Source organism: Martes martes, assembly GCF_963455335.1.
Source record: "Martes martes genome assembly, chromosome: 14".
Taxonomy (NCBI): domain Eukaryota; kingdom Metazoa; phylum Chordata; class Mammalia; order Carnivora; family Mustelidae; genus Martes; species Martes martes.
In genome coordinates, this window is record NC_137902.1 from 84,393,781 (window position 1) to 84,887,708 (window position 493,928).

General features: G+C 46.3%; 1 protein-coding gene across 2 annotated transcripts; it reads left to right on the plus strand.

Moving 5' to 3' along the window:
- Window positions 1-56,567: 56,567 nt before the first annotated feature.
- SLC35F3 (solute carrier family 35 member F3) lies at window positions 56,568-429,931 on the plus strand (the record flags this gene model as incomplete). Of its 2 annotated transcripts, XM_080823059.1 has the most annotated exons (8): window positions 56,568-56,620; window positions 56,993-57,222; window positions 337,014-337,338; window positions 416,521-416,740; window positions 422,979-423,104; window positions 425,118-425,310; window positions 426,096-426,185; window positions 429,696-429,931. In XM_080823059.1, the coding sequence occupies 8 exons, from the start codon at window positions 56,568-56,570 to the stop codon at window positions 429,929-429,931; spliced, it is 1,473 nt and encodes a 490-aa protein (XP_080679185.1). The 2 variants fall into 2 exon arrangements, with proteins under 2 accessions (XP_080679185.1, XP_080679186.1); XM_080823060.1 differs by lacking the exons at window positions 56,568-56,620; window positions 56,993-57,222 and adding an exon at window positions 321,510-321,585.
- Between the last annotated feature and the right edge of the window lie 63,997 nt (window positions 429,932-493,928).

Here is a 493,928-nt window from a genome sequence, read left to right on the forward strand (position 1 = left end):
AAATTTCACCAAAGAAACATGAATATTTAAGAAATGTGATAAAAATGTTCACCCTGTTAGAAAAAAATTAAAATGAAAACAAGATGCCTGTCAAATTACTATAAATTTAGATAATTGAAACCATAATGCTTGATATTTGTGAAGATAAAGCAAGCAGAGCATTCTGTTATACTGCCAGTGGAATTATAAGTTGGGACTACTTCTCAGGAAGGAATTTGTCAATGCACCTTAAGAACCTTGAACATTTCCTAACCGTTGATCAGTCATAACCACTTCTAGCAATCTATCCTAACTCTTTCGTCCAAAGAGTTCTGTACAAAGTTTTAACTGTAATGTTTATGATAAGGGAAACTGGAACTTCCTGGATGTACAACAAAGGAGAAATTATACGATAAAGTGGGATACATGCAAAAATGTAATACGGTACAGCTATTATAATTAGGTTCCTAGGGACTCTCAGTGGAAATGGAAATTAATATAATTAGAAATTGCTATATAAAACCACACATAAATAATGTATAAATTGAAACTTTGTTCAAGGGGCATATGTGCAATTAAAATATTAGCTCCTTCAGATAGGACAGGAAATGAGACTTAGATTATGTTATTTTAATTTTATTCCTTATACTTGTCTGTACTCTGAAATTTCTAGAAAAAGCATGTAAAACACTTCAACATAAGAATCTTTTATAAATGTTTAAAATATTGATACAGTCATACCTCATTTTATTGAGGTTTACTTTACTGTGCTTCAGAGATACTGTTTTTTACAAACTGAAGAAGGCTTGTAGCAACACTGTGATGAGCAAGTCTACTTGGTACCATTTTTCCCACAGCATTTGCTCATTTTGTGTCTCTGTGTCATTACTAGTAATTCTTGTAATATTTCAAACTTTTTCATTATCATTATTATATTTGTTACAGTGATCTGTGATCAGTGATTATGACTTACTGAAAATAGATGTTAATATTTTTTAGAAATACAGTATATTTTTTACAATAAAAGTGTTTTTAAATTAAGGTATGTATATTATTTTTTAAGACACAATGCTATTACATACCTAATAGACACCATTATAATGTAAACATAACTTTTATATGCACTGAGAAACCAGAAAGTTCATTTGACTTGTTTCACTGCAAAGTTCACTTTATTGCAGTAGCAGAATCAAGCCCACAGTATTTCTGAGGTATGTCTGTAATCTATCTAAAATGAGGTTGGGAATTATAAAGATGGCTCTAATCTGTCAAAGAACTGAGAAGTAAATACATATAAAATAAAAAGGCAGTAAGTTGGGAGAATTAGCTTTAAGTCTGTTAAATGTTTATCGTGTATAAGAAATCAATGAAGAAATAGCAAACATGTTTCACTATAGTAAGTACAATTTAAAAATCTGATAAAAATGTGTAATAAATTTATTAAAGTCTTGTGAAAGAATACCAAAATTATATTACATAAAAACCTTTGAAGTGTTGACATCTCACAAAGAATATAGTCATACTGTACTAAAAGCATGGCAAATTATTCATAATTAAAAATCCTTGTGTAATTCAGTTCTGAAAGCTTCTATCTTTACAGATACATTCATGACCATTTCTTTTTTTTTTTTAAGATTTTATTTATTTGACAGAGATCACAAGTAGGCAGAGAGGCAGGCGGTGGCAAAGGGGAAGCAGGCTCCCTGCTGAGCAGAGGACCCGATGCAGGACTTGATCCCAGGACCCTGAGATCATGACCTGAGCAAAAGGCAGAGGCTTAACCCACTGAGCCACCCAGGTGCCCCCATTCATGACCATTTCTATTGAGAGACAGAATTTCTCCATGCTACTCATACTGTTTCTCTGCCTATGGGCTACAAGTACAGATATGGAAAAAGAAACAAAAACAAAAAGACAACAAGAAACAGTGGAAAATATTTTATCAAATCATAGTATTGTAAAGATTTATTATTTCTGTATTTTTGCAGGAGGTATGTTGCCATGAGAGGTCTTTTCAGTAAGAGCCCAATTTTAAGTATGGTAACTATCTATTACATTTGTATATTATGTTTAAAGGGTAGGTATGTATAGAAAAGGGATTAGATAAAGATACAACTTCTCCCTGCTTGTGGCCTCACAGTTTTACCATTTGCTGATTTAGATCAGAATATAGAATGAATAATTCCACCTATAGGCAGACCAAAATTACTGAAATATTTCTTAATTCTATAAAAAATTTTTATTCACATATACAAAATCACTTCAAATATTACAGACATTTAGCACCACTGAACCTTATTTTAGGTGATGACTATTCTAATACCATTATAAAGATTGACCAAATTCTGGTAAATGACTTGCCCTGCCCTTAAACAAAACAGCAATAAGGAAAAAAAAAAAAAAACATAAAGAACTTTCAAACAGAAGTACCTGGGTAGCTAGTCAATTATGTATCTGCCTTTGCCCCAGGTCACGATCCCAGAGTCCTGGGATCTAGCCCTGCATCGGGCTGTCTGCTCAGTGGGCAACCTGATTCTCCCTCTCCTCCTGGCTCGTTGTCTCTCTCACTATCTCTGTTCTTTCTCTCTCTCAAATAAATAAATAAAATCTTTAAAAAAATAATATTTGCAGATATCTACTACTGGTTATAGTTAGTGGTAAAATGGCTGCCTACATCAGTATCTTTCCCTTTCTCCTTTTGTAAACCATGCAAAAGCAACAAAGAGGGGAAAAATTTCTGCAAATTCATATTTCCATGACACTGAAACAAGTGGTGTATAGATTCAAAATATGTTTAAGGATACAAATGGCTGACCTTGGGCTAAATCTGCAGACAGAAATAAAGAGAAGAATTATGAAAAGCAGCAGGGGAGTCCAGAGGGAAAACAGCGCACTGCGTGCAAGAGACCAAAGATAAAAGTAAAAGCCACATTCTCACCAGAAGCAGAAGAGGAGAGAAACCAAATGACTGAATGTTATCTTTAGTGTAAAAGTAAATAGCAGTCAATCTAGAATTCTGTGTCCAATGAAAATATTTAATAAAAATGAAGGTGAAACAAAAAATTTTCAGTGAGCAAAAGCTGAGAGAATTCTTTCCCATCAGATCCACATTGAAGCAAATGCTAAAGGAAATACTACTTCAGACTAACAGAAAATGATGTCACATGGACACTCAGATTTTTAAAAAGGCTCTAAAAACAAATAAACTTGCTGTATGTAGTAAATGCTATGTAGATAAATATGAAAAGCTTTTCCCCCCTTTACTTAATTTCTTCAAAAGACACTTAATAAAAGCCAAAATAATATTGATGTATTGTAGGATAAACTTATATATAAAAGTGAAATATAACAATTGCATAAAGGACAGAAAGGGTTAAATAGAAACACTTTATATGAGGTTCTTACAATATATGTGAAGTGATTTAATATTCCATGTTAGACTGTGGTAAGGTATGGGTAAAAATTGTAATCACTAGAGTAATCAATAAAAAAAAAATACAAAGGGTTAACTAGCAAAAAACTAACAGGCAAGATAAAATTGAATACTAGAAGTGACTCAATTATGTACCCCACCCCAAAAAGGGCCTAACAAAAAAGAGGGGAAAACAGAAAAAAAATAGCAAGATGATAGATCTAAACACAGCATATCAATAATTGGATTAAATATAAATGGGATAAATATTCCAGGTTAAACGGAGGACTTGTGAATACAAATCCTTGGATTTGTTGCATAAAAAATGTGTGATGCAACTATATTCTGTCTATAAAGATACACTTTAAATATAAGGACATAGGCAGATAGGAAGTAAAAGATGGAAAAAATGGACCAGCATCATCCAGAAGAAATCTGAGATGACCATACTAACAATCAAACAAAGTTGTCTTCAAGAAAAGGAGCATTAGCAGAGTTAAAAATTTCATAATGGTGAAAGGATCACTCAGTCAAGAGGATGTAACAATTTAAAATGTATAAAAAGTCCTAATGAACACAGAAAAACCTATTTGAGCTAATGCATGAATTCAGCAAAATTACAGGATACAAGATCAGTACACAAAAATCATGTATTTCTATGCACCAACACTGAAAAATCTGAAAATGAAATGAAGAAATCAGCTCCATTCACAATAGCACTAGAAGAATAAAATAGTTAGGAGTAAATTTAACCAAGACGTGTACGACTTGTCCACTGAAAAGTACAAACTATCTGTGGAAGAAATTAGTAAGATCTAGATAGGTGGAAAAAGATCCATGTTCAGAAATTGGAAGACTTCCTATGATCAAGAAAGGCAATACTATCCAAAGTGATCTGCAGATTCAGTGTAATCCCAGTCAAAATGCCAGTGGCCTCTTTTGTATAAATGTAAAAGCTGTTTCTAAAATTCATATGGAACAGCCAAAACAACCTTGAAAAAGAGAAGCAAAGTTAGAGGACTCTCAGATCCCAATATCAAAATCTACCGAGCTACAGTAATTATGATAGCATGACACTCATGTAAGGATAGATATAGATCCATGTAATAGAAGTGAAAGTCCAAAAATCAACCCATATGTCTGTGGTTAATTGATTTTCCACAAGGATGCCAAGACCATCCAAATTGGAGCTAGAATAGTTTCTTCAGTATATGTGCTGCCGAAGCGAGCACTAGAATAGTTTCTTCAACAAATAGATTGAGACAACTGAATACCCACATACGAAAGAATGTTGGACCCCTATCTCACACCATATATAAAAATCACCTCAAAGTAGATGAAAGACCTAAATATAAGAGGTGAAATCATAGAACTAGTAAAAGAAAACATATATGTAAATCTTCATGGCCTTGAATTTGGCTATAGATTCTTAGAAATTATGCCAAAAGCACAAGCATAAAAGAAAAAATATAGATAAATTGGATTTCGTGCAAATTATAAATTTTTGTGCATCAAAGGACATTTATTAAGAAAGTAAAAAATAGTCTACAGAATGCGTGGAAATATTTGTAAACCATATGTCTGGTAAGGATCTGTTGTCCAGAATGTTCAAGAGCATGAAGACAAACCGCTTTATGCCCACTAGGATGGCTAAAATAAGTGTTGACAAGGGTGGGGAGGAACTGGAACCCTCGTACGCTGCTGTATGATGTAAAGTGGTATAGCCACAGATTAGAAGTTTCTTAGAGATCTAACCATAAAGTTATCATACGAGCCAGCAATCCTTAGGTATCAACTCCAGAGAAATGACAATAGCTATACACAATTTTGCACGCACACGTCCTTAGCAGCTTCCTCAAAGGCTTGGTGGAGAGAGAACATGCAGGACTATGAGCCAGATGGAGGCTTCTGGAATAGAATGTCATTACGGGAGTGCTGTTCCATTCCCGTTCCATCAGGAGAAGCAAGCTGCAGGCTCCATTCCCACTCAGAGGAAGAGGACTATGCAGGTGTGAACACCAGAACACACTCTGGTACACGGTCCGGTGCAGTCACAGCAGGATCATTAGAGGGGACCTTAGTGTCGGTCTGTTTCCTCCCCAGAAAAGTATTCCCTGGTGATCCGATCATGACCCCTACCTACTCCCATTTATCAGACTCCATCCCCTCATCTGTTTGGTTTATTTATTTATTTTTTCCTGTAGTTCTCGAATCAGTCACTACCTGACATTGTACATGTTTATTTGCTCATTCTCTTTCTCCTCATGCTGGACGGTTAGCTCCATGGGACAAGGGCTTTTTCAGTGTAATGTTGTATTTCCAGCACTGATAAAAGTGCCTGACATGTGATAGGTGCTTCACAGCTGTGAACGCATGAATGAATGATTATAGGCAAAGGCAAAATATTTTTTAATTTTCTATTTATTTATTTGAAGAGAGAAAGTGGGAGAGAGTGGATGCGTGCAAGCCGGGGAGAGGGAGAGAGAGACTCTTAAGCAGGCTTCATGTCCCTGCGGAGAGGCAGTTCTCACTGCCTGATCTCACAACGCTGAGATCATGACCTGAACTGAAATCAAGAGTCTGAGACTTACCCTACTGAGCCACCCACACGCCCCAAGGCAAGATATTTTTTAAAGAATGGCCTTGTGTCAACTTTTTCTGGGAACAGTGAATTTGGCTATGTGCGCAGGGAAGAGGAGAGGCTGAAGGCAGGGAGGTCAGTCGGGAGCTGTCACAGCGGGTCAGATGCCCGAAGCCGGGGTCTGAACTGAGCAGGATCCAGGGAAAGGCTGCAGAGCAGAGATGTGGCAGAGGAAACAGAGGGTCATGGGCAAGTTCACGAAGAGAGCTGGACAGATGTGCCAGGAGGCGCGAGGTGGGCTCTGAGTGCTGGGAGAGGGTCTCGGGATTTCTGTCTCGACCCTCCACTCTTGGGCCCTCCTCTTCCCCGTGTCCTGAGGCATAGCAGCTGGTTGGGCTGCCTGCCACACTGTTACAGTGAGAAGGAGCTGCATGGTAGGTGAGGGCCTCGTGCCACACTGGGAAGTTCTGGACACATTCCGCCCCTCCGAAGACACTGTGGGCCTGTGCCCCTCTTTCTACGGGGACGGTGACTCACGCAGACAATCCTGGCTGGATGCCTGCAGCCACCTAGAGAGCACTACAGCTTAATTAAAACATCAGGCCAGTGGCGGCAATATAAGTCATGGCTCAGCAGGCCGTGTGCAGCCCCCAGTGAGCATTTGTCACAGCTAGAAGCGAGGGCCAGAAGCACCATCATTTCATTAGCAAGGCTTGACAGACATGTAGTGACTCCATGAGTCGAAACTGGGACGGTCACCGACACTCAGCAGCCTTAAAGCTGCTTGGGACTCCTTCCTCCTGAAGCTTAACCAGACCCCGAGAAGTGGGTAAACATGCCCGAGGGTCCCGGCCTGGCAGAGAGAGAAGAGGTGCACGGGAGGGTGTTTCCGGGCCTGCTGTCGCTCCCAGCCTCGGCGTTTGGCCGAGGCTGCCCAGGACTCAGACCTCCGAGCCTTGCGATCCTGCCACGTGGTGAATGTTGTGTCCCCACAGGATCCGCCAATGAGACCACAGAACAAAGCGCACATTGGAAGGGTTTTTCCTGTAGAAGATTCAGGGCACTTTGAGGGGTAGGAGCCCATATCCAATGGCTTATTGTACCTGCCTATTTACCTGAAGCTAAAGACGAGTGTATGAATGAGATGAGGCTCCCCCTAGAAGACAATGGGATGCAGTGGTCAAAAGGACGAGATTTTGGAGTCAGCCCCCATGGGTTTGAATCTCAGCTCTGCTGTTGATTGGTTGCATGCCCCCAGACAAATCCCTTAATTTCCCTCTGCCTCAGTGGCTGGTTTTTAACTTTAAAATGGGAATGATAATAATAATCCCAACTTCATGGAGTTGTCATGAGTACTGAGTGCTTACAAAGACTCTACATACCTTCTTAGGAACAGTTAGTGCTTTGAATTGTGCCTAGCACATTTAAAACAGCACACTGTTTAAAATGTTATTTTATGAAGGGTCTCAGTTACTGTAAATATTCCAGAACTGAAAAGGAGCTAAATTAGGTGCTGTATTAATTTCACAGCAATAACAAGAAATTGTAGGGCACCTGGGTGGCCCTGTTGGTTGAGCGACTGCCTTCGGCTCAGGTCATGATCCTAGAGTCCCAGGATCGAGTCCTGCATTGGGCTCCCAGCTCCAAGGGGAGTCTGCTTCTCCCTCTGACCTTCTCCTCTCTCATACTCCCCTCCCCCTTTCAAATAAATAAATAAAATTTAAAAAAATAAGAAATTGTAAGGATGAGTCTATATATTGCCCACTCCTTCCTGGACCCTAAAATATAGAGCCAGGGACACCTGGGCGGCTCAATCAGTGAAACGTCTGCCTTTGGTCATGATCTCAGGGTCCTCGGATCGAGTCCCGCATCAGGCTCCCTGCTCAGCGGGGAGTCTGCTTCTCTCTCTCTCTCTCTGCCCCTCCTGTTCATTTATGCTCTCTCTCTCAAATAAATAAACAAAATCTTTAAAAAATTAGATCCAGATCATAAACACAGAGGATCTAGGGGACCCAAAAACCTAGTTTTGTCTTGCGTCCTGACAAAGCCATCTTCACTGTTCCTTTTCTGTCTGCTGAGACCATCCTACACTTGGCTTTGCAGTCTACCTCATGATGCCGTCTTCGCTCTCATATTCTCTCTGGCCATGTGCCTCTGATTTACTGGCCTTTCCTTCTTGAGAATTGACTTACTGGCTTCTGCTGCTCAGTACATCATAGTGTCAGGCGAGAGGTGCCTGAGCCCCGTGGGACAGAGAATGCAGCCAGTCTCCTTTTGATGCGGGAAAATCGGATAGACAGAGGCTTGAGATATTTTTCATGTTATGAAGAAACTGAAAGCCAGCTTCCTAATGCCTTCCATTTTTAAGACATTGAGAGGCAACCAGTATATATCAGTAAAAGGGAGGCTGTATTAAACAGTTTTGTAAAAATTAGAGAAGGCGTATACATTGTTTATAAGCCTAAGCGTTTGAAATTATGCATTATTAATTATTTCAAGTCCTCTATTTTCTCATCTATTTTTTGAAGTAGCATTGTCAAAGACTTATTGATGATAAGGCCTGCCCTTGGGTTTTTGAGCTGGGACTGAACTAAAATGCTAGCTTGGACATGGCTCAAAGGCAAGGCCAGACCAGGACTCAGACTCTGATAAGTATTTTAATGTCACAAATCAAGCAACAACTGTCATGTATGTTTTAAGCCTCTGCGTTGACAAATATACCTTTCTAATGACTTGAAAAGCCAAGTAGAACTCACAGGTTCTGCATTGGAACATTGCCATGTTGAAAGTTCTGCGCCACATCCCTTCCCAGCTCTGTCTCCGTCATGTACCTCACCAGTGAACCTCACCGGAGAACCTCACCAGCACATAGACCTTTAGGTGCCCCCTCCACATGCCAGCTCACCAACGCAACTCCCCCTTGGCTATCTTTCAGTCCTGAGATGCACATACTGGCGTAACGGGCTGTCCTTAGGAGGACAGACTTTGGAAGAGATCTATGTAGGTCCTGGATATATGCATGGGGCCAGTGCAGCAGGAAATTCCTGGGCCCTAAGTCCCAGAGTGTGACCTAGGTCTGGGCTCCAGAGAGTCATGCCCCCTTTGGTCTGGTCCTCTCTTCACCCCAAGACTGGAGGGGCAAAGGCAGGGAGAGTCCAGATAACGGAAGACAAGAGCAGAGAACATGTAAAGGAAGGTGCTGGGGCAGAAACCCCTCTAGGCCAGGTCTAAAAGAGTATTCATGTAGTACATTAACAATTCTGAAAGTTTCTCATTTTAATTTGTCCTTGTATTTCTAAAATACAATGGTTTCAAAGCTACAAGGACAAATTATGTTTTATGTATTTTACACTGTGGTTTTAATGCTTAAACGATTAATACAGTTATGTCATGCTTGTAATCAACATGATAGGATTTTCCACTTCATAAAAAGAAAAACAGTGAGTATACAGATTTGATTTTGAAATCCCAAGTATGGATAGAAAATGCTGGATCTGATGATTGGATATCCCATGTTGGAGATGATCTCTAAATCTATTCCATTTTTCTTGATGATGAAGATATAAAATTATTTTTCACTTGTCTATAGTAATATATTATTATTGATAAACTGATATTTGTATCTCCTGCATGAAATTAGAAGGCCAGCCTTCCCTCATCACCCACACACAAATTCTACTAGCTGTAGAATTTAGAAACAACAAATTTCCACATGTGCAAGCAGTAATGAGGTGACACACCTCCTTTTTTCTTCTAGAGTGGGATCAGAAATAAACAGCTAAAACAGAGGTTTAAATGAGATTCACAGTCTCAGCAGAATACAAAGAAGTTGTGGTTTCAATAGAAAATCTCTCATTTTACCGAAAGCCAGTAAGATCTTAAACGAAATGAAAAAAGACACCAATTAGAAGACAGAGATTGATGGAGTGGGTTTAGAAAACACAACCCAATTACATGCTGTCTATAAGAAACTCACTTCAAATATATCAGTACAGGCCTGTTGAAAGTAAAAGAGGAAAAAGATATATCACACAAACATGAACCAAGGCAAAGCAGGAATGGCTATATTAATAGCACATCAGGTTGACTTCAGAGCAAAGAAAATTGCTAGAGACAGTGGTACATTATGTAACGGTAAAAGGGTCAGTCCATGGAACCGTAAAGAACCTAAATGTGTGCACACCAAGCCACCAAGCTGCAGTGTGTGCGCAGTAAAAATTGGTAGAAACGGGTACCTGGGTGGCTTCGTGGGTTAAGCCTCTGCCTTTGGCTCAGGTCATCATCTCAGGGTCCTGGGATGGAGCCCCACGTTGGGCTCTCTGCTTGGCAGGGAGCCTGCTTCCTCCTCTCTCTGCCTGCCTCTCTGCCTACTTGTGATCTCTCTCTGTCAGATAAATAAATAAAATATTTTTTAAAAAATTGGTAGAAACTTCAAGGAGAAATAGACAAATCCATTATTATCTTTGCAGACCTCAGCACCTCTCTGTCAGCAATCGACCGAACCACTGCAAGAAGGTCATCAGGGACATCGAAGAACTCAACAACAGCATCAACCAACAGGATCTAACCGACGTTTATAGAACATTCCACCCAGATCCAACAGAACACACCCTCTTTCCAAGTGCTCTGTTAGTAGGATGAAAAGATAGGCTGTAGCCTCGGAGGAAATACTTAAAAACCATATGGTCAACAAAGGGCTATGTCTAGAATATATAAAGAACCCTCAAAAATCAAACAATCCTCAAACAATCCAATTAGGAAATGAGCAAAATTCTCAAAAAGACAATTCACTGGGGAGATAGCAAATAAGCATATGAAAAGGTGCTCTGTATCATTAGGGTTAAAAGTGGCTAAAGCCACATGAGAGCTCACTAATCACCTGTTCAAATGGGTAAATTGAAAAAAAAAAGTAGAAACACCAAATATTGGCAAGTATATGGAGAAAGTGGATCCCTCCTAGATTATTGGTGGAAATGAAGTCAGAGTCACACAATGGTCTGTACGTAAGTGTTTCGAGCACTATTATTTGTGGCAACAACAGCAACTACAAAAACAACCTGGAAACAACCTGTATGTCCTTCAGTGAGTGAGTGGCTACATGAATTGTGGCGCATCCTTACCATGGAATTCCATTCAGCGATAAAAAGTAATGAGCCATTAATACGTACAACAACCTGGATGAATCTCCAGAGAATTGTACTGAATCAGAAATAAAAGGCCAATCCCCAAAGATGATGTAGTATGTGATCCTACTGATATAACATTTTGGAGATAATAAAATTACAGAAATGAAGTACAGATTAGTAGTTGCTGAGGTGGGAAGGAATTGCATATGCCCATAAAAGGGGCAGCATGAAAAATCTTTACGTCGATAGAAATGTTCTGTACTCCGACTGGGACGATGTCGGTGTCTTGGTGTGATAATGTACTGTATGTCTGCAAGATGTCACCACGAGGGGAAACTGGGTAAGTTTCCAGGGATACATGGGATCCCTGTTTTAACGAATGCTGCGATGAACATGGAGGTGTTTATATCTTTTTGAGTCAGTGTTGTCATTTTCTTTGAATAAATAGTGGAAGTGGCATTCCTGGGCCATATGATAGTTCCGTTTTTAATTTTTCGAGGAAGTTTCATGCCATTTTCCACAGTGGCTGTACCATTTTACATTCCCACCAATGGTGCTACTAGTGTTCTCTTTTCTCCATATCCTTTCTAACACTTGTTATTTCTTGACCTTTTTATAATAGGCATCCTAACAGCTGTGAAGTCATCTCTAATTGTAGTTTTAATTTGCATTTCCCTGATGATTAGTGATGTTGAGCATCTTTTCATGTACCTGTCAGCTGTCTTCTTTGGAAAAATGTCTATTTGGGTCTTCTGCCCATTTTTGAATTGGATTTTTTTTTTTTTACTATTAAGTTGTATGAATTCTGTATATACTTTGGACATTAACCCCTTACCTTATCCGATACTTAATTGCCAAATATTTTCTCTCATTTAGTAGGCTACCTCTTCATTTGTTTGCTGGTTTCTTATGCTGTACGGGGCTTTTAGTTTGATGTAGTCCCATTTGTTTATTTATTTATTGCTTTTGCTTTGATGTCACATTCAAGAAATCATTGCCAAGACCTGTGGCAAGGAGCTTATTCCTATGTTTTCTTCTACACGTTTTAGGGCTTCAGATTTTACACTCAAGTCTTTACTCCATTTTGAGTTGATTTCCGTGTACGGGGTAAGAAAGTGGTCCAGTTTCACTCTTTTGTATTGAGCAGTTTTCCCAGCACCATTTATTGAAGAGACTTTCCTTGTTGATATTCTTGGCTCCTTTGTTGTAAATTAATTGACCATATATGTGTGGGTTTGTTTCGGGCCTCTCTGTTCTTTTTTTCTTTCTTTCTTTTAAAGATTTTATTTATTTATTTGTCAGAGAGAGAGAGCACAAGCAGGGGGACCGGCAGGCAGAGCAGGCAGAGCAGGCAGAGGGAGAAGCAGGCTCCTGGCTGAGCAAGGAGCCCAATGTGGAGACTCGATCCCAGGACACTGGGATCATGACTGGAGCTGAAGGCAGATGCTTAACCAACTGAGCCACCCAGGCATCCCTCTGGCCTCTCTGTTCTGTTCCATTAACCTATGTGTCTGTTTTTATGCCAGTACCATACTGTTGTGATTACTATAGCTTTGTAATATAATTTGAAATCAGGGCACACAGTGCTTCCAGCTACATTCTTCTTTCTCAAGATTGCTTTGGCTCTTCAGGACTTTTTTGTGGTTCCATACAAATTTTAGTAATTCTTTTAAGTGGTTTTAGTGACGTTTTAAATGATTTTCGCCCCCAGTGGAGCAAAAAAAAGCCATTAATGATTTTAAAAAGTCAGAACATCTTTATAAATACAGACACCTCATCCCAAGCCCCATGTTAGAAAATCACCGTTGAAATCTTAGCTTTATATCTTAGGTAATATTTTGCATCTCATAGGCTTTAGTCATCTAGAAATTTAAATGATGTGCAAATTATGCATGTCTTTTTTTAAATCTTTATTTTTTTTATTTCTTTTCAGTGTTCCAGAATTCATTGTTTATGCACCACATCCAATGCTCCATGCAGTACATGCCCTCCACAATACCCACCACCAGACTCACCCAACCTCTCACGCCTCTTCCCTCCAAAACCCTCAGTTTGTTTCTCAAAGTCCACAGTCTCTCATGTTTTGTCTCCCCCTCCAATATCCCCCAACTCTCTTCTCCTCTCCATCTCCCCATGTCTTCTGTGTTATTCCTTATGCTCCACAAATAAGCAAAACCATATGATAATTTACTCTCTCTGCTTGACTTATTTCACTCAGCATAATCTCTTCCAGTCCCATCCATGTTGCTACAAAAGTTGGGTATTCATCCTTTCTGATGGAGGCAGAATACTCCATAGTGTATATGGACCACATCTTCTTTATCCATTCGTCCGTTAAAGGGCATCTTAGTTCTTCCCACAGTTTGGCGACCGTGGCCATTGCTGCTATGAACATTGGGGTACAGACGGCCCTTCTTTTCACTGCATCTGTATCTTTGGGGTAAATACCCAGTAGTGCAATTGCAGGGTCATAGGGAAGCTCTTTTTTAATTTCTTGAGGAATCTCCACACTGTTTTCCAAAGTGGCTGCATCAACTTGCATTCCCACCAACAGTGTAAGAGGGTTCCCCTTTCTCCACATCCTTGCCAACACATGTTGTTTACTGTCTTGTTCATTTTGGCCATTCTAACTGGTGTAAGGTGGTATCTCAGTGTGGTTTTGATTTGAATCTCCCTGATGGCTAGTGGTGATGAACATTTTTTCATGTGTCTGTTAGCCATTTGTATGCCTTCATTGGAGAAGTGTCTGTTCATGTGTTCTGCCCGTTTTTTGACATGATTATCTGTTTTGTGTGTGTTGAGTTTGAGGAGTTCTTTATTGATCTTGGATATCAGCCCTTTGTCTGTACTGTCATTTTTGAATATCTTCTCCCATTCCGTGGGTTGCCTCTTTGTTTTGTTGACTGTTTCCTTTGCTGTGCAGAAGCTTTTGATCTTGATGAAGTCCCAAAAGTTCATTGTCGCTTTTGTTTCCTTTGAGTTTAGAGACATACCTTGAAAGAAGTTGCTGTGGCCGATGTTGAAGAGGTTACTGCCTATGTTCTCCTCTAGGATTCTGATGGATTCCTGCCACAGGTTGAGGTCTTTTATCCATTTCGAGTTTATCCTTATGTATGGTGTAAGAGAATGGTCAAGTTTCATTCCTCTACACATAGCTGTTCAATTTTCCCAGCACCATTTATTGAAGAGACTGTCTTTTTTCCACTGTATATTTCTTCCTGCTTTGTCAAAGATTAGTTGACCATAAAGTTGAGGGTCCTATCTGGGCTCTCTACTCTGTTCCACTGGTCTGTCTGTTTTTGTGCCAGTACCATGCTGTCTTGGTGATCACAGCTTTGTAGTAAAGCTTGAAATCAGGCAACGTGATGCCCCCAGTTTTGTTTTTCTTTTTCAACATTTTCTTAGCAATTCGGGGTCTCTTCTGATTCCATACAAATTTTAGGATTGTTTGCTCCAACTCTTTGAAAAATGCCAGTGGAATTTTGATCAGAATGGTATTGAAAGTATAGATTGCTCTAGACATTTTAACAATGTTTATCTTTCCGATCCATGAGCATGGAATGGTCTTCCATCTTTTTGTGTCTTCTTCAATTTCTTTCATGAGTGTTCTGTAGTTCCTCAAGTACAGATCCTTTACCTCTTTGGTTAGGTTTATTCCCAGGTATCTTATGGTTCTTGGTACTATAGTAAATAGAATCGATTTTCTAACTTCCCTTTCTGTATTTTCATTGATAGTATATAAGAAAGCAACTGATTTCTGTACATTGATTTTTTATCCGGCCACATTACTGAATTGCTGTATGAGTTCTAGTAGTTTGGGGGTGGAGTCTTTTGGGTTTTCCAAATAAAGTATCATGTCAGTTACGAAGAGAGTGAGTTTGACTTCTTCATTGCCAATTTGAATACCTTTTATTTCTCTTTGTTGTCTGATTGCTGTTGCCAGGACTTCTAATACTATGTTGAACAAGAGTGGTAAAAGTGGAACTTTCTCCAGAGTAGATCACATACTGGGTCACAAATCAGGACTCAACCAATACCAAAAGATTGAGATTATTCCCTGCATTTTCTCAGATCACAATGCTTTGAAACTGGAACTCAACCACAGGAAAAATTTCAGAAGGAATTCAAACACCTAGAAGCTAAGACCATCTCACTTAAGAATGTTTGGATCAACCGGGAAATCAAAGAAGAGCTTAAACAATTCATGGAAACCAAAGAGAATGAAGACACTTCAGTCCAAAACCTATGGGATACAGCAAAGGCAGGCCTAAGGGGGAAATACATTGCCATCCAAGCCTCCCTCAAAAAAATTGAAAAATCCAGAATACACCAGCTGTCTTTACACCTTGAAGAACTGGAGAATCAAGAACAAATTAAGCCAACCCCACACCCAAGAAGGGAAATAAGATTAGAGCAGAAATCAATGAGATAGAAACTAGAGATACAGTAGAATGCATCAATGAAACTAAAAGCTGTTTTTTTGAAAGAATCAATAAGATCGATAAACCATTGGTCAAACTAATCCAAAAGAAAGAGAGAAGACCCAAATTAATAAAATTATGAATGAAAAGGGAGAGATCACAACTAACACAAAGGAAATAGAAACAATCATCAGAAGTTAGTATCAACAGTTATATGCCAATAACTTAAGCAGCCTAAACAAAACGGACGCATTCCTGGAAACCTATAAACTTCCAAAACAGAATCAGGAAGAAATTGACAACCTGAATAGACCAATATCTAGTAACAAGATTGAAGCAGTGATCAGAAACCTCCCAAAAAACAAGAGCCCGGGACCTGACGGATTCCCTGGGAGAATTCTACCAAACTTTCACAGAAGAAATAATACCTATTCTCCTGAAGCTGTTTCAAAAAATTGAAGCAGAAGGAAAACTTCCAGACTCTTTTTATGAAGCCAGTATTACCCTGATCCCCAAACCAGGCAAAGACCTCACCAAAAAGGAGAATTTCAGACCAATATCCCTGATGAATATGGATGCTAAGATTTTCAACAAGATCCTAGCTAATAGGATCCAACAGTACATAATAAAGATTATCCACTATGACCAGGTGGGATTCATCCCTGGGTTCAACATTCGCAAATCAATTAATGTGATAGAACAAATTAATAAGAGAAGAGAGAAGAACCACATGGTCCTCTGAATTGAAGCAGAAAAAGCATTTGACAAGATACAGCATCTGTTCCTGATGAAAACACTTCAAATTATAGGGATAGAGGGAACATTTCTCAACTTCATAAAATCTATCCATGAAAAACCCACAGTGAATATCATCCTCAATGGGGAAAAGCTGAGAGCCTTCCCTTTGAGATCAGAAACACGATAAGGATGCCCACTCTCACCACTCTTATTCAAATTATGCATGTATTTTATAAAGAGATTAAAATACTAAAAGCTGGACATCTTTCTTCATCTGACATTAGTACTCTGCACATGAAAATAAACCCAGGTGTTCCTGGCAGATATTAAGTGATTCCTTGGGATATGAATTTTAAAAGTCTGCTTTTCATCCTTCTATCATATTATGGTCATTTATAAATGAACATCAAAGGCAATATTCTCATTTATTGCTCATTGAACATTTTAATACCTACACTTGACTCTATGCTGACTCAAATTGAATGATTTAGATTATTTCTTTTCCTCCCAGTTCAAAGTCCTCTGAAAATTGCCTGTAGATAATAAGCCTATAACGGCAGAGAAATTGTCTCTGAATCCAAACACTGAGTAAAAGTGATCTCACCTACCAATCAAGATTGCTTGTCTTGGTTCTTTTGTACTTTTCGTAACTACTGCAGTTTTCTGGAATCTATGTCCTCATTTTATTGCCCAGTTTGTATTCATTAAAAATGTCATCATATAGAGAGAGAATAATGAAATTCAGGAAGGAGTGACTCCTGGTCCATATCTCATGGTGACTTTGCAGACAGCTACTGAAAAAAAAAGACATTAAAATATTGATAAACCATATATCTGGCAGGAAAGAATGTTTGTCCTCTAGGGCCATGAGCTTCTTATAGGTGGCTTTTCAAGTTCTGCCTGAAACTCAGAACAGGAAAGGCATATTGAAAAAGCATATAGCATATCACTAACTTAATACAAATTAAATTTTAAAAAAATCTTGTATCCTTTCCATCATCCTCCGAGTTAGAATGTTCCTTATTTCATGATTGATTGATAAGGCTCTGAATCATAAAGCAAAAGCAATTTTTAAGTTAGTATTCTCTTTGTTCAGTAATATGATCCATTATAAATAAGGAAATAGTAAATGTTATTTGCTTACCAAATACTTCAAAATTTTCCCCAAATTTATAATTTTTTTAAAAAAATGTTTTATTTATTTATTTGACAGAGAGAGACACAGTGAGAGAGGGAGCACAAGTAGAGGGAGTGGGAGAGGGAGAAGCAGACTTCCCGCTCAGCAGGGAGCCCGATGTGGGCCCCCCCCAAATTCATAATTCTTAACATGACTTTGGACAAATGTATGTGTACACACACACACTACACACATGTAAGTGTGTAGTATTAAACAAAGCTCGCCATGTAATTCTGATCTTTGAACTTACTTATTGACAAACACTATTATGAAATGTATAATAAAAGAAATTCAGATGCGTATTCTTGGAAAATACTTGCAATGTTAAGGATCAGTGATGCACACCCTAAGTCCTTCAATGAATGGTTATTGATTAGGAGCACCTGGGTGGCTCAGTCAGTTAAAAATCTGCCTTTGGCTCAGGTCATGATCCCAGAGTCCAGGGATCCAGCCCCTCAGCGGGGAGCCTGCTTCTCTGTCTGCCACAACCCCTGCGTGGTTTCTCTTTCTCTCCCTCTCTCTGTCAAATAAATATATAAAATATTTTAAAAAATGGTTATTGACAAGTTGCAGAGTAAAATCTAGCAACTGGAAAATAATTTCAGTGTTCATGAAGACATTCATTGTTTTATAGTTCCTCCTACCAGGAGTTCCCATTATGCTTATCACAAGTTTGTGAACTTTATGACAAAGGGACCAACTGTCTTTATTGACAAATGAGTACCCAGACCTAGCCCTGTGTCTGGCATATAATGGACCCTTGGGAAAATTTGTGGAAAATGAATAAGGCAAATGACCAAGATGACTCCCAGGTTTCTGGTTTGGAGACCTGATTGAATGTTGATGACATTAACTAATAGAAAATGTAGAGTTGGGGCACCTGGGTGGCTCAGTTGGTTAAGCAACTGCCTTCGGCTCAGGTCATGATCCTGGAGTCCTGGGATCAAGTCCTGCATCGGGCTCCCTGCTCAGCAGGGAGTCTGCTTCTCCCTCTGACCCTCTCCCCTCTCATACTCTCTCACTCTCTCAAAAAAAAAAAAAAAAAAAAGAAAGAAAATGTAGAGTTGGCACAGAAAGACTCAAGAGGGGAATTTAGCTTTGGGAATTTAGAGAAGGAGGGAGTGTCTGTGTTGAATGCTGCCAAGAGAGCAAATATAAAAGGGCTAAAAAGTCAAGGTAATCACTGGTGAGTAAAGACTGTTGGTTATTATGGCAAAAACAATCTTAGAAGAGAGATGGAACAGAACCAGCTCTACACTCTTCCACTAAATTCTGGCACAGCCTGTACAGCCTACTAGGATGTTCTCTTTTTTATAGCGTTGATCACTTCTTATTTACTGTTTTGTCTGTCCCTTTATGGAGTGCACCAGTGAATGGCTCTGTGAGCTAGCTCTGAATTGCCTATCAACAAGGCATCTGGGACCGGGGCTGTTCCTTCCTCCAGTTAGAGGTGCTACCCATAAACTGAGCTTTCTAGGGAACTAGTAGTCCCGGTTGTTTCTAGTCCTCACCTAAATAGCTGGCATCTAAGCTCAGATTATGGGGTGCCTGAACTATAGACGTTTATTCTCCTGTGCAAGGTTACTCTCATTTCTACCTGACAAAAAGGAGACCAATAGTGGTGATCTGTGCTAGACCACCATGGGCCTAGGTGATCTGTGCTAGAACACCATCCCATAGTGCAGCACCTGTTATCTGCCCAAACATACTTATCTGTAGGGCTGTGAAGATGAGGGACAGGTGGCTCCTCTGCCTGTGGGTTCCGGAGGCACCAAGTGATGATGGCCCAAGTCACTCTATGACAGAGAGGCTGCTAAAGTAGGGAAGAAGCCACTTTTCCCCCAGAGCTTGGAGGAAGGCCACCTTGAGATAGAAGACATCCCACAGACAGCAAGAGGAGGTCACTGGGAAGGCCAGTTAGTGGAGGTGGGGTCTCCATTATCTATGTTCATAGGCTCTCCTGACTAAGCATGGTGATGTGGTCTCCATGGGCCACTTGAGCCTGGGGTGAAGGGGAGTGATGACTGGATCAAATGATGACCAGGAGTCTATGGTTACCTCGTCTCAAAGGGGCTGCTCATGAAGTGAAGTGGCCACTATATAGGGGCCACTGAAGCCCCAGGTTGGGGGAGACCTGGCAGCTGGATTCATGCACCACCAAAGCCCGCAATCAGTTAGGTCCTTCCTTCAGAAATGTCAGAGCAGCAGATCCTCCATGGAGAAGGAACCTGCGCTGACGAGCAGCCCGACCTATCAGGAGTGGCAGGTGTACCCGGCCTATTCTGATATCAGGTGCTGAGGAATTTGAGCTCACTGTAAACAAGGAAGGGAGACCTCTACAAAGTCATACTATAAGGTGAAGTCCCCCACCCCAGAGCCCACACCAGGGGATGCCCCTGGTGTTCACTCTGAACCTGTTGTAAGACACTCAGGACATCAGATCCACGACAATGACAGGGACCTAGAGGAGCTTCTGGCACAGGCAGCTGCTCAACAAATACTTGTTGAATGGAATGAATGAATGAATGAATGAACGAGTTTCTGAGTTGAGGAACAAATGAGGATTAGAGAAGGGAAACCGAAGAGTGCAGTTCCTGCACCAGGAGAGCAGCACAATCCTTTGGATGGCTGCCTACTCTGGGTATAGCAATGGGGTTGTGAAGCCATATAGTGTGTGTATCATATATTGTGATACCATCTGACAACTCACCTTCTCCTTTTTAGCACCGTACCTTACAGAATTGTGTTGACTATGCCCCTTACTCCACACAAGGCCCTCACTTCTTCATTACCTTTCAACTCTCATTCCCTCCCCAGTCAGACCCACTCGACTGCCCCGTACACATGGGCTCACCATCCATGTTCTATGTGTTCATTGCTCTTGTGCACCTGCACTGGTGTGTGCTACAGCATGCGTGGGCATGGTCCCCCAGGGGAATCCAGATTTGATGGGTTGGTGTCCGTGCGACATGAATTTTACCTGTTTTAAATATTGTCCCTGTAAATAGCCTTGGAAAATACATGATGCTCAGTTAAATATGCTTTTAATTTTTTTTAATAATGTTGAAAAATGTGTCTCTTTGATTCCCTTTTCTCTTCCTTCTCCTTTTTTGTTCTTGTTTTTGCAATCGGTGCTTGCTACCCTTACTTCTGACTGCTACAATATGTTTCATTGTACTAACATTTGACTTACCCATTTTTCTGAGCCCAGACACAAAGGTTGCCCCCTTCTTGCTGCCATCAGCATCACCAGTATGGTTAGGAATATCCTCCTGTGTCTTTCTTTCGGGGGCCGTGTGCTAAATTTTACCAGGTGTATACCAGATTGAATCGCTAGGTACAGTAGTATACATGTCTAATTCCATCATGTACTAATAATTACTCTCTGTTGAGGCCATCTCCATTTACATTTTCTCCAGGTATACATGAGGATTCCTGTGTCCTCTGATGATCTCCAGGACTTGGTATTATCTCCCTTTAAAAATATTGATTATAGTGATATTGCATTGTTGTTTTAATCACGGTATCTCTAAATTCTAGTGAATATGAACCTGTTTTTAAATAGCTTTTAGCTATTCAGCTTTTCAGTTCTGTGCTTATTCATATTCTTTGCCAGTATTCTAAAGGGCTTCCTGATTTTTCCTATTTATTTTCATGAGTTTTAAATGTGCCAGACATGAATCCCTGGTAAGTTTTTGGAGCCTGAAAAAAAAAAAAAGTCTTTCCCACCCATTAATACTGCTTTCTCAGTGTTTCTACAAAGTGGGCTCAGCTTTATGTCCTGGTACTTGCAGAAATTTATGTCCAGGTTTATCATGTTGATATTTGAAGGTCTACTCCTCTGAGAAGGTAGCATCTTCAAGAAGGGGACCCAGAGAGTACTCATTCATTGAGCCTCCATGACCTGCCAGACAATAAGGGCTTTCGGCCAGCTGCTAGTCTAAAGGGAGAGAGACATAACAAAGACTTCATCCAGGCATGAAAATGTATGGAAAACAACCAGTGCAAAGTAATGTGATCACATGACACATCTCCCTCTCCAGAGGGCTCATAGATCTTTGAAATAAACATGTCATTGACCAGCAGCATCCCTCCAATAAGTGCCTGCAGGTGCGGTGGTTCAGGATTAAGTGATACAGGGTCATGTTGCTCTAGAATGCAGCTTGGCTTGTGTCGTGTGGGGCCAGGTCCTACAGGCCTTCATACACAAAGGTGGAAATCATTCCTCTGGGCATGCTCTTACTTCCACCACCTAGAGGGCGCATCACTTTCTGGAAACCAGTTGTCCTGTTCTTTGGCTTGTCGTGCACAGCTCTTATGGAAGGAACCTAGGAAGAGAGCTCAGAGTACCTAATTCCCAGCTCCTCCCAGCAGGAAGCCAGGTGCCAGGAAGCATCCATTTGTTGTTTCTTCCATTAGTCTGGTTCTGAGCAGGTGCTCACAGAGGGTTATCTTACTTCATCTTCTAGCCTAACATGTAGTCAGAGCCCCCCTGGGCTGAAATGAAGGACTAGAGTACTACCTTCTTCCTTGCTTATGTTGTAATATTCCGCCAATTCTTCTGTACACATCAACACTTTCTGTTAAGTATAAATGAAGGCGGCAACTCAGATTTTCTATTCCTTCTCTATAATTTCCTTCTTATACTGCCTTCTATCTTCTTCTCTTGTTTGTGCTCCCTAAAGGTATACAGTCAGCTCTAATTTTTAAAGAAATAAACAGGAAAGATGTGAGTTATCTAGGCCTCTGGTTTCAACACTCCTTCTCTCTCTGCCCCCCCTGCCCACTGTTGGTCATGGGTGCACCCTGGATATACCAGAGGGGAAGGAGCAATAGGGAAACAGTTGAAATGGATCCCCTTTTTACCTTTTTGGATCTTTGGTTTAAAAACAGATGGGGAAGGGGCGCCTGGGTGGCTCAGTGGGTTAAAGCCTCTGCCTTCGGCTCAGGTCATGATCCCGGGGTACTGGGATCGAGCCCCGAGTCGGGCTCTCTGCCCAGCGGAGATCCTGCTTCCTTTCCTCTCTCTGTCTGCCTTTCTGCCTACTTGTGATCTCTGTCTTTCAAATAAATAAATAAAATATTTAAAAAAATAAAAACAGATGGGGAAAAGGGCAAATTAAAGCTATTGTGAAATAATGTTTGAGGCTACCCATGGGTTACAAATAGGCATGGCCCCCATTATCTTATAAGTAACATGGTTAATTTATCACCACCTCTTTTCTTCTTAGAGGTATGCCTTTCTAGATCCTTTTTATGAGGCTTTCTTGGGAATCCAGGCTGGAGCTAACTCAGAGTGATGCGTGTGTGTAGGTGGGTAAGCTATGGTACGTGGGGCTGAGTCTGGCTGGAGCCAAAATGGGTTGTGGTTGTTTTTTTTTTTTTTTCAGTCTTCGTAGCTCTTGGCAAAGCTGAACTGAATCTGAATTCTTGATAATACTGTCAAGATTCTAAAGACATTCTGAGTTTCCAAAGTGCCAGACAAAGGAGATTGACTTCCTCTAGTCTGTGGCCTGAAACCCTTCTTTGCTTTCTTCATCTGGCCATTGTCATGGGATGATGGATTAGTAGGATAAAATAAGAATCTCCAACAGCCATTTGATTAACCTGAGGCTGACAGCAAGTCATCATCTAAGGAGGAATCAGCCTTCAGTTGTGGAGTAAGGAGAGTAGAATGAATCATATCTTAGCAAAAAATCACAAGTTTTAAAATTTACTTTTCATCCTTGAGAAGGTACATAGGCCTTAGATTTTAGGGTCAAAAGAATGATATTTTGCTATACCCAAATATAACAGACTCATTCACTATTGGAATTTTCTTTCTTATTTTATTTGTTCAAACTCCTTGAGGAGCTAGAACCTTGTTTCTTAACGCTGGATACATATACCTACCATTGTTTGGTAAGTAGTATACAGTTCCTTTGACCAATGCTTGTTTAATCCTTTTAATAACTCCCTTGCTGTAGAAAACAAAAGGAGTGTTGAAAAGACTTTTACTTTCATTCAGTTAATCAGAAAAAGGAAGAATTATCAATGTCTTCTCCACATTAATTCCAGGTGGGGTTGACAGATAAAATACAGGATGCCTAGTTAAATTAAAAGTTCAGATAAACAAAGAATACGTTTTTCAAGTATATGTATGTCCCAAATACTGCAGGAGACACACCTACACTAAAAAAAAAAAAAATTATTGTTTATCTTAAACTTGATTTTAACTAGGAATCTACAATTTAAATTTAACTAAGCATCTTATATTTTCATTTGCTATCTCTGGAAACCTGACTCCAGACCCATATTTAGTAAGCTGTAGATTAGATCCAGATTCGTTTTCTCTTCGTAGTTTTTGAAATATACTATTCTAGCCCATGAGGGATGAGTGTGTCCATGAAGGAGGAAGGCAGTGTGGGGCTGTGGAAGGCACAGGCGCTAGGACCTGGGAGCCCTGATGATGTGTGTGTCGTTCTCTGCTTAGTTTTCCTTGGACAAGATACATGACCTGTCTCAGCCCCCGTTTCTTCATCGACAAATGAGAGGCTTGTGCTCCAGCTTCTCTCTAGGGCCCTAGGTTTTCACCCTGTGCTTTCTTGAGCCTCGAGAGAGACAGGTGAACCCAAAGGGCTGGGCTCCTGTATCCGCATTAGGAATTGCTCGGATATCACGTTTGAAGGCTTAAATTACAAAACAAAAGATCACAAGCCATCAGTATAGGTATTACCAAGGATTCCCCCCAGTCCTACATGTTACAGGAGTCCTTAAGGGACACTGCCGAGAAAAGGCGAGTAGGGATCAAGGGTCTGACAAAAACTGAGAGTTAAGTGTGTGTTGACTTTGACCACCACGTTCTGCCAACAGAACCTCACTTGCTCCTGTTTTCCGTGTGCTTTATTTTCCTCTTCTGGATAGACTAGGTCCTGTCTCTCGCACGGTGAACCACCCCTCTGGCAGAAAAAGCTCTGGCAATGCTATGAAGCTTTACGGATAGCCGATTTGGGGGAGAAGCTGGACGGAGGGGAACACGTACAGGTATCTCAGGATAGATAGAGCTATTTTTCTAAATAGCATTTCTGTGGCCAGGTTATTGAGTGGTTTCCAAAATAGGGAAGATGTGTCCACTTCTGAAATGTTCACTCTTGTTTTATGCACTCACTACATTTTTTGGAGCTAAGAACCCTGTCTCTCAACCCTGCGTCGACATTACAATCTCCTGGGAAGCATTCATTCATTCATTTTTTTTAAAGCAACCTCTGCACCCAGTGTGGAGCTCAAACCCACGACCCTGAGATCAAGAGTCACGTGCCTACTGACTGAGCCAGCGAGGCACCCCATTTCCCGGAGAGATTTTATTTTTTTTAAAGATTTTTATTTATTTATTTGAGCGAGCGAGAGAGAGAGAGAGAGAGAGAGAGAGAGCAGGGAGAAGCAGGCTCCCCAGTGAGCAGGGAGCCTGATGCAGGGCTCAATCCCAGGACCCTGAGATCATGACCTGAGCCTAAGGAAGACACTTAACTGACTGACCCACCCAGGTGCCCCTTGGGAAGCTTTTAAACCATACTAATGCCAGGGCCTCTCCTAACTATGGTTGTGATTTGATTGGGTGAAGCGGGGTCCAGGCATGAGGCACTCTAAAAACTCCCATCTCCCTTTGTTGTGTAGTCACAGCTGAGAACCACTGAGGATGTGTGCAGATCTATACTGGGTGCTGAGGAGGGACCCCCCACCTGCTCCGTGTGCCTCATCTGTGCTATGGATTCACCCTTCTCTGCTGAGTTGAAGGAGGGACAAAGGCCTCTGCTCAGGGCTAAGGCTGGTTTGAACAGTGAGCAGTGGGTCCCATCCCTCCCTGCTTTGGCTTTGCCCACACCCCTAACTTTCTTCCTATCATAATTTCTCTCCTGACTCTTCCATTGACATGCGAGCTTGCTTTGATAATGGGCCCCTCTTTACAATATTCTCTATGGACCCCACACCCACGTTCGACCCTCGCCCAAGTTTTCTGTTATCTCTTAGATACGAGTTCAAGAGTTCTCAGCGCTTGAGGTTTACACATCTTTACCTCTCAGTCTCCTTTCATTTTGATGATATATTTTATGCTAATAAAAGAACAGGTGCAGCATATCTATAGTTGATGAGGCCTCACACTAAAACAAGTATCCCATAAAAAAACAAGTATTTTTACTTTGTTGAATTATTTTGAAGCGGAATAGGTACAAAAGATGGTCTGCGATATCTGTGCCAGGCAAAAAGGTCGGAAGAACAATAAGAAAGTGAACGTCCACGTACACACGCTTTGTACGTAACACAACGTTCCCAGTCTAAAGTCAGCTCTGGGACCTCCACTCTCACCTGCTTCCCCCACCCCAACTAAATACTTCGCCGAATCTCACATTCAGCATTCGCTTGCTTTCCCTAGTGACTTGATGAGTGTTGTATCCTTCAGCCATATTTAGTTTGGCCTATTTTTGCGCTTTTTCCGAGGGCCTTCTGGGTTTCACTCTCCTCGGAGAAATAGGATGTACGCTGTCCTGGTCTGCCACCCACCTCCCGTGTGCTCCTTTCTCACTTTGCTTTCTTAAATGCTTCTCTTCTTCCTACATGCCACGTACTAAAGTACCTGGAACTCACTCCTCACACCTCCTACCTAGCTAAACTCACTCCCCAGGTGACCTCAACCAGTCCAGTGCTTACACGAGCCATCTGTGTGCTGGTAACCCTGAACCTCCTCTCTCCTGAGCCCCAGTATGTTTATCCAACAGCCTCCTTGACATTTCCACTTGGATGTCTAATTCCACATTTGTATGTCAAAGATATGATACTTTGTTTTCCATACCTCATTACTTCTCTGCCAAGTCTTACCCATCTCACTAAACGGCATTTGCATATTCTGCCAGTTATTTGGGCCAAAATTCTTGGACTCATTCTCCAAATCTTCTTTTCTCTCAAATATCACATCGAAACTATGGCAAATCCTGTGAGGTCCATGTTTGGAACCCATCGTAAGTGTGCCCACTTCTCACTCCCCCCCGCTCCCCGCGTCCATCTTCGTGAGAGCGTCTGTTATGTCTTGCCTGGGTCCTTCAAGAGCAGCCGGACTGGTCTCTGCTCTTCCGTCTTGCTCGCCCCCTGCCCACTAACATTCCAGTCCATTCTCTACGCCCCAGGCAGAAAGGTCATCTTGAAGTGTTAATCAAACTGTTCTCTTTAAAACTTCTTTAGTCATGTTGATATCATAATAAATCATACTTTATTATAAAAAACACATGCATCAGACCATAACTGTCTTTCTCCAACCCCTCCAGAGACTTCCCACCACACTAATACCCACATCCAGTCTTTCCAACCCTGCTCCTACCTAACTTTTCCTTGCTCGGTCCCCCCGCTCCCCACCACTCCAGCTTCTCTTCCTCAAATGCCAAACACATTCCCATCTCAGAGCCTTGGCCTTTATTATGGCTTTTTCTGCCTTATTGGTGTTTATTTCCTAATCTCTGTCAAGTTTCTGTTCACTTATCTTCTCAGAGAGGCCTTCCCTGGCCATTCTATCTCTAGTAGCACATCCTAATATAAGTGTTTTCCGTATATTGTTCACTATTGTCCTCTATGCTTCTGTACCATTTGGTATCTAAATATTGGTGGAGTGAATGAATGAGTAAAAAATGGCATGTTTCGTGCTGTCAAGGTCTTAACAGGGAGTTGTACGCGCTCATGCCGAGCATTCATTCTACTAATTAGGGGATTGGTTTCAGAGTACATAAACAGACTGGAGTCAGTTTACACAGGAAAGGAGAATTCATCATAGATGTAGGAATCTGTCATTGAAGCTGATAGTAAAAATGCAAATGAGTTTCCCAGAGAAAGAGATAGAGAGAGACTGAGGCTAGAACTGGAGAGCTGTCTACTCTCCATCTCCCACCTCTGCTCCATGCTCTCCTGTCCCTGATGACCCATTCCTTCTGTTGGGTGGCCTCATGACGGGTAAGGGATGTCCAGTTTATAGTTTCCAGCAAGTTCCATCAACTATAGAGAGAATGACTCCTTTCTCAAATTCAAGTCTCTTCAGGAGAATTCCTTGCTTGGCCAGCTGGTGTGAGGTGCCCACTGTAGCCAGGAGAACAGCACCATTTTATACTGGAAAGCTGCCCCGGTCCATCTCAGTTAATGGCGGGAACGTGTAGGAGTTCAAAGGGACCTAGGCAGACATTTTTACAAGGTAACCATGATCTATTTAAACTATAATCCCAAACATCACATGACTTGGGTTGCATTTTCTTCTATCCCCTGGGTTGCATTGTCAAACATCTGTTGTCTTCATGATTTGAGTCAAGAATTGAACACATGAAGGGGGTTGGCTCACAATTCCCACTGGTAGCCACCAGTGTGAAGTGATTTCCTTCACTAGGGCTAAAGCAGAAAACCTCGATTCTGAGAATGTTTGATTGACATCAAGATAAGCAACCATTTTTCTTTCCTTTTCTTTTTATAAAAACGCTTTGCGACAGCAAATTTTAAACATTATATTTAGAAGTGATGCATTAGAGCAACTATTAAAGTGATCTGTAGTTTAAAAGCCATTTGGGGGCTTTCTCTCTCATCTTTGATCTTATTTTCAGCTCTTACTTGATCATTATGTTCTTCAAGTAAAATAAAGTGATTTTGCTGACTTTTCTTGGGAGCTAAGCTGATGATGGAATCAAGGGGATTGGCCAAGCAGGGGAGATAAAAGCTGTCCCAGGGCAAAGGGAAGCAGAGCTACTGGAGGAAACTGGGTCAGAGGGAAGGAAATGGGTTTGATATGGTTGACATGGACCCAACCTGGGTCCTGACCTAGAAGCCTGACCTAGAAGAAATGTTGGGGCTATATTAATAGGGATAATTTCCTCTTGCTTTTTACATTTGTCACAAGTATTTCCCTGGTTTGTTAGTTACCTCTTAACTTAATTGTGATGCTTCTTTAATAATTGCTATTTCTTAGGCACTTCCTCTATGCTGTGGGCACTGTTAAAAGCACCCTACATACGTTATATATTACGTATCATGTTAACCACCCAGTTAAGCCTATGAGGAAAGTATTTTTACTGTTTTCCCATACAAAGGCTTTTAGGAATGTGTCTGTGATCATACAACAGGTAGTGGAAAGAGTGTTAAGACAGAAAGAGTTTGATCCCAACTCCTCAGACCACCCTGTGCTCTCCACTATGATATATCCAAATGGCTACACTCATGCCAGCAACCAAAGAAAATTGTTTATTCTATATATAAATTAATTGCTGTAGATGCAACACAGACTTCTGCTCTGTCTTTGTTTTTAATCTGTGCATGTGTATTTATCAAAAGAGGTTTTACATTTTTTAAAAGATTTGTTTATTGATTTGAGGGAGAGAAAGACAGAGAAAGAGAGAGAGAGAGCGCAGACGCGCGCACGCGTGAGCATGGGGGGAGGGGAAGAAGAGAAGGAGAGAGCATCTCAAGCAGACTCCCCACAGAGCACGGAGCCCTCTCCATCCCATGACCTTGAGATCAGGACCGGAGCCAAAACCAAGAGTCAGATGCTTAACCAACTGTGCCACCCAGGTGCCCCAGGTGTTTTTAATTTTTATCTGGTCTAATTGGTCACTGTGTTCCTTGGAAGCTTCTGATCCTTGTGCTTTGCTACAGTTACTAGGTTGTAGAATGAGTTAAGGGCTTTCCATCATTCCCATGCTGCCATTTCTATTTCTTTCTTGGCCCCTACTTTCAGTTTTGTAGTAACCAAAGCTCTGATCCAAGTCTCAGCTTTCTCCCTTCCCAATGAGGATAAGGCTTCTGGAGGGGAACCCTGGTTGTTGTTCTCCCACCCCACTGTGTCCCTTCCACCCTCCCTACCCTTACTGAATACCCTGGCGTGACTCCGTCGTGTGTGAGCTCTGGAATTCTCTAGATGTGCTTTATTTAGGGATAACTATGTGCATATCTTCTTTTTTTATTTTGTGATATATAGTCAATTTAGAATTTATACTGCTTCTTAAGTCAAATTTTCATTTGAATATAGTTGACGCACAATGTTACATTAGCTTTACCTTAGATTCAGGTGTACAACATAGTGATTGAACAGGTCTGTGTGTTATGCTCTGCCCACCCCAACTGTAGCTACCGTTTGTCACCATACAATGCTGTTACAGTAACACTGACTGTATTCCCTCTGCTGTTCCTTTTATTCCCATGACTTCCTCGTTCCATAACTGGAAGGCTGTATTGTGTGCCCCTTCACACCCGTTTGCCCATCCCCCCACTCTCCTCCCTCTGGCAACCATCACTTTGTTCTTTGTATTTATAGGTGTGATTCTGCTTTTTTATTTGTTCTGTTTTTCAGATTCCACATATAGGTTAAATCATACTGTATTTGCCTTTGTCTGTCTGACTTATTTCACTTAGCATAATACCCAATAGGTCCATCCACGTTGTGGCATATGACAAGATCTCGTTCTTTTTTTTTTTTAATATTTTATTTATTTTCAGCATAACAGTATTCATTGTTTTTGCACCACACCCAGTGCTCCATGCAATCCGTGCCCTCCCTAATACCCACCACCTGGTTCCCCCAACCTCCCACCCCCCCCCCCTTCAAAACCCTCAGGTTGTTTTTCTGAGTCCATAGTCTCTCATGGTTCACCTCCCCTTCCAATTTCCCTCAACTCCCTTCTCCTCTCCATCTACCCTTTTTCTTTTTAAATGGCTGGGTAATACTCCATTGTGTATATAGACCACATCTTCTTTATCCACTCATCATCCATCAGTGGACTCATAGGTTGCTTCCATATCTTGGCTGTTGTAGATAATGCTGCAGTGAATATAGGAGTGTAAATATCTTTTCAAAGTAGTGTTTTTGTTTTCTGTGAATAAATACTCAGTAGTGGAATTATTGGATTAAATGGTATTTCTATTTTTAATTTTTTGAGGAACCTCCATACTGTTCTCCATATGTCCATGATTTTGGTATTGTACCTACAAAGTCATCATCATACCCAGCATCATCTATGTTTTCTCCTGTGTTACCTTCCAGAAGTTTCACAGTTTGTGTTCTACATGCAAGTCTAATTTCTTAGCCCAGTTTTGCTAATTTATATTCACTGAAAAAATCACCTATATTGTCTAAATTTTCAAATATATACCTTATTTTATCTTAAATGTGTAATTTACTGTCTTTCTAGGTATGTGCCCTTTTTTGTACTTAGTAATGTTTATTTATACCTTTTCCTTTATTTTTCTTGATTGGATGTGCCAAAAATTATCTGTTTTATCGATCTTTTAGAGAATTAGTTTTTAGTCTTCCTGAATAATTCTATTTTTTGTTGTTTTTTTCTTCGATTAACTTGTTTTTAATCTTTAATAATTCTATACTTATACTCTTTTGGTTTATTTTAGTCATTTTTTTCTTTATTTATTTATCTTTGAGATAAAGGTTTGATTACTTTATTTTTGATATATTCTTTTTTTAAATGAATGCTTATAAGACCAGAAAATTTCTTCTGTGTATCATTTTGGATTATACATTGTTTTGTCACATAGCACTCTCATTTTCACTCATATTTGCTATAATTTCAGTTCTGATTTTTATCTTAGAACAAGATAAAAATAGGAAGACTATTTAGAATTTTTCACAGGAGTAGGTAGGTTTTGGTTATCCTTTCATTTTTAATTTATATTAGCATATTAATGTGATATTATCATATCACATTATCATTTATATTATCATAATTATATTATCATATCATATAATACAGAATGTGTCTTGTATTATCCAATTATTGCAATATATAATTTTTTCTTTATGTCTATATGTCCATGCATGGACAGTTTTTGTTAATGACGTATGATTTATTTGGGAAATTGTGTGATTTTTGGTTTTGGGGTAAGTGAAGTCAAATGTATTTGTATGTATGTTCATGTGTGTGTGGGTGTGTATGTTTATAAGCTGATGGTTGTGGGTATGTATTAAAACTTGTTTGAACTTAACATAATTATGTCCGTACTTATTTTTAAGGTCCTTAGTCTAATTTCTAAGACAGACATTTTAAAAAACCTCATTATAATTGTAAATTTGCCAATTTTGTTTGCACTCTTATACATTTTGCTATATATATGTATTTGCTTTGTTGTTAAGTGATCAAGGATTGTGACTGTTGAATCTTCATTGAATGGAATTTCTCTCAAATGTAATTAGTGTTTTGGTCCCATTTAGTGCTTTATTTTTAAATTCAGTTTTCTTTTACATTATAGATTTTTTTTTTACAATTTTCATGGCATAGTTTTTTTCTCACTCCTGTATTTCAACAATTCTGTCTTTATACTTTTAAAAATATATTTGTTTTTAAATATCTCTTATAAATTGGGTATACCTGGACTTTCTTTAATTTTTTGACCCAATTTTGAATCTCAGATTTTAACTTCTTCATGTATATTTTCATTACGGATATGCTTTAATTTATTCCTTTCATTTTCTTTTTTCTTTCTTTTTTAAAATCTATTAACTCTTTTGTTCCTTTCCCCTTTTTTTGGATAGGTTTTCATTTAATTGTGGTTTCATTGTTTCATCTCTTCTCCCTCACCCGCCATACTATGGAAGATACATTTTCTGTTTCTAATCATCTTCCCATTTAAGCAACAGACTTCGATAGCTAAATAAATCATTATTCACATCCAGCCTATTACTATGAAAAGAAAAGAACTTACCTCATCCCCTCTCCTGTGATGTCATCTGTGGGTTTACTACCAGAATGTGATTAACTCGTTTTTACCTAATGACTGCGTTAACTCAACTTTGGTTGTTCAATGCTGTCTTTTGTACGCCACAGCTTCACCTTTCTCTAGAACATTCATTGGACTGGACTGTATTTTCCAGTAACTTCACGGAGAAGAATTACGGTTAGTTCATTCTGTCAACACGCAGTGTAATCTTTACGTCAGCCTTGCATATGACAGTAATTTAGACCATAAATTCAGAGTCTTTGTCCTCAGGCCTCTGACGTGATTTCTCCTGTCACACAGAGTTGCCAGTGAGGTCTGGCAACAGATTTCCTTTTGTGTATCCACCTCTCTCCCTCATACTCCATGTACTTTCTTCCCTTACCCTTCTCACCATTGCAGCTTTAGGGTCCTCGGTTGGTGTAAGCACAGCGCATCCTGCAGGCCCCTTCACTGGTCCAGTGTGGGCATGTGTCTTACAGAGCTGCAGTACGGCCAATCTTGAGATTTTTGGTTAGCCTTTTGAGACAAGAGCTTGCTCTCTCTTCCTTTTCGGAAACAAAGAAGGATATAGCTCTCATGGAGAATGGAAGTCAGTAGATAAGCTAGTCCTAGAAAAAAACTAATTCTGTGTCTAGCAGAGCATAGATGGAGAGAGAATGGCTCCTTGGTTTCATCATTGAGCTACCAAATCAACCAGCCCTTGACCAAGCCCTTGACAGTGGTTTCATTTTTTTTTAAATTTTTATTTATTTATTTGACAGACAGAGATCACAAGTAGGCAGGTGGAGAGAGAAAGAGGAGGAAGCAGGCTCCCCAGCCAGCAGGAAGCCTGTTGCGGGGCTCAATCCCAGGACCCTGGGATCATGACCTGAGCCGAGAGCAGAGGCTTTAACCTACTGAGCCACCCAGGCGTCCCGACAGTGGTTTCATTATTAGACTTTCCTTGTAGGTGCCAGTGCATCCCCTTTATTCCATAAGCCTGTTGGAACTGTGTTTTCTATTACAGGTCAGTAGCTTCAGTGAACAGCCCGTTACAAGGAAGTCACTTGTTTTCCTCTCCCTGGGAGTTTCAGAACTCCCCTATCTTCAGTGTTATGAAATACCGTTGCAAAATGAGTAGACCTCTTTCTTGCATCCAGCGGAAACCTCGTGAGCCTTTTTATTCTCATGTTTCATTCATTCCTTTAACCATTGAACAGGTTTTTATTAAATACTGTGTGCCAAGGAGTTTATTATAAAACCCTAGGGATGTAGCAGTGACTATGACAATGTCCCCATCCTCATGGAAAGACAACACACAAATAAATATATAGTAAAATATACATAACATAATATAATTTCAGGTATTTATGAGTGTTGTGAATTGAAATAAAGCAAGGTGGAAAAACAGATTGTGGTTTGGGGATGGTGTTGCTATTTGGGTGGTCAGAGAAGGCCACTTCTGAGAGGTGACATTGGAGCAGAGACCAGAATGACATGAGAATGAGTCGTTTCAGGTGCCTGACGAAGCAGTCTTAGGAGAGCAGTGAACGAGGTCCTGCAATCAGTTTTATATGTTCAAGGAGGAAAAAGAGAACTGGTATGATCAGAGCAAAGGGGACGAGGAGAAATTGGTAGGAGAGGTTGATCTAACCAGAGGTTAGATCATTAAAGGTTTTTAAGCCACAGTGAGGAGTTCAGACGTTAACAGGAGCTTAATAGGAAGCCATGGAGGCAGAAGCGAGCAAGCGAGCAGAGAAAGGACATACTCTAGTTTTAACAAAACAAAATGAAACAAAACAAAGCATTCTGTCATCTTTGTGGAGAACTGACTGCATTAGGTACCACCGAATGGGAAGAGTGGAAACCTGGAGTGGCTTACTGCAGGTGGGCTGGGATGACGAGGGCTTGGATTTGCGTGACAGTGGCAGGGGTCACAGCGCACAGAGGCTGCATACATTTGAGGGAGAGCTCACAGGCTTTGCTGTGCCTAGTAAACTCTGCAGGAGATGTGAGCATGCTCAGTATTTCTGGGTTACCTGTTTTTTAAAAATCATGCCTCTTAAGGGATTTTATTTTCTTTTGATGTATCTGTTGTGTCATTTAAAAAAAATTTTAGGTGATACAGGTGACATGTGCCTTTCTCAGCCTTCCATTTTCTTCTAATAATAAGGTCTGTTTTCTTAAAAAAAAAAAAACAGCAAAAAGCCGACAAATTATCTTTTTCTCAAGCGGAACACTTAGAGTATGATTTAGTAAGATATCAATTATTTCATTGCAATTAACAAATATTTTAATGGAAAATTCCATCAGATTTCCATAATAGCAGTTCAGCTTTTTGCATACTAATTCCATTTTCTTTGATTTTCAACTCCTTCATTTCCTGAATGGCTTTCAAGTCTCTGCTTTTGTCTCAACCCGGCTTTGCAATGTTAAAATATGTATGTATTCTTTGCACAAAGATTGGGGGGTTTTATGGTGCAGTGGAAGCATTTTCCTAAGAGACACCAGTGAGCATTAATGCTCTACCTTCAGGAAGATCTCCCTAGTCAGAAAGAAAAGAAGGCATTTCCTCATCCTCACTGAGGAAAGGGATCAAGCCCAAATCATCCCGTTATCTTCCTCTCTCAGGAAGTCGGCACAAGGATGTTGGCTACTTGCTCTCTTACAGTTAACATCATGAACCTTAGCACTGTATCAGATTGACACTGGAACAGTGAGTTTGTCCAGCAAATGTGCTGAAAGCTGGTGAGGAGGTGTGGTGCTGCACGTCTGTGGTAATGCCGGCAGCACCGGAAAGACATTGTCCTCACCTGATCGTTCACACCGCACTGAAAAGGTGTGCTGCCAGGCGCCTGGGGGGCTCAGTCGGTGAAACATCTGCCTTCGGCTCAGGTCATGATCCAGCGTCCTGGGATTGAACCCCATGTTGGGGTGGGGGTGGCTCCCTGCTCAGCGGGGAGTCTACTTCTCCCTCTCCCTCTGTCCCTCCCCTGTTCTCTCTCTCTGTCTCTCAAATAAACATACAAAATCTAAAAGAAGGAAGGAAAGGAAGGAGGGAAGGAAGGAAGGAAGGAAAAGCGTGGTGACACGGGAATAGGGCACAGCGTTTGCTCCTCTGTGTATCCTGAGCTCCTAAACCAAGGACAGGATGACTGAACCTTCAGGTCCCCGATCCCCACCCACATTCCACTCTGTGCCTCTGGCCACATCAGGAGCTTTCTGCTCTCATATACTTTTTTCCAGTAACCTATAAAATCAAAGAAACCTATTCCATATCAGTGTACCAAATTGCAAAGAGCCCTTCGGGTGAGCAGTGCTTTTGTTGTCCTGTTAAAACTGCTCTCGTGGCAAGTGCTAGGCAAAAGCGCTCAAGGACTTTTTCTTCTGCAAGTTGTCTGACAGGATTTGGTCAAATTTTAGTTGGGATCTTCCGTGACGCCACATAGTCATCTGGGGTGGTGAGGGTGAGCCGGGGCGAGAAGGTAACCTACACATCATTGGCATCTGGACACCATCTTGGAAAAGAGGCACCCGTTTTGATTGACGTTATGCCGAACAGGGGCCAGATACAGGAAGGAAGCCTAGAGAGCCACAACGAGGCATTTCTTGGGTGTCCGAAGCCAGTATCACTTTGTTTCCAAGCGAATCCCTTCTTAATGATGTTTCATCTAAATGCATGGGATGCCCGGTGGCATTCATTCATAGCTAAGATCTGACCGGTGCTAAAGCAGAAAAGACTGCACAGGTCTGGGTGCAGGGCTCTGGGCATCGGGAGGACTGCCATCCTTGAAGTGCCTTTCATGCATGCACTGAGGTCCCTGCCCCTTCAAAGGGGAAGGTCCTGGGCTGTTGATTTCATTTAATTCTACAGATATTTATTAAGTACATCCCTGTCCCAGGCGTGGTAGCGTGGTACGGAACACTGAAGATATATCAGTGAACACAACAGATAAAATCCCTGTTCTTTGGAGCTTGCATTCCAGCGGCTAAACAAAGAGAATAAGAGGCCTTATCTCCAGAGGATGTCAGAGTTTTCAAAGGGCAGCAAGGAGGCTGGTGTGGCTACAGACCAGTGGACCTCCATAAGGAGGGTAGATAATGAGGTCAGAGAGAACAGAAGACCTTTGCCACTGCTGGAAAGTCTTTGGTTTTTACTTGACTGAGGCAGAAACCATTGGAGATTTCCAAGCAGGGGAGTGAGATAATCTCACTTGTGTTCTAATAATTACTCCAAATGCTGAGTTGGAAAGAGACTTTAAGGAACAGAGCATAAGGGTTAAATGGGAGAGGGTGATTAGTAACTTCATGCAATAATCCAGAAAAAAAGGCACTAGTGGCTTGGGGCGGGTTGAGGGGTGGGTGGCAGTAGATAGAAGTTGTAAGAAAGTAGAGATAATATGTGCAGGGGTGAGAGAAAGAGGGGATTCAAGAATGACTTCAAGGGGCTCCCGGGTGACTCGGTTAAGCATGTGACTCTTGGTTTCTACTCAGGTCGTGATCTCAGGGTGGTGAGACTGAGCCCTGCTACAGGCTCCATGCTCAGCAGGGAGTCTGCTTGAGTTTCTCTTTCTCTCTTTCCCTTTGCCCCTCCCCTACTTGGTCTCTCTCTGTCTCTAAAATAAATAAATCTTAAAAAAAAAAAAAAAAAGAAGAAGAATGACTTCTAGGATTTTGGCCCAAGCCACTTGGAAGAGCTGGAGTGGCTGTTAATTGAGAGGGAAAGACCATAGAAAGTAGGTTTTATAGTGGAAGGGGAAGATTGGAGTTGATTGAGGGGGGGCATGCTAAGCTTGAGATAGCCATTAGACATTCATGTAGAGATGGCCAGCGGAGAGGTCTGGAGTGGAGATACACGCATTAGAATGTCAGATAGGTGAGAAAGTTACCTCTGCTCTTTGCCAGCTCCCTTCAGAAGGGAAATAATGGTTTTCCAATTCCCAAGTTCTTAAATCTACACACCGCATTCCCCGAATCCCACCCTAGGCTGCCCCCATGCAGAAGGCTCAGCTTTGCTCTGATTGATGAGGTATCAAGTTTTATGTTTAGGTATCATCTCTGCCCATCCTAACTGTTGGGTGTGCTCCATTTCCTGCACACAGGGTGAACATCTAATCAAGATCTTTCCAGGTGCGTACCATGGGATGAATCCGTGAAGAGATCTTAGATTTGCATCAGCAGTGACTGCAACCAAACTTTTCCTCTGTGACTTGAGAAGCAGAGGAGGAGGGGTAACAGAGACACATGGCGATATTTAATTTGCAGACTTCTGCTGACAAAAAACATCATGGGAAATGATATCCACTTTACGGTGAACTTTAAGAGTTGAATGAGACACTGTATGAGAGCATGTCTTTGTAGAGGACTGTGAGGGATAATAGATGTCTTAAGGTTCAACTCCTTTCACTAATATTCTGAGAAGTAAAAGCACTGGACCAAGGTCTTAAAGCTGTTTCGTTGCAGTGAAATTCTCTGGTCAGCGTCTCTTGACTTGTGGTTTAGTGCTCCTTCTCCAATGCCAAATGGAAAATTTCAGCACGCACAACAGTACTTGTGCTTTTAGTTAGGGCAAGCACGAGTGGATGGTGCTGTGTGTCAGGGTACACGTGAGTAACTGTTAATCAGAAAAAGGAATTCACATCAAATTTTGAATAAAGTTAAATCAATTTGCCAAGTAGACAGCTGGCACATTAAAATAAGCATATGAGTTAAAAAATGTCAAATATTTTTTGATTGTCACAAGGAGGTTTGAAGACATTTGGAGTGATGCTGCTTGAAGTAACCAAGTCTTCATTTTTATACTGTAACAAGTGTCAAAACTTTGACTGGTTCAAATATCCTATGAACTGTAACAATGAGGCCCAAAGCAAAAAAATAAATAGAGACACAGACCCATTGCACAGGAAAATGTTACTGGTGTAGAAAGTATACTAGGAAGGAGTTGTGAAAAGAATAGTACCCTGGGAATTCAAATATTTGGTCCTAGAACGTGCCTCTCCTTCTGAACAGCTGGGTGATTTGGGTCTTCTCTAGTACCACCTGCAAAAGAATGAATTGTATCATGTGAGTATTTGAAACTAGAATGTTCTGAAATACTCTAGGGGCATATACCTGTAAATACTGTGTGCTTCTTTTGGGTAATGGTGAGAAAAATGGGAAGATAGAGCATTGCGATAGTCAATTTTACGTGTCAACATGACTGGTTGTGGGGTGCCCAGATATTTGGCCAAATGTTACTCTGGGTTCTATGAGGGTGCTTTGGATGAGTTTAACATTTACATTGGTTAGACTGAGTAAAGCAGATTGCTCTCCATAATGTGGGTGGGTCTCATCCAATCGGTTGAAGGAAGAGAGACTTCTTCAGCCTGCTGGCCTTTGGACCCAAAGCTGGATATCAGCTCTCCAAAAATTGCATGAGTCAATTCCTTATCGTAAGTATCATTCACAAACTTTTGAGGAAATACCCAGAGATGAAGCCAGAGGATTTTGGGGTTATTTTATTATTTTGAATATGATCTGAAAACAAAAACTAAATTAACAATAGAAAAATTACAATGTCTTAGAGATTCCAGAAAATGTACTTGGCAGAATTGTTAAATGATTTACTGTCTATTTATTTCTTTGACCCAGTACATTTTTTATACAGATTTCACCTTCTACCATCAAATAGTGCAGGGGAATTATTCTGTAAAGCTGCAGCCTCTGAGAGATTCTGTACAATGGAAGAAGGCTGCTGTGGTCCACTGATTTGCTTTTGTCTCCTGACAATTCCTCAAATGAGTGACTATATATATATACACATATATATGTATATATATTATATATATGTATATGTATATATGTATATGTATATATACATATGTATACATATATACACATATATACATATATTATATATACACACATATATGTGTGTATATATATACAAATACATATATATACACACAAATACATATTTACATAGAGCCTCTCTCTATAGATAGCCTTAAGTCCCATATGCTTTCATTGTCGTGGTGGGTCTGTACCAAAATCACTGATACCTGAGGTCCTAGAGCTATGGATAGAAATAATGGAGATACGATGTTTGTACAACGTTTATCCTTGTGGACATGAAACTCACTGCCCTCGTGGGCAGTATGTGAAACTCAGTGCCAGTGTCCCACTGCCTGGGATGGGACATTAACCTTGTAATGATGATGTAAATGGCCTTTAAGTAATGGAAATATTTTTTTCAGGAGCCACCCAAATTATATGGGCTTCTCTTTCCACTAGCAGCCATGAGACTTCTGGTCAGCTTCCCATGGACAGTGAGAAAGCGTTGTTGCCGAAAACTAGGTCAGCTATAGGAACAGAAATATATGGGGATCTAAAAATGCAGTTAACAACCACAGTACGTGGAAGTCTAAATTAAGTGGCACAAAACCTCCCAGGAATCTCTGTAATTAGCATATTGGCAGTGACACGTGAGTGACCAAATAGAGGTGAACTAGTGTGGATGGATGGGAGCCATGGACTGGACTGGGCTTCAGAAAAGAGTTCTGGGACCAGCTGACAGAAGGATGCTTGGGTAGGATCATCTCCCTGGACCATCTTGGCTGGGGGTCCATCGTGCCTGGTAACACATGACAGAGGGTTATAGCTTGTGATGTTTTCATTTGTGGCACAGGTATAAATGGATATTGATGTGTATTGATATCCTTAAATTAACTTATGTAATCCTCAGTCTTTTAAAGCCTGTTCTTTATAAAGTATGGAATAACAAGAACCCCTTTTGTGATTACTAAATGTTTCCGACCTACGTGGCCCCAGGTGGCATTGCCAGGAGGGCAGCAGTGGCTGAGTGAGCAGTGCCCAGTGGCAGAGTGCCCAAGCACATGTTGAGGGCCACTTGCTACAGTATTATGCGGTCTTGTTTCACCTGCTGGGGCCCAGACACGAGGAATAAATTGCCTTGCTTAAAACTCACTTCTCTACTCCTTTGTCAGAAGTCAGAGCTACGAATTATAAGACTTCATGGCTTTGAATAGATGATACCCTGCTTGGGTGACACTTCTGCTGGTGAAGCAACTTCACCAAAATTCTCTGGGACTCTCCTAACTGGTCATCATTCTCAAGGTTTCCTTCCTTCTCAGAACCCGGTCCTTCCCACCTCTGGATAATTGCACTCCAAGGATATGATGGGCAGAGTGTTCTCTACACCGGCCTCTTGGATGTAAGGACCTCGGTGTCTTTACTGCCCAGTTCTGTGCAGCCCCCAGCAACTTAACCGAAGTTGCTCAGTCTTTTATAAATTATGAAAACAAGACCTTCTTGCAGAGCCATCTCTGTGGCCAAAAGGCCATGTCATCATTAGAAGAAAGCTGTTCTGAGAGACCATAGAGCACTAAGCCCGTGTTCCTGAGGGGCTGCATGAGCTGAGTGACATGCGGGCCCATCACTGAGCTCTCCTATGTTCTGTTCTGCCTGATGCCAGTGCACATGATTCGCATCAGCTGATTTCTTACCTTTAGCCTTGCCATCCAGACCATGGGCATGAAGACGCGGTTAGAGTGGGGAGCCTGGGTGGCTCAGCTGGTTGAGCATCCGACTCTTGGTTTCAGCTCATGTCATGATCTCATGGGTGGTGGGATCAAGCCCCTCATCCAGCACCATGTCAGGCTCCAAGCTCAGCGGGGCGTCTGCTTAAAGAGTCTCTCCCTCCGTCCTTCCCCCCCACTGGCTGAAGCTGTTTAATGAGAATAAAGATTGGGTTCAGTGCCTGGGTACTCTACCTCTGGTCCGGCTGTGAAGGTGTGTTTGACCCCAGCCAAGTTTTTTGCCCTCCAGAGGTGGGTCTTTGTAAGGATAATAGGTTGTTCTGTTTATCAAAAAATCTTAACTATTCAGAGGCTAATTATTTTGCCTCTGCAATGTCTTGGTTATTCTTCCTCTTGGCTGACCACCTCCAGCAGTCTTTCCCCTGAAGATTAGTACAGTACGTCACAAATTTTCCACCCTGCCCTCTGCTGTGCAGAGAAAATTGGCTTTGGTAATTAGTTCCCCTCCTCTCCACCTCACTGGTAGAGGGGAAGCTTAAACCTGCTTTTAACAATCTGTCTTTTCTGGCTTAAACAGTCTCTGTTTGTGTTAAAATGATTGCTTTCAGAACTCTATACCTTCTGCTTCTCTAAGCAAGTATCTTAGACAATGTTGACAGTTAGTCGATAGTGTTCCTGATCGATGCAGGGTTCTCTGGATCCCTCTGGTCTCTGTTGCAGAATAGCAGGCTGGGCTGGGACCACCATCTTCTGAGGGGCAGCTGGCCCCATCGGGCCTTTTGAAGTGTGATGGCATCTACTGCCCCTGACCATTGACCGTGCCTTGCCTCTAGTCATTGAGAGTCCCTTCCGCAGAGGTCTCTTCTTGCAGACCTTAGGACTCTGCCAATCCCAGTGGTCTTCAGTACTGGGGTTTGTGGCCAGCATTGGGCAAGAAGAGGCTAGTGCTTGTGCTGTCTGTCTGTCTTTCTCAGGCTTCTTTATCTGGCGGTAGTTTGCAAGTCTGGAAGTAGCGCACATAACTTTTACCTACATTCTCATCAGCTGTCAGAAGTGTCAAAGGCATGTTGTCTTCTGTATTAGAAATTCATGTAGCCTTTCTTTCTCATGCCCACGCAAACATGCCACAAGGCCAGATGTTCTTGGTGTCCCCTGTACTTAACCAGGAAGTTTTTATAGCACCTTGAACCCATCCTTGGAGATGTAGCCTGAAGTCTGGGGAGATATGGAGGTCTTGACCTTCACGTTCTCTGCTCTACTCTTGTCCCTCTCTAGCATCCCATGGTGGAGATGGCAGGCTCCCTACTTCTTTCTATTTAGACAAGACTTCTGTGATAGAATGCTGTCCTCCTCCTTCCCACCATGACCTCAGCCCTTGCCCATGCCCTAGAGCTCTAGCAGAATGACTGCTGGGGAATAGTCATTTACAGAGGAGAGGAATAGAATGCAAAACACATTGGGTAAAATGATCAAAGGATAATCTTTGATATATCCAATCTTTATCAGATGGACAAGGGAAGAAGAGCTAAGATCAAAACTATTAATTTGGGGCATCTGAGGGGCTCAGCCAGTTAAGCTCTGTCTTCAGAGCATGATCTCAGGAGTTGTGGGATCGAGCCCCATGTTGGGTTCCCTGCTCAGCAAGGAGCCTGCTTCTCCCTCTCCCTCTGCTGCTCCCTCTGCTTGTGTGCGTGCGCGCTTTCTCTGCCAAATAAATAATATCTTTTTAAAATCCCATTACTTCGGTTACTTATCACATTCTGTTGAATGGTTTGATGGGACATTAATTAAAACGGTTGGCTTAAATAACACTTTAAATAATGTGAGAATTCCCCTGTGTATACACTGTCTCTTTCCTCTCCTCTGGATCAGTTGGCTATACCCGGTCTGTACAGATAATGAAGCTGGATGTTGAGCACCTTGTGCTGGAAGACGACTCATCAGTAATGGAAGCAGGGAAGTGGAAACAGCTGTGGATGAAGAGGAACGCTTATGCTGGTCCAGTCCCTGGGTTTTCAGTGGATTCAGCTCTCGGAGAAGATGCTGCTGGGACACAGGAAGACCCCGTCTCCACGGTGCTCCTAATTCCTGTTATTCGCCCAGTTCTCTTCATTGGAAGCTCCACTTTGGCCCTCTTCTCTAACTCTGGCACCCAGAACCTTTTCTCTCTGGGCCGTGACTTTGCTTTCCCCCACCTAAAGCTCTGTACAAGCATAAGAGTGTCCTCCCCGTGCCATGTTAGCTGGGCCAGCCTGCCTGGCCTTCCAGTGGCTGCTAGAGTGGGAACAATTGCAGAGTCAGGAGCCCATCATTCCCCGCAGTGACAAATGGTCTCCAGTGAAGAAGACTCCAAACATTCTTGCCAGACTTCTAACAACCCATAAGCAAATTATGGCAGCAGCCCACAGGTCCATCAGTGGATGAGCGGATAAAGGAGTAGTGATATTTAAGAAGTGAGATATATATATGATGGACTATTACTCAGCCATAAGAAAGAAAGAAACTGTCATTAGCAACATCAGGGATGGAGCTAGAGAGTATAATGCTAAGTGGAAAAAAGAGAAAGAAAAATATTGTATGATTTCACTCATATGTGGAATTTAAGAAAAAAAAAAGGAAAAACAGACAAACCAAAAAGCCGACTCTAGACTATAGAAACTAGAGAACAAACAGATGGTCACCAGAGGGGAGGTGCATGTGGGGAGCTGGGAGAAACGGAAGACAGACATTGAGGAGAGCACTTGTCGCGATGAGCACTGAGTAATGTATAGAATTGTTGAATCACTCTATTTTACAGCTGGAACTAATCTAACACTAGGTTAATAATACTGAAGTTAAAAATAAAATAATAATAAAAGAAAAAAGAAGAAAAAAGCAGGTAGAAAACACATGCAAAATTCAAATACGTTCACATAGGATCATAGAAGATTGGGATAGATCCTAAATTCCTTTAGTGCAACGTTCTTTTTTGGGTCAGAGGACACTGAGGCATTTTAGAAATCAACGGAATCACCACCCAAGATTACGTAGCAGTTTATCACCAACATTTCCAAGCCTACCCTGGAGGAATCTCATGGACGTCATGACAGGAAGGTGGCAAGGGTGGGCTGATGAGACATGGAATGTAATAGACTTGCTCTCGCAGCCAGTTGTCACACATTCTCCACAGCAGTCACAACTGAGCCTTTGAAGGTGCTACCCATCTTGTCTCACAACTAGCACTTTTCATCAGCAAAACCATGAGACCCTGTTCTATTAAAACCAAGCGTCTGTCTATCTCCCCTCTAGGTAGTCTGTGTAGGGACTGTACTTTATTCATGTCTGACAAATGACCAGTGCCATGTTTGGCCAGAGTCAGCACTCAATAAATTCCTGATAATTTGTTTGCATTAAAGTCACTCAGTTTTGCTGTGAGGGTTGGATTCTCCATTTGAGGTTCATAGGGGCTGTTCAGAGAGTCTGTGAATTTCTTGAAATGATGCTCCAAATTGTAAGCATGTGTGTTTGTGCACTTACACACGTCTCCCGCCATCCCTGGGGGAGAGATTTCAGTTTTCGGCAGAGGAATCACAAAGAGGTTGAAAGACCAGTGTAACAGGGAAAACCGTGCTGTGTAGAGTGTGTTTCTCACCAGTGCCCCCGAAGTTCCGCCCTCCCTGGAGGTCCTGAGGGACGGTAGGGCCTGAGCAGACAGAAATTGGAAAGCCTCCGAACAGAACCCTCGGCATCACTAAGGAGAAGGAAATGGTTCTGCGTGATCATGACAGAGTGGGGAACTGTCCAGGACCTAGTGCATAGCGAAACAAATATAAATCACCAGTGAGGCCAAGAGCAGGAGGCACTGGGGTCTGATGTCTGTATTTGTGAGCACAGGGGCCGTGGAGAGATATGGGCTGCTGTCGTTCCTTTTTCTCTCCCTCCCTCCCTTCTTCCCTCTCGCTTTCTTTTCTTTTCTTTTCTCTTTTTCTTTTCCTTCCTCCCTCCTTCCTTTCCTTTCTTCCTTCCTTCTGAAGATTTATTTATTTGAGAGAGTGAGAGAAAGAGAGCGTGCACACACACCTGAAGGGGGAGGGGCAGCGGGAGTGGGAGAGAGAATCTCCAGCAGATTCCCCACTGAGCCTGGACCCTGATGCGGGGCCTCCATCTCATGACCCTGAGATCATGACCTGAGCTGAAATCAAGAGTCAGATGCTCAACTGACTGAGCCACCCAGGCACCCTCCTTTTTTTTTTTTTCTATGTAGGTATTTATTTCTCTTAACTCTATAACAAAACTTCCTCAATGAATCACTAAGGAATTATTACACAAAAAAGAAAAAGAGTTGAATAGATTTCAAAATAAATGTGATTTATCTGCTGAAATTGATAAAAATGGAGCTAGGTTTTGAGTTTTCCATGATCAGGAAAGGCTTCTTTGGGAAGGCATGAGATCTTGGACACAGGGATATTTAAGAAGAGACTAGATTTCTCCCTTTCAGAGATGCCATGGAAGAGGTTTCTCACTGGAAAGAGAGCGGGAGTAGCTGCCCATTTAAGTCTTTCTAGAAAACCTAAATTTATTTAATTGTGAGGAATCTTACCTTGATTACCTGTGTGTATAGAGGCAAAGTCACAAAGTATGTAATAGTTAAGGAACTTATATTTGTGGGCTTTGTTTTTGAAATCAGTTTTCTGCACCTACTATCTGTTTGTTAAAACTGGAACTGGTTTAATTCCCAGAGTCCACAAGTGGATCGGAGTTGACAGTGTATGCTGGGTGGCAGGCATGAATCAGCCTAGGATTTAAAATCTGAAGTAGATATTTCACAGAGCAGGTAAAGTGCATGTCTGGGTGATAAGTGATCTATTAGGAATGGGAGGAGGGGGCATATCAAGTTTTTTTAAAATTAATTAGAGGCACAGGTTTATTTGTATTTAATTTGTCATATGGGAAGTAATCACTTCCTCCTCCAGATTCTTACAGAGCTTTGTGTCTAACTTAAGTACCCTGCACTTTTTGTTTTTTATTTTGGTCATTTGTGTATGTGTCTTGTGTTCTGCTTTGCAATTCCTTGGGGCATAGCTTTCAGCTTTATGTCATGCAGAGTGCCTCAAAAGATACAAGTGGGGGCACCTGGGTGGCTCAGTCAGTTAAGCATCCAACTCTGGATTTTGGCTCAGGTCATGATCTCAGGGTCATGGGTTTGAGTCCCCTGTTGGGCTCCATACTCAGTGGGGGTCTCCTTAAGATTCTCTCCCTCCTCTGCCCCTCCCCTACTTGTGGATGCTCTCTCTCTCTCTCTCTCTCTCTCTAGATAAATCAATTTAAAAAAGAACTTTAGGGGCGCCTGGGTGGCTCAGTGGGTTAAGCCTCTGCCTTCGGCTCAGGTCATGATCCCAGGGTCCTGGGATCGAGGCCCATATTGGGCTCTCTGCTCGGCAGGGATCCTGCTTCCTCCTCTCTCTCTGCCTACTTGTGATCTCTCTCTCTGTCAAATAAATAAATAAAATCTTAAAAAAAAAAAGAACTTTAAAAATCCAAGTGAGTTATGTTTTTCCTGAAACTGACTTTTTTTTTAGTTTTTTTATGATGAAACAAAGATACCAAATTCAGGAACTATACAGCTAAGAGGAAATACACAGCCAAGTGAAAGGTGAGAGGAGAATCATTGAAAATTTGTGCTAGTACACTGTATTTGTCAAGGTAAGCAAGTCAAGACAATGCTTCTCTGTTGTAGTAACAAAGAAACTTGGAAATGCCGATGGCTTAGTGTACCTAAAGAGTATATTTTTATTTTTTAATACAATTAAAGTTTTTCTTTTTGCTCATAAAATGTCCAAAAGGGATATTCCTCATTGGGTGGCTATCCAAGACAGCTGTCCTTCAAGTGGAGACTCAAGGACCCATGATCCTTCTACCTAATGACATCATCATTCTCTAGCCCCAAAGCATTGCGAGAACATGTAAAGTATTTCTCAAGAAGTAAAAGTCTGGAAGTTGTGCACATAACTTCTACCCACGTTCCATGGCAAGAGTGTAGCAGATGGCCTCACTTTTAAGCAGGGCTGAGCTATGAAACCTTTCTATATGCCCAAGTTAGGGCATCGAATAGATGAGGTAGGGTTGGCAAACACAAAGCACTGATTGCTGTGCTCCAACCCTGACCCCCTTCCTTCAAATTGACCCAGGAACCAAGGAAAGCCAGCTGAAGAAAATGAATCTTAACGTATCAAAGTGTAACTTAATAAATATGTTAGGTTTGATATGAGGGCATGGCTGCTTTAAAAAAGAAAAATAAATAGGGGTGCCTGGGTTGTGCAGTTGGTTAAACATCTGAGTCTTGGTTTTAGCTCAGGTTGTGACCTCAGGGTCATGAGATCGAGCCCCACATCAGGCTCCATGCTCAGTGGGGAGTCTGCTTCAGGATTCTCTCCCTCTCCCTCTACTCCTCCCACTTGTGTGTGCACATACTCTCTCTCTTTCAAATAAATGTTTTTTTAAAAAGGAAAATAAAAACATCTATAAAAATATGTATCAGGAAGACGTTGACACTTACGTAGGATGTAGCAGGTCTTGGCAGAGCAACAGTTTCACTGCAACAATTTAAAAAGCCAGGTAAATAATATTTGTAAATGTATCAGAGAGCTATGGAAGGAACAACGACTAGGTGAATTTATATTCCTGAAGGGCAGACTATTTTATGGTAAGCTGATGGTCACCAACTGTGTTTCCCCCAGGCATATTAGCCAGTTCTGGGTACAAGCTGGAGACTGAAAATGGCCTTGGAGTGTTTGCCAAAAATCAGTGAAATCAGCAAAGCTTTTAGTGATTGAAAAGAGCTAAAGGACAAACTGGAAACCTGAAGAGCCCAAGGCTTTTTTGTGAAATGTTTGCTGAGTTCTGAGTTCCATGGGAAGCTGGGGAGCCAGTTCAATACCTTGTAAAAGCAGAAGGAGCCCTAACATAGTCTCTTGGAGATTAAGCCACAAAGTTTCACCAGGAGAAGGGGCTTGCTAAAGAACATCAACAATTTCTATCTTAAGATATTTAGTAGTTTTAAAAACTGTGTGGTGGGAAGCTGGAGACCTGGGTTGAATCTAGGAAAGGAAGAGGTAGATTTCCTCCAGTCTTTTAGAACTCAGGAGATTAATTCTTGCCAAGCTTTCAGTCAGGAGTCTGGGAAGACTTTGCCCAAGGAAAAAGGGCAAAACAGTGGTGAAATCTTATTAATATTGCAACCTAATCCCAAATTAGTTTAATTTCTGACTAAGTTATGGTGAGTAATTCCTCACTCTCTCTACTTAAGAAAGAAAACCTTCTCTAGTGGGAAGTGTGTTCATCTGGAGGCTCTATACTGTTTCAAATAACAATGTCTGGAATACAGTAAAAATTACCAGACATGCATAAGCAAGAAAATATGATTGACAATCAGGAGGAAAAATAGGCAATAGACACATATTCATAGCAGACCCCCATATTGGAACTAATCTAATATGTTAAAGAATCACCAGATAAACTGTTTAAAAAAATGTTTGAATGCTGTCCATACATAGGAGTTTCTTACTGAAGGATCTGGAGAGAAGCCTGGAAATTAGTATTCTTTTAAATGCTTCCACATGGGTTTGAGACATACCTGTCTTTAAAGAGTGTAGTTTACGGATCATCTATGTCAGCCTCATCAAGGATGTTCATTAAAATGCAGATTCCCAGGCTTACTGGGAGGACAACACCTCACTATGAATAAAATATGAGAGTCTGCATTTTTTTCTTCAGTTTTATTGAGATGCAGTTGACATAAAACATTATAAAAGGTGCACAGTATAATAACATGATATATGTATATCTTGGAAAATTTAGATCATAATTTCATATAGTTACAAAAAAAAGTATTTCCTTGTGATGACAACCTTTAGGATTTACTCTCTTAGCAACTTTCTAATATTCCATACAGCATCGTTACCTGTAGTCACCAGGCTGTAATTACATCCCCAGTTCTTGTAACTGGAAGTTTGTGCCTTTTGACCATCTTCACCCAATTGCCACAATCCCTTCTCATCCCCCCACCTCTGGCAGCCACAGATATGATCTCTTTTTCTATGAATTTGGTTTTTTAAGTTTTTTCATGTAAGTGAGACCATGCAGGTTTGTTTTTCTCTGTTTGACTTATTTCACTTAGCATAATGCCCTCATGTTTCATCCACATTGCTGTAAATGGCAGGATCTCCTTCTTTTTTTATAGCTGAATAATATTCCTGTATGTACGTGTGTGTGTGTGTGTGTGTGTGTGTGTGTGTGTGTGTTTGACATTTTATTTATCCATTCATCTCTTTCATCTCTTGACAGACACTTAGGCAATTTCCATGTCTTGGACATTGTAAATAATGCGACAATGAACATGGGGGTGCAGATATTTCTTTGTCATGGTAATTTCATTTCCTTCAGATACATACCCAGAAGGGAAGTTGCTGGACCATATGAGAGTTCTGGCGCCTGGTGGCTCAGTGGGTTAAGCCTCTGCCTTCAGCTCAGGTCATGATTTTAGGGTCCTGAGATCGAGCTCCGCATCAGGCTCTCTGCTCAGCAAGGAGCCTGCTTCCCTCCTCGCCCTACCCCCACCTGCCACTCTGTCTACTTGTGATCTCTCTCTGTCAAAGAAATAAAATCTTTTTTAAAAAATTAAAAAAAGACTTTTGAGGAACCTCCATACCGTTTTCAATAGTGGTTACACCAGTTTCCTGCTAACAGTGCACAAGTGTTCCCTTTTCTCCACATCCATGCTAGCATTTGTTATCTCTCGTCTTTTTTAGAATAGTCATTCTGACAGGTGTGAAGTCAGTGTGGTTTTGGCTTGCATCTTCCTGATGAGTACTGATATTGAGCATCTTCTCATGTATGTGTTAGCCATTTGACTATCTTCTTCGGAAAAATGTCTATTCAGGTTCTTTGTCCATTTTTAACTGGATTTTTTTTTTTTTTTTTTTTTTGCTGTTGAGTTGTATGCATTATTTATATATTTTGAATATTAACCGTTTATTAGAGACATGATTTGCAAATACCTTCTTCCATTCTGTAGGTTGTCTTTTTATTCTGTTGATTCTTTCTTTTACAGTGCAGAAGCTTTTTACTTTGATATCATCCCACTTGTTTATTTTTTTATTTTGCTGCTTGTCCTTTAGGTGTTGTATCCAAAAAATCATTGCTAGGATCCACAACAAGAAGCTTTTTTCTCTGTGTTTTCCCCTAAGAATTTTATGGTTTTAAGTCTTACAGTTAAGTCTTTAAATCCATTAGCACCTGAAGACAATTCTGAAAAATTATACATTTTTGGAACTACCAGTATAGAGATTTGGGGGGGGGGAGAGAATATTTTCACTGGTGCTTTTTGTGATTCTGGATGTTCTCAAATATCCCAAACAGAACATGTATCAGGATATCACTTTCATGCTTGGAGGAGCCAAAATTCCTTTATACACTGCTTTGTAAGTGATGTATGGCAAACTGACCTAAGCCAGAAATTCATGCACAGCTTTGGGCTCTTCAGGTGGATGGTGTCAGTGAATGAATTTTTTACATAAATAAATGGGAAAGTAGTGACCCATAACTTAACTATCAGATTCTGAAAAAAGCATTTTACATCAGATTACACAATACATGCACACAATTATTAAACCAATGACATTTGTTAGCATGTATGCAGAAAAAAATTATTTAGTCTGTTCTCCAAGTTGGACAAAGTTTGAAGCACTGGGTGGCTCAGTTGGTTAAGCATCTGCATTCAGCTCAGGTCATGATCTCAGGGTCCTGGGATCGAGCACCACGTGGGGCTCCTTACTCAGCAGAAAGTCTACTTATCCCTCTTCCTCTCCCTCTGCCCCTCCCCCAGCCCATGTGTACTCTCTGTCTCTCTCATCTCAAATAAATAAATAAAATATTAAAAAAAAAAGTTAGAGTTTCAGCATTCTCTTTTTTTAGGTGCTTTGACCACACCTAACACTCACTCCAGGGAGAAGGACAATATTCCAGAGCAGGATTCCATTACCCTTATAGTTACCATTGGGCAGCTCTAAATCCTTATATCCCTTGGCTGGAAGAAGCATGGCAAACTTTGGGTACCATCTCTAAGGATAAATGTTTATTGGTTCACAGCCTTGGGCGTTCCCTGGGTGAAATCTGAAACTGATCCCTGCAGAGAGCAATGAGAGGCCGGAGAGAGAGGCAGGCTGCTCCAGATCGGTAGGTGGCATTTGCTGAGCAAGGGAACTTACATGGGAGGCTTGTCTTGGGCGGCCACGAGATGAGTAGACCTCTGCAGACCGCCCCCTCAGAATCTTAAGAGTTTATACAGAGGCCTTAACTGGGTTCGGTAATACTGTCCACACGGTCTCAACACCCTACTCTCTCAGACTGTCTGGTTGGAACAGCTCCCACTGAAGGGCGCCAGTGGGTAGAACGTACATTCGAGAACAGGGGAACTGCCTGCGTCAAGCTCACAGGTCCACTGGCGCTCACATGGTCTTAATGACCTCCGCCAGCAAGGTTCCAAATCCTGTATAACGTGGATCTTTGAAATACTCTATCTGATCCACCTGTCTTGAATTCCAAGCTTTCCCCCATGGGAGCCCATTCCTAACCCTTGTCATGCCATCCAGCAAGCAAGTCATTTCACCAGTGATAACCCATTTGTGCTATTTACTGTGCCCCAAAGCAGAGCTTCAGGCATTGGGTGACATGGGTGATAGGAGGGCATGCAGTAGCTGTCTCTGGATGTGGCCTTCCGTGGGTAACGCTGGCTCGCCCCCACCTCTGATTGGAAGGGTAGGTTGCTGGCCCCAGCGTGGACAAGGGACTGCACCTGTAGTATCACATGGCCCCTGCAGAAGTATAAATACCATTTATAGACCTTGGACCAAGATTTAAAGAGGACTGTCCGTGGAGGTGAGAGTACTTGGTGAGATGGGGGCAGTGTTTGCAACGGCTAACGAAGTCGCCATCCCAGCCCACCTGATGTGTCACAGCGATGACTACATCTGACAAAGGTAAACATTATAGAAGTGACAATAATTGTCCTGGCTAATATTTATTGAGCACTAAAGCTTGTGCTGAATTTTTTTTTTTTTAGAGAGACTTTAAAGATTTATTTGAGAAAGAGAGAGAGAAAGAGAGCAAGCCTGGTGCATGCACAGCAGGGAGAAGGGAAGGGGATGGGGAGAGGGAGAGGGAAAAGCAGGCACCCCGCTGAGCAGGAACCCAGACACAGGGCTCAATCCCAGGATCCCGGGATCATGACCTGAGCTGAAGGCAGTCGCTTGAGTGACTGAGCCACCCAGGTGCCCCATAAATCCTGTGCTAAATTCCTAATGTACTTGAACTTATTTAATCTTTATAATAACTATTTGAGGGTGATGTGAAAAAAAGGAGGCTTAGAGAAGTTAAGGAAGTTTCCCAAGACTATCTAACCGATGAGTGGAAAATCAAGCAGTTAAGCCATTTTATCGGACTCCAAACCCCAGGCTCTTTATTTAAAAGGGGAGGGGGGGCAGTGAGTGGCTTAGCAGCTGCACATGTGAGCATTATGTAGAGATTTTAGGCAGCAGGAACGCAGATATGACTCAGCAGTTTGATGTGGCTGTCAAAAAAAAAAAAAAAAGATTCAACCTGTAGCTCCATCACTAATAATAGCTCGAGTCTATTAAGTGTTGGCCCTGGCCATGTGCGAGGCCCTGTTCTAAGTACTTTACATGTATTGACGACTCCTGTCTTCACAACAGTCTCACAAGGGTCATCTTTTTATACAGATACAGGAACGGAAGCTCAGGAACGTTAAAAATCTTGCCTAGAATTACAGCAACCAGAATGTGATGATGACTTGGAGGAGCGGCTTCTGTCCTCTCCTGACTCTGCCTAGACCTTCCCTCGGGTTCAGTAAATGTGTCTGGAGAAGCAAGGTGGGGGAATGCCGAGTTCACAAGACTCCGGGCATTGTTTACGTGATTGGGTCTCCGTGTGCCAAGAGTGTCCACCTGGAGATTTCAGTGACACGAGAGCGTTCCATGCCCGCACTGAGAACTGATTGAGAATCAGCATTTTTAAACAACCGTCTTGAGTGATTTTGACTTCCGGTTGCTCCAGAAACACCAGTGAAGTGTTTTTCATGGCAGTCCAAGACCGGCTTAAGATATTTCAGGTACTGGGGGATAAAAGATTTGTCCCAGAGTCTCCGAAGAAGGGATTAATTAAGAAGAAAACTTACATACACACGCTCACGGGGAGAGAGAGAGACAGACAGACAGACAGACATGTTGTTTCTAATGCTCGCACAAAAGATTCTAGGTTGAAAATTATGTACAGTTATGGAGGATATTAATTTTTTATCTATACAACCTGGGTATTTCTTGTTACATATTTTTTACAGTGACTTTATTGCTTTTATGATCATAACAGCCATAAAATAATATATACAGTAAAAGTCATATTTTGGAGGAATATTATGACGCTGGAAATCTGCATAATATAATTTTTAAATTAATAGACTTTATATTTTAGAGAAAAATAGAGCAAAATTTTAGGTTCAGAGAAGCACACAGTTCCCAAATCCCATCCCCCCCGCCCCAAAACACACAGCTTCCCCACCAGCATCCACATCCCGAATGATCAAAGTCTGCTCGTTAGGTCATTAGCCACCAAAGCCCATAGTTTACATTAGGGTTCACTCTTGGTGTTATACCATCTGTGCATTTTGGCAAATTTATAATGGCACATATCCACCATTATCATACAGAATAGTTTCACTGACTTCAAAATGCCCCGTGCTCATTCATTCATCCTTCCCTCTCTACCACCGCCCCTATACGACCAGGAGCCCCTGAGGGCCACGATCTTTTTATTATCTCCAAAGTTTTGCCTCTTCACTGTGTCATATACTTGGAATCATATAGAATAACACCTTTCAGATTGCCTTCTTTCACTTGGCAACATACATTTAAGTTTCCCCCATGTCTTTTCATGACTTGATAGTTGATTCATTTTTTATCACCGAATAAATATCCTCGTGCAAATGTATCACAGTGTTTGCCTGTTGAAGGCCATCTTGGCTGTTTCCATGTTTGCGCAGTTATTAATAAAGATGTAAATATTTGTGTGCAGGTTTTGTGTGGACATATGTTTTCAGCCTAATTTAGAAATACACCAAGGCATGAGATTGCTGGAGCATATCTGGTTTCCTGAGTTTCATAAGAAACCGCCCAACTATTGCATTTCCACCCTCGGTGAATGGGAGTTCCCATTGCTCTACATTCTCATCCGCGTTTGCTCCTGTCAGAGTTCTGGATCGTGTCTATCCCAGCAGGTGTGCTGCGATATCTCATTCATTGTCTTCAATCATAATTGCATGATGACGTATGTTGAGCATCATCTCATAAGCTAATCGGTCATCTGTATATCACCTTTAGTGATATGTCTATTCAGATATTTTGCCATTTTTAAAAATTGGGTTGTTCTTTTTCTTCTTGTTGAGTTTTAAATATGCTTATTTTGAACAATAGTCCTTTATCAGATATGGCTTTGCACAGATTCTCTGTCTGTGACTTGTCATCTCATTCTCTTGACAGTGGCTTTTGGAGAACAGTTTGTGGTTTTAATGAAGTCTAAGCTCTCAGCATTTTTGTCATGGATCATGTTTTTGATTTTGTGTTGAAAAAGTCATCACCAAACCCAACGTGGTCTAGGTTTTCTCTGATGTAATCTTCTAAGAATTTTATAATTTTTCAATTTATATTTAAGCTTGTGATCATTGTTTTTCAATGTTTTTCAATCATTGAAAAACAATGATCACAAGCTTAAATATAAATTGAAAAATTATAAAATTTTTTCATGCGGATGTCCAATTGTTTCAGCATCATTTGTTGAATACTCTATCCTTTCTCCATTAAATTGACTTCACTTTTTTGTCAAAGATGACTTGACTGTATTTGTGAGTCTGTTTCCGAGTTCTACATTTTGTTCTCTTTATCGCCTTGTCAATTCTTTCACCAGTCCCCACACTGTATCATTTACCGTAGCTTTATAGTAAGTCTTGACGTTGGGTAGTGTCAGCAGTCCAACTTTGTTCTTCAGTGTTTTGTTGGCTCCTCTGGGTCTCTTGCCTCTGCATATAAAGTTCAGAATCAGTTTGCTGATAGCCACAAAATAACTAGCTGAGAGACTGGGATTACTTTGAATCTATACATCAAGTTGGAAAGCATCTTAATATTGAGTATTCTTACCAATGAACATGGGATATTTTGCATTTAGGTCTTCTTTGATTTCTTTCATCAGAGCTTTGCAATTTTCCTCAAATAGATCTTGAACACATTGTATTGATGCCTAAGTATTTCACTTTTTCCGTGTGCTAAGGTGTTTTTTTATATTTATATTTATATATTTATATTTATGTTTTAAATATCAAATTCCAGTTGTTCATTGCTGGTATATAGGAAGTTGATTGACTTTTGTACATTAATCTTATATCATCCATATTTGTGCCAGGTTAATTTTTGGTGGGTTGCTTGAAGTTTTCTACATAGATGATCATGTCACCTGTGAACAAAGACAGTTTTATCTCCTCCTTCCCCAAAGGTAGACTTTTTCATTTCCTTTTCTTACGAGTTGCATTAGCTAGGACTTGCAGTCCATTCTGAAAAGGAGTGGTGCGAAGAAATCCTCCTTGCTCTTGATCTTAGCAAGTAAGTTTCTTTCCGTGAAATGCGATGTTAGCTGTCAGTTTCTGTAGATGTCGTCTACTTTAGGGAAGTTCCCTTCTATTCCTAGTTTGCTGAGACACAATATAATTTGAATGTAAAACATTGTACAGTTAGCGTGTACAACTGGATCCTGGTTTTGTGAAACGCATTTTACACGGGGGGAAAGAGTGGGAAGGAATACACTTACAATTCAAGGTAGTCACCTTTGGCTGGATAACGAGTATTTCCTTTACACGTTTCTGTATTTTCTCAATTTGCCTCAATGGACCCATGTTGTTTGCTGTAACAGAAAAAGGAGAGTATGAGAACGGACGAGGCGCCCAGAGAGAAAGGCTTGCGGACGGGAGAGCGGAGAGGCTGAAACGGAAGCCCAGGGAGACGGACCTGATTCGGTCATTGCGTCATCAAGGCGAAGGCAAGCTCTCTGAGGGCCGGGCCTGATGCGCTTCCCCACCGCGTGGTAAGTTGCCCCACCTGGGGCTTGGCTTCGCCCGGGAAACGCTGTTTAATTACCCGCGTTCCGAGCCCGGTTCTGGCGACTACGGAACCAGGTTTCCGTCTTTCCAAGGAGTTTTGCTGTTGTTTGAGGAGGAGGAGAAGGAGCTGGAGAGACAGTGACGGGAGTGAACCGAACCACGGAACCGGGGGCGCAGTGACCCGAGTCCCGGGGGGGCGCGCCCCAAACGCCCCGGCTCGCCGCGCGGAAGCCGGTTCCGAGCCCCGGGCACAGCCGGGCGGCGGGGAGGGGGCAGCAGCGCCCCCGCCTGGCGGCCGCGCTCCCCGGCCGCGCTCCCCCCGCCGCCCCGGTGCCTCGAGAGCGCACGCAGCTGCCGGCGCTCTCTCCCGGGGGCCGCGGCTCCCGCGCCCGCCCTGTGCTGGGGGACGGCGACAGGCGAGGGGCCCGGGCCCGCCCCGCCCCGGCCGCCGGCTGCCTGCAGCGAGCGCCGCGGACCGGCCGGAGCCGGGTGAGCCGCCGCGCCCGTGTCGCGCCGCACGCCGCGGAGGCGCGGGGGGACGGCGGGCGCGGGCGCGCACGGGAGGCACGGGGCGGCCGGCGCCGGGCGGACCCTCGGCGGGCAGCGCGCCCACTTCCCCGGGCCGCGGCTGCGGGCGGCTCCGGCCGGCGCGGCCCCTCCGCCTTCAAGTCTGGGAGCTCCCGGCCCCACGCTGCCGGTGCCCATGGGGATCCGAGAGTTTCCCGGCGGCGCACCCAGGAGCAAGAGCATCGCCGTGTGAGTAGCGCCCGGGCTCGAGGGGCGCGGGGGCGCGGGGGGCGGCCCTCGGCAGCCGCGACGCCGGGCAGCCTGGGGCTCGGGTAGGGGCGGCGCGCGGCGGAGCTGCTCGGGAAGTTTCGGGCGTCCTCTCCGTCGCCGCTCGCCCCTATCTGCGCTGCCCCGAGCGCCCGAGACCGGGCGAGGGAGACGGGACCCGACGCCCAGGTTGCCGGGGCCGTTGGTGGGGGGGGCGGGCGAGCGGTCGGGGACCCGCGCGGCCCTGCGGCGGCACCTGCCCCTGCTGCGCCCTTGCTCGCCCTCGGACCTGCCCCTCACCTGCATCCCCCTCCTTCTCTCCCTCCCCGCCCTTCTGCCCGCGCGCGGCCTCAGTGGCATGAGGAGGTCACCGGACGTCAGCCCCCGGAGACTGTCCGACATCAGCCCCCAGCTCCGGCAGCTCAAGTACCTGGTGGTGGACGAGGCTATCAAGGAGGACCTGAAATGGTCGCGCTCGGTGGAGGACCTCAGTAGCGGGCCCGTGGGGCTCACGTCCATCGAGGAGCGGATCCTGCGCATCACAGGCTACTATGGCTACCAGCCCTGGGCAGCGAGCTACAAAAGTAAGACCCCCCCGCACCCCCGCGTCCGCCGGTCCGTCTCCCCTGCCCTTGTCCCTGGCAGCTGGGGAGCGATGGCCGCGACGCGACCAGCCGCCCCCCTGCCCGCAGATACAGTCCCACTTCGCAACTTTCAGGAGAAACCGGGAGACGGAGTTCTCCGGGACCTTTGGGAATTTCTGATCCGTTCTCTTACACCCCCTCCCCTTCCCACACGCGCTTCTCTGTGCTCACCCCCTCGCTCTTGAGGTGTCGCAGTGGGGAGACAGATTGGAAACCCAGTGTACCCTGCGCCGTGTGCTTTCCCTGCGGATTCGAAAGTGTTACTCGCCCGGGTCCGGGTGCAGCTGGCTCAGGGACCGACTGCAGACCTCGTGGGCCTGGAATTTTAACTCTTCCCTTGGTCTCCTGGGCCCTGGTGATGCTGGAAGATTCCGGGGCCTTGACTTTAAACTCCTCGGCTCCTTTTGCTCCTTTCTCTATCTGCCCTCTGTGTAGAGGTTAATCTGGATCATTCTAGATACTGGCATTTGGTCCCCGAGAGAAAGAGGGTTGGTGCCAGGTGGAGCAGCTGAAACTTTTCTTTGCCAGTGGGCCCCAGCTGATGGCTTTGGCAAAGCTGTGATCAGTCGTACAGATAGTACCTGTGCGGGCAAGACTGATTTGGTGGGCATTTCTTCCTCTGGGTAGGAAGGGAGACGTCAGCCACGACCAGCTCCGGATACCTATAACTCTAAACTGTAATTAGTGGCCCCATCACTGTCATTTGGCATAGCAAAAACGTTGCCCTTTACCATCCCAGTTAAGAAATGAGTCCTGCTTCATTTCATTTGTGATAAAGACTAACAGCTTAATGATCTTGAGATATGTTTTTCCTCTTTGTTGCTTGAAATTGGAACATACTTTATTGGTCCTTAGGAAAAAAAAAATCAGGCTTTTGTAAATTAATCATATTGAGCTCTAAAAATAGGTCTCACTTTCTCCCAAAACCCTTGATTCCAAGCCAGAGGTCAGCAGTGTGCTGGCAGTTAGCTGGTTACTTTTAAGTTATTTGCAGGGAGAAATATGGGATTTTAATGTTTTGTTTTCATGCCCTTACTTGTTTTTAAGGGACTGCGGTGATTGTGTTTAACTCTGTAAACCTTTAAAAGGTTGTCTGTGCCTCCTCCAGTCTCCAGCTTCTGCTGCTAAAATCCTAGCTGCTAAATTGGCTTTGGATGACAGAAGGAACACAAGGGACCAAGTTCTCTTTCAAGCAGAATGCTGGGCGTAGAATGAAACAATGCAAAAGGAACGTAAACCCATAGGAAACCCATTTGTCTTATATGTGAAGATAAGACCTGTCCTGTTTCCGCTTGCTGGATTTCTAGCAGAAGGTTCCCATGTCTTGGTTCCGTTCTCTGCTTTCTTAATAACTAAAGACAGTCGTGTAAATCAGAGCCTTCCTGGAGTCCTCTAGTCCCCAAAGCCACGCAGAGATCTGTCACTAGTTTTACTGGTGATGTGGCCCCACGTGCTTTGTGGAAATTTTCACTAGGGATCGTGACTTGGCGGGGAGGCAGGGAGCCACAGCACTGATGGCTGTGCTCGGTACAAACACACTTTATAATTAAGACGGGGGACAGGCCTTATGGAAAACATGTTTCTTGTACCACCAGTGGATTCTTAAATATCCTCTCTCTGAGGCTTCGCTGAAGGGATAATATTAACAGACAGGGCAGCAGCGATCACTGGGATTGACTAACGTCCGCTCACACCAGTCTTTTTGTTCCCGTGAAGATTCGCCTTAATTCCAAGGGGAGTTCCTTTTTTCTAAAATGCTTTAGGTGACAGCTGACATTTTGATGAATTAATTAGATTTTAAGTTTAAATTTAGAGAAGCTAATGTTTTATTAATATAGTCAAAGACATCTTAGGGCAGTCCTTTGGCTGTTTGCTATTTCTATCAGAGTAGAAGGAAGAATAAAAAGGCTTATCTATATGTTGGTATCAGTTCTTCTGTTTGTCGGCTAATCATCGTACTGAGCAAGCCGGGAGACACGATGATTACAAACTAAACGCGGAGCAGGCCGTGGGCTGCTGCACGCCATGTCCTTGGCATTGGTAGGTCACCTTCGGCCGTCTTTCACAGTGGCTTGTCTGTGTCCCCACTGAAGGAGTCCCCAGTGAGGATTTCTGACTACTTGAGAGGTGTAGGTGAGCTCCCTTTGTAGCAGCAGACATTACTGAACTAAGCAAGGATTCATTCTTATCCTCTTGATTTTTGGTCTTTGTTTTGGGTGGCTAAGCTAAATGAGGTAACTTTCAATAGTGCAGACATGACCTTTGCTCAGTATTTTCTCCTGTCAGTGAGAGGAACAAGTTTCCCTCTAGACAAGGGACTTTCTGTAAGGAATTGTTGGGGGGGAAAAGAAACAAAAACAAAACCAAAAAAACTCCTAAAGCCCCCTGGGTCTCATGGGATGGCATGTGTGGAGCGATCAGCTAAGAATTAAACTAGAAACAAGCAAGTAGGCTGGGTCAGGGTCCGGTCCCCAGGGGCTCAAGTCCTGGACGCTCCACATCTGTATTTCTGAACCAAACCTCTTGGGCAGGATTCTCAGGAGTTCCCTGGGTTCCTAGCTGTGAGCATATCCAGAGCCCAGAGAGCAGGTGGTCCACAGCAGTCGCTCAGTAAATGTTTGGTGAGTGAGTGAGTGAGTGAGTGAGTGCATACGGTCTGAGACACTGGCCTCAGCGGGAGAGAACCTTTGACTGGACCTCTGTAGTGGTTCGGGTCCTTGGATTCCTTCTGGTGCCTTCCTGTCCTTTTGGAATGGCTTCCCTCCTTCCGCATTCTCCCATTCTAACTGCATCCTTGGCTTTCCAGACCGTAGGCGAGGCCAGGATTCCTGATGGCAAGCTTTGGTTTCGCCCAGGGTTTCCCAAGCTCAGCATGCTTGACATTTTGTCCTGAATAATTCTTTAGTGTGGGGGGCTGTCCTGTGCATTGTAGAGCGCTCAGCAGTGTCCCTGGCCTCTGGCACTCCATTGCCACCCCCTCACCCCCCCCGCCGTGTGACAGCCAAAAAGGTTTCCAGACATGGCCATGTGTCTCCCGGGAGTGTACCTTTGGATAAGAAGCCCTCATAATCTAACGCCAAGGGTATGCTCCAGGTGAACTCTTCTGTTGACCCGTCGTGCTAACCTAAAAGGCCTGCCTTATGGATTCCTGACCTCCTGTCTTCATTCCTCCTGGACCCTTCCTTCGGGTTTCATGACGGGCCTGGCTCGAATCAACAGCCTTCTGGAAGAGCCTGTTGTCGTTCCAGCTGACATGACTCGGTACCCAATCACTGTAAATCAGGAGCCTGTAGAAAGTGTTTTCGAATTCAAAACAACATGCCTAGAGCCTCTCAGTGACTTCCTTTCCCCTCCCACCTTGTATCAGAGAGCCCCCTTGCTCTCTCGGCTGTCCGGTGTAGACACCACTGAGGGAGGGGCGGGGAACGGAGATCAGGGATAAGCCATCAGTGTGATGGTAGTTGGGCCTGACACGGTGGGGACCGGTGGCGTTCTGGCACAGAGATGATTGAAGTCACAACTTTGCAGATCCCAGATGGAGCCTCTCAGGCAGGATGAAGGAGCATTTATAAATGCTTATTTTCATTTACTCCTTATTTTCATTTAGTCATTTAGCAAACTTTTTTGGAGCACTTACTAAATGCCAGAATACAGAGATCAGTGATGAGAGAGGAAGCTCACTGCACAGATGTGCACAGATGTGCCTTTGTCAGGAAGCCCATATCAACAAATCCGTGCATCTAGGAGATGGGCACCCTGTTTGCAGTCAGCAGGGAGGCTGTACGTCGCAGAAGGTTTCCCTGATGGGTGGCTTCAAACAACAGGCCCTTGAACATTTTTCTAACTAAAGAAACTTTTTAGGAATAGCTTTTGGGTGTGTGTGTTGGGGGGTGTTTGTGGTCGTGTTTATGGCTTAAAATGAGGTACAGCTATCTTTTGAGCAGATGTAGTAATATTACATGGTGTTGGCCCGTTCAGATAAAGGTGTTTTTTTTTGTTTTTGTTTTAAACAATGCTGATGGGTTTCGTTTTAAGTCATTTGTAGAGAGGAGGTGGGTTAGTCCCAAATAGCGCCCCCCCCCATGTCTAGTCCAATCTAGCCTGTAGTTGGCGAGTTGAGCCTTGGTTGGGAACACGGGAATTCCGGAGCAAAACCATCCATCTAGCTGGGTGAGGTTTTTTTAGTTCAAGCTGGGAAAGAGGTCACCAGGGAACTCTCCCAGTAACACAGCAGTCTCATGTTTTTGGATCTTCCAGGTCAAAAGCATCAGAAAGGGTTTGTGTGAGGTCGGGGGCAGCAGTTGGTAGAGAAAGAGCAACTTTCTTCTGCTCTCTGCCATTTCAGCCCAGACTGCCAGTACAGGCTGCTGATGCCGTTACCAGTGAGAGCCGGAATGGTGGCTCACGGTATAATTCATGGTGAGCAACTTCTGTTTGGTCCTCCCAAAATAGTAAAGGTCAGGTCAGCAATTCAAAAATGACCCACTTGTAAGAGATTTATAATTCGGTTGTAAATGTTTATTCTGGGTTGGGCCTTGGCATATTGAAATACTAGATCAAAAAGATTTTTAAAGGAAAAAAAGTTGGAGGGGGCAGAGGGCCAGAGTGAGCAGAGAGCACAAACTGCACTTTCTTACGTCTCTCAGAGTCCATTTTATTCCTGAACGTGAGTACGTGTTAACTAGGTAGTAAACGGTTTTCAGAGAGTCAAAAGAATTAAATGCAGAACTGTTCTCTTGTAGGGAAGCGCAGTGCTCCCCAGTATGCTCAGATCACGGACAGGGGTTAGAAACCCTTTGCCTCTGGTCGTGGAGGGCCATGTTCTGCCTTCCAGGGAAGCAGAGCCCGGGCCCGGAGATTTCTCACTGTTCTGCAGAAGTCTCCCTGGTTCTGTTGACAAGGCGCCTGATCTAAAACACCAGGGGTGGACACTTGTCCTTCCCTCAAGCAGCTGGAAACATTCAGGTTAGTTGAGTTAAACAATTCATATACCCGTGGATGAAACATTGAGCTCTGTGAAGGTTTTTTTTTTTTTTAATTAATTTATTTATTTGACAGACAGAGACCACAAGTAGGCAGAGAGGCAGGCAGAGAGAGAGGAGAAAGCAGGCTCTCCACGGAGCAGAGAGCCCGATGCGGGGCTCGATCCCAGGACCCTGAGATCATGACCTGGGCCGAAGGCAGAGGCTTTAACCCACTGAGCCACCCAGGTGCCCCTCTGTGAAGGGTTTTACCCGGGTGCCGAATAAGGCTGCTCGTTGGAGTCGTAGCCCTGAGTGCAGGCAGGGCAGCCTCTGGGGTCTCACGTTGCCAGGAGAAGCCGACGAAGTGGGTCTCGGGCGGCTGGGTTCCTGTCCCTTTGTCACCCTGTCGCTGCTGGCAGGTCACTCACCATGGGGAGCCTCTGTTTTCTCATCTGTAAAATGGGGGATAATGTCATGACTCTTCAAGGATTGTCACGAGGAGTAAATGAAATAATGTATATAGAGCATCTGGCATCTATAAATAACCCTTCATTTTCATTTATTCATTCAGCAAACTTTTTGAGCTCTTAGTGTGAGGACTCTGCTAGTGTCTAGAGGGTAGTGACGCAGTCCTCACGCTGGGGTCTCCCAGGCCAGAGGGAGAGAGAGGGAAACCCGAAGCGAGCCGACATACGGTGAAGATGGGCTTGGGGGTGCTTCGAGAGCCCTGTCTCACCGTGCGTGGGGAGTGCGGCTCTGAAGCTGGGGGCAGAGTAAGCCGCAGGAGGGTGGGGGGGTGGCGGGAGGTTTGCCTTCCATGCAGATGACTAGCACCTGTGCAGAAATGTGCATCCGCTACTCCCGCTACTCCCAGAAGGTGACTCAGCCTGACTGGACTGTGGCCGCTTGGGAATGCGGAAGGTGAAGGCTGTGAGCAGAAACTGACTCGAGTGTGTTACGCTCTGGCCGTCTGACGTGTGTCATCAGCAGGGCCACGGATGCCTGTCCCCTCACCCACCTAGGTCCCAGCCTAAGTGTCACTTCTTCCAGGGAGCCTCCAGGACCATCTAGATCTGGCAAGATGTTCCTGCCAGGGGCTCCACAGTGCAGTCACTTCACACACGTGTTGTCACAGCTGATTCAAGTGTGGGGCTGAAATGACAGACGGCGAGCCCGGCGAGGGCAGGGCTCCTGGCTGCATCTCCAGTCCTTGGCTCTGGGCCCATAGGAATGTGGTGGTTCTGTCCCCCAGTCACGGAGCATCCCTGGCCCCCAAAGCAGTAAATGTTTACTACATGTATCAGTGAAAGTTCATGTGTGTGCGCACGTACACACACACACACACACACACACACACACACACGGCTGATGTGCATCTACATTTCCGTGGGGTCTTCCAGAATTATCCTGCACGGAGCCCTTCGGATTGCCTTTCTCCATCAAGAAACGGGCCTCCCCTTGCTCAGTGTCCTGGGTCTTCACCTTGACTCAGCTACAAACAGTGACAAGCAATCTCTCTCCTCCAGCTTACATTTGCCAACGGCGTATCAGAGCGTTTAGTGGAGTTTCAATAAGCTCCTGGTAAAAATGCTCTGGAAAAATGAACAGAGCCCAGGGAAGAAGAGAAATGGATCAAGGGGGGATTGGAAATATGATCTATAGGCAAGAATAAAGTATCAGGGGAGGGAGAGGTAAAATGGGCCTATGACATGACTTTATGAGAACGATTGGAGCCAGAACCTTTGGGGGTGTCCTCCCGGCTCACCGTGATGCCCTTCCCTGCCTGGCCCCACATCCTGTAGGTGGGCTCCTAGCAGCCAGACTTGCGTCATCTCCTGGCCACCATGGGTTGGATTGGCATGGACTCTTGACACACGCTGACTCACCCAGTATCTCCCTCCTGGAATTTGACGTTAAAATCAGGAGGTTATGGTCTCGTTTCAAGTGGAGGAGATGCTATAAAGGGGCTCTGCTGGCTTCCGTGGGGATGGGGAGGCAGAGAAAGCTGTTCTGCATAGAAGAACCAGCCAGGTGCGCAGAACGACCCAGAGGGACCAGTGGCGATCTTCAGGACTCCAGGCTGGGTGCTGTTTGCCCCCTGGGTCAAGGTCGTGATGGAGCTCGGCCTCCGGATTCCAGGAGTGGCCACTGGCAGTGCCACAGCCCCTTCCTGCTAAGTGAGCAGAAGCTGGGTTTTGTTCTGTGCACCTGCAGACGCCCGTCTGACTAGTATTTCTGAACCACGTCTACAGGCCCATGTAGGACAAAACAAGGATATACATACCAAAGAATTTTCCATTGGCAATAAGAAATCGCGTCCTGACTGCTGAGATAAAAAAGATTATGGAGCCTCCGTCACTGGCGAGCTTCAGAAAGAGGCAGACACTCAGTAACCCCAGCTGGATGAAGTATTTACTTATCCTGTGTGAAGGGGGTGAAGGGGATTTGTCTTCGGTTTGTTTATTTTTTTACATGATGTCTTTTAGTTCAGTGGTGAGTGTGCATTGGTCAGGAGAGTAACAGACCAGTTTTGTTTCCTTCTCTTACGGCAGAGCCTAGAAAGGAACTTGCACAATTAGGAACTGGGAAGTTCTTTCAGCTATGGATGGCGATGGGACCTTGAGTGGTGGCCTTGGACATGGGCACACACTTTTCTCCTACGCAGCTTGAGGTAGCCTTAGTTTGTGACAGCATTCGAAATTCTAGGGAAGAAATCGCTCCTCCGAGGTGACTCGCAGCGTGGGAGGGCAGGGACTGTTCCGGACTCCCGAGATGGAGAGTATGCCCGGACCCTCTCAGAACACTTTTCTAGTTTTGACAGACCTTTTCTGTGACATTCAGATTTTCCACCTGTCAGTCTGCTGTGTATCGTCTCCTGTATGTGCCTAGATAGGAATCTATTACGAAATTATTTTTATCCTTTTTCATCATCTACTTCCTAACAGTGTTGTATGATAATAGTCTGGGTATGTCCTCAAGGTTCTATCGAAAAGGGTCAGAAGAAAGAGGCTTCCTGATGACTGTGGACTTTGCTTCCTTAGTTTCCTCTTTAGAAATCGAGTCTGCTCATATTCAATGAATGTACATTGAGATGCTCGCTTCTTTTTTTTTTTTTTAAGATTTCATTTATTTATTTGACAGAGAGAGATCACAAGTAGGCAGAGAGGCAGGCAGAGAGAGAGGAAGGGAAGCAGGCTCCCTGCTGAGCAGAGAGCCCAATGTGGGGCTCGATCCCAGGACCCTGAGGTCATGACCTGAGCCGAAGGCAGAGGCTTAACCCACTGAGCCACCCAGGCGCCCCAGAGATGTCCGCTTCTTAAAAAATGAACATGATTATGATGCTCGGTGTGAAACACTTGGGTTTTCCGCAGTATTCTCATGCCACGCGGGTGTGGGAGTTTAAGAAACACTATTCATGGAGCTAGGCATCACGCTGGCATGCGGTACCTAGGAAGGGCTCGAAATCTCCACCTCTGTTCATTTTGTTTTCAAGAGTCAGGTTTGGAGACGATTTAAATGCTGTAATCCAGAGCCCCAGATCTCAGGGGTTCATCCAGACTCTTTCACTTTAAGTCAGCATTTTCTTTTATGAAATATTGAACATACAAAAGCTATTTATGTATTTATCTGATTTTAGGCAGTGCGTATGTTTTCAAAGTTACATGTGAACACAATGATATAATTAGACTGTTCTAGAAAACACTCAGAAGCCTTGGTACTGGTGCCTGTGTAATGGCGTTTATTCTCTCTGTAACCTGCCTTGTATCTTGTGGTTCTCTGCGGGGGCTCTGAGGACACTCACTGTGAGGGACGATCACTTTCAATTTAGACCCCCCTGCCGTCTTACTCCTTCTTGAGAAGCCAGGGGGCCAGACAGAGGCTTCCACAAACTACTGCCTGGAAGCCCAAACGCTGCTCATGAAGGGGTTTATTTGTGAATGCTGTGGAAACAGAGCAAACGGTTGAACCTACCATGGATGTGTAGCTCTCTCTCCCCCTGTCCCCCTCCCCACCCCCAAACCACCCAGTCATGCATCCTTTCATTCAGTCAGACACCAAATAGTTCACTGCTTCTAAAGATTTTTATTTATTTATTTGACAGACAGAGATCACAAGTAGGCAGTGAGGCAGGCAGAGAGGGGGAAGTAGGCTCTCTGCTGAGCAGAGAGCCCCGTGCGGGGCTCGATCCCAGGACCCTGGAATCATGACCTGAGCTGAAGGCAGAGGCTTTAACCCACTGGGCCACCCAGGCACCCCTAGTTCACTACTTCTAAAGGGCAGCAAATATATTCACTTCGAACAGAAATAGAAGTGTATGGTGTGGTTACGCTATTTCTGGAAAATTCCATAGCCGGGGGATGAGACAGACACATGCCAGTTTGTAATACTTTCCTTGTCTTGGGGCCATCTCACAGATGCACTAAGTGTGTCTTCGGATGTTTCCCTGACTCAATACCTGGAGGTATTTGCGGTCAGCATTGAGCAGCCTTGCACTAAGCTCTACACGTGATATCGCGTATTATCTTATCGTAGGGCACTGTAGACAGTCAGCACCAGGGCAGTGAGCCACAACCAACTTCTTTTCCTATTCCTTCGGAAGCTCGGGCTCTGCTGCTGTCATCAGAGTTCTAATTCATTTATTTGATGTATCCCAGTGGTTCAACACTTTTTCTCCCTCTTTTCGGGAAATCGTGCAACAAACAAAGATTTTTTTTAACTGGGTTGATGAGATTAAGCCACTAACCCAGCACATTTCTCCCCTAATGTTTTATGCCGCAGGCGTTCTGGTTCTTTCCAGTGCTAAAGAAAGCCAGCCTGAGACCTGAGACATTCTTTTTCTTCTGACTAGGGGCCAAGCAGGAAAACAGTGGCCTGAAATTGGAAAGCGTTGGGATCTCTTTCGGGCTCTGCATCTTCTTTCCGTGCTGCTGCTCATTCTGTCTATATGGTTTCTCTGTTGCCCATAGGAGAAAAATCCCCGGGTCCACAGAACTAAGTCCTGTACCTCTCCCTCCTCTGGCTACCCTGAGAGTCCTTGCACTCTTGAATTCCTGTAGCTGTGAAGGGAGTGATGTTTCTAAAGGCCGGCTCTACTTCTGTATGGTAGTAAGAATGAAAGTGTCCCGGTTACCATGACCATGACTTTATGCCATAACATCAAGGATGGTGAGGATCCGGAGTTCCGCCCAGTGGTTTCTTGCATGACTGGTCCTGGAGCCGTTTCCCCTCGTGTGGATGAATCTAAGATTCAGGGATGGGGTTGAGCTAAAATGTAGGACACAGGTGGTTGGAGGACACTGCATTCCCTTCTGTCCCCCTGTCGTCTTGCTCGCCTCTTTCTCTGGCCCCACCTTTTCTTCATGCTGAGCACGTGGAGTCTGAGCCCCGACAGGAGGCTGCGTGTCTTCGGAACTGAGGCTCCCTGGTGGTCAGCAGGTGGCCCCGAGTTCCTCGGATCGATGCCTGGGCTCCTAGATTTCTCTACTGCTTTTTGGTTGATGTGGCTCCTGCAGGCAGAGGGCGGCGTTTGAGGCCGCTAGGGTCCTGGGCCACCTCGTCTGGGATAGGAAGCCGGGAGGTGACAAGGTAACAGTTCTCTCGGAGCGGCTCGGAAGTCTTGTCTCAGAGCCTGCAGCGGTGCCCTGGGCCTGCCTTACTTCCTATCTAGACGTGTCTGTGTTGCTTTGCGGGAAACGCAGTATAAAGAAAAGAGACACACTGTCTTTTCCCTTTGCTTTACACACAGTCCTCTCTGGAGAGGACTTTACGTCTGACGTTTCTGGTCACCAAAGAGGTGTGTAGGGTTTTCCACACGAACCCATTCTGCTGTGCCAGCTGGGAATCTGATGGATTCTCTGGATTTTAAGGCTGCGTACACGGGGACAGCATCAGGTCCCACGGGCTCCATCCTGTAAGACTCCCCCCACCTCAGACCCCAGTCCCCCCCCAGTCCCCAAGTCCAGGTCCTTAGTGTGCTTCTGACCCGCTGGCTAGAATTTGGGGGTTCCCACAACCCTCTCCTCGGGTGTGATTAATCTGCTCCTATGGCTCCCAGAACTCAGGAAAGTCGTTTACTTATTAGATCCTCCGTGTATCATAAGAGGATGTAACTTAGGAACGAAGGAGGACAGAGCTTAGGTGGAAAGAAGCAGAGGGCAGGGCACGTGGGAAGGGGCGCCGGGCTCCCACGCCCCCTCTGGGTGCACCATCCTCCCGGCACCTCCTCCTGACCCGCCACCCCGGAGAGCCCTCCAGACGCTCTCCTCCTGGGTTTATATAGAGGGCCCAGGACAGAGGCAGGAGTGGTTAAGTCATTGGCCATTTGGTGCTTGGTTTGACATCCGTTTCCTTTCCCCTCCCGGAGGTGGGGGTGGGGGGTGGGGACTGAGAGTTCCAGCCCTCTCATCACACAGAGTTGGTTCCCCTGGCAACCGGCCCCCATCCTGAGGAGTTCCAGAAGTCACCTCATTAGCATCATCTCAGTGTGCCTGGAAGGGGCTTCTCAGGAACCAGCAACTGAAGAGACTCATTTCACCTTTACGGCTCTTACCAAGTGGGAAATTCCAAGGGTCTCAGGAGCTCTCTGCCAGAAGCGGCCATGAGAACCACATATGTATTTCTTCTGTTTTTGAATTCCGGTAGAGTTAACATACCGTGTTCGCTTCAGACCTACAGTATAGTGATCAACAGTTCTGTAATTTATCCATGGCTCATCACGATAAGTGCACACTCAACCCCTTTACCTGTTTCCCCCATCCCACCAGCCCCTCCTCTCTAGTAACCATCACTTTGTTCTGTGTGGTTAACAATCTGCTTTCCGGTGTGTTGTATATTTCTTAGTAGAAGTCGCAGTATTGCACGTAGGTTTTGAAAGAGATTTTAGAGACAGTTGGGGAAATTTGAATGCTGTTTATTAAATTATTTTAGGGACTATTGTTATTTTTCTTGGGTCTAATATTAGTGTGGCTATGTAGGAGAATGTCCCTATTCTTAAGAGACACTGAGGTATTTAGCGTCACGTGGGTGGCCTAGTCGATTAAGCGTCTGACTCTTGATTTCAGCTCAGGTCATGATCTTGGGGTCACGGGATCAAGCCCCATGTCGGGCTCCATGCGCAGCGAGTCTGCTTCTCTCCCTCTCCTTCTGGCCCTCCCCTGACTCTCACACTCTCACTCTCTAAATAAATGAATAAACTAATCATTTTTAAAAAAGATACTGAGGTATTTAGGCATAATGTGTCATTATGTCTATAATGTACTTTCAAGTTGTTCAATAGCAACACGGACGGACAGGCAGATGCGATGATGGATGAGCAGAACATGGCAGAATTTTAATATTTGGCTAATCTGAACAATGGATATGCGTGTGCTCATGAGATTGTCTTCTCAGCCTTTCTGTAAGTGCGAACATTTTCAGAGTAAAGAGTGTCATTGTTCCGGCCGTGGCATCGCACAGGCCAGGACTCAGGGGGTTCGGGTAGAGTTATCACATCAGAATTTAGCCAAAAAGCAGGAGGGCTTGTGTGAACCTTCTTGGCTTCGAAGGCCGCTTTCAGCCACAGTCGGCATTCAGCACCACCGTCCAGGTCGTGCACAGCCTAAGGGGGTACGGTCTGTCTGTGCGTGTTCCCTCGTCCCGCCGCCCCTCCATTCACATTTGGAAATCCTAACCCCCGTGTCGGGGTAGAGGCAGACGTGGGGTTGTTGGGAAGTCATCGGTTCACAAAGGAGAGTCCTCTAGAATGGGATGGTGCCTTCCTAAGAAGAAGCCAGGGGAGCCAGCTCGCTCTCTGTGAGCCACGAGATGCTCACAAGAACCCAGAAAAGGGCGCTGCCCAGAAGCCGGCCGCACTGGGTCCCAAGCCCGGACTTCTGGCCTGCGGACTGTCAGAAGGAGATTTCTGTTGTTTGCAAGGCACTTGGTCTGCGGTAGCCTGTTACAGCAGCTGGGACGGTAAGGCACAAAGGCTGCCTTTGCCTTGGTTTCCCTCTGCCGCCTCCGGCCGCGTCACCTTCCCTCAGACTGGCTCGTCACCCGGGTGTGTGTCCGACGCAGAATGCGGGGATGGTGCGGTGGGTGTGCGCCCGCCCCCAGACTCGGCAGCTGTGTACGTCAGACACGTGCAGCCTTTCGTCTGTCAGTCACACCGTACTGAATAAGGTAGTTTTTAACTAAGACAAAAGACGTGCTCTTTGCTGTGTGGGACTTGTCTCAGGTTCCAGGAGTCATCTGGTGCAGGAAACCTATTTTCCCCAGAAATTTGGAGTTCCAGCCCATTTCTTGAAGGGCTTGAACTTTGTACCCCATAAAATAAAAATAGGCTTGAATCTGGGGACACCTGGCATTCCCGGAGAGTGGACAGCTAGCGTGACGCGTGTGTCTGCACGATGGGCTGTCAAGGGTTCGTTGGCCCGGAGGGCGGACGGCGCTTCTGGTCCTGAGTCCCCAGGATGCCAGCCGCTCGGCCCTGGTTCTCTCTTACCTTCTCCTGACCAAGAGCGCTTGAGCACTCGGTCTTTCCTCCTGGCTCCCAAGGATAAGGGTGAGGCCATAGAGGGAAGGCCTATTTATTTATTTATTTGTGGCGATGGCCCCAAGGAAGTTGCTGTGCCAGCTGCTCCCTGGAGACGAACTCTCTGGTGGTGTGCGCAGGGGCCCAGGCCCGCACGGGGGAGAGGGCGAGGGAGGTCTCTTGGTCCCCGTGGGTCAGCACACATGTTACAGACGATGAGGAATCGCCATTTGCCATTCCTGGCAGAATTCACCTCGTGGTGTCTCTAGGAAGGCATCGTTGTTTGCAGTTTGTGGCTTGAGAAATGAAGGCACAGAGTAGTGAAGGGACCGCACGGGGATAATGTCACTCTTGCGTCAAGGTGAGCTCGTGAGTATCAGGGGCAATCTGAGAAGTCATGAGGGTTCCTGTGTAAGAGGAGAGAAGATCTCCTTGAGCACGGGGCAGAGGGAGACCCTTTGGGAACTTGCAGCGGGACAGGGAAAGCACAGATGCTACGGTGTGAGGAGGAGGAAGTGGTCCTCATGCCGGGAGTGGGGACAGTTGATCGGGTTGAGAATAAGGGACGCGCGAGGTCAGAAAGGGTGTGGAGCAGAAGGCAAGAGTGGGGTTTGAATCTGAGACCGTCCTCGCGAGAAGGAGCATGCGGGGAAGGTGCCGAAACCAAGGGAGGAGAGGTGACATGGACTTTGCAGAGCGGCCGTAAATGTTTTGCACTTGTCCCAGACGAGTATTCACGCTCACGCCTGTCGGCTAGATGCTCCGGAGTGGAATTTCAGGGCTGCAGTGGACAGAAAGCTCTCTTTAGATCTTCTCTGTCCCCTTCCAGCCCTGATGAAGCACGGCCCACACGTCGGCCACACCACAAGGAGCCGCAGGTGGCCTTCAGTACTCAAGGTGCCCGGCCAACGGCCCGCAAGAAAGCGAGCTGTCAGTACTACAGCCCGCAGGAACCGGTGCTTCCGGCAGTCACGCGGGTGGAAAAGCGGACCCTTCTCCGGCTGAGCCCCCAGGCTGAGAACCCGCCCGGCTAGCATCTCGCTTTCAGCCTCCTGAAGGAGTCGGTGGGAGCAGGCTGGTAGTAATCTGTCACAAGATTAAAGAAGCAGGACCAGGCCACAGGGCATATCTGAATTCTGGTCTCGGCTCTGCCGCTTCCTAACTGGGTGTCATTGACCAGGTCCCTTACCCAGCGTGGCCATCCCTTCCCTTTCCTGTTCAGTGAAGGGATTTGGCAAGATGACTCCTCTCTCCCTACCAGGAAACACTCTGATGAGCTTAAGATTTATCTTTAACATCTGAGGAACTCATCTATTCTGGAAATGAATGTTTAGAGGTTAAAAAAACAAAAAAAAAAAAAAAAAGGAAGAAAGAAAAATTAGGATGCTAACCAAACCTGGGTCCTGTCTAGAGGATTAGTCCATTTCCAAATCCTTCTGCAGGATGTAGTGGGCCCAGCCCACAGTGGGGCTCTCAGATACTAAGTCTCCGGAAAGGGAAACACGCGGGATAGAGTTCCTTTGGATCCCACTGCTCTTTTTCTCTTATTTTCTTTGGTGCATTGACCACAAATATCCCAACGAACTCTTTTTTGATTACGTTGAACACTGAAACATGGTAGATTTTGTGTTTGCATTTCAAGGCTCTGAAAACTAAGAGCAGTGATCATTTCAGTTCCTAGTAAAGTCTCAAGGAATACAAGGATTACCTTTGAGCCATGAGAGCACCTGTCTTCGGGTGACACCTTTCGGGAAGCAGCAGGAATGATCGGGAGACTTCACACTGGTTTTGTTGTTCCCGTGAGATGGTTACGGAGCTCTGGATAAGTTCCCCGAGGAAGAGATTGCACCACTGTCGCGGCCACTTGTGATCCCTACCAGTCTTTGCGGCAGGCAGCTCCGTGCAGGTGGTCTCAGAGAAGAGTCCGGTGTGACGCTGTTCTCGGAGGGGAGAGAGGGCATAGAAGTGGGGGAAGCTTGAAAGGCTGTTGACAGGACCAGCTTTTGGGAGCTGCCCCTTGGAGAACAGTTGATAAGGGAAGCTTATCAAGGACGTGGAGAGCCTTGTCCTCCCGCGGGCGGGCCCTGATGCACGGAGCTGTCCCTGCGAGCGTCTTATGAGTGTCCGACCGGGAAGGACTCCGCTGCGCCTCTGTGCTTTTGCAGCAGGACTTCTCTCTGCTATCTTGGGGCAAAGCTAGCTATGATGAATCTTTCAATTTTCTCTGTCACTGTACAGAGGAGTCATGGCTTCCCACCCCGCAAGCTCTGGGTGTTGGAAGGCCCGCCTGGGGACTACGGAACAGTCCATTCATCGTACGTGGCGATTTGCTTGTGGTTCTCAGAGTCTGTGCAAGTCAGGGAACTTTGCAGAGAATTATCCCAACGTACTCGATGATTCCATCTATATACAGCTCAGAAGTGGCCGCAGCTGGTCCTTGGTGATAAAAGTCAGAAGAGTGGTTCCAGATAAGGTTGTGAGGGAGCTTTCTTTCTGGCTTTGTGAAAATATTCTGCATGGTAGTCTGGATGGCAGGGTATATGGGTGTAAAAGGGTGTGCAGGCATGAAAAAGTCCCCGTATGCTTTGCTGTACCTCATATCTGTCAATCTAAAAATCTTTCCTATAGAAAGTGGTTGTTGGGGAGGGGGACTCCTCCATAGAGGGACGTTGGTCCCTGGATAAATTGGGTGGCTTATGGAGGTTGGTGACCATCTAGGATCCTTGGAAATCACAGCCTAAAATCAGCACTGCGGTTCCTTTGTTGTCGTGCTCATTGTTGTTCATTGAAATCCTGAATAGGAGGGTAACTTTTAAACATAGTCTCATCTATTTTGGACATCTAGATGCTTGTAAATAGAAGTGCATCTCATTTCCCCTTTTTATAGGAATGTTCTCTTCTCTCTGCACAGATTCAACTCACTGATTTAGGTCCTTGCTTTAGTGCACTGGGATTTCTGAAGAAGGGTATGCTTAAAGCCCCAGGTTTGGGCTGTTTAAGTAATAACAGGGACACTGAGGCCGTAGTGAGAATAATCGGGACTTTGCGTATGACCCTGTCGCTGTACTGTTCCTTGCCATTATGTTACTACTTACTAGTTTTCTCCCAGAAGATGACATAGGAGGTACAAGAATGTGAAAGCACAGTTGGTTCACTTAGAAGTTCTGGCCATGGTAATTGTGAGTTTTTAGGAAAGAAGCCACCCAAACTAAGGTTGGAGGGTTTCTCTTCATTTAAATTCCCATGCTTTCAGTAGTTTCCAGTGGTCCAGCCACCATCTTGTTGGCTAGAATTCTGAATAACGTCCTCTCTGTGACTTTAGTCTTCAGATATTTGCAGGTGAAAATGGAAGTTCATTTGAAAAAAGTAAAGTCTATCTGCCTTTAATATTTAAAATAAAAAAAATTCAAAGTGAATTCATCACTTAGAACCATACTTTTAATATAATGGGGTAGAACAAAGGATTTGCTTCCTGAACCAGGGGGCTTTGAAGCATTCTGATCCGAGGAGTCTAGAACTGGAGACAGAGAGCACTTCCGGGACTTGGTGTGGGAAAGGGGATGAGGAGCCCAGCAGGGCTGGGGCCAGGCTGGAGGGAACGGTGTCCAGCTGGGTGGATCCGACCCCATTTCCAACACCCATAGAGATCATCTGTGGTTTTCATACTGTTCATGCCTTTCGCTCATCCTACTCCATTGGAACACATGGTCTCGCGTTCGGCATGAAGTGCTTTATTCCACTGGAGCGCGATTGTGTAAGCCGTTCGCAGTCTTCACACGCTGCTGAGAAGTTTGGCGTAGGGGGCGTCCGTTCTGCAGCTAAGTGAGTTCAGATATGTCCAGGCTATACGATGGCTGCATATTTTATCTTTCAAATTAAAAGCACCCTCTGCTCAGGAGAGCTTCCCCAAGTGAGGTGTCAGAGCAAAGTGAATGGCCAGGGACTCATGTCCCATTCTCCATTTTCCAAGACATTTTTGCTGCCCGTGTTTCCTGTACATCTGCTACTAGAGATTTTGAATGCACTTGAGTTCCTTATTCCTTTATTTTTATTTATTTCATTTTTTTAAGAGAGAGAGTATTGGGGAGTAGGGGCAGAGGGAGAGAGAGAATCTTAAGCAGGCTCCATGCCCAGTGTGGAGCCTGACACGGGGCTCGATCTCATGACCCTGAGATCATGACCTGAGCTGAAATCAAGAGTCAGATGCCCAACTGACTGAGCCACCCAGGTGCCCTGAGTTCCTTGTTCCTAAAAGAAGTCTTCACAAATCCACTTAGGTAATCCAGATCATTTCTCTGATAACAACTGGCCAGCTAAATGTTGTACTGGTGAATTGTATAGTCCATACATATTTAATTTGCTTTCAAAGAAAACTACCCTAATACAAGAAGAGAATAAATAACATTTTTACCAGAAATATTTTAATGAGCTATTTTTAAAATACATTCTCATTGAAGTAAAATATCCAGAATGAAATGAATATAAGTTATAAATGTATGGTTTGATGAATTTTTACAGAATGGATATACTCATGTTTCCTGCATCCAGATCATGAAATAGAATATTATGGGCATGTAGGCTATTTATTTTTGCCACTCATATAGGAGCTCTGCCTACTAAATTTTGAAATGATCCAAAAAAGCCATAGGCTTTCACTCTGATGCAAAAGTAACTAGCTTCCTACAGAGGCGACAGCCGTGCCAGTGGACATCTAGCTGTGTCCTGTCCTTTAGAAGGAAACTGTGTCAGCACGGGTATTTTGTTGCTATGACGCCTTCTCATGTGGGCATCATCTGACAGAGGGCATCACGTCATGCCTCTTAGAAACTTTAGGTTTCCTTTATAATTTCCATGTCCGTTTGAAAGAACCGTCTTCCAGAAAGATCTCTGCTTCATTGCCCATCTATTTAGGCATGTTCGTCCACCTGTTTTACTTGGTGTCTTAATGTGTGATCATAGTTACATTAAAGTTCCTGTCTTTAAAGAACTAATGTCCGGTCATCTTTGCATATGATTCTATTGACTGTTCTGCTCCTTGACAAAGGGTGGTTTTCCCCTTGGCTTTCTGTGTGTCTCATAAGATCCGATTGGCTACTGGGTGTTGCATGTACACGGACATAACAGACCGTCCTGTATTATCCGTGCCCACGGGCACACATCTTTTTGTGTCAGGCCGTTTGTGTGGGAGGTTGAGTCAGTCTAGCTGAGTTTGGGTTTTCGTGGGTTTCCTGTTTTAAGCAGCAGTGGATCTTTACCTGTATCCCGGGGCGGGAGGATTTTCTATTTCACCCGTGGAGTGAGCTGTCTTTGCTCCTACTCCTACCCCAGAAGCACTAGCTTTTTCCCCTTGGCCGTGGGGTAGGAGAGGTTGCTGCCCAGTGGCCTCAGACTTTTGCTTTGTAGGAGATCAGGGTTGGAGAGGTGGACAGGGTGCTATGCCTGTCTCCCAGCAGCCCCGTCACCTGCCCCAAGTCTGTGCTTCCTTGGCTGGCCCTTGGTGTCTCTGGCCACACCCCTCGTCCTTCTAGTGACCTAGTTGGTGGAGGCTCAGGGAAAGAGCTTGTGAGTGGATGCGGATGCCCTTTGTGCCCGAGACCATTAGCTCTTGCAAATTGATACGCTAGTTTATACCTTGCCTTTAAGAATTTATTAAAAATGTAGCTGATTTCTCTTTGCCCACTGGCATGGAAACCTCCTCTTTCATCCCTGCTCTGCTGAAGGTGAGACAGATGGTGTGTTTCATCCCCACTTGTCACTCTTTGGAATTCAGTTTCCATGTTTGCCCTGTGACCTTGGCTCTCTGATGGACTCAATAAATATTATAATTTTTGGATTATCCAGCTCTTTCTCATTGTTTGCAGAAAGCTTTCTTGAATCTTCCTACATAGTAAGGCAGACCGGAGCTTGGTTCTAAGTTCTAAATTAATATTAATTATGTATTTGTTTTTGGTGTTCGTCAGTACTACCAACTTCCCAAGAGGTAGGAGTTTCTAAGTATTCCTATTTCTGGAAATCCTTCCTCCCTAGTCCCTGTGGCTTTCCTGGGGTCCCAGGTTAGCCCTGGGACATTGCTGCATGTCTTACAGTCCACGCCCATCTTTATCAAAACCCACATCTCAGCGCAAGAGAGCAGGAGGTGAGCGAGTTCTTTGGTGCTTCTCCGACTGGGTCCCATCCCAGACCACTCTTTTCTTAAAGACTCTGGCATTTTGGGGGAACCATCCCTGCTGCTTAGCATTTCACAGTCTCCCCCCACTTTCTCCCTTCCATCCCTGTGGATCCAGCGGTCTATGACATTTGGCACCAGATACCTTCCCTGAATCAAAATAAGACCCTACCCTGCCCCCCACCAAGTTTCATAGAAAGGGGAAAAATAAAGAACCCCACCTTCATATAGTAAGAGGCAGGAAAAAGCTGTAAATGAATTCGAATGCTACTCACGGGAGGACCTAGCCTTAGAAAAGGAGATGAGGGTGTTTTTTAGAAAGTGGCGTCTTTGATAAAGGAGTTAGCCACGATATAGAAAGTAACTGAATGCAAACCAAATGATGGAAGAGGGTTCAGGATACGCATTCTGTTTAAAATTCAAGATGTGATAGACCTTTTTGATTTAAAAAAAAAAAAAAGGTAAGGAGAAAATTGTTTAAGGCCATCTGCCTGCAGATCTCTGCTCCTGCCAAGTGAGCAGTAAAGACCATCCCGGCCCATCTGATCAGCTCTCTGTGTGTGCTTGCGCACTATGAGGACCATTAAGTCTTTTATTTTCCTATGAATTGGAAGACGTCAGTTATTTTATGGTCACACCAAAGTGCCCTTTGGAGTTGTGTGATGCTTTGCAAGAGCGAGCTTGAGACTCTCTCGTGTAGGTGAAGAGCTGTTGTCGTGTTTGGAGAAGGGAGGTAGTGGGGTCAGATCTTTATTCTGGAACAGCCGCTCTGAAACAGAGTGGAGGCTGAGTGGAAGTCCTTGCCTGGCTCGGAAGCTAAGTGCTGTCATTTAGGCAAGAAGAAAACCGGGGTGCTGACCGAGGCCAGGTGAGTGGGCATGCAGAAGGTGGGATAGAGGGGAACCCCGTGGCGGGGGCTTGGAAGTGATGGAGTTAGAGGTTGATGGCGCATAGGGCAAGTGCCCGAGAGGGGCGAGGAGGGGATGATGTTCGTGCTTCTGACGTGGCCACTAGCTGATCTTCGGAGAGCAGTGTCCATTCATTAGTTGGAGATAGTTTCCAGGATTTAGGGGAGAGATTTGGGTTGACTACCTGGACCAAAGTCCAGGTGACAGGAGTTACATGAAACCATGAATCCATGGGGTGGCTCCCATTGGTTAGTTGGGGTCTTGTTCACAAGCAGAAGATAGCCTGTCTATCAGTCACATGCAAGATGGTAATTTTTAAAGACCACTGCAGACTCATATATGCTGCGGGAGAGCGAATGGCCAGGCCTGAAAAGTGGACATGATGCTGGGGCTCCAGATACTAGGAAGCAGAGACCACTGCAAAGTCCTGAGAAGAAGGCTTGCAACAGATCAATCTGACCTCCACTTGGCGCCCCCCTGTCTTCACTTTGCTTGCTCGAGATTTACAGGCAGACAATTGGCTCAGTCTGGGTCACGGGTGCGTCCTCTGGCCATACCAGGAGGTCGGGGTTTGGAGAATCTTGTGCCCCTGGCTTAGGTCCTGGGAAGCGGCAGTGAGAGGCAGGCTGAGAATATTGCCTTCTGTCAAGATTAAAAGCAATGGGTAATGGATTTTGGGACACCAGTAATCAGAGTGGATAGATGCTGGACAACAACAAATGGGTCATTAGACCTAAGGAAGGTGTGAAAGTAGTTAGGCTAAGAAGCAGATGATGTACAGACACATGGATGTAAAGGAACTAGCTTGGGCAAATGAAGGAGAGTCAGAAAGACAAAAGGAGAACAAGTAAAAGAATAGAAGGTCACAGAAACAGGGAAAGGAAATAGGGTTAAGAAAGCAGGACTGGTGGACATCACAGGCCACATAGCATTTAGGGAAGATGAGGTTTGGCTCATTATTAGAGTGTTCGTTCTCTGAGCACCACTCCCCATTAGCCACCCCAGAATTTGGGATGACGAGCACATCCCTGCTTCCCGTTCTTTATTACGTACGATGCTTGGGTTTCTTTCGTCTTGCTAGGATCTCAAAGTGGTAGCTAGTGCTTAGAACAGCAAGCTGAATAAATAAATGCCACTTCCTGTCTAATTGGCTTAGACACCGATGTAATTAAGTATTGTTGGGAACTCGGTGAATCCCCAGTGCCGAGAAGACGTGGAAGTCTCGGCTTGGGTTAGAAACGGCTTCTTCGGATGGAATAAAGCAGAGCCAGCGTCACAGAGATTGGACGAGCGTCCCTGCCACAGCTGGGAGACGACAGAGTGCTTCATCCATCAGTGCTTGGGCGGGTTCTCCCGCAAGTGAGCCACTTACGGAAATCAGCGGGAACCCGGTTCAGAAGAATGGCTCTCTTAAGTGCCCTTGGGACTGAACGTTTCGTGAGGCAAGGCAGAGCCTGATAAACTCCCAGGAGGAGGAGGGAGCCAAAAAGCTATGGAAACCGTCAGAAGCTCAGAGATTAAAGGTCATAGTACCCCCTCCCTTTTTTTTTAATTTAAAAAAGTTTTAATTGTGAAGATATTTTATGAAATTTGAGCAGAGCACACAGGGGATAACACAAAATAATTACCTCCGCCCCACTCTCTGAAACCACTGCCTAGGGGCGACCACCCTTTGTATATTGGTATGAGCCCAATGAATCTATCCGAGGCAGCCACAAGCAAACGCAGACAGTCACACCTATATTTTTTGCCGAGATGGGATCATAATTTGCACACTGTCCTGCAGCTCGCTGTTTTCACTTAGTCATACACGCACATGTAATATCGTTGCTATCTCTCAGCACCAGTGAAGCAGTGACGGGCGAATGCCGGACTGATTTTTCCATTTAACTGTTCCGGCTTGGAAGACGGCGACACAGAAAAAGGCACCCAAAGACAGAGGTGCATGCAGAGAGACCGGGAATGAAATAGGGTGTTGGGGGTCCTCCTCCACCTGCCAGTGCCTTAGGAGCTCTCGGCCCCCCGCAGACTTGCAAGGGGTGCTTCCTGGGCCCCACGCAGCGTGAGCCTCCCGTTCAGAACCGGATTCCGAAGCCCGAGCTGGCTCCCTCACGTGCTCCTACCCCAAGGAGACCGTTGTCACACACACTTTTCACTGAATCAAACCAAACTCCTACATGGGAGGTATTGCTAAGCGCCCCACCCCCTTTGCAGCATGCTGGGTTCTTCCTCGGAGCCTCTCCTTATTGCGGGGCAAGTAGGGTTTGTTTTTTGTTTTTTGTTGTTGTTTTTCCAATTTTTCACCTTATTAACATTTTTACAGTAACTCTCCTTGCACATTTATCTTGTAGATTAGTCTTTGGTTCTTCTGTGGGCAGCTACTGGGAAATGTTGGCCACGGGGACTGCACATTAATATTGCTGATAAGCTACGCTCTCTGCAGAACGCCTTCCAAACAGCATGTACTGGCTTTGAGCACTTGCTAGTTCCTCATGTACCGGGTGGGCCACAGGCTTATTTTTCGTTTTTTTTTTTTTCTCCCTTTGCCACCACTAAGAATCCTTTGACTAGCTGCCGCATTGTGCTTGCAGTGAGCGTAGGCAGTTGGAACAGTTAGGGAAATGAACTGTTCTCTTTCCACGCACCTTATATGGTTGTAGCTAAGGTGCCGAGTCCCCGTGCGTGCGCCTTCCTCTCATTTTTGTAACTATGGTATTTCTGCCCCTCGTTGGTTCTCCGGATATTTCACTTTCCCCTCATTGCGCATTAGGACCTTTTTTTACTAGGAACTCATTTATTCTGAGCTGTTGTGATCTCGCGTTGTAACTTTGTTACTGGAATAAATGTATAGATTTAAAATCTTGTCACTCGGTGTTCCGGGAAGAGGTAAGAGAGGGGTCTCTAAAGCCACGATGTAACAACTATCCCGGAATATTGAATGTGAATCCCTCCCCCAGTTGGGGAACCTGCAACATGCAGGAGTCATGTACTGTGCATTTTGTACCCTGATCTCTGTAACACTGCTTCACATGGTCTGTGCTCACGACGCGTTTGTGGAATCAGTGAATTAATCCATCAAGTAAAGCTTTGTGGGTTTGGAAAAACCAGTTATACCACAAATTGGACACCAAATGATTATTAGTTACACAGTGGGCAAGTTGAGGTCCATCCGTAATTATGCCAGTGCTGCCATGGCTCTATTTTTAGAACCCCTTTAAAGGGAGTTTCCTTTGTAAATTGCGTGAAAAGAATATTAACCTTTTGATTAGCTGCAGGGTGGCAAATCATAACCTTTGAGACTAGATTTTTTTCTTTTTGACAGCTTTAAGGAGGGTATCATTGATACACACAAGAAAATCCACACACATTTAATGTATACAATTTGATGAGTTCCAGCGTATGCCTATACCCGTGAAAACATCCCCTGGTCAACGTACTAGACTTACCTACCCCCGCCCCAAATTTCCTCATGCCTTTTGCTTATTTTGTTTTGTGGCAAGAACAGCTAACAAATTGTTATGTGCACAACTCCATATTGTTAACTACAGGTGCCATTTAGAACTTACTTACCTTTTATAACTGAAACTTTAGACACTGTGCATAGTAGCTCCCCGTTTCTCTCTCCCCCCACCCAGCTCCTGGCAACCATTCTCTTCTCTGCGTCCGTGAGATAGGCCATTTTACATACCTCACGTAAGTGGGATCACGCAATATTCGTGATTCTGTGCAGCCTTATTTCGTTTTGCATAATGTCCTCCAGGTTTGTCCAGGTTGTCACAAGTGGCAGGATTTCCTGTCATGCACAGTAGCCTATGGAAACAACCCATACTTCCATGGATGGGGGAATGGAGGCTAGATTTTATTTTAGCAAATATCCAGACATCATTCTGAGGGAAATTCAGGGATCAAAATGGGAGCCCATAAAGGAAATACTCTGTGACATTCAAAACAAACCTTGCCTATAAAGCAGGAGGACTCTTTTATCTCATTTGGCTCATAAACTGGTTCAAAGAATGGTCTGTAGATCTCCATCAGTTATCAGCGGTCCAAAGGCAATTTGGTGGTTTTCTGAATGAAAAGTAGGGAAATAATCTTGTTCACAAACATTTCCCCAACTTGCAAAGGTTCCAGATGATTTTGCCACGGTCTCATTGAATTCTTAACTGTTTTGTTTTTCAAGTCTCAGCCAGCCAATGCACAAATCATGTTTAGTTAACAAAATGCATGTAGATTTGGCCAACATGTTTATGTGTCATTTTTGGGTTATTACTTCTACTAAGTTTGCATTTTTTACTGTGTCGGTTGTGTAATATTACGTCCCTAATGTAAGAAAACGGGTGAGTGGTGGTTCATCACAGTGGGGAAGCATGGATAAAAGAGGAACATTCTACAGTTTAGAATAACCTCTTGAATTTCAAGAATGCCAGGGACTCCAGTGCAGATAATGAGTAAATTTGTCTCTGTTAATGTGATAACTTGGCATAAACCAATTAAAAGTCAAAGATGAACCTCAGCAAATAGCTAAAAGTTGAAATTTATTGGATAATTAGTCCATTTGTAAATAAAAATTTACAAATATTGAATTTTTTAGGGGCACCTGGGTGGCTTAGTGGGTTAAGCCTCTGCCTTCGTCTCAGATCATGATCTCAGGGTCCTGGGATCGAGCCCCGCATTGGGCTTTCTGCTCTGCGGGGAGCCTGCTTCCCCCTCCCTCTGCCTGCTGCTCTGCCTACTTGTGATCTCTTTCTGTCAAATAAAATATTTTTTTAAATATTGAATTTTTTAAAATGTGAAGTTTGTGGCACGCCTGGGTGGGTCAGTTGGTTGTGTCTAACTCTTGATTTCGACTCAGGTCATGATCTCAGGGTCATGAGATCGAATCCCGCATTGGGCTCTACGCTAGGTATGGAGCCTGCTTAAGATTCTCTCTCTTCCTTTCCCTCCGCACTCCTCCTCCCAACTCTTTCTCTCTCTCAACAAATAAGATTTAAGTTCACTTTTCATTTTTCCCTTTATTTTTCTTTGGGGTTTCCTCCATAGCCTCCTTTCTTCCTTTTCTTTTATTTTTTTTTAAGCTTCTCGATGAACACTTTCTTCATCTATATCTAGTCTTTATTCTCTTGTAATATATGTATAAATGCTCTATGTACCAGCTTTATTCCATTCCATATTTTGGTATGCGGTGCTCACATTGACATTCAGCTCTAAATCTTTCCTCAGGTCCATTGTAGTTTCCAGTTTCCACTTGAGTGTCTGGCTCAGGACTTGCACATCAAGGACGGAGTGTGACTGCCTGAGGCCAGTGCACGGCCCCCCCAGCCACGTCTCCCCCCCACCGGTGCGGCTTAGGAGCTCTGGTTCCTCCCCGTGACTATCTCCCAGGGTCTGGGGCAGGTATCCCAAGTCCTCGTAGGTCAGTTGCAAACAGAGGGCACTGACCTCTTATAAACCAAGTGTTTTCAGGGAAAAGCAGATAAAGTTACAGTTTCCCAGTAGAAGAGGGTTGCATTTTGTTGCTAATGGCAGAGAAGAGATCAAAGCCAGGGAAGTGTCATTAGTGCCCTCCTCATGGTGGAAACAGGCACAAGTTGTACCATGGCTGAGGAGCTTGGGAAGCCAGCTGCAGAATTAATGATAAATTATGTTTTTATGATTACGGAGGGAACAGAAAGAATGACAGCAGAATTCCTTTGTTAAGAACCACTGTTGGAACTTGCATGACTATCAGTCGCCGGGAGAACACTTGCTCTCTGCATGCGTCCTCAAAAGCATGTGGCCAAGACTGGGACAAAACCACGAATGTATGAAGTAGTGTAACTGCGTGTGTACGGGAGGGACGATGGTTGGCTGGGGTTTCTGTTCTTGTTCCGTTTGTAACTGCAACTCCATGCAAACAGAAGAGGGTTTCCACTTGGATGATTATGTCGTGAAGGCTGATGGGGACCCGAAGTGGTGACTCAGGGTCGGTACCGATGGAGTGCGTGAGATGTGTGGGCAGAAGGGGCACTGGCACTGGAGTGAAGGGCTTTGCCCCTGACAGCCAGGCTGCCTGTAGCTTTTTTTTTTTTTTTTTACAGAGCACAGACGAGGTCCACAGTATGCCTCCCAGATGTGATTCCCCATGAAGGGAATAGTGAAAAATTGTTACATTGTGGGCAGTAAGTGTACCTGCTTCCAGAGGACATTTCAAAATAAGTAAGCAGCAGGTATAAAGCTGTTTTTCCATTACGATTGTTGCTGACTTTTGAAGGAAAGATTTTGTTTTCTTTTACCTTTTGACAGGATACTGCGTCCCCCTCCCCCCCCGCCCCCAGCTTCACTGAGATGTAATTGACGTGAAACCTTGTGTAAGCTTAAGGTGCTTGGCCGTGATGATTTGATGCACATATATATTGTGAGCTGATCACAATAAGGTTAATTAGCACATCCATCAGCTCACATAATTACAACTTTGTGTGCGTGTGGTGACATTTAAGATCTCTCCTCTTCGCAGCTCTCAAGTCTATAATACGGTATTGTTAACTGTCGTCACCAGCTGAATATTCGATCCCTGCAGGCTTACTCATCTTGTAACTGGAATTTCGGCCCCATTTAACTGACATCTCACTCCCCCTGGCAGCCACCATTCTACTCTGTTTCTGTGACTTTGCTTTTTGACCTGGGCATGAGGCACAATGCTTCTTCCTGAAACCCAAGCCTGGGAAAATCATGTTCCTAGGACTTCAAGTGGATGGCTCAGGCTGCGTATCTCAGGGGTATACGCCATGTTTTGAATAGCCTGGGTCAGCTGCCTTGGGGCCAACATATGCTAGCTTTTAATGTTGAAGATGGATTTTTCAGAATTTCTTAAGGAGCCCAGACTGTGGTACATACAGTCTGATTGCTGAACGTTTGACACTTCCCCAGCAATCATGAGTATTCCCTAATAGTTAGAGTAAGAAATCTGTGACCACACACATGTGCAGAAGAAGGACTCGGCGGAAGGACTTCCCTCCAGCGCAACAGAGGGTGGACGGGAGTCTGTGCGCCGTGACTCCCAGCTCCGGCTGCTGAAGGATGCCGGGTATCCTGGTGATGTAGCTAAAGATTTCTTTAGTGAGCTACCTCGCTATACAGTTCAGAATCCACCTTCAGTTTGAATATCGAGGGCTGTCTGAAATGGCCTATAATTTTGTTTTGTGTTTCTAATGCAATAGTAATAAAAATTAAGAAATGATACCCAATAAACATGGTTCAGGCTGTCTGTCTTGAAGCCAATATGTTCATGAACAATGGCAAAGAGTGTTTCTTCCATATGAAACCATCATTACTGTCATTTTATTTTTATTTATTAATTTGAGAGAGAGAGAGAGCATGCGCAATGAAGAGCAGGAGGAGGGACAAAGGGAGAGGGAGAAGCAGACTCCCTGCTGAGCAAGGAGCCCCACGCGGGACTCGATCCCAAGACCCTGGGATCATGAGCTGAGCTCTAGGCAGACACTTAACTGACCAAGCCACCCAGGTGCCCCTGGATGAATCTTTTAAAACAGTTTCTCTAAGACTAATGGCCCACATGACAGCACCTTTAGTGGTCAGTGGATACCGGGAATTTAGAAAGCCCTCCTCTGAGTTGCTTCCTGGGGAGGATTTCTAGGAGTGTGTTGGACAGTGGTAACCACAGAACCGTGTACCCCAAATAGTGGCTACAGTGGGCGGCACATTTAGCGAGTGCAAGTTCATTTAGAAACAGTGATGTGACTGATGAAGTCAAGTAGGAGAGCCTGTGTTCAAATCTGATTTCTGCTCTTATCCCGCTGTGTGATCTAGAATACATCCCTTATCTATCCATGGCTAATTTCACCATTTGTGAATAGGAGAGTTGGATTAAATGGTGGGCAGAATATTCAGATGTAGTTGAGACTCAGGTAGAATGATGAAAATGAGTCATCGGCAAGAATAATTTTTGCTTCTACTAAAAAATCGCTTTTTCCCCACTTTTATTGAACCTGGAAACTCTCTCTCTCTCTCTGTACTTTGTGTTACTGCTTTTGATATACTTATGGATTCAAGAGATATTAAATTTTTTTCTTAAATCTCTTCTAATAAAAAGAGCAGCAGAAGCACAGTGATAAGTGGAAACTGAAATCCGGTCTCGGTTTTGGTATGGGGAGTACAGTAAGCTGTGGTGGGGCCTGGGGTAGCCTGGACAGATGTGGCCTTCTAACGGGGACAGCCTCTGCTCACTCCTGCCATCTGTCACCATGGGGAGATGTTGGGTTTTTTCAAGAGAAGCTTACAAGTTAATATTTCTGGGTAAAAACTCTTGAACTTGAATATTTGCAACTAATTAAAGTCTTTAAAGAATACTTCGCAAAACTTAATGAGCCATAAAGAACGCTTCATGAACTGGACGCTGCTTGAGATCTCCTGATTTTTGATAAGTAACCTGAAAAGTCTACTCCAATTCACAAAGATTTCATTGGTGCAAATTTATCTGATTAGCTCCGCCTCACGTGGGAGACAGGATGATCTGAATTTTAACAAGTATCCTACATGGCAGGTCCGTGCTCCTTGGAGCAGTAAAAAAAAAAAAAAGAAAAGAAAAATGAAAAGAAAAAAAAAGAGAAAAGATAGAAAGATCTGCCTCTTGGAAACACGTGCAAACACATAGCAAGACGGTTGGTCTCAGGGCCAAGAGCCGAAGGGTCACGTCAGTGCGTCATTAAGTGTGTTCTGCCTCCAGAATCGTCTTTGGTTCTTTTTGGCCCCACGAGGGGTGGTTTCCATGTTAGCCTCTGGGCAATGTCTCAGGAAGTGTGAGGCTCCGAAGGGTATCACAGTCGTTTAAGTGTAGAGGCTGGAAATTGAAGGCAGGTTCCGGGTGAGGCCCGGCAGAAGTGGGAAGTTAGCTGGGGTGCTTCCACGATGGGCTTCCCTATGTGGACACGAGCCTGGCCCCGCTTCAGCACCGACGGTGGGAGGCCGTCTCTCTCCCCGCCGGGGGACTGCGAGGAGCTGAGTTGGTTTGAGGCCGCACGGCCGGGGGTGGAACCCGCACCAGAGCCCCCAGCCGACTACCCCAGAGCCCCGCCCAGAATGTCCTCCCTCTGCCCACTGATCGCCAAGCTCGTTTTCCCATAATCTCCCCTTCTGACTTTAGAGGGAACATGCTTCCCTTCCTTCGGATTCCCTGACCTTTCCTCAAGGACCTTGTTTTCTTCTCCTTTTGTCTTTGGTGCTGTCCCTCCCTTAGCCTCTCAGCCTCTGGGCTCACCGTATTATGGACACAGTGGCTGCGGAAAAGGCTGAGGATGCCCCGGTCGGCCTGGTTTTGCCCTGGTCTGCCCGGAGCCCTGGGGTGGGGACAAATGGGGCAGGTATCTTAAGAATATTGCTGTTCATGGGACAGTATGCTATGGATGAAATGGCCCAGGCTGGAGGGAGACCAGGGGGGCACTTGCTAGAGGGGGGGACAAATCTGAGGGGGAGCCTGTCATGACTTGGGGGGGTAGAGGGTGCTTAGGGGGAAGGGATTCTGCCTTTGACCCTGCAGTCACCCGCGGCTGGAAGAATATTCAAGAACGACTGACTGACTGGGGAGAGCTCCCTCAGGACCGTGCTGTTGCAGAGAGCTCTTGACAGAGTGTTGTGGAGAAAGACTGGCAGAGCACACAGGCCCCAGAACTTGGCGCCCACCGCACTCACTGTGGCTTAGCACATAGGGGTCCTCCTCGGGCGGGTTGGCTGGTGCCGCTGGCAGCCAGAGTGGGGCGTTGAGAAGGACCAGATTAGATGAGCGTGAGCGGCCCAGAGGGCAGAGATGCTGGGCCCTGCAGTCACCAGGGACTGTCGTCTCAAGCGAAGGTGGCCTCCGGTCAGGCCCGGTGGGGAGCCGTCTGCCAGGCCCCGGTAATCTTTCTCAGATGCCTGCGCGTGGGTGGTGAGAAAGCCTGTGGGTGTCAGCACTGGGGGGCACGGAGGACAATCATCTGTTTCCATCGGATTGATCCATTCTCGGAGGAAATGGTCCGCAGAGGAAAACAGGAAAATGAGCCAGAAAGTGGCCACCCGTCAGATGTTTCCCACCCTCCCTCCACTCCTTCTTGTCATAAATGGCACCTCAAGCCAAAAAATGCTACAGAAAACAAACTCTTCTTGGCGAAAAAAAATGGTCTAAAACCGCATTCCCTGTCATGTTTATCCCTTTATTCCCTTGGTGCCCTGGTGTTCTGTATCTTTATTTGCCCAAGTGTGTGTTGTCTGTCTGCCCTCCTGGTGGGGAAGCATCGGTGGGTTCCCTGCAGTATCTCTACGGTCCTCGGATGGGGCTGACTTTAAGGACAGACCGAACAGTCCCAGCTTTTAGAGTAACAAGCTCTAATGATAGTAACTCAAAATAAGGAAGTAGGAAGGCTTTCCAGTAGGCACATTTCTGCCTGGACAGTTTGAGGTGGGAGGAGGAAGGGGGAGTGGGGACAGATTTCTTGGAGAGAAATGCTTTTCGTGTACAAATTCGTCCTCTGCAATGTGGGACGATGTGTCTCTTAGGTCAAGTGCATCTAGCTGTGGTAGATCAGGCTTCTGAAAGACCGTTCCAAAGGACACCGTGTGATTAGCTGTTAAGGCATGAGGGATGCGGCCTCCACACTGCCGTGGGCCCCACATCTCTGAGCAGAGACTTTGGGAGGGCTGCTGTTCTCAGGAAGGTTCGCCGTGGTAAATGGGAGGGATGCCCTGTTCCCTAGAAACAATAAGCTCTCAACATCTAGGAAAATACGGGTGGTTAAGGTCATCTTCGACAAGGGAGTTGGTAATCAAGAAGAAACCACTCCATCGCGTCGGGAAAATGTGGCCTTGCTTCAGTCTTCCGCGTATCCCAGGGTCTGGGGCTGCACACCAGGCCGCTAGAGGAGTTTGAGGCGATGAGGCCGAGTCCCGGACAGATGTGTCTGTGCTGCTTCCGCGTCCGGCCTGGAGCAGGCCTCCTGGCCCCGCTCTCCTGGTGGCCTGACGTGCCCCGTACTGTCCCGCAGGTGTATCATACTTCATCCCCAGCTCTGTCACTTTCTGGTCGCAGTTACAAGCAATCACCACCAGCCCAGTGGCTTAAAGCCACGAGAACTGTTCTCTCTTGGTTCTGAAGGCCAGGAGGTCCACGGTGCCTTTCCCTGGGCTGCAGTCAGGACGTGGGCCCGGGGCTCGTGCTCGGATGCCGACAGAGGGGGAATCCAGGCCCTGCCTCTGGTGACAGCTGCTGGTCCCCGCTTGTGGTTGTGTGACACCAGGCTTGCTTCTGTGGTCACCTTGCCTTCTTCTCTGCGTGGTATCTGAGGTCCCTGGTCCTCTCACGTAAGGATGCTTGGGGTGACTTTGGGGCTCACCCAGGTAATCCAAGGTAACCTCTTCATTTTAAGAGTCTCAGCTTGATCTCGGCTGCAGAAACCATCCCCTGATAGAGAACGTTCACAGGCTCCAGGAATCAGGGCGGTGACACGTCTCTGGGAGCCATTCTCAGCTCCCCGGCTCTAGGATCACCTCGGTCTCACACTAACGCCACTTGTTGACGTTCCGTGCCGTGCAAGGCAGCAGGCTAATACGAAGGAGAAAAAAAACGACAGACGTACAGTCTTATCCTCAAGGGGGGTGCAGTCTAGTTGGGGAACAAAGACGTGTCACAATGAAGGATGTGACCGGCAAGGAGAGAGCGCAAAAATCGAGCCGGCGGTCATTCTGCGGGAGTTCGGGAAGGAGACAGACTGCGCCAAGACCTGTGGGGGCCCCAGGCGTCATCAGGAGGCACGGAGGTGGATCTGGAAGCGCGGGTGGACAAGAAAAGGGACTTTCGGGTCCGAGGAAGCTGTTGAGGAGCCGGAGGGTGCGCGACGGGGCAGGGTCAGACGGCTCTGGCGAGAGGAGTGCAGCGCGGACGAGTGCGGCGTGGGGAGCCCTGAGCTGGACACCTGCAGCCAGGGGGCTTGAAGCGGCCGAGTGGGAACCTCTTGGCTGGGCAGTACGTTCACACGGCCCCGAAGTCTAGAGGACCAGGAGAGCCTACGCTACTATTCATTTATACGGTTTTTATCCTACTGGGGAGCTATGTGGTGTTTCTGTCTCGCACGCGAGTGGTGGTCCACACAGCTACACGGCATTAATCTCCTTGGTCACGTTGATAGCTGCGTGGACTCCCTGTGCCCAGCAAAACCGTGGTCTCTCCCCACCAGCTTCTACAGTGACCAGTTAGACTGTCCCCAGTGTTTGGTCCTCACTCACTGTGCTGCCAAGACTGACCTACACGGGCTCTGCTCCCATGCCGACGAGTCCGTCTGGGAGACGCAGGTCTGGAAATGAAATTGCTGCTCAGGGAATACCCTTTGCTAGGACTGTTCCTGCCGTGTTGTCCTTGTTCCAAACAGAAATGAGAGTCCCTCGCCGCCCCCCCGGCCGCCATATCATTGTCAAAAGGGTGATGTTTCATTGCACTCTGCCGATCTGATTGGTGAAAAGTAGGACCTTTGGTGGATTTTTAATCTGCATTTCTCCTTTTATGAGTGAGTTTTAAGTGTCTTTTCTTCTAAGAGCTACTTGAATTTCCTTTTCTCTGAGGTTTTCCTTTGTATTCAGTTAATAGACCTCATTTTTAGTGATTTACAGTCATTACTTAAAAATATATATTAAATGCGTGATGGGATTAATGATGCCCCTACAGGCCCATTTTTTCCCCTCTAGAGGCAGAGTCTGTTTCTTCATGCCTTGAAATGGACCTGGCTTTGTCACTCACTTTGATCTGTGAACTCTGGAGGGAGGGATGATGTGTGACTTCTGGGCAAGGCGCAAGAGGACTGGCATATCCCTCTTTCATCCCTTGCTGCCTTGAGAGGGCCACGGGGAGAAGTCTGGCTGCCTTCGGGGATGAGGGACCATACGGTGTACTACTGACTCTGAGACGTGTGAACGAGGTCATCTGGCATCACGGAGCCATTCCCTCCGCCAGAGAACTACCTTTGAAAGAGTGTCCCGGGGCCAGATGAGCAGAACCCCTTAGCTGAGCCCAGCCTGAACTGCCACCTCCAAGAATGTGAGCAAATAAAGGGCTCTTGTCTGACACCGTTAATTTGTGGGCTTCCTCTCCCCCTCCCTAAAATAGATGAATGAAACAAAAAGGAAATTATTCATTTATAATAAAAACTACAGATAACTTTCTTAGTTGGTCAGATGTCTTTTGATTATCTTTCGGCGCTTTGGTCATGGAGAGGTTCTCTTCATCATCAAACTTTAAGTCTTCTTTTGTTTTTGGCTTTTGGGTTTTGTGTGTGAATTAGAAAGGCTTTTTTTTTTTTTTTTTTTTTTCCCCTCATCCAGCGTTTCAAAAGGCACACACCTTTGCTACCTATAGGTCTTGGATCCATCTGGAATTTTCCCTGTGTTGAGTATGAGGCGTGGATCTAACCTGACATACATTCTTCATTGTCCTAGTCTGTGACATTTGAAGTCTGTTCCATTTCCTGAGGTCCCCACACTTATTTTAGCCATGCTCCGTAGTTAAATAAATCTGAGGCTTACAACCCCTCCAATCCCATCATGGTGCCAGCTGTTTTATCCTCAGTTATTGGAAACCTGTCGTCTGGTGCTTTCCTCAAGAAGGGACAATGGGGCTACAACCTCAGTTAGGTTGGGCCATCCCTTTTCTCCTTAGGACTGTGCACTCATGGTTCCACTGTGTTCTAGAATTCACTGTTGCTCTGGAGAAGTCTGAGGGCAGCCTGAGTTTTATTTCCATTGGAAGTGGCTTGTTATTTTTTGCCTGCCTGCCCAGAGGTGGTTTTGTTTTCCTTTCCAGTTTTTTGAAACACAGTAATTGACTATCCGGTGTCAGTTTCTCCTGGGACATACTGTAGCCTTCTGGCATATAGATTGCATCTTCTTTGTAACAAATGTATCTTTAAGTATTGACGCTGGGTATTGTCTCAGGGTCCGTCCTCAGAGATTTCGGTTATGTGTATATATATAGGCTCTCCTTTGCCACCTGTTTACTTATTAATGTAATCATGTTTATTATATACTCTTTTTTTAATTGAACTCTAGCTGATACACAGTGTTACACTGGTTTCAGGTGTATGTCGGGATCCAGGGATTCTGTCTGTGGTGCTGGGCTGGCCACAGGTATAGCTCCCATCTGTCAGCAGACAACGCTATGACAAGATCATTGACTGTACTCCCTGGGCTGTGCCTCTCATCGCCGTGACTTACTCCTCCCAGAACTGGGAGCCTCGTACCTCCCACTCCCCTTCACCCGGTTGGCCCAGCCCTCCTCCCTGGCGACCGACAGTTTGTTCTCTATATTTATGAGTCCATTTCTGCTTTTTTCTTCCTTTCTCACCTCTCATAGCTATCATTTCTCTCAAACACCCATAAGTCTTCCCGAACTTTCTTCCCTTTGGGTTGGTTTTTTATTTCTAACCTCTGTTACCTGTGCTGCCTGCAGTTCCTTCCTGCATTTCCTACTGCTGTACGTGCATTTCTGCTTCTTTCCTGATGTCAAAGATGCTGATTTCTTCGGAGATCTTCTTTCTTCATTATGCTCTCTTAAATGCCAGCACAGGGGTCACGTTTTCCATCCGTTCCACGGAAAACACTTTCTGGTGACTGTTCTTTATCTGCCATTTGCTTTCACCACGCATTTGCTGTGTTTTGATTCCGTATCAGGAAGCAGCTGACCCCCTCCTCCGACGGTTCTGTTGCAGGGGAGGCTGCAGTGAGGTGGCTCTGGGCCGGGCTCCAGGGTGGCTCGGAATTCCGTAGGACCCAGCGCTTGACGGGTCAAGTCACTTAGATTTTATTTCCCCCTATCCAGTGGGACTAAGCTGTGGGGTTTTTCACTGCGAAAGCATTCTCTTCTCCCGCCACTGCCCTAGACGCAGACTGCGCCCGCCTTTTCTCCTTCGGTCCTGGACCCGGTCCTTCCCCCGGTCACACTTGGCCCGGTGTCCGCTGCTCGCCACGCCTCTGCCGGGCCACTCAGAGCATTCAGGTTACGCATCTCCCAAAACGCCTCTCAGCTTTGACAAATGTGCTTTGTTTTTTTTTTTCATCCCCAGCCTCTGATTCTCTTTCCTCCTTCCCACATGCACCCCTGTTTTCTTCTGCCCTTGACTTAGGTAGGCTTTCCACCAGTTTTTGGAATTGGGGATTTTTTACTCTTCGTTTTAACCCAAAATGGCGGTTTCTCCTTATTCTCTTTCATTGCTTTTGGATGATTTCCAAGAAGGTAAGGGAGTGGTATTGACTTTATGCCACTTTAATATAGTGGTCCTCCCACATGGAGGGCTCTGACCTTTAGCCTGTGCACGAGGGATGGCCATTAGAAGGCTTTGCATAGTGGAACACAGTGAAGAAGCAGCTTGAGGATTAACACTGTGGTTGTACTGGGAAGGGCCGGTTGAAAACCAGTGAACACTAGAGCCGGGGGATAAGCCTAAAAACCTGAGGTGACGTCCAGGTGTGAGACACTCATGGCCTGAAATGAGCTGGTGGTGATAAGATTGCATGGTAAGAAAGAAATATGAAAGATATTAACCAGGAAAAATCAATAATACTTGAAGGTATATTTGATGGGGGGTTGAGGAGTTAAGAGTGATTTAAAGCTTGGAGGTAAGTGAGAAGTAGAATAAATGAGACTGTGAAATGATAGCTGGAATTGCACTGAGGATTCATACTTTTGATAAAAGAGAAATGAGATCATCTTCCGAGAGTGAACTTAAACGTCAACACAAATGTCATCGCAGTGGCTCTGTACAATTACCTTAAAATGACAGATTAGAGAGATACAGGGCAAGCTGTCGCAGATGCCCCTCACATCACATTCCAGAGGAGCGGAGTCCTGGCAGAGCGTCTCTCAGGCTCTGCTGGTATGGCTGTCCCCATGGAGAAGGTGGCTGCCCCGTGCTGTCTTGGCTGATGGCATGTGTCTGGCAGGCAGTTTTCTCAGCAGGCGTGAGGTTTAGGAGAGAAGTGGCACCTGCACAAATGCAGTTCCACAGGATGGAATGAGCCAGAACATGGGTGACGAAGGATGCATCCTTTGAGAGCAGTGATATTTACGGAACGGAAGGAGGAAGAGGACCTGGATCAGAGTCAAGTCAGGGAGGCAGGAGGAGCATCAGAAAAGGTACAACATCAAAAAGGAACAAAAAGGTGCCGATCGCGTGAGCCAACAGCAAGACATGGCGGCGGAGGAAAGCTCAGGCAAGGCTGAGCTGCGTTATAGAGACGGTAACGCAGGTGGTTGTGACAGGTAATAATAAGCCCGTCGTAATCCCTCAGGATTGGGCTCCGTCTGAACCCAGCTCCAAAACAGAACCTCTTCTAAAGAAAGACACCGAGATTCTGACAAAATAGGGTGTGCTAGAAAGGGACGGGGCGGTGACCAGATGGTAAGCCGTGTCCTGCGTCATGCGGAGGTTAGAGCAGGGAAAGGGGACACCAAAGAAGAGGCGTCACCAAAGAAGAGGGAGTCTCAGGAATGGAGCAGCCTTTGTGACCGGCTGCCTGCGTCCACCCGCGCTGGGAAGGCTGCACTGGAGGCAACTCGGTCTCTAGGCATCCTTTGTGCTGGAGCTGGGCACGTGCCGTGGTTTTGGGCAGCGAGATATACTTGGGAAGGCCTGGGAGAGGAGCCCCTTACTACAGATAGAGGAGAGGCCTCCCCGGGAGGAAGTGCTGTGTCCTGTGTCCTCCCACCTCCCACTGGGATGCAGACCCAATGCCGGGGCCCTCTTGCAGCCACGAGGCTACAAGGTCCCCGACGAGAGCGGCAGACCAAGGGAGGGGAGCGGTCTGGGTCTTGGCCGACCTCCAGGAACAGCCACACCAGCCCAGGACCACGTATTTCCAGTCGTCTTGTCACATGAGAAGAAGCAACTGTATCTGTTTCAGCCCGTGTTGGCCAGATTTCTCTGACTGGACCCTGAATTCATTTTTAACCAAGACGAAGATCCCGTTCTGAGTTGCGGGAAGGAAGAGGTTCATTCAGTCAAGAAGACCTCTCTGTGGATCAGGGTGGCGCCGCCAAAGACTGGACTCCTTTATCCTGGTCTCTGAGACAGCTCTTCCCCCTGTCCCCATACCTGCGCCTCCCTTTGATGGTCCCCCAGGCCGGAAACTACGAGTCAGCCTCCATTCAGCCTCTTTTTTTTTTTTTTTTAAGATTTTATTTATATATTAGAGAGGGAGAGGGAGAGGGACAGAGACTCTGAACCAGACTTTGCACGGAGCCTAGAGCCTGATGTGGGGCTTGATCCCATGACCACGAGATCATGACCTGAGCCCAAACCCAAGAGTTGGCCGCATAACAGACTGAGCCCCCCAGGCGCCCTACCTGTTCAGCCTCCTCTAACTGGTGGACAGCTTGGTTGGGTCCAGTCTCTGTAGCACACGTGGGTCATGATCAGCGGTATACAAACGATGAGGGCGCGTGTGAGGTGTGGGTGTCACTTTCATGTCACCCCTGCCCCTCCCCTTCTGCCTGCCTCAGGCCAGGCTCTTCCCGTCCCTCGAGTGTGCCACTAGGGGCATTCCTGACTGGTCTCACAGCCCCACGCCTTCCTAGTGACGTAACCCTCCACATGGCACATCGGTGTCGCTCCTCCTGTACTTGAGTACGTCGCCACCACTCAAGCCGTTCAGTTTGTTCAGAACGTAAAGTTGTGTGTGGCTTTCCTGTTGCCCTGGAATGGCCAACAGAGTCTGTATCTTAAGGTCGGCCAACATCAAGGCCAGAGCACCCCGTGACCCTCCTTCCTCCCGCCTGGCCCCTGTGTGGCCACCACAGGTGGCCGGGAGGCCCCCAGCTGGCTGGCTACATGGGGAGGGGACCCGCATGTGCCTTGCAGAGAGCAGTTGTCCTCGCTCCGGGGGGAGGGTTCTGTGCCGAGCCTCCCCCTCCCCTCCCTCAGGTCCTTCCTCCTTCCCCCCGTCCAGACAGGGGGAGATGCACCAATAGGAGAGTGGGCATTTGCTTTGGTGCTGGGCCCACTGGGGCAGGAGAAAGAGGACTGGAAAGATCTGGCAGGCCGGGGTGGGGGGCGCGGGTGCCTCAGGGGAGCAACCCTCGTGGGCCTCAGAGTGCCTGATGATGTGGGAGTTTTCTCCACTTGAGACATCTTGCCGGTGCCCACCGCCCCACCTCCGCCACCTGGGAGGCGGCCTGCGGTGGGGGCCCCAGCAGCAAGCAGCGGTGGCGGAGGGGCCAGGGGGACGGGGTGGGGGCGGGAGGTGGAGCAGAAGCCTGAGCTTGCGCATCCGGGATCTGTGTGGTGGCGAGACTTGCAGGGCCCCCCGGGGACCCCACGCATGTGCCCCACGGCACGGGCAGCACACACAGGATGCCAGCTCGTTCTCGGTCACCACAGTGACCCGCCAGGAACAGATGACAGCTCCTCTCGGCAAAGGAAGGAGGCCTCTGCCCATGCCCCTGTCCTGCTGTCCTCTCCTTACCCTGAAGGACGGGGACGCTAAGAGAGGCAGGTGGGAGGACAGGAAAAGAGCCCGCGTCCCCGCCCCAGGACTTCCGGTCCGCAGTCCAGATACCCAAGTGGAGGGGAGACTGTTTCATATCAGACAAGAAGCTGGAGTTTTAAGCAGGACGAGTTTACTCACGAAAAGCGGCTGGTAAGAGAGGGAGAGGGTGCAGAACGCAGTCAGCGGTGACAGTGAGAAGCGGGAGCCTCCTTCATCCCACCAGCCGGATGTGCTCCGTCCCCTCGGGCCTCGTTTGTCCTCCTCCTTGCAGGACACCCTGCACCCGGCCTTATGGAATCGCGTGACGTTTGCTGAACGTTTCAGTGACCTGTTGCGGAACGAATCACATCCAAACCCAGTGACGGGAAACCGCCACCACTGGGTCACTGGCCACAGCCTGTGGGTTGGCCGGCCCCACTGGGCAGTTCTGCTGCTGATTGAGTCTCGTGGGGTTGTTGTGGTCAGGTGGCTGGGCCTGGAAGCTTCTGGAAGCTCACCTGGGTGCTGAGGAGATAACATTTCCCTCCCAGTTTCTCAGCCTCTCATTCCCCATGGCCTCTGGTGTGGCCTCTTTTCAGGGTCACTGGGGTCCGTATTCCAAAGTGGGGAGGTTTGCTGCCTCTTCCAGGCGAGGCTGGAAATGCCCATAAGCATCGCCACTGCTGAATTCCTCCTCCCGAGGTTATCCGTACCATCATATGTTTCTCATTTTTCGCTTGTAATGATAATTTTTTTTTAATTTAAATTCAGTTAGCCAAGCTATAGCACATCATTAGTGTTTGATGAGTCATTAGTTGTGTCTAATGATTTTTCTGACGGCCGGGGCTTACCGGGTTCCTAAGCCGTCTGTGAGTGGCGCTTACCAATTCGGGGCCGGCGTGACCACTTTTACGCGCACTGGACATAGATACTGGGTTAGTTGCCACGTTCTCCTGAGTGAGACGGGGATTCCCGAATGGTCATGACTCACCCTTGTGTCTTCAGTGCCGGCAGCCGGGGGGGCTCGGACAAACGGGTGGCGGAAGCCGTTCATGCCTGGCAGGCCTGGTCGAGTCAGGACCGTGAGGCCATCGTGAGGACTCTGTAGGGCATACGTTCAACCAGGTGACGTTTGGGCTTCTTTCCAACTCAAAGATTTTACGAATCTTGGTCAAGAGAGGGGAGAGGGACGCCTGAGTGGCTCAGCGGGTTGGGCCACTGCCTTCAGCTGGGGTCATGATCCTAGGGTCCTGGGATGGAGCCCCGCATCGGGCTCCTTGCTCGGTCGGGAGCCTGCTTCTCTCTCTGCCTCTGCCTGCCTCTCTGCCTGCTTGTGCACACTCTCTCTCTGACAAACGAATAAATAAGATCTTAAAAAAAAGAGAGAGAGGCGTGTGCAAGGTGAGCATGAGAGGACGTGCTGGGAGAGAGAGTGGCACTAGGAAGTGTTTTTAAAATTACCACATACAAAAGCAGAGTGGCGTTAGGCCGTCGGTTTCGTCCTACCGTCTGATAGCGATGGCACAGCTGAAATCCGGGGTTACCCCAGAACCTCTGGGAGGGAGTGAGTTAAAGATTAGTTCCAAGTTACAGAATATAAAATAAGTATACAAGCAAGTATCAGCTTCACCAGAGTCTCACTCGACCTTTGAGAACTAAGCAAACATACCAGCGGCTGCCCTAAACCTTACCCTTTTTTCCATGGCAGAAAATAGAAAAACATTTCAAACAACTGTTTATGTAATTTTTTTTTTGAACTGTGGATGTGGATAGGATCAGGGACCTCCAAATGAACACAAATAATGGGGAAAAACACACACGCACCCAACACCCGCTTCCGGAACGGTTTACTTTCCATTTGCCATTCATCCCCAGAGGCTGTTAGAAAACAATACACGTTTGAGCAGCTGACTGAATCATTTTGGTTTTTTTTTAACGGGGTGTGTGTGTGTCTGACCCTCCAGTTTATTCTTACTTTCTCACCACCTCATTCCCAGATAGAAAACAGTATACGGTAGCGGTGCATTAAGGTTAATTCTCACCGACTCAAGTATTTTTTTAGAGAAGGCAGCTGAGCCTTATCTGTAGTTGCAACATGGACTCGTTTGACAGCCAGATAGTTGAAAACGACTTAAAGACTTTTTGCCCTTAACTACAGCTGCAGAAAACAGGAAAAAAAAAAAAAAGCAATAAGTACACATAAGGAAATCTCTCCCCAATGGCCTTTTTTCATTTCCTCTAGACCCAGGGGAGAGCATTTCACTGGGGAGGGAGGGAGGAGGGTTTTAGCAGCAAATGCTGGTAAAGGGGAAAAAAGACGTAAAATGGTTTTTCAGTAGCAGGTCCCGCTGGGGGACCGGTGGGTGCAAGCGGCAGACTGTGCTCTTGTCCCTCGGGACTGGGAACAGCAGTCACGTTTCAGGGCCGCATGGGTCCAAGGGACCACTGGCTTTCAAAGCTTCGTGGAATCGCCGAACTTCTGTTGCTGAAGGGGACCGTAGCGATGGATTTTCTCCTGTTCTGCACTTTCACCGGCGCCCGGAGGTTGGGTGACTTGGCCGGGGTTGCTCTGTCGGCGCGACAGCGCTGGGACCAGATCCCATGGTTTCTAGCCACGCCTGTACCTTGAAATTGCCCGGGAGTTTCAGAAATACCAGATAATCCGATTTGACTGGTGTGGGTGCCCTGGACGTTGAGGGCCTGGATCGCCAAACTTCTGCTGTGGTTTGCTTTCGCCAGCATCGCTGTCGGGTTCCAGGTTTTGGGTGGGGGCGGGATATAGACGCCCTTGCCGTGAGGTTCCTCTCCGGCACTTGCTTGCTTTCATACTCTGCTTCCTGGCCTCAGACAGACTCTGGTCTGGGGCCCAGACGGGGTTGTCAAAATCTAGGTCGCCGCCTACTCTCTGGGTGTGGGTCCCCCGTTCACGTAGCAGTGTGTGTTCTGTCTTTGCGTGATCTGCTAATACTCAGAGCCTTCCTGTTTATGGGCCTCTGGTTCTGCCTCCTCCACCTTCATCACTGCCTTCCTGCGGGAGCGGGTGGCCTCACTTTCCCTCATCCCTGCCCTTGCTGGGAGAAGACAAAGTAGGAAAGCTCCTCCTTGGCCTTGAGGTAAGGTCACTCTTTGTCCCTTTTTTCTTCTTTCTTTATCCTCCAGTACAGAGAACCACTTTTCTTCCCAGGCTGGTAAACCTGTGCCACTTAAAAATAGAGTTTAGGGTTGGAAAGGCCCTTCAGGGTTGCCTGGCCGGTGTCTCTTTTGGCAGGAAGCCTGGCAGACGGCCCCGCCACTTGGGCTTGGATGCCCAGGCGAAAGGAGTCATTTCTTCCCACCTTGGCCCGTTCAGCTGTTGGACGATGCTAATTACTAGCAGTCCTTCTCAGCTTAGATCGCTTGTCACGTTACCCTAGGAGACGCCCCTCATTTAAATTCTACCACGAGGCAGGTCCTGGGTCACACTGCGCTTCGTCGGGGAAGATGGGTAGAGAAGGCTGACCAGAGTGGAGACCCACTGCCAGCTTTGGCAGTGCCCCTTTGGAAGGACGGGGATATGAAGCTTGCCCAAAATGTCTGACATGGAGATGTTCCTTTGCTCTTGACCCTGGGTAACTCGTTTTCTCTCTCTGACTGGGAGCCTCAGCGGCTTCCTGTGCAGGGGAGTGGTTAGGAGGGTGCTGCAGTGAGCCCCACGGCTCTCGGGCCCCACACCCCGGTACCACTTCCCCAAGTCCTGGCCTAGACCAGAGCCGCCTCACAGAGGAGCACCTGCTTCCCCACAGGATCGCGTGTCCGGTGGGTGGGACTGTTCGCAGCGCTACCTGTTCCTCTCTGAGTTCCCCCGGGAGGCTGTCTGTGGGAGGATGTCCCTTCGAATCCTTGTTCAGAAAACAGCAACATGCCCCCAGTGGTTTCTGATTTTTGCCTCAGCAGTGGATGAGGCTGAGACAGGTGTGGATCTGAGAAAACCCGCAAGGCCAGTGGAATTTGACCTCTAAAACCCTGTCTCTCCCTTTTCCTCCCCCCACCCCACCCCATTTTGGTTGCGGGCTCTGCCATCAGCATTCTTCCTTCCCAGTCCATTCCAGGGACCCGTGTCTTCATGTCATCCTGCCTGTCCGAGCTTTCCTGGGCTCGCTTGTTGTGGCTTGTTCCCCAGAGTGGGCTGGGCAGCCCAGCAGCTCAGGCTACCCCTGGGAGCTCCTCAGGGACTGTTCTGGGCCCCGGACCTACTGAATTCGAGTCTGTATCCCAAAAGATTCCTAACTGACACTTTGGGAAGCACTGGTCTGATGGTCTTACACAACACTTGCCCCCCGACTCTCAAATCCTGACTTAGGGTCCCCATCTCCGCTTTCTGCTGGACCTGCTTTCCATCAGGTGACAGCTCTCCAGCTTACTCTGCTCATGTGTCAGTGCCTTCCTGTGAAGGTCAGGTGTGTTTTAACTGGAGCAGAGTCTGTGTCTTAACCCAGAGCAGTAGTGCTAGCAGTGTGACCAGGAAGAAGGTGGTGTGGGGACGTAAGAGCTTTCTGGCATGTTCCAATCAAAATTTATAGAGAATGCGGCTTCAGAATGATGGTTCTCGAATTCCTCATGGGGATGTTCTTCCGTTCCGTTGTTCATTCATTCATTCACTCATTCTAAGAGTAAATATCCTGTAGCAACCCCGTTAAACACAGCAGTGTATATATCAGAAGAGTAAAACCATCTATATGTCCACCACTGAGAAAACCATTGTTAACATTTTATTTTGTTGTATATTTTTACAGATATCTTTCTGTGAAATGCCTACGATTTACGTAACATGGGTCTCTGCATTTGTTTAATTTTATTTATTTATTTATTTTAAAAAATTTTTTTTAAAGATTTTATTTATTTATTTGACAGAGAGAGATCACAAGTAGGCAGAGAGGCAGGCAGAGAGAGAGGAAGGGAAGCAGGCTCCCCACGGAGCAGAGAGCCCGACTCGGGGCTCGATCCCAGGACCCTGAGATCGTGACCTGAGCCGAAGGCAGCGGCTTAACCGACTGAGCCACCCAGGTGCCCCTGCATTTGTTTAATTTTAACATAATGTCCAGATCAATTTCCGTTTGTCCTTAATTATTCTTCAAGGGTGTGATTTTTAAATGGTTACATTGTGTACATATATCAAAATATGCCTATCTGTGTCCTCACTGTTGGAATGTCCATGTTTTTTTTCCAGCTCTCCTGCACCAGCCGCACTGCGCTAAACATTCGTGTCCATGAATCTTTGAGCACACATGTCACATTTATTGAGCTCCTACTGTGCTTAATGCGGCTAATTGCTAGTCAGACGTTAAGCCAAATGAGACCTCAGTCTTTGTGGGGGCTTGTGTTCAGAGTTCAGAGTAAGAAGAGTTGAGCTCGTTGGTAGTTGCATATGGGAGGTCAGATTTTTATGTTAATGTTTTATCCTGCACCCCTTTCTTATATATTTTCTGCTTGGAGAACTTGCTTCTTTTGACATTGCACAGGTGAGATCGTGCTTGGTGAGTAGCCGGCACTGGTGATGGGTCACCGGTGGGCATACTGCACTAACATCGCACACGGGACTAAAGGTTACATTTTTGAGATGTTCTCAGACCTCTCCAGTGCATCCCTTCTCCTCCATGAGCCTCATGACTAAGAAGGGACTGGAATAGGAATACTTCATTTTTTGGCACGGCCGTGATGAGCTAACCGCCACATCCCGCACGGCTGCCTAACAAAACAGCTGCGACGTGGATAGCAAATGGTCGCGCACTTTGGAAGAGCCGTGGTGACTTCAGTCCTTGCTGCATCTGCAGTGAATTTTGTGGTGAGGTAGCGGTGGGGATGCCATCCCCGGTCCTCAGCTGTGGACTGCTCCCAGAGCAGAGACAGACATCAACCAGATGGCTCCTTCTAGCCGACTGGGGCCCTCTCTGTTTTTGCTCTTGCAAACGGGTATCATTGGAACTTCTCTTTCTTGCGTCTTGAAGGTGGGCCACTCAGAGTGGTGGCTTTCCCATCGCTGAATCACTTCACCCACTCGGTCTCCCCCTCCCTCCCAGCACAGAGAGCCCTTTGGGAAGGTGGGGGCTTCTGCCCTGCACTGGGGTGCCCTGTAGTGCGGGCCAGCTGTTGTAAGGGCAGGTTGCCGGAGTCAGGCAGAGTTGCACAAGCTGAGTAACACAGGTGCCTGAAAGCCATATGGCCTCCCAGATTTGGGAAGGTGAAGGTCCTGTTTTGCCTCATACCACTGATGAGTCCAGAACTGTGTCGGAGTGTCGCTCCGCATAGCTAAAAGTTGGTCACTGACTATAACCAAGTTACTACACCATGTTTGCACGAGAAGTTGGCTCTCCAGGTTGACTGGAGATGCTCTGGTTTGGAACCTTATTTCTCCTGGCATCAGGTTGGCTTAGACCTGTGGTGGGCCACGCCCCAGATCCTCACCGGGAGGAGGGCTTTGCCTACTTCAGGCAGATTATAGAAATTGCCATCATTTCTGAAGAGTTTAAGGCAAAAGAGTGCCACTTTCTGCATGAATGTGGCAGTTGAAACCTTTCAAAGTGTGTCTGGACGCATCTGCTAACAGTCTGAGGAACCACACCCCCCTTCCATCCTGTAAGGCTGAGGCTCCAGCCCAGTGAGCAAAGTGATTTGCTCTGGTGCTCGCTTGGGCCCTCTGACCTCTTCCACCATTGTTCAGGGGTGGAAACCGTGTGTATGGTCTCCCAGAGGAGAAGACCACGGGTCCGGAGACAGTTGTGGGACGCGGCTTGGAGCAGGGGCACTGGCACGTCAGAGCGGTGGCCAGCAGTTCTTGCTGGGGTGGCCTGGAGCTGGACTGGGGGATGAGTCCCCTCATGTGTTCATCCAGATGTGCTCGCCCGGAGCCCCCTCGGTGCCCGGCACGCTGGCAGCTTGGAGGACCCACCCAGGTATAGGGCAGATGTGTTGTTCCAGGTGCGAGGGGTCCAACAACAGAGCCAGATTCGTGAGGAGCGAGATTACTTTGAGGATCACGGAAGGCCCTGTGAAGGCAGCGGATCGGGAGGCGGGAGAACCAGAGGTGCGTCAGGGCTGTTTGTCCGTGTGGAGCCGATGCTCCAGCCAAGGGCTAGATGGGGCGAGAAGGCAGCTGTGCAAAGGGTCAAAAGACGGGGAGCAGAAAGAGGGACGGCACAGTGGAATGGCGGTGTGGGTGTGTGGTGTGAGTCCTAATGTAGCTCCGCATGCCGTTGGGGTGAGCCCCTCCCAGAGCTGCCCCATACTGGCCGACATCACGTCCTGTCCTGCCTTTGCTCGGGCCATGATATTTCCCACCTCGGGGAAAGATACTCACCAGGGCAGGGGAGATTTGAGTGGAGCACCCCAACATCAGAGCAGGCAGAGTCCCGCTAATCTGTGGAAGTGAAGGCAAATTGACCTGCCACCAGGAAAGTGGTAAAATTACTGGTAAAATTGTCCTCAGCCCCCTGCTGTTGCCAGTGTTTTGAGGTTGTCATTGCTGTTGGGCTCTGAACAGTGGGGCCTGGAGAAATGCACTATTGGGGCTAAATTTTTTTTTAAAACCTTTATCTATAGCCATTCAGCTGCTATTTCAGGCTCTGGGCATGGGGTCCTTCTTAAAATATATAACTAACTGAGTTCTTTAAGAGTTGATATCCTTTGCAGAGAAAGGGGAACCCTCCTACACGGTTGGTGGGAATGCAAGCTCATGTAGCCACTCTGCAAAACAGCATGGAGGTTCCTCAGAAAGTTGAAAATAGAGCTGCCCTACGACCTAGTAATCGAACTACGGGGTATTTACCCTAAAGATACAAATGTAGTGATCCGAAGGGGCACGTGCACCCAAATGTTCATAGCAGCAATGTCTGTAATAGCCAAACTGCGGAAAGAACCTAGATGTCCAGAAGAATGTACAGAAGAATGGATGAAGAAGATGTGGTGTATATATACAGTGAAATACTATGCAGCCATCAAAAGAAATGAAATCTTGCCATTTGCAATGACGTGGATGGAAATAGAGGGTATTATGCTGAGCAAAATAAGTCTATCAGAGAAAGACAGTTATCATATGATCTTCCTGATATGAGGAATTTGAGTGGCAACATGGGAGGTTTAGAGGGTATGGAAGGAAAAAAGTGAAACAAGATGGGATCGGGAGGGAAACAAACCATAAGAGACTCTTAATTGCAGGAAACAAACTGAGGGTTGCTGGAGTGGAGGGGGGTGGGAGGGATGAGTTGGCTGGGTGGTGGACATTGGGGAGGGTGTGCGCTATGGTGAGTGCTGTAAAGTGTGTAAGCCTGACGATTCACAGACCTGTACCCCTGGGGCTAATAATACATTATATGTTAATAAAAAATAAAATTAAAAAAAGAGTTGGTATCCTTTGTGAAGGATAGTAAATGGTGGTTCATCAAAAATTGAACTCAAGACACCAAAGATATGCAAATACCCTTTAGTATGGTTTCTTTTACTTGGAATTCAGAGTAAATTGTTTAAGCACCCCTGCAGGCTCAGAGCTGGAGGGCTAAACTTTTGATCCCTCCCTTGTGGTGCCTGCCTCTTTGTCCCATCCCTTCCTCCTCGAGTGTGGGCCAGAGCTGTGACATTTTTCTAACCAACAGAATATGGCAGATTTGATGAGCTGTCACTTCTCTGGTTATGCTACATTGTACAAGAGCTCGTTTTGCTAGGAGATGCTAGAGAGACTTGCTGGCTTGCCGAAGGAGTGACCCTGTTGAAGAAGCCCACATGACGAGCCGCAAAAGGTGGCTTCCAGGAGCCAAGGACAGCCTGTAGCCAGGGGCCGGCAGGAAGCTCTGACCCTCATTCTTACAACCTCCAAGGAAATAAATCCTACCAATAACCTGAGTGAGCTTGGGAGTAGATTCTTCCCCAGTCAGGCCTCCTGATGAGAACCCAGCCCGGCCACCTTGGCTGCAGCAAAGGATGCCTTCCTGCTGTGTCCTGAATCCTGACCCACAGAAAATGTGGCAATCAGTGTGTGCTGTTGTCCACCACTAAGTAGTGTTACCCTGTTACGGAGCAGCCAGAAGAGATAAGAAAGTGTTCAGTAAAGAGATCTGGATCTGGTAGACCTGATCTGGATGGGGATAGTCCCTCACTCCCCCTTCTTGGCCAGAATAGCCTCAGGAATGTCCACTCCACCGAGTTCTAAAGATTCTTTAGGAAAACCGTCTCTGATACTCTTAGAGAAAAACCAGAACTCATCCATTCACGGAACAACTTTAGAATTTCCTGTCAGAGAATACCTTTCTCTCCTTGCAGGCTAATTTTGTTTGGGGTCAAATGCAGATTTATGGGGGGTAGAAGTGGTTCTAGGAATTCTATAGAAAGACTAAGGAAATTCATGATTGGGCTTCAGTTCCTTTGTTTTCTTTGGCGAGAAGGTATCAATGTTGACCTTGAATGAACAAGTTAACAACAGATCTCCAGCTCTGTATGACACAGTACTGATGTTGCCTTTCCCTGGGTCACAAGCTCCTTTGTAGTGACTCAACTGTCCATCTAGACCTAGAGAATGGGGTTGCTAGACTTAGCAAATAAAATATAGGGCACCCCATTATATTTGAACTCCAGGTCAAAACCAAATAATGTCTTAGTAAAATTATGTCAAATATTGCATGGGACATACTTACTCTCAAAAAATTCGTTGTTGATCTGAAATCCAAATTTTATTGAGCATCCTCTGTTTTATCTGGCAGTCCTACTATAGAGGCATTTCAGTTGAAAATTAGAGCCCCTGCCCCAGCCATGTATTTTAAACACTCGTTTAGGAATACTATTCCTTCGTAAGGGTTTTAAAAAAGAAAACAGGGATGCAAGGGTGCTCTGGTTGGGACATCAGTCACCCCATTGATTGCCAGGGTGGATGCGGCTGATCTGGCGATGTCCCCTTCCTCCCTCCACTGTACCGTGAGCATCTCTCCTGAACCCGCATGCACAGTCGAAGAGGACAACCCTCCCTGCTAGAGGAGGACCATTCTTCTTCAGTCAAGGGTATCCAAGAAGCTGCGTGTCCCTTGTGCTAGAACCTGCAAACAAGCTCTCAAGGCCCATCTGTAGGAGAATGTAGGGTGGTCAAGCTTCCAAGACTCCGGGCACATCCGAATGAGGCGCTGTGTATGGCAGTCTGCCTTTCTAGGAGAAGAGAGAGAGAGAGAGGGAGGGAAAAGAAAACAGGATCATTGACAAGGAATTCTGTGCATTCGTAGGTAGTTTTAATTTTAGATAAGAATTATTTTTTAGATAGATTAGCTGACTGATAGAATACCATGAATGTAAATCTATTGAGGGGGTCTCGTAGCACTTGTTCGTCCATCTCTGTTGACATATGAAAGAAATGTAAACTTCCGTGTGTGTACTGCTGCATTCCCTTCAGCGTGGTGACCTTATTTTCATGATTACATTTATGCTGGTCCGTTAATACAAAAACATTTTATGAGTTGAGACCCATATGGAACTCAGTCAAAAGAAGTTTTATGCCAGAAACTACACATAGGTGCTTTTTCATTTAAAGAATCTTTTAAAGCAGATTTAATTGAGTCTTAAAAACTATAGCCCATGCTCAATATTTTTTTTCCATTTTGGACTATTAAAAGGCATTTATTTATTCTGAAGCCTGGGATGAGTTTAACTGCTAATGAAAAAACTAAGTTCTTTAATGCTTCCGTTTTAAGTTGTATCAGTTTTTTTCTTAAAAAGGTTAAAAAAAAAAAGAAAGAAAGAAAACCTTGCCGATAAGGTGAAACTATAATTTCACTAGTGAATGGAAAGTTTTAGGAACATGGGGGTGTGTTATTTTTCTAGGGCATTGTAACCAAGTACAACCAACTAGGTGGCTTAAACTAGCGGAAATTCATTATCTCCTCCATCTGGAGGCTGGAAGGACAAAATCACCGTGTTGGCAGGGCTGGTTCCTCATGAAGGCCCTGAGGGAGAATCTGCCAGGGGCCTCCATCTTCGAGTCTCCTGGTTGCTAGCAATCCTTGGTGTTCCTTGGCTCATAAACATATCCCTCTAGTTCTGTTTCCATCTTCCCGGAGCATTCCCCCCGGGCGTCTGTGTCTTCCCCTGGCTGGCATCGCCTAAGGCCTCCAGGTGTCCTGGATTAGGGGCCGCTCTCCTCCAGGAGGTCCTCATCTTAGTTAATTACATCTGCAGCGATCCTGTTTCCAAGTGGGATCAAAATCTGAGTTACTGGGGGTTAGGACCTCAGAGGTCTCTCTTGGGGACACAAGTCAACCCATCACATAGAGTATGCACATAGCGGCCAGACCAGATTTGCACAGTGTTGTTGAATTATCCCTCCCTTGGGCAGTGCTCCTCCTGGATGGCTTTCTCCTGGAATGTTTATCCTTCCGTGAACGGTATTCAAGTCAGAGGACCTATGGGGAGGGCCGCTCCTTCCCGAAGTGGGCAGAGGCCCTTGTGGCGGCTGTGGGTACAGTCCTAATGGGCACTCTTTGCAAAGGGCTGATGTGGTTTCCATCAGGAGGCATGGCCTGAGGATCGGCATAGATGGTGCCTCCCAAGCTTGGCTGTGCTCTCTGGCCTGCCCTTCCTCCTTCCTTCCTTCTCCCCAGTGCCCTTCCTGCCTGTCTGTGGCCACCCCCGTCCTCTCCCCTGGTGTCCTTACACCTCCTCTTTGGCAGTGGGAAGAAGAGAAACCATGCGAAGCTTCTCTGTGCCGCTCTCCTGCTTCTTCAAAGAGAAGCTGTCCCGTGAAAGCCACAGCTAATTAAGTTACTGAATGGGGAGTACGGCACAGGGCATTGGACCTGGTGTCAGAAGGCATGGCTGTCTTTAACAGCTTTGTTAGTGGAGGCCTGAAATAGTCACTTAGAAGGATCGGCATCTATTTTTCTCTCGCTTAACATGAGTTTCAGAAATACACTGTTCAGGGCTAGTAAGTGCCTTGACACCACGAGGCTCGGGCTTGTCTTGTCTTTCTGCCCCACCATCGCTGATGCAGGTTTCTGTTGTCATCACAGCTGCACTGCACCCCAGGCAGGGGGAATGGCCAGAGAAAGAGGGGGGCACACTCCTTCCCAGGTGGATTCCCTGGCACAGCCCTATTGGGCTGCTGCTCCCATCTCATTGGACCCTCCCCCCCCAACCAAGGGAGGCTCACAAATACACTTCCAGTGGGGCAGTTTGCTACCTCTCAGCCATACAAGGTTCTTGCTAGTAAGGAACAGGGGAGATGAGGTTATGGGCAGGCCCTGGTGGCCTCTGCCACAGTTGGACCCAGCCTTTGGTGACATGGGGACCATAGAGTGATATGGGGACCATGGCACCCAGCGGTTCTCCAGGGGTGCTGGGAAAGGGAGGAGCTGTGGGGGTGCTCAGCAAGCTCTTTCGAAGAAGCTACTCATTTCAGGGGTCTACACCCCAGAGATAAGACCTGTGGCCTCCGGATGAATCCTACCTCGGGTTCACCCACACCCGGTTTCGATGAGGTCTTGGACTTCAGGCCGGTGCCGGAATGGGCTGGGACTTCCAGGACTTCGGGGACGTGGTTGGGTGTATGTTGCATGTGAAAAAAGACATGAATTCGGGGGCAGAGAGGGCACTGTTATGGGCTGAACTGTGCCCCCCACCGCCACATTCACAGACAAGTCCTAACCCGGCCATGGGCATGTGGCTGTATTTGGTCTTCAGAGAGCCGATGAAGATAAAACAAGATCATGAGAGCAGGCCCTAATCCAGTCTGATGGCGTCTCTATGAGAAGGGCAGTTGGGACGCAGACACGCAGAGGGACGCCCACGTGAGGGCACGGGGAGAAGGCGACCACCTGCCTGGCAAGGACGGAGGTCTCAGGAGCGGCCTCCCCTGCCCACACCTGGATCACAGACTTCCAGCCTCCCGAGCTGTGGGAAAATAAATTCTGCGGTGTAAGCCCCTGGTCTGTTGTATCATGGGAATCCTAGCAAACTAAGAGAGATTTTGGACTGGGTTAGATCCCTAAACATGCTCGCTGATCTTTAGCTGGGCTTGTTCAGTTTTTTTGTTTTGTTTTGTTTTTTGAGATTTTATTTATGTGTTTGAGAGAGAGAGTGAGAGTGTATGTGTGGGGGGAGGGGCAGAGGGAGAGGAAGCCAGCCTTGATGCGGGGCTCGATCCCAGGACTCTGAGATCAGGACCTGAGCCGAAGGCAGACGCTCAACCAACCGAGCCACCCAGGCACCCTTGGGCTCGTTCACTGATGCTTAAAAAGCAGTTGTTCTGTTACTGCCTTTACGGCCGTGGCTGTTCTCTTTGCTCGTGTCTGGCCCCTGGTTCAGGGCAGACTGTCTAAATCCGGGGCAAGAGGCGTGATGTCCAGGACTTGGCTGCTCAGCGCCTCTGGGTGACCCTGATGTCCTCAGAGCCTTCCGCTCCAGGTATACACTTGCCGGCCGTGTGAAGGAAGAGTCGGACACCCGGAGACAAGAGCTGTCCCTTCCCCGTCCCCGCCGCGTCACGGTGCTCTCTGACTGCAACGGAGCACCAGAACAAAAGGGAGGAAGGTTCGTTTCTGAGAGCTCCTGGCAAACAAAATCCTACTGTAGCGTCTGGTGACAGCAGTCAGTGGGAGGAGAAGGAAGCTGTCACTCAGGTCAAACCCTCTGGTAAGTATTAGCGTTGTCACAGCCCCTTGCGGTGGCTTCCTGTTGTAAAGCAGGTGGCCACACAGTCTCGGACCAGGAGTCGTGAGTTTGGGTCCCGGCTGGGTGAGATGAGCTGCTGGGGCATCCTGGAAGGGACCAGTCATCCACTTACACCGTGAATGTCCCAGGCCTGTCAGTCCAGTGGGAAGGGACAGTTCCCACTGCCCCGAGAGCTTGGCAGGAGCCCGGGCGGCCGTATCCAGCCTCCGTCAGTCGTACGCATGGAGCAGTAATCCTGACTCTCTGGGGCTCCTGGCAGCCACAGCCGTCAGCCTCCTCCTGGCCATGGCTTCTCGGCCTCCTCCTGGCCGTGGCTCCCTTGGCAGCGGTGTCTGAAGCAGTGTGTTAAAGCTCTTTGGCCATTAAGAGCCAACATTGCCGGCTTCCCCTGTATGACCACAAGCTTGCCACAGAGGCCGTGGGGTGGTGTGCTGAAGCCATGAACTTTGGTCTCAGACTGCCAGTCCTCAAATCCTGCCTCAGGTTCCCCAGGAACACACTGGAAAATTATGATACCCACATCAAGGGACTGGTGAGTATGAAACAGCACAACATGCCAAAAAGCGTTTTCCGTAGCGCCCGACACCTCAGCAACACTCAATGCGAGCTCTTTGTTGTTGTTTTTAAAATTCCACCCCCCTCCCCAGGGTGGCGTGAAAAGTAACAGTCACTATTAAGGGCCCGGTCAGGTTTGACTCCCGGCCCGGCCACCTTCTCTGGGCCTCAGCTTCCTCATCCTGGAAACGCAGAGGCTGCTGCTGTCTTGTGGTTTCTGAGAGGAGCAGGTGCGCCGAACGTGCCCCACGGTGAGCTCCACACACAGCGCCGGTTGTCCTCATCAGCACGGCAGCGTGAGGGGAGAGGTGGCAGTGCACACGAAGGATGGCTTTCTGGTTTCTCTGTTCAAGTATGTCACTCAGGTGGGCTGGGTTATTGAACGTGGCATCCTGCGGACTTACATGCACGATGCAGTTTGTCACCAAGCTCTCACGTGTACCGCCTGTGACCTTATTTTTTTAGACGTGAGGAAAATAAGGCTCAGACAGTGAGCCACGTAGCTGTGTCACAAAGGGACAGAGCCCAAACCAACCACAGAGTGTCCCGACCCCTCTCCGGTGGGATGGCGGGAAGAACTTCGGGCTTAACCCATCTCCACATCCAAATCTCACCGCCCTTGTCCCCCGCGATGGATGTGTCTGCCTCGGGCCCCAGAACATATTCACCTTGGGCCACCACACACCTGCATGGCTTGGGGGTCACATCTGCAGGCCCGTTCGTCATCCAAGAAGTGTGACTCCCATGTCTTCTGTCAAGTCTAGAATAGTATCTCTTGGTGCTGAAATTGATAGTGCGGAAGATTTTCAGGATGGACACGCAGCCGAAGGAGTTGACGTAATAGCTGGGTGTCTCGGGCTGAGGGAAGCACCGTGGCAAAGGGAGCAGATACCAGGAGAGGGGGCAGATGCCCTGGGCCACCCAGGGCCGTGGCCTTGGGGGACCATGTCTGTATACGTGAGGTGGACAACCATTAGTCCTGCCATCTTGAACTAAACGGGGCTCGAGTCCGACCCTGCAGAAGGGGGCTTCCCAGCACTGACAGCTACTGCAAAGGATCCTGCAGAAATATCCAGACGTTTCTAGTTCTTCGATTACATCTCAGATTCTTGGGCAGAACTGGGGACTCAAAGTCCTGCGTGGGTGGTCCCTGTTGTCGAGGAGCTTCCGAGATAGATTGAAGGCAAAAGAGACGATTGTAATATAGACAGGAGAGCTGGGAGGGATAGAGCCCCAGTCGCTGTGGCCGTGGGGTTGGCCAAGCAAGGTGGACGCCCTCTTCTCTTGGGATTGGGAAGGAGGAGGTATTCAAATGCATGTAGGTAGGCAGGCTTGGTGGCAGATCTAGGACAGTTTTCGGTTTTGTCTTTTTTTTTTTTTTTTAAGCTGGCACAGACTGTCCTCTTATTACATGGCTGATGTAGAAATTTTCAGAAGTCTCATTACAGACTTGGCTACACAGTCAACTCTGAAGAAACGTTTTAATCCCTCAAACACCTTCATTCTGATTTTTAATTTTTTTTTTCCAAGCCTCCGGCTAAACTCAAATCCTGGCTTATGACTCAGTGTGTTTGCTCACTACAGAAACTGTCTCTGATGGCAATGTGCTCTTGAAAAGTAAGTTTTTCAGGAAAACTTTTGAACCCATTCAAAGGCCGAACATATTTCTGTTTGGTTTCTGAGCGGTTGTTCTGTAAGCCAGATTGGTTCTTCCTCCTTGTTTGTATAAGCATCATCGTGGTCCCATTCACACGCCGTCATTCTCCCCTGCTCGCTCCCTGACCCGGCATTTGGGTCTCTCCCATGACAGTAAGCATGCATGAAGCCAGCACGTGCCTTTTCTTGCTTCTTGCTGTCGCAGACTCTTGGAATGAATTGTATTATTATAGGACTCTATACTCATCACAGACATGCCCGAGACTAATAGATCAGCTTCCAGCAAAAGCATCTGTCTCCCCAGGAGCTGTGGTTGAGTTCCTTCTGTGTCTCAGATAAACGCAATAACGTGGATTTGGGCATGTGCTGTGCACAGAGATGTAGACCTTGGTTACTGTGAGATCATAGTATTAGCGGAGGCAAGCCGCATAAAAGACTTGGCGCTAGAGAAGTAGACGTCAGCGGTCCTGATCTGTGTGGTGCGGGTTGCAGATGATGGGCAGTTCTGAGACAAGACGCCAAGTCGGGCCGGGGTCGTGCGGGAAGTGCACGGAGGCGTGGGCGGCGAGCCGAGTTGCTGAACCTCTCTGAGGACCGTCGACTGTGGGAAGGCTGAGATCAAGCTCTCCAGGCCCTGTTCCCAGAGCCTGGGAGTTGGGAAGGCGGGACCAGGGCCTGGGAATCTGCATGTTAGCGACTGCCCGCCTCCTAGTCATACATATTTTGAGAAATATTGCCATGGGGGTAGCTAGAGGATTTCTATAAATGCAGAAGACAAAGGAAGGCATTTTGATGTTGCAAACAAAGCTGTCTGCTGAAAAATCGTGGATACCTGGCGGGTGCTGATGGCATGTGTCTGTTCTCCCGGAAGGTGCTTACTGTGTGACTTGGGATCCTGTGAAAAGAATTCAGTTACGGACTATCTGAGCAATACCTCTAAGAAACTAAGACAACCTTTGCCACTCCTTGTCCTGTGAGTTTGGAAGATTCTGTGTCGAGGGGGAATGAAGACAGAAGTCTCCCTCCTTTTCTGTCTCTACTTGACAAGTGATGAAATGGCAGTGCCATTAGGGGTCACCGTCACTGTCCACTGGTGATAGATGTGGTATTGGTCATGGGACTCGGACCTCAGTGGCAGAAGAAGGGCCCCAGGTTCCTCCTCCTGAGCTGCCACGGCCCGGGTGATGGCTGGAGGGTCAGTGACCAGCTGTCCGTGGAGGAAGTAGAGGCTGCTGCTCTGGGCCACTGCACAAGCCAGAAACGAGACCCGATGCAACTCTCGTGGACTGTGACATCTTCTTCACTCTGGTCTGCCAGCTTCTCCCTGTGTATGGCAGCCCCATCTCATTCCAAAGGGACTGGAAAGGCGTGCACCAATTACGGCATGCCTGTGTGTGTGTGCACTGGCTTTCCTCTACGTGGGAGATAACAGTTGGAGCAGCTTGAGAAGGAGAAAGAAATAAACCAACCATGAGAGCTGATGTCTTTACCATTAATGAGCCAGGACAAAAAAAGAAAATATATTTTTCCTATTAAAAAAAAAGGGAAGAAGGGGATAGGGAGAAGAAAATACAATTCTTCAAGAAAGTTTCAATTTTTATAACACAGATTTTGTAAGTAGCCTGGCTTTTTTATTATAAATATAATAGGGTCTTGTAGAAAAAAAAATTGAAACCGCATGTAAAGATGAACAAGAAAAAATGGAAATCATCACCAGTCCTATCAATATCAAACACAGCTAACACTTCACTGCGTTTGACAATTCTTTTCAAGTTTTTTTTTTTTCTTTTTCTTTTTCTTCTCTCTCTCTCTCTCTCTCTCTTTTTTTAACTTTCTGTTATGGAAAACTTCAGCCTGAACACAAAAGTAGAGGGCGGCATGGAGATTTCTTGTGTGTCTGACTTGAAGCCGTTACGGGTGTTTGGCTGTGCCCTCACTGCATTTTAAGCTTCAGAGTGTGTATGAAGGTGCACTTTATGTTTTTCCAATTAATGTCCTATCCTGAGTTGCCTTTTACTCCCATGTTACTGGAAGACAAAGTGAAACAGAGTGTGTCACCCTGGGCATTATTTCATGGTCTGGTTGGCATTACATTTTAAACGGACGTTACCCTCCAGATGTGATGCTGGTAACATTTTGAGAACTGATCCGACATTGCATTTACAGCAAATGCAGCAGCCTGCTTCCTGAGACCTTTTCCGGAAGCATGTTTGCTAACGCAAAGGGGATAACATGCAGATGTCACTTGGTGGAAGGGACGCGGCACACGCCCCGTGGTTAGCCCAGCTGTGTCCAGTCGGCCTGCCTCCCCACGAGTCTGAGAATCGGACCTGCACTCCCCGACTCCCCGCCTCGGCACCCCCCATCCCTGCACCTGCTTCTCTCGGCTTGTTCTGGAGCCGGGATGTTGGCCTTAAGTAGCTGCAAGGATTTTTTTCTCTTCCCCTTATAGAGGCAGCGTGCAAAACTTTGTTGGAAGGTCAAACAAATCCTCTACCTCTCAGTCCCTGTGGGAAACAGAGTTGCAGTTTTGGGTCTTACTGGAGAAAATTGACAGGGAAAGCAGACTTGTGGAGTCCCCACTCTCAGGTCGGAGAACCCCGGGATCTTCGGCTCCCGCTCATCGCAGCCTGCCCAGACACCTGGTTCTGTCCTCCCCCGACAGAGGAGGGAGGAAGCTGCATTGCACAGGAGGGTCCCTGCTCTTGGATGTTCTTTTTCTGCTGCAGTAATGGAGAGCCTGCATTGGTACTGTTTTTCTGAGATCTGCTCTGTACTGTGTGTTTCAGGCCCTGTTACTATGTGCTGATCAATCACGCTGATGTCATCATCATTCATGAAGCCTTTTTGGCCAGCGGCTTGAATAAATTACGGCCCCAAGCCTGCCCTGGGTCTCTAGCCGTCAGTGGCAGCTCAGGTTCTCAGTCCTTAAGGGCAGGCACCGTGCTAAGCTCTGGAGGCAGGTACAAGTCTTAGGAAACCGAGCAAAATAAGCAGTCGTCAAGCCCAGTCGTCTGGCTCAGGTCCGTGAATGCTTTTTGTTTGATGTTGAAAATGAGAGGGACGCTGAAGGCCTCAGCCGGCAGGAAGTGGGGACGGACTACCTATGTGCTTTACACACGTTCGGAGATGAGAAGGGATGGCAGCCCTTGGGTTTCCTCCTCCGGCATCCTGCCAGGTGTCCCACAGGCTGTCCGTGTGTCCAGTGAAGTGTTTTTGCAGGTAGCTGGGTTATCGCATGTGCTGGACTCCGGGGAAGCCTGACCATGGCAGCCGGAGGCTGGCAGGTGTCTGCAGCCCACCGAGACAGACCTCTGAGGAAGGAAAGAGGTGGAGAAGGAAGATGGGGACCAGGATAAAACAAAGAAACTAAGTGTGTGGCAGCTGCTTGGAGGTGGGCAGTGCACCTTCCTCCTTGCCGGCAGCCGTCAGTCCATAGGCCCCTCCCACCCTGGGATTGGGGGTGGGGGTGTGGCTTTTGTATTTGGAACCATTGCTTCATCCACCAGTGCAGAAACTGTAGCCTTCTTATTTTGCAAAGAAGCCTCCCTTTTTTAGAAAAAAGATTTTATCTATTTGAGAGAGAGCGCATGTGTGCACGAGTGGGTGGGGGGCAGCGGGAGAGGGAGAAGCAGACTCCCCTCTGAGCAGAGAGCCCGACCTGGAGCTCGATCCCAGGACCCTGAGATCATGACCCGAGCCAAAGGCAGATGCTTAACCAAAAGAGTCAGGTGCCCCGCAAACGGGCCTTCCTAAAGAAACATGTAATGGTGGGGCTTTTGGGGGTCCTCTTGGGCACAGATTGTGTGAATAGATGAGTCTTCCAAAGCACTTGGTTATTACCATCCCTTAGTGCAAAGCAGTGACCCCTAGACAGAACCTGCGGGGCGCCGGGACCGCAGCTGCAGGGCCTCTGTCGGGGAGCAGGTGTGGGTTTCTGACTTGCTTCACGTCACCAGAGTCCGCTCCTGAGGTCTTGCCTCCTTGTTCTGCCCATGACTCACTTGGCGTCTGTGATGATTATGGCCCGTCACCTCTGTTTACTTCATGAGGACGTAGGAGACCAGGGCCGATGCGTTTCGTGCGGTCGTTGAGAAATAAACGAAGTGGATGGTGTACTTCAGGGCACAGGTCTTGGGACGTGGTCTCCCAGGACCGACTCCTGACTCAACCCGGTCCCGTGTGCGCCGCAGGGAGACCCCGACCTCTCAGCTTCGGTTTTCTCGTCTGTAATGAAGGAAGTGATGCCGTGTGTTTCCATGTGATTTAAAGTCTCCCTTCACATTGGATTTCTGCATCCCCCAAATGATTAGAAAAGCGATTTGAGTGTAAACGCCCACAGGACTAATAAAAGCAAGCATATGGTGAATTATTCAGGCCACACAGAACCCAGGCCTGTCGGGCAGCGTGATCTGAAGAGAAAGGACATTTTGTCCTGACGTCTGGCAGCTTCGCCTCATTTCCTGCCTTCTGCACACGACAGCGGCAGGCTTGTTCCTCTCGCGGGGACCTTAGCAAGGTGGACAGATGTTAATGGCCCGCACGCCATGGTTAGACACATCGTCTCATTCCCAAGGAAGCGAGGGCAGGCTGGTGTGACACACGGGAGCGGCCCACCTCAGGGCACCGTGTTGAACATTTGAGAGGTTGGTGGCGGTTCGGGCAGAGACCCTCACTCCTGGCTCGTGGGGTTAACGCACCTGGGCCACCTGCTCCTGGAGGTGGGTGGTCGTGGCTGGCATGCGGTCTGCCTCACCTGACCTGGAGGAGAAGGATGGTCTCTTGTGCTCCAGTTGGATAGTTGAGGAAGCTCATGGCTTGTCCCCATCCACGTCCCCTGATGGGGGGGAGACTGAGCTGGGCTGCCTTGTGGGTTCTTACAGATTTTTGCAGATTCTTTTGAGCAGTCCGTGGGGATCGTGCTGGAGGACATCACTTTCCTCTCGTGGCTCTCTGTCCTGAGGACCACAGTGGGTACAGGCAGCGGATTCTCAGTGTATTTCATTTCTCACATTTCCAAACGGAGTGAAATGGTGTTGTCATCATCGTACCTATGTGAAACTGACTTTTTTCAATAGTGACTGACTTTAGGTAACATACTGAAACAAATTGGACATTTGAAGTCCCATTCTCAACTGTTCTCATGACAATAGTCATTAATAATCAGATGATAATAGCTGACATTCACTGGGCACATAGTTTGTGCCAAACATTGTCTTACCATCTTTCATGCATTAACGAAATTGACTTCTTGTGACAAGTCTACTAAGTAATACTACTCTGCCCATTTTGAAAGTAAGGAAAGTCAAGCTTCGATCAGTTTAATGTTTCCCCTTCCTAAACCCACAGAGCTGGGAAGGGGCAGGGATAGGATTTGAGCTCCAGGCAGTCTGTCTAGAGAATACAGGGTTTTTTGTTGGTTTTTTTTTTAAGATTTTATTTATTTATTTGACAGAGATGACAAGTAGGCAGAGAGGCAGGCAGAGAAAGAGAGGGAAGCAGGCTCCCTGCTGAGCAGAGAGCCCGATGTGGGGCTCGATCCCAGGACCCTGGGATCATGACCTGAGCTGAAGGCAGAGACTTTAACCCACTGAGCCACGCAGCCCCTGAGAATACAGATTTTAACGGTTTGCTATCTTGTCTCCTTTTAGATCTGGCTAAAGATAAATTTAAGAATATGTATCATGTCGCTCGACTTAGATTGGCAAAAATAAGAAAAATAATAGTGTGCAAAGTAATATTCTAAAATTGAAATTTTATTTTGCATGCATTTAAAAATTTTGAAAAATCTGTTCTTTAAAACAATGTAAAATTGCTGTCTTTTTTTGAAGAAGAGCTCTCCTTGATTTTGAGATTTTCTCCTTCCTACGTTTTTGGTGTTCAGTTTTTCTCTTTTATTAATATATAGTCACTCAAGATAGTAATGCGTATTTCAAAGGCCTTATCTGGTGGAATGAAGTGATGACAACATAGGTTGATACCCAATATTTTGGGAAGACTGTGGTCTGGAAAACTCAAGCCATGGGCCTCTATCACCAGCTAGGATTAGTGTACCAAAAACCCAGTAAGCAAGATAAATAATACAGTCAATTCTCATTATTCTCAGTAGTTATGTTCTGTAAAGTCATCGTGAACACTGAATTAGTGAATGGGGAACCACTGCTCCTAGGGGAATTACAGGGTCAGGCTCCCGAGAGCCTCCAGTCACAACAGTTTGGTCAGTCCATCAATGCATAATCCTGTTTTGTGTGTCTCCAGCTTAAAGACTCCTTAATATGTACTATTTATTCACTAACATTGAACTCAGAGCCATCGGCTCTGGCACTCATGCCCAAATGAAGCTTATCTACCATGCATATCTTCTCCGTAAGGCACACTGCAGACTGGTGCTTTGAGGAACACCAGGTAACATTTCAGCACCACGCTTGGGGACCACTTTGAGCAGCAGCATCACCAACAAAAAACAAACCAAAACAAAAAAGTGAAAAATGTGGCACTAAGTAGATCGTAAAAAGGACGCCTGAGAGCTGAAAAGAGAAGGCGGTGTCTCCGGGTTCTCCCTCCGCCGGGAGCGTGTGTCCAGTGATCGGAATTTTTTGCCACTCCCATGAAGCCTTCAGATTTGAGGTTAAAATCAACTTTAACCAGTACACAAATCCACAAATACATAATCTGCAAATAATGACAATTGGCTAAATTTTAATGTACTCTTTTAAAGAATCAAAATGAATGCCAAAAAAATCTATGAGGAATAAAATAGAAAATTTTAAGTAAAGAGAGGGCTGGGATTTCTGCTTCCAGTATGGCTCGTGTGGCCCCTGCTTGCTCTGTCCCTGGTCAGCTCCTGAGCCCTTGCCAGACCCCCATTCCTAGGGTCTGACTCACGTGCTTACCCTCATCCTGCTTCCGAGTTTGTGTTTGCTCAGAAAACCATGAGGGGCTCACCCCTGAGGGTGTCCATATCTTCTCATACAGCCTAGGGCCCTCCCGAATGTGCAGTGCTCTGCCAAAAATAATTACCGAGATTAATGGATCTTCCCTGAATGTAAACTGAGATGCAGTGAGGTGTGAGGTCATCTCACTCTGACCCGAGCACTTGGGTCTGACCACCTCTACCCAGAGCCGCCTTCCGGTGCCCGTGCCAGTCGAGCCCAAACTCAGCATGCCCTTGGCAGTGCGTTTATTCAGATGACGATGCCTGCGTCCTTCTCCCCAGCCGTGGCCCTGCAGTGATCCCACTTGGCCCAGGTCCCCGTCGGCCCCACGCAGTGAGCCCTTGTTCGTACGCCAGGTCGCTCACCACGTTTGCTGCTTCCCCCCCGAACCTGTAGTTTCCCTCCCCACGTTCATTCTGCTTGGCTGTTTCTACCTTTTCCTTTTGAAACAGTTAAAGACAGTGAAGGTGCAGAAGCAGCTCCTGGAGATCCTGTACCCCCTTCCTGCTGGTCACATCACGTCTGTCAGACGTGTCACACCGAGGAAGTGGACACGAGTACAGTCCACAGACCCTAACCAGGTTTTACCAATTTTCCATGCACTCTGTGTGTGCCTGTTTGTGCAAGCATGTGTGTAGATTTGTGTAACCACCACCACAGTCGAGATACAGACGGGTCCCTCACACGGGGCGGGGGGGGGGCTCCCTCATGCCACACCTTCATTGTCATACTGGCTCCCCACCGCCAGCCCTGATCCCCGGCGGTCACTGACCTTCTCTCCATCTCTGCTATTTTGTCATTTCAAGAGTGCTCTGCAGATAGAATCAGAGTACCTCATCTTTTGAGGTCGCCACCTTTCCTCATCAGACTGCCCCGGAGAGGCACCCAAGTTTTTGTGCGTCTCACACTCCTGCCTTTATCCCACCACGAGGATTCTATGGTGTGGCCGTGCGCGGTCACGTGACCATCTGCCCATTCAAGAACATTTGGGTCACTTTCAGTCGGGGGCTGTTAATGATAAGCTGCTGTGCACATTCATGTACAGATTTTTACATGGACACAGTTTTTCTTTTCTCTGGAATAAATGCTCAGAAATGTAACTGCCGGCTGATAGTTGGCTTAGCTGGGTTTAGTTGTTGAAGCCACTGCCCAGCTGTTTTCCAGAGCACAGCACTGCTTTACCTTCAACAGCAGTGCACCAGGAATCCCGCTTCTTTGTTTCTTTGTATCTTTGTCAGCATTTAGCATGGCCACCGTGGTTGGTTTCCCGTGTTCTCATGGGTACATAGTAACATATCATCATGGTTTTACTTGGCATTTTCCTAATGACACACCATGTTGGACATCTTTTCATGTGTTTATTTGCCAATCATGTATCCTCTTTGATGAAGTCTGTGTTTATCTCTTTTGTGTCTCTTTCCTTTCCCTGATGTTAGAATTTATTGGTTAATGTTGACTTAGAAATTTTATATCTTTAGGTAACATGCTGTATTCCTTTTTTTAATTTGAAGTATAATTGACATACAGTTTTATATTAGTTTCAGGTGTACATTATCTTGATTTCACAATTCAGTATAGTACTCAGTGCTCACCATGGTAAGTGCTGTCACCATCTGTCACCGTACCGTGTTATTAAAATAGTGACTATATTCCCTGTGCTGTGCTTTTCCTCCCCGGGACTTTACTTGTTTTATAACTGGAAATTTGTACCTCTTAACCCCATTTACCTATTTCGTCTTACCCCATTTACCTATTTTTTCTCCCTATCCCTCTCCCCTCTGGCAACCACCAGTTTGTACTCTTTATTTATAGGTGTTTCTGATTGGGGTGAGTGTGTGTGTGTGTGTGTGTGTGTGTATGTGTTTTGTAGATTTGACATATAAATATGATATTTGTCTTTCTCTGAGTTATTTCACCTGGCATAATAACCTCTTGTCATGGATGGCAAGATTTCATTCTTTTCTGTGGCCAAGTAATATTCCATTGTGTATATATAAACCCCATCTTCTTTGTCCATTCTTCAGTGGACACTTAGGTTACTTATATTTTGGCTATTATAAATAATGCTGCAATGAATGTAGGGTTGCATACTTTTTTGGAAACCAGTACTTTTATTTTCTTTGGGTAAATATCCAGTAGTGGAATTACTGGACTGTATGGTATTGTTAATTTTTTGAGGACTCTCGATACCATTTTCAAGAGTGGCTGCCCCAGTTTACAGTCCAATGACCAGTGCACGAGGCTCCTTTTTTGCCCCACATCCTCGCCAACACTTGTTATGTCTTGCCTTTTTGATCCTTTGGTCCATTTTCTCTTTGGATTTTTTTTTAAACTATTTAGTTTGAGTATTCTTTATATATTCTAGATATGAGTCCTTTGTCAAATAGTCACATTGATTTTAATTGAGATCTGACTATATGCAAGACACCCAGGACCCAGGGATTCAGCACTGACAGTTGTCATTGTCCCTCCCCATACAGAACTTATAGTTTAGTGGGGAGGGAGATCTTAATGTTAGAGATTTCTTGGCTGCTTTGTGAAGGGCCATGACAGAGATCTGCAGTGCCATGAGAACACACAGGGACCAGAAGGACTTTGTCAGTCCTGGGAGCTGGGGAATCTGGGGGCTGAGCCAGCATCTGGACGAGCAGGAGCTGACAGGAGCAGGGGGTAAGGGGGGGGTTCTTCAGCCCTCCAGCAGGCTCTGCATCCTCCCAGCTCCTGCTGGGAGCTGACTCTTAGTCCCTGTTGAGGAAGTGTGTGAAGAACAATGCAGCAACCACAGCTCTGTGTTCCTCCACCTCTGAGGGCAAATCTCACCCCACTGGTCTGTATCTCTGTTGTTCAGCCACCATAAAGTATATTTCAGATTTTTTGCTGTCTTGAAACTTGTTATATTAAGATTAAAGATTTGGCAAGAGCGTGATCAACCCAAAAGAAGTATTGTTCGTTCCTTTTATTACCTGATCCTTGACTGAACCCGGGAACAAGTACCCCCATTACAGGGGTGAAGTGATAAATTCATTTAGAACAGAACTGGGTTCATAAATAATACCCGTCATACAAGTTTAATGTTTGAAAATTGAGTAATTTCACAAAATATCTACATTCTGTTTGCTTAGTTACCTTCATAGAAACGTAGTAAGCTTCCAGAATACAAATTTGTAAGACTTTGATTTCAATACACCTATTTCTTAACGTTTATTCCTTCTTTCATAGAATTGCTCCCAGTGTGTCTGATTTCCTGCCTCTTAATTTATACACAACAGCCAAGGTTGCTGGCTGCGTACTTCCCTTGTTAGCAGTCCTCTCCAACCAGCTCCTTCAGAAACTGCTTCACCAACAGAAATGAAGAGAGTTTGAGTGTGATATACATAGTTTCCATGAAAGTAAAAACCCCCACTGGTTTCTTCATCATAATAGGCAATAAATAGGGCTCATTTCTCTCAATTGAAATTTTAGGAGCGAATAAAAGAGTCCCAGGAGATGGCCTATCTAAACGTTTGTGGGTTTCCTTTAGATTTGGAAACACTGCTTCATGCACTGAGCCAAGGCCACTCATGGCCTGACACCAGTTCACAGCATGACCATCACTGTGACAGAAAGTTCAGGAAATAGGGTGACCAGGCTCAAGACATTTGACTTGCTCCTCACTGGTTCCTCCACCCATCCCTCCTTGGCCTTTGCTCAGGCTGTTTACCCCTCTGTACTGTCAGCAACAGAAATTAAATCAAGGTCAGGTTCTTGGTGCTCGGTGGCAGTGACGTGTTGTCGTTTTTCATGAGGACAAAGATTCAGAAAGCTCCGTGACTCACTCTTCTCTCTTGGCCCCTGAGCTCACCACACCATGGACAGCCCTATCTGTGTCACTGCCACCCCTCTACAGATTCAGGCCAGGACCCAGAAAGAACAACGCATGTTTTGAAGAGTGTAAAATGCCACATGAAAGACTATTAATGATGCCAGTGCTCCTGGTGTGAGGCCAACTCAATGGCACTAGAAGGGGAGGAAGCAGTCACTGAATTCATCAAGGCTCCCTTCCTAGGAAATCAGTAAGACTCTCAATGACATAAGACATCATGTCTTCTGATTCCAGATGAGCCTTGTCTGCCAGAAATAATAGCACTTTACCAAACAGCACACAGTATGGCTTAAGGAGAAAATCAACTGGCCAGGCAAGACTTCAGTGCTCCGTGGGGATTTTTTCTGTAATGTGAGTTAAATACTGCATACATTTTGCAATCACTTTTTTCTTCTGTCTGATGTCCTGCAGTGACTGAATCTATATTGGAGGGCTCTTATCAGCTGCTTCTGGAAGATTGGCTTAAGTCTTAATTTTCGTAATTTTTGCATGGATGTGCAGTCCTTTTGTGACGAGGCACTTTGATTCTTGGACCCTCTGGACACCCACACAGTCCTCTCTTCTCCACATCTTACTACAGTCATTGCTACTTTGCTACATTGTGTAAATGAATCATCGCTACATTGTGCAAATGAATGAGGGTCTGTTTTCAGCAGTCTGCCTCTTTTAGGCATTCTTGGGGGGAGGGCTTTATTGAGACTTTTAAGTGTCCATGCCAGATAATTCTCTCCACTAAAATCATGCCTTAAAGTATAAGGCAGAGCATGTTGCAAACAGAGCTGCCCACCAGTCTTTGTGTGGGCACAGACCAAGAACTGTTCTCTGAGAAGACTCTGTCTTGGTCCTGCCTGCAGACACTCGCTGCAGAGATGGGTGGACTTTTAATCAGACAAAATGTTCTTGGCATGCCTTTTAAACACCTTCCTCCTCAGGATAGCAGGGTCGTGAAAAACGCAAGCTCCAGAGTCAGGCGTGCAGGTGAAAATTCCCTGCTTCCTAACTTCCTAACTGCAGCCTTGGCCAGCTACTCGAGACCTGTAAGCCTCCCTCTCCTGATAGAACAGTGGGCAGTAGAATAATAGTGCTTCTTACCTCATAGGGCTTGGAGGGGCAGAGAAGGAGTTAATACACAAAAAGTGCTTCAAACACAATAAATTGTGCAGAACGTTAGCTTTTCTTCTCTCATCCTGTCCTGAATATTCTTTTTGTGTTTCTTGAGGTGTAGTTCGTATTTTTACCAAAAGAATAAGGTGAAGCTTTTAAACAAATCAAATCATTGTTGGAGGCTTATAACGTTCTCCCCACATTCCCTCCACTCCAGTTTCCTCCTTTTGAGAGGCTGCCGCCCTCCATCCTTTTTTTCTTGTTAATTACTTCCACTCGGAATATTTTCTGCAGTCTTTAGAATGAGTGTTTGATTTCCAAGTACAGAAAATAAGGATTTAGCTCTCTTCTCTCCATGTTCTCTGGCTATTCAATTACTATGTAGACTTCGTACGAGTTTGGCTCTTACGTGTATGCGGCTGAGTTGTCCTGTGAACTGTGGGTGTGTTTCCTTTACTGCGTAACCTTTTCCCCTTGAATTTTAGAACTGCATAATTTTTTTTAAAGAATTTATTTGTTTATTTGACAGAGAGAGATCCCACGTAGGCAGAGAGGCAGGCAGAGAGAGAGAGGAGGAAGCAGGCTCCCCGCCGAGCAGAGAGCCCCATGCGGGACTCGATCCCAGGACCCTGAGATCATGACCTGAGCCGAAGGCAGAGGCTTAACCCACTGAGCCACCCAGGCGCCCAGAACTGCATAATTTTTAACAGTTGCTTCGTTTTTGTTTACGTATTACGGACTGAGCCCATACTCTCCACCAGAGGTGGAAAATGCCCCCTTGACAGGTCCCAACATCAAAGTCACCTATTTGTTTAACTGGAGACTTGCCTCCCAGAGTCCTCTGCTGGGCTCCAGTGTGGATGGATTACTCTCGGGGGCTCTGGGGTTGCCCTCTTCGTCATCACCATCCCAGCAGTTCTCTTCTGCCTCCTGATCTCACCTTTCTTTCTTTGTCTTCTTCCCTCTTCTGCTGAACCACCTCCTTCAGTAGCTTCTTGAGAAGCTGGGTAAGATTGGTACAGTTGTTATGAGCTTGTAGGTAGGAAAGTGTCTTTGTCTGAACCTCTTCTTGACGGAAAGATTTGCTGAGTATGGAATCCTAGGTCGGAAGCCATTTCCTCTGAATTTTGAAGGCACTTCTCCATTGTATTCTTGGTGGGTCACAGTGTTGCTGTGGAGAAGTCTAAAGCTGCTCTGACCCCCTGCCCCATCTTTCGACGTTGAGCTATCTTTTCTTTCTGGAAACTTTCAGGATATTACTTTTGTCTCTGATATTTTGACACATTACAATAATATAACTTGGTTGTGAGACTTTTAAAATTATTTTTACTGGCCACCTGGTGGAATCTTTTCATCTAAAAACTCCTTTCCTTTCAGATTTGGGAAATATTTTAAAGTATTTCTTTAATAATTTCTTTCCCCTCAATTTTCCTTCCAGGAAAGGTCCATTTGGGACACCTATCACTCAGATGTTGGGTTTCCTGGGTTGTTCTTAGAATCCTCTTACGTTTTATGTCTTATTTTCCAGATGTCTGTCTTTCAGGGAGAGTTCTTCAAAATTAATACTTCACCTCCTCCCTTGATTTCTTTCTTCCTTATGTTTTCACTTTAAAGAGCTCTTTCATACTGTTTTCAGTTTCTTCCCATCTCTCAGTCTTGAAGGTTTACTAATTATAGAATTCGTTCTACAGTTTTCCTCTGTTTCCTGCATTGATTTTTTTTTCTTCCAGAGTTCTTTCTTTGTTGGCTTGCTTTGTTTGCTGTCTTTAATGTTAGAATTTTTACTCTAATGACTGGTGTTTGCTGTTCATTCGTACTTAAGACAGAGGCACAAAACAAGGCCATGTGGAAGGTCTAAGGGCATGAGTAGTATTTCTTAAAAGATGAACTCCACTCCAGGGCTCCTGGCTGGGAATCGGGTGGTTTCATGAAGGACTCCAGAATCATTAGTAACTGGGAATGCTTTCTCTTGTTTCGGTCAGTTCCTCCAGAAAGCAGTCATCCAGTTCACTACCTGAAAAATATGGCTGTGGCTGCTACTTTTGTAGAAAACGATTGGGAAAGGTGGCCGAGCAGGGTTTTCCATGGGATATGTAAACTTCTCCTCACCTTCAGTTGAGCAGCTGATCCCAGAAGTTCTTGTTTCTCAGAGATCTTGCCTTGGCCACACAAGGGTCCAGGCCTAACTGCATCTTCTACAGACTTTCTGCCAGTTCCCTATTTTCTACCCCGTCTACACCCTTGCCTCCAGAACTACCTGGTGCTAATAATGACTGAGCTCTTCAGGGGTCCTGTCACTCAGAATGACTTGCCTCCTGGTTTATGTCCCTCCCTACACACTCTTTCTCTCCCTCCTCCCTCACAGGCAAATATTCAGCTTTGTTTGGTCTGCTCAGTCCCTTGCCATTTGTCATCTGCCTTTTGCTGCTAAAATTGTATGGACATCTCATTCTCAATGAGCGCATAGAGAAGATGGGGGATATCTGTCTACACACACATACGTGTGTGTGCACTGGAATATTACTCAGCCATAAAAAAGAATGAAATCTCATTTGCAATCAAATGGACAGCACCAGAAGGTATTATGCTAATAAGCGAAATAAATCAGTCAGAGAAAGACAAATAGCACATAATGTCACTCATATGTGGAATTTAAGAAACAAAACAAATGCGCGTAGGGAGTAAAAGAGAGAATCAAACCAAGAAGCAGACTCTTAGCTATAGAGAACAAACTGATGGTGAGCAGAGGGGAGAGGAGTGGGAGTTGGGTAAAGTACGCGATGGGGATTAAGGAGGGCGCGCGCACTGAGCACTAGGTGTTCTATGTAAGTGTTGAATCACTAAATCGTATACTTAAATCTAATATTACACTGAATGTTAACTAACTGGAATGTAAATAAAAACTTTAAAAATATTAAGTAAAATTAAACAGACACCGCCTGACTGTTACAGGTTTTCTCTCCTAATCTCTCTGTCCTTACGGAGTTTCACTTCCTTCCCCTTTACTATTGCAGTGAGATTTGCAGAGAAATTGAGGTGAAAGGTGGGTTTACTCTGCCATGTCTTATCAGAAGGCTCCCCTTGATTTTCAGGAGAGAATTTCAGCTCCACCCTTTGCTTGATTGTTCAAGGAGGGCAGTAGAGTTGATTAGGAGGCAGTAGGACATGGTGGGCTCGAGCAGTGGTCTCCAAGAACGGAAATCCTGTTCCAGGGGGTATACAAGGTGTCCCGTTGGGGTCAGGAAGGTAGTAGGAGAATTTCCATTTATATTTTTAATCTAAAAAATAACTTAACTTTTACTGTTAATATTATAAAATTAACACTTGATACTGGTTCAGTACATTTTTCCAGATGGTCACGGGTTAGGCAAGGTGCACGGACTTCCTGATAGGGAGGAGGATAGGGGAGTCCCACGACATGGCAGGGCAGGCCATGGGGCCTCCTTCGTTCTCTTTTGGAATGCTGAAATATGTTGGCCTTTGATAGTGCTACCTGGCTAGTTTTGTTAAAGAAAAAAAAGACAAATAGTATATTTATTGCAGTTCATACTGAAGTAGAAAAGTTGCATGAAAATCGTCTCTTCCATCCTGAGATTCTCTCTTATTTTATGACGCAGTGCTTAGCCATGTTACCCGCATCTAAGGATGTTAGACATTCATGTTTTCCTTTTACAAAAGGCAAGCAGTGTAAATCGTGGCCCTCTCTGTTACAACAAGGGCTACTGGAATGTGATACTAAGCAAATATTGCAAACAAACACAGTCTAAGGCAAAGGTGATGTTTTAACAATGAGACAATAGTGTATTTTACTTTTTTTTTTTAATTTATTTATTTGACAGACAGATCACAAGTAGGCAGAGAGGCAGGCAGAGAGAGAAGGGAGGAAGCAGGCTCCCTGTTGAGCAGAAAGCCCGATGCGGGTCTCGATCCCAGAACGCTAGGATCATGACCTGAGCCGAAGGCAGCGGCCTTAACCCACTGAGCCACCCAGGCGCCCCGACAATAGTGTATTTTAAAAGAACCACTTATCTATGGACAAGCATTTTGAGACTTGAAATGTTACACGTTTCATTGAATACAATGTCACATATTAAACTCATACCTATATACTTAAAACTTGAAAACAAATCTTCTAACCAGTTTAAAGATATTGCAAATGAAGAGTTGCAGTAGGCTTTGAACCCATGTGTGAAAAATATAAAAAAAAGAAATCTTACCTTTTGATTAATTTGTAACTGAATCCAAGAAAAATGGAAATTTGATACCGGATTACAACAGACATCTTTTCCTGAGTTTTGGATGAAACTGAAAAAATAAATACCATTACTTAATGAGAACAAAGATACGTGCACATTTTTATCACCATATATGTGTATATGTTACAGTCGCTAGTGTCAAAATATCCAAGTAAACTTAATTTATATCCAGATCTTGGATCACTGTGTCATAAAGTAGTGAAGCAGAATTTTTAAAAAGTCATAATACTTTGTTCACAATATTAGTGAGAGCAAAAGATTGTACTGGTAATAATAAAGTAAAAAATTGAATACCGTTTATTTTCTCTTTAGCTTGCTCATTCTTTAAAATATGTATGTTTAGCAGTTTTATAATGGATATGATAATATTTATTAATATATATAATTTATTTTTAAAAGTCTCACGTAGATCCTGGGAGGCTGTACTCAAATTTTGGTTTTAGTAGTGGGGGGTATGTAAAATAAGTAAAAAACTAATATTAAATTTAAAGTTAAGAATTTGGAGGAGACCGACCTCCATTCAAAGCTCCACTCTGTTACTTACCAGCAATGTGATTTTGGTCACATTAACATCTGATTTCCTGCTTCTTCAGCCCAGTGTATACACAGTATATTAAAGTACCTACGATTAAGTGCCTGGAAACCAGTAATGGCTCAGCACCTGATCTCTTAATGGTTACAAAGTGGTGATGGTGTCGGGAGTGATGATGATGACACAGTAGGCGGACCCGCCCATGTGTGGTATTTTCCGGGCCCTTGGCAAAGTGAGTGTCTCAAATGCTCGGGCAGCCCGCCTTTGTCAGAAGCTGAGGTGTGTTAAATGATGGGGGTCTCCTTAAGAGACTGATATTAGACTGCGTCCCGCTTTTCCCCTCGCACTTGTGTTGGTAAGCAAGCCGGAACCTTGTCATGGCCTTGGAATCCTTCTCCGAGGAACCACTGTAGTGACCTTAAGAGTTGGAATCCGGCTGCCAGTCTCTGATCCAGAGTGTTCGGTTTCTCCTTATTTTCTGTGCTGTCCTGTCCTGTGGGCCAGCTCTGGGCTTTGCCTCATCATTCAGCCCCCTCGTGTGTGGAATATCAGCAAGGAAAAGTTGTCCTCATTTGTTTTTGACTTATAGACTCTGCAAAATCTTTTTACTAATTACATTTTCTTCTTTCCTCTGGCCACTGGGAAGCTCGGAAGCTACTGTAGTCCATATTTTACAACATTCCGAAACCTTTAGCCTGTATCTATAGGCCTAAACTTCGCCTGCACCTACTTAAAAAACAATCGTATTTTCCTTGTCCTAATTCCCTTATCTACTTAATTTAAATTACTACTATTACGTACCTTTATGAAAAATCTCAAATCCTGTTTTTGGAACCAAGTTGGATAAAATAAAAATGTAAATCCGTTATTCACCCAGTATTACGAAGAAAAATGGCTAATTGCTAGAGCTTCCACCGTACCGGTGAGGACGGGGAGCGTTGCGGACAATAAATGAAACACTGTCAAGTTAGTTGGAGAACAGAAGTGGACACATGACCCACAAAGCCGGTGAGCGACCCAGGAGGCCAGGGTGCTCCTTGGGCAGGAATGTGAGAGGACCGGTCCGTGGGCGGGAGCAGGAGGAACCCTCCTTCCCTGGAGATGGTTTGTCCCATCACACTGAGTAGAGACGGTCAGTAAATAGTATTTGATGTGGCAGAGGGAGCCCCTGTCTGGCAGGTGAGTTATGCATGAGAGTTTGGCTGGGTGGACACACCACAGGGCCGGGATTCTAGGAGCATCTAAGAACCCAGGGCATCTAGCAGGGATCTGGGGGCAAGGGAGAGCAGGCAGGTGAGGGGAGAAGAGAGGGCTTTGGGGGGGCCCAGGGAAACCCTGAGAGCTAGGACCTTCAGATCTGCGCTGTCCGTGTCACAGAGGCTCTCGCTAGGCCACTGTCGTCGCCACACACACGACATGCCTTTGCCCTTCGCTCTTCCCACGGGGAGTTCTGAGATCAGGAGAGCCTGCGGCTAACTTCAAAGGAAAGAAAAAGTCCAAAGGCTACTACCGATCATATTTGCCAAACTCGGCGAAGCCCAGCTTGATCGGTCTTTCTGGACCAGTGGCTGAGAGCAGCCTCGACCTTGGAAAAGGACTACGTGTATTGAATTTGAAGATTGTCTGTCTTTACCCTTGTGAGGAACTTGTTTGGAAGCCTGAAGCCATAACTGAAGTCGTAGGTTTCTGTAATAGATTGAACAAAAATCTCTTAAGTCTGAAAGGCACTCTGTAATGGGTTTTTCCCACGTAAGTAGCCCTTCCTCCTTAATCAGACAGATCGAGAGCTAAGAGGCCCTTGGAGATGTCCTCTGCAGACGAGCAGAGACCCGGGCCATTAAACGACTTGTGTCGGATTGCATGGCTCCGCGGGGGCACTTGAGACCAGAGCTCGTCAGTCAGCCACACACCACCTCCCTGAAAAAGCTCCGCCCAAGTCGGCGTGGGGTTCATCTGCGCTGGGACTTCTGCGTCTGTTCTCAGCTTTGCCTGATACCTGGGGAACGATGAGTGATTCTGCTAAAAACCGAGGTCCCTAATTGTACCTCTCAGGAAGTACAGATGACTCAGCTTGCCCGGCCTGCTGCCTGCTAAAATGAATCAGAGTGAAGCATTTGGAGCGTTTTCATTGTGCGAAAGGACTGTCAGTTGCCTGGTTACCAGAGTGACAAATATAAAGTAATTGTGCTTCTGTATGGCTCGGGGGAAGGGTATTTAATTGTCAACGGGAAGTCGGAGAAGCGGAGTCAAGGAGCACGTGTCCCCAACAGATATGGAACATTTGTTTCTTTCAGTGGGTTTATCGGGTGGCAGAATGGGCACGTGTCCACCGTGCTGCACAGAGACAGGCCAGTGGAGAAGTGAGGAGTAATACTACCAACAGTAACGACAGACAAACTTTTATGAGCCCTTCCTGTGGGCTGCAGTGGTGATAAGTGCGTGATCTTTGAAACTGTATAAAAACGCCTTGCGGTGGGGCACCTGGGTGGCTCAGTGGGTTAAGCCTCTGCCCTCGGCTCAGGTCATGATCTCAGGGTCCTGGGATCGAGCCCCGCATCGGGCTCTCTGCTCAGCAGGGAGCCTGCTTCTCCCTCTGTCTCTCCCTGCCTCTCTGCCTACTTGTGATTTCTTTCTCTGTATCAAATAAATAAGTAAAATCTTTAAAAACAAAACAAACAAAAAACAACAAAAAAAAAACGCCTTGCGGCATGCCTTGTCCCCATTTTACAGATGAGAAAACTGAGGGTGGAGGAACGTTGGCCAAGGTATCAGACCTGAGAGATAGAGTAGGAATTTATATCTAAACTAATATAAGTCTGGAGTGCAGGCTTTTAACCACAGGCCCTCGTCCACTGCTCTGTAAGCACAGCAGAATGTGCTGTGTTTGAATTCGTCCTCCTGTGGAAGCATGTGGCTTGTTCGCCGAAACTGCTGGGCACTGCGTGCACTGTGATTTGGAGCCAAGGCAAGCTGCCTGGCTCCTGCTTGGTAAAGAGCCTGGTCCGCCATCGGGCCCCTGTAGCTGTCTTTGTCCTCCTCTAACCACATAGTGAAACACTGTGTCTGCAGAGACTTCGAGACAGAATGTGCTTTCTGGGAATTCAGTGACCGGCTTGTAAGCCTGGCTTAGTCACTGCCCGCCACGTGGCTTTTGGAAAACAGCTCCCTGGACCTCAATTTTCTCATCTTTACAATGGAGGATTTTCAGGGCTCCTGGGTGGTGAACTCAGGGGAAGTGTCCAGTTTTTGGTGTCGGCTCAGGTCATGATCTCAGGGTCTGGAGATCGGAGCCCTGCATCGGGCTCTGTGCTCAGCACCAAGTCTGCTCAAGAGTCTCTCTTCCTTTGCCCTTCCCTGCTCTCTCAAATAAATATATAAAAATCTTAGAAAAATAAAATGCAAGATCTTTGAAGAGATAATCTTTATGGTTCATTTCACTCTTCAAAATAACAACCACCCCCCAAATTTAAAAGTACATCGTCACCTGTGTGCAGAGCATAGCTTGCCTTGGTTTGGATCCTGAACCTTTTGTGTGTTTTGTTTGTGTTTTTATGTGTGCGTGTGTGTGTTCTTTTTCTTAGGATTTTATTTATTTGATGGAGCGCACAAGCAGGGGGAGCAGCGGGCAGAGAGAGAAGCAGACTTCCCGCATGTGGGACTCGATCCCAGGACCCTCGGATCATGACCTGGGCCAAAGGCAGACGCTTAACCAACTGAGCCACCCAGGCGCCCCTCTAGTTGTCTGTTCCTGTGCAGATTTCTTGCCGTGTATGAACTCCAAATGTCACGTTTGTAAAAATAGAACGTTCTACCTCATAGAGTCACTGGGAGGGCTAGACAGTGCATAAGATGTACAGCAGGGCACCAACCACACAGCAAATAAACAAGAAATAGTAGCCGCCATCATCACCATCATCATCGTCGTCATCGTCATCCATGGATGAACAACAGTCTAGAACTCATATATATAAGAATATATCTGAAACGTAGCCACGTGCGCATTTTTCCACGGGATGGAGCCAGGCATGGAGATACGAAGTTTGCAAGAAAGGCGTTTCTGAGTGAAGGAAGAGGGGGATGGGAGTGGGAGCTGGAGGGAGAGGGAGGGTCAGGTGGTGGGAAGCTGGCAGTGGGTACCCATGGGAGGGACGGACCACAGCATGGATGGGAGGTGGGGGCCCTACTGAGAGGGGTGGACCCAGGCGTGGTTGCCGTGTCCCCTGCGTATGCACAGGAGAATCCTGTACTTTAAATGAACGCCCGGCTATGCCCGGAGCCTCCACTGTGTGGGGACTGACCGCTGGGGACTGACCGCTGCTCTTTGTGGGAGAAGCTGCTCCGGTCTGTGATAGAGTCAGCTGGGCGGTGACCATCGGAGCTCTTTTCAAATACTTCCCGATGCCTGGAGAAGGGCGGCTTTCCTTTGGGCCGTGTCAGGGTGTCTGCAGCGGAAAGGGCCCGTGACAGTCCCCGCTTAGCCCCGAACAAGGCGTGTGTGTGACAGCAGGTGTGCCTGCAAATCCCCAGCGTCAGGTCCCTGAGTCCTACGGGGGGCCTCCTCCATGCGGCACGTCTGCCCCAGCGGGGAGCAGAGTGGCCCGTGCAGCCAGATGGGGCCGGGCCTCTGCCATCTCTCGGTATCCCCTTCTCGACCACGCTGCGCAGCCTTCTACCAGGTCTTCCCGGGCTCTTTAGGAACCGCGTAGCCGGACAGAAGCAGGAGGCAGATGAAGTCTTCCCTGTCTCTGTGCTGAATGCGGGCTCGGGGTTTGCAGCGGAACGAAATTGAGTCGTCCTCACCTGTGGGTATTTTACTGTCGTCTTCGAGCAGGTAGCACATTTTATGAGTCCTTTGTATACACACACACACACACACACTATTCCTGTGCTTAGCCAGTCTAGTGGGAACTTGGAAGGATGGGCAGTTCAGCTGAGGACAGGTGAGCGAGGTGAGCCCCTCGGGAAGATAAGGACGTGGGGCAATTTGTGGCCTCCCTGGTACACTGCGCTGATTGCCAGAACGTTCCCTCTCCAGTGTGTGCCAGCACAACGCATTTATGTGCTCATGTGGTGAGCAGCTTAGCCTCCTGAATTACTTTCATGTGCACATAGGGTTTTTTCTGAGGACCTTTTACTCTGCAGTAATTAGTAATGGCCAGTCATCCCTGGGGACCTGCGAGAGGCCCCGGCTCTGTGCTGAGTGGCACTCGTTTGTATTCTCTCGTAGATACAGCGAGCAGGTAATCTCATTGCATTTTAATGGGGTGATGAAACCAGATGGAACTGGTTAAGAAATTTGCCAGGAGTCAAACGGCTGGTGGCAATGGCGGGGGTTGGACTGTGTGGGCCGAGCCCGCAGGCCTAGCTTGTCGTCTGAGCTCCACGGCCTTCGTGGTTGTGGCTCTCCTCCTCCCGGGCACGAGTATGCCCTAACCTTTGGGGGCTTTAGGGTTTGTTTGTTTTTAAATGAAACTTAAAGACTGTACATTTACCATCTAAACTTATAAAACGCCCTAGGAATGCTGGGCACAGTGTTGGTGAGACCAACGCCCCTGTTCGCTTACTTAGCGTCCCAGCGATTTCCGTTCTGAGGGAGGCCTTGAGGGTTCCTCCAGGGAACCAGGTATGTTTTCATAATTCTTTTTTTTTTTTAAGATTTTCTTTATTTGAGAGAGAGAATCCACTAGCCAGGGGCAGAGGGAGGAGCTGGCTTCCCGCGGAGCAGGGAGCCCGACGCGGGACTCGATCCCAGGGCCCTGAGGTCATGACCGAGCTGAAGGCAGACACTTACCCAACTGAGCCACCCAGGCACCCCAGGAATTCTCTTTTTTTAACTGCTGGTGAAGGACAAGATTCCACCTGATGTAAAGCAGTCTGTTTGCAGCAAGACTCAGGGCAGGGCAGGATCAGTTGCTTCCGGGGCAAACGAACACGCTGGGATTGTCAGCGGACTGCTGCACGGGGAGAGTTTTGCCCGTAGTCATGCTCTTGCTGTCTGGGACCTACCCACCCCACCTTGTTATGTTCCTGGAATAAGAGACAGGCCCTGCCCTCACGGAGCTCACAGTCAAGCGGGCAAATGGCATCAAAGTGGTAGTTGTTATATAAAAGTAGAATTTCCGATCTGTGTTATCAGTGTGGTCTGGCCGGGACACAGAAAGCACACGGTGATTTAAAGAGGGAAGTGTCAGGTGGTGACAGAGTGACTGTGCAATGGTAGAGAGCTCTGCAGGGTACCTTAGGGTGGAGGGAGAGAGTCCAAGGGAAGACAGACTCAGATGGAGGCCCCTCCACAAGCGGGGGGGCCCACCTGCCCATGAAGGTTGGGCTGCTGCCCCCAGGGTGGCAGAGATGTGTGCCGGCTCTCTGGGGCTGGGGATGGCATGCCGTCAGCGGGCGGGCGGGCGGGAAGGCGTGAGCGTGGCTGTGCAGAGGAAGTGAGGGCATTGGGGTGGGCAGGAGGCCTGGCACGGCCACTGTCTGAACTGGGAAGGCTGTGAGGCAGGCCTCCTGGACGGGGACAGCAGGCATGGGGAGTCACGGTGCTGGTGCGGGTGGCTCCGCGGGCAGGAGGTCACCAGGCTGGGCCAGGGCCACGAGGTCGCCGTGAGACTCTGGGCTCTGTGGGATGCCCAGGACAGAGCGCCTCGTGCCCGCCTTGGCCCCACCGCCATGTCCCTGACCGCTGGTGTGAGCCTGGAGTCAGGGAGACAGGTCCCTTCTTCCTGCAGGGTCTCGGCCCCCAGTGCTGGGAAGGCAGACCCTTGTGCTCACGGCAGCAGAGGGCGCTTCCCTGAATTCCTTCCGGGCGCTGTCACAGAGCGGAGTGAAGGGCTGGTTGGGAGCTGAGAGGCAGGTCTGTCTGGAGGTCAATTCCAGGGACAGCTCGGCAGTGACATTGGAGTGGAACCTTGAAGAATCCGTGGGGCACCTTCCCCACTCTCACCCAGCTTCGCTTTCCTCGCCTCGTCTGGCGCCTGCTGCCTGACTTCCCCGCTGCCGGACTCTGCCTTGTGTGACCGCGGTGGGAAAGGCGGAGGGGCGCGGTCTCCGCCGTCTTTCTAGAGCCCGCGGCTGACCTGACGGTCTTCACGGTCTTTGATGGAACGGACGGCCCTGCTCTCCCGCGGCCTGCGGTGCTTCAGTAGCTCCCCATTGCCCACAGGGTGATGAAGCAGAGGTTTAGGGCGGCGTGTGAGCTCCCTGGGACCGGCTGCTGACCCCCTCTGCAGGACCTTTCACCACCCCTGCCTTTCTGCTTTGCTTCTGGCCAGACTGCACCGCGTGCGTTTCCCCTCACGAACTCCCCCTCGTTGCTGCCGAGACTCTTTGTTCCCTCCCGGCTCGCCTGGCCTGACTTACCTCTGGCGGCCCCTCCATTTCACGCCCTTCCTCATCCTCATCCTCGGGCCCCACAAGGCCCTTCCCCCTCCACGGCTGCTGCTTCCTCCCTGCCTCGGAGGCTTTTGTGTTCCTCCACCACCTCCTTTTATTTTGTAAAATACAGTAGCCTTAGAACGAGTAACTGCTAACTTGTTCGTATTTGCTCCAAGTCTATTAATAAAAAACAAACAAAAAACCCCCCCAAAACCCAAAAAACCTAGGGGCACCTGGGTGACTCAGTTGAGCGTCTAACTCTTGATGTCTGCGCAGGTCTTGATCTCAGGGTCGTGAGTTCAAACCCCGCACTGGGTTCCACACTAGGCGTGGAGCCTACTTAAAACAAAAATACAGAGATATGTTTATCCATGAACAACATAAACCGTTTTTCTTTATCTTTAATTTTCATTCAGTGTCAGTACTATTCCACATTTTAATCTCTCCCTCAGTAGTTTGCTTTTATGATGTGTCCGTGGTGACGTCTCTGGTTCTGGTTCTGGTTTGATCCCTTATACTCCTGTGGAATTCTGTCCAAGGACTACACCACCATTTCGTCCTTCTATTGAGGCAGTTTCCCAGGCCATGTATATTTGGGGGATCCATGTTTTGTCCTATATGCTGCAAATATGACGGCATCTAATTATAACTAAGTATTTCCCCTTCCTCTGCTAGGCTGTAAACCCCTTCGGACCAAGTTTGACTTTGCTTTGTGTCCCCCACACATAATGAGTACGACACCTAATATAGAGCAGATGCGGAACAGTCATTTGCTGAAATGCTGTAGCTGGGGTGGGGCGTGGAGGGATCTTCAGACGGGAGGCTCTGTCTGGCCAGGCAGTGACTCTCCACTCGGGGAAGCATTCCTCCCAGGAAATCCTCTGGGATTATGGGGGGGTGCCGTCCAAAAGAACTCTGCAGTAAGGAAAACGTTCCCTCGGCGCCCCAGCTCGGCAGCCACGGGTCACATGTCACTCCTGAGCCGTGAAACTGTGGCTGGCTTTATTGAGAAACTGAATTTGATGTTTCATTAAATTTAATTAAGTTTAAATGGACAGTTGTAGAGGCAGAGGTAAAGAAACATCTCATCATGGGAAGAGAAAGGCCACATAGTATCAGTTGTATGTATCAAATAAACTTTTATGAAAAAGCAGAGGGCAGAATGGTGGTTGCCAGGGGGTGGGGGTGGGCGGAAGAAAACGGGAGACTTTGATCAAAGAGTGCAAAGTTTCAGCTACTTAGCATGGTGACTCTAGTTAATAATACTCTAGTGTGTGCTTGAAATTTGCAAAGAGTATAGATCTGGAGTGTTCTCGTCACCCATAAAAAAGGTAAACTGTTCAAGGTGGTGAAAATGTTAATTGACTTGGTTGGTTGCGGTGGTCATTTCACAATGTATACATATGACAAAACATCACATTCCACGCCTGAAATGCATACAGTTTTGGTTCGTCAATTGTATCTCAGTAAACCTAGAAAAAGTAAATTAATTTAGAAAATTTCTGCTAAAATATATAAAAATACCTAATATCTGCTAATAATGGAAAATACAAAGGTTTTTGTGGATGTGCCCTTAAATGACCATTTTGCTTATGAATGATGAGTTAATTTAACAGATATTTACAAAGTATCAGCCTGCTGGGAACTAGAGAATTTCTTCATCTATAGAATGAAGCTTCTGATGCCTACTTTGTAGGATTCTGGATAGAGTTAAGTGAGATAATAGATGCAAAGGCTTTTAGTCTGTTGCTCTTTAAAGATGACAGCTCGTAATATTCTCATTACTCCGTTCTTTTTTTTTTTTAATAAGATTTATTTACTTATTTTAGAGAGAAAGCGAGTGAGCATGTGAGTGAGAGGAGGGGCCCAGGGGGAGGGAGAGAATCCTCAGATTCTGCCTTGAGCACAGAGCCCGACGTGGGGCTGGATCCCAGGACCCATGAGATCATGACTTGAGCCAAAGCCAAGAGTCAGGCGCTCAGCCAACTGAGCCACCCGGGCCCCCCTCATTATTACGTTCTTATACAGAGTAGGCATTAGAGGTTTTGGCATGACTTAGAGTTCCTGGCCTCAAGTCTGGGGAGAGAAGACAGGACTGATGCAACGCCAGGTACCGCCTTTTACCTGAGCTGTCTTCCTGGATAAGTCGAGGTAATCCTCCTTTTCCCACTCTGAATCGTGTTGACCCCCTGGCTTTGAGTGTGAACTCCAGGATATCTGAGCGCCAATTCTGAATGATCATGCATGGCGGAGATTCGGGACATCCTTACTCTTCTGGACCCCCCTCTTTAGGGTTTTGGGACTTGTCACCTGGTGTCCATGTCTCACCTGCCCAGCCCATCCATCAAGCATAGTGGCAGAGCTCTTTCCCCAGAGCGGCCGTGACCGTGTTCCTTCCTTGTGTTGGCGCTCCGTGCCATTCCAGTCTGGGCTCAGCTGGGTCATTCCCTGTCATTTCAGCACAGGTCAGCATCCCAGCCTTGTGCCTTTGCTCATTCTGCTTCTTATGTGCAATGGCTGCCCTGCTGGGGCTGCCCCAGGTCCCATCTCACCTCAGAGGCTGCCTGTCCCGGGCAGGCGGCCGAGCCTTCCCAAGCTCTTCTCCCCCGCCTGTTCGAACCTCTGTTCGTGTGCATTGTCTGCGGGTGTCTTTATTTGTATACGTTCCTCCTGGACTCTGAAATGCATGAAGACGGGGATAGGGTCTTGATCTCTCCATGTCCCTCACAGCACCGCTGTTACCAAACTAGGCACTTGTTAACAACTAGTTGAAATGAATGCATGCTTCAACAGAAATATTTAAACACTTTGAATGATTCCCCTTTTAAAAAGCAGGGTCCTTTTATAATGAGAATAACCCCGGTGTATACTCGAGATGCGATAGGTTTCCTGGCAAAGCCTTTGTCTCTAGGATCACAAAATATATCCTCTTAATTACAGAAACTCTAATCCCTACATAACAAGGGTATTTAAAGATGTTTAAACTGAAGGTGAACACCCAGAGTAGAACGACAAAGGTTCTAACTCGGCAACTAATTCGTATATGCAGATAGCTGGAAATACAGGCTGCTTTTCATTTCATTCTTCTTTTTTTTTTAAGATTTTATTTATCAGAGAGAGAGCACAGGCAGGGGGAACAGCAGGTAGAGGGAGAAGCAGGCTTCCTGCTGAGCAAGGAGCCCCACGTGGGACTCGATCCCAGGACTTTGGGACCATGACCTGAGCTGAAGGCAGACACTTAACTGACTGAGCCACCCAGGCGTCCCTGCTTTTCATTTCTTTGGTGAAAAGTAGCTCCCTGTTTCTGGTTTAATAAGCGTGCATCTCAGAAGCTAAAGATACAATGTATCTTTCACTTCGATTTTGTTTTAGATTTGGTTTGGTGTTGTCATTAATAGGGAAGTAGCCCACCTTGGTTCCCAGTTTCAGGCGATGGCGGGGACACGTTGCTGGGTGGCGCGGCTGTATGAAATCCGCCATCTGTGTTTCGACATCCTGATGTGTGAGGCCCAGTACTAGGGGCCATAAAGAATTATTAAGAGAGACATGGGAACACCCATCATGTCAAGAGGAGATGGGTTTATAAGCCATTGCTGTGTGTAAGGAAGGCTATTGATTTCTGGCTTCAAACACAAAAGCAACTGCGGAGTGCCCCTCTGTGACCGAAAACGGTAATGGAACGGGAGCTGCGCAGGGTCTGAATTCTCTGCAAATGGAAATTTGAAAATCCAGCTGTTCCTGATTTTTTACAGTGGAAAAGTGAATTAGCACATTATCGAGCTGACAAATGAAGCCTCACAGTTGGACCTTCATCAGAACCTGTGGGGGCCAGGCCAGAGCGGGCGAGGAGCCGCTGGGAAGCTAATTTCTTTATTCACGGAGAGCTGTGCTTCCTCCGGCTGTTGTCGCTGTAATTGGCACAAAGGGAGGATGGCTGCGACTGTTTGACAGTGACAGTGATGTTCCCCTCGAGGGCTAATGCTTTAATTTGTGAAGACACGAAGAGAAAGAACAAGTCTTAAGCCAGGAGGCAGGAGCGCAGAGAACTTGATCTGGCCGAGGCTGGCCTCTTTCAAGGAGAGCCCAGACCGGGGAGCTGGGCCTTGAAGTCTGGGTGACCCCCACGAAGGACAAGGCATGGTCTTTCAAGCATCGTGCCCGCGTTGGCCCGCTGGACCAAGATGGGCAGGAAGGCAGAAATCCGCCAACCTAAAAGTGCTTGTGCTTTCAGGCATTTGTGACGCAGCAAGACCTTAAGTTATTTTGTGAGCATGTCTCTTAGCGTAAGAGGGAAAGCTGGTCATGCACAGGGTATCTCTCTCCTCAAATGTCGCCTGATAAACAAGCAATGCCCCCCACATCAGCTCTGGAAAAGAGAGACAGGGCAGTAGTACCTGCTGCTCGCGCAGCCAGGCCACACACAGCAGGACCTGGATGAATGGCTCCTGTCATAATTGTGACCAGCCGTGCCACGGGAAGTTTCCACACGTGCCATGCTTCCTGAGCCCCCAAGTGTGTCTTACGTCAGTCGCCCCCTGTTGCCTAGCGATAACCCTGGCAGCAGACAGAGTGGGCGCCGTTCCCGTCCTCTACTCAAGGAAATGGAGGCTTGTAGAGCTTATCAGGACTGTCACGGATACAGCAGAGATACTAGCACGGGCAGTCGACAGTTTTCTCTAGGTCCCATAGTTGAAGAAGTCTTTGTCCCGTTCCCTAGAAGAGTTCAGTGAGGAAGATGGTAGACCAGAGATCCGCGGCGCTGTGTGTGCAGTGGTGTGTTATTTGAAGGTTCCTCGGTGACTCCTCTGTCCACCGTCTCGGGGGTGCTGAAGCGAGTGCCGATCCTGAGCTCCCGAAGGCACGGTCAGAGCAGCAGAAGGGCAAGCCAGTTTCAGTAGATGTGTCCGCTCCAAGTGCTACTCTCCGAGCAGGAAGGCCGCCAGCCTCTGCTCGGGGTCACTGTGCTCCTGGTGATGTGGTTTTCCGCCCACCAGGCATGTCATTGCATGAAAAAAATAGTCTTGCGTCTCTTCATTTTTTCTTAAATAAACCTTTTATTTTCAAATAGTTTCGGATTGATTGACAGACCCATTATGTAGCCCACAGAGTTCCCAGATACCCAACACCCAGTTCCCTTGCCGTTAACATCACACGTCAGCAGAGTACTCTGGGCACAGTGGATGAACCAGTAGAGCTACGTTATTTTATTTTATTTTATTTTTATTTTTATTTTTATTTCTTTTCAGCGTAACAGTATGCATTGTTTTTTCACCACACCCAGTGCTCCATGCAATCCGTGCCCTCCCTAATACTCACCACCCGGTTCCCCCAACCTCCCACCCCCCGCCCCTTCAAAACCCTCAGGCTGTTTTTCAGAGTCCATAGTCTCTCATGGTTCGTCTCCCCTTCCAATTTCCCTCAACTCCCTTCTCCTCTCCATCTACCCTTGTCCTCCATATTATTTGTTATGCTCCACGAATAAGTGAAACCATATGATACTTGACTCTCTCTGCTTGACTTATTTCACTCAGCATAATCTCTTCCAGTCCCGTCCATGTTGCTACAAAAGTTGGGTATTCGTCCTTTCTGATGGAGGCATAATACTCCATAGTGTATATGGACCACATCTTCCTTATCCATTCGTCCGTTGAAGGGCATCTTGGTTCTTTCCACAGTTTGGCGACCGTGGCCATTGCTGCTATAAACATTGGGGTACAGATGGCCCTTCTTTTCACTCCATCTGTATCTTTTGGGTAAATACCCAGTAGTGCAATTGCAGGGTCATAGGGAAACTCTATTTTTAATTTCTTGAGGAATCTCCACACTGTTCTCCAAAGTGGCTGCATCAACTTGCATTCCCACCAACAGTGTAAGAGGGTTCCCCTTTCTCCACATCCTCTCCAACACACGTTGTTTCCTGTCTTGCTAATTTTGGCCATTCTAACTGGTGTAAGGTGGTATCTCAATGTGGTTTTAATTTGAATCTCCCTGATGGCTAGTGATGATGACCATTTTTTCATGTGTCTGATAGCCATTTGTATGTCTTCATTGGAGAAGTGTCTGTTCATATCTTCTGCCCATTTTTTAATATGATTGTCTGTTTTGCGTGTGTTGAGTTTGAGGAGTTCTTTATAGATCCTGGATATCAACCTTTTGTCTGTACTGTCACTTGCAAATATTTTCTCCCATTCCGTGGGTTGCCTCTTTGTTTTGTTGACTGTTTCCTTCGCTGTGCAGAAGCTTTTGATCTTGATGAAGTCCCAAAAGTTCATTTTCGCTTTTGTTTCCTTTGCCTTTGGAGACATATCTTGAAAGAAGTTGCTGTGGCTGATACCAAAGAGGTTACTGCCTATGTTCTCCTCTAGGATTCTGATGGATTCCTGTCTCACGTTGAGGTCTTTTATCCATTTCGAGTTTATCTTTGTGTACGGTGTAAGAAAATGGTTGAGTTTCATTCTTCTACGTATAGCTGTCCAGTTTTCCCAGCACCATTTAGAGCTACGTTATTTTATTTTTTTTTATTTTTTTATTTTTTTCTTTAAAGATTTTATTTATTTGACAGAGATCACAAGTAGGCAGAGAGGCAGGCAGAGAGAGAGCAAGGGAAGCAGGCTCCCCGCTGAGCAGAGAGCCCGATGCGGGGCTCGATCCCAGGACCCTGAGATCATGACCTGAGCCGAAGGCAGAGGTGTTAACCCACTGAGCCACCCAGGCGCCCCTAGAGCTACGTTATTTTAAATGTAAGTCGGTCCTTTATTCACATGCCCTTAGCTCTTCCCTAATGTCCTTCTGCTCCGGGCCCCGTCCAGCGTACCACATTGCCCCTAGTTGCCACATCTCCTTAGGCTGCTCTGAGCGGTGGTGGTTTCTCAGTCTTGAGTCTGCTGAGCTTTGTGGGGTGCTAGGCGGACATGTTCTAAACCGCCCCTCCGTTGGGATCTGATGTTTTCACAACTGAGTACAGTTGTGGTGGAGGGATGGACGGCAGAAGTCCTTCTTAGCTCACCTCGAGAGTATAAGGCACCAACATGCCTTCTCAGTATCAACATTGGCCTCGATCCCCGGGCTGAGGGGATGTTGGTCAGGTGTCTCCACTGGAGAGCGGCGGGCCCCGCCCTGTGGAAGGACGTTCCCTCATGCAGCTGAACTTGAGGAGTGGGGTGTTGCACTCCACCTCCTTGAAGACAGGGCGTCTACGGAAAACATGTGGGTTTCTTCTACATGGAAGAACTGTCTCTCCTCCTTCCTTCTGGTTGCACGTTCAGTCACTTATTTACACCCATATGGATGTACGACTCAGAGACACTTACTTTGTACCTTGGGTCACATTCTGGTGCCATTTACTTGCTCAGATTGTCCTGGCTTTGTCCATTGGGAGCCCCGTCACTTAGCCCCCAAGTCACTTTGACTTACTGTGCCATCGTGTGTGGGATTTTTATTGTTATTGTTTGGTTTTGAGCACTTGACTTCTTGGCATTACAAGATGCCACAGGCTCATTTTGTGTATTTCCTGTCCCAGTCCTTGAATCAGCCGTTTCTCCAGGGAGCCACAGCTATTTATTGGAGAAGAGTGTTAGAAACCATGGTGAGTCTCTGTTCTTAATAACAAAATATTTATGAGGAATGAAAAATAAAGTATATAAAATATTGTATTTGCCTTTATAATCTAATATTTGAGAGACCCAGAGAATGTTTAATCCAGTCTGATTGTTCACATTGGTACCTGAAGCCAGGAGAGGATATGCATAACTCCCATAGTCAGTGGAAGAGCAGAGGACTTTTTTTTCTTCTTACGTTTCTTTTTCTCTTTTTTTGCTATTGGAGAGAAAGTACCCAGTATGACTGATGGCTTTTCCACCAGTTGGGAAAGAACAGATGATTCAAAAATGGGATTTTCCAGTGGGTGAGCCTTACAAAACAGAGTGAGATCCACAAATGATATACATAGTCCAGTGAATTAAAGACCCAAACGTGAGGGGGGAAAAAACCCTTCAAATGAATTGGAAAAAAATATGGGAGGACATCGGCACAACGTTGGAGTAGGGACAGCTTCTTCAATAAAACATACACCAAAGGGCAAAATCCAGAAAGGGCAAAGACTGTTAAAGATAACTAGATCAGCATTTAGAACTTCTGTGTCACAAAATTCAACATGCAACCAGATAAAGCGAGAAGAAGGTATAAAGGAAGAATATAGAAGGAACAACTATAATTTAGTAATAAATATAAAGCAAGAAATGGCAAAATGAAAACTGTAAGCTCATAGAAGAGGAACATGGGAATGGCCAAGGCACAAAATGGTGCTCAGCTTCACTAATGATGAGGGAGTGCAAATTAAAATACATCAGCAGATTGTCAAAGAACTTAGTGGTGTGAGACTGTGGAGAGCTGGGGAGGTCCGGAGAAGCAATACTCACCATTCTGTTGGGGTATAAGTGGCTTGGGCCACTGGAGAGGGCAGTTGGATAGAACCTAGTAACACTGTCACTGCTTTCCCTGTGACTCAGGCCCTTAGCTTCTAATGGTCTGTCCTAGAGAAATGCAAACATAGAGTCTCATAGACAGGATGAAGAAGAATGCTCTATTCTTACAAGAGCAAAAACTTAGAAACAGCCCAATATCCATCCCTGGGAGGATGAATAAAATGTAGAAGATACACATAATGGGAAAGTAAACAGCACTGTAGAGGAATGGCTGAATTCTCTCTTACCCACTTGCTGTCTGCCTTCCCAAATGGATAGCTCTCAAAAATAATTCCCTTTAAAAAAAAAAAAACAAGTTGCAGAAGGAAACACGATAGTAACTATAAATGGAATGAAACACACAGAAGAATGCAATGTATTTTCTGTGTGTATATCCATGTAGATATAAAAGTATTTTTTTAAAGTGGGTAATGGCCTGGGGCACCTAGGTGGCTCTTTTGGTTAACCTGAGGTTATGATCTCAGGGTCATGAGATCAAGCCCTGTGTCAGGCTCCATGTTGGACATGGAGATGGCTTGAGATTCTGTCTCTCCCTCTCCCTCTGCCCCTCCCCTCTGTTCTCTCTTAAAAAAATAATAATACATGAAAAAATAAAGGTGGATAATAATATTCAGAATGGCATGGTATTGGTTGTCATTGGGAAGGACGAAGGAGCGTGGGATGGGGAATGTAGATCAGAATGCATTGTGATGGTCTGATTTTGAATAAAGGGAATGGATTTCTGTATTAGTGGCAAAATTAAAAATGAATTTTGAAAAGGGAAAATTACAGAAAGAAATTACAGAAAAGGGAAAAAACCCAAAGTTACCTTTTAAATAAATGGAAGTGTGTTTTTTCCAACATAATATATTTGCCGAAGTTCCAGAAGCTGTCATTTATTGCTGAAGGGAAAATAGCTCTCTTGGTTAGAAATCAGGTAATTTTCAAATAAATACACCTGTTTCATGCCCATAGTACATGAGTCACTATAATTTTGCTTCCTTATTTTCAAGTGGCTCTTCTCTTACAGTTCCTGAATTATCCTCTCCTGTGCACATTTGCGACTTGTTCAGGGTGCATTAAGATGGGAATTCATTAATCATAGAGGCAATAATCCTTAGATAAAAGGAATTTACTTAAGAAGATTCTATAGAAGGAATATTTAGCAGGAAATTAAAAGAATTTTTTTTAGTCTTGATTAAGAGAAGAAAATTGCAAAAGTGGAGAAATCCTTGAGAATTTTCAAAAAACGTTTCACTGCAAGTTTGTATTACTCATTACTTCCTCTGAACCTGGGGTGGGGCCCCCAGAGCTCAGCCACGTCAGGCTCCTGAGAAGCCAAGCCCAAACCATCGATGCCATTTTGTAGGTCTCTGGGAATGAACACATGGGTCATCCACATGTTCGAAGGCAATACAGGACTAATAATAAAGAAGCAAGCTTTTCCTGCAAGAATTAACTAATCTAAATCTTATGGCAAAACCATTTCCTTGAGTTTTGCTCACATGGTGTTATTCTTAGTCTTTTAGGGATTTGAAGGACCCTGGGGCAAGCTTGGGCCAGCCCCTAGGCACATAGAGGTTGAGTTGACTTGGCATAGTCAGACGCGGAGTCCCGTGACTACCCAAGTTTCCTTACTCAATAGATCACCACTTACTTGGAGGATTGGTCCCTGCCTCCTGCAGATCTAATTTTGGTTTGTTCATTTGTTCGTTTGTTTGTTTTTTAAATCAGTTGGAATGAAAATGGATGCTTGTGCCACCGACATGGTCGTGATGATCTGACGAGGGCGGTGGCAGCAGTGGTAATTTTGTAGAGCGGATGGGATTTTTTGGAATCCCCCTTTGTGACTCTTTGGTGAAACAAATGTTTGTCTATAGGCGTATGCTGATTGCGATGCCCGGCAGAGCTCTTGCCAGATCTTGTTGGTACAAGACCTCCGTGGGCAGGAAAAGGCCTCTTAGCCTGATTCTTGAAGTGGAAATTATAGGATTTGCAGTTCCCATCTCTTAAAAAACCAAGATGGTGGGACTGGTCATTGAGGATGTCTCTGTGGTTTCTGAGGGAAGATGGAGACGTGTCACAGGCAGAGCACTGCCCCAGAGACTGAAGGTGGGGACACTCAGCCTGACTCTGCCACCAGTGTGGTTTGACTTGGGGCAAAATTTTGAACTGCACATTCTGAGGGAGATGAACATGTTGGTTTAGATGGTGTCCGCAGTTACGTTCTTCCTGCCGTCACGTTCTAGGATAATTCCTAGGATTCTAGGATAGTTCCTTGATTCTGTAAGACTCAAAGAGGTGTCCTCAAATCTTCAGAAGAAATAGAGCTGAAATGTTTTCCCGATTCTTTTCTTGGATTCAAGATACCAGAGAGGTTTGGGTGTACGAGTGCCAGCTCCTTCTCTCCTCCTCTGAGACTGGGAGCAGGGATGTCCCTCTTCTGGGAGGCTGTTCCCACCCAAAAAAAAAAAACCTTGCCTAGGAACTAGACACTGAGACACAGAACCTTATAAGTGCAGCTGTCCTTACAGGAACAGGGGGCCAGACAAGAGTTAAGAGTCCTGGGAATCTAGGGGATTCAATGGTTTGTTTTGCTTCTCAGTTTCACAGTCACGGGAGCCATCTTGGTTGACCTGCTGTCATGACCGAACTCCTTATCCCTGTGCTTCTCAAACTTGAGAATGTACGTACCCCTTTTTATGGGGAAAAATTCTCATAAACGTCTAGTGTCTTCTTACTTAGTATAAAACTAAAAGGTACTCATTGCTACTGCTCGGAGCTCTTTGCTTTCCGTGTGTGATTTAAGGTGTCATGGTGTGGTGACTCCATTTTCTCTATATAAGCCACACAAACAAGCCGGACATAAAAACAAAATTCATATAAATTCCTTCTACAAATGTCTCTGGAGTGCGTATCACGTGACAGGTACTTGGGATATGTGAACGAATGTATCAGTTTCCTCTCCTTGTAGAGCCTATATTCTAGACCAGATTTGGGCAAACCTCCTCTGTAAAGAGCCAGAGAGTAAATAGTTTCATCTTTGTGTCCCCTTCAGTCTCTGTCACAGCTTCTCAGGTCCGCGATTGTAGTGTCAAAGCTGGCACGGATACTGTAGCCATTGATGAGTGGCTGTGTCTGTGTTCCAATAAAACTTTATTTGCATGAACAAGGAGTGGGCCAGATTTGCTTCCAGGGCTATAGTTTCCTGGCCTATTCTGGACAACAAACAATAAACCTCATAATAATAATAATTTTTTTTAAAAAAAGGTAAATTCTAGTTAAAAGATAAATGCTGTGGAAAAGAAAACATTGAGCCCAGGGTAGGGATGGGCGGCAGTGCTGAGGGAGAGGGGCTGAGCTTTAAGTTGACTGAGGAGTTCAGCTGCCTGAACTACGTTTTGAAGAAGTGGACGAGCCACGTGGCATTCTGAGGGAAGCATGTTGGGGCAGAGGGAGTAGCTGGGGCAAAGTCCCTGCTGTGGACAAGCGCTGGCTGTGGGTGAGACCCCTCACGGCTCTTAGCAAACCGTTAGAGCAGGTGCAAGGAGTAGCCTGGCTTGGGACCCACAGGATTGTACACTGAGACGCGGACGCTGCCTTTTGAGCTTCTTGGTTAGTGGGTGGTCACAGACATGCTCTGAATACACGTTCCTTAACGTGTTGAGACTGATCGTAAAAGGGAAAGCATAAACGTTTCATATCTGTCGTAGAGAATTCAGAGTCCCATGGAGCGTATCCATCGGGCCATTTGACTGTTTTGCCCTGTTACGTACATGGCTTTTTTTTTTAAGTTGTTATTTTAATTCCAGTTAGCTAACACATGGTGTTGTATTAGTTTCCGGCATACAATACAGTCTCTCAGCACTTCCGTACATCGCCCTGTGCTCATCCCAAGTGTGCCCCTTCGTCCTCGGCACCCGTTCCCCCAGCCCCCTCCCCTCCCCTCAGGCGACTGTCTGTTCTTGGTTTGTCTCTCGATTTTTTTTTTCTGTTTTGTTTTTGTTTTTTTCTGTTTGCTTGTTTGCTTTATTTCTTAAAATCTGCATATGAATGGAATCATACGGTATTTGTGTTTCTCTGACTGACTTATTTGGCTTAGCATTATACTCTCTAGATCCATCTGTGTCATTGCAAGTGGCAAGATACCACATCTTCTGTGTCCATCCATCTATTGACGGGCGCTTGGGCTGCTTCCGTCTCTTGGCTATTGTCGATAAAGTTGCCATAAACATCAGGGTGCACGTAACCCTTTGAATTAGTGTTCTTGAATTCTTTGGATAAATACCCAGTAGTGCGATTGCTGGATCGTAGGCTGGTTCCATTTTTAACTTTTTGAGCAACTTCCACGCTGTTCTCCACAGTGGCCGCACCAGCTTGCATTCCCACCAACAGCGCACGAGGGCTCCCCTTTCTCCACATCCTCGCCGACACATGTTGTTTCTTGTGTTTTTGATTTTAGCCATTCAGACAGGCGTGCGCCCTATCACATGCTTTCTCCCTCGTGGCTTTATCAAAAATTCAGGTTTTTGGAGACATCTCAGGTCCTCCTCAGTTAGGACTAATTAGATGAACGTCGTTGGTGAAAGATCAGGCATAATAATGAAAAATTGATAAGCTTTATTTTCTCCAAGTTCTTGATTCCAGAGATCAAGGCAGATGCCCTGGGTGCTCTGTGGTTGCTTTTGAGTGGAAAAGGGCAATGCCCTTTCTTCTCTTCCTCCGAGTCCGTTCTCTCTCACCCATTCAGCAGCCCAGCATGGCATCCCGGGGGCCACTGGGGAGACACCGATAGAGGAGAGCAGGATTCCAGGTGTGCAAGTCGGGGACGGCGAAATGAAGCCCAGATACCGTTTCACGCACTAACTGGTTCACGATACACCATCAGTTCTCTTTTCCCTGGAAATGTGCCCCTTTGGAGAACGGTCCACTCTGAGCAAAAGCGAGCCTTTTCCCCAGCCAGAAGCGGACCCCGTCTGGCCGGGGCTGCGCACCCTGTTCCCTCTTTCCTCTCTTCTCTCCTGTGCATCCTCCGGGTTCCAGCCATTTGTTTACGAAGATGCTGTGGAGTCTCCTCTTCTCCAGGCTTTGGAGAGCCGGTCTTGCTCCTCTCGCTCAAACCTGGATGTTACTTTTAATGAGACAGAGACCCTTGCTCCCGACCAGCCTCCAGGTGCAGCCTCCCTAGGGAGGGGGAGCTGGCAGCGCCCTCCCTGCTCGCTGCTCTTGGCCTTCCCGGGAATGGCACGTGCCTGCACAGGCACTGCTGGCTGTCACCCGGCACCCCCGGGAGCCTGTCACATCTGCTCTCAGTCTCCCCACGCCGCAGTTCTACACTCCTGCAGGGCTGACTCCTTTATCTCTCTTCCCAGTTTCCGATGGACCAGGAAGAGAGGGATGGGAAGCCAAGTCATTGCTGAGTTCTCAGACCCATTCTTGTCTCTCTCCTTTCCTCCTCCTCCTCCTCCCCCTCTATATCCTCCCCCTCCTCCTCCGCTAGAAGGTAAATCAAATCACTTGCCTACCCAGTTTAGATAAAGTACTCTAAAAGGTATTTTTCCCCTTTGGGTTTTAGCTTCACCGTTGTTTTGCACGATGCTAAAATTCACAGAACTACGGATCTTTTTCTGTATGATCCCCGCATTCCTGTCTACTGAACAAAAGCAGAGCAGAACTATTCAGTTCATTTTTTGAAGGAAATAGAGGCATTTAAGTATGAAATGGATTTTGGGCTTTCCCGCCTCCATTTTTTCAGATGGGTTTTTGCAAAACACTCCAGCCTTCCAAGCTGGGTACCACGGACAAGTCTTTTTTTGCAGATGCTCGTGGAAATTAATTTTCTTGGATGCTTGTTATCAATTTATTTCATGTTCAAGCTGATTCAAAGTGCAGTGCTCGTAATTCCATTAAGTTTGTCACTGTTCTCACATCGGCCAGAAGGCTGACATGCGATCATACGAGGTTCCTCTAAGCGAGAATTTTCTTTTAATTTGCTTATCCCAGTCTGAAATTGTTCCCTGCCTTTTTGATCAGGACAAATAAATCAGCACTCCCTCCCCAGCCCCTCCGGAGTCCAGGATACCATAATCACCACCACCCCCTTCCAGAATTCTGTAGCTCACTGAGTCAGTTTCACTTTTAGGGGCTCAGATACCTGAAAAATCCTTGTTACTCTGTGAGATTCATGTCAATTCAGTGTTTGTAGCAGTCCCCAGAAACTGCTGCCCTTAAAAAGGGAAAGAAAGAAGAAAGGAAAGAAAGAAAGAGAGAAAGAAATCAGCTCCATTGTGAGAAATTGCTCAGGGCCCGAGTTACACAGTGAGCCGAGACCCGCGACACGGAGGCTTGTTCGAGTTTGCTTACACGCTCCACCACCCTGTGAGTGGTGTGTGTATAGTCTGAGGTGGTTTCCTCACCTCACAAGCCGGAAAGAGGGACCTCGCCAGCTTTGGCCTCTTTCTCGCTCCGCTTGGGATGTTGCTTGGGAAATCCCTCTCAGATCCTGAAGTTAAATTAGGTAGGTGATCCCTCCCAGCCCACTTACCTCCCACCACCTAGGATGTGAATTCAGGATGGAAAAAGTGATTTCTGAACCAAAAGACTTCAATGTGCACCACCACCCCCCAGCCCTTCATCAGCCTCTTCAGTCAGATCTGACGCTGGCAGGTGCAAGGGCCCTGGGGCAGGTCTTCTGTGGAAGGATGCGGGGGAAGAGGGAGCGTGCCCTGGGCAGGGGCCTGGAGGACATGGGCTAGGGTGCCAACTTGTAGTGAAATGAAGCATTGCCTTCATTTGGGTTGTTTGTAGGCACTAAAGTGGTAATTACTTTTTAGTAATTGATGACTGTATTTCAATACAATTCATTTCTATTGTCATCCTGTGTGCTTTAAGAGATTAAAAACATTATTCTGGAAAGGAGTCCATAGGCTTGCCTTACCAGTCTGCCACAGGAGACTGTGCACAAAGAGGTTAAGTTTTAAAGTCTTAGCAGTAATAGTCCATACCTTATAGAGTAACCACTGAAGATGATGTAAGAGACAGGTCATTCTCATTGTTCACAGGAGTTAGGCTCCAGACAATGCAAACCCCGGAGTGTAAGCACCGGGGCCAGGATTGGTGCCAATACTCAGCAATAAATGTGTGTGTAGTGTATATATATTTCTCTGAGTTTCTGTTTATTTTTTAAAATTTATTTTGAGGGCGCCTGGGTGTCTCAGTGGATTAAGCCTCTACCTTCCGCTCAGGTCATGATCCCAGGGTCCTGGGATCGAGCCCCACATCGGGCTCTCTGCTCAGCGGGGAGCCTGCTTCCCCTTTCTCTTTCTGCCTACTTGTGATCTCTCTCTGTCAAATAAATAAATCTTTAAAAAAAAATTTATTTTGAGAGCACACAAGCATGAGCAAAGGGGAGGGGCAGAGGGAGAGAGAGAAGGAGAAGCAGACTCCCCACTGAGCGGGAGCCCTGTGTGGGTCTTGATCCCAGGACCCTGAGATCAGGACCTGAGCCGAAGGCAGAGGCTTAACCCACTGAGCCACCCAGACACTCACTGTGACTTTCTGTTTAAAGACACTTTATCTAACATACATTATTGATTCATTAATACTGAGCTCATGGCCAAGAGCATGATGACACGTGCATACTCAAGAGCTTCTGTAACTCAAGTAAGGAACATCACAGCCTTCTTGTATCCACAAGCAGCAAACTGTATTTCAGTATTAATGCTTGAGGGTCATTTTAAACAGTACAACTAACCAACAAAAACACAAAAATGCAGAACACGTGGCACTGAGTAGAGCACAAAAAGGATATTTCTTTATTAGCATCAGGGCTGAAACAAGGTGGCCTTTGTTCGAACTTGGCTGGGTGCATGCGGTGTCGGGAGACACAGTATTTCACCTCTCCGTGCACAACAGCAAATGATTGCAGAAGCACTTGGAGTGTTCATTTTGGAGTCACGAATAAATGTTAGCAAGTAGGTGAACTTGCAGAAATGGAACCTGTGAACAATGAGGATCAACCGTACCTGACACAGTAATTTCTAGAAAATGTTTGCTGTTGTATTACTCTCATTTCTTTAAGCTCCCAGAGGAAGAGAGGAACCAGGACCCAGCCCTGCCCCACCCCCTGCATTTATTTAGCTGGCTCTGCAGGGAGTGCGGCCAGAAGTGCAGGAGATGGTAGGAGAAGGGATCACCCCCAGGTTTCTCTTTGCTGACTGTACCCCCTCCCCTACCCATATAGCCTCCCTCTTTGCCTGCCTTCCTTCATTTCCTTCCGTATTTCTTACCGTCTGCAAGGACCAGCTGAGTGTAAACACAGAATGCAAAGACTGTAAGACATCACCTCTTCCCTCCAGGAATTAGAAGATCCCGGGAAGAAAGAATGCCAGGAGCTGTGTAGTCAGTCCAAACGCATTGCCAAATCCGGTCAGAGATCTCTAGATCCAGCCTGCTAACCTGCCTCCCTGTGCTTGTGAATGAGATCATTCACAGGGAGCAGTGATTCATGTATCTCCACCAAAAATTCGCTTTGATTTACATTTCTTTGACTCACCTTATCTTGACAACAGGGTCCGGGGGGTCATTTGGGAAATTCTTTGTTTTGCCAATAACTTTCTTTGAGCGTCTTCTTTTGTTTTCTCTCTAATATGATTTCCTCGTTGGTTGCCTGTGCTGATGGCATGCCGTCTTTCTGGGAAGAGTCTGTTGCATGTGTCAGTTGCATTGATAATTCACATTCCAGCGGCTAAATGTTTAAGGACGAAAGAAGATCCGAATCAGCTTCCATCTGGCACTTGTCCCGGCCTGAGCAGGTGGACGCAGCCTTCCAGTTAGTCCAGCAGAACTGCCTGGCCTGTGTTTGCCAGAACCAAGATGGAGACCAAATAACAGGTGCATTTTGACCAAGTCTAAGGGGAAGTTTTTGGCTGCTCCTACTGCCTTCATGAGATGGTGACCTCTCTGATATGGATGGATGGATGGATGGATGGGAATAGATAGATGGATGGATGGACGGATGAAACAGAGAGAGAGACCAAGAGAGAAATTTATTTTAAGGAACTGGCTCATGAGATCGTAGGGACAAGTAAGTCCAGAATCTGCAGGGTAGGTTGGCAGGCTTGAGGTCCAGGGAAGAGTGTAGTTCTAGTCCAGGGCAGTCTAATGGCAGAATTCCTTCTTGCTCAGAGGAGGTCGGTCCTTTTTTCTATTAAGGGTCTTCAAGTGATTGGGTGAGACCCACCCACATTATGGAAGGCAATCTACTTTAATCAGAGTCTACAGATTTAAATGGTAATCACATCTGTAAAATACGTCACAGCAACATCTACACTGATCTTTGACTAAAGAACTGGACACCATAGCTTATTCAAGTGGATACTTACTCATTACAACCCCTTCCTCTCTAGATATCTTCAGACCCAATACTCATAGCGCACCGTATATGATTAGAATTCATTCCTCAGAAAAAAGACACATTTCCATTGTCTTGACCATTGAGGGTCCCCTGAGGGATGGAATGGTTAAAATTACAAATGTGAAATCTGCAAATGCCAAGAGCCAGGGATTAATCAGTTGGCAGATTCTGGTGGTCCACCAAGGGCAAGTTGAGTGCAAGGGGACCTGATAACTGCAACTCCAAGCAGTTTATGAGCAAGAACATGAACGTTTTCCCATGATGATAGCAACTTAACACAGCTGAGCACAGAGAATGAGATTCCGCGTTGCAGACCATTTCTGTGGCCACGTGAGTCAGCTCTGGCTGACCTTCTACTCCATCTCATGTCAAAGAAGTTGAAATCGCAGGTGTTTGCTTCATTGTTATCTTGGGGGATTTTATTGTGTTGTAGTTTTAGTCATTCGGACCTAATTTTTAATGTTTTCGGTTCCTATTCATTTCTTGGCTTTTAAAGATTTCAGAATCTGCTGTATATTCATTTACCCTTAGATAGATTCTATAGTATGATGTATTTCTGTGTGCGTCATAAGAAAATTCTCTGCTTGTACTTAGAAATCTAGATAAAACCATGGGTAAAAGGCAAGTTATTGTCTTAAAGTCCTTTGCTCTTCGTGAAGTTCTAAATCAAATGTTGAGGCAGCAGTATACCTTTCCCTTTTCTTACTCCCTTCCTTCCTAACCCCCTCTTCTCTTGTAGAGATTTTGGTTTCCTGCGTCGTAAACTGGCAGCAGGAGGAGATTAGCTTGCCGCAAGTTTGCTTGCATTCAGACTACTCTTTAGAAGCTCATTCTTTCTCTTTCTGTACCTCCTAGGAACCTAAGGTTTTAGAAGATTCTAATTAGCAGCCGTTCTTTCAGTGCTGCAGAATTTTTTTATTGTGAATTACTTTCTTCTGAATAGAATAAGAGGCCAGGATTGTAGGCTGGGAAATGGCTTCAAAAGCTGCACACAGGTCTCCAGCAGCCACTCCTCCCCCGGGCCTGACAGTTCACCACAGTGTTTCTAGGCTTGTGCTCCCCAAATAAAGGCATTTTATAGTTCATGCTTTAAAGGTGCCATTTAGCAAATGGCCCCAGAGCATTCGGTGGCTACTGCAGGATCCTAGAAATGCAAGACTAATACAGTAAATGCACAGCTGGTTCTCAGAAAGCCTCATAAAAACATAGCTATGAAGATTGTAGATTTTAGAAAGAACCTCTCTCCATCCTTCCCTTTTGTGGTGAGGAATTTGAGGTTCAGGGAGCCCCTGGGATGCATCAGGACATTTGGCATCTGCAGAGCAGAACGGATCTTCCGTAAAGGTCTTCTGGTTCTAAGACAGAATTTTCTTGTTGGTTGACTCTACAAGACACACTCCCGTCCACAGCACCCTCGGGACTTTGGACGTAAAGGTCACCACTGAGCCTGGCAAATCACCCCAGGCTGGTGCTTTGGGAAGATGAGTTCCTGGGATTAGACGGTAATAGAAGGAAGCAGGCAGCCGGGGTAAAGGAAGGGATTCTGCTCTTGAGTTCTGAAATAGACTCATCATTCTTTGGACATGCTCACCTACCATCATTAATGCAAAGTCCCTAACCTCACATAATATTTCTTCTTTGAAATGAAAAAGTAGAAAATCTTCCCCAAGGAAGATTTTTCCCTTCGCCTTTGCCTTTTGAAATGTTTTATCTACCAACTGGATTCATTGACTGGTTAGTCATTGCCTTCTTGTTTGTGCATCAGTGTAATATGCAACTGCATATTACAACTACTGACTAGCTGAATAACCAGACCTGGCACCCCAGTGACATAACCCACCCTGACGCGGACACGAGGTGCTGTAATTAGGCTACGATGCTCTTCCGGCTCTTGAAACTCTGGAAAAGAGCTTGAGGACTCTTATCCTGCAGTGGGCGTCTGTTGGACGTGGAACGATCCTTCGGTCCCTACTGACCCTGCCCTGCCACACGTCCTGTTCAGGCTTTTGTTTTTTTGTTCCATTACTCCCATTGCAGGACCATTTCTCAAGCTTTTTATCGACCAAAAAAGGCTTTTCTGACAGATGTTGCTAGAACATGTAATGTAACCAGCCTCCCATTTATACTGTCCTAGGAGCATGTATTGTGCCCAACTTTTCACCTGTGAGGCAGCACTCTGTGAAGGCAGGTCTTGATCCTGACATTGAACATGGCCTTTGGCAACCAGCTCAGGCATGTCTAAGTGCTTTGGGGAGGATCGTGCTCATTGTGCTCAAAAGGTCCACGAAGAGCCTCAAAATATTTTGCCTTCAGCGTACTTAGTGAGACATCTATTAATGCATTTACCAAAAGGAAACGTTTAGTGACTTTCTACCTGATGTAGGCCCATCTGTGTCTGACTCTTTCTTGGAAGCCATAAACACTGTGTCTGCCCAAAGGTAGCTCAGTCCAGTGGAGAAGTCAAACAAGCAAGCACATTAGTTCAATTCATTGTAGCAAGGGGGCAATGAGACCACAGAGCAGGACAGAACACTCCTGCCTCAGGACGGGGTTGGGGTTTCCCTGAAAAAGGAGGTACCTGCACTGAGTTTTAAAGATGGTGAGGAATTATTAGCAAGGAAGGGGGATGGAGGAGGAGAGGAGGGTGTCAAAGAGGTGACCCACGGAGGAAGCACAGAGGTCAGTGACCACAGGGCACACTCAGTGCTTGGGTCATGATTTCTGATACCTGCCCCGGCTCCAACAAGAGGAACCAGAGCTTCTTGGAGACATGCTGACTTCAGGACTGGAGCGGAAATGTGCCGATGAACCTGGAATGTCTTACCATGCCCGGAAGTGAGGAAGTACTCAAACAAACAAGCAAATACATTGGTGGGGGAGGGGTGTCCTAGGGGCTGAAAGAACTTCCATGTAGACAAAGTTGGAATAATTTGAAGAAGAACATAAAAGTAGTACTTAATTAAACAGTATAGAGTAAAAATGCATGCGTCCGTACTGATATAAAGAATTGAATAAGTTAATGAGTGGGGGCAAACAGACAAATCTGCTTTACAGAAGAATTCCAAATAATTTATGGAGACACTCTGCTCTCAAGGATGAGGAGTGTATTTCCCTGCTCCTTAAGTGAGGGCCGCCTCTACTGACATCCTTCTAAGGAGCAGAATATAGAAGTGGGCAGAGGACAGTTACTGGACAGTGGAGAAACCTGACAAACACGACCTCAGCCAGGTCAGCAGGGTCATCCTCACAGCAGAGTCACGTTGGTGGCGGGTGCCCTTGATGTGATGTGATGTGATGAGAAGGGCACCCTCCATCTGGAGCCTTCCTTTCCCAAACTCCTAACTTGAGGAGAACATCAGACAGATCCCGCATGAGGGACGTTCTGACCATACTTCTCGAACCTGTCAAGATCATCAAAATACAGGAAAGCCTGAGCGGTTTTCGCAGCCACCAAAGAGGGGTCTACGGATACGACAACTAAACGTAATGTGACATCTTGGGTGGGACCCCGGAACGGAAGAAGGACATGAGGTAAAACTAAGAAAATCTGAATAACATCCGGATATTTGTTAATAATAATACAGCAGGATCGATTCATTAATTGTAATATGTATCAAAATAATGTAAGACGTTAATGATTGGAGAAACTCCATGAAGCATATAGGGGAATCCACTGTACTATCTTCTTAACTTTTCTATAAATTGAAACTATTTTAAGATAAAAAGTTTGTTTCAAAGAGGCATGGGGCATCAGGGGGACTGTGGATGGTTTAATGGAGCTGGAGAGGGAGGGGAGTGGGAAGTGGTAAGAGGGGGTGCTGAGAAGGAGAGGGAGCCCAGGTCACAGCTGTATATAACAAATTCGGGGCGTCGGGCTACCCAGGATAGATGACAGGGAGCTGTGGAAGGATCTGGGCAGAGCAGAGCCATGATTCATCTTGGGTTCCAGCCCATCTGGTCATGATGTAAGGGATGGAGGGTGGGGTAGTAGACGAACCATAGGTTGACCACAGGGCTGTTCTCTCGGCAGGAGAAAGTGAGGGACTGAGGTACAGCACTCACAGATGGTGGAGAGAAAGGAACAGATGTGAGAGGTATTAAATAGAATGGATAAAACAGTGACTTAGTTGTTTGGATGAGGAGATTTTGTTTATTCATTTATAATTCATTCATTTCACGAGCATTCAGTGAGAACCTGCCATCTTTTAGTTCTTAGTGTTTAGCAGCAAAGGAGAAAAAATAACGTTGCTATCCTTAGGGCTTGCATTCCATGGAGGGGAGATAGATAGTAAAGGAATAAGCTGATAGAAAAGCCAGATAGTTTCCCACAGTGATGCCATGCGTGTTGTGTAAGCAGGATCGGCCAGAGGGGGAACTCCGAAGGTGAATGAGGTGGACTGTTCGGTCACAGAGGAGGAGAGGGCCAGACTGGGCGAGCAGGAGGCAGGAATGAAGTGAATGAGGTCAGGGCAAAGGGTCAGCTGGAACATGTGAGCAAAGAGGCGGTAAGACAAGACAACGGGCGGAGCTGTCTGGAGCGCATCCTTCTGATCCTGAACGCGGGGATGAGAAGAACATGAAGGCGACCAGGAGACCCGAGGGATGTAGCGTCGCAGGGCTCCCCCCGCTGCTCGCACTGGCCCTGGCCCTCCCTCACCCCCAGCTCCGGAGCCTCGCCGCGTTTTCATCCGACGAGCCCCTGTCAGTGAAAGAAGCAGTCATTAGAGGGAAACCTCTGTGGGGTGCGGCAGCTCTGCTGTGAGGTGACAGTCGGAGGAGCTGGGAAAGGCTTTGTGGATCGGATCATGAATGTGAGCCTGGGAGCTTACGAGACTCCCCAGCGCTTCGGTTTTCCCCGGCCGATGAGTAAAAAGCCCTGACCCGAGTGACCACATGCCCTCGCCTGTCCTAATAGACCCAAGAGCGGCCATCCGGAGAAGAGAGGCCGCGGGCTACGTCAGAGGAGGCGGGAGTCGGGGGGCAGGTGAAGAAACTAGCTGTGAACACGCAAGGCGTCTCCTGCCGTGAGCCTGGGGGACAGCGGGGCCTGTCGGCGTGAGGGCAGAAGGAACGAGAGCTCGTACCTTCCTGCCTGCGCACCGAGACCACCTCAGTGTTCTCTGGGCAGCGGAGCAGGAGGAGCACTGCTGGGTGGGCAGGCTGGAGTCGGGTGCAAGGCCAGAGCCACGGTTGGGAAGAACTGCTGGAGAGGTTGGGCCAGGGCGTGGCTAGCACCGAGCACAGCTGTGACGGGGCGCCGAAGGCCCAGCCGACACCGCCCTGGGCCCATGCCCAAGAGGCTTACATGGAGCTCCAGGAAGCATCGGACCTTTCATAAGTTGACTCTGAAAACCGACCTGTAAATAACGGGTCGACACATTCTTCCTCTTTGATCCATTCAAAAAGCCTTTATTGTCAGTTTTTGACAAAGGTGCCGAGGAAACACGATGGGGACAGGACAGTCTCTTCGACAAAGGGTGTTGGGAAAACTGGACAGCCACATGCAGGAGAACGAGACTGGACCCCGTCTGACTCCATCCACAGAGATGAACTCAAAATGCACTGAAGGCTTGGCTGTCAGACCTGACAACGTAAGACTCGTTGGAGTGAACACAGGTGGTATGCTCCCTGATGTTAGTCCTGGCAGTGATTTTTTGGCTTGGGCTCCAAAAGCAAAGGCAACAAAAGCAAAAACAAACAAGTGGAGCTACATCAAACTAAAAAGCTTCTGCACAGCAAAGGAAACCATCAGCAAGATAAAAAGGCAGCCTACAAGGTTGGGGGAAAACACTTGCAAATCATATATCTGCTAAGGGGTTACTACTATCCAAAATACGTGAAGAACTCCTGTAAATCAATAGCAAAAAAAAACAAGTAGTCTGAATAAAAAATGGGCACAGGGTCTGAATACACATTTTTCCAGAAAAGACATACAGATGGCCAACAGATATATGAAAAGATGTTCAACGTCACTAATCTTTAGAGAACTGCAGATCAAAACCACAATGAGATATCACCTCACACATATCAAAATGGCTAGTGTCAAAAAGACAAGAAATGACAGGTTTGGAGGGGGTGTGGAGAAAGGGGACCCTCATGCACTGTTGGGAATAGAATTTGGTGCAGCCACTGTGGAAAACAGTATGGACGTTCCTCAAATAAAAGTAGAATTACTATATCATCCATCAATTTCACTTCTGGGTATTTATCCAAAGATAGAGCTATAGACTCAGCAATTACACTACTGTGTATTCACCTTAAAGATACAAATGTGATCCAAAGGGGCATGTGCACCCAAATGTTGATAACAGCAATGTCCACAATAGCCAAACTATGGAAAGAGCCTAGATGTCCATCAACAGATGAAAGGATAAAGAAAATGTGAGATACACACACACACACACACACACACACACACACACACACACACACTGGAATACTATGCAGCCATCAAAAAACCCACGAAATCTTGCCATTTGCAATGACATGGGTGGAACCAGAGAGTATTATGCTAAATGATATAAGTCAATCAGAGAAAGACAATTATCATACGATCTCACTGATACGAAGAATTTGAGAAACAAGTCAGAAGATCATAAGGGAAGGGAGGGAAAAATGAAACAAGATGAAACCAGAGAAGGAGACAAACCGTAAGAGACTCCTAATCTCAGGAAACAAACTGAGAGTTGCTGGAGGGAAAGGGGAAGGGAGGGACGGGGTGGCTGGGGGAAGGACGCTGGGGAGGGTATGTGCTATGGTGAGCGCTGTGAATCGTGTAAGACTGAGGATTCACAGACCTGCACCCCTGAAAGAATTCATTATATGTTAAAAAAAAAAAAAAGAAAACACTAACGCAAAAAGACATCTGTACTTCCATGTTCTCAGCAGCATTATCTGTAGTAGTCAAGACATGGAAGCAACTTAAGTGTCCACTGATGGACGAATGGATAGAGGAGTTGTGGCATATGCATGCATTGGAATGTTGCTTAGCCCTAATAAAGAAGGAAATCTTCTGCCATTGTGACAACATGGTTGTACCTTGAGGGTTTTATGCTAAGTGAAATAAGACAGATAGTGTGTAATCTCACTTACATGCTCTCACTTAACATGTAGAATCAAACCAAACTCATAGATACGAAGGGCAGATCTGTGGTTGTCAAAGGTAGGGCTGTGGGACTGGGATGGTGGGCCAGATGGGTGAAAGGCATCAAAAAGCACAGACTTGAAACTGTAAATAAGAGATGTCCCGTACAGCGTGGTCACTATGATTAATAATGCTGTCGTGTGTATATGCAAGTTGCTGAGGATAACTCAGCAGTTCTCATCACAAACAGAAATCGTAACTATGTATGGTGATGGATACTAACTAGACTTATTGTGGTGATCTGCTTTTTTGCAGTATACACGGATACCAAATCAGGTTGTACACCTGAAACTGTTACAGCGTTCTGTGTCCATTACAGCTCAGTTTAAGAACTCATCATTTCTTGTTGCAGTGTGCTTGCCATGGGCAGTAACAGTGATTCCAGCCTTGTGGTTAGGCTCTCTGTCTGTAGGGGAAACAGATGGGCAGTCAGCAGACCAGGCCGGGGGCTGGAGCACAGTCAAGTGATGTGGACACAGGGCCTCGGGAGCAAAGTGGGGGATGTGTGTATGACTGCTCTGAGCCCCCGGTACCCAGATCCACGGATCCTGCCCTGCCAGAAAACCACGTGCGCCGTTTGGAGACTCCACTGGCAAGCAGGCAAAACCCTTGTTTCTCTCTTTTATCGGAAAGAATGGAATTGAGATCAATCTGAAAAAAAAAAAAAATCCTTCCCTTCTTACTATTCCACAAGCCCCTGTGCTATCCGTTATTTTTAAGTTCTGAGTCTTGCTAAATTTCTCCCTCTCTCTCTTTCCCTTTATTTTTTTTTAAGATTTTATTTATTTATTTGACAGTCAGAAATCACAAGTAGGCAGAGAAGCAGGCAGAGAGAGAGAGAGAGGAGGAAGCAGGCTCCCTGCTGAGCAGAGAGCCCGACATGGGGCTTGATCCCAAGACCCTGGGATCATGACCTGAGCCGAAGGCAGAGGCTTTAACCCGCTGAGCCACCCAGGCACCCCTTTTCCCTTTATTTTTGAAGTGTTTGTTTTTCTGCCATGCTCCTTAGCCAAGGAGATTTTGGCCAAATAATTCTAGAAAGCTATTTAAATTATATTAAATAATAGAAATTAAATAGTTGATATTAAATGTAGCACTCGGCCGTCCCTGTCCTTTTCCCTCTGAGATTGGATCTGCCAGACGGAATATGCTATTCTCAAAATGATCTTTTACAACAATTATTACACTTACTGGGTTCTAAAAAAAAAAAAAAATCATACCACTGTCCCCTAGGCCACCACCAAGCCGCAGGCATCCTTTGGACTCATCTCCCTTGACAGCACTGCCCTGTGCTCTCCCTGTTAGTTTGGGTACAGGAAATGATGTGTTTGCTTCCTGGGAATTCATCATGACGTCAGGTAGCAGCTGAGAAGGAGACTATGCCTGCAGGTCCACGTGGCACTGCCCCCACACAGGGTCTGAGTGCAGAGCCTCAGACCGTGGACTCCTAGAGCTCACTGCTTCTGGGACAACTCTGTTCTTTAGGGCAGTTGATCGTTTCCATTCCCTTGGGAAAGCTGGTTTTGAAGTGCTAACTCCCCCGAGGCTCGCTTTTCTTCTTTATTTACTTATTTTTTAGAGATTTTATTTATTTGTCAGAGAGAGACAGAGAGAACACAAGCAGAGGGGAGAGGCAAGCAAAGGGGGGAAGCAGGCTCCCTGATGAGCAGGGAGCCCGATGCAGGACTTGATCCCAGGACCCTGGGATCATGCCCCGAGCCGGAGGCAAATGCTTAAGAGACTGAGCCACACAGGCGTCCCACATTCTTTATCTTTAAATGGGATTAACGAACCTAAGTCTAATTCAGAGGACTGGCATGGGAATACAATGAGAGTATCAAGTTCCATAACGAAATTGCCGGTATTTGACTAGTCATTGACCTTCATGTAATGTATCTGCCACACACCCCCACACTCACCCACTCACGCGCGCGCGCACACGCGAGCCATGTGGTACTATATAATTCTAACCCCTCCAGCATCATGCATAAAACCACAGAGTTCCCGGAATTGTAATGAGGAACTGGGAGGGGGAGGCCAGGAGAAAGATGGGTGGATTGGTTTAACACTTCCTCTCCTGGGAGACATTGCTTTCAAAGTCTGCCATTTTTAGGTCCGACCTCTGATGGGAGAACAAGACAAACTAAATCTTAACTTCTCTGCCAGTTTTCTGCCTATGTGGACAGGAATAGATTATCATTGTGTTGCTTTCCCATCTTGTGACAGTCATTTGTGTCAACGGAGGCAGGACCAGAGAAGAAAGGCCAGAATGTATATGAGAAGTTGCTGGGAGTTTACACCACTCGCACCCAAAGATCCGCAGCCATATGGATCCGTCTCTCGTTCCAAATGATCCCCTTCCTGCATGCCCACCAGCTTTCCTGGTGTAGATGGTCTTTCCCGCAGTCGTGTGTATGCGCAGTCATACCGTGGGGCTCAGTCAAAGCCGATCATGTTCACAAGACCATGCTTCTCACGCTGTATCGTGTGTTTCATTGTTTCTTTGGAGAAAAGCAGTCACCACCCATGTGTGAACTCAGAAAGGACTCAGGTCTCCTCCGGACCCGTTTGACCTCCTTTTCGATTCCAGGCTGCATACAGTGAAGGAGCACATGACAGCCGGACCCAAAGGAGGGTCCCTTGGCAGAGTCGCAGGAGAGCAGGTGCCAGAATGACCCTTCTCCCTCTCCAATCCTAAAATTTCTGCTCCATCCAGGATAAGCCACTTGCTTATTTCCTGCTTTTTAAAATTTACGTTTCATGTATGAATGCGCACGAGTCAATGACTTGCATCAGGTTTGTAGTCAGAAATAGCAGCCACTGAACCTCCCTCATCCGTTTTCCCATTCCTCAAGGCGGTCTGTTTCAGCTCTTTAAGCTGACTCTCTTGGTGTTTAATTCTGTATTTCTAAATAGCGTACATGCATTCATCATTCCTGAGTGTTCCGCCTTGGGCATTATCTGTTGACTTGGCACTATAAAAAGTAAGAATTTAGCTGTCTTTTCTCTCTGTTGTGTTCTGTCCCCAAGCACCCTGCCCAGCCATCCATTCTCCTGAGTCATCCAGATCATAATTTTTGAAGATCATTATTCCTCTCTTATTTAAATCCTATTTACTCATGAAATGGTAAGTATGATTACCATTCCTTTCCTGAGCAAGCTTGGAGTTTTCCTGAAGTTAACCATCGTATTTTGTTGTTGTTGTTGTTGTTTGCTTAGGTTTTAAACTTTGCTCAAGCATTTAGGGCACATAAGCATTCCAAAAATGTTATCTTCTTAGAGAGACCTCTTAGCATTGGCCCACTGTGCCTCACACTGCTGTCCTCTCATTCGGTACTCTCGTCCTGCCTCTTGTACCTTCCCCATTCTTGGGTCCCCCTCCCCTTCTTTTTGGTGGAACACGTCCTCCGGAAGCAAACGGCAAAAGGGTGTTTGGGAAGGCGATGTTGAGATCTCGTACCTCTGTACATGTCTTTAATCTGGTTTTATACTTACGTGATCGTTCGGCTGGGTTTGGCAATAATGATCCTTCGGAGAGTGAAGGTCTTGTTCTTTATTTTAGCTGCCAAAGCTCTGTTGGGAAGTCTGAAGCCAATGTGATTTCTGAGACATTGAAACATGCAGCTTTTCTTTTCTATTCTTGCTGTCATCCTTTCCTGAAGCTTATAGTATTTCCTGTTTTTCAAAACAGTGTGCCTCTATGTGGGTTTATTTTCGTCTATCGGACCGAGCACTCAGAAACTCGTGTGTTGCCATTCTACCGAATTTTCTTGAATTGTATCATAGATCATTTCTTCTCTTGTCTTTTTCTTTTCTAGAGCTTCTTTATTTGAGTGTCGGGTTTCCTAGCCTGGCCCGGGTCCTCTAAGTATCTTTGCTTTTCTCTTCTATTTTCCACCTCCTGTTACATTGACTCTGCCTTCGGGGATCCTCAGCTTTATATTATATGATCCTTCCCCTGAGTTTTAAATTTCTGTTCTGTGCCAAAGTCCCAGAGCAGGAGTGGGCATGGCCTGTTTGCAGAACAGAAGGAAGCCCCTGTGTCTGGCGAGAGCAGCAGGGATGAGGGTGCAGACGAGCTGGGTCAGGTCCTGCAGACGTGTGCGGGCCAAGGTAGGGACCGTGTGTTTTGTTTGAAATATAATGGGAAGCCATGGGAGCATTTGGATGGGAAAATGACGGGATTGGTTTCCAGTTTCAAGAGGACCATTCTGGCTCTCTCCCGGAGGTCTGTTGTGAGGTGGTTCTGGTATCCAAACAGAAGGGGATGAGGAATGCTCACATTCTGGACGGTGACACCCACAAGTTGTTCTCAGAGGTTAGAAGTGGGGTGTGGAAGACTGCCGTCAAGAACGACAAAGTCTCAGGACTGGGAAAACGGAAGGAACGCGTTCCAGTTGTCACGTGGGGAAGATTACGGAAGGAGCAGTTGTAAGCAAGTCCACTCCTGGTGGACGTCGGAGTTTGGCTGTGTTCGGAAACACCCATTAGACATTTGGTCGGAGGTGGGTGGATATTTTGAATATGGCACTTAGCGCTCAGGGAAGAGGCCTGCCTTAGAGATATCAGCTTGGGGGACATCAGCTTCTAGAAGATCTTCGAAGCTCCAGATGGGATGAAGTGTTCTGCAGCGTGAGTCAGACTAGAGAAGGCCCCAAGGAGTGACCCTGGGGACCTAGGAGCAGCCAGTGATGGAAAGAACCCAGAGAGCGAAGTGTTCCAGAAGTTAAGGAAGAAAGTCTCTGGATGAGGAAAATAAGGACATCCCCAGCTCCTGAGGGGTTCACAGTTCGGTTGGGAAGGTGGGCTTTCTGACAGGCAAGTGGAAGTACAAGTTGACAAATGCTGAAAACAGGGTGTGAACTGAGGGCTGTGGGAGCCCAAGAAGGAAGCTCTCCCAACCCCAGGGAAGCCGGGGAGGCTTCACAAAGGCAACATTGGTGTGTGGCCAGTGTTCCGTAGAAATGGCTGCATGAGAAGGCGGGCAGAGGCCACTGCCCCCCAGGGGACAGCGAGGTGTCCTGAGTCACAGACGTGTGACGACAGCGCTAATGGAAGGGGAAGTTTAGCTAAAGGCAGTGTGGCAGAGACAACACAAGCACGGCGCCGACACAGAGGCATCGACCTTCAGGCTTTTCTGTGTGGTTTTGGTGGTGGGGAGTGCTGCCTGCCCTGGGTGGGGCGGAGAGCCTCCTGAGGGTGGTCCTTTGATGCCTGTGGGGGGCCAGACAGGGTTGGCTGTGGTCTGTGGCCAGGAGGACCTAAGGAGGTGTGATCATTTCCAGGAGATTCTGGGGGATGCATGCTGTCCTGGGATCCACCTGAAAAGGGATCCGAGTGCAGCCGGGTGTGGGTCTGCCGCTTAGAAGGCACCAGAAATTAATTCAGCCACACTCTGCAGCTGGGGGCAGAGAAGACTCTTACCGGTCATCCATAATGCCCGCGGGAGAGCTGGCCGACCAGGACCTTGTAAGGTGTGAATAACCTTCCGTGGGTAGAAACACCTGAGCCATCTCTGCAGGGTTTATCCATCTGTAACTTCCATCCACGCAGCTCAGGAAGGTGGAGGTTTTCTTTTTGGTGATGCCCATCATCAGCGACGTCAGCCAGAGCTAACCTTGTAGGGCCAGTCACGGGACACAAGGTGAGTGCCACCACCGTGGTAATGACAAACCCCAGATCTCGGTGGCTTACTCTGTTAAAGGTTTGTTTCTCACTCCCGTCGCTGTGTGATGTGAATCCCAGCCCTGCTGGGTCTCGCTCCTACATGTTCCTCGGGGACCCACGCTTCTTCCGTGTTGAACTGCATGCCGCTGTGATCTCCAGGGAGGGAAACTGTATGGGAGAATATTTTTCCCGACCTCAGAGTGACCAACATCACTGCCGCCCGGCTGCACTGGTCAGAATTCAGTCTCGTGCTTCCAGCCTAACTGCAAAGGGGGCTGGAGAGTGCAACGTAGTCTTCTTATCCAGAAAGAGAAAATGGGGATTCGAGAGCATGTGTCCAGCTACCCACCTAGTCAGTCAGTCAGGCTGGCTTTCTGTCTTTGTATACACACATGAGCGGTAAATTTGGCAGACGATAGCAAAACTATAGCACGTCTCACAGTTGCTCTTTTAAATGCCTCTCTGGTCCCTTGCCCATTTTATATTCTGTTTGCAGATGCGAAGTGGCATTACAGCTTATTCAAGGGATTATGAGATGGTGTTCCTTTACACTTAATAATTCCCACAAAGCCTTGGTTTCCATTAAAAGTACTTTGTATCCAGCACCGTGAGAAAACATACAGATGCTAAAGAGTCATATTGATGAGTAGACCCTTGGATGGATGGATGGGTGGGTGGATGGATGGGTGGATGGATGGAAGGATGGGTGGGTGGATGGATGGATGGATGATGGGTGGACAGAATAAGTCAGAAATCATCTTAGTTGTTGTTTCAGAAATTAAACAACCTCCTCTGTGGTCTGGGTAGAGTTCCCTCGAATGGCCCGTCTTAATCAGTTCTCCGTTACTGGCAGCAAGAATTAGATCCAGTGGCATGTGCCTTTAATATTTTGTTCTGCTTGGCCCCATATGGTGGATTGAATGGTGTATCCCTCAAACTTGAGCCCACTTGGAATCTCAGAATGTGACCCTATGTGGAAATATGGTCTTTGCAGACATAGTTAAATAAAGATCTCCAGATGAAATCATCCTGGGTTTCGGGTGGCCCCTATATCCAATGACTGGTGTCCTTATAAGAAGAGGAGAAGACGCAGAGAAGAAGGCTGTATGGAGAAGGAGGAAGGAATTAAAGAGACGCAGCTCCAAGCCAAGGAACACCAACGCTTGCCAGCTGCAGACAAAGCCAGGAGAGACTCTCCCTCAGAGCCTCTAGAAGGAACCATTCTTGCAGACACCTTGATTTTGGACTTCTTACCTCTTGGACCATGAAAGGATACATTTCTGTTTTAAGCCACTTCGTTTCTGTTAACTTGTTTTGACAGTCCTAGGAAATTAGATGCTCCCTGACTACCCACTGAAATGTTCCATTTTTTCTCTTAAGTTCTTTACTTATGATTCCTTGCATGGGAATCTTTTTTAAGTCTAACCTCAGCATGGTATAGGAATGGTCCTTTTAAGTTTTGTCCAAATAAAACCTCTACATCTACCCTTTTTTTTTGGTGGGGGGGGAGGAGAGGAGCTCCTTGAAACTGCCTTCCCTTAGTTTATATGGTTCCCTAGGAGTCTTTCTTTAGATGGTCCATATTAAAGACAAAGGGAAACAGAAACCTCTTAGACCCTTTCCTGGTACCTGTGCCTCTCACAATACTGGGGAAGGGGTGTTGGTCAAGGTCTTCCATCATCTTGACATGTGCGCATGTCCACCACGCACATTCACTGCTCACGTTCACCTTGCCTGCCTCGGCGGGGCCCATGAGTCTGAGCGCCAGGCCAGCTGCACCGTGAACCCCCTCATACAGCGTTCTGCTTTTATCTAGCAAACAGCCGTCACTGACACAGAGGAAACGGTACATAATAAAGGATACAATAAGTAGTTCATTTGAACCTCCAGTGTGGATCATTATCCAGTTATTTATATCAGAAATTATATTTGATTTAGCACAGTCGTAAGAGAAGCCTGAAGGACGTGGTGTCGTGCTTAACGTACTCGGATGACACGGCACCAATTTCGTATTATTCCGTGAAGTTAATTGCATCTCTAAGGAGAGGCTCCTACAGTTACAAGTTAAAAAAAGAATCTATTTGTGATTATAGTCTTTAAGGTATGAAAGGTCGGCAGTGATGTAAAAAGGGCAAAAGGAATAAAAGGAGCCCAGATGACAGCCATCGTCAGTTTCTTCCTTGGGAGAAGAGGATACCTCGGCGTCTTTTTTGATACAGTGCTGATTTTAAAAATAATCTTATACCGTATAGACAATATAGCCACGTTACAGAATATATAGTAATGAAAGGAAACTCATCCATAATCCCAACATCCTAACACAGTTGTTCCTTGATTCTACTTTATTTCCTTCTGGATTTTCTCTCGTCTGTATGTTTTGCATAGTTCATGTAGTTTTTCCTTTTTCTTTCTTTTTTTTTTTTTTTTTTAAGGTTCTGTTTTTGTGAACGTGGTGGGTGTGTGCACAATAACAAATGAAACAGCACAAAAGGACCTGCTATAGAGAGCAGTCGTGTCCCACGCTTGCTCGCCCACCTCTAGCCCCACACCCTACTGGAAACTTCATAACTACTGTGGCTGTTAGTATTTCTGGTAATTACTTCCACCAGTCTTAAGTAATACGCTTATGACTATTTCTCTTCATTATGAACTAGTTTCAATACACCGAAAGATACAAAAATACAATATTATTACCGCTCAGTGCTATTGAATTCTGTTTTGCTGTTAAGAAAAAAATGTTGCTGGTACATTAGAGTCCCTACCCCCAGATCCCATCACTTTGTCCAGCGCCCCTCCCCCACTGATCCTGAGTAACCAGAACCTTGAACTTGATGTTTGTCTCCCTATATATACTCTTACACCAGCAGTTCTCAGTTTGGTCTCAAAATCCTTTTGCATTCTTCAAATTTATTGAGGACTGCAAGTATTTTTCTTTGTATGGATTATAACTATCAAGATTACAGTGTTTGAAACAAAGAAATCTTAGAAATATTTATTAACTTATTTTAAATTATAATCAACTTATTATACATTAATACAAATAACACTTTTGTGGAAAAATAACTGCGTTTTCCGAAGTAAAAGAAGAATGGCATTGTTTTATGTTTTGTAAATTTCTTTATGTCTGGCTTAGTGAGAGACAGTGGATTCTCATATCTGTTTCTGCATTCAGTTATTGTGATGACACGTGTCACCAGCCAATGGAAAACCATGTTGTACTTCTATGATGAAAGAGGAGTGAAAACAGTGTCTTAGTATTATTATGAAAATAGTTTTGGCATTACAGAATCTTTTAAAGGGTCTCAAGGATCCCTTGAGAAAATGTGCCCTCTTTGATACCCACCACCAGGCTCACACATCTGGCACCCCTCTCCCCTCCAAAACCCTGTTTGTTTCTCAGAGTCCACAGTCTCTCATGGTTCATCTTCCCCTCCAATTTCCCCCAACTCACTTTTCCTTTCCTTTTCCTAATGTCATCCATGTTATTCCTTATGCTCCACAAGAAAGTGAAACCATATGATAATTGACTTCCTCTACTTGATTTATTTCACTCAGCATAATCTCCTCCATCCTGTCCATGTTGATACAGAAGTTGGGTATTCGGGGTGCCTGGGTGGCTCAGTGGATTAAAGCCTCTGCCTTCGGCTTGGGTCATGATCCCGGGGACCTGGGATCAAGCCCCACATCGGGCTCTCTGCTCGGTAGGGAGCCTGTTTCCCTTCCTCTCTCTCTCTCTGCCTGCCTCTCTGCCTACTTGTGATCTCTGTCAAATAAATAAATAAAATCTTTAAAAAAAAAGTTGGGTATTCATCCTTTCTGATGGCTGAGTAATATTCCATTGTATATATGGATCATATCTTCTTTATCTATTCGTCTGTTGAAGGGCATCTTGGCTCTTTCCACAGTATGGCAATTGTGGACATAGCTGCTACAAACACTGGGGTACATGTGGCCCTTCTTTTCACTACATCTGTATCTTTGGGGTCAACAGCCTTTTTGTTCAACTGTTTTATATACTTATTCATGTTGATATGTAGATATGTTCTTATCTGCTATTCTGCTCCATAATATCTGAATAATATTCTGTGTTGATCCTTTTCCTGTTGATAGACATTTAAGCTATTACCAGCATTTTACCACTGAAAACCACACTGGAGAGATCATTTTGTGTCTGTTTCTTTGTGCATATGTAGAAGAGATTCTCCAGGGTGTGTACTGCAAAGTGCAATTCTGAGGTCGGAAAAATCAGCCAGGAACTGTGGGCATGAGGAACAAATGTATATGAGAAATATATTTTGATAATTTGAATGACCAAATATGTATTTCTTATGAATCACAACACACATTACCCTGACTATAAAGATACTCTTCTACACATTTTGAAAAACTTAAAGACTCTCTTTTCACATTAGTTCTTTAAGGCCTAAAATTCATCTTTTGCATGATGTGAAATAGATATCTAACTCTGCTCTTTTTTTCCCCTGAGTATGGATATACCATACTCAGGAATAAATGAATACCATTTATTCAAAAGTCCCGTTGACTGTAATGCCTTCTGTTTTCAATTCTTCACTGTACCTTCTCCTGTACCTTGGACCCCCACACCCTTAATTACTCCAGCTTTTGTTACTCCAGAATTTGTTAAAATTCTCATCTGAGTAATTCCCATTCCCTCTTTGGTCTTCTTCTTCTTCTTCTTCTTCTTTTTTTAAGATTTTATTTACTTATTTGACAGAGTGAGAGAGATCACAAGTAGGCAGAGAGGCAGGCAGAGAGAGAGGGGGAAGCAGGCTCCCTGCTGAACAGAGAGCCCGACGTGGGGCTCGATCCCAGGACTCTGAGATCATGACCTGAGCTGAAGGCAGAGGCTTAACCCACTGAGCCACCCAGGTGCCCATTTGGTCTTCTTCTTAATCACGTCAATAAACTTGCGTCCATTGTTCTTTTGTCAATTTCAGGATCCTCTTGTCAGGTTCCATGGAAACTTGAAATTTTCATTTAACGTGTCTTGATTTTTAAGATTATTTGGGGGGAGAAGTCAACAGATTTATGATAGTCAGTCTTCTAATCCATGAACACAATATGTCTCTCCTTTATTCAGTTCTTTAATGTCCCTGGTGATGGTTAGTTTTATGTGTCAGTCTGACTGGGCCACAAGGTGTGAAGACTTTGGTCAAACATTCTGGGTGTGTCTTTGAATGTGTTTTTGATGACATGTTTCTGAACCAGTTGACTGAGTTACGCAGACTGCCTTGTCTGCGTACCTGTCTGCAGACCTCGTCCAGTCAGTTGAAGGCCTGAAGTCAACCAAAAGCCTCCTCCCAAAGTAAAAGAATTCTTCCTGCCTTATAGCCTTTGGACTGAGACATCAGCTCTTTTCTCTCTTTGGACTTGACCGGAAACATCAGCTCTTCCTGGGTCTCAACTCTGCCAGCCTTTAGACTAGAATTACACCAGCGACTGTCCTGGTTCTCAGGCCTTTGGATGCAGACTAGAACCACATTGTTGGCTTTCCTGGGTCTCCAGCTTGCTGACTACACATCTTGGGACTTGTTGGCCTCTGTAATTGGATAAGCCAATTCCTTATAATAAATCTATTTATATATACACAACCTATTAGCTCTTCGACCCTGATTAATGTGGATCTGGCACTGAGCGATGGGCTGCTACTGTCCCAAATGCCTAAAATCGTGGAAGTGGCTTTGGAACTGGGTAATGGGTAGAGGCTGGAGGCATCTTGAGGTACGTGTTGGAGGAAGCCTGGATTTCCACAAAGGGCCTTTTGGTAGAAAGTTGGCTGTTAGAGGTGATTCTGGTGAGATCACAGATTGGAGAGAGGAGAGCTACACAGAAAGTCTCCTCCTTCCTTCTTCCTAGGCAGTGCATAGACAGTAACAGAGAATGTTGGTGGCATTGTAAGAGTTCTGGCAAAGTCTCACGTAGCAATGAGGAACAGATGATCGCTGATCCTTGTCCTAAAGTAGTAGAACACTTGTCTGAGTTATTCTCTGTTTTGTGGAGGACAGCTTGCAAGCAGTGAGATCGGTTGGTTGGCTGTCAGTTGGACGTTAGTATTTAAAGGAAAGCTCTAAGCAAGGTATTAGGTTTCCTTCCCACCTGCAATAAAATGTGAGGAGAGAGGTGCACTGAAGGGATCCTGGAGCCCAACGGAACCAGAACTTGAAGACTGGGAAACTTTTTAACCTAGCCATACGATTAAAAAATGAGGAAGCTGGTTCTGGAGGGAAATCCAGGGGTGTGGTTGGATAATCACTATGTAGAGAGGTTCCCCAAGGTGTCAAGCAGGGACCAGGAACAGAGAGGGCATTGTCTCAGCAGAGGCACTTCCGGTTTCGACCAAAGGGAACAGGATCAAAAGTAGAGCTCTTCAGCTGCAAACAGGACTGGAAAGGTGATGCAGAGATCATCAGGGCTGCCATTCTCACCAGAGGCCTGGGGGCAAGGCTGCCTCTACAACTATTTCAAAAAGCAGGGCTTCCCTGGTGGTTTCAACAGACCAGGCTGCTACTGCCTGGAGCCTTGGGGATGGGGCCTCAGAGACTCGCCAGCAGGGCCACAAAGCAAAGATACAGGTGTGGGACCCCTGCCCAGCAGAGCTGCCTTAGTAGATCCAGAAGGCAGAACTTGGCCGCCGCAGAGGCTCCAGAAGATGGGGCATGGAACCAAAGAGGATTATTCTTGAGCCTTAAGGTTTCATGGAAGTTGCTTTGCTAGGTTTTAGATTTCCTTAGAACCTGTCACTCCTTCCTTCTTGTTTCTCCCTTTTGGAGTGGAAATGTCCATCCTCTGCCTGCCCCACCGTTGTATTTTGGCTGCACGGATTTCCCTGGCCTCACAGCTGCGGGCCCAGTCTAATCACATGAATCATTAAGAGTAGAGAATCTGTCCCAGGTGGATCAGAGGGAGACAGCAACGTGAGAAGGACTTGACATCCTGTTGCTGGTTCTGACATGTCAGGGACGATGTGCAAAGACTGGGAAAAAAAGCTTCTAAAAGCTGGGAAAGGCAGAAGGACCCGATTTCCTCCCTTGAGCCACCAGAAGGGAACGCAGCTCTCCTCTCCACTGACTTCAGCCCAGTGAAACCCCTATGGCCTCGACCCACAGAACTGAATGGTGGTTTGTGGTGGTTGGGGCAACAATAGAAAACAAGTGTAGTGTAGCTTTTGGCATCTGGAAGTAAGGTGCTGTTAGAACACACTAGAAATGTGGAATGGCTTCAGAATTGAGTGGTGGAAAGAGGGTGGAGGGGTATTGAGGAATCCATCCGAAAAGCCTAGATTGCCTTGGAACGGACTGTTAGTACAGATAGGGACATTCATGCTAGGGCAGTGTATCATGCCGGCATAGAAGAAAGTGAAGACCATGGTGAAAACCTAACTACCTTTCTAGAACCCTTCCAGAATGCCTAAATCGTACTGAATAGATTGTTAGCAGCAGTGTGAATGCTAAAGGTGCTGCCGGCCAAGGCTCAGGAGGAGATAAGGAACAGGTTTTTGGAAGTTCCTGGAAACTGGAGGAAAGGAGATGCTTGTGGCAGAAAGGTTTGTCCTGCTCTTGTGCAGAAAGCAGAATTCATAAGCAGCGACCTTGGATATTTAGCTGAGGAAATCGTCAGGCGAACACTGAAGGTTGAGATTTGCTAAGAGGAAAGCGTGCTCTAGAGAAAAGCCAAAGGTGTGGCTGTCCAGCCTTTTGCTAAAATCTTAGAATGATCAAGAGATCAGAATATTCAACCCCAGGGAAGTCTCTTTGAAGAGATGAGGGGTGGGACAGGCAGATCCGCTCAATCTTAGAAACTCAGTGGAGCGAAGTAAGGGAGGAACAACCAGCTTCCAGGTTGAAGAAGGGGGTGAAGTCTGAGAGACAATTCTGAGGTGTGGGGTGTGACTTGTCAGAAGAAGCACGTCTGGAAGTTTGGGGGGAGATGAAGCTCGCATAAAGGCAGAGAACATAAGGGAAAGTGAGGCAGGTCTGAAACTTCAGGAAAAACACAAAAGAAAACTGTGTAAGACAGCTGTGGTCCAGAAGAAACAAACTAGACCAGAGCATGACTTTAAGCAGTAGATTAAAGGTAGAAGGGGAGGGAGGTAGGAAGGAAATGAGCGTTGTTTTGATCTACAACTGGAAACATTTTCTTCCACATGCCTCGGGATTTATGACACTGAGCCCCACCAAGGAGCAAAGTGTATTACATACACTTCTTGGCCATGAACCGAGTACTAATGTGTACGCTGCTGGCATTGAGGTTTTTGCCCTCTATTTATTCTCAGAATTCAGCAGCCGTGTGTTGTCAGAGCTGGAGAGAGAGGGCTGCAGGTCAGAATGTAAACATCACTAGACCTGATACTGCACTAGTCAAGGTGTGAGCGGGCAGAGGTGGCGTGTGCAAGAGGGAGCAAAGGGTGAGGCGTGAGGCTCCGAAGGCCACATCCCACATGTCAGAAATCAAGATGTGCTGGAAACCGACAGGAGAAAATGTAAATTTAAGAATATGATTTAGAATTAATAAGGAAATCATTATTTATATATACATATAAAATGTGTATGTCTTATGTATATTAAGTATATATATATTATTAACATATACCTTATGCATGTGTATGTATATGTTATTATTTATGAACATTGAAAGAAGAGAAGAAAGGGGAGCTCTAAATAAGTTACTGATCTTTCAAACTGAGGGAACGATATAATCTAAAGTTGATAAATCCGGAAACACTGTTTTGGTCAAGATGCATCTGTGCCTCTATGCTTTGAAACACTTCCTCTATTAATCATGGATTTATTTTATGTCGTTTATGGTACTTTGACATTTAAAAAAAAACCTTTCTGGCTCTGAAGGGGCCGACCCTCCCTGGGCCAGCCAATTCTTAGAGCAACCAGTGCGCTCGACTGTGACATGTGTTTGATTTGCAAGCGAACCACTCCAGAGCACCTCCTATGCCTGGTCCCTGCGGAGCACAAGGACAAGGCTGAAAGCCAGAGCCTAGGTAAAGAAGATACAGTGTGCATGTGTGTATGTATACATATACATATATGTGTATACACACACACACGTATAAATATATGCATATGCACAATGGAACACTATTCAGCCAAGAAAGAGAAGGAAATCGTGCCATTTTTGACAGCGTGGCTGGACCTTGAGAGCATTATGCGAAGTGAGCTAAGTCAGACAGAGAAAGAGAAATACTGTATCATATCACTTCCCTGTGGAATCTCAAAAGAGCCGAACTCATAGAAACAGAGTAAAATGGTGGTGACCAGTGGGATGGAGAACATGGGGAGATGTTGATCAGAGAGGAGTTAGAAGGTGGATAAGTTCTGGGTTGGGATCCACATCATTGTGGCTGCAGTTAAGAACACGCATTAAATCCGTGGGAGTTGCTAAGAGAGTAGATCTTGCAGTGTTCTCACCACAGGAGAGAAGTGAGGTGGTGATTACGTAATGAGATGGAATTATGTAACACTGCCTTGGTGATCACATCCCAACATGTAACTGAATCAAATTAACACATGGTGGACGTTAAATTAAACCCCGTTATATGTCAGTCATAGCTCAGTAAAGCTGGAGCAGGGGAGGCCAGAGACTGGGATGGGGGAAGTTCACCCCAACCCTATCGCCCGTGAAAGGAAAAACAAGGCAGTGAAGTTCCTGCCAAGACCTGTATCAGAAATCGTGGGGTCAAGCATCTGGGGGGAAAGGGCGGATGAATACTAGGAGCTGAGTCAAGCCACACGGTGGCTAGCTGTGGTGCGTATCCGACAATGAAGTAGGAACCCTGAAATGCCATCAGAAGACCTGATGGTGGATTAAAGACCAAAGAGCAGTCACAGAGCATCTCACTGAAATACAGGAAAGGAGAGAGATGGGAAAAAAATGCAAAAATTAAAAAAAAAAAAAGGAAAACCCCTCCCTTCCAAAATTAATGTGTCCGTCAAAACTGCAAAATAAATGGAGAAATCTGGTGGTAAAACAGACAACAAAGACAGCAATGAGAATATGAATTCACAGCCGATGAAGTTAATTTTTTAAAGCAGAAAGACAAAGACTTTAAAATAAATTGAAGGATATCTCTGCAGGGATAAATGATGACAGAACTTCCATTTTAAAAGCACAAGAATTTATGGTGGAAATAAAACAAGAATAAGTAGATATCTTATTACAAATCTTACAAAGGAACACGTCTGTCAGTGAAAGAAATGCAACAGATGAGAAAATCTCTAGACTGGATGCATTTGAAGGCAGTGATTAGTCGTACAAAGATAGTCCCGAAGAATCCACACGAAAGCCACCCGAAGCAATTCTTAAGAACTGGAGGTAGTAGTAAAAGACAAGGAGAAAAGATTAAGAAAAGAAAACTCAGCAATTAACAAGGGTTCCGGAAGAAAAAGGAAGACGAGGAGAGCAGTGTTTAAAGAGAAGACAGCCAAGAATTACTCAGAATTGAAGACAGAAGTGCTCTCAGAAGTGCAGACTAATTCCTGAGCAGATCCCGCAGAAGCTCCTCCTCACAACAAAGTCACAGATCAGGACGGAGATGCCAGAAAGAAAAGAGATTCTGCGTGTGTGAAAAAAATCTTTTTTTCTGATCTTACCTTTACAGCTATTTGGATATAGGATTTTGGTTAGAAAGTAATTTATCTACAAACTTTGAAGGAATGTGTCCATCCCCCCCCCGCCCCCCGCCGCCATCATTCAATACTAGAATGATTTTTCTCGCTTTGAATTAACCCTCCCCCCTTTCTCTTTCTCTGGAAGCTTCTGAGCTTTTTAGGATCCTTAGCCGGACATTTTATAAGGCTATGTTGATTTATAGATTTTGTCTTTTAGGTTTTGTTCTGTTTATTTGTTTAAATTCTTTGTGCTAGGAATTCTGTGGGGCTGTTAATCTGAGGATTTGTGGGCTTTAGCTCTGGGGAAAATGTTCCACTTTTTTTTTTCCTTTCTCCTCTCTAGTCTCTGTATTTTTTCCACTTTCTGACTCCTATTAAATTGGATCTCCTGGATTGATTCATGTCTCTGTTCTTTTTGTTCATGTTTTCCCACTCCGTGTTTTGCTCAAGATTCTAGAGGTGTTCCTTTGATTTATTTTTCACTTTATTGATTCATTTTATTTTCTGAAACTTCTTTTCTGTTCTTTTTTTAAAATATTTTTAAAATTTATCTGACAGACAGAGATCACAAGTAGGCAGAGAGGCAGGCAGAGAGAGAGGAAGGGAAGCAGGCTCCCTGCTGAGCCCGCCACAGGGCTCGATCCCGGGGTTCTGGGATCATGACCTGAGCTGAAGGCAGCGGCTTTAGCCCATGGAGCCACCCAGCCACCTCATCTTCTTTTCTGTTCTTTATTTCTTTCTTATAATATAATCTTTATATAATGTATATTAAATCTCACAGTTTCTTAAATCCTGAGCATGTTGATCACAGTTAATTTTTTAATATTTTGTTTCTTGAAACATCTGTTTTTAACAGGTGTTTTAATCTGTTTTTTTGAGATATAATTCATATATTGTACAGCTCACCATTCAGTGGGTTTTGGTACATCCACAGGCAAGTGCAGCCATCAGCCCAAGTCCATTTTGGAACATCTTCATGGCCTCAGAGAGGAACACCACACACTTTAAGCTTTACCTCGCATTCCGCCTAGCTTTAAGGTCTACTTTCTCTCTATATAGATTTTCCTATTCTGGAAGTTTCATTTAAATGGAATCACAGGGCACGCGTGTGGCTCACAGTGTCTGTCTTTGGCTCAAGTCATGATCCCTGGGTCCTGGGATGGAACCCTGCATCTGGCTCCCTGCTCAGTGGGGAGCCTGCTTCACCCTCTGCCCCTCCCCACCCCCAACTTGTGTGCTTTCTCGCTCTCTCAAATACATAGAAGAAAACTTCAAAAAAATTAAAAAAGACTAAATGGAATCACATAATATGTCATATTCTATGATCAGCTTCTTTCTTAGCATAATGTTTTCAAGTTTCAACCGGTTTATGTTTTGCCTTTTGTTGCTGTCGTTTTCGATGTCGTATCTAAGGACCCAGTGCCAGATCCAAGGTCCTGAAGATGTATCCCTATGTCTTCTTCTGTATTTGTTATATTTAGGTCTTTGATCCATTTTGAGTTAATTTTTGTACATGACGGGATAAGGGTCCAGCCCTTCTTTTTCATGTGGATATCCAGTTGTCCCCGTACCCTTTGTTAAAAAGACTGTTTTTTCTCCTTTGGATGGTTTTGGCACACTCGTTGAAAATCAGTTAACTGTGGTTGTGTGGATCTATACCTGGACACTCAGTTCTGTTTTCCTGATTGATAAGGGTATCTTACACCAGCCCCACAGTGTCTTGATTACTGTTTCTTTGTAGTAACTTCTGAAATCACGAGGTGTGATGGCTCCTGTTCTCCTGTTTTTCTTTTTGGAGATTATTTTGAGATATGGGTCCCTTGCAGTTCCATAGGAATTTTAAAATTTGTTTGTCTCTATCTATCACAAAGTCAGCGGGGACGGTAGAATTGCACTGAATATGTAGATCCATGTGGGGAATATCGCCGTTCAACAGTATTAACTTTTTTGCTCTAGGAACATGGGCTGTCTTTCCATTTTGATCTTTAATTTCTTTCAACAATGCTTTGCAGTTTTCAGAGAATAACTTTATTCTCTTATTCCTTATTCCTATTCCTTATTCCTTATTCTCTTTATTTATTCAACTTATTTCTAAGAATTGTATTCTTTTCTGTGCTTTTGTAAGTGGAATTGTTTTCTTAATTTCGTTTTTGGATTGTGTGTTGCACAGTATAAAAATACAATTCACTTTTATCTAGAGAGCCTGTTTCCTGCACACTTGCTGAACTCACTTATTAGTTCTATGAGTTTTTATTTCCAAAAGAATTTTTTTTGAGAAGTTTTAGGTTCACAGCAAAATTGAGCAAGAGGCAGAGATTTCCCATTCACCCTTTTCCCTCACACACAGAAAGCCTTTCCCCTTACCACAATCATGCAACAAAATGGTACCTTTGTTACAGTTGATGAGCCTCTTTTTGCAATTCATAATCACCCAAAGTCTGTCATTTACATTAGGGTTCACTCTTGGTGTTGTGCATTCCCCGGGATCAGACAAATTTATAATGACGTATATCCACCATTATAATATTATACAGAATACTTTCCCTGCCCTAAAAGGGAGTGGAATTTTTAACTCCCATGAGCAATGAATGAGAATTCCTGTCACTCTACATCCTCACCAGCCTTTGGTGTTGTCAACATTCTGGATTTTGGCCATTCTCATTGGTATGTAGTGGTGTCTCATTGTGGCTTTAATTGACATTTCCCTGATGACGTATAATGAGGAGCATCTTCTCATGTGCTTATTTACCTTCTATAAATCTTCTTTAGTGAGGTGTTTGTGAAGGTCTCCTGCCCATTTTTTAATCTGGTTGCTTGTTTTTTTTATTGTTGAGTTTTTAAGAGTTCTTTGTATGTTTTGAATAACAGGTAACAGGTTATCTTTAGTGAGTATTTTCTGCCACTGTGTGGCTTGTCTTCTAATTCTCTTGATACTATTTTTAACAGAGAAGTTTTTAATTTTAACGAGGTTCAGCTTATTGATTATTTTTATCATGGATTGTGCCTTTCTTTGCTGTTTGGATTGTGCTGTTGGTATCTAGAAAGTCATTGCCATACCCAAGTCATGTAGGTTTTCTTTCGTGTTATCTTCTAAGAGTTTGTTTTTGTTGTTGTTGGTTGGCTTTTTTTTTTTTTTTTTGAGAGAGAGAGAGAGAGAGAGAGAGAGAAAGAACGAGAATGCACACACACAAGTGGGGGAGGGGCAGAGAGAGAGGGAAAGAAGCCCAAGCAGGCTCCACAGCTGATACAGAGCTCAATCCCATGACCCCAAGATCATGACCTGAGCCGAAATCAAGAGTCAGACGCTCAGCCAACTAAGCCACCCAGGCACCCTGTTATCTTCCAGGAATTCTATGGTTTTCATTTTAAATTTAGATCTGTGATTCATTTTGCATTAGCTTTGTGAAGAGTGTAAAGTCTGTGTCTAGATTCGAGTTTTTTTGCATGTGGACATCCAGCTTTTCCAGCACCGTTTGCTATAAAATCTGTCTTTGTTCCATTGTATTGCTTTTGCTCCTTTGTCAAAAATTCGTTGACTGTGTCTTTATTCCTGGACTCACTCTTCTGCTCCATTGATCTATTTGGTTTTTCTTTTGCCAACACCATCATATCTTCATTGCTGTAGCTTTAAAAATAAGTCCTGAAGTACAACAGTATTCTTCTCCTTCATTAGCATTTTGGCTATATTGGGTCTTTTGCCTTTCTATGTAAACCTTGGAATTAATTTGTTTATATCTGCAATATAACTTGCTGGGATTTTTATTTGGAATACAACTGAATGTATAGATCATGTTGGGAGGAACTGACATGTTGACATTATTCAGCCTTCCTATACATGACATCGACTATCTCTCAGTTTACTTATCTAAATAGTTATCTAGGTTTTTGTAGTTGATTTCTTAATATTTTCTACATATATAAGCTCATGTCATCTGTGAACAGAGAAATTTTACCTTTCCCTTCCCAACCTGGATGCTTTTCAATTCTTTTTCTTACCTCATTGCCTTGGCTAGAGCCTGCAGTATCTCATTAAATGTAAGTGGTGAGGACAGATATGGTCTGGTCTTAGCAGGAGAGCATCCGATCTTTCACCAGTAAGTGTGAAATTAGCTCTAGGATTTCACAGCTGCCCTTATCAGGGTGATGAAGTATCCTTTTATTTATTGTTTACTGAGTGCTTTTATCATGAAAAGGTGTTGAATTTTGTGAATTTCTTTGCATCTTTGAGATGGTGGTGCAGTTTTTGTCTTTATTCTATTGATTTGGTGTATTATTATATGTCTTACTTTTGGGTATTAAACTACCCTTGCATTCCTGTGTTAAATCCCACCTGGCAATGATGTATAATGATTTTTATATATGTATAATGTATGTATATGATTTTTATATATGTAAACTATATTTCCTAGTTTTTTTGTTGAGTCTTTCTGCACTCACTTTTACAAGAAGTATTGGTCTGTAGTTTTCTTCCTTGTGATGTCTTTGTCTGAATTTGCTGTCAGGGTAATGCTGGTCTCATAACAGGAGTTGGCAGGTCTTCCTGCTGTTTTTGAAAGAATTTGTGAATAATTGCATCAATTCTTCTTTAAATGTTTTGTAGAATGCAGCAATGAAGATATATGAACCTGCACTTTTCTCTATGGGTAGTTTTTCGGGTTTTGGTTTGTTTTTACTAATTTGATCTCTTTATTCATTATAGTTCTATTCAGATGGTCAGTTTCTTCTTGACACAGTTCCAGTGGTTTTTGTCTTTCTAGGAATTTTTCCACTTCATCCTCAGTTATCTAATTTATTGATATACAGATGTTCATAGTATTCCTTTAAAATCCCTTTTTTCCCCCCACAAAGTTAGTCATAATGAGTTTTCTTTCATTTCTAACTTCAGTAATTTGAATTTTCTCTCCTTTTCTTCCTCTCTAGCTAAAGGTTTGTCAGTGTTGTTAGCCTCTTCCAAGAAACAGCTTTTGGTTTCATGGAATTTTTTTAAAAGATTTTATTTATTTATTTATTTAAGGGAGAGAGTGCAAATAGAGGGAGGCCCAGAGGGAGTAGATTCCCCTCTGAGCAAGCAACCTGACATGGGGTTTGATCCCAGACCCTGAGATCATGACCTGAGCCAAAGACAGACACTTAACTGCCTGAACCAGGTGCCCCTCATTGACTCTTCTGTATTTTTTTTAATTCTTTATATCATTAAATTCCACCATTCTCTTCATTATATTCTTCCTTCTGCTTGTTTAGGGTTTAGTTTGTTCTTTTTTCCAGCATCATGATGGAAGATTAGGTTTTGATATGTCTTTTTTCTTAATATAGGCATTGACAGCCATAAAATTTTCTCTAGCAGTTTTAGCTGCATTCCATATGTTTTTCATATGTCGTGTCTTCATTTTTATTCATCTGAAAGTATTTCCTAATTTCCCTTTTGATCGCTTTGATTTGTTATTTAGGAGAGTTTTGCTTAATTTATACATACTTATGAGTTTCTCAGATATTTTTCTTGTTACTGATTTCTTGTTTCTAATTTCATCCTGTTGTGGTTAGAGAACATACATTGTATTATTTCAGTACTTTAAACTGTATCAAGGTTTGTTTTGTGGTTTCACATGTGGTCTCTCCTAGAGATGTTCAGGGTGTACTTGAGGATAATGTATATCCTGTTGCCATTGGATGGAGTAGCCTATAGATGTCAGTTAGGCATAGCTCATTCATCATGGTGTTCAAGTCTTCTCTTTCCTTGTTGATCTTATCCTAACACTTCTATCCATTATGGAAAGTGGGGCATTGAGGTCTCTAATATCATTGTTGAACTGTCTCATTCTACCATCATTTCTGTCAGTTTCTATTTCAGTGCTCTGTTACTAGGTGGGATTTTTGACTGGGAACTTGTTGGGTTTTGGGTTACCGAATAAGAAGGGCTTTTTTTTTTCAGGGGTTAATTTCATGTATAATAGACCAAAAAAAAAAGTATCTTCTTTTAACTTTCATTTATTCAGTGGGTGTTTAGAAAGTTCCTCTAAGATCTTGTACAGTGACTTTATTCTGTGATTCGTGAAGTCATCACAGTTCTGCTCCAGGATTATAAGTAAGTCCTAGATGTTTTCCCCCAGCAGGTGGGTCACTTAGCATCCTCCCCCAGACCAGGGACTAGGGCTTAGCCCAACACAGTAATCACATGCAGTATCTTTCTCTAGAGTGGTTGTGCTGTGGCTAATTGTGGTCATTTTATGTAATTAACTCCATAGGATTTTAATGTGAGCTATTAAATCAAGTTAAAACATGAAAATCATTTCAACTTCACTGCCTCAGAAAACTGTGTCCCAACACATCCCAGGGTAAATCATGTATAGTTTAAGCATTATAGTATCTGGGGACACAGGTTACTTGTTACCGGTGTTTCTCTTCCCCTCACAGAAACCTAGAACAACAAGGGATCATGTGTGTTTATCCCAGTCAGTTTTGGAAGCAGAAACTAAAAGCCAGAGTAGGATATTAGAAGATCGGTATCAAAGCACTGATGCCTTTACTTTACTTTATTGGAGAATAAATTAAAAAGAAGACAGTGAAACACAAGGCCAGTTGCCTCAAGTAACCCGAAGATAACCAAACATGGAGCGTGTCTGTGATGAGAAGGAAGGAGCTTTTGGCATCGTTGGTGTGTGTCTTTGAAGGGGTGTATTGTACAGTTACAGAGCTCACAGTCGTGGGTGTGGAAAAAGAACATGAGATCCCTGCGATGTGAGAGCTGCCTATACAACATGCATATTTTTTAAAAGAAATTAGCTTCTGGCTTGACATTTACATTTTCAGGTCTGGGAACATTCAGGACTTGAGAGTGGAAAATTGACTTTTATATATACATATATCCTTGCACTGTTGTTTTTAGAAGAAGGCTTATATATCAAAATATATGAGTCTGCCGTGAGTGTTATGAAAAAGATTTATCATGTTCTTCTTTAGTGGACACGTGGATATTAACCTGAAGATTTAAGAACTGTATGTACGACCATTGCAAATAAACCATTTCTGGCTTTTGACCTGACCCCATCTTACCAACAGTCATTAATTGAAACTCTGCAAGAACATAATCTTTTAGTTCCAAAATTGACCGTGTAGCTAGAAGAATGAGAATTTAGATAGGTGTGCTTCAGTTTAAGGAAATCAAATGAATGAGGACTCCCGGGTGGCTCAGTTGGTTAAGTGTCCAACTCTTGATTTCAGCTCAGGTCATGATCTTAGGGTTGTGAGATCGAGCCTCACGTCGGGCTCCACGCTCAGCAGGGAGGCTGCTTGAGATTTGCCCCCTCCCTCTGCCCCTCTCGCCGCTTGTGCTCTCTCTCTGTCTCTAAAATAAATAAATTCTTTTAAAAAAGTAAGGAAAATCCAGTGAATGAACATTCAACTTAAACACTAAGTTAATACAGTAAAACTTGACAGTTCCTGGGGTCCAGAAATTTCAGTGGCCTGAAGCACAGGGTCACATTACTGTGACGTAGTGAAACCGGGAAGGTGACCCCAGCGCAGCAGTAAACCTGTGGTGGGAGGTCAGGTGTCCTCTGAGGGATGAGCCACATCCATCCCATCCCGGCTTCACCTTGGCGCCACCTGGTGGCGCTGTTCTACTTTGGCTTAAATATCAATGGGGCTGGTTTGGGGTCCTTCAGCGGGCTGGGAAAAGTACTTAACTGTATAAGTAATCCCAAGGGGATAGTACTTCCACAGTTTCTTGAAGGACTTAAAAAGGGAAACGCTGTGAGTCGCCGGGGCCAGGGTCTAGTCTCTCACTACTGTTCCTGAGGTTCTGACCCTCCATAGCCACTGAAGTCAGGCGAGATCTGTCCTCTCTGCTGGGGCTCCTGTCTCACCCCTGCCCAGCTCCCCCGGCCCTGGGATCTGCCGCTCACAGCCTAGGCTCTCTGACCTCATGTGGAACCCGTTTCTCCTTGTTCACTGCACCCCAGTCCTGCTGGCTTCCTTGCTGTCATCTCCTAGTCCCACTTGGCTCCTGGCTGGGGCTCCACGTGGTAGCAAGTCCAGGAATCTGTGCTCGTTGGCGTCTGTTCTTTCAGTAACCCCCAGAGCTGAGGATGGGAGGACACTGGGGACACAGAGCTCTGCCTTCCAGGCCTTTCCACTTCCTGAGCTCATCCTCTGTCTTCACTTCCCTCCCACCTCCCCTGTAAGATACAGTTTGTTTTCTGCTTCACTTCTTCCTTAACAGGAGTGCCTGGAGGCAAAGCAGGAAAGCCAAATGCTCACTGTCTCTCTGTCTCTGTTTCTCTCTCTCTCTCTCTCTCTCTCACACACACACACACACACACACGCACACAGTATTGAAGTTTATATTCTCACACAGTTTCATTGTTCCTCATTCATGCAAGTCACTAGGGAATACATAAATCCAGACGAGTTCATTGTTGTATGAATGATGCCAGCCGCTTAAAGCATCAAAAATACCACAAATAACTTATACTGAAAATCTTTTACAAGTGGGCTGTTCTGGGTCTCCTGGGTGGCTCAGTGGGTTAAGCGTCTGATGTTGGCTCAGGTCATGCTCTGAGGGTCCAGGGATCGAGCTCTACCTCTGGCTTCAGTGGGGAGTCTGCTTGTGCCTCTCCCTGCTGCCCCTCCATACTCATGCTCTCTCTTTCTCTCTCTCAAATAAATAAATAGAATTTTTTAAATATGTGTTATTCTACTCTGCTCCTTACAATTTTTGATTCTCAAAGCTCATCGCTATGATCATCACTTGCTCTAGGCTGTTTTAATAAGAATATAAAGATATTACAGGGACATCGTGATTTCCTTACCTGTGTATCCTAAGTGACAACTCTGTGTAGGCTTCTCAAAATGTCAGCTTAGGTTCTTAGAACTGCCTCGTTTACTTTTCTTCCTCTGAAGCTTTCAACAAGCTATCACTGGCACTCTCAGCATACCCGCCTTTAGCAAACAAGCCTTCTGACAGTTCTCATTTGCTGTGTTAGAATAATGTACTGTTGGGGCCAAAAAGCCAAGTAAAACTCGTATTAGGATATTTTTAAAGATTTTATTTATTTATTTGATAGACAAAGATCACAAGTAGGCAGAGAGGCAGGCAGAGAGACAGCGGGGGAAGCAGGCTCCTTGCTGAGCAGGGAGCCCGATGCGGGGCTCGATCCCAGGACCCTGGGAACATGACCTGAGCTGAAGGCAGAGGCTTTAACCTACTGAGCCACCCAGGTGCCCCCCGTATTAGGATTTTATCTAAACTCTGGTCGGGAGGCTGTGAATGAGGGTGTAGTATACAGTTTTCTAGGAAGGTCACCACACATCCCCTCTAGGACACCGCGAGTCATCTCCCCTCAAGACTGACTCTGGCCACGATCAGGGGACACTGTATCTTTCGAGCCTAGACCACACGAGGCCTTCCAGCTTCTGCTCTCGCTCTGCCAGAACCCTGGGACCTGTATGTGAGGAGGCTTGAGCTGTCCTCGTGGAGGGTGAGAAATCTTGTGGAGAGAAGCCTGGCCACTCGCCAGAGCCACCTGCCACACGTGTGAGTGGGGACCTCCTAGACCCACCCGCCCCAGGGGAGCTTCCGGATCGCTGCTGGCACAGGCCTCACTCCAGGCAAAGCCAAATTGCTAACCCACAGAATCGTGAGCAAATAAACCGGTTATGGTTTTGCATTGAGATAACTAACACAGACGACCTCTGTCCTTTACCTGCAAGTGAAGTACCTGGCCGTGAGCGCGAGGCCTTTGAGACCACAGTGTGGCTGCCGGAGGTGGGCTTTGCTTGTTCCTGAACGGCAGCCTGGCTTCAGGTCACAGAAGCCTCTATAACGAAGTGACATTTGCTCATATTATAAAAAGGTCAAGGCCATCCTTGGGATGTTGCAGCATTTTAAAGATAAATAACTCATTAGGAGATTGCCAGGGAGACGGATGAGCTTCAAAGTGGCAGAAGCTTTGCCAACTGGACATCAGAAATGAAACGTCTCTAAACGCGGAAGGCAAGCCGCCGTGAGCCCGAGATACGGGGTGACGAATTCCGCACACACGGGGAATGTCTTCGTGTCCCTGCCTTCTGCTCTATGGCTCCCTCTTGAAACCTGTGTATCGGCAGAACGTCCCCGGGTCCGAAGCAGCCAGAACGGCTGGGAGGGGGGCAAAGGGAGGGAGTCAGCTCTGCCGCCCGCCGCCCGGTTAATGAATCCCCGGGACTGGAACGAGACTCGGCGTTAAGGGCAGCGCCTCCGGCTGTCACCGAGGCCCCATCAGCGCTCCCTGAAATAGACGGAGGCGCGCAGCGGAGCTGGAACCGGGAGGAGCGCGTGCTTGGGGACCGCGGAGACCCGTAATCAGGTTCCCCGGGGAGGCCGGGGCGGCCGGGGAGACTCCAGTGTCCCCGTCCGGCCTCTGCTGCTTCCTGCCCCGCACCCCCCCCCCCCCCGCAGCCAGTCCCACCGGCCCAGTTCGAGCGGCTTCCTCGAAGCCTGTCCGGCACGGAGGACGGAACCTCGGCCCTTCGGCCTCCCGAGGACCCTGGAGGAAGAGCGTCCGGCGGCAAGCGCCAGGCTGCACCGCCCCGCCGCCCGTGCCGAACCTCCGCGTCCGCCTGACGGATGTCAGCAGGTGAGGAAGGACCAGCCAGAGCCAAAAGCAGGGTCTCACTGCCGGCTCAGCCCAGCACCCTCCGCACCGGTTCCCCAGGTCTCCGAAGCATCCCCCCTTGGGTGTCACCCAGCCACTTGGAACCTTTTCCAGGGCCCTTCTGTCCCGCCTCTCACAGCTCCGTCTGGCCTTGATGGCTTTGCCAGCAGACTTGCACGCCCAGGGAGGGAGCCGTTCTGTGTTCTAGAAGGACGCCCTCTTGCCTCAGCTGAGCTGGCTTTGTGATGATTCCAGAATCAGGGCAGGTGGCCTTGTGCTGTGCTCTGGTTCCACACAGACTCACCCCGCCTCTTCCAAACCCTCACCCCCACCGAGAGGCCGGCTCCCATGGCTGGGAGAAGGTGTGGGGCCAGGGAGTGGTCTGAGCCGTACGGAGCCTGCCGTCCTCCTGGATCTGTGTACGGATGTCAGGCTCCTCTTACGGAAAGTGAATTCTTGGGCATCCCCTAGAGGTCTCTGCCCGCCCTTCGTGCAGATAGGTCCCTGGCAGAATGTCATGGGTGCGGGCTGGTGAGGCCTGCAGGGTACAGGGGCTGACGATTCCAGCCCGAAGATGCCGTCATGAAAATAGAAAATATCGCCTTTACGTCCTCATTTTCCAGCAGAACTTTGACATTGTTTGTTTCTCCCATATACTGAAGAATTTGTCCATGTGCATGCCGACCACAGAGTCCAGTCTTTTTAAAACATAAGTCCATATTCCAAATACTGTGTCCTAGTTTCAGATCGTGTTGGCCAGTTTCTGGCTGAGATAATATGGTCACCATGTCCATATTAATTCTCTCCCATAGACAAATATGGGTGTACCCCAGCTTCTTTTTCATTAACATTCTAGATAGTTTCCATGCAGATTTCTACCTCATTGGGTCTATAGGATTGGTCTAACGATCCACGATAATTAACATCTTCTTTCTGTTTTACCCTATGTAAAGGATTTGTCTGTTTTCTGTAGTGTTTGGGGGAACGTTATAATGGACATCTTTTTTATGTTACTGCATGACCTATCAGTTCATTCTAGCTGTTTCCTGCCATGGCCACTTAAAAAGAGCCATTAATGCTCCTCTGAACCTTCTGGATTTGTGCATAGAGTTAGCACCAGAAACCATACATGGTGCTGGGAAGGACCTGGGAACTTATACTCGCCCTCCATTTTGGGAGGCGAAGGAAAGTCTGCAGAGAAGTTCCCTCCCCCTCCCAAGGCCCTGGCTGCAGCCCGCTGACCTTTCAGGGTTCTCTACAAGAGTGTCTGAGTGGTTACACGCACGGCGAATGGGTGTCCCCTTCAGGACATCCTTTCAGAGGAGTTGTTGTACCTCTGCCCTGTGTGGAGGGGGGCATCATGGCAGGGCCTGGAAATTCAGTGAACTAACAGCAACGTGGGAGCACTTCCTGGGTGCCATGTGCTGGTCAGACGCTTTATTCACTCAAAAAGTAGTCACTGACAACCTACGTGTCAGGGGCCATTCAAGGTCCTTGGAACACCTCATAAATCAGAACAATCAAAAATCTCTCCCCTCGTGGTGTTGACTTTAGAAGCATTTCCAGAAGGTGGCTCCCGTCAGGGCTTGGTGAGGGCAGAGATGCATTCATCCCGCTCTCTGCAGTGTCCTGGCGGTGAGCCCCTGAGTGCTCAGGTGGGTGAGCGGTCTTCAAATGACCAAATTCATGGTTTTCCAGATCTTCACCATTTCTCTTGCCTCCATTAAGAGTGGAGCATTAATGGGTCAAATAGAAATGATCAATGTAAGGATCTGAGCCCGTGACTCCCACTATGATTTTTTTCAGAATTTTTTTCAGAATATTTAGTAAGCATCACATGTTCTGCAGAGCCATGAGTATGCGGTTTTTCACTAAATAGGTAAAGCCTCAGGAAGGAAAAGCAGGATTCTTTAAAAGATTTATAACTTCGGAGTCAGATACATTAGCAACAGCAACAGACTTTCTGAACCTGTTTGCCTCCCAGACTCCGTACCTCCTACTGGTATTTCTCATTAAGGTATAATTAATGGCCGTGGACCACCCTTTCTGTTCTTAGCATGGTAGACTCGTTGTCTAAGTTATGGGAATTAAAAGACTCTACTGTCTCCAGGCAAGAGAGTTTCATTATATTCAAAGGGCATAGTCTTGGGCTCTGGACAGAAAAATGGATCAGGAAGCCAAAGAGAGTACAGTGGCTCACACTGGGAACCAGAGAACTTAGGACAATGTATCTGAGTGAAAATAATTGTTTTTAGGTCCAATTTTTGTTAGTGATGCCTGAAATTCATTCAACAACAGTGGATTTTGCAGGCAGCTTGACTGTCCTATATGGTGCTGCTAACTCCAGGGATTTCTTGACTAATAGGACCATCTTAATACTGCGAGTTTATTTTTTATCCCCCACCCCCAGCTTTTCTAAATAGCTTTGCCCTGTGCTTGCATTTATGTATCTCTGAAGAAAGTTGCACTTAATGAAAGGAGCTTGCTGTGACCATATGCTTCCTTCTGCCTTTTTTTTTCAGATACGCACACAGACTTTCTATTAGTGACAGTTGTCTATGCGCGTCACTTGGGACCTTAATTCATTCAACAAATATTTTTTTAAAGAATTTATTTATTTGAGAGAGAGCACGCATGCATGAATAGGGGGGATGGGCAGAGGGAGAGGGAGAATCTGACTCCCCACTGAGCAGGGAGCACAAATGGGGCTTGATCCCAGGACCCCAAGATCATGACCTGAGCCAAAGGGAGACACTTAACCAAATGAGCCACCCAGGCGCCCCTCAACAAATATTTTCTGAGTACCCGTCAGACATTGTTGGAGTTAACAGAGCAAACAACACGAAGTCCTTACCCTCATTAGTGGAAGGAGAGAGAGGCACTAAGCTAATAGTGAAATACGTAATATTTTAGGTGGCATTTAATACAATAGACGAAAATCAAGCCAGGTGAAGTGGGTTAGAGACAGTGTGGGATGGAGTAGGAAAACTTGCCATTTTTAATGGGGTCATCAAAGAAGTGAAGCTAATAGGGTGATAATTGAGCAGAGAACTGAAGAAAGGGCAGAGGGCTTGTGGATATTGAGAAGAAAAGTATCTCAGAGCAGAAAGCCAACACATCCCCCTGAGATGAGGCTGTGCTTGAAGTGTTTGAAGAACCAGGGAACACTAGGGTGGCTGAAACGGGTGAATCCAGAAAGAGCAGTCGGACACAGGTGCCAGGAAACAAGAGGCCAGACATCACCTCAGAGGGCATTGTAAGGACCGTGGCTCTGTGGGGAGAGAAGGGAAGGCCCTGGAAGGCTCTGATCAGAAGTGTGACATGAGCTAACTTAAGGTTTATAAGAATCACTTTGGTGGTTTATGGAAAAACAAGTGGTGGAAGGAGCAGAGTGAAAACCAGGAGAGTTGGTGGGGCTCTTGTAGTAATCCAGGAAGACTGTGGTGGTGCACGGAAGGGGCACAGAGTGATTCCATTTACTTAACTGTGTCTTGTGCATGTGTTTGTACTTTCCCACTAGAGGGCAAATACTAGATGAGCATAGACTAATTACTGTTCCTTCAGCCCTCCATAAGCCCCTGGTATGGATGGAGGAATACAACATGACAGCAGTGATAGAAGCAGGGGCCAGAGCTGCTTGAGCCTGTGGATGAGCCTTCCAGCCCATGCATCCTAATGCCTTCACCTAGCTCCTCCTTCGTTTGAAGACCCTGGAAAATTATTCTGATGTTCTCTGAACCAGATTAATTTAAATCATTTCATCCTGTTTGATTAATGTATGTCACATACCACTTTTTTTTTTCCAGAACAGTGAAAACCCAGGCAATAGTGAAAAATCACTGGACTGACAGTGTCTTTCTCACCTCTACCTTTTGCATCAGGCATTCCTCAGAAGGAAATCCCACTGGTGACATTACTTGCTTCAGTTTCTTTCTCTTAGTGTCATGGTTAATTGGGGGTAATATGCACATAACATAGAAGTTATCATTTAACCATGGTTAAGTGTGAATTTAAGTAGTGTTAAATATGGTCACATTGCCGTGTAGGCTTTAGTTTCTTTTCCTGTTTGAGCCTGGTAGGCTTGGAAGCCATGTTGAGTCTTTGGTTAACAAAACTTTCCATCTAGCCTTCTACTGTCTTTCTGTGGATGTCCTTGGTGCTGTAGTTCAAGAAACTCCCTTCTGGTTCTTTGGTCTGAAAAAAAATCATCCTCTTCCCACAGGTGTTACGGTCACCTGCTCTCTACAAGTAAACTCCTCTCCCCCTTCAGTTTCCTCTATCTTTTTTTTTTCGTTTTTCTTTTTTTTTTTTTGTAAAGCTTTAATTTATTTGAGAGAGAACACAAGTGGGAGGAGGGGCAGAAGAAGGGGGTACAGGAGGAGGGGTAAAGGGGGAGGGGCAGAGGGACAAGCAGACTCCTCACTGAGTGGGGTGCCCGACGTGGGGCTCCATCTTAGGGCCCTGAGATCATGACCTGAGCCAAAGGTTGAGCCTCAGCTGACTCAGCCACCGAGGCACCCCTCCCTTCAACTTCCTCTTGGTCAAGGTCAAGGTGGCTGGTCTGTGGCAGAAACTTATGACCTGACTGTGAGTGCAGTTTTCTTTTTACTGCCCCTGGTGATCTCTTCTACATCTACTTCTTTCCCCACAGCCAAGCATTTTCCCTTCTTAGTTCATCACCAGTGAACAATGATTGAACTCCAGGCACCCCCAGAAGCAATGGTGGAGAAAGCAGCTGTCCCACAGGAGTTTGTAAGATAAGAGAGGGGACCAGGCCAATAGATGTACATACTCGAAACACAATGACAGAATATGTAACCATCACAAGACAGCTCAGCCCGTGCAGATGTGCAAATGAGTCCTGAAATGTCTGCAAATGAGTCCTGAATGTGGGAAAATGAAGGGTGATGGGGGCGGGATGGCTTCTGTGGGCCCCAGAGTCGCAGTGGGACTTGTCAGAGCTAGCAGGTGAGGGGTGGAGGGAGCTCAAGAAGAATTTTAGGAAGAGTCAAGCCTCTGGATTTCTCAGAGGCAGGAAGCCATCCTTTTTAGAGGAATGGAGAAGGTTCAGAGAAGATAGAGGAAGCCAAGTGTTTATCTAATGGAAGTGGAAGTCTTGGGAACCAAGTGAGGGAAGTCAAACACATTTCAAGTGCATGATACAGTTTGGTGTCGTGGGAAAGGCAATGGGTAGCCACGGAGCGAGTGTCAGCAAGGAAACCACACATGGCACAAGGGAAGAACTTCTCTTACTACTTCTGGGAAGAATGGCCTTGTTCTAGGAAGGAACACATATTTAGTACACAACACATTCTCAACACATTTGTCCAGAAACACGTCTGTCGTGCAAGTGGATGGCACCGTGCTGATAAAGTGGGAGAAGGTTAAGAATGGTTATCTTGAGAAGACTCCAGAAAGAATGTGCAGGAGCACTTGCAGTCACTCATTCCACACTGAAGGCCTTCAACGTGAGAACCAAGCTATCCGCGTCGTTCGGCAACAAGGAGCAAGTAAAAAGAGTTCATGGTAGAGGACAGTGGGTGGAATCTGGAGAACACTGAAAAAAGGTTGGAAAGGTAATAATTTCGATAATTCACTACTTGATTTTTTTTCTTTGATAAGCAAAATGCAAAATATGAGATTGTATTTGTCACGTGTTGTTGCCAGGTGGGGCCAGTGGCTGGCCGTAATTTGGATGTAGTATCAAAATGGCAGCATCTTTAGCTTTGAGGGGAAGGTTTGGGGACCAAAGGATTTTTTTCTCGGAGGACAGGTCGTGGCTCAGGGTTTCTCTTCTGTGAACAGAGTGTGCTGCCCGAGGGGAGCATGTCTGGCAGGGGTGAGAGCTGCTGGGAGTTAGCAAAGACTCTTGCTGAGGATGGGTGTGAAGGACTGAGCTGACTGGTGGGTTGGCCACCTCAGAGGTCCCATCTGCTTCAGCCAGGGATGCGTGCGTGGGTGCGGCTGCAGGAAGTCTCCCAGCCCAGCACGTTGAGGCCAGGATAAACTCACGGTCCTCAGCCCCCCGTGGCCCACAGTGCTGCCTTGGCATGCCTCCTGGGTTTCTCGTCAGCTTTCGTGCTTGCTTTCCGGGGAAAACTTTCTTCACAAACCCTCCTTTCTTCAGCTCTCCCCCTGCCCAGCAGATGCCCGGCTGGTTTCTCCTCCTGGAATGTGAAAGCTCCCCGAGAGAAAGTGCTTCATCTCCCTACCGTGAAATCTCAAACCTGCCTACATCCTCCCCTTCACTCCTGTGGCAGAGAAATACCGTCCTCCGTCCAAAACCCCTCCCTTCCCCTGTGGCCTCAAGACCACCCCCTTCTGTCTTTCAGCACATCTTAGGGTCTTCTCTCTCCTCTGTAGCATTAGCCTCTCCCCTCCTGGCACCCTTCATTGGCATTTAAAGGGGCCTCAGTTCTCTCGAGTTAAAACAGTCCTCCCCCCCTCCCTCAGCTACCCCTCCTTTTTCTCCAGTTTTTGAAACAGCTGTTCACCCTCCACGCCTCCATTCCCTCACCTCCTGCTCGTTCCTCAGTCCCGTCCACTCTGGCTCTTGACCCTGTTACTGCGCCAAAGCTGCTCTCCCCGAGACCACCAGAGACCTCTGTGTGACACGTGTGACCATAGACGTTTTCCAGGCTTCGCTTTACTTTACTTCAGTGTCCACAACATCCAGCCCTGTTGACCCTTCCCGCCGTTCGGAAGCAGTCTCCTCCCTGGACTTCCCATACCCTGCACCTTCCTGGTTATCCTCCCACCTCTCCAGAAGCTCCAGGGAAGGAATCCCCTTCAGATTGCTCCGCGGGCTCTCTTTTCTCAGTCTGACCGTCACATATGTATATTCCTTGGGACTGAAGCCTAATTTAAGCCTTTTTCTTACTTTGTGCTCGCTCCCTGGCTAACGCTCAAATTTTAAATATTTTCTGTAGTTAATTTATATATTTTTTAGAATGCTGGCATTTCAGGTTTGGAGCTTAGAAATCATCTATTCCAAAATCTTATTTTACACAGCAAAAAATAGACCCACCAAAAGAAGTCATACCTGACCTAATAGGTCAAAACTGATGTCTCTTCATTTCCATTTATGTATTCTCCCCCACCCACCACCATGTTATGATCTACACAGAGGGCTTAAAAGATCCCTCAAATTCTGACTATCCTTTTTTCAGGAAAAAAAGTCATAAGCTGATCCTAAAATTCATACAGAAATGCAAGGGACCATGTGTAGCCTAAGCCAGTCTTGAAGAAAGAAGAACAAAGTGGGAGTTACCAGTTTCACAACTTACTTCAAAGAAACAGCAATCAAGCCAGTGTGGTGCTGACATGTGATAGATTTATAGTTCAAGAGAGTAGAATTGAAAATCCAGAAATAAACCCATTCATCCATGGTCAACTGATTTTCAATAAACTTGCTAAGACCATTCGATAGAGAAAGGATAGTCTATCCTGCAAATGTTGCTGAGACAAATGGAGATCCACATGCAAATGAATGAAGTTGGATCCCTATCTCACACCACGAGATCCCGGTCTCACACCCCTACACAATGTAGGGGCTAAAACTAAGACTCTTAGATGGAAACATAGAGGTAAATCTTCATGATTAAATCTTCATGATCTTGGATTATGCACATTTTCTTAAATGTAACACAAGAAGCATAAGCAATCAAAGAAAAATAGATAAAAATAGAAAAAAAATCCAAAGCAAAAAGTTGTGTGTGTCAAAAGACACTATAAGAAAGTGAAATGCAACCTGGAGAATGGGAAAAAATATCTGCAAATCATATATCTGATAAGGGTTACGCATCCAGTATTTATAAAGAACACTTACATTGCAACAATAAAAAGACAACCCAATTTTTAAGGGGGCAAAGACTTTGAATTGATGTTTCTCCAAAAAAGATACGTAAATTTTCCATAAACATGTGCAAGGGTCACAACATCACTTATCATTAGGGAAATGTAAATCAGAATCACAGGGAGTTACCATTTCACACCCACTTAGGATAGCTAGAGTAAAAGTTTTTAATAAGCAGAAAATAACAGTGTTAGGATGTGGAGGAATTGGAGGAACATTCATATTTTGCCAGTGAGAAGATAAAATGGTTCAGCCGTTGTAGAAAATGGGTTGGCAGTTCCTCAAAACCCTCCATGTAGATTCTGTTGGAGACGAATGTTCACAGCAGCATAGTTCATAATAGTTAAAGGTCGAGACAACCTGAATGTCCACCAACTGATGACAAGAGAGACAAACGTAGTTGTACTCTGTCCCCGCAGTGGAATATCATTGAGCCATTAAAGGGAATGACGTCTTGACAAATGCTACAGTATGGATGAATTATGCAACATGGAAGAAAAGTCAGACACAAAAAGCCAGGAATTTTATGATTTCTATGATCTGTTTCTATGAAATGTCTGAATAGGCAAATCCATGCAGAAAGAAAGTGGGTTGGTACTTATTAAGGGTGGGGAGAGAGCGAAACCGCGAGAGGCTGCTAACAGGTATGGGGGCAATGGAAATGTTCTCAAAGTAGACCGTGGTGTGAATTTCACAACATTCTGAATAGACCACAGTCCACTGGATTGTGTACTTTCAAATGATAAATTTTATGTCATGTGGATTTTATTCAATGAAAATATGCAAAAAAGAAAAGACCTTCAGAGTAATATTGAATTCCTCTACCTCTCTCTCTTCCCCACCCACTATCATTATCCACTCCTACAGAGCTAGGCTTACTTGGCAACATCTTATAAACTTCCTTTCCTCCCCATTCCCACCGCCATACATTTAATGATAATACCTAGTAGGACTAATGGCCTTCTAACTGGGCCTCCTTCCTCGATGTCTTGCCCCTTACTGACAGTCCAGCACTTCACAGCCAAATTCATTTGAGTATACTTTTCCCCCCAAAGCTCTTAAACCCTACGTGAACCCATGCCTTGGCCAGAATGTTACAGGCTGTGACCAATTTACAAATGGCGTGCGGGCCAAGTGTCCATCTATGACGTGGTTGGGTGCAATTCAGAACACATTTATACCATTGGGACCAGAATGCTCGTAGAGAGAGGTTTGATCCCCAGGCAACTCGTAGGAGCATCATATGCAAACGTCAGATAACTGAGTCCCAGTGGCACTAGAGGACAGAATCCCGACAACACAGTGTTTTGCGGGGACTTGTACACCCAGCTCCAAGCTGCCAGTGCTGGCTCCCGTGACAAGAGCCAGGACTTGGAAGGGGGGCAAGGGATGGAGTTGGCTGCCCTGAGCCCCTTCGTTGGGGTGAGCATCCTTTTGTTAGAACCAGAGACCCTTCGCTGTGGCTGGAGTCGCCCATTCATGGCTTTTCCGCAGACCGCCATTTCTTGATGCTTTGAGCCAGGACCTCTGCCCTTGCTCTGGGCCACTGCAAGACCACACACCTTCAACTCTCCTGCACCATCCAGGTCTGGGCCCCTTGGGTGGGCTGGTAACTTGGCACCCCTTCAAAGCAGCACTCTCATATTTGTTCTATGAGGCCAGGGAAGAGTTGCTCTTTATATTAATACACAAAACAGATTCACGTAGTATGTAACCCACGCCTACTAGCGGAAATGTCCTTATAAGATGTGGTGAACCGTAGCTCACTTTTCTATATAGCTTTCATCCCCTTCTCCGGTCCTTCTGTCATTTTTTGAACAACTTCTTGAAAAGTATACAAACGACTTCATGTGTAAGTAAGAACACCTGTAAGAACCACTACTTCCTGCATTCTTGGATTCTGAGGTATCAAATCCCCGCCTGCCGAGAGCTTAAACTAATTGCCTTTGTCACAAAAACTCCACCAAGACAGAGCAGTGGGGTGAAGACTGTTTGGTTTTCCGTTCGCTTTGTTGGTTTTAATTCCCAGGCAAAGGATTGCCCTCTTGTTTACGTAAGCATTGGATGTGCAAACCTGAGTTCATTGGCATCCTTTTGTAATATTTTCCAGTGATATTTTAGCCCCTCTTAATCCTTACCTGTTGCCTGACTCTGAACAGTCAAACAGCTTTGGGAGGAGGCTTATCTAAGAATTATATTTTATTTTTACTCAAATTACCTGTTGGGCAGGAAGAAGAAAAGAGATAAGAAGACATTTTCACTCTTTCTGATTTACCTTTTCTTCCTTAATTCTGCAGGAAACGATGGGGCCACGCTGGTGAGAAAGCTGGCTTGGGCAGAAGTCTGTTGTCCTGTGTGGCTCCTAAGCTGACTTCTAGTGGTTATCTGGTTATCCAGCGGTGACTTTTCATAGGTTTTAAAAAAGCAGGAATACTCATTCCCAGAGCGCTCCTCGACAGAGTGTCCTGGCTGTTTTGTCACTCAGCCTCTTCTGTGCCGGTTTCCTATCACTTGTTCTATTCTGCTTGGTGCTTTTTGACATCTTCTGTTGGTTTTTGACCTGCATCGGAACGTTAGTGGCGTCTGTCCTGGCGGCTCACGTTGGAGCTTGCTGTTCTCCTGCGCCCACATACATCCTACAGAGTCTCTGACAGGGAAGTTGCACAGGGGGCCTGAGTCGTACAGATTCCCTCCTTTCTGTCCAAGTGTCTCCTGTGACCCCGCCGTCTTCATTCCAGAGAGCTTGTGAGGCAGGGCTGCCCATCCGATTTCCAGTCGTTTCTTGGGAAGGTTTGAATAAGCCTTAACTTCTTCTGAGGAATCTCTCATTCACGTATCTATCTGGTTCCAGAAGTCCTGCATTCTTGCCATCGGGATAGCTGTGTGCTTTGAGCCGTGGTGGATATACATTTTGGGTGGGAGCGGAATTGTGAGGCAGGAGGTGAAGTAGCTTTCGGGTACAAACACAATTTTTTAAAAAAGTGATTATCAACCAAAAAAGAAAAAGAAGAGAAAGTAAGTGGTTATCACTCTGATGAACCATTTTCTCTAATTCTTGGTCACGTTATTGCTGAGGAATCACTCCAAAAAGTGTGTGAGTGGAGAGGGGAGCTGGTTGCTCACAAATAGTTTTTTGCTTTGTCGAGTTTATATGTATCTTGTGGTTGGGCCTCCCAGTGGATCCCACTCAACTGTGTCTACGATGCCAGTACGAGGCACAGAATTAGCAATTCCAAAAGCCTATTCTACACAGTGAAAAACCACATATTTTCTGAGGCCGAGAACCAGCTAACTTTGGTGGCCTAAGGACATGGCCTAAAGACGTGTATATTTTTAAAGAAACCATTCTAAAGAAATAATGTACTGTAAAGGGTTCCAGAGAACATCTGGGTTTGTTTATGGTGGGCAAATTAGCAGAGGACAGAGGGAAACCCTTGATGGCTGAATGGAACTCGCAGCCTCTAGACTCTCCCAGATCTTTTGACTCCTTGGCTTCACGGGCTCTGTTGAAATACAAAAGGGGTTGTCATGTTTCTAAATCTCAAAGACGTTAGACGGAACAGAGAGTTCAGAAACACCAGGCTGCCCAACCGAGACTGGTTGTTCTTGATGCTGGTTGAATATATTTTGGCATCTTCAGATTGGACCACCTTTCTGGACCTGTTTTGGGGGATTTTTGGTCCTTAGAAGGACCAAAAAGGGCCATATCAGAAGTGGACATTCTGGACTCAGCCTGAATCCTGTATGTGTATGGCAAGAACTTTAGGGGGCAGAGCAGAGAACACCAGTGGCATGGATTTCTGACGGTGTCTTGCAGAAACGCACCAGTTCTGTGCTTATGCTGAAGGCCTGCCTAGGATCCCCCACTCAGTCTTCGGCTGAGAAAGGCTTCCATGGCTGTGAGATAAAACTGCGCGGCCAAGTGGGAGGGGGTGGAGATTTCCCGTCTGGTGATGACAATTAGAAATTATCCATACTTAGATCTTGATGATCAACTTGGGCCTTCAATAATAATTGGGTTTTGTTTTCCAGGTCTTACTGGAATGTTTGACTAGCCAGATTTAGGAGATAAGCATTTTCTCAAGAATTCTAGTACTATGCCCCCTGTTTCCTTCCAGTCTTAATTGAAATGGGATATTACTGCTTGACTTGAATCCCGGGCCTATCTAGCAACCAATTTTGTGGTGTAATATATATCCAGGCCATCTGGTACCCAGACCTTAGTGTCCCCACACTAGAGATTTGCTCTTATTTGAAGGCTATAAAGGTCATAAACCTTATACCTCTGTCAACGATGTTTCCTTGAGTAGAGGCTCTCACTATAAGCCCAGTTTTATTATGGCTGCTTTCTGGGGAATTTCAGGTGCTGTCTGATTCTACAAAAGGACAATTTCTGATCCGTGGTTGAGAAATCACCTGGGAATAAGTGGTGTTTACCGTAACTGTTGGGTTGAACCATATGGAAACACCATTTTTTAGGTCAAAAATAGTCAAATATCAGCAGTTCTGTATATTTTCATGGAAAAGAATATAAGCTCCTTGAGGTCAGAAGGTATCTTGTTCATTTTTGTTTGTACCCTTCCCTCATGGCACCTTAGCCAGTGCCTAGTAAAATTGTTGGAGAAATGAATGGATGAATGAATGAATGAATGAATGAATGAATTTGATCCCTGTTGGAATTGCTTTTGTCTAACTCAGGATCTGGATATATCCCCATGTGCTGCATCCATCTCCTTAAAATCAGGTGACCCTTCATGACACCCAAACCATGTTCTAGAAGTGGAAAGCTGTCCTATAGAGCTCAAGCCCGTGGTGTGTGCTGCCGACAGGGGAGGAAGCAGGTGAGGGACTGAGATTATGAAGGGCTTTGAGAACCACGTCCAGGAGTTTAGACCTTATTCCCTCGCCAGCTGGGAGTTGTCACTGCGTTTTGAAGCGGAGGAGTTAGCTGAACATATCTGTATTTTAAGAGGAAATGCTTTTCTTAACATGATGGACGGAATGCTAATATTGAAAAGAGAGATGTATTTACCTCTAAGAAAGGGCTAATTTGTGTGCATTCAGTTCTGTAGAATCTTTCCCATAACACAGTATAAGCTTGATTACACATGATTAATCATTGCGGGTTGCCTGGGTGCTGGGTTTCTCGGCTGGCATGTATTTGTCAATCATGTAAGGTTTATCGAGGTTGCAGATCCAAGTGTCAGCTAGAGAGTGGGTAGCTGGTGTAGTTGGATGTCGTGACAATTAAGATATTTGGTAGCATCTCAGAGACACCACCTGGGGCTGCTGGAAAAGGAACAAGCTTGGTGGGCAGCTGAGAGACTCCCTGTGGCCCTCACTCTGCCCCGTCCACAGCCTTGTCCTGCTTCCCAGGAATGTCTGACCCACTGTCACGGCATCATCAGAATGTGAGGGAGACTCCTGGCAGGACTATGAGTCAGATTTCTTTGGGTGTCCTAAGTTGCCCCTTCATCTCATGGTTTTATTTCAGATGCTGAGTCCTTTGAGAACTCTTTGAGACTGACCTGTGGGCCTGACATGACCTGTTTGCACTCCTGGGTGGGGCAGGTGCTTGACAAAGGCACAAGTAAGAGGAAGTTTCTCTCCTTTGCTGCCCACTTTACTGGCCACCGAACCCCCATCCCCACGGGGACCTCTAAGCCTTTGGGTGTGCCATGCCCCTTGGGAGTGGGGAGAAGGATATCTTTGTTAGTCAGTCATACCAGATAAGGGTTATCTGATTCACCTGTGGAGCTTCTAGAAGTTTTTCATGTCTCATGCCAGCCCAGCCGTCTGTGACAATGATTAAACACTCGCTTTAGCTGGTGGTGTACCTGTTCGGTGTTGACTAAGTGCTCAGTGCCCAGATTCTGAATGTTGGAGCTGGAATTACCCAATGGTCAGCGATCCAGGACTGCCCTGTCTCCTTGGAGAGGGTCACAGAGTCCCCCAGAGTGAAGTGTCCTTCCCTGTGTCGCCCAGCTCTTCTTACTGAACAAGCTGGGCTGGCTCCGGCATTCTGGGCTTTATTCTACAACTCTGTTGGGCTGGGCTTTCTTCATTCTGTTCATCAGGCAACAGCTTTCCTGAGCCCTTCAATTATAAACCAAATTGCATCATCGGATTGACTTTTCAACCTACCTGGAAGCAAGTCCACAGTCCTTGCCTGCGACCCGGCCTTCTTCTGCCTCCCCTCCTCCCCGCCCTTTCCTGCTCACTCTGTCACAGCCGTGGGGCTCCTTTGGTGACTGGGGACACACCCAAGTCGTTGCTGCCTCAAGGCCTTTGCACACTTTTGTCCCGCCTGGGCTGTGCCTGTCTCTGATAGTTTTACAGCTTTCTTCATTTGTTGTTCAGGAAGCCCACCTCTGCTCACACCCCCTCGTCTTGATATACTCCATATTTATTTCTTTGCATTTTCATTCCTGCCCCCATTCGATGTCAGCTCTATGAACACAAGGACGTTATGTTTTCCCTGCCATTATATTTCCAGCACCAACCACAACGCCTGGTGCATACAAGGAACTCACTAAACATTTTTGAGTCAATGAATGATTGGATTTGCTATAATAATATAGAAACCATGGATTAGATTCTTTTTTTTTTTTTTTTAAGTTTAGTTTGTCTCATACTTTTGAAGGAAGCATTTCGGGCTTTGCAGTGTTGTATGTGTCTGTGTTCATAGGGGACTTCCAAGTTCCATAGGGAATGCTAGAGGTCTGTGAGGATTCCGTGTAATTATTCATGCACCTGGAAAGCTGGTGGCCTTCCGTCAGAGGGTTTCAGTGGCATCTTACGAGAAGATCTTGCAAAATCTCGCACATGGCGTGCTGTTCCCCACTTCTGTGTAACACTCAGCCATTTTGCTCAAGTTACCGGCTCAGCCCCGGAAGGCACCTGAGTGTCCTTCACCTGGAAGTCAGCGTGGGCTGTGGGGATAGAGAGAAGGCGGAGCTCACGGCGGAAGGAGGCAATGAGGGGAGGCCTCCTGGGAATAGAGAAGGAGACAGCCGGCTTCCTGATGGGTGCCAGGCATGGCCCACCGAGCAGCTATGACCGTATTGGACGATGGGGGCTGTCAGATTGGGGGTGTTGAGGGCAAACAGGAGAGAAGGTGAACCCCTGCACTGGCTCACACCCGTCACCCGGTGTTTGGGAAGGTCAGTGGCCTGCGGCGTTTCAGAAGGTTCTTCGGCCAGCTGCAGGGGGGCCGGGGGGCCTGGGTGATCAAGTCTTGGGATGGACCAAGCTTGCCAGCATTTGTACCTCAAGGAAGACAAGAAAAGAGTGTGTGCGGGCATGAAGAGGCATCTGCCCCGGGGGGCGGCGAGGGCAGTGGCCTGAGCCTCTGACCACCCAGGGATCAGTCGCCTGGCACCCTGGTCGCCACGTGGGCAGCGAGTAGAAGCTGAGGCGTAGGGCACAGAAATAAAGCAGAGGATACACATTGGTTTCGGTTTGAAAGCAAGATAAAAAGGAACGCCAGCGTCCGCTCCGCGTGCTCAGGCCTTGGAAGCCAGGAGAGCTCCTTTTGAAAGAATGTCTTCCTTTGTAGATCATATGTATTTTTAAAGTAGATGGAAAGGTCAAGTACTTGAAACTCTTGTTTAAAGAGCCGGGATATAAAGCTAAATTACAAATGGGCCTCTGGTCTGAGAGTTCGGCATGGTACTGGCAGTCACAGAGGGCCACCTGAGGTCACCACCTCTGTTGCCCTCAGTCCCCTGGGTGACCAGGTGTCACCTTTGCTTCATGCCATGCATTCATTCAGTCGGCATTACCAGGTTCCAGACACTGTGTGCTCCGTGCTAGAGGGACAGATTTGGATAAGACTTATGTCCAACCCACGAAGCCCCCAGAGTCGAGCCCAGAAACAGGCAGGTGGACAGACTTTCGCTTTCGAATGGGGGAGGGAGATGCACACAGCCGTAGCAGAGCGGGGGCAAGGGAGATGTTCTTCCAAGGGTCCTGACACACCGTGGAGTTGTTCAGGCCTGGAATGTTCGTTGTGCAATAATGACTTCGCTTTAGCTGTGGTTTTTTGTTCGTTCATTTGGCTTTTTAATTACACAAGTAACACATAAATATGTTTGCATCATAGAAGAGTCACTCTGCACCAAAATACGCGGAAGAAAAAGCAAAAGTTCACTTTATGCATTCCTACTCACCAAACCACGACTCCTCAGAAAAAAACGCATTATTCATTTGGCCTGTGATCTTTCAGACCTTTCTCTACCCACTTAGAACACGTAATGTACATCCAGACATGGGGATTCCTTATGGAGGAGAGGGTGTTTATATTTACATGGGATCTTTCTTCCTTCCATGTCATTTGCTGACTTGCTTTTTCCCACGTACTCTGTCCTCAGTTTCCAAGCCTCTCCACATCTGCCATAAACTGTTGCATTAGTGTCCTGTGGGACGGCGGGGCCGTGTTTAGCTGACCCTGCCCGACTTAGAGTCAGCACGCTGATTTCCCCGAGCCCCACTAGTGCCCATCTCATCCCCTGGGCTGCCTATAATTATGAGGAGCTGGTTTTCCTCCCATTAATGCCCAGCATGAACTGTGTTCATGCCCCGTTGCCACACCATGAAGGGCTTAGCCATTTCCTTTTTAGAATTCCACTTCTAGGAGCTGGAAGACTGGCCATGTCGGTGGAAAGGGAGCTGGGCGCCTGCCAGGGAGCACACCCAGAGAGAAGCTCCTCCTTGAGATTTAAGTTCCAAGGACGGGCTCTTGGGTTCTAGAATTTCCCAACTGCAAGCCTGTCTCCACCTTGCTTTATCTGCAGGCTCCCGCGCAGAAGCGTCCGCAGGCTTTCATAGAAACTGTGGAGTAAGGGATTGAGAGAGAGTCGACTGTTACTCTTGGGGTCCTCCCTCCCTTCTCTCTCCCATCTCTGCTGGAGCTCTTAGACCCAGACTGTTGCGCAGCTGAGGGAAGCCCCCCACCTGCCCCCATGTTTCTTGCCATTCTGAACCCCTGAGGGGACTGCTTTTAAGAACGTGATCTCGGGACCAGCACGGTGCTGGGAAGACTTGCCCAGGCTCCCCACCTGTTTCACCGAGGATGCAAAGTGCTGCAAGGAAAAGTGAGCATGGGGGGGCACGTGGCTGGCTCTGTTGGAAGAGCGTGCGACTCTTGATACCAGGGTGGTGAGTTCGAGCCCCACGTTGGCTATAGAGATAACTTCAGTTAAACCTTTAAAAAAAAAAGTGAGTGTCAGTCACTGAGAAAGCATCTGTGCTGTGCGGGTGGCAGAGTCCCCGTGGCTCCCTGTCTCCATGGCTTCATCCATGTACGCTCCCGGCCTCACCCCTGCAGGCACTGACTTTGCTTCCCTGTGGATGAACTCGGGAGTCTTGGCCTGCCCTTGCCCCATGGGGTCTCTGGATCGTAAGAAACTTATTTCACATCTCTGAGCCTCAGTTTCCTAACTTTTGAAAAGTTTCTCGGGATTCTCTGTGAAGTCAGCATGAGACCATGTCTCTTCCGGCCCCTGGAAGCTGGAAGGACCAGCACGTGAACATGAGGGACCACTGGAATGCGCTCGCGCGTAACTCTTCCGGTGTGCCTCCCGCCACCATCCCTTTGCCAGGACACATATTTGAGACCAAGACGCTTTATCCGACCTGGTGTGGAGCTCATCTACTCCGAGACAGCTTTCCTGACTTATTCCCACCCCATTCGGAGGAGATAATATACGGGCACAGATGCTCACGAATGGAAAAGTGCTACAAGATGTCAGCACTGATAACCTGACCTGGCTCATACTTCGTCTCCCACCAGCTCTCAGGCCCCATCACCCTACCCCATGCTTGTCCGGCATTTTTCTGTGCTTATTTGTTAGTCATTTCATGAGCAAAGACCAAGCTTTCCATTGTTTAGTTTCTCCCCTAGGGATGGCTTAGGTCCCCCTGGAGAAGTGCAGATAGATCAGCTCCTTCATGGGGTGTGTCCCTGAAAGGGGGCCCAGGAGACGGTCTCGGGCTGCTGTCTCTGTTCTCCCGTCTCCAGGGTGGACCCCGGCAGTGCCCCCTCTGGGCAGTTCCAAAGGGGGAGAATCGGTCCAGCTGAACAAGAAAGAAAACACCAGCTTCTTCGGTGCACTCTGGGCAGGGACGAAGACAAGTGGGCCCACATTTTGCCATTTCCCCTATGTACATGGCGGCGGGATGACCAGAATGAACTGGGAAGGGCGAGAAAGACTGAAATGCTGTTGGAGGGGACGTCTGCAGCTGCGAGATGTTTTTGCCAGATGCAAACATATTGGTCAAGGCCAGGCCTGCCGTTCACCAGGGCTGTCAGGGCAGCGGACCACCCAGGCAGTGGGTCAGCCGAGCTCTCTGCTCACATGGGCTGTGTCAGGTCAGACATCCAAGGGACGGGTCAAGCCAGGGGTTCCAGCATCTGCTCTCTGCAGTGCAAACTGGCCTTCACCTCTGGGAGCTGAGTGGTTGCCCAGAATTTGGTTCTGTCTGTTTCTGGCAGTCGCTGAATTTAGAGAGAAATCACAGAAGCCTGTGATTCTGAAGACAGATGAGGGAGTCTGTGCAGGTTCCTGCTCAGCCTCTGTCCTGGAGGGAGGCCAGATAAATGATATTCAACCTCAGAATCCAACTGGAACTGGTAGGAGATTGATTTGCCTTTTAAATCCTCTAACTTCATGCTTCGTGCCATGAATGATTGGAAGCTGGGCTTCAGAAAGCAGAAGCACGATGTGCTCCTGGCAATTTCTTCCACCAGCCGCGCATCGGAGGAGTGACGCGCTGCGATCGGAGAGGCCGTTGTGGGCGCTGGACACACTTCCCAGTCGATGCCTGCTTGTGCTGGTGACGGTCTCCATAGAAACAGCGAGTAACTGATGGCCGATTTCTGGGGACAGCACTCCCTAACCCGGAGAGCAACCGTGAGGGCCTCCGGTTTCCAAACCTTTCTCCTTCTCAGAAGTTCCCGGATGTCATGGCAGCATGGGAATGGGCTGGGAGGTTGGTGATGAAGCAAGCACCAGGGAGACTCGGGCGGATCCGTGGCAGTTGTGGAGGCAGATTTGTACCTAAAGGGGGCCGGAATGGCAAAAGATGACTTAAGATGGTAACAGGGAACAATAGCTCTTTTACATTGTCTCTGCCTACACGCATACACAAATCCACACACGTGTACACGTAGGTATCTCCATATGAACACATAACAGGGAAGAAAATGTCCTCCTTATCTGCTACAGCCCTCATTTTTGGAGCTGGTCGTTGATACTAGAACTCCCGTGTCTCACCACGCATCACGCTTGACCTTCACCCTTGGCCTGGGGGTACTTGCTGCTTCATCTGATGGGGTATCTCCAGATTGCATTCATGAAAGGTCTGAATTCTCAGCGGTCCTGCCATTTTTAGTTGCCGTGGTTTTCCATTAACTTTTACTGTTGGACCTGAAATCACCCCCGGAGAAGAAGGGAGTGGATCATCCAGTTTTAGGAGGCCACAGGAGGATTATGGGATGGCACCTTGAAGTTAGTGGTCTTTAACTTGAAGCTGGCCAGCTAGCTTGGCTGGGTGCGGTGAGTTGGATTTAACCAGATTTGGGTTTTGCGTGGTGAGTATGAAAGAAGGAGGGGGTGAGAGAGCTGGGGACACGCACGCGTGTATAACATGGCACGCCACGGGGCCCACACGGGCTGAGGAGGGAAGAGCAGGCATCACTGGGGAGGGGGATGTGGAGAGCTGGGGAGGCCACTGGACTCCAAGTCAAGGGAAGTGACATGACATCACGTGTGACCCTACAAATCCGTGCACCTTGCCTGAGTCGGTTCTAATAATTTGGAGCCTACACGAATCTCTTAGAGAGGCAGATTTCATTTAAACAAGAGATGATTTGATGCCAGAGAACTTGGGACTCAGTGTCACGAAGGGCAGATCGTTGTCGGTGGTGGTGGTACCCCAGGAACCCAGCTGCCTGGGGGCCCATCACGATTCTGCCACTTCCTGGAAGAATTCTGCCAGGTTTTTAACTTCTCTGGGCCTCGGTTTCCTCCTCTGTAAAGTGAGAATAACAGTAGGATCCTTCGTAGAGAGGGGGTGGGGATGAAGGAGGTAATACATGGGAAGCTCTTAGAAATGTGCTGATGAGCGCATGAGGACTCCTCAGGTCTGTCTGATGGGGTGAGTCCACTCCCTGTTCCGTCCTGAAATAGGTGGAAGGTTCTGCTTAGATTTTTTCCTTTGTATATGTTTGTGTCTGCCCAGGCGAGAAAGCTGTTTCTAGCCCCAGCCTCGGCGAGCTGTGAAACAACACGCGGCGCATATTTACGAACGTGGCCTTTCAGCGCCTTTTTCGGCTTCCTTTTGCTTGATGCGCCACGTGTTCCGTAAATCTTTGCCTTCCCCCTTCGTCGTGTTCCCTCTGAAGCTCTGACGGTCTGCAGGTTTCTCCTGAACTCATTTGTGTTTTGAGGAATCGAAGCGTTCGCCACAAAATGGCCGCCTCTCCTGTCCCACCCCCTCACCTCACCCTTCCCAGGCGCCCGGGAAAGGCAGCCAGCTCCTCCCTCAGTCTGACCAGACGTGGAGAACCAGCCGTGAAGCTTCCCTGGGAGAGGGACCCCTTCAGTGGGCGACTGGTCATGGCTCTGGTCAGGCTGTAGGGGGGCTTCCCCTCTGCTCACCCCGTGGCTCATCTCCGGGCCACCCGCTCTTTGTCACGTGGAATGACAGAGGGGGTAGCTCCATCTCCGTTTGGATGGGTTCGAATCCCTCCTCGGCCGGGATATGAAGAGCTGTATTTGTGGGACGTGTGAGGAACTACACGGTGTTCGCTGTGGCTGGAACAAAGGGCCCCGCAGCGGTTGTGGGAAGCAGGACTGGAGAGGCGGGGGGCCCTGGATCCGGAGCCAGAGCTACAGGCGTCACCGAAGCATCTTACCTTGAGATGTGAGATGAGCCGATTCTGCCCTTTACGAAGGGGGCCCTCTCACGGGGTGTGGTACATGGAGCTGAGGGTGGGGGGCCGGTGTGGAGGCGGGAGCCCCATTACAGAGGACTTCACGAAGCTAATCGTGCAGTGAGGGAAACAGCATTTTCTGTTTGTTGAGCACCTACAGGGTACAGAGCACTTTGAACACAACATTACCTCATCTAACCCTAACAATGGCCAGAGCCCCAGCTATCACTGGTTCGTTGTACAGAGCAACTGTTCGTGCTCGGGGAAGCTACCAGATAGCACAGTGCTCAGGGCTGAGACTTGAACCAGAGCCCTCCCCACTCCCCCCTTCTCCCAGCACAGCATACTTCTGCCACCAGTACTCCCCAGTCTGCAGAAAAGCTATGAAACTTGGACTCAGTCCGTGGCTATGGGAGTGGAGAGGAGGAGGCAGGACGGGCTTGGTGATGGATTTGAGGTGGAAGAGATGAGGGAGAAGGAGTCCAGGGTGACTCCCAGGGCTTGAGTTCATCTGACTGGTGGATAGTAAAATGACTGACAAATACGGGCCGGTTTGGTGGAAATGAGAGAGAGATGGAGAGACCAGTCGGGGCGGACACACTCAAGGCACTTGCCACGCAGCGCTGGTGCAGTGGTGACGGTGGTGGTAAGGGTCGTATTATAGAGTGTGATGGAGGTGGTGGTGGAGGTGAGGGGATGTTGGTGGTGGTGGTGGCGGGGGGGGGTGGTGATGGTGATTGTGGTGATGGTGGTGGTGGTGGTGATGGTGGAAGGGGTAGTGTGGACACTTGTCCAGGTAGGAGGCCCCCTGCCCGGTGCGGGGAACACAGCTGAGGTTCTGTAACCCTCGGATGACTTGGAGGGACTGATGGGAAGGTGAAAGATTGCAGAATGTAAAATGGAAACATCCTGCCCCTTTGAGTCAGTGTGAGTTTGTTATCACAAGCCTGACTTAGAAATACTGACTCCGTTGATGGCGCGGAGCCTCCCAGAATTCTGTTAACGGTCCAAGAAAGCAGTGGGAGTGCCAGCGAGCTTTAAATAGCGATTGCTTTGCATAGCGCACCGCACACCATCCGACGTGCTCTGAACGACGAGGGTGCGAACCTTAGTTCCTAATCACGCAGTTACAGATTAGGTCTTTGCTGTCAAAAACCATGACAGCTGGATAACCCTCAAAAGAAGAGGAAGGAACAGAATATAAACGAGCGAATACCGTCCTCCTCCCCATCACACCCTGGCTTTCCCTCAGCATTCTGAGACCTCCGTGCAGAGACGCAGACCTTCTCAGATACTTGAATTCTTTCTCCAGGATCCCTAAGATCCTGGTTTTAGTTTCTGCTGCAGTATCTCTGGGAGCAGTTATAATGGCTAATGTTACCTGTATCATCCTCTTGACATCTATATGCTGTTCCTCGAGTGGAATTTTTGTGTGAACTCCACTACGTCAAGTAGAAGGATGCCCAGGAAGCCGGTGCTGGCTTGCAGACAGAGTCAGAAAGATTGGGTGGATATTCTTCTTTCCAGTGCCTGCGAGTTTTTGATCAGTTCCTCTGTGCCTTTTCCAGGGAACTGTGCAGAATCTTCCCGAAGTCTGTGTGTTGTTATAGTGAGTCTAAACAATCCTGGAACAACTTGGCTATCTAACTTAGAAATAAATAGATCAAGAGTGTGGACACATACGCCCATTTCTGTTCTGTGGGAGGGAGACGAGAAGCAAGCGGGGAAGGAGGGACTCCTTCTATCTCGGGTCTAAGCCAGTAAACGGAAACCTGGTCTCCCCATGGCGCCAGAAATCGGTGCCGCATGCAGGGTTTGGATTATGTATGTGTTTCTTTCTATGGGGCCTGTGACTTCTGCCAGAAGGAGCTGGGTCAGGGCGGGGCCGGATGCCCGCTAAGCCACTTGGTATTCGTGCTCTTTGCTGCATACCTATCTCTGAGGGTTTTCTGGAGCCATTCTTTGGTGGTGACCTACCTCAGGAGCCTCTTCTGTCATCCCTCTTCATTCCACCAACTCCAACCACCTGGGTCCTCTGCCAGCCCCTGGAGCACTGGCTCCTTCCCACCAGATGGTCTCCACCCATGCCTTTCCCTCTGCTGGGAATGCTTTTCCGCCTCGCCTTTCCATCCCGAATTAGCTAACTCCTTGTCATCCTCGAGGTCTCTGAAAAGGCATCCCTGAGCCACCAAACAGGTCTTGGTCTCTGTGCATCTCAGGACCCACTGCAGTGGTCATTCATTAAATAGCGGGGTCCACGTTCCTTTACATCCTGGGAGCTCCACGTGGGCAGAGAGCCTCCCTTTCTTTAAATACTCCTTTTCAATGAATACTTACCACTGACTGCATTTATGAAAGAAACACGGTGTCATGTTCTCCGCCTCAGGACCCACTCGCCCACCTATTGCGTGTGTGATTGGTGGGTCTCCTGCAGGTTCAAGGGGATTGGAGAAGTGCAACCAACATGTTCTTGTTTGTTTGTTTGTTTGTTTCAGAACCAACACATTCTTAGCAAAGTCACTGTGCAATATATGGGTCATCGTGAGGCTTGAATAAGAAAATACATGTTTAGAATGGTTCTGGGCACACAGTAAGTGCTCAGTAAAGGTGCTTGTTTTCCTGAGCCGAGGAGGATCCCCAGAGTGCCCCTGCTGATCTTGTGCCCAAGCGTTCTCAGGCATGGGGGGTTGCCAGGATTTAACAAACTAGGTAGGGCACATTCTCTTTCTACATCAGTAGGACAGGAGACGCGTTGGAAGGCCCGGAGGTCCAATAGTGGCCCGGAGGTAAGTTCAAACCGGGATCCTTCTTCAGTGACCCTCAGTGAACTCTGGGCAAAGCATTTAAGTTTTGTCGTGGCCACGAGCACAAAAACTTAAAATTGGCCAAGTGCCTCTTCTGCCCCCAATTCGGGAAGCCTAAAGCAGAGGCTGGAGAGCGGCTCCCACCCCATGGAGAGGAGACCCCACCTCCAGTCCCCACACTGCTTTCGACTGGGGGAGCCCAGGGCCACTGTGTCACTTGTAACTGCTGTGCCACCGTCTGGACTCAGCTCCCAGCCCTGTGGAAAGGATCAGCGCCAGCGGCTGCCCGGAAAGATCAGACTCTTCCCCCTCTCCGCGTGCAAGCGAAAGAGGCAGCTCACGTCTCCCAGATCGGCTGCGGCACTCTTGAACAAAACTCGAGGCCGAAATCTCAGTCCAGATTCGTATCTGGACCGATCTGTTCAGGACGTTTTTGTTGTTGCCTTTTGGTTTTTCACTCCTGCCTCCTGGTTTGGGAGGAGACAGAAAAGCCAGATTCAGGAACATGTCCTGGGCTCTCAGAGCAAGAAAAAAGATAGAAGGCACTTTCCAGAAGAGCCCAGCCCTGTGCAGGACCCAACCTTTCAACAGTGGTGTTTTCTCAGCCTGGACGTCGGGACCCTTGTTTCCTCTCCGTGGTGGATGACAGATGGATGAGCGAGTGCCTGAGCTCCGTCACATCTCACTGCCCAGCAGGTGAGTTTGAAAGCACCAGAAGAAACCCAAGACGTCATCGCGCCATGGCCGCTGCCCGTGCCGTGGTCAGCTCTCGTGTCTCCCTCGGAGTCCTCCTGCAGCCGCGGCCCCCCCAGACGAGCACGGAGGCAGGACGCCCAAGCAGCTGCCGGCTTTCCACGTGGAGACTCCAAACCACAGCAGCTGAAGTCTGAACTTCTGAAAGTTTTTGGCAGGAAACACGCACAGATGGCCAAGCAAGCTCATTTATCTGCTTGCAACTGAAATAGAAGCCAAACAAATGGGAGAGAAGGAAAGAGGGACAGGACAGAGCACGGGAGAATTCCCTGACAATCAGGGCCGTCTGCCTATCAGATCGATACTGGGCAAAGTTCTATGTCACACTCTACGTAGACATCCAAGTGCTTGAGGGGGGAAGAAAAAGCCTCTGCAGAATACATATGTAAGATTAGCCTCGCTGTAAATAAGTGGAAGTTGGTGGAGAAGGAAGAGAGGTGGGTGTGGCTTTGTGGGCAAAATTTGGAACACAGCCTTTGGGTCAGTACACGAGAGAGACGGCAGTGAGCTGAGGTCCAGCCTGCCTGTCCTGGGAAGGCCATCAGCCAATGGATGTGCGTTTGGCTGCCTCGATTCTCCCCCTTTCTCAATGGTTCCCTGATGTTGCCTTGGCAATTCTGTGTCATTATTATTCACAGGAGAAATGCATGCATCTAAGCATCTGCCTCCAATCACAAGCACATCTGCCTTCAGGGCCACCCTCGGAGGCCGGGGGTCCCAGAGCGTGTGGGGAGGGGACAGTGGCCGGCCTCAGAGCTGTGCATAGGCAGACATGCTCGAGGACTCTGCAGCCTTTTGAGTCGTGGGCCTCCATGACAGTAACTCATAAGCGTCGCCAGGCTCCATCACGATCACAGGTCTAGAGAAGTCCTGTAAGCCTTGATGGGTTTTTTTGTTTGTTTGTTTCCTTTTATGTAACACAAGTGCCTGGCTCCAGTTTCGATTTGCTGAGGCATTCCTTCCAAAGAGCTCTCACTCTGGCTGAGGCTCTCTTGCAGGACACAGAACTAGATCAAGACCCAGGCTGCCTTCCCCAACTGAAGCTTCTTTGTTTCAGAGACCTCGGTTGACTTCAGCAACCAACCATTTGGGCTACTTGCGTTTTCTCTCCCCGTGCCTCTGTAGCCCAATAAAAGCAGAACCCCTGGCCTGGGAGCTTTCTGATCGAAAGCTCTCTGACTCTGTACCAGCGTGTAGACCCCAGGTGCGTGATGTAATTTCTAGGTCTTGCAAGTCATAAAGCTTTATTTTTCAAAAGTTTCCCAACGATTGTTGCTGAAGGGCATCTTGGGATCAGTTTAAGAACCACAAGATTTGGTCCAGTTGTCACATTGGTTTGGAAAGGGGAAAATGCAGCAAGAGAGTCAAAAAGAAACAGAGGAACTACAGAATAGCCGGAAGACAGTAAGGTGGTGGTGGTAAGTCTTTACATATTAATAATTCTTTTTTAAAGATTTTTTAATTTATTTGACAGAGACATAGCGAAGAGGGAACACAAGCAGGGGGAGTGGGAGAGGGAGAAGCAGGCTTCCTGCTGGGCAGTCTGATGCGGGGTTTTAATCCCAGTGTCCTGGGATCATGACCTGAGCTGACGACAGGTGCTTCACCAACTGAGCCACCCGGGTGCCCCCTATATTAATAATTCTAAATGCAAGTAGATTGAATTGTCTGATCGAAAGTCAGAGTGGCTGGCTGGATTAAAAAAAAAAAAGACCCAACTATGTGGTGCCTTCAAGGGACTCACTTATGTGTACAAAATCTTACATATACAGAATTCTAAAGCCTCAACTTTTGAAACGGATACGTAAGTTTGGTGAAGTGGCAGGAGATGCATTTCCGTGCTCTAACAGTGAAACATCTGCAAAAGAAATAAGAACAATCCCATCCAAAACATCAGAAACAAAAAACACATAGGAATGAATTTAACCGAGGTGAATGATCTGTACTCTGAAAACTGGGAGACGTTGATGAAAGGAATTGGAGACGACACACACAAATGGAAGACTATTCCATATTTGTGGTTCAGAATCATGAATATTGTTAAAATATTCATACAGCTGAAGCCACTTATAGATTTAGTGCCATCCCTATCAAGATTCCAATGTCATTTTCACAGAAATGGGGAAAAAAACCTCACCCGTGTATGGAGCCATGAAAGACTTGGGTAGCTACGAAGTCCTGAGAAACTGGTGGCTTCATCCTCCTGACTTCAGTCTGTATGACAAAGCTGTGTTTAATCAAAACGGTCTGACACCTGCGTAAAAACACACAGAGATGCACGAAACAGTATTAGGAGCCCAGAAATAACCCCCCGCGTATACGGTGAACTAATGTTTGTCAGGGGAACCAAGAATACTAATGGGGAAAGCACAACCTCTTTGATGTATGGTACAGGGAAAACTGGACGTGCATATGCAGAAGAAAGAAATCAGATCCCTATCTTCGAGCACTCGCAAAAATTAACTCAAGGTGGATTAAAGACTTAAATGTAATACCTGAAGCTGTGAAACTCCCTGGAATAAAACATAGGCAAGAAGCTCCTTGACATTGGTCTTGGCAACAGCTTTTCGGATGTGACACCGAAAGCACAGGCGACGATGGCAAAACAAAACCACATCAGATGGCGTAAACCACATCCAAGTAAAGAGCTTCTGCACAGCAAAAGAAACATCAACAAAATGAAAAGGCAGCTTATGGGATGGGAGAAGATTTTTGCAAACCATGTGTCGGACAAGGGGTTCATTTCCAAAATATGTAAAGAATTCATGCAATTCAATAATAAAAAAGCAAATGACGAGCAATCTGATGAAAAAACGGACAGGGGCATTTGCAACGATGTGGAGGGAGCTGGAGTGTATTATGTTAAGTGAAATAAGTCGATTGCAGAAAGGCAAATACCATATGATTTCACTCAAATGTGGCATTTAGGAAACAAAACAGATGAACATATGGGAAGGGGAAAGTGGAGAGAGAGGGAGGGAAGCAAACTATAAGAGACTCTTACTGATGGAGAACAAACTGAGGGTTGATAGAGGGAGGTGGATGGGGGAGGGGCTCAGTGGGTGATGGGCATTAAGGAGGGCACTTGCGATGAGCACTGGGGGTTATATGTAAGTGATGAATCCCTAAACTCTACTCCTGAAACCAGTATTACACTGTATGTTAACTAACTAGAATTTAAATAAACATTTAGGGAAAAAAGGTAAAGTAAAAACAAAGTTAAAAAAGAAACTACCAAAAAAAAAAAAAATTAGTATGGATCCCAACAAAAATACTGGCTCTGGAAAAAAAAAAAAAACAAAAACTGGACAGAGCATCTGAATAGACATTTTGGAGACTGGCCCTTTATCAGGTAGGTCATCTGCAAAGCTCTTCTCCCATTTCATAGGCTGCCTTTCAGTTTTGTTGATTGTTTGCTTTGCTGTACAGCTTTTTATTTTGCTTTAGTCCAATAGTTTATTTTTGCTTTTGTTTCCCTTGCCTCAGAGCACATATCTAGAAAAAAAATTGCTGGAGCGCCTGGGTGGCTCAGTGGGTTAAGCCTCTGCCTTTGGCTCCGGTCATGATCTCAGGGTCCTGGGATCGAGCCCCACATCAGGCTCTCTGCTCAGCGGGGAGCCTGTTTTCCCCCCTCCCCTCTGCCTACCTCTCTTTCTCTCTTTCTCTCTCTGTGCTCTTTCTCTCTCTGTCAAATAAACAAAATCTTTTTAAAAAATTGCTATGGCTAATGTCAAAGGATTTAGGGTTTTTAGGGTTTCAGGTCTCACATTTAGGTCTCTAATCCATTTTGAATTTATTTTTTGTGTATCATTCTTTTGCACGTTGCTGTCCAGTTTTCCCAGCACCATTTGTTGAAGAGACTATGTTTTTTCCATTGGGTATTCTTTCCTGCTTTGCCAAAGATTAATTGACCATAAAATTGTGGGTTTATTTCTGGATTTTCTGTTCTGTTCCATTGATCTATGTATCTGTTTTTGTGCCAGTACCATACTGTCTTGATGATTACAGCTCTGTAATAGAGCTTGAAGTCCAGAATTGTGATGCCACCAGCTTTGCTTTCGTTTTTCACCAAATAGCTTTGGCTATTTGAGGTGTCTTTTGTGGTTCCATACAAATTTTAGGATTGTCTGTTCTAGTTCTATGAGAATGCTATTGGCATTTTGACAGGGATTGCACCGAATGTGTAGCTTGCTTTGAGTAGTGGAGACATTCCAACAATATTTGTTCTTCTAATCCAGAAGCGTGAAAGTCTTTCCATTTATTTGTGTTGTCTTGGATTTCTTTCATCAGTTTTTGTTTATAGTTTTCAGAGTATAGGTCTTTCATCTTTTTGGTGGCTTTATTCATAGGTATCTTGTGGGTTTTGGTGCAGCTGTAAATGGAATTGTTTCCTTAATTTCTCTTTCTGCTGCTTCATTATTAGTGTATGGATGGAACAGACTTACGTACATTGATTTTGTATCCTGTGACTTTACTGAATGTGTTTATCACTTCTAGCAGTTTTTTGGTGGAGTCTTTCGAGTTTTCTATATGTAGTATGCCATCTGCAAATAGTGAATGTTTTACTTCTTTATTGTCAATTTGGATGCCTTTTGTTTCTTTTTGTTGTCTGATTGCTGTACTATGTACTATGTTGAGTAAAAGTGGTGAGAGTGGACATCCTTGTCTTGTTCCTGACATTAGGGGAAAAGCTCTCAGTTTTTCCTCATTAGGGATGGTGTTAGCTCTGGGTTTTTCATAAATGGCCTTTATTGTGTTGAAGTATGTTCCCTGTAAACCTATTTTACTGAGGGTTTTTTTTTTTTCATCATAAAAGGGTGTTGTACTTTGTCAAATGCTTTTTCTGCATCAGTTGTAGTGGTCATATGGTTCTTTGTGATTTATCACATTAATTGATTTACAAATAGTAAACCACCCTTGCAACCCAGGAGTAAATCCCAATTGATGGTGATGAATGATTTTTTTTTAATTTTTAATTTTTTAAATATCTTTTCAGGGTACCAGAATTCATTGTTTATGCACCACACCCAGTGCTCCATGCAATTTGTGCCCTCCTTTAATACCCACCATGAGGCTCCCCCAACCTCCCAACCCCCTCCCCCGCTTCAAAAACCCTCAGATTGTTTTTCAGAGTCCACAGTCTCTCATGGTTCACCTCCCCTTCCAATTTCCCTCAACTCCCTTCTCCTCTCCATCTCCCCATCTCCTCCGTGTTATTCCTTATGCTCCACAAATAAGTGAAACCATATGATCATTGACTCTCTCTGCTTGACTTATTTCACTCAGCATAATCTCTTCCAGTCCCGTCCATGTTGCTTCAAAAGTTGGGTATTCATGCTTTCTGATGGAGGCAGAATACTCCATAGTATAAATGCACCACATCTTCCTTATCCATTCGTCCACTGGAGGGCATTTTGGTTCTTTCCACAGTTTGGCGACCGTGGCTATTGCTGCTATAAACATTGGGGTACAGATGGCACTTCTTTTCACTACGTCTGTATCTTTGGGGTAAATACCCAGTAGTGCAATTGCAGGGTTATAGGGAAGCTCTATTTTTAATTTCTTAAGGAATCTCCACACTGTTTTCCAAAGTGGCTGCATCAACTTGCATTCCCACCAACAGTGTAAGAGGGTTCCTCTTACTCCACATCCTCTCCAACACATGTTGTTTACTGTCTTGTTCATTTTGGCCATTCTAACTGGTGTAAGGTGGTATCTCAGTGTGGTTTTGATTTGAATCTCCCTGATGGCTAGTGATGATGAACATTTTTTCATGTGTCTGTTAGCCATTTGTATGTCTTCATTGGAGAAGCATCTGTTCATGTCTTCTGCCCATTTTTTGACATGATTATCTGTTTTGTGTGTGTTGAGTTTGAGAAGTTCTTTATAGATCCTGGATATCAGCCCTTTGTCTCTACTGTCATTTGCAAATATCTTCTCCCATTCTGTGGGTTGCCTCTTTGTTTCGTTGACTGTTTCCTTTGCTGTGCAGAAGCTTTGATCTTGATGAGAATTGATTCCATTTACTATAGCACCAAGAACCAGAAGATACCTGGGAATAAACCTAACCAAAGAGGTAAAGGATTTGTACTCGAGGAACTACAGAACATTCATGAAAGAAATCAAAGAAGACACAGAAAGATGGAAGACTATTCCATGCTCATGGATCAGAAAAATAAACATTGTTAAAATGTCTATACTGCCTAGAGCAATCTATACTTTCAATGCCATTCCAATCAAAATTCTACGAGCATTTTTCAAAGAGCTGGAGCAAACAGTCCTAAAATTTGTGTGGCATCAGAAAAGACCCCGAATTGCTAAGGAAATGTTGAAAAAGAAAAACAAAACTGGGGGCATCATGTTGCCTGATTTCAAGCTTTACTACAAAGCTATGATCACCAAGACAGCATGGTACTGGCATAAAAACAGCACATAGACAAGTGGAACAGAGTAGAGAGCCCAGATATGGACCCTCAACTCCATGGTCAAATAATCTTCAACAAAGCAGGAAAAAATATAGTGGAAGAAAGTCTCTTCAATAAATGGTGCTGGGAAAATTGGACAGCTATATGTAGAAGAATGAAACTCGACCATTCTCTGACACCATACACAAAGATAAACTCGAAATGGATAAAAGACCTCAACATGAGGCAGAAATCCATCAGAATCATAGAGAAGAACATAGGCACTAACCTCTTCGATATCAGCCACAGCAACTTCTTTCAAGATATGTCTCCAAAGGCAAAGGAAACAAAAACAAAAATGAATTTTTGTGAATGATTCTTTTTAATGCATTGTTGATTTCAGTTTGCTGGCATTTTGTTGAGCATTTTTGCATCTATGTTCATCAGGGATATTGGCCTGTAGTTCTCTTTTTTTAGTGGTGTCTGTATCTGCCTTTGGTAATAAGGTAATGCTGAGCTCATATAATGAACCTGCAGATTTTCCTCCTTTTTCAATATTTTAGAATAGTTTGAGAAGAATAGGTATTAACTATTCTTTAAATGTTTGGTAGATTTCACCTGTGAAGCCACCTGGTCCTTGACTTTTGCTTGTTGGGAGTTTATTACTGACTCAATTTCTTTGCTGTTTATTGGCCTGTTCAAATTTTCTGTTTCCTCCTCTTTCGTTTTTGGTAGTTTGTATATTTCTAGGAATATGCATTTCTTATAGGTTGTCCAATTTGTTGGCATTTAATTTTTCATAGTATTCTCTTATGATTGTATTACTGTTGTATCAGTTGTTATTTCTCCTCTCTTGTTTATGATTTTATTTGTCCGAGTCCTTTTTTTCTTGATAAGTCTAGCTACAAGTTTTATCAACTTTATTGATTTTTTTTTTTTAAAGACCAGCTCCTGGCTTCATTGAACTGTTTCATTGATTCTTTATCATGTATTTCTGCTCTCATCTTTATTATTTCCCTCCTTAAAGGTTTTAAGTTGGTTTTAGGTTTTGTTTGTTGTTCTTTCACTAGCTCCTTTTAGGTGCAAGGTTAGGTTATTTGAGATTTTTTTGCTTCTTGAGGTAGATCTGTATGACTATAAACTTGCCTCTTAAAACTGCTTTTGCTGCATCCTAGAGTTTTTGGACCGTTGTGTTTTCCTTTTCATTTGCTTCCATGTACATTTTTTATTTCTTCTTTGGTTTCCTGGTTGACCCTTTCATTGTTGTCTTGGTGTTGGTCTGCAAAAGAGATGGATCTTGAGGACATTGTGCTAAGTGGTAGAAGTCAGAGTAAGACTGATACAGCTTGATATCACCTCTGTGTGGGATCTAAAAAAAAAAAAAAGTCAAGCTTGTAGAAACAGAGAATAGAATGATGATTACTGGGGTAGGCAGGATGGGAGATGTTAGTCTAGAATATGACCTTACAGTTAGAAGATGAATAAGTTCTAGGGATCTAATTGACTATAAGTAACAATGTGGCACTGTATAGTTGAAAGTTGCTAAAAGGGTAGACCTTAAATCTTTTCACCACAAAACAAGAGATAATTATTATGTGACATTATGGAGGTGTTAGTTAATGCTATGGTGGCAGTCATATCACAGTAAATGAGTGGTCAGATCAACACACTGGGCACCTTAAAATTATACAATGTTTATATGTCAGTTTTATCTCAGTGAAGATAGAAAAGGCAACCCTTGGACCCCAACCTTTTCTGGGTAGGAAGCAGGCCAAGACTATGCCTCAGTTCCCAAAGAGAGAATATTATCCAATGTTCTTTTCAGATTAGGCCAACAAAGATAATTTTTAAAAGGACCTTCTAGAGGATAGAGTCATTGGCCAGGAGACCAATAATGAGGAAGCAACTCCCACAATGTAAGATCAGGGCCTCATCAAGGGAGACCCTCTGCCCCCAAGTCAGAGTCTTGGGTCTTCAAGATAACTATGGGTCACCAGTTAATCTATGTATGCATTTCTTTCCCTTTCCAAATGGGAATTTTGGTCAAAGTGATTTTGCTCCTACCATCAGATATTCACCATCATGTATCACATTTGGGGTGGGGGTGAGAAATGGTCTTCCAGTAAAGAAGAGTCATACATGTAACTCTTGGTAGATAATGCTAGGCACCACACAGAGGCTCCTGCATTTTGAGATGGAATGTGATAGTATGGGCTTTGGGGGCTACCTCTGAGGGAGGAGATGAGGGTGTTCTGCAGGTGGGAAGAGATGGGAGTATTTATGACCAGGCAGGCAAACTTGCAGATTGTATTACTATTCACGAAGATCAGTTTCCCATCCCCAAGGGAAGATTGTCTTTCCTTGCCTTACTGCCATCAGGATTGACCATGAGATTTTCCCTGGCTAATGAAGTATGAATGGAGATCATCCATGTCAGTTCTGGGCAGAGGCCATAGATCCAGCTTATCGTTTATCCTGTTCTCTGTTCCATCAACCATGAGATCAGCCATGTTCCAGTCCCAGCCATGTTCCAGTCCCAGCCATGTTCTGTGTTCCATCATCCTGTGTGTCAGAGCAAAGAAGATAGATTAGAGTTGTAGCCAATCCGTAGTAGACAATGGCACATGACTCTGAAATAAACCTTTGTGGTAAACCACTGGAATTTGTAACTATAGAATATCCTGGCTTGCTCTGAGGGATACACACCCTAAATTTGGGCAGCGGTGTTCCCAGTCCTGGGTGATTCATCGTGACTGGTCTGAGGCAGTCATGGCAGTCCTATTCTTGTTTGCTAGTAATTGGTCTGAAGTGGTCATGTGACCAGTTCTAGTCAATGAGGTCTGAAATGGGAATCTGCTGGGGAACTTCTGGGAAAGATTTTCCTCAATGATGAAAGAGCAGTATAAAAGAATCCTAGTTTACCCCACTGTCACAGTCTGCTAAGGCTGCCATAACAGAATACCACAGGAGGCTAGAAGCCCAAGATCAAGATACAGATCCGTTTCTGGGGAGAGCTCCTGCATGCTTATAGATAGCGCTTTCTCTGTGTCCTTGCCTGGCTTTTCCTCTGTGTGTGTGCAAGTGCACAGAGGAAGAGTGAGCTCTGGTGTTTCTTCTTCTTATCAGGACACTAGTCTTACCAGATCAGGGCTTTACCCTTAGAGCCTCATTTAACTGTGATTACCTCCTTACAAATCTTATCTCCAAATACAGTCACAGTGGGCTAGGGCTTCAAGAAAGGAATTTGAGGAAGAGGGCACAATTTAGTCTGTAAGACCTACCACGTTTCTGTTTCCTTGCAATGCTGTCATTTGAAGACACAATGCATGGAACTGTTGCAGCCATTGGGCGCCCAGGAGAGGAAGCATTGCTGAGACCCTCGGGACAGCCAAGTGGTAGAATGAAAAAGAAAATTCATTTTTCTTACCACCATGGGTTCACCAAACCAGTCCTGGAACTACCGAACTCGATACCTCTTGCTGTGTGAATTTGTTTAAACTGTTTTAATCCACTCCATTGGTTGATATTAACACAATGATACTCTCTAGCAAACCATCTCAAAATCTCAGTGTATTACAACAGAATCGTTATTCTTATGCTCACAGGTCTGAGCCTTGGAGGTATGTGGTGAGCTTGGCAGAGTGCCTCAGCTTTACACTGCAGGTGTCTGGGTAGGACTCTGGGCTGTGGGTTGGGTTCCACTTGAACTGGGACTCACCCTACACACGTTCTCGTGGCGAAGCAAGTCAGTGGCCAGACCCAACCATTTTCATGGGTTGGAAAAGTGCTCTCCATCCACAGTAAGGAGGGCACTGCAGAGGCAGAGGACAGGCTACGGGGAGTGCAGAACTGGGATCCAACAATCCCACCTCCCACACCACGTGTCACGTTCTGCGTCCTGCGGAGAGCGACCTTGTTGATTCAGTAGCACGTGTAAGGCTGTGAAACGAAGTCCGGGAGAAGAGAAAGAACACGGACCTAATTTACGTAGACCTGGGGTCAAACCCCAACTCCATGCATTTCTAACTCTTTGTCCTCAATTTATTTAAATCTGTGAGCCTTGGTTTCCTTGGCTATAAAGCAAGTTTTACAGATTAAATGAGAAAGCAAAGGCAGGCGGTTTGCGGGGCCCCGGCTTGGCCTTGGTAAACAGTAACGGTTTCTCTCCCAGCCTTTTATTCATGGCAGCAGTCAGAGTACAAATTATAAATCACTAGGACTAGACTGCGTGAGGAGCTCCCTTTATGGCCCCTATTTATCATATTTGGAAAATCCGACTTGCTTATTTGGGCACTTGCCTGGTGAAACAGGGTCTGTAATTCCTTTTCTTTTCTTCTAGGTCTCAATGATGGGTGTCATACGCATCAGCCCCCGCAGGAAAAAGACTGCCCCAATGCTATTATTTCCAGAAATAAGCCACTGAAAATCTATCATTCCTAATCTTTAATTAAAAATATTGTCCGCTTCCAATACAACCTCATGTTTGTGTCCAGAAAAAAAATCAACTGTTCTGTTTGTTGTGTGTGTATGTTTTTTTTTAAACAAAGGGAGAAAACACACAGTCCTAGGGAGGTCCCTGGTTGTCTTTGTAAGCATTCCTTTCGATTTTTAGATTTCCCCACATCTCCCCCAAGTGATTGCCGTAGCAGTTACGAGATGTAGGGACACAGTTCTTTTAATTGTTTACGGACTGGATTTCGGGTAGCAGGTGGCCCGACAGCGCGTCTTGCTGGAGCAGGGTCTGAAATGGCTGTCAGAAATCTCAGGGGGGAGAATATTCTACTGAGAAGGTCATTCCGCTCCGACCACCCTGCAGGAGGCAGCCCCTGCCCGACCCAGGCAGCTGGCACACACCAGACGGGATTTTCTTGGCAGAAGGGCAACTGCTGGGAGCCGTCTTCCTGCTGGATCTGCGCTTGCAGTGGGAGGGAGTCAGGCCTTTGGCTTGAGGCCAGGATCAGGAAATCCTCCCCTGCCGTGGGGTTGGTGCAAGAAAGAACATTCTTGCTAAAGTTTGTGCTCTTCAGTGGCACAGGCAGGAAGGAATTCTAGAGTGTGTAGATGTCCTTTCTGGAATGTTTGCTTCAGAGCCCATAGATTAAACCTCTCTCACCCTTTGGATGTCCTCGGAAGGTACTAGACTTGGAGGACGTGCATGAAAGAACAGAGACTCGGCATGTCCTGAAGCTCCTCTCCCTGTGGCAGAAGGGTGGCCTGCAGCTGGGCCTCGGGGACTCCCGGACCCGGCCGTGAGCTTCTCATTGCTATTTCTGTCTGCGTTTGCAGACTGACTTCTCTACGTGGCTGCTAGCACCTTCAGTTACCCATACGTTTCTTCATTCGTTCTCTGTTCCAGCAAACCTCTGTGGAGAGACAGCTGGATGGCAGGACTGTTCTAGGTGAAAGGATCCAGAAATGAGCACATCACCCTTGGCCCCTCAGTGGTGGCACCGAGGGGGAGGAGGAGGAGGAGACGCTGTGCTCTGGGCAGTCTGGGGAGGGTGCGGTGGACACCACCTGGTCCTGAAGTCAGGAATATCTGTGCCGTGGGACCAGGGACGGCTTTCTGGTGAAGGAGGGGTTTGAGCCGGGCTTGTGTAGGGGCCCTGGAGGCAGAGCTGTAGCGAGATCCCATGGCCCAGGGCACCTGCTGCTAGAAAACAGCCCTGTTCAGAGGACAGCAGCTGGGTCAGGTTGGCAGCCATATGGCATGATGGGGAAGGTGATAGAAATAAGACTGGAAATGTAGGATGGTTCCAGAAGCTTGGAGGCCTTAGAGCACCGTCTAGGGAATTTGAGGAGACGGTGGAGAAAAGGGGGAGGTTTCTGAGTAGAGGGAAGATAGAATATCGCAGCATAGAGCTCATAAGCTGGATACATAGTAGGATATCACTTTAGACCCCGCAATCCTTGCAAGAGCTCTTGGGTGCCTAGATAAGAGCTGGTGGCCATGGGAACAGAGCAAGGAGGATGACTCTCAGAAACATGGAATCCAAGGTGAATTTCATAGAAAATGGCTCCACACAATGTATGGCTCGAGATCACGCATTAGGTTTGAGCACGATGTCCTACACATAGTAGGTGCTCAGTAAACATTTGCCGAGTGGATGGATGGATGGATGGATGAGCAGGTGTTTGAATATAAACAATGCATAAAAATAGACAATAAATTCCATTTTTCTAGTAATCAAGAGAATTGGTAACGACATACAAGTTTTTGACACATGGCACAGAATAAAAAAGGTTCAGTAGGATGCTGTCAAACAGGCAATTTCATCCACAGCTGATGGTAACATGAGCTGGAAGAGCTTTAGCCAAACAGATCATACACCCTTAGGTACAGTAATTTGCCTCCTATAATTTGTCCTGAGGAAAGAATTCCTCACTCCAGAACAAGTTGGAATTGTAACAAGTTGGCTGTTGTAACAAGAACAAGTTGGCTGTTGTAACAAAAATTTTAAACACTCTAAAAAGGGCATTGATCAAGTTCATTGACTTAATATAATAGAATTGTGTAGCCCCTTAAACCAAAGTTTGAAAAGATGGAAAGACTCTGTTTTTTATAATTCTGTGAAAAATCTAGCATCAACTCAATTGTATGAGCTGTGGTGCTCTCTGGATGGTGTGCTTTTAGGACGTTATTATAGGAAACCCCGGGAAACAAGAGTTTAAGGTAGACAGTAAGTTAACCATTTCTTTTTTAATCAGAGGAAAGAAAAGCACCATATTTTAGCCACAAGTGAATTTTACCCTGGGACTTTAGCTCCCACTTTGGGATAATAGGGCTTGTTTGCATGAGTTGAAGGAAAGGCCTCCTGGCTTTCTGCAAGCTTTTTTTCTGCACACCCCCCCTCCCCCGCCCCAGCCAGAGCCAGAGCCAGAGCCAGAGCCAGAGCCGGAGCCGGCACACCGTGGGGCCCGTGCGCCCTCTGCTGGCTCACGGCACACCTTCCCCGGACCGGGGCTTCACTGCTGAGAACCACAGACAGCTCTGAGAATTTACTCCAAGGAAAGAAGAGGTCTTCTTTTTAAAGTAGAGGAAGTAGATCCTGGATATCAACCTTTTATCTGTACTGTCATTTGCAAATATCTTCTCCCATTCCGTGGGTTGCCTCTTTGTTTTGTTGACTGTTTCTTTTGCTATGCAGAAGCTTTTTATCTTGATGAAGTCCCAAAAGTTCATCTTTGCCTTTGTTTCCTTTGCCTTTGGAGACATATCTTGAAAGAAGTTGCTGTGGCTGATATCAAAGAGGTTACTGCCTATGTTCTCCTCGAGGATTCTGATGGATTCCTGTCTCACGTTGAGGTCTTTTATCCATTTCGAGTTTATCTTTGTGTACGGTGTAAGAGAATGGTCAAGTTTCATTCTTCTACATATAGCTGTCCAGTTTTCCCAGCACCATTTATTGAAGAGACTGTCTTTTTTCCACTGGATATTTTTTCCTGTTTTGTCAAAGATTATTTGACCATAGAGTTGAGGGTCCATATCTGGGCTCTCTACTCTGTTCCACTGGTCCATGTGTCTGTTTTTATGCCAGTACCATGCTGTCTTGGTGATCACAGCTTTGGAGTAAAGCTTGAAATCAGGTAACGTGATGCCGCCAGTTTTATTTTTGTTTTTCAACATTTCCTTAGCAATTCGGGGTCTCTTCTGATTCCATACAAATTTTAGGATTATTTGCTCCAGCTCTTTGAAAAATACTGGTGGAATTTTGATCGGAATGGCATTAAAAGTATAGATTGCTCTGGGCAGTATAGACATTTTAACGATGTTTATTCTTCCGATCCAAGAGCATGGAATGGTCTTCCATCTTTTTGTGTCTTCTTCAATTTCTTTTAGGAGTGTTCTGTAGTTCCTCGAGTACAGATCTTTAACCTCTTTGGTTAGGTTTATTCCAAGGTATCTTATGGTTTTTGGTGCTATAGTAAATGGAATCGATTCTCTAATTTGCCTTTCTGTATTTTCATTGTTAGTGTATAAGAAATCCACTGATTTCTGGACATTGACTTTGTATCCTGCTACATTACTGAATTTTGCTGTATGAGTTCTAGTAGTTTGGGGGTGGAGTCTTTCGGGTTTTCCATATAAAGAATCATGTCATCCGCAAAGAGAGATTTTGACTTCTTCCTTGCCAATTTGGATACCTTTTATTTCTCTTTGTTGTCTGATTGCTGTTGCTAGGACTTCTAATACAATGTTGAACAAGAGTGGTGATAGTGGGCATCCTTGTCGTGTTCCTGATCTCAATGGGAAGGCTGCAAGCTTTTTCCCATTGAGGATGATATTTGCTGTGGGTTTTTCATAGATAGATTTGATGAAGTTCAGGAATGTTCCCTCTATCCCTATACTTTGAAGCGTTTTAATCAGGAACGGATGCTGGATTTTGTCAAAAGCTTTTTCTGCATCAATTGAGAGGATCATGTGGTTTTTCTCAAAACAGATAATCATATTAAAAAATGGGCAGAAGATATGAACAGACACTTCTCCAATGAAGACATACAAATGGCTACCAGACACATGAAAAAATGTTCATCATCACTAGCCATCAGGGAGATTCAAATCAAAACCACATTGAGATACCACCTTACACCAGTTAGAATGGCCAAAATTAGCAAGACAGGAAACAACGTGTGTTGGAGAGGATGTGGAGAAAGGGGAACCCTCTTACACTGTTGGTGGGAATGCAAACTGGTGCAGCCACTTTGGAGAACAGTGTGGAGATTCCTCAGGAAATTAAAAATAGATCTTCCCTATGACCCTGCAATTGCACTGCTGGGTATTTACCCTAAAGATACAGATGTAGTGAAAAGAAGGGCCATCTGTACCCCAATGTTTATAGCAGCAATGGCCACGGTCGCCAAACTGTGGAAAGAACCAAGATGCCCTTCAACGGATGAATGGATAAGGAAGATGTGGTCCATATACACTATGGAGTATTATGCCTCCATCAGAAAGGATGAATACCCAACTTTTGTAGCAACATGGACGGGACTGGAAGAGATTATGCTGAGTGAAATAAGTCAAACAGAGAAAGTCAAGTATCATATGGTTTCACTTATTTGTGGAGCATAACAAATAATATAGAGGACAAGGGTAGATGGAGAGGAGAAGGGAGTTGAGGGAAATTGGAAGGGAGGTGAACCATGAGAGACTATGGACTCTGAAAAACAACCTGAGGGTTTTGAAGGGGCGGGGGTGGGAGGGTGGGGGAACCGGGTGGTGAGTACTAGGGAGGGCACAGATTGCATGGAGCACTGGGTGTGGTGAAAAAACAATGAATACTGTTACGCTGAAAATAAATAAAAAATTTAATTAAAAAAAATAAAGTAGAGGAAGTAGCGAGTTTGGTGTGTGAGGACACAGTGAGACCTTCGGGGGGAGGGACGACCTTGTCCCTCCATAGCCCGCGGAATCCCCATCCGGATTCTGGGAGAAGCCAGTGCATGGGAGGGGCTCCTCCTGGCCCTGGAGCTGGGTGTGCTAAGTTTCTGCAGCCCCAGCCCTGCAAGGCGGCTGGGTAAACCTGTGCCTGGATGCACAGCGGCTTGTTCCTGTCATTAAAACAGTGCACGGAACACCCCGCTCCCCCTTTTCTCACGAAAAGCCTGTGTTGGAATTTACCTTCTGCCCCCTCCTTCCAAGAGAAATCTCAAACAACCACCCTCTTGCATTCTGTTTGGGAGTTTCCCCCAGTCTCGGGGAGTGTCCAGCTCGCCTTCTTAGTGGCTGGTTCCAGGAACAGCCGTCTCTGCCATTGCTTAAAGTTTCTGAGGGAAGCAGAGAAGCCTTATGAGCCTCTGGTGGTTCCCACATTTATCACCTCTGCCTGGCGCAGATTAAATTCTTAGGGTCATCAACGTAAGCACTTGGCCTTGCACCCAAGACACAGAAGAATCAGAATGGAGCCAGCACAGAGCTGGAGATCCCTCAGCCGTGGCCTTTTGCTTTTCTTACTGAGAAATTTGGTTTTGGGGGGGAGGAAGGCTCTGCATATCCTCACCACAGGCTAATATTTATAGTCTCTTAGCTTATGAGAAATTTTAAGAAGAGATGAGAGATAAGAAAGGCATTGGGGCACCTGGGTGGCTCAGTGGGTTAAGCCTCTGCCTTCAGCTCAGGTCGTGATCTCGGGGTCCTGGGATCGAGCCCCACATCGGGCTCTCTGCTCTGCGGGGAGCCTGCTTCCTCCTCTCTCTCTCTGCCTTCCTCTCTGCCTACTCATGATCTCTGTCTATCAAGTGAATAAATAATAAAAATCTTTAAAAAAAAAAAAAAAAGAAAGAAAGGCATTGATCCGTGTCCATGGTGTTGGAAGGTATAATTGGGATTAGAAGTATTTAGGGGTTTCATGATAGGACGCCCTCAAATGAAGTCTTTCTCTTCAGCGTGGGTGGTGAGGTACCCCCTCCTCCCCCATGTAGCGCTGTGCTGGGGAACATCCACGGCGGCTCTCCAGGAGTGGACTCGGTGGCCCGTGTCAGTTTGCACAGTGAAGCGGCTCCCCGCCCCCCAGCTGATTTCACGTGCCAGTGTGACGTCACTGAGCCTGTGTTCGAGGACACGCGCACTGAGGTCTTAATGAGCGGGCATGACGTGGCTTGAGCTCAGCTCGCATACCATTTATAGATCTCTCTTATTGTGGAAGGTTCGAGCACGTGTATTTAGGGCTGATGAAGATGCCTATATTGTATTTTTGCTCAAGTATAGAGTGAAACAGATCTGAATAGACACTTGAATATCTTTCAAAGGCTTATAGCAATTTTCTTAAAAAAAAAAAAAAAAAGATTGTGTAGGGGCACCTGGGTGGCTCAGTCAGTTAAGCACCCGACTTTGGCTCAGGTCATGATCCTGGGGTCATGGGATCGAGCCCCCGCTGAGTCTGCTCAGCGGGGGCCTGCTTCTTCCTCTGCCCCTCCCCCCTCATGCTTACTCTCATGTGCTCTCCACCCCCCCCCCGCAAGTAAATAAATAAATATTCTTTTAAAAAATTGTGTATTTGCTCCTTTAAATATGAAGAAAGGGAAGTGAATAAAACTCCGTATTCTATAGGACTGATTTATCTTTGCAGATATACCTCATTTTCTTGTGTTTTGCTTCATTGCCCTTGACAGAAAAATTTTTTCCTCAGTGGTGCTCATGGCAGCCCCATGTGGAGCAGGTCTGTCAGCAGCGCCCTTTTTCCTACAGCATTTGTGCACTTGCATTTCTGGGTCACAGTTTGGCCATTCTCGCACTATCTCTGACTTTGTCATTGTCATTCTGGGGGTTGTGGCGATCTGTGATCGGTGATTATGGCTTACTGAAAGCTCAGATGATGGTTAGCATTTTTAAGCAAGCAAGTATTTTTAAATTAAGATATGTGTGCTGTTTTTGAAACATGATGCTATTGCACACTTAGGGATTACAATGTGGTGTGAACATAACGTGTATATGACTGGGAAACAAAAAATTCATTTTACTCACGTTATAGTCCTGGAACCGAACCTTCAGTGTCTCTGAGGTAGGTCTGTAATTATAAACTGATGTATTTATGAGAGGTTCTGTTATAATGAAGGACTATTAATTTGAGAGGAGAATTGCAAAATACCATATGATGGTTAAAATATCTAGGAGTAGTGACTGATTTGGTTTTGCTCTTTTTACCTTGAATAGAACCATAAATCTCTCCCTTGGATTCGCGAATGCTTGGCATTGAAAATGATGCCCTTGTTTGCTGATTGATTTCATGTGTTAAAAAAATTAGCCTCAGAATAAGATTTAAAGACCTGGCAGAATTTTAGGCTGGAATGCAAAGAAATGTCTTGTCTTAGGTGTTCGGGAAGAATCGGCAAGGGGATTTCGTCACATCCATGTGCAGACACAAGATGGTGCTAAAGGAGTATCTTTTAAACCTGGCTCCTTTGTTTGGAAAGTCTGTAGAAATGACTGAGTAATGTGCATTTTTGCCACAGGTTGGGTTTTTTGTTTTTGTTTTTAAGTATCTCTTAGGGTGGAAATAGCTACTGGGCTAGTGGGAGGACAGTGCTCATAAGGTCTAGAAAACGAATAGATCAATGTGAGGAGGTCGTCAGGCTCTACCTCCCTTGCCCTGACTTCCTGTCCCTTCAGAGAAGCCCATTAGTCTTGCCTGCTTTTGCTTGGGGCTGCCTAAGTGGGACGTTGGTTTCCCCTCCTGGAGGGAACACGACACACAAGGCTTCTGTCTGCCATCTGGGGACCACCCGTCCCTTTTCTCATCCCTAGCTCTGCCCCTTCCCCCCACTGCCGACCATGTATCTGCTTCTGTAAGATGCCTCAGCTTGTGGGGCTTTTGGAATTTGTAGTTTTAATTTATGCCTCTCGTTGGCCTCTGGTCCCTGTGTGCATTTACACAGCAGAGTCCTCAGAGGACCAAAAATCCTGGCTGCTTTTGGTGGCCGAGCCAAAGCATTTCCCTTAGACTGTTCCTCTGCTTGCGGTTGTGGTTTTTGTTGTTGTTGTTGTTGTTGTTGTTGTTTGGCCTTGTATCGGGGCTTAGGACCCCAGTTGGTTGCCCTAAATTACCACACCCACTTTTGAAGTCTGAAAGATGGAGAACAAGGTAAACCTAAGTTCAGGTAAGATTATTTTGAAGGAAGGTGGGACCTTGAAAAGTTCTAAACATAGCAAAAGAATTGTCGTATACCATCAAATTCCCTAAATACTAATGATTTGCCATGCTTACTTTATGATTTTCTCTCTTTTCTGAACCATTTGAGAAAAAGTTATGGGTCTAGTGCTTTTTTCCTTTACTTCTAAATACACTAAATGAAGACATTCCTACGTGACTGTGATACTTTCATCAACAGCAAGGAGCACCTGTGTGGTGGTGTTTTCTAATGGGCATACAACTCAGGTGTCACCAAGTGCCCTACTAGTGTCTTTTGTAGGAAGGGAAAGTGTGTTGTTGGTGCAGAACCTAGTCAAAGGTTACACACGGCTTTAGTCATCATGTCTCTTTAATCTCCCCTAATTTGAAACCATTCCTCTGCCCGTCGCTGTTGTCCATGGCCTTGACCCTTTTGAAGAGGCCATTTGTTTTGTAGCATGTCATCATTTGCTTTGATATTTCCCCATAATTAGCTGCAGGCTATGCCTCTGTGTCAGAAACACAATGGAAGTCCCCCTGCTCTGTACCAGGAGGCACATGACATCATCACTGCTGATGTCACTGTCCCCTGCTAAAGTGGTGTCTACAGGTCTCGCTGGGACAGTTACTTTTTCTTACCTTTGCAATTAACAGATATGCATTGAAAGATACAAGAGACTGGGTCAGTGTCCTGCTTGTCATCAGTCGTCCCTCTAGTTTTGCTATCCATTAATGATTCATGTTGGAAACAAGTATTATTAGCGATCAACAAACCACATTTTTCAAAATGCCACCATTTCTTCTGTACTTGTTGACTGGCTTTCAAGATGAAGGAGAAATTTTCCTTCCTTCTCCATTTATTTATTTCTTTGCCTGGGTCAATGTGGATTCATGCACTCTCATTATTATACGAGCTATAGCTTATTACTATTACATTTTTTTCATGCTCACACTGCCCTACATTTGGCCCGTGGAGTCTTCTTTTATGCTGGTGTTTGTGTCGTTTTGACGCGTTCCAATCATTGTTTGATTAATTAGTTACTTTCTACAGCAACAAGAAGTTCTAAGTTCACGTAGAACTTTCTCGGCCCAAGCCTTGAGGTCAGCCATGTCTTCAAAGGGTCCAGTTCACTTGATGGCAGATGGGTTTTAGCAAGAGAGATCTGGGAGCTACTGGAATTATTCCAAAGGAGATTGCTTTTTTATGACCTGTCTTTAGTCTTGTCACCAAAACCAGAACGAATTCAGTAAGAGAAAGTTCATTCATATTTTTCCCTGCCTCCATCTGTTATTCCATGCTTGACAATTTCTGGTGTCCTCTAAAATGCGAGACCGAGGACTCCTTCGTTGGGCTCGCCTTTCCTTTGAGGACACCGGGCATGACTCAGCTCTGAGTGCTAAATGCAGAGGTTGAGCCCATACAACACGACTCTGGCTCGAAGGGCTTCATGCATGGATCCCATCCATAGAGTAGACAAGAAACCACAGAAAACTTTGAGCTCCGCAGAAGATGCCCATCTACCCCCAAACCCAGAGTTCCTTCACTGTGCCAGGCTGTGATAAAAATGGGGATACCTGAAGTCTGTTGAAATGACTGGTTGACATTTTTTGTGGGTTTTGTTTTGTTTTCACTTAAAGAGTATCTAGTCTTCCAGAAGATAAAATACTAATAGTGCAGCGAGCGAGGAAGGCCTGATGCCTCTCGGCGTGTATTCTTTCCACTCCTGAGTGGAAGGGGGCGGGGGTTCCATTTCTTACGGAATGGAAATGAATTCTCAAATGTCTTCTCAAAGCATTGGAAATCAGCACTGCCAGCACCAGAACACAGACCATACTGGTTTACGTTGCTCTGGGAATTTTATTAATAGTAGCAGACCTGCTCACATCTCTGGGACATCTCCTATCATCTGGGAACTGCGTTCAGCATGTTGGCCCATCAGTTTGAACCCTCCTTGGACCCTGAGCTCCCCTGAGCCTCTAGAACACAGACGCTGTTTCCTTTCTGACTGTCAGGTACAGCCTGACATTCGAGTCCAAGGAGACAACTGCTCTTGCCCCAAGCAGTCAAGGTTCTCCGCACGTCTGGAGCCACGGTTACCCAGAAGAACGCAAGAACATGGTGTGGCGAGTGTTACTGGCCTCCTGTCGTAGAGGAAGAATCAGAAGCCCAAAGCCGTTGCTGTTCTCCTCCTCGGCCAGAGAGAGGCAGAGGCAGCCTGGACCCGTAGCATCTGTGAATCACACCCGTGTTCTCTGCAGACCACCTCATGGCCAGAAGCTGTCCATGAAACAGTCTGTTTACATTTTTCTACTCAAAATGCTCATCAACTGTGTTCATCTTCAAGGGTCCTTGAAGCATTTACTAAATTGAGCAATTGCTTAAATCTCATGCATTCTGCCAAATGCCTGAAAACGTTGGATTTTTTATGTCCCTTGCTATAGGTTTCCGGCAGATTCCTAGTATTTGGTCTCTTTGGGTTCCAGTGTGGGAGGGTATATATAAGAAAAACTCAGACGCTAAGCCTTTTGAGGCTTACCCATATTTACAGCTCCTTCAGTAGGGGAAAAAAGCACGCGATAACTTTCCTTTTCTCTCATTTCTGGCCATGTTATTTTCATCAGTTACAAAAATGAAAGATTATGTTTTTTAACAGAGAGAGAGAGAGAGAGAAATTGAGTGGGGGGAGGGACAGACGCAGAGGGAGAGAGAGAATCCTAAGCAGACCCCACGCCCAGCATGTCCCCCAGCATGAGGCTTGATCTCAGGACCTGAGACCATGACCTGAGCTGAAATCAAGAGTCGGGCACTTACCCGACTGAGCCAGCCAGGTGCCTCAAAAGGTTACTTTCTTGATGATAGAGCAAATGTCATGTATTTTTTTTTTTTAAAGAGAAACCTGGAAATGTCAGGTTAATCTTAATTAGAGATATTAATTAAAATAGTTTCCTGTGGACTTTAACATTGTCAGTAATTAAGAGTTTTGCAGTCATGCGTTGTAACGATTTACCAGGGAACCTTTGCATAGAACCTATTATGCTCTTTCTCCTTTTATAAATTGTGTGCCCCGGCCATGCTCACCAGAGATGAGAGGTGCTACTGGACTATACAGACAGATGACTGTACCAGATTTCAGTACTGACTTTGGAAAAATCTTACCTCATTGGCCTCATATTCTGAATCACTTGGGTGTATTTGGAGTGTTGCAACATTAATGCATGTAGAATCGAACACTGATGGTTCGTCCAGAGCACCTCGCAGTGACGTTCTCTCTGTCCGTAGAGGGGAGTTAGGAGAAGGAAAGGGATTCAAAAAGGGCGGCGGGGGTGGGGGGGTGGGGGGGGCAAAGGAGCAACATGGGACAAGAGCAGGAAGGCGGATCTTCGGGCCCCCAGGTCTGGAACATGGGAGGTCAGCCCATCTGAGGTCCGGTGGGAGCTTCTATAGCTGTGATTTAAGAGAGAATTTGGCTTGAAAGACCCAGTGGGCTTATTAGCCATCTGCGCTAGCCAGGCAACCAGCTGAGTCCCGGCAACCGCCGGTCCTCTTGCGGCTGACCTCTCTGATGCGCTGTCCGCAGGTAGCATCTGGGAGTCTAACTTCCAGTTTTTGATGACGTCACAGGAGCCAGAGGCAGAGACAGAGGCAGAGCATAAGTGTGATAGAGGGCGTGGAGTTCTCCCATGGAGAACTTTAGTGCTCGTTTTTGCCAGAAACTTTGAATGCTTCCTGGATTCACAGTGCTGGACACTGGCAAAGAGACACAAAGAAGGCAGTGTCAGTGAGCTCGAAGCCCCCTGGGGGGCAGGCAGCTGCTGGACAGTTCCCGAATGCTCTCTTGGCGGCGCGGTCCTCTTGGACGGGGCGGCAGAGGAGAGCCAAGACTGGCCAAGACTCAGAATTTAGAATTCTTAATCAGACGCCTCTGCACCAGCGTTCCTGCTGAGCTCTGCCTGCAGCTCCTGTCTGGACACCTTTGAACGTAAATGGGGAAGTCATGTTTGACTTTCCTCTTCCTCTTCCCCCACCAACTTAAGATCCTGCGTGTAGAGGCTGAAGTTATTACCCTATTGTACAACGCACAGGGGATGAAAAGAGGTAGGAAAAATTCTAGAGAAAGGATGCAGTGAAAGAGATTGTGAATCCCAAGATTCACCGCTCTGGTGGTGGAGACTGTGTGTGCGTGCACGTGTGTGTGTGTGTGTGTGTGTGTGTTTACATGCAGCTACTGGCTGCACTCATCTTTTCCCAGCTCTGTTTTGGATCATAAGTGAACCCCTGGTGATCTCCAAAGTGGCAGACTCCAGGCCCTGTGTGCTGTAGTTTATCAGTTCTACCGAAATCGGGAGAGAATGTCTCAGGAAGTCATCTGGCGTGACGCGGTTATGTCTCCGTGCGCGCTCTCCCTCGCAGTGACGAGACCACCCTCCCTCACGAGACTGCCACTGCCGTGTTTCGTAGCCTCACACCTGACCTGGCCCCCACGACCTTTCTCCTCACCTCACATCACCCTTCTTGGATCAGTCAGGATTGCCCCCTTTATGCTGCAGTGACGAATGAGCCCTAGATCTCAACAGCTGACAACAACCTAAGTTTGTCTCTCCCTTAGCCTGTGTGTCCATTTTCAGTGGGCTTCGGCTCTCTCCCACATCATGTCATTGCAGGCCCCATAGGACATTTCAGATGACCCTTCTGGGATTCATGTACTCAAGGGTATACTCTCCCTCCAGAGGGGCATGACTTGTCCTACAGCTGTGTCTGATGTCCATGGGGCAAAGAGATCTAACCCTCCAGGCAGAGGCAGCCAATGTTCGAGCCACAAGACAATCTTGAGGAACAAGACACTCCGCTCAAGACTTCCTCAGCTCCTGACTGACCAGTGACTGAGAGCCACTGTGCCTGTAACCCTGCTCTCTGGTCTTCTCTTATCCCCAGACCACCTTCCACGATGCCAGTGAAGTGATTTTCCTAGAGAACAGGTCTCAGCATGTCGCTTCTCCTCAGAAAGATTTTTCATCATGTTCACTACTCACAAATTATAATCAGAATGAGCACAGTACCGGGAGGCCTGGTGGCTCCGTTGACTGGGCGTCCAACTCTTGATTTCAGCTCAGGTCATGATCCCAGGGATGTGAGATCGAGACCCGTGTCGGGCTCCACACTCAGCATGGCGTCTGCGTGGTGTCCTTTCTCCCTCCCCCTCTGCTCTTCCCCTTGCTTGTGCCCGCTCTCTTTCTCTCAAATAAATAAATAAAACCTTAAAAAAAATTAGCACAGCACTCACAGCCTCCTGGGGTCTGGAAGCAAGCTGTCTGTCCATTTCCATTTACACCACAGCCCACAGCACCTTTACTCTGATTACTCAGAGCTCCTCAGCTCCTCTGGGAACGTAAAGTATGTGGCTCAGAGCACATGGAGTTCTGCGGCTCTGGGCTCCGCGCCCCGTGCCTCTGCTGGCAGCAGGATCCTGGGCAAGGAGCCCCACCCTCTCAGTCAACTGTCGAATGGGGATGATAATAGTATCCCCCTCATGGGGTTGTGTGGTCCGAAATTACTTAACAGGCGACAAGCTCTATGCCTGGCCTCTGTGCTCCTCAATAAATGGAAACCATGGTTTCTGCTGCTGTGACTGGATTTCTGTGGCCATTTCCTGACCATGTCTTTAAGGTTCATGTGTCTCAACCCAATCTCTTCCTTGAAGGCTTGTCCTCCCATACTCCCCCTCACACATCAGCTCATCTCTACCTGTTAAAGTCCTACTTGTCTTTTTAACTGCATTTTTTGACCGAAATCATTGTAAATAGGCGTGCTGTTGTAAGAAATAACAGAGAGATCCCATGTCCCCATTACCCAGTTCCCCCTTTGGTGACCTCTTGCCACACTCTGTTAGAATATTGCAACCCGGATGGAGGTGGACGTCGGTGCAATTTGCTGATCTCACTCAGATGTCACCCGTTTGCCTTGTACTCATTTATGGGTGTGCGCGTGTGTACTTGTGCATGCAGGCATGGGTGTGTTTAGTCCTGTAGAGTTTTATCATGGAGGTTGGCACATGGGTCCACCACCACAGTCAACATGCAGGAGAGTGGCTCCACCACTGGCTCACCGTTGTTGGCTTTTCAGGAGTACACCTGCCCCGACACCCACCCCCGATCCCTGGCAGTGCTCCTCTGGTTGCCATTTCCAGAATGCTGCATAAATGGAACCCTACAGCCTGCAGCCCTCTGGGACCAGCTTTTGCCACTCAGCAGAATGCCCTGGAGAATCACCCAAATCGTTGTGTGTGTTACTCATCCGCTCTTTCATATTGCTGCCTGCCTAACTTACTTTCTAGGTTCCTCCACGACACCTTCCCCATGTCCCCGGTTGGAACTACTCACTTCTTCCATGCTCGCTTCGCAATCATCAGCCCTTCTCTGTGATTCAGAGCTGTTTAATAGCCATGTCTTGGATTTGCATAACTCTTCAGGGGTTTTCAAGTACTTCTGCATGCATAGCCGCATGCACTTGCATATCAATGTCCCTCGTGCCACTGCATGCATCTTGATGAAATAGAGATGTGCCCTCTCTCGCTCCCTTCGTGAACATCAACCACAGCACCTGTCGCCATGACCCCCAGTAACTCCCTGCAGGCTGAGGTCCTTTCAGACGTATTTTTGTAGAAAGCCTTCTCCTGGGCATGATTCAAGCAGACTGGATAATGCTGTCATTTCGGTGCAGCTGAAGGGGCAGATGTTCCTGGCCCTGTGTAAAAGAAAAATTGTAGAACAAGGTGCTTTAAAAAAAAAAAAAAGTAAGATAGCATCATAAATGGACTGATTTAAAAGCCTCCTTTGTGGGATGATAACTTAGGTGTGTCAGTATACAAGTATTACCATAATAGAAACAGAGTGTCAAAAATATGATGCCCTAGATTTTCTTTGAAGAGAATAAATTGAACACAAGTTTACAGCAGAAGAGATTTGTAAGCGTGGCAGTGTTCCTTTTTAGCATAAATCTGGAAAGATTATATGTTGCCTAAGAATGCACTAGAAGTGTCAAAATAAATATTGCTCAAGTATCACGTACACATACACAAGCACACACATGCATGTTTATGAGCGAAGGCCCTAACATGGCATGAGTCAGCTCCACCTAGTGATTTCCATAATGCTTTCGAGAACCATCTGTCCATTGCTCCCTCAAAGGACCAGGACACACCCTGAGGGCCTGACCTCAGGGTGGTCCTGGGGTAAGGGTTCAGAGGGGAGAGATGGTTACCAGGAGTTGAAAGAGCCTGGGGCAAGTGTCGACCAGCTGTGTTCTCAGAGTGGCACGGGCATCCAGTCCAGAAAGAAGAGTCCAATCTAGAAAGGCCAGGAATGAGGTCTATTCAGAAAGACAGCAGGAGTTAGGAGGGAAGCAAAGATCCAAGACACTTGCTCTTCAGGGAGTTGGCGGGTCTGGGGCGTCTTGATTGGGTTTACAACCGTGTGATACACATTCTGTCCTTTGCTGTCTCTGTATCACCTGGCCAAGGGCAACGGGAAGGTCCCAGCACTAAGGGCCTTGGTCTTTTGAGTTGACAAACAGATTGTTATAAAGTCTGCAGCAAGAAATGTAGGCTAACCAAGAACAAATTTACATAACGCTACTACGAGATTCCAACAATTATGAGGCTATGCTGATGAAGACGGTGTAGAGTTGATGTTAGGATAGACAAAGAGACAATGGAAAGGAATACAGAATTCATAAATCCAGCAAGTCCTGAAGCCACTCGATTTTTCGTGAAGGCACTAATGTCATCTGGACGCTAAAATACGGAAACACCTGGATATCCATGTGAGACATAATGAGCCTTGACCTGTACCTCCCACCATGAATGAAAGCGGAATCATAGACCTAAATGAAAAAGCAAAAACTGTAGAACCTTACAAGAAGATGCAGAAAAATAACTTGATTACCTTGAGGTGATATTTCTTAGAAAGGACACAAAAAGCACTGATGATAAAAGGAGAAAGTGAGAATCTCATCACCATACACACTTGAAGACACTATTCAGAGAGACTAGGCACAAGTGCAGAAAAATATTTACAATGTGTACATCTGACCAAGAATGCACCCGGCACAGAAATCATTCTTTCATCTTCGTGATAAGGATTCAAGCAGCCAGGGGCGCCTGGGTGGCTCAGTCGGTTGAGCATCTGCCTTCGGCTCAGGCCATGATCCTGGAGTCCCGGGATCGAGCCCCAAGTCAGGCTCCCTGCTCAGCGGGGGGTCTGCTTCTCCCTCTCCCTCTGCCTTTGCTCTCTGGCTCACTCAGTCTCTCAAGTTAAGTAAATAATCTTTTTTTTTTTTTTTTTTTTTTTTTTTTTTAAAGATTTTATTTATTTATTTGACAGAGAGAGATCACAAGTAGGCAGAGAGGCAGGCAGAGAGAGAGAGGAAGGGAAGCAGGCTCAGTGCTGAGCAGAGAGCCCGATGCGGGGCTCGATCCCAGGACCCTGAGATCATGACCTGAGCCGAAGGCAGCGGCTTAAACCACTGAGCCACCCAGGTGCCCCATCTTTTTTCTTTTTAATTTTTCTCCCAGTTTTTTGTTTTTAATTTGAGTGTAGTCAACATACAGTGTTACATTACTCTCTAGTATACAATTTAGTGACTCGACAGGTTTCCGTGTTCTTCACAAGTGAAGCTACCATCAGGCCTGTTGCATCACTTTTGTAATATCATCGACTCTGTTCCTTCCGCTGTCCCTTTTACTCTCGTGACCTCTACTATTACTGTAGCAACGTCAGTTTCTCTCTTTGTGTCCATTGATATTTGCTTCATGTATTTAGGTGCTCATGGTTGGGTGTATAGGTATTTACAATTGCTGTATCCGCTTGTTCGGTTGCCGCCCTTACCGTTACATAATGACTTTGTATCTTGTTACCGTCTGTTTTAAAGTCTTTTTTGTCTGGTGCAGGGATTCCTATCCCGGCCCTTCACTTTCAGACTATTCCAGTCTGAGCCTTTAAGGTGCAGTGGGAGAGAGTGTCCCCGCAGCCCCAGCCCCTCTACCCTTTAAAACCAAAACTTTCCGCCCCTCCCCCTAAATCCCAGTGCTACCTGGGCTGGTGTGGGCTTGGGGACCCTGGGCTCGCTGGGGTTACGAGGTCCCTGTGATGACCGGACCTGGCAGTTAAAGCATTGGGACCCGCCTGTATGGCTTCCAGACCTGCCCGTTATGGGGTCCAGACTCTGCTCTGGGATGGGTTTTTAAGGCGAGATGGGAACAGAAATTGTGTCATTCTCCAGTCCCTCTCACCTGGAGAGCTTTCGGCCAGCTCCTCGGTTGCCTTGTGAAGTTCTAGTGTTGTCTCCTTTATATACTAGCTGCTCTTTTAAACCTCTGCCTTTTTTCCCGGGGCCCAAGGACGGAGGGATCTGTTCCAGTCTCTCAGTCCTACCCCTCCCCGCAGCCGTTCACAGCATAGGGGGCAGGGGGTGCCCTTGTTACCGTGGCTCCTTCTCTCTTGCTGTCCTCTTGCCGTTCGCTCTACCTTTGGTTGTTGGATAGCTGTTGGGTCAGCCCTCAGCTCTTCTTTGGGAGCAAGTGTTCTATTACCAGCGTGTTCCACGGAGGAGGTGACTTCTTCCCGTGTTGCCACGTTGGACTGCAACTCCTCGGTGTCTTTCTTTAAAGCACATACACACATGTGCACACACACGCTTTCCTGAATGTGTGCATCTTTTTCTCTCCCTGCAACCCTTTTAACATGACCCTTTTTAAAAGAATTTATTTATTACTATTTTTTTAGTGTTCAGAGATTCATCAGTTGCATGTAAAAAGAAAAGAATTCAAACAACCAGATTGGGCAAAAGACTTGAGTAGGCACGCTGGCATTTTACACATTTTACAAAATAAATTCTCCAAATGGACAATAGGCATATGAGAAGTGGTTGGACATTGCTATCCGAGAACCACAGATAAAAATCACAGTTCATCCCACCTAATGTTTCCGCATCCAATTCCAGTGTAGGTGATGGTTTTTTTGTTTTTGCTTTTGTTTTTACACCCCACCAAGGAGTTCACTCCATTCTGACCCTGTCTACCTAGATATAGCATCACACCCACTAAGTCTGGGGCCCGGTGGTACAAGTCTGCCTCTCTTCCCGCTGCCGACCATTGCCAGTCTCAAGTTCAGGCCAGCACCTGTGGTTCTGACCAACCAGCTGTAGACTGGAGGCTCCAATGAGACCCCACCCCCTCGGGTTGGAGTAATTTGCCAGAACGGCTCACAGATCTCTGAGACATATTTACTAACTAGATTACTGGTTCACATCACCACACACCCACTCAGTAATTTAAATTTTAAAAAGATGCTCAAGACCAAGCGTTGGCAAGGATGTGGAGCAAATGAAACTCTCCTACACCGATGGGTGTGTAAATCCACACGCTCACTTTGTAAAAAACTGTGTGACAGGACCATTAAAGCTGAATATGCTCGTGCCAGACAACCCAGCAATTCCGCTCTAAAATACACGGCGTGCGTGGGCCAGAGACAGGTGCAGGAGGCAGTCCTGTAACATCCGGGAACGTGGAACCAGCTCGCGATGCGCTGGATAAAGAAATCGTAATATATTGACTGATGGGAATATCACACAGCGTGAAAATAAAGAAATACTGTCAAATGGAACACGGGAAAAAAATCTCACAAATGAAAACACATCATATAATTACAGGTTTGTATGATTCAAAAAGAAGCAAAATGATGCGTTAGAAGTGGTGTTAGAAGTGAGGATATTGGTTAACTTCGGGGTAAAGGAGGGAGCGGAAGTAAGGAGGGTCATGGAGGGGAGTTTCTTGGTCCCGGGATCTTCTATTTCTTGATGCATACATTTACCATTGGCTGCTTTTCAGTGTATGTGTTATGCCTGAATAAGAAGTTGTTGAAGACATTATATTATCTCCTTGAGAAATGTTGAATTTAGAAAATATGGAAAAGCAAGTGAATTTTTGCACATCTACGTTTGTTTTTTCCCTTGGGGCTGTAGGTGAAGGTCACAGACAGGCGGTTTGCTTCTCTCCCTCCTGCCCCGCCCTCTCCCCCCTGCCTTTATTGGGCTCCGGCTCCATGCACACAAGCCATCCTCCCTCCTCCCCAGCCCTGTCGCTGCAGCAGAACTCTCCTGCTTGACATCCTCGGGGTGGGGTGGGGGTGGGGGTTGTTGATGTACACTGTGTGCCTGAGCCGCATCAGCCAAGGTCAGAAAGAAACCGGAGCTGGAGCTGGAGTTCGAGATGGTGACTGTCACCCTCCACACTGCTCTAAGCTCCCAGTTGCAGAGAGAAGGAGTCCACCATCCCTCGGTATCGATGTCGCTCGAATCTGTAACACATTCAACAGTGCTGTCCACCCAGTGTCTCTCTCCTGGTTGCAGAGAGGAGTCTGCAAGGGGGCAGCTTTTAATAGACCCTAACCTCCGAGCATTTGGCAGGTGGCTGTATTCCCCGGGAGCCAGGCACTTATTAGTTGGCCTAATTTAGAACAGCTCACTTATCGCTTTTTATAAAAGAACTGTTGACGCTCAGCAAATAGTAAGTAATAATAATAAGGTTCTCTTGTGAAAACAAAGTTTTTGTTTATTCTAGACTATGTATAAACGGCGGGGCGGGAGGGAGGGGGGCGAAGGGAGGCCACACTTTTTTTTTCCCCAGCGGCAGCTGGGATGGGGAAGATCAGAAACATTGCCTTAACACAGAGGTGAGAAGGAAAATGAGGATGGAGTTACTTCATCTCACAAGGTGGGAATCAGAGAGGATTGCTGAAACCATCAGATTCTTCTGCCTTTTCTTCTCTCTTTTTTTCTCTGTTATAACATTTTGCTTATCATGAAATTAATTCATGCCCAACAGGGAACATGTAAATAAGACAGACAGAAAGAACACACCTACCACCACCTCGTTGCTCACAAATAACCGCCATTTTTCCATTATTTCTTCCTCTTTACATACACTTTTTTTTTAAATCTCCTATTGTACATCCTGTCATCTATTGTCTTATTCACTGAAAAATATGTTTCGAACGTTTGCTCATATTATAGGACGCCCTGCTTCAACATCATTTGTAATGGCAGCCGAGGACATTTGCTAACTTAAATTGTATCTTTTTGTTATATATTTTTGTTGGTTAAAATTGTTCGTTGGTGTAAGTAATGCTTCAGTGAGCCTTGGTAGGTTTCCGTGATTATCTTCCTATGGTAGCTTCTGGAAGTGGACTTGCTGAATCTAAGGGGATGAAAAATGTCAAGGTGAGGGGCGCCTGGGTCAGTTAAGCATCTGCCTTTGGCTCAGGTCATGATCCCAGGGTCCCGGGATCGAGCCCCGCATCGGGCTCCCTGCTCAGTGGGGAGCCTGCTTCTCCCTCTCCCACTCCCCCTGCTTGTACTCCCTCTCTCGCTGTGTCAAATAAATAAATAAAATACTTAAAAAAAAAAAAAGAAAGAATTCAAGGTGAAAAATGTCACACGTGTGGCCAGGGTGGCGTCCACACGTTGCGATTCCTGGCAGCCTTTGCCTGCACTCTTGACAGTGTCTGCATTAGATTTCTTTGAAGCTTTGCAGTTTGGTTTGATAGAGGAACTGTGGCGTACTGCGATTCCAGTATGTATGTTTCCTTGAAACTTTTTCATGGTTTTGACCGTATTTTTTCCATTTATCAACTAACCCTCCTAATCTTTTGTCCATTTTTATAGTGCTATTGTTTCTTATTGTTGCTACGTTGGAGCTCCTTATGTATTAAGAACTGTATCCTGCATTGCAAAATTTTTTCTACATTTTGCACTTGTGAATTTTAATTTCAATCTGGAGCACTATACTTAGAAAGGGCATTCCCATTCCAATACTAGATGAACATACTTCCTTCAGAGCTTTAATGTTTCAATTTTTACACTGAATTTCCAGTGATAGCTAGAAATTTTTAGCCATCACCACCAATTGTTGAGTGCTAACTTCACGCTAGGCACTGTTCAAAGTGTGTTACACATACTGAATTATATAATCCTTGTAACTGTCTACAAGGTACACAACTATTATGGTGCCAGGTTTATAGGGGAGGCAGGTGGAGCACAAGGTGATTAGGTAAATTGTTTAAGATTAGGTAAATTTAAGATTAGGTAAATTGTTAAGCCAGTAAGTGACAAAGCTGGAATTTTAATGTTCTGAGTCTGATTCTGCACATATTATTTTCAGTTTTTATTTCAAAGGGAATGCCTTTTCAGAGAATTACGGCATCTCCCTTTTTTATGTGCATCAAATTCACCCCCAACATAGCTGAAGTCCTTTGGAATACGATCCTATTTGTTCAAAAAATTAAAAACAAAAACAAAAACAAAAACCTCATACCTATTCTGCAATAAGAAAACCAATGTACGTTTTTAGGAGACCCACAGCAGTGAAATGTCCCTGAAATTCCCCAGGGAGCTTTCCTTTGGCTTGTGTTTCAAGCAGGTGCAGACGGAGGTGAAGAGTTTGCCCCCTGCCCCCCGAGCTGTACTCGATGAAGCACTCGGCACCACGGGGGCACCTGCAGGGTCCCCAGCTCTTCCTACTCAAGTTCCCCGTGGCACACGAACACCAGAGAAGGCTGACCCAGGGTTAGTGCTGCAAGGGCCACTTAGTCGGCCTGGAAGACCCGTCACTTCCCATTCTTGTCACCAGGGTCCCAACAACTGGCCCAGCTGATCAAGAGGTAAATGTAGGAAAAGCAAGATGCATGCATCAGAAACGATGGTGGTGTGATGTCAGGCATTGTAACTGCTGGCAGTTTGAATCAAGGTGCCAAGCTAGGAGTACGATCGTGGCTGTAACCCTCCCTTCCGGGGAGCTGTTCGTCCAGAGGCTTAATTAAAACCAGTGGCTTCATTCAGTGGCTTAATTATCCTTGCTCTGAAATGTGGTTGATTTGATGGGTCCAGAATGCATTCCATGCAGCTCGCGGGCTGAGCACCTGCCTTGAGCAGAGCACCGTGCTAAGAGGGCCCGGGGAGACACGGGGCCTCCCATCTTGGAGAGGAGGCAGAGAGATACGTGCCCAGATGGCGCCAGTAGAGAGAGACTGATGAATATGAAAAATGAGGTAGAACCGAAATAGTCCACAATACGTGGAGTGTCTATGAGAGAGGGGAGAGAAAGCAGCAGGAAAAGGTGACTTTTTCAGATCACCGGGAGCTCTGAATGCCATAGTAACGAAAATAATGTGTTCTTTCATTGAACAAATATTTACTGAGCATCCATTATGTGGCTAAGCACCAAAGACATCACACTGAACAAAAGAGACCAATTTCCTGCTCTTATCAAATGTGTTTTCTCATTGGGAAGACAGGCAACATTTAAAAAAAAATAAAACGTAACACTGAGTGCAATGAAGGAAAGTAAGATAGAGTGAAGGACAGATCTGTGGCCCTCGGCGCCAACGCTGCCTGCGCGCCGAGGTCACCCAGAAGACGTGCAACACCCTGTGCCCAGACCCCGGCCTGAGCACAAGGGGATTCAGACCTCATGGCTGGGCCCTGACCGTGATACCTTCTACCACGCCTGACCGAGGCGGAAGGATTAGGCCCTGCAGGTCCTGGGAAAAGCGATACTGTCAGCACCTGGCGCCACTTCTGGCACTTTGTAGGCATGGAAGAGTGAGTGATGGATGGGTGGGTGGGTGGAGGGATAGAAGGAAGGGTAGAGGGTGGATGGATGAATAAAAGAGAAAGAGAGAAAGAAAGAAACTGCGTTTGTGTGTGGAAAGGTAACAGAGAAGCTTGTTTGTTGAAGATGAAGTTAACTGGGCACCTTATGTGGGAGGTGCCCACGCCCACCTGGGGATTGCAAGATTTAGTAGGAGGACTCCCTACAGTCAGGTTCATGACGACGGCCTATTGCAGCCAAAGGATACAAAGCAAACTCAGCAAAGGGAAAAGGCACATGTAAAATCTAGAGGAAACCAAGTGCAAGCCTCCAAGCCTTTCCCCCTTTGGTGGAATCCTATGCTTTAAGACCCAGAGCAGAGTCGTGATATGTGTAAAAGGTCATCTACTAGGGAGGCTCTTTAGGAACTCAGTGCTCACATGGTTTTGGGGACACTGGTCCTGTAGGCACCCTCTGCCTCACAGGTACCAAGATTCCAGACCCCAGAAGGAAAGCAAGTGTTCAATATAAATCACATTATTGGGTGCCTGGGTGGCCCAGTTGGTTAAACATCCGCCTTGGCTCAGGGCATGATCCCAGGAGATCGAGCCCCGCTTTGGGCTCCCTGCTGGGGGGGGGGCTGCTTTTCCCTCTCTCTCTGCCCCTCCCCGTGCTTGTGCTCTCTCTCTCTCGTGCTCTCTCAAATAAATAAAATCTTAAAAAAAAAAAAAAAAAGCCACCTTGTGGTTTATTTCAAATTTGGAATCTGAGTCCACAGACGCCAGCCGAGGGTCAACCATGTGAATGGGCCTTAATTTTTTTTTTTAAGATTTTATTTACTTATTTGACAGAGAGAGAGAACATGAGTGGGGGGAGGAGCAGAGGGAGAGGGAGAAGCAGACTCCCCACTGAGCAGGGAGCCTGGTGCGGGGCTTGATCCCAGGACCCTAAGATCCTGACCTGACCTGAAGGCAGATGCCTAACCAAGTGAGCCCCCCAGGCGCCCCTGAACAGGGCCTTCTAAGGAGAGTGATGTTGAACCTGCTGTCTTAATGACTCTTGTTCTCCACAGCACCATAGACTAAGGACCAGATGGCCTCTTTATATTCCTATAAAACACTATATAATCCCAAAGTGGCCATTTCTTGTAAGTTGTTTAAAAGTTGGTGGTCATAAGACTGAAATCTATTACTGTATTGCTATGCGTAGTTCCAGATTTTTCCTAACTGGAGACATTAGGACCATTTTTGAGAAATGTGTAATGTAACCTCTGATATCTCCTCTAGGTCAGCCTCCAGGTCACATTCTTCTGTAGGATGTAGAAGACTCAGGGCGCCTGGGGGCTCAGTCAGTTTAGCATCTCTTCAGCTCAGATCATGAGCCCAGGGACCTGGGATCGAACCCTGCATTGGGCTCCCTGCTTAGTGGGGAGTCTGCTTCTCCCTCTGCCGGTCCCCTGCTCCTGCTCTCTCTCTCTGTGTCAAATACATATAAAATCTTAAAAAAAAAAAAAAAAGATGTAGAAGACTCAAATGGGCAGTAAGAACTATAGCTATTCTTCCTGAAACAATGCTGTACCTTCCAAAAAGAGGTATTTTACACTTGAAAAAAGAAAGAAACCTCCAAATGAAGGCACTACAGGATTCTGTAGAAATGGCATACAGGACGCACTTGTAATAAGGACGCACTTAGAGTTCTTATATCAGCTTTTGATGTCAATTTTTCCTCGGTTCAGTGAATAAAGAAGAAGAGCGAGACGCTGCTCTCAGAAATACAAGCTATAATGAAATGTCTCTCCACTCCCACGGGTCTGCTGCCCCCCATCCTTTCTAGATTTGGGGCTTCAGCAAGTCACACAGAGGTTCAGGAATGATAGAGCAGCGTGCGGTAAGATGGTCATAATAAAAGATCAGCCAGGGAAGCAGTTTGATGTCTGGGCTCCGTCATCCCTCGTCTGTGAATCTCTCCTTCGGGTCCAGGAGAGTTACTGAGCCTCCCTGCTTGATCTAAAACATAAGAATAATAAGTTTGACCCTGTCTGTCGCACAGGCCTTCCCTGACAATTTTGCCTGCAGGCAATTTGACTGAAGCCTTGAGTTGCCAAGACGTCACCCTTCCCCTGGGTTGATGAAACAATTTACTGCACAGAAACCTCTTTGGAATCCCTGATGGGCAGACTTGGAACTTCCAAGAGAGAAGGATGACGAGGGTCGTTGGCAGCTATTCATTGGACGAAATTAAATGTATTGCTGGGCGTTGGGCACAGGGCGGCAATTCCATTACGAAGCCACCACGTGGTGTAGCAGAGATTGGTTTGGGGAGCGGTCACTGGGGACGGGCCTGGCAGAAGGACAGGTCAGCACTTTCTCGCTGGCCATGCCGATGGCGTCCCCCCCGGTGTTATCGCCAGATCATCCGTTGTCAGAGGACGGCCGATAATCGATGAAAGCGCGAAACTGGAGGGGCTGATGAGTGATGTCCCGACTCAAGCCTTTGGGGCGTTTCGTAGGGCTCTTGCTGCGTGTGGAGGAGGGCGGAGGTGGAGACCCAGGCCCCTCGCCGCCCCTCACTGGCCCTGCATCGTGAGCAGCTCGCCTCTCCTTGTCTGTGCCTCAGTGGCTCCGTGTTCCTTTCGGATGGATTCCGAAGTAGGTTGCAAGGCTCTTTATCACGTGACACGGCTCGCCACTCCAGCCCATCTTGGAGAGACCCCCCCCCCACTGCATCCAGGGTCCTCTCGGATCCCCAGGCAGTAAGCCTTTGGCCCAGAACACCCCTCCCCGTCTCCCCCTTTATGCCCTCGGCCCCTCTTGCTCCCATAGCACCTGCCGCTTACCCTTTGGCCATAGGCTCAGTATCCGTTTCCCTCCCCGCCTCGGAGCTCCCCGAGTCCCCTCAGTTTCTCTCCGTCCTGTCACTCATTTCACTGTCCTGTGGTGAGCCAAGCGACACCAAAGGCCACTTCTGTCTCTCACCAGTCTGTCCCTTACCAGTCCTCAGTAGGTCCCCGCCAAGCCTAGCAAATGGCCCTTCAGTAAAATACTCATTGAACGGAAGATTGTGGATTATCAGAAGGAGAAGCTCATGCGAACAGAGTGGAGAAACAGTTTTAGTCTCACATGGCTCTGAGCGCCTCACAGGGCTGGCTCGCGGGCAGCAGACTTGCCGGAGTACTTACCAGCTCCGGGTTTCCAGGATGCGATTAGGGCCTGGCGTGTTGGCTGGAGAGAATGACAAATCGAGTTTTTAAAAAGGAGGATGTGGGGCGCCTGCGTGGCTCAAGCCTCTGCCTTTGGCTCAGGTCATGATCCCAGAGTCCTGGGATCGAGCCCCGCGTGGGGCTCCCTGCTTGGCGGGAAGACTGCTTCTGGCTGCCGCTCTGCCTACTTGTGATCTCTCTCTCTCTCTCTCTCTCTCTCTCTGTGTGTCAAAATAAATAAATAAAATCTTTACCAAAAAAAAAAAAAAAAAGGTCGTGTTTGGCAGAGGGCGCTGATCAGTGAAATCTTTCCTCTGCCCAGAAGGTTGCCTCTCGGTCCCAGAGGCTCTGGTGAGAAGCAGTTCAGGGATCAGGAACAAGGAAGGCTCTAGGAAGGGAGAAAGACATGTTGTCTGTGTCAGCGCTGGGGGAGAGGGCCACCCGGGTGCTGGACGCATCTGAAGGAAGGCTTCGAGGCCCAAGGGCAGCCTGCTGGATCCCCAGGTGGTGCTCGCTCCAGGACGGGAATCCCTTTTTGGTGGAACGGGAGTATTTCCTGCCCGAGGGCGTCTGGGGAAGAACAGTTTGCTGTTGGGAAGTGAGCCCGGGCTCCCGTGCCTTTGATAACACTTTTATGCCAGCCTGGAAAAGAGAGCGTGAGGTCGAGCTCAGTACTTGGGACCCTCCCGATATGGTCGGAAGCCTTCCGAATACAGTGTGGTCCCGCATCCTAAATGTGGCCGTTTTCCCACCCAGCTAGTCACCATAGCACTTACCCTGTCGTGGATCCCGGGTAACTGACCTCATCATGGTGGCTCATGGCCAGGTGTGTTACTGCCCTTGAGAGATCCGTGTCGTGGATCAGATTCGGGGGGACCCCTTCTTTAGAGGGGTCACGGGGTGACACATGGGCAGGGCCCCAGGGGCGGTGGGGATGGTTCAGCAGCCAGGACACAATGTGCTCACGTTCCCCTCCCTGGGCCTGAGTAGGGACCCCAGGGCCCCGCGGACGGAGATCCTGGAGGAGTGGAGCTGACCCTGGCCGTGGGGAGGGTGCCCAGTGTCGTCTGAAGCACGTGTCCCCGCTCTTGAGCCAAGTCTCAAGCTTCCTGAGCACAAAGCGCCACTCCCAAGACTGTCAGCGCCCTGCGCCCGAAACACAGAGCTGCCCGTGGCTTCACGTTGTGTTGGGGTGTGCAGAGCTGACTTCAGGCTCCCTCGGTTTCCAAAAGTGGGAGCAGGCTGTCGTGGGGGATGCGGGGGGTTAGCCCCCCTGAAACACAGAGCTCCTTGGAGGGGAATGTCCTTTCTGCCTTCCCACGACAAATGGGTGGTTCTGGGCTCCGATTCCTTCCTCGCGGCGCGGTATCTGTACCTCCGCCCAGTGGCCTGTGTGTGTCCCTGGCTCCTCCGTACTGGTGTGTGTTTCTCCACTTGCTGCCTTTGGTCAGGTGTGTTTCCGGTCTGTGGACCGTTCCAGGCATCAGCCGAGTGTTTCCGATCTTGCCGCTCCTCTAGCAGTTAAACGCAGAATCTCTCTTTCTTTGATAAGCTTCTGATTCACTTAATAAATATTTAGTAAGAGCCGCTGCTCGCGTCCAGAGGTAGAGGAATGACCAGATCCGCGCCCCTTTCTCCTGGAGCTGAGTCTGATGGAAGGGACACAGATGGAAACAGAAATGCCATACAACACGACCCGTGCAGCGGTGGGGGTGTGTCCAGTAACCCGTCTGGGGGTTCCCAGAGAACAGAGGGACAGTCAGCCAAGCGGATGAAGGATACATGGTGTTGGGACGAGAGAGGGCGTGCCAGAAGCAGGAAATAGCATTTGGAAAGGAGAGTTACACTTAACTTGGTATCATCACCATCCCAGCTGCACTGATCTTTGTGTGATTTTTCACTGGGTCCTTTCGAATAAAACCTTGGTCTGCTCATCGTATCCTCCAGGTTGACAAAAGACATGTTAAATAGCGCCAGACTGGGGATCTGGCTTCCAGCACTGCAGCCCTGGGGGTTTCCACTGTACCCTGAGAAAATGCCTGGGACCCTCACGGCGACACTGGTTTTGAGCCCCTTCCCACGCTGTAGTGCCCTGAGTGATACAGTGTTAGAATCAGGCTCTTCCCAAACTTCCAGGAACAAAATCCACTTGGAATGACATCCTAGATTGTCCCCTATTGAAGGAGTTTGGGACCGCGATGGATCAGACTTTGGGGAGCTCTGGAGCATTTTGAATTTAACAAGGCATCCGTATGGTTTCCGGATCTGCAGGAGTCTGTTTCTTTTTTGGCTGTTTGCTCAGCTTCTGAGAGGACTGTTGTAATGTCCATCTACAGTTACACATTTTTTTCTCCCTGTGGTTTGGTCTGTTGTTGCTTTTTCTGTTTCGAGGCTGAATTATTAGAAATAATGTCTTTTTGATGGTTATACGATCTTCCTCTCTGTTCCTTTACCAAGTGCATTGTCTTCTTTTGTATCTTATGATAATTGTGGTCTTTAGTTGTATTTAGTAGTAAGATGCTACCCCAGATTTCTTTCTAATTACATTTGCAGGGGGTCTCTGTTTCCAGATTTTAAATGTCAGTTTTTAAATGTCACTTTAGTTTAATGCGAGCCTCTTACATATATGTAGTTGTGGGTTTTATTTTTCCTCCTTCTTTAATTGGTCTGTGGCTTCTGTTTATTTTTTATATTTTATTTTTATTTTTAACCATTTAAATTGGTGACAGTAACTACAATTTTAGAAAACAGTTTTCTACAGTTTTATGTCATATTTTTCATTTAATGTATTTTTCGCTGTTCCTGAATTCCACTGCATAAATGAAGTTTTCTTTGGTTTCTTCTGATGAAATACGTTCCTCTGGTATCAGTTTCTACATTTAGAACCTCCATTAATTCTTTAAATATGTCAATATCTGTCTCTTCCCAACTATAGGACAAGTATTTGGTCATGTGTAACAACCCTCTGTCTTTCCCATTCCTCTTCAACCCAAGAGTTTGCTATTGCCTAGATTTTTAGTTCTTAATTCTTATGGATATACTTTGTCTTTTGCCTTTTTTTTTGATCCTGCCTTTTTTCCCCCCATAAAGCTAAAATAAAGGTTACCAACTATTTTTTTTCCCCTTCCTTCCCGTATTTTTTGTAGCATCAGTTTGTTTCTCTTCTCTTATTTAAGGGTGTTTTTGGTGTGGGTCATAGTGTAAGAAAACTCCTGATACATTTTATGCCTGAAAGAGTTTTGCTGCATATTCAAGTGACAGTTTGGCTGGACATAAAATTCTAGGTTCCAAGACCCATAAAGCTGTTACTCCACTGTCTTCCTCCACCCAGTGCTGTTAATGTGGCTTCTGGCATCATTTTCTCCCAATGCCTTTAGGGATAATCTGCTCTTTTTCTAAAGAGACCAAAAACTTCTCCTGTTTTTAATGTTGTTAAGTTTTACTATGTTTAATGGTGGATTTATCCTTATCTCTCCTCTTTGGCAGTCTTTAATTCTGAGAAATTAGTGACTTGCGCCCTTTCTGTCTGTTTTTTCTGCTCTCCTGGAATTCACAGAATCTAGTGTTGACACTTCTACCTCCATACTTCATATCTGTTAGCTTTTATATATTCTACATCCAGCTTGCTTTTTATCACATCTATTGTGTTTTTATTTCAAGTGTTATGATATTCAAAACTAATGTTACTTAGTTCTTTGTTACGGTTTCATATTCTTGCCTTACATTGATCTTCCTAAGTAGGGTTTTCTTATGTACTTTAAAGGTTTTATGCATCTTTTTGAATACCTCTGCTTTGCATGGAGTTTATTATTTAGGGTTTTTGGGTTTGTTTGGGTTTTTTTTTTTTTTGTCTTTCTGTTTACACTCCTCAATGTGAAATTATTTTGATCCTAAGCTCATGTTTCCTTGGGAGGATCGGTTAGTCTGGTAATGATTTCGACAAAGGGCCCAAAGTCAGCTTAGGCCAGGAGAATTTAAAGATGAGACTGGGGAATAAACTCAAGACCAGCCAGGTCCCGAGGCATCACAGAGCCACCCTCGGTCATGCCCAGCCCTACCACTCTCCTGTTCAGGGTTTCACTTATAAACCCTTAGGGAGGTAGTTTCAGACTTCTGTTTGCTTCAGAATCCTGTGGAGAGAGAGCTTGTTACAGACTTCTGGGTCCCATCCACAGCGTCTCTTGCCGATATGGCTGGGCTGGACGTGATAATATGCATTTCTAGCAAGTTCTCTGGTGATGCAGGTGCTGCTGCCCCAGGGACCACACTTTGAGTGCTGTCTCAAGGAGATGCAACAGTGGGAGCAGACAGGCTAATTCCACTGATTTATTATTATTATTACTCACTGATCCTAAGGGCAGGAAGGAGAGAGGAAGAGGGAGTGATTTCCCAGGGCTGGCTGATCAGCACTTAACCCGCCTTCATGGAAGGTTTGCCCCAGCGGGGTTTGGCACCTCCAAGCTGGTACAAACACTCATGCCTGTGACCTAGGCTCTTGCGGCTGCATCTGTAGTAGGGGACCAGCAGTGATGGTCCACCGGAGGTTGTAAGAGAAAGGAGCAAGCTCAGGGAAGGCTTTCCTCTGACCGCCCTCGCTGTGGTCTCCAGCTACCCTCTCAGCACCTCACACATGGGTTCAGGATTCCTCGGGCTCTTTGGGGACCTCCCACAGGTTTATTTCCCCTTGTTTTCAGTTATGAATTCTTGGTGCTCCTCCTTCAAGAGCTGGTTTGTAGGGAGGCAGCAGCAGTCCGTGGAGCTCACCAACTTGAACTCTAACACCGTCTTCACTAAGAAAGCCTCTTCAACATTTTGCTCTTGAAGTTTAACTAGGGAGAGAAAAGCCACACGTTAGAAGGAGCAGGAGGTAGATAGATCACCTCCCTGGAGAGCCAGGCTGCACAGGTCCTCCAGGATACCCGGGCTCATATCCAGCGTAGTTAGAAATCTTGACCGTGTATGCAGGAAAGAGACATCACCTGATTTACACTTTAAGAAGGTAAACTCTGGCTGTTTTGTAAAGAAAACATGGTGGTTTGGCAAAAATTAAAGCAGGGAGACCAGTCAAGAAGCTAACGTGGTAACCTAAGAGAATAGTGTTTGCGACTATGGCGGTCCGAACGAAGGTTGAGAGAAAAGAATGAATTAGAAATATAGTTTGGTGAGTGGATAAATGAATGTCGGTGCCTCTAGACAATGGAATAATATTCAGTGCTAAAAAGAAGTGCACTTTCTAGTTATGGAAAGACCCTGAAGAACCTTAAATGCCTATTTCTGAATGAAAGGAGCCAGTCTGAAAAGCCTACATACTTCTTGGCTCCAACTGTAGGACGTTCTGGAAACAGCAAATTATGGGGACAGTGAACAGATCAACGGTTGCTAGAGGTTAGGAGAGAGGGAAGGATGAATAGGTGTAGCACAGAGTATTTTTAGGGCACTGAAACCATACTGTATAGTCCTATAGTGGTGGATTGATGTCATTGTACGTTTATCGAAACCCATAGAATCTACAGCGCTAGGAGTGGGCTCTAGTGTGAGCTGGGAACTCTGAGTGGGGCCGATGGTGTCAGGGTAGCTTCATCATTTGTAACAAATGTCCCCCTGTGGTCCGGGATGTTGAGAATAGAAAAGCCATACGTGAGTGGGGGCAGGGAAGGTGGTGGGAAATCCCTGTACCTTATGTTCAACTTTGCTGTGGATCGAAGGGCTCCAAAAAAATAAAGTCTGCTTAAAACACCTATACAGTTTGGAGGTCGGTATGATAGGATGTACTAAGGAACTGGATATGGGAGTGAGAGGGGAAAAAAAAAAGAAACCAAATGAATTCCAGGTTTTTAGCTTGAGCAACAGGGTAGAGATGGGGCTGCTTCCTGGGATGGGACATCTAGGGAAACATGTAGGAACGTAAAGTGGGGGCAGGAGGTAGGGCGGGAGCAGAGAATCCAGGGTTCTGTTTAGGACATAATTACATTTAAGATGCTTCGTCACCTCGTGGAGATGTCAAATGGGCAGCCAGCTGTATTGGAGTGTGAGAGGGAATCCAATCCAGGAGAGCCATATAGGAGTCATGAGCACACAAGTGGTTGATATCACGTAAGGAGTCTGTGTCGGTAGGGAAGCGGGGCGAGGACTAGATCTGAGTCCCAAGGCTGTTTGTGTCTCTGCTGTTGTTCAAGCAAAGCTGGGTCCACACCTACATGGACAAGATTCCAACAACAAGTGGGAACTTGGACAGTGACTTTCTGGTCTCAAGCTTCCAAGAGTTTTTCTTTTCCCCAGAGTCCAATCTGAATTCTTTTTTTTTTTTTTAAAGATTTTATTTATTTATTTGACAGAGATCACAAACAGGCAGAGAGGCAGGCAGAGAGAGAGAGGAGGAAGCAGGCTCCCTGCCGAGCAGAGAGCCCGATGCGGGGCTCGATTGCAGGACCCTGAGATCATGACCTGAGCCGAAGGCAGAGGCTTAACCCACTGAGCCACCCAGGCACCCCCCAATCTGAATTCTTAATCTTTCTTTATGGCATTGACCTTTTTAGATGTTATGTGTCTTTCTAGACTTAGGAATGGTTTTAGGGCCTGCTGAGGTTCCTACAGACTGGTATGAGATATTCCAGAAGACTGTGGTACTAGAACTGTGACATTTAAATTGGAGAATGGCTCCAACACAGTGACCCAATCCCAGAACTCACTCACTGCTCTATGCCCAGCCATCAGCTCGTCTCCAATGACTTTCTTCAAGAACAAAAGGAAGACACTGCTGACCCTATGAACCCTAGGACATCCATTTTTTGTGCTCTCTTCTTCCTCCCCTTGAAAAACACCCCTGAGCACGACATTCTCACAACTGATACTTCCAAAGGAATGTGAGCTGCGTCACATCCCTGGCCAAATCCAGTAGAATCAGGAGCGGGTTTGTGTTGTTTTGAGTTTTCCTTTAGGAAGTCTAACATTATACGTTAAAATGTATAAATAACTATGTATTTTGCCATTCAAAAAGTATTCTATAAAAAATAAAAAATTATTTTAAAAATATTTTAAAAACATGTAAAAATATAAAAAAGTTCAACAATAACAACAACAAACAACAAAATGTATTATCACTGCCCAGAAGAGTCTAATCTCAAGTAGAATGGGTGGTACCTGGAAACCAGATCTTATCGGCAGAGTGAGTGCTGCACGTGGCATGTTAGGCCTTCCTCCAGAGAGATTCCCAGGGCAGCTGCTCTGCCGTAGGAAGGTTCTAGAACCACCCGGGATTCTCATACATCCTGATCCCATGGGCTTTGGCTCTCGCCCAGACCACGTACGTAACCAGCAGTAAAGCCACGTTCTGATAGTCCTTTGCTTACCTAAACCTCATACTCAAAACAAGCTCTGGGCAACTAGATGTATTCTCTAACGGTTCAGCTAATTGTCCCCATTTAATTTTTACTCCAATGTCAGGGGTAACTCTGTACTTTCTGAGGCAGAACACGTGTATGAATATAAATGCTCAGTCAATGAAGCAACGAATTTTTCTCTGAGTAGAAATCGTCAGCCTAATTTGGTGACCCAAATTTTAGGGAAGGGGGGATTGGTTTTGAGGCTGTGGGGTAGGAAGGCCTGGTGGACTGTGTCTCTTTCTGAGTGTTTCTCGATCTCCAGCCAATGCTATGCCATTATCTCATACATTTTTGTCAGGTCTGTGTCTGTACTTTCTCTGATTCTGTGCTGTCCGGGTATACTCAAATGATCTCTGTGTGATCCCAAGATCTTTTTTTTTTTTTTTTTTTTAAACGCTTGCTCATTTTCTTTTTCATTCCTTTGCGAGCTTTCATAGCTTGCCTCATTGGATAGTATCAATGGAATATATCCCATATCTGCCAAACTGAAATCCACTACGGGTTGTTTAAAGGTCAGCCATGGGGATGCCTGGGTGGCTCAGTCAGTTAAGCATCTGCCTTCAGCTCCCGTCGTGATCCCAGGATCCTGGGATCGAGTACCGCATTGGGCTCCCTGCTCAGCGGGGAGCCTTTCTCTCCCGGCCTGTGCTCACTGTCTCTCTCTTGTCTCTCTCTCTCTCTCAAATAAATAAATGAAATCTTTTAAAAAACTAATTAATTAATTAGTTAATGTCGGCCAGTAAGGAGAGGGTCCCAGGAAAATGGTAGCAGTGGCATTACAGTTTTCACTGTGTCTGTATTCTTGCACTGAAGTAAGAAACTAGATAGCACAGACAAAAGCCCGTGGACATTTATAGTGAAACGAAATGAAAAGATATCCCCGTGATCCCAGAATGCACAGGTGGGATGGATGAAGGGTTGTGCTGGTATCGTTGTCTGTGGGGGAAGGAGAGAAACAGTGGAGCCGCTGCTGATAGACATGCGAACAGGAAAACCCCGAACAGCCAACAGGTGTTCTCCGGAAAGAATAGTCCCTTTTAAGAACCACACTCAAACTGGGTGGGCTTTTGCTCACTGCAGTACCAGGTCAGCTCAAGGGGTCCATGGCAAGAAGGACTGAGGGGCCAGATCCATTGAGGTCATGGGGCTGCTGGGAATTGACCCCCAGGGTTCCCTCTTAGGACAGAACCCGCACAAGAGGGACTGCGGGGAGGAGTCAGAATTGAACACGATGGTGAGGAACGGGGGGGTGGGGGGAGACTAATTCCAGAGGACAGCTGGGGAGGAAGACAGAGCCAGGAATTCCCAGAGAGCTAGTGGCCATATATGTAAACCACAGAAAACAGCAGAGAGAAGCCCTGTGAAGCTAGAGAAACGTTTCTGAAACCCATCTGGTTCTAGAAGTTCAGAAGAACAAATTTCACATAAAAATGAACACCAGAAAAATATTAAAGTCAAATCCCAGGCAAAGTTATTATAAGAAAAAAGAGACCAGGGAGCGAAATAATAAACCGACGCTAGAGAAGTGTGATGGCAAGACACGCCCCCAGACTGGACAAAACTATAACCTGGCATTTCGAAATAGTAGAAAATTATATCAGATACAAAAGAACAATATAAATCAGAATAAGCGACACTCACAAATGAGGAGGCATAACTCAGGAAAGAATTAGAAATAAAATTTATTTCAGGAATTAAGACTAGGGGCGCCTGGGTGGCTCAGTGGGTTAAAGCCTCTGCCTTCGGCTCAGGTCATGATCTCGTGGTCCTGGGATTGAGCCCCGTGTCGGGCTCTTTGCTCGGTGGGGAGCCTGCTCCCTCCTCTCTCTCTGCCTGCCTCTCTGCCTACTTGTGATCTCTGTCAAATGAATAAATAAAATCTTTTAAAAAAAAAAAAGAAATTAAGACTAATCTAGAGGCACCTGGGTGGTTCTTAAGATCTTGAATTTGGCGCAGGTCATGATCTCAGTGTCGTGGGATGGAGCCCCCCTCCACCTGCCCCCCACCACTGGGCTCTGTGCTCAGCGGGGAGACTGCTGGAGGTTCTCTCCCTCTCCCTCTGCCCCTCCCCTCCATTCATGCATGCATGCTCTCTGTCTAAAATAATAAATTAGTCTTTTAAAAAAATTGAGATTGATCTAGAAGGAACAAACATAACATAATGCCTTAAGAGAAATAGAAGGTGAAAAAGAGGAAAATGGTGTTGGGTTGTAGAAGTTCTTTATATATTTTGAATATTAACCTCTTATTGGATGTATCATATGCAAATATCTTCTCCCATTCAGTAGGTTGCCTTTTTGTTTTGCTTCCCTTGCTGTGCAAAAGTTTGTTTGTTTGTTTTTATTTTGGTGTAGTCCAATAGTTGAATTTTGCTTTTGTTTCCCTTGTCTGGGAAGACTTATCTAGAAAATGTTTCTACAGCTGATGTCAGAGAAATTACTGCATATGTTCTCTTGGAATTTTATGTTTTCAGGTCTCACATTTAGGTCTTTAATCCATTTTGAGTTTACTTTTGTGAATGGTGTAAGAAGGTTGGTGGGAATGCAAATTGGTATGGCCGCTGTTGAAAAGAATATGGGTGTTCCTCAAAAAATTAAAAATAGAATTACCATATGATCCAATAATTCCACTACTGGGTATTTATTCAAAGAAAACGAAAACTATTTTGAAAAGATATGTGCATCCCAAGTTTATTGCAGTGTTATTTGCAATAGCCAAGATATAGAAGCAACCTGAATGTCCAAACATAGGTGAATGGATAAAGAAGATGTCGTGTACACACACACACAGTGGGATATTACTCAACTGTAAAAAGAATGAGATATTGCCCTTTGCAATAATACGGATGGACCTAGAGGGTATAATGCCAAGTGAAATTAGTCAAAGAAAGACAAATACCATATTATTTCACTCATGTGTGGAATTTAACAAACAAAACAAATGACCAAACACAGAAAAAAGGAGCAAACAAGAAAACTCAGACTCTTAAATACAGAGAACAAATTGGTGGTTGCCGGAGGCGAAGTGGGGTGGGGGATGGGTAAAATAGATAAGGGGAATTAAGAGTATACTTCTCGTGATGAGCACTGAGTAATCTATAGAATTGTTGAATCTATTTGTGCACCTGAAATTAATATAAACTGTATGTTAATTATACTTCAATTAAAAAAAATGTGGTAAAGTCAGAAAGAGATAAAAGGAATTTGAGAGAAAGCTGCAAAATCCAAATATGGGCAAAGAAAGCTAGATCTTATGGCTTACAGGAGCTCCATAAGAAAAAAAAAAGGAATGAAACATAAAACACCAAAAACTGTCATTAAAGAAAACTTTTTTGAAATAAAGAAAAATTGAAGCAACATATGAAAAGTGTACACTGTATATTTGAGAATAACAGCCCCAGAATAGCTAACACCAAGACATTTTCTTGTAAAACAACTGGATTTTAGAGGAAAAGAAAATAAATCCTTCCAGCATTAGAAGAAAAAAAAATCGGTGTTTTAAAAGGGGAAGAAAAATATATTATCAACTTTTCCACAATCTCAGAGGAAAATGGAATAACATATTCATCTACTCAAGTCACGAAAGTGTGCCAAGGATTTTATACCAAGTATAAAGAGCATAAGCTCTTATCAACATGCAAGAACTCAGGGAATGTTGCTCCCATGGACACTTCCTGAAGAATCTTCCAGAAGGGTAGCTTCAGACAAAACTGACCGGAGAGACACAGACATAAGGACTCGTGTTGAGCATTAAACTAAGTCAGGGTAAGCTCAGAGGATGTGACAGGTGCTCTGACCGTGTTACAGCCCAACTGTAACAGTGGAGGGGGGAGAATGTGGAGTGCTTACCCCCCAAAACGTGTTAGTGTTTTCAGGAATAGTGTGGGTGGTAACTAGGATTATTATTCAGGGACTGTTCTGTGTACAGTATAAGATAAATGAGCACAGTACAGTGCATTTTAATTCCACATCCCCTGTAAGTCTTTGAAAACCCACATTCTTAGTGTGCAGGAAAGAAGATCAGATACAACAGGGGACGTTAAATTAAAGCCCTGAAGTCTTCGATGTGAGCTGGGATTCTCAGTATGAACTGGCGAGGTATTTTATGTATGGGTCCATTTGTCTGTTGCATACGAGTATTTCTTCATCCGGCGACCAGCCCGATAGCAGTGAGTGAGCCTCCCTTGCTCATTTTTAGAAACCAGGGCCCTTTAGAAAAAAAAAAAAATCTGATTTCTAGATCTGGGCAGGAAATATGAAAAATGAACCCGGGCTTTCTTATAATACCAGATAGTGAGGAAGCTGTCAGAAACCACAGGGGCCATGCGGGGCACCAAAAGCAAATACACGGAGAACAAATTTGATGTTCGACATTCTTCTTGTTCCCCCCAAATCTAGCCATCATAGTTAAAAATCTAAAAACCAGGTTGTTGTTGTTGTTGTCAGATTTCTTTCCACTTATTTTACTCTCAACCAGTTTTATTTTAATATGTATCTTAATATGGAATGCCCCGGTTATCTTTCAAGGACTAAATCTTTATTTCTAAAGGTTTCAACCCAGCCACCTCCAGCCTATCCAGGAGCCCTGCCCCAGGCTTTAGAGGGGCCCCTACCTGCTGTCATGACAAAAGAAATCCACCAGGGAGCAAAATAAACAGGTATGCATAGAACTGGTTTCCCTGTTACCCTTTCTTTGTCTTATTTTGTTTTAGGACAACTTTATTTCAGGGAGAAATAGTACTTTGGGGCAGATGGTCTAATAAAGGTTTCTCTTGGGACTAGTTCCTTGTCCCATGGTTTTAAAGAACCTTTTTTTTTTTTTTTAAAGATTTTATTTATTTATTTGACAGACAGAGATCACAAGTAGGCAGAGAGGCAGGCAGAGAGAGGAGGAAGCAGGCTCCCTGCTGAGCAGAGAGCCCATTGCGGGGCTCGATCCCAGGACCCTGGGATCATGACCTGAGCCGAAGGCAGAGGCTTTAACCCACTGAGTCACCCAGGCGCCCCTGTTTTAAAGAATCTTGATAAACTTCCCTGTCCTTCTGAATGAACACTGCTCTTCAGTTGATAATGATTTTATATGTTGAATGAAATAGTTGGTCGAGCCCTACGCTTTATCAGTTATGAGCACATACACTCCCCAAGATGTCCAGGGTAAAGTGATTGGAATTTAAATTGGAAGTCATTTAATTGGAAGCTAGTTCTATCCCTGGCAATAACAGCTTTTGAAAATTGTTAGTCTGTCCTTCTTAAACTGACCTAATTCTGGGTTGTAAGGGCTTAGAGGATTTCTTTCCTTTGTATTAATAATTCTACCAATGCCAAGCGACTGCTCTCCTCCCTGCCTTCAGACGTCAGAACTCCCTATTTCCATAGTTGATTACCCTTGTCTTAGGGGCCAGTGTATTATTCTAGTAAAACGTCTTGGATTCGTTTGTAGCCCCTAACAGGTAAATTTACATGCATTTCTGAATTGGGTTGTCCCATGAGTTTTACACTGCATTGCTCTAGCATCTACAGCACGGGCTTCTAACCTGGGATCAGTGACCCATGGGGCTTTTGTCCTGCGTGCTACTCTGTCCTAAGCCACAGGGGGTTGAGAGCACACCTTCACACCCCCTGAGACTCTCTTCTGCTGTTTCTAGAGTAAGGCCTAAGGCCAAGTGTTGTCAAAAGCTCTCCAGGGGCTCAGTGTGAGACCCAGCCCTATTTGCAGACCCCATACCAGGTACCATGAGTAGATTTGAGGAGCCCAGGAACCTCTTGAATTTTTCTGTTAAGGTGCTTACGTGTGCTTATGCGTGTGCACAACTTTTGGGGCAGCAGGGGCTATAGTTTTTATCAGATTCAAAAAAATCTATAGCCCACAAAGGGTCATGAACCACAACGCTATCAGGCATGCTTCCTACCTCCCTTCTGCATCCGTCCTGGGTGCACCAGGGGACTGACCGCCACAGTGGTAACCAAGCATGTCTCCCTTCCGTGGAATTCTACCAGTTCAAGTTCATAGCATCACTCGGGATCCTTGAGTGGACACAGGCTTCTGGGTAATAAGGTCTGCGGCCGAACAGGCACTTGATGGCAAAGAACGAGGAGACATGAAGAGGTTCGTGAGCCTCTTAATTACCTGGTTTGCAGTGATCTTCGTGAGGTTTGCCTGAAGATCCTCTGAGAAAATACTAAAAGTTCTCGTTTCTGCATCTTAAGTTTTTTTCACTTGAGCTACTCATATACTTTGGGGAGTTGGCAGATTCCTGTTTGGCTATTAACCCGTCGATACAAATGTGGGACCTAGCTTGTGCGGAGTCGCTAATGATTACGATTGTGAGTAACTGTCAGGAAGGTGATGGTGGTATGGGGAAGAGGGCTTCCTCTTCGGAGCGCTCAAGGCAGTCTAGAATCCCAGCTTCACCCGAGTCCGTCTTTTCTGGGACACACCGGATCTTGTAAGCCTCGGTTCCCAACTGTGGCAAACACGGCTAACCACTGCTGAAATGAAGCTACGTATCCTTTCTCTTGCGCCCCAAATGGCGGGGCGGTAGAGCAAGGCCTCTCCTCCTGGGAATGGCAGGGTTGGAGGGGAGCGGGAAAGTGGAAAGGGCATAGTTACTGAGGGCGCACCAAGGCTACCACCACGTGGTCCAAAGCACCCCCTACCCCGGGTTTATCATAAAGCAGATGGCCCTGTGGCCTGCAGGAAGGACCCAGGCCACCACCAAATCCTGGCAGGTTAGCCTGAGAGAGGAAACTTAAAACAAACCTGTTAGAGAGATAGATGTAGACATTCCAAATCAACGATTAGCAAACCAAGCCCAGCAGTATATGAAAAGGGATAATGTAGCTTGGGTGACTAGAGCTGATCCCCCAATACAAGAACCATCTGATGTTAGGAAATCCCGTCGTCATCCTTACATGAATATACCAACAGTGCAAACCCATATGATTCCCTTGTTTGATGTTTAAAAAGTATTCAATGTGGTAGTAACTGGTTGCCGATTTTTTTTTAAGATTTTATTTATTTATTTGACAGACAGATCACAAGTTGGCAGAGAGGCAGGCAGAGAGAGAGAGGGAGGAAGCAGGCTCCCCGCTGAGCAGAGAGCCCAACGTGGGGCTCGATCCCAGGACGCCGGGACCATGACCCGAGCCGAAGGCAGCAGCTTTAACCCACTGAGCCACCCAGGCGCCCCCTGGTTGCTGATTTTATTTTATTTATTTATTTTTTTTTTAAAAGATTTTATTTATTTATTTGTCAGAGAGAGTGAGCACAGGCAGACAGAGAGGCAGGCAGAGGCAGAGGGAGAAGCAGGCTCCCTGCTGAGCAAGGAGCCCGATGTGGGACTCAATCCCAGGACGCTGGGATCATGACCTGAGCCGAAGGCAGCCGCTTAACCAACTGAGCCACCCAGGCGTCCCTGGTTGCTGATTTTAACAACACTTCTCAGGAAACTGGAAATTAGCAGGTCCTTCTTCCGTACAATGACCACAGAGGTATCTCAGACCCAGGGCCAGCATTGGACGTCGTGGAAAACAGTAGAGGCATTTCTTAAAAAGCCAAAAGCAGCCAAAGGGACTTTGTGATTGTGATACTGTGATTGTCCTTATTAATGTCTGAAAATCGTGGCCAGTGCAAAAGACAGAAGAAAGAGGCATATATTGGGAAAGAAGCTGAAAGATTACTATTTGCAGGCGATATGATTCTCTGCCTGGAAAACCTAAGAGAATCCGCTAAAATCTATTAGCATATTGGGCAGCAGTAGCTTTTCTAGCGACCAAAAGTAACCAGTAGGAAAAACATTACTTTTAAAATCCGATTCAGACCATCCACAAAATATAAAAGGTTTAAAATAAACTGAAAAGTTTAAAATCTGTGACAATAAAATAGCAAAACAGCCAGGGACCGTTTAAAAAAGCCCAAATGAATAAATAGAAAGTTCTAATGCCCTTCGTTGCAAGATTCCACATTATAAAAATGGCTCGGCTTATACCCAAGTTAGTCTGATTTCAACGGTGTTACATTTGTAGATTATCAATGGTTTCTTTTTTAAGGTGGAATGTGAGAAAAAAAATCTTTTGATAGAAAATCAGGAGAAAATAATCAGGAAACTTTGAAGAGGGGAAAATCCTTAAGGGGATTTTTGGCTTATCAGGTTTTTTTTGTTTGTTTGTTTTTGTTTTTGTTTTTAAAGATTTTTATTTATTTATTTGACAGACAGTGATCACAAGTAGGCAGAGAGGCAGGCAGAGAGAGAGGAGGAAGCAGGCTCCCTGCTGAGCAGAGAGCCGATGCGGGGCTCGATCCCAGGATCCTGGGATCATGACCTGAGCCGAAGGCAGAGGCTTTAACCCACTGAGCCACTGAGGCGCCCCGGCTTATCAGTTTTTAAAATATCTTTATAACCTACAATGATTAAAATATTGTAGTACCATTTGAATACCTGTAGTTTAATGGAGAAGAGTAGAAAGTAAAGAAAGGGATTCAAAAACACACAGATTAAATAAGTGCTAACAATTGCCTGACAGATTGGTTAGAAAGGATGGATTATTGAAGGATGAAAACCTTAGATTTAAAAAAAAAAAAAACCCACATAAAAGAATTAGGGTGGAGTAATTTTGAAATGTGAAAATCAGAACATAAAATGACTATAGGAATAATTTTTTATATTTATATGTTCTTGAGGGCAGTAAGACTTTTCTAAGCATCATGTCAAATGTAGAAATGATAAAATTTGTGTTGATAAATATATCCATCTAAAATTTTTCACTTCTGTGTGGTGAAGAACTCCATAAGGAAAATCAAAAGGTAAATAACAAATTGGAAAAGGTATCTGTAGCTGATACCAAAAAAGTTTCTGTCCTTAATTCATGAAACATTCTTAAATACAAAATAATGAACTGCCCCAATGAGCATATTAAAATACCATTCAAACGAACAGTAAGTCAGAGAAATACAGCAAAAACAGAGGTAGCATTTTTTTCCTTATTTTATTTTATTTTTTTTAATATTTTATTTATTTCACAGACAGAGATCACAAGTAGGCAGAGAGGCAGGCAGAGAGAGGGGGAAGCAGGCTCCCTGCGGAGCAGAGAGCCCAATGCGGGGCTCGATCCCAGGACCCTGGGACCATGACCTGAGCCGAAGGCAGAAACTTTAACCCACTGAGCCACCCAGGCGCCCCATTTTTTTCCATATTTTAAAAAAATGGAAAAAAGAGTAATGCCCAGTGCTGATGAGAATGTGGTGAAATCATTAATCATACCCTATCCATGCAGTTACAAACTGGGATAACCTCTCTGGAAGATAATTTTACAATATATACCTGCAGCCTTTAAAAAGAACATAGTCTCTACCCCGGCAGGGCCATTTCTCGCCAGGTACCCTAAAGAGATCATCAGGGGTACAAGGTGGGAATACAAAAATGTCCAGGATTAAAAGATAACATTTGCAAGAATGTAGAGAAATCATAACCATCAGGCATAGCTAATGGAAATGTACGTGGAAGACGGTCTGGCAGTTTGACAAAAGGGTAGACATCGAGTTCCCCTATGACCGGGCCATTGGACGCCTAGGTGCATATCCAAGACGAACTGAAACGTACATCCACAAAACAGTCTGGTACATGAATGTTCTTAGCAGCATTATACTCACGAGAAGCCAGAAAGTGGAAACCGCCCAGATCTCCATCAGGCAATGAATGGTTAAAAAGAATATGGTCTATCTATACAACGGGCTATTATTTGGTCGTAAAAGGAAATGAAGTACGCCGTGCAACATGGGTGAACCCTGGAAACGTCATGGAAAGTGAAAGATGTCTGTTACCAAAAAACCCACATATGGTAAGATGCCATTTATACAATGTGTCTAGAATCGGCAAATCCATAGGGACAGAAAGTGAGTTGGTGGTTGCCTAGGACTGGGGGTTTGGCAGGAAGAGGAGAGACACTACTAACTGGTGCGAAAATTGGGGGGAGGACTACAAAAATGTTCTAAAATCGATTGTGGCGGTGGTTGCCTAACAATGAATATGGTAAAAACCATGGAAGCAACGCTTTCTAAGTTCATAAATTGTATGGGATGTGTCATGTCTCAGTGCAGCTTGGGGGGGGGCGGATTTCAAGATGATTCTGCTTACAATAAGGGAAAATCTGCTTATGTTATCTCCTCCTCTGCTACCGCCTCATCCAAGCAGTGGTCTTCAGACTGGTTTCCTGTTCCATATTTTTGTCTCCTGCACAGTCTGTTTTCCACACGGAAGTCAGAGTGATGCTTTGAAACATCAGGACGTCCCGCAGTTCTCTGCTCAGAACTCCCCTGAGACTCCCAGCTTGTGCAGAGTTAAAGCCCGGGTGCTCACGGTCATCCACTGGGCACTAGTGGTCCGGCTCTTACCTTTCTGACATCATCGATTTTTGTTATATGTTTGACACTTTTTCATAGTTTAACAGAAAGGAGGAGCACCTGGATGGCTCCGTCAATTAAGCCTCTGCCTCCAGCTCAGGTTATGATCTCAGGGTCTTGGGATCGAGCCCCACGTCAGGCTTCCTGGTCAGCGAGGAGTCTGCTTCTCCCTCCCGCTCTGCTACTTCCCCCTCCTTGTGCTGGCTCTCTCCACTCTCAAGTAAATAAATGAATAAAATCTTTAAAAAAAAAATAGAAAATGGAAAAGGAGAAGACAGGAGGAAAGCACCTACTTCCACGGTATACGTTTAGGTAAGAAGACCCTGATTCTGAAGACCCAGTGCAACAGCATGATTGCTTTCTCCTGGGGAAGAGTCACTGTTCGTTTGTCACATCGATGTCCTTACACAGCATCCGAGCAAGGGGGACCGTTTCCTCTGAACATCGTCTTTCCCGTGGAGTTTGGGTTTCTGAGTTTGCATTCTTGGCTTCTTCGGTCTTTTATTTCTCACACTGAGAAGTCACGATCCAGATTTCAAGCAAGATTCGTGCATTTGGACCAATATAAAGGAATGTGCGTGAGGGAATAACTGTATTTTCTCCATTCTTTTGGGTCATTTGAGTCAGATCATCTTATTTTTTCTAACTAGGCTGAGTACTTATTTTCACTGACAGGATTACTTAAGAATAGCTTTTATGGTTTGTTTGTTTGTTTGTTTTTGTTATAAAACTTATACACATTCATTACAAAAGCTTGAGATACCACGGATAATCAACTCTACCCATAACTGTACCCCAGCAATGTAGTATTTGTCTATCCTTTCAATATATTCCTATGAATTTATATTTTACTTACATTAAACATTGAGATACTATTTTTAATTTAATTCTTATTTTTTATTTTATTATTTTTTTTATTTTAGTTTTTTTTTAATGTTATGTTAGACACCATACAGTACTTCATTAGTTTTTGATGTGGTGTTCCACAATCCATTGTTTGCGCCCAGTGCTCATTGCAACACACGCCCTCCTTAATACCCGTCACAGGGATAACCCGTCTCCCCACCCCCCTCCCCTCTGAAACCCTCAGACTGCTTCCTGGAGTCTGTCATCTCTCTTGGTTTGTCTCCCCCTCTGGTTTCCCGCCCCCTTCACTTTTCCCTTCCTTCTCCTAATGCCCTCCATGCTATTCCTTATGCTCCACAAGTAAGTGAAACCATATGATACTTGACTCTCTCTGCTTGACTTACTTCACTCAGCATAATCTCTTCCAGGCCCGTCCATGTTGCTACAAAAGTTGGGTATTCATCCTTTCTGATGGAGACATAATACTCCATAGTGTATATGGACCACATCTTCCTTATCCATTCACCCGTTGAAGGGCATCTTGGTTCTTTCCACAGTTTGGCGACCGTGGCCATTGCTGCTATGAACACTGGGGTGCGTGTATCCCTTCTTTGCACTACATCTGTATCTTTGGGGTAAATACCCAGTAGCATAATTGCTGGGTCATAATATTTTTAACTTCTATAGCACCCTCCATGCTGTTTTCCAGAGTGGCTGCACCAACTTGCATTCCCACCAACAGTGCAAGAGGGTTCCCCCTACTCCACATCCTCACCAGCATGTATTGTTTCCTGCCTTATTAATTTGGCCATTCTAACTGGTGTAAGGTGGTATCTCAATATGGTTTTGATTTGAATTTCTCTGATGGCTGGCGATGTTGAACATTTTTTCATGTGTCTCTTAGTCATTTAAATGCCTTCTTTGGAGAATTGTCTGTTCGTGTCTTCTGCCCATTTTTTGACTTATTTTGGGGGGAGTGTTGAGTTTGAGAAGTTCTTTACAGACCTTGGATACCAGCCCTTTGTCTGTAGTGTTATTTGCAAATATCTTCTCCCATTCTGTGGGTTCCCTCTTTGGGTTTTTTTTTGTTTTTTTTTTGTTTGTTTTTTTACTATTTCCCTTGCTGTGCAGAAACTTTTTATGTTAATGAAGTTCCAAAAGTTCATTTTTGCTTTTGTTTCCTTTGCCTTTGGAGACATGTCCTGAAAGAAGTTGCCGTGGCCGATGTCGAAGAGGTTACTGCCTATGTTCTCCTCTAGGATTCTGATGGATTCCCGTCTCATGTTGAGATCTTTCACCCATTTTGAATTTATCTTTGTGTATGGTGTAAGAGAATGGTCGAGTTTCATTCTTCTACATACAGCTGTCCAATTTTCCCAGCACCATTTATTGAAGAGACTGTCTTTTTCCCATTGGCTGTTTTCTCCTGCTTTGCTGAAGATTAGTTGCCCATAGGGTTGTGGGTCCATATCTGGGCCCTCTACTCTTCTCCACTGGTCTATGTGTCTGTTTTCATGCCAGTACCATGCTGTCTCGGTGATCACAACTTTATAGTAAAGCTTGAAATCAGGCAACATGATGCCCCCAGTTTTGTTTTTCTTTTTCAACATTTCCTTAGCAATTCGGGGTCTCTTCTCATTCCATACAAATTTTAGGATTGTTTGCTCCAGCTCTCTGAAAAATGTCAATGTAATTTTAGTCGGAATGGCATTAAAAGTATAGATTGCTCTGGGCAGTATAGACATTTGGACAATGTTTATTCTTCCGATCCAAGAGCATGGAATGGTCTTCCATCTTTTTGTGTCTTCTTCGATTTCTCTCATGAGTGTTCTGTAGTTCCTCGAGTACAGATCCTTTACCTCTTTGGTTAGGCTTATTCCCAGGTATCCTATGGTTCTTGGTGCTATAGTAAATGGATGTTGAACCAACCTTGCAGCCCTGGAATAAATCCCACTTGGTCGTGGTGAATAATCCTTTTAATGTACTGTTGGATCCTATTGGCCAGTATTTTGGTGAGAATTTTCGCATCTGTGTTCATCAAGGATATTGGTCTGTAATTCTCTTTTTTGGTGGGATCCTTGTCTGGTTTTGGGATCAAGGTGATGCTGGCCTCATAGAATGAGTTTGGAAGTTTTCCTTCCATTTCTATTTTTTGGAACAGTTTCAGGAGAATAGGAATTAATTCTTCTTTAAATGTTTGGTAGAATTCCCCTGGGAAGCCGTCTGGTCCTGGACTTTTGTTTGTTTGGAGATTTTTGATGACTGTTTCAATCTCCTTACTGGTTATGGGTCTGTTCAGGTTATCTATTTCTTCCTGGTTCAGTTGTGGTAGATTATACATCTCTAGAAATGTATCCATTTCTTCCAGATTGTCAAATTTGTTGCCATAGAGTTGCTCGTAGTATGTTCTTATAATTGTTTGTATTTCTTTGGTGTTGGTTGTGATCTCTCCTCTTTCATTCATGATTTTATTTATTTGCGTCCTTTCTCTTTTCTTTTTGATAAGTCTGGCCAGGGGCTTATCAATCTTATTAATTCTTTCAAAGAACCAGCTCCTAGTTTTGTTGATTTGTTCTATTGTTTTTTTAGTTTCTATTTCATTGATTTCTGCTCTGATCTTTATGATTTCTCTTCTCCTGCTGGGTTTAGGCTTTCTTTGTTGTTCTCTCTCTAGCTCCTTTAGGTGTAGGGTTAGGTTGTGTATTTGAGACCTTTCTTGTTTCTTGAGAAAGGCTTGCACCGCTATATATTTTCCTCTCAGGACTGCCTTTGTTGTGTCCCACAGATTTTGAACTGTTGTGTTTTCATTATCATTTGTTTCCATGAATTTTTTCAATTCTTCTTTAATTTCCTGGTTGACCCATTCATTTTTTAGAAGGATGCTGTTTAGTCTCCATGTATTTGCGTTCTTTCCAAATTTCCTCTTGTGATTGAGTTCAAGCTTCAGAGCATTGTGGTCTGAAAATATGCAGGGAATGATCTCAATCTTTTGGTACCGATTGAGACCTGATTTATGACCCAGGATGTGGTCTATTCTGGAGAATGTTCCATGTGCACTAGAGAAGAATGTATATTCTGTTGCTTTGGGATGGGATGTTCTGAATATATCTGTGATGTCCATCTGGTCCAGTGTGTCATTTAAGGCCTTTATTTCCTTGTTGATCTTTTGCTTAGATGATCTATTTCAGTGAGGGGAGTGTTAAAGTCCCCTACTATTATTGTATTATTGTTGATGTGGTTCTTTGATTTTGTTATTAATTGGTTTATATAGTTGGCTGCTCCCGTGTTAGGGGCATAGATATTTAAGATTGTTAGATCTTCTTGTTGGACAGACCCTTTGAGTATGATATAGTGTCCTTCCTCATCTCTTATTATAGTCTTTGGCTTAAAATCTAATTGATCTGATATAAGGATTGCCACCCCAGCTTTCTTCTGATGTCCATTAGCATGGTACATTGTTTTCCACCCCCTCACTTTAAATCTGGAGGTGTCTTCGGGTCTAAAATGAGTTTCTTGTAGGCAGCATATTGATGGGTTTTGTTTTTTTATCCATTCTGATACCCTGTGTCTTTTGATTGGGGCAGTTAGCCCATTAACATTCAGGGTAACTATTGAGAGATATGAATTTAGTGCCATTGTATTGCCTGTAAGGTGACTGTTACTGTATATTGTCTCTGTCCTTTCTGATCTACTACTTTTAGGCTCTCTCTTTGCTTAGAGGACCCCTTTCAATATTTCCTGTAGAGCTGGTTTGGTGTTTGCAAATTCTTTCAGCTTTTGTTTGTCCTGGAAGCTCTTTATCTCTCCTTCTATTTTCTTTTTTTTTTTTTTTTTTTTTTTTTTTTTTTTAATTTTATTCATTTATTTGACAGAGCTCACAAGTAGGCAGAGAGGCAGGCATGGAGAGAGGGGGAAGCAGGCTCCCTGCAGCGCAGAGAGCCCAATGTGGGGCTCGATCCCAGCACCTGAGATCATGACCTGAGCTGAAGGCAGAGGCTTAACCCACTGAGCCACCCAGGCGCCCCTCTCCTTCTATTTTCAATGATAGCCTAGCTGGATATAGTATTCTTGGCTGCATGTTTTTCTCGTTTAGTGTTCTGAATATATCATGCCAGTTCTTTCTGGCCTGCCAGGTCTCTGTGGATAGGTCCGCTGCCAATCTAATGTTTTTACCCTTGTATGTTACAGACTTCTTTTCCCGGGCTGCTTTCAGGATTTTCTCTTTGTCGCTAAGACTTGTAAATTTTACTATCAGGTGACGAGGTGTGGACCTATTTTTATTGATCTTGAGGGGCGTTCTTAGCATTTCCTGGATTTTGATGTTTGTTCCCTTTGCCATATTAGGGAAATTCTCTCCAATAATTGTCTCCAATATACCTTCTGTTCCCCTCTCTCTTTCTTCTTCTTCTGGAATCCCAATTATTCTAATGTTGTGTCGTCTTATGGTGTCGCTTATCTCTCGAATTCTCTCCTCATGGTCCAGTATTTGTTTGTCTCTCTTTTGCTCAGCTTCTTTATTCTCTGTCATTTGGTCTTCTATCTCTCTAATTCTTTCTTCTGCCTCATTTATCCTGGCAGTGAGAGCTTCCATTTTTGATTGCACCTCATGAATAGCTTTTTTTATTTCAACTTGGTTAGATTTTAGTTCTTTTATTTCCCCAGAAAGGGCTTTTATCTCTCCAGAGAGGGCTTCTCTAATATCTTCTATGCCTTTTTCGAGCCCGGCTAGAACCTTGAGAATTGTCATTCTGAACTCTAGATCTGTCATATTACCAATGTCCATATTGATTAGGTCCCCAGCCTTCGGTACGGCCTCTTGTTCTTTTTTTTGTGGTGAGTTTTTCCGCCTTGTCCTTTTGTCCAGATAAAATTTGCTTTCTCCTCCTTGGAATTCCGCTGTTCTTGGTGTGTGAAGTTGGTCTTGGCTGGGTTTCTTGTTGATCTTCTGGGGGAGGGGCCTGTTGTGGTGATTCTCAAGTGTCTTTGCCGCAGGCGGAATTGCACCGCCCTTGCCAGGGGCTGGGCTAAGTCATCCGCTCGGGTTTGCTTTCGGGAGCTTTTGTTCCCTGAGCGCTTTCCGTAGAGTCCGGAGGACGGGAATGAAGATGGCGGCCGCCCAGTCTCCGGCCCAGAGGAGCCGAGAGCTTGGGGTTCCGCTCCTCAGTGCGCTCTCAGAGCAAAGCGCCCAACGGCCCCGCCTCCCTGGCTTGCGGTCGCACCTCGAGGAAAGCAGTCAATTGCTGGAGCTGGAGAAAAGCGCCCGGTCGCTTCCGTCTCCGTGGCCTCTGGCCGCACTCCGAGCCCACCCAGCCTGCGACCGGCACAAGGTAACCCCGGGCTGAAAGCTCGCTCCTCGGCTCTGTCGCTGTAGCCGGCTTCCCCGCTCTAATACCTGCCAGCTCTGCGGCACTCAGACACCCCCGGTCCTTCTGTGACCCCGCGGGACCTGGGGTTATGCTGACCCCGCCTGGGTTTCCCCCCGGTTTAGCCTCTGGAGCGATGTCTCCCAGTGGAGCCGACTTTTAAAAGTCCCGATTTTGTGCTCCGTCGCTCCGCCGCTTGCCGGGTGCCGGCCCCTCCCCCCGGGGTCTATCTTCCCGTCGCTTTGGATTCACTTCTCCGCAGGTCCTACCTTTCAGAAAGTGATCGATTTTCTGTTTCTGGAATTGTTGCTCTTCTTCTCTTCGATTTCCCGTTGGATTTGTAGGTGTTCACAATGGTTAGATAAGCCGTCTAGCTGATCTCCTGCCACCCGATGTCGTCTCAGCCTGCTACTTCTCCGCTATCTTCGGTGCTATAGTAAATGGAACTGATTCTCTGATTTCCCTTTCTGTATTTTCATTGTTAGTGTATAAGAAAGCAACTGATTTCTGTGCATTGATTTTGTATCCTGCCACGTTACTGAATTGCTGTATGAGTTCTAGTAGTTTGGGGGTGGAGTCTTCTGGGTTTTCCATATAAAGAATCATGTCATCTGCGAAGAGAGAGAGTTTGACTTCTTCCTTGCCAATTTGGATACCTTTGATTTCTCTTTGTTGTCTGATTGCTGTTGCTAGGACTTCTAATACTATGCCGAACAAGAGGTGCTTGGAGGTGCGTGGTGGTATGATCCCAGGTTTGCAAATGGAGAAACAGCACAGAGGTGTTCACTGCTGGCCCAGGGTCAAACCGACAGTCAGCATGGGGGCTGGGGTTCAAGTTCAGGCGTGTCTTTCTCCAGTGGTGGAGTTCTTAGCACTGCACCACCCTGCTTCCCATCGTTTTGACAGACTATGCCTCTTTCCAGGATCCAGCAGTGAACCATCAACGGCTCTGCCCTCAAACCAGAACACCTTCGTTTGTAGTCGATTCCTGGCCTCCGTGCCCTGTGTATCCTTTCTGGACCCGCTGCGGAATCCGGGCCCTGACGCGTGCCTTCCTCGCCCCCCGTGGCCCCCTCATGGCCTTGGAGCCGCTGCAGCCTGAGCCATCTGCCGGCCCGGTACCCGCACACAGGTCCCCACGCCCAGCACGGGTGTGCATGGTGCCTTCGCTCTGCCCTTGCCACTATCCTTGTCGTATTGTCCCTGGCTCTCTGGGGCCCCCAGCTGCCTCTTCAGTGCCCTGTGAGCACAGCTTGCCGTTCCTGGGAGGCAAGCGTCAAAAGACTCCGGTGCTTGCTCTCGGGCCTGGTGCTCCCCGGCTGGCAGTGTAGACGCAGGTAGATACAACACTGAGGGCCCCTCCAGCATGACACGAGCTTGGGACCGCTGGCTACAGGTCCTCCCTCGCTGGGGGCTCGTGTTTTCTCCTACGTACCCCTCTCCCACCCAGTCCCGAATCACCGAGCCCCCAGCAGAGGAGACGGCTTCAGGGATTCCAGAAACAAGGCTCGGTCTCTGGCCTAAGAGCAGGAGTCTTCAGCAAGGACGGGAAAGAGTCCTAAGTAGAGCAGGGCCGGCAGCCTGTGGGGGCGGGCTGTCCCCACCTTGTGCAGGACAGGCTAGATCTGGACGGACTCCTCGCATCGCCGTCTTGGTCCAGTTCTGCTCTCCCCACGCGTCCTGGCCCCGCAGGCCAGCAGGGCTGACATGGGTCTGGGCTCAAAGGAGCTCAGGGTGAGCGGCAGAGGCCGCTTCCGGCCTGGCCCTTAGGGGAAAAGACCATTTCACTTGGGGTTTCTCTTTACTTGCTCTTTTCTGCCCCCGAAGCCTTGAGGGCCTTAGAGAAAGGGATGAGGGATGTTGGTACAAGAAAGTCACCGAGGAATGATCAAGGCCCAGCACAGCTGAGACAACGCAGAGGAAAGGGGCCAAGCCCTCTGTAGTTGATAAGCCCTGTCTGTTCGCCTGAGGTCCCCACCCCCGATTTCCCCCGGGAACCCCAGCCATGAGGACAGCCTCCTCTGGCCTGAGGAGCAGGCAGGCGTTCTGCACGCTGCTTCTCTTGGGTTCTGTCTAGTGCCCAGTGTAGTCACAATCCGCCCAGAGCACACTCCTGAAGCGGGTTAAGTTGGTCACCGCGGTGGGCGTGGCTGTTTGCACCCTCAGCTCTGCTCCCCGGGGAACATGCCCTGCCTTGCCGTTTGCTCTGTGCCTGTGCCCCAAAAAGACTGTCCTCTTCCTAAGGCCTCAAGACATGTTGAACTCCCACCTGTTTCTTTCCCCTTGCGGTATTCGGTATTTCTAGCACGACTTGCCCCATCTGTTTGGATGCGGATGTCAGCACCTTCTCCCCTCCACACCAGATGGGGTACGCCTCTTCCCTGTGAGCCACTGGGATTTAGCGGGATGTGGGAGAAAGCCGTGGGGTGGGTGGCACTGTGGGGCGACGCAGACAGGCCAGGGAAAAGGAAGACAGAGGTGAGGCCAGGGGAGATGCCCTGTATGGCAAGGCCGGCCATGCAGGGTCAGAGTGGGTAAGGGAGAGCGTGGTTGTTGATTGCAGGGGGGAGGAGGGCAGAGTGGGGGGGTCCACTCCTGCAGTGCCTGAAGTCACGATGGCCTGGAGCAGCCACCCGTGTGCAGCAGACATGACCTGCATACACCCTCATAGATTTCCAAGAGCAAAGTCCTGTTAGAGGGGGAAGCCGTGAACCAAACAGATTTTCGTGGTGCCCCAGCGAGCAGATGGCCTTATTTTTAAATCCATCGGCCAGGTTTGGCAAGGCTCTCTCCCTCCCTAGTGGGCGGAACTGGTTCTGTTGCAGCCCCGCTGCGCCGGCTCCTGGGAGGGCTCCCCTCCTGCTGGGGAGAGCTCGGCCTCACCTCGTCCCATCGCTTGGCCGGCAGAGACAGGGCGCATTCAGACGCAGCCTTCTTTCTCCCCTCAGTTTCAAAAATAAAAGTAATAGGCCTTCTCAGAAAGAAAGAGGAAAAAAAATCCCCTTGCTAATGAAAAAAAAAAAAAAAACAACAACCAACCCAGCAGCCACAAAACCCCAATTAGAATGCAGGGGAGGCTGTAGAGGAGGAATCGGGATTATAGAAATTTCCCCTCCCCTCCCTTCCCATCCTCTCCCCTCCCCTCCCCACCCCCAGCTCAAGGTCGCATCTGAGCTCCTGCCCTCCACCACCTCCGCTCACGCCAGGCATGACAACGAGGTGGAGAGATGGCTTCTCTCTCCAGGGGTCAGACCTATGGCAGTGGCCGAGGTGGGAGCCACAGACCCCCTGGTCTTCATTCCCCCTCCTTCCTCTCACGGTCCCAGCACACCCCCTCCCCCCTGCAGCAGATCATTCACACCCCCCCACAGTTCAGTCCAGCCCTACCTGGAATCACAATGAAAGCAACCGCCCGCACTTGAGGGCTTCCCGCCTGAAGCTATCTCTGTGTCCTTACCGCGCTCGTTGTGCCCCTCCTCTGAGAAAGCGTGAGTGGCATCTCTGTCTTTCAAGCGAGAAACTGAGGCCCAGAGAGGCAGAGGGAATGCCCGCGGCCCCGCGGCTCCCGTGGGCCGGAACCCAGAGGGGGAGGGAAGCTGGCCACGGAGGACTGGGGAAGGGCGCTGCGTCCCAGTCCGTGGCCGGGCGGGCTGCCCCCTGACCAGCAACCCGTGCAGGCCCATCCTGACTCAGCCGGGCGGGGACCCCACGCAGCTCGGGAATGATACTTGCAGTAGATTTACGACCACAAAACACCTTACCTTTGTAGTACGAAACATCTTTACCTTTTCGGGGCACTTTCCTATCTACGGTCAGATCATAACCCCTTTCAACACAGGGCAGCCATCACAAGCCCCATGTCCTACCGAGCAGAAGGAAAAATTAGTATTGACGATGTCCCTTATGCCAGGAACTCCTGTCACCTGTCATGTAGCCCCCCCTCCGCACACACACGCGGGTGTCACCGGGCTCGTTGCACAGGGGAGAACTCTGGAGCACAGAGAAGCCAGTTTGCTTATTGTTCCTGGGGAAGCTGTCCTGTGGCCCAGCCCCTGTTCTGTCCCCAAGTCCAGGGGGTGGCCAGTTCTTTCTGGAATCGACCTAATAGAACAACTTAAGGCTTCGTGGGCCATGGGGTCCCACGTACAACCAGACATAGCTGTGCTACCAATGATAGGGCCTGAGTGGGCGGGCCCCACGGTGTCCCACGGACACGGCGGGCCACACTGGGCACTAGCCCCTGCCGCGGTCAGTGTGCTTGTTTGGAGTCGAGAACCTCTGGTGTAGCTCACCGTCCTTCATTCAAGCCAGATGCAAGTCCCAGGGCTAGGGCTCTGCACCCCAGGTCCAGAACGTGACTTCCAGGTGCTGTCTGAGGGTCACTAACGACCCATTGCAGCTTCATGTCATGGAGCTTCTCGGGGCACTGTGACAGCCAGGAGGCTCCCTCGGGGGTCTGAGTGGCCGGTGGCCCTCTAGTCCCTGACGGCCCCCACGTCACCCCACCCAGCGCAGCCAGGCTGCAGCTGCCTCCCGGGAGTCCCCACCCCTTCTTCCCTCTTCCTGAAACGAATGGAGCAGAGGTGTGGAGCGGTGGCTCGGACCGTCCTGTCCGTGTCACTGCCGTTCTGGCCCACAGGCCTGTCTGATTAGCGCTCCAAGTGGGCAGGACACGACAGCCTGCCGGAGGGTCACTGTTATTTAGAGCAGCGACTGTTAACGGCTCCTGGCAAGGGGAATCACGGCCTCTGTGACTGCGCCACTGCCGGCCTGCCCGGAAGCGCAGGCTGAGAGTTCAAGGCTATACAGTCCCAGCTGTACACGGGGCCTCTGGGCCTGAGCGGTGGCTTTGGGGTCGCAGGGGCCTAAGCATGTAGAGGAAAACCACCCTCTGAGGACTCCCCCCAGCCAGCTCCCTCGAGGCTGGTGCAGTCACGTGGCCGGACACCCCGCCTCCCCCCTCCCCCCGCCCGCCTGCCAGAGCTTGGGGCTTGTACAGAGGACACACAGCTGCCACACTGCCTCCAGCGGCACCCGCACACACGGCTTTGGGACCCGGGGTGGGGGGCTGGCTGCCTTAGGCATCCAGGAACATCTCTGAGAGGACGCAGAGATCTCAGGCAGTCCATGGGATCACGGGACGGCCAGTCTAGGGAGAGGCCAGGACCTCCGGGAGGCATACCCTGCAGCGCGACGTCATGGCGTGGTTGGCCTCTCAAAGCTTGGCCCCCGGGAGTCCCAGTCTCTGGGATCTGTGCCTGTGATCCAGTTCCCAGGAGAGGGAGTTAGACTGGGCTGGCTTGGTCGGGCGTCCGAGCTGGACACCAGCTGGAGCTGGGACAGATGCCATGGCTGCCAGGGGTGGGAGGGGGCGGGGGCGGGGGCCGTCCTCAGACGTGTCCACAGCTTGAGGTACGAGCTGTAGTCAGAAGGCCTGGGCTTTCCCCCGACCTCTGGAGCCTGTTAGCCACGTGACCTGGGGCAGTCCATTCTCCTCCTGGGCCTCGGTTTTCCCATCAGGTCCTGTGGGCTCCGGCATGCCGCGCTTCTGTAGTGATGGGCAGCCTGGACCACAACAGACCCCACCTGGAAGCTTCACTGGGTCCCCAGTGTGCCTGGCTCGGGGACACTGCCAGGGCGCTATTCTCAGCGCCTGAGAATAGCACTCACTGATGCCTGTTAACCACGGGGTCCCCCGGGGGCCCAAACTCGGAGGCCACCAGCCTCCGTGGGGTCCAGTGGACGGATACCAGCCCCCAGGTGCCCGCTAATGAAGGCGACGCACGTCTTCTCGGGTGGGTGTCACAGACCTCCACGTGTCTTCTCCAGCCCCGCTCCCTCTCGGCCTCTGTGATGATTAATTTTATGTGTCCGCTTGTCCGATCGCAGTCCTCAGATAGTGGTCAAACGCCAGTCTGGATGTTGCCCTGAGGCCCCTTTTCAGATGAGCCTGACATTTAAATCAATAAACTGGAGATAAAGCAAATTTCCTCCATGATGTCAGTGGGCCTCATCTCATCACATTGAAGGTCTCAACAGAAAAAAGCTGAGCTCCCTCAAGAAAGAGGGAATTATGCCTTTAGGGGGTTTTAGACTCAAGCCATGGCACCTAGCTGACCCCCAGCACCAAAGCTGTTTCTTCCTCATTGCGCCACCTTCCAAGAAGACACGGAAGCCGGGTGGCCGGCAGACTCCAGGGCATGGAGTGCCCACTCGAACCCAAGACCAGTCCCAAGTGGCCGATGGACTGCCCCCCAGGAGCCCATCCCTTTCCTGGGCAGAGAAGCAAAACCTCTGACTCCCTCTGGCATCCCCCACCCCCCACCCTCTCCCTGCACCCCTGTGCGTCCTGGCTCCTAGCGGCCCCCGGCTCCACAATTCAGCCCTGTAGGGCCAGGGTCCACAGCACACGCTGACCGGAAGCACTGAGGCCCAGAGTTACAAACAACATGACAGGGAGTGTCCAAAGTGCACTTACACCAAGGACTTCCAGTTCTAATAAAGCATCGCTTCCTCTCCTCCCAAGTCACTTTGACGTGGCCCTGCCGTGGGGACAGTTGCCCTCTCAGGCTCTTGGCAGCCCAGACCGGTTCTTGTTGGGTGAAGCCAAGAGTTCAATTAAGAAATTTCATTTGCAAACTCATCCTTAGCTCACTGAGGAGAAATTTCCATACATCCTGTTGTAATGAGAATAGGCTACGTATCTCTTCATTCTGCTCACGCTTCCCTCATCCGGTGGTTCTCAAAGTGTGGTCCTCGGCCTGGCAGCCCAGCAGCGCCCCGGGGCCTGCTCGAAGCACACACTCCCAGGCCTCACGTTAGACCTCCTGAGTCCAGGAGGGCCAGGGCTCGGGGTTGTGGCGAGCCTGCCAGGGGACCCCGATGCGTGCGTCCCAGACTGGCTTGTTCAGTGTCATTCCTGAGGAGCTCTGGTGAGTACTGCTGCACCAGCCCAGCCTCGGAGGCCTCGGTTCTCTTAGTCTGGGAGCAACCTAGAGGTGAGTACTCTAGAACGTGGCCTCGCACTATGTTCACGCCAAGTGCATGGTTGAGGAGAGAACACATTAGTGCATTGATTTACAACCCAGACTACCTAACACAGTGCAGCCAGCCTCTCTCACCGTGTCCCCATGTGATGGGTAGATTCAGTGTCTAGGCTGACTTAGGAATCGGGCACCTGCGTGCTTACCCATCAGAACAGGCGGGCTGGAGCAGGGCAAGCAATGCAGCAGAGTCTGGGCGGCCAAGGATACGGGTAGCTGATGAATGCGCCATTGTGAGATACCCAGGGTGGCCGTGGGAGCCCTGGCCCGGTAGCTGGAAGGCTCTGGGTTTGAATCCAGGGCCATCAACTTTCTAGCTGTGCAGTCTTAAGAAACTCGGTTAGCTTCTCTGAATCTGTCTTTTCATCAAAAGCGTGAGGCTTCTAGTCTCCGCCTTGCCCTAACATGTTGTGATGAGCGAATGCTTCATGCCTGTAAAGACCCTGGAGAGCACCCAGCAGGGCTGGCATTCGACGCGTCAGCAACGTGCAGTCATAAATCCAAACCTCTGTTTGCTCTTCCCCTTAGAACCCAATCCATCATGGGCTTGGGCAGCTCCAACAAATGGACCCTGCTCATGCGACCACCTGCTCACGCTACCACCCCAGGGAAATTAAGACGCCTGAATTTCAGGATTCCAGAAGTTGGGAAGTTGAGGTCCAAAACCTGTGGCAACTCTTCCCAGACTACGATGTACGTAAAAATTACCTGGAAAGCCTATTCCAGATCCAGACCCTCCCAGAGATCCCCGTTCTATGCAGCGGGCTAGGTCTTGAGCATCTGCATTCAGAAAACCTTCTGCAGATGATTTTGAAGTAGATGGTCTGCCAAGCTCCAGATGAGAAATGTAGGCTCCAAACAGGCAGCTGCCCTTATGCCCACTTTCATTCATAGGATGCAGAACATGGATGTATTTCTTTCTTAGGGCTGCTCTTAACAAATCCTGCAAATCTGGTGGCTGAGTTCTGGAGGCCACAAGTCAGAAATCAGGGCATTGGCAGGGCCGTGCTCCCTGCAGAGCCTCCAGGAAAGAATCCTTCTTTGCCTCTTCCAGCTTCTGGTGGCTCCAGGGGCTGTTTGTTGACTTGTGACCGTGGTTTCACTGTCCGGTCTCTGACCCAGCCTTCCCTTGGCTGTCTCTCTGTGTCTGTCACTGTGTCTCTTCTCCTCATCTTGTGACGACGCCAGTCCTATTGAATTAGGGGCTTTCCTACTCCAGCATGGCCATATCTTCATTAATTACATCTGCAATGATCCTATTTCCAACTCTAGTCACTTCTGAGGTGCCGAGTGTTAAGACTCCAGCGTATTTTTTCGGGGAGCATGGTTCAACCCCAACCATGGACCAGGTTTGAGGGAACTCTAAGTGTTCAGATCGGGGAGGGCACAAGAGCTGTGGGGGTGGATGGGCTGGGAAGCCTGACCTCCCCGGAGTAGAAGTAATTCTTCCTGCTCCCTTCCCAGAGCTAGGGCAGGGACGTGGGAGTGGGCACTGGCCTGGTGGGCCCTGGGCCCTTGCTCCCTGGGCTCCTCCTCCTTCTCTCCAAGCCCCCGTTCTGTCTGTCAAATCTCTTGGCACTTATCTCTTGTCTACAGGGCGGACAGCCCTGCTGAGCAAGAGAACAAAATGACACAGACCTCTTGTCTGGTCTGGTTTTTATTGGACAAACCCCAGCCGCTCATGGTCCTCACTTCATTCCATTGGGACAAGAGGACACCGGAAGCCATTCCTGGCAGAGCTGGGCACAGCTGGAACCATGCCACCCGCTCTGGCCCGTGAGGAGGGCCTCTCTGCACCCCCTCCTGTGTCATTCTGTGGCAAAACATTGCATGGCCTGTGCGAGGGCTGCCCCAGCCTACGAGTGCCGGGAGAAGTGGCAGTGGGACGGGGCCTCTGCCTCATTCTGCACAGGGCCGTCCTCTCTCCATTCTTAACCTTTCTTCTTCCTGAAGAGTGTCCGAGTTAAATAGAAGCTTCTGGGCCCAAGTGGGTATGGTGTCCGGGAGGTTAAAGGTCCAGTCCTGACTGCGGGGCTCGGTTCTCTGCAAGCACTGGGGTCAGACAACGCCTCCCAGGGCAGGTACCAGGCACTCAGCAGCTGGTGCCTACTGTCCCCTCCTTAGCTGGCCTTGATAAGTGCCAGTTGTCCCAAGAGGCCCAGGCAAGTGTCTGTGCTCTCTGGGCTGGTCACTCCTCTCTGCCACCCCTACTTCTCCCACCCCTAGCCTCTACTCGAGTCAAAACCAGCAGAGTAGTCACCAAAAAGGCAACCTGGGCCCTTTTTTCCACTCAGCGAGTATCTACTGAATGTGCATTGTGTGCCAGGAAGCTAACGATATTTGTTCCTTCGGCTCTTCGAGCTGCCGTGTGAAAGCTCTAGACGTCCTGAGTCCAGAACCATGTACTTGGCCATCTCCTTGGAATGACGGGACATTTGGGAATGTCCAGGGGCAGTTTGGGTTCTCACAGCTGGAGGCGAGGGCGTGGCTGCCGGCATCTAACCCTAGAGGTCGGGGTGCTGCTGACCATCCTGCGGGCACAGGACAGCCCCCAGAGCGAAGAATGATTGGCCCAAATGTCAGGAGTGCTGAGGCTGAGGAAGCCTGGTTTGAGAAATGCTTTTTCTAGAAGCTCTTCATCCACACTCCTTCTCTGCCGCGGCTTCCTTGCCTTGTCCACTGTACCCTGGCCTGTTGGCCTTTGCTCCAGTCCTCGAGGCCAAGTTGTGCCCTCCTTGGGACCCTGGCACATGCTGCACCCTCTTCCCAGAAGCTCATACCCTCGGAGATCTCCCCAGAGTTGTGTCTTCTTGTTACTTGGGTCTCAGTTTACGTGCCACCTCCTCAATGAAGCCTTCCCTGACCTCCCAGACCGAAGTGCCCCACGTGCTCTGTATCACATCGCCGTGCTTTTCTCCAGTCCTGGCACTACCACCACTGACCTGTTATTTATGTGGGTGTCATGGGGCTCCCCCTGTCGGATGGAAGCTTCATGAAAGCAGACCCCTTGTTTGTCCCCTGTCCTGCCTGGCTCTGGGTAAGTGTTAGTGATTCAAACAGTTGTATGGCTTTTCTGTTTAGTGACAGGCTCAGCATGAGCTACTAAAGGGCACTGGCGGGGGGAGGGGCGGGGTGGCGGGTGCACAGTCTGACTCTTGGTTTCGGCTCAATTCATGATCTTGTGGGTGGTGGGATCGAGCCCCGTGTCAGGTTCCACACTCAGTGGGGAGTCTGCTTGGGGATTAGTTCCCTCTGCCCCTCCCCTTGCTAGCACTCTCTGTCTCTCAAATAAATAAATCAATCTTTAAAAAAAAAATCCGATATTAATCGTGTGTGAAGCAAAGCCGTGGCATCCTATCTACCACACGGGGTCATGGCACCTACCGTGCCGGCTGACCGCCTGTGCTTGAGCTCCCCTGCAGGCCCCCGAGTCTCACTCCCCAGTAAGCCTCTGTCATCCTCCACCTTGCGTCTGTGAACTTGGTCCTCCTCCCACCCCAGATCACATGACTGACGGAACCCGGGACGGCCCCTCTCCAGCATAGAGTGATAAGGAACGTCCCGTCGTGTCTCCTGTAGCACACGGGTTTGCCTCTGACAGTTGCCTGCGTCAGACTGTGTGGACTTCTGTGTCCCCACCTTTCCTGACCTCTAACCTCCATGCTAGTCATGAACACCCACCTTTTTCTTGATGTCCAGATTCCCACCTGCCCCCCTTGAGCTCACCCCGGTCCTTCTAGCTAGTTCCTGAGCTGAGATCTCAGATGGTTTGCGCTGTGGTCAGTGTCACAGCCCCCAGAAACACAGCAATCACGTTTCTTCACTATTTATTTTGTAATCATTTTAGGCTCACAGGATATTGCAAAAACAATACGAAAGGTCCAGTGGGCCCTTCATCCAGCGACCCCCAATGGCAGTGTCTTACTTGACCATAGCAGGAAATCGTCATTGGTCCAGCAGTATAAACTAGACTGGAGACCTTACTCTGACTTTTCAGGCTTCTCTAATGCCCGTGTCCATTCACAAAGGGCTCTGATATCTAGCTTACCAGGGAATGGAGGTCCTCGTCCAGAGCTAGCGGAGAAGCTGGAATAAAAACATGCCTTTCAGCTCCCACTTGAAAGCTCACAAATGAGAATCATAAAAATATAAAAAAACTTATGGTATGATTACATGCCAGGCACTATTCTTAGCACCTGATATATATTAAATTCTTTTAGTCCTTACAGAAGCCTCGTAGTATAGATACTCTCATTATCATCCCAAGATTACAGATGAGGAAAGAGAGACCCAGAAAGATTCAATGACTTATGCCAAGTCACACAGCAGTAAAGATTCTCACACAGAATCTGAGCCAGGCAGCTTGGCCGTGCCCCTTTAATGCTCTTAAACCCACGTTTCCCAACCAAGGGCACACACCATCTGGGGTCATAGGGTAGAAAGCCAGGGGGAGGGAGAACCGAAGCACCGGCTAAACATAGTGCCAGATTTGAGGAAGGTAGCATACTTGTTAGGGTGACAAGAACAGCCATAATAAGGATGAGAGTGCAGAATCCTTGGAAAGTTTTAGGATATAATGTGGGATTTTATTTCATTTCTTTATTTGTTTATGTGTATTTACTTATTTATTTATTTGAGTCGGGGAAGGGGCAGAGGGGAGGGAGGGGGACAAGCAGATTCCGTGCTGAGCACAGAGCCCGATGCACGGCTCCATTGCATGACCCTGAGATCATGACCCGAGACGAAATCAAGATGTTCCCTGTCCCATCTGCCCCAGCCTTCTGGAAGTTTCCAACCTGACTTGGCGTTAGTGGATGAAAAACTAGTAGTTTTACCCACTTTGGCTACATAATGATTATGATAGCTGCTATTTATTGAGCACCTACTATGTGCCAGACAATCTTTCGTGTTAAGGACACCATCTATTTCATCGTACCTGGGTCTCTCTGACAGGTGGTAATCATCCCCATTTTGCACAGGAGGAACCTGAGATTCGGAGCAGTTAGTGACCTGCCTGAGGGCCCACGGTAAGCAGCTCCTGAAACAGATTCTACGCCACTGCCTTGTATGTGTGTGAGCATCTGTGCCTAGAGACTCTCACGCCTCCAGCCGGAGGTCCTGAGGAAACCACGCCGTGGAGCAGAGCCAGAGTATTTACGACTCAGAAACCTGGGAAGGCGTTTGTATGAACGGTCGCCGGGGGGATGCCTGTAAACCTGATTGAGGAACAGCCCCAGTGCTCACCCCCCAAGAACAGAGGCGGTGGGGGGGCTTTTTGGGTTTTTTTGTTGTTGTTGTTGTTGTTTGTTTTTGTTTTTGCTTCAACCGCACAGGAAAAGCTTTCACAGTAGGGAATGAGGGAGAGAAGGCTGCGGCCCTGGTCTGACAGAGGCCGGTCCTAAGGGAGGCTACAAGGGAGATGGGAGGCTGCTTCCCATCTGAGATGGCAGCTGACTTGGAGGAGGATTTTATTGCTGCTTACCACCCTAAATTCTTTAGAGATCTGTGAATTTCAGAATTTTCTTAGACTCAGAAACAGGCATGCAGTTTCTGTATCTTGAGTGGGGACGTCACCATAGTTACCCTGCCCCATAAACTTTTTCATTAAATGCCTCTCACTTCATTGGTTGCTTTTATTCACCTCTCTTTGCAATCAAAGTAGCTCTGCAGTGTCTTCCCTGGGAAAATCCTTTTTCATTTTGATCAAAAAGAACCATCTCTATTAACCATCCTTTTCTTCTTACCATGTCCAGAAGCAGTAGGACAATGAATTGTTTTTCGTTCTTAAACACTATCCTGATTTCCTCATGTGCCCAGCCAGCAAGAAGAACCATTTCTGCATCTTTTGGCAAAGCAAAGGGGACTGGAGCAAGAGGAAGTGGTGGGTTAGAACTGGCCTGCAAAGCCATCTGAGTCACCCTATGTCCTGGAAGAAACAGTGGCTCCCCACCAGCTGACTAGAATAGAGGTCCGGATAAGCCAGTGGGTCCAGAAGTGTGTCCCTGGTTTCTGGACAGCAGGGATCGTCTGCTGGAGCCCAGCTGTAAGCGGAGGACAGACGCAGGACTGCGTGGCTAGGTGGGCAGCCCGTCTCAGAGCCCAGAGATACCAGCATGAGGGAGGGACGGCTCAGGCCCAGGTCAGGAGTCCAGGAACACAGGGATCAGATCCAGACACACCACACCCTGTTTTCACTCCCAGTGCACAGTCAACACTCAGTACTTCTTGCCTCCTCTCTGCTTTATGTCTCTCCCTCCTCCACACCTTGGTGAACCCCACTGTGAGCCCATCCCTCCCCTCAAAGGTCGCCCAGACTCAAAAGCACTTCCCGACGGCCAGCACCCCATCCATATCCACCCCGGCCCTACAGCCCGAGGTTGAAGGGTACCAGAAGGCGGACCCTGGTCCTTTTTCTGGGACAGGATAGATCTCCTTCTTGAGCCATATGCTGACTTGGGTGTTAACCACACTGGGCCAGGAGGATCTGAAGACATCACACACACTCCTGCTTCCCAGGGCAGTTTTGCAGCCTTTACCAAGAGGGAACAATTTCACAGCGGTTGTGGGTGGCTTAGAGTTCAGGTGTTTTAAGTAGCTCGTATTTGAGAACTGGAAACTGGTCCAGCTCTTCTCAGAGTGTCTGGACTCTACTGGGCACTGTGGAGAAGGCAATTTCCAAGTAGGGACAAAGAGAAAAATATTTACCATGTTTAGTGTGATGTTATGAAGTGAGTTAGTCAAGGGAAATCTGGGTTCCACTTGTGAGCTCTGAGGACCGTCCACCCCGTTGACCATGAACGGTCCCTGGGCCCTCCTGATGTCCAGCTTCTGTGAAAGAGCAGGATCCCCTTCAGAACCTACTGGAAAGGCCTTCAGACGGTCACTCTTCAAAGCCACCCCACACACTCTGATAGCCCACCGGGAGAGAACCCAGCCCCAGGGGACTGACAGGTAGCCCAGGGGCCGCTTTCTCTGTCATGAATCATTTACTTCAGACCCACTGAGTCTCCCCCCGGGCCATTGTGGAAATGCAGATTCCTGGGCCCCATCCCACGAACACTGAATTAGAACCAGTGACCTGCCTTAAAAAATCATCTCCCAGGGGCGCATTAACTGGCTCAGTCAGTTAAGCGTCTGACTCTCGCTTTCAACTTGGGTCGTGATTCCGGGTCGTGGGATCGAGCCCTGTCTCAGGCGCCACGCTCAACGTGGAGTCTGCTTGAGATTCTCTCTCTCTCTTTCTCTAAGATAGGTAAGTCTTTAAAAACAATAATCATAACCTCCAGGTTCTTGTTACATTCCCCAAACTCTGAAGATGACTGTCCCAGAGGTTCCAAGTCAATCTGCCCCTCTCCAGAATGGCTGGAAGTTGGTTGCTGGAAGTTGGTCTTTGCAGAATTATTCTAGGGGGTCTTGGAAGGTTAGCTGGAGTCGTACCATAAATACTAAGGGAGAAACACTGTCAGGCCAGGTCCTAATAACAGATGAACTCAAATAGTTGAGGTGACATGTTACGGTTTGGTAGTTTTTCCGTTGAGCAAGTCGGAGTTCCATTTCGCGGGTCTGGTTTCTCTTTCATTTCTGACAACCAGACAAGGAAGCCAGCTCATGGTTGCTTTCTAGTCCCAGCTTATTTGGGACATACTCTAGCTTCAAACTCTCAACTCTTTGCAGAAACTAAAACCATACCCTGGGAATACTAAAGTAGGATTCTGGAAGCTTTCTTCCACATGAAGAATTCCAAAAATGTTCAAACAGTTGATAACATTTCAGTAAAAAGAGAACCATCCCCCAGGTGGGTCCTTCTGCAAGACCACTGTCACCTGGTTATGCCCTGGGATTGCCATGGGGATGGGAGGGCCCACACCCAGCCCACAGTGCTGCACTGCGCTCCTGCCCCTACACCTGCCGCAGCCAACTGGAATAGGACTTCTTATTAAGACTTTTTTCAAGAATAACTACACTGTACATGTTTATCTGTTTTCAGCCATTTGCATGGTTTTTCTCATAGTTCAGTGAGCGAGAAGTTCATCTCAGTAATCCTATTAGATAGACTGCTTCCACCATCTCCTTTAACAAAAATAAATAAAAACAGACTTCAGGGGCATCTGGGTGGTGCAGTCCATTAAGCACCCGACTCTCGTTTTCAACTCAGGTCATGATCTCAGGGTCGTGAGATCGAGCCCCGCATCAGGCTCTGTACTGAGCACAGAGTCCGCTTGAGATTCTCTCTCTCTCCCTCCCCCAACTTACTTGCTCTCTCTAAAATAAATAAGTAAATCTTTAAAAAAATTTTTTTAAATAGACTTCATATTTTTTAGGGCAGTTTTGGGTTCATAGCAAAAGTGAGCAGAAAGTACAGAGTTCCCGTATATCCCCTGCCCCTACACACAGGTGCAGCCTCCCCCACTGTCCACATCCCCCGCCAGAGTGGGGACATTTCTTACAATCAGGGAATCTGCATGGACACATCGTAGTCACCCCAGATCCATAGTTTACATTAGGTTCCGCTCCTGGTGTTGTACATTCTGTGGGTTTGGACAAATGTGTAATAACATCTGTCTACCAACGGATAGAGGAGTTTCACTACCCTACAAATCCTCTGTGAGCTCCTGTTTATTCCTCCCTCCTGCTAACTCACGACAACCGCTGAACCTTTTCCTCGCTCTATAACTGTGCCTTTTCCAGAATGTCGTACAGTTGGACCGTCATATCCTAATGGACATGGAGACTGATGCAGAGAGGTGTGTGGTGGCACAGTATGACATGGCCAGAACCTGGATCTTCTGACCCCTGACCCCACGCTCCCTCTGCGGGAATGCTGCCTGTGAATCCCGCCCTCCCCCCCGCCCCCCTCCGCCAACTGAGATGATTTCAGACCTGGGTGGGACAGAAGTAAGGTGAGGGTTTCCGTGAATGGAAGAATTTTAGAGGATGTTCAATTAGGTGGAAAGTCCATGGGCTTGATTCCCAGCTCAAGGAAGCTGACAGATGGGAGCTTAAAAGCATTTTAAAACTAAGGCAAAAAAAAAAAAAAAAGACATTGCTTTAAAAAATCACACCTTAATTCTTGGGACAGCAGGCTTAAGGCAAGTGTTCAGAAATGCCTTTACTAATACCTGGCTTTCTTATCAGCACCGAGTTGAAGCACACCGGAGGGAAATAAGCTTTTGACGAGCCCAAGAGCATGGCGTTCAGCCTCTTGCATTTTTGCCAGTTATGTTAAAAATAACCTCACAGTTCCAGTTCAATTAAAGAAGAAAATACAGGGAGTGGAAGGGCAGGTAGGGGAAGGAATCATGCCAGTTCTCTGAGACTGATTGCCAAAGCCTCTTTGACTTCAGCGATGAAAGTCAGGATGCTTTACTAGCACGAAGCAAAAATGTGGGGACGGGGGGGTGTTGCTTCCCCTGACTCCGTCTTCCTAAGCTCCATGACCTTGAGTTGCCACTTAGACTCTCTGCAGAAGGACATTTTGGCAACAGTACACATAGAGCTCTGTTCTGGAATCGTGTGGACTCGATTTCTGGATAAGATGTTTTCATCCCCTGTCGACCTCAAGAAAGTGAGGGTGAGTAAAGGGAGCCCATGGTCTAGAAGTCACAGTCTGTAGCTCTAGGTTGGTTCCTCTGTTGCTTCTGCACGTGACCTCCAATGGTCACTTCACTGCTCTGGGCCTTTCTCTGACTTGCCTCCTTTTTGAAAGGAGGTGGCTAATTCTTCACACTATATCTTCTTAAAGATGTCTGCATGGCTAGGAGTCAGTGCCTCTGTGGCCTTTCCTTGGGCACGAGTTTAGAGCTAGTGGGATGGGGATGGAGGGATGGCCGTCTTGACCTTCAGGTGTTCCTAAATCCTTCCCTACAGAACGAAGGAACCAGGAGGAGGAAAGGCATTTCTTATGCATGACTCCTTGGAGGGAGGGTCTCTTCAGTGACTCAAGGAGGATACCTGTGCCCCACCAGGGCTTCAACATACACACACACACACACACACACACACACACACACACACACGCTCTCTCCAAATGCCTGGTTAGGGACTGAATTTAGCATCATCAGGTCACTGTGTATTTCAAGTTCTGGTCCTGGGGATTTCATCTCCCTCTCCTCTGTAGTTCCTCCGTCTGCCACCTGAGAGCTGATCCACATTCCATGAAGTTCACAGAGTTCTTGGAGTAAAGAGTTCCAGAAATAGAAATCATCACACACCCAGGCAAGGAAGGAGGGCAAAAACGTAGGAGACTATTATTCTTTTTTGTAACAATTTTCATTACTTATTTGTCTTTTTGTTATGGAAAATGCCACATCTACCAAGTGGAAAGAACAGTTCAAGGAACCACATGTATCCATTATCCAGCTGTAGCAATTAGCAGCTCGTGACTAGTCTCGTCTCAGCTGTCCTCCCATCCATTCTCCTCCCATCAGTTTGCTTTGAAGGCAATTCCAGATGTCATATCATTTCTTTTGAAGTATTTCTAAATGTATGTGTTTCTAAAATTAAAAATAAGTACCCCCTTTTTAAAAAAAAAACCTTACAGCATCATATAAATTACTAGTATTCAGATTCCCTGAATTATCTCATAAATCCTTTTTTTTTTTGCAGTTTGTTTGAATCAGGATTTTTTTTCTTAAGTTTTTTTTAAAATTCCAGTTAGTTAACATACAGTGTAATACAAGTTTCACGTGTACAATTTAGTGATTCAGCACTTACATCCAACGCCCTGTGCTCAGCACAACAGGTGCCCTGCTTCCTCCCCTTCACCTGTTTCCCCCAATCCTCCCACGCACCTCCCCTCTGGTGACCATCAGTTTGCTCTCTGTAGCCAAGAGTCTGTTTCTTGGTTTGTCTCTCTCATTTTTTTCCTTTTGCTCATTTGTTTTGTTTCTTAAATTCCACATATGAGTGAAAGCATATGGTATTTGTCTTTGACTGACTTATTTCACTTAGCATAATACACTCGAGCTCCATCCGTGTTGTTGCAAATGGCAAGATTTCATTCTTTGTTACGGCTGAGTAATATTTCATTGTACGTAGATACCCCGTCTTCTTTATCCATTCGTCAGTGGGTGGACATTTGGGCCATTTCCATAATTTGCCTACTGTAGCTAATTCTGCTAAAAGCATTGGGGTGCATGTCCCTTTGAATGAGTATTTTTGTATTCTCTGGGTAACTAGTAGTGCACTTGGGAGATTGTAGCATAGTTCTATTTCTAGATTTTTTGAGAACCCTCCATACTGTTCTCCAGAGTGGCTGCACCAGCTTCCGTTCCCACCAGTTCCCCTTTCTCCACGTCCTCGCCAACACCTGCTTTTTCCTGTGGGGATGGTTTTAGCCATTCTGACTGGTGTGAGATGGTATCTCGTTGTGGTTTTGATTTGTATTCCCCTCATGCTGAGCGATATGGAGCAGTTTTGCACGTGTCTGTTGGCCATCCGAATCAGGACTTTTTTTCTCTTTCTTTTTCTGTATTTTTCCCCCGTACAATGTATTTGTTTATAATAAGAGAGAAGTTTATTGGTCTTGAGAGTGTTCCACGATCGGAATTTTTCGGATGACGTCTCTGTGGTGTCATCTGAAATATATTAAAATACATATGCCTTTGTCCTCTGTATTTCTATTAGATATAATAGATAAAAGCTGGGTTGGATTCTGGTCTCATTTGCTGTGTGCTTTTTGTTTTGTTTTGTTTTGTTTTGTTCTTGTTTTTGTTTTGCCAGAAAAATTAATATGTGGTTCTGTGTGTTTTCAGCACAAGGTGCATATTTTCAGGTTATCTGTTTACATAGTAGCAACCATTAATGACTTATCTAAATCCAGCAATTAATCAGAGGCTGCAAAATAATGATATTCTATAATTTTCTTTTCATTTTATTCACTGGAAAACTTCTGTAATGAGTAATTTCCCTTCATCAAATATTTCACTTTCCTGGAGTATAGTTCATGGTGAGATACATTAATTCTTTCCTGTTTTTTTCCAAATCATTTTTTAAAAAATAGTAAGTTGGCTTCATTCTCCAAAGGTAGCCAAGAAGTTCTTCCTAATGGATTTTTTTTTAAATAAACTAATGGATTCAGACTGTTTGGTATTCTGACATACAAATACGTTTGAGTCTCTTCTAGTTTTTAGCTGTGTTGATATTCTATGGTCTCATCTTTGCCCAGAGGAATCGTGTGTCCTTTTGACCTGACTCTTTGATAGCTTCCTTCCCTTTTGCTATGACAGTGTGTTCCAGCATCATCTTGCACATTTATTGCTCCAGACTCAGAATCAGCCTTTTTTTTTTTTTTTTTTTTTTTTTTTCCTAAGAAGCCCTATGGCCTTTTAGTGGGAAACGGTATTCTGAGGCCCCAGTCAGCGTTCAGGGAGTGTTTGTTCTCTTCAGCAGCTGGAGACTCTGGCCTGTGATCATGCCCTGGTTTACTCTCCATCCCCTAATGGTGAACACTTGTCTTCTTTCCAGTCTTCTGCTGTTACAATTCTGCTGGAGCAGATACCCTGTGCAAATGTCTTTTGGTATCTCTTGGGACTGATGGTCAGAAGTGGGATTATTAGAGCAGAAGGTAAATGCATACATCATTTTGCTGGATGATACCCTCTGCCCCTTCGTGGGAGCTGTACCATGTTACATTTGCACATGCAATGATTCATAGTGTCTGTTTCCCTGCAGCCTTGCCAGCTGCAGTATATTGTCAAACTTCTGGACTTTTGCCAGTTTGGTAAGTGACAAATAGTGCAGTTTAAATTACATTTCTCTCTTGAGGTTGATAGTTAAGTGCCACCTGCCTTTCTTTGTTTCCCCAGTTTTATTGAGATATGATTGACATAACGTTGTACAATTTGAGAGTGTATGATGTAAGGATCTACGTATATATCGCAAAATGATCAGCTCACAACAAGAATAGTTAATATCCATTGCTTCACACATAGTTAGAACTTTTTTCTTGTCTTGAGAACTTTCAAGGTCTACTGTATTAGCTGCTTCTGAATATGCAACATGGTATTATTAGCTATAATGGCCAAACTGTACACAACATTCCCAGGACTTTTTTATCTTATATACATTTCTCTATCTGTGAACTGTCTGATCATATCTGCAGCCTATTTTTTGTAAGATTGTTTTGGTCTTTGTTTATCTAGTTTCAAAACCTCTTTTTATATTAATGATACGAACTCTTTTGAGGTAGAACTTATATGATTTCCCCAAAGTATTTATCTTTCTACTACTTTGCTCAGGGTGTTTTTTTTTAAAGGAATGCAAACATTTTTTATCTTCATGGGATCAGACTTATCAGTCTTTCCCCTGATCAGTCTTTGTTTGATTTTCAGACATACCATCTCTGGAGAAAATACATATTTTTATATATTAAATATTTCAGAAAGATATATTTTAATTTAAAAAAGGGAGTTTTCTCATTTTATTGTCATTGTGAAAATCTAAGATCCCCCAGGGCCTGATATGGCGTTGACAGATCCCTGTCTGAGTCAGCAATGCCTATAACCAGAGTCAGATCAGGGACTCGCCATATGAGATAGGGTCCGTTATTTAATGGTGACTGTGGCCATCTGAGTGGGCTTGTCTCATATTTATAAAACTTCTAATTTAAGTGCAAAACAACATTGTGAGCCCACCTGCAAGGCTGTGAGATGGCCCTACTCATGCTCTCGTCCATCCATCCATCCATCCATCTGTGGTTAAAAACATTGCTTTGTTGACTATCTGCTATGCCCTGGGCACAGACAAGAGCAGTTCACAACTTGTTATTTTTATTTATCTGTTAACTTGCTTTCACTGGTATATTACGAGAGGTATGAGCTACAACAACAAAGGACACTCCGTTCAAATCTATATTGATTAATGATTGTCTATGTGCTAGATGTTATGAAAATATATCTAGATGTTTCTAATGGCATCGCTTTTCTAGTTCACTCTGTGCTGTCACACAACAAGGTTTTATGTGTCTGTCATCAATCATCCTTAAGTGGGTCGTTTATGAGCGGTGTGATGGCCGTCCTCTGTTGCTGTCGTTTAGCTTATTGGTATTTTCTGCTTTTCACAGAAAATAGATCTTCCTAAGTAAATATTCAGTCTCAGAGCACAACAGTCTTCCCCTGAGTAAGCTTGATTGTTGTAAGTATCCAAACTATTTTGCGTGCTCTGGGAAGCCTACTGAGCCTCATGGCTTCCGCGATACAGCATCTACTGAGTCTACACAAGCTATCAGACCTATGACTTTAATTTTTAGTCCTGATGAAGAAAAATTGAAAAACTAATCTCTAATGGGTGGGAGATTTTAATATTCTGAGTTTTAAGACCCAATCTTTTGTCTCTTCTCTCATCCACACATCACATAACGCCCATTGCATATGGTTTGACACATGGAGGGAACCCCTCCATGCAGCCCAAAGGCTACAGCAGGTGGACTCAGAGGATGCTCGTGCCCCCCGAGCTGCCCGAAAGCCCACAGGCTGATACTCCACTTCTGGGGCCTGTGCTCATTTGTTCCTCAAATGAGGTCGCAGCTCCATGGGCCAGGGGATGAATACAGACAACGGCACATAACCAGTTATTCAAAGTCTGCCAGGATCCAGGCTCTGCCCTAAAATAAAAGTCCCATGCTACTTAGAGCACGGTCCCCAGACAAATGGCTTTGGTATTGCCTGAGAGCTTGTTAGAAACGCAGAATCTCAGGGGTCTGTCCCGGGTGACCGACCGACTCGGAATCTGTAATTTCACAAGATCCTTGGGTGTTGGTTTTACATGGGAAGCCGGAGGAGCATTCTCCGGAGAATCAAGATGAACATGATCCCATCCCTGCCTCAGAGAACCAGGACAGCGGTCCCGCTCTAGGAGGTCAGCCGTGTCATCCTCCCGTCTCTAAGGAGTGGATGGCGGAGCATAGATGTGGGTTTGACAGATCAGTTCACAGGAAGGGGGTCTCTTCAGGCTGGAGTGGTCAGGATTGACCTTTGGAGGGGATTCCAAGCCGTTCCAGAGTGCTGGGAAGGATTTGAGCTGATAGGAGGTGGAGGGCGTTTCTAGAGGCAAGACCGCGGCCGGGGCTGGAAAGGAAGCCGCAGACGAGCCCCGGGCTCAGTGAATGACCAGACGTGGCTGAAGCCGAGTGTGTTGCCGAGCAGTTTGCAGGGCTGCTCCCTTCGCAGAGTAGAAAGGGGTAGCCCTGAAAACACGCGAGTGTTTGGGGGACTTGCAAATGTATTTCATTGTATAACTTTAAGGTAGCTTATGTTGCACCCGAGGCATTAGTTCCTGCTCTGAGGAAGAACTTGTTGCTGGAGTCTGCCCCCCCCACCCCCGCCGACCTGGCAGGGTGTGGGTCCGCTCAGGGAGCCCAATCCGCAGGGCCGCCCCCCGGGGAGCCACTGGAGGGGCTTCCGTCCTAGAGGCGGAGTGCTACCCCCAGGGCCACTCTAGAAAACCCATCCTGCTCCGGAGAAGAGCCGGGGGTTCTGGTGGGGACTTTAGAGGGGACGCTTAGAGCATCCTCACATGTGCATCTAGGACGTTGATTCTGAAGATGGTGAATGCTTTGGTGTCTCGGATCGCGCCAGCATCTGGGTACCTGCTAGAGTTCAGGCCCGTGCTTGTGGTGGTTCTGTTCCGTGTTTATGCTGTCAGGGCTGTATTAAAGATGACATTGCTTTTTTGAGTGTTGAGTTTGATAACTCGAGATGCCACGTGGGGGGGGTTGGGGGCAGGAAAAGAATAAATGAAACAAGATGGGGTCGGGAGAGAGACAAACCATAAGACTTTTAATCTCACAAAACAAACTGAGGGTTGCTGGGGGGTTGGGGGGGGTAGGGAGAGGGTGGCTGGGTCATGGACGTTGGGGAGGGCATGTGCTATGGTGAGTGCTGTGAAGTGTGCAAACCTGACGATTCACAGACCTGTACCCCGGGGCTAATAATACATTATATGTTAATAAAACAATTAAAAAAAAAAAAAAGATGACACTGCCCCTTTCTGACTCTAGCACTGATTCCTTTAGCCCTCACCTGGCCAGACAGCTGGTGGGTCCCGCTGGCTTTAATTCCCACAGCCTGCAAAAAGGAGACTTTTAACAAAGTTTTCTGCTCTACACTCTTACTAACACGGGCGCTGGGTGGACACCATGTGTGGGCAGCATTTTACCGGCGGGCCCCACTGGCAGACGGAAAGAGGCAACAGGGAGAGGCCACTGCGGTCCACTCAGCGGCAGGGAAGCTGCCAGCCAAGCCTCCCCCGGCAGGGCCTGGCTGTGGGCCCACCCGCAGGGTGCAGAGCGACCAAGCAGGCACCTCGCCTTCGTATTCCCGACTGGCTCTACAGCCCGGCTGGAGGGTGCGGTTGCACGGAAACAGCCAGGAGCTCCTGGGCTTGGTCGTTACCACCGAGCAAACTTCAGACCCACCGGCATTTGGTTTCTCAGACGTGGCCAGCAAGCACTGTCAGTGTGGGGACTGAAGCCGTGTTTCAGGGGGGCGTAGGGCTGACTTGGTCCTTCTGCTTAGCGAGCGGGTCACGCAGGGTGCCCCCTCCTAGCCCTGCGCTGTCCTCCTAGTCTTTCTGGTTCTTTCCGCGGGCCAGCCTGGGACCCTGTTGGAGGTCAGCCGCAATGTCCCAAGACTTGGAAGTGTCTACTGGCAGGTACAGAGGGCGGACGTGCCATCAGCATCGCTGGCCGTGGCATTGACCCTTCCCCGTGGCCCTGGTCTCAAACATTCTGTTCTGCAGACATAACTCGCGTGCAAACGTGAGCCCGCCATTTCAGCAATTATTTTAAATAACAGCAGTAATCATAGTGACTTAGTAGTGCAAAGTGCTGTGCTGGGTGCTTTATGAACATGTCTCCTGTCGGCCTCACAGCACCCCTGCCTTGATGGGACAGCATGGCAGGGGGCCTGCGGCGAGCCCAGCATGAGAAGCGCTCAGGCTGCTAGGGCTCTTCCCTTTCGCTTGGCTCCCACTGTGCTGTCCCTCTGCTTTCCGGGCTGGCTCTGGGTCTGCCTTCCCTCTCGGTCCTCCTTCCTCATCTCGCTCCAGCTCTCCTCCTCGCCCTCGTGCGGCCATCCTTCTGGCTCTGGATTCCAAGGGGATTGGCCTGACTCACATAGCGACTGTCCTACCAGGAAGGAGAGAGCAGTGCTGGGTCCTCATGTTCTGACTCCAGGCCTCTTGTCCCTGTTGTCACTTTCCATCGGCACCGCTGCAGGGTCCTCTGCTAGCACCTGCGGACCCCACGCTGGGCAAAGAAGCAGCAAGGCGCCCACCACCATACCAGCTTTTAAATCAGATGCTCTCCTTGAAGTTTCCAGCTGCCTGAGTGGAAGGAAAACCACCCAGCCTTTCCCACGTAAGCACCGGGCTGTCAGGAAGCGACTCAATAGAGAAGAGAGGATTCCAGACCAAGAAAGGAAAATGAATGTGCCGCTCCTGAGTACACGGAAGGTCAGCAAGACCGCTCGGGGCTTAGGAGTGGAGCTGGGCACCAATGTGGGGGACCGTCTGGTCGTCTCCAGACCCTGTGAGAGAAGGCGACCCACCTGTTTCCTCCAGCACATCCTGGTCTCAGAATGTTCCACTTGTGACGATTTTTAACCCATTTCCCTGTTCCTGTCGTGGTAGCGCACCCCATGCCCAGGTCTGCAGGGTTGGTTAGGAAGACACAGAACAGCCTTCTGCAGCCCTCTTGGCCCCAGACACTTCTTTCCGAGCAGGAGTACAGCAATGGCTCGGGATCCCTGCCTTTGAGAAGTGCACACAGCCCTGAGAAGGACAAGGAAGACCAGCCACACCTCGGAAGAAAGTGAACAAGTGGGAAGGAACGCCCAGAGGACACATGTGGTCAGAGTCCTTCCGCTGCCCGTGCCACCCTTCGCCCCGCCACGCTCCAGGCCGAGAAGCCCCCTGTGAGCAGTTGCCAGGACAGTCCTTGTCCGAGAAGTCCCAAACCGGCTCGACCTCCGTTCCCTCCAGCCACGGCATGATCCCGACCACCACGTTACAAGTTCATCTCTTGCCTTATTTCCATCACATTTCGTGGCACAGTTTCTCGATTGAAACTTGACTTTATTCCACCTGATTTCCCCATCTTTCGGCTTCCAAGCATGAGCCCGGCAAGGGGCAAAACAAAATAAGGAACTTTTTAAAATCCAGATTAATCAAGGCGTCCCGTCCATGGGGCATGGGTTCCTCCCTGCTTTTCCAACCTCATCTCAACGTACCTCCTGCTCGCTTCATTCCTGTGACACCGTCCTCCTCTCCTTGTGTCCCTTCTAGCTGGAATGCTCTTCGGCGAGCGCCTTAAAGCCTGGCTTATTTTCCTTTCAACTTTCCGTTTAGTTTTCACATCCTTTAGGGGACCATCCCTGACACCCACAGACCTAGCACATCACCCCATCTCCTCCTTTCACTTGCTTGTTGTCGGTTCTCCCTCTGAAATGTAAGCCCCACAAGGGCAGGTGCTTTAGCCTGTCAAAGATAAACAACCAGACATTGGGTAAAACAGATTTTATACAGTGACTACTGACAGTAGGAGAAAGTATTGAGTTCCATTCCAATTTGTGCAGAGGCTGACTGAGTGATTTAAAAGGAGAACAAGGAGGGGCGCCTGGGTGGCTCAGTTGCTTAAGCAACTGCCTTCGGCCCAGGTCATAATCCCAGGGTCCTGGGATCGATCCCCATGTCGGGCTCCTTGCTCGGCGGGGAGCCTGCTTCTCCCACTCCCTCTGCCTGCTACTCTGCCAGCTTGTGCTCTCTGTCTCTGTCAAGTAACTAAAAAAAAAAAAAAAAAAAAAAGAGATTTAAAAGGAGAATGAGGAGTTGGGAGGAGGGGTAGTAGAGGGAGTCAGGGAAGGGGAAAATTGCAAAAAGCAGGAAGAGAGGGTATTGATATGAAACCCACCAGGGTTTGCCAACTGGCACTTATCAAGTTAGGCTCCTACCCTCCCACAGAGGCTGGAAGATGGGAGCTGTAGTTTCAAGGGTTGGCTAGAACAAACAGTAGATTCTTTGGGCATCCTTGAATCTTCTCCGACAGGCACTTAGAGGAGGGCTAGGATCATCCCAGAGATGGGAGGCCTGAGCTCTTAGAAACTATGTCAGTGTCTGTTCAGGGCTTCATAGGCCGAGATTGAGGCTCAGTTGAGGGCTCAGAGGAGCCTGGCTAGAGTTTAGGTAAGAAGAGAATCTTTGTCCATTTCGACCCACCAGTACAGTACCAGGCACATAGGAAGTGCTCAATTAGTATTTATTGAATCGGTGGACAAAGGAGTGAATGAATAACAGGAGGGGTGTGGGTAGAGGGGTGGGTGCAGAAGGGAGGGAGAAGCTCTCCCACCCACGGAGGACCCCAGGATGGAGAGCGACAGCTCAGCAGACCCTCCGGCCGTAGAATGGGGTCCTGTGCCTGCTGGGCTCTCCCCCAGAGCTCTGCAATCTCTGTACAATGTGTGTTCACAGAGATGCCTCAGAATCTTCATTGACCTTGACTCAATATCATTGATTTGAAGGAAAAGAAATTTCAAAAGAACCAGCATCAGGTTTTAATGCGAGCATGTTTGCAGCAATAACACATCTGTTGTGTTGAAAGGCCAACCAGAAAAACAGGCAGCTGAACGACACCCACATTTTTATCCTTAACAAGATCAAATAGATCTAGTCCTCTGATAAGCTGTACAAACCAAGGTAGGAATTAACACTGAGCTGCTAGAAAACCCTGCCGGGTCTCGTCCTCACCTGTGATGTACTGTAAATATAAGTAGGGGAAGAATGTGTTGGCGTGTGGAAATCCACTGGGACGCCAGGGACACTGGAGAGACTTTTAGTAGGCGGTTAAACTGGCGAATATCAACTTCTCAGAGGAGAAAGAAAGAAAACATCTACGACAGCTGCAGTCATCATGTTGACCAGTACATCCCTAGTACTTACAGATCTTATAACTGGAATTTTGTGCCTTTTGACCACAGTTGTCCAGTCCCACCCACCCACCCACCACTACCCCTGCTCAGACTCTGCTAACCACAGACCTGATCTCTTTTCCTATGAGTTTGTTTTGGCTTGGTAATTTTTTTTAGATTTCACATGTAACTGAGATCATAATAGTATTTACCTTTATGATTTATTTATTTCTGATTTATTTCACTTAGCATAATGCCTTCAGGGTCCATCCATGTTGCCATAGATGGGAGGATTTCTTTGCTTTTTATGGCTAAATAATATTCCAGCATGTGTGTGTGTGTGTGTGTGCGCGCGCGCGAGTGAACAGTGAGGGTTACATAAAATATTTTAAACTTATAATACCCTATTCTATTTTATTTTTTAAAAGATTTTATTTATTTGAGAAAGAGAGAGACCACACATGCATACACGTGGGGGAAGAGGCAGAGGGAGAAGGAGAGAGAGAATCTCAAGCAGACTCCCCGCTGAGGGCAGAGCCAGATGCATGGTTTGATCCCAGGACCCCGAGATCATGACCTGAGCCAAAATCAAGAGTGGGACACTTAACTGACAGAGCCACCCAGGTGCCCCTATAACACCCTATTTAAAACTGATAAATTAAGTTCAACAGAATTTGTAAACTTTATAATTTTCCTTCTTCTCCCCTTTGCATTTTAAGTTACTGCTCTTATGATTTACTTTTTTTTTTTTAACTATTATATGACTTATAACAGATTATTATCGTTATGGGTTTTTTACTTCTTTTTTTTTTTAACTTTTAAACTAGAGTTGTAAATGAATTAGGTACCACTATTACCGTATTGCTGAATCTAACTTATTACTGTGTATTTACCATCACCAGTGAGATGTACATGCCTTTTATGTTGTTAATTAGCCCTCTTTGACTTCCACACAAAGAACTCCCTTTTGTGTCCCTGGAAAGGCAAGTCTGGTAGTAATGAATTCCTTCAGCTTTTGTTTGTTTGTGAGTCTTTATCTTTCCTTTGTTTCTGAGGGACAACTTCACCAGGTATAGGATTCCTGGTTGACAGTTATTTTCCTCCAGTGTGTTGAGTATGTCATTCCTTTCTCTCCGGGCCTGAAAGTTTCAGCTGCGAAATCCACTGTTAGCCTTGGGGAGATTCTCTTGAATGTAACTTCTCTCTCTTCTCTTGCTACTCTTAAAATTCTTTATCTTTGACTTTTGACAATTTAAATATAATGTATCTCTGTGTAGCCCTATTTAGGTTTAGTCTGTTTGGGATGCTTTGGACCTCATGGACCTGGATGTCCATTCCTCTCCCCAGGGTTAGGAAGTGTCTAACTAATATTGCTTTAAATATACTTTCTGACCCTTTCTTCTTCTCTTTTCTGGAATTCCCATAATGAGAATATTGTTTGTTTTCAGTGTGTTCCATAATTCCTGTAGGCTTTCTTTTTCATTCTTTTGTCTTTTTGTTCTTCTGACTGGGTGATTTCCAGTGTCCTATCCTCCAGGTCAGTGACGATTTCTTTCTTTCTTTCTTTCTTTCTTTTTTTTTTTTTTTTTTAATTTATGTATTGGACAGAGAGAGAGAGAGAGAGATCACAAGCAGGCAGAGAGGCAGGCAGAGAGAGAGGGGGAAGCAGGCTCCCTGCTGAGCAGACAGCCCAATGCAGGACTCGATCCCAAGACCCTGAGATCATGACCTGAGCTGAAAGCAGAGGCTTAACCCACTGAGCCACCCAGGCACCCCTCAGTGACGATTTCTTCTGCATGGTCCAGTCTTTTTGAAACTCAGTGGAATTCTTCAGTTCAGTTCCTGTATTTTTCAGCTCTCAGAATTATTTGTTGATGACTGCTGTTACCTTTTTGGACTTCTCATTTTGCTCATGCGTTGTTTTTCTAATATCATTTTGTCATCTGTGTGTGTCCTCTTACAGTTCACTAAGCTTCCTTAAAAGGATTATTCTGAATTATTTGACAGTTCATAATTGTCCATTTTCTAGGGCCCATTATTGGAGCTTTACTAGTTTCCTTTGGTGGTGTCCTATTATAAAATCCTATCAGATTTTCGTGATCCTTGATTCCATACGTTGGTAAATGTACATTTGAGTAATGGGGGTCCTCTTTCAGACTCTACAGATCTGCTTTGACAGAGACAGATCTTCACTAGTCAGCTCAGTTTGGGTTTCTGAGTGTTTCTGCTGGTAATGTCCTTGGGCAGGTGGGGCCTGCCATAGGGTCAGGTTTTTTGGTGAGGCAAGTGTTTGAGCTCAGAAGACAAGGATCGGGAGGTGGGGAGTGCCACTGGCTCAGAACAGTTGGATAGGTCTGCTGGTTTGATTCCCTGTCCAAGTGAGGCTGTAGGGTGGGCTCCACGTTTGCCTGGATTCTCCGGTCGGTCTGAGTAAGTGGTAGGAACTGGGTGCTATATTCAGTAGAGGGGGGTCTATGAGTTAGCCTGCCAGGCCTGGAAGGGTTAATAGGCCAGGACCCAGAGCCTGTCATCTCACTGTATGGGAACCTGCATCAGTCCAGAGTATGCACTGAGCTCCCTGGTCAGGTGAAGCCACTGGCTCTGCTATGTAGACGGCGGCAGCCGGGGACTGTGCTCTGTGTTCCGCGCGCCTGTATGTCTGTTAAATGGGCTTCAGAGCTTCCCATGTGCTGGTTAGCCTCCCTGGTCAGACATGCTGAAGGCTGTACTCAGCAATGAGCGGGGCTATTAATTAGATTCCCTGCCCCAGACACAGCAGGGGAAGCAGCTCTAAAGATGGTAAAGCTTTGTGTTGTCTTAACTCAAGCGGGCCCACACCCCAAGTTCTCTGGCCAAACAGGGTCACTGGTGTTACTCTCCACATTATCAGCCCACCTGCCTCTTAGCTGGAGTGTCACGGGGCCATATAGCTTCTAGAATTTGTCTCCAGCCCTTCTGGGCAGACAGACCAGAAAACCCTCTACACAGTGGGCGGGGTTCTGTCTTAGCCCCCTTCGCTCCCTGGGAAGGGGTGCGGACATTCCAGGCTATTCTTAATTTCCCAAACAGGCTTTCCAGTTGGGAGGGGCCAGGAGCTGCGCTCTGCTTTGGCTGTGAATAATCCCTCTCTGGGTACAAAGCCCAGGAATGCTCCCTGCTAAGTACTGGCTTTGTGCTGGGGGGTGGAGGGGGGTCAGTTCTGCCTGCCTGCCTCTTGGCTTGAGTGCCTTTGAGTAGCACTGCTTCCAGGATGGGAAAATCTGGCCTGGGAGGCCCTCCCCGCAGCAGGTGGGACTGTGACTCAGCACTTTGCCTGGGCGTGGGCAAGCTGGGCTCTGAGGATTTGAATCAGGCAGATCTGTGCGGTGCCAAGTTCCCTGGTCAGACCGTATCTTCCACCTGATTCTGCAGATGAACAAAACCGCCGGTTGGCATCACTGTTTGGGCACTGAGGTCTGAACTTGGCCTGCCAAGATCGGTGTGCTGGTTGTTGCAAGCCCCTCTGCCGTCCTCCATCACCGTCAGATTCCCAGGGATTGAGACCCACAGATTCACCTGCAGGCCCCGTGGTATGAGATCAGAGTAGCAGCTCCTGCGAAGTGACCCACAGTGCTGGTGGGGGCTGATTTTTCCTCTTGGGTTCCCGCTGGAGGAACCAGAGACTCGGGGGACACCGCTCTGCATGGTATTGTGCTGGCCTGGGGCAAAAGCAACTTCTCTTCCCCTCTGACACATCGATTCCAGTCTCTGTGGTGTAGGGGGTCGGGGTTCTTCAGTCTCACCTCCGTGTCTCTGATTCTCTCGGGATCTCGCTCTTGAACAACCGTTAGCTGTGCTTGTGAGGCGGGCATGAGTCACGAACGTCCTGTGTCGCGGTCACGGTGACGTCACAAGTCCCTTTCCCCTTCTTTAACGCCTTCCGTCGGTTCTTACAGCAGTGTCTGAGCAGCCTCTTATGTGCCCTGCGTCCTGCACGCACCAGAAATGGGCCATAGACCAGACTCCTGTCCCCCGGGGTCATTCAGAGCAGCAGACCGGAAACTAAAGAAATAGGTGCACAGCAGCCAGTCTAGGGAAAGAGCGAGTTCTCCGGACAGGTGACCGCCCGTGAGTGACCGCCAGCACACTGACCTCACTTTGGGGGATGGGGAGGCCCAGAGGAGGCATCCTCCAAGAAGTGACACTTAAGGTGAGGGTCAGAGAAGGAGTAGAAGAGAACACACAGGTCAGAAAGAAAGCATGTTCCAGCAGAGATGACCGTGCCAAAGGAAGAGGGTCATGTCTGCAGGGAGGAGGAGGGTGGGCGATGGGCAGGGATGGGATCAGCTGGGCCTGGAGGGCTTTCACTTTAGTGAGACCCCTCTGGTGGCATCCAGCGGGGGAGAGAGGGTAGGACTCAGTGCCAGGAGGCCGGTTAAGACACTCTAATAATAGAGCTCGCCAGTGCCCGTTGGAAAAGGAATTGGAGTTGAATTGGAATAGACGTAGAGGAGAGATGAGAGTGTTTAAAACACATGGAGAAACAAGAGAAACAAGAGAGCATCAGAAGCATTTAGTGAAAAACTGTACTGGAAGAAAGAACGTTTGAGCTGCACTGAGCTACACTGGTCTAGATTACCAGTCTGCCCCTGTGCACACTGCAAGGCCCAGGCTGCCTGATGGATAACAGGCTGGCCAGGCATCAGAGTGTGAGGGCAGCTGGGATTAACGAACTCTATTATCAGTCCCCTTACTGATATGTACTCAGTCTCTGGTGCTGCAGTTGCTGAACTGGGTGGTCCAAAATGTTATTATCACTAATGCCCCATTGAACATGCCTTATGGCGTGCTGACGCTGGCTCATACCATCCCCTTCCAATTACACATCTCCTCCCAATTTCAAGTTCAGTGACATCACACTGATAGCTTGAAATCATCATCTTTACACCAAAGCAATGAAATAAATGCCACAAATCAGGGCTTTTATTTCCAGAGCTGGTGGACCACTTTCCAGGATATCTAATAAGTCATCTGGGTTGTACCGTGTGAGGCCTTCAAGGATTTTGAAAAAAAGGGGCACATACAGGACTCTTTTGAAGACATTTCTTTGTATGTTTGGTCATTAAAACCTCATCCTCTGTGGCTCTGATACACCAGTTCGCTTGGGAAGCCTCCCGCTTGGTGACCGAGAAGTTGATAGAAGGTACGAGTCCTAATGAATTTGACTTCAGGCTCTAGGTATCTTTGTGAAGGGGTAGATGGTCTAGTTCCAAGAAAAAGGGGTAATTGTACTTAGAAAATCGTGCATCGTAGGAAAAGGGGGAATGGGTCCTTATTTGTCTAATTATCGTCCCCATTTTGGCACTTAGGAAAAATACACCGAAGGGGAAAAATATGTAAAGTCTTGGGTAGGTATTGGCAGAACAGTTGGAAATCTATAGCAACCTTGATTAACTCTCGTGTTTTGGCTGCACGTAACCATCCTCGGTAATCAGTGAGGTAAGCAGCTTGTACCTGGCCGAGGGGTGGAGCTGGCGGAATCACGTGGGCGGCCGGGCCCGCCCCAGCTGCCTCACCCGACCAACAGGGGAGCCGAGCATTTGGCCCCACCCCATTCCAGGGCCGTGCCACGCAGGGAGTTCTGATGAAGTCTGGGTCCGGCTGAATCCTCCTTCCACCACCCGGCAAGGAGGTAAGGGCCGTGCCCATTTCACAGAGGCAGGAGCTGAAATACCTAGATAGAGAGCGTAATCCTCATCTCTAGTAATTTAATGGGCTCCGAGGGCAAATATTGTAAGAATGTAAAAGCCCAAGGGCATGCGTGATAGCGGGTAGGTGCGCTATCTGGCTGGAAAGGCTGAAAGCAGTCGTTTGTAAAACCGGGCCAGTTTCTTTTTATAACATTTTGAGCCCATATTTACTTAGGAAAAGTCAGTCCAAAAAAAAAAAAAAAGAAGAAGAAGAGAAATAATTTAAAAAGTCACTTGCTGAGGGGTGCCTGGGTGGCTCAGTTGGGCATCAGACTCTCGATTTCAGCTCAGGTCCTGATCTCTGGGTGGTGGGATCAAGCCTGGAACTGGGCTTGCAGTCAGTGGGAAGTCTGCTTGTGCCCCTCCCCTTGCTCCTCCCCTGCTCACTCATTCACACATGTGCTCTCTCTCAAATAAATAAACAAAATCTTTAAAAAAAAAAAAAAAGTCATCTGCTTGCCACCAAACACAATAGCTACTAATATTTTTGTGAAAAACCTTGTTATGTAATAGTAGATACCAATACATGTATATGACCATAGTTCAGAACAAACTTTTAACTTAGGTTTTAAGAAGCATATGGGTTATTTATTTATTTTATTTTACTTTATTTTTTAAAGATTTTATTTATTTATTTTAGAGAGAGAGTGCACACACAAGTGGGGGCAGGGGCAGAGGAAGAGACAGGCTCCCCGATGTGGGGCTCGAACCCAGGACCCTGGGATCACGAGAAGGCAGATGCTTAACCAGCTGGGCAAGCCAGGCGCCCCAAGATGTATCCTTTTGGACTGATGGATCTGGAGCTTTTTATTTAGCATCATGTTTTCAAGGCTCACCAATGTCTTAGCATATGTCAGTTCTCGTTCGATTATGGCTGAATAATACTGCATTCAGTGGGTATACCGTGTCGTCTGTATTCGTGTAGTCGATGGACACTCGGGATATTTCTGTTTGGGGCTAGTATGAATAATGCCGCTATGAACATTCATGCACAAGGGCTTGCATGGATGTACATTTTTATTTCTCTCGGCTGTGTACCGAGATGGAGAATTGCCGGGTCATAGAGCAGAGTCTATATTTAACCTTTTCCAAAGTGGCTGCACGGTTTACGATTCCAGCAGCAGTGTATGGGTTCTTCTCACGTTTGTCCACATCCTTCCCAACACCTGTTATTATTGGCCGACATCTTGGTTCTAGCCATCCTGGTGGGTATAAGGTGGCTTCTCATTGTGGTTTTGATTTGCATTTCCCTGTTGTCTGTTGATGTTCTGTATCTTTTTTTTTTTTTTGAAAGATTTTATTTACTTATTTGACAGAGAGAGAGAGCACAAGTAGGGGTGGGGGGCGGGAAGCAGGCTTCCTGACGAGCAGGGAGCTCGATGCGGGGCTCGATCCCAGGACCCTGAGATCATGACCTGAGTCGAAGGCAGAGGCTTTAACCCACTGAGCCACCCAGGCGCCCCTGATGTTGCGTATATTTTTGTGTGCTTATAAACCATTTGTGTATCTTCTTTAGAGAAATACCTATTCAGGTCCTTTGCTCATTTTTTCCCTACTTTTTTAAAGACTTTATTAGCTTAGAGCAGCTTCGGTTTACAACAAAATTGGGAGGAAGGTACAGATTTCCTGTATACTCCCTGGCCCTAAATATGCTGAGCCTTCACCGTTATCAACATCACTCATCAAAATGGTACATTTTTTTTTGCCAAGGATTAACCTACATAGACACAGCATAATCACCCAAAGTTCATAGTTTACCTTAGGGTTCAGTCTTGGTGCTGTACATCCTGTGGTTTGGACAAATGTATCCTGACTTACATCCATCATTATCACGTTACACAGAGTATTTTTGCTATCCTGAAAATGCTCTGTGCTCTGCTCATTCATCTCTCCCCTCTTTCCCTCACCCCGCCCCCGGTAACAGCTGATCCTTTTATGAAAGGATCATTAGTTTTGCCTTTTCCAGAATGTCATATATTTAGAATCATATGTTATGTTGCCTTTTCCGATCAGCTTCTCTCACTTGGTAATAGGCCTTTAAGATTCCTCAAGGCTGTTTGTGGCTTGAGAGCTGCTTTTTAGCACGAAATAATACTCCATGGTATGGATGTACCACTAGATCTTTCTCTCTCCGCCTACTGAGAGACATGGTGATGGTTCTAAGTTTTGGCAGCTATGAATCAAGCTGCTGTCAACATCCATGTGCAGGCTTTAGTGTGGACATAACTTCTCACTTCCTCTGGGGAAGTACCAAGGAGCATGATTGCTGGGTCGTATGGTAAAAGTATGTTGAATTTTGAAAGAAACTGCCAAACTGTGTTCCAAAGTGGCTGCACCATTTTGCATTCCCACAGTAGTGACGGAGCGTTCCCGTTGCTCCACATCCTCACCAGCATTCGATGCTGTCGGTTTTCTGGATTTGGCCGTGCTCATGGGTGTGCAGTGGTATTTCAGTGTTGTTTTAATTTCCATTTCCCTGGTGATAGGTGCTGTGGGGCATCATTTCTTGTGTAGATTTGCCATCTGCGTATCTTCTCCAGTGAGGTGTTTGTGTGGTCTTTGGTCCATTTTAAAATCCCCTTTGTGTGTTCTTTACATGAGGTTTTGTCGTTGTCTTATTGAGTTGTCAGAGTGCTTTATATATTTTAAGTAGAAGTCCCAATCATTTATATGACCTACAAATATTTTATCCTGTTCTCTTTGTTGTCTTTTCACATCCCTGTGGAGAGAAACCTACGACTTTGCTATTTTGCCTGTGCCCACTGTGTTTGTGACAGAGCCAGAGCCCTTGTGCAGCCTCACCCAATGCCCTAATTTCCCTCCTGCCTCCTAGAAGACCCTGCTTGGAGTTAGGAAGCACTCACATTGCCTTTTATTTCTTAAGATTGGGGGGGGGGCGGGATTTGGTTTGTTTTCCTAGAGACACAACAACTTCCTTTCCTAAAAACAAGGAGTCGCTTTGAAGACACTGTAATTTTCCTGCATCTGGTCCAAAGTTTACAACTGAAATCCAAGAAAGAGTTGTCTGTCTCTTTCACCTCCCAAAGAGTCTCTGAAATGTGGGCAGGTCTCATAGATCTGAAATGTTCCCGGCTTCATAGCAGCAGCAGCTGTGGGACGGACCTCATCACGTGGTCCCTCTGCACTCCTGGGGGTATGTTTAGGTATATATTTAGGGAAATATATGTATGTATATTTAATATATAATATATAAAACATATATATATATATGTATGTATGTATGTATTGTGTATGTTTGTATTTAGGAGTTCATTTATTTATTTCAGAGACAGAGGGAAAGAGCATGAGCAGGGGGAGGAGCACAGGGAGACTGAGAAGCAGGGTCCCAGCTAAGCAGGGCCTGGGGCTCGATCCCAGGGCCCCAGGATCACGACGTGAGCGAAAGGCAGATGCTCACCTGACTGAGTGACCCAGGCACCTCTAGGATACTTCTGTTTAGCATTCCCAGAATACCCACAGCTTTTTGTTTCTCGTGGTCCTCTCAGTTTTGTTCTTTCCTGGCCCAAAGGAAGGGTGATGTACTAGGTCATTCCCAAAACTCTTTCCATCTTGCAGAGTTCTGTGCTTTTAAACAGTGTCCAGGCCCTCCTTTGCATGGGCACAGAGTGTCACCTGTAAGACAATACCCAGAGCCTACTAGCACGCAGGGGAGGCCTGTCACCAGAATCCAAACAAGACCCCGTGGCTGTGAGTTGGATCGGGCCCATGGACTCTGAAGCCCAGTGTGATTTCATCACCCCTAACCAAATTCATAGAGAAGATTCCTGCAAATGAATATATCTGGGTGAAGACAGTGATGCTTACCTACTTCTAGGCAGGGTTATAGATAACCATTATGCAGTGAAAGTGGTTTTTTTCTTTTTATTCTAGTTTATCCTGACACCTTACATTTACCTATTTGTTGTCTTCAATTAGCTCCAAGGACCGTTGAGTTGAACCCTTTGTGGTTTATTTCTCCCACGTCATTAAGGAATCAAATGATGCTTCAAGGGCCGTGGGTGAAGGGAGCCTTAAATTCTGCAAATGTCACTGCTGGAGACAGAATTTCAAGCTCCAGGCGTTCTGTGTGTCTTAGATGTTTTAGGTTGTTACTGATCCCAAATTAGACGTCTGCTATCAATAGAGCATCTGATGCCAGCTCCCTTTAAATAAGCAGTCAAGGTTAAAACGGAGATCGATGAGCTTGTCTTGTGAGTATCTCCGTCCGCAAGCTAGCCTCCTCCCAGAGCTGCCGCCACCATGGGCCCTCCCCGCCGTGAGCAGGAAGCTCAAGACTTGAATGGACTGTACGTGCGCGCTGAATTGCTTTTGTGTCTTGTGTGTTCGTTTTCGTACTTTTCCGGCAAGCGTGGGCTCCGAGCAGGGGGTAAGGTGTAGCCAGAGGGGTGTGTTTCAGGCAGTAGGTTGAATTGTGGCGCGTTTGGCTCCTTTGAGCTTGCAGGAAGTGGAGAGAACGTATCAGACCAAATAAATCCTTGCCGAGGCGTACTTACACTAACACCAAATACAGACCGGGTGTACAAAAATCCGCTGGTTAAAACTGCGCCTGATCATCTCTAACCCGTGCCGCGAAGCGGCTCCCGCTGGTTGGGCTGACCGGCGTGGAAGCGGTGCATTGTGGGGCCGCTCCGCTGTTCTCCGGCTTCCGGTCGGAGCCCCGCCTCTCACGCTGGAAGGTTTCACTGGGGTCGGAGCAAAGACAGAAGCGTCCCCAGGAAGCAGTCCCAAGGGGAGGCACCTGGTCCTCGCCAGGCCGGCGGGGCGCTTCCCACCGCCCCCCGCTCCGGGGGCGGGGGTGGGGGCTCCCGCAACCCAAAGCTCTGGGGGCGCGACCCTTTCACTCCCGCAGGAAGAAGTCAACCCTGGTACTCCTCTGCCCTCTCTTCGTTTCATGACTAGACGCTTCTGAAAATTTACCCAGCAAGGATGTAAAAAGGATGGGAAGAAACAGAAAATTCAAAATACGGAAAACAAGATTGTATGTTCCTTTTGCTGTTGGAACAGACACTTCCATGAAGACAGAGGAACAATGGCTTTGAAAGCATGAATCTGAAAGCGTTTTTATATGAGAAGAACAGAAATTGTCTAAATATTTTAAGAGGAAAAAATAAATACTTTAAGAGCCTTATGTTACGCACTCCTGTACATGAAGGCTATTCCTGTTTTATTAGTGTTTGTATCTGCTTACAAGACACACCTTTTAGACCCTTTAAACTATTCTCAGGCATCATTATTGGTCTCAACCCCATCTACTACTGAACTTCTGAAAGCAGATAAACTTCTCCTTTAAAGACGTGTCAAAGTCCACAGTCCCTCGTGGTTCGTCTCCCCCCTTCGATTTCCCCCAACTCGCTTCTCTCTGTGTCCTCCGTGTTATTCCTTATGCTCCGCAAGTAAACGAAACCATAGGATACTTGACTCTAAAATAAAACAAATTGGAGGAAAAAAAAGACGTGCCAAGGAGAAAGTAAATGAATCTGTATTTTCGACAAAAAAGGGTAGCCTGTTTAGTTTTATTCAGAATATATATTATATATACATACGTATGTGTGTATATATGTGAATGATACAGCCCACGTATAAAACAAACATATAATATATGTAAAAATCATATTGGACATAAAATGCATGCCTCATTTTTCTCTCCTTAGCGTTTTCCCTGTGTTATTGGAAGCTCTTTTTATCAGCTGCCTCACGCTCTTTTGTGTAAATACCCCAAACTTTATTTTCCATTGCCCTGTTGGTTTTTTTGTTTGTTTGTTTGTTTTAAGATTTTATTTATTTGCCAGAGAGAGACAGAGAGAGAGTACACACAAGCAGGCAGAGAGGCAGGCAGAGGCAGTGAGAGAAGCAGGCTCCCTGCCAAGCAAGGAGCCCAATGTGGGACTCGATCCCAGGACGCTGGGATCACGACCCGAGCCGAAGGCAGCAGCTTAACCCACTGAGCCAGCCAGGCACCCTCCATTGCCCTGTTTTGGGGCCTTTCTGTTGTCTCTCGTTTTTTACTTAGAGTAAAATTTGATAGACATCTTTGTCCCTGTATCTGTGTTCACGTCAGATTATTTCTTGGGGAAATTCCTAAAATAGGAAATAGTGGGTAATAGGCCATAAACATTTGTACTTTTTTGGAATTTTGATGTATATTGCCCACGTTCAGAAGGGCGTATCCATTTCACCCCCATCAGCGGTAGGTGAAATTCCCAAGGATCATCGTCTTAAAATCAAAATAGGGATTGACTAAAGAATCCCCAAAACAGTGTTTGACTAGAAAATTTCAAAAGGTTCCCATCAAGCTGGCAAATAATTATGGGGTTGATGTGCTATAGCAAACCCAGCCAAGCCTGGTTATCTCGCCAGCAGGTGCTCTGGGCTGGTCACTCGGCGTCACATGGCCTCAGATCCCACCCCCATCCCCGGCCCCCAGAGCGCTGGCAAGCCCATCTTTGTCAAAATGACAAGGAGCTAGTCTCAGAAGGTAGTTTTGGAATCCATGGGACAGAAATATTGTGACAACAGCAAGATAATTTGGGGAACAAATCACGCATGCGTTTACTCCTCCAAACCCGACCAAGCACTTCAGAGAATTCTTGCCCTACACTGGCCGGTCGGTTTTGGGGAAAGGCTTGTCTGGCTGCCTCAGTCAGGAGCAGGGTGGGCCTCCAGACCTCTGGCTTCTTCCTACTTTTGCCCACAGCTGGTGGGACCTTCTCTTTGAGCCCTACAGCAAAAAGCAACCTTTGCCTTAAGCAGGATTTTTGTTTGTTTGCTTTTAGAAAAAAGGAAAAAAAAAAAAAAGAGGTGTGTTCTTCTATCCAATTAAATTGTAGACCCTCTCTCTCCCTTTGTCCTGCCCCTCTTTCCTCTGATGAGTACTGCAGTTTCATATGAACACCCGCGCCCACACATGCCCAGCATAGGTCAACTAGTATCTTGTGCAAAATGAGGGAGAAAAATGGCAATTCTCAGGGCTGGTTTTGGGAAGATCCAGTTATGTCTGGGAGCATTTTCTATTTTTTGGCCAGTGGAGTCATCTGGTAAGCCCTCATGTGCAAAATGTTGGTTCTTGTCCAGTGAGTTCACAGAGAGTTACAGGGGCTTGGCCAGCTGTGCTCTGAGGTAATGGTCTCTTCTTCTAGTGACAGTAGTTTGGCCAAGAACCAAACCCACTTGGGTGGGCAAGTTGGTCTGTTCTTTGGGATAGGGGGGCAGAGTGCACCAGAACACAGAGGACAGTTCCCCCTCTGGGGCAAAGTGAGCCTGGACCAAGACTTCAGGGAAGCAAGTCTAGCAGGGAGGAGGCTTTCGTCACTGGAGTGCCAGGGGGCTTCCCCTTTCCAGTCAGGTCAACAGAAGACACTTCCCAGGAGGTTCTGCTTGGCTGGGAGGACCGTGAGCCTGGAGCCTGGCTTGAGGGAGCCATACTGGATAGAGGAAGGAGAAGGCGAGGGTGCCGTGTGGATGCGGAGCCCCTGGGACTGGGAAAATGTGGGAGGTAGTTTACAGGTACCTGCATGACACTCTGTGGCCCCCTTACCAGGAAACACGTTACACAGTCTGCGTGGTCCTGGGAGGCTTCTGGTGACTTTCGATCACAGGGAGGCCCAGAGCTAGGCCAGGCATCCAGAGGGCCTACCTAAGTTCTAGATCCATCTAGATCCAGCCTCACTGGGGAATGAAGGACCAAAGCCAGGTTCTCGGGAGAGGAAAGAAGCCGTGGGGACTCAGGGTCGGTGTGAAGAGTGGGGTGCCCAGAGGTTGTCCACAACGGGGGGGGGGGGGTTTGGGCTGCCTGGAGCTCCTTTGACAAATGGGTGGGATTTCCTGACTCCTTTAACGGGCTATGTCCAGGGCTAGTTCACGAAGCTGATCCTGACAGTACCAGCCCCTATATACCTGCTGAATCTGGTTCTCCTTCCCTGGATTCAGCATCTTGTCCACCTGTACCATAGGCAGGTTCCTGCTTCCTTCTGCCGTGGCGATTTTTCATCCATCCATCCATCCATCAGTGCTGATGGAGGCATCATTCATGGGCAAGTCCCTAATTCCCAGTGCTCACAGCCCAGCAGGAAGCTGAAGCGACTCTACAGATAACTCTAGGGCAGGATCGACAGGGTCACTGCCTTCAGAGAAGTGCAGAAGGCGCTTCGACTCCAGAGGAGGCCCTGCTCCCAGAGATCAGGACTTCGGAAGCTCTATCCGCCCAACCCGGAGCCTCCTCCGTCCTCAGTGAACGTGACCTTTGCCTGCTGATCCTGCCCTGCCCAGCGCTCAGGAGCTAGAGTGGAGCAGGCGCCTTCCCAAACCTGTGCATCTTTCTCATTTTCAAGCCAGTCTGATGGCCTGTCCCCTTGAGTCACCCTTGGAAACAAATACCAGCCAGGGGACTCTGCTGCTGGCATTGACCAGGATCCGATGTAGGTCAGTGTTCTAGTTCCCGCTGCACAGGGGAAGAGCAGAGGCACCAGTCTGGAGTCCAGCTGTGGTCGATGAATCACCCGGAACACAGCAAGCGGCTATTTCTGAACTAAATGGCATCAGATCTCTCTCCTCACCTTGAGTCCGGTGTCCTGGTCTCCAAAGCGCTTCCTCTGAGATGAAGCCAGCGAGGGGCAGAGAGCCCTGAGCAGAAGGGACTTGGCAAGCGTTTTTGTCACTGCTGTTCCCATGCCGGCACAGAGGGATAGTCTGGGAAGCGGCGGAAGCAGACAGTTCTAGAAAACTCCAGAATTCTGGGTCCTGTGAATATGCCCCTGGCTGGCTTCCTTCCTCCCTCTTTTCTTCCATTTTTTCCTTCCAAGCTTCCGGTTTTGAGCACCTGCGACATACTCCGCATGTGGTGCTTGGCACCGGAGATACGACAAACCAGAGATGGCCCCTCCCCATTAAAGAACCTAGAGGGAGAGCCTGGAAATAACGACTCCTTTCTGAGTGCTGCCTCTCGGCCAGGTGCCCTGCCATGGAGCTCACGTGTATTCCTTTCTCTGATCTTCACAACAGCGCTGGCGGGTGCCCGCTACTGTAATCTCCATTGCGAGGATGAACCGTTGAGCAGGGGGAGATTAAACAGCTTGCCCAGATGACAGCACTGATGCGCGGCGCCCCCTTTGCAGACTGATCCACAGCGTTGGGAGGGATCTGGGGAAGCTGGCTTCTTCATTTCCCAAAGTGGGAGAGAATGATCATTTGTTGAGTATTCTGGGGACCAGACATCGTGTGGTTTCTCTATACTGAGGATCTGTATGAGCGTCGGGGTAGGTCTCTGAAGGTCCCAGGAGAGGGAGCCCCAGCCCTACCCCTGGTGTCCCTCCTGACCCTGCTGCTCCGTCAAGACAGCCGCCCCCTTCTCAGTTCCCACCATTCCGCCATGCTGAGGCCAGGTCCCGCAGAGGGCCGCCCCGTGGTGCATGGATCCGTAAAGGAAGTGACCAGACATCCCCTTCCCATCTGCATGCCTCTGTTCTTGTTCATCATGATTCGGACTCTGCGCTCACAATGGCCACAAAGCTAGCTGTTGTCCGCTCCCCTTGGAGCAGTCATGAGGGTGCCCCAAGGGGCTGAATCTACAAGAACAATCTTGACATTACTTCTAGCAAAAGAGGAAGAATCCTAGTGGGGCCCTAATGAGTCTGAGCTTGTCCTGGTGATGCGCATTGCTGGAGAAGGAAGGTGTGCACAAGGGAAAGGCCACCGAGTGCTCTGTCTGGTGGTTCTCGTTTCCCCGAACTTACACGTGGAGTTGTTGAAAAAGGCTGTCAATTATTCCTGCCAGATCGGGGGAATGAGCTGCCCAATGCACGGAGTTAATTTCTTTCAATCAGTAGATCTTCTCTCCTGTTGGAAATAGCAACGCATGCTCCACTTTGAAAGCTTCTAATGCCGTAGACTGATTTATTTGGGTAAAACTCCATTTCTGGTTCCTGGAACTACTTTAAGTGATTATTTTTAAACATTGGTAACCACAAAAATAATTTGTTATTCTTACCATTTAATACTGTGAAGGACTGTGAAATAGTGTTAATATTTCAGGGTAAATTAATTGAAGTGGTCTGTTTTCTGACTATTGAAAACCTTAGCTGCATTTTAAATTTTTTATTATTTATTTTGAAGAGATTAGGTAAAGCTGTCCTCATAACTTAAAAAGAATATAATTTTTAATAGTATTTTTCAAACCATATGCCTTACGACCCATGAGTGGATCATACTGAAACCAACTTACATTTTTTTTTTTTTGCAATGAAAGAGCAGAACAAGATAAATCGGAAGGGAATAAAATGGAATAAAATAGAAGAGAAGAGAAGTGCTCATGTATGGTAAGGGTACTATTTTATTAAGTATTCAAGTCACTTATTTTTTTTGAAGATTTTGTTTATTTATTTGACAGAGATCACAAGTAGGCAGAGAGGCAGGCAGAGAGGGAGAGAGAAGGAAGCAGGCTCCCCTGCTGAGCAGAGAGCCCGATGCGAGACTCGATCCCAGGACCCTGAGATCATGTCCTGAGCTGAAGGCAGAGGCTTTAACCCACTGAGCCACCCAGGTGCCCCTCAAGTCACTTATATATGTGTTTGTTTATATAAAATATATTTTTACCAATTTGTAAATTGATACATAATCCACTAGCAATAAAATTCATCCTTTTTAGTGTGAGACACTGTGAATTTTAACAAATTTCTGACTCAAAAAAGTGAGACAAACCACTTAAAGCTAGAGTCCATTTGAGTAACCGCAGATATTCATGAAGGATACGGTTCTCTTAAGATCATTGGAGGCAGTGACAACTGTCTTATCTTGGAAGATAATTTCATACACCCCAGATTTCAAAGCCAAACGAGACCTTGGAGGTTGTTCAGTCAATGGTTTTCTAAGCTTTTTGGTACAGTGCCTACTTTTTTATGAACTAAATCTAACATGGACCCCCCCCCCAACCTAGAAAAGTAGTTGGCTTTCACAGAGACCAGGAAAAACGGTTTAAAAACTCCTAATGGGGGTCTAACTGTCTTGTGCCCATGTTGGGAAACTGAGGCTAGAAAAGGCTGAGTGACCCCTCAAGGTTAGCCACGCTTGTTGGCAGGGCTGGAGCTCAAACTCAAGCTGTCATTGGCTGTTACTCAGGGCATTTTTCATGTCTCTTGGGCTCAGGAGAATCGTAAGTATTATTTAACCCCACCAAGGGGAGTGGATGGATACCTTTTGGGAATAGTGTAGTGTGTCTGTAGATACTCACATACCATTACAGAAGAAAGGATAGGCCAGGGATCACCATGGACAGCAGAAGTATGAGTCAGTCCAAGAAGACCAGAACAGGTTGTTTGGGCAACACACATTATTTAGGGAAACTAGAGCCCAATACAGAGGCAGGCCTGGGAGCCCAGTACCAGAACAAAAGTAGCAAGCAAGCCTCCAGAATGTCAGGAGTCAGCCAGGTCCTGAGAGCAGCTCCCCCTTCCCGATGACTCATCCCTGGGTTGTCTGCTTCTCTCTTGCTAGAGGGCCGTGGCTAGGCCCCCACCTGGAGTTGCAACTTAAATGTAGCCTCTCGGTCATACCAGAAATTGGCTGATTTGTCTCCTTTCTCCTCTGGGACACCTCTTTCACTTCCTTACACTTTGGTTTGTGAGTGGGAAGTGGGCAGGTCAGGGAATATAAGGCTCACACTCACGGTTTGTAAGTTCTGCATCATGGGCTTGTTACTCTCTGGATCTGTTTGGTGAACTTCCTTCAGTGTTTGGACCATAATGCTAAGAACGCAAAACCCACCAACTCTTTATGAGCGCTTGCCATACCGCAATGCCACAGATTTCCATTAAATATCCCACCACCGCAACCTCATCGATGAACAGAGAGAAACCGGAGAGTGAGGTTTGTGACAAAGAACATTCTTCTATCAGAGCAGATACCATGTCATGTAAAGCTGAGGAAATACTGGGTTTGAAGAGCAAACACTGTCCCATACATTTTTAGAAGATGACATTAATGAGTACGACCTTGAAAAAGTCACCCCAGTTCCTCTCTCAGATAAATTCCTATAATACTAAATTTAGGACAGGCAGATACCCAATGACACCATTGAGTTACTGGCTCACACCGACATTCTCCAAAGAGTAATAGGGACAAATGAACCATCCTCTTGCCTAAACATTATATATACAGGGTTGTTTCCATTGATAATTCAGGGATCGTGTCTCTGTCTTTATTGAAAGAATTATTAACACCTCTTTTTTTTGTAATTTGAGATTTGAGTTTTTAAGTGGGGGAACTTGTGTGACTTTTCTAGGTATCCCTGAGTTGGGTCATTGTAGCCTCACTCTAGCATAGGCTTCTAAATTGTTAGAATCCTCAAAATACTAGTGCATGCTCATATACCAGCACACAGTTAACATTGTAGAATAATTAGATAATTTTCTTCATGTGAGTTTTTAACTAAGCAGCCTCACCACACCCACTGCCTGCAAAGGTGTGCACTGAGGGGTATCACTTTCCGTACAGTTAAGCAGCAGGAACTCTTACTTCTAAAAGGAGTATAGGGAATATTTGCGGGGGGGTAAGATTTTTTTTTTGGTTGAAACACAAGTTGTGAGTGGATGAAGTTGAGTGTAGAAAACAAGAAACAGGAGTGCCTGGGTGGCTCAGTTGGTTAAGTGTGTGCCTTCGGCTCACGTCAGGATCCCAGGGTCCTGGGATCAAGCCCCACGTCAGGCTCCCTGCTCAGCGGGGAGCCTGCTTCTCCCTCTCCCACTACCCTTGCTTGTGTTCCCTCTCTCACTGTGTCTCTCTCTGTCAAATAAATAAATAAAATCTAAAAAAAAGAAGAAGAAGAAAACAAGAAACAGCACTCAGTTCTTAAAATTAAGGGAGGACATTGAGATAACAATTGGTACCTCCTCTTTGATAAGCAGAAGTTGACAGACACAAGGAGGTGATGATCTCTCAGGTGTCAGAAGGTCCTGGGGGTATCCTGTAGGGGAAGTGTCTAACCATAATATTGAAACATCTATTTAACTTACACACGATGTTGCAATAAATAGAAAGCAGATCTGTAAAAATCAGATAAATATTTGTTGGGCACTTTTGTTGTGAGCTTCCCGGTAGAATGTGGACAGGCTAATTTGAAGTGCTGCGGGTGTTTGCTTCGGCAGCACATAAGCTCAAGACTGAGGTCCTGGGGGAGACCCAGACTCCAAGAGGTCCAAGAGCATGATGGAATCAATCAGAACCACCTTCAAGTGACAGGAAATGGATTATGGGTTCCTTGACTAGTATCTCCCACCTGAACTGGAATCGCTAAGTGCAATGTCTGCATTTTGCATCCACAGCGTTAAGAGAAGAGCGTGGCAGGTTTTTGTAAATGCAGTAGTGAGTGCAGTAGTGAGTGCAGTGAGTCACAGAGCTTTTGTAAGTAATGAGGTGACTTCTGTAAAACAAATTGACTTGGTACTTGATACACAGTAAGTACTCAGCAAAAAGGTACTGCTGTTCTGTTGTATCTGTTTTAGTTACTGTGTATATAATAAAGGTTGATGAACTTGGTGAAACAACACGTAATATTATATTTATTAAAAAGATCCTCTTTAGGGACACCTGGGTGGCTCAGTGGGTTAAAGCCTCTGCCTTCGGCTCAGGTCATGATCCCAGGGTCCTGGGATCGAGCCCCGCATCAGGCTGTCTGCTCAGCGGGGAGCCTGCTTCCTCCTCTCTCTCTGCCTGCCTCTCTGCCTACTTGTGATCTCTCTCTGTCAAGTAAATAAATAAAATACTTTTTTTAAAAAAATTCCTCTTTAAATAAGATGAAATTCTTTTGCCTTAGCCTTCTTTGTGCTCAGTTATTACAAATCTATTTCACAAAATTGACTTCGGAGTGTCATCTCTAGGGGTCTTGGGACAAGTTCCTTTTAGAGGCTTTTAATGTAGAGGCTACCACTAGAGGGCTCTGCAGAGACCCTAAAATCACTTCCTTGGCTGTAGTGATGAGGAAGCAACCTTGAGAAGCCCGAGACTCAGGGGCCATCCTGTCCATCATGGCTCTTCAAGAGGGCCAGTAATAACAGGACAACTTGTAGGAGCCACTTCCGCCAGAGACCTGGGGGTATACAGGTGGATGTCACCAGAACCCATTGCTCTGAGGTCCTTCTCTGCCTCTGCCGCTCCACTGAGTCACCCTTCCGGGGGGACGAGAATTACATCGTACAGTAGAACACCAACTTTGAGACAGGAAACCAGGTAGAGCAGGAGCTTCTCAAACTCTGGGTAAGGACTTCACAATAAAGACAAAACCCACCTCGAAGGACCACTGAATCTTCAGTTTGCCGAGGAGGCTGGGACCCAAACTGATGCCTGGGCACGGGTGAGTGAGAGGTCCGTAAAGCTTTGTGGACTTCTGGGGCTGCCCAAGCCCCGTGCATCCTACCCGCAGGGTGGTGGTAGGGCCAGTTTGCTAATGATGCAGTATCGTTGGGTAAATCGTGGTCACTTAAAGATCAGCCAGCCAACGATGCAACAGCGATGTCAAGGCATCCTTGGCCAGACCTTACAGCTGGGGCTGAGTGGGAGCAGTGAGACCATTGCCTGCAGAGGCTCGTGCCACACCGGGCCACTGAGGCAGGAACCTGGGAGCTGGGCAGGAATGAAATGTTCTCCCCCTCCCAGGGAGTTGGGCCTCCCTGGACCTGGGCAGTGAGGACAAGAACAGAAATCTCAAGCCTTGGTTTTCTTCTTGCCACATTGGTCTGTGGATTCTGCATCTTATTCCCCCGGGGGAAAAAAAAATTGTAGTCCGCTGAGGCCAGACAAAATAATGGGACTCCTAGACTCTTTCAGAGCTGTGGAAAGCTTTGCTTCTCCCCCTACGTCTTCCTGTAAACCCCAGTTCAGGACTTGGTGCAGGGAAGGGTCAGCTCTCAGCTCAAAGTCAGATGCCTGGCTTTTTAAACTCGTGAAACTGAGGCTAAGTTCTCGGGTGCCCCCTCCCAGGAGCTGGTGGCGGCAGAGGGCCGACCGGGGAGCCGCCGGCCAGCCCTGCCGCCCTGACCCGAGTCCACAGCCGGGACAGGGCCGGGGGGAGGGCCCGGGCTGCGGGGCTGGGCGTCCCAGGGCGGGGGGCGGAGCAGGTGAGCCCGTGGGGTGGGCGTGGGGAGTGCACTTGTACGTGACGTTGGAGTTTGCAGCAACCTCCAGGCAGGAGGCTGTGGGCGCGTGTGTGGAGTGGCTGCGCGGCCGGGGAAGATGTGCTCGGAGGGGCGGCCGCCGCAGTGAGCCGCGCGGCGACGGGAGCCCGGCCGGCAGCCCCGGGGGCAGGGCCTGAGCTCGCGCTGCTCCGCGCCGGAGGCCACCGGGACCGGACCCGAGAGGCGCGCCCCGGCCGGCCGCAGGATGTAGGCGATCGGCGGAGGCGCTCGTGCAGGCGGACGGCTCATCATGAAGAAGCACTCGGCCCGGGTGGCCCCGCTCAGCGCCTGCAACAGTCCGGTCCTTACCCTCACCAAAGTGGAAGGTAACGGCCTGGGGCGGCGGGGGCTGGCGCGAGGTCGCCGCGCCCCGGCGGGGGGCCGCCACCCTGCCAGGGCTGCCTGGTGGCCGTGGGTGCCGACGCGCTCCCCGGCAAGCGTCGCCCGCAGTGCAGCGCCCCATGCCTGCTGCCTGCGGGGGGTGGCCGCTCGCTGGCTCCTGGGCCGGGCTGAGCCGCGGCGGGGTCCGGGGCCGTCCCCCGCGCTGCCAGCACACCGCGCTCGCTCCCTGCGTGGTCCCTGAGCATCTGGCAGCAACAGGGGCCGCGGTGGCCTGAGTTCCTGCTGGTCCTGTCCCGAGGCACCTGCCAGCTGGGGTCGGGGGGGAAGGGGGTCTCGCAGACACTAACCAGTGCTCTCCTTCACCCCGTGCCACACACGCACCGGCATACACACCCCACTCGAGTCCCCCGGGTCTGGAGCATCCCCCTTCACTCCCACCCCCACCCGGAGGCAGGCCAGGGTATTGCCGAGTGGGTGGAGGCAGGACATGCCGCAGGCCCAGTCCTCTCTCCTGCCCCTGAAGCCTACCAGCCCCACCGTGTGACCGCCCAGCTCCTGGGAATGGGCAGGCCAGCAGGTGAGAGAGAAGCCACCAGCAGCCTAAACGGGTCCTTTCCCCACTCAGGGGAGAGACAGAGAAACATACTCAGACACAGCTGTCATTCTGCTGGTCTGGGACCTTCTCCTCTGAGGGGCGGTGGGCAGGGGGCTGCGGGGGATGGAGAGAGAGACGGGTCTCAGTCCTTAAGTGCTCCTAACAGGAGGCAGAATAACCAGTCTCCATAGAGCTGGCCAGTTTAGCCAAGCGAGGGCTGGCAAGGGGCCACCAGCCAATGGGGAGAGGAAGGCAGACCCCCTCCGGCCCAGGCCCTCACTTATCCTGAACTACCAGAGCCCGGTGCAGCCAATGCACAAGGGAAAGCCCAGCTTCTGCCATGCCCTGGGACTACAACCTGGAGCCCGGACCTCTGTGTGATGGCTTCCAAGGACCTGTATCCCCTCACGAGTTCTTGTTTGTTACAGTGAGACAGAACCAGTAAGAACAAGACAGAAGCTAGTAGGGCCCTGGTGAACCCCACACATAGCCCACCCACAGAGGTCTCCCAGGAACCATCCCGGTACCGTTACCCCCATCCTACAGATGAGGACCGTGGATGAGGACCGGAAAGGTCCGATTGACTCATCCAAGACCTACAGCCAGCTAATAGTTGGTCAAACAGTAATGGTATCCTGGGCCCTCCCATCCCCAGCCCATGTTTTTTAGAACATTATTCTGCACTAACCTGCAACTACTTAGCTTTTTCATCACTTTCTGTCTATAGGAGGTTGATTATTCCCCCCTTCGTGTAGCTGTCTCTTCCCCTCCCCCATCCCCATCTTGGGAGAGACTTGGTATCTGTCATCTACACCTCAACTGAGTGCAGGTGCCAACTTTCCTAAGGGGGTTTGCATTTCCAAGCCTTCTTGGAGACACCGCCCAGATGTACATGCCAGTTGGGGAGGGGAAGGATATATATTTCCCTTAGGGAACATGGAAGTGACAACTCACTCCTGGGGTCCTTGTGGGAAGTCACCCCATGCCCACCTTTTAAGTAAGGCAGGTCAGTGCTGTTTCCCAACAGCAGTGTCACCACTGGCAATCCCTAACCCATCATGCAGGACAGGTCTGAGCTGCGCTTGGGGTCAAGCTGCACACGGGTGGTGAGGTCACCCAGGCTCGATGCCATGACCCGGAGGTGCCACGGGAGGGCAGCGAGGGACATGGCAGAGCCAGGTTCACCTCAAGGAATAAAAATGGGGCTCCCTTCCCCAGTTCCCTTAGGGCGACTCTCAGGCGAGCTTTGAGCTTCCTGTCCACGCTGACAACCCTAGCAAGCCTTGTTAACCAATGTTTGCACGTACCTGGGTGTGGGTAGCAGACAGTGGGCCTGAGAATCAGAGAGAGCAGGGTTCAAGCCTGTGCTTTTCCCATGTGCCGCTGGATTTGTATGAACCATAAATGCTGGGCCTTGGTGACCTCGTTTGAGCCCTGGTGAAACAAGTAACAGGCTGTTTCAGCTGAGTGCTGGGAACGCAGTGAGGTCGGCTAGGTGATAATACCTAGCACCTGTCTGGCACACAGTAGGTACTTAATAAATGTCTGGCAGTCATCTTGTCACAGATTGTCTTGCACCTTCAGCAAACCTTCTTGCTGTTCTCAAGGAGTACGTGTGTAGGGACGGTATCTAGAAGCATCTGCACGGTTCCGGGGATACTAGAAAGCCCCCAGTTCCCCTTTTGCGTGGGATCCCTAAGTGTTATGTCAGCAGAAGTCTTCAGGGCACGCCCGGGCATACGTGTAGCACTTTTTTCTCTGCCTGGTGTTTTTTTTTTTTTTTTTCCCCCTCGGTGTTTTGTTCCGTTTGGCTTTTGGTCTATTTTTTGAAACATTTGCATCTCGGGTGCTTCCTGTAGAAGTGCTGAATCATTTTGTTTTTTCTTGGATGCACAGGGCAAGGTGGTCCCCACATGTGGCTCTGTCTGTGGGGACGGCAGGCAGGCTACAGTGATGGAACACGGCCAGCAAGGAATATTTATTAGGGTTTGGAGTGTGTCTTCTACGGGGAGGCATGCGGTACATATAAAACCAAAATAGAAAATGCAATGCTTGGTTGAACGTCAACACGGAAAAATGGACAGGATGACTTCCTTTACTCGGCAAATACCTCATCCAGCCCTACTTCATCCTATTCCATGTCCCTCGGTCATTTAGTGAGGCCCTAGAAATGCAAAAACAAACAACATTAGCTTCATTCCCTTAAAGAAGTTGTAGTCTGGAGGAAAAGGGACATGCAGACAAATATATTTTCTAGTATAAGATAGTAAGTTCTGGTTCAAAGCTAAGAATAGAGCATCACAGGGACACTGATCGTTAAGTAATGGGAGGAGGCCCTCCTGAGGAGGAGGAGGCCTGTCCGAGAAGGAGGTCTATCTGAGGAGGTGACCTGTCCAAGGAGGAGGCCTGTCTGAGGAGGAGGCCTGTCTGAGGAGGAGGTTTGTCTGAGGAGGAGGTTTGTCTGAGGAGGCCTGTCTGAGGAGGAGGCATTCTCGAGGAGAAGACTTTCCTGAGGAGGAGGAGGCCTCCCTGAGGAAGAAGCTTTCTGAGGTAGAGGTGTTGTAACCGAAGCGAGAAAACTTGTCAAGCACAGAAGGGAGGGAAGGCTGTTTCAGGCAGAAGGAATGGTGTGTGCACAGGCTTAGCCGGGAAGCCTGAGGAGGAGAGAGCAGCTGGGCCCCAGTTAGGGCTCAAGGCTCGCAAAGTGGTTTCCAGCCAGGTTGATGGCATCTGTCCCGTCTGACGGCGTATCTCGTTCTCATATCCTCTTCCTCTCTTTCCCATCGGACTCAGACGCTGACTGTCGATCAGTAACACATTTCTAGTCGAGGAGTACTTGCTGGGATCATCTGTGTTCACAACCAGCTAATTCACAGTCAATACAGTTACGTTCAGCGGGGATTAGTAGTTGAGCGTAACGGCTCTCGCCGAGAGGCCCGCAACCTGTGGTCAGGTGGGAAGAGGGAGGGCTTCCAAGGGAGAGGGACGGGGGTAGCGCCCACCGCTCAGCTCCTGTGAGCCAAGTAACTTTGGCAAATGGCAGAAGCTCAGTTGGGAATCTGTTCTCTCATATGGAAATGAGTGTGACAGTACAGTCCCTCTTACTAATGAGAGTATCTGGGTTTGGTTTTTTTTAAAGATTTTATTTATTTATTTGACAGACAGAGATCACAAGCAGGCAGAGAGGCAGGCAGAGAGAGAGGGGGAAGCAGGCTCCCCGCTGAGCAGAGAGCCCGATGCGGGACTCGATCCCAGGACACCTGAGATCATGACCTGAGCCAAAGGCAGAGGCTTTAACCCACTGAGCCACCCAGGCGCCCCAATCCGGGATTTTTTTTTTGTTTTTTTTTTGCCCTACCAGGTTTTTTTTGGAACCTACCACAGTGCAGGCAGTGGTGTGGGGAGATCGCCACCTTACTGCTATTTCGCCCAAAGGAAGGATAGCCACTGTCACCCCAGTTTACAAACAAGGAAGCTGGGTTTCAAAGAAATCATTCACGTGAGGTCATGCGGTTGGAAAGCAAGGGTGCTGGGCCCCATGTCCATATCCACCTGCCTCCGAAAGGTGGCAACACCCGGTACAAATGCATTTCCTTGGAGAAGCAGTGAGAATCGCATCTGCTCGTGGCACTTGTAAGCGCTCAGCGAAGGTTTGCTCACGGGAGCTCCCGCTACATTGGGAGGTAGAGGTCTAGGCGCCCCTGGGGCTCCCTGTGGTTGATATTCTCCTGCTCCTGGGGAAGTTGGCCTGTCTCAGCCACCCCCGCTGTGGGTGTGGCTGCTTTGGGTCTGTTCATGGGGTGCAGCTGTCATCCTGGGATGCTCCGTGATCATGTCAGTGGAGACCAGCCCTGCTGGTCCTATGTGAGAGGAGTCTTGAAAATATACCGCCCAAGTGTACCCGTACCCAAAACTGTTTCCCAGGTTGAATTGTCCAAGACCTGAAACCTCAATAGCAAAAGTCATTGTATATTGTGTATTGAACAAATGTGTTTCCTAATCGGATATCGGTAAGGATGAACCAGATATCACTGAGGATGCCAGGGAGTCAGTTCTAAATCCCTGACTCAACAGAGCTTCCAAACAAATGAGAAATGTCACAAAAGCATACAAATAACAATTACACGTTGGAATCTCATTTTTTTTTTAATTCCGTGAAAGGAATGTAAAATAAATGACATGTTTCAGCAAAGGGCGAGCTCACTTCTGGCTGGGTCACAGATGGCCACTACGCGGCTCTCTTGTCCCCGTTCCCCCCTGCTTTGCCGAAATGCTCTGATCTAATGACAGTCTTTCCCTCTGAGCCTGGATGTGGCCTCAGAATCCTCCTCCTCACCCAAATCCCGGTGACGAGGATCCGTTCTTTGGACTTGGACTTGGGCATGAGCAGGGTGGCGTGGAAGAGGCTGTTCTGTGCCCTCCGCTGTCATGGGCGGGAGGTGCGAACGCTTCGTTCCTGGCAGAGGCGGCCACAGACAGAGGTGCAGAGCCGGGAGGGGCTGGCACCTGCGAGCCATCTGCTGGGGCCAGAGCTCGCGTTAGCTGCAGAAGTTGGGGGGGAGAGAAAGGGCCAGGGTTCGGGGGCCTCCTGAGTGCTGGGCTCGGGAGAGTAGACGCGAACAGGGAGGAAGGGGAAGGGCACCATCGAAGCCTGAGAACATCGGACAGTCTTCTAGAGCTGCGTGTTTGAAATGGGTCACGAAGTCTATTTCAACAGTCACAATAAATATTTTTTAAATAAAGGATATTTTGGATAGAATCGAAAATACCAAAGCGTCTCACAGATGCCGTTTCAGCCGGAGGGCTGGAAAGGGAGCCATCGAAGACAGCTCTGAAGGTCTCAGCCTGAGCAGCTCAGGGAACAGAGGGGCCGTGAACAGCAAAAGGAACAGGGAGGGTAGGAGGGGAAGCGCATCCCCGAGGGAGAGACCGGAGGTCAGATTGAGCTGGGCTGAGCTGCCAGCTCCGGCGGTGGCTTCGGGTGCGGAGCCGGCCGGGAGGGAGAGGGAGAGGTGCCGAGTGAATGATGAGGTGAGAGCAGTGGGCAGGCACGGGTTCCTGAGAGCCACAGGGAGGGCCGGAGAGGAGTCTGATGGGCTGCACCAGAGGACCCACAACCTATGGCATCGTAGAAGCCGTGGGAAGGGAGCGTGATGTGGTATCACATCAGCCGAGGAGGGCGGTTTTGCAGAAACAGTTTGAAGCGGGTGCTGGTCTGGAAGCCAGATGGCAAGGGGCGCGCGGTGGGTGCGGGAGGGGCGCAGCGGCTGTGGGATCGCTGGTGAATGTGTTTGGCAGCGAGAGCGGTTCTCTACCGTCAGAGGCACGGAGGGAGGGTTTTGAGAAAGCTGGGCGTTGCTGTCAACCCGAGGAAGAAGATTCCAGCACAGGTGTGAGGTTGCCCTAAGAGAAAGGTGGTTGCTGCAGCAGCGGGCTGGGGTGGGGGCGCGAGGGGCTTGGGGCAGTGGGGAGGGAGAACCGTCGGCTTTGAGAAGGGGAAAGAGGAGAGATGATGGGCGAAGACACCGAGAAATGGGGAAACGTCGGGGAGGGAAGCCAGGGACCCGAGCTGGCAGTGTTCGTCTCCTTTGTGACGTAGAAAGTGGGATCAACTGCCGAAAATCATGGATGGGAGTTAAAGGCCTATAGAAGTCGGAACAGGTTCAGGACAACTGCATTGAAAGAGCCAAGAAGAGATGTAATTCTTAAAAGCCTTTTTGGCAAGTGATACGTTTTCAGTGGTTAAGACATCGTGTGACTCGGGAGATGTGCGGGCAAGAACGCTGGGTGAGAATCAGGACCCTGACCTCTCCTTTCCTGCCCCCCGCCCGCTTGCTCATTAATACACCAGACATGCCGCCTCACCTCACCAGCCCAGCCTTCTCCTCTCTGAAAAGACAGGGGCTTCGAATAGATCTTCTATGGGCTCTTTCTCAGGAAACATTGTGAGTCTGTTAAGTAGCTTACTCATTAGCTGGGATGGGTTTATCTGATTAAAACCCTTCACTGGCTATCCTCAGAGTGCAGAGCTCTGAGAAAGCGAAACCCGGGATAAGTTAAGAGATTGGGGCTGTGCGTGCGTGTGTTCGTGCTTGTGCGTCTGCGGGCGCGGCAGGCGTGTTTGTGCAGGTGCACCTAGTTTTAGGGGTGACTTTGGTATTTGAGCATGGGTAGGAAAGCCAGCTGCGTGGGTACGACTTGCCCCGTGATCTTGAGCGGGAGGAAAATCACCCGCGGTGATAGGGTGGTGCAAACAGAGGTTTGAGACAAGCCTCGAACTTCCAAGCTTTGCTCGGGGCAGGCGGGGTGTTTTCCTGGAAAAGCCTCATGGCTCAGGATTAGCTCGGCGGCGTCAGCCCCAGTGGGTGCAGAAGGTGGGAGATGAAGCCTAGAAAGAGGAGTTTCTCAAAGTGCGCCCCAGGTCAGAGCATGTCAGTCCTGCCTGTGCAGCAAAGGAGAGGTCAGGGTCCTTCCCTGCCAGGGCTGGGAAGCTGGAGCTGGCTCAGAAAACCACGCTTCGTTCTTCAAGGTGAATTGAGTAAGCAAACTCCCATGCTGCCAGTTAAAATAGCCCTGTTGTCCCGGGAGAAGGCCCCAGGGGTCACCCCTTCCTTCCTGCAGAGCCGGGTTCTGCCCGGAGGGGCTGTCCCTTGCCTACAGTCTGCCGTCTTGAATCGTGGCTCTCCCCTGTGAGCCCCCTCGCCTCAGCTCCAGTCCAGGGGTAAACCTCAGCATCGGGGCTGGGTGCGTGCTCGCCTATGTCCGTGTGCGGGTCGTTGGCAGCCCCCCAGATATCACCGGTCTGCGTGTGATGACACCTGCCCTGTGGACAGGCACGCAGATGGCGCGGTTCCCGGGGGCCGCACGGACCACACCGGGCACGACACGTGGATTCAAGGGGGATGCCAGCGAGCGGGCTCAGACCCAGCCCTCACTCCCCTCCCAAGACAGACATCGACGTTTCCTGCCCCGGGGAGCACACACGGCTTTATTTAAAGCTTACCTACCAGACATTTTCCCACATGTCCTGTTTGCCGGAAGCTGTGTCTGCGCCAGGACGGTCCTAAATCTGCTGCACGAGGTGGCGTTGTTTGGACACTAGGGAGTCACGTGGGGACCTCCAAGGACACAGGGAGTGCGGTGCAAATGCCCGTGCAGACGTCTGAGATGTCTTTGCCGACGTGGAGGAGATGGCAGGGGCAGCCGGCCGGACGTAGGTGTGATTCGGTCCCGCTTGCAGACTGCCACAGGGTGGGGCTTCGGGGGAACCGGGGAGAAGCCTCCCCCCCCCCCCCCCGCAAAGCAGCCTCCATTCACCTCCCAGTTCTGCATCCACACCCGGGAAAGCGTTCGCGTTTTTAAAAACAACTTCGCAGCTGCCGTGTGTCTCATCCTCTGCAAACTGCCTCCAGACCCGCTCTCCAGTGAAGGTGTAAGCGACACGCGGGAGGCAGGCACATGGGAGACAGGATCTAATATTTAAAATCTAGTGAGCAGGGCGGTTTTCTTTCTCCTCCTCAAAGGTTTTCCAGATACACACTCTGTCATCCCAGCTTGTCCCCATGTCCTGCGTGGTGGCGCTCATGGTCTGTGCGTCACAGGCCCACAAGCACGGTAGCACCGCGGGGACCTCCCCAGGCTTGTGGGCTGCGGCTGCCGTAAGTGAGTACCACAGGCTGGGCGACTCCTACGGCAGACACTGATTTTCTCGGTTCTGGAGGCTGGAAGTCCAAGATCAGGGTGTTAGCCGACGTGGTTCCAGGATGGGGGCTGGCCACCCCCTCGCTCTGTCCTCACATGTGCACCCAGGGAGAGCGTGAGCAGCAGCGCTCTGCCAGCTCTCCTGATAAGGCCACACCCTATCAGATCAGCGTCCCACGCATATTTACAACTTCCCTGGACCTTACCTTCTTAGAGGCTCCATCTCCAAATGCAGCCACACTGGGGCCCGGGGGTGGGGGGCGGGGGGTGTTGGGCTGCACTGGATGAATTTGGTAGGGAGGACACAAATGGCCAGTTTGTCACAACCTCCGTTCCTGAGTGCCGAGTCCTGGCCCAGAGTCCCACGCCCAGTCAGGCTCTTCCAGGTTTAAAAACGGGTTCTGTCGTCTGGAAACATGAAGTCCATTTTTAGTGATTTGTGCTTCTGATGGTGGTGGTTGGCACCGTGGGCCTATATCAGTGCTCCCCCTGCTTGTGCTCTCTCACTCTGTCAAATAAATAAATTCTTTAGAAAAAAAAAAGATTTTATTTATTTGAGAGAGAGAACGAGAGAGAGCATGAGTTGGGGGAGAGGCAAATGGAGGAGGGAAGCAGACCTCCCCCCAAGCAGGGATCCCGATGTGGGGCTCGATCCCAGGACCCTAGGATCATGACCTGAGCTGAAGACAGATGCTTAACCCACTGAGCCACCCAGGTGCCCCAGCCTCCAACTCTTAATTACCTATGGATTCTGTTCTTTCCCTCTGCCCAATGCTAGTCAGGAGCATGATGGGGCCTTAGCCATGTCCAAATAATGGGAGTATTTTCTGACCCCCAATCCAGAAGTCCAAACAGATGGTCCGGCAAGTTCAGGTGGGCATAATGGGTCAGGATATGTGAAATGGGGATTGCTTTGAGACATCCAGTGCCTGTAGTGACCTTCTACATGTGACAGCCTCTTCTTCCCTCTTCTCCAAACCACTACTTAAACAAAACAAAACAAAAAAACAGTCACATGCAAACTCACTGAGCAAGTATTTAAATTTTTTTTTAATTTATTATTTGTTAGAGAGAGAGCGAGCGAGCACAGGCAGACAGAGTGGTAGGCAGAGGCAGAGGGAGAAGCAGGCTCCCCGCGGAGCAAGGAGCTGGATGTGGGACTCGATCCCAGGACGCTGGGATCATGACCTGAGCCGAAGGCAGCTGCTTAACCAACTGAGCCACCCAGGCGTCCCCTGAGCAAGTATTTAAAGAGGATGGGAAATAAAACCAGAAGTGCATTTTTAGGAGATGAATTACACTTGCAAACGGCCACGAACAAAAGTCTTCTTCTAAGCTCTTCGTTTTACGAGAGCTATTTAGTTGGGCGGCCTGGCCCTGAACTGGTTATGCATCCGTGATCAATAAATGGGGATTGTAGGCCCTCTTCCCCTAGGAAGTCCAGGAAAAACAGAGGGGAGGCTCTAGTTGTCAGAGCTGCTCTGAGAACTGCGTCCTGTTTGGAGGTAGCTAGAGGCACCGACCCCTCTAAGACATGGGCACGTAGCCACCGGGCCCTTTGTGCTTCACAGCAGGTGTCAATAAATATTAGTGGGATAAGCAACCCCAAAACATAGCTAGTCCACCCAAGAGAAATGAACACCTATACGTCACACAGAGAATTTTATGTCAGCGTTCACAGCAGCGTTATTCACAGTAGCCAAACATGAGGAATGATGTGTGTGTCCATCAGCAGACAAGTGGAGAAACCCAGTGTAAGCATATCCGTAGAACGGAATGCTCCCCGGCCATGAAAGAGAATGAACTGTGGCCACATGCTGCAACATGGATGGACCCCAGAGACATGATGGAGAACGAGAGAAGCCAGAGGCAGAAGTCACGTAGGAAATATCCAGAATAGGTGAATCAGTGGAGATAACAGCTTTGTGGCTGCCGGGGGCGGGCAGTGGCAGAAGGTGGGCATCGGGACTCATGTAGATGTGATAGAAATGCTCTAAAACTGGATAGTGGTGATCATTTCACAGTTCTATAAGTTTAATGAAAATCATAAACTATACTCCTAAAACAAGTGAATTTTATGGTTATGAAATGTATGCCTCAAAACTACATAAAAAATAGCTGTATAGGCCTCATTAATGGAGGTGTCACTGGGGGCTACCCCCTCCTGGTCTCTGTACAAGGGAATGGCTTTGCCTCAGGGAGGCTGGGACCATGCCAGCCCATGGGCCTTTGATCCCAGCTCTGGATCTCTTACCCCTAAGACATGACTTGGGCACTTTCTTTCTTTATTTCTTTCTTTTTTTTTTTAAAGATTTTATTTATTTATTTGACAGAGAGTAAGAGAGATCACAAGTAGGCAGAGAGGCAGGCAGAGAGAGAGGGGGAAGCAGGCTCCCTGCGGAGCAGAGAGCCCGATGTGGGGCTCGATCCCAGGACCCTGAGATTATGACCTGAGTGGAAGGCAGAGGCCTTAACCTACTGAGCCACCCAGGTGCCCCATTGGGCACTTTCTAAGCACAAACTTCCCAGATGCTTTTTCATAGAGAGCTAGTCACCAAGGGTCCACTTATTTTCAAGGGACCTAAAAAAAAATGTTAGCCTTCTCCTGGAAGTTTGGAAGAGCCATTTCATGAGAAACGAGTTAAGAGTGAATGCTTTCCCAGTTTTCTCATTCTAGAAATGGGCTTCACCTGAAAAAACACAAAAAGCCCCCAATTGGCCATTTTCTCAGGGGAAAGCAGTGGACAACTCAGGAGGCAGAGGATTTGCCTTGGTCTCAGAATGGGTTGGTCGCCAAACCAGACCTCCAGCTCACCTCTCAGGACCTAGAGTTTCCTCATCCTGAGCAGACCCCGTCTCTAGGAGCTGCGTGTACTTGACCCAAGAGGGTGAATTTTTTTTTTTTTAAGATTTTATTTATTTATTTATTTGACAGAGAGAGAGAGAGAGAGATCACAAGCAAGCAGGCAGGCGGTTGGCGGGTGGGGAAGCAGCCTCCCTGCCGAGCAGAGAGCTTGACGCAGGGCTCCATCCCAGGACCCCGACATCGTGACCTGAGCTGAAGGCAGACGCTTATCCCACTGAGCCACCCGGGCGCCCCAAGATGGTGAACTCTTTCTAAGCGCAGGGGCAAGGTTGGGGTGGAAGGCACAAGCTCACCCTGAGAGGGGTGGTGAGCGGGAGGGGGTGTTGGAGAGGGAGGGGGACATAAATAGCATCCCTAGTTGTATAATAATGGTGAGAGGAGCTGGAACCGGAAACAGAGTGAAGCTAATTCAGCACTGATTTCTTGGAGGCACTCGGCACTGGCTCTTTCAGCCGTTATATATACCCAAGGACTGAAATCAAACGCAGAGGAATCGCTTGACTTGCAATTTAGGAGGGGAAGGAAAGTCAGTGAGCGTTTCCTGCGCCTGACGATTTGAGGGGCTCTTGAGAAGGGATACCGCCCACCCCGCTCGTTGTCATTCCTCCTCTCTGGAACCTGGGCATAAATTGAACAGTGCGTTGAAATGACCCCGAGAATGGTGCATGACATGGGATTCGTTTGCTGCCTTTCAGTAGTGGAGAAGGAGTGCGCCTGCAAACCGAATATATCATATTCATATTCATATCATATCACTGTATACTCATAACACTTTATACTCATTTTAGCTGTTTGTTAGAGACACTGGGGTATGTACTTCCTAATAAGTAGGACTAACATCTGAATCTTCTCTGGTCCTTTTGGCCTGAATGTCTGACCAAGGCAAGATTGGGTGTCCCAGTGGGGCGGGGCGGCAGTGGCACTCTGATCCCACGGCCTTGCTCACTGCCCTTCAGCAGACCATGTATATTCCTGACCCTGAACTCTGCTCCCCTTTTTACTCAGAGCCTTTCTGTCTTTCGAGAGCCTGGCCAGGTTTCTGCGTCATCTGGTTCTTTCCACTGTTATCACAGCCCACGCTGGCCATGCTCTGTTCAGGATTTCCGTTACAGCCAAAGTCTGCTTTGCACATAATTGTTCCGTCGTGCTTTCCTAGGTCTGTTTGTCACTCCCAGACAGACGGTACGTTCCTGAAGAGTAATCACGCTTGGCGTTTATTTTATTGACTGTCCAGAGCTCTTGGCACAGGGCGGATGCTCATGGCTGTTCCCTAGCCCACGGAGACGTTCCTGTGATACGTCACACTGTGTGTAGCCCTTTGAGACTTAGAAAGTCCGTGCCTTTGTGCATTCAGTTAAATGAATGCTGGATGAAATATAGTATGATCCCGCTTTTGCTGTGTGTGTGTGTGTGTGTGTGTGTGTGTGGTGCAAAGACACAAAAGACTAGGGAAAATGCCATAAAATCTCAACAGTATTATCTCTGAGTACTCAGATTAGTATGTATTCCTTATCAGTTATGCTCTTCAGTACTTTTGTAAATGATGTACAAAGAATATTTTTTAGTTTATGGGAAGTAGGTCTACTCTAACAGAAGTATTAGGAATGAGTGAGGTAATGAAATTGATAAGTAATTATTATCATCAGAAGAGGATCAGTATAGTGAAATGGAAAGTTTGTGACGAATTCGGTTTAGATACCTAGGATTCTTTGTGTTTCTATTCCATTGTTTCCCAAAGTGTGTTCCAAGGGGTACCATTCCTACCACACAAAGGCGCCTGGGTGACTCAGTTGGTTGGACGGCCAACTCTTGATTTCAGCTCAGGTCATGATCCTCAGGGTCATGAGATCGAGCCCTGTGTCAGGCTTTGCGCTCAGTACGGAGTCTGCTTGAGATTCCCTCCCTCTCTTTCTGCCCCTCCCCAACTCAGGCACGCACATGTGTGCACTCTCTCTCTCTCAAATGATCTTTAAAAAAATAATCATAATAATAATAATAAGGGAAGCACACATTCTATAGCTGTGGAAATTCACAATGTCCATTAGCTCTGAATATTCCTAAAGCAAAGGAGCCTAGTATCTTCCAAACTTTTCTGATCATGGAATCCTTTTTTCTTACAATGCCTATTAACATGTTGGGAAGCATTGTTCTATCTTATTTTCAAAGAATAGCATAGATTTTAGCTTTGGATGTCTTTGTATTGCTTGTATATTATTAAATATTACTTTGCTTAAATGATCTGAAAGGGTGACAAAGTTAAGAGTATGACTTCATTATTCCTCATCTATGGGAGCATTTTAACACAGTATCATATGATCTGGTGACTTTCTCTGTCATCATATCAGGACACGGCATCTGTCATCACTTAATTCTTTGAGCTTTAAAACTAAATTTGCCACAATGAAGAACTAAATGAAAAAAACAAGCCATAGCCTGAATTTACTCACCCTCCTCCAGAGTCCGTCTTCAGTAGGAAGTTAGTTGTGTGAAACTGTATTTTCTTTTTCCACAGATTTTTTTTCATCTCCATAATTGTCTTTTCCATATGAGTTTTTGACAGTGGTAATGACAGTTGAGAGATCACCCCCAGCACTGCCTGGAAATTATCCCAATAATGAAAGGTTGCGGGCTCGCCCACGATGTCAGGCAATCGGTGTATAAATTGAAACGTGCACGCTTCTATCTGAATTTGCCTTAAGTTGTGGGGATTTACTGAGAATAACGTGCAGACATCCTGGTGGGAGGGCATAACGCAGAAGGATGGGACCCTGCCTTGCTTTCGCCCTTCTGTGCCTCTCCTCGTCCTCTTTTCCATGACGGAAACACACACCTTGCTGGAAACTCAGAGAATGGTTATGCATTTGATATTCCAGAGGCTTTCTGGCTATCCTGCATACTCACATGAGAAGTAAGAGGAAGACGGATATTAAACATTAATAAAGCAGTTCAGGAAGCACAGTACAGAGAGGGCCGAGTAGGATTGGGGCTAATAAAGGATGTGATCTCTCCCTCACTAGCCACATAAGGCTTGAGATTACCCTTGGCTAAAACAGGTACGGCCGGGGCTGGCCGTTCATTCATCACAGGATTAGCTAACACCTGCATTAGAGGCTGCTTTCAGGATCTGCCTCGTGGAATTACTGTGTTTTAGGAATTATGAGCTTGGTTTAATGTCATTAAACAAAATATACAGAGTAGGTGTGACCCCGGTATATTTTGCATGATCTCCTGTACCCCTGTGGTAGAGACCGCCTTCTAGCACTGGGCACCCCCCATTCAGCCAAGGGCCAGGCTGAGCAGATAGCGGGCAAGTACGCTATCTCCCGGATGCTTGCCTCTGTCCGCGGCGACACCCTGTGCACGTTACAGCTCTGTTTAAATTTCCAGCTGACTGACAGGCACACAATCATGAATGAAAACCCAACAGTGGGAAATAAGGTCTCTTCACCCCCTCGCGGGCTGTGGGAACAGCGCTGCCCCAGAGCCACGCTGTGGGCTGCAGCCTGGTTTCCAGAAGTCACGTGGCTTGGGATGGCGCGTCTGAGGCCTTCCAGAGCAGCTGCTGCCAGAGGCTGTGGTTTTTAAGTAACACTTCGAAGTGGAACCGAGGGCCATCAGCAGGAAGACGAGGCAGATAAGAGATCAGAGAGCAAGGTCTGCTTTTGCCAGGCGTGCAAATATAAGAGGAGTGTCTCGGCATTCGTGCCCGTAAGTAACAGGCGGGAAGAGCTCCTTACAGTGTCCCGGGAGCCTTTAGAGGTCAGGGGCTATGACCTTCTCATGCAGGCATCCCTGGCCCCTGGCATGCCCGGTGCCCCTGCTGCACGGCAGGACAGGCGAGCTGACACGGGCCCGTGTGTTGGAGAAGTGCTTCCCAGCGCTGATGTGCGCCCAGATCACCTGTTGAAATGCAGCTTCAGCTTCTGGGATGCTGGAGTGGGGCCTGAGATGTTCCGTTTCCAGCAAGCTGGGGGGTGGGTGCCGATGCTGCTGGCCCACGGACCACACTGTGAAGGTCAGGATCCCGGAGGGTAACGAGACCCGTGAAAAATGTCTTCTGTTTAAGTTCTGGTTCAGAAAGCTGCCGCCACAACCCCCATTCCCACCCCCCCACCCCCACACCCAGGGTGGCAGCCGTGACCGCGGCAGTGGGGTCAGGTGCCTCTTTGCTCCCGCTCACGCCTTGGTCTGGGGCAGCGAGGGGAAGGTATGGAGGCCCCCCAGTTAACCAACCCCTTCTCTTCCCCCAGGGGAGGAGCGCCCCCGGGACTCCCCGGGCCCGGCGGAGGCCCAGGCGCCGGCTGGGGCAGATGCCAGCGGCCGAACGAGCCAGCCCTGCTGGAGATGCTCCCGGGCACAGCTCAAGAAGATTTTCTGGGGCGTGGCGGTGGTGCTGTGCGTGTGTTCCTCCTGGGCGGGCTCCACGCAGCTCGCCAAGCTGACCTTCAGGAAGTTCGATGCTCCCTTCACCTTGACGTGGTTTGCCACCAACTGGAACTTTCTGTTTTTCCCGTTGTATTACGTGGGGCACGTCTGCAAGTCGGAGGAGAAGCAGTCCGTGAGGCAGAGATACAGGTAGGCAGCTCGCGGACGGCCGGCCCTGAGCTCTGGGCCGCTCTCCTGAGTGCTGATGCCGCTGGGCTGTCCCGGCAGCCGGCGCTGTGTTGGTTTGGTGGGGGCAGCGGGGAGAGGTCCCAGCGTTACCTGCTGTCTGAGTGGAGCCAGGATCGGGATTCTCTCCCCCCTGGGGATGGTAAACACCAGCTTCCGGTGCCTTCCGCCCTAAGAACTCCTTTATACAAAACAGAAGGCGGCATCTTCTAGAGAGAGCCTGTGGGGCGTCCTCCTCCAGCTGGGGTTAGCACCGTGAGTCCATGGGGCCAGGAGACATGGCTGCTTCCCGTGGCTTACCTCCCCTCGGGGAGATGTTTGCTGCAAAGAATTGATTACTCATTCCCCTTCCAACCCAAGACATTCCCTCCTTTGGTGATGGGACTGCCTGGGTCCGGTTACCCCGCAGCGTGGCTCTCGAAATCAAAGCGGCATCTGAACTTTGTTGACTCTTTTTTCTCACATGGAGCCCACCGGTGCGGCCTGCCTTCCACAAAGGAGCCAGGAGCCCTGACAAACCTTGCTCCTCAACAGACGGCAGGGGTCCCCCAGCCCCCCTCGGAAGTCAGATCGTTGGTCTTGACCTTGAGTCCCCACCCCAGGCCGGTTGTGGGATCTCCCGGTTGTCCTAGTTGGAGGACCTCTGTGGGCTGTGGCAAGGGCTTCCTGCTGGCCCAAGTCAGACCTGGTCAGAAAAGAAATGGGAAGGAATGCTGGCCAAGGTGACCCAGTGGGCCCTGGGAGCTCAGCTGGGGTCAGCCCCGGAGGGGGGCAGGACTTGAAAGTTGAAGGTTCTTCACTCCTTCACCACCGCCTCTTCCCCGCTTCACCCCACGTCACCAAACACACGCCCCGTAAGCCAGCAGGTCTCCTGTACTACCTGCTGCAAGCTTCAGCCCTCTTCTGACGTTGCTGTCAGAAGTCATAAGATAACTAAAAACACCACGGGTCCAGGGAGCCAAGGGTTCGGGGAATGGAGGTCTAGACTCAGATCAGAATCTTTCTCCAGGAACCAACCATTAGATGTCCCTGTGAAGTTACAGGTGGAGGTGTGAGGTCCCCAACTTTTGTACAGCCTGGAGGGAATTTGGACTGGCTCCTTTGGGAAACCAAATTGTAAATCAGACCACTGCATCTAGGGGAAGGGGCTGCGCTCCGTGAGCGTGGACTGAGTCACGAGGCAGCCTCGCACGTGCCCTTGGGGAAAGGATTCAGAGCAAAATCTGAGGACGGGGTCTGGTGCAGGAGTAAGGGGCCTGTAGCGCAGAACCAGGGCCCAGGCCTGCAGGGGTCTCAATATTCAATTAAACCAGTGGCTCATGGACCATCCAGAAATTACCAAAGAGGCACTTAATACACCTTTCTTGAAGAGCAGCCAAAAGCAGACTGAAACAGGTTTAGCCACTTTGGTGAGGCCCACGATTGTCCCCAGGGCAAGAGGGAAATAAGGGTCTGCTTTTGGTCCCAGACGAGAACCGGTATTCAGTAAACAATGTATTTGACAGTCGTGTAGCTCTCAGCATAGTTGGCCATTAGAAGTTCGCCTTTCCTTAAACTGACTAGAATATCGAGCTCCTTCTTAACAAAGAGCTGAAAATGAGCGTATGTGGCCTTTCTTAAGAGAGGGTCACTGGCAGAGAAGGCGACACGTGCATCACTGCTCCCTTCACCCCTTGCGCTGGAACGAGTCCTCCCTTGAGGGCAGGACAGGGCGGCCGCCTTACACACATGTCCCACGTGGGACCACTGCTCACCTCGGGACAGAGACAGGCACTGCTGGCCACTCAGGGCAAGCCCCGCAGCCCTTAACTGACTGCCAAGAACGACACAGAAGGACTCACGCTTGGTGGTGGTTAAAGAGTCCAGGTGGGGAAAAGCAGGGGTGACTGACGTGGATTAGTTCCACACAGACCCCAGCCACCATGACCTCGGCTCCTTGTGTCCCTGTAGAAAGCGTCTGGGAAGGACCATGAACAGATTATGGAGGTAGAGTCAGCTGGAGAGTGGCGGCGGGCAGGGCCGGTGATCACTACATGATCAGGGAAGCCGGCCAACACCCTGCCCAGTTTCTACAATAAATCTTAGCTCCACCTCTTAAAAAAAATTTTTTTTTTTCATAAAATCTTTCTTGAAAATCTGCTCTGAGCAGAGCTGCCCTTTCACCAACCGTTATGGGTAGCCAGTCAAGCCGCGCACACCCCTGGATGGGCAGGGAAGATTCTTCCGCAGGAAAGGGAGATAAACACTTAAACATCACTGACTTGACTTGTGTGACTCTGTCACAGCTCACATCAGCAGTTCTCAAAACTGACTTTGGGATTCCTGGAAGCCAAGGAAAACAGAAGTCACACCTTCCATTTTGGGGCTTTTGTCGGAACGAGTGCGGGTGAGGGAAAGATCTAGAGGCAGCTGAGGACACGTGTCTCTGGCTAGAAGAAGTGTTTCAGCAAGAGACTGGGCAGAAAAGAGCAAAGATAGAAACCTTCTTCACAGAGAGGGAAGCAGTGAAGACAGCTTTTCTTGGGGCTGTCAGGAAGCCATCAGACGGAACTTTCTTTTCCCGAAGCCCTCCCCCCGCTGGGCCAGGTTTCCCCAACGTGAAGCTAGAAACGGCAGCCAAAGCAGAGAGGAACGCGTCCACTGCCCGGCACAGAGCCCCGGAAACCCAGCGAGGGCACCTGGGATCTTGCCGAAGGGCGGACGCTGATTTATTTGGTAGGTCTGGGTGGATCGGAGATTATGCTTTTCTAACGAGCTTCGCAGGGATGATGCTGGTGCTGCGGCTGGCCCAGGGGCCGCTGATGGACTCTAACAGTCCTGGAAGTGGGAGACGTAGCGACAGGTTTTTAAACGCTGCCGATGTGACCGAGGGCGGAAGTCAGGATTCACCATACCACGTAGCACTGATGAGTGACTCACTTCGGGCCCTGGGAAAGTTTGAGCCCCGGTCCTGCTACTTTCGAGGGAGGAGAGGCTCCACGGGCGATCCTGGAAGCTCCGCGAGCTTCGGATGCTCATTTGTAAGCGGAACATGATGACACATGCACTGTCTTGCACACGAGATTGTTGGGTGATCAGATGAGACACTGTACACGCAAGTGCCCTAGCAGCCGTGCAACGCCCTTAAAATGTGTGGCACCGTCACTGCCTTGTGCTGTCCTCGGTGGGTTACATCCAAGCACGTAGCCCAGGCCTCATTCATCGGGTGCCTTGTGATGATCTATTTACATGCAGGAGTGGGTCTTAGAGCGAGCGTTGACTCTGCAGCGTCGTGCAGAGGTGATTCCCTGGAGAAATCCACTCCGGATGCACCGGGCATCCTGGGATTGAGCCAGGCTTCTCATGCTGGGGCACCGTTGTCAGGAATTAGGAGCGTGAGTGTGAAAACCCCCAGCCCAACTATCCCGGGTTTCCAGTCTCAAGCCTGTGGTCCCGTTCCTTGCTGACATGCGCCAAGGAGGCAGCAGTGCCCAGGACCCAGGACAGGCTCTGGCCAGGGAGATGCGTGTCGGCACTGTGGAAACTGCAGGTACAACTGGAAGGCGGTGGGGAGGGGGTCCCCAGAGTCTCCTCCACACCTGGGCATGTGGAGAAGAGGCTACATCAGGTCTGTGCCCTGGAGAGGTATGACTTTCTGGGACAGGAGGACAGCGTCTCAGATCCCAGAGGCCGCCACAGGCAGCAGAGATCAGCCAGAACAGGTCCGGGGCTCCTGCACGCTTGTCAGAAGGCCTTCCAGGAATTTCTACCCATAGTGACCTCTTTTCATAAGCAAATGCTAGGACCTTCTGCTGTGGCGCAGCTGCCAAAAAAAGTGAGCGGTACCGTGGTGGCAGAGTTTTCTTCTGCCTTTTGTAGTTCTGGGCTTCTGTAAGCTAGCCAACGGATTCCGTGTCAGAAACACTGAGAAATGGTCAGAGCCAAGGAAGGGGAAAGGGCAGTTTTGATGCCTTACATCTTAAATCCTTCCGGGACCCGGTGTGTACGTAGTTGTGCGGGCTTAACGCAGGAACCGTGTGTGGTCTTGTAGCTCTGACATTCCGGTCTACAGAGCAGAGTGGAGCAGGTGCGATCCAAAGGTTTTTGTTCCTTCTGCAGGAGGCATCACACGTCTCCTGTGGGCAAGGCACTGGGGACATAGTAATAAATGAGCACCTGTTATGGGAGTCCGACAGGCAAGCAAGGTGGGCGGGAGCACAGGGGAGCCTGGGGAAGAGGCCGGGTGCCTGGTCCTGGGGCAGGTTGGTGGGGAAGGTTTCTTCAGGAGATGATCAAGGGACAGCCCCTTTGAAAGCAAGCACGCAGCGCTTGGATGCGGTCCCCAGCAGGAGGAGTGGTGCAGTTGGACATTTATTGACGTCTGTGTATGGGGCGTGTGGGCGCACGTGGGGAATGCAGGTGATATTCCTCACCGTGGGAGCTCACAACTGAGTGGGATACAGACCCACATGAAAACCAGAATGAGCTGTAAGGAGGAGGCAGGCAGGAGTGTGGGCAGCAGCTGGAGTGCGTGGGCAGGGCAGGGCAGACGTTAGACCTGTAGTCAGACTCGGGCCCAGAGCGGAAGGTCTTTGGGTGCTGCTGGATCAAGGGCTTTATTCTGGAAGCAGTGGGATCCTTGGGGACATTTGGAGCTGAGGACAGAGTTCATCAGAGCTGTTTGCAGAAGTAAGGCTCCAAGCACTAATTCCATAATAGCTTACAGAATATGCCCCATTTCACATCAACAGTACAGTAACTCACATATTTTCATTTTTTGTTTCTTTGGGTTTTTTTTCTTTTGGGGGGTGGGGGGTGGGGAGTGAGAACCCAGTTTCTGAGAAATGCCGAGATTATAAGTGTACATCTTGAAGTGTTACAAAGTCAGATCTCTTGCTCTGAATGGTCACTTTTTCTTCACCCTAAAGCAAACTTTTGGTGAAAAGCATTTTGGTGGTCATTTCCTCGGCAAACTCAGCATTCTGAAAATAGGGGGAGAATCTTCTTTCTAGGAAACTTTGGCACATGTTAGTGGGGCCCAGTGTGAATGCTGAGGCATCACCAGAGCAACGCCCCAGCCTGGGACCTTCTGTCTGACGCGAGCTGCTGGTCTCCTTTGGTTGACTTTTCTTACTCTGAGCCCCAGACATGCTCTGGCCTGTTCTCAGCTCTTTATAGGCTGAAGTCACTACGCAGTCAAGGTGCAGTGGCCGTCCACTCTAGGAGGATGGAGATAGGCCTTCATTCGTTCTACAAAATCTGCCAAGGTTCTAAGTGTTACGGATAACAGCAGTGACCAAAGCAAGTGAAAATCCCTGCCTTTGTGGATCACACATTTCAGTGGGGAGGCAAGCAATAAACAAATAAAATACGATATGTCCCATGAAGCGAGGCTGGAGGGTTGGGGTGCTGAGTGGGGAAGCGATGGTGTCAGGCTGGAGACCGTCTGTTGATGAGGCCTGTGGTTACCCCAGCATCTCCCTACCCCACCCAGACCCAAATGCCTGGGGTTAGCCCTGCTTACCCACTGGCTCATTCATTCTTGATTTCTATAGGCATTCGTTTCTGTAGTAAGCCCTCACCACTGTCTACTCTGAACCTGCACCACAGGGCACTGGGGAACGGAAGTTCCAAGCACATTCTTGCCCTCAAGTTGCTCATAACCCAGTGGGGGGAGCTACCTTTGCAGCCCTGGATACAGGGGTCAGGTGGCAGGGAGGCCTGATCCCTTGGGCCTCCAGTGGGACCTGAGAGCCCTGGTCGAGCCACCAGCTCAGAGGGTCCAACTGGTGGAGGGCGGGCAAACTGTGCGGGGCTCAGGGCCTCCTTCTGCCTGCCCCCCTCCTCCTGACTCAGAGCAGTCTTATTTCCTATGTTCTTTTCCAAAATCATCAACTCCCGAAGCAGCGACATGTCCAGAGCCCTTTCAGTTGATGGTTGATGTTTCGTTTGTTTGTTTTTATAACCGGTTTAGAAAAAAATGGGCAAAAATTGGGGAACTTTAGTTCTTAATCGGTCTGTGTCTTCTGCTGGGTGGTAAATAATGGCAGTGGTCTGTCACCATCTTTGTGCCAGGAGATTTGGGTCAGGCTCGCTGCCGAGACAGAGCACCTCCTCCCTATCTGCCCCAGACACCGCACACGTGGTCACGCGTGCACACACACAGACGCATGCACGCGGAGCCATCGGCGCACACGAGCCGCGTGCTCCAGGTCTGAATGGGAAGTCGTAATGGGTTCCAGTGTCAGCCAAAGAAGAAACGAGGCAGGCCTGGCTGACACAGGTTTAGATCGTCTCTGCCTACTTTAAGGTATCATTTGAAGTATTGAAGGATGCGTTAGTGGAGAAAGGAGACACGGAGCATCGTCATCGTGACCCAGTGGTGACAAGCACCCTCCATGCTTGACAGGGTCCGCCCCTGTGTCCTCTCCTCATGATGCTGGTAGTTTAAGGTCATTGTTTCTCCTGGTGTATCCTCCCCACCTCACCCCTGCATCTCAGCTAGACAGCTGCTGGCTCCATCCCAGGGAGATTCAGTGGTAGCCAGTCAGTCCAGAATATTCCACGAGTGGTTGATCAGCCATCCCCACGGCAAGTAGGAAATACCGCGTTATCTCCTGATCTCTGCTCTCACTGTACTCCAGCCTCCGTCCATCCCCGGTTGTCTGAGGTCTTTGGTAATCCCTGAGAGGATATGGGGTTTGTCTTTGAAGTCCAGCCGTTTACGGAGGTGATGTAATTTAACCTTGTACTTTCAGAGCACGTCCAATTCGGCTACAACAAGCTTACGCTTTCCCATGTGAGTTCATGGAAGTTTTGCAAAAGGTCAGATCCAATGCTCGTGCTTTTGGGTTTGAAGACTAGTAGCCATTAAAGGAATTGCCGTATCAACGGGATTAGGGCCCTTTGGGAGTCTAGATGTCTTAGGCTACGGTAAAAATTTTTAGCACAAAGTGCCAAGGCCCTTGTGAACTTTTGCAGGATCAGTGTTGGAGTGGCACGGAAGGTGTGGAGCAAGGAGGGGTCGCTTTCCAGAGCGGGGATCCTGGAGGAGCAGAATTAACATTTGTACAAGTCAGACGATGGAGAAGGGCCCCTGTGCATGGATGCGGGAAGGTTCGGAGAGGCACGCACAGGTGTGTGTGGGCCGCCGGAAGATGCCCGCAGCGGGAGACACAGACCCCAGCCCAGCCCACCTAGCTAGTGTTGAGCCATTTCTTACTTTCCATGTGATTCTTAGTCAGAGTCAAGGCTAGTAAGCCAGCTCACAGGCATATTGAAATTTAAAAATTTCACCACATTTAGGGGAAAAAATCACCTGCACAGAGATCTTAAAAGATCAGGAAGGGACTTTGAGGATTCTCTGGTCCAACTCATCCATATTATCAAAGAGGCCCCAGATGCTCAGAGAAGGGGCATGAGACCTTTGTTCTCTTCAGTTCCAGATCTCTTTAGATACACCGCTATTTCCAGGAAGGAAATAGGTCAACACTCTTTTCTTATAGGGAAGAACAAGGAGGCAGTTCCTGGGCAGGACAGAGAAACAGTGGATAAGAAAGCCACCCATCGACAGTAGGGGCACAGTATTAAAATGGTAAGGATGTAGGCTTGTCCTTGGACAGCTCAAGTTCAAAGCCCAGCTTTGCCTTTATTTCACTAGATGGCCATAGATTGGTCACCAAAAGCTCCAAGCTTCATGCCTTCTCTGTAAAACAGAGCCCCCAGTACCAACCTCTGGGGGTTGTAGTTGGGATTGGCCTTCCTCTGGGCTCTGAAGAGCTCTGGTCTAGATCTTGTGTTCCAGTTGCACACGCTTAAATAGGATGGTTTGGATAAAGCCCCGAACTACACTTGGTCCAGAGGTCTTGTATCCATCTTCAGTTGACTTCATATGTGAATCCCCAGACTCACACAAACCATGGCCCCGTTCTCTGCAGATTGTAAGATGGTGATGGTAGTGGTGAAGATGATAGCGATGATGGTGATCATGGTGATCGTGATGATGGTGAAGATGATGATGATGGTGAAGATGATGGTGATCATGGTGATCGTGATGATGGTGAAGATGATGATGGTGATGATGATGATGATGATGGGGATGATAATGGGGATGATGATGATGATGATGATGATGTTGGTGATGATGATGTTGATGGTGATGATGATGAAGACGGTGATGGTGGTAATAATGATGGAGAATCTCCCAAACACAGAAAACTGAATCTTTCTTTTCATGAATATTCAGCTAAACCATGTGGCTGGTGTGGAGCCCACAGCAGAAAGAGCGGTATCCTGCCCTGTCATTATTTTGGGCTGTCTGGATGGGGGCATTTCTTGGCAGAGGTGAGCTTTGAGACAAGTTTGACAGGAAAAGGGCAGGGAACTCATGTGTTACATGAGCTGAAAGCCAGACAGAAATTCAAGGTGATTCATTTGTCTAAAAAGCAGTGTCCTGTCAAGCTCTGGATGTTCTTTTTGATTTTTTGGAAGCTAAAAAAGGCAAAGGGGGGAAATGCTGGTGCTGAGCAGAATGCTAAAGCAGAGGCACGTCCGTTTTCTTCCACTGGAACTACCCAAGCCTTTGTTGTACACGACTGTTAGCTAAACTAGAATGGCCACCCATGTCTATAGGAACAGGTGTTATAATGGCTTCCAAAGCCTTCCCTGCTTATCCTGCCCCATACTATGTGCACCTACTAGTGTCATCCCACACCAGGCCCCAGGGATACAGGGAGGAAGGAGGCCACGTGGCCGAAGGAAGAGGGACCCCATGCACTGGGGTCAGGCTGGTTCACATTCTCAGATCCATCACTTACAAACTGTGCAACTTTGGATAAGTTGTTTATAAGCTCTCCTTTCGCTTTAGTGTTCTCATATTTAAGAATGGAAATGGGGCACCTGGGTGGCTCGGTTGGTTAAGCATCTGACTCTTGGTTTTGGCTCAGGTCATGATCTCAGGGTCGTGGGATCAGTCCCCTTGTCGGACTCCATGCTCAGTGGAGAGGCTGCTGGAGGTTCTCTCCCTCTCCCTCTGCCCCTTCCACTTATGTGTGCTCTCTCTCACTTTCTCTAAAATAAATATTTGAAAGAAAGAGAGAGGGAGAGAGAGAAAGAAAAGAAAAGAGGGAGTGAGGGAACGGAAAGGAAGGAAGGAAAGAAGGAGGGAATGTAAGAAGGAAGAAAGAAAGGGGCCAATAAAGCCTATTTCCACAGACTGACTGCAAGGTTGGGGCACCGTGACAAATGAGCTTGCCTGCCAGGGACTTGGCCATTGGTCGGTGTTGAGTTGGTGGTGGTCACTGCTCCCCGGACTGCTGGAGTCGTGGTTATGGTGGTGGTGGTGGTGATGAATTTTCATTCTCTGCCTCAACAGCCTTACCACACCTACCATATTTCTTTTAGCTGTTTTCTTTCCAGTAGGGCCACAGAGCAAAGGGAATTTGGGCACTTGAATTTTCTCCTGTGTCATTTCTTTATATTACGTTCCACGTGGACTTTCCTCAGCTGAGGATTTGGGAGCCCACAGGCAAAGCAGTCTCCAGAAATTGTTAGGCCCGATTCTCAACAGAGAATCAAACCAAACCCTCTCCTACAGCCGGCACCATGCCGAGTGCTTCACAGAGGCAACCCCCTCCGATCCCCAGAACACACCTTACCCACTTCCGGCTTGAGCCAGTGCAGACCAGGCCCCGTGTGCAGATCTCTCAGGCCGGCCCTCCATCCACCGACCCCCCTCACCAACCAAACCCCTCCAAGTCTGGGACTGAGAGGGTGGGGGCTTTCTAGCGGACTCTGGGGGAAACTTCAGATGCATTTTCCAGCCTAGGTCATCAGCGGTCAGTGGCTTCCCTGTGCCTTGGAGCCGATGAGCCCGGTCCTGAGAATGCATATTGGTTCGGTGGCCACACCCCAGACGATCTAGTCGACTTTGTCACAGAAGGCAACAGATCTGGCCAGAATCGGCCGCCTTTTTCTATGTTTGCACAAATTCTACTCTCGTGCTTCCTGGACCTTTTAAAATAGAATTATAGTAATTACATTTACCTCCTGAGCTGTTTGTTCTCTCCTTTAAGTAGAGGGGAAACAAAATGATTTATATACTTAATGTAACATTTAGGAGCCCATCAGGATCGTTTCACACTTTTCTTATCTGAGTGCCTTACTTTATGACACTTACATTTAATGAGTTACTCTCCATCACAAATACATTATTAATTTATAACATAAAATAAATTAAAAGCCATGGAAACTAAAGCTCCCTTGTTGCAGGAACACATTGTTAGAGCCATTATATGGTATTACTCCGCTACAGGTTTCTCCGGAAGGGAAATCGAAGAGAATTTTTTTTCAGAGAAAGCCTTTAACTTCTCCACCAACAGAATGGGGACAGGCTTCTTAATATTTTGTTATGAATTAATGTGGAGGGGATTTGGGTATTTTAAATGCTTATTGGTTGTTTTTTTATTCATTTGCTCTTATGAAAGTCAGTGAGTTGAAACCCCGAGGTCCTTGTTCCTTAGTAAAGATGTTTTCTCTCATGTAGGCAGAGGGAATTGACAGGGCAGCCAGGGACATACGCGCATATGCTTTTTACAGAATCTTTTCTGGGGACTTGTGGGGCTTTATAAGGGATCTTTCCTACAGAGGGGGGATGAGACCCCCCCCACACCTAGGTTTCCTGACCAAGCCCCCAGCTCTCAGGAGTCCCGAGCAAGCCACTGTCTTCCCCTCATGTCCTGGCACCAAGATAGACTAGAATCATCCAGCAGCAGGGATGGGGACTGCATGACATGACAAAGATCCTGGTTCTCACTGTGGTACAGGGTTGTTGCAAGGAGGGGCTCCCTGGCCAAGGACTGCATCCCCCTGCCTCCCTTGGCATCTAAATTGGGCCCAATGACTTCTCTCCAAAGTGTTCTGTATCAGCCAAGGCAGATAAAAAGCAAGTAGGCATTTTCCCCAGCCCTTCCTCTTCCCTGTTCCACTGGCTACACACACAGGAATCCCAGTCTCCAGGGGACCACAGAGCCACTAACAGAAGGAGAATCACCAAGCGGGGAAATGCCACCTGTCTTCCAGCACCATGAATCAGAACTGAACTTCTGTGCTAGGCCTCCGACTTTGGGGGATTGACCCTGCAGCCAGCATTAGGCTAATGAACACAGGTCCCGTGCTCCCAGCCCAGCCCACAGAGTCAGAGTTGATCTGATAATCTATACCCTCGACGGGGTGTGCATGGACAGACTCACTACCCAGGAGCTCCCATGTGGTTTATGTGTATTCTGAGTATACAAGAATTTTTAAGAATTTCCAGACATAAAATGGCAGTTTTATTTATTATTTTATTAACATATAATGTGTTACTTGTTTCGGGGTACAGGTCTGTGAATCATCAGTCTTACACAATTCACAACACTCACTATAGCACATACCCTCCTCAGTGTCCATCACCCAGCAACCCTATTCCCTCTGCCCTCAGCAACCCTCAGGTTGTTTCCTGAGATTAAGAGTCTCATGGTTTGTCTCCCTCTGTTTTCATCTTGTTTCATTTTCCCCTTCTTCCCCTATGATCCTCTGTCTTGTTTCTCAAATTCATCATATCAGGGAGATCATATGATAGTTGTGTTTCTCTGAATGACTTATTTCGCTCAGCATAATACCCTCTAGTTCCATCCATGTTGTTGCAAATGGCAAGATTTCATTTCTTTTGATGGCCGCATAATATTCCACTGTATATTTATACACCACATCTTCTTTATCCATTCATCTGTTGATGGACATGTAGGTTCTTTCCATAGTTTGGCGATTGTGGACATTGCTGCTATAAACATTTGGGTGCACGTGCCCCTTCGGATCACTACATTTGTATCTTTAGGGTAAATACCCAGTAGTGCGATTGCTGGGTCATAGGGCAGCTCTATTTTCAACTTTTTGAGGAACCTCTGTACTGTTTTCCAGAGTGGCTGCACGAACTTGCGTTCCCACCAACAGCGTGGGAGGGCTCCCCTTTCTCCACATCCTCTCCAACATCTGTTGCTACCTGACTGGTTAATTTTAGCCATTCTGACCGGTGTGAGGTGGTATCTCACTGTGGTTTTGATTTGTATTTCCCTGATGCCGAGTGATGTCGAGCACTTTCTCATGTGTCTGTTGGAAATGGCAGCTTTCAAACACAAGGATAGGGATCATTGTCTGTTTTGCTCCCCTGCCAATCCCCAGCAGCGGGCTCAGTACGTGGCCCAGAGGAGACATAGTGGACACTGAAAGGAGGGAGGGAGGTGGGAGAATGGAAGGAAGAGATGATCACAGGGCAGTGTCGGGGTTGTCTCCTCACACTCACGTCAGCCGCTCTCATCCAGAACGATATACTGATCCCGTTCTGAAAGAGCTCTTCAATGATAAAGTAGTTTCGGGAAAAGAAATGCTTGATGGTCATTTTTTAGAATGAGTCCAGTCTGTAATTCGTACGCTCCAGCTCAGGCAGGGGCTGGGGAGGGGCTGCTTCCCTGTGCTGTGTGATTAAAGCCAGGCTACGACCTTCCTCCCTGAAGATTCACGTGGGCATTTATACTGGCTGGAATTTCACATTCTCTTAAAACCGTGCCCCCGCCCAGAGTCCCAGAGCAGAGGATTCCCGGGGATTGGTGCGTTTAGGATCTTAAAAGTGTTGCACACATTTTAACCTGCTATGAAATCTGAGGCTTGACATCTGTTCCAATTACTGTTGCTGTTTAACGAGATGCCCTACAACGTAGTGGCGCAAACACCCTTCTCGTTAAACTCCAGGACTCGGTGGGTCAGGAATTCCAACAAAGCATCAGGGACGGCTCTCCTCTGCTTCACGATGTTGGGAACCTCCACTGGGGAGATCTGATCGGAGGGAGAGTAACTTGACAGCTGGGGGCTGCAATTATCTGGGCCATCTTTTCTCAGTATCTGGCGGTTGTCACTGGCTGTCCCCTGCTGCCTCAGCTGGGGTGGGCAACATGAGCCGGTTGACATGGCCTCTTTGGGTTGGCCCGGACTTCTCACAGTATGGTGGCCCAGAGGAATCAGATTGCTTTCACAGTAGCTCAGAGGTCCAGCAGGGACAAGAGGCCTCGTTCCGCTCAGCGCCTAGCCTCCAAAGTCATCGATGGCGTCTCCACTATCCTCTTGCTGTCAAGGCGGCCATGTTGAGCTGTTGAGGCCACCCAGTTTCAAGGGAGGCATAGACCCCACCCCTCCACCAGAGGATGACAGGATCCCTGGAGAACGAGCGCAAAGATTGGGAGGTGTTATTGCCACTGACTTGGAAAATACAGCCTACCACAGCGTCTCAAGCAGTGTCACGTGTGAGGGAGAGTGGGAGGCCTGCCTCGTCAGAAAGAGGTGCTTCTGGGCTACATGAAGCTTGGGGTGGAGGAGACAGACATGGTCCCGGAGAAGGATTCTACAAGGGAAGCAACGGGTCCCCAAGGAACCGATCTCATCCTGACCTGGGAGAGAAGTCAGAATGCAGGTTTGTTCCAGAAGCCAGGGGACGTGGGCCTGGCTAGCCTTCAAGCCCATGTGGACGCGGTGGGGTCTCTGGGCCCGATGTCTGCTCGCTGTCCACCCTACGCTCCTTTCCCCGAGAAGTGTGGCCTTTGTCAGTAAAGCAGAAAATAATGTCAGCCTGGAGGAGAAGGCTAATAAAAGTGATAACAGAGGACTCAGCGGGTAGAAAACGACTCAGCAATGGCCAAAGCATACGAAGGGAGACGTGATGTGTTTACTTTCCAGGATAGCTCCTTGATCCCTGCTTCCATACGGCTTTTTTCCCCTTCAAAATATGTGGATTATTTTTATGCAAATAGTGTTCAAGGACTGCAGCATTCTAGGCCATTGTGAACACAGTAATTTATAACCCAAGTCACATCCCTTTATGCACTGAACTGCCAGAAGACCTAGCATTAGCAAAAACCACACATAAGACAAAAACAGCCATTTGATGAGTTAAGGCGTGAATAGAAGGTTGCTCCCAGAAGCAGCAAGGACGGGAGGGCAGAGTGCTTTTGTGGGTCTGTGGGATTGAGCTCTCGGAGACCTGGGAGCCTGTGTCGGCTGCCATGTGCATTCAAGCCAGGCTATAGACACAGAGCTGCTAAGGCTGCCCTCGGACCCGGGGCAGCGCACAGGAGAGGCGCGGCACAGCGGGATGGGGTGCGCCGAAGGAGCAAAATCCAAAGCCAAGTTCAAGACGGTAGCAGCTGACAGTGCAGGCACCGGCTGTGGCTTCCTACAAAGTTCAAGGCTAAGTGCATGGGTACACTGGGTGCCGAGTGCCTAAAACAGAAAAGAGAGAGATGGGGAGAAGAGCAATGGATTTATTCTTTGTGTGACAGGTTGGTTAGTTAGGTGCACAGTCAGGAGACTGGTTAGTGGGTCAGTTAATTTTGGTCGGTTGATTGGTTTCTTTGGTTGATTGGCTAGTTTTTGTTTGGGGGTTTTTAGCAGAGGAATACTTCCTTCTAATAAAAAAAAAAAATTACCCAGGGAAATGCAACGTGGAAGAGCCATTCCGGGCGCATCTGGGTGACTCCGTCAGTTAAGCTCTGCCTTCGGCTCAGGTCCTGATCTCAGGGTCCTGGGATCGAGCCCCGCGTCGGGCTTAGTGCTCAGCAGGAAGTCTGTTTCTCTGACTCCCTCTGCCCTTCTCCCCAGCTTGAGATCTCTCTCTCTCTGTGTGTATCGATCTCAAATAAATAAATAAAATCTTTTAAAAAAATAAAAAGGAGAAGAGCCGTGCTGGCTGTATGCGGAAGGCACTGATCTTTCTGCCAGGTACGTTTCTGTTTTTCTCAATCAGATGCAAAGGCCCGAGATGCCCGTCTCTTCCCCCAGAAGCGCCACATCACCACTCAGAAACCAAACTGTCCTTTGCTGCCACAAAATGTGCTCCCCCACCCCCGGCCCCTCCAGAGTCAAGGACCCGCTCAGAACGCAGGCCAAGTGAAAACCTCACCTGCGCAGCCCCGATAAAGCCCTTGCAGAGGCCTGCGAGGTAGAGTCCAGGTTTCTTCTTGCGTGTTCTTGTATCAAGAGGAGGGCAGGGCGCCTGGGGGGCTCAGTGGGTTAAGCCTCTGCCTTCGGCTCAGGTCGTGATCCCAGGGTCCTGGGATCGAACCCCACATCGGGCTCTCTGCTCAGCAGGGAGCCTGCTTCCTCCTCTCTCTGCCTGCCTCTCTGCCTACTTGTGATCTCTGTCTGTCAGATAAATAAATAAAATCTTTGAAAGAATAAAAATTTAAAAAAAAGAGGAGGGCAGAGTCGCTCCTTGCTCTGTGGCTGAGTCGGTGAACAGGCCGCTGGGAAGCAAGTGGTCGTGGGTGAGGAAGTCGAAATTCCTAAACGGCTACAGGGAGGTGCTGCCTGGCACGGTCCCCTGTGTCTCCTCCTGGGATGTCTTACCTCATCCCACTCACTGGGGCCCATGGGGTGTCCCAGATGCGCCAGCGGTGGTGGGCGCGGAGAGCCTCGTCCTCCTCTCCAGCTGCAGGCGTGGAGACTCGGTTCCACTTCCCTCGTCCTCGTGTGTTTCCAGTTCTTCCCTCGTTGTTCCCTCTCTCCCGTGGAAGCCTCCACGCCGTCGTGGGAAAGAGGAAATCTCTCACTTCCTTTCCTCCTGCTCTAGCAGGGAGTGATGCCTCGCATCACTGGGCCCTCCGCCTGGAGAGACGCCTCTCTCTTGCCTTGTGGGTCGGAGAAGATTCCTTCTGGCTTTCGCTTCTGGTGGCACCGTTGGTGGGTGTCTCGCTGGATAGGGTCCTCTCGCCCTTCCCAGTCCGGGACTCGGTGTCTGCTGGCCTGGAGCCTGCAGTCGCTTGGGGTGGCCCATCTGGTGTGGGTTGGGGCAGCAGGCCCGTAGGAAGGGGAGGCCGACCGCCCTGCCGCGGCCAACACCCCGTATTTGCAGTCCACTGAAAGTAAAAGTGGACTCTGCAGATTATGTGGTCGTCCTGAGGGTGAATGAGCACATTTGAGCTTAAATGTTCTATCCCAGTTCACCGTTCATAGGTGAACTTGGCCCTTGAGCCCAGGTAGATAACTGACATCACAGGTGTCCCCAGCAGAGAGTGACTCAGGCCGACCGGGGAGCTGATCGTCTCAGAGGCACCCTGCACTGTGTGCCACAGAATGCGAGTCATGTAGGGTGTTAATTAAGTAGACTTCTGTGGTCAGATCAACCTGGGAAATGTGGAAGTTCTTTTTTACTGCAGAACTTCTCCGTCTTTAAAGTGTTAACACACACTGGGACCTCACAACTGGCGTTTAGCCCGGGGCACCTCCCAGTGTCCCCATAGAGCCCTCTCTGTGCCACATAGGACATGTGTGCTCTCCAGCGTTCCAAGAAGCACAGTTTTGAAGATAATAGTAAAATAATGATTCCAAGCAAACAAAGAAGTTGTTGGGATCCTACAGTAAAAAGAGACGCACTATGGGGCAGAAGGTAAGCCTAGTGGTGGATAAAGGTTGAGCAAAGGCAAAGAGGAGGGCAGGGGGAGCTGGCCTGGCCCCCCCAGCAGAGGGAGGCTGCAGATAATGGCACCGGCAGACCACCAAGAACAGGCAAGAGCAGTGGGATTTTTCAGCCTCTCGATCTTTGGATGCCTTGTTAAGCTGAACGAAGGTCCTCCGATAAATCTGATGTTCTTTAGGATCATTTCACCGCTCAAGAGGGAAAGGAAGTGCCTAGAAGTGGTGCTATTTGACTAGTAAGGAAAAACAAGCTTACAGTAGGTGCAGGCGGCAGAAGCAGCAGGGAAGGCAGCCCCGGTGCTCCTGAAGTTGAGCAACAAGCACATGGTCTGTGGGCAGGTCACCTGCATTGGACCCTTTGGCCCTATGGGCTCGTCACGGCAGTAGCAACCAGACAGAAACTATGTAAAAGAAAAGAGCTTATGTACAAGCTCAGCCAAAACAATTCCAAAGCCCTGGTAATAAACACAATTGCAACTTATAGGACCTGGATGAAGAAAAATGTTAAAACTTGCCCGAGGGGCACCTGGGTGGCTCAGTGGGTTAAAGCCTCTGCCTTCGGCTCAGGTCATGATCCTGGGGTCCTGGGATCGAGCCCCGCATCGGGCTCTCTGCTCCACGGGGAGCCTGCTTCCCTTCCTCACTCTCTGCCTGCTTCTCTGCCTGCTTGTGATCTCTGTCTGTCAAATGGATAAATAAAATCTTAAAAAAAAAAAAAAAAAACTTGCCCGAGACGCAACAGCATAAAAATGTCAGTCCTCCCAACATTCATTTATGGGCGCTATGCTCTCCCAGCTCAAGTCAGGTTTGTTTTACTCCGAGAACGAAGAGCAGGAAGGAGAACCAGCTGTACATTAGCTGTTCCGGAGGTGAAATGTGCAGTGACGTCTCAGGAATACCAATGGAATGTTCTAGAACATCCACAAGTAGACCTCAACGCGGGGTCTCGAGTCTATGGTCAATGTGGCGTCTTGTCTAAGTGAAGGAAAGAGGAGCTATTTAGTAAGTGACATCGGGACAAGGGGGGGAGCCATCTAGGGAAAAAATGACTCAGCCTCCTGCCGTAAGCCTAGATAAATTCCAAATAGACTGTAGGTGTAAAATATGAAATTTTATGAGTACTAGATAAAAATGTTAGGTAATCCTTTTATTACCCTTCTCACTGTGCTACAAAGCCAGGGAATCATCAACAGAAAGATTATGAAGTTATAAATTAAACGGCATTTTTTTTAAAGCCCGAAAGTCTAGTCCTTGGCAAAAAAAATAAATAAATAAAAAGTGGAAAATACGAATAAAAATCACTGTAGACAAAGTGAAAATAAAACAACAAACTGACAAACTGGGGAAACTATTTGCAATTCATGTAAGGGGCAAAGAATTAAACTCTCAAAGAGCCCTTATAAATCGATATAACCAACAACTGACCAGAAAAATGTGTGAAGTGTGTGATGGGTTGTTCATAGGAAAGGAAATGGGAATGACCTATGAATGTATGGAAAAATGCTTAATCTCACTCATTGTGAGAGAACTGTAAATTAAGACTGACTTTCTTGGTTTTTACCTGTCCGATTGACAAAGAAAAATAAATGAATAAAAAGAAGATCTGATAATACGCTGTGCTGGCAAGACTTTGAGGAAACAGTACATTGCCAGGAGAGCGTAAATTAGTAACCCTTGTGGAAGGCAGTTTGTATGGTAGTATTATCAAAACCACACGGTCAAACCCGCTTTGACCTAGTACTTCCCTTCTAGGAATTCACGTTACCAGTAAGCATGGGTCGTGAAGTATGAGCAGGATATGCCTTGCAAACAATCGCAGCATTATTTGTAATCAGCTAAAGATTAGAAATAACCTGAAATGTTCTTCAGTGGGGGACTAGCTAAAGCGGTACAAGCTTACAGTGGAATGCTATTCACCGTTCGACTATAGATACAGAGCAGGTGTTTCCTGCCCATGTCCGTCAGCTAAAGCCATTTCCCATTCCCTTTTGGCCGGCCGGCCTTCCTTCCTTCCTTCCTTCAAGTTTTACTTATTTTAGAGAGAGAGTGTGAGTGAGGGGAAGGACGGGGGCAGGAGGAGGGAGAATCTTCAAGCAGACACCCTACTGAGTATGGAGCCCACTGCAAGCCTTGATCTCAGGACCCGTGAGGTCATGACCTGAGCCAAAACCAAGAGTCGGGTGCTTAACCGACTGAGCCACCCAGGTGCCCCTTGACCCATCTTTCTGAGCTCAGTTCTCCATCCTCTACTCAGACACGTTAAGTCAAATACCGTCACAGATGCTGAATGAACTTGATGCTAATTTTAAAACTTTTCACAAACAGTAGTCCTGCTTCTGTTTGCCAGCGTGGGGAGCATGGCGAGGCCTCTTACACGGCAAAGACCAGTTTGATGACACCCCAGAGCAGAATTTGGCAGTCTCATACGCTCTGGGGACGGGGTAAATTGGTGCAATAATTTTGGAGGACAATTTGACAATAGCTATTGAAATTTTTTAAATTTAAATCCAGTTTAATTAACATATAGTCTTTTGTTAGTCTCAGAGGTAGAATTTAGTGATTCATCAGTTACATACAACACCCAGTGCTCATTCCATCCGGTGTCCTCCTTAATGCCCATCCCCCAGCCACCCATCCCCCTACCAGCCTCCCCTCCAGCAACCCTCAGTTTGTTCTCTATAGTTAAGAGTCTCTTATGGTTTGTCTCCCTCTGTATTTTCATCTTATTTTTCCTTCCCCTCCCTTGTGTTCATCTGTTTTGTTTCTTAAATTCCACGTATGAGTGATATCATAGGATAATTGTCTTTCTCTGACTGACTTATTTTACTGAGCATAATACCCTCTAGTTCTATCCACATCATTGCAGACGGCAAGATTTCATTCTTTTTGATGGCTGAGTAACATTCCATTGTGTGTGTGTGTGTGTGTGTGTGTGTGTGTGTGTACACACTTCTTTATCCATTGAAATTTTAAATGCCCATTAACCAATCGATTCTGCTTCTAGAAATTTATCCTAGTGACTCCTGCATTTATAAGGATGCTCAGTGTGTGTTACTTAACTTGGCTCTAGAGATTTTCGGTCAGTGTTGAATGGCAGTAAGAAAGAAGTCCTAATGCCTTTATCTGTCTGTGGCTCATCTCTACCCGCAACACAAGCTAGTCTGTGTAGCTAATATTGCCATCAGATTACCGATTTCACAGCAAGAGAAGAAACATTGACTACTGGTCAGTCAGTAAAGAAGGATCCTCCTGATAGAAACCAAAGCCCTTTACCTAAATTCAGTCCTATCTTCTGTCTTTCAGGATATAATCTAGAACACTAGTTCCCCGGTGATGATACTGTGGTATCCAGGTGTTCCAACTCATAACTGTAGCCAAGAAATCCATTGAGGGTTTATTATTTGACCTAATTAACTGAAGATACTTATTCAAGAAAAAGTAACTGAAGAAAAAAAAAAAGAAATCTGTTATTTTACTGTAAAAAACTGAAGAAGTTGAAGGCTATAGAGACAAGGAAAACTGGAGTGCATGGTTGTTTTACAAGGTAGCCCAAAATTCTTTGATATTCTTCCCTTCAAGAGTTGGATCTTGACTATCCTACCATTATGGATGGGTTGGACTTAGTGACTCTTCCAGGAAGTAGAACATGGCGGAACTGATGGTGGGTGACCTGGTCCTCAGAGATGATGTGGCATCCTCGTTGCTTTGTCTTGGATCATTTGCTCTGGGGGAAGGCTTGCTGCCCTGTTGTGAAGACACAAAGCAAGTGATTGAGGCTCCTTCCAGCCCCCGCTGATATCTTGACAGCAAAACCTGAGAAACTGAACCAGAGCCACCCACCCACTCCCAAGTTCCTGACTCTCAACAATCGTAAAACGATAACTGCATTTCCCTTTCAGCTGCTAAGTTTGGGAGTGATTTTGTTATGCATCAAGAGCTGTCTAATACACATATCTTCTTCAGAAAGGAAAAAAGCAATTACAGGCTAATAAAGAAGGAGCTTCACTGATGAATGTTCCGCCCACCCTATGCTCGGGGAATGACTTTGGTATGCCCCATTTTCTAAGATGTGTTGTCAAGGCTCCCCCGTGGCAAGTATTATTACTGTGGTCAGGATTGGGTATTAGGTTATGGTGTATAATTTGGTATGAAAGAATAATCTGAAGAAATTTAAGTTACAGGAATCTTCGGATGCTTTTCAGATAGTATTTGATTACCCAGTGTTTTCATCTCTCATATCCTTAATCACCAAGGAATTTTGATGATTGACATTTTACATTACAATTTCTTAATAAAACCTCATCAATTTAAATAACCCAAACCTTTAACAAATGAGTAAATGAATAAACAAACAATGGGTGCACATGTGATGGTACAAAAACATCTTCAAGAAATACCGTTCAGGGAAAAAGCAAGGTTTACTACTAATTGTACTTAAAAACATGAAAAGAACAACAGCAAAAAGAATAGACACATATATTACTTGAATATGCTTTAAAAATTTCTGGAAGGATAAACAAGAAACTAAAAACACTGGTTACCAGGGTACCTGACTGGCTCAGTCAGAAGATTGTGTGACTCTTAATCTCAGGGTTGTGAGTTTGAGCCTCCTATTGGATATAGAGTTTAGGTAAATAAAAAATGAAAACAAAAACACTGGTTATCTATTAGTGGGATTGGAACAGAGCAAACAATTGAAGGTGTTATGTAGTCAAAAAGAAATACACTTTTTAAAAATTAAATAAAATGAATAGGGTCACCAAGCACATGAGTATGGAAATCCAGGATGCTGTCTGATAGAGCTCAGACTTTTTTAAAAGCAGGTACAGAAAATAAGAAAGGCTCACAACCAAGGCTTGATGCCAAATAAGGGCAAGTAAAAACCCCCAGGATGAGCTAAGCCTCATGAAAGATTTCAGGCACAGAACTATTTTTGCTTGTTCCAAGTGAGAACGTAACAAGAAAGGCTCATGCCATCACTGCTGGGGACAGATGGCAGGATGCTAATTGGTGACAGACAGAAAGTAGAATTGCTTTCTTGTTGTGACCCCACTGATTCTTTCATGTGGATTTTTTAAGCTCTGCTTGTACTTGGGCCTCTTACCTTCTCCCAGTTCCAAAACCAGACAAAGGCTGTCCATGTGTTGGAGCGATACTGCCAAGATCAGAAGGTGCCCAGGTGGTTCTCCCTCATGTGGCTATCGGGGTTCATTGACTTATGCAAAGACTGGCCTTGGTTATTTCATTTCATTTTATTTTGTTTTATTTTATTTTACTTTATTTGGCTTAATACCCTTAATGCCTTAATGGGAATACTATATTTGACTTGCCCATGTTCCTGTTGGCTGGTTGTCCCCTCTATGCTTTTGGCTCCTTCAAAACCAAAATGTTTGCCTTCTGTATCCTTAAGTACTGTTCACACTCTCCTCTGGTCTCAACCTCCTGCAACTCATTTCAGCCTCCGAGCAGCTTCAGCGGACCTTCTGAGTCAAGTGTGAGTGCCTCTTCTTTCCAGAGGCCACTAGTAGTGCAGGTGTGGGTTTCACCCTGCGGGTACCAAACCATTGGAGAGAAGTGTGTCACCATCTTCTCCAATCCCAGAAGGATAGTCTTCACGTGGAGTAAGAAAAGTGAAACACAAACTGTATGAAGAAGGAGTTAAAATCTAAGAAAGGAGACAAGATTGAAGAAGTAGGTTTAGCCATTCTAAACACCTTCAAGTCTTGAGGCCCAAGTTAGTTCTACCCCAGGATAGTGAAAAGGCTTGCAGACACAATTGTGGAAGATATTATAAGGTAAGAAAAAGACATCGGAAGATCATTCCTCGGTTTTCCAAATGATGAGAAAGAAGACTCTTAACCAAGGAGGCATAACGTTGACTCATGGTAAAACTCAGGAATAAGTTATTAAATGCTCTGTGAGTACTTTCACAAGAAGAGCACAACTAGAAGCCACCATGATTCATTTATAGAATAAGTCAGATGAGTTGTGGAATCCTGGTCAACAGGATTGTTGGTTTTATTTATTTATCTTTGTTGTTGTTTGAGTATAGTTGACATACAATATTACACTAGTTTCAGGTGTACAACATAGTGATTCAACAACTCTATACATTATGCTATGCTCACCACAAATGTAACTACCACTTGTCACCGTACAGTGCCATTACAATACTGTTCACTGTCTCCCACTTCTCTTCCCCCTTTCCACCATCTCCCCACTGTCCTTCCTTCTGGCAACCATGAGTGTGTTCCCTGTATCTATAGGTCTGATTCTGCCTTTTGTTTGTTCATTCATTTGTTTGTTTGTTTTAGATTCCACATAGGAGTGAAATCATACGATGATTGTCTTTCTCAGTCTGAATTATTTCACTTAGCACAATACCCTCTAGGTCCATCCATGTTGCCATAAATGGCACAATCTCATCCTTTTTATGGCTGAGTAATATTCCTCTGTGTGTGTGTGTGTGTGTGTGTGTGTGTGTGTGTGTAGCACATCTTTATCCACTTTATTGATGGACACTTAGGTTGCTTCCATATCTTGGCTATTACAAACAATGCTGCAATAAACATAGGGGGGTACCTATATCTTTTTGAATTAGTGTTTTCATTTTCTTTGGGTAAATACCCAATGGTGGAATTTTTTTAAGTATATGGTAATACTGTTTTTAATATTTTGAGGGCCCTCCATACCATTTTCACAGTGGCAACACTAATTTATATTCCTGCCAACAGTTCGTAAGCATTCCCTGTTGTCTACATCCTTGCCAACAGTTGTTATTTCCTATCTTTTTTAGGCATTATAACAGGTATAAGGTGATGCCTCATTATGGGTTTGATTTATATTTCTCTGATGATTATCGATATTGAGCATCTTTTCATGTGTCTGTTGGCCATCTGTATATCTTCTTTGGAAAAATGTCCATTTATGTTTAAGTTGGTCATTGTCGACCCAGAGGGAAATATCCAATACTCAGCACCTCTGAACCATCCTATTCAATACTTTTGTAGCAACTAAGAGGTACAGATGTAGTAGAAGTCTTTGTTAACTCATGGTAATTCATTTTATATAATGTACTCTATATCATAATTAATTAAACATTTCCGCTTTGTGAAAGACACTGTTCAAACAATGAAATGACAAGCCACCAACTGGGAGAAAATATTTGCAAAATATCTGATAAAGAACTGGCATCCACACATAAAAAGAACTTGTTAAACTCAACAATAGGATCATCTCACATCCATGAGGAGTGACCCTTCTTAAAACAAAAAGACAAAAATGAAACAGAAAAATTACAGGTGTTGACTGGGATGTGGAGAAAGTGGAACACTTGTGCACTGTGGGTGAGAATGTAAAATGGCACATCCTGTATGGAAAACAGTGTGATGGCTCCTTAAAACTAGAATTACCAAGTGATCTAGCAGTTCTGCTTCTGGGCATATACCCAGAAGAAATGACAGCAGGGTCTTTCAAAGAGATATTTGTACACCCATGTTCATGGCAGTATTATTTGCAATAGCCGAGGGGTAGAAGCAACCCAAAGGTCCACTGATGGATGAATGAATAAGCAAAATGTGGTCTATCCATACAATGGAATATTATTCGGCCTTAAAAAAGGAAGGAAATTCTGACCACTGCTACAACCCACATCAACCTTGAGGACAGTATGCTGAGCAAAATAAGCCAGTCGTGAAGAGACAACTACTGTATGATTCCACTGCATTAGATCCTCAGGGTCATCAACTTCAAAGAGAGAGAAAGTAGGATGGCAGTTTCCAGGGGCTAGGAAAGGGAGCAATGGGGAGGTATGAGTCAACAGATAAAGAGTTTCAGTTTCACGAGATGAAATATCTATAGAGATAGATGGTGGTGATAGTTGCACAACATTATGAATATATTTAATACCACTGAGTCATAGAGTTAATGGTGGGAAGATAGTAAATTTTGTATATCTTTTACCACAATAAAAAACAAATTTAAAAAAAAGGAAAAGAAAGCAATAGAAAAATCCAATTTAAAAATGGGCAAAAGATATGAACAGACAGCTCACCAAAGAAGGTATACAGGTGGTCAATAAGGATAGGAAAAGATGCTCAACATGATATGACATCAGGGAGTTGCAAATTAGAACAGTCAGCTACCACTACATACCTATGAAAATGGCTGAAATTCAAAACCCTACAACACCAAATGCTGACAAGGATGTGGAGGAACAGGAGCTCTCCTTCACTGCTGATGAATATGCATCATAGTACAGGCATTAAAAAGCCAGCCGAAACAGTACTCTGGAAGGCAGTCTGGCAGTGCCCTGCAAAACCGAACTTACTCTGACCATATGATCCAGCAGTTGTGCTCTTTGGTGTTTACTCATGAGATGAACACCAGTGCCCACCCAACAGTCTTCAGAGGACTGTTTGTTTTTTTTTTTTAAGATTTTATTCATTTATTTGACAGACAGAGGTCACAAGTAGGCAGAGAGGCAGGCACAGAGCGGGGTGGGGGGGGCGGTGAGGAAGCAGGCTCCCCGCTGAGCAGAGAGCCCGATGTGGGGCTCGATCCCAGGACCCTGAGATCATGACCTGAGCCGAAGGCAGAGGCTTAACCCACCGAGCCACCCAGGCGCCCCCAGAGGACTGTTTATAGCAGCTTGATTCATCATTGCCAAAACTTGGAAGCAACCAAAAAGCCCTTTGCAGACAGCAAGGAACCTTAAACGTGGACTGTTGAGTGTAGAAGCCCATTTGGAAGAGACATATACCGTGATTCCAACTGTACGACATTCTGGAAAAGGCAAAACTGGAAAAGAATGAAAATACAGACCAGTGATTGGGGATGAGGGAGGTGAGTGGAGGGACAAATAGGGGAAGTACCAGGGGTGTTTTAGGGCAGAAAAACAATTCTGTATGATAATGCAGTGGGGGATAACACGACATTGTGCATCTATAAAAAGCAAATGAAAGAAACCTTGTATGATACAGAGTGAACCCTCCTTTAAAATACAGACTTTAGTTGGGGCATGTGGGTGGCATAGTTGGTTGAGCATCAGACTCATGGTTTCCGCTGAGGTCATGATCTTGAGGTGGTGAGATCAAGGCCCCCAAAGGGCTCTGTGCTCAACAGGGAGTCTGCTTGAGACTCTCTCCCTTCCCCTACCCACCCCCCCACTGCATGCACGTGCGTGAATGTCGCTCGCTCTATCTCTATCTCAGAAATAAATAAACCTTTAAAATATATATAGACTTTAGTTAATAACAATGTATTAATACTGGTTCTTCAGTTGTAACAAATGTAGCACCAGCGCAAGAGGATGATAATAATGGAGGAGGAGGAATATGTGGGAACTCTGTACTTTCTCCTCAATTTTTCTGCAAACCTAAAACTGCTCTGAAAATTAAAAGTCTCTCCACTTTTTAAATTTTTTTAAAGATTTTTATTTATTTATTTGACAGACAGAGATCACAAGTAGGCAGAGAGGCAGGCAGAGAGAGAAGGGAGGAAGCAGGCTCCCTGCTGAGCAGAGAGCCTGATGTGGGGCTTGATCCCAGGACCCTGGGATCATGACCTGAGCCGAAGGCAGTAAGAGTCTCTCCACTTTTTAATCTCAAAATTAAAAGTAGAAACAATATTGGATTGAGAACTTTTCTGAAAATGAAACTAAAAGTTATGAAAATAAGGTTTTTAAGTGAATATTATTTAATTTTTTGTAATTGTTTATTAAATTCTTTTTTTAATTTAATTTAATTTAATTTTTTTTCAGTGTTCCAAAATTCATTGTTTATGCACCACACCCAGTGCTCCATGCAATAGGTACCCTCCTTAATACTCACCACCAGGCTCACCCAACCCCTCAACCCCTCCCCGCCAAAACCCTCTTAAAATGAGTTTATAGGGGCTCCTGGGTGGTGCAGTCGGTTAAGCATCCAACTCCTGGTTTCAGTTCGGGTTGTGATCTCAGGGTCATGATATCGAGCCCCGTGTCAGGCTCTGGGCTCAGCGGGGAGTCTGCTTGAGATTTTCTCCCTCTCCCTCTGCTGCTCCCACTGCCCCCCCCAAAGATAAATAAATAAAATCTTAAAATAATATAAAATGTAGCTTAAAAATGCAGCTGTGAATCAGAATGAACTGAAAGTGAATCAAGTAACTTTCCGGGGTGATGAAAGTTCTTTATCTCCAGAGTGACAATACTGTCACAGTGGCATAAACTCATCAAAAATCATGGATATTTTTAACTTAAATGCATTCACTGTATTGTATGTAAATTATATCCGATGAAGTTAATTTTTTTTTAGTTAGGTGAGTGATTTGGGATGTAATTGTTATGCCAAAACTGTACGAAAGCTGTGTATATCATTCTTCGTGTTTGACTTTGCTGAGCAATTCTAAAGAGAATTATTTTCGTAAGAGCCTAATCAGGTCTTCCCAAGTCTTCTCTAACTAAATTCCTGATATTCAGCCCATTCCCTTTCAATCCCTCTTTGAAGTTGCTGTCCTCGTTAGCCATTATCTACTTCAGTTGCTAACTCCTCAGTTCCTCTGACCCTCATTGACTAGCAGCGTAGTGTGTGACCTTATCTGTTTTCCAGTACCACTCCCACGGAGCCAGCATTAGTTTGTTTTGATTTGGGGATTTATTTTTTTGACAAGACTCACCATTTACTTTGTAACTAATTGCCCTATGTTTGCACTCCACAGAAGAAGATAGACAGGGATGTTGAATCAACGCATGGGCACAGATGCTAGCGTTGACTGGGGAAAGATATTTGAGTAGGAAATATTTTCTGTTGTGCTGGAGTTGGTTCATTAGGGAACAGCGTCATGTTAGGATGATTTTTGCTTTCCCCTACAACTTTGTAACTGCAGAGACTGAAGTAATAAAGGTGTGAGAATGCCTTAGTAAAATAAGATGTCTTTTTTTTGAGAGAGAGACAGAGACAGAGACAGAGAGCACAAGCAGTGGGGTAGGGGCAGAGGGAGAGAGAGAGAGACTTTCAAGCAGACTCCACACCCCCAGTGCAGAGCCTGATGCAGGGCTAGAGCTCATGACCTGAGCCAAAATCAAAAGGCAGACACTCAACCGACTGAGCCACCAGGTCCCCCCACCCCCCAGGATGCATTTTTTAAATCAAATAGGTGGATGAAATCAACCTGAACTTAAGTGGATGGCCCCATCGGGATTCAAAAAGATATTGACAAGATGGAAATGATCCATGTAAACCAGCAAACAGAGATTTAACACTCATTACCTGTAATACATAACCTATTTAAGTTGAAAATGCTCCTTCCAAGTGCTCAGGGAAGATTACACCTGTGGCTTTTTGCACCTGTGCTGATAGGGTAAGTCCTGCTTTTAGTGTCCAGGTGAAGGCAAGCCGACAGCATCAGACAGCTCTATGAGAGGGTGATGTCCTTCTTGTCTGGGCTAATTAAAATACCCCATCCTGACTGGTGGAGACAGGAGTCATGCTGCATTCTGCGCTGATGGGACCACGTGGAATAATGCGTCCTATTCTGCACTCCACCCAGGCAGAGGGCTTTTGATAAATTACTGTGTGTCCAGAGGAAGCGGATTGGGATAGTTGAGGAGGGGCGTGGCGCTCAAAGCTACTTCATAATGAAGAACGGTTGACAGATAGAACTGAGAACATTTATCCTGGACAAAAGCAAGACCCTAGAGAGTTTGATGGTTGCCTTCAGACATTCAAACCAGAAAAGAATTCTGGCATTCTGCTGTAGGACGAGATGACCTCTAAGTGTCCTTCCCCGGGAAGATCCTGATTCTCACTGCTGTATTAAATCTTCACTTTAAAAGATCTTGTCTCGTACAGTCTAATTCTCCCCGCAGTGTTCTGTGTACGCCTTAAACAAAAGCATATCCGTGCAGTTTGGTATCAGGCTAATCACTTCCCACCTCCCATTAGCTAATTGAAACCGACAATAAAAGGAGGGAACGAAAAAGGGTTTTTATTCAATGCAAACTGCTGTGCACGGAACTGAGCCCTTCTAAGTACGGTTTCCGAGTGCTTTCTCCAGATGCAGGGTGGGGACACTCGGGCTCCTCTGGGGCTCATTTGTTTCAGCATAAAGAAGCCGTCTTCTGATTTATGCTGACACCCTTGTCTAGGCAGAGTCGGGCTATTTTTATTCTCTGGCGGTTGTGTTTCTATTAGTCAAACTGCTATAATCAGTGATATCTTTGTTTGGATGCTGATGCCCTCACCCAGTGAAATCACAGCCTTAGTACAGCTAAATCTTATTAATTCAGGCACCTTTAGTTCAGGATTAATGTCGACAGAGATCGAACTGCAGTATTTTGAGTTACTCCTAAAGAGAAAGTTTGCTGAAGGCATGGATAGTGCACGTAAGTGGGGGAGGGAGGACAGTGTCAAAGTGGAGGGAAAAAATGAGCCATTTTTTGCATCTGTTTGAAAGAACCAGCGACTTGGGCACCTCGGCAGCTCTGTCGGTTAAAGGATCTGACTCTTGATTTTGGTTCAGGTCATGATCTCAGGGTCATGGGATTGAGCCCTGTGACGGGCTCAGCGCTGGGTGTGGAGCCTGCTTGAGACTCTGTCACCCCCTCCTTTTACCCCTTCCCTGCTCATACGCTCTCTTCTTGCTCTCTCCAAATAATAATAATAATAATTAATAAATAAATAATTTTTAAAAGCCATCTATTTGAAATTAGCTGGTATGATAACTGAGTATTCTCTCTTCTTGTGCATCGCCCCTGTAGTACTTTAGTACTCTATAGTACTTTAATACTCTGTAGTACTGGTTGCTGTGTCTCACCAGTTCTCAGAGTCTGGTGTGTCAAAGAATCACCCGGGCAGCTGGTTCAAGTGGGATTGCAAGGCTCCGCGTCTCGACATTCTGAGTCCTGCCCTGTGTGGACCTGGGGCTCTGGATTTGTAACAAATGTCCCAGATGATTCCACGTTTCATAAAAAGGTGCTATATGGGATAAAATTCCAATGTCAGGGCTTGGCATGTGGAATTCAGATATCTGAGTACTATGGGCAATTTGCTTAACCTGTGGGAGCCTGGGCTTTTCCACCTATGGGGATGGGGAAACAAATCATCTGAACAAAGTAAGGCTAATAGGAGGCTTGGGTGAGTTCATGAATGAGCATGTGGCCCATGGGAGAAGCTCATCCTCTCTTGATTTCCCCTGTGCTGTGATCTTCCAAGAACAGAACAAGTGGCTTGACCGGGCTTCTCCACACTTGCTTCCCTCGAGGGTAGCCTCCCGTGTCCACAAAAGGCTTCCCAGTAGAGGGAAGGAGGTACAAATCAAAACATCAATATGGGCAACTTTTCTTGCTTTGCTTTGCTTTGCTTTGCTTTTAAGGAGGAGGCTAAACCAACTAAAGTGGAAAGGTTTAAGGACCAAAATTCTTTTTCTCCTAATAATGAAAATAATTAGGGGTTCTTGGATGGTTCTTTCGGTTAAGTGTCTGCCTTTGGCTTAGGTCATCATCCCAGATCTCTAGGATCAAGCCCCATGTTGGGCTCCGTGCTCAGCTGGGAGTCTGCTTTCTCCCTCTCCCTCTGCCTGCCATTCCCTCTACTTGTGCTCTCTCGCTCCCTCTCTCTGTCAAGTAAAATCTTTAAAAAGATGAAAATAATGGTACTAAGTACAGTTTTGGTTAACACAGTGCCAGACAGGACTTGCTGCTGGCAGACCACTCAGGCTGCCTTCAGCACCCTTGGAATCCCCATGGTGATCCTGCGGGTCAGGCCTGGGTGTTACTGTATGGGGACACTACTGCACCCACCCTCAACAAGGTTATGCGTGGGTAAGCAAACAGATAGACTAAAGGATTTACCTAGTGTCCTCAAGCTGACAGGTCTGAGACTCAAATCTGGGTGGGCAGATGAGAAATCGTCGGTGCCCTTATATCCTCATGAAATTGACATCTCGCTGGCTTCTCTGGCTGCCCCCGGGACTGTTTGCTGGCTGGGTACGGAGGAGGCTCTTGGGGCTCAACCAGAGCTCAACCGTCAAGGCATTCCATGAAGCCCCCAGATACACCCGCTATGGCGCTGACTCGATGTATGTCTGGCATGGGACTTCCTCTTCGGAGCAGTGGTGTTCTTACCTGTGAGATGGGGTTCATAGGACTGGCATGGCAGGGTTGTTTGTTGTGACTGCGGGAAATACTGTGAGAACAAGGGCATTTGTACAGAGCGTACGTAGAGCCCTAGCCGGTGGCTGGCATGGACTTGGCGCTCAAGAATTGGTGGAGGTGGGTGTTGTGACGGTGGTGGCTGGGATGGCAGCTTGCAGAAGTGACAGGTGGCAGCTCTTCCTGCAGGAGAAGGAAACAGCTCCCTTTCCTTCCAGGTGAGCTGTCCTCATTATTCCCCTCATGGCCCTTGGGAGGTCCTCTGGCGTGCATTTTGGCAGAATCAGGACCCGAGTGTGCCAAATGAAACCTCTCTTGTGCACGTCCCATCGGCTCATTTGCTGCGGGTAAGCTCTGCTGTACGACAGCTTCAGCTGCTGTTTCCAGAACAAGCTTCTGCTTGCGGCTTCGGCGCTGATGGTAGGACCCCCAGCAGTGCCTAGGCATGGGCTCTGTTCCCCAACTTCTTCTTCCCGCCCTCCCCCCAGCCCCCAGGTGGGGGCCGAACTCAGCCTGCTTTAGGGAAACAGACCTGTTTGTGTTCTAACGTGTTAGAAGTTAAGTCAAATAGAGTCCAGTTTTTATGAGGCAGATAGCTATTTGACTAATGGGTTTGGCCTTGGAGCAGGAGCGGGTTGCTTACCTTTCCCGGCTGCTGCAGTTCTGGGTTACAGTTTGTATCTGGAGCAGGTGTGCCCCTGGTCATGGGGCTCTGCATCTGGTTACCTTGCTGATGGGATCACACACACGCACACACACACACACACACACACACACACACTCACACTCACGCGATGGCTGGTGAGAGAAAAGAGCTGCTGTGTACAATAACTCAGATGACTGATGCTCTCAGCTCCGCTCCCCGTGCGGAGCACAGCCTGCAGGGCAAGACCGGGCGAGCACCATCTGAGACGGGAGAGTCATAAAGAGGCACAGAAAGGAAATTCCAGAGTCAGGGACTAGAAGTCAGGGAAGATTTCATTGAGAGTAACGTGTGCTTAAAAGAGAGCAGGGGAGGGGTTCCTGGGTGGTGCAGTCGGTTAAGCATCCCGACTCCTGTTTTCGGCTCAGGCCATGATCTCAGGGTCCTGGGATCATAGGGTTCCACGCTCAGCGAGGAGTCTGCTTGAGAGTCTCTCCTTCTGCCTTTGTCCCTCCCCAGGTTCGCACATGCACACATGCACGCTCTCTCTCTCTCTCTCTCTCTCAAATAAATAATCTTTAAAAAGAGAGAGAGGAAAGGAAAATTGTAAAAGAAGAAGAATGTGAGCTAGAGGTAGAAGAATTTTAAAGGGGAACAGAAATTTTATATCGTTAAAATGTCCATGCTTCCCAAAGCAATCTATGGGTGCACTGCAACCCTTATCAAAATACCAACAGCGTTTTTCATAGAACTAGAACAAATAATCCTGAAGTTTGTATGGAACCACATGAGAATTTTAATTCTTAAGATTATCGGCCAGTATGCAACACAAACCCCCCATTCCACTTCCCATGTGAAACCTTGACTGAAATTTTTTTGCTTGCTTCTGTGCTGTTTTTTAAATAACCACAATACCACCTCCATACCTAAAATAATTAATAATTCCTTAACAGTATCAAATATCCAGGCAGTGTTCACATTTCCAACTGTCTCCTAAATTCACTTGTCAAGGGGCACCTGGGTGGCTCAGTCAGTTAAACGTCTGCCTTCAGCTCGGGTCATGATCTCAGGGTCCTGGGATCGAGCCCCGCATCAGTCTCTCTGCTCAGTGCAGAGTCTGCTTCTCCATCTTCTGCTTCCCCCTTCTCATGCTTGCACTCTCTCTCTCTCTCTCTCTCTCTCTCTCAGATAAATAAAATCTCATAAAAAATTCACTGGGGATGCCTGGGTGGCTCAGTAGATTAAGCGTCTGCCTTCAGCTCAGGTCATGATCCCAGGGTACTTGGATTGAGTCCCGTTTTGGGCTTCCTGCTCAATGGGGAGCCTGCTTCTCTCTCTCCCCCTGCTTATGCGAGCTCTCTCTCTTTCTCCCTCTCTCTCACTCTCAAATAAGTAAATAAAATCTTTTTTAAAAATTGGAAGAAAGAGACAAGGAGTGAGTCATCAATGAGAAGACAGAAGAAAAGACAGGAGAGATTTGAAGTGTGAAAGGGATTTGACCTACTTTTGATGGCTTTGAAGATGGAAGAAGGAGACACACCAAGCATGGGGTAGCTTGTGGACGGGCTTAGCTGACAGGCAGCAAGGGAATGGGGACCTCAGTCCTACCAACCCAAGGCACTGAATTCAGCCAATATCCCAGATGAACAAGGACATGGATTCTTCCCCAGAGCTTGCAGGGAGCAGACACCTTGATTTCAGTTCAGTAAGACCTTGTGTTAGACTTCGGAGCTACAGAACTGTAGGAGAATTTGGGGTGCTTAAGCCTTTTTTTTTAATTTAATGGTAATACATTACAGCAGCAATAGGAAACTAATACAGCATATTTTTTAAAGACAGGCTTGGAAAAGCACCAAGCAAAATCTGTAAATAAAATGTGTGATAATTGAAAACTTACACTCAATAAACAGATTAAAAAGTAGATTATACTTGGCTAAAGAGAAAACACATAAATTCAAGGGAAGTCTGAAGAATTTACTGAGCATGCCACGCAAGGAGGATGGGATGAGAAACCACGGATGTACAAAGACATTGGTAATAATTACTGACTACAAAAAAAATTAATGAAGGACAAAAATGAGATGGAACTAAAGTCTGAATTATAATAACATGTAAAATAAAAATGGGAATTTCAGAGGGAAGTTAGATATTCTATAGTCCTTTTCTTATTCAAGAAAAAGCTAGAGATATTGATAACTTTTTAGACTTAAGAAATACGCAAGGTTATATTTTCATGCTAAAAATGTAAAGATAACTACTGTTAAAAATAATATACTTGAAATATGTAGAGGAAATCGGTCCAACAAAACATAGGAAAAGAGAAAGAGAAATAAATTTTTTATTTGCAAAGCATGATACATACACACAATAAGATGGTAGAAGTCAATCCAGACATACCACTAATTACATTAAATCATAACATAAACAGATTTAGTTGGTCTATTAGGCGAAGAGACTCAAGTTAGATTTTTAAAACTCAGCTATATGCTATTTTCAAAGGATGTGAAGTAAAGTCCTTGGGGTTTGTGTAGAACATTATAGGGTAAGAGGTCCCCAGGACTCCCACTGTTTGCCTGGGAGAATGGATTTCAAGCCCAGAGAGAAAGAGCTTTCAGGAAGGGTCTGTGTGGGCCATGCGGCTGTCCAACCTGAGGGTCACCTGCCCAGCTCTACAGTGGAGAATGTCCAGCGGGCCAGGCGTCCTTCCAAAGACAAGTCAATGGCCCAGCTCACACAGGGCGGAGGGGAGCTGGGATCCCTCCGATGATACCTTGGAGTGAAGAGACTGTTCACAAATTAGAGTTTCAGAGTCTTTCTCTCTCGAGTTTCTTTTTTCGAAACGTCAGTCATGACTTCTGTTTCTGGCAAGTATAGTGTTGATATCCTGAAAAACCTTCCAAATGAAAATGATGCTGGTTAAAACTTTATTATTATTTTTTTAAATGAGGAAGCCAAAACTGCAATGACAGCAAGAATCCAGAGCTCGAGATGGGCCTTGGATGCACCACTAGCCTGGAAGACATGGGCCCACCTCCACGACCGTGAGCTTCCGTCCCATCAGCCATGTGGGGTTCGGGGGGAGGCCAACCGATCCAAGGCTGTGCATGGCCAGGAAGGACGTCAGTCGTTCATAAAGTGAAGATTGGTCAATTTGACTACATTAAAATTAAGAATCTCTCTCATTCAGAATAGAGTGGGAGAAAATAATTAGTGACACAAATGATTGACAGAGGACAAATATCCTGAATTCCATTCACCATGCTCATCTCTGATGGCTGCCCTCCAGGTGTATGCCGGGGATCTTCAGCCCCACGGTTGTCCTCACTGTCTCCTGTCAATGTTCTCCCTCTTGGTGGAACATTTCTATCAGCCAATTATAACATGACCCCTCTGTGAATTTAAAAAATACCATTGACCAGGTGCCACTTCGTTAGTCTCTCTGAATAACAAACTCCCCGGCAGAGGGGTGGTGTCCTCTCTGCCTCCTTTTTTCTCTTTAACACTCATTACTAACACTAAGCTCTTTTCAAAGGCGTATGTTGCCAGATCCGGTGGTCATGCTCAGTTCTGGTCTTAACTCAACCTATTGCTTGATCATTCCTCCCTTCCAGAGGCACTTTCTTCCCCTGGCTCCTGGGACACCACACTCGCTATCAACCCCTTTCCATCCTGGCTGTTCCTTCTCAGGCTGCTCTACCGGTTCCTACCGGTTCTACCGGTTCCTGCCCGCCCCCCCCCCCTCCGCCCCGTCCCCCGAGCGGTCCAGGGTCTGGTGCTCAGCCTCTGTCCTCAAGTCTGCAATATCTACATTTGCTCACTCGTGGTGGGAAGGGGTCTCCCAGTCTCATGCCTGCCAAGTGAAGACTCCCAAATGCGTGTCCTCAGCTGGGACCTCTTTTGTGAATTTCAGCACACACCACCAACTGCCCACCCCACATCTCCCCCTTGAAGACCTAAAAAGACGTCTCCAACATAACACATCAAAAATCAGACTCCTTATTCACCTCCCCCACTGTTCTTTTCACTGTCTCCCTCCATCTCAAGTTATGACTTGAGCGTTCTCTCCGATGCCTGCCTTTCCCTCGTGCCCCCGTCCGATCCACCAGGGGTCCGGCGGACTGGGCTTCCGTGATAGATCTAAAACGGACCACCTCTCACCACGCCCACCATATCCAGCTCGGACCAACCCTTCCTTCTCTCTCCCCAGATAACTGAGTGAGCCTCTAGATGGTTCCCCGTTCTCCTTTCCGTGCCTGCCTGCAGGCTGTTTTCAACACAGCACGATGTGAGCCACTCCAGACCCGGGTCCTCTTGCCACACCTGGACTCCCGCATCGCTCAGAATAAAAGCCAAAGTCTGTACCCCGCGATCAAGGCCCTGATCCCTCTCCCCGCTCACCCCGACTCTCCCTCCAGGGAATGCAGCTCCACACCTACTCCAGCCTCTTCGTGTCCTAAACCTGTCATGAATACCCCTGCCTCTGGGTCCCTGCTCTGTCTTCCCTCTTCCTAGGAGTCTCTCCCCAGGCATCTGCACGGCTTATTCTCCGAACTCTCAGTGAGGCTTTTCCTGACCCTACAGCCCAGCATCCCCTGTCTCCCTCTCCCTGCTCTGTCTTCTCTGCAGCATTCAGAAGCCTCTGGGACGCTGTATTTACTCATGTGTCTGCTTGTTTATTCTCTCTACCAGGAAGTCGGAGGAGAAGGACTTTGTCTCGTACACTGCTGTATCCCAGAACCTAGCATAGAGCCTGGCAGAGGACAGGCATTTCCATTTTTTTTTAAATTTATGATAGAATACACATTACATAAACTTCACCATCTTCATCATTTTTAATTGTACAGGTCAATGGCCTTAAGTACCTCACAGTGTTTTATAACCGTCACCTCCATCCATCTCGGGAACTTTCTCATCTTCCCAAACCGAAACCCCGTTCCCATTAAACTCTAACTCCCGTTTGCCCTCCCGCAGCCCCTGGTCACCGTTCAACCTTCTGTTACGTATATAACCACTCTGGTACCTCGGACCAGTAGACTCACACAGCATTTGTCTTTTTGTGATTGGCTTATTTCCCTCAGCATTATGCCGCTCATGTCCCTTGTTTTCCATTAGCACTGCGCATAATTAATGTTGCAGCCTCAGGGTTCATCCGTTCTGTAGCATATGTCTGAATTGTCTTCCCTTTTTAAGGCTGAATATTCCGTTGTGTGTATAGCCCACATTTTGTTCACCCGTTCTTCTGTCGAAAGTCACTAGGTTCCTTCTACCTTTTGACTATCATGAACAATGCTGTCATGTGCAAATCCCTCTGCGAGATGCTGCTTTCGATTCTTCTGGGTTTATATATGGAATAGAGGCACCTGGCTGGTTCCGTGGGATACATATGTGAATTTGCTGAACCATAGGGTAATTCCATTTTTAACTTTTTAAGGAACTGCCATACGGTCTTCCGTAGTGGCTGCACCGTCGTACATTCCTACCAGAAAAATTTCCTCCCATTCTTTAAATTGTCTCTTCGCTCTGTTGGTTGTGTCTTTGATGCACGTGATTGTTAGTCCAGTTTATCTACTTTTTTTCTCTGGTTGTCTGTGCTTTTGGTGTCACAGCCAAGAAATTGTTACCAAATCCAATTGAGATGAGACTTTACGTCTTGTGTGTTTTCTTCCAAAAGTTTTAGGTCTTGTGTTTAGATCTTTGAATTGTTCTGAATTAATTTTTGTGTGTCACCAAATTCATTCATTGGCAAGTAGTTTCCCAATACCATTTGTTGAAGAGACTGTCCCCTCCCCCACTGAATGGACCTCTGTCAAAAATCATTTGACCATATATGCTAGGATTTTTTTTCTGGGTTCTGTTTTATTTTATTTTGTTCTATATGCCTGTCTTTATGTCAGTACCACACTATTTTGGTTACTGTAGCTTTACAATAGATTTTGAAATCAGAAGAACATTTTTTTTGTTCTTTTTTAGAACTGTTTTGGCTATTTGGCATCCTTTGCGATTCTATATGAATTTTAAGATGACTTTTTTTAATTTCCTAGAATGTTCTATTTCTTTTTTTCTATTTTTATTTTTTCTATTTCCTTGTTTTTAGATCAAACTTAAAAATATTTAAATATCTTACATATTATCAAAAATGGAAAATGAGCAAAAAGGTTAACCTGCGTGTTATGGAAGGGAAAACGCATTGGCCAACCCATAAACGTAGGAAATGCTAAACCTCATATAGTAGTCTAAGAACTTCACATGAAAATCAGGGGGAGATGCCTTTTGCACCCACTGCATACACAAAAATTAACAAATCAGTTGGTATCAGGTGAAGAGAGGATGTGTAACATCTAGAACTCACATTCATTGTTGGAAGAAGGATAAACACTTTTGACTTTACATACAGATACAGACCTACGGCCTAGCGGTTCCATTCCTAGACTTACACCCTAGAGAAATGGTCCCACCTGAGTCCAAATAAACTGTACGAAAAAGGGTTTCATAGCAGCAGAAATGTAATAACAAAACCCCAGAAAATAACCTAAAAACCTCTAAATACCCCAACAGGAGTGTGAAAGTAATCTGTGGTGCACACACATGGTGGGAAACTACAGAGTAGTGAAAAGTGAATGAAAATCCGACCTTAGCATCTCCAGGATGATTCTATGGAACATGGTGTTAAACCAAAAAAAAAAAAAAAAAAAAGGCAAATCACAGAAGAATACAGTCAGTGTTATTTCACTGATGTGCAGTTTAAAGCATGTGAAACTGAGCTCCGTGTTTACTAGGGTTATGTATGTATATGTAGGTACTGTATGTTGTATATATATTTACTACAAAGATATTCACTATAAAGAAACATATAGGACAAACCCAGGATATCAGAAACCTGTTGGGAGGAAGGAAAGACACATGACATAGAAGGCTGGAGGGGTTTGGAGTTGCTGGAAGTATTTTGATTCTTTCTGTAGAGAAATTCACTCTTATGGGGGTCCTCTTGTATGTAACGTCTTTCTTTTCTCTTTCTGATCTTCAAATTCTTTCTTTGTCTGTGACTTCAGACAACTTAATAATAATGCATCTCCATGTAGCCCTATGGGTCTTCAACATATTTTATTGGGATCCTTTGGGCCTTATGGATCTGGGTGTCCGTCTTTCTCCCCAGGTTTAGGAGATTTTTAGCCACTGTTGCTTTAAATATGGTGTCTGTCCCCTTCTCTTTCTCTTTTCCTTCTGGAATTCCCATAGTGTGAATATTGTTTCTTTTTAGTGTGGCCCATAAACTCCTCTAGGCCTTCTGCACTCTCTTTCATTCTTCTTTCTTGTTTGCTCCCTGGACTGGGTGATTTCCAGTGTCCTGTCCTCCAGGTCACTGATTGTTTCTTTCGTGTGGTCGAGTTTACTTTTGAAATTCTCTATTGAGTTCTTCAGTTCAATTTTTGTATTTTTCAACTCTAGAATTTTGGGGTTTGTTTTTGATGGTTGCTATTTCCTTGCCAAATTCTCATTTTCTTCATGAATTATTTTCCTAATTTTATTTAGCTGTCTGTGTTTTCTTAAGATTATTCTGAATGCATCGTCTGACTGTTCACAGGTCTTCATTTCGTTCAGGTCAGTTATTGGAGCTTTATCGGTTTCCAGTGGCGGTGTTGTGTCTTCCTTACTTTTCACGACCCTCGGTGCCTTACATTGCTGCCTGCACATTGGAGTAATGAGGTCCCTCTTCCAGACTTCACAGATGTCCTTTGGCAGGGACAGTTCTTCACCAGTCAGCTCAGTTTGGGTTTCTGAGTGTTTCTGCTGGTAAAGTGCTTGGCAGGTGGGGCCCGCTGTTATGGTCTGTTTTGGAGCAAGGCAAGTGTTTGAGCTCAGGGGACGAGGAGAGAGGGGCTGTATCACTGGCCGAGAACTGTTGGGTAGGACTGCTGGGTTGGTTCCCTGCCCATGGGAGGCTGTAGGATGGGCTCCACAGTTGCCTGGATTCTCTGGTCAGTCTTACCAGATGGTTGGAACTAGGTGCTATATTCAGTAATAAGGAGGGCCGTGAATGAGCCTCCTTGCCCTGGCGGGGCAACAGAATGGGACCCAGGGCCTGTAGTTCTCATCGTTTGGTGACCTGAATCAGTCCTGAGTGTGCACTAAATTCCCTGGTCAGATGAGGCCCTGGGCTTTGCTCCACAGACTCGGCTCTGCCCTGCCTTCTCTCAGCCAGGCTGCTGCTGGGCTACACAGCTCCCAGCCGTTTTCGCCAGCTCTTCTGTTCCTGCAGTGCTCAGAGCCACAGCGGTAGGGCTGTGTCTCAGCCCCCCGGCCTGGGTGGGAAGGGGAGAGGCTACTCCAGGCTGCTCTCAATTTCCCAAACAGGTGCAAAGGACTGGGAGCTACCTTTAGCCTTGACCATGAATGACTCCCCTGCCCTGTGTAGAGCACAGAATCACTCCATGCCTATTCCTGGCTTTGCTCTGGGGGCGGTCAGCCCTACCGCCTCTCAGCTCAAGGCCTATGGGATGCAACTGGACTTGGGGGCCAGCAGAACTCTTCATCTAAGGCTCTAAATCAGGCACATCTGTACCCTGCCAAGTTCCTGGTCAGCGTGCACCCCCCGGCTTGGCTCTGCATTGGATCAGAGCTGCTCTTTGGGGTTACAGCTTGGATGCTGCAGATGTGAACTTAGTCTGCTAAGACCCACATGGTGGTTGTTGCAAGCCACCCCCCCCCATTTCTGTGTCAGACTCCCGGTGACTGAGACCCACAGGCTCCCGTGTGGTCCCCACAGTGCAAAATCAGACTTGGGGCTTCCACAAAGCAACCCACAATTCTGCGGAGGGCCCAGCCGTCCCCCCTGGGTTCTCCTTTTCCACGGGAAGAACCCTGGGCTCAGGGAGACCTCTCTGCAGGGTACTGTGCTGTTCTGGGGGAGAGGCATTGTGGGTGATGCGTACGTAGCCACTCTTCATACCCTTGTGATGCGGTCTGCCTTGGTCTCTGAGGCATGGGGGCCAGGGGTGCTTCAGCCTCACCTCCATGTTCTAGGATTCTTTCAGAGGTGTTCTGTTCTTGCATAATTGTTAGTTCCTCTTGTGATGGGGAGTGAAGGACCTGTGTTGCCATCTCGGTTATGTTGGAAATGTTCTAGTTCTTTTTTTTTTTTTCAAGAGTTTTATTTATTTTTCACCTGAGAGAGAGCATGCGCAGGAGAACACAAGCAGGGGGAGAGGCTGAAGGGGAGGGAGAAGCAGGCTCCCTACTGAGTAAGGAGCCTGACACGGGACTTGATCCCAGGACCCTGAGATCATGACCTGAGCCGAAGGCAGATGCTTTACTGACTGAGCCACCCGGGTGCCCAGGAAAGGTTCTGGTTCTCAACCTCACTGTTGAGCATTCTATTATTTGCCCTCCATATATTATAAATATTTGCTTCTACGGATCTAATAATTTAACACTTTAAGGAATGAGAATCCCACTATGAACAATTGGATAGAAGTATTTGACAGAAGGAGAACGGTCTCCTGTATAGAACTACTAGCAGGAGTAGTGAAAGGCCCTCACCCTTCCCACGATGAGAAGAGGTTAGAGCAGACCCTCAAAGCCATGACTGCTGAGAGCCAGCGTCTGGAGAGGCTCCTACAGGCAAAGGAGGAGGAAACCAGAGCAGAACAGAATTGTCAAGTGCAGGGCAAGCGCATGCTGAGAACACAGACTGACCTATTTTGGCCCCTTTCCACGCTTCCTTGAGGCCCATCGGTCCCAAATGCCAGCCATCTCTCCAGGGCCGCCACACTCTCCTTCTACATTCCACAAACCGGCGCCACCTGCTGAGATCAGAACATCCTACATCCCTAACCCTCACTTCATTTGAGCGCACAAACCTATGCTCCAAATTTTCACTTACTATCTTGGGGATCATGACCTGAGCCAAAGGCTGTCGTCCAACCAACTGAGCCACCCAGGCATCCCTGTGTTCTGATTTTTTAAAACCCCATTAATGTGTAAGATATCCCAAATAATACCTTTGCTCTCGTGTGTGCATCTGTTTCGGTTAGTTCTGGTCATACAGACTTTTTGGCACCCCTCAGCTCATTCCGTTCCAAGAAACCAACCCCCAGCCCTTGTGGTCCTGCCAGGGAATCAGAAAACCACTTTGGCTTAAAAAGGGGCATCAGCACACCTCGAGGAAAAGGTTTTGTCCCACAAACCTTGCCAATGAGTTCTTAGGCCATCTCAGCTTCTCAGAGATAGAAATAAATAAATCTATTACATTGTTTACCTACTGATGGCTGTGTCAGAGTTTGTGGGTTGGGGGCATGGTTAGCGATACAAATAGAGTGTTTTAGGATTACTTAACCATTTCGCTGGGGGGTGATCTGTGGCAGCGTGAAGCTTTCAGACCATAGTGACTGCTGTTCGGATGACAGTCCCTTCACCCTGGCCCTCCAGGGTCCGCCGTGGGAAGGCTGGTAATTCCCCACAAAGCTCAGTGCACGTTCCGGAGGCCTGTGCTGGCCCAGACTTGCTAATTGTGATGGATGGCCTTTCCAGGCTGAGGCCAGAGTCAAGCCTCTCTGGGAGAGATCGTTTCAGGTTCCCCCCCGAAAGTGTTCTGTGTAACAGCTCTCAAGGCCACAGGGAGAGATGGTGCCTGCCTGACACAAGGTCTCTTGAAGGTGGGAGGCAGATGTCATGGAAGTCCAGGAGAGGGGGGCTTGATAAATGGCTCAGAAGCGGTACTCATCATGCTTATGGGGTGTTTAGTGTGAAGCAAGGCCAATTCCATGCAGGTTTTAACATTGAAAAGTGTGGCCTCTTCTCCCACGGAAGCAGGGATCATCTTCCTTCCAGCAACACAGTTCCAACAACAGATCATTTACCATAAGCAGTAGCCTGAGTGCGCCCTTCTTGGGTTCCTTATACCTTTGCCTTTGGAATTTTATTGCAGTTAAAAATTAGGTAAAATTCAAATCAGAAGCTTCCTAAAATAACAGGAGAGTAGCTGTACATTTGAAGGTGGGGGGGGTGGGCGGGGGGCATGAGTTGATGTAATCTACTAAGCGACCCTGGTGGTTACACCAGGATAGATTTTCCCATCGAGGCTCATCTCTACTGTCCTGACGGGGTCCTGAGCGGAGGCAAGGACTGAGACAAAGAACTGTTATTTTGTACCATGTACCGAACACCAACAGTGTGATGAGTCATTCTTTATTTTTTTCAGATAGTTAAAAAAAAAAATGTCTTAAAATACTTGTCACTGGAATCTTAGCCCAGTCAATATAGAAACTGAAAGCATCTACATTTCGGTCTTGTTGACTAATGGACTCATTCCTGGGATTATTAGTAAATGTCTTGTCCAGAGATTCTTCCTTTTGAAAAATAAAGATAATGCTTTTTTTTCTTTTATCTCTTGCTTTATAGCTGTTTGTGAGGCCCTTTGAGACCCATAAGGGGAAAATGGAAAAGACGCTATAAAATTCCAAGTGTAATTTGTTATGGGTGTTATTTAAAATAAATCTGGCCTAAAGCAAAAATCTCATTCACCAGAGATTTGAGTCTCGAGCTTCGTCATAGTATTAATAGACTCCGCTTGCACAGAAAAACCAAAATAGTGCAGGGAATCTGATGTCATCATCCCCGTGAATAATGCAGGTCCCTTAATTTTCAACTCAGTGACTGAGCTCTACTAAAATAAATGTGTGAGGACCACCGGCAGAGAGTGATAGGACCCATGAGCATTTACGAATCATTGGCTGGCCATCCTAATGGAATATTCTAGAACTAAGTATGCTTGCCAGAGTATGGAAATTAAGATGATAAGAGAGTGGTGGGTCACCCTCAGTGAAACTCCTCAGAGAAGATGAGTAATAGAACAGTAAGATGTTCTAGGAGCAGAAGAGCTTACTTCAGCCATAGATGACAGGTTCATAAAAGTCAAGAAGTATGTCACAAACATCTCCTGCGCTACCTTCGCACCATCCTCTCGGAACACTCTTACACCTGTGACCTCTTTGTCGTCCTTTCTTGCATTCGAAGCTGTCCTGGGACAGAGTGGGCCAGAGGGTGGGCTGAGGGTTGGGTGCAAATGTAGGCCAGGGCGGCCACTGTCAGATCAGTCGTGAAGGAAATCAAGAGGTGGATGTGGGGTGGCCCCCCGTGTCCTTAAGGTCTCTTGCCCCGAGAGTTTGCACCCTGTGGCTTCATCAGAGAAGCGTTACTGCTCTTTCTGAAGATGCGTGAAAATGGTGTCAGATCTTCCTTAAGCCCCACGTGTTTTCCCAGCCTCCTTTCCTGTCCGTGATGGCGACACTCCTACATAGATTTGCTTTCCAAATGAAACGTCTCGTGGTTCTATGTGCCGTCTTGGTAAGGCCTGGTTAACTGCCCCCCTTCATTGTTTCCCTTGCCCAATGGCCACTTCTGTCCGCCATCTTGGGCCGCAGGGATGCTGCCCCTTGTGAGCCAGGTCTGTGCAAGGGACTTTGAACTCCTTGTAGCATGGCCACAGCACCTGGGATTTATTAACTGGGTGGGGCTGAACCTAGACGGTGGGACACGAGGTGACTGTGAGGTCAGCGCTCACCAGTGCCTCTCCTGCTTTTCCCTCAGCATCTTCCTTCTGCTTCGCTCTCCATCATGTCATCACAGGACCATTATGTCATTTCACACCCCCTGCCTTCCAGAGGTCTACCAGCACTGGCTCACTGGCGGCCCCTGCCTGTTTTTCTATAGATGAACCTCCCTCCTTCAATGCACTGGCTCTCTCTCTCTCTCTCTCTTTTTTTTTTTTTTTAAGATTTTATTTATTTATTTGACAGACAGAGATCACAAATAGGCAGAGAGGCAGGCAGAGAGAGAGGGGGAAGCAGGCTCCCTGCATGAGCAGAGAGCCCAACGCGGGGCTCGATCCCAGGACCCTGGGACCATGACCTGAGCCGAAGGCAGAGGCTTGAACCCACTGAGCCACCCAGGCGCCCCCCTTTTTTTTATTTAAATTCAAGTTAGCCGATGTATGGTTCAATATTGGTTTCAGGAGTCGAGTTCAGTGGTTCATCATTTACATATAACACCCAGTGCTCATCCTAACAGGTGCCCTCCTCAGTCCCCATCACCCATCCAGCCCGTCCCCACCCACTTCCCTCCATCAACTGTTAGTTTGTTCTGTATCGTTAGAGTCTTTCATGATTTGCACCCTCCCCCCTTTTGGCCCCGCCCATAGAGTCATCTCTTTTGTTTCTTAAATTCTACGTGAGCAAAATCATATGGTGCTTGTCTTTGACTGACTTACCTCCCTTAGCATGATGCCCTCTCGTTCCATCCATGTCACTGCGAGTGGCTGTGTTTCATTCTGCTGGATGCTGCGGTGTATTCCATTGTATATGCAGACCACATCTTCTCTCTCTGTTCGTCGGTCGATGGGCATTTGGGGTCTCTCCCTAGTTTGGCTGTTGTGGATAATGCTGCTCTAAACATCAGGTGCCTTTACTCCTTCGAATGTCCATTTTTGTGTCCTTTGGGTAAATACCTAGCAGTGCAGTTGTAGATCATAAAGTAGTTTTATTTTTTTTAATTTTTTAAAGATTTTATTTATTTATTTGACAGACAAAGATCACAAGTAGGCAGAGAGGCAGGCAGAGAGAGAGGGGGAAGCAGGCTCCCTGCTGAGCAGAGAGCCCGATGTGGGGCTCGATCCCAGGACCCCGGGATCATGACCTGAGCCGAAGGCAGAGGCTTTAACCCACCGAGCCACCCAGGCGCCTCAGTAGTTCTATTTTTTGCTTCTTTGAGGAACTGCCTTGTCGTTCTCCAGAGTGGCCGCTCCAGTCTGCCTTCCCAGCAGCAGCGATGGGCTGATTTTCACTTGACTTGTTTCCAAAGGCAGGTGTCTGATTCCACCGGTGTCTTCACTTGTTTTTCCTGCCCTTCATGTAGGCTGTGGCTGAGATGACTTCAGAGCCTCAGTGATGGACCGTGACCCACGGAAGGGCTGGCACAAGTGGGAGTCATGTTATGTGCTACAGATTATAAATGGTGTAGGATGGGGGGCGGATCGCAGTGAAGGCTGGAATGGGTGGGAGAGGGGGAAGGGTGGCTGCAGTCATCCGTGCACAACCTTGTGAGGGCCTGAAGTAAGGTGGGAGTGGGTGGGGGAGACACTTGAAGGAACGTGGAGCCTTGAGGAATGATAGCGAATTCAGGAAATGAGAGCTAGAGCAGCTGGAGATGGGGAGTGGAGGGGAAGAGCAGTCTGGGAAGTCGCCTAGCCCAAGGGTGCCAATAATCAGCTCCTGGGGACACCCAAGTCCAGGAGAAGCGATGACTGACCCTCTTACTCTCACATACCATTCAGTAACATTTGTGTACAAAACAGGCTACACTTGAAGACGTAGAATTCTTAGAAACTTATTTGTATACATTGAAGTCTGCTTTAAAAAGGAAAACACAGAGGGGTGCCTGGGTGGCTCGGTTGGTTAAGCGTCCAACTTCTGATTTCAGCTCCGGTCATGATCTCAGGGTCATGGGATGGAGCCCCAGGTTGGGCTCCATGTTCAATGTGAGTCTGCTTGAGATTCACTCTCTCTCTCTCTCTCTCTCTCTCTCACTCTCTCTGTCTCCAATGAATAAGTAAATCTTGAAAAAATCAAAATGGTTGAAAAAGAAGAAAAGAAAACACAGAGATGAAGTAAGCAGCCTGTGATATGGTTCAACTCTTAAAATTGTTGGTGGCAACATTTTGATAGTTTTCAAGGGAACTTTTGATCTAATTAAAAATATCCTGTTGGGAGTTTCTGGGCTGCTAGGAAACAAATGCAGAGTCTTAATAACGACTTGCTATGAGCTGTGATGACGCGGGCACTGGTGTAGGCATCAGGAAAGATGGAAACACATACACACAAAAGAAATGATCTGGTGACCCCGGGCAGAGTATGATCCCTTGAGGAAAACAGACAACACAGAGTGAGATGAGTAAAACAGTAATCTTGGGGGGGGGGGTGTCTCTGTGAATAAGCACGCCCTGTCAGGGCCACGCGACCTTGGCACTCCCTGCCATCAGTAGGATGGTGCACTGCTCTGCCCGTCCCCAAACCCCAGCAGACCAAGCCATCTGAGCAAAGGCGAGTGAGATGGTGCAGACTGCATTTGCTGTCTGCACCATCTCACATTTGGGAAAAGCACCCAGTTGGGGGCTGTGCCCCTCACCACAGTCTGTCTTATCCTCCCGAACGTTCGTCTTCCCTGCTGCAGGCAGAAGACTGAAGCCTGCCTTTCAGGGACTTCACGTCTCATTAATTGAGTAGAATTCCTTTAGCTACCAATTTCATTCCCCCGAATTCCTCACCATAGGCCATTCCTAGTTAAGGGTACACAGGTTCTCTTTCAATATTGCAGACACGAAGGAGCACTCAGAGCTCCTACAGCAGCCTGCCAGGTAGGTACATATGTACATACATACATACAGGATGTATGTATGCATACATCGATGGGTGCATCGATGCATGGATAGACAGGGGTGGTTGGTGGATGCCTGGATAGATGGACAGACGGACAGGTGGACAGACTGATACCTATGTGTGTGTGCACATTCACGCACATGTATATACATATGTGGAACACACACACACACACACAGGTGAGGTGGGAGAGCGGAGCCCAGCCCAAGTGCTCTAGGCCCCAAGCCCCCATGCTTACCCCTTCCTACACAAGATAACACTGTGGTGGTGATCACGCAAGCCTGGTGACAGTCCCTGCGCTGGCATTTTATTACCTCTTCATGGTCAAGTAAGTGGAATGTTTTTATACGACAGAAATCAGAAAAAGAAATCTCTAGTTCAGAAACACCCATAGTGGCCGAGATTCCAGGCCCTCTGGTGCAACGTGGCCTTGGACCCGAGATGAGCCCTCAGCGCCCGTCTGTTCTCATGCCCATGAGACTGACCCAGCAGAAACCGTGGGCGCTCAGAGCCGAGGGGCGGGGGGGCTGGAGGGGATAACGGGCTGCGGCGCGTGGAGGGCCGGTGCCCGGAGCTCCTCCCAGCATCTCGGCGCTTCTTTGTCTCTGTCTTGCACGAGGCTCGTTGCCCCTCTCCCTGACAGCACGTCAGAGCTCGCACGGGCTTTCCAAGCAACTCAGCAGGAAGCCCCACGAAGCCAGAGTGCATGCTGATCTCTCCACACCCTCAGGGCCTGGCCCCGTGCCCGAGCCAGAGTAGATCCTGCAAACAAACACCGGTGGGCGGAGGACAGGAGAAGGGGCAGAATGAGCCTCCCGCTGTCTCATTCCAGCTGCCTCGAGCAGACGCATCCCCGGGGCAGGCCCCTCTGTGTGCCTCCGGTCACTGTTTTTCACGCGGCTCCCGGGGCTGGAGGAAGCCAAGGGAGAAGGGAAGAGTGTCGCGCAGAAGAAAAGACAGAGATTTTATTTGAATTAAATGAAAGATGAGCTTCGGCTGCTCGTGGAATCCCACGAGTGCCTTGTCGTACATACCATTTGGTGCCGATAAAGGCCAGCGTCTGACGCCTTGCCACTGGCATCAAGAGCGAAGGCAGGCGGGATGCACAAAGGGGCCCCGTGCAGAATTGCTCGGGGCAGTTTCGAGCTGTGTGTTTCCCTCCCCCCCCCCCTGTGCCCTCCCACCCCCCAGCCCCCCGCCCAGGGCTGGACTCTGAACACTGGTAACTTAAAATAGCAATGTCTCCGTTGTTTAAGAGGAAAGGGAGAGAGACCAGAGCCGTTCGTACAGGGATGATACCACCTTCTCCGACATCACCAGGGACAGGACGAGCCTGAGGGAAGGGTGGGAAGTCTTCACAAAATTCTTCATCACACACAGTCCAGTGACGGAAAAGCAAAACCGCCAGGACTCTGTGTCGCCCAGAGGGTCAACGCCAGGGGGCGCATCTGACACTTGGAGCCTAAGTGAATGTTGGCTGCAGGGCAGGTATCTGCCTGGGAGAGGGGGCGGTTACTTAGCATGACTTTGGAGGTGATCCCTCTCCACCAAATACCATGTTCAGAGTAGCGATGAATTTCACACAGAGTGCCTTGTAACTCCTATTGACCCCCGAGCTTGGGTGACGCTCCCACCGCGCCCCGCCATGGGTCAGGAGGCTGGAGTGACAGAGGAGCCAGGACTGGGGATTCCGTGACCTGGTGCCCATCCGCAAAATGGGAGGAGATTCTGAACACCTCCCCGATTTTTCTTCTGCTTTATTTCTGATCCATTGGTTTATTCAACCACTTACTGGGGTTTGGGGGCCAGTTTTACTGAGATATAACTGGCATATAACTTCCTCGTTCTTTCACCTAATATTTACTGAATGTCTAGAATGTACAAAGCGCCGTTCCAGGCTCTGATGATTGCACAGCAAGCAGGACCAAGTGCCTGCCCCGCTCCGTGTCCGTTCTCATCACTGCGAACCCACACACACAGGCACGTGCATGCAGGCATACACCCACATAGGCACACCTGTACACACCCATGTAAACACACATATACACACAGATGGGTATACAAATATGTGCACATGTATCTTACATATAGAAAGATATGCAAATACATTTGTAATAAAGCTGACCCTTGAACAAGGTGGGGGGTGGTTAGAGGCGCCAACCCCTGACCCCTCAAAGTCCACATATAATCATAGACTCACCAGAGCTTAACTACTCACACCCTACTACTGACTGGAAGCCTTACCGATAACATATAGTCGATGAACACATATTTTGTATGTTGTGTGTTAGACTTTAGCCGTAAAGCGAGAGAAAAGAAAATGTGAGGAAGAAACTCATGAGGACAGACGCCGACGACCGCACCCCACTGTGAAAGATGAGCACGGACCGGAGCTGAGCGGGCAGACCCTGGGCGTTCAGGACTCCGCTGTCTACACGTCCAGGGGACTTCGTACCATGTGGTCCCCAGAAGCAAATCATTAAGAAGGACTCCAGGGCCATGACAGGCTTGACGGTTGGAAGGACAAAAGCAGGGCGGCGTGGCGGGGCGCAGGGAGTGGGGACGCGGGTAACACAGGGCCTGGAGGTCTGGGGGAAGGGGCTGCTTTTATACCAGCCGCAGTGGGAGGTCGCCGCAAGGCTGTGGGAAAGGGGACTCCCAGAGCTCGTGTCCACGATTTGTCAGACTTGCACAGCGTGTTATTTGGGAGAGCATGTATCTAACCCAGTTCCCTGGTTTTAGTAACATGGGAAAAAACCCAAGTAGGTTAAGCAGTCACCTCGGGGCCAGACAGTCAGAACTGGGACCAACCGCCGAACCCCTCACTGGGCTCCTTCAGACTCCTGCTTACGCCGTCCCGTTGGGAACCACTGGCTCTTCCCACTCCCATCCCCCACCCAATCCCGATCCCCAGCCATCGAAAAATATTCACTCCCCAGCTTGGTTTCCTCTGCTTGCATGGCCACCAGCGTGCCCAGCTCTAGAGTCCCACGTGACAGCTGCCCGTGGCTGTTCACCCAGCGTGGGTCCAGTCCATCGCTCTGCTGGGGATGAAACAAAGGCGTCCCAGCAAAGGCGTGTTCCCAAGGCCGGTGGTAAACTGCAGACGGTTCTCTGGCAATGCCCTTCCCCAGGAGCTGCTGTGGCTTCCTCCCCCACATGCCAAGGCCGTGGGTCCAGAAATCCCAACCCATCAGAATCTGGAGGTGCTGATGAGGTCACTGGGCTCTAGAGGCGACCCAGGTACAAAGGGAACAGAAGAAGGGACGGAAGCCTGCTTTCATTTGCAAGACGAAACATGCCTATGCAGGCACCTACGCATCTGGAAAGTCTGTAGGAGTCTCTCCTTTTCAAAGGGAACACCACGAAGGAGCCTGTCCTTCAAAGCGATGGCTGTTCCTGAAAATACAAGTGGGCCACCTCCCTCTAAATCTCTTGGGGAGCTCGTTCAAGTGCAGAGTCCTAGGTCCCAGCCCAGACTTGCTAAATCAGAATTTCTGGGGGTCATTTCATTTCCAAATTAGGCTCTTTGGTTTCAGCTGTTGAATATTCTAGTCCAAATTACCATAATTAGCCCAACTACATATATTGGAATTATCACCCAATAAGTGCTGCATTTTAAGGATTCCGGTAAGAATTAGAGTCCCTAATGGTGGGAGACATGCGTCTTTGGCAGAAGTGGAACCTCGGTTCTTGTAAAGATCGATGCTGTCTCCCTGCATCTCCCCCATAATAGTGTATTGGTTGGTCTAACCAGGTGGCCAGAGCTCTCTGGACCTAAGGCGGCGTCAGCAGACTTTTCCTGATAAGAGCCACATAGTGAATACTTTCAGTTTCTGCTGCACCTACTAAGCTGTAGAGACAGCCAGCAGAAAAACACAAATGAATGAGTGTGGCTGTGTGTTGGGCAAACTTTATTTACAAAGCATCCATTGGGCTGGATTTGGCCATGAGACATCGCTTACAGAACCCCCTGATCTAAGGTATTACACCCCGAAACTCAGTTCAATATTTAAAAACAAAATACACAATTCCCAGTAAACCCCTGGACCTAGAAGGGTATGTTCATTGTATTTAGCTTAGCCACAAGCACTAACGATTGCTCAGAATTCTGCACCAGAGTGACCAAATTTAGAGTATGGGCCAGTGTCTGTCCACCGTTCCTTGAGAACATGTACAAAGGAGGATGATCGTGATGGTGATCCATCTAGAATATGTGTCAGCTGGACCCTGGGTGACCCTTACAGTGGCCCAACCAATAGAACTTCCTGCCGTGGTGGACATGTTTTGTCTGCACTGTCCAGCAAAGCCCCCACCGGGCACCTGTTACTTACACATGCTAAATAGGGCTAGTTCCACCGAGAAGCTGAATTTTTAGTTTTTATTTTTCATTTTACTTAACTTAGACATAAAAAACCACATGTGGCTAGTAGCTACCATATTACACAGCAGACTTTAGGGAGAATATAACTTGAAGAGAAGAGTCTGGGAGAAAAGTATCTGTCTTCAGTGTTTTCAAATATTTGGGGGCCTTAAACTTATACTACTTTTTAAGTTGCTTCAGAAGGCAAAATTCCTGCTCTCCAAGAAGACTGGATATTGCTTGTGATGCTTGTGAACACAGACAGTGGAGTCCAGTGTCTTGAGTTCAAATCCAGCTTCACCACTGTGTAGACTTGTAGCCTCCATAATTGTTATCCTTAATACCATGATGTCACCATGCAAAGACTCAACAAAAGAAGAATGTCTTAATCTTGAAGCTGTAAAATAGTGGAATGGCCTTCCCACCCCTGGAGAGGTCGATGAGCTCCCCGAGCCCCCACCAGGACTCGTAGAGGTGAATGAGGCCGGGAGGAGAGGCAGGTCACCCCCAGACGACATGGAAGAACGGTGATACTGAAGTCTGAAAGGGTCTGAGAGCAGAGAGTGGCTGTAAGTGGGGCCTCCGCAGGTGAATTCAGTGACTTTGGGGAGCAGGTGCCAGTAACTAAGAGGTCGGAATTCTGGAGGGCCTTTGAGGAGAGGAGCTGGAAAGGAGGACCAACTCGGGATTGCTGGCAAGGATGTTGGTACGTCCAACGGAAGAGCTTCTGGGACCCTGTTAAGCACATCTGCAGACAGCACGAGGGGCATAAAGCTATCAGAAAGTAACTTGGACCTGTATTCCCAAGACCGAGGACCCCAAAGGAAAGCCATCCACTTATTTGGGGAGAGAAATGGAAGAGGAATGCCTCCTCGGTGGTGCTGAGGAGTTGATGGCGAAGCAGAACCAGCAGGAAGGAGGGATCTTCCCAGGATCTGGTCCCAGGAGGAGCCTGGACATAAAACCAGGGATGCTTGGAAGAGATTTTCAGCCACATTAAGTTGACCCAAGTTGCAGGACATGTGCCACATGACTCAAATCTATCCATTTTGTAGCCAGCCGGTGCCCTCCAAGTCACAGTCGTTTCAACAGCATTTTAATCACTGACAGCGCGTCCCTGTGCAGCAGGCCAGGGCTGGGGTGGGGGTGGTGTAAGAGGAAACAGAAAGACAGACCCTCCAATCCCAGGAGTCTGGGCTCTGGAGAAGTCCTGCCTGCCTCCTGGGGTAGTGTCGTAGGGAGGGAGGGAGCAGCGGGCAGTGAAATTGTGGAGGTGGAGACAGGACTCCGACGTGGTTCAGAGGCCACTTGAACCACATTTGTCCCATGCTGTTCCTTTCTAATTAGGGACCTTTGGAGTGAAGGCAGCTCATCAACCAGCCACAGTTTGTTTTGTTGTGATTTTCCAAGGGGGAAGAAGAGGAGAAAAGGTCTAATGAAATATGAGTGCGGCGGCAAACACTTTGTACTGTAGTACAAACGCTTTGTATAGTACAAACGCTTTGTACTGTAACCAGAATCTCGAGGTGAAGAGAGCGTTCCTCACACCCAGACACACGGGCGACTCAGCCTTCACTCAAAGCCCTATTTGCATCGGTCCCATGTAGGTGGCGAAGAGTTTCCATGCTTTGGGCCCTTTGCTTTAATAGTCCTCTAAATGACCAGCTTTGGGCTCTAGCCTCAAGACTTATTAGATGCTCATCCCACTCTTCTGAAGAGGAAACAACAGAGGGCGCCCCTAATTGATCCCACCCTATGAAACCTTCCATATAGATTTCTCTCATTCTTGCATTATAACCAAGTGAGTAGGATCTGCCCGAAAGAGGTGGGACAAAAGATTGTGGCTAGAAATTAGGACCCACGAGAGTCCTGGTTTTATACTGGTTTTCTGGAAGGCAAAAGAGTGCAAAATGAGAGAGGGAATGGCTGAGGCCACAGCCACTCACTCTCTAGAGGGGACCCAGCATCATTTGGAAGAGGAAAAGTAGCGATGTTGCAATGTTGTCATTCGGGTGTCCTTCTCCTAAGGTAACTTTTTATGCAGTTAGGTTGGCTCTGTGTGTTTTTTAAAAGTAGATGGAAAGACAGAGGGGAGATGACCACGTGGCTTCCAACTCCGGACCCCCGGCTAGGCTGAGGGCCCCTGGGAGCACCGTGCCAGCGAGCAAGAGTCCCCGAGCGCTAGTGGGCGTGGTTGGTCGCAGATCGGAGAGGAGCGTTCACGCAGAGCAACTACCAGAGACCTGCCTGGAGGCCAAGAGGTAGAGACCGGCACGGGGGGAGCGAGGCCAGGGCCCGCACAGAGCAGACATGCGCAGGACATCGGGGAAGTGTCCAGGCTGCCTGTGGAGGCGAGGTCTAGGACAGGAAGAAAAAGTAAGGACGGTCTCACTGTTGAGAACAGCAGAGACGGACGCGCTCACCATGCATCGGTCCCGTCTGCCGCTGTGGGATCGGAGCTCGGCGTGGCTCCACTGTGTGAACAAGTGATGTGTTTTTATTTCACAGCACATTAGTTAGATTTTCCTGGATTCACCGGCACGTCAGGCACCATTAGCCAGTTCGTCCTCACCCGGGTACCAGATGCTCGTGCTTGGCCGTGGCCGTGGAAAAGGCATCTGGCTCATTAACTGGCCCACCGTTGTTCCGGTGGCTGGAGAGTCCTTGGTCCCTCACCCCCCACAAGCCACTGGCCTTCAGGACAGGACACATTAGCATTCCGGTGGCCGAGAGTCCTTCCTTGCTTCTCTCCGGGGCTCTGGGGATGGAGGTGTCTCCTGCCCGTTCTCCGCTCATGGCTTCACCCCACCGAGGACACTCCCTAGATCACTCTGGGGACAGATGGGCGTCCTCCTACACAGCCCCTGGGTGAGACTGTCCTTGCTCTTGCTGGCCGTCTCCTTCCGGATGCCCGGGCGCACTCACGGTGCGGAGAGGAGCCGTGATGAGCAGAGTGAACGGCTGCCTTAGGCTTTCGAGTGGGACCCATCACTGGATGAACTCACCCCGCAGCAGGGGCTGGCTTTGTTCGTCACAAGCCAGTGGAGGAAGTGACGGGGGATGCCCTTGGCCCCAGAAAGGCCCCCTTGCTTCCGCACGACATCCTTCTCCTCCCCCCTGGAATGCTTCAGGTCTGTCTGCAGTGGCTGGGCCGCTGGGACGCCCGTAAGAAGTCCCTGCCAATTCCGCGTGGCAACTTGGCTTCTTTGTAGGTGTCCTCCTGGGGGCAAACATCAACACCGGGCACCGTGGGAACAGCAGAGTGCCTTCCCGGGGTCACATGAGGGTTACAGGCTGAGCGGGGTGCCCCGCCATTCAGACGTTGACGTTCCAGCGCCCAGTGCCTCAGACCATGACTGTATTAGGAACTCGGGCCTTTAAAGAGGCAACTGAGTTCAAACGAGCGGGCCCAGATCCGCAGTGAGTGGTGTCCTTATACAAAAGGGAGACTAGGACACAGACAAGTGGAGGGACGAGCACGTGAGGACAGAGGGAGAACATGGCCGTCTACAAGCCCAGGAGGAAGGCCCCAGGAGGCTCCAGATCTTCCAGCACCTTCCTCTAGGACTCCCAGCCTCCAGAACCGTGAGGAAGTGCGTTTCTGTTTCCAAACCGCCCAGCCTGTGGTGACCTGTCACAGTAGCCTGAGCCCACTCATCCACACGGTCTGAGGCGCCCGTGTCGTCTTTGTCCCCAGCTGGCAGAGAGAAGAGTGGACGTAAAGTCAACCTACATCAACTACGATACTGCGTTGGAAAAACAGAGATTTAATGAAGTGTTAAAATAGACTTTTTTAAAAGTGTCAGAACAACAACAACAAAAAAGTAGCAGATGGTTTAAAATAGAATCTTTAGACACACATCGTGGAGTAAGTGTATGGAAACAAAGTAGGCAGCTCAGGGTTCTTGAACCGGAAAGGGGTCTATGGTCGGTGGTAAAACAACCCTCACCGCCAGGGTGACCTTGAAAGTGGCTTAGCCTTTCCCTGGGAAAGAGACACTTCCACTGTCAGCTCCTGTGAAGCAATGAAGCGATCGTATCAAGTTTATGTGAAGACTTTTGTGTACTTTGTCTGAGGATTACGGTGCATTGTGAAGGCCCAGCCAAGTGCTCGCTCATCTATTATACATCATGTCAAATTACTGTCAGAGCTGCAGGCCTGGTCGGGGAGCGAGGAACACGCTTTGGCTGCTGGGCCAAGCTGAGCTTAAGCCTTTGGTTCTTTTCCGATGCAAACATTTCCGGGTACATAGCGTAGAGGGACATCCTGGCCTCCAAGCCCTGTGGCATGAGCTGCCAGACAGAATCAAGCCCCCTCCCAGCATTTGACATTGTTGCACGCAAATGCATACAAGTCCCAGTTGGTCACTCTCTACGGGAAGGAAGGAACCGTAAATCCTTCACCAGACCCCGCTGTGCTTGGTTCTGGAGGAATAAATAAAATTTCGGAGGACCCACAGAATGGATATACCAGTCCCTGTCGCCAGCCAAGCATACAGCCTTGAATGCTCATTTGGTCCACAGGCCTCACAATGGACCTGTGGGAGCCTATATGCCTCTTCCTGGGTTTTTAGCTGTTGATCCAGATGAGGTTAGAACTGGTAATTTCCTACCCGTGCTCTTGACCTGAGTCTGTCCCTGATGGAAGAGCCCTTCTCCTCGGTCTAGAACAGAGCCTTTCCACAGGCCTGATAAAAGACTGTGTCCCTAGTCATCCTTCACCAGGCTGGCCCAAGCTGGAGTGTACATGGCCATACACCAAGCCTTGATTCTGCAGGAACTATCTCGAACAAGCTACCTTACCTCATATGACTTAACCAATAGATATTCTTAAAACACAAAGGACAGGTGTTTTGTGCCAATGACTGCCATTTTCTCCACAAATGACTAGGAACAAACAAGGGCGCAATTCACTGCTACTTCGTCGCTGTGAGTTTAGGTCTACTTGAGGCTTTACTGAAAGTACTGGGGAATGCAGAATAGTGCCGGCGACCGACAGACAATTGGGTTGATCCATCTGTCTCTAAGGCAGATCCTAATAACAGCGGGATTGAATGGATTCCATAATGTGGGCCAACGCTGAGAGGCGGCTGAATTCCAGAATACTTGAAAGGGGGAAAAAACCTTTGAAGGCAGAAGCAGCCAGCCTTCCAGAGAGTATGGGCCTGGGAGATCAGTCCTCCCAATTCTGATCACTGGCAGCAACGTGCAGACACACTCCGTGGAGAAGCTGATTGTGGTGAAAGTACGGTGCCTGGGAGTTACAGCGTGGGAACGGTCACCCTCAGTGCCGAGAATGTTTAAGCCACAGTAATTGCCTTGATGATAGTGATTATCATTGACAGAACCAGCAGCAGATTCCACTTGGGAAGCACTTATTACTAACTAAATAGCGATCAGAACTTTGAAGATATGAGTGAAACCATATGATAATTGTCTTTCTCTGCTTGACTTATTTGACTCAGCATAATCCCCTCCGGTTCCATTCATGTCGTGCAGATGGTGGGTATTCATCCTTTCTGGTGGCTGAGTAATATTCTGTTGTGTATATGGACCACATCTTCTTTATCCATTCATCTGTTGAAGAGCATCCCCGCTCCTTCTACAGTTTGGCTATTGTGGACGTGGCTGCTATGAACATTGGGGTGTGTGTGCCCCTTTTTTTCACTACATCTGTATTTTTCAGGCAAATACCTACTAGTGCAATTGCTGGGTTGTAGGGCAGCTCTATTTTTAACATCTTGAGGAACCTCCATACTGTTTTCCAGAGTGGCTGCACCAGCTTGCATTCCCACCAACAGGTAGAAGGGTTCCCCTTCCTCCACATCCTCGCCAACATTTGCTGTTTCCTGTTTTGTTAGTTTTTGCCGTTCTGACTGGTGTAAGGTGGGATCTCATTGTGGCTTTGATTTGAATTTCCCTGATGCCGAGTGAAGTTGAGCACTTTTTCATGTGTGTGTTAGCAATTTGTGTGTCTTCTTTGGAGAAGTGTCTGTTCATGTCTTCTGCCCGTTTTTTGACTGGGTTATTTGTATTTTGAGTGTTGAGTTTGAGGAGTTCTTTATAGATCTTGGATACCAGCCTTTGTCTGTATTGTCATTTGCAAATATCTTCTCCCATTCTATGGGTTGCCTCTTGGTTTTGTTGACTGTTTCCCACATAAGCAGTAGCACAGAGGATCATGGGGAAGGGAGGGAAATCTGGAGGGGGAGAAATCAGAGAGGGAGATGAACTGTGAGAGGCTATGGACCCTGGGAAACAAACCGAGGGTTTCAGAGGGGAGGTGGGTAGAGGGATGGGGTAACAGTGATGGGTATTAAGGGTATTAAGTAGAGCGTGTGTTGTGATGAGCACGCAACTAATGAACACTACATCAAAACTCATGATGTATTATACAGTGGCTAACTGTACATAAATAAATGAATAAGTAATTAAGTAAATAAATAAAAACTTTTTAAGATAAAAAAAACTTTTTAAGATAGATTATAAATGATGAAATTTCATAAATCTTATAAATGACAAAATTGACACTCAGAGAAGGAAATTAACTTTCCCAAGATCACACAGGTAGAAAGTGATAAGGGCTGAATTCATGCCAGGTGTGTCTGATGTCTAAGTCCAGGCACAAAGCACCTGTTTGTTGTAGGCACACATCTGCTCCTCCAGCTCCGGCTCTACCTAAATGCTGACCTTGGACTGTTCACCTCCCCGTGTGAGTTCTTCCTGGAACTGCTAGTTTGGTTTCAAATAGAACTCAGACAGCAAATGTTACTTGAACTCCTTCCTTCTACATGCCTGACCCTTCTCCTGGCTTGGGCAATGTGGGATGACCTAGAAGAGAAGGCAGAAAGTCTCTAATTCTGTGATAAAGAATTCAAAAGAGGGACACCTCGTTGGCTTAGTTGGTCAAGCCACCAGCTCTTGATTTTAGCTCAGGTCATGATCTCAGGGTCGTGAGATCAGCCCTGGGTTGGGCTCTGCACTCAGCATAGAAGCTGCTTGACGATTCTCTCTCTCCCTCTCCCTCTGCCCCTCCCTCCACTCTCTTTCTCCTTCTGTCTTTAAAATAAATAAATAAATCTTTTTGAAAATGCAAAAGAATAGGAGGAAAGCACTCAAGGCCACCGAAAGCCCAGAGTAGGAGATGAGAGAGTGCCTGGCTTCTCTGAATGCAGGTGTCCAGCACTCAAGGCCACCGAAAGCCCAGAGTAGGAGATGAGAGAGTGCCTGGCTTCTCTGAATGCAGGTGTCCAGGTCACTTGGACCAAAGGATGGTGTTCCAGGGTATCAGTTAGGGGGTCTCAGACGAGCTCTGGGGAAGAGGGTGAGGGGCAAGAGAGTAAGGACAGACAAGAAAGAAGAAAGGCTCTGCAAGTTCCACTTGTGTGCAAGATGTGGTCCCAAACCACATGCGAGGCCAGATTAGTAAGGGGATATTTGTGAGCCTTTAAATGACCACGAGTGGTGATTGCTAGGAAGCCCCTCACATTTTCCAAGCATCTGTCTAGTCAACTGGGTGCTTTTTTTTTTTTTCCTGGTACTCTTCTTCAACATTTTTATCAATGACTTTGGTAAAAACATAAAAGTTGTATTTGTCAAATTTGTAAATGACAGAAAATCTAGGGGGATACTGGTATTTTCCCTGATAAAATTGGGATCCAGAAAGATCTGGCCGGCTAGAAAGCAGGGTCAACTCTAACAAGAAAGTTAATAGGGATGAATGTCACGTCTCCACATATCCACAAGGAGCAAAGCTGGGTACAGGGGATGGGACAGCCCAACAGCCACACATAGGAGAAGACTTCAGTTGATTCTAACTATAACAGGAGTTACTTGTATGATGAAGTCATCAACCCTGTTTATTTAATCTGGTTTACATAACAAAGTCTAATACTTTGAATCAGGGAACTGACACTTTTGTCTGCTTTTCTAGTGATAGATTTTACTGGTAGTGTCGTATGGGGTCACATTTTAAGAGAGACACAACTGAATGGTATGGGTGGCAAGAGGACCCCAAAATCAAGTCTGACAAGATGTGACAGGAACCAGGAATAATTAGTCCAGAGAGGAGAAACCTCCAAATACTTGATTTTCTAGTTAAATAGAAAAGGTATGAGATTGGGTTTAATGGGTAGAATTAGGACCCGTAGGTACTAGTCATATGAAGCTAGATCATAAATCAAGATAAAAAGAGAACATTTCCTGAGATCTCCCTGGATGTCCCCGAAAGTAGTGGGCTTCTCATTAGTAGGAAAAGTAATATTTAGGAAGCACCAGTCAGATACTGTACTTTCCCACATACTTTCTTATTTTACCTTCACAGTAAAACCACAAATCATGCCTTATGCCCCTATCGGACGTAAGGAAACATTTATAGAAGTTAAATACATTGGAGGAGTCACGGAGCTAATGAACAGAAGCGTCTAGATCTGCCCGACACCCAAATCCATGCTCTACCAGGACACGCTGCCTCGTGACCCTTCCTGAGCAGGTCAGGGCTTTATACGCCGAAAACGACCAATCACAGTCATAATGGCTCATACTTACTGAATGCTTACTGTGCACCAGGCACGAATCCAAGCACCCTAATACAAGCGATTCATTTAACAACCACATATAGTGGATACTATTATTCCCATTTTCCAGATGATGAAACTGAGGCACAGACGGGTTATGTCACTGACCCGAGTCACTATCCTACCCAGCATTCGGACCCAGACGCTCCGGCTCCAGAGCCTATACCTTTAACCAGCTGGTTTTGTCCCCTGTCTGCATTATAGGCACCAATGAAGGGTTGCTGGGCTGTAGTGAAAACTGAGAGTAGGAGACATCAGTATCCGGATAGGAACCTTCACTTTGACTTTATGCTTAAATTCCAGTTCCTGCATTTACGTGACTTTGGGTTGAAAGACACTCGCCTCCCTGTTGAGATTGGTGTGGGGCAAATCTCTCTGTTGCCCAAGGGTTCCAGTGCAGGGTCCATGCCACGGTGTGGACGCCCCTTCCCCCAGCCAGAGCACTGTACCCGTGAAAACAAAGAAGGTGATACCACTCGCCGCGTTGGGAAATTCTACCGAATACGGTATAGAACCTGGTAGAACTTTGATTAAGTGCTCGGGATGTAAGTCATTATACATTTAGTACTTAAAAAAAAAAATCCTTGTGAATTCTGTGGTTTAGTGACTATTAATAAAACTCTCCAAAGTGCAGTCAGACTAATCACTGTGTCTGCTGTGATTTGGTACGAAATGCTAAGGACATTTTTAGTCCATGACTCTTGGCAGCATGAGAGATTAGACTCAAGCCTCAAAGTCGTTTCCTTAAATTGAAGTCTGTCCTCTTTGAAGGGAGGGATGTGGGGGAGGATGGTATATAAGGAGTTTCTGCCATATCAGCCACTTTGATGATTGTTCAACTCATATAATTTCATTTAACCACCACCGTGGTCCTCTAAGGTTACTATTAAAATACCCATTTTCCTGATGATGAACTTAAGACTCCTCAAATTCTGTAAAACGCTTATGCCCCCCACCCCGTGATAGGTAATGAAGCAGGGTTTAATCTTTGTTTCTCCGCCTTGAAAAATTGTGTTTTACACACCAGCTCACTCCCCATCCAGGAGCATAGACTAGAAACACCACCTACAAAACCATGGGTGTGGCTCCCAGGCGGGATGAGAGCAACAGGGGAACATGAGCGGAAGGGCGGCAAAGGGCGGCGCTGGCAGTCTTGGCTCTAGGGACACCCATAGCTCACAGTCTCAGCCACACCAGCCTGGGCTGGGCTGCAGGTTGGGTGGCTGGTGCTTGTGGGTCTTGGGATGAGGTGGGTGGGAATTTGTGAGACCTTGATTCATCTATCCCTGGAGACGTGCTCCCGGCACCTGTCTGCTGCCTCGTGTGCAGAGTTTTGACCACTCACCATGTTCAGATCCTTGGCAAGCCTGGAGTGGTGGAGGCTGATCCCTGCCAAGGGGCCGAGGACAACAGGGATGCCACCTGCTCCTGAGCTGTGGCTCTCTGCAGACCAGTGGGGGGTCTCGAATCCCGGCTGCCCAGAACGTGGGCAGAGAAGATTTGGGCTTGCTGGGTCATCTGCTTCCTGAGCTGTTACCCAAACCTGCAGAAATGGTTGTGGGGCTTGTGGGGCATCCTGGAAGGCCGGGATGGACGTGAGAGTCTGGTACATGGTGCGTCCCAAAGGCAGCCCCGTGAGAGGGGAAGGGCCCTGCCCATTTGCAGCGCAGGGCCTGGGGGCCACACTGGGCTGGGATCAATATTCCCAGGTGAAGGCTCATCGCTGGTTGGGGAAGCCCCTGGGATCAGAGAGGAAGGGGCTGTGCAGGCTTGACCCATCCTCCTGCTGCCGTACTGACCGGAGCCTTCCTGCAGCGGAGTCCGGGCCTCTGCCCTAGGGAGGTACTTCCAGCTCTAGACCTTGAATCCACTAGGGTGTGAATCCCACATTTATAGATGATTGACTGTAAAAGCATCATCTGAACTGGTCCCGCATTTCACAGATTTAAAAAAAAAAAAAAAGACCTAGAGACATATGGCTTATTCATTTTTCAATTAAGATTCCTAAGGCCTAGGTTAAAGGTAGTTGGGTTTCCTTATAAATCATAATATGCTTGTAGAAATTTCTTATTTTCTCAGTTCTGTGATTGTTATTTTTCACGATGGATTTATGATGATCTGTGACCAATAATGTTGCTAGGAAAAAATAATGAATGCTTCCACATAAGGGAAGCATTTTTTTCCTGTTCTTTGCTTTTTTTTTTTTTTTAAGACCAGAGAGGTAAAATTTAAAGTTATTTTTCTTCTCGTAGAGTGTAGGTTATGAAGAACTTTTGCTTTCCCTTGAAAAGTGTCATAAATCATGCTGACAGGTTTTAAATCTCCAAAATCTGCCTCTGATTATTTTTAATTCTCACTGTATTTTGTCTTCAGTCACACAATCATTTAAAAAGGTCTTGATCAGCTTCAAATACTGAAATGCTGATTAGATGGGTAATATGCACTTCACTGAGAGGTTTCCTTATAAACAGAATACTTATTTTACAAGATGAATAAAGTAACATTTTTTTAATAGGCTGCCCACAGTAGACTAACATCAAGTGTGTTCCAAAAGAAAAAAAAAGAAAACAGAGAGAGAGAGAGAGAGAGAGAGAGAGAGAGTAAAGACTCCTACGTCTACGTTTCATTATCATCAGGTCTCCAGAAAGGGCACTCAAGCAAGATTCTGACTTGAGACACCTCTGCCACCCACGGAAGATGGGGTTATTTTCCTTTGAAAACCTTTGAAAAACTTCACTTTCCTGGAAAATGGAGGCTGTCGGTCTCACGCAGCCAGAGCCGTCTGGAACTGGGTGCTTGTGGACTCTGGGTGAACAGAAAGGAACCGTAACGAGGAATTGCAGTGAGACCAGAAATACGAGGCCCCATCTAGAAGACTCTAGAGTAAGCGGGACCCCTGAGAACGCCAGCTCCTTGGGAGCAGGTCTGAGTCCAGTGTGGGAGGAAATCAGAGCAGGAACTCAGTTGTCCCCACATCTTCTCTAAGCTAGAGAAATGCCCCAACGCAAGGACAGCTTTCCCTCAGCCATTTTTTTATTTTTCAAAGCTGTTGGCATATGCCGTGGAAATCTGTCCAATTCTAAAGCAATCTCTGCTGTTCGTTTGGATTGGCAGTTACGGCTGTGTGTGTAAGGGAAAGACAGACAGACACACACACACACACACACACAGAGGAAATCAGCCTGCAGAATCAGTGGACACCCATCCACACACCAGGCTCCTGATGCCAGCCTTGAAAAGCTACATAGTTAATACAAATCCGTTCTTTCCACAATGGCCCATTATGGAATTACCCCTAGCGGGGAGCCTTTCTGTCCTTGAGAGACAACAGGATTTCATCTCAGCTTTTGGGAAATTCTCCTCCTTAGTAACAACACTGATTTTTTTCAGTCCCTCTTGAGTGTGTGTCGTCTTTGCTTTACTCTGGGTTCAGGATCGAGACAACACCGCCTGTTCCTCTGACACTGCATGACACAAATCTTTACATCTCTTCAGCCTGAAGAAAGCTGCTTTTTAAAAGCAGAAATCTGTGGGTAAAGCCAGAGGAGTAGCCTTGAGGCTAACTTCGCTGAATTTTTCTTTATAAAGATAAATTTATGTCCATGGTTTTAAATAGCTTTGACACATCTCCTGAAAATAGCAAAGAGCATTGCCCACACATCTGCGTGATTAGTTGCAGGGAATATACCCTAAATCCACATGCCCACTCGTGCAAAGCCCAGAGAGGCAAGTTCTTTGCACTCAGCACTACACACACACACACACACACACACACACACACACACCCCCTTTGATGGTTGCAGAGCCTCAAGCAGCAAGGGAGTCATTGCAGAAGGGCTCTGGTTTGTTTTTTCATTCTGTCCTAGCCAGTGGGGTCGGGGGAGAGCTACTCATTCCATGATAAGAGAGTCCCCTTTACCTGGCACGTCGGCCACCACAAAGGTTTCACTAAAATAAATGCAGAGCGTGGGGCAATGAATCCGAATCCCTTGGTTCTAGACTCAGCTCTGCTACTAAGCAGCTCCCCAGCCCAGGGCAGAGCTTGTCACCTCTGTGCCTGAGCTTGCCTACATCTGAAATAAGGAAGCTGCATCTCTCACGTCTCTGCCAGTGCTGATAGTCTGCAGTTCTATCATAGTCACTTGCTAATCTTTCTGGCAGTATACATGTACTGGCATTGGCAAAATATGCCTAAATATATCGGGAGCTAAGTTGTGTGATGTATTCACTGGTGTCTATTGAGTACAGGGTTGAGTCGGGCGCTGTCCTAGGTCCTGGAGGGTGCACAGATGACTGAGACACAGTCTGGGAAGAAACCAGTGGCCCTAGTGGAAGAGGCACTGATGCAAAAAATATTATAAAAGTCCGTGGAGGGAGGGAGACCCAGAGGATTAAGGGGCAGATCTGCAGGGTGCCTCCAGGGATCTAGAGGTTGAAGAGGAAGCCCTGGAGGAAGAGATACGTGGAGCCTCCATAAAGGGGACAGCAATAGAGGGGTGACTCCGAACTTCTGAAGCCCACAGGAGTGTGGCTGTAAGCAGAACTGAGTCCAGCCCAGTAGAGAGAAAGGCCTTGGTTCCTAACAAGGCAGGGTCCCCTCTCTGTACTTTGCTTTCCACGCTGGGTTCTGTGACAGGAGCTCTGCCTTCCTGCAGCCAGCGTCAGCGGACGGATTGTAGGACCAGATATTGCTCGTGTTTCTCTGCAAAAGGCCTAAGGAGAGCAGAAGCATGATAAAGGGACGAAGTCAGGCTAAAGGCCTTTTAGGATCCCCATAGTGTAACTTAACTATTGTGCCACTCTTCAGTATGTGTGGAGTGGCTCTGTGAGGCAGCTATATGACATATGTCATTGTACACTGCATTACTCCTTTGCAAAGCCTGGGCTCTGAAGATTGCCATTCTGGCCACTGACCTTTGCCAAAATGCCATTGCCTTTCAGATGACAGATGCAGATCTGTCTGGTCATTGGCTGAAGTAGAGGTAGCAAAAAAGAAGTAAAAACCCAGCAGCTGTTATTTTCTGGGCCCTGGTGAACCAGTGCTTGGTGCTTCTCAGGGGGATGTGCATCATTAAAGCAGGTTGGCTTTTTCCTGAACCAGTGGTTCCGCTTCAGGACTAAATGATTCTCATAAGAACCCACCTCCAGCCGGTTGATCTCCTGCCTGCGCAGGAGAGAAGTCGTGTCCTGCCACGGATGGTCCTGTGTGTCTCTTTGCTCCAGAAAACCTTGTCCAGTCCCCTGGGCTAAAGGGACTGTCACAAACAAGAATTCTCAGAGGAGCTTTATTCCACGTAGCAGATATTTGAGTGAACTGCCTACAGCGGGCAGAATAGTTTCTGGTATCGAGAGCCTGTTTCAGATCAGGACAGAATGCACAGACATTCTGAGAGTTCCTCTTTCCTGAGTGGCCAGACTGCTTCAGTCAGCGCTTTAGTCTCTGCACACGGATGGAAGCGTTGGGTCATCCTGTCTTTGATGCTTTGATCTTCACCTTTGGCACGGAATGCAGAATTTCTTCATTCTAACTAGCAGATTAGCCAGGAGCCATATGGACAAGGTGATGTTCACTCTCTGCAGTTTTCAGATACTTCCGTTGTTTGATCATGCCCGCAAAAGAACCAGCTAAGCCCCAGACAAAGAACAGGTTCCTGTGGAGGGGGCTGTGAAGTTCCTAGCTAATGGGACACGTATGCAACCTATGCTTTTTGAACGTTCTCTCTCCAAGACATGCTTAAAGCTCGACCGTCCCTAGGGGGAAGTCTCAGGGATCGAAATTCTTTGTGTGCTGTTAATGCCCTCTATTTATCTTGGATTCCTTTCCAAAAAGGACATTGCCACTAATTTTTTTCTGCCTCTAAATGTCTCAGGCATGCATTTGCAGAACTGACCAATAATTAGATAGCTATATAGATAGATAAACTAGCTAGATAGCTGCATGCATACAAAGTTCTGGATTCACTGGTAACAGAACTAGTTGCTTAGAAAATCTACATGTAATGTAAGAAATCAAGCTTAATGAAATGATTCAGTATTTTGTTTCTAGTTGTGCTCTAAAAGTTAATCTTTTTGGCTGTTCAGGCAAGTCTTTACAACTTGATTCTAATATACAATGATACTTCGGCCAAGCCTGGATCTGCTACAGAGGGGAGATCTGTAACACTGAAACATACTCATGGAAGATGCAAACACACGTTCACTTACTTATGAGCAGTAGTGGCTTATATCGGAAAACGATTCTCCTTAAAATTCCCCCAAAAGATATCTTAACATTTTCAAAATAAACAAAAGCCTAATTCATGACTTTGGTAACTGGCCTCGGCTGCTTCTGTCTGCTTAAACGCTAAATAAATGGGTGGGGGGGGGGGTGTGGAGAGGAAATAAACATTTACCCAGTAGTTCAGTACTTCTAGCTGGAAGCCACTCTTAGCTTTTGCCTGTTAGAGAGATTTTATTTTCTAATCTCAGAATCTCAAGGTTGAAACACATTCAATTTCATAGAGCCCAACTTTCCTGCTAATGCTGGAGTGAATATCTTTCATAACCACCTTTCAGTCTGCTTCTTGATACTGGATGAAGATATCAACTTATCCAGGCCATATAAATATGCTATACTGCTAGGCTATCCTGCCATCTCTTTTCAGTAAAATCCTGCACTAGATGCTGAAGTCTGGGGAACTACCCCTTGAATGCAAAGTGATCATCCAGACACCCCATAGGGGTCTGGGACCTCATTCTCTCCATGGCATGTGTTTCTTTATACTACAGATGCACCCTAACCGTGTGAGTTGGTGGGGGACTTTTATAAACACTTGAGTTGTCTGTAATTCCCCCCAATATTCTATTATGAATACAGTGTTCTTCAGGAAAAATCCTAAAATTTAGAGAAAATTATGCACAAGAAGATATTTGTCACCTTTTTTATTATAATAAAGAAAAATTGGGAGCAACGTAGTATCCAGCTGCGTAGCGAGACTGTCACACTCTATTTACCAGCCCTAATTCGATGCAGAATATCACCAGAATGTCTATGCAGGTAGCAGTCGGAAGACCGCCAGCCCCGCTTCTACACAAAAACAAACTCAGTAAGCAGAAAACCGTGTGATCCCAAAGGAACATTCTTAGGAGACTTTGCCAGTTAAGAAACAAGATATGGCCTTGCATGTGTACGATGATCACATGTGGGTAGACACATCTGTACGGGGGAAAGAAGAATATGTCAAAATCACAATTGAGTTGAAATGATTTCATCATGAGTAACACTACTTTTCTCCTTTCATATTTTTCTCTTGCACTATTCTATGTTTTTAAAAATACCTTTAAGAAAACAATCAAAATGTTCCACATAGTTAACCTTTTCAAAAGCCCGTTATAGAGAAGAGGAACCTAGCTGGATCATTTCTTGAAATAAAAGTGCAGCCTCCTGTGGGCCCTGAACTTAAGTTTTCTTTTATTTGATTATTCGCCTTTATTTCTCCTTCCTCTTGCCCTATCTAGGGCAGGCACAGGCCATAGGGCACGGGCCACCCCCGATGCCTATTGCCATTCATCGTGATTCTTTAATTAGGGCCCTTCAAAGGTGAAGGAATTATTTTACATCCTTAATCACACCATGGGTAAATTTATTACTTTACTGTATAATCTGAATTATATATAAATATCTGTGTGGTTAAAAAAAAAAAAGTATCCACTTACGTTTGACTCTGAATAGGCTCTTCTCAGAAGGCAGAAAACTGTCATGGTGCTTGACCCTGAGGAGATCTGGGGATTGGGGGTTAGGAGCAGAAGATAGTTAATTTTCAGGACCCTCTGTAATCCAGGTTGGGTTTGTTGTTGTTGTTGTTGTTTTACCATGTGGAAGAAGTTTAAGAATGGTAACTCAAACCAAACAATCATGACAATTAGATTCTGTATCTACCTGAGCTCTGACCACAACCCACACGACTAGGCTGCTCATTGGCTTTTCCAGTCCCCGGGGTGAGGTCAGTGTTTCAATCCAATTTTTCTGGCCTATGATCGTATCTTCTCCCTTTTCTGGCTTTCGTATGATGTTTCAGCCTCGGTCTGTAAATGTCTCCATGAGAGGCTCTTCCTTCTGGGGGCTTGGCTACCCTTGCTGCAAACCTAATTAGCTCTTTTTTTGTGAAATGCTCTTCTTTTTTATAATGATGAATGAGCTTCTCACAAACCTCATTTTGGCTAAAAGAAGTAACTTCCAGGCAAGAAGTCCTACCTTAGGGAAGCAAGCTGTATCTTTGAGTTAGGACACTCCTAAGCTCCCTCGTCAGTCCTCTCCTTCCACAAAATGGCGGCACACCCAGGCTCCGGAAGATGGGCAGGAGCGTCCTCCTGTCTCTGCTCGCTTGCTTTCCTGTCTCCTGTGTGATTATTGCAGAATTACGGCTGACATCACCTTTGAATGCATTCCTAGTGCAGATGCTTCAGCACCTGTTTTGGATTAATCTTCTTGTTGAAAGTGAATGCTGGTAATGGACTAGAAAGTGAGATCCAGTCCCTGTTTTCCTAGGGATGTACTGATCTGGTGGTTTGCATTTTTGAATGAATGACCCTGGCTCAGCTCAAGGACTGCACTTAGAGTGCTTGCAGGGTGAGGTAGCTTTTTGGAATTCCAGACGAATAAAACTTTTTTATTTCCTAAAATCTTGACCAATCCGATATGTAAATCAGCCACGAACAGCAAACACATTGCCTTTCAGACCAGTCACAAAATGAGTAGGTGTCAAATTTCGTCTGAGTTCTTCCAAGCTTGCCCAACCCACTTGGCTTTTCCTTGATGCCTCTGTTGACCTATGGATCAAGTGGGTGGTCTTTCGTTCATCTGCTGAAGGCAGGCTACGCTGTAGGTCTTTTTCCATTGTAACAGGAAAGCTAGCCTGTCCACAGGGGTGTGTGCCCATCCCATCTACCACATGCCAAGGGATTCTGGCATTTCCCAAAGTCTCCTTGGGAGGCTGTGGTAGAAATGCAGTTTTTTTCCAAGAGACAAGTTTCCTTCCCCTTTGGTTCCCAGAGATCATCTGAGCCGGTTGCTGAGTAATACTTTGGGAATTTATCCTGTATCTCTACATCCCCACCTACCCCTGCCTATCCCAACTACTGCTTCGTTGATTTACTGTCTTGATTTCTCAGAAACTATTTTCATTTCTTCCTTATCACAGTTTTCTAGTTTTCCCGTTCTTCGATTAGTTGCCTTCTTTTAATTCTCCCACTTCTTCCTTTTAATGCCTTCTGAGCCGGAGCCCACACAGTGAACTGTCCTTTGCATATCGAATATACTGAAATGACATTTTACCTCAACTGACTGTATTCCTTAAGACCTTGCCAAGGAGGGAGAAAAAAAGGCGTAACTGGGAAAATGGTTCCAATTCTGCTCTGCTAATATTTCCAATCATTATTTTTATTTTCAATAAATATGGGTTTGTATTTGTGAACCAAGGGAAGCCCAAATGAGTCATTTAATTTTTTTTTATTTTTTACACTACTCCATCAGTCTCTTTTTCTATCTTTCTACATAAATCTATAGATTTTTGATCTCCTGCTATGTTTGTGTGTATCCCTAAAATTGGATAATACATTGTATCACCACCAATATATACTAACAGTAATGTAAGCTTATTTCAGTACAAGGCATGGACAGAGATGGTGGGGGTCAAAAGCACTAGCTGATGGAATTATTCTCAATGAGCCTACAGAAAGAGCCTCGTACAGAGATCGAGCCAACATAAGTACAAAAGAAGCCCAGAGTTGCTCAGCACAGAGAGATCCAGGAGAAATGAGTAGTCTTCCTGTCCAATGCTCAAGACTGTCTTTGTTCCCTACGGATCTTCCTGCCCCGGCGTGGAATCACATCTCCCTGGCACCATGCCGTGTTCTACGGATCTCTGCCTGCTGTCAAGCAGGCCTGTCCCAGACAGACTGATGGGGTTTTCACAGTGGGCCCTTTGCAAACCAGCATTAAGGTGTTTCTGAGCAAAATGTACGAGTCCATGTGCCGCAGGGACTTTCCACATCTCCCAGAGCCGTCTTCACTGTTGGCACCAAACTTCTTGGGTTACTCCACACCCTGCTAGCATGAAGGTAGCCCATCTGTTTGCCTCACATTTTTGTTGTTGTTATTTTTCTAGAACATGAGATCTTGCTCATGTTTTCTTTCAGCAAGTGCTATCCTAATGGTTTGTATTTCTTGTAGCGTAGTTCACGTGTAGTCCTTGCACATGAACAAACTTAAGAGTCTGGTTTCTCACCTGGGCGTTGAGCTGTCCGGGGTGCCTTAGTGTCTGCTGAAGTGATATTCCCTCTGCCTTAACCCCCACCCCACCTGCTTTCTCCAGAGACTGCATTTGACATAGTCCATGAAAATATGTATTTCCATTTCCATCTTCGCGAATGGTAGTAGGAATCATCTACTTCAGAAATCAATCACTCTAGATTTTTTTTTCTTAATATGACAAGAAAATAAAACACCAGTTTGCCCAACATCATTAGGTAGATCAGTAACCAAGTTCTGGAAATGACAAGATACTGAATAACCTGGACTCTAATTTGAAGAGTCCTATCTTTAGGGTGTCTAAAGATAGGACTCTTCAAATTAGAGTCGCTCAGTAGGTTAGGTGCCCAACTCTTGATTTCAGCTCTAGTCATGATCTCAGGTTGTGAGATCAAGCCCCACATCGGGCTCCACCCTGAGTGGGAAGCCCGCTCAGGATTCTCTCTCTCCCTCTGCCCCTCCCCCACCTCTCTCTCTTGCTCTTTGTCTCCCTATTTAAAAATAATAAAAAATAAAAATAGAGAATCCCATCTTCGATAATCTATCAAAGTGGCATTAGTTATGTCACATTTAAGCCACAGCTGTTTCTATAAAGTTTTCCTTCAGGAAATTATCTTTTTTTCTACATTTCATTTTGAACATTTTAATACAGTAAGCAAGACAAACACACATACATCAAGAAAGTAACACACACATAAATACACACACAGAGCTTAGAACCCCTTTCACATTTCTTTGCATTAATTCTCTGAGAATACCAATGTTCCTGGCATGCCAGGAAGAGGATAACACATACTTGAAACAAAGATGGAGGATAGCTGTAGGTTTCATTGATTTACATTTGAATTTTTTTTTCTTACCATTTAAAACTAATTTTTGGATATGAATTGCGTTGGAGAATTTGGAGTACAGTTCGGGATAATGGGTAAAAATGCCTATTTCTGGCCTTACACCCGCAAATTCTAATTCAGCCATCTGGTGTGGAAACAGAAATTCACTTCGTCCACAAGTATTTATAGAATACTTACAATGCGCTGGGCATTATTCTAGGCTCTGGGGATTCAGGCGTAAATAAAGTTGCTGCCTTCATGATGTTCATATTTTGCTGGAAGATAAAAGACAATTGAAACAACATGAACGTAAAATATGTCACAGAGTGTGAGTCCAAGTGATGAAGAAATGAGGGGGTGGTTGAGGTAGTGATATCACTGTTTTATAGGAGGGTCTGGGAAGACCTCTCTGACATTTGAGCAGAGACCTGTGGGTGAGGGAGAGAACCATGTGCCAATCTTCCCTCAGATTTACATTTTTTACTCTGGTATATTATTGAGTAAAAGAAACCAGACATTAAAAAGCAAATAATAGGGCACCTGGGTGGCTCATTGGGTTAAGCCTCTGCCTTCGGCTCAGGTCATGATCTCAGGGTCCTGGGATCGAGCCCCGCATCCGGCTCTCTGCTCAGCAGGGAGCCTGCTCCCCCCACCCCCGCCTGCCTCTCTGCCTACTTGTGATCTCTCTGTCTGTCAAATAAATAAGTAATCTTTTTTTTTTTAAAGTAAATAACGTATGGTTCCATCTTCATAAAGGAAGAGTAAACTATTGAAATAGAGCTCTCTATAATAATTATATTTAGAGGGGCTGGTAATGACTAAGAGAGGGCACAGGGCAAGTTTCTGGAGTGCTGGCATATTCTGTATCATGGTGGAGACAGTGTTACATGTATGATTTTTCTTTATAAAAATTAATCAAACCTTAATCTTTGTGCACTAAAAGAAATACATTTTATATTTCAATTTTTAATTTATGTCTAAAAAAGAAAGACAAGAAAACAATTACATCAAAAAGGATAAAATATGGGGCGCCTGGGTGGCTCAGCGGGTTAAAGCCTCTGCCTTCGGCTCAGGTCATGATCCCAGGGTCTTGGGATCGAGCCCCATGTCGGGCTCTCTGCTCAGCAGGGAGCCTGCTTCCTCCTCTCTCTCTCTCTGCCTGCTTCTCTGCCTACTTGTGATTTCTGACTGTCAAATAAATAAATAAAATCTTAAAAAAAAAAAAAAAAAAAGGATAAAATACTTAAAAGCAAACTTAACCCAGGAAGTGAAAGACGTGTATATGGAAACTACACAATGTTCCTAAAAGAAATTAAAGAAAACACAAAACAAAGGGAAGGACATTCAGTGTTCATCGATTGGAAGACTTAATATTGATAAGATATCAGGAGTGACCAAAGTGATCTACAGATTTAACACAATCCCTATCAAAATTCCAATAGCATTTTTTTCCAGAAATAGAATAATCCATCCCAAAATTCATATAGAATGTCAAGGAACTCCAAATAGCCAAAATAATGTTGAAAAAGAAGAACAAAGTCAGAGGTTTCTCATTTCTTGATTTCAAAACTTATTGTAAAGCTACAGTAATCAGAACGGACATGAAGTGTGATACTGGCCTAAAGACAGATTTAGAGGCCAGTGGAATTGAATAGAGAACCCGGAAATAAACGCTGACATTCATGGTCAAACAATTTTTAACAAGGATGCTAAGATTATTCAATGGGGAAAGGACACTGTTTTCAACAAATAGTGCTAGGAAATATTATGTAGATTTTACCACAATTTTTAAAAAAATGTAAAGAAAGAAATCAGGGAGACACAGGCAGCATGAACTTTTGGACCCAAACTTAGGTGCACATGAGCATCCTTTGGAATTTTTTAAAAATACAGTGCAGTCACATTTTAATGCAAATTCACAATAACAAAATATAACGATGACTAATGTTTCATTTATGTGTAAAATAACGTGGCTCCCTCAAGATTTTAAAAGTTAAACAAGAATCACCGTATCAACTCTGGGAGTCCAAGGGAACTAGAAATGCCAGGTGGTAGGGTTAATATTGGCTGGAAGACAGAAGTACAGTATGCCGTGAGAAAACCAATGAAGATTTATAAATTTTGAACTATGAAATGTTGCCAAGAATGTACCCCTTCTATAAACGGCACCATTCTCTACAGCATTCTAGGCCCCTTACTAGACAGTTTGATCAAGTATATCTAGGGTTGAATCCAAGCGATTCATATTTCTAAAAGATCCCTGGGATGTCTAAGACTAATGGTCTACACATCGTTGTTTAAAAACTACCAGTCCTCCATAAAAGAATAAACACATTCATTCTGTGTAAAAAGGAGAAAAAAGTTATTGACATATATTGTGTCTTAGGCTATGAGGTTGTAAGATGAAGCAAAAGTGTCGTGACCACATGGAGCTTAAGCTTCAGTGAAGAAGTCAGATGAAGCAGGTGTAGTGCAGTGTAGTTATAATAGACATTCCTGTATGTATAATAAGGAGTTTGGTCACATGGGGAGCACATAGCAGGGGCACTTCACTCAAGGGGGCATATGAACTGGTTCCCAATGGATGGAAAGAAACCAGCCAACCAAAAAGGGAAAAAGTGAGAGTGTTTCCAGAAAAAGAAATAGAGAATCTGTTGGGACCTAGAGCAGTTGAAGAAAGAGCACTGAATTCACAGAACTAAAATGAGTTCAAGATGAGGGAAGTTCAGAGTAAGGATGGAGAAGTGGTGATGCCAAGGATAAGGCCAGGTCATGGTGATGCATAAAGCCAAGGATAAGGCCAGGTCAGGAAGGACCTGACAAGCCTGGTGGGGAGCTTGGCCATTATTCTAAGGGAAAGTGAGTGGAGAGGAATATCTCCCCAGCGGTAGCATGGAGAATGTGATGGACTGGGTTGGAGAAGAGACAACAGTGGAGAGAAAACCTCAATTAGGTTTTAGCAGCAGGGCTCCAAGTGAGAGAGGAAGAGGCATGGGCTGGGGTAGTGGCCACAGGAATGAGATATTTAGGAGACATAATCTATAGGCCTTGGTGATGAATTAGATGTGAAAGGGAAAAGAAGTTAAGAATGATTCCCAAATATATAGCTTGGGGAGAAATACGAGTCATGGTACCATGCTGTGATTGAGGGTTGAGGGAGAAGATATCGCATCTATTTGGGAAGGCTGAATTTGAGGGGTCTGGGATGTCCAGGATGCAGGATGGTATCCAGTGGGAGGTGGTGTCTCAACTAGAGATTCATCAGTTGAGCTTTGAAAGCAGAACAGTGACTGTTTGCAGGATAAAGAGAGGAAGAAGTAGAAGAGAAATCTAAAAATACCAGAGGAGTCATTCGAAGAAGACTTGGAAGTGTGTGGAGAGGTTGGAGGACACCAAGAGGGGCGTACTGAATGGGAAGCCCAGAAGGCTGTTTCAAGGAGGAACAGTCAACAATATGAGAGGCTTCCAAGAGAAAGATGAACCCCAGCAGGTGCCTATTGGATTTAGCAGTACAGAGCTCATTAGTAATCAGCCCAAAGGTGTGGGTGAGTGATGGGCGCCGACACCGGGTTAGCAAGCTGAAGAGTGAGAGAGGCAGTCATGGCGGGCATGAGCGCCGACCACCATTTTGAAAAAGCTTGGCTCTGAAAGAGAGGCTGAGGGAGGACAGGGGGTGACCACATGCTTGCTTTCGCTTTGGGGGTGTAATTTAAGGTTGGTGAGGCTTAAACCTATCTAAATGGTGATGAAGGGATCCAAAAGAGAAGAGGGAGAAAGAAAGAAAGAAAGAAAGAAAGAAAGAAAGAAAGAAAGAAAGAAAGAGAAGAAAGGAGGGAGGGAGGGAGGGAGGGAGGGAAAGAAAGAAAGAAAGAAAGAAAGACAGACAGACAGACAAGGGATCATTGAGTGTTCAGTGGGGAGTGAGCACAGGCTGTAGGTCTGGCTCCAGCACTGTCTGGCCTTGAGGGCATCGTTTGATCTGTCTGGGCTCTGGCGTCTTTATCTGTAACTTGTGGGGTTGCTCTTTGTCTGTGGTTTCCAAACGGCAGTCCTCAGAACAGTCTCAGAGCACTCATGTTTCAGCTTTTGCCACAGCGACTTGACCTCTCTCTGACATGTTTTTAAATAATTTTTTATTTCCAGGAATTTAATACATGTACATACTTTGGACAAGCAAAATAGCAGTAAAAGAATCCTGAAAAACAGCAACCCCTGTCCATACCTGCTCACTCTCAGCCACTCCCAATTCTTGTAATATTTATGCCAATTTATGTAAATTAAAGTCTTATCTCCATATTTCTTAATGTAGACATCTACTGATGTCCGTCCCATCCTATGCCCACTTGCCCTGATTCTGATCCTTCCAACATAATGCCATCCCAGCGTTTGGTTAACGGTGTTCTCATTATTATAAGCATGGAAATACTGCTCACCAACTCTTGTTTCCTTTTGTGAACAACCTGTCATTTCCCCTGCCAGTAATATTTGCCTCTTTTGTCTCATTTACCCTGATTTCCATTAATGGTTGCTATTTTTTCCCTAAATGTTCTGCCTTCTCAAAAACCTATCCGTATACTCCCAGCGCTGGTGTAGTCACAAGACTTCCCCGGAGACTCCACTCCCGGAGACCTATGTGGTCTGCCGCGGAGCCTCCTCTTGGCACTAGCTTTGACTCTTGGCCCTGTCAGAGCCACGTCTTCTGCTGCCATACCTTCCCCTTCCTTGTTTTACACCCTTGTGTTGGTGCAGCATGGGAGTCGATGTTTTCGTCTTGCATAGCTGAAAATATCTTATTCTACCACCCCATTTGATTGATGGTTGGCTGGCTATAGAATTCTGGCTTGCAAAAAAACTTTCCCTTGAAAAATCTCAAGCCATTATTGTTTTGCTTCCATTTTGGTTGTTGAGATGTCAGAAGCCATCAGTTTCCTACCCCCCCCCCCGGACGTATTGGGTTTTATTTCTCTTGGGAGATTTTTATTTTTATTTTTATCCCCTCATGTCCCAAGTATGTGCCTTGTTTTGGTTCTTTCTTCGTTCATTTTTCTTGGTACCTGGTAGGCCCTTTTGTAATGAAGATTCATACCCCACATTTCTAAGGAACTTTCTCGATTTCACTCTTTTATAATTTTCTCCACTTTATTTTTCCCATTCTCTCTTTCTGGAGTTTCCTTTCGTTTAATATTGGACCCTTCTGGCTTCACCTTCTAACTTTCTCTTTCTCTCTCTCTCTCTTTCTCAGGAGATTATCTTGGCTTTATATTCCAATTCTTCTACCTAATTTCTTTAACTTATCTTTTATTTGATTTCCAAGATTATTTCCTCTTTTATTTCCATTCACCCTTGTTTCGTTGATACAATTTCTTCTCTTCTCTTTCCAAGGACATTCTCTCTCCCCCAACCCTAACTAAAATCCTGCCTATCCTTGAAGGTGTGACTCAAAATCCATATCTTGTATGAGGCTTCTCCAATCAGTTCAAATCTCTCCACTAAACATGAATTCTATAGCATTATTGTATTCCATACCATCTAATATGTGATTATATTTAAACTTGCGTTGCTTTCTGTTGAGGAAATCGGTTGTATCTCCCCGATTACACTATAATCTTCTCAGGAGCAGGGACTGTTTGCTTGTTCTGTATCGGCCAGAGTGCCTTATCTAGAACTGTGAATATAACAAGTTATGAACAAGTGCTTACTGATTTGAAAAAAAAAAAATGATTGGCTATCTTAATTTCACCAAACCAGGCTAGCCCTAGTCAGGGCTCTTTAAGGAGTACCAAGAGCATAGGTATTTGCCAAATAATAGAGGAGTGTAGAACTTACAGATGCTTACAGTTCTTCCTGTCTTACACAGTGTTTCATTCATACCTAATTCAAGAGCAGTATTTTAGTGGCTTGTTTTATTGACTCTTCCCTGAAATGTTCAACTTAGATTTCATAGGAAAAACACTTTCTTTTCTCACTCACATTTCATTGGTTTAGGAAATATTTAATAAATTATGTAGTCGAAATAACCAAGAGAAATTAGCTCAAGCAGGATTGGAAACAAACAACATCTAAATCTTGGCCAACACATGACTCAGTTGGTAGGAACCAAAGGGCTTGGGCATGCTGGAGCGTAATCTACCGGCCTTGGGCACTTCGCCTGCCAAGGAAAGGAGGACATTCAGCTGTCATGGCATTTAAATGGAAACCAGTCAAGATCTACTATACTCTAGTCTTTGTATACCAAGTAGAGGTATCTGGAAGACATTAATTTGTGCCCATCATCTCTCTTGGGTCTTCTAGCAATCAAGGGTACATGTGGCCAATCCAACTGACATAGATTAGTGACAGCCTTTGGTCTGAAAACAGCACGAGACTCATTGGCTCAGGGGCCAGTCATCTTTGTCTGCTTAGAACCAAGATCTCCCCACCTGAGCTGTACTTCCCCACCACGAGTCTACTGGGCTCACTGGGCCCAGAAATCTTGCCTTTTCCATCTCCAGGATGGATCCCTCTTCCCCACCACTTCTACAATCATCACACTTTGGAAGAATCACACATAGATTCTCAGAGAGGACATGGGTTATCCGATGGACTTTGGATGGCCCCTGCCACAATATGAATCACTTTTTATCATAGTCCAGGGAACTTGGAAATCCTACTTACATTGTGGTCCCTTAAGAAGATTAACATCTAAATAGAGTTAAAATAGGTTGATATTAGGGGCACCTGGGCTAGGCATCCAACTCTTGATCTCAGCTTAGGTCTCCATCTCAGGGCCGTGAGTTCAAGCCCCGCATTGGGCTCTCTGCTGGGCGTAGAGCCTACTTTAAAAGAAAAATGTGAAATAGGTTGACATTAATGGCAGGAAAGAAGATTTGTATTTCCTGTTGATCATGCTAGAGGGACTGGCACCACTTTATAGCTACTGAAAATCCCAAACGTGAAGGAAGCCATCCCTGGTCATTGTCCCCAAGGGAGAGAAGACTGTTCTCTGAACAGGGGCTTGAGAAAACCCCTTAGAAAATGGAAAATGCTGTATGAAAATCATGCAGCAACGGAAATATCAGTCTGTCAGATGAGAGTTTTGTCTCTATAAAGCCAAACTGGAACCAATTCAGTTGAATTGGTTTCGTGGTAAATTTAGTGATGCAAACATTTTCCCCAGTGCCAGTTTAGAAGCCACATAGGACTGAGTTCAGTGAAAGGTAATGAGTTTCCTGTTTCTTCTGTGGCTATCCTACGGTCGAGTAATGAACAAAGGCAGATTTCATTTTGGATTGGTGATAAGAACAAGTTGAATTACATTAAAAATCACACCAAATCTCCTATGATTCTTGCTTTTAATTTTCCTCTTTTCCAGCTGCATTTAGATCTTAAGTGGTAGAGGCCACAGCTGTTCTCCCATGCTGGGGTATTTGGCTTATTCTAGTTTTATCTTTCCTGTGCTGGGCCCTGCCTGGGAGCCTGGGGGTCTGCGGCCATAAGAGGCACGCACCTCGCTCATCTGGCTTGTCTGGCTCTCAGGGCAGCAGAACAGTGACCTTGGCTCCCCAGCAGTCCAGGTCCCAGACCAAGCCCTTCTCAGGGCTCTCTCCACTCTGTCTACCAGCCAGACTCCTCTGCTGTCTTCTTCCAGGTGTGGAAGGGTGGCTTTGTTTTTTGGAAATGCGTTTTCATACATTGATGACCCTTTCCCCTGGAATCAAGAATGACATTGAAAACCTTCCCTCTACAGCTGTTTCTTCATCTCACTCTCTGTTCAGAGGCTGAACTCTTGGACCTGTGCTAGTTTCTCAGGGGGCGTGGACATGTGGACGTCCACGCAGTGGAGTTACGGATTCTAAAAACGGCCTCACGGAGAAAATGCGTAGATCGTTAGCACTAGTGGTATGACAGCCAAAACGTATTAGATGCTCCCAAGGATGGACGGCCCCTGCCTGGCCACAAAGACAATTCCAACCGGAGGCAAATTTTTAAACAACATATGTCTCAGGGAGTTCTCGTCAAGTATCCTTCCCCCACAATAGAGGTCTAGTGACTTCCTTCTCTTACCAAGCAAGTGACAGAATTCCTCAGTGAGTCGCCATGAAACCGGGCCCTGTTCCTATCAGATAATCCCAACACTCCGCTGCCTTCTGTCTAGAACATTGGTTCCAAACATAACGTGAGCAGAAGGAATAAAAATCTATGATGTTAGATCATCGTGGGACATTTTCTTCAATGGACTAAAGCAAAAGGTCGAAGAGCTGCTTAATAGATGTTCATAAAAAAATAAGAATAAATACAGAATTTTTAAAAATCAGAATAAACGTCTCCCACCCTCCCCCTTCCTCATTTGCTTTAAAAATGGGTATAGGGGGAAAAAATGGTCTGTCTCAACCCAAGAATATAATAACACTGCCTCTCTTTCCTTGTTTTAGGGAATGCTGTCGATTTTTTGGAGACAATGGCTTGACTTTGAAGGTGTTTTTTACCAAGGCAGCACCCTTTGGTGTTCTTTGGACACTCACAAACTACTTGTACTTACATGCAATAAAGAAAGTAAACACTACGGATGTCTCCGTGTTGTTCTGCTGCAACAAAGCTTTTGTGTTCTTGCTCTCATGGATCGTTCTCAGGGACAGGTTCATGGGAGTGAGGGTAAGTTCCTTATTATCTGTCTTCCTCCCTCACTCGGTCATGTCAACCAAAACCTGCCCATTGGCTTGCTTAGCTCCATGTGCTGCATCCTGAGCATACACTGCTGACCACTGTCCTGCCGATTTGCGGCAGAAAAGGAGCCTGGGGTCTCAGTGTGCCTTGCCAACTTTCTCGCTTGCAAACCATACTCGACAAGCATTCATTAAAGCACCTTTCATTTCAAGCATTTTAACAAGCATTCCCTAAAGTGTGTGCCCGTCGGGGACCCCACCTGGGGATGGCGGTGTTCTCTCCTCTCTGCGTGCTCTCCCCCTCTCTCCCGAGGGCAGCCACGCCCTGCCGCCGGGAGCTCTCTGCTAACACTGTCCCTCTTTGCTTAGGATGTATCTGAAAGCCGGGGGATCCCTCCGCATCCACGTGGATGGGCGGTCTCGGTGGGTCCACTGTCTGGACCGTGTGTACAGAGCTGAAGTGGACCAGAGACGCTTTTGCTAAGTCCAGATGGTGGACGGACAGTTTCCTTCCCTTCACACCCCAGGCGAGGGGAGACTGAAATTCTTGTGTCCTCAAAGTACCTCTTGTTGTCAGAACCGAGACTTGGCAAATCCCATTAAAATCCAGTCAAACTCAGCTAGCCAGATGTCTGACAGTGGTGTGAAATATGATTGTGTGACCTATACAGGGACTCAACCCCAGTAAAAGGAGCGAGGTGACGGTTCTTGTTGACGGAATCCTGGTGGCTTCTGCTTGTCTCCCTCTGGTGGCCAAGGGCTGCTACTGCCCCACCACCACCTTTGCAGGGACACAAGGACAGAGGATTTGGATTTGGCCTTGAAGCTAGATCTCTTGGTTGGGGGGCGGTTGGGGGGGAGGGGCGTGGATCACTAACTCCTTCCTGCACCTGCAGGCCATGTTTCAGGCCCGGTGGGCCGGCCAGGCACCCGAGAGCCCTTTGGGTGGGCAGTCCCATTCCCTTGAACCACGCTGGCACCTGGCAGGGGGCAGACTCCTGGCCCTCTGTTACTTGTGCCCTTTGCTCATTGTCCCGGGAACAATGACATCACCCCGGTGGAGGATTCACACCCACCTAGTTACTCAAACCGCAGTGGGGACATGAGTCAACGGCTGAGGAGTATTTTTAGCTTGCAGTAGGGGGAAAATTTGTTTTGAGACTTAGTGTTAATTCTGGAATAAAAACTCACTCCCTGTGCTAACCACCCAGAAAAGCTTTCAGCAAATAAATGATCTAATGCACCTCCCCAAGAAATGCGGGTACTTCCAGCAGTAATCCGTCCGCCCACCTGGCTGGGCTCTGAAGGCTCAGTCCCGGGGCCCATCGCGACTTTATTTGGATGCAGCATCTCGAGAGAATTCATAAACCTTTTTGGCATGATTCTGATGTCCAAAGCAAATTCCAAACGGGATCCTGTTCACTGGGAAGGGAAACTTCAAGGTGAATTCTGTCTCTAAGCAGGACTTTTTTTTTTTTCTTTTTCTTTTTTTTTTTTTTGAGGTTAAGAGAAGGAGTTGGAAAATACTTGAAACCCTCCTAGACTCAGAGAGACCAGCATGGCACACCCAGGTTGTTTCTTGGTCGCTGCTCATGGATGAGAGGGTTGTCTCCCCCATAGCGACCCAGTCCAGCCGTCCTGGGCACTTGGCCAGTTTGGTCTGAGCTGACCGTTGTGTACGGAACAAAATCCTGCACTGAAGCATCGCTAGGCCGGTCCTGACATGAAGGTCTAAGAGGCTGGTGTTGGCAATGGGATTGTGTGTGGTTGTGGGTCTCTGATGATCATCACTCCTCTGAGAAGTGTGTGACCTGCCATCTGAGGGCTTCCCGCTCCAAGTCACGGCGGACTCCCCTCTTCTCCTCTTTGAGAGTTCAGAGAGCTAGAAAAGTCTGGAAGACCCCTCAGTGGCTGGTAGGATGGGAAATTTCCCCTTGAGAACAGATGGAAGCTCAGATCCCAGATAGTATCTAACTGGTGCGAGGGTTCTCTTAAGGTTTCTCTCAGACTGTTGGGGCAGCTGGCGCGGAATTCCCAAAGATTGAAGGGAACTGACCCGTTCCCCTTCCCGGAGGGCCAAGCATATGAGCCTGAGAGACAAAAAGAAACTCAAGGAGGCTCAGCATTATGCTGGTGGGAACAGCTGTTCTGGTGGGAACCGACTGCACGGCCCACCTGTGTTTATCAAGACGATGACTCACATCACAAGGGCTGTGGTTCCTACAAAACATCCAACTGGTCCGGGTCCCATGGACTGACCAAGAAGCAGCAAACATCTTCTCACTCCCGAGAGATCCAGATCCCGGCCACTTAGGGCATCAGAGGTAACCGTCGAAAGGAGCCCAGGTTGGCCACTGTGTCACTTTTTGACTCTGTGCTTTCTGTGTGTTCCCTGGCTCTCCAGACTCAGGCTTTCTGACCCCGCAGGGAGGTGCTCTCGTCTAGAGTCAAGGGACCAGGGTTTGGATCTTGATTCCACTCTTACAAGCTTTTGGGCCTTGAGCAAGTCACTGGAAGTCTGTGAGCCTCTGTTACCTCATTTTTAAGATAGACGAGCGCTCGTTTCAGAGAACAGCAGTGAGAATCAAATAAGATGGTGGATGCCCGACGTAAAATCTGGTGATGGTTCTCTCTCTCGGTGTTATTTCTGTCGTTCTTTCTCAGTTGGAGGGTTCGTTGGGTCAGCCCAGTGTTTTTGGTGACCGTGTCAGAGCATATGGGATTCTCTGCGGGCCGAGGAGCTAATCGCGACCACCCACCATAGTCAGGGCTCTCCAACCAGGAGGGACAGACGCAAAAGCAAGAGAGATCTGAGAGATCATTCTGCTGGGCCCTCAAACCCCCTGTAGCCATTCCTGGGGGTCCTGTGCCTTTCCCAAGACCAGTTCCCATCTCGGGTTCTAGGTGATGTTTTTGGTAATGACAGCATCCTCAGCGTCTCACGAGGGTCCGTCCCTGAACGGTAGCTCCTATGTCTGGTCCCAGCTGCCTGGCGTCTGGGAGGCTGTGCCCTGCTACCTGGGGAGGACCCAGAGCACCCACAGAGCCTGGGGGAGCCCCGGAGGGCTCACCACGAGCCCCTTCCCGTGCCCTGAAATCAGAAGGGTCCACTAGACGATCCGCACTGAAATTTAATAGTCTGAGTGGGTAAGAGCAGCCAGGAGCTGGGAGGGGGCGTATATTTCCAATTTGTCCTTTCCGTGGCTCAGAACCGCCCCAGGATGTGCACATGCACAGCACAGCACGCGGGGCTCGGTGTGGCCGAGGATGCACGGCCCGTCCCCAGTCGGAGCAGAGCGGAGAGCTTGTCGGAGAGGTGGTCAGACTCTGTGCTGCTCCCACCTCTCTCATTCCTCCTTGATGCTCAAGGAGTTTGCCTCCTGCCCCTCAGCCTGACATTGGAGAGGGAGCAGGGGACCATGGGGGAGGCAGGGAAGAGCCCGGAGGCCTGGCAGGCTACCGTGGGGTCACCAGGGAAGGTGAGGCTACCAGCAAGAGGGTGATGGGCAATGCACTGACCTCGGTGTCTCTCCTGCGCCTACGTTTCCTCCCCCTCCAGCTAACTCCCCCACCACCCCTGGCCCCCTCGGCCAAAGTAGAGATGGTGGCGCTCACCCCTCCCAGGGCTAGGGCCGCTGTTACCCATGAGTCTGAAGCCCCGAGTCCCTGTTTTCAGACAGGTCCACGGGATACATGGAGGGTGGTGGAAGGTGGGAAAAAAGAGAGGCGGGGACAAGTTCAGTCGTCTGCTTTCCTTTATTTTCTCCTCCAACTCAGCATTCTCCCCCAGGGACACCCTGATCTAGAAGATGGGGGGCATGTGAAACCAGAGGACAGGCCTCCCTGGCCTTCCTGGAAAGTACATCGTAGTGAAGCAAATAGGCAGCCAACATTCCCGAGTGCAAACCAAGAAACCCGGGTATGTTATGGTATAAATGTGAAGTATACATTTAAGTCGTTTTTAAGGACAGAACTGGGATCTTGAAGGGAATGTCAGGCTTGAAGAACGTCTAGGCTCTGCCCCCCAAACCCATAGGGTGTTTCGGCTCTGCTCCGCTGTCCGGGGCGTGAAGAGTGAGCTTTGCTCCAGCACTTTGGGTGGGCCCCAGGCTCAGGGCTGGGGGGGGTCCCAGCACGGCTACTGGTGCCAGGAGACGGGGTGCCCCACGATATAGAGCAGGCCGGTCCTGTGACCTGGGACGGGGACTCCTAAGAGGAGAGCTAGAGGTAGGAGCTGGGGGACCACGGTCCCCTGATGCCACCTGTCACAATGACCTCGGGGGGCCTGGACTCCTCAAGTATGGCCTGGAGGGCTCTAGCTATCCCCCGCCAGCCCCTACGCTCAGCTCTGCGGCACAGCATGGCCCTGGGTAGGGGCGGGGGGAGGAGGGACCTTGCAGCCCTTTATTACTGAATCAGTAGAAACAACAAAGGAAGAGGCTGGAGTCAGCCTTGTAAGTCCTCAGGAGAAAATCAACCCCTGGGCTCCTTCATATCCTTGAAACTAAAGCCCCAAGTTTGGAAAAACTCAGGCACCTTTGGAAATGCACCAAATCATCTGAAATTCAGCTCTCTTCTTCCCTTCCTCTTTTTTCTAGTTATTTCTCTCCCTGTGGACCTCGGGTGCCTAGCGAGGTCAACCCGTTCCAAGCAGGATTTTTGCATTATCTGTGTCCCCTGGGCCGGAAGCCCACCTCTCTCCCCGCCTGCCTTGTCACGTGCCCCTTTCTTCTCCTGGAGGGAAGAAAAAGTCGCTTGTCTTCCTGATCTCTGTTTCTTTCTCTCGGTGAACAGTTGTACACGGTGCGGGTAGCATTTGCATAAGAAACATAGTCAGCGTGTGATGCAGAATGAGGGTTAACAGTGAGCTACGAAATGGAAAGGACAAGTAGGCGGTCAGTTCCCCGGCACGCCTCTCCAGAGCCTCTGTGTTGCTGTTGCATGGGCAGAGTTCGCATCACAGGAAGATACAGCACAAGGAATATTCTAGAAGTATGCAACTCACAGCGCATGAGACTCCACCACGTTACCTTTCCCTAATCTGAGAACGTCACGCTGATGCCAGAAAGGAAACCTCAGTTTAAACCTCAGAGTTGGCCGTGGCCAACCATTCTGTGAATCCTGATTTTCCTGTTTCTATAGATCAACACGGACTTTGCAATCAGCCCTGAAATTTTACATCCCCGCTCAGCCACACCCCAGCTCTGTGACTTTGGGCACGTTGCCGTGACCTCTCTGAGCCAAAGTTTTCATGTTTACAAAGTGAAATGGATGATACGATCACACAGAAAACACTTCTCCCGTGATCACTTAGTAAACGGGGCCTACTTGAGGTGGTTATCCGTGGCTGAGGTCAATTTCGGGTGAGCTGTTAAGAGGCATAGCCCTGTCAGTGAATCCAGTCGAGGCAACATCTTTGTTCTGCCCACAGCACCCCCCAGCCCCATTTCGCACCAGTGACGTTTACGTAGCTCCGTGACCACCTCAAGTTAGAACTTGTACTTACTCTCTGTGCGGATGCATTTCTCCTTTTCAAAATTTGTCCCAAGTAGTCAGTCTCCCGTGTAATCGACAACCTCACTTTGCGCAGCAGCAGAAACGTGTACCTCTCCCTGGGGCGTCCGTTCAACGCGAGAAGTCTGGGTGGGGACAATCCCAGGATGGAGGGGGCTGTGGGGGGGAGCGCCCTGTCGCAGCTCAGGAAAGGCCCGGCACCCCCAGGGGTAGGACACCGTGGCCCTTTGGCACATGACACGCGCTCTTTCGGAAGACCCTACCGCCGGCGTGCTAAGTGGGCCCCACGTCCGGTCCCCTCTCTGTTAAAATACAACGTGTCTAAGAGGCAAGATGTCATGTGCTCTCAGAAGGTTCGGCAGGAACTGGGGTCATTTCCAGGGCGGTCTGCCAAACCCCGTCAGGGCCAGGGCCCCTGCTGTTGGCATCATGAGCACCTTCTCTGCGGTCTCCCAGCACCATGGGGACGGGCCACCACGTGACGCCGGGCCACAGCAGGGCTCCTTGCCACCAGCTGTTCCAGGGGGGTTCCATCGCACTAAGCTTTCCTAAGCAAGAACAGAAATCCCATTTGTTTTCCAGAGAACTGGAAAGGAGACCCCGCTCTCTTCCCTCGCATGAGACTCTCCCGAGCGTTTCCACCTCGGTGGCCCCTCGGTGGCCCGTCACACGGCCCCCCACCCTCTCACCGCTGTTTCCTCCCTTCTGTGCAGATCGTGGCCGCCATCCTCGCCATCGCTGGGATCGTGATGATGACCTACGCCGATGGTTTCCACAGCCACTCTGTCATCGGCATAGCGCTGGTGGTGGGCTCTGCGTCCATGTCTGCCCTCTACAAGGTAAGCGCGGGGAGCAAGTCCTCAGAGCAGCGGGTCTCAGCCGGCTGGCCCGGCACACGTGGGGCATCTTCGATGGCACCTGTGCCTTAAGCCCAGCAGCTGTTCTCAGTGCGCGGACAGACTGGCAGGGATGAGGTGCGCACCTGCTCTTGGCTTTGGCTCTGGCTCTCTAGACCTTTCCATCAAGGGCCATCTCTTTGCAGCCCTGGGCATAAAACAGGCAGAAGAGTGGACGGGCAGCATCTGATTTTCGTGACTTCGTTGGTTGGCAAGGACTGGAGGAGGACCGGGGCCCCCGGGGGGCTGGCTCCGTGTTTGGGGAGATGATGCAAATACTTGGGGCAGCCTCGTCACCGAAATCTTTCATGGCACGGTTTTGGCACCCACCGGGACTCGGCGTGAATCCGCGTGCCTTTTAAGCATTTCCGTAGGCTGAATAAATAAAAACCCAACTCCTGTGATACGGGTATTATAACACATTTTTGACAAAATGTGGGGAAGCCCTGAAAGCATGTCCCAACTGCAGGGCTGGCCGAAGCCGTGTTTGAGCCCCAGCCCTCGCCTCCCCCATCCCGGGTCTGGCTGCTCTCCCTCCTGCTGCCCCTGCTTCCTCTCTCATCCTTTCACCTCCAGAGGGAAGACTCCAGATTTTACCGGGCCTCCAAGTTGGGACCCCGACCTGGAGGACGCAATGAGGAATGAGGTTTTAGCCTGGAGACTCACGGCCCTTCGTGGATCCAGGCAGTAAGACAGAGGAAAATTAAGTACGGGAGAGAGTTAGAAAAGGCACTTTGTTTTTTTCCAGCTCTGTGTGTAACACATTTTGTGGTTTGGGAATGAGAAGTGACTGTACCTTCCCGTCCTCATCAGCTCCCCGCCCTCACTGCCCGCAGCCAGAGGCGCACAGGCCGTCTACCTGCTCTGGGACACATCTCCCCAGGAAGACACAATAGCCCCCCTCCACTGTGAGGCTTCAAAGCCACTGTTCGAACCCAGAAAGTGGGACCAGGCCACACTCCGCTGGCCTCACTTAGCTGCATGCTAATGGGAAGCAGGGCGCATACAGAAACGCAATCCGCGATGAGCACAGATAATTCTGATTTTGACTTCCCTTCCCCATATCCGCCACGGCCTGATCTTTATCCAGAGGGGCCGGTGGGTGGAAGGCTGAAAGCAATTTATTTCTCTTTTCATGCTTCGTGCACAAATGCCCAGAAATACCTGAAAAGATTGGTGAAGTGGCTGGAAAAGGAAGAGGCAGGCGAAGTAGGAGGCACAACCGTGCAGACTCGAGCTGGACCCAGAGCCGTTCCCTGGTTGTGGCTGGGTCCCCGGAACACGGGGGCGGCTGCCCCTGTCATCCCAGCTTCCTGGCCACTCCAGGCACGTCTGTCCCTCTCCGGGGCCTCACACACCTGAAATACGTACAGACAAGAACAGGTGCAAGAAATCAGAGGGGGGTGCACTCTGCTCAACCCCAGGCTGTTTCTGGACCGGGTGGGTGGGATGGAGCAGAGATGAGCTGTGAGCGTTACGGTCTCTCTACCTTCGATTTATAGAAAATGTCTTCGCAGCCAAAGCCCTTTGCCCCGGGGGGTCTGGCTGTGTAGTACAAAACCGAGGTCCCCAGAGGAATGCATCCTCGTGGCAGCTCTTTCTAAGTTCTGCGGCGGCCCCGTCTTCGGACGCTCTGAAGCTGGGACGTGGTGTCACGACGGCAACACAGACAAAGGGAGCCTCGTGTGCAGAGCCGTGACTCCCGGAGATGCCCTCCATGAGGCCAGAGATGTGTCACTGTCCCCCGGGGCGCTGCTGAGATCTGGGTGTTTGTACAGCGCACCTAGCACTGACCCCACCACCCTCTCCCTGAAGGCCGAGTGAGGCCGGATTTGCCCGTCACCCGGCTGCGGCCCTGCACCCCCGGCCCAGCCTCGACGGGCGCACCCCCTCCCCCTGTGGCACGATGGCGGCGGGGGCGAGCCGTCACCCACCCTCCTCTGCTTTCTCCCGCAGGTTCTGTTCAAGCTCCTCCTGGGCAGTGCTAAGTTCGGAGAAGCCGCCTTATTTTTGTCCATTTTGGGTGTGTTTAACATTCTCTTCATCACCTGTATCCCCGTCATCCTCTACTTCACCAAAGTGGAATACTGGAGCTCTTTCCATGACATTCCGTGGGGAAACCTTTGTGGATTTTCAGTCCTCTTATTGAGTAAGTGCTGATCCCCCCGTCCCAAGGGCCACTGACAAGCAGGCCCCGGGCAGCTCCAGGGCCATCTGGAAACGGTGCCCTGAGGAGGAGCAGCATTCTATCGTTAAGTTCCCAGTGCTTTTCAAGACCCTTGTGTCCACTGGGTTCTCATTCCAGAACCCAGGCATGGCAGGAGTGGCCAGGGGCACCGCCACTCCGGACAGTGCTGCGTGTGGCCTCCTGACAACAGCACAGTCCCTACAGGCCCGGGAGGGAGCCGGCCAACGAATGCATGCAGAGTTCTTACAACACTGTCTGATGGGAGCCAGAGCCCAGTGCATTTTCTCTGCTGTCATTACGATGAATATCGTCACCACGATTACTTGGTAGGAGGCTGGTGCTAGGCAGGAAAGTAGCCAAGGATGGGTCTCACCCCGTTTCCACCTCAAAATGCATAACCGGAGGCACCTGGCCGTCCTCATCCCAGAGTCACCACCGGCAACGGAGAAGAGCCAAGTTAGTGGCATGAGTCAGCGGTCCCGGTCCTCTGTTCCAGGGTCTTTCACTGACTACCTTGTCCGAATTTCTTTGCTCTCTTCAGAGCTCGGGGAAGGGAGGAGGAGCGCTGCTTCACTGGGATATTTGTCCCCGGTCCCCACCCAGGCTCCCTGAGTCAGAGCAAAGGGCAGTAGTAAGTCCTGTGACTCCAGCCTCGCCGGAGAAGATGGGGCCAGGGATGCAGACCAGGGAGGGTGGCAAGCCCAGGGCAGGCACGAATAATACTCTTCTTCTGTTCTTTATTTCAGCATTCAATATTGTATTAAACTTTGGAATCGCTGTTACGTATCCCACTCTGATGTCTGTTGGAATCGTCCTCAGTGTACCTGTGAATGCAGGTAAGCCTGTATGGCTTCCTCTCTCTGCTTGAAAACACACACACACACACCCCCACACACACATACACACACTCCCACTCCCAAACACACACACTCGCATGCAGTCTTGCTGTGCCTGTATGGAAAGCACCGTTGCCCTTCGGTGTAGAAAGAAGGCACTTGGGTAGAATGTCGGCGTGTGTTGCATACACGGGGTCTCTCCAAAATGCCTGGGTTTTCACTCACCACCCCGACATATGACGGTCTCGAGCCATCTCGGTTCTAACTGGTGTGAGAATCAGAGATGAATCTCATTAATCTTAGTAATAAGCACGGAAAGTGATGTAGCAGGAAAAAAATTCAGTTTTGTAAGTGACTTTCTGGGGGAGAAAGTGTGCTGGGAGTGTGACAGGGATGGCGTGGTGTTTGCAAACTGAGGAAACACAAACATCGTTCTCCACCTCCTGGAAGAGCGAGAGCACACTGGCCAGTCCCTCCGGACCTCGCTCTGCTTTCTGCCTGGGGACTCCCCAGAAGACTCACCTGGCAGCTCGGCTCTTCCAAAAACTTGTCGTCGACAGCCCCTCCCCTCCTTCCTTTGCCTGGTTCATTCTGGTGTCCGTTTTGGATTTTCTTCCCGGAGCTCCCTCCTCACCCCTGACGGCCCCATCCGGCCTGTTCTTAGCCAGAGAAGGGTTCGTAAGTCTGTAAGTCGGGTCTCTCCACCACACTCACCCCCTTGGCCCTGGCACAGGCCCCTCCCCCAAAGCCACGTCCCTCCGGAGCCTCCCACCCACAGGCCATTAGAGGATTCACCCCAGGGAATGGCAGGCCCTTATCCTGTCCGATGGGGCATCCGTGAGCAAAACAGCTGTTTCCTAAGCCTTTTCTTGTGATTTGTTTCTTCACTCCTCCTGTCCCACATGTTCTGCACGCGCCTCTCCCTGGCCCCAGACTCTTTTCGGAGTACCTCGGGGCAGTGTATGGAAGAAGGCCTGGCGGGGGCGTCTGGGCACTGGCCCTGCCCACCTGGAGGATGGTGGGCCCAGCTCAGCACCCCCCCGGGCCTTAGCTTGTCTCCCCTAAAAGTGAAGGCAGTACCTACCCTCACCCGACATTTCACAATGCTGAAAGTCCCAGAGCTGCTGGATAGCTGGTGCGAAGTGGTCCAACCTGTTGGGCTCCGGATGCTTCCACCTTCGGAAAAATAACTCATCAGCTTACCCCTCTACCTCACTGCATCGTTGCAGTCGCAGCAGTCACGCTGCAAGGAAGCATGGAAGGACTTTCATTGAGGGACACTCACGAGCTCCTGGGTGGAGGCCCACTTGGCCCGTCTCATGCAGCCAGATGTCGGAGAGGCCCGTGAGAATCCCTTCTTACTACTCACCTGCACGGTTTGATCGTGTGTCCGAGGGAGGAATCACATTCAGTTCGCAACTGGAGAAGAGAAGCAAAGGGGTCCACCATTGCCCGATGCATGAGAGCGGGGTCGGGTGGCTTTCCCACATGCCGTGATGTTTACTGCTGGAGATGCTCGTGTGCCCGGCACATTGACGGTCCCCCTGTGCCGAATGTACCGACCATTCTGTCATGATTGAAAAGTCAAGTATTTCTTTTTTTTAAAAGATTTTATTTATTTATTTGACAGACAGAGATCACAAGTAGGCAGGGTAGGCGGGGGGGGGGGTGGGGGGGGAGGCAGGCTCCCTGCCGAGCAGAGAGCCCGACGCAGGGCTCGATCCCAGGACCCTGAAGGCAGACGCTTAATGACTGAGCCACCCAGGCACCCCCAAAACTCAAGTATTTCTGAATTTCTGAGATAAAAGAGGCACTTTATTATTTTTTTTATATCTCAAATGATGTTCTTTCTTATTTCTTTTTTTTAAATTTTACTTAAATTCAAGTTAGTTAGCATATAGTATATTACTAGTTGCAGAGGTAGAATTTAGTGATTCACTAGTTGCGTAGAACACCCAGTGCTCGCTCCGTTGAGTGCCCTCCCTAATGCCCACCGCCCAGCTACCCCGTCACCCCACCACCCACCCCCTTCCCCTCCGGCAACCCTCAGTTTGTTCCCTAGAGTTAAGAGTCTCTTAAGGTTTGCCCCCCTCTCTGTTTTTATTACTTTATTTTTCCTTCCCTTCCTCTATGTTCATCTGTTTTGTTTCTTAAATTCCACATACGAGTGAAATCATATGGTATTTGTCTTTCTCTGCCTGACTTATTTAAAAGAGGCACTTTAATTCCACAAAAGGGCTGCTAACATTTTTTTTCCGGGTTTAACGTTCATCCCTTTCTCTTTGTCTGATGCTCTGTGGACAAGGTGAGAGTCAGGCAGGAGGGGGGAGGGGGAAGGCGGGGGAGGCGGAGGACCCTGAGGGGAGAAGGGGGAGCCAGGCCACCTCCTGGGCAGCTGGAGGAGGCCCACGGGGGCAGCTGGCGGTTTTCAAAGGCCTCCTGCTCTGACTCAGCAACCCCTCTCTCACCAAATGATAGAAAAGAAACGCAGTGGGTACCTCTTGCGCAAAGGGCGGGTCCCAAATCTGCTTTGTCCGGCTTAATTAAGAAAACAGGGAATTAAAACCAAAAAAAAAAAAAAAGGAAAAACAAAAACCCCAATATCCCCAACGTTTTCGACCATTTAGCTATGAAGAGAATGATGAGTGGATTCTTACTAAGGGACATCCAGCCTGTTTCTCCTTTTCGTTCCCTCACCTGATGTGAGTCAGGTAGGAGCCATGTGCCCTAACAGACCTTTAATAAGCCTGAATAGTGATGACCCAGGGGGCTGAGCCTCCTGATAATGGTGCCCTGGGGCAGATCAAGAATTTACACCTAAAAACCAGTGTGAGTCTGGTCTTCAAACTGTATATATGCATATACTGGGCACTAGTGCTTTTAAGTTGTAAATATAAAATGTCATTGTACGAGTGCCCCCCTGGGGCGGCTCAGTTGCTTAAGCGTGCACCGTCAGCTCAGGTCATGGTCTGAGGGTCCTGGGATCGAGCCCCCCTTTGGGAGGGGCGCTCCCTGCTCAGCGGGGAGTCTGCTTCTCCCTCTCCCTCTGCCCCTCCCCGCTGCTGGTTCTCGTTCTCTCTCCCTCGCTCTATCTCAAATAAATAAAAACTTAAAAAAAAATCGTTGTAGAAGACCCAAAAAGTACCAAAAATACGAAGAAACAGTAACGTTTTCAGTGTCCTGCCACCCAGGGGTGGCCCCCGTTAAACTCTGGGGTGCTGTGTGTACCTCCACTGCCCACTAGTTTCTTCCCTCGCTCGAATCAGTGTCTGAACCGCGGCGCCAGGTCAGTCCGGAGGAGTTTCACCCCGGAGGGCTGTTAGAGAATTACGGGGCCGCCCGCGCCCGCCAGGAGCAAAGCCGCGCCGAGGACGATTCCGCGGTCAGGCAGGACCGCGGCTCCGCGCCGGCGCACGAGGGGACCCCCGGGCCCGCCCTGCGCCCTGCGCCCCCCTGCGCCCGGGCCTGGCCGGGTCTCGGAGTAACCGGGCTTCTCTCTGTCTCGCGCAGTGGTGGATCACTACACCAGTAAGATAGTCTTCAACGGGGTGCGGGTCATCGCCATCATCATCATCGGCCTGGGCTTCCTCCTCCTGCTCTTGCCCGAGGAGTGGGACGTCTGGCTCGTCAAGCTTCTCACGCGCCTCAAAGTGCGGAAGAAGGAGGAGACGGCGGAGGGCGGCGCGGACCCGGGCTCGGGGCCTCAGGGCAAGAGCCGAAGGGCCCGGCCCTCCTTCGCGCGCTGACCGCGGCCCTGCGGGACTCTGCGGCGATCGCTCACGCTCGGGTTAGGGCCTCGGAGGTCTGCTCCGGACGGGGGACCCTCGGTTGGGTAAGGTGTGTACATACCTGTACAGTTCCGGAAACCTGCGGTAAGTTATACGGTATTTACTGGCATGTCCAATTTGCTTGCACTTTTCCCACATCAGACCTTTCACCCAAGGGTACCAGTTCCAAGTGGAAGAGAAGAGACGAGCCTCCGGCCCTTTCGAAACGAATGTCGGTGTCAGTGTTCGGGGGGACAAGAGGCAGGGCGCGCGTTTCGAATTGTAGCAACTGCAAATTACATTGCACACTGTGATTATTTTCCAGCTATGGTAGGGTCACATTTTGTTTTATACCAGAGCTGTACTCTTAATTTTAAGGGATTTCAAATGAACCAAAAGACGACTGTAAGTCACTCTGAGTGGTTGGAGGATGGATGGAGGGATGGATGCGAAGAGAGGAAGCAGAAAGGCAAAAACGGACTTCGGGACCCACCGGCGGTGGCCGACCTGGGGGTGGCAGGTGGAGGAGGACAGGCCCCGGCCGGGTTACAGAGAGGGAAGGAGGAGTCGGAGCCCCAGCTGGCCTGCTCTCACGTGAGTGTGTACGATCGTGCAAGAGAAATTCCAGTGCCTTCTACAGAATTTTGTCCTTACCTACGTGAAGCGAGGTGACATTGTAAGTCACTGGCGCCGTCTTATAATTTAGATGTACAAAATCTTTAGAAACAAAACTATCTATGTGTGTGTACGTGTACAAAAACAACAGGCTGACGACCGGTGTAAGGGAACATGGCTAGCGGTGTGCATTGCACATGTCAGATGGACACGGAGAGACGTGAACTGCTGGTTGCTTTTACTCCATGACCGAGATCGAAAAATTATCTACCGAACCTGTCAACCTTTTTATGAAACTTTTAAAGCACCAGGCTGTTTACTTACACAGTTTAGGTCTGCCAGAAAATTCTATCTGTGATAGATCTGTCAAGAGGGACGCGGGGGTTAGAGTTTACTATTTTTGAAGTTTACATTGTTACATACGAAATGGAAACCTTATTTTGAAATGTTGTCATAACCCAGTGGTGCATTCTGTGACCATGGAGTCTTTCGTTTCATAGGGGAAAGGGGCATTCATGACCTGAACTTTGTAGCAAATTATTATTCTCAGTTTCCATTGCCTGTTTGGCCAAACAGATTAATAAACTATTTAAAAAAGAAGCGTTCCGCACCGCGTTGGTGGCCACTTTGTCACAGCCCCACTGTGCCCCTTCCCTCCTCGCCTTACCCTTGGCTCCCAGCAGGTCCCACCCTCCGGAACCATCGAGGCACGCAAACCCGCCCAGCAACTCAGAGGAAGAAAATTCTTACTGGAACAACAGAGTTGACCGTCTCCAAAGCAAAACATGGGCGGGGGCTCCTAAACTCACCTCCACCTCTCCTTTGTCCCCCTCTCCTTTCCCTCCAGGTGCCTGCCTGCCCCATCCCTCCCCACTCAGCCCTGGGTTTCACTGCTCTCTCTCATTTTCCGCACGGACTCATTTATCCGAGCAGCTCGCACCGGTCCCCCCTAGCTGCCTCCAAGCGGCAGCCGCAGTCCCCATGTGGACATGGTCTTCCAGCTCCCCTCCCACGCCTCCCTTCTGCCTGCGCGTCCTAACCCAGTACTAGCTCTGGAGAGTTTGTTGTACCGGCTTCGGTAGCGCACACGCACTTCTGTTCCAGGCAGTTCCAGCCAGGGGCTGTGAAGTCCAATGTCCCTCATTCTGCAGCTGCAAACGCAGGTGCTCTAAGGGGGTAGGGGGGCGTGAGCAGAGAGAGCAGATGGCGAGGACACCTCATCCTTCCAGCCACACCTAGAGAGTCTCCACGCCATGGGGTGTTTGCTTGCTACGTGGGGTCGGAACCCGGGAGCTGAGCTGTCCAAGGCAGAGAGCTCCCTCCCTGACGTGTCCAGTGCGTGCTGTGAGGGGGATCCTCTCCACCCCCTTAGCGGAGCCGGGATGAGTCCCCTCCAGGATTCTGTCTGGGCTCCAGCCCCCCCCCCCCCGGTGTCCTCAGGGGGCCAAGCAAACATTTTGGAGGTAAGCCATAACGTGAAAATGTTGAGAAACCCAGCCCTGGAGTAGAGTCACCTCATTCTCCCATTGACATAAAAGGCCACGAAGACCCAAAATTATTGCAAGCAGGGGCTCGAAGGGATGTTTGTACACTCTGGTCACCGCGGCCTCATTCACAGCAGCCGAGGGTTGGAGACCACCCAAGCGTCTGCCAATGGCTGAATAGACAAAATGTACACAAACGGGATAGTATTCAGCCTTAAAAAGCAAAAAAAAAAAAAAAAAAAAAGTAAAAAAAAGAAGGGAATTCTGACTGATGCTGCCACATGGATGAATCTTGAAGACATAATGCCAAATGAAGTAAGTCACAAAAATCCACAAATATAGGATTCTCTTTATGTGAGGTACCCAGAGTCATCAAATTCATAGATTCAGAAGGTAGAATGGCGGTTTCTAGGGGCTGGGGATGAAGAGTTATCTTTCAGTGAGGACAGAGTTTTAATTTTGTAAAATAAAGATGTTTTGGGAGGTGGGTGGTGGTGATGGCCGCCCAATAATGTGAATGTACTTAATGCCCCTGAACCATACCCCTAAAAATCCTTACATAGTAAATTTTATGTATATTTTATCATAATAATAATAAAAAAAAAACTTTGAAGGGTAAGCTGTGTGAGATTTTAAAAAAGGTTAGAACTTTAGGAATGGTTAATGGCTCTTTCAGGAATAAGGTAGGGGAGATTTGAGACGTTTCTTTCCAGAAAGAAGCCAAACCACAACCTCTCATCCCCACCCCAAGCAGGTTTCAAGGACTGGGATGAGCTGTGGCCAACCCAGAAGGAATCTAGAAGAGAAAATCCCAGAAAAGACTCCCTCCCAGGGGAACCATTGGGGTGACTCTGGGAGAACAGCCCCCATCTCGGCTCTGTCTGGGGAAATCGTCTGCCCTCTAGAGGCCAGTCTGCATAGCAATGCAGGGATTCTTGTATTTCCACTCCTTTTGAGGATTAGGAGGGAAGACAGAAGGTACAAAGGGGATTAAGGGGCCTCCCCTGCTGATCACGGTGCCAGACTCTCAGAGCCTCCAGCCCTACCTCCTGCTCCATCAGAATACGGTCCTGTGCAGCCAGAGGGTGCGAAGTGACCAGCAGCCTTGCTACAACCCGTCAGAGCGGTCTCTAGGAGCTCCTACCTGCTCACATCTGCCGTGCAGATGCCCAGGATAGAGAGAACCAGGAGAGAAGATATTGTTGCCAGAGACCTCCCGCCCTGGAGAACAGGTGTGTTTCCAAATCTAGCCAAGGATGCATAATAGGGAGTTCTGCATATTCAATTTTGAAAATAAATGATTTGTTCTAAAATTGGAATGTGGTGGTGTTTGCACCGTTCTGTGAATATTTTAAAATTCAATGAATTGTACACTTTAAATGGAGAATTTCATGGCATGTGGATTATAGCTCGATAAAGTGGTTTGAAAAATAAATGATAAAAAACAGATGATAGGTAGACGATGGATGGATGGATAGATAGATGATAGGTAGACAGATAATAGAGAAATGGTTGCCCCACACAAAATGAGTTAAAATTCCTTTGCCAAAATCGTACAAGCAGAGAGGACATTTCCTGGGTCATTGGCTTGTTTTTGGCTGCCCAGCATGTGATCCCTATTTGAAACAGCATGTTCCATTGTTTCAGAAGCTGAAGGGAACAGATGCTCCACCTTGGACCCTCCGCCATCCAGGGGAGGGAGGGAGGGTTGGACTGCTCTTGGCCGGCAGGCTGCCATCTCCCGGGACGGTGGCTCTGAGCCAGGCATGCCAGACCCTGGAAGACCACGCCAACCCGCTGTCCCCGGGCTCCCTGCTTGTGGCCCCAGGCTCCTCCCGGTGTGGAGATCGGTGGTTGCTGCCCCTTTCCAAAGGGATCCTTCCAACTCACACTCCCACAGATCCTTCCCATGCAGCTGGGCTTGCGATGGCCCAGCAGGCTCCTGGGTCAAACTGCTTTAAAGAATCGATAGGAATGATTTAGAAGAAATGCACCAGTGGTATATAAGGAGGGTGTTCCTCACAGTGCTTAAAACGTATTTGTAAAGAAACTTTGAACAATGATATTTTGCCTTACCTATTTTTTCATGTATTCAGCAGTGTCACATTCTCAAGAAAACCTTATCTGATTGTTGTTTTTTTTTTTTTAAGTAGATCCCTGTACCCAACGTGAGTCTCAAGCACATGACCCCAAGATCAAGAGTCGCATACTTCACTGACTGACCCAGCCAGACACCCCAAAAAAACCCTTCCCTTGAGTTAAAATACCGGTAAACGTCAGCCGAGGTCCGTCTTCTCTAAATTATCAAAAAAAAAACAAGTTCCTAAAATCATAGGAAATGAGATTTCATGTAGTTACAATGTCATGAGTTGTGAATTTTAGCTCAGAACAAAAAATGGTCATTTTTTTTTCTCTTCTTGAAAAAAGAATATGTCTCCCGGGGATATTTGGGAATACCCATAAAGCCACAAGCCAGCAATATGCCGCGCTGCAAGAATGCAGTCGTGTTAGAGCCTCAGTAAGTCATAGCTGGAGCCCCGTGATAGAGGAGAGTGGCCGCAGAGGGATCCCCACCACTGAGGATCCCCACCACTGAGGATCTCCCTGAGAAGGCTTGAGGGAATTCCCACTCTCTGAGAGTGACAGGAGGACGTAAGAAGCTAAGTGTACCTCCTTAGTTTTTGACTCGTCCTTGTATCTCCACAGAAAGGCATCCTAAAGAAGAGGTTCTTCACCATAAGGAGAAAACCAGAGGAACCTAAATATCTCCAGAAGGACATTCCAGGAATCCCCAATGTTTACTCCTCATTAGAAATAGAAGAGCAGCTGGTCACTTGATCTCTTCAGTTTCTTAGGTGCTAGTGACGCGGGGGATATCAGAGGCTAGGAGGGAACTACAGTTAACCCAAAGTTCTGGAAACCCTGTTTATGCCCACCTGCAGCAGCGTGCCTGAGGGGAGAGGGGGCATTTTGTGACACCAGGCGCCATCAGACACGTGCCTGGCGAGTAGCCCAAACTCATTCATGTCCAAAACATACACCTGGTCACCAGAAGGCTCTCCCCTGAGCAGCAGCTCTGGGCCAGACCCCTTCCGTGTGTCTCTTCATCTTCAACGCGCAATTTCAAAATGGCGGTGCTCCTCGACAGGCCAGGCCAGAGAGGAGAGTCCTGGAAGTAGCTCATCTCACTTCTGCTAGAAGTTCAGGAAGTGGGTCAGTTTGATGGACCTTATGGCTGGTCTGTGCCCACCAAGAAGGGGGCAATTTGGGTATAAAGAAAGAAAAGGTAGTGGTATATCACTATGGTGTTCTTTTTTTTTTTTTTTCTTCAAGATTTTCTATTTATCGAAGAGAGAGAGCATGAGTGGGGGGACAGAAGGCAGAAGGAGAGGAGCCAGGAGCCCGACTCAGGAGTCCATCCCAGGACCCCGAGATCATGATCTGAGCAGAAGGCCGACGCGTAACCGACTGAGTCACCCAGGTACCCCCATGGTCTTCTTTTCTCTGTGTCAGGAACTAGAGTTTGGTTTTTTTAATCCCCTGACCACTGGTCTCCTGCACCTCCATTTATGAGAACTGTAAGCTCAGTTATGCTGACCGGATGTACCTACTCAGCGTTCCCTCATTCTCCGCGTTCTCTGATTTATGGAATTTGCAGAGGACCTTGTATAATCTGGAGTGTGTAGAGCAGGCAGCCCCGTGGGGATGCTGGTAGTTCAGCCATTGTCAAGGATTTTGCAGCTATTTGTGCCTTGGAGGGAACCCTGCTGAACGGCATTCCGCCAGATGGTCCCTGTGTGGGGGAGAGGGGCGCGTGCATGTGCCTTTGCTGCATTTACTGTGGGCTCTTGATTACTACTTCTTTCCAGCCATTAGGCTGCTTCCATTTGTTAACAAATTTTGTTCAAATAAGTCATCCGCAAAACGCTAACCACTGCATAAACATCACAAATTTTGTATAAATGATACCATTTAGGGCTGGATATTGACTCCTCCAGCAGCTACTGCCCCGTGACCATCTCCGGAAATCCAAAGCTTAATTTTTTTTAAACCAGATCTTACCACTAGCCCCTATTTAAAGTCCAAAGCATATTTAGACATTTAACCATCCCCAGATCCAACTCACCGAAGGACATTACTGCATCAAAAGCTTTTACAGGTTAATTTTTGGATTTGTAGAATTCTAGACTTTCCCCAAATTCTAGGTTTTGTCTGTGGCAGAGCATTTGTCTTGGTGTTTCTAAGAACTTAGCAAATAACCCATGTTCTGCTACCTTTTATCCTACAGGAAAATGCTATTTGAATTTTAGATGCCAAAAGGTAACTTAAAAAAAAAAATTTGGACCTGTACCCTGGGGCTAATAATACATTACATGTTTATAATTTGATCAAGACGTCCAAGCACGAGATGAATAGAAAGGTTTTGAAGGCAGAGACAGTACGAAGGACATCTGCTTCTTAAATGTCAACTGCTACGATTAATCAAATACATAATATGCTATGAAACTCTGGTCCCCAGGGTTCTTAGGGACAGGTTTGTGAAAGCAGCTTACAATCTGCAGAATGTTCTTTGGCTCTAATAAGTCATTATCAAGGGACTTGCCCAAGGCCATGTGGCTGGGGGAGGCAGAGCAGGCTGCCTTCATCGACCCCCCCCCCATCTTTGGTCTGTGGGGAGACCACACAGAGGGAAAAGCTCTAAGGGCATGCTTCTCTGCTGAGTGATTTTTGTCTAGGGCTTTCCTGGAAGCTTGGCAAATAGAGAGGTCTCTTGGGACTTCGAAAGCGCTCATTTAGTACGAAAGCTCTGTAAAGGCTGGGCATTTTCTACAAATGCCATCGTGCCCACAAAGTTCCTTTCTGGTATTGATTTCTAACTGAAGCTAATGGTGGGTTTTTTGCCACCCCAGCAAAATGACAAGGCCACCATTCCCCGGCTTCTCTTGTCAGCCTCTCTGCCATCATGGACTTGGTTCCTTCTCTTTCCCTTCCACTCCCAGTTCTCTCCTGCTTCGGCCCCACTGACTCTACTTCCCTTTGCGTGCACCTAACAGCACCACCACGACCACCCCCAACAAGAATCAGCAACAAGAATCAATATTTGTATGTGTTTGCAGCTCACCAAGCACTCCTCATGTGTTCACACACCCAGGTGTGGTCCCCACAGCTCTTCCTGGACCTTACTGACTCTTACCCTCTACAGCTCTATGGGACATGCCCACTTGTTTATATTTCTTTTTTTTTTTTTTTAATCTCATTTTATTTTTTTTTTTTTAAGATTTTTATTGATGTGAGCACGAGAGCATGAGCAGGGAGGGGCAGAGGGAGAGAGGGAAAGAATCTGAAGCAGACTCCACATTGAGCGCAGAGCCCAATGCAAGGCTGGATCCCATGACTGTAAGACCATGACCTGAGCCAAAAGCAAGAGTTGGACACTTGACCGACTGAGCCATCAGGTGCCCTTGTTTATATTTCTGAATACACTGGTGGGTAATACACTCAGTCCACCTTGCTCAGAACCCTCAGAAGTGGAGGTTGATGATCCGTTCATATTCCCCACATTGCCCTGAATGATGAGAACATTTGTTTGGAAGACTAGATTTGCAGCACAAAGAAACAGATCATTTAGTCTTTTTTTTGGATCATTTAGTCTTACACCTGGATGAATTCAGCGCACATTGATGCCACTTTACCATCTCTGTATCTCTAGCCCTTCTTCTCTTTCCCTTGGTTCATAGTCTTTGTCTTCAAATTCCTAGAAATAGAATCTCACCAGGTTCAGGGCAGAGCTACAACAGAAGAATGCTGTGGTTGATAACATGGAATTTGGGGGCAGAGGGAACTGGATTCAGAGCCCAACTCTACAATTTAAAGTTTTGTGACCGGGGGCAAGTCACCTGACATGACTGAGTCTCAGTTTTCTCACCTGTCAAATAAGAATAAAAACAGCCTAACTTAGAAGATCGTCAAGGTAAAACAAAAGAATATGTATGACAATTTAGCACTGTCTCTCGATGTAAGTAGGTACCCAGTAAATGAAGGCATCATCTTCATCATCATCCTCCCCACCCTCACTGTAGCATGTCTTCCAACCTCGAGCAATTATTTCCTTTGAAGAACATTCTAGCCCATCCTTTTCCATCCAAGGCCACCTTGTCTCCATTTTCATCCAGTTTTGTGACTCTAATTTTCATGCCCTTAAAAGTCACTTCCATATCTCAGCCAGTCCTTCAAATCTGAGTTTTTAACCATCTCCCAGACATTTCTCTCCATGTGTCCCTCCATGTTAACCTGTCCCAAGCTATACAATTTATTTTCTCACCCAGAGAGCTACTCCTCCTCCTTACCCTATCGGTGTTACCACCCTTAACTTCTTCCTTACTCTTACACCAGCAACCACTATGCTATTCACATCCAAATCAGTAGTATTTAACTCCAAATCATGCGTAAGCCCTCCCCTGCACTCCATCCCCAGCACCACTATCCTACTTCATTTCCAGTACATATCACCCAGGCTGTTATGAGTCTTCTGATCTGTCCTCCACATCCTGTAGAGCTGGGGTTGTGCCGCTGTCTTACCCAAAGTTCTTCAGTGTCTTCCCATTCTTTATTAGATAAACCTGTAATCTCTAGCCTGGATTCAAGGCCCACCATAATTTAGTAATAATTAATCCTTCCAAACTCACCTGTCACTACCATGTCCCACATCTCCTGCCCTTCAACCCCGCGGGACTGCTGATTATTTCCCAAAGATACTCTATTTTCTTTTGTCTTGGTAGTGTTGTTAATTCTCCATGGAATTCCTCCTTCTGTCCCTCTTTCTGCCTGGCCAAATCTTACATGTTCTTACATATGTACTTCAGATGTTTCCTCCTAATGAAACCTTCCTCATTCACCCCCATGACTATTAACATGCCTGCTTTGTAACCCACAATTTCTCTTTCTCTTGCACCATACATTGTAGTCGAGACTTCTCTCTCCTTCTAGTATTAATACCCTTAAGAAAAAAACAAAACAAAAAAATCTGTGTTTCTTAACATTGTTGCCTTTGCACCCAGCAGAGTCCCACATAAACAATAGAACATAAATGTATATTGAATTGGCTCTTGTTCTCATAAACTTTTAAATAATTGAACATCGTTTATAACAATTATGTTAGTTCTCCTTGGACGGTACAGGGTAAACATCTCAGGAATCTTAAATATCCCAATAATCAGCATCAGAGAATTCTCCTAGGGCCTTGTCAAATAATGATTAAGTTTACCTATTTCATCCAAAATGATCCCAGTGTTTCCCCTATAATCCTAAGATTCATGAAAATGTTGGTACACGGTGGGCAAAGATAAGACACTTCCTATTCAATGTGAACTGTGTATCCCCTGGGTTTCCAGTAACTAGAGCACATAGGGTCTAGCGTCCCCATTTTCTATGGGAATCCTTGACATGCTAGTTGTTAATGCCTATAGTGAATATTGGAAAGGGGGCTCATTGGTGCAAGCTGATACTAACAATACTTAATGCAGAGCTGACACAGGAAAGACTGAATCTAAAATGATCGTTCCTAAATTGGGGGATTGCCTGGCTACTGACGCGACCCAAACTTCAGTTGCTGGGAATGGCCTGGATGTTGTTAAATGTCCTCCAGAGGGTCTCTGATTCATTTCAGTTGTTTCTCCCAATAAAGACACTGAGGCTCTGTCAAGAAATTCCTGCATAACGGAAACTCCGACTTCTAAACTATGTCCAGGCCTCTAAGCCAAACTCCTAGTGAAAGCCCAGAGTTCTCCACGTTGAACTCAATGTTGAGTCTTGGCAAAATCTCCACTTACTATCCAAAGCCTACACAGTTTTAACCCCTCCTCCCCTGAGTATCGTTTAATTCTTCTCCCTCCACCCCGGTCCTTATCCTAACATGAATTAAATAACATTGAATATCAATCATGTGCAAATGTGAGAGAGCCCCTTGAATAAGAAATTCGAAACTCAGAAGAGAAATGGACAAAAAAATATGAAAATGTGGAATAAGAGTTAAACAAACTCAAGAAATGAAGGGAAAAAGCCATCTCAGAAATGAAGACTTTATAAAATACCTAGAGAGAATAGATTTGAAAATGTAGAGACCAAGTAGAAGAATTAGAAAAATCAAGACTAAAAATAAATCAATGAATAGGTACAAAAGGATATGGCCAAAGCTATAGATATATAAAATCAACAAAGAAAACCCAACGTTTGCAACTTATGAATAATTGAAGTCCCCTGAAAAGAACACAAAACAATGGGCCATTATATTTAAATTAGCAATTCAAGAAAATTTTATAGAAATAAAAGATCTGTCCATAGAAAAGAACAAATGTATACTTGAGACAGTTGACCCAGAATGGTCAATCCCAAAATATATTTCTAGTAAAATCATTGGACTTTAAGGGGGGAAAAAATTGCTGGAACTCCAGCAAAGACAAGTCCACTCACAAAGCTTAAAAAATATAATCAGATTGGCATTAGATGTCTCAATAATGACATAAATAGCAAGATAGCAATGGAGAAATATTTCCTAAAAACTGAAGAGAAAAGTGAGAACCAAGGATGTATATCCTGCCAAAATGTCCTTTAAATGCCAGGCTGCAAAACAACAGTTAGCCAATTTCACTATAAAGGAACAGGTAGTAAAATTTTAGGCTATGCAGACTGTATGGTCTTTGTCATAACTATTCAGCTCTATGTCATAGCACAAAAGACGCCAAAGACGATATATAGAGGGTAGAGTAGCGGTGTTCCATTTAAACGTGTTTTGCAGAAACTTACATCAGACCAGATTTAGCCCATGGGATGGAATTTGCTGACTCCTTGTGTAGTCTGTTGGGCTTGGCGATATTATGGCTTCTTTAAACAAGGAATAAAAATTGAAGTATTCTGTCAAAGTATTTCTACCCCTTGCAGTGATAATTGAACCGTCCTAAGATACTGACACACATTAGGGTTAACGAACTTTCCCACATGCACCTATCATCCTGAAGCATTTGAAGAAGAATCATCATAAATATATTTTAGCAAAACACATTTACACTCAAGTTTCTGGATTTGGACATTTGTGACTCTTGGTGATCTCAGTTTCCTGCAGTTTCTGGTCTTGCCGGTCCCCAGATTCTTCGTTCCTCAGCGGTCCTTCCGGAGCCTTGAAGTTCCCAGAAAGCTTTAGGCTCTCGTCCACGCACTGTGTTAGCCTAGATGCTCATGAAGATTGCCGTGCATATTCAGTATTTATTTAGCTCTTCTCTTGTTCCTACCATTGTATTGTCTTCTAGGCATAACGGGATTACAGAAGCTCAGCTTTCAAGAAACATGGACTATACTGAGATCAGCAAATTGGTGGGAAAGGCGGCTCCAAGTTCTTGATGCCCTCCCCCCAGAAACCTGGAAAACCAATCAAGAACTGTCAGTACCAACTTTATCAGAACTCTGGAAAATAGTCAAAAGTTTATGGCAACCAAATGAGCACGGGCTCAAGAAATGGGAATTTCAAAATGGTGGGAAATTTCATGGTGATTTTTTTTACTTGTCTTTCCCCCATGTCCTCCCCAGTACAGCAGCAGTTTTGGTCTTAAAGCCTCAGCAGTCCACATTTCTGGTCCCTGGCTCTGGGGGGAGTTGTGAAACCTGACCCACAGGTCATTATGTGTTGTGGACTGAATCGCACCCCCTCAAAGCTCATATGTTGGAGCCCTAACCCCCAATGTGATGGTATTGGAGAAAGGGCCTTAAGGGAAAGGACTAAGGTTAATTGAGGTCACAAGGGTGGGACCCCAATCCAGTAGGATGGGTGTCCTTATAAGAAGGGCCTGTGCGAGGACACAGCAAGACAACAGCCATCTGTAAGCCAGGAAGAGTGGCTTTACCCGAAACCAAGCCTGATAGCAACTGGACCTTGGACTTCTAGCTTCTAGAACTGTGAAGAAATAAAATCTATTCTTTATTCCACCCAGTCTGTGGTATTTTGTTACAGCAGCCTTTGAAGACCAATACACAGTGTATATCTGTTCTAACCGGTCCAGTGGGTACATGGAGGACTGATGCAAGGCTCTCATCTCTGTTTTGCCTAATGCAGAACTCGGGCCAAAAAAGTGATGAACATTGCTGAAAACACTGCATGTTGAACTAACGATGGGTAGCTGCATGAGGCAAAAGATTATAGCTTAAACCTGTGTTAGACTCTCTAAAGCAGAAGTTGACATGAGTTACTTGGGGAAATTAGAATATTCAAATCCACCCATTATATACTGGGGAATTGAGAAAGCCATATGCATGTCAAGGACAAAACTCATGCTCAGAAAAAAAACCCTAAGCTTTCACTTTGTGTCTTTTCAGAGAGACCCTAAATGTTCAGCCTTGGCTTGATCACCAAGCTCAGTGCAAACCTCTCTGAATGCTGAAGGAGGCCGCTGACACAGACCCAATCTACAAAGATGGCAAGAGATGATTTTTTCCGTCTCTCTTATTGTATGTTTGTTTGATTGCCGTGTGTGTTTGGTGGCATCCGAAGAAATCTCTGTCAAAATACTAGCCAAACAAAAGATAAGGAACAGACTTTAGTGACCACAAATGGCAAGAAATACATTCTTTGCAATAATAGTTTGGGTAAGTCACTAAACAAATGGACGATTATGGCTTTCAACAGCCAAAAACCCAACAAAACACAGAACAAAACAGAAAAAGTAAGAGAGAAAGTATTGCTTCCGAAGTTGCACATTAGAATATAAAAATGTCCAGTTTTCAACCAAAAATCACAAGAAGCAAGAAAGTATGGCCAATTGAAAGGAATAAAATAAATGGACAGAGACTGTCCTGAGGCTCCAGTCATTAGACTTATCAGATAAAACCTTAAAAACAATTATCTTAAATATGCTGAAAGAGATAAAGGGAAACAGGGAACAGAAAGAAATTATGTGAACTATGTATCACAAAATGAAGGTATCAGTGCAGAGATATAAATTATAAAAAGGAACCAACAGATCTTCTGGAGCTGAAAAGTACAGTAGCTGAAATGGAAAAGATACCAGTAGGGTTCAACAGCAGATTTAAGCAGGCAGAAAGGAAAAAATCAGCACAGTTGATGACAGGACAATTGAATTACCAAGTTTGAGGAACAGGAAGAATAAAAGAATGTAGAAAAGTGAACAGAGTCTAAGGGACCTATGGGACGCATCAAGTGGACCAACACATGCATTGTATGAATCCCAGAAGAAAGAGAAGAGAAAGGAACAAGATTATTTGAAGAAACCCTTCAAATTTGAAGAAAACCAAGAATCTAAAATGCAAAAGCTCAATGAACTCTATAATAAACTCAAAAAGACCCGCACACAAAAAGATACATCATAACCAAACTGTCGAAAGATAAAGGACCTTGAAAGAGAGAAGAGAACTAACTATAAAAGCAAGAACTTTAAAACCCTTTAAAAGAAAAGGTAGGGGTAAATCTTCATGACTTACATTTGGCAATGATTCTAAAAGGATGAAAAAAAAAAGAAGATGTGGCGAGTTGGACATCATCAAAATTGAAATCTTTTGTGCAGTAAAGTACGTTATCAGGAAAGTAAAAGCATAACCTACAGAACGGGCGGAAATAAACTCACAGTGAGAGATCACCTCACACCAGTCCAAATGGCGAATATCAAAAAGACAAGAAATAACAAGTGCTGGAAAGGATGTGGAGAAAAGGAACCTTTGTGCACTGTTGGTAGAAATGCATACTGGTGGAAAACAGTATGGAGATTCCTCAAAAAACTGAAAATAGAAATACCATACAATCCAGGGACAACTGGGTGGCTCAGTCGGTTGAACGCCTGCCTTCGGCCCAGGTCATGATCCCAGGGTGCTGGGATGAAGCTCCACATCAGGCTCCCTGCTCAGTGGAGAGACTGCTTCTCCCTCTCCCTCTGCCATTCCCCCTGCTTGCTCTGTCTCTGTCTCTGTCTCTCTCTGTCAAATAAATTAAAAAATTCTTTTAAAAAATACCATACAATCCAGTAATTCAACTGCTGAGTATCCAAAGAAGATGAAAATGCTAATTCAAAAGGTATATAGAGTCCTAGGTTTATTGTAGCATTATTTACAATAGCTGAGATATGGAAGCAAGCTAAGTATCCATAGATGAGTAGATGGGGGGTGTGTGTGTGTGTAAAATGGAATATTACTCAGTCATAAAAAAGAATGCGATTTTTTTTTTTTTGGCCATTTGCAACAACATAGATGGACCTAGAGGGTATAAATGAAATAAGTCAGATAGAAAAAGACAAACACCGTAAGATTTCACTTGTATGCAGAATCTAAAAAAGAAAACAAATGAACAAACAAACAATAAAGGTGGACTAAACCAAAGGGATTAAGAGATACAAGCTTCTAGTTATAAAAGAAATAAGTCACGGAGATGTAAAGTACAGCTGAGGGAAAATAGTTGGTAATACAGTGAACCTGTATGATGACTGATGGTAACCATTTCTTGTGGTGAGCATTGTGTCGTGTATAGAATTACTGAATCACTATGTTGTACACCTAAAACTAGTACAACATTATGTGTCAACTATACTCCAAAAATAAATGTTTTTACGGGAGAAAATGTTTGAAAATCCTATATTGGATAAGGATCTAATATCCAGAATGTATAAAGAACTAACACTCAACAACAAGACAAACCCCCCAATTAAAAAATGGGCCAAGGATTTGAGTATTTCTCCATTAAAGATACACAAGTCACCAAAAGGACATGATAAAATGCTCAACATCTTTAGTCAACATCAAGATCTTTAGTCGTCAGGGCAATGCAAATTAAAACCACAATGAAATATGACTTCATATCTACTAGGATGGCTATGATAATTATGTGGGGGACTTTTTTAAGCAGCAGATAAGAAATGTGGGTGAGGATGTGTAGAAACTGGAACCCTTATTCATTGCTGGAGGGAATGTAACATGTTAAAGCTGCTGGGGGAAATCTTTCCAGTTCCTCAAAAAACTAAACATAAAATTACCATATTACTAGGAATTCTGCTCCCGGGAATATACACCAAAAAATTGAAAACTGGAATTAGAACAGTCACTTGTCAGACCAGTGTTCCCTGAAACATCATGCACAATAACCAAGAGGTGGAAACAACCTGCGTCCATCGAAAGATGAATTAATAAACAAAATATGGTATGTACGTGAAATGGAATATTATTCAGCCATAAAAAGGGATGAAGTTTTATAGGCATAAATCTTAAACACATTAAGCTGAGTGATACAAATCTGTCCTAGAGCCCAACTACTCTATGATTGCACTTACATAAGGTACTTAGAACAGGAGGTACACCGTAGACTTTTTGTCATAGAGAAGGTACCTTAAGGTTACCAGGGCCTCGGGGAAGGAGGAAATGGGAGTTATTGCTTAGCGGACATGGGGTTTCTGTTTGGAGTGGAAAGCGCTGGAAACAGGTAGTAGTGGATGGTTACCTTAACAGTCTGAATGTGATTAATGCCACTGAATTGTATGCTTAAAAATGGCTAAGATCTATTTTATTACAATTTTTCTTTAAAATCTCAGGGTTATGAGATCGAGCCCTGCATCAGGCTCTGCACTGGGCATGGAGCCTGCCTGAGATTCTCTCTTTCCCTCTCCCTCTGCCCCTCCCCCTCCTCATTCCCACACATGCGCACAAATTTGCACACTCTCTCTCTCTCTAAAATAAAATAAAACAACAAAAAATAGTAAGCCAAAAGTTGAGAATTGGTGGCATCCAAGTTGTGTTTTATATACATTGGTGACATACATAGTTGTTTTATTTGCACCTTTTTCCATGTAGAATTTATTTTTTTTTCTGGTTTTATTGAGCTATAGTTGGCATATAACATCTTGACATAGAACATTGTATTATTATCTTAAGGCCTACCACGTAATGATTTGATATATTTGTATATTGTGAAATGAATTCCACAATAAATTTAGTCAACATCCATCCCCTCACACATAGTTACATTTTTTATTGTTGTAACAACTTTCAAAAACTACTGTCTTAGCAACTTTCAAATATGCAGTATTGTTAACTATAGTCACCATACCGCACAAGACAGTGATTTCCTTTCCTTTGGCTATATCCCCAAAGGTAGAATCCAGTGATCGATACTGCCCCAATAATGCTGATCGAGTGGGAGCTGGATTGTATGGTTGTTCTATTTTTAATTTTTTGAGGACCAACCCCTCCCCGCATACTGTTTCCCACAATGGCCGTACCAGTTTGCATTCCCTGAATCAAAGGAAGGCGTATGAGCCAACATTTTTAAATTGGGAGATTTCACATATAAAAGGTGGATGCCTGAATTCCCTTGAATGACTTCTCTTGAAAGAAACTTCCAGCAATTATCGGGCCCGCATTTCACTGCAAAGATCAACCAGCTCTACCTGTGGCTACACGGTTCAGCCAGACCACTCAGTAGTATTTGCATGCGTATTTGCACTGGCCTTTGCTTCTTTCTGTTACTTACCTGGGCTCTGTGGGCCTTTGAGATTACTGCTTATGCTGGATAGAGTTTGGGGAGGTAAGTGCCTAAGACAGAGAGCTAGGTAAATATAGATGAGCCATCTATAGACACAGCCATAAACAGGGCATAAAATATGTATGTCCATTAATATCTGTGGCAAAAGATAAGGCTGCAGAGAAAGGTAGAGGCCACATCATGAATAATCCCTTCAAAGACCTACAGTTTTCTGGCTAATACAGACCAAGTTCTGGCTAAAAGGAACTTTGGCCAAACATCCAAGGCACCGTGATGGAACTCCAGGAGGGAGCAGGCAACAGACAGCTGTCTGCACGGTTTACAAGGAGCAGGAAGCAGCAGGGGTGACTTCACAACTGTCAGAACAGGGGGACGCAGGCTGGTCCTAGAATCCCACCTGGGACTGCACGTGGGCGCCAACGCTCATCAAATTAGCTAATGGACCTGAGAGTGGGCTGCTTTCAACACAGCCATGCGACCCGATCGATCCAGCAAGCAACAACACAAACAGCCAAGAATCAATGAGGAGGGCACTTCGGCGTCCTGGCCAAGGTCTCACGGAGAGGGCGCAGTGTGGATTTCTGGTGAAAAGCAATCAAGCAAGGAGAGTCAAAACTAAAAATAGAAACTCTTTCAACTTTTATGGGAACTCAGACGTGTATGCTATATGGATGATTTTATTAACATTAGAATTAATAATAGATGTTTGCAGGAAATACTACATATTTCCAAACAGCTCAACCATGGGGGATCCCAAGACTCTTAGGCTGTTGCCAGGTTATTTTATACCTCACTTAGGAGAAATCCATTCTCGAAATTCTGTCTGTATGAGTGAGCGTGTTGGGGACTCCGTATATAGGCACTCTTTCTTCTGTCGTCTGTTACTCCTGTAGGAATTCCTACTCATGTAGGAATCTGGGAAGTGCTTTAAGCATTTAAAACTAAGCACTAGAAATTAAATTTCTTCATCACCTATGATGTTTTGCTCCGGTGGATTTCTCCTGAGCTCCTTGTACTCATTAAATTTAGGAGGCAATAGAGTTCCAGTTTACAGCCCTCATAAGAAAGAGTTACAATTTCCACTCTCCAGTCTCTACGCAGCCTCTGAGCGGCTCCCTGAGTCGGGGAGGGGAAGAAGACTCTTCCGATCTAGAAAACCCCGATGGAATGTAACTCTCTTGAGGCAGAGCACACCCGCTGCAGAAAAGCCTTTTTGAAATTCACCATCGGTATTTGGAAGGAGGTCCCCACCGAGCTCACGGAGCCCATTTGTTTAACCAGAATACCTATGCTGGTTATATACCCGTTCAGTGACCAGCCATGAAGTCACTCAGTAAGCCCCTGAAAGAATGGGACGTAGGGCAGCTAGGCTTTTCTCCTTAATCCGATATCGCCCCAGTAATGCCGCATTAAATATCCACTTGGCACACAGGGGCCTCTAACGGGCGAGTGTTTGCTCGCGCTCCCAGATCCGCAGGTGATCGCCCTTTGGCCGACTTAGCTTGGCCACGGGTTGACGGCAGGGCTCAGCTCTCCGGGATGCTCAGGTCTTTTCCATGTATGGAGCGGCCCCTGTTCTTTGTGGTTTTGGTTTTATGGTTTTAATCATTGTATAGGATTCCATTTTTTCTCCTTTATTCGTATATCAGTTATCCTTATGTTAAAACCTTTTTTAGTGATTGCCCTAGAGTTTACGGTATCTATTTGCAACTCATCCAGCTACTTCCAAATAACACTACTCTATGTTGTGTGTGACGTGAGTACGTTATAATCATAAAATTCTCCTAATTCTTGGATTAGGCCATTCGTCTCCTTTCCATACAAGCAGACATACGCACATAGACACATGTATAAACATACACATAAGTGCACATAATCAAATACATTGTTGCTCTTATTATTTTGAGCAAAGTGTTATCTGCTGGATCAATTAGAAATAAGACATATACAAGTTTTTATTTTATCTTCATTCATTCCTTTTTCCGTGCTCTTCCTTTCTTTATGTAGCTCTAAGTTTCTGACCTCTTTTATTTTCACTCCTTCCATTTTTATTTACTTCTCAATCTTTGAGGGATAATTCCGTGGGGTACAGATTTCCAGATTGGTGGGGGCTTTTTTCCCCTCCACACTTCAGATGTTTCCCTCCCTCCCTCGTTTGCATGGTTTATAGAAGCTGGATTTCATTTTTTTTTTAAGATTTTATTTATTTGACAGACAGATCACAAGCTGCTGGATTTCATTCTTATCTTTGTTTCTCTAAAGGTAAGGTTTCCTCTGGTTTCCCTCAGGATTTTTTTTCTTCATCTTTGATTTGCTACAGTTTAGAAATGACACTCCCAGGAATAGCTCTGGTTTGTTTGTTCTGTTTCTGCTTTCTTGGCACTTACCCTGCTTCCTGCTCTCTGAGTTCCCCGGATCTGTGGTTTGACGTCCGCCATTAATGTGGGGGAAATTCCTGTTGTTTCAAATATTTCTTCTGTTCCTTTCTCTCTCTCTTCTCCTGGTGTTCCTTTTATGGATGTGTTAGCCCCTTTGTAGCTGTCCCACAGCCCTTGGATAGTCTCTTTTGGTTTTTATTCCTTTTGCTCTCCGGTTTGAGAGGTTTCTTCTGACAAATGCTCCAACTCAGCGCATCTTACGTGGGCTGCATCCAGTCTGCTCAGAAGCCCATCGAAGGCGCTCCTCGTTCTATTACAGCTCGGCTGTTTGTTTGTTTTGTCTCTAGCCTTTCTTTTATGTTCTCTCTGGGGATTTCCATCTCTGCTCACACTGCCCATCTGCTCTGCCCGCTGTCGACTTCATCCATCCTAATCTTGGTTGTTGTAAACTCCCGGTCTCATAATTCCCACAGCCCCGCTGGGTCTGGTTCTGGTGCCTACTCCACCTCCTCGAGTTTTGTTGTCTTTTGTTTGTTTGGGGCTTGTAGGGAGGCCTGGTAAGTTTTTTTTTCTTGATAGCCAGACATGACGTACCAGATAGAAGGAACCACTGTAGATAGGTCTCCCTTCACAGGACCAAAGGACGTGATGGTGAGGTGTGAGGGGAGGCGGACAATCCCGTGGGCCTGTAATCAGGTCTCTGTCTTTTGGTGAGTCTGTGCTTCTGGAATCGAGCCTTCTCGAACGGGGCTTAGTATTTTTCTCCTCTCCTAGGTGGGAGAGGACGGCTAGCAGGGCTGGAGTTGAGTATTTCCCTGTGGGGAAACTGGCCGCAGCTGGCCTCTGCTGCCGGCCTCCATTTCCCTTCCTCCTGGTGGTCCCTTCGGCTCCGATAAGGGCCGCTGGCTGGGCTCTGGTTAACTCGTTTCCCCTGAGGGCGAGCCTGATTCACAAGAACAGAGCGCCCTGGGACATTTTTAAAATGGCTCCTCCTCCCCTCCTGCCGCCAGAAGCGTGTGAGGAGAATTTTCTCCAGTATCTACTATGAGACCCTGGTCAGGACCCTGGAGGTAAGCTTCACAGGGTCGTGGGGCCCACCACGACTGGGTCCCTGGGAGGGTGTAACCCTCGGAGTTCTCTGCCCTGAGCCTCCAGCAATTTGTTGGTTCAGTTCTGGTTTTCCTGCCCCAGACCTGGTTCAAGGGGCTGCGTGTTGCTCGCGGCTCTGGTAGGCTTTCTCCGCATTTCACTGCCTCCCCAGGCCTGGGGGCAGGGGTTTGCCCTCGGTCCTTCCCTCTCTCACAGGTCCTAGGAGAGTTGTTGTGTTTTGAGTCTGTTTAGCTTTTTACTTGTTGTGAGGAAGGGGTAGTGACTTCCATACTCCTTACAGGCAGACCTGGAAACCCGAGGGCTTCCCTTGTTTCTCCAAAAAACTTTAAGAAAGACCATGGTGAGGGAAAACAGAAATGATTGCAGAAGACACAAACTGCACCAAAAGAGACGCCTCTCCCATGGACCCTCTGATCCCTCGGTGACAGGACTCCTAGGCTCCACCGGCTCCGGGCTTCCCCTCCCCCTCCCCCCGCGGCCCTCCCTCATGGCTCTTGTTTGACCCACGGAAATTCAGTCTAACTCCCGTGGAAGTCACCCCTCTTGCGCTCCCATCCCAATTCAGGGTGCTCAGACTGTCCCTCACAGCCACCAATATGTTTATTTCCCAACATAAGGTGAGCCCGATCCTTTGTTGGCCAGCGTGTCCCCTTTCCGGCCACAACCAGGGACATAAGATTCAAGCTCCTTGGTCCCTGTAGGTCCAAGGATATGTCGAGATGTAATCAGATTCCAGAGTAAGGAATGTGCTTTTTTCCTCAAGGTTCATGAGCGTTCACCACCCTACAGGTGAAACCCTTTGCCTCCGACCCTAAGCTTATCTTCTAGTGATCCTTTAAGCATTCAGTGATCTCCGAGGCTGTGTAGAGTAATCGCCTCACATCTGGTAACACAAGAGTTGTTCTCTCCTCTGGACAGTGTAGTCTGCGTTTACGTGAGCTTTCGGTACCGGCTGTATTTATGACTTCTTTTACTTAGAGTCAACCAAGACCCCTAAGATTTGGTTAGATGTGTGTTCCATCCTATTCAACTAACATTGTCTTGTTTTGAACACGAACAGGATTTCACACTTACCATGTATTTATTTGTTCCATACACACTTTTATTTTATTTTTTTATTATATTAGTCACCATATGGTACATCATTAGTTTTTGATGTAGTGTTCCATGACTCCTTGTTTGTGTATAATACCCAGTGCTCCATGCAACACAGGCCCTCCTTAATACCCATCACCAGGTTCACCCATCCCTCTACCACCATCCCCTCTAAAACCCTCAGTTTGTTTCCCAGAATCCATAGTCTCTCATGGTTCATCTCTCCCTCTGATTCCCCCCCCGCCTCATTTTTCCCTTCCTTCTCCCAATGTCCTCCATGTTATTCCTTATGCTCCACATATAAGTGAAATCATATGATAATTGACTTTCTCTGCTCGACGTATCTCACTCAGCATATTCTTCTCCAGTTCCATCCCTGATGCAAATGGTGGGTGTTCATCCTTTCTGATGGCTGAGTAATATTCCATTGTATACATGGACCACATCTTCTTTATCCGTTCTTCTGTTGAAGGGCATCTCTGCTCTTTCCACAGTTTGGCTATTGTGGGCATTGCTGCTGTGAATATTGGGGTGCGTGTGGTCCTTCTTTTCATTATATCTGTCTCTTTGGAATAAATACCCAGTAGTGCAATTGCTGGGTCATAAGGTAGCCCTATTTTTAACTTTTTGAGGAAACTGCACACTGTTTTCCAGAGTAGCTATGCCAACTTGCATTCCCGCCAACAGCATAAGAGGGTTCCCCTTTCTCCACACCCTCCCCAACACTTGTTTTCTGCCTTGTTAATTTTGGCCTTTCTGACTGGTGTAAGGTGGTATCTCCATGTGGTTTTGACTTGAATTTCCTTGATGGCTGATGATGTTGAACATTTTTTCATGTGTCTGTTAGCCACTTGTATGTCTTCATTGGAGAAGCATCTATTCATGTCTTCTGCCCATTTTTTGACTTAATTATTTGGTTTTTGGGTGTTGAGTTTCAGAAGTTCTTCATACATGCTTTTAAAAAAATGGAATCTGTATAACTGAAACAGCTCCTGTCTTTAAGAAACTTAGAAATAATAAGCAGACTGATCGAGGTCACCAAGACCTCTAATACAAAGAGTGTGACACAATTGACTCTTAGTGTCTGACTTTGTGCTGTTCTGACCTGGAGGGATTGGAAACCACTTCATGAAGGACATAACTTTTTGAGTTAAGCCTAACAGGATGAGCAGGATTTTCAGAAACAGATGGATGACAAGGCCATGTGGATAAACACAAAACAGCGAGAGAGGCAGAGTGTTAGGGATGAGATCTGGCAAAAGCAAATAGCCCGGGAAAAAAAGCTGGGCATCTGTACAAGGGTAGTAGGTGATAAAATCAGAAAACAGGGTAGGTCCCAATGAGAGGGTCTTCAGTGCCACGCTGAGACATCGGAAGAGTCACTGGAAGTGATTAAGTAGAACCGTAGCATGATTACATACTATCTTACTGATTCTAGCCCATCATTGGAGTCCCTTGGAGTCCTTTGATCTTGAGCTTGTCTTGAAAACTGTGAGCTCTCTCCTCCACCTCTCCTGAAAGTTTGAGATGCATCTCGAATATGCTTCTCTAATTCAACTACGAAATGTACAAAAGGTATATAGCCCTGGTCATAACCCTAAAAGTATGACCTCCCTCTAGGCCGATGATTACTCAAATTCTTTGAGCTATGCCTATTCAAACACATACATAATACCCATGTATAAAAGCATCCAGGGGCGCCTGGGTGGCTCAGTGGGTTAAAGCCTCTGCCTTCGGCTCAGGTCATGATTCCAGGGTCCTGGGATTGAGCCCCACGTGGGGCTCTCTGCTCAGCAGGGAGCCTGCTTCCCCCTCTCTCTGCCTACTTGTGATCTCTCTCAAATAAATAAATACAATCCTTTTTTAAAAAAGCATCCAGTCCACAGTTCTCAATAATAGCAGATATTATTTTATATCAAGACACATGATTTATATTTATTACCTTATTTAAGCCTTTCACTAACCCTGTGTGATGAGGCTACTGACAACCTGCATTTCTGTAAACTACGGTGTCTTTCTTTCCCAGACTCTTAAATCTCCATTCTGTTACTTGGTTTTCAATCAACCTCCAAAGAAAATACAGATTTTATCAAATAGATTCATCAAGAAACCTTCAGGCAACTGTAATTCCTTTAATGTCTGTCTAGTCAATATAAAGTTGTAGCACTCACAATATCAATTAGAAACTTCATTTTTGGGTTTACTGGGCTAAATCAAAAGTTTTAAATCTGGCACAGGGGAGTAGTCAAATAGAGTTTTAACTTAGCCAAGAAGGATGATTTTTATCTAAGTAGACCTGAATTTTCTAAAAATTTAAAATAATCTAACACTGCCAGCATGAGCCTTTAGTTGCCTAGGTAATAAAGCAGGTTTCCATGGAAACCCCGTGGGTCTGTATCAAAGAAATGCCTTGAATTTTAATGGTATAAAAGAGTATCATCTAAGAAATACCACATCTTGATTGCTAACTTTACTTTCTTGGTAGCGATGGTGAGCCTTTTATGCTCATGTCTGTTAACAGTGGTGATTGTTTTCACCAGAAAACAATCTGTAGATGTGCCAAGAATTGTAATAGCTAATAGTTTCCCTACCTCTGTGCCCCACAGAGTTTCTCTCTTCACGTATTTTGACCTTTACTGTAGAGAAAGAAATGGGTTGTTTTCCTGATTATTTTATATTTTTGAATTAAGTGTGATGAATTATAAGACCATTCTTACCAATTCTCACTGTGAGATCATTAAATGGGTCCATAGCCAGACTATGATCCTGTGATCTATCTTCTAAGTACGTGAGACTTAAGAACATAACGAAGGACCTGGGCGGGGGTAGGTTCGGTTTCAGCATACATTTTCTGTTTTATAGATGGTTCTCAGGGTGCCCTGCTCCCTGTTTCAGTGGCTGTTCGGGGGGGACACCTAATAACTGAAAGCTTGTCTAACGCTGCATTGATGACTATTCCGTAAAAGCCAATCCACAAGGCCATAGAGCATCAACTATTTCCTTGCTACAACTCCTAGCCAATACGCACAAAGATCTATAACTTGGTAAAAGTCATGTTGCAAATAGCAGATCTAGGATTTGAACCTCTGAAGTCTATTACGGAAAATAATAAGTACACAGCTTAAAAACTCTTTACATGTGATCATCACCCAGATCATGATATAAAACGTATCCACCCTCCCCCAGAAAGCTGCCTTAGGCTCTTTGCTCATCAGTGCCCTCCTCCCACAAGAAGAAATCAGTATTCTGACTCCTACCAACATAGGTTAGCTTGGCTTGTTCAATTGTTCTATCAGTGGAAATATACAACATATACTAGTTTGTGTCTGCCATCTTTGTTCATCACGATTTTTAGGAAATTCATCTATGCTATTGCATGTGTCAATAGCTATTTTTTTATTGTTTAGTAGGATTGCATCCTATGAATATACCGTATCTTTCTGTGTTATTTGTAGTGGACAGGTAGGTTGTTTCCAGGATTTAGCCATTATGAGCTAAGATTCAACGAACATTGTTTTATAAGCCTTTTTGCAAATGTTTGCATTCATTTCTCCTTGCTGTATACCTAGAAGAGAAATGCCAATCATAAATTGGTATGTATTTATTAGAAATTGCCAAACAGTTTTCTGAGATAGTTTTACCGTTTTATCATGAGCACATCAGAAGCTCAACATCCTTATCAAAACTTGATAGTGTCAGTATTTTTAAATTTTAGCCATTCCGGTAGGATAATTGTATCTCGTTTAGTTTTAGTTTCATTTTTCCTAACAACTACTGATGGTAAGCTTGTTTTTATATGCTTTTTGGACCTTTCTGTATATTCATTTGTAAAGGATCTATTTGAGTCTTTTGCCAATTAAAAAAATTCAGTTCTTTTTCTTTTTCTTGTCGATTTGTACTAAAGCCTTTTTATGTTTTCTATTAGTCTTTTGTTAGATTTAGTTACTAATGTTTTTTTCTAAGTCTTTGGCTTGCCTTTTCATTTCTTAGCAAGTCCTTAATGAGTATCAGTTTTTAATTTTTGTGGAGAGTCTGTTAGGATTTTTTTTTCTTTTCAGTTAATACAATTTGTGTCATGTGGATAAAGACTCTGTCGATTTGAAAAAGATGTTTATCCTGCTCTCAGTTTCTGAAGTTTTTCTTAGCCCCTGATTGTCCTCTATATATATGTAACATTCTATCTTGCTTTTTTGGCTGCACATTTTCTTTTTAATCTCTGAGAAAACCAATTATCTTTTTTGTAATTTTCTTCTCTTTGTGTCCTCTGTTTACTTCTAGCTCTTTACACACTTTGTTCTAGTCTCTTTCTTCATTCTGGAAGTCTTTTTGAAACATTAGGTGGTTCTTGGCTGGGTGCAAAGTCAGACACTGAATAGTGGACTTCCTGCTCTGTTGGGTGGGTGGAATCCGTGACTAGTGGGCCGCCATATGCAATGGCCAAGGAGCTAACTAGGCTTTCTGAGGAACCTTCATCAATCAGTACCTCAAACGCTCTTCTCTGGAGCCCCTTGAATTCTCTTCAATGGCATTTTTTGCTATCTCGCAAAAGATAGGGGTGGGAAATCTCTACCTGACTCTGGCCTTATGGAATCAGGACTAGAGAATGGAGCTGAGGGTCACACGATTGAGCAGACATACTTTCACTGAATTCTCCTGTGCCTGCCTTCTCTTGTATCCTCCATGTCACAGTTTCTCATGATCAGTTTCTTCTGTGAATTTATTAATTCATCCCAAAATGATTGGTGTCTATATGCCAAGTGCTGTCCACAGTGCTGAGAATAGGCAGTAAACAAAATAAGGTCCCCGATCACATGGGCTTAGATTTTCCTTGGTGGAGATAGAAGGAAATGAAATCAACAAATATAGATCACATTAAGACGAATACAATAAGATAAGGGGGATAGTGACCGAGGGTGCTATTTCTGCGGGAGCCTCTCTCATGGGAGCCTCTCTCATGGGAGCCTCTCTCATGGGAGCCTCTCTCATGGGAGCCTCTCTCATGGGAGCCTCTCTCATGGGAGCCTCTCTCATGGGAGCCTCTCTCATGGGAGCCTCTCTCATGGGAGCCTCTCTCACTGGGAGCCTCTCTCACTGGGAGCCCTAATAGAATAAAGGAAATAAGTCATGTGACTACTTAGTGGGAGTGTGTTCTAGAGAGAGGGAATGGTTGTGCAAGACTCCAGAGTGAGTGTAAGCCTGTGGAGAGTAGGGACTGTGTGCATCAGGGAAGGGAGCTGAGCCTCCAAGTCCTTGTCTCGAGAATTTCATCCATTTCCCTGACCACATTTCCAGGCTTGTGTCTTACCCAGAGCACTCTAATGGATCTATACCCAGACTTGATCATATTTTTAAAATTATTTAAGTAATAATACGCCAGTCGTGGGGCTCGAACTCACGACGCTGAGATCAAGAGCCACATGCTTTTCTGACGGAGCCAAACAGATGCCTCTGGCCTTGATCTTATTTTAAATACTCCTCTTCTCTACAATAAAATTATTTTCAGTCATAATCGTAAAATGAAATAATGATAATGACTAGAAAAGGAACATAGTAAGCATTTTCTTTTATTGGGCTTTATATATATAATCAATAAAGTCAAAGTAATATATAAATACCACAGTACAAAAAAGGAAATATATAAATAGATAATGCTTTTGCTCCATGAGTATATTTTTTGAAAATCAAGTGTATTCCTATATATGGACCTGTCACAGTAATGAATATGCAACGTAAGCATTTATGTTTTCAAGACTTAACTTGGACAAAATTTTCAGTGATTTTGTCAAAATGAATCTTCTGTATATATTTATGCTTCTTAGATATTTACAGCCAGATAGGTCAATCTATCTTCAATGGTAGCTGATGAAAACCACATATTATTAAATTTATTTCAATTTTCCTCCTGCAAAGAGAAGATATATAAATGTTTAGAAAAAGTCTTAAGTGTAAGTTTGGCAGATGTTCATAAAAACCCAATTTAACAGTGAGTTCCAGAAATTGCAATATTGTCCATATTTTTGTTTTTGGAGGGTTCCATTCCAGCAGCTTCCAAACTGTCTCTGCAGTCGACAGAATTCCACTAGACTATCTCCATCTGAAAATCCATCGTGAATTTCTATTACCTTTGTTAAAATTTCTGAAGTTTTTCTTCTGCAAAAATGAGAGAATACCGCTGAACTATAATGAACATTGATTAATCTTTTCTAAAAGTTCACACCAAAAGACTACTAAGTTATACCTCTGAAATAATGTTTCCTTTTCTTTCTTAATTTTCTTTCTTTTTTTTTTAACATACAGTGTTTTGTTAGTTTCAGGCGTATAATGTATTGACTCAGCTTTTCCGGACATCAGGCGGCGCTCACATGTGCATACCTTAATCCCCATCACCTGTTTCGCCCACATGTTTTATTTTCTTGATTCCTTCTTTAGGTTTAAGGCAATTAACAATTAAAAGATACATTTTAGTATTAAATGTCTTCAAATAGCAGTAAAACGTTTCAGGTGGAAACGAAGATGTGTGCTTCCCAAAAACAGCATTGCCCCTTGCAGTTTTCCCTCTGCTTAATCATAAACACAAGAAGTGCAAATTGTTGCATACATTGGCAGGACCAGAGTTACTTTGTCTTAACAGGCCCTGGGCTCTCCTTTAGTTCAAGCCTATTGTTTAAATGTAAAACTATGTAGCGGCCCAGAGGTTGGGGTCAGGAACTCTGCAGAGAGCTGGAGATTCTGATACAAATTTAGGCTTGAAAAGAATGGGCACCGCATAGTCTGTGTATGTCCGAGGCTGACTGTAACTGGGAGGCACCTGATTTAACTTCCAGGTGGAATATAACGTTCATTAAGGACTAAGTAATAGAGGCGCCTGCATGGCTCAGTTGGTTAAGCGACTGCTTTCAGCTCAGGTCCTGATCTCCAGGTCCCCCGACTGATGGAGCCCTGCACTGGGCTCCCTGCTCAGTGGGGAGCTGGCTTCTCCCTCCCCCTCCCCCTCCCCCTCCGCCCCTCCTCCCACTATTCATGCTCACTCTAGCTCTCTCCCCAAAAAATAAATAAAATCTTTAAAAAAAGAGAAGGAATAAAAAGGTCAGTGTGAAGCATATATGAGCATATGCATATGTTGTTATGCATCTATTATCATATAATATGTATATGTTATTACTGTTAACCTTAAAAATAAAAACTACCAGTTATTTCACCAGCAAAAAGATGGGTTTATTCGGGAATAGCTGAGAATTGCAATCCAGGACAAACAAGCTGTAGCAAGACCCCCAGACAAGTCCAGGGAACACGAGACAGGATGCTTTTTAAGGAGAAAAGGAGTAAGTTGGGAAAGCTGTTATAAACTAAAAATCCATTGGAGTAAACCGGGAGTTCCAAGTATGGGGGCTTCTCATGGGCTGAGCGGTTGCGGGGGTTCGGGGTTCGGACACTTTCTAAGGAAAGTGTCTCTTCCTCCGGCTGGAAGAGTAGAAAGCACAAGCAAGTCCATGTAAGGTCGAGTCCGGCTCTTCCCATTGGGTCCACCATGGACTCTGACTGGTAAGGCGTGAGAGCTCCCTTGTTGAAACCTCCTGACTGCATTTCAGCGAGTTTTCCCTTTCTGATTTTCACAGGACCTCCAGATGCTGAAAACTCTAAGACCATGCTCTCCCTTTGGCTCCCCTGGGCTCTCCCCGCCACCCCCCCCAATGCCACCGCTCAGGCCCATCTGTCCTGAACCCTGGCGCTGCCCAGCTGCGGCCTCAGGATCCCTGCAGGGCTGGGGACCAGCAGCCCCCGAACCCCCTCTCTGCAGGCACTTTCCCTCCACTCTGCTCTTCATAGTTCCTGGACAAGAGGAAAACCAGAGAATGTTCTTGAACACCTGATGTTGCTTCGCTTTCTTTCTGGTAACGAGGACGACCTTAGGGCCTTTTTGGAAGGAAAGCTGCCCAGCCGGGGATCTACCCTCATTGCGGTGTGGAGGGGCAGGGGTGGGGAAGGAAGGTTGACAGACCGTGAACCGTGCGGAAAGTAGAGTCCAAAAGACCCGTGTTCACAACTTGACTCTGCCGGGTGCCAGCTTTGTAACCATGAGCAAGCGATTTCATCTCTCTGGGACCTCTTCTGCAACGGCAGAATAAAATTCTCACCTCACAGGCCGGTGCAGATTAAATGAGCTAATACACACGGAACGTGCTCATTTAAACAGTGAAACACTAAAAACCATTCATAGCTTCATGAAACCTGAGCTTTTCTTTTACTGACTTACATCTTCTAACTAAATTCATTAGAATAGAAAAACGTTACATTAACATGCATCTCACCGTGGTATAAAAACTTTTCACTAACTGGCTCCTTCTGAAAAATAACGTCCTTTATGCGAGGGCCTGGAAGCGACATTGGCACCATGGCTAAGTCTTCTTATCTTATCATTTATAAAATGCCCCTGGAAGCAAGCGGTTAGGTCTCCTACCTGGAGGTATGCCGTGAATTGGCTATTTAATTAACACTGGTTTCTAGAACACGGAATTTCATTCTCAGAAGCATCCGAAGGTCTATTATTTTCAGTGTGTTTAATGGAAAAGAAGCTATTTCCTGTTTTTTCTTCACAAACAGAGGACTCTTGTAGGAGAAAATCAAAGAGTAGCCTATTAAGACTCTGAGTGGTCGCATGGACTGTGTCTAAATAGAGCAGTTGCTTTGCAAAGAAACATTTCATATTCTCCCCTCAAAGACTGTCATAGGCTTGGGGGGATCAGGTGGGACCATCCAGGGGTTTTTTCCTTCCAAGCTTACCTCTACCACGGGTGAGATACGGTCTGTTTTCTCTCCCCAGCTCCAGCCCCGTCTCTCCCTCTCTCCTGTTTCCAAAGAAATTTCCATCAGCAGCCATCTTTAGAAACTCCTTGGTATTGTTTATTGCCTTAATTTCCAGGAAACTCTAAATTTTTCTGACAACCTGTTTGCTGCTGTGAAGATTTTCGGACTGAGCAATCAATGAGCAGAGTTGCATTTTCTACGATGGGGAAGGTCTGGGAATAATGGATTTGAGGGGAAGTCGAGAGTATAGGTCTGCATATGTCAGTGTGAGATAACCTGTCCCGTGGGGGATGTTACTAAGCCGTTAGATACACGACTTGGGAATTTAGGAGAGAAGTCAGGGAGAGGGCTGCCAATCTGGGAACCGTGACACTCTATCTGTGGTCTTGAAAGCCAAGTTTGTGACTAGAGCAATTTCTGCTACAAAAACAGAGCTTGATTTTTGCCATAGTTTTCTTCCAATTCAATAGTGAATATTGGATGGTTTTATTTCCGTGTGGCATTCTAAGGCAATCCGAGAGCATCCCCAGTGTGAGTAGGCCTGTGGACCTTAAGTACATTTCTGCTGCCACCTCAACTGCCCAGAGCTGTCTTTCGAGATCGATATCACTGTCCACCCTCTCTGAGGGAAGGAGTCATGCTTTAGTACCTTCTTTCTTTCTCTCCCACCTCTACACGGAAATGCTGACATATTATTCAGGAAGTATTCACTCACCACCCCGATGTACTTGGGACCCGTATATTTTCCCTGTGACATTGACTTTAGGCTTGGCCATAAGTCTCCTTTGGCCAAAAGCATGACCTGAGCAGCTGTGATGGGCAGGCAGACGTCAAGTGTGCTGGTGTAGTTTGGAGTGACTTTTTTTAACATAATGATTTGATGTTTGTATATGCGGCACAACGATCACCATAATAAGTCTAGTTAACATTCATCACCATACAGTTAACAGAATTTGTTTCTTGTCATGACTTTTTTTTTTAAGGATCTTATTTTTATTTTAGAGACAGAGAAAGAAAGAGTGAGCTTGAGCGTGGGAGAAGCAGAGGGAGATTATCTCCAGCAGACTCCACACCGAGCCCCCTTGTCATACAACATTTGAAATTTACTCGTAGGGGCGCCTGGGTGTCTCAGCTGGGTAAGCCTTCGATTCTTGATTTTTGGCTCAGGTCATGATCTCAGGGTCATGCCATGGAGCCCTGGATTGGGCTCTGTGCTTAGCACAGAGTCTGCTTGTCCCTCTCTTCTCTCTCTCAAATACATAAATGAGATTTACTGTCTTAGCAGTTTTCAAATACACAATTACAGTGTTATTTGCTCTAGTCACCATGCTGTACGGTACATTGCCATGACTTATTTACCATAACTGGAAGTTTGTGCCTTTTGACCCGCTTCACCCATATTGCCTACCCCATGCCCTTCACCTCTAACAACCACCGATCTCTTCTCTGCAGCTATGAGATTTTGTTTTTTTGATTCCGTGTATAAGTGAGGTCGTACAGTATTTGTCTCTCTGACTTTCACTTAGCATAACGCCCTCAAAATTCAGCCATGTGGTTGCAATGCAAGAATTCATTCTTGTTTATGGCTGAACAATATTCCATTGTGTACACACACACACACACACACACACATTTTCTTTATCCATTTATCTGTCAATGGACATTTACCTTGTGTCCATATCTTGGCTATTGTAATTAATGCTGCGAAGAACATGGGGGTGCATATATCTTTTTGAGTTAGTGTTTTTGCGTTCTTTGGATAAATACCAAGAAGTGGAATCGCTAGACCATGTGGTAGTTCTATTTTTAATTTTCTGAAAAACTTCCATACTATTTTGCATAGTGGCTGCGCCAGTTTACATTTCCACCAAGAGTGCACAAGGATTCCCTTTCCTCCACATCCGCAACAACAGTTATTTTGTGTGTGTGTGTGTGTGTGTGTGGTGTAATATAGCCATTCTAAAAGTTGTCAGGCGATACCTCATTGTGGTTGTGATTTGCATTTCCCTGATGACGAGTGACGTTGAGCTTTGCATGATGACGAGTGAGTGTTGGCCATCTGGATGTCTTTTCCGGGAAACATCTGTTCCATTCCTCCACCCATTTTTTAATGTTTGGTTTTTTGCTATGGAGTTGTAGGAGTTCTTTATATTATTTTGTTGTTAACCCCTCATCAGATATATGATTTATAAATGTTTTCTCCTATTCAGTATGTTGCCTTTTCATTTTGTTGTTGATTTGCTTTGCTGTGCGGAAGCTTCTTAGTCTGATGTAATCCCATTTGTTTGTTTTCCTTTTTTTCACCTTTGTTTTTGGTGTCTAATCTGAGAAGTCATTACCAAGAACTATGTCAAGGAGCTTACTTCCTGTTTTCTTATAGGAGTTTTATGGTGTTTGATCTTACACTCAAGTGTTTAATCCATTTTGAGTTAAATTTTGTGTATGGTATAAGAAAATGGTCCAGTTTCCTTCTTTTATATGTAGATGTCCGGTTTCCCCAACACCATTTCTTGAAGAAACTGTCCTTTCCCCCGTTCTATATTCTTGCCTCCTCTGCTCCAGATTAATTGACCAACATATATGTGGGTTTATTTCTGGGCTCTTTATTCTGTTTCACTGACCTTTGTCTGTTTTAATGCCAATACCAGACTTTTCCAATTACCGTAGCTTTGTAATATAGTTTGAAATCAGGGCGTGTGACGTCTCCAGTTTTGTTCTTTCTTAAGATTGCTTTGTCTATTCAGATACTTTTGTGGTTTCATGCAAACTTTAATATTCCTTGTTTTATTTCTCTGAAAATACCATTGGAATTTTGATAGAAATTGCCTTGAATATGTAGATTGCTTTGAGCGGTGTGGACATTTTAACAATATTAATTGTTCCAATCCATGAGCCTGGAGAATCTCTTCATTTATTTGTGTCGTCTTTCACCAACGTCTTATAATTTTCAGTGTGCAGGTCTCTCACCTCCTTGGTTTGATGTATTCCTAAGTATTTTATTCTTTTTATGCAAATGTAAATGGGATTGTTTTCTTTTTTTCTCTCTCTGATAGTTCGTTATTAGTGTCCAGAAACAACAGATTTCTGTATATTGATTTTATATCCTGCTAATTTACTGAATTCATTTATTCTGGGGTTTTTTGGTGGTGTCTGTAGGGTTTTCTATGTTTACTCTCAGGTCATCCGCAAATGGTGACAGTTTTGCTTCTTCCTTTCCAGTTGGGACGCCTTTTATTTCTTTTTACAACTTAATGTCTCAGGCTAGGACTTCCGATACTGTGTTGAGAGGGGGTATCCTCGTCTATTTCCCGATCTTATGAGCAAAAGCTTTCAGTTTTCAGTTGTATATGTTAGCTGTGGGTTTGTCATCTGTGACCTTTGCTATGTTGAGGTGCAGTCCCCTTATAGACAATTTTTTTTTTTTTTTGGAAAGTTTTGGTCATAGACTACGTTGAATTTAGCCAAGTGCTGCTTCTGCATCTTTTGAGATGATCCCAAGTTCCTTCTGTTGATTACGTTGGTGGTTTTGCAGACTGAGCCACTTTTGCACCCCAAAGGACACTTGATCATGGTGTGTGGTCCTTTTAATGTATTGTTGAGTTCAGTTTGCTAATATTTTGTTAATTTCTGCATATGTTCACCAGCGATATTGGCCTGTGTTTTCTTTTCTCGTGGTGGCCTTGTCTGTTTTTGGTATCAGGATTATGCTGGCCTAATAAAACGACTTTGGAAGTATTCCCTTCTCTTTGATTTTTGTGTTTTGTTTTGTTGTTGTTGCTGTTTTGGAAGAGAGAGAAGGATTGGTATTAATTTTCTTTGAATGTTTGGTAGAATTCACCAGTGAAGCCATCTGGTCCTGGACTTTTGTTTGTTGGGAGATTTTTGATGACTCATTCAATCTCTCCCTCCCATACACCAAATGGGATTTATTCCAAGGATCCAAGGCTAATCCAATATTTTAAAGTCAATCAATGCAACCTCATTCAATCTCCTTACTAGTAATTGGTCTATTAAGATTTCTATTTCTTCATAATTCAACCTTGGCAAGTTGTATGTTTCTAGGAATTCATTCGTTTCTTCTACATTGTTCAATTTGTTGATGTTTAACTGTTCTTAGAACTCTCTTATGATCCTTTGTATTTCCGTCGTACTGTCAACATTGGCTTCTTCACTTCTGATTTTATTTATTTGAGTCCTGGTGAGTCTAGCTGAAGGTTCTTCAATTTTGTTTATAAAGAACCAGCTCTCGGCTTCTTCTATGTTCCTTCTAGCCACTATTTTATTTATTTCTGCTCTGATCTCTGTTATTTCCTTCCTTTTGCTAACTTTGAGCTTCACTCGTTCTTTCTCTAGTTTCTTGAGATGTGAAATTAGGTTGTTTGAAATTTTTCTTGTTTTTTATCTTAATTCCGGAGTAGCTAACCCACTGTTATATTTGTCCCGGCATACAATACGGTGATTCATCAATTCCACGCGTCACCCTGTGCTCTCCTGAGTCCCCATCACCTATTTCCCTACCCACCTCCCTCTGGTAACCATCAGTCTGAACTCTATAATTAAGAGTCTGTTTCTTGGTTTCTCTCTCATTTTTTTTCCTTTTGCTCATGTGTTTTATTTCTAAAATTCCACATATGAGTGAAATTATATGGTATTTGTCTTTCTCTGACTAACTCATTTCACTCAGCATATTTTCTTTTTTCTTTCTTTCTTTTTTCTATCTTCTTTCTTGTAGCTCCATCCATATCATTGAAAATGGTGAGATTTCATTCTTTTTTATGGCTGAGCATAGATATAGGCATACGTATGCATATAGAACAGATCAATGAAACCAGGACCTTGTTCTTTGAATAGATCAACAAAATTGATAAACCTCTAGCCAGACTCACCAGAGAGAGAGAGAGAGAGAGAGAGAGAGAGAGAAAGGACTCAAACAAAATCATGAGGGAAAGAGGACAAATAACCAACAGCACAGAAATACAAACCTTTGTGGGGTTTTGTAAAAAATTTTATTTGTTTATTTGAGAGAGAATGAGAGAGAGAGCGTGAGAGGGGAGAGGGTCAGAGGGAAAAGCCGATTCCCCCGTTGAGCAGGGAGCCTGATGCAGGACTCGTTCCTGGGACTCCAGGATCCTGACCTGAGCTGAGGCAATCGCTTAACCAACTGAGCCACCCAGGTGCCCGAAATACAGGCACTCGTAAGAGAATATTAGGAAAAACTATGCCAACAAAGTGGGCAACCTAGAAGAAATGGATAAATTCCTAGAAACCTGTAACCAACCAAGACTGAATCAGGAAGAAATAGAAAATTTGAACAGGCCAATTTCCAGCAAAGACATTGAATATATATATATACCATGTATCTATATACTGTATATATGTATATGTATGTACATATGTGTATATATACATCTCACATATACAAGTAGATCTCACATATGTATATCTGAGTATGAGATAGAGATATATATATATATATATCATTGTATAATATATCACATATTCTTTGTCCATTCATCAATCCATGGACACTTGGGCTCCTTCCCTAATCTGGCTTTTGTAAATAATGCTACAGTATAAGTATAAGAGTGCATGCATCCGGGGGCACCTGGGTGGCTCAGTGGGTTAAAGCCTCTGCCTTCAGCTCAGGTCATGATCCCAGGGTCCTGGGATCGAGCCCCGCATCGGTCTCTCTGCTCGGCAGGGAGCCTGCTTCTCTCTCTCTCTGCCTGCCTCTTTGCCTACTTGTGATCTCTCTCTGTTAAATAAATAAATAAAATCTTTAAAAAAAAAAAAAAAGAGTGCATGCATCCCTTTGAATTCATGCTTTTGTATTTTGGGGGCAAATGCCCAGTAGTGTAATTAATGGATCTTATGGTAGTTCCATTTTTAACTTTTGGGGAACCTCAATACTCTTTTCCACAGTGGCTGCCCCAGTGTGCATTCCCACCAACAGTGCACAAGGGTTCCTTTTCCTCTAGATCCTCTCCAGTACTTGCTGTGTCTTGTGTTTTTGGTTTTAGCCATTCTGACAGGTGCGAGGTGATATCTTATTGTGGTTTTGATTTGCGTTTCCCTGATGCCGAGTGATGTTGAGCATCTTTTCATGTGTATGTTGGTCATCCAGATGTCTTCTTTGGAGAAATGTCTGTTCATGTCTTCTGCCCATTTTTTAATTGGATTATTTGTTTTTTGGGTGTTGAATTATATAAGTTCTTTGTATATTTTGGATACTAACCTTTTATGCAATAAGTCATTTGCAAATATCTTTTCCCATTCCATAGGTTGCCTTTTAGTTTTGTTGACAGTTTTCTTCACCATGCAGAAGCTTTATATTTTGATGTAGTCCCAATAGTTTATGTTGCTTTTGTTTCCTTTCCTTCCAGAGACCTATCTAGAAAAAATGCTGCTTTGACCAATGTCCGAGACATTACTCCCTCTGCTCTCTTCTCAGGTATCACATTTAGGTCTTTACTTTTTTTTTTTAAAGATTTTATTTATTTATTTGTCAGAGAGAGAGAGAGAAAGCACAGGCAGGCAGAGGCAGAGGGAGAAGCGGGCCCGATGTGGGACTCGATCCCAGGACACTGGGATCATGACCTGAGCCAAAGGCAGCCACTTAACCAACGGAGCCACCCAGGCACTCCACACATTTAGGTCTTTAATCAATTTTGAGTTTATTTTTTGTATGGTGTAGGGGTCCAGTTTTATTCTTTTATATGTAGCTAACAGGTTTTTGCAACACCATTTGTTGAAGAGACTATCTTTTTCCCATTGGATATTCTTTCCTCCTCTGTCAAAGATTGACCATATAATTATAGGTTCATTTCTAAGCTCTCTATTTTGCTCCATTGATCTATGTGTCTGTTTTTGTGCCAGTACCATGCTGTTTTGATTCCCACAGCTTTGTAAAATAGCTTGAAATCTGGAATTGTGGTACACCCAGCTTTGATGTTGTCTTTTTCAATATTACTTTCACTATTCAGATTCTTTTGTCTTTCCATATACATGTTAGGATGGTTTGTTCTAGTTCTGTGAAAAAAATATGTTGTTGGCATTTTGATAGGGATTGCATTAGATGTGTGGATTGTTCTGGGTAGTACAGACATTTTAACAGTATTTGTTCTTCGAATCTATGAGCATGGAATGTCTCTCCATTTCTTTCTTTCATTTTCAATTACTTTCATCAATGTTTTATGGTTTTCAGAGTACAGGTCTTTTACCTCTTTGGTTATGTTTATTCCTAGGTATCTTATTATTTTTGGTGCAATTGTAAATGGGACAGATTCCTTGATTTCCCTTCCTGCTGCTTCATTATTAGTGTAGAGAAATGCAACAGACTTCTGTACCTTGATTTCATATCCTGTAACTTTACTGAATTTATTTACTGGGTTCTAGCAATTTTTTTGGTGGAGTCTTCCAGGTTTTCGAAATAGAGTATCATGTCATCTGCAAATAGTGAAAGTTTGACTTCTTCCTTACCAATCCGAATGTTGTTTATTTCTTTTTGTTGTCTGATTGCTGGAGCTAGGAGTGCCAGTATTGTGTTGGATAAAAGTGGTAAGAATAGACATCCTTGTCTTATTCCTGACCTTAGAGGGGGAAGCTCTCAGTTTTTTCCCACTGAGTGTGATGTTCACTGTATGTTTTACTTATATGGACTTTATTATGTTGTGGTATGTTTTAAACTTACTTTGTGTAAGACTTATCATGAAGGGATGTTGTACTTAGTCAAATGCTTTTTCTGTGTCTTGTGTACTTTTGTCTTTTTGTCCTTTGTACATCGTCAGATGCTTTTTCTGTGTGTATTGAAATGATCATATATTTTTTATCCTTTCTCTTATTGATGTGATGTATCACTTTTGCACTGAGAGATTTGTAAATATTGAATCACACTTGCATCCTGGGAATAAATTCGCTTAATCATGGTGAATTATTTTTTTAATGTATTGTTGCTAGTATTTTGCTAGTATTTGCTAGTATTGTTTGCTAGTATTTTGTTGAGGATTTTTTGCATCTATGTTCATCAGAGGTATTGGACTGTAGCTCTTTTTATTTTGTTGTCTTTATCTGGTTTTGGTGTCAGGGTGACATTGTCCTCATAAATGAATTTGGAAATTTTCTTTTTTCTTCTACTTTTTGGAATAGTTTGAGAAGAATAGGTATTAATTCTTCTTTTAAATATTTGGTAGAATTTGCCTGTGAAGCCATCTGGTCCTGGACCATTATTTGTTAGGAAACGCCTTTGTTGGGTGAGAGAGAGAGAGAGAGAGAGAACACAGGGAGGGGAGGGGCAGAGGGAGAGCGAGAATCTTAAGCAGGTTCCAAGCCCAGTGTGGAGCCCATCACAGGGCTCTATCTCACGACCCTGAGATCATGACCTGAGCCAAAACCAAGAGTTGGATGCTTACCCGACTGAACCACCTAGACACTCCTGTTTGTTGGGAGATTTTTGATTATTAATTCAGTCTCCTTGCTGGTAATTTGTTCAAATGTTCTATTTCTTTGTGGTTCAGTTTTGGTTACATGTTTCCAGGAATTTGTTCATTTCTTCTAGGTTGTCCAATTTGTTGGCATATAGTTTTTCCTAATATTCTCGTACAATTGTTTGTTTGTATTTCTGGGGTGTTGGTTGTTATTTGTCCTCTTCCACTCATGATTTTGTTTGAGTCCTCTCTCCATCTCTCTCTCTCTCTCTCTCTCTCTCTCTCTCCATCTCTCTCTCCATTTCTCTCTCTCTGATGAGTCTGGCTAGAGGTTTATTAATGTTGTTGATCTTTTCAAAGAACAGCTTCTGGTTTCGTTGACATGTCTATTGTTGTTTGTTTTAGTTTCTATATTATTTATTTTTGCTCAAATCTTTATGATTTCCTTCTGTCTAGTGGATTAAGGTTTTGTTTGTCATTCTTTTTCTAGTTCCTTTGTGTTAAGATTAAATTGTTTGGTACTTTTCTTGCTTCTTGAGGTAGACCCGTATGGCTATAAACTTCACTCTTTGTACCATTTTTCTGCATGACCAAAGTTTTGGACGGTTGTGCTTTCATTTTCATTTGGTTTTATTTCTCCTTTGATTTCTTGGTTCACCCATTCTTTATTAGTAGCATGTTGTTTAACCTCCTGTATTTGTGCTCCTTCCAGAATTTTTTTCTTATGGTCGACTTCTAGTTTCATAGCATTGTGGTTGGAAAAGATGCATGCTTTGACCTTGATCTTTTTGCATTCATTGAGGCCTGTTTCATGGCCCAATAATGTGATCTATTCTGGAGTATGCTCTGTGTGCCCTTGAAAGGGATGAGTATTCTGTTGTTTTGGGATGGACTGTTCAGAATATATCTATTAAATCCATCTGGTCCACTGTGTTATTCCAAGCCATTGTTTATCTGTTGATTTTCTGTTTGGATGATCTGTCCATCAACATATAGGGTGGCAAAGTCCCTACTGTTTTTGTGTAACTACCAGTTAGTTCCTTTATATTTATTATTAACTGTGTTATGTATTTATGTGCTCCCATATTGGGTGCATAAATATTTACAATGTTATATCCTCTTGTTATATCCCTTTATTATATAGTATCCTTCTTTGTCTTTTTCTACAAACTTTTTTAAAAGATTATTTATTTTAGGGGCACGGGGGTGGTTCTGTCATTGAGTGTCTGCCTTTGTCTCAGGTCGTGATCCCAGGGTCCTGGGTTCGAGCCCCACATCGGGCTCCCTGCTCAGCGGGGAGCCTGCTTCTCCCTCTCCCACTCCCCCTGCTTGTGTTCCCTCTCTCACTGTGTCTCTCCCTGTCAAATAAATAAATAAAATCTTTTAAAAAAAAGATTATTTATTTTAGAGAGAGGTAGAGAACACATCGGTGGTGAGGGGGAGAGGGAGAGAGAAACTGAAGTCGACTCTGCCCTGAGCACCGAACCCGACACAGGGCTCAATCTCATCATCCTGAGATCACAACCTGAGCTGAAACCAAGATGTGGGTGCATAACTGACTGCATCACCCGGTGCCCCTACAGACTTTGTTTTAAAGTTTATTTTGTCCTATAGGAGTATTGCTACCCCAGCTTTGCTTTGACATCCATGCGCATGATAGATGTTCTCCATCCTCTCCCTTACAATCTATAGATGTCTTTAGGTCTGAAATGAATGTCTTTAGGCAGCATATAGACGGATCTTGTTTTCTTTATCCACTCTGTGACCCTGTGTCTTCTGATTGGAGCATTTAGTCCATTACATTCAAAGTAATAGATAGATATATACTTATTGCCATTTTGTTACTGGTTTTCTGCTTGTTTTCTTTGGTCCTTTCTTATCTTCCTCTCTTTCATGGTTTGCTGATTTCCTTTAGAGATATACTTGAATCCTTTATTCTTTATTTTTTGCATCTTTTACTTTTTTTTTGATTTGTGGTTACCATTTGTTTTCTATAGAACATCATTTGCATATAGCAGTCTATATTAAACTGATGGTCGCTTCATCTTGAGTTCATGCTTCACTCCTCTCCCTGCCATGTTTCAGATATTTGATATCCTACTTTACAAATCTTTAATTTTTGTGCTTCTCTTGACTGGTTTTTATCGATATACTTTTTCTTCTGTGTTCCTTCCTGAGGGCAGCTCCCAGCCACTATTTCTGCCCTTCCTAACCTGTCAGGTGTGGCTTCCTCTCCACACCTAGGTGTGGAGGTTGTCCCAGCAGGCTTCAGAGCGCCCTCTGGTTTATTTCCACAAATGAGTGATATCTGGTCATGGACATGTGACACGGTGAGCTTAGGGTCCTCCTGCTCCACCATTTTCCTAAGCTCCCTCCTTTGGATTCTTGATATCGGTATTTATCGCTATAAATTCCTCTTAGAATCCCCATAGGTTTGATGTTGTATTTCCATTTTCATGTATCTCAAAGTACTTTTTGATTTCTCTTTTATTTGTTGGCCCATTAGTTATTCAGTAGCCTGTTGCTCAACTTCCACATATCTGTGGATTTTCCAGTCTCACTGTAATTGACTTCCAGTTTCATACCATTGTGCTTAGAAAAGATGTCTGGTGTGATTTTAGTCTTCTTATATTTATGAAGATTTATTTGGTAGTCTACCATGTAATCTAGCCTGGAAAATGTCAGATGTACTTGAGAAGATGTGTATTCTGTTGCTCTTGGATGGAATGTTCTGTATGTATCTGTTAAGTCCATCTGTTTTAAGGTGTCATTTATAGCTGATGTTTCCATACCGATTTTCTGTCGGATGAACTACCTCCAATGTAAGAGGAATTAAAGTCCCCTATTATTGTATTGCTGTGTATTTCTCCCTTTATGTCTGTTAATATTTGTATTATATACTTAAGTGATCCTATGTTGGGTGCATAAATTACTCCATAGGTTAAATCCTCCTGTTTGATCTCTATATCATTATGTAATGCCTTTCTTTGTCTATTATTAAGTCTTTGTTTTAAAGTCAACTTTGCGAGGATGTGAAGACAGGGGAACCCTCCTACACTGTTGGTAGGAATGCAAGCTGGTGCACCCATTCTGGGAAACAGTATGGAGGTTCCTCAAAAAGTAGAAAATAGAGCTACCCTATGACCCAGCAATTGCACTACTGGGTAATTACACCACAGATACAAATGTAGTGACTTGAAGGGGCAACTGCATCCCAATGTTTATAGAAACAACGTCCACAATAGCCAAACTATGGAAAGAGCCCAGATGTCCACTGACAGATGAGTGGATAAAGAAGCTGTAATATATATATACACAGACACACACACACACACACACACACACACACACACACACACAATGGAATACTACACAGTCATCAAAAAGGAAATCTTGGCCATTTGCAATGACATGGATGGAACTAGAGGGTATTACCTAAGTTAAATAAGTCAATCAGAGAAAGACAATTATATGATTTCACCGATATGTGGAATTTGAGAAACAAAACAGAAGATCATAGGGGGAAAGAGGGGGAAAAAATGAGATGAAACTAGAGAGGGAGATAAACCATAAGAGACTCTTAATCATAGAAAACAAACTGAGAGTTGCTGGAGGGGTGGGAATGGAGGGATGGGGTAAATGGGTGATGGACATTTGGGAGGGTATGTGTTCTAAGGAGCACTGGGTATTACATAAGACTGATGAATCACAGATCTGTCTCTCTGAAATAATATATTACATGTTAATTAATTGAATTTAAACTTGAAAAATTAAAAAATCAAAGTCAACTTTGATATAAATGTAGCTATTTCATCTTGCTTTAAGTGTCTTTTTCCATAACTTCCATAACTTTTCCATAACTTCCATAACTTCCTTTTCAGTCTGCATGCATCTCTTATAGGCAGGAAGTACATGTGTCTTGCTTTTTTAACCCATTCAGTTACTCATGTCTTTTGATTAGAGAATTTAATCCATTTACATTTAAAGTAATTATTGATAGGTATGTGCTTTTTTGCCATTTTGTTAATTGCTTTCTGGCTGTTTTATAGTTACTCTGTTTCTCTGTACTTCTCTTGCTCTCTTCCTTTGTGGTTTGATGCCTTTCTTTACTGTTATGTTTAGATTCCATTTTCCTTCATGTATCTACTACAGGTTTTTCGTTTGTGGTTATCATGAGGCTTACATATAATAACTTATGTTTATAACAGTCTGTATTCAATTGATAGCAACCTAAGTTTAATGCATTCTAAAGCTCTACATTTTTATTCTCCCTCTCCCTACATTTTATATTTTTTTTAAAATTTTTTATTATAATAAACATATAATATATTTTTATTCCCAGGGGTACAGGTCTGTGAATCGCCAGGTTTACACATTTCACAGCACTCATCATAACACATACCCTCCCCAATGTCCATACCCCCACCACCCTCTCCTGTCCCCTCTCCCCCCAGCAACCCTCAGTCTGTTTTTTGAGATTGAATCTTGTATGGTTTGTCTCCCTCCCAATCCCATCTTTTCATTTTTTTCTTTTCCTACCTCCCCCCAAACCCCCCAAATTGCATCTCCACTTCCTCATATCAAAGAGATCATATGATAGTTGTCTTTCTCCGATTGACTTATTTCGCTAAGGATAATACCCTCCAGTTCCATCCACGTCGTCGCAAATGGCAAGATTTCATTTCTTTTGATGGCTGCATAGTATTCCATTGCATATATATACCACATCTTCTTTATCCATTCATCTGTTGATGGACATCTAGGTTCTTTCCACAGTTTGGCTATTGTGGGCATTGCTGCTATAAACATTCGGGTGCACGTGCCCCTTCGGAGCACCACGTTTGTATCTTTAGGATATATACCCAGTAGTACAATCACTGGGTCATAGGGTAGCTCTATTTTCAGTTTTTTGTGGAACCTCCACGCTGTTTTCCAGAGTGGTTGCACCAGCTTGCATTCCCACCAGCAGCGTAGGAGGGTTCCCCTCTCTCCGCATCCTCGCCAGCATCTGTCATTTCTTGACTTGTTAATTTTAGCCATTCTGACCAGTGTGAGGTGGTATCTCATTGTGGTTTTGATTTGTGTTTCCCTGATGCCGAGTGATGTGGAGCATTTTTTCATGTGTCTGTTGGCCATCTGGATGTCTTCTTTGCAGAAATGTCTGTTCATGTCCTCTGCCCATTTCTTGACTGGATTATTTGTTCTTTGGGTGTTGAGTTTGATAAGCTCTTTATAGATTTTGGATATTAGCCCTTTATCTGATATGTCGTTTGCAAATATCTTCTCCCATTCTGTCAGTTGTCTTTTGGTTTTGTTCACTGTTTCCTTTGCTGTGCAAAAGCTTTTGATCTTGATGAAATCCCAATAGTTCATTTTTGCCCTTGCTTCTGTTGCCTTTGGCGATGTTCCTAGGAAGAAGTTGCTGCGGTTGAGGTCAAAGAGGTTGCTGCCTGCATTCTCCTCAAGGATTTTGATGGATTCCTTTCTCACATTGAGGTCCTTCATCCATTTTGAGTCTATTTTCATGTGTGGTGTAAGGAAATATTCCAATTTCATTTTTCTGCATGTGGCTGTCCAATTTTCCCAGCACCATTTGTTGAAGAGGCTGTCTTTTTTCCATTGGACATTCCTTCCTGCTTTGTCAAAGATTAGTTGACCATAGAGTTGAGGGTCTATTTCTGGGCTCTCTATTCTGTTCCATTGATCTATATGTCTGTTTTTGTGCCAGTACCATGCTGTCTTGATGATGACAGCTTTGTAATAGAGCTTGAAGTCTGGAATTGTAATGCCACCGACTTTGGCTTTCTTTTTCAATATTCCTTTGGCTATTCGAGGTCTTTTCTGGTTCCATATAAATTTTAGGATTATTTGTTCTATTTCTTTGAAAAAAATGGATGGGATTTTGATAGGGACTGCATTAAATGTGTAGATTGCTTTAGGTAGAATAGACATTTTCAATATTTGTTCTTCCAATCCATGAGCATGGAATATTTTTCCATTTCTTTGTGTCTTCCTCAATTTCTTTCATGAGTACTTTATAGTTTTCTGAGTATAGATTCTTTGCCTCTTTGGTTAGATTTATTCCTAGGTATCTTATGGTTTTGGGTGCGATTGTAAATGGGACTGACTCCTCAATTTCTCTTTCTTCCGTCTTGTTGCTAGTGTAAAGAAATGCGACTGATTTCTGTGCATTGACTTTATATCCTGACACTTTACTGAATTCCTGTACAAGTTCTAGCAATTTTGGAGTGGAGCCTTTTGGGTTTTCCACATATATTATCATATCATCTGTAAAGAGTGATAATTTGACTTCTTCTTTGCCAATTTGGATGCCTTTAATTTCTTTTTGTTGTCTGATTGCTGAGGCTAGGACTTCTAGTACTATGTTGAACAGCAGTGGTGACAACGGACATCCTTGCCATGTTCCTGACCTTAGAGGAAAAGCTTTCAGTTTTTCTCCATTGAGAATGATATTTGCGGTGGGTTTTTCATAGATGGCTTTGATAATATTGAGGTATGTGCCCTCTATCTCTACACTTTGAAGAGTTTTAATCAGGAAGGGATGCTGCACTTTGTCAAATGCTTTTTCAGCATCTATTGAGAGTATCATATGGTTCTTAATTCTTTCTTTTATTAATGTATTGTATCACATTGATGGATTTGCGGATGTTGAACCAACCTTGCAGCCCTGGAATAAATCCCACTTGGTCGAGATGAATAATCCTTTTAATGTACTGTTGGATCCTATTGGCCAGTATTTTGGTGAGAATATTCACATCTGTGTTCATCAAGGATATTGGTCTGTAATTCTCTTTTTTGGTGGGATCCTTGTCTGGTTTTGGGATCAAGGTGATGCTGGCCTCATAAAATGAGTTTGGAAGTTTTCCTTCCATTTCTATTTTTTGAAACAGTTTCAGGAGAATAGGAGTTAATTCTTCTTTAAATGTTTGGTAGAATTCCCCTGGGAAGCCGTCTGGTCCTGGACTTTTGTTTGTTTGGAGATTTTTGATGACTGTTTCAATCTCCTTACTGGTTATGGGCCTGTTCAGGTTTTCTGTTTTTTCCTGGTTCAGTGGTGGTAGTTTATATGTCTCTAGAAATGTATCCATTTCTTCCAGGCTGTCAAATTTATTGGCGTAGAGTCGCTCGTAGTATGTTCTTATAATTGTTTTTGTATTTCTTTGGTGTTGGTTGTGATTTCTCCTCTTTCATTCATGATTTTATTTATTTGGGTCCTTTCTCTTTTCTTTTTGATAAGTCTGGCCAGGAGTTTGGCCAGGAGTTTGTCAATCTTATTAATTCTTTCAAAGAACCAGCTCCTAGTTTCGTTGATTTTGTTCTATTGTTTTTTTAGTTTCTATTTCATTGATTTCTGCTCTGATCTTTATGATTTCTCTTCTCCTGCTGGGTTTAGGCTTTCTTTGTTGTTCTTTCTCCAGCTCCTTTAGGTGTAGGGTTAGGTTGTGTATTTGAGACCTTTCTTGTTTCTTGAGAAAGGGTTGTACCGCTATATATTTTCCTCTCAGGACTGCCTTTGTTGTGTCCCACAGATTTTGAACCGTTGTGTTTTCATTATCATTTGTTTCCATGAATTTTTTCAATTCTTCTTTAATTTCCTGGTTGACCCATTCATTTTTTAGAAGGATGCTGTTTAGTCTCCATGTATTTGCGTTCTTTCCAAATTTCCTCTTGTGATTGAGTTCTAGATTCAGAGCATTGTGATCTGTAAATATGCAGGGAATGATCTCAATCTTTTGATACCGGTTAAGACCTGATTTATGACCCAGGATGTAGTCTATTCTGGAGAATGTTCCATGTGCACTACAGAAGAATGTATATTCTGTTGCTTTGGGATGGAATGTTCTGAATATATCTGTGGTGTCCATCTGGTCCAGTGTGTCTTTTAAGGCCTTTATTTCCTTGTTGATCTTTTGCTTAGATGATCTGTCCATTTCAGTGAGGGGAGTGTTAAAGTCCCCTGCTATTATTGTATTACTGTCGATGTATTTCTTTGATTTTGTTATTAATTGGTTTATATAGTTGGCTGCTCCCACGTTAGGGGCATAGATATTTAAGATTGTTAGGTCTTCTTGTTGGACAGACCCTTTGAGTATGATATAGTGTCCTTCCTCATCTCTTAGTATAGACTTTAGCTTAAAATCTAATTGATCTGAGATAAGGATTGCCACCCCAGCTTTCTTCTGATGTCCATTATCATGGTACATTGTTTTCCACTGCCTCACTTTAAATCTGGAGGTGTCTTCGGGTCTAAAATGAGTTTCTTGTAGGCAGCATATTGATGGGTTTTGTTTTTTTTATCCATTCTGGTACCCTGTGTCTTTTGATTGGGGCAGTTAGCCCATTAACATTCGGGGTAACTATTGAGAGGTATGAATTTAGTGCCATTGTATTGCCTGTAAGGTGACTGTTACTGTATATTGTCTCTGTTTCTTTCTGATCTACTACTTTTGGGGTCTCTCTTTGCTTAGAGGACCCCTTTCAATATTTCCTGTAGAGCTGGTTTGGTGTTTGCAAATTCTTTCAGCTTTTGTTTGTCCTGGAAGCTCTTTATCTCTCCTTCTATTTTCAATGATAGCCTAGCCGGATATAGTATTCTTGGCTGCATGTTTTTCTCGTTTAGTGCTCTGAATATATCATGCCAGTTCTTTCTGGCCTGCCAGGTCTCTGTGCATAGGTCTGCTGCCAGTCTAATGTTTTTACCCTTGTATGTTACAGACTTCTTTTCCCGGGCTGCTTTCAGGATTTTCTCTTTGTCGCTCAGACTTGTAAATTTTACTATCAGGTGACGAGGTGTGGACCTATTTTTATTGATTTTGAGGGGGGTTCTTAGCATCTCCTGGATTTTGATGTTTGTTCCCTTTGCCATATTAGGGAAATTCTCTCCAATAATTGTCTCCAATATACCTTCTGTTCCCCTCTCTCTTTCTTCTTCTTCTGGAATCCCAATTATTCTCATGTTGTGTCGTCTTATGGTGTTGCTTATCTATCGAATTCTCTCCTCGTGGTCCAGTATTTGTTTGTCTCTCTTTTGCTCCGCTTCTTTATTCTGTCATTTGGTCTTCTATATCACTAATTCTTTCTTCTGCCTCATTTATCCTAGCAGTAAGAGCTTCCATTTTTTATTGTACCTCATTAATAGCTTTTTTGATTTCAACTTGGTTAGATTTTAGTTCTTTTATTTCCCCAGAAAGGGCTTTTATCTCTCCGGAGAGGGCTTCTCTAATATCTTCTATGCCTTTTTCGAGCCTGGCTAGAACCTTGAGAATCGTCATTCTGAACTCTAGATCTGTCATATTACCAATGTCTGTATTGATTAGGTCCCCAGCCTTCGGTACTGCCTCTTGTTCTTTTTTCTGTGGTGAGTTTTTCCACCTTGTCATTTTGTCCAGATAAGATTTGATTTCTCCTCCCCTAGAATTCCGCTGTTTTTGGTGAGTGAAGTTGGTCTTGGCTGGGTTTCTTGTTGATCTTCTGGGGGAGGGGCCTGTTGTGGTGATTCTCAAGTGTCTTTGCCGCAGGCGGAATTGCACCGCCCTTGCCAGGGGCCGGGCTAAGTAATCCGCTGGGGTTTGCTTTCGGGAGCTTTTGTTCCCTGAGCGCTTTCCGTAGAGTCCGGAGGACGGGAATGAAGATGGCGGCGTCCCGGTCTCCGGCCTGGAGGAGCCGAGAGCTTGGGGTCCCGCTCCTCAGTGCGCCCTCAGAGAAAAGCGCCCAACCGCCCCGCCTCCCTGGCCTGCGGTCGCGCCTCGAGGAAAGCAGTCAATTGCTGGAGCTGGAGAAAAGTGCCCGGTCACTTCTGTCTCCGTAGCCTCTGGCCGCGCTCCAAGCCCACCCAGCCTGCGACCGGCACAAGGTAACCCCGGGCTGAGAGCTCGCTCCTCGGCTTTGTCGCTGTAGCCGGCTTCCCCGCTCTAATACCTGCGAGCTCTGCGGCCCTCAGACGCCCCCGGTCCTTCTGTGACCCCGCGGGACCTGGGGTTATGCTGACCCCGCCTGGGTTTCCCCCCCGGTTTAGCCTCTGGAGCGATGTCTCCCAGTGGAGCCGACTTTTTAAAAGTCCCGATTTTGTGCTCCGTTGCTCGGCCGCTTGGGGGGAGCTGGCCCCTCCCCCCAGGGTCTATCTTCCCGTCGCTTTGGATTCACTTCTCCGCAGGTCCTACCTTTCAGAAAGTGATCCATTTTCTGTTTCTGGAATTGTTGCTCTTCTTCTCTTCGATTTCCCGTTGGATTTGTAGGTGTTCACGATGGTAGATAAGCTGTCTAGCTGATCTCCTGCTACCCGATGTCGTCTCAGCCTGCTACTTCTCCGCCATCTTGACTCCTCCTTCTACATTTTATAATTTTGATGTCACATTTTGTATTTTTTATTTTTGTGTATCCCTTAACTAATTATTGTAGTTAGCTATTTTTACTACTTTTGTCTTTTAATCTTTATACTAGCTTTATAAGCGATCAATCCACTACTTCTACTATATATTTACCTTTACCAGTGACATTTATTCTTTCATATGTTTTCTTATCACTAATTAACTCCCTTTCTTTTCAGCTTAAAGAAGTTCTCTTGACATTTCTTGTAAGACTGGTTTTGTGATGATAAGCTCCTTTCACTTTTGCTTGTCTGGAAAACTCCCTCTTCTTCATTTCTGAATGAGAATTTTGCCTGGTCGAGTATTCTTGGTTGGAGGTTATTTTTAGCAAGTTATTGTTCTCTTCTTGCTTTTAAGTAAATTGAGTGATTCTTGTGCTGAGGTGACCCTCCATAAGAAGTGGTTAGGTCCAGCAGGCAGAAAATCAGTAAGGGCAGAGTTGAACTCAACAATACCATCAATCAACTGGCTAACTGACATTATAGGCTACTTCATCCAGCAGTAGAAAAATACATATTCTTCACAAGTTCATACAAAACATTTGCTAAGATGGGCCACATTCTGGGCCATAAAACATACAAATTTAAAATACAATGTTATTATACAATGTCTGTACTTGGACCATAATAGAATTAAACTAGAAATCAGTAACAGAAAGAAAATATGGGGAAAAAAAGAAAATAGGAAAATCTCTAAATACATGGAAATTAAACAATACAGTTTTAAATAATACATGGACCAAAGAAAACATCTCAAAAGAAATTTTATTTTATTTTAAAACATGTCATCTTGTCAATTAAAGTGGTTTTTATTTTATTTTCTTAAATATTTTACTTATTTTTTGAGAGAGAGAGTGAGAGAGAGAACATGAGATGTGAGAGGGTCAGAGGGAGAAGCCGACTCCCTACTGAGCAGGGAACCCTATGTAAGACTCAATCCTGGGACTCCAGGATCATGACCTGAGCCAAAGGCAGTTAAACGACTGAGCTTAACCAAAACTGAGTCATTTTTCTCAAAAGAAATGTCAGAATATTTTTGAACTATATGAAAATGAAAACAGAACTTATCAAAGTGCATGGGATGTAGCAAAAGCAGGGCTTAAAGAGAAAATATTGTATTGAATGCATATATTGAAAAGAAGAAAGATCTAAAATCATCAATCTAGGGGTGCCTGGGTGGCTCAGTGGGTTAAAGCCTCTGCCTTCAGCTCAGGTCAGCCCCACATCGGGATCTCTGCTGAGCAGGGAGTCTGCTTCCCCCTTCTCTCTCTGCCTGCCTTTCTGCCTACTTGTGACCTCTGTCTGTCAAATAAATAAATAAATAAAATCTTCAAAAAAAAAAAATCATCAATCTACGTTTTCACTTAGGAAACTAGAAAAAGAAGAACATATTAAATCTAAAAATAAGCAGAAGGAAACAATTAGAGCAGAAATCAATAACATTGCAAACAAAATCAATAAAACCAAAAGTTGGTTCTTAAAAAAGATAAATAAATCAATAAGACCTTAGCCAGGCTAACTAAAAAAGAGAGAGAGAGAGGACACAAATTACTAATTTCAGAAATAAAAGAGGGTATATTGCTACAGATCCCATGGAAATTTAAAAATTAATAAAGGAATATTATGAACAATTCTTTGCACATAAATTTGATAACCTAGATAAAACAGACTAATTCCTTGAAAGACATAATATGCCAAAACTCACTTGAGAAAAATAGAGAATCTGTATATACTTATACATATTAAAGAAATTGAATTAATAACTAATAACCATCCAAAACAGAAAACACCAGGCCCAGATGGGTTCACTAGTGAATTTTACCAGACGTTTAAGAAAGATATTATACCAATTCTCTACAGTCTCTTTTAAAGGATAAAGGTAGAGGAAATGCTTCCTAACTCATTCTATGTGGTCAGTGTTATTACCCTAACTCCCAAATCAAATGAAGATATTATAAGAAAAGTCTACAGACCGAAATCTCTCATGAACATTGATTCAAACATCCTTAACAAAGTATTTGCAAATTTAATCCAACAGTGTATAAAAAGATCTAAGCACCATAACCAAGAAGGATTTATGTGAGGTATGAAAATGGATTCAATATTTGAAAATCAATTAAGGTAATCATCACATCAACTGCCTTAAAAAAAAAAAAGAAAAATCATATGATCATATCAATAGATGTAGAAAATTATTCAACAAAATCAACAACCGTTCATGATAAAGTCTTACCATATGATCCAGCAACTGGGCCCTTTGGTACAGACCCAAAGAAGTTGAAAATGCATGTCCACACACAAAACTGCCCATGGGAGTTTATATTGGCTTTATTTGTAATGTCAAAACTCAGAAGCAACCAAGATACAATTCAGTAGGTAAAGGGATAAGTAAACTGTGGTCCTTCCAGATAGTATTATACAGCAGCAAAAAGAAATGAGCTATCAAGCCATGAGAAGACATGGGGGACCCTAAAGGGATATTACCAAGTGAGAGAAGCAATCTGAAAAGGCTACGTGCTGTATGATTTCAACCACGTGATGTTCTAGAGAAGGCAAACCAAGGAGGCAGTAAAGGGGTCACCGGTTGCCAGGGATTGAGGGAAAGAGAGGGATGAATGGGCAGAGCACAGAGGATTGTTAGAGTAGGGAAAATAATTCTGCATGATATTATAATGATTGATACATGTCATACATTTATCCACACCCATAGAACATATAAGCCCAAGAGTGAACCCCAAGGTAAACTGGACCCCGAGCGGTCATTATGTGTCATCAGTTGTAACCAAGGCACCACTCTGGTTAGTGACATCGATATTGGGAGGGGCTGTGCGTGCATGGAGGCAAGTTGCATATAGGAAATCCCTGTGCTTGCCTCTCCATTTTGCTGAAATCTGAGACTGCTCTTAAAAAATGATTTTTTTTTTTAAATGGGGAAGAAAAAAGCAAGGAAAGAGATCAGATTGAAATGAGGGTGGGAGTATGTACTTCCATTCCAAGGACTGAAAATGGAGTCAGGAGTATTGAAGAGTTCTCAAGAATAAAACAAGATGGGATTTTACTGATGGAAAGAAAACTACACAAATCCAACTGCAATTGAAAACGCACTCCAGGGGCACCTGGGTGGCTCAGTGGGTTAAAGCCTCTGCCTTCGGCTCAGATCATGATCCCAGGGTCCTGGGATTGAGCCCCACATCAGGCTCTCTACTCTGCTGGGAGCCTGCTTCCTCCCCCTTCTCTGCCTGCTTCTCTGCCTACTTGTGATCTCTGTCTGTCAAATAAATAAATACAAATTCTTAAAAAAAAGAAAACGCACTCCAGAGAAAGTATAGTCAGGAGCAGAAGCTTCCGCCCTACACACCTCCAGAGAAATGCCACACTGAAGTCAGTATCACATAAGGCGGCGGCGCTGGGCCGTGGCGGCTCCTGATGCAAACAGCAAAGCCTAGGAAGGCAGGCAGTCGTGGTGTGTGTCCCTAGGGATAAGTCCCAGAGTGCCTGCTCCCCCGAGGACTCTCCTGCCAGGGAAGAGCTCTGTTTGCTCGAGATGGTGAAGGGAGTGGAGCTAAGCTGAGCTGATTGGGCGCCCTCGACCCAGAAAAGTTGAAGCAGGAAAAGCAATGGTGTCGCTGATCCTGCCACACGGGTTACTCCCTGCAGACATTTTGACACGGGAGACCTACCCATGGGCCTGGGAGAGCTCTGGCATGCAGAATACCACTCAGCTATCATTCCCATCCTTTCCCCTCAGTCTAAAGGGGGTTCCGACTAAGACACAATTGAGCAGTGATGAACATGAACAGGCCAGCTACCAAGATTCACCGAGCATGGAAGCAAAGCCAACACTGAATGAAGCGAGGTGACCCAGAGGTCAAAAATACATCTGCAGCAAAAGAATGTATTGAATGAACATAAGACATCTTTAAAATAAAGTGTGATTCATATTTTCAGAGGATTGTCTAAAATAAGAACGGGTTGCTCAGTCCCTGGATCCAGTCTTCAGCTTGGGGTCTCGATCCTAAATATCAGCACTTGGGACTGGGTGTAGGTCCTTGAAACAGACCTGAATATGATCTGAGACTGTATCCAAATGCTGTGAAAGTTTTGTGTCACTGTGCGGAGAAGATCTGTGGGCAGAAGTGCTGTTAAAGACGAATTCAATTAACTGGTCAGATCCTTCCTCTCGGGTACTGTGAGTACAACCAATTCTTGTATCACAAAATATCTTTTCCCAGGAGTGGCAAGCCCCCGTTGTGTTCCAATTCATGGTTTTGAAGATACTCACACTTCAGTGTTATATTCATAACAGTTGCATTTGGAGACTGAAGAACATCGTCAGTGTCAAGCAATTGACAAGCAAGATGTATGCATAGTGGTCGAGATTTAACATGAATGAAACGTGATGCCAATTTGTTACCCTGGCAATGGGATGACATTTGTACACTAAACTTGCAAATAACTATAGTTTTATAAAAACATTTGATAAATATTTAATTCAATTTTCAGAAAATTACATACAATTTAATTTTAATGATATTTTTTGTTTGGTAGCCTTTGATTATTATTTGTTTTGCCTCTTAAATTTTAATAGATAAGTTTGAATATTTTAGAAGAAGCATACTATGTACATAAAAATAATCTTAATTTTCAATTCTTTACATGGATGTCAATCTACGTTGTTGTGAAAATATATTCAAATTTGTCTACTTTGAATAAATTACATCAACTTTTTCAAATTGAAGTATATTTGTTTCAGATGTACAACATAGTGACTGGACAATTCTGTATTTACAGTGACCACCATCTGTCACCATACAAACTTGCCATCCGTAATGTAGTTACCATCTGTCACCATACAACCTTATTAGAACATGGCTATGATTCCTGTGTTGTACTTTTCATCCCCGTGACTTACGTGTTTTACAACTGGAAGTTTATCCCTCTTAAGCCCGTTCACCTATTTCCCCCATCCTCCCTCCCCATCCCCTCCGGCAATCACTAGTTTGTTCATTGTATGTATGAGTCTGTTTCTGGTTTTGTTTGTTCATTCAGTCGTTTTTTAAATTCCAAGTATGAGTGAAATCCTATGGTCTTTCTCTTTCACTGTCCGACTTATTTCACTTAGCATATACCCTCTAGGTATTTTCATATTGTCAGAAATAGCAAGATTTCATTCTTTTTTATGACTGAGTAATACTTGCCTCTGTGTGTGTGCGTACGTGTGTGTGTGTGCACACATGCATGCATGCGCGCCCACAACATCTTCCTTATCCGTTCATCTATCAATGGATCTTAGGTTGTTCCACATCTTGGCTTTTGTAAATAATGCTGTGGTAAATATGAAGGTACATATATCTTTTCAAATCATTATTTTTGTTTTCTTTGGTAAATACCCAGCAGTGGAATCACTGAATCATAGGGTAGTTCTGTTTTTTAACTTTCTGAGGAACCTCCATCCTGTTTTCCGTAGTGGCTGCTCTGATTTCCATCCCCGTGCATAAGGGTTCTGCTTTCCCTCCATCCTTGCCATCACTTGTTATTTTCTGTCTTTTTGAGACTAGTCATTCTGATTGATGATATCTCACTGTGGTTTTGATTTGCATTTCCCTGATAATGTTGAGCATCTTTTCATGTACGTGTTGGCCATCTATAGAAAAATGCCTACTCAGGTCTTCTGCCCATTTTTAATTGGATTATTTAGGGATTTTTTTTTTTTGGTGTTGAATTGTAGGAGTTCTTTATATATTTTGGATCTTAACCCCTTATCAAATAGATGGTTTGAAAATATTTGTCAAACGCTTCTTCTACTCAGTAGGTTGCCTTTTTGTTTTGTTGATGGTTTCCTTTGCCATTTGCAAAACTTTTCAGTTTGATTTAATCCCAAAATTTTATTTTAGCTTTTGTTTCCTTTTTCTAAAGTGACCTATCCAGAATAATGTTGCTAAGGCTGGTGCCTAAAAGATTATGTTTTCTTTTAGGAAGTCTGTGGTTTCAGGTTCTCACATTTAGGTCTTTAATTCATTTTGAATTTGTTTTTGTGTCTGGTGTAAGAGAGTGGTCCTGCTGCATTCTTTTGTATGTGGCTGTCCCGGTTTTTCCAGCACTATTTATTGAAGGGATTGTCTTTTCCTCATTGTATTCTTGTCTCTTTTGTTGTAGATTAATTCATGTGGGTTAGTTTTTAATTTTTAACAAATGTGGATTTATTTTTAGGTTCTCTATTCTTTTCCTTTGATTTATGTGCATTTGGGGTTGGTACAATACTGTTTACTATACAATTATTATAGCTACGTAGTATTTCTTGAAATATGGGATTATGATATCTCCACCTTTGTTGTTCCTTCTCCAGATTGCTTTGACTATTCTGGGTCTTTTTTGGTTTCAAATCAATTTTAAGATTATTTGTTTCAGTTCTGTGAAAAATACTATTGGGACTCTGATGGGACTTGCATTGAATCAGTATATTGCTTTGGACAGTCTGGGCATTTTAACAATATTGTTATAATCCATGAACATGGACTACCTTTTCATTTGTGCTGTCTTAAATTTCTTTATTCAAGGTCTTAGAGTTTTCAGATGATAGGTCTTTCACTTCCTTGTTTAAATTTATTCCTAGGTATTTTATTCTTTTTGATACCACTGTAGATAGGATTATTTTCTTAATTTCCCTCTCTCTGCTACTTCATTATTAGTGTATAGAAACACAACAGATTTTTATATTTTATTTTGTATCCTGCAACTTTATGGAATTCACTTCTCATTTCTAACAGTTTTTTAGTGGGAGTCTTCAGGATTTTCTCTATATAGTATCATGTCATCTGCAAATAGTGGCAGCTTTCCTTCTTCCTTACCAGTCTGGATGTCTGTTGTTCTGGTCTTAGGCCTTCAGTACTATGTTGAATAAAAGTGATGAGAGTGGCCATCCTTGTCTTGGCTCAGATCTTAGAGGGAAAACTTTCTGCTTTTCACAGTGGAGTATGATGTCAGCTGCGGGTTGTCACATATTATGTTGAGGTGTGTTAGCTCTAAATTCATTTTATTGGGAGTTTTTATCATGAACAGGTGCTGAATTTTGTCAAATGCTTTTCCTGCGTCTCTTGAGATGACCCACCCCACAGCTGGGCCCTCTCCTGCATGGCCCTTTAAGAGGCTCAGCTGCTGGAATGGCAGATGCCCTGGTGTGTGGGGTTATCCCTGCCTCTCCCTCCAGCTTTGGAGTAGCACTCATCCCTGCGGGGAGTGGCAGGGCAGCGCTGTTCTGGAGGGTTGCTGGCCTGGGGAGGTTGGATGGGCTGAGTCCGCAGGGGAACCCAGGCGAGTCCCATGGTGCTGGCAAGCCTGGTGGGGAGCGTTAGAGCTGGTGTCAACCCGTGTCTTGCTACCCAGGCTGGGGGAGGGGAAGAGAAAAGGCACCTACGAGCATTTTCGTTCTTGGAGAAGGTCTCCTGATGATCCCTGTCCCTCCAGCATATGCCCTGCGATGAGTAGGTCGGTCTCCCTTAGGAACACCCGGTGCTTGTCAAACTGCTGCTTCTGTTCCATGTGCGAGGCTGGGTTATTTATTATGTCGGCTCTTAAGAGCATGGACCCCAAGAGGGTGCCTGGGTGGCTCAGTGGGTTAAAGCCTCTGCCTTCGGCTCAGGTCGTGATCCCAGGGTCCTGGGATTAAGCCCCGCATTGGGCTCTCTGCTCAGTGGGGAGCCTGCTTCCCCCTCTCTCTCTGCCTGCCTCTCTGCCTGCTTGTGATCTCTCTCAAAGAGCATGGACCCTGATTCCTATCCTATCTCACTCTGGCTCCCTTGGAGTTAAGCCTACTGATTTTTTTAAAATACCCGGAGGTAAGCCCTGCCAATTTTAAAAGCTCCTGAAGTTAAGCCCCATTGGCTCCCAAAGCCAGAGGTTATGGGGACCCATCTCCCCAGTGAGGCCCTCCGGGGCCGGGGATGCCCAGGGTGGGATCTGCTCCTCTTGCTTCTCTGCGCCTGTGGTGTCTCACCTGGGGTTGGTTTCCAGCGGCACCTTCACCCCTGCGACGCTTTTCAGTGTGGCCTCATCTCGATGACTAACCGTGGAAGGTCTGTTCTGCCAGAGCCTTCGGGTCATTTTCACAGTTTGTCGCACAAATGTGGCTGTTTGCTCAGTGTGTCTGTGGGATGAGGCGAGCTCAGGATTCCCTCCTCTGTCCTCCTCCACCCGTCTCTTGGGGAAATACTTACTTCGCAGCATAATTTGATAAAATGATGGCAAGAAAAATGCATTTTGTAAAGATCAATATATACGTCTGTATAAATTAGTTAAAGATCACTGAGAGGTTTGCGTCCCCCCCCCCACAAATTCATATGTTGAAATCCTAACCCCTCAGAAGTTGAGGCCTTTGGGAGGTGAGTAGGTCACAAGGGTGGAGCCCTCATGAATATAATTGGTGCCCTTATAAGAGAGATCCCACAGAGCTCCTCCCTGCTTCTGCCCCGTGGGGATACAGAAGAAGTCTGTGACCTAGAAGAGGACCCTTACCTGCCCTTGCTGCCACCCTGATCTCAGACTTTCAGGCCCCACAACCATGAGAATAAATTCCAGTAGTTGATTAGCCACCCAGCCTGTGGTATTTTGTTATAGCGACCCAGACAGACACCCATCCACAGGCCCTCCAGATACGTAATAATTTAACTCAGCCATCTTTGACATTTTTGTGCCTTCTCGTCATATAAAAATGACAACTTTTAAACGTATTTCGTAATGTTGCCACTGCAAAGCTGCATCTGTCAAGGTAAAGAATAGAGCATATTTTGTTTTTAGCTTAACTCATAGCTTTTATGAGCCATATGGAACATGGGCTCCCATTTGTCCTGAATTACTAGAAACAGGCCAGGATAGGCTGGAATAATTTGAAACATACTCATAATCCTTGTGAATGAAAATATATTATAGTCAGCCTTTTAGAAAGAGATGCTCAGAGCTTTTAAAATGTCAGTGTACGCTGCGCATGGTAGGCAAAATGAGAACCAATGACACGAAAAAGAAAGGTTTAAAGTAAAGGATTGAAAAACATATGTACAGAGGAAATACCACAAGAAAAGGAAGTAGATAATATTAATATCAGATAATGTAACATAATTCGAGGCCAGAAATAACTGAATGAATAAATAGGGACTTTATATTGGCAGGCTATGTAATTTTCTACACCTAACAAGACAGCTGTGAGCTATTATAATGGTTTTGAAGCCTAAAAAGAGAAATAGACAAATACATAATTATAGTGACATATTTTAATATGCCTGAGTAGTCAAATAATTCAATAACAACAGAGGTGCATGGAGTTTGAGCGAATAACCCAGTATAAGCTTAGCTGCCTAGATGAGTGTGATAGCTTTGTAGATATACAAATAGGTACATTTATGGGTAGGTAGCTAGACAGGTGGACTGACTGATTTACCCAGGGAGGCCATAAATATTATAAACACCCGTGGATTAATCTGAGATCTTCAATCAATTGAGCAAGAATGGAATGTTTGAACTGGTCTTGGGATCATGAAATGAAGAAGGTAGTGGAAGATTTCCATGTAAACAGGGAGATCGGAGTAGGATTTGGTGAGCAGTGACTAGGAAGGGAACAGGTGATTGAGAGGAAACGTTCCAGGCAAAGGGACCGAAGGCAGCAGCAGGCACAAAGGCTCTGAAGTAGGGAAGTGCTTAGTGAGTCTGAGGAACAGTAAGACAGCCCCCAAATCCCTTTGATGGAGCCGGGCCCTTCACGTGTGGGTGCCTCTGCTTGAAACACCCCCTCCCCCCTTCAGCTGGAAAATGTCCATGCACCCTTCAAGGTGAGCTCCAAGTTCACCGTCAGTGGAGGTCCCTGGTTCTCCCAGGAAGAATGTGTTCCTCTGTCCTTCATGCTTACAGCACTTGGCCCATGGCTCAGTATTGGTGTTTCTCACATTGTGGCTTTTGGTTTTCATGCCTGACTCCTGGCACCCAGCTATGAACAAATGAAAGGCAAGGACTTAGCTCTGTTTCCCAGTGGGCCAGCCTCAGTACCTAAGACACCCAGTAAGCGCTTGTGGATCCAAGGAGCGATGTCCTGTATTAAACAGTGCGATTCCTCTTTTCACTACTTGTTTTCTGTCTCTCATGCAAATGTCCAGTGGGTTCCTAAGCGTCTTCCATGCCTCTGTACTATGGGGAATAATCGGGAAATTATCAACCCCTGCTCTGGGTAGATCTGGGAGGATCAATACAGATGTGAAATGAGTGGAGAGGGTTAATTAAAGCTCTGTTAGGAAAGCACAAAATGGATGTGGTCTCCAATCCCTAAGGCTTCTAGAAGGATCTTGGTCAGCTAAGTCTGGCAGAAGGTATGGGATTTGCTGCTGAGAGGGGAGGAGGAGGGCATCAGGGTGAGGCAGAGGTGAGTAGTAAAGCCAGGGCAATGAGGGGGTGGGTGCAGGGCCATGAGGGGCCTGACTGAAGGAGCAGAGAGGAGTCAGCCTGGCCAGGGCTGCTGGGGGCCGGATGGCAGAGGACCTCCCCCTCAAAGGGAGGCCCAGAGACCCTATAGCTGTTTGCTGTTGGCTGCACTCAGGCAGCTTCGTCAGGGGGTGCAGGGCCACATGGGTGGGAGAGGAAACGTGGAGCTCAAACCACACAGGATCCATTACCCAAGGCCTGGGTGCCGCGGGGCTTGACAGCACCCCCAGATTGGCGGCAGGGGCCACACAGATGTCTGTTTCTAGGTGAGTGAGCTGAAAAAAAGGGTCAGAATTTAGAGGGGAACAGAAGAGTTGAGATTGTTTCCAACCACAGGGCAGTAGGCTCCAGCGGTAGAGGGAACCCCACATCCGAGGTCTCAACCAAGGTTAGCCATTTCCGGCTTTAAGAGACCTGCTCTGCCCCAACTCTGGACATTGCTATCACCTCTGCTCTGCCTGGAAGGTCCTTCCCTCATGTAGGGGACAGCCTAGGAGCACAAGCTTCTGGCAGGGTCTGAGCTGGAGTCTCCACGCTGCCCCTCCACCCCCGGGGGGGGGGGGGGGTCTTAGGGTTTCCGTCTGTTGTAGTACCTGCGCTGCCCAGTAGGGGAGCTGCTCGCCGCGCGTGACTATGGAGCTCTCGGAATGTGACTGGTCCAAAAAAAAAAGGGGGGGGGGTTTCCTTTCTTTTCTTTCTTTCTTTCTTTTTTTTTTTTTTTTAAATGTTTAAAAGATTTTATTTACTTGTTAGAGAGCACACAAGCAGGGGAAGCGACAGGCAGAGGGAGAAGCAGGCTCCGCACTGAGCAGGGCGCCCGAGGCGGGTCTCCATCAGAGGACCCAGGGATCACGACCCCAGTGGAAGGCAGACCCGCAACCAACTGAGCCACCCGGGCACCCCAATGATAATATTTTAAATATATTGGGTTAAAGGAAGTATATTACTACAGTTAGCTTCACCCAAGTTGTGCTTTGTTAATGTGGCTACTAGAAATGGCAAAATCACATGTGTACCTGGTCTAATACCTCCGTTGGATAACGCAGCTGTATACAATGGGGATGACAGAGTGCCCACTCCAGTGGGTCGTTATAAAGATTAAATATTTAGCCCCGTGCCTGACAAAGCGCAAATGGTCAGAACAAAGAAGACTGCCAGGTTATGACCGCAGTATTTCATTGACTCTAACGCTCCCATTTTTGTTCCCACACTTGTACATCTTGGGACACTAGGACGCATCCTGCAGTTGACAGTACAGTCACCAGATCCCAGTTATAGAACATAGTTGTCACTACCCATGTGCACAGACACACCCAGACTTGCAGGGTCTTAGATGAAAATCCAGGCCATCAGAAGGGGCTGCTCTTCACCTCTAGGAAGCAAAGTACATTTGGGGGGAGCGGTGGGCAGAGGGCAACCGGAAAATGTTCAGCAACATCCCCAACATAGGAGTGAAAAGTTGGTTCCTTGTAGCTGTTTACAAAGTTGGCTGCATTGCTCAACACCAATCCCTTTTGTGGGTCCAAAAAGTTTTGAAAGTCAAGAGGAGGAAAGGGGAAAAGAGGAAGACTTAGTTCAAAGGACTTAATGGCGTAGATAAAATTGGTGGAGAAACTGGTGACTGGATCAGAAAGGGATTCCGAGGACTAGAACTCTAAATATAAAGAAGCTTTAGGTACACCTTAATCAACTCCTGCTTTCGGTTTGTGTGTGTGTGTGGGGGGGGGTATATATATATATATATATATACACACACATATACTATTTAAAAAAATTCATACTTAAATATGTCTAAATAAGTTTTACGACATTTCAGATCAGAGTCCTAAGTAAGAAAAAAGAATTGCATTACAGTTTAATTGGGAGTGCTTCTTTTCTTAGTGGAACATAAAATAATAGTGCAGATTATTTATAGTGTTTGATCTGATAAAACCGTGTTCTCTTTAGTGGACTTCTCTTCAAGTCCAAGATCAAAGGACCTCTAAAATATGATAATATTAATAACTAGCACTTATCCTTCTCTTTGTCCTGTAACTCTTCTCTGTCATACTACCCATAGAATTTCTTTGTTGCTTGTTGTCTGTTAGAACGTACATTCCATGAAGGCAAGACTATTCATCTAGATGGTTCTCTGCGGTCTCTCGGGCCCCTAGAACAGTGCTTGACACACGTTGAATAATGAGCAAATGAAATGAAATCCTTTCAAGTGCTAGTCACTGTTCTAAGTGCTTTGCAGGGATTATTTCATTTAACTTTTATAAGCAACCTAAGGTAGATACTATCAACAACATTCTCCATTGAGGAAACCAGTATGTGCAAAGTTCCCGTAACCTGCCCAAGGTCACACAGCTTGTCACTGGGGAGGTCGGAGTCAAGCCATTAGGCTACAGAGCCCCTGCTTTTATCTACTCCACTTTGTGGCCTCTCCTACAGTCTGTATTTCCCTCCTGGATTTCTTTGGGCAACCGCATGTTCAAGCTCTCACTATACTGGGTGCATGGACCTATCATAGCTCTGAACTCCTGTTCGTTAAAGGACAGCATGGCCTACGTCCTCCACCAGACTGAGCTTCTTAAGGGCTGAGACCTATCCTCATTCGTCGTTTTCCTCCACGGCCCAGCACTGTGCCTGGCAGACAAAGGACTTGTCAGACCCATGAAAGGAGCACAGAACGGGAAGCTGTTCTGGAGAGAGGACGCTGTGGGTTCAGTTTTGAGCTTACTGGAGTAATGGAAGGACAGACAAGTGGAGATGTCCAAGAGGGACTTGGAAAGAGAAAAGTGGGACAAAGTTTCCTTTAGGACAAGAACGTAGATTTGTAGGTCTTTTCTGATAGAAGTGGCAGCTGACGCTGGGAGAGTGAATCAGCTTGGCCACAGAAAACAGAGCAAAGGAAATGCAAGAGAAGAAGAAAATAAAGAAGGGAGAAGGACAGCTCCTTGGAACAGATCTGCAGTTCATGGGAAGAAAAAAGACCAGGAGCTGGCACCGAGATCTAAGGAAATTCAGAAGGATCTCTGTAGCAATGTTGAAGTTAGGGGATCTTTCTCCTGTTTTTGTACCCGCGTAGGTGTCTGTGCCACTGTTTTGTAAAACAGTACAGATTATAAATAAAAGTCTGTGGGCAGCAACAGAAAAACACCACCTACGTTTTTCTGTGCTCCTGGGTCTGTCTGGCCCCGCCCAGCAGTGGTTTGGGGATCTTCTCAGTTCAGACTGGAGATACACCCACAGAAGTTTCCTCCGGGTGGCGAGAGCCAGCATGGCACTCTTCCCACATGTTCACACTGACTTCTCCCCACCTCCTCGCTCCTCCAGACAGGCTGGGAGACTACACTCCCTTTGTGTCAAGACAACACATTGGAAATCATCTTTTGGCACCCCCTTCTTTTACTTGCCCACAGCCTTCTAGATTTCGTAAGGGGAATCTGGCCTTTGCAGTTCTTATCCTGCATTGTTCTTGGTTTGTTCGCCTTATCGACATCTCAAAATTTCCCTTTCCTTAGTTGCTTTTGCGCGCTGTTGGCTACATCTGTGTTTCTCAGTTGGTGAACCCTGGACCTCCTTGGAGGTGAGGGTGGGGACCGTTGTTGCACTGTATTGACCCTCTTCGGTAATTCTTCACTGTCTACACCTTAGGTGTACGGCTGACCTGCAGGAAGAGCTTGATGGCACAGGGGACAGCATGAAGGACTACTGACTTTTGACCTAGAATAGCGCGTAAGATGCTAAATCCGTTAAAAATTTCGTAATCGCCTTATAAATGGTCTATATGATCATTATTTTTACCTTCCTGTGTACTAAAGACTAAATAATTTCCAGACTAAGCAACTACTCTATTTAACAATTTTGACATATAGGGGCACCTGGGGGTTCAGATGGTTGAGCATCAGACTCTTGGTTTCCACTCAGGTCATGATCTCAGTGTCATGGGATTCAGCCCCATGGGGGGGGGGGGGTCCGCGCTCAATGGGGAGTCTGCTTGAGATTGTCTCTGTTCCCCTGCCCCCCCACCCTCTCTCTTTCTCAAATAAATAAATCCTAAAAAAACTATGACATATATCATTCATACAGAAGAGTAAATAAAACATTCTTGCACAGTTTATTTATAGAATAATTATTAAACACTGAAGTCCAGAAATAAAATTTTGTCAACAACTAAGAAGGTCCCTATTCACCTATCCCTGATCACATCCCAGTTTTCTTTTGTTAATACTAGGGAGGAATGTATCCTAAATAGGACAGCTGAGCCTTGCCGTGTATCTATTCTTTGGTTGATTTACTTTTTACTCAATACTAAGATACATCATGTTATTGTAGACAGCTATAAATACCCCTTCCATTGCTGCATCATATTTCCTAATGTGACTATGTCATAGTTTATGCATTCTATTGTTGGTGTAAGTTTAGGTGGTATGTTGTTTTCAGCTATAACAAAGACGCACATGCATAAGTGATCCTGTAGAGTAGAACTGCTGAGTCATCCTGGATGTGTTGTCTGGTTAACTTTACTAGATAATCCACAAAGTGATAATCCAAAGTGATTGTATCAACTTATGCTACCCGTCTGGTTGTGAGAAACCTTCATGCTTCATCTGTCAGATTTTTTATAGTTATTCTTGGGTCTGGTTGGTGTCTAATCGTGTTGCATTGTGATCTGAAGGCTCATGTCTCTGGTTCCTAATAAGGATGTA